Below are 576,716 nucleotides of genomic sequence, written 5' to 3' on the forward strand. Positions count from 1 at the left end.
TACCAGTAGGTTAGGTGTGCTTGGCTTTTAGGAACAGGAACTGCTGTAGGCGAAACTACACTATATCCTCACTGACCACTCTTACAAAGGCGACCATTACCATACATTGTTTTCTATATAGTGTTGGCTGATTTTTGTGTTACACAGGTTGCAGTGTTGGTTACATAATCTTTTTAGACATTGAAAGGGTCTTACACATGTGGTATCCCCATAATGGGAATGAGTGGCAGAATGTATTTTGGGGTGTAATTCTAACTATGTCCATGCTATTTGTTAGAAATATCTAATAGATTGACAAAAAATATGTTTTCATTTTCTTTCCACTTTTTCCAAAAATTTGTGGAAAAAAAAAATGATGTGTTCAAAAGACTCCTACCTCTTCGACAATATGTTGAGGTGTTTGCTTTCCTAAATTGGGTTTTTATTTGTTGTTTGTACCCGTAGTAGAGCCCAGAAACATATGTATGGTTGTGTTTTATCCTACCTAAAACACAACCATACATATTTATTTTATTTTAAAAAATCCTGCCTACCCCTGACCTTTAACCCTTACTTTGATTGTTGACCTTTACATTGAGCCTAACATTGAGCTAGATCAAACTTTGATCTAGCTGTTTTTTATTTATTTCTTTTTTTAATTATTGTAATTATTTTTTTTTTTACATACTTTTGTTTGTTTGTATCTTTCTCTCCTGAATTCAGGAGATAAAGAAAACACAGGGGCTATACAGTGACTGATCACCGGGAGTCCCTGGTCCTGATCATTAGTACCAGACCTGGGGCTCAGGCCCAAGCACACCCAGGAACACCCTGTGAAAACATCAATGACTGCGATATCAGGTGTCTGGTGCTAGTGATCCCAGGACAAAGCCAAGACAGTACAGACAGTAATGAACTCCCTTCCTCACTGAGTGATAGAAAATGAAAGAAGTATCTCTAATGGGGACATAGCAGTTACAGTCTGGAATCCAAACCCTTCCCAACTCCCCCCCTCCCCACAAAGAAAATATCACACGAGTCAGACTTTAAGTCATCTACCTACCTCTAGGACAAAAAGATAAAAGACCTATCAGTGAGTTTTTGAATTGTGGGAGGAAACCCATAACTACAAGGAGTATACTAATTTTGGTGGGAATAAATCCACAACCTCAGTTTATACAAATCCACCTTGCCCAGTGCAAAGCACTATGTCTTTTGAAACATGATAGCATATTATGTTTCTTTAATAAAATATATTGGTTGAGAAATACATAAAAACATAAGACACAATTGCCTTATTCATTCAAAAACTGAAAAATTAAACAGACCCACCACTGTTTTTCACAATTTATGCATTTCTTGTGGTTCTGCTCCATTTGTCAAAGCAATTATTCCAGCAGGGTTTGTTGATATGTGTACAATATTACAGCATGTTATTTCACCATTGTCTGCAGCTTCTGTGTATAGTATTTAGACATCTCTTTTACTAGCCTCACAGTTTGCTGAATTACCTTTGTATGCTTACTTTTCAGCTTGCCTGATGTGCAGTCAATTGTACGCTCACATAATGTGGGATTTCAGGAGGCTATTTGCTTTGATTTCCAGATCTTAGAAAACACATCCTCAAAACACTTTCATTCATAACCTCATGGAAAGCCAAAGAAACCAAACAACAAATGAGTACAAATAATTTGGCAAGAGGAATGAAAAAAAAAAAACATACAGTAAACCAAAAAGGCTCTGGGAATAAAGAGAAGACTCCTGCAAATGAATGTGGCATGAGCCACCCTTTGATGGTTCACAAAACTGCTAAAATGTTTGTACGGCATAGGAGACATCATTGTAGGAATACTGTAATTATCTTTGTATTTTAGAGGTGGTTTGTGGGTAGTTTGATTTTTGGTGCTCGGCTTTGGAAACAAATGTAATGTAGAGACAGCTCTCTAAATCCCCTGACCTCACTAACCTTGAGAAGACCTTAACTGACCCTAATGCTTAGCTTTCCCCATACAAAAGCCCTAAAATGATCTAAACCCTACTTGAATGACATTAATTTCACTACAGAGTTGTGTATTATGGAAAAAAATTTTCATAAAATATTTTCACTTTTCTCTCTGCTGCAGACCCCCTCCAGCCTTGTTCAGCCTTATATGTATAGGTGTATATATACATATAAGTATGCGTGTATATATACCTGTATACACAAGTTCAGATGTTTTGCCTGCCCCCAAAGAACCCAAAAAAATGCCCAAAAAAACGCTAGCGCCAAAAAAAAAAAAAACCGCCCAGGTGTGTTGTTGCAGGCATTTTTTGGGGGTTTTTGGAGGCAAGCAAAACATCTGAACTTGTGTATACGGGTATATATACACACATACTTATATGTATATATACACCTAGATATAGGTGTGATAGTAGCAGAAATATATGCTTGCGCTAATGAAATAATTAACACTAATATGGCTTCGCTCCTAAAACACCTATATATGTGTAAGTGTAAAATACATATAAGTATGTGTATATATATATACCACTATACACAAGTTCAGATGTTTTGCCTGCCTCTAAAACCCCCCAAAAAATGCATGCAACAACACACCTGGGCGTTTTTTTTTTTTTTTTTTTTTGGTGCTAGCGTTTTTTTGGGCATTTTTTGGGTTCTTTGGAGGCAGGCAAAACATCTGAACTTGTGTATAGTGGTATATATACACACATACTTATATGTATTTTACACTTACACATATATAGGTGTTATAGGAGCAGAGCCATATTAGTGTTAATTATTTCATTAGCGCAAGCATATATTTCTGCTACTATCACACCTATATATGTCTAGGTGTATATATACATATAAGTATGTGTGTATATATACCCGTATACACAAGTTAAGATGTTTTGCCTGCCTCAAAAGACCCCAAAAAATGCCCAAAAAAAACGCTTGCTACTAAACCGGCAAGGTGTGAAAAGAGAGAAGCCACTATCCTGTTCTATAAGTGACCTAATACAAACAATCTTTTTTTTTATGGTTCTGGACATGCTACAGAGCTGAAAATTCACAGGTACACTTTTTAGACCCCCCCCCCAGATACTAAATCCAAAGAATTTTTTTTTTTTTAATTTTTTATTTTTTTTTTCAATAATTGGCTCTCTATCAAAAATGACAATTTTTAAGAACTTTTTTTGTGTGATTAATAGTCCCTGGGGTATGACCCAGAACCCTAGGCACTTTTTAGGGGCATTTATTGGGTTTTAGGGCTTCAAAATTGTGTTTTTTGATTACCAAAGTTCGGGTCCATTGATTTCAATGGGGTTCTGAAATCCGGGCCGAACTTTCGGGAAGTTCGGATGTTCTGGCCGAACCGAACTTTTGAAAAGTTCGATCATCCCTACTGAACACCACCAGGGAGTTAACTGATACCATTAACTCTTTCCCTACTGCTAACCAGCCCATATCTGACACAACCCTGAAAGATATGCTGGTGTCCCTGCGTGCTTCATTACATGCTTATATGATGTAGTGTGTACAGAACTTCAAAGGTGACGTACAGGAGCTTGGGGGAAGAGTGGACCAACAAGAGCAGAAAATGGTGGAATTTGCATCATTACATAACACCCCTGTAGATTCGCATAATGGCCAGGGGGATAAAATGGAGCAATTTAAAGCCAAAGTAGCAGATTTAGAGGACCGTTTGAGATGGAATAATGTGAAAATCAGGGGCATCCCTTAATCTGTCCAAACTGCTCAGGTAAATCAATATGCCTGTGACCTGATTCACACAGTGCTGCCATCCACTCCAGCATCTGAAGTAGTGTTCGACAGAATTCCCCGCTTACCCAAACTGTCTCCCCTCCCTGATAATATCCCAAGTGACGTTATAATGCGCGTCCATTTTTACCACATAAAGGACCAGCTCATGTCCAATTTCCGTAAGATGATCCAGCTATCTGAGCAATACTCAAGCCTACAACTGTACACGGGTCTCTCGTAGTACACGCTAAAAAAACAAAAGTCACTTTTGCCAATTACTAATGCATTACATAAGCACAATATCACATACCATTGGGATAATCTAATGAAACTCACCATCCCACAATACATGTGGGAAAAGCTACTAAAGTTTGGCTTCACAGGGCCCATATTGGCTTTATATTCATCACCTTCTGCAAAAGTACAGCATCTCACAAAAGTGAGTACACCCTTCACATTTTTGTAAATGTTTTTTTATATCTTTTTATGTGACAACACTGAAGAAATGACACTTTGCTACAATGTAAAGTAGTGAGTGTACAGCTTGTATAACAGTGTAAATTTGCTGTCCCCTCAAAATAACTCAACACACAGCCATTAATGTCTAAACCGCTGGCAAAAAAAGTGAGTACACCCCTAAGTCAAAAAGTCCAAATTGGGCCCAAAGTGTCAATATTTTGTGTGACCACCATTATTTTCCAGCACTGCCTTAACCCTCTTGGGCATACAACTCACTAGAGCTTCACAGGTTGCCACTGGAGTCCTCTTCCACTCCTCCATGATGGCTCCTCCCTCACTGCTGCCCATATATTTCTCAAAGTTTAGTAAGCTTTACAAAGTGAATTTCACAAAGTTCATGTTCCTTGATCTTTGATCTAAGTATAGATCCTATTCTTAAAAGTACTTCAAGCCTCTTATCCCTACATGTTATTAAAAAAACCAAACATGTTATACTTACCTGCGCTGTGCAGTGGTTTTGCACAGAGCAGCCCAGATCCTCCTTTTCTTGGGTCCCTCTTTGGCGCTCGTGGCCCTTCCCTCCTGTTGAGTGCCCCCATAGCAAGCAACTTGCTATGTGGGCACCCGAGATGAGCCGCAGCTCTCGGTGTCCATTCAGACATGGAGCTCTGGCCTGGCCCCATCTCTCTCCTTATTGGCTCACTGACTTTGATTGACAGCAGCAGGAGCCAAAAGCACTTCCCTGCTGTCTCAGCCAATGAGGAGGTAGAGTCCCAGACAGCCCAGTCTCTCGTGCAACATTGCTGGATCGAGATGAGACTAAGGTAAATATTAGAGGGGCTGCTGCACACAGAAGGCTTTTTATCTTAAAGCATAGAATGCATTAAGATAAAAAAAAAAACCTTCTGCCTTTACAACCACTTTTAACACTTCATATGGAAATCCACAAGACCCAGATGCTCCCATGCACAACTTATAAAACATAGGACTGCAGGATCCATGGGCATGATTGACCTCCACGACTACTTTATGGCGACGCATTTAGCCCAACTCAAGCATTGGATCTCCCCTTACTGTGAAATCCAATGAAGAGAAATAGAATCAGCTTCTAACCCTGCCAGCTCACTTTTAAGCTCCGTACACACGCAACGATCATCGGCCGACTGATCGTCCGTCTTTTGTCCAGAGTGGTGTTTTGTTGGTTGGAATGTGCTTAGACTGCACACAAATTTTCTCGCCCAACAAAAATCTACTTCAGAAGTGATGTTATGTGCTGGTTTGATTTCTTTGTGTTCTTTCTTCACTGAGTATGCCCAGACTTGCTCATAAGATTTTTCCCTGTCGAAATCAGTACTGACTGCACGAAAATCGCCGTGTTTTGATGGCCAACAAAAATTTTATAGTCTGCACACCAGATTTTTTTCGGCCGAAAAGTCGGAGTCGGCTGTCGGAAGCATCATACTAACAAGCCGAAAATCGGCAGATCAGACGTTGGACGAAAATTCCCTGCCAATTTTCGACGCGTATGTACGGGGCTTAAAACTCCCTACTGGTTGACAAATGGCATCCGTACCCTCTAAAAAAAAAATCTTCCTCTTACGACTTAAAGCGGTAGTATCCCGCTTTTTGACACTTTTACCTACAGGTAAGCCTATAATAAGGCTTACCTGTAGGTACAAATAATATCTCCTAAACCGGCATGGTTTAGGAGATATTTACAGTGCATGCAGCCGCTCACGCGAGCTGCGCATGCGCTCTGAAGGTCCGGGGGGACCTTCAATTAGTTTGCTGGGAGCTTGCCGGAAAATCACTCCTGCGCTCATGCGCGGGAGTGACGTCATCGCGGCTCCGGCCAATCATCGCGCTGGAGCTGTCTCTTCCGGCCAATCACCGCGCCGGAGCCGCCGAACCCAGAAGAGACGGCGAGGGATCATGGCAGCACCCGCAGCGATGTCCGGGGGTCCGTGTCGGGGCTTCGTTCTAAGGTAAGTTACACATAATGGGCTAGTATGCGATGCATACTAGCTCATTATGCCTTTGTCTTGCAGGTTTTTTTTTTTTAGGGTTTACAACCGCTTTAGAGAATTTAGTGGAGAGAATTTAGTGCTTCAACACCTTTATCCCCACACAAGACTACTTTCCATTCCCCTTACTGCCATAGAATCTATTATCCCCAATGTATCCTGCAAACAGTGGTCAGATAAAGGGATTACTTCCCTTAAAAATGTAATTTCCCAACAAACTCTTAAAGCCTTCCCTCAACTCCCAACAGGAGTTCCAAATTCCCTCCACTAACCATTATCTCTATCGCAAACGTTTCCATTTCCTTAAGTCACTAACCTCCCCTGAAATATGCATTCCCACACAGGATTTGTGATTCCTTCAGAATTCCTCACCTACCACTCAAGGCATCTCTCTCTTTTACAGTCTTTTTAAAAATAAACAATTCCACTCCATACCTAAAATGGGAAGCTGACCTAGGGGAGACTTTCACTCCCAAACAATGACAGTTTGCCTTCAAAACCATTTCCCTGTCCTCTAAATGGCCTGATAGGTCACCAGAAAAAAGTTTTTCTTTTACACTATTTCTTTGTGATACTGTGTACCAAATGTATTCTGAACGGCATCTTACTGACGAACATACATTGCAACACATTTTTGATGCACTGCAAAAATTTATATATGCACTTTTTCTCTGTGTGTTAGGCAGGCCATACACGGTTCAAATCTCAGGTGGTTCACCAGGAACCGGCCGGGATTCTAACTGTTAATGGGCAGTCTGAATGTACGAAGTTGATTGATTGATCCACTTCCCAGCCTGCCAGATTCACTTGCATCTATCGCAAGTGGCTGCTATAGCCGCTAGCAATAATCACTGTCTTCTACCCTGGTGGGGATGGCTTCTCCTGCTCACATGCCAGGAGAAGACAATTGCAGGAAAGAAATTTGAATCGTGTATTGCCTGCCTTAGGCAACCCATTCAACTGACTGACACAGTGTGCAGGGCAATAGTGTGAATAGGCCCTGAAGGGAATCTAAAGAATATTTTCAGTAGGGTCACATTTTTTCCACTAGAGGGAGATCTGTATTTTGCTACCATCAAACAGGCTACCTGGATTAGACACTATTTAGATAACATAAAGTGCATTGTTTTCAGTTCATTAGCAATGTGACTGCTTAGAAGCTTTCACACTCTGCTGGAAGCCAGCTTTGCCTTGCCAACTGGGACTCTTGCTAAAAGTAAAATCTCAAGTGCTGGTGTTTGAATTGGCAGTATGAGATCTTAATTAATACTTTTTGCAAGATTCAGGTTATATAAAATGTCAGTTTGCATTTGTTAGCTCTTACATGTGATAACTAATCAGCTAGTCCTTATTTTTAGGCCACAAGTGATATTCTATATTTAAATTAAAAGTGATACTTGCGAGTAGTGTTATATTTTTTTCTTTAAAACATACATACTGCATTTGAAGGCAAATTTGAAGAGAATTCTGTCTAGTTTGCAGCACTGTGCCTTCCTTTCCCACATCCTCCTTACTAGTTCTACAGGTTTTAGGCCGGTTCACACCAGAACGTGGTGCGGGGAAGGCACATTTCATGCACATTTCCATTGTTCCGATCTTACCATTTTGCTAGATAAAGTTTATTGAGACCAGACCCTATTTACTTACCAAAGGGACTACACTATTTCATAAGATGCATTAAATAACTCTACTATCTTTCTGAGCTGATCCCAAGAACTCACAAGAAGAGAACTTCCACTTTTTAGATGTTAAATGCCGTTTCAGCTTCCTATAGGCTTAAAGAAATTTTAGAAGATCTAGTCATCTTCTGGTCCTGTTTAGCAGACCAAAGAGGGATTACAGGCTTTCAAGTGAAGGGGCCAGGAATATGTTATATATAGTCCAACTTACAGAGTACACTGGTCAGTCAAAGTAACCTATTATTAGGACCATCCGGTAGTAATGGTGTATATGGCACAATAGGTGCTGTTGTGTGTACATAAATATCTATGCAGAACAGCAAAAAGTTCATAGTATCCAACTGGAGCGTTCAGGGTAACTTTCTGCTGATCTCAATGCACCAGATGCAGCACCTCTATAGAGACTGAAGTATCTCTAGGCAGACAGATAAGAACAGAAGTGCGCAATCTGAGTGAAGTATGTTACCAGGTTTATTGTGGTGAAAAGACAAATGGCAACTCACATTGTGACAGTTAAAAATTAGGCTCATCAAATAGTAAGGGCTTCGGATGGACAGTGTTAGGACTGAGTTCACCTGCTGGTGGCACTGTGGTGCTCTGGGCAGAAAGCTGCAGTTTTAGTGCCCACCAGCAGGTGTCTCCCAGCAGCCAGCAGGTTCCAGCGATCAGCTCTAGCTGTTCAAACCTGCTGGGAGGGTACTGAACCAATTTATATGTATTTAGTTAGTTTGTTAGGTTGCTGGTTAGGCATTTTGTAATTTTGTTTTCATGCCTTCCTTATGTTTTTTGCTGTTGGTGTGTGGTTATTTTTCACTGTAAATAAATATCATTTAAAAAATATACATACATGATAAGGTGCCAGTTTCTGCATGTAGCTATATATCTTGTCATCTCAGCTGCTGATTCCTGACAGACAAGCTGATTCTCACAACAACAGGGAACCTCAGACCAGGATAGAAACACTGGGTGGATGGATACACCTGAAGGACCAAGAGAACACATCGGGGATAGCATTAACCACTTGCCGACCGCCGCACGACTATTTACTGCGGAGCTCAGCCGCTCCTGGGCAAACCAATATAGGGCTACGTCGCTCGCCCAGGAGCCTGTAGGGGGCAAGCGTGCGCGCTCCCACCCCCGCTCGTTCGCAGTGATCCCCGCGCGAGTGACCGGCGGCTCCGATGTCCGCCGGTCACTCGCAATCTCCCGCAGGATCGGGAGAAAGGCAGACGGCTGATGTAAACACAGCTGTCTGTCATTCTCCCTGATGTAAGTGCAGAGACTATACAATCCTGCTATGTAGGATCGTATGTCTCTGTGGTTACATCACAAGCCACGCCCCCCATTGTTAAAATCACGCCCCTAGGGATACATTTAACCCACTGATCACCAATAAAGTTAACCCCTTCCCTGCCAGTGTCATTTTTACAGTAACAGTGCATATTTATAGTAATGTCACTAGTACTCCCAAAAGTGTCAAAAATGTCAGTCAGGGGTCCAATCTGTCCGCCGCAATGTCGCAGTCCCGCAAAAAAAAAAATTCCAGATCGCTGCCATACTAGTTTAAAAAAAAACAATAAAAATTACATAAATCTTTCCCGTAGTTAGTAAACGCAATAACTTTTGGGCAAACCAATCCAAAAACGCTTATTGTGATTTTTTTTACCAAAAAATATGTAGCAAAAAACAAATTAGCCTAAAATGTTAAACAATTTTAATTTTTACATTTTTATTTTCAGAATTTCATATAAAAAATTTGAAAAATATTGTTATTTTTTTAAAATTGTCGCTCTTTTTTTGTTTATAGCTCAAAAAATAAAAAATTGCACAGGTGATCAAATACCACCAAAAGAAAGCTCTGTTTGTGGGGGAAAAAAAAACGTCAATTTCATTTGGGTACAGCGTCGCACGACAGCGGAATTGGCCGTTAAAATCACGCAGTGCCGAATCGCAAAATAGGGCCTGGTCTTTGAGCAGCCAAATCCTCCGGGGATTAAGTGGTTAATTGCCTCCTTCCGCCATCTTATTGGTTTCCACTTCCTCATCTAAGCTGTCATCCAGCTTGACGTCCAGACTTTCCAGGCTGCAGGTTGTAGGAAGAGACTCCCCATCCCAGGTGCATGAACTGATCCCCTTATGGATTACAAACAAAAAGTGCCATTTCTTCTTCCCATGTTAGCTGCTAATTTACTAGTATTTCTCAGTAAAATTAATGCTGCGCTTAGTTTGGTGCCTCCTGGTGTGTTCTCTCGGTCCTGCAGGTGTATCCATTCACCCAGTGTTCCTATCCTGGTCTGTGGTTCCCTGTTGTGAGACTGTCCACTGGAAGCTCTTACTATGTGATGAGCCTGATTAAAAATACGCTCATTGAGAATTTTTTTTGTCAAAGACGTAGCTAAATACATTTTGGCCTAAATATATGACAAAAATTGAATATATTGGATATTTTTTAACTGTCAAACTAGAAAAATATTGTTATTTTTTCAAAATTGACGCTCTTTTTTATTAATATCGCAAAAAATTAAAAGCACAGAGGTGATCAAATACCACCAAAAGAAAGCTCTGTTTGTGGAAAAAAAAAGGACGTAATTTCGTTTGGGTACGGTGTTGCATGACCGCGCAATTGTCAGTTAAAGTGGCCTGGACGTAAAGCAGGAAAATCCTCCGGTGGTAAAGTGGTTAAACTGTCACAATGTGAGTTGCCATTTGTCTTTTCACCACAATAAATCTGTTAACATATTACATTTAGATTGCACACTGCTGTCCTTCTTATCTATTAGAACCATCCGTACTGGAATGATTGGTATGCTAGTCATATAATGCACTAGGTGTACAGCAATATGATTTTACATAAAATTACATAGAATATATCATCGCATCAAAAGAACTTCAAGCTGTATTGTCAACCACAGCAGAACATACAGTATACACATCACCCACAAGAAACAAGTAAAAGTTGTAACTATGCCCATGGGAGAGAAGGGGTTACAGTTACTAGCATTTCAATCACCACGGAAGTGCTGTGCCTCTGCAGCCTGGGGGCTGCTGTCACCTTCCAGGTTCAGCTGCAATATCGCTCTGTACTCCAGCCTGCTTGCACACTGCCACTGCAGAATGTCAAGTGCCATTTACAACACGCGCAGCTCACACACAGCCCTGGGTAAGTACTTGATTGAAGAAGCTTACTTCAGTTCACTGAAAAAAATTAAAGAATGCAGATTTGCAAGCTGGGGCCTTTGCTGTGCCTGCCCTTTTAGGTGCAGCATGTCACCTCATACTTGTACCCAAAAGTGGTGGGCACCAAAGCACCTCCTATTTTTTCCTCTTTGCCATAGCTGCCAAGGCCTTTATTTAAATATCCTTAGAAAATAATGTTTCCCAGGTGGCACACAGAGGATCTGTATGCAGAGGTAGTAGATTATTTTTTTATTAACAATATTTTATATGTAGATATGTATTTCATTTTTAGTTTCTCTCTTTTGTTGTGAAGAAATCATGAGCAGCGAAGGCTGTCATACCTGGGCACTGCCAAAAAATAAAGCAAGTTCTAGGCCCGAGCACCTCTTCTCCTATAAAAAAATGAAAATTTCGGGTCTTGCAAGATAATGCTGACTCAGACAATGGCCTGATAATTGCAACAAGGCGTTCTCTTAGAGTTATCTGCACATGGTTTTCTAATGTAAAATTTGATTTGGTCTAAACTGCATCACTGGGCTCTAATGAGAATGTGGAGGGAGGGTGTTGATATGGTAAAAGTGGTCACTGATGTTTCAAAGGATTCGGAAATGTCACTCAAGGAAACCAAGGAAAGAGAACATGGAAAATAACACCCACAACAGAGTTGCAAATGATCAATGAAGAGATTTGTCTTATTGAAGCCATCAAATAAAATTATGCATCCAGTATGGAATAAGAACAAAAAAACTGAAAATTGTATCATACTTACTGTAATTTTCCTTTCCTGGTGTGTATTCATGGCAGCATACCTGTGATAGAGCTCTGCCTCTACTCCGCCTTCAGGACTAGTGAATAGCTTAAAAGAAAGACGCCCCCCCCCCCCTACTCCCAGCATTCTCCTGTGATATAGAATACAGAGGGAGGGAGTGTATGCTGCCATGGATAGGCACCAGGAAAGGAAAATTACGGTAAGTATGATACAATTTTCCGTTTTCCTGGCGCCTCCATGGCAGCATACCTGTGATGAATAACTAGCTGACAAAAGGGTGGGTAGATGCTAAAACACAAAGAAATGTTTTTTTTTTTTTTTATTTAGATGAAGAAAGGGCTTCCTGTATTGCCCTTCTTTCAAATTCTACAGCGGTAAGCGTTCTAGGGTCAACTCTATAATGTTTTATAAATGTATGCTGAGACGACCATGTGGCAGCCCTGCAGATGGTATCCAGGGAGACGTTCGCTCTGGCTGCCCATGAGGCAAAAATTTATCTTGTTGAATGAACCTTCACCTGCTCTGGAGGAACCATGCCTTTAGCCCTGTACACTTTATGTATTAGTTTGACAATCCAGGATGCAAGCGTCCTGCTAGAGGCTTCCTTCCCTCTGTTTTTCCCCATGGGATAATGAGCAGCCTGTTAGATGTTCTAAATTTTTCTGTAGCCTCGAGATACTTCTTGAGGACTTTTGCTATGTCCAAGCTTGGGTCTATTTCTGACAGGGAAAAAAACTGGCAAGGCCCATGGTTCCCTGAGGTGACTTGTGGTAGCGACTTTAGGGGTGAAACCTTGAATAGGTCACAGTTCCACTCTGTCTGGAAAGAAAGAAAGGTGATCCTCTCCAATTCCCAGGGCTTGCAAGTCCGATATCCTACATAGGCCATTTTTAAGGATAAGTTCCAAATCGATATTTGTTCCATAGACGCAAAGGGAAGTTCCGCCAAGGCTTCCAGGATTAGAGTAAGGTCCCATTGTGGAAAGGTGCATCTGACCGGAGAGCGTGACTTTAACACCCCTCTATGGAACGTAATTACGAGAGGGTTGACCGCCCATCTTGAATTTGTTGCCGCTGATAATGCGGAAACCTGGAACTTTAATGAACTGAGACCTAGGCCTAGGTCAAGTCAGGTCTGTAGGAACCTCAAAATATTGGAGACTGAAGGTGAGAATCAATCAAATATTATTTTTTTTTTCCAGCCGCAAAGGTTTGGAACTTTTCCCAGACTCTTGAGTAGATGGAGTTTGTGGATGGTTTCCTTGTTTGAAGGAGTGTAGAAATGACTTTCGGGGAATAGCCTAAGTCTTCAAACCTCCGCCACTCAATTTCCACACCCATAGATCCAGTCTGTGTGGGTTTGGATGAGAGACTCTGACCTGCTGTAGAAGTTGAGGGAACAGGGGAAGTGTCAGAGGTGTGCTCACAGACAGCCGCATGGCTAGTGGAAACCAAGGTCTCTTGGGCCAATAAGGGAGAATTGCCAGGATGTGTACTGGTTCCTTCAGGAGCCTCAGGAAGAATTTTAGAATAAGAGGGCGATTTGGGAAGGCATACCCTGTGTCTAAGTTCCAGGTGCATGTCAGAGCGTCCACTGCTTCCACCTGGGGGTGTGGAAACGGGAGATAAATCTGGGAAGCTTGGTGTTCCGTGGTGTAGCGAACAGATCCACCTGAGGATATTTCCAGTGATTGGCGATCTGGTGAAATACATGCGGATGCAGGGCCCCTTCGTCTTTGTCCAGACAAGATCTGAAGAGAATGTCCGCTTGATTGTCTAGCCTGCCCGAGAGATACACTGCTCTGAAGTCTAGGAGATTCCTCTCTGCCCAGAGCATGATCGGTTCTACTTCTGACAGAAGCAACCTGCTGCGAGTTCTGTCCTGTTTTTGAATATAGGAGACTGCTGCCCTGTTGTCCAGTCATAGAAGGACTCTCTTGCCTCTGATGTGGGGAGCTAGAGAGGTTAAGGATAGGAATGCTCCTCTCAACTCCAGGATGTTCGAGACAAGGCTCTCGGCTTGAAAGGACCATTTTCCCTGGACCTCAATTTCCTCGCAATGGGCTCCCCACCCTTTTCCGCTGGCATCTTAAGTAATTGTGGTCCAGGAGAGGGAACCCAACTATCGTGATTTGGAGAGGTTCTGAAGCTTCGTCCACCAATGAAGACTTCTGTGCATGCATGGTGATAAGAGGATGGGCTGTGAGAGATGTTGTTTCTTCCACTTTTTTAGGAAGCCAGTCTGAAAGTACCTCAGATGCCAATGTGACCATGGCACCATCGGAATGCATGCTGACATTGAACCTATGAGGCTCAAACAGAGAGAAGCTGTTAGGTGGGGGTTGCGCAAATGTTTGAGCCTGGCTCCCACCGGGAGTGTTTGGGCCTGCCCTATATCAAAAGGCGGAGAAAGGTTTACTTTTTCTTGTCCCCAGAAAGGAAGACTGGGTACCCTTCCAGGTTTTCCGGCCATCTCTATTTTGGCGAGACTGTCTGGAATTTCTTGGACTGGATTGTTGAAATCTAGAAGAGAAGTTTCTGGATCTCCCGGCCTGTCTGTCTTGTGGAAGTAAGCCTGACTTGCCACCAGTCACTCTGGAGATTGCTTTGTCCAATCTCTCCCTAAACAGTGCCTTCCCATCAAAGGGAATCCTGCGCCAGTTCTGTTTTGAAGCAATATCCGCTACCCACGGCTTTAGCCATAAGGCCCTTTTAGCCATGACTGAATTGCTCTGGCTGAGCAGCGAATGGTGTCAATTGCTGCTTCTCCAATGAAATCGGCCAACATCTTCAGCTCATCCAGTGCCTTTATGATGTCTTGCTTTGGCACATCTTGTCTGATAGCTCTTATGTTTTTTGTCCAGGCTTTTATTGCTGTGGACACTGATGTAAGGGCGATTGCTGGCTTACATGCTGCACCTGAAGCTAGATAGCTCCTTTTGAGATCCAGATCCATACACCTCTCTAAAGGATCTTTAAAGGATGCTGAATCTTCCATAGGAAGAGTAACATTCTTTGCTAGTTGGGTCACTGCTGCTTCCACCACTGGCATCGAATCCAGGGGCCCTGAATCATCTGGAACTAGAGGGTAAAGTTTCCCCAAACTTTGCGAGTGAAAACATATTTTGCATCTTCTTCCACTCCTTCTCAATCACCTCCTTTTCCCGAGAAGGGGTTCTGGCCCTGTGCCCTGAACGGGGAATTGGCATGCTAGCCATAGAGGGGCCTGGCACCTATGGATCAACGTCTGTTGCCTGCGGGTCCTGAGGTATTGCCTGAGCAGGCATCATGTCAGCCAGTTCAGAAAGAGAATCTTTCATGGTCTGTTTCAAAAGCTTGGCTACTTCTAGACTTTCGTGGTCTCGGTCAGCTGCGTATTCCTTAAAGCAGCTCTGAAAGACCAGCTTGTTAGGTAGGGGTGTGACGCCACAGGCCCAGCATTGTTTTCCTCACCGAACACGTATGAGGAGAGGGAGAACGATAGCTCCTATGAGATCTAGATCGACCAGAAGATCTATGTCTAGATGAATGCGACCTGTGGCCCTGAATGCGTTCACGAGGATAAGCAAAATGTCCGGATGACTTTCTCAATCTCTTCGAGTAAACAGGGCTAAAAAATATAGAGAGAGTGTTTTTTTTAAAAAACACATTTGTCAGTGCGCTCTTTTGATACTCACGCAAGGGTGGTCCCATACCTAATAGACATTTGCGGATCTTGATCATGAGGTTAATGGCTCATGTTGGCTATAGCAAGAGGTTTAGCTGAAAATAGGGAGGAGGAAGAAAGCTTCAAAATCGTGCTAAAAAAAAAAAAGAAAGGATATTCTAATGCTCTTTTTTTTTTTAAAAGGAAATACCAGAAAAAGATGTACCTGGTCAACGACACGACCTGACGAGGCTGCGCACAGTTTACCAACCGGAAAAAAGGCAATATTTGTTTGTTTTCATTAATATATATACACCTATATATACACACACACACACACACATATATTGTGATGGTATACGAGGGGAGGTAGTCGATAATCGGTATATCTCACCCCGCATACGTTCGGTAGTAAGAGACTAAACCGGAATCTGGCCCGTGTTTTTCCAGCCTCTGTAACAGGCTAGGTTCCGGTCCAGAGATTGTGGTTCACCTGAGTCCATGCTCAGCTGGACTTTAAGTGAACAGGAAGAGAGCACAGGAATGCTCTGGCCTGAGACTCAGAAGGGAATCTGAGAGGGGAGCTCTGTTTAGACTTTAAAAGAAAATGTTTGCTTTACCATGTGTTTTTGTTGGTGATGGGGACCAGCCCCACACCGTATAGTGAGAAAAAACTGCTGTTTAGTTTAGCGCCGGACGGCAAGGATTTATTTTACTGTTTTGTTGTTTTTTCATATTTGCAAACCTCTGCTAAATAAAGCTGGCAACCCACCAGACTTTAAAGAAATTACCTGCATGCTGGCCTTACTTTCCTGGAAAAGGTGATCCCTGTGAGCTAATCTCCCACAACACATATATATATATATATATATATATATATATATATATATATACACACATATATATATTTATATACACACATACACATATAAATACTTTTTTTTTTTAAATGATCCTCTGAATGAATGGAGGAAGGAAAATCTACACCCCAAGGAACACCTGGCTGGCTGGCTGGTAAAGAGAAAGGGGAAAATTAAGCAGATGGAGGGGAAGGAGGGATACAACAAAATGGAACAAACTCACCTGGAGAGGAGGTAAAATAAATGTAGATAGCCAATCACAAAAAAGCTCTTTATGCAAAAGAGTTTATGCAGACTGCGTTCCTCCTTAGGAAACTCTGCATACCCCAAAAGATCCGCAGAAGGGGTTCCCAGACTTTTTAGCGCTAAGAGCGGCCCGAGTGCAGGGACTGCGCTTGGGAGAGGCTTAACTCAGTGGAAGCTGCCAGATGGTAAGCAGGTAAGGACATACTGCAAACTCTTCACCAGTCAAGAAGCTATAAGGAAAAAAAAGAGAATGCTGGGAGTAGGCGGCATCTTTCTTTTAACCACTTGCCGACCAGTCACATTGACTGTACTGCGGCAAAGTGGCTCGATTCCGTCCAGCGTCGTAGACCTACGTCGCTGGACTCCTCCCCCTGTAGGCGGCTCTCCCGCTGTTTTAAGTCACAGCGGGAGTCGGGCCAGGGGAGGAGTGGCGGTGATCGCCGCCGCTCTTCCCCGATCGTCGGGGAATCGAGTTTGGAGATCCGCCCGCTTGTGTAAACAGAGCGGGCGGATCTCCTAAGTGACAAGGAGTGACAGATTGCAGTGTTCAGCATAGCTGAACATGCGATCTGTCCTTGTGTCACTCAGTCACCTCCCCCCCCACACGTTAGTAAGCACCAGGCATACATTAACCCCTCCCTCTCCAATAAAGTTAACCCCTTCCCTGCCAGTGTCATTTTTACAGTAACAGTGCATATTTATAGCACTGATTACTGTAGAAATGTCACTGGTAACCCCAAAAGTGTCAAAAATGTCAGTCAAGGGTCCGATCTGTCCGCCGCAATGTCGCAGTCCCGCAAAAAAATCGCAGATCGCCGCCATTACGCGTTAAAAAAAACACCAAAAATGACAGAAATCTTTCCCTTAGTTAGTAAACGCAATAACTTTTGCGCAAACCAATCAAAATATGCTTATTGTGATTTTTTTATCCAAACGTAGGTATCAGAAAACAAATTGGCCAAAAATTTAAAAAAATTTTGATTTTTACATTTTTTTGGGGGGGGAATTTCATATAAAAAAATGTTAAAAATATTGTTATTTTTTCAAAATAAACGCTCTTTTTTTGTTTATAGCGCAAAAAGTAAAAATTGCACAGGTGATCAAATACCATCAAAAGAAAGCTCTGTTTGTGGGAAAAAAAGGACGTAAATTTAGTTTGGGTACAGTGTCGCACGACCGCGCAATTGTCAGTTAAATTCGCACAGCGCCGAATCGCAAAAAGTGGCCTGGACGTAAGACAGCAAAATCCTCCGGTGGTAAAGTGGTTAAGCTATTCACTAGTCCTGAAGGCGGAGTAGAGGCGGAGCTCTATCACAGGTATGCTGCCATGGAGGCACCAGGAAAAAAGATTTCCAAGGAAAGAGTAAGAAATATTGTAAAATAAAAAAAAACTAAATAAATGTATACACTAGTCAAATTCAAAACAAGGCATCTGGCAACAAAATTATATATGTAAATCCCTTATAAAACAATAGTGAAATAAAGATGCATCGCTAGAAGTGAGTATATGCGTGTTCAGCTAAAGATCTGAAAGGGATCAAGTTTGTAGGAATAGACAAGCTTGATCCACATTGGAGGGGATGCAATAGGATATAAAAAACATCAAAGAGGGAGACATGGTGGATTTATAAACTAAAACCATTTTCCCCACATGGCTTAAACATAGAAAGTGACAATTATAGACACTAAGTAAGAAGTCATAGTAAACTCATGTATAATTAGAGACTGATATGCGCTAGAGTTTGTTACACATTTATATTAATATTATATTGTATATATTTTATGGTTATTTATGTATTCATTTAGCAGCTGTATACTGTATAGTTTACATTTTGGAAATACTCACATAAGATAAAGTAGGTACAGTGTTCCTACTTTAGTCCCGTAGTCCCTTGTGACGACACAAGGGACTATGTGCCTTCCTCAGAGTCCTCTGAGGAAGGCAAGTAGTCCCTTGTGTCGTCATCGCGTAGGAAAGGGGCCAGGCGAGTGCCGGTGATCGGAGGCTTACCACAGCGGCTCAAACGCTGCATCGGATCGTACAGAAACAGGTGCATGCTCAGCCATCCATTATCCCATGCCATTTGAATATACTCTGCATGAATAGAGTGGTGCACTCTAGCACCCATAGCATGTGAGTGGAATCCAATATTTAATAAAGTAGTTTTCATCAGATGTTATTTGCCCTATGAATGTCTGTTTTTTCCCCTTGTAACGATTCTGGGCGATTAATCTCAAGTGGTGCATTCGATTTGAAGAAGAAGTGTCAGTCCAGACTGCGTTCTTTAAGGTCATGGCAGCCATTTTTATTTAAAGAGTGGAAAATTCACAAAACTACCATTACTGTATATGGTTAATTCAGCCTCCTGGCTTACTAACATGCCACATTGCTGCTTCAGACCTCACGCCTAGACCTAAGGTCTGATCCTCAAACCAACACAAGTATCCTTTGGCCAAGCTCCCTTGTAGCTTCCTTGGGATCAGCTTCATACTGTGCTGTTGCGGAATATATCCGCCTTCTGCAGACCTGTACGCTCTGGCTGCCAACTGCGGTCTCTCTCTCTCAGGGAAGGTGGGAGCCCTCCTGACTCCCATAAACAGACCTCGTGTCTGCTGGAGTCCTCCTGACTCCTGGGCCAGACCTCCTGTCTGCCCAGGTGCAGCTGTCTCCAACTGGGAACTCTGAGTGCTAACCCTGGGAATAATATGAACCCAGCCCACAGGTGTGCAATCAGCAGGCCTGTCTTAATCAAAACCAGGCGTAGATTGCTAACACACATAGTGACCCGGGGTTGCCTCTCTACACCCTATACAAGAGAACAGCTGATGTTATACATCTAATATTGGGAGTCAGATTCGAACAAGGAATAAAGAAGATTACGCATCACAACCCTGTGAGGGTATATCTGCAAATTTAGACCAAGCTTAATTGCAAGGTCACATTCAGTGAGGTGAGCACCCACCCTTTGGGGGTCACAAGAGTGGAGGTGACGCACCTGACAAGCGGCTATATCGTCTTGTATCACAATCCATCACTGGTGACTGGGACTGTCTGATTATTCATTTTTGGAAGGGACTCTTCACATTTGATTAAATTTATGCTTCAGTGATTTAGCACCTAATCGCATGAATTTGCATTGTTTGAATTACTATTGTCCCATCTACAGTGCCTTGCGAAAGTATTCGGCCCCCTTGAACTTTTCGAACTTTTGCCACATTTCAGGCTTCAAACATAAAGATATGAAACTGTAATTTTTTGTGAAGAACCAACAACAAGTAGGACAAAATCATGAAGTGGAACGAAATTTATTGGATATTTCAAACTTTGTTAACAAATAAAAAACTGAAAAATCGGGCGTGCAAAATTATTCAGCCCCTTTACTTTCAGTGCAGCAAACTCTCTCCAGAAGTTCAGTGAGGATCTCTGAATGATCCAATGTTGACCTAAATGACTAATGATGATAAATAGAATCCACCTGTGTGTAATCAAGTCTCCGTATAAATGCACCTGCATAGTCTCAGAGGTCCGTTTAAAGCACAGAGAGCATTATGAAGAACAAGGAACACACCAGGCAGGTCCGAGATACTGTTGTGGAGAAGTTTAAAGCCGGATTTGGATACAAAAAGATTTCCCAAGCTTTAAACATCCCAAGGAGCACTGTGCAAGCGATAGTATTGAAATGGAAGGAGTATCAGTCCACTGCAAATCTACGAAGACCTGGCCGTCCCTCTAAACTTTCAGCTCATACAAGGAGAAGACTGATCAGAGATGCAGCCAAGAGGCCCATGATCACTCTGGATGAACTGCAGAGATCTACAGCTGAGGTGGGAGACTCTGTCCATAGGACAACAATCAGTCGTATACTGCACAAATCTGGCCTTTATGGAAGAGTGGCAAGAAGAAAGCCATTTCTTAAAGATATCCATAAAAAGTGTCGTTTAAAGTTTGCCACAAGCCACCTGGGAGACACACCAAACATGTGAAAGAAGGTGCTCTGGTCAGATGAAACCAAAATCGAACTTTTTGGCAACAATGCAAAACGTTATGTTTGGCGTAAATGCATCACAGCTCATCACCCTGAACACACCATCCCCACTGTCAAACATGGTGGTGGCAGCATCATGGTTTGGGCCTGCTTTTCTTCAGCAGGGACAGGGAAGATGGTTAAAATTGATGGGAAGATTGATGGAGCCAAATCATCAAAATTGAAAGAAAAAAATGCTTGAAATATATCACTCTGTGTGTAACACATCTATATAAAATATACAAATTCCACTTTTTGAATGAAATTATCGAAATAAATTCCCTTTTTTGATGATATTCTAATATTATGAGATGCTCCTGTATATTAAAAACAAACCAAAAATATCCAGTTGGGAATATAGTCTTTGTGTGATAGAAATAATTTAGTGGTCAAGAATTTGACATATCCACCACGATCGTTAGTGGGACTGAATCTGTCCCCTCAGGGATCGGTAGATATATTTATACTTTTTTACAGCCTTTAGTGAGTAAGACCCCTGCGTATCTTAAAGATACAAAACAAATATTAATATATTAAATGGTTCGAGATGCGGTGGGGACACTTTGTTGGTAACAGCAGATGTGTCTCCCCTGTATAACATTATCCTCCATGGTAGAGGATCTGCAGCGGCAGAATATTATTTACAGTACATGGTGATCAATCACTTCCTGCTAAACAGATATAATTCATTCTAAAACTACTTGATTTCACCATAACTCCCAATTATTTTTGGTACCCTGGGGAATTCTGTTTGCAACGGAATGGCGTTGTGATGGGAGCCAAGTTTGCCCTTAACCTCGCTAATTTATTCATGGTGAGTTGGAAGGAGGAAGCTGAGAAATGAATGTTTAACCAAGTGGCAGCGCTATATAGATGATGCCTTCTTCCCCTGGTGAGATGATGAAGCATTCTCACATGCGTTTGTGAATCGATTCGGTATACTTATGACTGCAGTTTAATCAATATCCATTTTTTGGACATAGAAATCCTAGTCATAATCATAGTAGATGATGTTCTGTGCACTAGAACTTTTTTCAAACAGACTGACCAGAATAGATACATTCCAGTCGAAAGTTGTCATCATCCTATGTGGCTCAAAGCTATACCCAAGGGGCAGTTCCAACAGATTAGAAATAACAGTTCCAAAAGGGAGGACTATTTTACTCAGGCTGTAATACTTAACCACTTCCTTACCGAGTCATGTAAAATGACGTCGGCAAGGTGGTTGTCTAGATCCGGGCCGCCGTCATATGACGTCGGCCCGTTCTAGCTGCTACTGCGCGCCCCCGGCGGCGCGCAGCGGCGCGATCAGGGATGAGGCTCGTCCCTTGGACATAGCCCATCGCTGATCAAGGTAAACAGCCAATAGAAATTGGCTGTTTACCACGTGATCGGCTGTGTCAATCACAGCCGATCACATGAGCGGCTCCAGCACGAGCCGCTCGTTCTCTCTGCAATGCGCGCCCCCGGGGGCGCGCAGAGCAGCGATCGGGGACGAGGCTCGTCCCTCGGACAGAGTCGATCCCCGATCTAGGTAAAGAGCCAATGAAATTGGCTCTTTACCACGTGACCGGCTGTGTCCAGTCACAGCCGGTCACAAATGTCAACAGAGAACACGGTAACTAGCTGTCACCGTGTTCTCCTCCTCACACACTGATCCTGTGTGAGGAGGAGAGTGTGGTAACAGCTAGTTACCAACTACAGTGCACCCCAACCACACTGATTGCCCCCCCCCCCAATAAAGAGCACCTGTCACTAGCCCATCAAAGTACCCGAGTACCTGTCATCAGGTACTCAGATGACAGGTACTCGGGTACTCTGATGGGCTGGTGACAGGTATTCGGGTACTCTGATGACAGGTACTCGGGTACTCTGATGACGGATACTCTGATGACAGGTACTCGGGTACTCTGATGACGGGTACTCGGGTACTCTGATGACGGGTACTCGGGTACTCTGATGACAGGTACTCGGGTACTCTGATGACGGGTACTCGGGTACTCTGATGACAGGTACTCGGGTACTCTGATGACAGGTACTCGAGTACTCTGATGACGGGTACTCGGGTACTCTGATGACGGGTACTCGGGTACTCTGACAGGTACTCGGGTACTCTGATGACGGGTACTCCGGTACTCTGATGACGAAAAGCTATCGATGCTGCCAATAACCATTGGTGGGATCGGTTCTTTTTGGACCAATATCTATTAGCCAATATCACCCCTAGGGGACTAAGGATTATGAAGGAGTGCTCCTTCCTAGATACCCCACATACCAAGGAGTGGCAAGCCATCTCCGAATTTTGCACGAACAAATGGATAAAAATAATCATGGAACAGAGAACTGCTAAGTATGATCAAATGGTCCACAAAATACAGATTATGAGTAAGGATATTATGGACCTTACTACCAAATTACCAAATAGATGGCTCCGCACCCTCAAACAAAATACAAAAAGGAATGAAGACCATCTAGTTTGCACTAAATTGGGAAAATTTCGGCGTGATCTGGATGATTACAATAGCAATATTGTTTTCACCTGGAATAACAAACATAAAAACAAGGATAAACGCACCGATTATTCAGGAAATCCCATTATACCTACTCCCTCTTTCCCTTCTTTGTCCCATTCCGCCCTCCCTTCACTTTTGACTATGCATTGTCCACCTCCTCCACGCCATATACCTCGTACACCTGCCAAAAGGGCAGATGTAGGTTACCCTGCTCATTCACAACACACTAAATCCAAGGCTTGCCCGCCAACGATAAATAAGGGTACAGGTGCCTTACTTGTTAGTAGTGCGCCCAATAACAACAAAAATACTATCAATAGTAATAAAAGTCATTCCTCTACAAAACCTAATTATCCCAAATCTAAAACTGATAAAAATACATCAGGAACCCTTGGAGGGCACCTTCCTCCCTCCAATAAAATATGTCCAGTGTCTAGTGTGACGCCGCCCCTATCTTCAGACAACGGTCTTAGTGTCCCGATAGCTGCCAGTACGAGTAACAATACTCCTATTCCCACCCCAGCCATTTTAAGTGATCAAAATACCCTTACACATACATCGGCATCATTACCCATGTCTTCAGCCCCTTCCTCCAGTCGCTTGCCTGCAGAGTGTCCTTCTGTAATATCTACTACCAACACTGCGGTCCCTTTTTTAGTGTCAGGACCTCTCCCCAAATGGTTAAAGAAAAGAAAATTAGGCGCAGAGGACATAGGGGAAGAGGAAAAAGAACGAAATGCCCGAGTCAGAAAAATAAGATAACAACAGTGAAGATCTTTAATTTATCTACTTATGAACTTACTACTGAGGATCAGGCTATACTTAGTCGTGGCCTTACCTTCGCCCCAACTATTAAACCTAATCCGTTTCAGATATTTAAAGACTTAAATAAGTTCATTCGTAACCTTACGTTAAAAAGGCATTTCTCTATAAAATCATCGAAGGTGTCCCCTACTAATGATATTGAGTGTGTCTTGGGCGCTCAGTCATCAGAGCAGCCTTCTAGTGTAGACACCGAAGTTGCTTTGGCTATGCTTGAGGAGTTGTATATAGAGGGGAATGCACCTTGGGAAGGACAGAATGGGATCGATGAGGAGGAATCTTTATTCACCCAACATCTTCTCAGTTCTCCACCCATGAGGCACACGCACTTAAAACCCAAATCCAACTTCTATCCGACACACTCGAAAGGCCCGTGTATAGAAACCTTCTATCGAATCGTATACTCTGATTTGTTGGATGTGTGTAAAAAAGCTAAGACAAGTAACAATAGGCAACATGGTTGCAATCTTAGTAGGGTAGAAAATATGGCTTTAAAAACACTAATGTCCAACACCAACCTTGTGATTAAGCCTGCTGACAAAGGCGGGAGTATTGTTATCCAAAATAAAAATGATTATGTGAAAGAAGCTAATCGGCTACTATCCGATGGCAACACGTATATGAAACTTAGTAAAGACCCATTATCTGAATATACAGTTGAAGCTAAAATTCTAGCCAGTGCAGCCCTGAGGGATGGAATTATCTCTAAGACAGAGATGTCCTTTCTCTTTAGGGATTACTTTCAAACCCCATATTTTTACCATCTACCAAAAGTGCATAAATGCACAACTAACCCTCCGGGTAGGCCCATTGTCGCTGCTATGGATAGTATTACTAGTGGCTTTTCGCAGTATATAGACATATTCCTCCAGCCCATAGTTCAAGAGCTTCCCTCTTACATCAGGGATGGCATACACTTATTGGAGCTTCTTACACCATACACTTGGGAACCAACATATTTGTGGGTTTCGCTAGATGTTCAATCTCTATATACATCTATCCCACATGCAGTAGGCATGAGGGCTCTAGAGTTCTATCTGAGCCAGGAGGATACTATCCACCCAAAACAGGCTGACTTTATTTTGCAGGCCACTTTATTTTGTCTTTCACACAATTATTTTTTGTTTAATGATGACTATTATTTACAAACTACAGGCACGGCTATGGGAGCCAATTTTGCTCCATCATATGCCAATCTCACTATGGGACACTGGGAAACTCGATACGTGCTGAACAACAATCCGTATACTTCCCACATAGTGTTCTTTGGACGATATATTGACGACATCGTCATTATCTGGGATGGAGAGGCTGTAGAGGTTTCAGCCTTTGTTTCCCATTGCAACAACAATGACATGGGACTAAGGTTTACCTCTGTGGTCGACTCTGATCATTTGGCTTTTCTTGACCTAGATCTCCATCACGATAACCAGCATATACTAGCCAAGAATTATATAAAACCGACTGCAGGCAATTCTTTGCTGCATTATCAGAGTTGTCACCACCCTCGTTGGTTAGACAACATTCCGAAAAGCCAATTTTGCAGACTTAGACATAATTGCACTAAGACCTCAGATTATGAAATACAAGGTACAGCCCTTAAACAAAAATTCCTAGAAAAAGGGTACCCAGATACCATCGTGGAGCAGGCGTTTTCCCAGTACTTAGCACCACAGAATGCGAAGCCAGATAAAACTGGAATTGAAGGCTCACAGATGAGGTTTACAACCCAGTTTCATAACCATCATCGACAGATGGAGCGGGTGGTCAAAAAGCATTGGCCACTTCTGCTCCAAGATCCTCACTTGAAAACAGTGCTTCCAGAAAAACCTCGTTTCTCGTACAGAAAGGCCCCGAACATAAAAACAAAAATTGCACCTAGTAAATTAAAATCCAAAAAACATGCTTCCCCCTCTTTGACTTTTTTCAATGTTATTGGCATGTACCAGTGCCGTAAAAAACAATGTCTGACATGTGAATATGTGAAGCATGGACAGAAGGATTTTGTGATTGGAGGCAACAGGTATGGAATTAATGAATTCCATACCTGTTCGTCGGAATTTGTGGTATATTGTCTGGTATGTCCGTGTGGCCTGCACTATGTAGGCAGGACCATACGGACCCTTAGAGCACGCTTCGGTCAGCACCGACGCTATATCCAGGAGGGCAAAGATCATCATAGTGTCCCCCGACACTTCCTCCATCACCACGACAAATCCACTGAGGGATTATATGTCTGGGTGATCGAGGCCATTCCTAAGGGTCCCTCCGAGGCAGAGAGGTTCAGGCGTTTGTGCAGTAGGGAAACCTACTGGATATACGCCCTGAACGTTCTCTCGCCCGGGGGACTGAACGAGGAGCTGGATATAAATACGATTATATGAGTCAGTTTACTTTGAACCATTTTTTATTCTTTGTTGCATTTCTCTCTTCCCTCCCTTTACCCCTTCCTCCCCTAGTATCTCTTGCGTATATGTTGTATATATGTATATTTATATATATACAGATATATGTTTGAGTTTAATACCTAATAAGTTTTTATATATATTATAGCTATTCCACACATTTACGTTATAAATGTGTTGAGGATCTTTTAACTCTTGTGGATCACACCATTTTCCTCTCTTTCCCCCCCCCCCCTCGTGAGTACATGGCAGTGAGAGTATTAATCCGTAAAGTAATTCACGAACCCACAGCCAGTGTCATGAGGTAGTCTGTTCTTTCTCCTCCTTGTTTTCCAGCCCCCCCCCCTTTCTTTTTTTAAATTTTCTATACATACGTATGAGCATATTTATAATCATATGTAGATGTGCACATGCATATACATATATGTATTATTTTTTTCCCTTCTTTCCCCTCCCTTAATTTTAATTCTTATTTGTATTTATTTTTAGCTAATATAGTATGGTATTAGCTATGTCAACAAACGTCCTTCCTGGATAACGTATATGCTAATTTTGTTTGTAATATTTGTTGTATTGCACACCTCTCTAAAAAAGCCCCAGTCAAAAAATCCCATTACCATCATTAGTATTAGCGCATCCTGTAGTGGGCTGGTCTTCTAACTGGTCCTGCAGAGCATTGCGCCGTCCCTTTCCCCAGTTTCCACTAATTGATTGAAGGCTGCAGTATTTAAACTGGACTCTAGGTGGCAGCTCTTCACGCTTGAGAAAGGAGCTGAGTGCGCATGCTCCGAAACGCGTTGCGTCATTTCCGGGAGCTTGCGTTCCATCGCGGCTTCCGCTGTAACCATCCCTCCGGACCAGCTTCCTGTGACGTCACCTCCGGGCCGGTGGACGGCCGGATTGTGCGGCTGGACTTGCTGAGACACGGACTGAAGCTTACCTCAGTGTAAGATACTATGTTAATTGTTGTGCAATAAATTTATGGTTGATTACATGGCGCCTGTTTTTCTCTTCATGGTACTCTGATGACGGGTACTCCGGTACTCTGATGACGGGTACTCGGGTACTCTGATGACAGGTACTCGGGTACTCTGATGACAGGTACTCGGGTACTTTGATGACGGGTACTCCGTTGACAGGTACTCAAAGTACCCAAGTACCTGTCACCTACCCATCAGAGTACCCGAGTACCTTCCACCTGCTCATCAGAGTACCTGACGCCTGAAGTACCCAAGTACTTGCCGCCTGCTCATCAGTACCCATCACTACTCATCAGTACTCATCAGTACCTATCACGTATCAGTACTGATCATCAGTACCCATCAGTACAGTATCACCTATCACCTATCAGTCAGTGAGTACTACTCATCAGTACCTATCACCTGCCTGTCACCTGCCCATCAGAGTACCCGAGTACCTGTCACCTGCCTATCGGAGTACCCGAGTACCTGCCACCTGCTCATCAGTACCAGAGTACCTGTCACCTGCCCAACAAAGTACCCGAGTACCTGTCACCCTTCATACAGCCACCATGTCCAAGTCCTAAAAGGTTTATATACGTCGTCCGTTTAAACCTAAATACCGGTGTTATGGTAGCAGATAGCTGCCATAACCCTGGTATTTTTTTAAACGGTGGACGGTTGGCTTTCCGATAAGGGTGGTCCCAGCGGCGGATTCGCCGTGGGATCACCCTTCCGGGATGGCGGAAGAGGCGCCCCCCCCCCCTCCCGACGCGTTCCGGTCCTTTTCCCCGCTTACCGGACCCGCCGGCAGCGGGGAAAACGATCCGGTTCCGAATCCTCACAGACAGGATGTCGAGTGAGGGCAAGCTTGCCCTCACTTGACTCTATGGTCTTGGAGGACCGGAGCTACGGAAAATGTTGTTGCCTAGCAACCAGTTTATAGGTCCTTTTTTTTTTTTTTTTTCATTTTATATTATAATTATTATTTATTTTTTTTTTTTTCTATCTTTTAGTGTACTTGTGAGATCTGAGGACTTTTTGACCCCAGATCTCACAAAAAAGAGGTCCTGTCGTGCCTATTTCTATTACGAGGAATATTTACATTTCTTTTAATAGAAATAAAAATGATCAATTTTTTTTTTTTTTTTAAACGGTGTAAAAATAAAAAATAATAAATAAAATAAATAGTAAAAAAAAAAAAAAATTAAAGCGCCCTGTCCCCGTTAGCTCGCGCGCAGAAGCGAATGCATACAGAAACCCCGCCCACATATGTAAACGGTGTTCAAACTACACATGTGAGGTATCGCCGCGATCGTTAGAGCAAGGGAAATAATTTGAGCCCTAGACCTCCTCTGTAACTCAAAGATGGCAACCTGTAGAAATTTTTAAATTGTCGCCTATGGGGATTTTTAAGTACCAAAGTTTGTCACCATTCCGTGAGCGTGCGCAATTTTGAAACATGACATGTTGGGTATCTATTTACTCGGCGTAACATTATCTTTCACATTATGGAAAAAAATTGGGCTAACTTTACTGGTTTCTTATTTTTTAATTAAAAAAAGTGAATTTTTTCCAAAAAAACTGCGTTTGGAAGACCGCTACGCAAATACGGTGTGATAAAAAATAGTGCAATAATCTCCATTTTATTCTCTAGGGTCTCTGCTAAAAAAAAATATATAATGTTTGGGGGTTCTAAGCAGTTTTCTAGCAAAACAACTGATTTTAGCTTGTAAACACCAAATGTCAAAAATAGGCCTAGGCAAGTGGCTAGGATGCATGATGATGCTCCTTGGATGTTCGGCCCCTCTATATGGCTAGGCTGTGAAAAAGTCTCACACATGTGGTATTGCCATACTCAGGAGGAGTGGCAGAATGTATTTTGGGGTGTCATTTTTGCTGTGTACATGCTATGTGTTAGGAATATCCTATAAATTGACAACTTTGTGTAAAAAAAAAAAAGTTTTCATTTTTTTCCCACATTTTCCAAAAACCTGTGGAAAAAAATGATATGTTCAAACGACCCATAATGCCTCATAGAATATACGTTGGAGTGTTTGCTTTCCAAAATGGGGTCATTTTGTGGACTTTTCCATTGTATTGGTGCTCTAGGGCCTTGAAAAGTGTGATAGGTAGTAAGAAAGTTTTATGTGTATTTATGCTCCTAGAACGCCTGAATGTGCTTCTTGGACGTGGAGTCTCTTTTTGTGGCCAGGCTGTGTAAAAGTCTCACACATGTGGTATCGCCATACTCGGAAGGAGTAGCAGAATGTATTTTTGGGTGTAATTTTTGCTGTGTACATGCTATGTGTTAGAAATAGCTTATAAATTGACAACTTTGTGGGAAAAAAAAGAAAAAAAAAATTTTTCTTCATTTTCCCAAGAATTGTGGGAAAAAATTACAACTTCAAAAAACTCACCATGCCTCTTACTAAATACCTTGGACTGTCTACTTTACAAAAAGGGGTCATTTGGTCGGTATTTGTACTGTCCTGACATTTCAGGGCCTCAAGAAAGGAGATAGGCAGTCAGTACATCTGGTGTGATCAATTTTCAGTAATTGGTACCATAGCTTCTAGACTCAATAACTTTCACACAGACTAAATAATATACACTAATTTGGGTTAATTTTACCAGAGACATGTAGCAGTATACATTTTGGCCCAAATGTATGAAGAAAAATTTATTTTTTGCAAAATTTCATAATTGAAACTAAAAAAAAGTGTTTTTTTTTCAAAATTTTTGCTCTTTTTTTGCATATATCACGAAAAAAAAAAACCCCAGTTGTGATCAAATACCACCAAAAGAAAGCTCTATTTGTGTGAAAAAAATGATAAAAATTTTGTTTGGTTATAGTGTAGCATGACTGAGCAATTGTCATTCAAAGTGTGAGAGTGCTGAAAGCTGAAAATTGGTCTGGGCAGGAAGGGTGTCTAACTGCTCTGTATGGAAGCGGTTAAAGGAAGATTTATTGAAAAGGAATGTTCTAGTGAGGCCTTAGCTGTGGAAATTTAAACTATTGGGAACTCCAGCCATAGTACCTTATTGCCACCGAAAGTGTACCAACAGAATAGTCATATTGTACCATTTATTCTAAACAAGATAGACTAGTTAGCAAATTACAGATATTGAAACATATTAGGAAATGATAAGGTACTGGGATCTGCCTTCACTAAGCATTCTATAATTACATTATGTTTAAAAAAGCACAGACCTTGAGATAAAATATAGCTTCCAACATAGTTGATGGACCCCAACAGGTAAGAATGCTTGGGAATCTCAGGAGATTTTACCCCTTCAAGAGGTGTAACATCTGTAGGAATACCATCACACAGCGTAGACTTTTACATCTGGAGTCACACAAAGGACATATCAAATCAGGGATTTCATCTCTTGCTCTACCAAGTATGTGGTCTATCTCCTCCAGTGTCCATATGGCCTGCAATATGTTAGCTGGACCACATGGAAACTGGCAGTGAGTAGAGATGGGCCGAACACCCCCCTGTTTGGTTCACAGCAAAACTCCAAAACAGGGAAAAAGTTCTAACCCGAACGGCAAACGTCGTCTATGGGAGCTGAACAGAAAAAAGACAAAAGTGCCCATCTTGAAGGCTTATATGCAAGTAAATAAAATAGATATGGGGGTCTGGGGACTGCCCTGGGGAACATGTATCAATGCAAAAAAAAAAATATTAAAAACAATAGTTTTTTCAGGAGCAGTGATTTCAGTGATGCTTAACTACTTCCAGACTGCCCACCATTTATTTACGTTATAGAAGATAGCTGCCATAACCCCAGTATTTTTTTACACAGCGGGCGGTCCGCTTTAACATAAAAGTGGTCCCAGCAGTGGATTTACCATGGGTTTACTTTTATGGTTGGCGGGAAGGGTGGGAACAGCAAAAAAATTCCAAAGGTTAAACAGTAGCCAACCAGGCAACAGGAGCTCAACCAAAACAACTGGAGACCACCTGAAAAAAAAACAAAACACCCTCAAAGAGGATCAAGTCCTCTAAACAGCAACCTGCAAAACCTTGTGGCCAAAAGAAGCATCTGCAGATGCCAACACATCCACTTTATAGAACTTTGTGAAATTGTGCCCTGACGACCAGGTGGCCACATTGCAAACCTGCGTCACTGGCGCCTGATGACAGAGGGCCTAGGAGGCACTGAGTGCCCAAGTAGAGTGCGCCCGGACCACATCCAAGACACGCAAGACAATTTCCTTTGGATGTTTTGGCCTGGGACACAGGTAGGGCAACACAATGTCTCATTCAAATGAAAATCAGAGACAAACTTTAGATAGGAACGAAAAAAAAAAGCCACCTTCTGAGACAGTGTATGCAAGGGAATCTCCTGGAGATTCACAAAGGGAGGCTTCTGGAGGACCAAAAGTATCAAATGGAGTTCCCAATGAGGCAACTGAGACCACACTGGAGGAACCAAAAGTCAGACACCCAGAAGAAAGGTACGTAAGAGGGAGTGTGTGGCCAAGGGTCATTGGAAGAAGACTGCCAAAGCCGACACCTGGCCCTAGCTTTTAACAGAGTTGGAACTACTGACTCAGATAAACCTTTATCCATCAGCACCTGGCATTCAACAGCCAAGCCGTCAAAGCCAGTGACTGTAAAGAAGGATGGAATATTGGTCCTTGGGAAAGCAGATGCTTTCTAAGAGGAAGCTTCCAAGCTGCCAGCCGCACCAGATTGGCGTACCAAGCCCGGCTAGGCCAGTCTGGAGCCACAAAGAGTAACATAATCCCTTCTGCTTCGATCCTGCGTAGAAGTCCTGGCAGAAGCTTGAGAGGAGGGAAGGCGTAAAGCAGACTATACTGACCTCATGGGGCCACCAGCACGTCTGTGGCATCCACCAGAGGTTCCTGTGACCGAGCCTCAAACCTCGGCGCCTTTCTGTTGAGCCGAGACACCAACAGATCCACCTCAGGGATGCCCCACCAGAGACACAAGTGATGAAACACCTCCAGATGAAGGGACCACTACCCTTGGTCCAATGTCTGCTGACTTAGGTAATCCTCCTGCCAGTTTTCCACCCTGGGAATGTGTACGGCGGAGAAGGCTGGAATGAACCGTTCTGCCCACCTTAGAATGTTACTACCTGAGCCACCAGGACACTTTTTATGCCCCTTGGGAATTGACATAAGCCACCGCTGTGGCATTGTTCGATTTAATGTGCATTGGACATACCTGAAGATGATCCATCCAATGATTCAGGCACAGCCTGATCGCCCGGAGTTCCAAGACATTGATTGGTAGTCTGGACTCTTCCAGGGTCCAGATCCCCTGTGCAGAGAGACTGAAGAGCTTTTTCCTATTTGGCCAAAATCTCCCATTTGGCCAAGAATTGTGCAAACGGAACCGCCTTGGAGGTAGACAGTGGAAGGAGTACTCTGGCTAAGGTTGAGTCCAGAGTCAAACCCAGATAGTCCAGCTTTGTGTACAGAACAAGAGCAGACTTCTGAAAATCCAGCCGAACTCCTCAGAGTTCATATGGTTACTTCCAGGTTTTCCACCAGAGCAGTAGGGGACTCACAAAAGGAGGTTGTCCAAGTAGCCCAGTACCGCGATCCCCCATTTAGCATAACAATGCTAGCACTGGGGCTAACACTTTTGTGAAGACCCGAGGAGCGGAGGCGAGACCAAAGGGTAATGCCACAAACTGATAATGCTCCTCTCTCACGGCAAAGCTTAGGAAGCACTGGAGACTGGCACATATTGGAATGTGAAAGTAGGCATCCTTGATGTTGATAGCGGTAAGAAAATAGCGAATAGACTTCATCCTGAACTTCTGCACCTGCACAAAGCAGTTCAGCGTCTTGAGGTCCAGGATTTGACGCACTTTGCCTTCCTTCCTGGTAACTGTAAACAGGTTGAGTAAAAACCCTGAAAAAGTCGGAACCGGGACAATCACCCCTTGAAGCAGCAGGTCTTGTACTGCCCCAAACAGACCCTGTAAATGGTCAAAGGACAGCCGCAAGTTGGAAGGAAAGAACCTTGCCAGGGAAGAATAGTGAAACTCGATCTTATAGCCGGACGGAATGACTTTGTGGACCCACTTGTCTTGTACCAGGGAAGTCCACCAGCCTGGAAACCAATGAAGATGTCCCCCCACCCCCGATACGGGTGAGGGTGCACCTTCAGGCTGAAGGAGCCTTGTCCGCAGGTCTGGAGAAGCTCACTCTCGGCTTGCCAGACCAGGTTAGTTTGGAGCCGTGAAAGGCTCCGAGCCTTTGTCAGTCGACCCTGAGGGATGCCAAGAAGGAGGGCCCACGTCTATGAGGTTCCTTGCCCTTAGTAGCCTGCAGAAGAAAAGTACTCTTCCCCCTGTGAGACCTTTAATGATATCATCCAGGGTAGCCCCAAATAGGCGACCCCTTAAAATGAGAGATCAGTCAAGGCCTTTTTAGAAGTCTGGTTCGCAGACCAGCATTTGAGCCAAAAGACAGGCTGAAGTACCACTGCCGAAAAAGAGAGCTGAGCCACTAGGGGAGCAGCATCCGAAGAGGCATCACAGATAAACTACAGCCCCTGGACCAGCTAGTCTGCCAGCTCAGCAAAGGCAGGGGGAGCTGTTCTCCCTCCAGGACACCGAGTAAAAGCTTAGCACACTTGGTCAAAGTTTGCGACACCAGGGCGATGGTAAATTCCGGCCTCAGTGCCGAACCTTCCAGAGTGTACATATTGCGGGCCACAGCCTCCGCCTTCCTGTCAGCCAGAACCTTAAAGGCCAGGGACTCCTCAACTGGAATCATGGTTCCCTAGTTCAATCTGGACTCCTCATAGGGGTAATGCCTAGGAAATCGCTTAGGGACCCCAAGGGGACGCTTTGGTTGTCCGCACTCTTTAGCGACAATTCTGTCAAAATAGGCAGGGAAAGGAAACACCTTTGCCGCTCTGGATGGCTTGTGAGTGCCAAAGGGAACCATTTTCAAAGTCTCACGCAGAGATACAATCAGTGCTTCCACCAGCACCTTTTCGTGCACGGTTGCAGATGTGGAGGAATCATCCTCACTATCTAAGAATTCCAGGAGCGTGGTCACAGAACCAGCAGGGTGACCCACGTCCGCGGCGGCAGAAACAGATTCAGGATGAGACAGATGAGGCAGGGGAAGGCGGGGGTGCTTTTTGCTAGTCCGTCGCCCAAAAGCATAATTCCACCTGGTACACAAAGGACTCCAGAACCGTCGTCAGTGCATCGATGGATGGTTGGGACCCGGAGGGTCAGAGAGGGGGTCAGGTGGGGAGAAGTGCTCCAAAGACTCCATGAGTCACCAGGGGGGCCCCACAAAAAGAAACACTGCAAGGGGACAACCCCCACTGTGCTGGCAGCACCACCCGGTCACCAGGCACAAAGCATTAAGCAATTCTCAGCAGAGAGGGAGAGAACCTCACCAGACTCACCACCCAGCAGAAACAGGCACCTGCAGCCACCAGGGTAATCTGCACTCTATGAGCAGCGATCAGGCAGGAAGTGAAAAGATCCAGGAGTCAGCCCCAGGGGAGGAGGGGCTCCCACCGCTCAAATCACCACCCACAGAGCTCCACTGTCATGGCCACTATTATTTTCAATGGCAAACCACCACATAATGGCCGCCGACTGCACAAATAAAACCGCTGTGCATAGAAACACACAGGCTACAGCAAAATGGCGGCACCACAAGGCTCTCAGGGACCCAGGAGGGATCCCTAGGCCTCGAGGACAGGCCAAGGCAAGACGGGGGGCCCTGACAGGAGCTTCCACCAGGTAAAACCCCCTCTGCACAGCCGATCACCCAGTCGCCAGCGGCGCACCCCCCCCCCCACCCCCCAGCCAGCTTATACCGCAAAATGCACTGTACAGTGCTAATATCCGCTGAACACTCTGCAAATTCTGGTGTTGGATGAACGAGCTGAACAGCCAATGTTCGCCCCAAACTCATGCTCAGGCCGAACCGTCCGCCCAACACTAGAAGTGAAGATAGCGGAGCACATTATAAACATTAAAAAGGTTTTAAGGGGCATAACATATCCCACCACTTTTATTTACATCATAATAAGCATCCATTCAATTTGCAGGTTAATGCCATAGATACATTTTTGCCACATTGGTGTGTTAGTAATGGCTGGAAGGTTATCTCACAAAAACAAACACAATGGATCCATTGACTGAAATCCTATTCCCGGTTTGGTTTAAATATGGATTGGGACATCAATTGTAAGAGTTGAGCCTAAATCTGCATATATAGCATATTGTTCAAATTCCTTTTTTTCAGTTTTTATATATATTTTTATAGCACATCTGAACTGTATACAATGTTTAAAAATATATTATGTTTTAAATTGTATATGGCCCATAGTCCCAAGGTACAGAGGGTGCAATACCTATTTTTGACCACAAGATGGAACTCTTTATTAATGTGCCTTGTTTTTAAATACATCATATTTTATTAATATTTTTTAAAAAATATTATTTAAGCCTTTATTTTTAATATTTGCTTATTTTGATGTGATGGTTAAAAATATTAAAAGCATCTGTGGTGATTGGGCAAGATAATTGTGGACACGCTCTGAGATGCAGCTTCCTCTTCCAGCCTGTATTTAACGGAGTGTGGACATCTCGTGTGAGCTTCTGTTCCCCTGATGACACTTGTTACAGAGAAATATATTCACTCATGGACTTATTTATTAAAGCAGAGCTCCGTCTGAAAAAAAAAACAAGAGTCAGCAGCTACAAATACTGTACCTGCTGACTTTTAATATAGGGACACTTACCTTCCAGGGATCCTGCAATTTGGGCACCCAAGCTGCCTCATTCCTCTGCTTCAGGCACTGGCATTGCAAGTAAGGGAAACCAGCAGTTTAAGCCTGCAAGTCACGCTGCACTTTCTGAATGATCCAGCAGTCTTCTGGGACAACAACACATTAGGCATCATACCGCAGAATGAATGTATTTGAACGTATTTATTTGTATGATCGGAAATGTATTGTAATGTAGTGTATGTATGCGCTGCGTCGCAGTACAAGGGGAGAATGTACCCCGACAAAGTATTGTTTTTTGTATATCTTTTATGCAAAAAAGATTACATTTTCAACCAAAAAAAAAAAGTAGTCTTCTGGGACACACACAGGTCCCAGGGGAGCAGATATTCTGTAGATCGCCATGGGCCGATCTTACCTGGAAGTGGGAGCAGGTACCTGTCAAACCCCCCCCCCCCCCCAAAAAAAAAAATGTGCCCAATGTGGCAGTGGAGGGTGCTAACAAGCTTTAAGCCTTTCATTTATGAAATTATATTCATGAAGTTTGAGGTGCTACTGAATTTGTGATGTGTGTTCATATACGTACATGTATAAACATGATAAATAGATATCACAAACAATCAGTGTCCGTATAAATCATATATAGTTTGATCAAAAAGAGGTCCATGTTTGTATTTCTCTAAACCACATGCTTAAATGAGCTCAATGATCATCCTAAAATGTGCTCCTTAGTGGTGCTCCTCCACCTTAATTTAACTACTTGCAGACCAGAGGATTTGGTTGCTCAAAGACCAGGCCCCTTTTTTCAACTTGGCACTGCGTGATTTTAACTGACAATTGCACGGTCATGCAATGCTGTACTCAAACGAAATTTACATCCTTTTTTTCCCACAAACAGAGCTTTCTTTTGGTGGTATTTTATCACCTCTGCGCTTGTTATTTTTTGCGATATTAATAAAAAAAACAGCAAAACTTTTGGGAAAAAAATGACATTTTCAACTTTGTCTTTTAAAAAATATCCAATATACTCAATTTATGTCATATATTTTGGCCAAAATGTATTTAGCTACATGTCTTTGACAAAAAAAATCTCAATGAGTGTATTTTTATTGGTTTGCGCAAAAGTTATAGCGTCTACAAACTATGGTGTAAATACTGGAATTTATGCAGCTTTTACTTTCTGACTGCCTATCTCATTTCATGAAGTGCTAAAATGGCAGGGCACTTTTTGGAAAGTAGATATCCTAAGGAATGTCCTGGGAGGCATGTTGAGCTCCTTGAATATTTATTTTTTTGTCACAGGTGTTTAAAAAATAACTAAAAAAAAAATGTTTTTTTTTTTTTTTTTACACTAAGTTGTCATTGAAATGTTATATTGCTTACGCATGCCATGGGTATATGTGTAATTACACCCCGAAATATATTCTGCTGCTTCTACTGAGTACAGGAATACCACATGTGTGAGACTTTTTGGGAGCCTAGCTGTGTACGGGACCCCGAAATCCAATCACCACCTTCAGAATTTCAAAGGGCATACATTTTTCATTTAATAATTTTTATTGTTATCACAGTGAATTTAAATATCCCCTATGATAGCAATCTTTAGTGACAGGTACTCTTTTTTTTTTTTTAAATTGGGTTCTTTTAGACTCTAGATCTCTCCTCTGACCTTAACGCATCCAACCACACCAAGATTGGTGTGATAAGATGCTTTCCAAATTTCCCAATGGCACTGTTTATTTCTGGCAAAACAGAAGTCATGAAATGCTTGTAGCTTCCGGTATCTTAGGCCATAGAGATGATTGGAGTCATTCTCATCTCCAATCAGCTGTATGTTTAGATAATTGAACCACCAGCTGCACTCTCGGGTTAACCGGTTGGACAGGAGAGCCCGAGAAAAACCACAGAAGGCGGCAGGAGGAGGGGGTGAGTCCCGTCCCACTGCTTGTAAAAGTAGTCTAGTGGCCAATTATCTGCTAAGATTGCTTTTACATGTAAGCCGACTGCTGGCTGTAAAAAACGATACCAAGATGATGCCTAAATCTGCAGGCATCATCCTGGTATAACCACTCAAAGTCCATTGCTGGTCCTTGTTTGGCATATAGTGTAGGTTTTTTTTTTTTTCATGCAGCTTGTGATCGAAAAAAAGAGAACCTAACAGAAATCTCCACAAGAAAATTGTGTAGTATACCCACCATTAGCCGCCCAAACATCCAAACCCACTTCCTAATCATGGGTATACATGACAAAATTCCATGTATACCTAATAGTTTTTTAACTGCGGTGGTGAAATCACCTCCTACAGCGCTGCCATCAGAGATTTCCATATATGCTGAGTGCAAACGATGTTTGTGTCAGAATATATAACATCGGTATGGCAGCCGATGAGTGTACCTGTAAGGCACACTGGTTAACAATAGAATGAAAAAAAATAACAAAGTACAGTAGGAAGAGTAGAAGAACAGAAAAATAACTCAAATTACAACTATTTTTGGCTTTTTTATTTTATTTTTTTGTAATTTGTTTTGTATTTTTTTTTTACACTTTTTTTTTTTCAACTTGAACTTTCAAGGTTAGGGTCTCTCAAAATGTCGATAGCCATCGAACATCTTTCGAGACCCTGTGTTAGTGTGCCCTACACTGTGGCATGCTGTACCCTACGCTAATACTCCACTAGTGTGTGAAACAGTCCCCGATGCAGAGACCAGGTTGGTCAGGACATTCGGGACAATAAAAACGGGTGTCACGCCTAAATCTGCGCCTGCTACAGACACGACATCTTCTTCTTTGGGGGTTTCTTCTCGTAGGGGTACGCGGGATGACTTGTGGAAAGTGCCTCTCATGCAGCCGGCTCACTGCATCTGGTAGGGGAGGTTGGGCAGGAGCGCCTCCTGGATACAGGTAGCCTTCGATGATCTCTTCCTGGAATTCTAGGAAGGATCCAGTTCGTCCTGACACTTTGTATAGCACAAAGGCGTTCAGCATAGCCAATTGGAATAAATAAACAGACAATTTTTTGTACCAGCGTCTGGCTTTACGGGCAACTAAGTATGGTGCCAAAAGCTGGTCGTTGAGGTCCACCCCTCCTATATTAAGGTTATATTCGTGGACACAGAAGGATTTCTCCAAAACGCCAGTTGCCGTAGTAATTTGGACTGTCGTGTCTGCGTGAAGGGAGGACAGAACGAAAACATTCCGTGTATCCCTCCACTTCACTGCAAGCAATTTGTCCGTTTTCAAGCAGGCTCTCTACCCCCGAATAAGACAGGAATCTACAAGCCGTTGGGGGAAGCCCCGGCGATTAGGCCACATGCGCCAATTTGTAATTCAAGCAGGTGACTAAATAGTGGCATGCTTTTATAAAAATTGTCCACGTACAAATGGTACCCTTTTCCTAATAAGGGTAACACCAAGTCCCAAACTATCTTGCCGCTGCTCCCTATGTAGTCTGGGCAGTTGGGGGGGGGGGGCTCCACAGTGCTATATTTTCCCTCGTAAACCCGGAAACTAACTGTATAGCCTGTGGCCATGTCGCACAGCTTATACAGCTTGACCCCGTATCTGGCATGTTTGCTGGGGAGATACTGTTTCATAGCAAGGCGACCAGTAAACTTAATCAGGGACTTATCAATGCAGACAACTTGTTGGGGGGGGTAAACAAGGCTGCAAACCGCTGACTGAAGTGGTTTACGAGGGGCCGAATTTTGTGGAGCCGGTCATATTCAGGGTCTCCCCGAGGACGACAGATTTCATTGTCCCTGAAGTACATAAACCACAGAATTTGCTTGTATCTTGCTTTGGACATGGAAGCAGAGTACACGCGCATATGGTGAATTGGGTTAGTGGACAAATATAACCGCAACTTACGCCTTTTGGTTATAAGCCCATGTTAAGGGAAAGGCCCAGAAATGTTTTAAACTCAGAAACCATTATAGGTTTCCAGCCAAATTGTCTGGCAAGGGACAAATTTGGGTTGGCGGCGATGAATTGACCAGCGTATAAATTGCTTTGGTCCACAATAGATCTTAAAAGATCTTCTGTGAAAAACAGCTCATAAAAATTCAGGGGAGTAAAATTGGCTGTTTCCATGTGGATTCCAGGTTGGGCAGTGAATGGGGGAAGTACGGGCACTGTAGTATCAGTGGGCTGTCAATTAGGATATGCCAGCGCATCAGGGAGGGCACTATGGGCCTGTCTTTGAATATGCGGTGGCTGCGGGCCACTACTTATGCTAGCCACCGCACCAGCTTCAACTGCACTTATGGGACTCGCCACGTCACCAAGTGATACTGCAGTGCTGGTTGTCCTAGGTCCAGGGTGTACTAGGCCACTGGTGCTTGCCAGTTCACTAGGGTGAGCGGCACTAGCACTGGCTCTCTACTCCATACGAGCACCCTGCAATTCCTGCACCTCAGCAACTCCAGAATGGGGTCGGGTATGCCTGGTCTTAACAGGGACCCATCCGTCGTCGGAGCTATCTGTCAGGGAGCCACTGCTCTCTAACGGTTCGTATACTGACCCTGATTCTGCCAGTGAGGCTTCCCCATCGCTCTCATCTGACATGGTCAGTATACTGTAGGCCTCTTCACTACTTTACCACCGTTTGGACATTTTAGCAACTACATTTACAGGTACAGTAGTGTGACTCACAGGTAAAAAAGCAGCTGGTTGTCAAGGACTATTTGGTCGCTACAAAAAAACTGCTAATGCTAGCAGGGATCAGGCCTGACTCTACTAACACAGTGGTTTTGTGTGTTTTTTGGAAGTGACAGTAATCTATTGATGACTGCACTTGCCTGGGTGGGATGGGCTGGGCGGAGGGGCTAAACGCAGGTGCTGGCAGGAATCAGTGCTGATCGTGCAAACACCGCGTTTTGGGAACCCTAAACTATGGGGACGCTAGTATAGTTCTGATCAGATCAGATATTGATCTGTTCAAACACTCTACTAGTAATGGAAGTGTATGTGGTAATCAAAGGGTTAACTAATATTTCTAACTATGCGCCAGGGATCTGTGCTGTCCTAGACTGACGCTAACACTAACTAATGTCACCTGTGACACTAATAATAGTGATCAGAAAAAAAAACCGTATACTATAAAAGTGACACTGTGACAGGGCAATGAAGGGGTTAACTGGGGGTGATCAGGGGGTTAAATCTTTATGGGGGGGAGGGTTGGCGGGTATCCTAACCCTAAAAGGAATGGCCCCAAGCACTAAACCAGGTCACCAGTCACACTAATACAGGAATATAGGAAACAGCTATATACAGTGTGTGTTGTGACAGGGGGTGTAGGGGTTAACTGGGGGGTGATCAGGGGTTAAGTGTGCCTACCTAGGTGTGTGCAAGTGTGCTGTGTGCAATACTCAGTTTTGATCCTCTCTCTTCTCTCGATGAATCCAAAAAGGATTTTGGGGGAGAGAGCGGGTCATTTCTGTGCCTGTGTTTACATTACACAAGCACAAGTCAGTTCCTAATTGGTCAGGGCCAATCAACAGGTCCAGGCCAAAAATCATTGGCCTGGACCTATTGAATGATCAGTTCTGAACCCAATCAGATCATCAGCAGGGCCCCGCGGGAGCGCACCCCAGGGCCCCCGGGAGCGAGCTCCGTACATGTACGACGCTTTGCCTGGGAGAGCCAGACTCCCGCCGTACAACTGCGGCGGGCAGTCGGCAAGTGGTTAAGGGGGTCACCAGGACCCTCACAGCTTTATTGAATCTTTGGTCTCAACTTAAAGCGGAGTTCCACCCAAAAGTATTCTACCCCCCTGACATGCCACATTTGGCATGTCATTTGTTTGGGGGGGGGTACCTAGTTTTGACAGGTACCCGCTCCCACTTCCGCTCGGAGCGCCGCGGCGCCCTGAACGGAAGTTCTCCTCTCCCCCTCCCTGCAATCTTCTGGGACATGTCAAAGGTCCCAGAAGATTGCCGGCCAATCAAGACGCGCAGCGCGACTCGCGCATGCGCAGTGGGTACCCGGCTGTGAAGCCGCAAACTGTCACAGCCGGGTGCCCACAGCAGTGATGCCGGCGCCGAGGGAGAGGATCGAGGCTTCAGGCGGCCACATCGCTGGACCGTTGGGACAGGTGAGTGAAATGGCTGGAACTCCGCTTTAAATCACCAATCATCAGGAATAGGTAGCCAGGTCTCACAAAGTATCCTTAGCCTTGAAAGATTTATATAGTTTTCCTTTATATCAAGTCAGGCTCCATGTCATCCAAAGAAATACCCAAAATAAAGCATATAGCAGATGATCGTGCAATACCTTTTATTAAACTTCTTTCTTACAAGCAAACAGTAGGTAAAAGGCTCACATTTATTATGTGCCTCCAAGCGCCACCCACTACAATCTTTTGGTATAATTGGTAATCCCCTCCGTCCGCTCTCCAGATCGGCGTGTGTCACCTGCATTCCACGGCACCGGAAATTGCGAAATCGGAAGTATCACTGCAAGGCTGGACCTCTATGCATTTCACCTGAAGGCATCATCAGGAAGTCATGTAGTGGCCATATTTTCAGTGTGATTTTTACCCCTTCCTGACTTATAATTGGTTTATTTAGTAGTCAATCTGATTTGAAAAGGGGGTAATTTAGTCCATCAATTGCTATCTTACTTGGAAATATGCAAATTATCATCGGTTCCTAGTTTATTTTGTGTAGGGTGATATCTCCTGCCTCCCAATGTCCGACTCCAGTGGTTCTATAGATCTTAAAACTTTTATTGAACAATACAAATACATACCCTATTTTTAAATATTATTTATTCCTTTGTTATGCACACAATTTATTTCAGACTATTAAATTACTATTTCTTATTAGAAATAAAATGTTAATCCCTGTTGGCTAGTTTCCACTCCATATACCTCTCTAGTAGTTAACCTTGGGTATAGTAATTAAAGGAATATTATAAAAAGTATTATAAAAATAGAAAAATAAAAATTTCTAAAATAAAATAAAAATTGCCCTCTTTTCTCCTGATGTTGCAGTTACTATTCTTTAATTTTTAAGTTGTTGTTAATATTGAAATATTTATCCCTTTTAGAATATATGCCAGAAAAAACTTTCCCTTAATTAGTCCGGTGTGTGTGGTACAATGTTAGGGATGTACCATCCCTATGGGCATCTGTAGTTTGAATCTCTTTCCCCCAATTATTGCCATATTGTGGTAGTGTCTCCACTGGTTCTTCCGTGTAGTCATGAACCTAGAGTTTTCCTAAACCTACATCATCTACTAAACTCATTTTTTAGAAATCATTGATAAAACAGTTGAGGTCTATATCTATGTTTAGGCCCAAAGGGCTAAGGAAATTTAGCTTGTATATTCATTGTGTTTAGTTTTGAGATTGTTTTTGCGCATATCACTTCCTCTCCAATAGGGTTGCACTCTATCCCATAGCATTTCAATTTTCAGGTGTCTCTATTAGATGTGTGCCTTAAGTGATTAGATAACTGGTGGTTCCTTAATCCCTGCTTTATGTTGTAAATATGCTCATTAATCCTTTTATACAGACATCTAGTAGTTCTGCTCATATACCTCAATCCACATGAGCAGATAAGTTGGTATATGACATATTGTGTGGTACAGGTAATTAAACTTTTTTATGCTGAAATTTCTTCTGAGGATGTAAATGTTTCCACTTTTCTCTCTTTTTTTTTTTTATCTAGGATCATTTGCCGCCTTTGCATTTCCACATCTATAGAAACAATCCCTTTGTAGGAATGGAATCCCTTTTTTTTAGGTGTGGGGGGGGGGGGGGTTTACTATGTTTTCAACTATCAGATTTCTCAGGCCAGGTGCCCGTTTATAGATAAAGGTGGGTTTAGTCTTCCTGGGGGTGGAGGGGGCTTGTAATGCAGTTGTTTTCCTCTATAGGGTCCTGGGTTCCCCCTAAGGCTATCCTGTGGATAGTAACCTGGGGATTTATCTCTTAATAAAGAATACCTGTTGTGTAACAGGACTCCTTGGGACAAATGTGTCCTTTTTTGTTCCCCTGGGTCATGGCTATAGTCTTCTCTATAGTGGTTGGATATATTCCTATTTCCTGATATTTTCCTTTTTCCTGTTTCTTATTCATCTCTCTGTCCTGAGAGCTAACATTAAAACTTCTTACTATTATTCCCTCATATCCTGGGGTATCTAATACCTCCCAACAGATGATCTCTTTGATGTTATAGCCTCTCCATCCTCCTGCATACTTTGTTATTTGTTCTTCTATGCATTTATCTTTATACTCCTCTGTTTCCAAGACTGGTAACAGTTTTTCTCTCAAGGTTTTGATTTTGGTTTCAATTACCTTCAATTTAATTTTTCTTCTTGTCACTATAATTTCCATTAACTTTTTTCACTTGAGTTGAAAAACAGTAAAATTCTTGTAATAATTGGGGATCTTCCATCATCATTTGGATCCAAATCCCATTGCAGCCTTCTAGGGGTTAGGTTTTCTTTAATATATTGTTCTAGGGATGTAATATGACCATGATCCACCATGACCTAATCTGTTTCTCTGTGTTGTATCTAAGTTCTTGAAGGCCTGGTTTAGCTCTACATTTAGGTCTCCCTTGTTTTGAAATACTTCTTCCACATTTATGTGGATGAAGATATACGTGACCAAAAGGTTGCACCCTAAGGGATTGTATAACCAAATTTCTCTATCGCTCATTGACAGACGTAGTCTTCGGTGATACAGCACCTCCGGGTTATGTTGCCTCCACAGGAGCAGGACTAGACAGGAAATAAAAATGCTCTGGCCACACCCCAGGGGCAGTCCCCGAGGGTATATCCTCTCTCTCTCTGCCACAGCAAATCAGTTTTTTTCTGTCTAGTCAGGAGTAAGGACCTAGATACCTTGCTGGGATCTTCGGTCCTGGCAAGATTTTTTTCTTAAAAAGATTTTTAGACAGCTTTTTTCTCCAGTGTTCCTGTGAGATCTTCAAGCAAGAAAGCTGAACTGGGCGACGGGCTGGATGTTGAGATCCGGTGGTCACCCCAGTTCAGCCTACGAGCGCGTGCAGGCCATAGCTCCGCGCTGGGTCGGCCGCGACATAGTCCCACTGGGGGACTGACCCCGCGAGTTAAACGTCTCGCTGAAACGCCAAGGACCATGAGTCACGGCGTCCGTATTGGTCGACAGCCCTCCCGCCCCGGTGGAGAGGGGTACTGTCAGGAGTTGGTGCCCGCCTGGTTCCGGTATGGTGAGTAGTTTGTTCCCCCTTTTCCCCTGACGGGTCTTGTGGTGAACGCGGGCCCCTCTCTGTATGGTAAGATAGAGTCCCCCTCTATCCTATAACATGGCACAGATCCCCCTACTTTGAGTGTGATTTTTTGTGCAAAAAGCCAGGAGGCTTGGTTTGGGAGCTAACAATCTAATTGTATACATGTTAAAAAGATTGTAATCAGTGGCAGTCTGGGAATCTTACTATGATAATAATAAAGTACCTACCAGTCAGAAGCCACGGACATATAGAGCTGCCTTCCTAGTCAAATCTCCAGCTATAGCAGGCCTTCCGTACGGCCATGCGGTCCGCCAGGGCCGGTACCGCCAACCACGCCAAATCCCCATGCAGAGAAGGTGTTGTGTGCTCTGCAGCACACCGCTATTCGGTACAGGCCGCCGCCATTTTTTTTGCTGGATCGCACGAGCCGCCATTTTGGCGTAGCCTCGTGTCTCCAGCATGGGGGCGGCCATCTTTGAGGTGACCAAACACCTCGTGGAGCTAGGGGAGGCGCCGGAAGGCGTGCAGAGGGGCGGAGCCGCCTCCTTTCTTCCTGGGCAGCCAGCCAAAAGACTTCCTGTTTGTGTAGACAGCGCTGTAACCTGTTGCAGTTAAACTCTGAGCATCAAGTGGTGAGCTTGGGGGTCTATCTCTCTCTCTCGATCGATAGGGATCCCTAGCAGGTAACACTAAAGGGCTTTTGTGGCGCTGGGGGTCTGAAAAAAAAAAAAAGTTTTTTTATTTAATTGAATTGTATTCTCCGGGAAATTACTGGAGTAATCATGGACCCTGCCACACAAATTCCCCCACCTGTTTCCCTCGAGGGGGCCACGGGACCCGCCGGTGCACAGAGTATGGATGCATTTACAGCAGTTTTGGAGTCTTTGGTGGCTTGGGTGGAGGCAGCCTGTCAGGGACGGGGGTCAAGGAAGCGACCCCCGCCTACCCCTATATTATCTGACACCTCTGACTCAGATTCAGAGATGGTCACTGCAGTTGCAGGTCCCTCTGCAAGGGCTGTTACCTCAGGTAAAGCTCCCTCAGACAGTGAGGAGGACGTTCCTTCTCCCGCTATAATTCAGGAAGAAGCATTGGTGGACGCACTAGTTGTGGCAGTGCGGGAAACCTTAAGACTTGAGGTTTTACCGGCAGAGGCAACTGAAACAGAGATTCCCTTTGGTACTAACAAGCCCATCAAAACGGTGAAGGTTTTTCCTGTACCCAAGTGTTTTGGTAATAAAATTAAAGGAGAATGGGAGCATTCTAAGCGTACCTTTACGATTTCCAAGCGTATTGCTAGACGCTATCCATTTGAGGAATCTTTCATTAAGAAATGGACGGTACCACCAGTAGTGGATCCACCTATTTCCAGGCTGAATAAAGCCACGGTTATCCCAGTGGAGGACACTTCGTCCTTTAAGGATCCGGTGGATCGGAAGATGGAAGCAGAGTCCCGCACTATCTTCTCTCTGATAGGGTCAGCATTTAGACCAGTAATTGTTATTGGTCTAGTTTCCCAGACACTTACGGAATGGGCAAGATTGGTACGCCAAGACCTTAGGGGAAAAGATATTCCCCAGGAAACATCTGATTTGATGGAACAGATTATACAAGGGCTACAGTTTATCTGTGATGCAGCCTTGGATGCTACTCCCCTATTAGGGCATGCATCTATGTCAGCGGTAATCCTCAGACGTGTGCTATGGTTAAAATGCTGGTCAGCTGACCTAGGTTCCAAAAAGACCTTGACGAATCTCCCCTTTCAGGGGAATCGTCTATTTGGGGCCACCCTAGATGAAATCATTAAGGATGCCACTGGGGGCAAGAGCACTTTTTTGCCACAGGCTGCTAAAGCTAAGGGACCTCGCAATAAGCGAGGACCTTTCTTTACCGCCCATAAAGGGTACGTACGCCCGGCTGGAACAAACGGGAAAGGAAAGACTCCTCCAGGAGGGTTCAAGAAAGGCTGGTCGGTCAAACAGAGGACCGACTCAGCCAAACCCGAAGCAAAGGATTACACAGCCTGAAGGTGCGCCCCCACCCGGGTTGAGGGTGGGGGGACGTTTTCACCGGTATTCAGGATATTAGATCAAGCATCGACTACCACTACCGGTGCGATTCTTCCCTTCCAACATTTAAGTACTACAGGGAGCGGTAGTCACCGATCCCTGAATAGATCTTTTCCTTTACCTTTTCCTAAGATTAGTCTCTATTCTCCACAGGAATCGGATCTGGTTGACCAGACAGACCAAGAAGCCTCTAGCCGGGTGACTTCGGTCCCTGAGGTTCAACCAGAAAAGATCACCCTTCCTGATAGGAATCAGGTATCTGATAAATGTGTGGGGACAGAAAACGACCAGACTTTCTCGGATGGTCGGGGCCAGATAGTTCTAGGGACGCCTGGTTCAGATCCAGTCAGCGCCAGTGGGCCTAGAAATTCTAGGCTGGCCTCGTCAAGCCAGCCTGGCCGACTTGGACATGCTAGTCGCAGACGTTCCGTGGGAACTTCGTCTCAGGGAATGTCTGTGGTCTCAAGGACCAATTTACCATTGTGCTTTACAGTCGCTGGCTTTAATGGCCTGGCCATTGAGACCCAAGTACTGAAGGACAGAGGGTTGTCAGCTTCAGTCATTCCTACCCTTATTAAAGCAAGGAAAGCGACTTCCAGCAAGGTCTATTATCACACATGGAAGACTTATATTGCGTGGTGCGAATCTTTAGGATTTCCTCCACGTACCTATTCGGTGACTCGAATATTAGCTTTTTTACAAAAAGGGGTTGAGCAGAAACTAGCCTTGAGCACCATCAAGGATCAAGTTTCAGCATTAGCAACCTTCTTTCAGAAACCTTTAGCTACCAAGTCCTTGGTGCGGAATTTCATCCAGGGGGTGCAGCACCTGGCTCCACCAGTCCGCGCGCCCTTACCGCCCTGGGATCTTAATTTGGTTTTGTCGGTTCTACAGAAACCTCCCTTTGAAAACATCAGGGAGATTCCCTTGCTTACTTTATCCCAGAAGGTGGCCATCACTTCTGCACGCAGGGTGTCAGAACTGGCTGCATTATCATGCCAGTCCCCATACCTAGTGATTCATAGGGATAAGGTAGTACTTCATCCTAAGCCATCCTTTCTTCCTAAGGTGGTTTCAGATTTTCATCTGAATGAAGATATTGTACTACCTTCCTTGTGTCCTCAGCCCAATCATCATCGGGAACATGCGTTGCATTCCTTGGATGTGGTTCGGGCAATCAGGGTATACCTGAAAGCTACGGAATCATTCCGTAAGACGGATTCACTTTTTGTGATCACGGATGGGCCCAGAAAGGGGTTGCCTGCATCTGCCGCAACCATTGCCAAATGGATTAGACAAACGGTGGTACAGGCTTATTCTATTAAGGGTCAGAGTCCTCCGTTCCCTGTTAGGGCGCACTCCACTCGAGCGCTCAGTACTTCCTGGGCCTTTCGCCATCAGGCGTCAGTGGTCCAGGTATGTAAGGCGGCCACCTGGTCGTCAGTACATACCTTTACAAAATTCTATAAAATTGATGTGATGGCATCGGCGGATGCCTCATTTGGCCGCAAGGTTTTGCAGGCCGCAATTTGAGGAGACCGGTGGTCTACCTCGAGGGTTTTTTTCTGTTTGAAAAATTTATTTTTTGTTGAGTCTCATCATTAAGGATGAGCATTGTAAACTTCTAGTTGGCACCGGTTGGGCCTTCTAGATTGGGATTTGATTTCCATTTTCCCACCCCTCATTTGTGATACTGCTCTGGGACGTCCCGGAGGTGGTGTATCACCGAAGACTACGTCTGTCAATGAGCAATAGAGAAAAATGGATTTTTGTAAAATCTTACCGTAAAATCCTTTTCTCTTAGCTCATTGACAGACGTAGTCCCCGCCCCTCTGTTTTTGAGTTGGGTTAAATTCTCTAAGCACTGCTTTTGTGACATAACTGATTTGCTGTGGCAGAGAGAGAGAGGATATACCCTCGGGGACTGCCCCTGGGGTGTGGCCAGAGCATTTTTATTTCCTGTCTAGTCCTGCTCCTGTGGAGGCAACATAACCCGGAGGTGCTGTATCACCGAAGACTACGTCTGTCAATGAGCTAAGAGAAAAGGATTTTACGGTAAGATTTTACAAAAATCCATTTATTTGATCTAGCAGATCGATAGGGCATCACACGACTATTACAGAATGCTGTGATTCAGTGGTACGTTTTTTTTTTTTAAATAAAAATCTTTTACATATGTATACCATCAGAATCCTCATTTCTGCCACTAATTGTGCATCTTAGTTAGGCACGCATTATGTCAGTATTTTTGAATGTCAAAGCAGTACATTGTTTTGCACGGAAATCTGTTTTATATTGTAGGCATGTTAGTCTTAGCAATAAAACAAATTAAAAAATAAAAAAGGAATAAAAAAAAATAGTAAAAGTGCAGGCAGGGCACTGGAAAAAACTGAAGTGAAATTGTTTGATACAGTTATGTAATCCTAACAGATTACAATGTATCATGTCATGTGTACTTTTTTTTTTTATTTCCTAATTTCCTGCCCAGTTCCGCTCCCCTGCTTAACGGCACTCGCAGGGAAGGGAACTCGGAAGACAGATGCTGACATCAAGGGATCAGAGGGACGAGGTACAATTAACTATAGCGTAACCCAGTGTGGCGGGGGGGGGTTACCGCTTTTGGTGTTGAAAATTAACCTTCAAGCCACACTCGCATTACCACCAGGAAGGCCCTTTTACATGAATGTGCCAGATTAACTCATTACTGCAAAGCGCTATTAAATTTTGAAAGGCACCCCAACACAAAATAAAATTCTGGAAGTTATACCCGAGTATTTGCTACTGTGAGGTCTCATGTCATAACAGCATACACAATTTTTACACATCTGCACTAGCCCAGTTCAAATTTTAATAGATGTCCAAAAATAAATAAAAAAAAAAAGGGGGGGGATTTTACAGGTTTTATTACATGAAACGAGCCAAATAAAAAATGTACATTAGAACAAAATACTAGAACTTGTTCCTTAACAGTGAGGTTTGAAGTCCTTAAGGTTGCCTGAGCCGGGGAAGTCTAGCTGCCACTGAAAAATAAGGAAAACAAAAAGGATTAGTAAAAATGTATTAAAGCCGAAACTCAGTAAAGCATGAAAGAAGAAGAAAGAAAAAACACAAACTTGCTTTGCCACCCCACAATAACTGTCCGATGACATCACGGGTCCTTCCTCTTCTCTGATTGCAGTCCTAACTGCACTGCTGAACAGGTGCTTACGTTAGATGTGAGGCACATTAATACTCTAAACCCAGACTGTTATTGACCCATCATCTTGCCTGGGTATAGAGGAAGTGGGTTGATTGGGTTACATGATGGCCAGCACCAAAGACTGACGATATTACCGTATATACTCGAGTATAAGCCGAGTTTTTCAGCATGTTTTTTTCATGCTGAAAATGCACCCCTCGGCTTATATTCGAGTCACTGACTGGAGTGTCTTTTTAAAAATGGCGCCGCACGGCGCCGACGTGTCACTGCGCATGTGCCACATGCCCGGAAATAGCCGAACGTGTTCGGCTTTTCCAGAGCATCGGTGGCGCATTTGCGGTGACATATGGCGGCGCGATTTTTAAATCGAAGACGTCGCCTCACCGACAGGTAAGTGAGATGCCTCCGCAGCCCCTGTATTTCCTCATGCAGTGCTGCGGGCATGGTACAGGACATTCTCCTGTACCATGCCCGCAGCACTGCATCTCCTGTACCATGCCTGTACCGTGACCTGTGCCATGCCTGTACCGTGACCTGTGCAATGCCTGTACTGTGACCTGCGCCATCTCCTGTACCATGCCCGCAGCCCCTATTTTGTGTCTCGTGGTGGTCCAGTAACTGCAGCATTTCCCACCCTAGGCTTATACTTGAGTCAATTAAGTTTTCCCACTTTTTTGTGGCAAAAGTAGGGGTCTCGGCTTATATTCGGGTCGGCTTATACTTGAGTATATATGGTAAGTGGAAGAAAGGAATGACAGCTTGGGACAGTTCCAGATTGAAGGAGAGTACTGCAGCGCAAAAAACAAAACAAAAAAAACACAAAAAAAAAAAACATTTCTTAAACACTTCAGCCCTGGAAGGTTTTACCCCCTTGATGACCAGGCCATTTTTTTGCAATACATCACTGCGTTATTTCATTGACAATTTTGCGGTCATGTGGCGCTGTACCCAAATAAAATTGATGTCTTTCTTCCCTACAAATAAAGCTTTTTGGTAGTATTTGATTACCGCTGCGGTTTATTTTTTGCACTGGATAAAAATACAAAAAAAAAAAAGACAGACATATGGGGGGGGAAGAATTATATTTATACCCACACAAATTTCTTTATCAATTTAGGCCAATATGTATTCTGCTACATATTTTAGTTAAAAAAAAAATCCCAATAAGCGTATATTTATTTATTTTTTTACCAGTATTGGTGGCGATCAGCAATTTTTAGTGGGACTGTGACAATGTGGCAGACAAAAAGCAAACATCTAACGCTTGTTAAAAAAAAAAAAAAAAAAAAAAGAATAAAATGATATTCTTCTGTAACACTTTTTGCTTGCTTGGAATAACGGAATTTTTGTAAAATCTTACCGTAAAATTCCTTTCTCTGAGTCCTCTGACAGTCGCCGCCACTTCATAATCTTCACTAATGGGGTTATTGACCTTTGCTCCGCAGGAGTAGCTAGGCAACAAGATTTGTTAATATCAAAGCTTTTAGCATATCACACCCCTAGGGGGTGGTCCCCTCAGTCAATACCTCCCTGCTTCCTGCATTCTCAACTCAGTTTCAGTAGCATAGCAGTAGAGTACATAAACAAACCCCAAAAGAGGGGCGGGGGCGGCGACTGTCGGAGGACTCAGAAAGGAATTTTACGGTAAGATTTTACAAAAATTCAGTTTTCTCTTACGTCCTCCGACAGTCGCCGCCACTTCATAATCTTCACTAATGGGGACGTCCCAGAGCAGTGTAGACATGAGGAGTGGGGAAAACGCAGCCGCGCCTAAGGCAACGCAGTACCCACATCAGAAAAAAGGAATCTTACCAAAGTAAGATTCCTAACTGGGCAACAGGAAAAAAACGTGCTTAACAGGAGCAACAACCCAGGAGAACAAGTAACCTAGGGGTAAAAACACCCCAACAGCCAAGGACCCAAACAAGGGACCCTAAGGCACTGCCGCACTAAGCACTTTACGGCCAAAAGGAAGCATCTGCCGATGCCTGAACATCCACCTTGTAAAATTTTGAGAAGGTGTGAACGGACGACCAAGTCGCCACCTTACACACCTGGGCCACAGAAGCCCGATGATGATAGGCCCAAGACGTACTCAGAGACCTGGTAGAGTGCGCCTTCACAGGGAAAGGAGGAACCTTCCCCTTCAAAGCATAGGCTTGCACAATGGTCTGTCTGATCCATTTGGCGATGGTAGCAGCCGACGCCGCCATGCCCTTCCGAGGTCCCTCTGGAAGGACAAATCGAGAATCCGACTTGCGAAAGGATTTAGTCGACGACAGGTAAACCCTGATCGCCCGAACCACATCCAAGGAATGCAAAGCCACCTCCTTTGGATGCTTAGGCTTCGCGCAAAGCGAAGGTAAGACAATGTCCTCATTGAGGTGAAATTCCGAGATCCTCTTCGGAAGAAAAGAAGGGTTAGGTCGTAAGACCACCTTATCCAAGTGGATCACCAAGTAGGGAGAGCTGCAGGACAAGGCCGCCAGCTCCGATACCCTGCGAGCCGAAGTGATCGCCACCAAAAAGGCAACCTTCTTGGACAACAGACAACGAGATCTCCCTGATCTTCTCAAAGGGAGCATGCTGCAACACGGACAGAACAAGGTTCAAGTCCCATGGAGGCAAAGGGTCCCTCCGAGGAGGGGCCAAGTGTCGCACCCCTTGAACAAAGGTGCTAATCAAAGAATTAGACGCCGCAGGGCGTTGAAAGAGAACGGCCAGCGCAGAAATCTGACCCTTAATCGTGGCCAACGCCAAACGCTGGTCCACGCCCGTTTGAAGGAAAGCCAACACTCTCGATACCGAGTACGAGCGAGGGGAATACCCCCTGGACTCACACCAGGCAAAATACGCCTTCCAAGCACGGTAATAAACCTTCCCCGAAGAGGCTTTTCTAGCCTTAATCAAAGTGGGAATGACCTCAGGGGAGAGACCCCTATCCTTCAGGACCTGGCTTTCAACAGCCAGGCCGTTAAAGCCAGCGACTAAAGCAGGATGGAATATCGGTCCTTGAGACAGAAGATCTTCTCGAAGAGGCAGACGCCACGGAGCGTCGACTGCCAGATTCACGAGGTCTGCGTACCACGACCGGCGAGGCCAGTCTGGCGCCACCAGAATTACCGTGTGCGGTTCCGAGGTCAACCTGCGAAGGAACCTGGACAGCAGCTGAATCGGTGGAAAGGCATACATCAGACGATACTGATGCCAGGGCGCCACTAACGCGTCTGAGGCGTCTGCCTGAGGATCGCGCGTCCTTGCCACGAACCTTTCCACCTTGTTGTTTAGACGAGACGCGAACAGGTCCACATCTGGGGAACCCCACTTCGCGCACAACATCTGGAAGACATCCGGGTGAAGGAACCATTCTCCCTGGTCCAGGGTCTGGCGACTCCGATAATCCGCCTGCCAGTTCTCCACCCCCGGAATGTGAACTGCAGATATCGCCGGGACGTGCATCTCGGCCCAAGACAGAATGTCGGCTACTTCCCGAGCCGCTCGGGCACTCCTGGTGCCCCCTTGGTGGTTGATGTAGGCCACCGCTGTGGCATTGTCCGTCTGCACCCGAACCGGACTGCCCTGAAGCCTGTCCGTCCAAACGCAGAAGGCAGAGAATTATCGCTCGCAATTCCAGAATGTTGATCGGAAGGGAGGATTCCTCCTCCGACCAAGTTCCCTGGGCGGACAGAACGCCCAGAACACCACCCCAGCCCGACAGGCTGGCATCCGTGGTGATTACCGTCCATGACAAGGGACGAAAGGACTTGCCCCGACACCGCCGGGGACTGGAGCCACCATAAAAGACCCCTTCGGGTGAGGCGGCTCAACGAGATCCGCAGATCCAGAGATTGCGGACGCCCGTCCCACTTGGCCAAGATCTCCGCCTGAAGATCCCGTGTGTGAAACTGGGCGAATGGAATCGCCTCGAAAGCCGAGACCATCAACCCCAGGCACCTCATACATGTCCGGAGGGACGAGCACTGATTGTCCCTGAGGGACCCGACTTCGTTTCCGAAGCATCCGAAGCTTGTCTTCCGGCAGGAAGACCTTCGCTTGAACAGAGTCCAGGATCATCCCCAGGTAGGGGGAGACGAGTCGACGGACACAGCGTTGACTTGGGGAAATTTATCGTCTAACCGAATTCCTGCAGAGTCTGCATCGTGATGGACAGGTCGTTCACCAGGCCCTGACTGGTCGCAGACCGAATCAAGATATCGTCCAGATACCCCAGGACAGAGATGCCCTGGGCTCTCAATAAAGCCAGGACCGGCGCAAGCACCTTGGTGAAAACCCGCAGCGAGACCAAAGGGTAACGCCACGAATTGGTAATGATCCTCCGCAATGGCGAATCGAAGGTACCTCTGGTGACCCTCGAAAATGGGGATGTGAAGGTACGCATCCTTCAAGTCGATGGAGGCCATGAATTCCCCCGGAACCAGGGCAGCCACCACCGAGCGCAAGGATTCCATGCGGAACTTGCGAACCCGCACAAAGCGGTTGAGAGCTTTTAAGTCCAAAATCGGACGTACCTTGCCCTCCTTTCCGGGCACAGTGAACAGATTGGAATAGAACCCCCGAAATCTGTCCCGGTGAGGCACCGGAACCACCACTCCCTGGGCCCGCAGGTCCCGCACCGCCAGGTGCAGATCCTGCAAGCGCTCCGGAGACAGCTGAAGATTTGAGGGAAAAAATCTGCTCGCCGGCCGAGAGAGAAACTCGATCTTGTATCCAGATCGAACGATTTCCTGAACCCACCTGTCCCGAATGCGGGCCAGCCAGGGTTGAAGAAAACCGAGCAAACGTCCCCCCACCCCAGAACCGGGTGAGGGCGCACCTTCAGGCCGAATTGGTATGGGCAGCGGACCCGGACTGGCCGGACTTCTGCTTACCCGCCCACGGCTTTTTCTGGGAGCCTTGGCCCTTGAAGGGCTTGCCCTTATATTGCGACCGAAAGGCACGAAAGGACCCCTGAGAGGGCCTAAACGAGGTATTCTTCTTACCGCGAACAAACTTATTCTTGTGAGTTTGGGGTAAGAGTGCTCTTACCCCCTGAAATTCCCTTTATCAGAGTATCCAAAGACTCGCCAAAAAGGCGAGATCCCGCGTAGGGCAAATTAGCTAAAGTCTTGCGAGATGATTGGTCAACCGACCAACATTTCAGCCATATCAGGCGACGGTTCAATACCGCCACACTTGAGAGGTGTGCAGCCAAAGGGACTAAATCCAAGTCCGCATCGCACAAATACATGACACCCTGATGAATTTGATCTACCATAGCCAAAAGCCAACGTTGTCGGCGGAGCAGAGTCAGCCACCAGGGTGCGCCTGAGCACCTGTGTCCAATTCGCAATAGCCTGGGCTGCCAAAATGGAAGCAAAAATAGGCTTCAGCATAGAACCAGCAACCGTATAAGCATGACGGGCAAGAGACTCCAATCTCCTATCCGTAGGGTCCTGGAACACCGGGGTATCCTCAGCAGGGATCGCAGTGGATTTGTTCAAAACCGCCACCGCGTGATCCACCTGAGGTGGCACACACCAACGCTCATCAGTGGTGGGTGTAAATGGATAACGCAGCTTGAACTTACTCGGCACAGTAAAAGGCTTCTTTAAATTGCGCCATTGCTCATCAACAGCGCGCTGAAATTCCGCAGGGCAGGGAAAAACCTGCGCTGTTTTACGTTTCCTTTGCGTCCCATAAGAAGACATCAAGGCAGGAGGACATGGTTCATCCTGCAAACGCAGCGTTTCCTTGATAGAAGCAACCAACTCATCCATGAGTGCAAGCTCTTCAGGCGAGCCAGGGGGAGAATTATCAACCCCTTCCACCTCAGCCTCCCCCTCAGACCCCCAAGGTCCAGAGATGAGCGAGACCCTGAGAAGGGCACTCCAGCCATAGCAGCCCCATCGCCCTCTGAATCAGAGGAAATAGACAATCTGGGCCGTTTTGCGGATCGATCAGCCATTAGCATCTGCACCTGAGAAGCCAGGTTCACCACAATAACAGCCAGATCAGCCCCCTCGGGGGATGCAGCAGCCCCTTGGCCCCCCACCAGGGTGGGAGGAAACTTGCAATCCTGAGAATCCATGCCCCAGCAATTATTGAAAAAAGGAGGAGGACTCCCCCTTTAAGATTGCGGCGAGCGCAGCCCACCGCACACTACTGTATGTACTGACCCCCACAGGGATAAGGACACTGAGCAAGGAAACACAGGAAAAAGTAAAGGCAAAAACCCGGAGAGACCACACAGGCTGCTGCCACCGATCGCAGTTCCAGAGTAAAAGGAAGTGATGCAATGACTGACCACCCTATAAAGCCTATGTAGGCTACACAAACATGGCCGCTCGGCTGAGGCATTTTGGGCAATGAGAAAATGGCGCCGACATGTGGCTGTACTATCGATCGCCGTCAAAATTGCGGCGTTTGGCGCCAAAACACCACGCCCTACCACACAGGGCCGGTCACCACCATTTTAGCCGCAAAAAATGGCGGGACGCAGAAGTGGCCGCCGCACAACATGGCCAAGCTTAGTCTGCCCCATACCCTCACATAGAGCGGGAGAGCCCCCCCCCCCCCCCCCGCAGCCCACAGAAAGGCAGCTATTCCACACAGGAATCTGACAGGGAGCTCAGACACACAGACATGCAGGGTCACACAGTCACAGACTGACACCCAAAACAGACAGGTCCCCACATAGAAATGTACTTACCAGTCCGGATGGCGTGGGGAGCCTTCTCCAACGACCAAACCTCTGCACTGAGGACAGGGAGTGTCGCAGTCAGGACGCAGTGGAACTGCGGTGCGAAACCGCAAATGGCGTCCGGTGAGGTAGCCACCTCACAGACAGCATCCCTGCAGCGAACAGGGATGGGTCGTTCAATATGCCAGGGAAACCTGAGCTGAACGCTAAATGGCAGGCTGGGAAGCCCCTGGACCTCAGCCCTGGGATCCAGGGTGGCCAGACCGAGACCCAGCTCCGCATGATCATCTTCATCCGAAGTAAACTAAACTAATGCTGATAAAAAGAACAGCTAAGTAAAAGAAAGAGAAAAATACTCCAAATAAAATCAAAAGAGGATAGAAGGCTGAGACTAAAAGCCCCAGCACAGGATCAGCCAGCTACTCCTAAGATAGGCATTAGAAACTGAGTTGAGAATGCAGGAAGCAGGGAGGTATTGACTGAGGGGACCACCCCCTAGGGGTGTGATATGCTAAAAGCTTTGATATTAACAAATCTTGTTGCCTAGCTACTCCTGCGGAGAAAAAGGTCAATAACCCCATTAGTGAAGATTATGAAGTGGCGGCGACTGTCGGAGGACGCAAGAGAAACCAAGATTTTTGCTGTGACCCGATTACTTTTCCAGTACCAAGAAGTACCAGCAGCCCTGGGGTCATCATAAAAGGAGTACTTATCACCTGCCCAAAGCCATCACATGGGGGCTGGTTAGTGCCCTTGTAATTTTTTTTCCTTTAACTTCATTGTTATTACAAGTCTAAAAAACAAAAAGTTAACACATCAGGGTGACAGCAGTAATACTAGGGCAATCATTCATGATTAACTGCAAACTAAATAACCTGTAAATGCTTTTAGAGCATCGCCTAAGAAAACTTGTTTGTTGTAATTTCTCAGCAAGCAATTGAGTCTTGATATGTTTGATATCAATTTACTTGATGCAACATGATCTTTTATATTCTACCCCTAAATTGGGTATTATATTGTGCGCACTAAAATTCATTTATTGTATTTTTTCCTGAAAATGTATGGTTACATGGTGTACATGATATTTGCACAGCCATTTATCAAGAAACTGCAACAGGCACCAGTTGATTCTCTAGGGCCTCTGATGTGTAAAATAAATTGCCCGAGACAGCAAGTGGTTATAGAAAGATTGCATACCCCCCAAAAAATATAAAAAATTTATTTATTGCAGATGACTAGTTCTTAGCCGTGGAGGCTGTATTATCTCATGTTTTCAGGCTTTTAACTGTTTATTTTTTGCCTTTTAGGGCCAGTTCACAAGACATGCAGTCCATCGGTGTATTTTTCTGCATCAAAAACACATGGAAAGTAGGTTATATGGTTTGCAATGACATAGTTCACACTAGTGAGTTCCAGGAAGAAAGAAAAAATAAAAAAAAAATTCTATGGTGTGAACTAGCCCTCAATCCAGTGAGTAAATTCACTTTCAGCTTTCTAAACCAAAATAAACTCATTGGATTTAACAATTTCACAAAACAGTTACATTTATGAAATGCCATAAACAATAACTGTCAGAGTAGCTTGTACCCTCTACTAAAACCATTAACCCATTAAATGGCTGGTGTCATACTTGATCACATAGGCAGCAGAACGGAAACCACAGATTAAACAGAGGCGAAGATGGCAGCTTCCTTGGCTGTAAAGGATAGAAGGGCTTAGTTGCACTTTAGCATTAGGAGGTCCAATCACAGCCGTCATGTAATGTAAACACAGCCAATCGGCTCTGCTTCTCCTCACACAGAGCCTGTGAGTGAGAAGGATAGGGGGGGGGGGATCTGTGCCACAGTAAAAACATCTGCCACACATCTGTCTCAGTGAACATCTGCCACACCTGTCCCAGAAATCTGAGCACATCTTTCCACATGGCTAAAAAAATATCCAGGGCCTTCAAAAATGTGATAGGTACTCAGGAAATAGAAGGTGTAATTTATGCTTTTAGAACACCTGAAGGCGCTACTTGGATGTTGGGCCTCTGTATGTGGCCAGGCTGTGGAAAAGTCTCACATGTGGTATTGCCATACTCAGGAGTAGGAGAATATAATTTTGGGGTGTAATTGCAAGTTTATCTATGTGTAAGAAATAAACCTAAATGACAATTTTGTGGGGGAAAAAAAAAAAAAAAAAAAAAATTCATTACGCAAACTATTGTGGACAAAAAAATTGGAACTTCAAGGTATTTAGTAAGAGGCATAGTGAGTATTTTTAAAGTGTTGAACTTCACGCTAAAGGAATATATGTATTGGATAGGTGGGTAAGCTGCAGCCTCTCAGAAATATAGTAAGAGACTATATATCTCAGTGGGTTCAGTGAGGATCTCTGAATGATCCAATGTTGACCTAAATGACTAATGATGATAAATAGAATCCACCTGTGTGTAATCAAGTCTCCGTATAAATGCACCTGCACTGCGATAGTCTCAGAGGTCCGTTTAAAGCACAGAGAGCATCATGTCCGAGATACAGTTCTGGAGAAGTTTAAAGCCGGATTTGGATACAAAAAGATTTCTCAAGCTTTAAACATCCCAAGGAGCACTGTGCAAGCAATAATATTGAAAAGGAAGGAGTATCAGACCACTGCAAATCTACGAAGACCTGGCCGTCCCTCTAAACTTTCAGCTCATACAAGAAGACTGATCAGAGATGCAGCCAAGAGGCCCATGATCACTCTGGATAAACTGCAGAGATCTACAGCTGAGGTGGGAGACTCTGTCCATAGGACAACAATCAGTCGTATACTGCACAAATCTGGCCTTTATGGAAGAGTGGCAAGAAGAAAGCTATTTCTTAAAGATATCCATAAAAAGTGTTGTTTAAGTTTGCCACAAGCCACCTGGGAGACACACCAAACATGTGGAAGAAGGCGCTCTGGTCAGATGAAACCAAAAATCGAACTTTTTGGCAACAATGCAAAACGTTATGTTTGGCGTAAAAGCAACACAGCTCATCACCCTGAACACACCATCCCCACTGTCAAACATGGTGGTGGCAGCATCATGGTTTGGGCCTGCTTTTCTTCAGCAGGGACAGGGAAGATGGTTAAAATTGATGGGAAGATGGATGGAGCCAAATACAGGACCATTCTGGAAGAAAACCTGATGGAGTCTGCAAAAGACCTGAGACTGGGACGGAGATTTGTCTTCCAACAAGGCAATGATCCAAAACAAAGCAAAATCTACACTGGAATGGTTCACAAATAAATATATCCAGGATGGATATGAATGGCCAAGTCAAAGTCCAGACCTGAATCCAATCTGTGAACAGCAGTTTTCAGTTCTTTCCACAAAACGCTCTCCATCCAACCTTCCTGAGCTTGAGCTGTTTTCCAAGGAGGAATGGGCAAAAATTTCAGTCTCTCGATATGAAAAACTGATAGAGACATACCCCAAGTGACTTAGAGCTGTAATCGCAGCAAAAGGTGGCGCTACAAAGTATGGGGCTGAATGATTTTGCACACCCAATTTCAGTTTGTTAAAAAAAGTTTGAAATATCCAATAAATTTCGTTCCACTTCATGATTGTGTCCCACTTGTTGATTCTTCAAAAAAAATTAAAGTTTTATATCTTTAATTTTTGAAGCCTGAAATGTGGCAAAAGGTCGAAAAGTTCAAGGGGGCTGAATACTTTCGGAATGCACTGTATACCTCGGCAAAATGTCTACAGACTGTGCTTAGGAAAGCCTTTTCTTATATTAGTTATGTGATCTCCTATTCTCACAAATAGAGGCCTAGTGGTCCTGCTGACATATTGCAGTCGGCAGGGACATTCTATCAGATAAGTGACATAAGTGGTCTGACACGTAATTAGTTTGTTGATGTGGAATTCTCCATTCCATCTGGATTTGACCTTTAATGTTTTCCTTGTTTGATTCTTTATGGTCCTGCAAGGTAAGCATCTATTACATCTGATGAAACCTTTGGTATCTGCAAGCCTTTTTATAGGTTTAGGAGGATCTACCACGTTGTGAACCAATTTATTCCGTAATCAGGGGGCTTTCCTGTAGATGAATCTTGGTTGATGGTAATTTAGATTTAGAGTTTTGTCCGACTTTAGTATGGGCCAATATTTCTTTATGATACATTCAGTCTGTCTTAGGTCTTTGTGAAAGCCAGTTATAAATGCAAGGTCCTCTTGTTTATGCGATGGACGACTATTATTGTATAACAAGTCCTCTCTGTTCATATCCTTTACGGCTTTCCTAGTATCATACAATTTTTTTGTCATAGCCTTTTTCCTCAAATCTGGCAAGCAAAATGTCAGATTGTGTTAAATAGTCTTCCAGATTGTTCATATATCCTCTCTTTACCCCTGTGTGGGGTAAGTATTTCTGGTGAGTGGGCTACCTACCTTAGGGGGGGGGGGGTCACTGAGCACCTCACCTACCACGGGGTTGTTTCCAGTTTTATATGAAGATATCTGTCACCTTAATGGACTAATCATGTCACTTTTGCCACCTTATTGGATCACTGGTTTTTGTCACTTAATCATATTTATTTATATCTAATTTTTTATTATTTTTTGCATCTTGTATTTTGAGACACCAGATATATTTAACACAGTTTTTTTATTTTGGCACTTGGTCAATTTTTACCTATTTGCACTGGTCACCTTACCCATTTAATTATTTGCGATTTATTGTACACATTGCACTTTTATTGGACCTATTTATATGTTCCTTGTATACACTTGGCCACTTTATCAATTGATTTTTATTTATTCATATGCACACTTCATAGAGTTTGCACTTTTCATTTTCAGTCACATCATATTTTAGTTTATTTATTGGGATATTTATCTCTGTGCATATTTATTTATTTATTTGTCTTGGTGCATATTGTACACACCTTTCCTGTTAATTTACTTACATATTTTTTTCAGTAGGCAGCGCCATTCCCATACCATTTTTTTTATATAGTCTGACTATTTCTGGGAGGCTGCAGCTTACCCACCTATCCAATACATATATTCCTTAGCGCAGAGTTCAACACTTTCATTATTTACATACCCCTTGGGGCATGACTACCTCTGCTGCTATTGATATCTTTGGATATTTAGGCAACAGGAATATTAACATAGAGGACATATTTAATAAAGAGAGGGTCATGAATAAGACAGGACATGGATGGCCTTTTTAAACAACTTAAAACACACATTAGAAAAGCAATTGAGAGTCTGTGGGACATATCCACCCTTGAAATGTACATTAAAGAAAAAAAAAAAAAAATTGTACCTAGGAGATTTAGGTGGGATGTGAACCCTAATGATGGTTTGAAGGACAGACTACTTGCAGAGGAGTGGTATATTTTTTTTTTTTTTTTTTTTAATAGGTGTGAGACTGAACTCCTCACACTTATCAAATCAAAAGAAGAAAAAATAAAAGAAATATTGAGACCCTTATTACTGATTTGAAAACCACACTAATTCCATATGCACACCTTAAAGAATACAAAGAAAAAGAACTCCAAACATGCATCATTAAATACGATACAGCCATCCAACTAAAGAAGCAGAAGCAATTCAGTAGAGACATTACAGATGACAAAAACCAAAAAGTGTATAAAATGGCAAACAGCTGAGGAGATGGAGCTATCCACCACTCCCACTATACGTGACTCTAGAGAGACCACCACAGATGAAGATGATTATGAAGTCTATCCCAAGACCCCCCCCCCCCCCAAAGTCTTCTCCTTTAGACCTAATAGGGGTGTGGGGAATAATAATTCACATATACCGAATTGTTTTGTTCAGCCTATGGACATACAACGACCACCTATTAGACACACTTCACCCTTGAAAGGTCGACCCCATGGACCATCTACACCCAACATGGAAAGATTCAATCTTCCTTCTAGCAACCGCTATTGAACCTCTAGCTAGAATGGGACCCTATACTCCCAACCAGGACAATTGGGATAGATTCCAGTACGAACAACCGAGGGATTTTGCCCGGAGGGGGCCCCCCAAATGAGACCCCCCCTTTCAGACCCCAAGGATGGCATCAACCACAGGGGAGATCAGGATGGAGAGGGCCACAAGGCTACTACAACCGTTGGAATCACAATTACTCCCAAGACAGAAGACCCGCCCCACCCAGAGGAGGGGGGATACCAAGGCCAGTGGAGAGGACCACAACAAGGAGGATACACAAGACCCAATTACCAGAATCTGTACTGGGACGAAGGAAACGTACACGAGGGAAGAGAGGAGGGAGAAAGAAAAAGAAGATGCGAATTTTAGTTAAAATTAAAAAAAATTAAAGGTATTTTTAATCTGATGGATATTGTTTTCACCAAAGAGGAGTTATACGTTTTAGATCTAGGTCTTAAATATGCCCCCACCAAGGAAGTGGATCCATTCAAAGTTTTTATTGATTTACACAAATTTATGAGGAAACTCAATAATAAGAAGTTTTTTAGCCTGAAAGACACTAAACCTACTGCACCAGACACTTTATATACCCATTCTGGTCTTAGAAACCATTCCATTTTTAATCCCCCCCGTTCCAGGTAGGTAATGCATGGGCGCCTTCAAAAAGATGGTAGAAGACCTACGTAAGATGAACACCCTACCTAAGAATACAGCAATAAAATTAGGGATGCACCGAAATTTTCGGCCGAAAATGGGCTTATTCCATTTCGGCCAAAAATGGGTTAAAGATGCAGATATTAAAAATGGCCGCAGCGCAGGTGTGAAAAGACCAGCCTCTGGCCGGCGGCCTGCCTCCCGGTGATGTCACTACTACTACGATCTGTGCATGAATGAACGAACACACCGGGCGGGCGGGCGAGCGGCCACTAATAGCTGTAACTATGTGAGCACTTCACTTCCCTGTCAGACGGGTATCTCCTCTGACAGGGAAGGGAAGCGCTCACATAGTTTTAGCCATTATCGGCCACTCGCCCGCCCGGTGTGTTAGTTCATTCATGCACAGATCGTAGTAGTGACATCACCGGGAGGCGGGCCGTCGGCCAGAGGCGCGACTTTTGAAAGGAAGGACACCGGAGGAGCAGAGTAAGGAGATTGCATCCTTGGGATGGGGAGGGACGTTGAGGCGGGGGGGGGGGGGGTGTACTGCCGAGAGGGACGCTGAGGCGGGGGGGGGGGTGTGATTGAGCTGAGGTGAGCTTACCAATGGTATTAGTATTATGCAGCATGAGGGGGTTAATGTATTGCCACTGCTGGTCACTGATGCATTAGTGACTGACCAGTGGCAGATAATTAACCCCTTTGTGCTGCATTAGTGCAACCAGTATCAGTGCAACCAGTGTTAATTAACACTGATACTGGTAGCACTAATGCAGCACAAATGGGTTAATTATCTGCCACTGGTCAGTCACTAATGCATCAGTGACCAGCAGTGGCAATACATTAACCCCCTCATGCTGCATAATACAAATACCATTGGTAATTAAATTAACCACTTGCCAACCCGTCACAGTACATATACTGCGACAGGTGTACGTCGCTGCCTGTTTTTGGTGTATGCCCCTGTTCTATCTATTTTAAAATTATTTGGGGGAAAAAGTCATTTTCGGTTTTCGGCCAAGGGCATCCTGCATTTTCGGTTTCGGCCCAGAATTTCATTCGGTGCATCCCTAAATAAAATTAAACAAGCCATCAAAGAATTAGAGAAGGAAAAAAATAGTTAGTTATCCGCCCAGCCGATAAAGGTGGTGGGCTAGTTATTCTCAATAAAAGGATTATGAACTAGAAAATGGCTAATTTATTACAAGTGGAAGGTACATATAACAAACTAAAAGGCAATCACACAAAGCAATACAAAAAGAATTTGAAAGATTTTATTGAGAGGAAAAGATTTAGGCATACTAGATAAAAAGCCCAATACTTAACGCTAGAAGTTAGCAAAAACACCAGTCATATACAACCTACCAAAGATCCACAAGGACCAAAATAAACCCCCTGGTAGACCCATCGTTAGTGGAGTTGACTCACTATTTTCCAGGTTGGGAGAGTATTTGGATAGTTATCTCCAACCTGCGGTTAAATTTGGCAAGTCTTACCTCAAAAGACATTACGGAATTAATTAAGGTACTCAAAGACATAGAAATTCCAGAACAATGCATCCTAGCAACTATAGATGCTAACTCACTTTATACCAGCATCAGACTGGACTTAAAGCAGTAGATAAAGACTTACATGAAAGGACTAAATTAAAACAAGCACAAATTCAGTTTATAATGGACGGCCTGAAACGGACTATGGGAAGTATTTTTTTCTGGTACAACCAAGATTATCTTCCAAAAAGAAGAGGGGAAAAAAAAAAAAAAAAAAAAAAAAAAAAGGGGTAGCTATGGGAGCACACTACACACCGAGTGTCGCCAATTTATTTATGGACATGCTTGGAAGGACACACACACACACACACACACACAGCTTACTTTTTATAAACGATATTTTATGGAAAGGTACAGAGGAGAGTTTACAAAAAAATTTAACAACAATCCTTATGGTATTAAATTCACAGGTGACTGGAATCATGAATATATTATTTTTTTAGATTTACATATTTTTAAAGAAAAATTGTTTGAAAAGCAAAAAAAACATTTTTTAAACCGACTGACAGAAATGGATATATACCCACCAGCAGCTGTCCCCACCCCACATGGAAGCAGAACATACCAAAGGGCCAATTTATCAGACTCGGAAAGAACTGCGACAATCTGGAAGACTATTTAACACAATCAGACATTTTGCTTGCCAGATTTGAGGAAAAAGGCTATGACAAAAAGAAATTGTATGATACTAAGAAAGCCGTACAGGATATGAACAGAGAGGACTTGTTATACAATAATAGTCGTCCCATCACATAAACAAGAGGACCTTGTATTTATAACTGGCTTTCCCTAAGACTTCAGACAGACTGAAGGCATCAAAGAAATATTGGCCCATACTAAAGTCGGACAAAACTATCTAAATTATTACCATCTAAACCAAGATTCATCTACAGGAAAGCCCCCCTCATTACGAAATCAATTGGTTCACAACGTGGTAGATCCTCCTAAACCTATAAAAAGGTTTGCAGATACCAAAGGTTTCATCAGATGTAATAGATGCTTACCTTGCAGGACCATAAAGAATCAACCAAGGAAAACATTTAAGGTCAAATCCAGATGGAATGGAGAGGAATTACACAACAACAAACTAATTACGTGTCAGACCACTTATGTCACTCATCTGATCGAATGTCCCTGCCGACTGATATGTCAACAGGACCACTAGGCCTCTATTCGTGAGAATACGAGAACACATAACCAATATAAGAAAAGGCTTTCCCAAGCACAATCTCTAGACATTTTGCCGAGGTACATAATAAAGACCCCAGTGTTCTTACCTTTTGTGGAATAGATTCCATTTCTAGCCACTGGAGGGGAGAAAATAAAAAAAAGATAAAAATTTCCAGAAATGAAAGCTTGGATATATAGGCTTAATACACTTTAGCCTAAAGGGTTAAATTTAGATATTGACCTCAATGATTTTATTTCTAATTTTTAGACTATGTCCCTTATATGTATTTTTATTCCATTACATTTTATCAATCCTGACTTAATATAATTTATTCCATATTCTATAAATACTACCTCCATAGTGAATTCACATGTAGTTATACTATCCCCATAGTACCATTACATATTTACTTCCCATATTTTTAATCTACAGCCAATATTTTTCTAATTCATTGATTATACATTCCAGTCCATAGGATACATACCCAAAATTTAAATGTATACCTTTACTCCTCTCTCATTTTTAACCTTCCTTCTACAGAATACCTTCTCTTTTAATAATAATATTTCCTTTTATACCAATATTAATATTTCCTTTTATACTGATAAATAATATCTCCTAATATTTCTTAATATCCGTCACACACATTCTTATTTGTATTTTACTCCTACGTTTACCTATTTTTGCTAAATAACATCTCTTAAAAATAAAATTCAACTTCTCTTCATCATGCATGTCATTTTTAATTCTACATCACTTCCTTATAAATCCACTAGATGTCCTCCTCTACAATCTTCCTTTATAAAATATACACACAATATCTCTTATTTTAAATGTCATATGTATTTTGAGATTATATATTTTTTTTTTTTTTATCTTTGTAATATTTATCTCTCTGATTTTACCAAGCACAGATATTTATACAAGCACGGATTTACTTATTATCACTTATTTTGGACTACCGCATATATACAATCAGACCTCTTCTATCATATTATTCATCAGATTTTATTTTTTAATTCTCTTTTCTATATGCTAATACGTCCGCCATATTCTTCCTTTCTCTTTAGACCGGATCCCAGACGATTCCGTGTCTTTCGTTGCTTGGTAACCACTGTATACAAAAAGGGAGGTAACCGGAGGTGACCCGTCGCTGCTGAAGACGTTGGATGACGAAACGCGTACAGCGCCGTCGCATCACTTCCGGTTCCGGCATTCGCGTGGAACGCATTGCGTTCCAAACGCCTGTACAACACTCGTTTTGCACTTGAATACTGCGAGTACCCATCTATGCGTTTTTATGTGAATTAAAGGTTTAAACACTATTAGCCTCTTTCTTGCCCTACATGATCCACATCTTGTCCCGCTATACTGGCTGATACTGGAGTACATACCCTATAAGAGAGCGGACCCCCTTGAGACCCGGGCATTCCTATAGGAACCATTTGGAGCCCTACTGGGCACTCCTGACATACCCCTATCCCAGGACCCCTGGAGAGGAACAGGAGCCATCAGAGGGAATACTTCCTATATTCATATACCCGCTCTTTACCCCTGTGTGGGGTGGGTATTTCCGGTGAGTGGGCTACCTACCTTAGGGGTCACCGAGCACCTCACCTACCACGGGGTTGTTTCCAGTTTTATATGAAGATATCTGTCACCTTTTATGGACTAATCATGTCACTTTAGCCACCTATTGGATCACTAGTTTGTCCCTTAATCATTTATTTATATTTGTAATTTTATTATTTTTTGCATTTTGATACACCAGATATATTTAGCACTTGGTCATCAATTTTTACCCATTTGCACTGGTCACCTTACCCATTCAATTATTTGCCATTTATTGTACACATTGCACTTTTATTGGACCTATTTATATGTTCTTGTATGCACTTGGGTCACTTTATCAATTGATTTTTTTTATTTATTCATATGCACACTTCATAGAGTTTGCACTTTTCATTTTCAGTCACATCATATTTTAGTTTATTTATTGTGATAATTTATTTATTCATTCGTCTTGGTGCATATTGTACACACCTTTCCTATTAATTTACTTACATATTTTTACAGTAGGCAGCGCCATAGTGAGTTTTTGGACTGTCCTCTTTACAAAAAGGGAGGGGTTATTTGTACTGTTTTCAAATGATATGTAGCCTAGCTTGTAGACTCCATAACTTCACACAAACCTATTATACACTTCTTAGGATTTTTTTTTTTGTTTAATCGAAAGACATGTAGCAGAATACATTCTGGCCTAAATTTATGAGGAAATTTGATTTTTAGAAAGTAGATGAATAAATACCAAAAGAAAGCTCTATTTGTGTGAGCACAAGGATTAAAATTTAATTTGGGTACAGTGTAGCATTACTGAGTAATTGTCATTCAAAGTGAGAGCACTGAAAGCTGAAAACTGGTCTGGGAAGGAAGGGGTGAAAGTGCCCAGTATATGGGGATGGTTAAATTAGCGTAGTGCCAAATGTGAAAAAAAAAAAAAAAAAAAGGCCTGGTCATGAGGGGGGGGGGGGGGTAGTAAAACCTTCCAGAGCTGAAGTGGTTAAATTAATAGCCTTCCACCCAGGCTCAGATTACCATGCATTTATACATTTCCATCATTACAGACCAGGACACATTGAATATAGAATGTGTTGGTGATCATTTTGTTTGTGGCAGAACAGCCAAATCTTAATGAAATGAATAATTCGATTTACACTTACACAATAATATTATTGATGGGGATATGAATTAGTTTTACAAAGAATCCAATAAATCCCATAATTGCAAATCCAATTGCAGTTGCCATTGCGATCTTCTGAAATTCTGCAAATAAAATGATACATTATTATTAGACACATATATGATAAGCAAAAGTGAAATTAGAGCAGACTTGTCCAATTTTCCTTAAAATTCACCAAAGCAAATCTGGTCAGATTGTTTTTCCTGAGGTACTATTTTTTGCACTTTCCCTTGGGAAAATTTCCACTTATTTTCTCCCTGAAAAAACATCAGGGGGGGGGGGGTTTGGTATGTGTGTTTGTGTAAAAAAAAAAAAAACCCCAGCTAAAATCGGAGATGTGGTAGGACAACAGTGCAAGACCAAGGCTCCATGGACAATATCATTTATTAGCTCAAAAAAAAAAAAAAAAAAAAAAAAAAAAAATTGTTTTTGGTGGTTTAGGAGCATTAGATTAGCTTTTTTACAGTACACCGGGGGAAGAGAAAAAAAAAAATAAAAAAAAAAAATGCATGGAGGCTAGTACCAAATACTACATAAACATGTACCATTGAATACAGATTATTGGAATCGGGAGGCTATATACCAAGACAATTCTCCTCATTGACTTGACTGGCTTACCTCTTCATGGCCATAGTTGCGCATTTCCGGGAGGGCATATTTTGACATCCTCCCATGATCCTGCTTCCCCTGTCACACGCACTAGCATGCTTATAGAGGAGGGCGTTACCCCCCAAAATAAAGTGCCAAATGTGGCAGTGGAGGGGTGCAAACAAGCGGAGCTTCCCCTTTTGGATGAGGCTCCACTTTAAGACATAGGGCTGGTAACTGGTATTACATCTTACTGATGTTGATGGTAGTAAATGGATTTAAGAAAAAAAAAAAAAAAAGTGGATCAAAGCCATTTAATTTGGAGGTCAAACCAATTTGCATGCAATGAGGCAGGCCCTTGCATTACATAGTAAAAAGGAAAGTTATATCATGTACGGCCAGCTTTAGAAAGAAACGTCTGTAGCCATCTATTCCTAGTATGGGCACACAGAAGATCCCTCCATAGTAAAAATATACAAGGCATATGATTGAAAGCCAGATTTATACGTGGTCTACTTAATCACTAGCCCCAATTTCCTAAAAAATGTTCTACTTCTCATCATATAACCAACCTCTCCCATCTACAGCTTACCATTTTCTAGGGTGTGCCACACTTTAACCACTTCCTGCAAACCAAGGTACCTGTACGTCCGCTTGAGGAAGTGTTTTTTTACCGGGATGATACCTGCAGCTATCAACCCAGTACCGTTTTTTTAGAGCCGGTGGTTGGCTTTCAGGAGATAACCGATGGGGCTCAGCAGCTGCTCTGCCGTTGTCCCAGCGACCAGGAAGGGAGATCCGCCAACGCCTTCCAAGGCTCTGCCCAGGTCTCCTGTCCCACCGGGAGACCTGAGTAACCAGCCGACACGTTCGCCAGCTGGTTGGCGTCCCGAACGAAACTGGATTCGATTGGGTCTCCGATCATGTAACCCAGAAGCGGCGTCACTTCCGGTTCTCAGCTGCCAAGGACACCAATTTCAAAACACTGTCAGTATTCATAAATGGCAATTTTGGCGTTTTGAATACTTTGAAAGCAGTGGAGGGGGGGGGGGGGGAAATCAGATCCCTCCATGAAGAGTACCTGAAATAAAGAGTACCACGTGACCCAAAAAAAAAAAAAAAAAAAAAAAAAAAAAACACATATGGGGGTCTCTAACTGGTTTTCTAGCAAAAAAAAAAAAAAATACTGATTTTAACTTGTAAACACAAGTCAGAAATAGGCTTGGTCCTTAAGTGTTTAATACTACAGACCTCATGTCTAGCCTTTTGCAAGTTGAATCCCCTCTCAATAACACAGGGGGAAAAAAAAGAAAAAAAAAAAAAACACACGATTTCTCACCTTTTCTGTCTGGCTTGGTACACCTCTTGACAAGTCTGATAGAATCTTTCACAAATTGGCGGCTGGGCTCAACAAACTGCATTACCTGATCCATGGTGCCTAAAAAGAGAAATGGGGTTTATCGATTTGCCAATAGAGGGGAAAAAAAAAAGGGCCGATACTGGCATGAATCCCTAGTGATTCAAATGCAAAAATGCCAGCCAAATTACATTTAAACACTTTTTTTTTTTTTTTACAACCCGTGTTTCAGTTTCCGGTAAAGTGCTTCCTGAATTTTTGGTTTCAGTATTTCGGACTACCACTAATTTTTACCACCCCCTATTTACACTGACACGGCAGTTGGATGGGGAGGTGCACACGTCACAATACTTTGCAGCAGAAATTAAGTCCCATCACATTCAGCAGACATTACTGTCAAGGAACAAGACAAACTAAAGCTGTGGCTTTAGTTTGGTTAGCTTCACCTGTCTGAAAAAGAAAAAAAAAAAAAGGGCATTTAGGAGGTGGCAGCATCACCTCCTGAATGCCCATCAGCTGCAAAGCTCTCTGAAATGGATCCACTGCATATCGCTTTTCCAAGACCGATGAAGATGTGAATGAGCCCTTATTACTACAGATGCAGTTGAAGTTTTTTTTTTTTTTTTTAAATAAATAAATGTATAAGCATGCTATATGTTTGTTAATAAGCCTAGGTGCAGTGCTTTACACCAGGGGTCCCCAACCTCTAGGCCATTGTCACAACTCCTGCTGTGCGGCCATGCCACTTAGCCTGTGTGTGTGCGCTCCTAATGTCATCCAATCAGCAGATCTGCACAGAGCGGGAGTGTTTTCATATTAACAAGCGGGTAATATGCTACGTTGAGCTCTGATAAGAGGACAAGAGAACACACAGGCTAATAACTGCCTCTGCCCTTCCAAAGGTAGGACTGTGCAGGGGTGGCAGAGATTTACAGAGGTGATGTGAGACAGGACAGCGTAGCCATGACTGCAAGGGGCACTGATGGAGGAAGCTGGGATTGCATTTCAGCTCCACTAGGAAAGGGGCACAGTGATATTAAGGAGACTGCACTGTAGTCATTACAGCACCCCTTTACAGTGCGGTCTACTATTTATCACAGCAGCCCTTTACAGTGCATTTCCTGTTCAATTTAAAGGGGACTGTAATGCGAGGGCGAGGGGCACTGTAATGTAAGGCAGGGGGGGGGGGGGGGGCTATGATGTGAAGGAAAACTGAGCACACTAGCACAGCTGTGGACCAACTCTTAACATCCCCCCAGTCCCTGGAAAAAATGAGCTGCCACTAGAACAGTCCCTGGTGCCAAAAAAGGTAGAGAACCACTGCTTTACACCACAGCAAGCTGCTTTTTTTTTTTCCCACATAAATTTACTGAGCATCCCAAATGCATGCAAACAGAAAAAAAACAAAGAACACAAACCCCACACACCCATCATGGATTACAAACATCCCTTCAAATTTCCATGCTCCAAGACATACACTAGTGCCAATTCACACTACCGCAACTTGTCAGCCTGACATGTCACGGTCCATGCAGTGCTACGGGAACCGTTCTAATAGGAGCGACTCAAGTCGCTCCGACTTAGAAAATAGTTCCTGTACTACTTCGGGGAGACATCGGAGCGACTTGCATTGACATTATATGAAGTCCGTGCAAGTGGCGCCGAAGTCGCGGTGCACGCGACTTCACAGGTCGCCCCCGAAGTCGTGCCGCGGTAGTGTGAACCGGCACTTAAACATACATTTCATACACTTAGGTTTTACACATGATGACACAGCCCCAGCCTTAGATACCCAAGATTTCATACAGATGCAGAAAATGACACTAATTATCTTAATTTTCCAAAAATAATCCACTACACGTCTGCTACTTAAAGGTGAAGGTCCACTTGTCTGCCTCCTCCCAACCCCCCTTCCAAGACATTTGGCACCTTGTAGGAAGAGGGAAGCGGGTACCTGGTTGTGACGGGTACCCGCTCCCACTTCCGGGCTAAGTTTTCTGCGGCAAACTCAGCCGGAAGTTCGGCACTTGCCACAGCCAGCCCATTAAGAAAGTGCAGCGCAATTCACGAATGTGCAAAAGGAAACAGGCTGTGAAGTCGCAAGGCTTCACTGCCCATTTCCCTTACCCAAGCTGGTGGCACCAGCACCCAAAAGCAAATTCAAGAAACAACTTGGGTGAAGACACTGAAGGCTCCCTGGACAGGTAAGTGCCCTAATAGTAAAGGTCAGCAGCTATAGTATTTGTAGCTGCTGTCTTTCACTATTAGGGCGCCTAAATGTTTTGGTGGGGGGGTGCAGGAGCTCCACTTTAATGGCACTGTAATTCATTTTTTTTTTTCTTAAACTGCTTTTTTCTGCCTCTGAGCTCCGACACCTCTCCAACCCCCCCCCCGTTTGGATGGAGCAGTGCAGGTTAGTTGTGGTCATGTACACTGCCCTATGCACACTACACATCCCATAGTCCATCTTGGGAGTGAGCAAGAGAGGGTGACTACATCCCTACATACAGGGACCATGGAGAATGAAGGTAGTCACCCTGTAACAGGAAGTCAGATCACAGAAGAAAAAAAAAGGAAGAAAGAATGGAGAGATTTGGAGGAAGCTGAGAGAAATAGAAGGTCTCTTGTGATATAAGGCTACACACCTAAATTTAACTTCCCTTAAAGCCAAGCTTAGTGTCACTTTAAGATAGATTATAAAGAGAGCTGGCACTGCTCCTTGTAAAGAATAATCCCGGTTCACTGAGCTCTCAGTGTCCTCAGTCCATATCTCTCACCCGGACCGCAGTCATACGTACCGTGTGTATGATATGCCTGCTCAGACTGTCTTCTCCCCGGTCTCTGATCACTGGGACACGTAGCACTGCTCACACTCCGTCTTCTATATTGCCCACGTCACCGGATGTCTGCCCCTCCTGCTCCTATCACATTACACTCTTCGTCTACAACACTCTACGTGTACCAGCCCACAGGAAACACCAAGGTGGACGCTCTATCCTTGCTCTCTGAATCTCTATGGTCTGGTGGGCGGAGAGCTGAATCTGGATCGAATAGCTGAGCTGGCGCTTTTTTTCTCCTTTCGAGAAACTTTATTGTTCGTGCTGAGGCCGTGAGTTTTAACAGCAGAGCTCCGAGTAACCAAGTAAAGGTAATGAGCGGAAGAGACACATAAGCTAGATACTTCTAGAAAAAAATTGTGTGATTTAACCACTTCGTATCCAGGTCAATCCTGACACTTTGCTCCTACATGTAAAAATCTACTTAAAAATAATGCAGAACCCCAAACATATATATATATATATATATATATATATATATATATATATATATATATAAAATAAAATGATGGGTGTTGCAATTTTTTATGTCACATGGTACTTGTGCAGCGATTTTTCAAACACAATTTTTTTGGGGAAAGAAAACACTTTAAAGAGGTTTTAAACCTCCGAATTAAAAAAAACAAAACAAAAAAAAAACAAACACCTCAAAGAAAAACACATAATGAGCTAGTATGCATTGCATACTAGCTCATTATGAAATACTTACCTAAGAATGAAGCCCCCGCAGTGCCGACCGCTCACCTCTCTCACGGGTGACATGTTCAGTCGCCCTTCTTCCGGGTTTGCGGCATCCGGCCATCTGATTGGCTGGAGCCGCAATGACGTCACTGCGCGGGAGCCGACGGTAACGACATGGGGCTCTGAAGGAACGGCACGAGCGGCCTTTCCTTCAGAGCGCATGCGCCAGTGATGTCACTGGCTGCATGTAAGGTAAATATCTGCATGTTTAGGAGATATTTACAGTACCTATCATAGGCTTACCTATAGGTACAAGTTGTACAGGAGGGTTTACTTCCTCTTTAACCACTTGCCTTTCAGAAGGTTTACCCCCCAATGACCAGGCCATTTTTTGGGATACAGCACTGCGTTACTTTGACAGTTGCACGGTCGTGCAGCACTGTGCCCAAATTAAAATTTTATTTTTTTTCCCCACAAATAGAGCTTTCTTTTGGTGATATTTGATCACTTCTGCAGCCTTTATTTTTTGCGTTATAAACAAAAAAAAGACAGACAATTTTGAAAAAAAAAAAAAAACACAATATGTTTTACTTTCTGCTATAAAACATATAAAAAAAAAATGAGAAAAATCGAATTTCTTCATATATAAAGACCAATATGTATTCTGCTACATGTTTTTGGTAAAAAAACAAAAACAAAAATCCCAATAAGCGTAAATTGATTGGTTTGCCCAAAAGTTGAAGCGTCTACAAACTAGGGGATAGATTTATGGAATTTTTTTTTTTTTACTGGTAATGGTGGCGATCAGTGGGACTGTGACATTGCGGCAGACAAATCGGACACTGACACTTTCTGGGGACCAGTGACACTAATACAGTGATCAGTGCTAAAAATATGCACTGTCACTGTACTAATGACACTGTCAGGGAATGGGTTAACATCAGGGACGATCAAAGGGTTAAATGTGTTCCTAGGAAGTGGTTGCTAACTGTGTGCGTGTGGGGAGGGGGAAGGTGCTTGTACTATGGGAAGGCATAGATCTGTGTTCCTGCTTAGCAGGAACACAGGATCACTACCTCCCCTTCACACAGAACGGTGATCTGCCTTGTTTACATAGGCAGACTGCCGTCTTGTCTCTCTCGGGAACGATCGGGGGTTCCAGTGAACATCGCGTCCACTAGACCTGCAGATTGGCTCCCACTGTGTCCAATCACAGTAGAAGTGGGTCGCCAGTGGCGCATGTGTGCGTCCCAGACCCAGAAATGCAGGATCACATACAGGTGCGTGATCCTACACAGAGAAGCCGTAAATATATAGTATATGGTCAGCAAGCGGTTAAAAAAAGAAAACACAATAGTTACCCCAAATCTTTTTGTATAATGTGAAAGATAATGTTACGCCGAGTAAATAGGTACCTAATATGTCACAATTTAAAATTGCGTCTGCCCAAAGAATGGCGGCAAACTATGGTGCTTAAAACTCTCCATAGTCGTTGCTTTAAATGCCTTTGCAGGTTTGCAGTTTAGAGTTTTACAGGAGGTTTGGTGCTATAATTCAAAATACAAAACAAAAAACCAATGCGCTACCAAGTAAAAGGCAATCACTAAAAATAATATGAACTGTGTATAAAGAACTGGATATAGCAGCCATTATTGTAGTGTCACCACATAAGAAATGAATAAAGGAATATGGAGCAGCGCTATATCAATAATGTAATATTGAAATATCAGTGGAATACTGAAATTATATTAGGAATGACATAATATAAATCCTGAGCTTTAAAACTTATAAGATGCATCTAATAATAACTATATGAACAAAAAAGAGCATGTGCAAACAAACAAACCATCAACAGGTGTTACACATCATCCAATAAGAATACACATATATCAAAGTTCCAAAAAAAAAATATATATATATATATATATATATATATACACAGTATCTCACAGAAGTGAGTACACCCCTCACATTTTTGTAAATATTTTATTATATCTTTTCATGTGACAACACTGAAGAAATGACACTCTGCTTCAATGTAAAGTAGTGAGTGTACAGCTTGTATAAAAGTGTAAATTTGCTGTCCCCTCAAAATAACTCAACACACAGCCATTAATGTCTAAACCGCTGGCAACAAAAGTGAGTACACCCCTAAGTGAAAATGTCCAAATTGGGGCCCAATTAGCTATTTTCCCTCCCGGTGTCATGTGGCTCGTTAGTGTTACAAGGTCGCAGGTGTGAATGAGGAGCAGGTGTGTTAAATTTGGTGTTATCGCTCTCACTCTCTTATACTGGTCACTGGAAGTTCAACATGGCACCTCATGGCAAAGATCTCTCTGCGGATCTGAAAAAAAGAATTGTTGCTCCACATAAAGTTGGCCTAGGCCAGTGATGGCGAACCTTGGCACCCCAGATATTTGGGAACTACAATTGCCATGATGCTCATGCACTCTGCAGTATAGTTGAGCATTATGGGAAATGTAGTTCCAAAACATCTGGGGTGCCAAGGTTTGCCATCACTGGCCTAGGCTATAAGAAGATTGCCAAGACCCTGAAACTGAGCTGCAGTACAGTGGTCAAGACCATACAGCGGTTTAACAGGACAGGTTCCACTGAGAACAGGCCTCGCCATGGTAGACCAAAGATCGTGAGTGCACGTGCTCAGTGTCATATCCAGAGGTTGTCTTTGGGAAATAGACGTATGAGTGCTGCCAGCATTGCTGCAGAGGTTGAAGGAATGGGGGTCAGCCTGTCAGTGCTCAGACCATACGCTGCATAATGCATCAACTTGGTCTGCGTGGCTGTCCTCCCAGAAGTAAGCCTCTTCTAAAGATGATGCACAAGAAAGCCCGCAGTTTGCTGAAGACAAGCAAACATGAATTACTGGAACCATGTCCTGTGGACTGATGAGGCCAAGATAAACTTATTTGGTTCAGATGGTGTCAAGCGTGTGTGGAGGCAACCAGGTGAGGAGTACAAAGACAAGTGTATCTTACAGTCAAGCATGGTGGTGGGAGTGTCATGGTCTGGGGCTGCATGAGTGCTGCCGTCACTGGGGAGCTACAGTTCATTGAGGGAACCATGAATGCCAACATGTACTGTGATATACTGAAGCAGAGCATGATCCCATCCCTTCGGAGACTGGGCCACAGGGCAGTATTCCAACATTATAATGACCCCAAACACACCTCCAAGACGACCACTGCCTTGCTATAGAAGCTGAGGGTAAAAGTGATGGACTGGCCAAGCATGTGTCCAGACCTAAACCCTATTGAGCATCTGTGGGGTATCCTCAAACAGGTGGAGGAACTCAAGGTCTCTAACATCCACCAGGTCTGTGATGTCGTCATGGAGGAGTGGAAGAGGGCTCCAGTGGCAACCTGTGAAGATCTGGTGAACTCCATCCCCAAGAGGGTTAAGGTAGTGCTGGAAAATAAACGTGGGTACACACTTTAATTTACTTTTCTTGACAATATTACACTATATGCTGTTTATTATTTATTTATATATCTGGGGAAAATACGTTGAGAGGAGAAGTCTCCCCACAGAGAGGAATTGCATCACAGTTTGTTATAAGCCTTGACTCTAATTGTTAGAGCTGATAGCACCAGATTATCCAATCAATTAGTGGATGAACTTTTCACAGACCTTTTTTTTTTTTTGAACTTTCCTTTTTGGACTTTCAATATTATTTATATTTTTTATATTTGGACTTACATCTCTAAATTCGTTTTTTTCAATTTTTGGCATTGTTTGCATGTTTAGAAATTCACTGCAATTGGGAAGATTATATATATTTGTGCTATATAAGCATTCAGCATTAGGGATAATCGAACGGTTCGGGTCGACCATCGGTTCGACCCGAACATTGGCTGTTCGAGGTTCGGCCGAATTTAGAACTTTTTCCCCAAAAAGTTCAGAATTCGGCAACCAGAACCGACCAAAATGCAATGGTTCAAGAAATGGGCTTTAAAAGCCCGTGATTGGACCAGAACCATCAGTAAAAGCCAATTGAGGGGCAGGAGAATGCTAGGAATGTGATTGGAGTGACTAGGGGGTCCATAGTCCAATCATTAGTGAATACGCCCCCCAGTATATAAGATAGCCCCCGCCAAATTCCTAGCATTCTTATACAGGACATGAAAGAGAGTGGAATGCTGTTCTGTTACAATGTGTTACAAAGTGTCATTTAGCTATTTTTAGTGTGAGGAAAGGGATATCTAGGGTAGTTAGGGTGCTTTTCTTTCACTATAGTTAGCTTTAATTTATTCAGTTTCTGTAGGGAAAGTGTTAAGTGTAAGGGGACCATAGTGTAGTGTAGGGTTAACTGACTGTGACTGCTATGGAAGGGTGACAAAACCCTTCCATAGCAGGGTGACCGCTATAGAGAAAAGATTGTTTCTCTTGTGTCACTTCAGAGCAGGGATATGGCTCCGCTCCTGTCAGCATTCTTTATGCTGCAGGGGTTGCCAGTGCTTTTTTGAGGACATGTTTGGAGTCAGGCAATGGCATGACATCTGAACATGTCTATAGGGGTATATATACATACACCTATGTCTGTATATATACACCTGCACATATATAGGTGTTAAAGGAGCAGAACACTATACTTTTGCTAATGAAATAATTTACACAAATATGGCTATGCTCCTAACACACCTATATATGTGTAAGTGTAATATACATATCAGTGTGTGTGTATATATACCCCTATACATAAGTTCAGATGTTTTGCCTGCCTTCAAAGAACCCAAAAAAATGCCCAAAAAATGCCTGGGCATTTTTTTTTTTTGGCGCTGGCATTTTTTTGGGCATTTTTTTTGGGTTCTTTGGAGGCAGGCAAAACATCTGAACTTCTGTATAGGGGTATATATATACACACACACTGATATGTATATTACACTTACACATATATAGGTGTGTTGGGAGCCTAGCCATATTTGTGCAAATTATTTCATTAGCAAAAGTATAGTGTTCTGCTCCTTTAACACCTATATATGTGTAGGTGTGTATATATACCCCTATACAGAAGTTCAGATGTCATGCATGCCTCCAAAGAACCCCAAAAAATGCCCAAAAAATGCCTGCAAGAACAAACCTGGGCATTTTTTTTTTTTTTTTTTTTTTTTTTTTTTGGCGCTGGCATTTTTTTGGGGTTCTTTGGAGGCAGGCAAAACATCTGAACTTCTGTATAGGGGTATATAAAAACACACACTTATATGTACTGTATATATACCCATACACATATATAGGTGTGAAAGGAGCAGAACACTATACTTTTGCTAATGAAATAATTTGCAAATATGGCTAGGCTCCCAACATACCTATATATGTGTAAGTGTAATATACATATCAGTGTGTGTGTTTTTATATACCCCTATACAGAAGTTCAGATGTTTTACCTGCCTCCAAAGAACCCCAAAAAATGCCTGGGCATTTTGTTTTTTGGCGCTGGCATTTTTTTGGGGTTCTTTGGAGGCAGGCAAAACATCTGAACTTCTGTATAGGGGTATATAAAAACACACACACTTATATGTATATATACCCATACACATATATAGGTGTGAAAGGAGCAGAACACTATACTTTTGCTAATGAAATCATTTGCAAATATGGCTAGGCTCCCAACACACCTATATATGTGTAAGTGTAATATACATATCAGTGTGTGTGTTTTTATATACCCCTATACAGAAGTTCAGATGTTTTGCCTGCCTCCAAAAAACCCCAAAAAAATGCCTGGGCATTTTTTTTTGGCGCTGGCATTTTTTGGGGTTCTTTGGAGGCAGGCAAAACATCTGAACTTATGTATAGGGGTATATATGTACACACACACTGATATGTATTTTACATTTACACATATATAGGTGTGTTAGGAGCCTAGCCATATTAATGGAAATTATTTCATTAGCAAAAGTATAGTGTTCTGCTCCTTTAACACCTATATATGTCCAGGTGTATATATACAGACATAAGTGTATGTATATATATACCCCTATAGACATGTTCAGATGTCTTGCCTGACTCCAAACATGTCCTCAAAAAAGCACTATCAACGCCTGCCGCAAAAAAAAAATGCTTACGGGAGCGGAGCCATATCAGTGTTCTGCAGGGGCGGACTGAGAACCCTCAGGGCCCCCGGGCAAAATAAATCAAGGGCCCCCTTCCAGGCCCCACCCATGTTTCGCCTCCAGTCACACCCTTTCCCCGCCTCCAGCCACACCCTACACAATCTTTAGACACAAGGAACAAAAGTGCAATAATTTATAAACAAGTGCAATATAAATAACGAGTGCTTCGGCGAAAATTTCATATTTGCCAACTGTCTCGTTTTTGCCGGGACATTCCCGGCAAGTAGGAGCCCGTCCTGGGTAATTTTCTCTGCCGGGACTAGTCCCAGCAAATGCGATTTTTCGCCGAAGCACTTCGTGTCACGTGATCATGGGTTACGTGGCTCCCCGCATGTCTTTTTGAGATCCCTTTGAGATCCTTTCCCCAGCCCTGACTCACCCTTATCACCGCCTGCTGTCTGGAAGCCCTCAGCAGGCAGCTCAGCTGAGCTGCTGTGAAAGCCAGGTACCGACCGAAGCGAGGTAAGTAGCTGTGACTTGAATGCCATGTACGTTAGAAGGCGGGGAATAGGGGGGTCTTCTTGTTGTTGTTTTATGCCCAGGGGTCTCTGCTAAGCTGTTGTGTCTTCAGGGTGGTCAGCAGGCTATGTATGGGTGAGACACTGCAAGCCGATTGCCAGGACATGATTGTACTTGTAGTTCCTCTGATGGTAAATATATATCATCTGATAAGAGTGGTATGGGGGGGGGGGGGGCACTATACATATAGTGACAATGTATGGCCCTTCAGCAGAGATCACACATCTCTATTATTCTGGGACACGGTGGTACTTGTAGTTCCTCTGATGAGATGTGTCATGTGCGGGTGTCTGTAGGGGGGTGGGACATCCCTAGCAGTCATGGACATGATGATATTTGTAGTTGCTCTTGTGGGATGTATAATATCTATATCATCTATAGGTGGGTATGGGGGGGGGGGGGCTGCAGTCCTGGCTATCATTGTCAGGGCATGCTGATACTTGTAGTTCCTGTGATGGGATGTAGCATATGTACTGTATAGGTGAGTATCTGTAGGGGAGGGTCCTGACTATCATTGTCAGGGCATGCTGATAATTTTATTTCCCGTGATGGGATGTATCATATCATATGATACATCCCATCACAGGAACTACAAGTATCAGCATGCCCTGACAAGGAGAGTCAGGATCCCCCTCCCCTACAGATACCCACCTATACAGTACATATGCTACAAGTATCAGCATGCCCTGACAATGAGAGTCAGCACCCTGCCCTACAGATTGTTATGGGAATTTCAAACTTGAGGCTGAAATAGGGCAACTGAATGGGAGAATTTTTCCAACTCAACTATTTTGGCCTTAAGTTTAAAATTACCATCTCAATTCCTTGCAATTCCCTCTTTATTGAGTAGGCCCTTTAATCTGCACTATAAGTAGGTGGATATTATTTTTATGCAGAGTGGGCGGAGCTTTGGGAAGTGGGTGTGGTAAATTTTCAATGTAGTAATGGATAGCTGTGCTGCAAAGTGTCCCTGAATTTTTTTTTTTAATGTTAGCAACTATGCAATGTGTGCACCAAATTTGAGTAGTTCCTATTTGCAACACTTTTTTAAAGACTGTTGCTGCCACAAATTCTTAAAGAAATACCTCCATACAAGTGATCAGCGAAGTGGCGGTAACTAAGATTTTTTTTTTTCTGCCGTAAATTGTGTTGTACAATCAGATATTTTGACTCAGACAAGTACATAAATATGTCTTCATTTGATGTGCTATGTGTCACAGCACTCTTTATAAATTTCAGCAAATTTTTAGGGCATTTTGCAGATTCTGTGCAAACAGGGCAGGGCTCAGCCTCTGAGGAAGAAGGAACTCCTTCCTTCGCAATCGCAAGGGAGGCATCAGCATCAGCAGGCAGGAACTCCAGTGAGGTTACACTGGCTGGCTGTATCGCGGCCTGCGGAGGCGGCGCACGATGGCGTCAGAACGTGACGTCAGTATGCGACGCCAACACGCCCCGCTCACAGTACAGTGGACGCCTTGGAAACCCAGCGCCGGGCCCCTCCCCTCCTCACGTAGCGGTAATGGCGCCCCGGCCGCCGGGCTCCGATAGCCCGATGTTGTCTCAGAGACAACATTGGGTGAATTAATTCTGCTGGGCAGCGGGTGTTCCCTTCCTGGCGGGCCCTCCTTCCCGGCCGGGCCCTCGGACCACGTCCGAAGTGCCCGACCGTTCAGTCCGCCCCTGGTCTTCTGAAAGTGACAAAATACAAACGATCTCTTTTTTTTATGGTTCTGGACATGCTACAGAGCTGAAACTTCACAGGTACACTTTTTAGACCCCCCAGATACGAAATCCAAAGAATCAAAAAAAAATCAAAAAATCTCTCTCTTTTTTTTTTTTTTCAATAATTGGCTTTTTTTATCAAAAATGACAAATTTTAAGAACTTTTTTTTGTGTGATTAATAGTTAATGGGGCATGACCCAGAACCCTAGGCACTTTTTAGGGGCATTTATTGGGTTTTAGGGCTTTAAAATGGTGTTTTTTGATTACCGAAGTTCGGGTCCCATTGATTTCAATGGGGTTCTGAAATCCGGGCCGAACTTTCGGGTAGTTCGGATGTTCTGGCCGAACCGAACTTTTCAAAAGTTCGATCATCCCTATTCAGCATTTGATTTTTCATTTATATATATATATTTTGGAGGTTTATCATATTGTTTTTTTTTCTATTACACTTTCTTGTTTATCTTAATATTATTTTAGCTTCATCACACATCTGAATAGCGCACTACCCTTTATTTTATATTTATCAGTTTATATTTTTTGAAAAAATTGCAGGATCTGGGTTTACTAACACTTTAAGGAGGTCTGGTCATTAAAAATGTCTTCCAGACAAAGTCCAAATTGCTTTCTATTAAAAAAAACAAGTACAAGTAGGCAAATCACATCCATATTTCAAAATAAAACCACATTTCATAAGGTGCCCTCATCAGAGTGCCCCCATACATCAGGTGTCCTCATCAGAGTGCCCCTATACATCAGTGTGCCCCCTTAAATTGGGCATCCTCATCAGAGTGCTTGCCTAAATAAGGTGTCCTTATCAGAGTGCCCCCTTAAATCAGGTGTCCTCATCAGCGTACCCCCTTAAGGCTGGGTTCACACTTGTGTAATCACAGATATCAAATGTGATTTGCACTGCATTGCTGTGCAGATCACATGTGATGTCTGTGCGATGCAAATTCAGCTATACAAACTGTATGGCTGAAATCACATTCACACCAAAATGGTGCAGGACCCTTTTTTTTGGTCCGCACTGGAATTGGATCGCATGGGTGTTCATACCTATGCGATCCGATTCCTGCACCATTTGACAGTTCGCACTGCAATCTATGAACCACTGGGGGTGTCAATGTTATTGACACCCCCAGATCAGTGTGTCAGTGTGAAACAGTGTGCGATTTAGGTGCGATGCGGGAACTGGCACTGAATCGCAGGGATTTATGCATCGCACCAGTGTGAACCGGGACTAAATCAGGTGTTCTCATCAGAGTTCGCCCTTAGATCAGATGTCTTCAACAGAGTGCCCCTTTACATTAGGTGTCCTCATCAGAGTGCCCCCTTACATCAGCTGTCCTCATCGGTGTGCCCCTATTACATCAGGTGTCCTCATTAGAGTGCCCCCTTAATTCAGATGTCCTCATCAGAGTCCCCCCATTACACCAGGTGTCTCCATCAGAGCAGAGGCCCCCTCTTACATCAGGTGTCCCCATCGGAGTCCCCTCCTTACCTCAGGTGTCCTCATCAGAGCCCCCCCTTACATCAGGTGTCCCATCATAGCTCCCCCCCCTTACATCAGGTGTCCCCATCAGAGTCCCTCCTTACATCTGGTGTCCCCATCAGTTTCCCTCCTTACATCAGGTGTCCTCATCAGAGTCCTCCCCTTACATCAGGTGTCTCCATCAGAGTCGTCCCCTTACATCAGGTGTCCCCATCAGAGTCCCCTCCTTACATCTGGTGTCCCCTTTAGAGTCCCCCCCTTACATCTGGTGTTCCTCCGCACATCAGAGTTGCCCTCCCCCTTCCCTCTTGTGCTCTCAGATCAATAACTCTGCAAAGAAGGAAGCTCCTCTTTCCTCTGAGTCCCCTTATATCAGGACCTCCCTTACAGAACCCCATTAGATCAGAGTCCTTTTTATATTAGCACCCCCCTTAGACATACCCCCATTAGATCAGAGTCCCCATATATCAGAGAACTCATCTTACAGACCAACCCTTGGTCTCTAAGGGGGGTCACTGATATAAGGGGGCTCTGATCTAATAGGGGGGGGGGTTCTAAGGGGATAGCTAATATAAAAGGACTCTGATCTAATGGGGGTCTGTAAGTGTGTGTGTGTGTGTGGGGGGGGGGGGGGGTTGACCATGATATAATGGGGGTCTTTAATGGGGGATGCTGACTGCTGATTCTTTTGGTTGGTCAGCAACCATTATATCAGCAGTCAGCATCCCCCATTAGAGTCCCCCCATTAGCTCACAGTCCCCTTATATCAGTGCCCCCCTCCCTTAGAGACCTCCATTAGAGGGAGTCCCCCTTATATCAGCGCCCCCTGCACTCTAAGGCTTCTATAATTTTGCACCTTACCGGCGGGAAGGACACTAAAGCCGCTGCAAGCAAGAGCGTGTGGGAAGGAGCCAGAGTTAAGTGGGGTACACACTATAAGAAAATCGGGCGAATGATTGTCCGATTTTCCTCGTTGTTTCACAGCAAATCGGAACTGATGAAAGAATTTTCTTACGAAAATCTGTATGAAAATTCCCGTACGACAAAGGCATTTTTTGTTGTTTATTGTTTCTGATCATGCGCAGTCTTTCTTTTCTGCTTTTTCTTGTACAAAAATTGTACGAAAACGGTACACATTAAACAAAAATCGTTCATTTTTTCCAGTACCAGAAACATTTTAGAGTTTGTCCCTTCGAAAATCGTACAGAAATTCTTTGGACGAAAATGTGCGCTCGGTTTTCTTATAGTGTATACGAGCCTTTAGGGGGCAGAGCTAGGAGGTGGAGCGGCTGCGGCTGTAGGGCTAGGAAGATCCCATGCGTGCACAGCGGCAAAAGAATAATTGGTTGCTAGGATACCAGAGGTCCTAGCAACCAATGACTGCAAAGCAAATCATTCAGGCAGAAGGGGGGGGGGGCGCCCAGCAGGGAGAAGGCAAAGGGACACAGAATAGTCAAGCACAGCTGACAGGAATCCTATACCTGGGTTTGAGTGTCTGAGTTTCCGCACTGGCTCCATGATCCACAGCACAGATTTACCTGATGGGGCTGGAGATTTGTTGTGTCCAGGTTTCAGGTGGGCACAAGTTGCAAAACCCAGACTATTGGGGTCAATCCTGTACTATGTCTCCCACTGACTAGTGGGAGACGTGGTCTCTAGACAGACTGAGCCTGTATTACAGAATGGCAATGAAACTACACATAACAGCATGACTGGGGCTCTGTGGAGAGGAAAAGGAAGGTCTGTACCCAGGCTTGAAGCAGATGTTGAGAGGACATTGTGGTAGATAGCTGTGCTGCATGTTTTTAGCAGAATATTTCACCACAGCATCAGGGAGGCTTAACTTTTTTTTTTTCATCACATAGGCGACAAAAAGTCCCCTATGTGATGTTTTCTTGGTGACGTTCTCTATAATGAGACATTCAGGGTCTAAAAGACCCTGGATGTCTCCCCTGTGCTCTACCGAATTTAATGCAATGCACATTGCACTGCATTAAATTATTTCCTGGCCTTGATGGCCAGGGAAATTGTCAACGAGGACCCAGGTGTGATGTCATACACGTCACTTCCCGGTCAGGAAAAAGAAGGGGAGAAGAGCGAACGTATGTTCATTCTACTCCCCCCTCTGTACCTAGCAGCACCCACTATGCCGTTCCTGGGCCCGCAGATGGGCAAGCGGAGCCCACGATACATATCAGGGGGCCGCGTACGGGGTGAGGGCACTTTACCGGGGGGTGTGTAAGCATCCGGGGGGGGGTGCAGCGCAGCTGCCCAAATGCTTCCATCTAGCAGGTTAACCCTGCCTGCAGCAGGGCTAAGTGTTACAAAATACTACCTGCCCGACACTCGGAACTATATGTCTCATAGGTGTCGGGCAGTAGGAATTGTGCATCCCTGTCCACCCTATTGGAACTGCAGTAATCAGGGAGGAACTCCCCACAGTTGGGGAGATTGTGTACTATTAGGCTCCGGATGGGCTGCCTGCATGCCGGTTCTGACAGTGGAGTGCCTTTCACCAGTGAACTGCTTCACAAACGAAGTATAAAAGCTAACCTTCCCTGTGCTTGTCCAGGAACCCGGTGAGTTGTGGGAAAAGAAGTTAAGGACATTTGCCTGAATCTGAGCATGGTGAATAAATGGGAATTCTGTTACAAGTGCAACTAGTCAGCTGGGGAACAGCTGGGGGAAAACATCAATTTTTATCCTTGAACCACTGAAGGCCTCAGAGAAGTTGCAAGAGAGCTGCACAAGGCCCATAAAACATTAGTTTGGCATTCCTGGTTCTGTCCCTTCAATCCTGGAACCTTGTGGAATTGGTCTTTAATTACAACATTGAAAAAAATACAGCATCAGCCTCAGAAAAAAAACTGTAGATTTGGATTTTCACAGGCTTGGAGCAGTAAAGCATTTAGTTTTACCTTCTCAAAAGTTGGCATGGTCTCCTTGGGTCACAATTTGGTTTTGACATTTTTCCTTTTAAAGAATTGATGGGAGTGACTAGGTATACTTGGTAAACACTAGGAATCGATCAATGCCTTACAGACCCACAGCTTGTTGGGTTCAATGTACAAATTGTGAACCTAAACACTGGGGTTACCCACAGGATAATAGACTGTGCACTTTGTAAGTGCAGCTGAGTAGAGCTAGAGCTCTAGAGCTTAGTAAATGAGGGGAAGCTCTGCTGACTTTCATCATTCAATCATGTGCAAGCAAAAATGCTGTTTATGTTTTTATTTTCTATGCATGTGATTGAGTATTCTTTGTAAAGTGAAGTTTTAGCTTGTTTACTTACTATTTGCTTTTAGTAAATCAACCCCATTGTCACTAATACAGGGTATTTTGTGACTATTAAAAGGTAAGTTGATTTCTCAGATGTTGATACAACTTTCTTAAGAATACAGAAGGGCCGTTAATCAATTTGATGTAGAGCATGGCAATGGAAAAGTGTAGTGAGACAGATTTACTATTAGAAAGCAGATTGATTCATAAATTTCCCCACCTGCTGCTTAGAAGTGTGACTTCAATATAAAACATGTCCTTGGCAATGTCTAAAAGTTTGTGTGTGTCTTGAGTAAAATGTTAGGAAAAGTTATTTTATGCTTGCAGCATATATAGCTGTAGCCAAGTGCTCTGCCGGCTAGCGGAGAGCTCAGGGCTATGCTTCTGTGCCTGTTATACCTCCCCCTTCTACCACCTGGAGTGTCTGCAGCAGCAGTAATACCCACAGAGAGGAAAGGGACTTGCTGATGCAGAGCTAACCTTCTCTCCCTCCTGCATGATGCAACCGCACAGGGCACTGGGAAATGTAATCCGAAAAGAGAGCTGTACTGTGAAGGTGAATGGGGCTGTGAACTACAAGAGCCAAGGACACCTTGTAATAGGAGGAGAGATGAGTATGTTTTCTCCTGGGCTTTTGAGAAGAACTTCCTCTTGCTGCTGGGGACTAGAGCGGTGCAGACCTGTAGCTGAGCCTGTGCAAAGACCAGAGACCTGTAGCTGAGTTGGTGCAGAGACCGGGGACCTGTCGCTGAGGCTGTGCAGAGACCAGAAGACCGGATTTTAAGCACTGAGCCACCAAGGATCAGGTTTCTGATGACCAAAGACAGACATGTGTCCAGGGCAAGTTTTGCTAAACGCCAGAACTGGTGAGCAGTTGTGGCTGTGTTTACTTCACCACTGTTAGCAGGTCAGTACAACAGGAGACTGCCCATTAAAAAATCCCCAAACCAATCACTGCATGCTGATTTTAAAGGAGGGTAACATAGTGCATCACAAAAAAGATCAGCCTCCACCATTATTCGGCCGAAACCAGCAAACCAGGTGCCAGACACTGTACAACTACCTGCCTGGGGGTTTCCCTTTCAGAAGCTAGCAAACCAGGTGCCAGACACTGTACAAATACCTCCCTAAGGGTTTCTCTTTCAGAAGTCAGCAAACCAGGTGCCAGACACTGTACAACTACCTCCCTGGGGTTCCCCCTTTAGAAGCTAAACATACATCTACATTCAGGGGATATACACAGAGTACACTCTGTGACATTTCTTTAATCATTTAATTTCTTACTGGTTATGCTGCATTGTTTATATGGTTCAATGTTTATGCTGCCCTTTGCCAGTGCTGCAGATATTAGGTTGGTTTGCTGAGTGCCACAGTAATCCACCAGATTATAGCCCAGTATTTTCATCAGCTAGTTTTCTGCATTCAAACTGATTCCTGTACTTGTCTATTAAGTATTGTAATTTTTTTTTTGTTTGGTTATAATAAACTTTTTTTACCACTACATAATCTGGTGTCAATTTCCTATATTATGATAAAATTGTGGGTAATATACTAATAACTGAGTTCATATATGTTTTCAGTATCTCCCTGCCTAACCAGGTGTGTCAGAGGGCCAAATCATTTCCCAGAATTGTGGCAAAGAACAGAGAACCTGTCATACTCTGCTCTGTGGGGTAGGCACTACACGTGGGGGCTCATCTGGGATCCCTCTGTTATGTGTAAAAACACTTAAGACAATGAGCTAGAAACAGTCAACATAAATCCTGCTGCGGCAACCCAGGGGTGTGAGGAGCAAAATTGCCACTGGTAGTCGAGCCTGGTGGCCGATATTCCCAGAGACACCTGGATCAAAGAGCAGATCCTACAAGCGTTCACAGAACTAGTTCTTGATTAGTCAGTGTTCACACATGAAAATGTATCAAGTCGCTTCTCACACTAATGCACTTCTAGAATGGATAAGGGGGATTCCTGCCTGCTTCCAGAGGGCTAGTATGCAGTTAACGATATTCAAGCCCACCTGGTACAGCTGAGAGTGCCAGATGCCGATCCAGAGAGCGTCATACCACATCCATCAAAGGAGCTTCTATGCTAGCAACCTCAGTTATCATAGTGGCAGACTTTTTTTTTTTTATAAATTCAAAGTTTATTGAAAAAGGAATAGGCATACAACATATGTATGAGCAGTGGTACAAGTCCAAAAACAATGTGCAAGAAGAAGATAATGTACAAGGGAATAATCAAAAACATATTTCAGGACAAGTGATCCCACAGAGATAAACACATAAGGCAAGATCTAAGAGCTGAATACAGGGCGTGGCAGACTTTTTTACCTCCCTGGGAAACTTTATGACCAAGTGTAATCAGGTTAGCATCATCCAGGAGCAGGCTACAGAAATGTAAGAACCTTCCCAGGGACACTGGCCATTGGGGGTAGAAGAGTACAAAACTTGGGTGGAGCAGGCCATGTGGGCTCTGGAAAAATGGGATGTCCCAGAGGCACAAGAGAAGCAATGCATCAAGGAAGTATTTGGGAGGAACTGCTGCAGAGGCCATCAGAAATATCAAGTTCAGTCAAAAAGCCTGCTCAGGTTATGATTACCTTGTCTTGCCATGCTACAGTAGGTATTTGGGCAGAGAAGGCTTCTGATCTGAACTATCAATCTGAGCATGCATTCCAACACAAGGGAGAATGCCTGTCCAAGTACATCCGAGGACTAAACAAGATGCTGTACCAAATCGTGCTAAAGAAAGGAATGGAACCTACAGCCATACATCAAGTCAGAATGAAGCAGATTGTGAGAGGTGCTTTACCTTCTGATTCCGTTTGGTGAAAGCTAAAGACTTCAGAAAATGGTATGTCGGTAAAGTATCCTGAGCTCATTGAAAAAGTGTGAGAGGAGGAAGTCATAATGTTTAAGGCCAAGAAAGCTGTGGATCACTGGTCAAAGTTGGCTCGGTGGGTGAGATAGAGGTAAGTTCAGAGATAACCACTCTGAAGTCGCAGATGTCAAAAATGATGAAAATGATGGCTGTTCCTGTTAAGAAACAAGCACAAGCCAACAGAAGTCTGAAAACCAGCACCAAAAGTGAACCAAGTGCCCACCTCCAACAGGCAGCATCAACTCCAAAGAAACAGCAAAGGCCCAAAACCTTGCAGAAGGTTCCCACTGCTGTTTTTGAGAGACTGTCTAACTCACTCTCTTTTTGGACCTCAGGTATGCAGCCTTAGAAGGACATTGTACACCAATCATCCAAAACGTAATCGAGTTAAAATGTCATCCAACTAGGAAGGGGGCGCAAGTACCCACTGCCCCTGTTGCTCCAAGCAATATCTCTGAAAAGCTAATAGGGCTTTCTCCCATTATATCAGTTCAAGTAGAAGACATCTAGAGCACAGATGACTCTGCTGTACTAAGACTTCTATGACAAGGATCTAAAGAGCTTACCCATACAGAAATCGGAAGAGCTGGAAATTTTGGGTCCTTGAACCCAAAATTTGCCCTATGATGGGTATCTGCCAATGAAGTTAGCTTTTGACCCTTCCATGGTTGGGCAAGCAGAGACATTCAATACATTAACCATCATGTGCCCTTGTCCACCCGAGGCCAACAAGAGTTCTCTGATAGTAGAAACAGACACTGATCTCATTAGGAGACTATTCGCTCTCCTTGTCTCATACATGACATTACTGAGGGTGTTCACCCCGTGCTACATCAAGTGTATCAGGACATAGTACAGGAACAGAAAGCCCCAGCAGAAGGAATTGGGAAGTTGTGATGACTAGACAGAGGTGAGAAGATGTCTACCAACTTCAGTCTAGTTCAGCTGGGATCAACCAGGACACGGACATGGAGGTGATGTTGATCCTTAAACTAATGTTGCCCAGGGCTCTGCAATGAAATAATGGGAAGGCTTCCTTCAGTGTTTTTAACTCTCCAGTGAAGTTAGGGGCCTGAATGCTGATAAGACATGTTAATCAAGTTACCCCTGTGTCACCATCTGATCTGTTGGAGGAAACTAAAGATGAGATTCCAGTAGAAAGGTTCTACTTGCAGAGTACCCAAATTTCATCTGAATGGAGAGAGAGAGAGAGAGCCAAAGCCAAGCCAAGCCAAAGACAAACCATTCAGTGATTCCATTGGGTAATCAGAAAGATCTCCATGGGCACCTGGCAGAGTTAGAGGATGAGCATAATTCGAGAATCACAGAGTCCTAATGCCTCCCCCATAGTGGTGGTAAAGAAAAATAATGCTTCCTTGAGAATGTGTATTGACTACCGCACACTCAACAGAACTATTTCTGACCAATACAACACCCCCCGGAAAGAAGATGCCCTATAATGCCTGTCAATGCAAGGTGGTTCAGCAAATTGAACCTAAAGAGTGGACAGATTCCCATGCTTCCAGATGATAGAGGGAGTATGGCCTTTATTTTGGGTTCTACAAGTTTGTCAGAATGTCTTAAGGCCTGTCAGGAGCTCCAACAACATTCCAGCAACTGATGGAGAAGACAGTAGGAGACATGAACCTGATTGAAGTGCTGGTGTACCTAGATGACATTGTCTTTGGCAGAACCCTTGAAGAGCACCTGGAGAAGGTCTTGAAGAGACTTCACAATGAGGGCTGGAAGTTTTTGCTGAAGTGTCAGTTCTCTCAGCCGCTGTCACTTATTTCAGACACATAATCTCCTCTAAAGGAGTGGTTACTGACCCCAAGAAGTTAGAAGCCATTACCTCATGCCCAAGACCAATTAAAGTGACTGAACTGAGGTAGTTTCTAGAGTTCTGCTGCTGTCACTGAAGATTCATAGAGAGATTCGCCTAGATAGCATGATCTCTCAATTCATTCCTGAGGAGTGAGGATGAGGAGGATGACTCAAAATTACCAAGATCATTTAGTCAAGCCAAAGGGCTCAGGAAGCCTCAAGAATCAATCCAAGGCCAATGGACTGACCAGTGTGAACAGGTCTTCCATCAGTTGAATAATAATTTAATAGGTGCTCCTGTCCTGGCCTATGCTAATCCAGCCAAACCTTTCAAACTACAAGTCATAATGGGCTAGCTGATATCAAGAGCATGATAGACACTTATGACCTGTTGTCTATTTGAACAGAAGCCTTACCCCTGCTGAGAAGCACTATCCCACACACAAGCTTGAGTTCCCTGCCTTAAAGAGGGCTGTAGTGGATGAGTTGAAAGTCTACCTGCATGGTGCAGTCATGGTGCAGACGTTGTGAACAAGAACAATAATAATCAGCTCACCTATATCCTCACCACAGCCAAGCTGGATGTCATGGGGCATAGATGGTTGGCTGCCCTATCTGGCTTCTGTTTCAGTCTGATGTATTTCTAAAGGTCAGAAACAGAGATGCGTATGCTCAGTTAAGAAGACCTTATGACCTTGAATCCCCCCCCAGAAGAGTGGACCCAACTGACATCAGAAGGAGTACAAGCTCTGTTGCAGGGAGTTGAGCGTTGGGATAGGGGAGCGACAGGAGTGGAAGTTAGTAGGAGTAGGAGTCTCTGCTACAGGTGTCCCCAACACAATTCTGCAATCTCACCCAAGTCAGAGATGAAGGTCTGCCTAAACATTCTAAGAAAGATTTAAAAAGATTTAAAAAGAGACCAGATGGAATATCCTCCTTGCAGTCTGACTCTTAAAGCTCTGGAAAGTGGACATTCAAATATGCTACTAGTGAACCCGCCAAAGGTAGTACACCTGGTCCATAAGGAATGGGATTGATTGCAGTTGTGTAATGGGGTAGTCTACAGAAGGGGCCCCTTGGATGAGCCTGAAGACAAATGCCAACTGCTTCTATCAGAAAAACATAGAGAAACTGTGCTGACTGCTGTGCACGATGACCATGGTCATTGAGGGTTCGAAAGGACTTTCATGCAGGCAGAAGTTGAAAGCTACTGTCACTCTTGCCTACATTGTCAGACTTTGCCTTCCAGAACTGCTCCAATTGATCACCTCCAAAGCCAGCAGCCTATGAAGTTGTTGTGCTTTGACTTATTATCCTTAGAATCCAGTGTGAGTGGACAGGAAAATGTCCTGGTGGTGACACCTGTTATGCTCAAGCTTTACTGACAGAGGGTCAGCAATTATAGCCAAGGCCTTAGTGGAGAAGTTCTTTGTTCATTATTGACTGCCTCAAAGAATCCATTCTCATCAGAGAAGAGTCTTTTAAATCAGACGCATAAAGAAGCTACTGGATCTGTTGGGTGTTCAGAAGTCTAGAATGATCCCCTATCATCCTCAGGTAGATCCGCAACCTGAATGGTTTAACCACACCCTTCTTGAAATGCTTGGGACTTTTACCATAGAGAAGAAACCACACTGGAGCAGGCACATCTCAACAGTAGTGCATGCTTACATTGGTACCAAGAATAATGCCAAAGGGTACTCCCCATATAGGCTCATGTTTGCCAGTTGACTTCAGCACATTGCTGGACCAGACATTTGTGACATCCCATATGTGAACCGCCTGGGGAAAAACTTAAAAATGGCTTATGAAAAGGCTCAAGCTGCATCAGATACTCGGATTCAACAAAATAAAATTAACTTTGATCTAAAAGTTTGACTTACAGGTGGATGATCGGGGGCTGCTGAGAAATATGGATATTCCTGGGAAACATAAGCTTGCTGATCAGTGGAGATCTTAGACATATTGCATTTGCCCAGTTACCTGGGTAACCAGTGTACCAAATCCATCCAAGGGAAGACAGGTCCACAGAAAGTCTGGCACAGCAACCATCTCCTGCCTCTAGCAGAAGCTGTTTGCATGCCTCAGCCACAGTTTCTACCCCCTACCCAGATAGTCTTCCAAAAAAATGACTGGTGACCAGATAACCTCCTTCTCCACCAGCTGCGGAGGAAGAAGACAGTGAGGAGGAAGATGCCTGCATGGACTGGTTGCGACTAACTGTGGGGACTCTCGGACCTCAGGACCCTGAATTCATCCCACAAGGTTATGAATTAGAAAGTCATGAAGACCCTCTAACCCTACTGTATGTGGAAAATACAGAGACTTTCCAAACACCCCTAGAGCCAGATGAAGAATCTGCTGGAAAAGGGCCAACCGAGCCAAAAGAACAATGAGCAAAAAGGACAATTTGCCCTCCAAAAGACTGACAAATTACTTACTGGGCAAGAGCACAAGGAAGAGACTTGTCACCACTCAACGGTCTCCAGAGATGCCAGTTCTTTCTGCTCCAGTATTTGTGGAAAGCGACTCTAGCTTGCCCATTGACACACTTTGATGGGTTGTCCCTCCAGCTGAAATGTTTAGTAGAAAATGTGCTATTAGATAAATACATTTTTATTATGCCTGTTTAACTTACTGCCTGGTTTATTGTTCACACATTATACCATGTCAGGTTATGGACATTTATTTGTTATTGGTATTGGAATAAGTCCCTTCTTTGCTATACCTCACCCTCCCATGGCCCGGAGTGTCTGCAGCAGCAGTAATACCCACTCAGGAGAAAGGGAACTTACTGATGAACAACGTACCTCCCCGCCCTCCTTGATGATGCAACTGCACAGGACACTGGGAAGTGTAGCCCAGAAGGACCAGAAGCAGACATTTGTCCAGGGCAAGAATCAGTTCTCAGAATACTGGCAAAGAACAGAGAACCCGTCATACCAAGCGGCTCCTCTGAGTGTAAGCAATACACAGTATATTATTGAAGAACAACCTAATTATCACCAGAATTTCACTGAACCTGTGTCTAATCTTAACTTGTGTCTAATCTTGTCGGTAACTTGCTTGATATCATAAATCTCCCCCAGGGTGAGCTTACTTCAGGGTAGAAGAACAAGAAGCAATGATAACAAAGTGGAATAGTCAATCTTTGCAGATAACCTTGAAAAGTTCATGATGACAAAAGGGTGCTTCACAGGCCAAAATACACATCTCATATGCAGTCGACGTTAAAAGTGTATGAGAACAAAGGAAAAAAAAAAAGAAAAAAAAAAATGTATCCACCTTATCTACGCTGTAAGAATGCAAAGTGGCAGCTTAGCGGTCCTTAGATGTGGTGGCTGCATTAATTTCTTTTGTGTAATCCTTTTACACTCTTGTTTTCACGTGGTGATCCTGCCTGATGATTTCTGCACCGGGATGACACACACACTGTACTTTGTCTTGGGAGGAGCAGTGTTGTCACCCTAAGACAGGAAGTGAACACAGCCCCCTCTCCTGATCTTCATTTCATAGGGAAGGGGTAGGGGGTTGTTTTTCATAGAAGGAAGCTGGAGCTGCAGATAGCATTGTTTGAGATCTCAGCATAGCACAAAGGAGGTTACAAGGACACAAGTTTATCAGGAGGATTAGTAGGAATTTCTCTGTACTCGTAAAATTTAAAAACATGAAAGCTACTGCATTAAAGAACTGGTAAGCTGCAATATACTAAAATGTTAGTCTTTGGTTTAGATCCATTTTAAAGTCTAACTGCAGGAAAACTATGACTCTAAATAGCTCATTTGGACCAAGCTTTACTATTTAATGAAGTCACAGTCAGCGCTGTATAAACAGTATGTAGCTTCAGCTACATGTAGTATACAGTGCTGTGTTCTAGCACATTTTTATCTATAAATACAAGGCTTCCTCTGAATGTCTGAGGTGGAGAGGATGACGAATGATGCTATATGCAGTTCACACAGAGCTGATAGTAAAAGAAAGTATTTGTTTGAGCCAACTTTGTTCTAATGATCCATTTTTATAGTCATAGTATTTCTGGAGTCAGTCTTTAAAGTGGTTGTAAACTCTTACAACCTGGAATCATTGGCCTGGACCTGATGAGTGATCGGTTCTGCAATGAATCCAATCACCGCCGGGTCTGCGGGTACATGTGTGTGCCCCCTCAACCTGCGGGTGCGAGCGATGTATAGGTACATCGATTCGCGCAGCCGAGCCTGTTTGGCTTTGGGACAGGAATTGAAGCAAAATCTCTGTAATAGGATACAGATGGTGAAAAAAAATCTGTCAGGGGTTATAACCCTCCCTTAACCACTTTAAGACTGGAAGGATTTGCCCCCTTCGTGACCAGGCCCTATTTTGCGATTTGGCACTACGTTACTTTAACGGACAATTGCGCAATCGTGCGATGCTGGACCCAAATAAAATTAATGTCCTTTTTTTCCCCACAAATAGAGATTTCTTTTGGTGGTATTTGATCACCTGTGCGATTTTTTATTTTTTTTTTGCGCTATAAACAAAAAAAGAGCGACAATTTTGAAAAAAAAAATATTTTTCACATTCTGCTATAAGGCATTCTCAAAAAAAAAACTTAAAATTCAAATTTTTTTTTAACATTTTAGGCCAATTTGTTTTCTGCTACATATTTTTGGTAAAAATTCCCAATCCAGATGCAGTGAGCCGGCTGCATGTGAGGAATTTTCCGGATGTCCTCCCTGGTACCTCTACCCAAAGAGCACCCCAAAGAAGATGTTGTGTCTGTAGAAAATGCAGATATAAGCATGATACTTACTATTTTCCCTCCTGTCCTGGCCAACCTGGTGTCTGCATCGGGGACTATTTCCATCGCTACCACACACTAGTAGAGTATTGGTATTGGGTACAGCACGTCACAGTCTAGGGCAGACTTTCACACAGGATCTCTAAAGATGTTAGATGGCTATCACATTTTGAGAGAGCCTAGAATGTTTAAAGTTTTTTACAGTTTACAACAAAAGTGTAAAAAAAAGTTTAAAAAAACCACACAGAATAAAAAAGCCAAAAATTTGTTGTCATTTTATTGAGTTTATTTTCTATTCTTACTTTTTTACTGTACTTTATAATATGCTGCTATACTGTAATTTTTTTTTTTTACTGTTTTTCATTGTTAACCATAGTTTGCTTTGCGGATACCACCATTCTTTGTGTTACTGTACGGAATACTATTATATTGTAATGTTTTATTGTTACTGTGTTTTATTGTTAACCATTATTTACTTTGCAGGTACACCCATCAGCTGCAGCACTGATCTGTTTTGATCTGTTGACAGCAACAGCATCTGCTTTCAGCATATACGTAAATCAATAATTGCAGCGCTGTAGGAGGTGATTTCACCACCGCAGTTAAAAAAAAGAGCATATACGGTGAAGCATAGGGGATGGAGTGGACACAGAGGGTGGATCTCCCCTATGCTTAGTCATATATTCATGGCAGCAATTTCTTCATCCACATCGGTCGGACATCCACAACATCGGCCCACAGGCTGTATGAAAAAAAGAACCTTGCAATATATGCCCAACAAGGACCAGCAACGTAAAATGTGTTTTTAAATTTCAAAAAAGTGTTTTTTTTCCAAAAAAATTGCATTTGTAGAATCTCTGCGCAAATTCTGTGTGAAAAAAATTGCAACACCCCCCATTTTATTCTGTAGGGCCTCTGCCTTAAAAAAATATATAATGTTTGCGGGTTCAAAGTAATTTTCTAGTAAAAAAAATAGTTATTTCATGTAAACAAAGTGTCAGAAAAAGGAAAGACTTGGTCTTCAAGTGGTTAGAAGAGTGGGTGATGTGTGGCATAAGTTTCTAATACCGGGCATAAAAATGCCAGGACAGTTCAAACACCCCCCCAAATGACTCCTTTTTGGAAAGTAGACACCCCAAACTATTTGCTGAGAGGCATGTTGAGTCCATGGAATTTTTAATATTTTGCCACAAGTTTAGAGAAAATGACAATGTCAATTTTTTTTTTTTACACAAAGTTGTCACTAAATGATATATTGTTACATAGTTACATAGTTACATAGTTAGTGAGGTCGAAAAAAGACAACAGTCCATCCAGTTCAACCTATGATGTGTGTGTGTGTGTTTGCTTTTAACCGTACATTGTATACCCCTGTATGTTGTGGTCTCTAAGGTGACCATCTAACAGTTTTTTGAAACTATCAATGCTCCCTGCTGATACGACTGCTTGTGGAAGAGAATTCCACATCCTTACCGCTCTAACAGTGAAGAACCCCTTATGCATTTTAAGGTTAAACCGCCTTTCCTCTAGTTTTAGTGAGTGGCCCCGCGTCTTATTGTATTCCCTTACTCTGAATAGTTTGTTCCTTATGCTAGGGTCACCAGTACAGTATTTGTACATTGATATCATATCCCCCCTCAATCGTCTCTTCTCCAGAGAGAATAAGTTCAGTGCTTGTAGCCTTTCCTCATAGCTGATGTCCTCCATTCCCCCAATCATTTTTGTTGCCCTTCTCTGGACTCTTTCCAATTCCAGCACATCCTTCCTGAGGACCGGTGCCCAGAACTGGACAGCATACTCCAGATGTGGCCGGACCAGAGTCTTGTAGAGAGGGAGGATAATGTCTTTATTTCTGGAGTGAATCCCCTTTTTTATACATCCCAGTATTCTGTTGGCTTTACTTGCAGCGGCTTGGCATTGCATGCCACTGCCAAGCCTGTTGTCTACCAGTACCCCCAAGTCTTTTTCCATCTTAGACTCACCCAGAGGTTCCCCCCCTAGTGAGTAGCTTGCTTTCAGGTTTTTGGCCCCCAAGTGCATTACTTTACATTTTTCAACATTAAACCTCATCTGCAATGTAGTTGCCCACCCCGTTATTTTGTTCAGGTCTGCTTGTAAGGTTTCCACATCCTGCATAGAAGATATTGGCATGCCTAGTTTAGTATCATCTGCAAATACTGAGATTGTACTAGATATCCCCTCCTCTAGATCATTTATGAATAAATTAAACAGGATTGGTCCCAGGACAGAACCCTGGGGGACCCCACTTTCCACACCCGCCCAATCCGAGTACTCCCCATTAATCATCACCCTCTGGACTCTCCCCTGGAGCCAGTTCTCTATCCAGGTACTCACCTTATGGTCCATACCTACTTTCCTTAGTTTGTACAGTAAGCGTTTGTGGGGAACGGTGTCAAAGGCCTTTGCAAAGTCCAGATACACCACATCCACCGGCTTACCTTTATCTAGGTGGCAGCTCACTTCATCGTAGAAGGTTAATAGATTGGTTTGGCAAGAACGATTTTTCATAAATCCATGCTGATTGCTACTAATAATACAGTTTTCATTACTAAAGTCTTGTATGTGGTCCCTTAACATCCCCTCCAAAATCTTGCAGACTACTGATGTTAGGCTGACCGGCCTATAGTTCCCCGGGATATACCTCGGCCCCTTTTTAAATATTGGTACCACGTTGGCTTTTTTCCAATCAGCTGGCACCATACCCATCTGTAAACTATCCTTAAAGATCAAGAATAAGGGTCTGGCAATCACCTGGCTGAGCTCTTTAAGAACCCTCGGGTGCAAGCCATCCGGTCCCAGGGATTTATTTATGTTAAGTTTCTCTAGTTTAGTTCTAAAGCCCCGTACACACGTACCGATGGTCGGCATACAAATGTTCGTCTTTTCTCCCCGGGATGTCGGTGTCTGTTGAAAAGTGCAAAGACAGCACAAGGACAGCACAAGAATTTTGTCTGCAGACTTCAGCTGACTGCAGAAGTGATGTCATGTAATGGTTAACTTTCCCTGTGTTTTTAATTTTCTGAGCATGCCCAGTCTTGCAAATCTGCGGTCTGTCGGCCGAATTCTGTACTGACAGGCGAACAATCGTCCGTTCTGGTGTCCGCAGACAAAAATTTTCATGTTTGCAAGAAAGACTTTTGTCCGCGGATTGTGCGCAGACATCTGTCGGAGGCACCATACTAACACGCGTACAATCGGCAGATCTTTCGTCCGCCGACGTTTGTATGCCGACGATCGGTACGTGTGTACGGGCCTTAAGTCTATCTTCTGTTAGCCATGGCGGCACCTCCTGAGGTGTGTTGTTTAGTTCGGCCTTACAAGCTAGGTTCGTGTAGCCCCCCGATTCTTTTGTGAAGACTGAAGAGAAGAAATGATTTAACACTTCCGCCTTATCTTTGTCCTCAGTGGCCATATTACCTTTGTCATCTTTTATGGGGCCAATGTGTTCTGGCCTCGCTTTCTTACTGTTTATATACTTAAAGAACTTCTTGGGGTTCTTTTTACTCTCTTCCGCTATATGTCTCTCGTGTTCTATTTTAGTCGCCCTGATTTCGCCTTTACATTTCTTATTACACTCTTTGTAATGATTGCTCACACATGCCATGGGTATATGTGGAATTACACCCCAAAATACATTCTGATGCTTCTCCTGAGTACAGGTATACCACATGTGTGAGACTTTTTGGAAGCCTAGCCATGTACCCTGAAAATCAATCACTGCCTTCAGGCTTTATAAGAGCGTAAAATTGCTAATTTTACTTCCTCACTACCTATCACAGTTTCGGAGGCCCTGAAATGTCAAGATAGCACAACCCCCCCCCCCCCCATGACCCCTTTTCGAAAGTAGACACCCCAAGGTATTTGCTAAGAGGCATGGTGAGTATTTTGCAGCTCTCATTTGTTGTGAAAAATGAAGAAAGTAAAGGAAATCATTTTATTTTTTCAGTTTTCAAAACTTTGTGATAAAAAGCGAGATCTGCAAAATACTCAACATGCCTCTCAGCAAATAGCTTGGAGTGTCTACTTTCCGAAAATGGGTAATTTGGGGGGGTTTGTGAAAAAAAATTTTTTGTCATCAAACACTTGTGACAAAAATAAAAAATATTCAATGGGCTCAACATGCCTTTTAGCAAATTCCTTGGGGTGTCTACTTTCCAAAAAGGGATAATTGGGGGAGGGGAGGTTGTACTGTCCTGCCATTTTAGCACTTCAAGAAATGAGATAGGCAGTCAGAAAGTAAAAGCTACGTAAATTTTAGTATATACATCATAGTTTGTTGACACTATACCTTTTGCACAAACCAATAAATATCCTTTTATTGAGATTTTTTTTATCAAAGACATGTAGCTAAATACATTTTGGCCTAAATGTATGACAAAAATGTAGTTTATTGGATATTTTTTTATAAGAAAAATTAGAAAATATAATTTTTTTCTCAAAGTTATTGGTCTTTTTTTCGTTTATATTGCAAAAATAAAATCCCAGTGGTGATCAAATACCACCAAAAGAAAGCTCTATTTATGGGGAAAAAAGAACCTACATTTCTTTTGGGTACAGCACTGCATGACTGCGCAATTACCAGTTAAAGTCGCCCAGTGCCAAATTGCAAAAAATGGCCTGGTCATTAAGGGGGTAAAACCTTCCAGTCCTTAAGTGATTAAGGTTGCCTGCCCCGGTCCTAGAGCCAATTTAGACAGGAAGCATTTACCCTACCAGCATGTCTTTGGAGTGTGGGAGGAAACCGGGGTACTGGGAGGAAACCCATCCAAACACATGGAGAACATGCAAACTCCAGGCAGGTAGTGCCATGATTGGGATTCAAACCAATGACTCTAGTGTTGCCAGGCAAAAGTGCTAACCACTTATCCACTAGGCTTTAAAATAAAAGAGCACTATGCAGCGTGTGCCATAACATCGCCATAACTGGTAGGCCTGGTGAAAGGTGTGTGCTCCTTTACAGAACATCGTCATTTGTTCCTCAGCTTTTTTGCATATATGCTAATAAATGGGATTTTAAAGAATGGATTGTAAATGTTGAAGTACTTTTTGAGCTAAATAAGATGATCGCCAATCTGTGAAAAGTACACATTTAAAAAAATAATTTGTCAATTACTAGAGTTCCTGCTCTGTTTGAGTCCTGAGTTGTGAATTATCTGTACATGGGGCCACCAGCTCAACATATCTTATTTGTACTGACCCAGGAGATATAATTCTGACCCAGTCCTCCCCTACAATTGGGGTTCCCAACTTAGGTGATATTGGTGTGTCTAATAAAGGAGATATTTAAAGGATATGTCCACCCTAAAACTAAAACTCCTGCGTCTATGAATTTCCACAATTTAACACTAACCTATCTAGCCCTGTAAATTTGTATATATACCTTTTTTGAAGCCGATCCAACCTCCAGCACCCGAAGCTCTGCAGAGGAGACAGCCGATAACGGCTGTGAAATGAATGCGGAGTGACGTCACCCATAGACTTACTATGGGGCTTCTATGGTCGGCCGTGTCCTCTGCACCCGCCTCCACAGCAAAGCCACAGATAACAGCTCAGCGTGGGATTGGGTCGTATTGGCTTAAAAAAAAAAAAAAAAGGTAATTATACTGATTTCTTCCTTACAGGGCTAGATAGATTAGTGTTAGATCATGGAGATATATAGATGCAGGGATTTTAGTGTTAGGGTGGACTTATCCTTTAAGGAATATTGGAACCAGAACCAAAACAACAAAAGCACTTGGTGCAGTTACCACTCTAATATCAAGATAGGTTTACAGTTGATCCAAGAAAGATGAGAACAAGATAAGATTCCAATATACTTAGCAGAAATATTTGCTGCTTTGGTGACATCAGAATCACAATTGAATGTGCCATTCCTATTTAGTCCACTGGAGAGCATATGTGTACAACTATGACTTATAGGCTTGGTCAGAAAATCATACATCTAGAGACCCAGGATGTAAAAGGCCAATTACAGCAGTCACAATAATATACAATGGCATGAATACATAAATATATATATATATAAATGTAATATACTATATATATATATATATATATATATATATATATATATATATACAAATGTAAATTATAAATATAAAAGTGCGCAACCTTATTATCAGAATTTCACAAGTGACATTATGTTTCAAACAAGATCAGTTCAAAAACAATATATAATAAATCAAATAAATCAAGCAAAAAAATTATATATCCAGTCCTCAGTGAAAAGTTAGTCCATTATCTGTGCTCAATCAGTAAACAGTGATTCACAAAAAGAAGGTGCTTTCCCCACTACAATACACACCTCCTACCAGAAGGATTGGGTCTCAAGTTATAGGGATCAAATTTGTTCTCAAAGATATCAGCCGACAGAGATATTCCACTCATCAACTCTATTAAGGACACTCCTTCTGTATCAGTGGCGTAGCGTGGGGGGTGCAGGGGGGGCCGGCCGCACCGGGCGCAACATTTGGGGGGGCGCATCCCACGCCAGTGTCACTCTAGCAAACTTTAAAAATTCTTCCTTGCGTGTCACTTCAGCCGCCGCCATCTTCAGGCTAAACGATGGCCGGTCGGCGCCCTGTGATTGGGCCAACATTGACATGTGCGGCAGCGGGGGTGGCCAGTGGCAGAGCCCCGCCTCGCTTCTGGAGCCTGCCTCGCCGTCTTCTAAGTCAGCCCTGCATGTGCCTCCGTCCCGCCACCTCTAAGCTCTCACAATCCTCCCCGACCTGCCCCCTGTAAGGACTCGATGACGCGGTGGTGTCCTCTGTGTAGTGGGTAGTGTAGTGTAGTGTAGTGGGCAGTGTAGTGGTCAGGTAGGAATCAGGTAGGTCATTGTAAGGGTTAGTGTTGTTGACAGGTAGGTCAGTGTAGTGGCCAGTACAGGAATCAGGTATGTTAGCGTAGTGGACTGGTAGGTCAGTATAGGAATCAGGCTGGTCAGTACTATTGTAGGAAGGCACTCAGGGAGTACTAAAAGTCTGCTGGTTAGGGGGCGCAAATTACTTGCCTTGCCCCGGGCGCTGACAACCCACGCTACGCCACTGTTCTGTATGAGGTTGCTGTTTCACTTGCTGTTCTGTGTCCCGCATGTCTGCTGGATCTCTGCAAAGTGCACCACTGCAGGCTCTCTTATACATAATGGACAATAGAAGGAAGAAGCTTCATGGTGCAGAACCTAAAACCAACATTTATTTAAAAATATCACTGCACTTACATGAAAAAAGCTCCTCTGGTGCTGTGTCATCCAATATACTCTACTATACTTGTCATGCATCATCAAAAAATGCAATAAAGTAAATTAATCATACATCTCTAATTACTCATAAACCTTAATTTATATGGACCAATATTACAAACTAATTTTGCATGATCCAAATCAGGGCCTTTTTTTCTCAGAAAATAGGTGCAGGAACTCAACCACGGTCCCCCCCAAAACCCCCTTCCCCCACACATACCCCCAAAGCCGTATCAAATAGTGGCTGTGGTAAAATTTCACTAACAGTGGAAGGGTCTTAACCACTTGCCGACTGCCGCACGACTATTTACTGCGACGGACAGCCCCTCTAAGCCAAAGCAACGTAGGACTATGTCGCTAGCCTGTGAGGCTCTAGGGAGCGAGCGCGCGCCCCCGGAGGCGCGCTTCCACTCGGTCATGGACCCCCCCGCGTGTGTGCCCGGCGCACTCGCGATCGTCCGTTGCAGCGGGAGAAAGGCAGGCGGCTAATGTAAACAAAGCCGCCTGTCATTCTTCCCTGTGTAAGAATGGAGATCATACGGTTCTACTATGTAGGAACATTGATCCCTGTTCTTACACCTCAAGCCACATCCAATCACAGTTAGAAGCACGCCCCTAGGGACACACTTACCCCTCCTTCTAAAAAAAAGTTAACCCCTTCACTGCCAGTGTGATTTTTACAGTAACAGTGCACATGTATAGCACTGATTACTGTAGTAATGTCACTGGTAATCCCAAAAGTGTCAAAAATGTCAGTCAAGGGTCCGATCTGTCCGCCGCAATGTCGCAGTCCCGCAAAAAAAATCGTAGATCGCCGCCATTACTCGTTAAAAAAAAAAAACAACAAAAATGACAAAAATCTTTCCCTTAGTTAGTAAACGCAATAACTTTTGCGCAAACCAATCAAAATACGCTTTTTGAAATTTTTTTACCAAACATATGTAGCATAAAACAAATTGGCCTAAAATGTTAAAAGATTTTGATTTTTACATTTTTTTTTGGGAATTTCATATAAAAAATGTGAAAAATATTGTTATTTTTGCAAAATTGACGCTCTTTTTTTGTTTATAGCGCATGATCAAAAAATCGCACAGGTGATCAAATACCATCAAAAGAAAGCTCTGTTTGTGGGAGAAAAAGGACATCAAATTCGTTTAGGTACAGTGTCGCACGACCGCACAATTGTCAGTTAAAGTCACGCAGTGCCGAATCGCAAAATAGGCCTTGGTCAGGAAGGGGGTAAAATCTTCCGGGGCTTAAGTGGTTAAAGGGGTATTAAATACTAGGAGTGCATTACATACAGAGTGCAGAGTGCAGGGGTGCGCTATGTGCAATGTTCGAGGATGCATTATGTGCAGAGTTCAGTTGTTTGCTGCATACAGATTGCAGAGTTCAGTGGTGCGCAACGCACAGAGTGCAGAGTTTAGCTTTCTTCCATAGCTGCTTACCTCTGCGTTCCCTAACCACATCTCACTTTCACACCTCTTCAGCTATGACCTCTGCATGCAACCCCACCCCCTCCACTGCCCCGATATCAGTGATGGCGAACCTTAGCACCCCAGATGTTTTGAAACTACATTTCCCATGATGCTCAACTACACTGCAGAGTGCATGAGCATCGTGGGAAATGTAGTTCTAAAACATCTGGGGTACCAAGGCTCACCATCACTGCCCTATATTCTCCCCCCCCCCCCTCCTTAAAAGATCCACCGTCTTCAACCTTACTTTTGTTGTTGCATTAAGCTGAAGCACCCAGCCAGCACTAGTACCTCCCCTGTACTGTAGGTGGCTCCTCTCTCACTTGCAGGGAGATCATCCAGTCGGGGTGTCAGCATCTGCACTGCACCACAGGCACCTGCATCTCCCTTGTCCCCATCCTGCACTTTGTGGAGGAGATCAGATCTATGGGAGCTATTAGGACAAGCTGTCACAAATGATAGTGGTCAGCAGGGAACAGTGAGCCTGAGCCAGATGTAATGGAACTGAGTTCCACCAAGTTCCAGCTGAAAAAAAGCCCTGATCCAAATAATGTATAAAAAGTATAGTGTATGATTTACTTTATATTTCTAGTTCAACATATATAAAACATCATTCAATTACATAAAACATGTACATATCTGCAATACACATGTGGCACCCTCTAGTGCTAGAATTGTATATACATTTTGACGTAGTATAGGTAAATTTATGATCACTTATACAGAGGTGACCATTACAGTACATTGGTTTTAACACAATTGGTTGATTTGTGCAATAAACAAGATAGAACGTCCAGTACACAATCAGTCCAGACACAGAAAAAGTCTCACATATGTGGTATAGCCATACTCAGGAGGAGTAGCAGAATGTGTTTTAGGGTGTAATACTAAGTATACCTATGACATGAATAGGCAATATTTTATTAATTGCCAACTTTCTTAGATTGTAAGCTCTAACGAGCAGGGCTGTCTGATTCCTACTGTAATACATTGTATTGTAATTGTACTGTTTGCCCTTATGTTGTAAAGCGCTTCATAAACTGCCGGTACCATGCAAATCCTGTATAATAAATAATAATAATAACTTTGTTTAAAAAAATACATTTTCATTTTTTATTCTGCATTTTCTAAAAACTTGTGGCAAAAAAATGACATTTTCAAAAGACTCACTATGCCTTTCAGAAAATACATTGGAGTGTTTGCTTTCCAAAATGGGTTCATTTTGGGGTTGTTTCTCCTGCCTTGGCATTTCGGGGACTCAGGAAATTAGATACATAATTTAATGCATCACTTATGCTCCTTGAAAGGCCAAAGGGGTTCTTGGATTATGGGTCCCTCAATGCAACTAGACTGTGAAAGTCTCACAGGGGGTATCCCCATACTCAGGTGGCATAGCAAAATGAGTTTTGGGGTATAATTATAAGTACACCTATGCTGTGTGTAAGAAACAACTTGTTAAATTAACGACTTTGTGAATAAAAAAACACATTTTATTTCAAATTCTTAATTTTCCTAAAATTTATGACAAAAGTTACAAATTTAAAAAACTCACCATGCCTCTCACTAGATACCTTGGACTGTCTACTTTCCAAAAAGAGGTAATTTGGGGGGTATTTTCAGGGCCTCAAGAAATGAGATAGGCAGCCAATACATCAGGATTAATCAATTTTCAAACATATATACCATAGTTTGTAGACTCTATAACTTTCATTAAATATTATAAAATGTAGCAGAATACCTTTTGATCTTAATTAAGACCCCATTCAGACTAGCGCGACTTGTCAGACGACTTGTCAGCCTGACAAGTCGCGCTCGGTTGCTCGCCATTGATTAGCACAGGACCCATTCTAATAGGAGTGACACAAGTCGCTCCGACTTAGAAAAAGGGTCCTGTACTACTTTGGGGCGACCTGGGAGCGACTTGCATTGACTTCCATTATGTGAAGTCCCTGCAAGTCGCGCCGAAGTCGTGGTGCACGCTGTGCACCGCAACTTCACAGGTCGCCCCTCGAAGTCGGATCGCATCAGTGTGAACTGGCTCTTATAAAGAAAGAGTATTTATTTGCAAAATTTTATAACAAAAACAAAGAAAAAAACAAAACAAAAATTTCAATATTTTTTTATTCATATAGCAAAAAAAATAAATAAAAAACGCAGTGGTGATTAAATACCACCAAAAGAAAGCTCTATCCGTCTCAAAAAAAAATATAATTTGATTTGGGTACAGTGTTGCATGAGTAATTGTCATTCAGCGCTGAAAATGGAAAAATGGCCTGGGTAGGAAAGGGGTGAAAGTGAACAGTCGTGAGGTGGGTAAACACTGCAAGTTTTCAGGGTTCAGGGCGCAATCATAGTTTGGGCAGCCATATCTTAATCATATTCTGCAGGTCCCAATATCCTCTTGAAAGGTAGAGTCACTGCCGGCGACTATGCACAAATTTTGGCCGACCATGTGCAGACATTGTTTCCCAAAGACAGTGCCATTTACCAAGATGATAATGCTCCAATTCACACAGCTGGTGTTATCAAATCATCGTTTGATGAGCATGCATCTTGCACTTTCCCTGGGCGTTGCAGTCACCGGACCTCAATGTCATAGAGCCACTATGGTCAATTTGTGAGAACAAGGTTCTGGCACATTTTCTGTCTCTGGCATCTGTGTGAGAACTGGAATGATTTTTGCATTAGGAGTGGTATCAGATTGCATTATCCACCATCCAAGACTTAAATTTGTCAAAGGTCGTAAAGAATCTAAATAGTCTATACAAAGACACTCATTAGTATGAAATTTTTTTTTGCGGATATTTAAATAAAAATAGACATCACATGATCAGTGCAGTGCAAATACCACATTCTCCTCAAAATCATTTTCCTGCAATGACCTGTGCTTGTGACAGTCCGTAGCACAGAAATTGATATGAAAACTATGGTATCATGAATAAACATTGTAACGTTGGTAGGGATTCTCTGTTGATTTTTCCTTCCCCAAGGTTGTTTTCATGCTTCAAATGTTTAGTTTGACTAATCTGCTGTTACTATCCTGCCAAATTCCATTATCACAAAAATATGTGATATATACCAGGACCTAGAGCAGGGGTTACACACGTTTCTGATTTATTTCTCTAAAGTGGTTTTCATGCTTTATACATCCATTTTAGTTGGATCTTTCCCTTTTATTTAGATTAATCCACTGTTAATTCCCTCCCTGTTTACCTCAGTTCACATGGACATAGAGCAATAGGATCCTGGCGGTTTTCAAAGTGAAAAACTAAAAGTAATGTGTTTGATTTCCTCTTTAACCGCTTCAATACTTCACACTTTTATCTCCTTTCTTCCTTCCTTTTATCACCAATGGGTTTTTTTTTTTCCAAAAAAAGCAAAAAAACAAAACCAAAATTTTTTCTCAGTTTCTTTGAGAAAATGTTGTAAATAAGTAATTCTTTACCTTCACGGATGTGTGCTGATGAGGCTGCACTGATGGGCACTGATGAGGTGACACTTATGGGCACTGATTAGACAGCACTGAAGGCCACTGATGAGGAGGCATTGATATGCAGTACTGATGGGCACTGATAGGTGACACTGATATGCAGCACTAATGAATACTGATAGTTGTCATTGATGGGCACTGATAGGTGGCACTGATGAGCAGGCAATGATGGGCACTGAAAGGCAGCACTGACTTGGACCAGGAATGGGCACACTTTGGCATCCCTGATGGGCACAGATTGGCATCACTAATGGGCACTGAATGGCATCACTGCTAGGCACTGTTGGGGCTGCACTGATGATCAGTGCCCTGATTATCTGTGCAGGTCTCCCCTGGGTGGAAATGCCGCTGATCGGCTCTCCTCTCCTCACACTAGCATCCCCTTTACTGACACCCATCCACTGACTCTTCTAGCTGCTGGGATGGCCCTCTCAGGACAGGCCCCTTGACACAGATCTGTACTCACTGTATGCAGAATCGGATCCTTTCCAGTGTCTCCTTTCTAGTCAGCTCTGCAGGACCTCCGGGGTTCAGTTCCTCTCTAACTCTCGGGCACACCTGAGTCCACATGGCAACTTCTACAGGGGAGGGGTAGCCACCCCTCCCTCCGGGACCCTGCTCTCAAGTTAAACGACCCCGAGCACATATGTCCTTTCCATTTATACAGTATTCCAGCATGCACCGAGGCACTTTCCTCTGCCAATCACCAGGGCTGTACTAAATGCCTGTGCACTCATTTGTCAGGTTTCATTTCCACTGTCCAATATGCTTCTCTATTGGACCAGTGAGAAACACTTCAGACAAACTGAGCTGTACCTGAGCACCAGGAGCAGACCTCGTTAGCAGATCCTGCTCTCTGGTAGGCAGAGAACAATATAGATTTACCTGGCAATCTTTCTGGTAAGCAGAAAAGATCCAAAACTATATCTCTCTAGCACTCTCTCTCAGAAACACTCCGCTTCTAGCAAAGATGCCAGAGGCAGAAATCAGGCCCGAACCTTGTTCTCCATAATTGACTATAGTAGCTCTATGATATTGAGGTCCAGCCACTGCGGCACCCAGGGAAGGTGCAAGACTTCATATACATGCTCGTCAAACCACAAATTGACAACACCTGCTGTGTGCATTGGAGCATTATCGTCTTGGTAAATGGCACTGTCTTCGGAAAACAATATCTGCACCATGGGTTGCACATGGTCAGCCAAAAGAATGTGAGGAAAGAGGGGATAGCCAGTTTTAGGGCCACCCCTTTCCATCATGGGGTGGTAGAAGTTTCAAGCCCCCATTGAATAATTTTAATGGAGGGTTTTGTGATAGGTCATAAAAGGTCAGCTGATTGAGAATGTTCTGGAAGTTCTTTGGGCTCCTCTAGGATAGGTCCTTTAGGGTCACCTGACCCCCTGAAATATTCAAGAAATTCCCAGGACCCCTATTTAAGAAAAAAACCTGAGGGGGGGAGGGGTCATTGCCAGTAGCCAGACAGATATTTGAAGAGCGCCTCACTGATTTTGGCTGATTTTGTTTACCCCGGAAGTGCCAGATAACGTACCTCGTACGTGATCCAGCGCAGGAGTGCCTCCGTATATGTATGTTATAAGGTTGGCAAGCGGTTAAAAGGGTTATGGTAAATTGTTAATTGTTTATATTTATAAATAAACAATGCAGCGGCTCTTATTAATCCAGTTTGGTGTGTCTAGTGTTCTTTGCATGTTTGGAGTTTATACTGCCTACCGTCTCATTTAATAACACTTCCACTTTTAACACAAAACATGTAATCACTTTTACACCTGCAAATCATGTAGTGTTTTTCATATTTTTGTCCAACCCCTGTATGTTCCCTGAAGGATCAGTCTGATTATATAATCGGGTAGGCTGATAAGGGGACAGAACTGTACCACAGGATCCAGTTGATTATTGAGCAGATAGGTACAGTATTAGTAGATAGCCAGTCAGTTATGGACCACACTAAGGAGTTTCATTTACAACTGAAGGATATTTAGGATAGAGAAATCTCTGAAGGTGATTAACCCCTTTCAAACGAGTGTAAGCATATATGTGGCCTCATGGAAGTGGGTCTTCTTCCATAGAGGCTGCATGTATGCACCGCTGTGTTAGTGCTGAGAAAAATACCCCTTCACCTCTTCCTCTTCCCATCCTCTTTAATCTCCTACCCCATTCATAGACCATGCTTTCTTCTTTACCTCTTTAGTAGGTGAACATGTTATGTTATTATTGCAATAGAGTTTGTGCACAGCTCCTGTTATTTTAGTTAAGCATGTCCCTTCTGGTCTGGGATTCTATAGCTAACTTTAGCTCATGGCTCAATAACCAGCATAGGCTAGAGCCAGGTTAGGCATCGGATGGCTACTTCTGATAGTTAGAGGTCTGGTTTTATGTCAGGAAAGAAACTATTAGGGAGGGACTAAACTGCGGAGTAGATAGGTTGACTCTGAGTTTCAGTGCAATGCCACGGTTTCTGCATGTGAGAAGCTGCATTCCAGGCTGGTTGGACAACAGATCTTGTATTCAGGTCTCTGACACCAAGAAGAACATTGCTTTGTGATCATTCTCAGGGACTGCTGCATGGGACTTTCCTGCAACATTTATATATATATATATATATATATATATATATATATATATATATATATATATATATATATATATATATATATATATATATATAAGTTTGTATTATTTCCATACTGGTGTGCATCTATATACTTTTGGTTAATGTTATATTCTGGTTGCAGTAGTTCCTATGCTCCCAATGAATTTGATTAGATTACTGATTATTTCCCATGAAGGGAATCCCTTCACAGAGGCCCTGTCCTGGGTGGAGGCACTGCCAACTTTATTATCAGACCCACTCTTATACTAAGCAAAGATTTTGGATCTCTTAAAACATGGTTCTGTTTTCATCCCCCCTACACATAAACACAAATAGGGCTACAGATTGCTTTTTTCACTATTTTTTGCCAGTTTACCTTTAATAATATTTATTTAAAAAAAAACAGGATATATCCATAACCATTTGCTACCAATTTGTCCTGGAAAAAAACAAGGTATAATTCACCTGGGTACACTAAGTAGTAGACTTGTAGTAGTTGAGGATGTGCTGCTCCAATAGACTCAATAGCTAGCTCATGTTCAATTTTACTAACACATGTCAAAGTTGCAAAACTGTGTCCAGGCATTAGTATTTGTGTTATCCATCTTCATGAAGAGGTTAATAAAAAACAAAAAAATATTTTTGTTTTGTGATTTTCTCCAGTTTCCCTACTTTTAACATATACTAAAGGTTCATATAAATCCTGAAAAGCCTCCAGAACTGCCTATTGTTGCTAGAATGGGAAGCTTAACCAATGCCTTGTTGCTGTATATTGATTTGCTTACAACCATTGATTTAAGCACTGCCAGCCCTTGTTCTTGATACGGAGAATACATTGAAGATTCTGTACCATTATAAATGGGAAGAGGGGCATAGATGACAATAACTTGATGTCCTTCCTTATACATGTGTATTGAACATGAGTTAGGGATTCTAACAGCAAATTTCTCCTTATCCAAATCTTCATCATAGCCTGAAATTTTATATAACTTTATTTTAGACTGTATTTGATTAATAAAAAATCATATATATTTTACAGAGATTTTTTTTGCAGATATGTGGAACTGCTATGGGAGTGGGGTTCACCCCACATAATGCTAACCTATATATGGGTTTTCTGCAAAGTACTGTTTTTATATGGTCCAAAATCCCATTTAGGGCAAACATTGCTCTTTTTATAAGATATACAGTATTGATGACATTACAATTATTTGAAATTGTTCAGATAAGAAATTGTTTTTGTAATAATAATAACCTCTCTCTTAGCTGTGCACTGTTTAAATTCAGATTCATGCCCCCTGCTTTCTGCTGTTGAGAGATGCTGCCAGATTCTGTGTTAATCTCTGTGTTGTGGAAGGCCATTCAGGACAAATGGCCGCAGATTATCAGGTACAACTTATGTAGAAGATTTGTTTCATCTCTTTATATAATTTGAGACTAGTCACTTCACTGGTTATATGTAAAAGTTTTAAACCAATTTCAATTTTCCATAAGCGATCCTTTAAAAGCCTGTACAGGCCATCAGTTTAGAGTTAACCATAAATAATGGGCCATTCAAATATATTTGCACATGTTGTGCAACCTAAAACTCTGTATTTTTTCTTTTTCTTTATATCATTCTTAAAAAAATGTTTTATTATCTTATCTAGTGCATTTTGCTTCTTTTTTTTTTTTATTTTTGTAGAAGTATGCTAAATCCTGCTATAAAAAAACACTTAATCCTGATCATTGTAAATGCAGTCTCCACTAGCTTTGGGCTATTTACTACAATGGGTTTATCAAGATTAGAAATATCAGGTAATTATCTGCAGATTCTTCTGGGATAATGTTTTGAAAATCATAGACTTGGAAGGGCCAGTAAGGGGTCTTATGGATGAAGGGGCACAGAAAAGCCAGTGTGTTATAGTGTCTGTTACTTTGTCAACTTATTGTAGTGAAAAACCTGCCTGTGCACTTTTTCTATTTCAGCCAATCCTCCTTTATTAAATATTAAAGGACCAAGCGCTGCTCTTGTATGAACTCCAAATGCAATGTGTTCAAATAAATGCATATAAACAGTTCAAAAGTTCTCTATAAAAAAAATTCCTAATTCTTTTTACAAAAAAAAGTGACTAGTGCAAAATAAATATCTAGTGCAGAAATACTGTTTTTCTTAACCACTTGCCGCCCGCCCGCCCGCCATCAATTGACAGCGGGGCGGTGCGGCCATTGTTCTGGGAAGACGTCAAAAGACGTGATCCCATTCAGCAGGGCAGGCGCGCGATCGTGTGTGCGCCGCCCTGCACTGCCGGTGTCGGCTGTGTTCCAATGACAATAGCAGAGCCCGGAATCAGACCGTGCATGCGCGATCGGGAGCACGCAGCGCGGTCATGTCGGTGGCTCTGTGTTCCCTAGGAACACAGCTAGTCACCGGCAGTAGTAAACAGTCACTGACAGTGACTGTTTACTATGTGTTCGGCTGTGAATCCATTCACAGCCAATCACAAAATGTAAACACAGAGCAGTAACTCACTGTTACTAGCTCTTCTCCCCTCATACAGTTTCCAGTGTGAGGAGAGCAGAGCCAGAAACAGTGAGTTACTGCTCTGTACACCTGTCAAAGTAAAATCACACAAATAAACTTGTCCCCACACAGTCCTCAGCCCCCCCCCCCAATTGTACCTGTCACCCAACAGTCACCTCATCAGTGCCCAGAAATTGACACCCATAAGGCTACGTTCACATGTGAGCGTAGCGATCGCGGGCAGAATCACCACGTTGCCCGTGATTTGCAATAGCACCCCAAATGCTGTGCGATGTTGCCGCGATTTCCACCTGCCGAATCGCAGTAACATCGCGCAAACAACGCATGACGCCCCAAAAAGGTACAAGAGTTTCTTTGGGGCGTCATGCGTTGTTTGCGCGATGTTACCGCGATTCAGAAGGCGGAAATCGCAGCAACATCGCACAGCATTTGGGGTGCTATTGCAAATCACGGGCAACGCACAGGCGTCCCGCGATTTGCAATGATTTCTGGATCGCGGGCAGAATCGCAGTGTAATAGGAATAAAAATGATCAAAACATTTTTTTTTTTTTAAACTGTGTAAAAAAAATATTAAATAAAATAAATGGGAAAAAATAAAATAAAAATTAAAGCGCCCTGTCCCCGTTAGCTCGCGCGCAGAAGCAAACGCATACGCAAGTCCCGCCCACATATGTAAACGGTGTTCAAACCATACATGTGAGGTATCTCCACGATCGTTAGAGCGAGAGCAATAATTTGAGCCCTAGACCTCCTCTGTAACTCTAAGCTGGTAACCTGCAGAAATTTTTAAAATGTTGCCTATGGGGGTTTTTAAGTACCAATGTTTGGCGCCATTCTGTGAGCATGCGCAATTTTGAAGCATGACATGTTGGGTATCTAATTACTCGGCGTAACATTATCTTTCACATTATGGAAAAAAATTGGGCTAAATTTACTGTTTTCTTATTTTTTAGTTCAAAAACTTTGCATTTGGAAGACTGCTGCGCAAATATGGTGTGATAAAAAATATTTCAACGATCTCCATTTTTTTCTCTAGGGTCTCTGCTAAAAAAAATATATAATGTTTGGGGGTTCTAAGTAGTTTTCTAGCAAAAAAATGATTTTAGCTTGTAAACACCAAGTGTCAAAAATAGGCCCAGTTTTAAAGTGGATAAATGGACAACTTTGTGAAAAGGGCTACTTGGATGTTAGGCCTCTGTATGTGGCTAGGCTGTGTAAAAGTGTTACACATGTGGTATCGCCATACTCAGGAGGAATAGCAGAATGTATTTTGGGGTGCAATTTTTGCTATGTACATGCTATGTGTTAGAAATATTGCATAAATGGACAGCTTTGTGTAAAAAAAATGCGTTTTCATTTTCTTTCCACATTTTCCAAAAACTTGTGGAAAAAAATGACATATTCAAAAGACTCATTATGCCTCAAAAATTATACGTTGGGCTGTTTGCTTTATAAAATGGGGTCATTTTATGGGGGTTTCAATTGTCCTGGTGCTCCAGGGCCTTCAAAAGTGCGATAGGTTGTCAGGAAATTATATGTGTAATTTGTGCTCCTAGAATGCCGGACGGTGCTACTTGGATGTTAGGCCTCTGTATGTGGCCAGGCTGTGAAAAAGTCTGACACATGTGGTATCGCCATACTCAGGAGGAGTAGTAGAATGTGTTTTGGGGTGTAGTTGCAAGTATACATATGCTGTGTGAGAGAAATAACCTGTTAATACTTCAATTTGTAAAAAAAAAAAAAAAATCTTCATTTTGCAAAGAGTTGTGGGAAAAAATTACAACTTCAAAAAACTCACCATGCCCCTTATTAAATACCTTGGAATGTCTACTTTCCAAAAAGGGGTCATTTGGGGGGTATTCGTACTTTCCTGACTTTTTAGTGTCTCAAGAAATGAGATAGGCCTTCAGTACATCAGGTGTGGTCAAGTGTGATCAATTTTCAATGATTAGCACCATAACTTGTGGACTCTATAACTTTCACAAAGACCAAATAATATACACTTATTCGGGTTATTTTTACCAAAGATAAGTAGCAGTATAAATTTTGGCCAAAATATGTGAAGAAAAACTACTCATTTGCTAAATTTTATGACAGAAACAAAGAAAAATGCGTTTTTTCACAATATTTTCAGTCTTTTTTTATTTATAGCACAAAAAATAAAAAACCCAGTAGTGATTAAATACCATCAAAAGAGAGCTCTATTTGTGTGAAAAAAAGGACACACATTTTTTATGGGTACAGTGTTGCATGAGTAATTGTCATTCAAAGTGTGAGAGCGCTGAAAGCTGAAAATCAGTCTGGGCAGGAAGGGTGTGAAAGTGCACTGTAGGCAAGTGGTTAAGGTGCAAATTCCACTGAGTTGTGCTCCCCACCTGCAGTCCCCACTCACCAACTCTCCGAGTCAAGATAGCATGACTGTGTCAATATCCTGGCATGGGATAGATAGCCTCTTGCTTCTCTTGCCTCTTCCAATGATTAGATCAGTTGCAATTTTTTTAAGATTGCCACCGGTCCCGGAAATGGAAGCAGCAGCAAGACATCAGCACATAGCATAGTTTCCAAGACCGGCAGCCATCTTCAAAAAAATTGCAATTGATCTAATCATTGGAGGAGACAAGAGAAGCAAGAAGCTATCTATTCTATTACCATCTATCCCACACAATTAGCATACATAAATTTCCTGACAAAAGTAAACTCATTTTAGTTGGCATAAACACAATACGATACCCATATTTTGGTAACTTTTAAAAGATGATAGAGTGTCATGTAAACAGATACCAAATAGGTCAAGATTTAAAATTGCACAAACCCGTGAAACTGTGCAAACTACAATACCTAAAATTATCCATAGGTGATGCTTTAACCACTTCAGCCCCGGAAGGTTTGACCCCCTTTGACCAGGCCATTTTTTGCGATTTGGCAATGCGCTATTTTAAAGGACAATTGCGTGGTCGTGCGACACTGTACCCAAATAAAATTGATGTCCTTTTCTTCCCCACAAATAGAGCTTTCTTTTGGTGGTATTTGATCACCTGTGTGATTTTTATTTTTTGTGCTATAAACAAAAAAAAGCGGCATTTCTGAAAAAATATTTTTTTTAACATTCTGCTATATAACATTCCCCCCCAATAAATAAAAAAACATATCAAATTTTCATCCTTGTAGGCCAATTTGTATTTTGCTACATATTTTTGGTAAAAAAAATCACAATAAGCGTATTTTGATTGGTTTGCGCAAAAGTTATCGCGTATACAGACTAGGGAAAAGATTTATGTCATTTTTATTTATTTTAGTTTTTTTTACTAGTAATGGCGGCGATCTGTGATTTTTAGCGGGACTGCGACATTGCGATGGACAGATTGGACCCCTGACTGACATTTTTGACACCTTTGGGGGGACCAGTGACATTACTACAGTAATCACTGCTAAAAATATGCACTATTACTGTAATAATAACATTGGCAGGGAAGGAGTTAACACAGTGGTGATCAAAGGGTTAAGTGTGAGCCTAGGGGAGTGTTTACTAACACTTTGTGATCATTTCAGAGAGAACATCGGTCAGCTGTGTTTACAACAGCTGACCGTCCTTCTCTCTCAGCGGGGAGCGATTGCTGGTGACCTGCGGCAATCACGCCCGGCAGCAATCACGCTCACCGGCTCTGTGGATCAGCATCTCTGCTGCCTAATGGGGGCAAAAACGGCAGCGCGTGTGCTCGCCCTCCCCCCACCATTCTCACAAACCGATGTACCCATACGTCGATTCGCACAGCCGAGCCAGCCTGCCGCAGTATATATGCGGCAGGCAGTAGGTAAGTTTTTAAAGTAACATAGTGCCGTTTTGCAAAAAAAAGTCTGGCCATGAAGGGGGGTAAATCTTCCAGAGGTCAGGGGGTTAAAGAAAGTTCAGCAGAGCATGTGGCCAAACAACCCGGCCAGGATCTTCCAGGAGCATTTGTAAAGGATCTCCTCAGAGGCAGCTGTTTGGAGTGTAATGATCATCCCAGCATCATCCCAATAGGCTCATCCCTACTCCCAGTGTTGCAGTTGTTTTATTGGCTCCCAACCAGCAGATGAGAGGCTCCTCAAGTGGTTTGCAGAATCCCCTTTACACCAGATGCGGAGGTGTGGCAGATCTGATGGGCGGCGCTCCTCCTCAGGCCTACATTCATAGCTTCCTCCTCATTCACACTTCTGGCTCTGACACACACACTGCGGCACCAGCAGCCGCAGCATTTACTTTCACCGTGACACTGATAGCAGTGTGCAGCAGTACAGATGATGATGACACCTCAATGGCACGACACGCCCGCTGCTGATTCACAGTGACAATCCCTCTCCACGCCAGGTGGCCCCTTCAGTCCACTCATGTCCAAACAGCACTGATAGTCCCGCTCCTGGCTTTCCTTGCTCCTGTCCCACAGACCCACACACGAGGCTCCAGCCTCTCTGCTCAGCTCCAGCCTCTCTGCTCGGCTCCAGCCTCTCTGCTCGGCTCCTTTGCCCCAAGACACTCAGGCACTGCATCTGCCAGACCTGCCCCCCACCAGCGCCGCCCGAACACACTGTAGAAGGCACTTGGTTGAACTTAGCCAGAACTGCGCATGCATGGGCCGAGCGTCACAGGCATATTTTTAACTGGCAACCTTTTCCTCTCACTGGCACTTACTGACAGGAGAAAAGTGCCAGTTTTTTACTGGCTGCAAGTAAAAATACTGATGGTTGGCAAAACTGTGTTACGGCCCATTCATATCATTGTAACGCACAAGTTAAGGCAGAAAGTGGATCTTTAGCCACTAAAGGACCGCCCCACATACATTTACTGCATCGGCTTTGGGGCACGCGCGCACGCTGCCGGAGCTGCACATTTGCTGTGATTGGATAAAGTGGGATCCAATCAGCGGGTCTGGCGGCCGCAATCGTTTGGAAGAATGACAGCACGGCAGTCTGCCTATGTAAACAAGGCAGACCATCGTTCTGCCACACAGAAAGAGAGAGATCTTGTGTTCCTACTATCAGGAACACAGATCTCGCTCTTCCTGCAGTCAGTCCATCCCCCACACAGTTAGAAAGCACTCCGTAGGAGCACACTTAACCCCTTGATCGCCCCTGATTGATTAACCCCTTCCCTGTCAGTGTCATTTATACAGTGACAGTGCATTTTTTTAAGTACTGATCACTGTATTAGTATCACTGGTCCCTAAAAAGTGTCATTTAGTGTAAGATTTGTCTGCCGCAATGTCGCAGTCCTGCTAAAAATCACTGATCACCGCCATTACTAAAATAAAATAATAGTTTTTTTTTTAAAAAGTCCATAAATCAATCCCACAGTTGGTAGACACCATATCTTTTGCACAAACCAATCAATATACATTTTTTTGTTTTTTTGTTTTTTCAAAGTTGTCGGTCTTTTTTTGGTTATAGCGCAAAAAAATAAAAGCTTGCAGAGGTGATCAAATACCACCAAAAGGAAGTTCTACCTGTGGGAAAAAAGGACATCAATTCTATTTGGGTACAGCTTTGCATGACTGCACAATTGTCAGTTAAAGCAACGCAGTGCCGTATCGCAAAAAATGGCCTGGTTGTGAAGGGGGTAAAACCATCTGAGGCTGAAGTGGTTAACTAGCTTTAGGGCAACATTAAAAATATGTAAATCCTTTAAAGCGTAACTCCCATCTTGGTGATATATGTACATTACAAGGATTTTTAACTAACTTTGTTGCAGATTCCTACCTTTTGTTATTCTGAAGAAATCACTGTGTGTTTGTCTGTATTTATGTGGGAAAATGAGTCTAATCAGAGTGGTTTCATAATTATCAATCAGCTGTGCACCTGCAGGGTTTTAATGAGGAAAGCTGCTGGCTCTGCTTTCCTTTAGCCGTGATTTCCTATTGGGAGTATCTCACCAAAAATAAAATTTTCGTTGTCGGGGATGCCTGAAATCTGACTTGTATCTTAGGCAGAAAATCAGCAGCCAATCACACAAGCAGCAAGTGATGTTTATGGGGTGTGGTCAGTATACATTCAGAAAATTACAGCACTACAGATTGAAAAGCAAAGGTCATTTTAATAAGATTCCACTACAATATGATTGTATACACTACTGTATACTATTTTTTCTTTATTTGCTTCTTTTTTTTTTCACCAGGAAAGTGGAGCTACCCTTTAAATAACATGCTTGGGACATCTCAGGACACATCAACCTGTACAAATGTTTGCCTGTCATTCAGGTAGTTTCACAATTTCCTAATTTGGCTTGATTATAATGTACTTTGACATTTTTGTTTAGAAACCAAGGGCAATGAAATATGTGTTATGTGACTCATTTTGATGATCATGTAGTGCTTGTTTTTGAGTTTTTCAGTATCTTATCAGTTACTAAGTGTGGACACACTCATCTTTGAACAACTTGATCTAAAGTAGCTATTGCACTTTTGGATCTTCCTTGTCTTTAAAGTGACATTAAAGGGTTAATAAAAAAAAAGAAATAAAAAAAAAATAATAACAAACCTGTCTTACTTACCGACTCTGTGCAGTGCTTTTGAACAGAGCAGCCCCAATCCTCCTCTTTTGGGATCCCACGCCGGCACTCCTGGCTCCTCCTATTCAGCCAGTGCCCCCAATAGCAAGCTGCTTGCTCTGGGGGCACTGGTGCATGCTCGCTCCTGAGTCCCCCTAATGCATCCATAAGACACAGAGGGTTGCGGCTCGGCTCTGCCCCCGTCCTCTCCTCATTGGCTCACTGGCCCAGATTGACAGTAGCAGGAGCCAATGGCTCCAGCTGCTGTTTCAGCCAATGAGGAATGAGAGAAGAAGGAGAAGCTCAGCTCTCATGCATATCGCTGGCTCGAGAGGGAGCTCAGGTGAGCATTAGGGGGTGCTGAGAGGGCCGCTACACACAAAAGGTTTTTCACCTTCATGCATAGAATGCATGAAGGTAAAAACATCAGCCTTTAAAATCAGCCCCTGTACCTTTATGCCTCTTATTTTCTAGTGCAATTTGTACATTTCCTATATAAGCCTGTTTTTTTGGTGATAGCTTTCTCATCACAAAGGATAGCAAAGTAATACATATTTAGCACACTCTTGAAAGAGCAGCTGGTAAATTTGGGACTTTTTCCCCCTTAGAGCACACACAGCCAGATACACAGCATTCCCAGCACTCTTCCACCGGCACCAAAGAACAGTCTAGGCATTTCTTTTTTGAGTTTTTTTATTGGGAAACAATGAACTTAGATTGGGATAAGGAACATGGGATAAACCAAAAACTGTAGAACTATATAACTTGAGGGCTGCTCCACTTCTGGCTGCACTGCACAAAAAGAAATGTCCCACTGGATCTATAGGCTGATGGTGACCTGTACTCCTTATAGAATTTAAAGCTACACACAGTCACTGCTCCACAGCATTGGGGTCATGTACTCACTTAGCCACAGGATCTTTGGTGGTTTCTGGCCAATATCCACCAGGCTCTTCCTAGTGAGGAAAATGTAGACTCACACCACCATGGGACAGCTGGACTCTTCCTCACCAACTTCCCCCTGGCTCTCTCCAGCGAGCTTCTCCTGACCGGATTACACCAGGAAAAGAGGAAAAAGAGGTGGAAGAAGGAGGAAATAAGAAAGAAAGAATCAGTGACTACATCTGAGAGTAGGAAAGCGGTAGGAAAGTCCAGAGGGAGGGAAAGACAGAATGGGATGGACCCTGTGTGGGCATCCAGCCCCAAAGCCCGGACATCTCAAATAACACCGTGCAACGCCCTACCTTCATCCGAGAAAACAAACATTTCTCTTATGTCCTGTGACAGTCGCCGCCCACTCATACAGTCTTCACCAATGGGTATTGCTTCCTCTCCGCAGGAGTAGCTAGGCATTCCCTGATAGGCTTCCCTGTGCTGGGGCTTCAGTCTCAGCCTTCTTCTTTTCTCTTATTATTTATTTTCTGAAAATTTTCATTTTTTTCTTTGCATTGCTTTTGTCAGCGATAGTTAGTCGGATCTTCGGATGAAGGCGGCCTTTGCGGAGCTGGGAATCGGACTGATCGTCCTGGTTCTCCAGGACAGAGGGTCAGATGGAATCCCAGCCTGCCATCGAGCGTTTAGCAGGCTATGTGTTCGCCCTGGCCTTGCAAATGGCCTGTGAGGTGGCTACCTCACTGGACACATCCACGGTTCGTCCGTGCACTATTAGTGTCCTGCGTTTTTTGGCTGACGACACTCCCCTGCCATCTTAAGGTTGGGCGGTTTCCCATTTGATATGAGGCACCCCACGCCATCGGGTACAGGTAAGTACACTCTGTGTGGGGCCTCTGTCTGGGGTCGGCAGTCCTGTGTGTCTGTGGTGTCCCCTATGTCTGTGCGTTTTGGGCTCCCTGGTTCCGGTCCCTGCGGGGTTTTTTTCTCTCACAGCCAGCGCTGTGTGGGGTTTTCGGGGGTCCCTCTCCTGTTGTCACTTTAGGGTGCTTGGAGGTACAGACACGTGCGGCGACCGCTGCGGGGTTAAAAACCGCCGGTCCGCCATTTTAGGTGTGGGCAGCATGTCTGGCTTCACTATGGGCGCTTATACAGCATGATATGTAGTGTATTTTGGCGCCTTGCGGCGCCATCTTGTGTGTGGCAAACGATCGTTCCGAGCACATGGCAGCGGCCATTTTACGGAAGCCTCCCATTACTTTCAATAGGCATCCATTTTTCCTTGGCCTACAGCCTCAGTTCAGCCTCCGGCGGTGACATCACTTCCTTCTTTCTCTCAGGAGCGACCGATGGCGGTGGTAACATACTTGTGGGGCTCTGTTCTGCTGTCCTTCTTTTCCTCCCTTGTGCAATCTTCCTGGCTTCAGTTTGTCCCTGCGGGGGGTCTGTGGTTACAGTCATTGTAGCGGTGCACTGCGGGGGTCCGCGGCGCTCTTAAAGGGCCAGTACCTTACATAAAAAAAATAAATAATATTTTTTTGCAATGGAATCCCAGGACAGCAAATTCCCTCCAGCTTTGGTGGGGGATTCAGGTTCCTCTGAATCCTCTACCCTGACTAATTTGGCTGCTGTAGTGGCGACTTTGGTGTCCAAAATGGATGTGCTGATGACTGAACGTGCTGCTAGAAAAAGGCCTAGGTTTTCTTTTTCTTCTGATTCTGAATGTGACATGGTTGCTGTAGGTAGCGTGCCCCTTTCAGGGTCTCGCTCTTCTCAGGACCCGCAAGAGTCTGAGGGGGAGGCGGAGGTTGCAGGGGTGGATGAATCCCCCCTGGGACGCCCGAGGAACGCGCAGCTATGGATGCGCTGATTCTTGCCATCAAAGAAACACTACATTTGGAGGATGAGCCCAATCCTCCGGGCATTGTGTCCTCTTTTGGTACACACAGGACCCGCAAGATGGCACAGGTTTTTCCCTGCCCCGCAGAGTTTCATCACACAGTGAATGAGCAATGGCGCAATTTGAAACACACCTTTGTGGTGCCTAAAAAGTTTCAACTTCTCTACCCTTTTGCGTCTACTACGGTTGCACGCTGGTGTGTGGCTCCTCAAGTGGATCACACTGTAGCCAGATTGAACAAGGGTACTCTGGTTCCCACCGAAGATTCTCCGGTATTTAGGGATCCTACTGATAGGAGGCTGGAATCTCTTGCCCGACATTCCTACATGGTGGCAGGTTCCATGCTAAAACCTATTTTTGCCTCTGTTATGGTGGCTCAGGCTGTGGCGGATTGGACCAAGGTGCTCAGACTCACACTCGTGGCTGATTCTGCCCCCCCCCCCCCACTACCGTGGAGATGGTGGACCAGATTTATCAAGGGGTCATGTATTTGTGCGATGCGGCCTTAAATGAGGCCCCTTTAGCTGCGCGCCTGTCCAGTGTCACAGTGATCTGGTTGAAAAGCTGGTCGGCTGACCAGAAATCCAGGAAGACGGTGGCTGATATTCCCTATGCGGGGTCTTGTCTTTTTGGAGACTCCCTGGATGAATTGGTTAAAGGAGTCACTGGGGGCAAGAGCACTCTGCTTCCCCAGAATCCTAAGGGTAAGTTTTTCCGCGGCAAGCGGGCCCCTCCTTTAAGCCCAATCAGGGGTCCTTTCGTGCCTTCAAAGCGCAGAACAAGGAAAAACCCTTCAAGGGCCAAGGTGGCCAGAAAAAGCCCTGGTTCGGCAAACAAAAATCCGGCCAAGCTGGGGCGGCGGCTCAGTCTGCCTCTGCCTGAAGAGGCGCCCTCACCCATTTCAGGGGTGAGGGGATGTCTGCGCGGTTTCCTCCAACCTTGGCTGCTCCGAATCACGGACAGGTGGGTTCAGGAAATCATTCGGTCAGGGTACAAGATCGAATTTCTTTCACGGCCGGCAGACAGATTATTTCCCTCAAATCTTCATTTGACCCCAGGGCGGTTACAAGAGCTGCATCAAGTGGTACAGGATCACCTCGCCCAGGGGGTTTTCGTCCCGGTGCCTCATCGGGACAGGTTTCGGGGATTTTACTCGAATCTGTTCACTGTACCCAGAAAGGAGGGCAAAGTGCGTCCGATTCTGGACTTATAAGCTCTGAACCGCTTTGTGCGCGTTCGGAAGTTCCGCATGGAATCGCTCCACTCGGTGGTGGCCTCCCTGAATCCGGGAGAATTCCTGGCCTCTATCGACCTGAAGGATGCGTATCTGCACATCCCCATTTTCGAGGGTCATCAGCGGTACCTCCGATTTGCTATCGCGGAGGATCATTACCAGTTTGTGGCGTTACCTTTCGGTCTCGCTTCGGCTCCAAGGGTCTTTACCAAAGTGTTGGCGCCTGTTCTGGGCCTGTTGCGGGCACAGGGCATTGTGGTCTTGGGATATCTGGACGATCTCCTGCTAAGGTCGAGTGCCAGTCAGAGCCTGCTGCGCGATCTGTCCACTATGGTCCAGACGGTCCAGGAGTTCGGTTGGACCATCAAAGTTCAGAAGTCGAAGGAGGTTCGGTATGGACACCAAAGGATTTGCGAGGGAAAAGAGAAGGTCGTCTGCGTACGTCGAGATCTTATAAGAAGCAGGACCCACCTGCACTCCGGATACATCAGGGTTCAGACGGACCTTAGTTAGGAAGGGTTCCAGGGTTAGGGCAAAGAGAAGAGGGGAAAGGGGGCAGCCTTGCCTCGTGCCATTAAATATTTGAAAAGGCTTGGAGAACACTCCATTTGCCTTCAGCACTGCGCGAGGGCATGAATATATATTGGTTATCCAGCTAAGCATCCGTGGGCCAATTCCGAAACATCTCAGCACCTCAAACATGTATTCCCAACTGACCCGATCGAAAGCCTTCTTGGCATCAGTGCTCAAGAAGACTGTCGGTCAGCGCGTGGTTCTGGCCAGGTGAATTAGATTAAGGGCCTTGGTGATATTGTGTAAGATTCTGGTACCTTCGGTACCCTTATTGCCCATTTTCCTTTGCATATTGCGTCCCACCTTTTTAGTTAGGTGGAACGCATATACCTTTAAGCCGCATGACATCATCACTGAGCGCCGCTCTGAGCGGCTATTTCAATCGCCGGCTTTCTCTCACAGGTTGTTCGTTCAAACCGCATGCTTAACAGCCTTGTCTTATGCTGCCGGAGCCTCCAGCTAATTCCCTTACCTGGAACAGACCGGAACCTCGCTATTTGATCCCGTATCTCGCTACCGGATCACTCTCTTACTACCGGACCCTTCTACTTACTAACCTCACTAGTGATAAGTACCCCACAGGGGATTCCTTCATAACAACTTACACTATCTACTTCTGCACACTAAGGACTGTTACTATCTATGCATTACTAATCTATCATCTGCACTGTTACATAGATTGCTAGCTCTTGAGTCTACTACCATCTATATCCTTGAACTAGGTTAGTCTCTCCTGTATATATCATCTGCTGTCCCCTACCACCTGTTACCATACATGATTATTAACCTATCTGCATTCTACCTATTACCATCTACTACTCTCCTGAACATTACTATCAAGTGCTTATCATTGCTATCACTGCTCACGCCTGTCCCTTCAGCACATCACCTCTATACTATCGTATACATCCTATCACTCCAGGAACATCTTATTGAGTGTATGTATATTTGCATGCTGAAGCAGGCCGGGCCACAATGATGAGTCTGGAGAGTTGGATCTGGTAATTCAACACATCTCTACACGACTACTGAGTGGAGATTCTGCAGCTGCAAATCCAGCACACTAGAACAAAACGCAGGAGCGTTACATATTGTCCCTGAAAGCCCACCTGATGAAGGTGGACCAGATCCGGTAGCTCCCACACGCCGAAGGATCCTTCCCTTCTTTATGGATAACCGAGATGTGTGCCAGTAAGGAGTCTGCATGAAACGAAGTGGACTGCTCAATCTCATTAAACATCTTCAACATACCACAATGTTTGCAGATACCAAAGGTTTCATCAGATGTAATGGATGCTTACCTTGCAGGACCATAAAGAATCAACCAAGGAAAACATTAAAGGTCACATCAAGATGAAATGGAGAGGAATTCCACATCAACAAAGGCATTACGTGTCAGACCACTTATGTCACTTATCTGATAGAATGTCCCTACTGATTGCAATATGTTGGCAGGACCACTAGGCCTCTATTCGTAAGAATACGAGAACACATAACTAATATAAGAAAAGGCTTTCCTAAGCAGTCTCTCGACATTTTGCTGAGGTACATAATAAAGACCCCAGTGTTCTTACCTTTTGTGGAATAGATTCCATTTCTAGCCACTGGAGGGGAGAAAATAAAAAGATAAAAATTTCCAGAAATGACTTAATATGATACATATTCTATAAATACTACCTCCATAGTGAATTCACATGTAGTTATACTATCTCCATAGTACCCTTTACATATTTACTTCCCATATTTTTAATCTACAGCCAATATTTTTCTAATTCATTGATTATACACTCCAGTCCATAGGATACATACAGTGCCTTGCGAAAGTATTCGGCCCCCTTGAACTTTGCGATCTTTTGCCACATTTCAGGCTTCAAACATAAAGATATAAAACTGTAATTTTTTGTGAAGAATCAACAACAAGTGGGACACAATCATGAAGTGGAATGAAATTGATTGGATATTTAAAACTTTTTTAACAAATAAAAAACTGAAAAATTGGGCGTGCAATATTATTCAGCCCCCTTAAGTTAATACTTTGTAGCACCGCGCCACCTTTTGCTGCGATTACAGCTGTAAGTCGCTTGGGATACGTCTCTATCAGTTTTGCACATCGAGAGACTGAAATTTTTACCCATTCCTCCTTGCAAAACAGCTCAAGCTCAGTGAGGTTGGATGGAGAGGGTTTGTGTTGTGAACAGCAGTTTTCAGTTCTTTCCACAGATTCTCGATTGGATTCAGGTCTGGACTTTGACTTAGCCAGGTGTTAGAATGGCCATGTTTATTTGTGAACCATTCCATTGTAGATTTTGCTTTATGTTTTGGATCATTGTCTTGTTGGAAGACAAGTCTCCGTCCCAGTCTCAGGTCTTTTGCAGACTCCATCAGGTTTTCGAATGGTCCTGTATTTGGCTCCATCCATCTTCCCATCAATTTTAACCATCTTCCCTGTCCCTGCTGAAGAAAAGCAGGCCCAAACCATGATGCTGCCACCACTATGTTTGACAGTGGGGATGGTGTGTTCAGGGTGATGAGCTGTGTTGCTTTTACGCCAAACATAACGTTTTGATTGTTACCAAAAAGTTTGATTTTGGTTTCATCTGACCAGAGCACCTTCTTCCACATGTTTGGTGTGTCTCCCAGGTGGCTTGTGGAAAACTTTAAACGACACTTTTTATGGATATCTTTAAGAAATGGCTTTCTTTTTGCCACTCTTCCATAAAGGCCAGATTTGTGCAGTATACGACTGATTGTTGTCCTATGGACAGAGTCTCCCACCTCCGCTGTAGATCTCTGCAGTTCATCCAGAGTGATCATGGGCCTCTTGGCTGCATCTCTGATCAGTCTTCTCCTTGTATGAGCTGAAAGTTTAGAGGGACAGCCAGGTCTTCCTATATTTGCAATGGTCTGATACTCCTTCCATTTCAATATTATCGCTTGCACAGTGCTCCTTGGGATGTTTAAAGCTTTATGTATCCAAATCCGGCTTTAAACTTCTCCACAACAGTATCTCGGACCTGCCCGGTGTGTTCCTTGTTCTTCATGATGCTCTCTGCGCTTTAAACGGACCTCTGAGACTATCACAGTGCAGGTGCATTTATACGGAGACTTGATTACACACAGGTGGATTCTATTTATCATCATTAGTCATTTAGGTCAACATTGGATCATTCAGAGATCCTCACTGAACTTCTGGAGAGAGTTTGCTGCACTGAAAGTAAAGGAGCTGAATAATTTTGCACGCCCAATTTTTCATTTTTTTATTTGTTAACAAAGTTTGAAATATCCAATAAATTTAGTTCCACTTCATGATTGTGTCCCACTTGTTGTTGATTCTTCACAAAAAAATTACAGTTTTATATCTTTATGTTTGAAGCCTGAAATGTGGCAAAAGGTCGCAAAGTTCAAGGGGGCCGAATACTTTCGCAAAGTACTGTATATTAAGGTATATACCAGCTATTTATTCATATCAGCGCCTCTTACACTTGTCACTTATAATCATTTTTATTAGTTTTACACTTTTTTTTTGAGGCAGCAGATATAATATATATATTTTTTAGCCTTCCCATTTTATACAGGACTGAGGGCCTTCACATTGTTTACAGAAAGTATTTCCACTCTCCTGCTTTCCTCCTACACTAAGCAATTTTACCAATTAACACTATACTTTTAGAGCACATGAAGATAATTTGTTATTCCCAAAAAGATTCAGTCAACAACTGAGTTTTAAGTTCTGGTTGTGGGAGCCCTTTATGCCAAAATAGATCTAATTTCCAGGGTAAGTGATTAACCACTTCAATACTAGGCACTTTCACCCCCTTCCTGCTCAGGCCAATTTTCAGCTTTCAGTGACACTGTACCCATATGAAATTGTTGTTATCTTTTGTGCTGATGAGGCTGCCCTGATGGGCACTGATAGGCTGCACTGATGAGGCTGCACTGATGGACACTGATGAGTCTTCAATTATGAGGCTGCAAGGGCTGATTAGCTTCTGGTTTTCCAGCATTTCCCCCTAGACAAATGCCAGTCCTTAGACTGGCTTCTGTCAGAAGGACAGCTGTACACATGGTCCGAATGTCCACCAGTTCAGAAGGAACCATATTCAAATCATGGTACTAGGCTTTTGTCCCCCCTGGCCCCCTCCTGCACCCTAAAACATATAGCAATCTGTAGTTCCAAAAGTCAGTTCTCCCTTTACATGGCTGTTGTTTTGGACTACATGGCCTAAGATTCCCAGCGCTCTGCATAGAAGTCTATAGGCTTGCTTGACTTTAGCTTTCTCCCTGCTGGCCAGTGGAAAATGGCGCAGCATAACTTCAGTAACTCAGTAGAGGGAGAGCAGAATAAGGACACTGGCTCTTTCTCTATTTTATTGTAGTCCAGCACCTGGCTACATTTGTTTTGGATAGAGTAGGGTAGGGAAGGCTTTATTGCTGTCTGGTGTCCCACGGCGTAGAATCATTTATTTTTTTGTTGACCTCTTTTAGGATGCATTTTTCTGTGATAGGTCTGTTAGATGGGTATTCTGTTAACTTTGGAGAGCTTTCCTTTTATTTCCTGTTGTGTCTGAAAAGAAATCTCTGGGATGCAGAAAACAAAAAATAACCTGATAGAGTGGGAAAAAGTTAAAACCCCTTTCTAAAACTAAAAAAAAAGGTTTAGGCTTTACATTCACTTTTATGTTAATGTTTGCTGTTTACTTGCTTTCATATTAATGGCAGATTTCCTTCTGGAATTTCAGTTTCGAGATTTGATTATTTATTTTTCAAAATTGTGGGGATTTTTTTCAAGGCAACAGGAAGATTGAACCTGATAACCTATTGTTTTAATGAGGTATAACACCAATATTTGTTTGATGTAAAAATACTCTGTGATAATGGTGTAGTGCTACCCCTGTGGAAGCCGCTGGTTAAGACTGGTCTGTTCTTTGCCTCAGCCTCCATAAGAATGGTGGCCCCTCTGACACACTGCGTTGAGCATGCAATATCACAGAAAATCACTAAAAGTACTGTAATACCTGGCAACCAGTAACAATTCCTTGTCCAGGAAAACAGGCACTGAAGCAGTTAGTAAAGGCAGATTTCATATATTGTAATATTATGACACTTGGAGGGAGATTTACTAAAACTGGTGTAATCAGAATCTGGTGTAGCTGTGCATGGTAGCCAATTAGCTTCTAACTTCAGCTTGTTCAATTAAGCTTTGACCAAAAAAAAACAGATTATGCAGAATGCAGTTTTAGTAAATAACCCTCTTGGTGTCCAGATCAGCATTAACAGTAGCAAGGTAACCTAAAGTGCAACAGTGGGCAGTAATAAAGCTTGATTTACCGGATACAGGAGACTATACCGCTGAAGTGCATTAATGGTAAGGCCTAGACTGATGTGATGTGCACTATCCATAAAATGAAAGAAAGGGAAGAAGGGATCAAAAGGGACTTGCAGGATGGATTTGGTGGAGGCGCAGTCTTTGATGTTCTTCTGTCGGTTATTGTTGGGGCCCTTGAGAAGTGGTGGTGCGCTTAATGACAGTTTTAGTAAACCAACATGCAGTAAAGATGCAGTAAGGATACAGAAAAGATTCAGTCAAGGTGCATATAAGTGTGGTACAGGTGCAGTGTAGATGCGGGTCAAATGCTGTGACAGTTTGGTATAACTGCAGTATAGGGTTGGGTGAAATGTGAAATAGGGCTGGTATAGATGAATTGTATTGTTTCTGTTTTCTCCCTTTATATTGTAAAGCGCTGTGCATGCAGAGTTGTCACGCCCCCTAGACGATGGCTTTTTTCGCTTTACACATGCGGGACGCCGCGGTCTGCTTTACCTTTGATGTGCCTGTTTCAAGTCGGCTTATTGTAAGTGTAACTTATCAATAAACGTTTTATGTGTTTTAAATGGGATTACGCTATGTGCCTTTCCATTCCCTTTATACACATGCAATATATCTTCTGGAGTCCTAAGCCTTGTTAGGTGCAGCAGAGAGTTTTTGACTTCCTGATCCCTGAAAGATGCGATACACTGGGTCTTACATCTAAGCGTATGTGGCCGTTCCATTAAGTTGGAGGCCTCAGCTTCTGGTAAGCTGCCACTTTGTATTGTACTATCACGGGTGTATTTCTACCTCATCTTGGGATTCAAACCTCCCGCTCTGACATTACCTTACTGGGACCTGTACACTGTTATTGGATCACTTATGGACTTTTTTGATCTATGTTTATTTATTTATAGCAATATCTTCACTGTTTGATCATCACTTCTTATCACTTCATTTACCGTATATACTCGAGTATAAGCCGAGTTTTTCAGCACATTTTTTTGTGCTTAAAACATCCCCCTCGGCTTATACTCGAGTCAAGAAAAAAAAAAGGCCCTGGCCGCTCCGACGTGCTTAAGCTTTAAAAATGGCGCTGCTCGGCGCATACATGTCACCGCGCATGCAGGTGGCGCGTGCGCAATGACATGTCGGCACCAGCGGCGCAATTTTTAAAATGAAGGCGCCTCTGGAACAGGTAAGTGAAACAGCTGCACTACCTGCCATTATGCAGGGCTGCGGGCATACTACAAGGGATGCAGTGCTGCAGGCATGGTCCACCTGTACCATGCCCACACCCTGCATTCTCCTGTACCATGCCAGTCACCCTGCATTCTCCTGTACCATGCCAGTCACCCTGCATTCTCCTGTACCATGCCAGCCACCCTGCATTCTCCTGTACCATGCCAGCCACCCTGCATTCTCCTGTACCATGCCCTCCACCCTGCATTCTCCTGTACCATGCCTGCCGCCCTGCATTCTCACCCTAGGCTTATACTCGAGTCAATCATTTTTCCCATCTTTTTGTGGTAAAAGTAGGGGCCTCGGCTTATACTCGGGTCGGCTTATACTCGAGTATATACGGGTATATGTATTTCTCTTCATGTATTGTACACACTGTATGGGCATACCATATCTGTTAGCGCTGCACTATTTTTGTTTTTAGATGGGTGAAGTATAGGCTTGGTAGAAATGTGAACTAGGGCTAGTATAGATGAATTGTATTGTTGCTGTTTTCTCCCTTTATATTGTAAAGCGCTGTGCAAACTGTTGCCGCCTTAGAAAATCCTGTATTATAATAATAATAATAATAATAATAATAATGGTATACATATATATATATATATATATATCGCATATATTAGCTATTTTTGCTAATTTATATTTAATTGTAAACATTGATAATTTAATTGTTTACCTAAAATGTGTTCTTAATTTCATGCAAGCAACCTTATATTTATCCTGCATTACATTGAAGCTTGTATAACTTTTCATGCAAATGTTTTCCCAGCATAACCATAATGGCATTTATTACTACTTGAAGGCTTTGTTATATTTGAAGAACAGTGCAATCATATAGTTTCAGCTGTGTTAAAAATGAGAAAACCATACCTCCTAATTTTCTGAAATGGGAAAGAGGGACACCCTATAGTACAATGTGTGTAGGCAAAGGACATTCCCCCTGCCACACCCTTAGTTAAGTGGACCATAAATAATTAATAAGCAATACTTGCTTTTTTCATCACTATTGTTTCTTTGTACTGCCCTTTAAAATAATAATGTGGTAAAAAAAATTATTTGCGAATAGTTTTGTGTAGTGTAACACTTTAGGTAGTTAAATATTGCATCTATTATAGAGGTCTACATGATTGTCCAAGAATGGAAAATTGAGAAGGAAAGAGGGATAGAGGGATTTGGTTCTAAATGCAGAACAGTCCCTCCGCATGAGGGCCATTTGTAAGGTATGGAAAATTGCTGTTGTAAAAATGTTATGCTGGTTTTCCGGACTATGCCATACCACATTCATAGTCCAATTGCACAATCCATCTGGGGCCAGCTGTACTTGGGTCACTTTAATGCATTGCATTCCACAGTTTCTGGTCTACATAGGGGGAGCCCACTTCAACATCTACAGCAGCCTTTCACTACCAGGGTTCCTCCAGAGATTGTTAGGTGTTCCTTGAGCATTACTGCCCGTCACTTAAGCATTACAAAGTAACTTGGCTGAGACAACATTACTTGGCAGAGCCAGCGGCATGCCAACAGTGAAGTGTGTCAGGTAAGCAACCAATGATATTTTTTGCTTCCCTCTGATTATCAAAGTAGAGTACATTCATCTCACTGCCCTCAAATGTAGTGGAATAGTCTTCCCACTGACCATTCTGTAAGGGGAAACTACACCGACTACAAATATAAATGACCTTCAGTGTAACAAATAATTTTTTTCTACTGACCACCAATGTAAGGGAACACTACACTAAACATCAATGTACGGAAGACCTATTCCACTAACCACCAATGTAAAGGAGACATGTTTCCATTTTCCTCCAGTTGGACACTACAATTTTCACTGCCCATGTTTTGATCTGGTAATTATTTATTTATTTATTTTTTTGGTTTGATTTAAACATTATTAGACCACTAAAATGAAAGTTGGGCACAACATTGAAGGAGACCTGGATGTAGCAATTAATTACTTTTGTTCAGTCTTCTAAGAAATAAATTGCACTAACAATAACAAGTTTGGGTTATCATATTGGTTCTAGTAATGACGGTTCATTTTCAGGATTTCTAGAGACAGAGGTAGCAGAGGAACTGACTTGGTTAAACATAGCAAGGTCGAAGCTGACAATTACAGGCCGGTCAGTTTAACATCTGTTGTGGTGAACCTAATGGGAATCACTCCTAGAAAGAAAGATACTTGATCACTTAAAAACACACAATTTAATGGACCCAAAGCAGCATGGCTTTACTGAGGGCAGATCACGTCAGACTCATCTGATTGAATTTTTGAGTATATCACAAATTTTTTGGAATCAGGGTGGTTCTGTGAACATAGCCTATTTTGATTTTAGCAAAGCATTGAATAAAGTTCCACATAATGATCTAATACAAATGTTGTGCAAGCTAGAACTTAACCCTTGGGTGATTTAGTGTTATATATATATATATTCATGGCGTATATACGTATATATAGTAGTCCCAGCTTGGCTACATCTGTGTACTGTGATTAGACTGGGGAACACAGATCAGGCTGAAACTATGGGAAGTTTTGCAACTTCTGGACTTTGAACTGGCAGCAGTAGAAACCACTTTTCATTTCAGAGATCAGAAATGCTTGAGATCAATGGAAAGGCTGCTCACTCTTTACCAAAATAAGATCATTGGTCGGAATATTTTTGGATACTTCATTTATATCTCAGTCTTAACCCAGATTTCATTAAAAAAAAATCTTTGAAGGGTCAATCTGCACCAATCTGATATTTTAAGATCGTTATGGATGCTGCAGTGTTAACCTACCTAAAGGATTTTGATCATTCTCTGAGGTTCCAAAGATATCTAGCATTGCCAAGCCTGCTTCCTTGCTGCAGAAATGATATGGGTATCATCTTTTTACTATTGAATTTATTTTGTATTTCTATGAATGTGGAGGTGTGGCTACACCCTTAGGTGGGTGGAACACCCACATGCGCAATGTGGATGGATCCCAGAGCCTTGAACTCAGGGCAATCTCATGACTGCAGGCTCCAGGAGGTATAAAACACCCCAGAGGTAGATCAACAAATAACATTTCACCTATAACTGAAGTATCACGTTTGGGTAGACTAAGTCTTTAATACAGCGAAGAGTACATAATATTTCTATATATACAGGACAGCTTCAAAACCACCATGAAAGAAACTAGACCGACCCTGTGGCTTCTGTGGACTTGTCTAATCCTATTCTTCTTGTTTATCAGCCAGACCATTGCAGTTCAGAAAGAAAAAAAAGGTAAGGAGAAATCTTGTGATTTCTATGGTTATACTATATAATTATCTTTTTTGTTGCATTCTAAATAATAACATTAATGCAAGGTGAATTGATTGTTTCTTTATCTGTTTATGTCACTGTCAAATCTAGGCTGGGGCAAAAGGTGACTGGCTCTTAAAGCAGAACTCACAAAATAACCTGTTGCTGTTAAAGAGATTTTCCCTTACTTTCTGTCTCAGAAACTAGCATTACCAGAGAAGAAAGTGGGGGGAAGTCTTCCAAAGGTAGCAAAAAAAAAAACCTGAGCGTTTTTTTTTGGTGTTGCACTTTAACCCAAACATAAACCCTAACACAGTCTTTAATCCACAGACAAACATTATTTTATCATGACAGTAAATATTATGTTTACAGCAAGAAATCATATTATTGGCAATAGCATTGGTAATAATTTGGGTATGCACAAGATTTTAACCATTTGAATATCGGACACTTTCACCCCATTTCTGCACAGGCCAATTTTCAGCTTTCAGCGCTGTCACACTTAGAATGGCAGTTACTCAATCATGCAACACTGTATCCAAATTTCATTTCATAAATGTTTTGAGACAATTAGTGGTTACTTTTGGTGGTATTTAATTACCACTGTGTGTGTGTTTTTTTTTTGGTATATAAACAAAAAATACTGAGAATTAAAAAAAAAAAAAGTCTTCATTTCTGTTATAAAATTTTTCATAAATGTATTATACTACATTTCTTTGGTAAAAATAATCCACATCAGTGTATATTATTTATTCTGTGTGAAAGCGATAGAGTCTGCAAATTATGGGATATACTGTATATTTTAAAGTTGATCAATCCTGATGTACTGACAGCCTATGTCATTTCTTGAGACTCTAAAATGCTTGGACAGTACAAATACCCCCCACGTGACCCCTTTTTGGAAGTAAACAGTCCAAGGTATTTAGTAAGAGGCATGGCGGGTTTTTTAAGTTGTAATTTTTTGTAAATATTTTTGGCAAATGAAGAAATCAAATAAAATTTGGTGTTTTTTTCACTTTTCTTTTTACATACTGTCACCAATGCAGTATAGCATCATCATATGACTGGTGTGGCGGTGATCAGGGATCTTTTTTTTTTAATATATTTTTTACATACTGTGAGCAGAGAAGTGCAGTTTTCTCACTGTGACACTGTACTATTCTGGGCAGGTAATCAGGATTATTTTTTTTTCCACCATAGATGTTTATAACAGTGATGATCACTGTAATAAGCAATTACTTTTATGAATGGTTCATTGCCATTGTGTATTATTGTGATAGCTGTGATTGGCCCTGTCTATGCCATGTGATCACTGTGACCAATGACAGAAATCATCACAAAAGTACACAATGAATGGCTGTGAATGAAAGCCATTCATTGTATACAACTGTCAAGTGATTGCTGTGGTTAGTCACAGCGATCACATGGTACCGGGGCAGGCCCAGTACAATGATCTGTCTTTTACTCTGTCAGGTGCACACAATGAGTGACAGATTGTGCTACAGTGTAGAACCTAGGGTGCATGTTAGGTGTGTGGCTGGAAGGATGTCATATAATGCCCACCCAGGATTATAAAGCACCCACTCAGCTGTCACTTGACTATAGGCCAAGCGAAATGTAGTTAAAGAAATATTAAACCCTCAGTGTTGAAAGCTTTACACATTGAGCACCAATAAAATAAACATTCCCCAATAAATTATCTGTTAAAGTTCTTACCCCAGTACTTGCAGTTTACAGCTTTTAATGCTGATTGCTCCTGCACTTTCTGTGCTGTTCCTCTCAAATTCACCGGAAAGAGTTAACAGTAGACAATGCAGTCTTAAGCTTTAGCTCCCCTGTGTCAGTAAGCAGCAGCTGCAGGGGAAAGGAGAGAGCACCAACAACAGCTGGGCCATGGGAGCCTATGGGTGACGTCAAGTCTTACAGAATTCATAGATGTTGTTGAGAGTTGCCTCACACAGGGAAGCCAAAGCTGCAGGATCATGTGACTGGATCAAACTGTATTAAAAAAAAGCTAATTATACAGATCTTTTTTACACGGGGTATGCAGGATAGATAGGATGGGGGGGGGGGGGAGGAAATGTTTTTAAAGTTTCTAAACCCACAACAGTAAAATCAGTCTGTATATTCAGTAAAGCATTCTTGTTATACTCACTGTGGAACCTAAAGGGTTAATCCTCCACATTGTGTAAAAAGGCTCTTTGATCCTGTCTTCTCTGATCCTCTCCTTCTTCCACTGCCCCTAATCTATCTCCTGATAGTACAGAGCCTTTGGTGTCACTCTGCATTTGCTCAGCTTGGTGTGTTTTGCTACAGATTTTATATTTTCTTGGGAGGGTGCATGTGATCAGCACAGGGCCAATCAGTAATGTCCAAACAGAGGGTCAGGAGTCCTGCCGTCTCATAAAACAGTCAGAAATAGAATGAAAACTCCCCCTACAAGCTTTAACCAGACATTGATAAAAGTCACAAGACTGCTATATACTGCTGGTAAGAAAAAGTATTTAGTATTTGATATTAAAAGATTACTAAAATAATTACATTACAATGTTTTGTGTACTGCGGGAGACCAGTGTAGCACCCTCCTAGGTAGGTAGGTGCTAGGTAAACGCATCTAATGCTTCTTCTGCTTATCAGGGGAGCCTGATCTGTTAGGTTGCCTATTGCATGTCTCCAGGTGTGATTCACTGGGTCTGAGGGAGCGTCCCCACTGCATCCAATGGGGGAGCTTGCTGGACAGTGGATGAAACCCAGCCAGTGACACATCCGATTTTATGGCAGTCCCAGTGGGAGGGCACCACCGCAGTGCATCCTGTGATTGACCATAAATACTGAGGGGACATGTGACAGGGCATCTTTGGTGGGAAGCAGAGTCCCAGGAGGAGGCTGAGGGCTGTTTCTCCTCCTTCTGTATGAGGAAGGTGGTCGGCATAGTGAACCAGGTGTGGAGCTGAGCTGCAGAGGACCCAGTGGAGCTGCTGGCAGAGTCTCTTGGGAAAAACAGTGCCCGTGAGTACCGGGAGATTTGCCAAAGGGTCTGCCCAGAAAGGGGGACCACTCCAATGAAGTCAGGGGATCAAGGAGCTAGCTCACACAGAGAGTGTTACAGTAAAGGGTGTGCTGTGTAGAGAAGAATAGGGATAAAGGGGGTGCCAGGAAAGGCCCTGAAGAGTGTTCTACAGTACAGTACAGCTTCTCTGACTCAGTTCATTCATTTCTTCTTCACTGCCAGTGACAAGATGAAGCAGTGGCCTTGCCGCACTCAGCAATATCTAGTCATCCCAGCAAATTGTGCATAGTTATACAAGTTAGAGTATCCCACTCATCCCTTCTCCTATCCAAGTTCTCAATAAAACAACAAAAAACCAAAACCTCTAGACTGTCTCCTGACTGAGCCAAAGCACTTTGAAAAAGCTAAACTGTCATGTTGTTGCTAAGGGTAACCCAGGGGAATCCGTAACCAGCAGCTCCCAAGGGAGTAGTGCTATATTTGGGGGCTCGTCTGGGATGTAGCCCTGGGTTAAAGTCCCGGTTGCTAATGGCAACGGCCGAAGAAAATTTTCAAAAACGTAATTTTTGCTTCAGAGATTGTGTTCTAATGCTCAATACAAGTGTGCGGCCTGCTCTACAGGAGATAGGGAGAGTGGGGTAAAGAGAAAATTGCACAATAATGGTTGCCTGTGGCAACGGATGGATTCCAGTCAGAATTGCAATCTGTAGCTACAAATGCCAGAAAGTCTTCCGTCTAAGTTATAAATTATACATTCCTGTCAAGTACCGGGAGGCAGGAGAAAGGCATCTTTTTGTGAATATGGACTGTGTCTGCTTTACAGTAAAAGGTGAAAGTGTGGACAGAGAAAATGGGCCAGGGGCCGCATGTGTGCCAAGACTACATTCATTCTATATAGTGGCAGTGTGGATACTGTGAAAAAATCTGTCGGCCATGCAGTTAATGACAGTGGGACATTTTTCAGAGACAGTTTGGTGACGGGCCTTGCTTGTGCATGTGCTGGGAAGAGAACTGTTGACCGTGCATATGACAGCGGGACAATTCTCTGGACTGGCTCAAGGTGATGGAGGTGCAGCTGGAGCCCTGCTACAAGCAAGAAGAGTGGATGCGTGTCTGGTGAGGGGCATGGTCCACTTTGCAATAACTTCCATGTCAGATAAGTTGAGAGAGAGCGGCATTGGAGGGGTTACTGCACCACGTGGGAAAACAGGCACTTAAAAGTTCTGCCTAGCAGGAGGAGCCACCACCAGAAAGGAAATGTGGGTGTAGACATTTCTGCCAATCAGGAGTGAAAAGGGAAGTCCATAAATAACTTCCGCCTTTGGGTGTGGCTGAGATGGAGGCATGTGCGCAGAGAAGCAACATGAGAGTGCCGGAGAGAGTCAGAGCGCATCAGCGATCGTTCCACCTGTTGGCAGAGAACCTGCTGGGCAGACCCAGGAGCAGACCGGAGAGCCAAAGACATCCATCCTGTTGGATGCAGGAGTGTTGATGGTGCCCGATGGAAGACCTTTTACGCTATGCACTGGAGGAGGCGTGAAGCACTTAGGCCTGGTATGTCCCCAGTGTTTGAGTGTGACTATGCGGGTGCAAGCGTGGAGCCAGTGTGGGCATTGCGGCCATCTGCTACTGTGGGCGGAGAGGAGTGAAGGTCAGCCCAAGAAGTTATGTGCGTCATGGGAGACCGGAGTCACTCAGGCCTTGTCGGCTTTGGAATCAGGGCCTCTCCAGGGTCGTGGGAGAGGAGTGTTCAGAGTAATGATGCAGCTGGAGGCCATACAACCTGGCAGTGGTCCAGTATGCTCATTGAAGGAGACCCGAATGTCAGAGCAAGGATGCATGCAGGTAGTGCGGGCAGGGGAGTGGCCACCTGATGCAATGAAAGCTGCAGCAGCAGAAGTAAAGTCTGCTCCCACTAAAATTGAGGAGAAGAGATGGCCAGCGGTGACCAGGGCTGCTAAAGCGAGTGCAAGCAGTGAGGAAGAAGCCGGGGTCATTGATGTGGGGTCTCCTAGATTCCAGAATCAGTTTGGGTCCCTAGAAGAGGGAATTGATGTCTAGAAATCAGAAGATGAAACTGAGTGGGACTGGGGATCTGAGGAATGGAACAGTCCACCTTGTCCTGATGAGTTAGAAATGCCAGATGAAGAGACCAGAGACTCTATGGTGAGGGAAGAGCTTGCCCAGATTCTGGGGTTCTACAGGGCCTATGCTAGTCGGGTCCCAGATTTAACCCCACCCAAGAACTATGCCCGGGCTCGGGATCAAAATGAGGCCTACGACTCTCTTATCAGGCGTGAAGAGATCCCATTTTCTCCAGCTGGGAGAGGGAACCGCAAAGCCCTTCCCAGGTTTACAAGGATGCAGCAGTGGCTGCAAAGAATAGTTGCTTTGGAATATGGGTACGATTACCCTTATGCTCCATAGGAGGTCATGTTAGAGATTGTGACAAGAAGAGAGTCCTGGTGTGATGAAGTCATATGGGACTTCATGTTTGTCCCCAAGCCTCACAGAAATTCCACCAGGATAGATTTCTGGAAGAAATTCTTATCAGTCAAGACCCAGTGGAAGCTCCAAAAAAATAAGGTGAATGAACCACCTTTCTCCTGCGCTCAGATAACAAGGCTCCCCGACTGCTCTTTCCACGGGACTTTACAAATGGCGTCTCGGATGGCTACGGTCTTGCTGCCCTAAAGGACTTGGGTAGTCCAACAGTACTGCAAATAAAAAACACAAAAAAAGGGCGCACCGACCTAGCGCATTATCCTCAATAATGGCTTTATTGTTAAAACATAAAAATGGCTACTCACAAACATAGGTGAGCCACAGTGGCTCTGAGGAAGAGGCGTATGCCTCGAAACGCGTCAGACGTCATTCAAATAGGACTATGGACAATCGTATGGACTACTCCTGATACTCAAGTTTTTGAGTTCGATATGATTGATTTTCACCTATGTTTGTGAGTAGTAATTTTTATGTTTTAACAATAAAGCCATTATTGAGGATAATGCGCTAGGTCGGTGCGCCCTTTTTTTGTGTTTTTTATTTGCAAGACCCAGTGGAACCATGGGCGGTCCATCTACTTGGACCGAGTGGAGATGGATCGGGCCAGGCCTGGTCAATCTGCATCAAAGATGAAAACGGGAAACTAGTAAGAATCCCCCATCCAGATTACTACATTTTAGGAGGATTCTCAAGAGAAGAAATTTAACAGAAAGTGGCTGGCTAGCCTATGTTCGGGACTGAACCAGGCAAATTATTCTGATGCTGTTGGGGCATATGTCCCCTTTCCATTACCCCCTTCCCCTTCTATCCTTGCAGAAGAGGTTGGGGAACAAAGAGACACCATCATTTGGACTCAAATTAGAGGGCCGTCCCTTTCCAGAGTTTTTTTATTTGTGGGAACAGATCCTTATTGCTGTTCCAGAGACCCTTTGGGCCGGGATTACGGATTACAAATAAAATTGAAGTGTTCGAGATTCTACCTCAAAATTCCGGATGAACTACTTAGGACAATGGGCCAGATCTGGAACTGTGTCAGCGGCTGCCCTGGAAGAGGCAGGCTGCCTACCAAGAGTTCAGTGGGTGGTGCCCTGGTGTCATTGGGGACCCCTGAAGAGACTCTTTTTTCCCTTCATGGGGTTGTTTGGTCGCTCAGGCTCCAGTGACCGACCCCCTGCAAGAGGACTGCAATGGACTGAAATAGGTAGTTAGTGGCAGGTTCAGGACCACCTTACAGGAGAAGCTGATTGGAAAAGTTAGGGATATAGGATGAGAAGTTTGCCCCTGCGGAGAGGGTCTTCTCATCATCTCAGAAGTTCAGATAGTTGTGGCAACTGTATGCTGATAAAGTGCTTAACCTCTTTTCTTTCTTTTACAGGTGGCAAAGTTTTAACCTCCCTGGCGATCTGATTATGTATAGATTTCTGTGCTAAAAGCGGTACATTGTTTCGCATGGAAATCTGTTGTTTTACATTTTAAAACTCACCTTCCCCTGCGATCCTCCCTCGCCGTCCTCCCCCCGCCGTACTCCCGCTGTGTGCTTGGTCGATGCCGGAACCTGTCTCCCGGTTCCCTTCCCTGCGTGCGTTACGACGTGGAGGGGTAGAACCGGCAGCAATTTCAAAAATATAAATACACTAAATGACATGATACAAAGCTGTGATGAATGGATTACACTGTATCATGCCATTTCTCCACAGGATTTCACCTTGTGACTTTTCCAGTGCCCTGCCTGTGCTTTTCCAGTTCTTTGTGCCTGGAAAATTGAGAACGACCATGGCATCCAAAAGTGTTCTTTTTGCTCAAAAGCGCTTTTACACGAACTGGAAAACAGCGACAGCAAAACGGAGTTACTTGAAGAACTGAGCAATAGCGAGTCGTGGAAAAATTCGTCATCAGGTTTGGAAAGTGACGACAGCAACGATTCTAATGTCTCTTTCTTTGTTTTAAATGTTTTTATTGTTTTTTTGTTTAAATACATAGAAGAGAAAGAAAAAAGAAACATAATAGAAATTTACATTCATACATAATATATATATATATATTGTGAGGGATTAGCTCGGTGGCGGGTGTGGATGACCCCTTGGGGGGTGCGTTTTCCCAGAGAGGTAGCCGACAAGTGCTTGCAAACAAACAGTGTGGTTTATTAAATGGTGTTTTCTTCACCAGGCTGTATGCAGCAAAACATCCAAAATAAAATAAAACAGAAAATAAATCCTTGCCTCTGTGGGCGGCTACCTTCTCACAACTGGAACCTGCCTAAGTGTCTGTCTCCAACCTACCGTCGGGCAGACTTCCTTGTCCTACAGCGGACACTCAATAGTCCTTTTAAAATAGCTTCACAGGGCAACACAGTCCTTTGTTTCTTTCACATCAACAGTTCGTCTTCTCACCTTTGAGACGTATTCACCCTTGGTTACCGTCCCGGGCACACATCACTCCGGGGGGTCTTCTCCCAGGCCCACACATCCTGTCGGGAGGCACACGCTGACTGTCCTCCTGCTCCCAGCCCACATGGCTTCAGGACACAGCTTCTGGAGGCAGCAAACAATAGGAATTTCTCTGAACAAATTATAGAGCCTTAACTCCCTCATTCTGAACAGGTGAAGGCCTTTCAACTTCCTGCTGGCTAGCTCTGTAGCCAACACCCTAAATTAATTAATGGACTTTCTAAATCAGGTGGAAATGTATCTCCTTCCTGTGACTACATTCCCAGATTTAGCTGACTTCCTGTCACATACCCCCCCCTCTTGTTTCAACCCTAGGGTTGGGACACATATTTCCAGGCACGCATGTGTCAAGCACTGCTGACTCACTGATAAGCCTCCTATTATCCTCAAGCTTCCGGATGAAACTGTTTTGTCATCTTCATTGACGGATTTCTCATAAATGCCACACAGTTTGTCTCTCATCTCATATACACATTCTTCAACTGCATTTTTGGCATCATTTCGCTCCTTCTCGTTTCTGTCATCTTCATTGACAGCTTTCTCATAAATGTCAGACAGCTTGTCCCTCATAACCGTCTGTCCAATCCACCACGGAGGACCGTGATCCATAGGCAACTCAATTGGGCTAGTCTTAATGTCTTCAACATTCTTAAGACGCCTCTCTCTGCAATCCATAAATGTTTTCCACAAAACTTTGAGAACCTTTGCTTCACTAAGCTTTGTTCCAAGTAGGGACTCTTGACATCCCTCTGTGACTTGAGTTGCCTCTCCATACAGCTGTACACAATCATTGACTTTTTGTTGTAAAAGGGAATGATCTTCCTTCTTGAGCTTTGCTTGCTCTAAGATGCTGTGCAGAGGATTTTCCAATTGAGACAACAGGCTGTCACACATTTCTTCAAAGTGACCCCTGTTCCTTTTCCCAGAGATATCAATATCATTCAAACATTTCATATTCATAGGCAGATCTGAAGCATTTGCACTCATCAACTTCTTAAACTTTTCGCCCTCCTGAGCGAGTCGCAGTAAAGGCCTACTATTTGATTTGATATTCAGTTTATATTTCTTGCCAAACTCTTCACAGAAGTAGCCAACCAGAACATCATCAACTTTCCTTCCACCAACATAGGGGTCAAAGGCAACAACACAGTTGAACCCAGCGATCTGGGTGGTATCCATTATAGACCTCCTCTCTGCATCAGTGAAGAAGCATGGAACTGCAACACATTCTTTTACAGGTTTCTTCAATGCACTTTCTGCTGAACTATTTGACCGCTCAAGGTCACCTAGTTCTTTTTCTCTATCTGAATTCCACATGGAATGCATCTCAAGATCACGATCAAACTTCTGCCACCCGTCTTTCACCAGTTCCATTTTGGAAACACTCCCTGAAAGGCACTTATTCATTTGCTTCAGGTTTTCACCAACAGCCTTAGTTTTCTCCACTAGGTTTTCAGCCTGAACTGAGAAATCACCACATTTCTTACTCAGCTCCTTTGTTTGCTGAAGCTCTAATGATACATTTTCCAATGCTTGAAGTTTTTGAAGGAACGGTTTATTCCAAAGGGGTGATTCAAGCCACATGTCGTCACATTTCTGAGGCTCACTCAGGACAGACCCCAAAACACTGATCCTTTTAAAAACTGCATCAGGCACACTATCCCCTCTTTGGGACAGATCCTCTGTTGCCTGGAATTCCTCTTCCAGTTCCTGCAACGGAATCTTCATCTCTTCTAGTTGCTGTTCTAAGGCTCGCTTAGACTTTTCTAGCTCCTGAACGCTTTTCTCAACCTCATCCTTGTAGCTGACCACATGTTCCATCTCTGTACATAGCTGCTTGTTAACTCTTTCTAGTTCAGCCTTAGACTCTAGAGCTTCCTCCAAAGAGCGAGCCAAGAACAGGGCTTTGCTCTCGTTATCACGCGCCTCCGTTTCTGCACGGGCGCGTTCTTCTGCATATTTTGCAGACACAGTCTTCTCTTCACCAAGCATCTGATCAAACTTCTTTTTCACATCTTCAACACACTGTAATGAACCAACGCTTTCTTCCATGCGTTTTTTCATATCCGCTATCTGAGCTTGCAATGTTGCGACTTGCTCTGATAGGTTTTTCTTTGCTTCTGCCTCCTCTTTTAATTGTTCCAGGAAGCCATTTTTCTCATCTTCCATTTGTTTGAGCTTTGTGCTAAAACTCAGCCTTTGACACCTCTCTTCCTGTAAGAGTTCCTGCGTGTCTTGCAGCTGCGATTCCAAGATAGAAAAATCTTCCGCAATTTCTCTAGATTTGCTGTCTGCTTGAGAAAGCCGATTTGTGACACTGTCCAACTCAACCTGCAATCGGTTTGCCTTCTCTGACAGCTTAGCACACAATCGGTCACCTTCTGACACCTTGACTTGCGATTCCAGAAGCTGTGCCTCTACTTTTTCCCTCTTATGTTCACAATCTCCTTTTCCCTGCATAAGAGCCTTCACCTCATTGGCTAGCATCTGGGAATAAGAATGTAATTCTGCCACACAGGCTTCTTTCTCCTTTAACTGCTGCTGGACACGTTGGGCTTCCCCTTTCCAACTTTCACAGTCCGCACGCCATTCATCTACCACATTGCTCAAAGTAGTGAGCTCATACACAGTACTCAGTAATTTAGCCTCTCTTTCACTTTTCTCTTTGTCGCTGAGAGACAATGTCGCTTTCAGAGCAACATTCTGTTCCTGCGACTCCTGCAGGTCTATTTTTGTAGCTCCCAAAGACTGAAGACTTTTTTCCAGCTGATTACGCAACTCCAACATATCAGCCATACTTTGCTTCTGCAAAGTCTGAATTTCACTTTCCTTTTCCATGAGGATGGTATCTTTCTCCATTATAGTCTCTCTGCGTTTTTGCAACTCGACCAAAAGAAGAGCAGTGGATTCTTCCCACTGTGACACATGAGACTTGAGTAGTTCATTCGTTTCCTGCAAGTTTCTATGCTCCATTTTAAGCAATTCCAAGGCTTGTTCCTTTTCTTCCATTTTCCGTTGCAAGGCATCCAACTTAGCCCTGCACACATACTCGGTTTCCTCCATACCGATGGCCTCCATTGGCTGCTGGCGTCTCTGTTTCCAGCCTGCCATGCTCTCTTGATGAGCCTTTTGTTGAGCTGCAAAGCTCTGCTGAAAATCCGCATTTGCCTGCTGTTGAGCTGCATTTGCTTGCTGTTGAGCTGCATTTGATATAATCAGATGTTTCAACATCTCCTCCATTTTGAGTTTACTTTTCATCTGAGCACACTGCGTCTCCATAGCAGTTTCATCAGTGTTGCTAGGGACAACACCCTTCCTCTTTAGTAGACTCTCTTTAGGCATGGATGGGGCTGGTTCAGACGGTAGCATCCCCTCCATTCATAGAATCCGGTCTCTCATTTCATCTATCTTTGCATTTTTCAGGCGTTTGGAACGCCCCATCTTCAATAACTCCACAAACAAATTTTTCACAGTCCAGCAAAAATTTTTCAGACCACTGTCTCTTTAACACATGTAGTTTTTCTCTCTCTCTTGCAAGATCTCTTTTCCTGCACACACAGTTTGTGCAGTCACTTGCACCAGACACAACAAAGTTCATCAAATAATTTTGAGACCGCTGTCTCTTTAAAACACTTTTTTTTTCTGTCAGGATCTTCTCTCCTGCACACATAGATTGTGCAATCTCATGCACCAGATAAAGTTCATCAAACATTTGCACTTCCTTGCAGGGATCTCTGCTTATGCCCACTGCATACCTCCACCATATGTGAGGGATTAGCTCGGTGGCGGGTGTGGATGACCCCTTGGGGGGTGCGTTTTCCCAGAGAGGTAGCCGACAAGTGCTTGCAAACAAACAGTGTGGTTTATTAAATGGTGTTTTCTTCACCAGGCTGTATGCAGCAAAACATCCAAAATAAAATAAAACAGAAAATAAATCCTTGCCTCTGTGGGCGGCTACCTTCTCACAACTGGAACCTGCCTAAGTGTCTGTCTCCAACCTACCGTCGGGCAGACTTCCTTGTCCTACAGCGGACACTCAATAGTCCTTTTAAAATAGCTTCACAGGGCAACACAGTCCTTTGTTTCTTTCACATCAACAGTTCGTCTTCTCACCTTTGAGACGTATTCACCCTTGGTTACCGTCCCGGGCACACATCACTCCGGGGGGTCTTCTCCCAGGCCCACACATCCTGTCGGGAGGCACACGCTGACTGTCCTCCTGCTCCCAGCCCACATGGCTTCAGGACACAGCTTCTGGAGGCAGCAAACAATAGGAATTTCTCTGAACAAATTATAGAGCCTTAACTCCCTCATTCTGAACAGGTGAAGGCCTTTCAACTTCCTGCTGGCTAGCTCTGTAGCCAACACCCTAAATTAATTAATGGACTTTCTAAATCAGGTGGAAATGTATCTCCTTCCTGTGACTACATTCCCAGATTTAGCTGACTTCCTGTCACAATATATACATACATATTATCATTCATTTCCAAATCAAATAAGAATTAATTATTCCTCTATCCCTTTATAAAAAAAAAAAAAAAAAACCCAGAAACCCCTCCCCACACATTTCTGTGAGATCCATGTCATTTACACACTCCCATAAAAACAATATCTATTAATGTAAGAGGAGAAGCCGGAAAAGGCGTACTCCTACGTATTTAACACAAAATTACCCATTCCAATTCTGTGAACACCAAACCCCCCCCCCCCCCCAAAAAAAAAAGAAAAGAAAAAGTGAATTATGTTATTTAATTAATTAATAATTATTTACTTGTTGTTTAACCACTTTAAGACCGGAGGATTTTCCTGCTTAATGACCAGGCCCTATTTTGCGATTCGGCACTGTGTTATTTTAACGGACAATTGTGTGGTCGTGCAACACTGTACTCAAATAAAATTGACGTCCTTTTTTTTTCCCACAAATACAGCTTTCTTTTGGTGGTATTTGATCACCTGTGCGATTTTTATTTTTGCGCTATAAACAAAAAAAGAGCAACAATTTTGAAAAAAAAAAACAATATTTTTCACATTCTGCTATATAACATTCCCAAAAAAAAAAATTAAAAAATCAAAATGTTTTAGCATTTTAGGCCAATTTGTTTTCTGCTACATATTTGTGGTAAAAAAAAATTGCAATTAGCGTATTTTGATTGGTTTGTGCAAACGTTATTGTGTTTGCTAACTACGGGAAAGATTTATGTCATTTTTATTGTTTTTTTTTTTTTTTACTAGTAATGGCGGCGATCTGCGATTTGTTGTGGGACTGCGACATTGCAGCGGACAGATTGGACCCCTGACTGACATTTTTGACACTTTTGGGGGGTACCAGTGACATTACTACAGTAATCAGTGCTAAAAATATGCACTGTTACTGTAATAATGCCATTGGCAGGGAAGGGGTTAATACTATTGGTGATCAAGGGGTTAAATGTAAGCCTAGGGGAGTGATTCTAACTGTGGGGAGGTTGGGCTTGTGAAATGATCATAGAGACATGCGATCCTATATAGCAAGATCGCATGGTCTCTGTGATCATTGCAGGCAGAAGGACGGACGGCTGTGTTTACATCAGCCGTCCGTCCTTTTCTCTCAGCGGGAGAGATCGAGAGTGTCAGGCGGCAATCGGAGCCGCCTGACACAATCGCCAGCTTCCCCGCTAACGAGCGTGGGTGGGAGCGCACTGCCCGTGGCGCACAATCGCCCCCTAGACTCTCCAGAGCAAGCGCCGTACATGTACAGGGTTTCGCCCAGGAGCAGCTGCCTGCCGCAGTACATCTGCGGCGGGCGGTCATCTAGTGGTTAAGGGAAGGAGTCTCCGAAATCCTTCCTCCACCCTATTTGTCGTGTGTTATACCCAAATTCCAAATTAAAACTAACTCTGTTCTTCGCTAAGAGAAGAAGAAAAAAAAAAACATAGCTCTGTTGGAAATTCTGAAAAATTATTTGATATACTTCCCAAATTCCACAAGCTATGTGGCAGAAAGAGACATCGGAATCGTCGCTGTCGTCACTTTCCGTACCTGATGACAAATTTTTCCACGAATCGCTATCGCTCAGTTCTTCAAGTAACTGTCTCTGTTTTCCAGTTCATCTAAAAGCGCTTTTGCACAAAAAGAACGCTTTTTGGACACCATGGTCGCTCAAAATTTTCCAGGCACAAAGCATTGGAAAAGCACAGGCAGGGCACTGGAAAAGTCACCAGGTGCAATCCTGTGCTGAAATGGCATGATACAGTGTAATACCCCACTCCCGCACTCGTCTGGGAGGCGTGTTCTTGTGGCACCTTCCCTCTTTTCCTGGTTCCATCCTGGGCTCTTGGTGCTGGTCTTCCTGGGTGAGCACGTGAAGGGATGTGTTTGTTCTCTACATGAAAATGCTGTGTTTGGATATTGATACTATGTTTATATCCCATCAGGGAATTCAGGATCATTTCTCTACTCTGTATCTTCCCCTGAAGAAGCGGTTTTCAACTGCGAAACATGTCGGGCGAGAGCCTGGTCTTAGCCTGTTGGTGTTCCAGGTTCTTTCAGTACATATGACCTGTTTTATGGAACTCATTGTGTATTATGTATAATTTGTCTATGTATATTGTTTGTTATTACTATATGCACCAATAAACTTATTGAGGTTTTACATTTTTGTAATAATGTTGTAGTATAGGTGTGCCACGGTACCATTAAACTCCCTTGAGCCCTCATATTTTCTTTATTCTCTTACTACCTTCCCCCCCCCCCCTTTATCCCTTTATTTCCCTTCTCTTTATTTTCTGGTCTTCTCATGTTCCCTTTTTTATTTCTTTTTTTCTTTGTGCTTCTGTTTGTCTCTTTCCTTTCTTTTTTTTCCCGCTCTACTTTTACTCTCATCTTGAGGCCTAGTTGTTTTCACATGTTTGTGTCCACTGTGCCGCCTGCTAGGGGTAACTCTTTGAACACTGTGAGAAGTTGAGAGCATGCAGTTAAAGCGTATTAAACCCAAAAACAAATAATTATTATATTTCAGCTTACCAATAGCTGCATTTGTTTTCTTTTTTTGTCTTTCTTTATTCTAATTTCATCTGGTAATCTTGCCAGTAAGTCTGTTGAAAGACTTATACATGTACAGGGTTTCGCCCAGGAGCAGCTGCCTGCCGCAGTACATCTGCGGCGGGCGGTCGTCTAGTGGTTAAGGGAAGGAGTCTCCGAAATCCTTCCTCCACCCTATTTGTCGTGTATTATACCCAAATCCCAAATTACAACTAACTCTGTTCTTCGCAAAGAGAAGAAGAAAAAAAAACATAGCTCTGTTGGAAATTCTGAAAAATTATTTGATATACTTCCCAAATTCCACAAGCTATGTGGCAGAAAGAGACATCGGAATCGTCGCTGTCGTCACTTTCCGTACCTGATGACAAATTTTTCCACGAATCGCTATCGCTCAGTTCTTCAAGTAACTGTCTCTGTTTTCCAGTTCATCTAAAAGCGCTTTTGCACAAAAAGAACGCTTTTTGGACACCATGGTCGCTCAAAATTTTCCAGGCACAAAGCATTGGAAAAGCACAGGCAGGGCACTGGAAAAGTCACCAGGTGCAATCCTGTGCTGAAATGGCATGATACAGTGTAATACCCCCCTTTTAGCCATATATTTGTGGAAGTACTTATAGTGGTAGGTATAGTTGTTACAAAAGGGCTAGGCCATGTATAGCCATACTTATGGGAACTTCTTTACGTACTTACCTTGTTCCACCTATGGTTCCCTCTATTGGTGGAGGATTGTATACCTTATACATTTTATGGCCATGTCTGCATCATCCTTTGTATGACTTACTTCTATACCTTTAATTATTATCTAGTTTAAGCTCTGAAGAAGGGGGCTTGACCCCCGAAATGCGTTAGCGGTCCTGATTGAAGGACTTGTTCCAGTTCACATATGGTGGATGCTTGTAACTAGTGTTGAGCGAACACGGACTGTATTATTCGTGTTCGTACCGAATAATTGGATTTTTTGTACCCTAACACGGACACGGACACTTTACTGTATGTTCGGGTAAAAATCCGTGTTCGGTCGTTTTATTTCCGGGTTTTGCATGCTTTGGCGCTCTTTTCATGGCAGGCTTTCAACAGCCAATCAACAATCGTTTAACTGGTGTGCCTTAAGCCATCCCAGCCATGCCTGCAAATGTCTCAGTAGCTGTGATTGGCCGTCTGAAGCATGTGACCAAGTCTTTATAAGTTCCAGGCAGCCGCAGCGTCTTCATTCTGCTGCTTAGATCAGGGACAGAGCACACATCAACGTGCTGGCTGCTGATTAGGGAAAGACAGGCAGGAAAAAACCATTTGTGTCCGGATAGAATTGAGGGACAGGTCGGAGTGTTTAGGCAGGGCGAGTTGTAGGCATTTTAGGGATAGAGTCTGCTGAATTATAGGGTCAGTGTCTTCTACAAAGTACAATCGATATTGCTGTGTGGGGGGTGGGGTGACTCTGCACTCAATCCTGATCTACGATCTCTTCTCAATCCTGTTAGGGAGAGGCTGCTGCTGCTGAATTTTAGGGAAACTGTGTTCTACAAACTACATTCGATATTGCTGTGTGGTGTGGGATAGGAGATAGGCAGGTGTCAGTGATCCACATCCATTTTTCTGTATGTGAGCTGCAGTGAACACAATCTTTTTGGGCTGCAGTGAACAACGTCCTTTTTGGGGTGCAGTGAACAAAATCTTTTTGGGGTGCAGTGAACAAAATCCTTTTTGGGGTGCAGTGAACAACATCCTTTTTGGGGTGCAGTGAACACAATCTTTTTGGGGTGCAGTGAACACAATCTTTTTGGGGTGCAGTGAACAACATCCTTTTTGGGGTGCAGTGAACAAAATCCTTTTTGGGGTGCAGTGAACACAATCTTTTTGGGGTGCAGTGAACAAAATCCTTTGTGGGGTGCAGTGAACACAATCTTTTTGGGGTGCAGTGAACAAAATCCTTTTTGGGGTGCAGTGAACAACATCCTTTTTGGGGTGCAGTGAACAAAATCCTTTTTGGGGTGCAGTGAACAACATCCTTTTTGGGGTGCAGTGAACAAAATCCTTTTAGGGTGCAGTGAACACAATCTTTGTGGGGTACAGTGAACAGAATCTTTGTGGGGTGCAGTGAACACAATCTTTGGGGGGTACAGTGAACACAATCTTTTTGGGGTGCAGTGAACAAAATCCTTTGTGGGGTGCAGTGAACACAATCTTTGTGGGGTGCAGTGAACACAATCTTTTTGGGGTGCAGTGAACAAAATCCTTTGTGGGGTGCAGTGAACACAATCTTTGTGGGGTGCAGTGAACACAATCTTTTTGGGGTGCAGTGAACAAAATCCTTTTTGGGGTGCAGTGAACAAAATCCTTTTTGGGGTGCAGTGAACAACATCCTTTTTGGGGTGCAGTGAACAAAATCCTTTTAGGGTGCAGTGAACACAATCTTTGTGGGGTACAGTGAACAGAATCTTTGTGGGGTGCAGTGAACACAATCTTTGGGGGTACAGTGAACACAATCTTTTTGGGGTGCAGTGAACAAAATGCTTTGTGGGGTGCAGTGAACACAATCTTTGTGGGGTGCAGTGAACACAATCTTTTTGGGGTGCAGTGAACAAAATCCTTTGTGGGGTGCAGTGAACACAATCTTTGTGGGTGCAGTGAACACAATCTTTTTGGGGTGCAGTGAACAAAATCCTTTTTGGGGTGCAGTGAACACAATCTTTGTGGGGTGCAGTGAACACAATCTTTTTGGGGTGGAGTGAACAAAATCCTTTTTGGGGTGCAGTGAACAAAATCCTTTTTGGGGTGCAGTGAACACAATCTTTTTGGGGTGCAGTGAACAAAATCCTTTGTGGGGTGCAGTGAACACAATCTTTGTGGGGTGCAGTGAACAAAATCCTTTTTGGGGTGCAGTGAACAACATCCTTTTTGGGGTGCAGTGAACAAAATCCTTTTTGGGGTGTAGTGAACACAATCTTTTTGGGGTGCAGTGAACAAAATCCTTTGTGGGGTGCAGTGAACACAATCTTTGTGGGGTACAGTGAACAGAATCTTTGTGGGGTGCAGTGAACACAATCTTTGGGGGGTACAGTGAACACAATCTTTTTGGGGTGCAGTGAACAAAATCCTTTGTGGGGTGCAGTGAACACAATTTTTGGGGGGTACAGTGAACACAATCTTTTTGGGGTGCAGTGAACAAAATCCTTTGTGGGGTGCAGTGAACACAATCTTTGTGGGGTGCAGTGAACACAATCTTTTTGGGGTGCAGTGAACAAAATCCTTTTTGGGGTGCAGTGAACAACATCCTTTTTGGGGTGCAGTGAACACAATCTTTTTGGGGTGCAGTGAACAAAATCCTTTGTGGGGTGCAGTGAACACAATCTTTGTGGGGTACAGGGAACAGAATCTTTGTGGGGTGCAGTGAACACAGTCTTTGGGGGGTACAGTGAACACAATCTTTTTGGGGTGCAGTGAACAAAATCCTTTTAGGGTGCAGTGAACACAATCTTTGTGGGGTGCAGTGAACAAAATCCTTTTTGAGGTGCAGTGAACACAATCTTTGTGGGGTGCAGTGAACACAATCTTTGTGGGGTACAGTGAACACAATCTCATACTTCTGAACATTTGAGGGTGCTGCCTGTTCCATACTCCTCCTCCTACTGCTCAACCATCCTTTTAGGGGTACAAACAATAGTAATTGGGGCCTAGTGTGGTGGTGTACGTGTGAGATACATACACTTTCTTTTTGATCATATTTTCTATTCCGCTATTCAATTAAAACCTTTGGGGATCAATTAAATTGCGTGATAGTCTGTGTCGGTACGTGTGAGATCCACCTTTCCAAGTTTTTGGGGTTCATCTCATACTTCTGAAGATTTGAGGGTGCTGCCTGTTCCATACTCCTCCTCCTACTGCTCAACCATCCTTTTAGGGGTACAAACAATAGTAATTGGGGCCTAGTGTGGTGGTGTACGTGTGAGATACATACACTTTCTTTTTGATCATATTTTCTATTCCACTATTCAATTAAAACCTTTGGGGATCAATTAAATTGCGTGATAGTCTGTGTCGGTACGTGTGAGATCCACCTTTCCAAGTTTTTGGGGTTCATGTCATACTTCTGAAGATTTGAGGGTGCTGCCTGTTCCATACTCCTCCTCCTACTGCTCAACCATCCTTTTTGGGGTACAAACAATAGTACTCCACCTTGCACATGCTGGAAAGACTGTGCGAGCAGCAGCAGGCCATAGTGGAGTTTCAGCTGCAGCACGCACGCGTGAGTCGCTCTGCGGAACAGCACCACTTCACCACCAATAACTGGGCCTCCATGCGAGACCTGTGTGCCTTGTTGCGCTGTTTTGAGTACTCCACCAACATGGCCAGTGGCAATGACGCCGTTCTCAGCTTAACTATCCCACTTCTATGCCTCCTTGAAAAAACATTTCGGGCGATGATGGAAGAGGATGTGGCACAGGATGAGGAGGAGGAGGAGGATGAAGAGGTAACATTTCCAAGGCTTTCAGGGCAGTCATTTGCAAGGGGCTCCGAGGGTGGGTTCCTGCACACACAAACGCCAGGGACACAATTGTCCAGCAGGGGCACAGTTCTGGAGAATGAGGAGGATGAGGAGGAGGAGGAGCTGGAGGAGGAGATGGAACCATGTTCACAGCAGGGTGGCACCCAGGCCAGCTCATGGCCATCACTGGTGCGTGGCTGGGGGGATACAGAGGACACGGACGATACACCTCCCACAGAGGACAGCCTTTCGTTGCCTCTGGGCAGCCTGGCACACATGAGCGATTACATGCTGCAGTGTCTCCACAACGACCGCCGAGTTGCCCACATTCTAACTTGTGCTGATTACTGGGTGGCCACGCTGCTGGATCCCCGTTACAAGGACAACGTACCGTCCTTAATTCACTCACTGGAGCGCGATCGCAAGATGCGCGAGTACAAGCGCACGCTGGTAGACGCCATGCTGCTGGCATTCCCATCTGACAGCGGGGCCGCAGTGGAAGCACAAGGCAGAGGAGGAGGAGGAGGAGGTCGCCAACGAAACCAGGGCACCGCCAGCACCTCAGAAGGCAGGGTTAGCATGGCCGAAATGTGGAAAAGCTTTGTCAGCACGCCACAACAAACAGCAGCACCAGCAGCTCAGATGGAACGTCTTAGCAGGAGGCAGCATTTTACCAACATGGTGGAGCAGTATGTGTGCACACGCCTACATGTAGTGAATGAGGGGTCTGCCCCCTTCAACTTCTGGGTCTCCAAATTGGGCACATGGCCTGAGCTTGCCCTTTACGCCTTGGAGGTGCTGGCGTGCCCTGCAGCCAGTGTATTATCTGAACGGGTATTTAGCACGGCTGGGGGCGTTATAACAGACAAGCGCAGCCGCCTGTCCAGAGACAATGTGGACAAGCTCACGTTCATTAAAATGAACCAGGCATGGATCCCACGGAACTTTTCCGTACCTTATGCAGAATAGCAATGGATACCGACCTTACCCACCCATTGTTCCATTTTTGCTCTTTCTCACTCTTTTGGGGTGTACCCTCATTTAAAATTTGTGAAAAGAAGCAGTGTTGGCTACCTCGTCCTCCTCCTCAGGGCCAGATTAACGTAGGGGCTATTGGAGCTGCAGCTCCAGGCCCCTACCTTTTATATAGGCCCCCGGGTTGGCCATATTCACTGTTACCGCTCTTCTGTCACTTGTAAACACAGAAGTCTGGCTTCTATGCTCGCTTCCCCAGGCAGCACCCTCAGAACCTCCCCACACAGCGCGAAGGTCAGACAAGGAAGGACAGTTGCCGATGCATGGATGTGTTTATGGGCTTCAGAGACAGCATCCCATGTTGAATTAGGCATGCATGGCTGCACCCTTCCTCCTCTGGGTGCATGGCAAGGCACGGCCCTTAAGGCCCTTCAAAATCCTCAGCACCAAGCCCATGATGCTCTTAATCCGGCCCTGGTCCTCCTCCACCGCCGCTTCCACCTACACCGCCCATAGGTGTGCGCAGCCTATTGCATTAAGGTGTGCACCCCAAAGTTGAAATACACATGCATGTGTTTGCCAGCAGGGAGAGTAATGTATCGGGGCCATGTACCTGTAGGCAAAGAGAAATAGAGCAGAGCAGGTCCGAGGGAGATCTTTCCCATCTCCTCACTGGCAATGCTATGTGCCCTAGGTGATTAGGGTGTGCCCAGGCACACCCGGCACACCCTGTGCGCATGCCTATGTCACCGCCACATCCACCACCACCTCAACCTCCCTCCTACTCCATATGGGCCTCGTCCTTCAGAGATGAAGAAGAACATTGTTTTATTCTTCTGTTTTTTTTTGTTGTTTTAAGTTATTTCCCTATCCACATTTGTTTGCAGAGCACTTGCCATGCTCTTAATTACGTTTTGCTGCCATTTGCAGCACTCTAGCCCTTTCCTTTGGTGTTTTAGAGCCATTTTAGTGCCTTAAAGTTCGGGTCCCCATTGACTTCAATGGGGTTCGGTGTCCGGGAAAAGTTCGGTAAAAGTCCGGGACACGGACCCGGACTTTTTTTTAAAGTTCGGCCGAACCCGTCGAACACGGACATCTAGGTGTCCGCTCAACCCTACTTGTAACACGATTTTATCATCTTTATGTCTGTGAGTATGCATTTCGCATTTTATTAAAATTTTGCAAACAGTGACCACGGGTAATGCACTAGGTGTTTGCGCCTCCTTTCTCTCTTTTTCTATATTATCTAGTTTATACCCACTCCCGCACTCGTCTGGGAGGCGTGTTCTTGTGGCACCTTCCCTCTTTTCCTGGTTCCATCCTGGGCTCTTGGTGCTGGTCTTCCTGGGTGAGCACGTGAAGGGATGTGTTTGTTCTCTACATGAAAATGCTGTGTTTGGATATTGATACTATGTTTATATCCCATCAGGGAATTCAGGATCATTTCTCTACTTTGTATCTTCCCCTGAAGAAGCGGTTTTCAACTGCGAAACATGTCGGGCGAGAGCCTGGTCTTAGCCTGTTGGCGTTCCAGGTTCTTTCGGTACATATGACCTGTTTTATGGAACTCATTGTGTATTATGTATAATTTGTCTATGCATATTGTTTGTAATTACTATATGCACCAATAAACTTATTGAGGTTTTACATTTTTGGAATAATGTTGTAGTATACAGTAGGTGTGCCACGGTACCATTAAACTCCCTTGAGCCCTCATATTTTCTTTATTCTCTTACTACCTCCCCCCCCCCCCCTTTATCCCTTTATTTTCCTTCTCTTTATTTTCTGGTCTTCTCATGTTCCCTTTTTTGTTTCTTTTTTTCTTTGTGCTTCTGTTTGTCTCTTTCCTTTCTTTTTTTTCCCGCTCTACTTTTACTCTCATCTTGAGGCCTAGTTGTTTTCACAGGTTTGTGTCCACTGTGCCCCCTGCTAGGGGTAACTCTTTGAACACGGTGAGAAGTTGAGAGCATGCAGTTAAAGCGTATTAAACCCAAAAACAAATAATTATTATATTTCAGCTTACCAATAGCTGCATTTGTTTTCTTTTTTTTGTCTTTCTTTATTCTAATTTCATCTGGTAATCTTGCCAGTAAGTCTGTTGAAAGAACGAGCTTTTTTGTAGATGTATCAATTGTAGGAATGAGACAAACCATTCAACACTGGGAGGGGTGCTTACAATGTTTAGTTGTATTTATTTATGTAAAACTATTATCCCCCCCCCCAAAAAAAAAAAAAAACAGTTTACTGCAACTGCTTATAAAGTTTTAGCTGGAGTTTGGCTTCAGTTTGTTAGTGTATCTCAGTATCTAAATGTGTTAGTCAGTCTAACACTCCTCTCTCCCAGACTGACTATGCCGCTGTCCAAAGGTGCCGATGAGCTCCTTCATTCAGAGTGGCTCTCTAATACAGAAGGTGAGTTAGGCCCCTTTCACACGAGCGATCCGATCAGATCAGATCCGCCTGTTACTTTTTTAGGCGGATCTGATCGATGCCCCATGCATCCCTATGGGGCAGCGGATGTCAGCGGAGACATGTCCACTGACAGCCCCTGCCATCTGCATCCGATCCTGTCCGTGAAATCCAGACGGATGGAAACCCTATTTTCCATCCGTCCAGGGGATCGGATGGGATCGGATGAGAGCAGACAGGCCGTCCGATCTCATCCGATTCCCTCATAGAGATGCATGGGGCTCTGACATCTCCCTCTCCGCACACAGAGCGGAGAGGGAGATGTCCCCTGCCTGCCTAGCGGGGGATCTGTGTTTACGATCCCCCGCTGAGCAGCACGGATCCGCCTACGGAGGCGGACCGTGTGAAAGAGCCCTTACTGGGCAGATCACCAAGGGGAAACAGAAGAGAAAAAGCTTTAAGAAAAAGAAAACGAATGCAGCCACCACATCTAATGAATGGTATATAACATTTTTTATTTTGGGTTTAATACGGCTTTAAATTGGAGTCAGAAAACGTAATAAAGAAACATAGCCTGCACAACTGTGCAAGACTGAAGCAAGGCTGGAGTTTAGCTTTACTATTTATCATTGTGCTTTATGTCATGTCTCTATCTGCTTTGCACTCCCTGATGTACCCCTAATTTGTTTACCCACTTTTTGCCTCCTCACTTTTCTCCCCACTGCCATTATTTTTCAGTTTGAGGCATGCCAGATATCCTCTCTGATCGTTGTCCTACATATCCATCGATGCCATTCCATTTTTCCTTCTGAGATAATCCCAGCAAAGCGCAGTGAAACATAACATAAAATTCAATTATTATTTATGTGCACAGTACAAAGTCAAGTTTCATATTTTACATTTCTGTATGAATTAAGGTTGAAAATGCAGTGCATAAATAAGAGGGCTTCATTACAATTTATAAGGACCTAACTTTTTTTTTTTACTATTCTCTTTCAGTTTGCCTTGGAACTGCTAACATGGTTTCAAGAATAGGACCAGTAGATGAACATTACCTTAGATTAAAGAAAATGTTTAGTGGCTGTGAAATTGTGCTTGGAAATCTGGAGATTGCTCACCTAGAACCCTACCATGATGCATCATTTCTTGAGGTATAAATGTGATCAGTATTGCTCCACTAAGAAAAGCCCTGTACATATGGGCCAATTATCGGATGAAATCAGCTCTTACAGTAGAAAACAGCTGACTTTCAGCCCATGTATATATCTGCTCATCCAAAAGAAGCTGATCTCATGACCGGCTTCTGTTGAACAAGCATGCTTGAAAACCAGCAGCCCATCGGCACCTGATCAGTGCTCGCAGCCAATGGCTGTGAGTGCTGACCGGTGTGTTCTGGCAGGGGGCGTGTAGATAAGTAGTGGTTAATGCTTTCCCAGCCAGGAGGGAAACAGTTAATCTGTTTCATGCTGAGCTCCGCTTCTCTCCTCATGCTTTACATAAATGGGGGGAGGTCTCTACCCTCACTGAATCACAGTAAGTATGGGAAAAGACTCACACAGCAAAATGTAACCTCCAGCTGTTGCTTCTGTCAGGGTTATCTGCCTTTCTGGGAGTCCCTGTTTCTGCTGGAAACCTGTGTCCTGAAGCATTCCACATATAGGGGGATTGTGGGACCTACAGTCGTCCACAAAGCCACCAATGTGTTGGACCTTCCTGATCAATGACTCTGCCAGTAATGGACTCTATCCTGTACAGGTATGCTGAGGCAGCCACAAGCCTAAAATTATGGGCTAGGAATGTTGGGAAAACTCTGCACTTTATGTTGAACTGTTGTGTTAACTTATTCTTCAGTAAAGCCTCAAAACGTTGCTGTTGCCTGGTCTATAGCAACAGGAGCAGATCTGCACTGAGGGGGCCCGCATATTGTGCACAAGTATGGAAGAGATAAATGAAGTACATGCATCGAGTCAGCATTAGGTGCCCAGCGGGATCCCATAATGTTACTGGGAGTGAGGTAGCAGTGATACACTGGACAGGTGGAGAGGCCATTGGCTCTGCGTGTCCCTCCTAAATGCTCAAGTCACCATGGTGATGCTTAATACATCAAGAGAGTTTGCTGGAGTTCATTCATGTTTAGTCATTTGTCTGGGTTGTGAGGTACCCAATGTGTATGGCAGTGACCCTGTACAAGAGCCTAGCATAGCCCAGAGGAACCCATCCCAGAGTAGGCTCATTATGTGACCCTTGTCTGGCACCCAACGAGGAGGAAAACATGGAGGACGTGATGACTACCACATCCCAGCTACCCCTTACAGGCGGTCCCCCTGCCAGAACACAATAGCGCAGAAGGGGAAATCCTCGCACTAATATTGCATAGTTAGTACGGCAACCTCCGTTTTTTTTTTTTTTTTTCGATCAGCCTAATAGGTTGAATTAAAAAAAAAAACGCAACATGTGTACCAGGCTTTGAATTAACTTTTATGTCAAAGCTTTATAATACTCACTGGGTATACCTTCTACCCCCCATAGTCATTGGAAAAAAAAAAAGAATAAGAAGGTACAGCGCTCTAATGACATAATATAGTGACCATAAATTATACAATCAAGTGTAACAAACTTAATATGTGAATCCTTAGAAAGCGACTCCAAAATTATTCAAAAAGATCTAAAGCATATAAAATAAATGTGAAAAACAACTTGCTGTTAATTCTTACGATCTGAACATTGTTTTAAGGCATAATTCATAAAGTGCCTTAAAGTGTACAGAAAACAACATATTTCAGCTAGAATACATGCAAAAAAACACTCCTCTCTGCAAAACAATCCTGTTCGGTGCCCAAAACAGATAATTCACCATTGCAAAGATATAGTGCTTATTTTCCTTTTCAGTGCCACTATTTTCCTTTTCAGTGCCACTGAGAAAACATTTACCAGATAGCGACCCCTAAAGGGCCTTAATGAGCCTTTTGCTGCTTTCCCAGCTCCAGCTCCTCCTCTACTTTCCTCTCCACCTTCTTAGAATATGCAGCACCTTGGTACTCGGTACTTCTCTAATTTCTCAATTTCAGACACAATTTGGAGATTAGCATCCAGACAGAATTCTCTGGCCAGTCTAGAAAGCAGATGAGACTAATATGAACAGAATGAACCACACCACAACCTCTGCCACATTAAAGTGATTGTAAAACTATCAATTATTTTTTTTTTTAACAAACATGTTATGGTTTTGCACAGAGCAGCCCCAAACCTCCTCTTTTTGAGTCCCTTGCTCGCACTCTTGGTTCCTATTTGGTGGTATAGGTGTACTGTCTATATTCTGTCTTTTGTCAGTGTAGGGAGAGGTTTGCTGAGGGGAGCAGGGACAGACTGTCAGTGCCGGTTCACACTGATGCGATGCGGTAACACTGCGAATATATCTGCATGTTCCCGCATCGCATCTGCAGCACAGGCAGTTCACACTGCCATATGCAATACGCTGGGGGTGTCAATTCAGAGTTAACGACATCCCCGGCTCAGATCGCATATCGCAGTGCGATCTGACAGTTTGCACAGAATTGTATCGCACTGGTGTGAACCACCATGCGATCCCATTCTGCTGCGGACCAAAAAAAGGGTCCTGTGTGTGTTCACTGCGATTGCGGTGCAAATTCAGCCATAAAAACTGTATGGCTGAATTTGCACTGCACAGACCTTGCATGTAATTTTAGTGCCGGCTCACACTGATGCAAACACAGATCGCATGTAATTCGGAGCGCACTGCTCCTAAAATTACATGCGATGTCTGTACGGTGCAAATTCAGCCATATAACCTGGTGGACTCGGAGGCCTTTCGAAAATTTGTGGCTATTGGAACACCACTATGGAAGGTCCCAGGAAGGAACGGTGAGAGCCTGGAGTGTGGCTTTGTGGGTTCTGCTGGCGTTTCTCCCACTGGGCTCGGTGATGGGAGTCCAGGTGCTTTCTTAGGCCCCTTTCACACAGGTGGACCGTTCAGATCCCCCTGTCTGTTTTTTTTGGCGGATCTGAATGGTCCCCCCATGCATGTCTATGGGGCATCGGATGTCAGCGGAGACATGTCCGCTGACATCGGATCCGTTAAATCTGGACGGATGGAAACCCTATTGTCCCTCCGTCCAGCGGATCATCCCTAGGTGAATGTTGGGCTTACCGCGACTTATGCGTTGACTGCAAAGGCGCCAATCTCACGACAGTGTTGACTACCTCACATTTCTAAAAATTAATGAGGCATGGATCTCGGAGGAATTCAACACATGTGACCAGTAGACCATGTTTGATTCAAATTCCTCATGACAGGCCACAAATATAAGCCACCTCCCATAACAATTCATGGTCCCTGTCTTAGGTAAATACAGCTGCATAAAAGGCCTTTTATGTCCGTTGAATGCCTAATTGCTACAGTCTGTCCCAGCTCCACACAGCAACCTCTCCCTACACTGACAAATGACTTTTGTGGACCTATTAGCTAGCGTGTCACTATATAGTCTGTCCCTGCTCCACACAGCAACCTCCGGCCACAGAATACAAAGTTCTTTGCTATCACGTGAATGCCTGTGGGCTAATTTTTGGGGCCTGTACTTTGCGACACTTACTTCTGTATCCTGTAAATGCCAAATGTACATCCAGCCACAGAATACAAAGTTCTTTTCTGTCAGGTGACGCCTGTGGGCTAATTTTTGGGGCATGTACTGGCCGACACTTACTTCTGTATCCTGTGTATGCCTAGTGTACCTCCAGCCACAGAATACAAAGTTCTGTGCTGTCAGGTGAACGCCTGTTGGCTAAGTTTTGGGGCCTGTACTGGCCGACACTTACTTCCGTATCCTGTGAATGCCTAATGTACCTCCAGCCACAGAATACAAAGTTCTTTGCTGTCAGGTGACTCTTGTGGGCTAATATTTGGGGCCTGTAATGGCCGACACTTACTTCTTTATCCTGTGAATGCCTAATTTTTCAGACTGGCATTGAAAATCAATAGATCTGTAAATGTTCTGCCAAATTGTGTAACGGATGTGGACCCATTTTACAGACGTGTGAATGGACCCTATATGTATTTTCCGGCTGCTGTCAGTTCTGGCTGATTTAGAAAAAAAAATAATTTTTTTTGCTGGAAAAAAAAATAATTTTATGGCCACTTTTCCAATAGCAATACTTCTGGTATGTCAGTGTCCATGTTGTGGGACTATGTGTGCACAGCTAGTAAGTTTTTTTGTGGCTGCAAATATGACCTGGAGGTTTTTAATGTTCGCATGCCATTAAAGTGAATGGAGTCCACCGCAACCTTGCAGTTCACGAACATTTGAGAAAGTTTGCGGAACGCGTTCGCGAACCGCCCCGTCCAATGTTCGTCCATCACTATCTGCCATTGTTACCAGTGACACTTTCAACACACTTAAGTTGTGAACCCAGGTGTGAGAACTGAGACAATGACCATTCCGGCATCTTTGGTTTGTTTTGTTTATTGTATTTTCGGGATGGGAGAAGGAAATGAGTGGGATCATGAGGCGTAATTAGAACCTTCCGGGCCCGGGTGCAAGACACCATATAGGGCCCCCCTGACCCCCAGATGGTGGCAAAATGCTCAGGCCCGGTCACAAGTGTAACTTTTGAGACCCTGGTAGTTCAGCCACTGGTGTCATTATTTTATTTTTTACCAGTTTATTTATTTTTTCACAATTTTTTATTTTTTTATAATTTTTTTACCATTTTTTTTTTTTAGGAGCCCCTTGGTGGAGCTTGGGTGAGATATCATATGTAGATATTCACCAGCACACCAAGGATCATCAATTTCGTCCAAATAAAGGCCTGACAAAGGGGTCCTGCGTGGCTCCAAAACTTTGCACTACACAGTTTTGTGATGTGATCTTTCTTGAATAAAAAATTTTTGGACAAAATTGATGATCCTTGGTGTGCTGGCGAATAGCTACATATCGTGCAGGTTCCAATATCCAGCTGGCGGTCACTACAGCACCCAGTACCTTAAGAGCTCATTCCAAGAATGTGTGCGATGGGAATATGGACTGTGGGTGAGATATCAGGGTTCTAAACAGACCTCTCATGTTTCATCATTGAAACTGGGAAAGGAGTTTAGGGCACAGCCTCCAATCTCCATCTCTGCAACCTCAGCTGCACAGAATGAATGGATAGGAATAGCTCTGTACAGAGGCTTCCTGTTTATTCACAAATTGAAGCATAGTAAACACAGATATAAATGAACTTGGTCAGTGATCACTATGAATCACTGACTCTTCATTAAGAGAGGGGCCGGTAAATTACACATTCACTTGCCCCTTCCCTGCTCTCCATCCACAAAGCTTCCCCCGCAGCAGCTGGCAGGAGGGGGAAACCCGGCAGCACTGTGGAGGATGGGGGGGGGCAAGGAGTACACAAGAGCTTGGGGCAGCAGGCAGTGGATAGGAGGGGTGGCATATAGAGGAATAGACCCCCTTTATTTTCCTCCTGCAGCAGCTGAAAGGCTGCAGGAGGAAAATTATGGGTATTGGTTCCTTTATATGTCGCCCTTCCTATTCAGGTGTGCAGATGGCTGTATGGGAACCCTGGAGCATGCAATTGTGGCAGTGTTGGTGGGGAAGGGGGATGAGCGGCAGTGCTGGGGGGGTTGGGATGAGCGGCAGTGCTACGGGGGGGTGGGATGATGAGTGTCAGTGCTACGGGGGTGGGTGGGAGTGTCAGTGCTGGGGGGTGGGTGGGAGGAGTGCTGGGGATGGATGAGATGAGTGTCAGGGCTGGGGAGAGGGGTATGGGATGAGTGTCAGGGCTGGGGATGGATGGGATGAGTGTCAGGGCTGGGGAGAGGGGGTGGGATGAGTGTCAGGGCTGGGGATGGATGGGATGAGTGTCAGGGGTGGGGAGAGGGGGTGGGAGGAGTGTCAGGGCTGGGGATGGATGGGATGATTGTCAGTGCTGGGGATGGATGGGATGAGTGTCAGGGCTCGCGAGGGATGGATAGGATGAGTGTCAGGGCTAGGGATGGATGGGATGAGTGTCAGTGCTGGGGGGGGGGGAGTAGTGTCAGTGCTAGGGATAGATTAAATCAGCAGCGGTGGTGGGGAATAGATTCAGTGACACTTACTTGCTGTCAGTGTGCACTCGGTTCCCCCTGCATTGCTGTCTCTCTCAGCTCCCTCTGCTCCACGTGTCTCCTATGACATCCATCCTCATTCAGCATCACAACCAATCACAATTGCAGCTCCTCCCCCATCACTGTACTGGGTCAGCAGATTCGGCTCTCAGACAGAATGCCCCTTCATCAGCCTCAGCTGCACGGACCCGGCGGAGACTGTGTGGGCGGTCCGCTGCACTGTGCAGCATGTGTCCCTGTTCTGTCTGGAGTGTAAACCAGAGAAGTCAGCGGGCCCCCCCCCCCCCACAGTGGCGGGACACCAGGGCCCAGTCGCAAGTGCGACTGCTGCAACCCTGGTAGTTCCGCCACTGAGTGGGATACTCCTCTGGCTCAACTAGATTTGACTGGGACACTATACAGAAAAATGCCCGTTAGTGCGATCTTGACGCCAGCTGAATGCCGACTAGCACTTCCTAGTGTTTAAAGATACTGTTATAATGAACTTGTGCAAGAACTTCGATTTTTAACTTGTTTGTTAACTCAAAAGATCCAGGACTGTAGAACACTTGACTCCTGACACTCGATTTAGCTCAAAAGTCACTGACTGAGGTAGCTCCTTGTCACTGCTTGTGCTGCTGCAACTCTTAACTCTGTACACTGCACACTGTACGTTGACTCTTCAGGGCCCAACTGCTGGCGCCCCCTTTACACTTCAGGCCCACTGACTGCTGGCAGGGCCTCCAACTGCATCATCAGCCGTAACGTGCCCCTCCCGCCTCCGCGGAGGAACTTGGATTCAGTCCTGGTCACCTCCTGAGTAAGAATGAAAAAAAGTAAAATTGTGTTCCCAAAATGGCCCTGCCAGAATTCCAAAGAAAAAATGAGATAATCTATGTATAATGTTGCGTGCCTCCCCAGGTGACCGTTGAACAAGGCTTATGAAATGAAAAAAGAAAAATGGTATGAAAGACAAGCCATCTGTCACCCTGAAAGAGATCAACTAAGGGCACAGAGGAGGCAATTGATATGGATTAATAACAAAATAAATTTATTAGGCACGTGTGCCTGAAAAAATCAATGTGATACAGGTGACAATGTGTGGCACAGCAAACAGATAAAAACAGTTAAAAACAACAAACACATTAACTGAATCGCCATGGACTAAATTGGCTATGGTAGACTGGTGTATGAAGATACAAATGAGCCTATATGACTCCAATAGCTGAAACACCTGGATGATCACTGTCCCATAATACCACAATGGATGGCTGAATGAATCTGATTCCCAGAGAGAAAAATCAAAAATAATGTAATCAAACAGGGCAATAATGGTTCCACTAAGAGGGGACTTGTAGGTGGTTCCTGATGAAAATCAAGGTGAAAGAATGTGATACCATAATGTCCATATGCCGTTATGGATGAGTCCGACTGGCCAAAAGGTGAAAAAAATATAAGTTCCAGAGATGGACCCAGGACAGGGAGTGGTGGTGAGACCTCAGTCCAACAAAAAACTCTAATGGAGCAAATCAAATTATTGCTGTAATTGGAGATTAGTAACTGACAGCCAGTGATGGGATGGGAATATCAGCCTTTGATTCCGTTATCATGACCAATAGGCCGTGGGTAGAAGATGCAGTCATTCAAAAGGTGAAACAGAAATCATCCCAGGTACTTGTGTGGGTATCAGGCTAATGTGTCAAGGCCAAATTCCGTGAATGTCCATACCTCCGTGTTAATCCGAGAGTCTGCCGGCCGTGGCGTCCCTTGTTCAGCGTTCTCCTCCCGCGCTCACTCAAACGGCTTCCTGATGTGGACGTGCAGGTCCGTTAGCATCGGCCTGACGTCATGTCCGGCGCAGCGAGTGTAGAGGCGGGGGAACAGCAGGGAAGCCGCTGTGCAGAGATCCAAGGATTGCGGAGAAGGCAGATTCAATGTGTGTAGGCAATTGATGCCAACGCTGACGCGTTTCACTGACTTAACGTCAGTTTCTTCAGAGCTGAAGTGAGCGCGGGAGGAGAACGCTGAACAAGGGATGCCACGGCCGGCAGACTCTCGGATCAACACGGAGGTATGGACATTCACATTAGCCTGATACCCATACAAGTACCTGGGATGATTTCTGTTTCACCTTTTGAATGACTGCATCTTCTACCCACGGCCTATTGGTTATGATAACGGAATCAAAGGCTGATATTCCCATCCCATCACTAGCTGTCAGTTACTAATTTCCAATTACAGCAATAATTTGATTTGCTCCATTAGAGTTTTTTGTTGGAGTGAGGTCCCACCACCACTCCCTGTCCTGGGTCCATCTCTGGAACTTATATTTTTTTCACCTTTTGGCCAGTCGGACTCATCCATAACAGCATATGGACATTATGGTATCACATTCTTTCACCTTGATTTTCTGTTCAAACGGTTTTTATTAAGGCAGAAGGAATGTAGTACAAAACAATACCAATAGGTAATAGTGGTGCATAACAGATGACAAAATGACATTATGAACAGCAAGTAGTAGCATAACAATCAGGTTAAGGAATAGGAAAGGGGCAAGCTGGGCGCCCGGTATACAGGTACAAAGGATAAACACAGTGCATAAGGGCGGCTGGGGGTAGGGCAAAAAGGGAGGCCATAGTGCAGCAAAAGTTGGTGGTCCAGCCACAACAGGGAAACAAATTATGTAGCGGCCAACTCGAGGCAATAAGGGGGGGGGGAGAAAAAGAAGGGAGTAGGAAAGGCAAAACAGTGGGGGGGTTATGTGGGGGAGGAAGGGTGCCCGGAGGGAGTCCCGGGCCACTGATATGGTTCAGATCGACAAAACCAGTAGGGAATCGGTGACCACAGGTCAAGCTAGTACAAGGGATTCATCAAAGCCTATCGGAAGACAGTTGTCAATCCATGGTTTCCAGAGCTTTTCGTAAGGTATAAGTTTATCCAGAAGGATAGCTTCAGTTTTAGCATGGATCATAGCTTGAGTGACTCTATTTTTCATGGTCAGGAAACAAAAGGGAGGAAGTTTTCCAGGCCTTCGCTATGGTCTGTTTGGCAGCCGTGGTGACATACAGGAAAAGTTTAAACTGGCGACGTGTGAGGTCAGGTGGCTTGTAGTTCAGGAGCGCAGAAGCAGGATCAGGGGTAAGGGGTGTGTGGAAGATTGTAGATAAAACCCGATACACTCCGGACCAAAAGGTACGGACCGTGGGGCATTCCCACCAAATGTGTGCATGGGTACCTAGAGACTCGCAACCACGAAAGCAACAAGGTGAGTATTGTGGCATATATTTGGAGACTCTGGCTGGGACCAAGTACCATCTGGTAAGGACTTTGTAATTTGTCTCCAAGGCTACAATATTTGGGGAAGCCGATTTAGTGGCTTGCCAAATTTGGATCCAGTCAGAGTCTTCCAAGGAGAGTTGTAGGTCCCTTTCCCATTTGGAAGCATATGCCGGGGTGGTCTCTTGAACCGATAGGAGTTGGGCATAGAGATCAGAAATGAGCCCCCGCCTATGCGGGTCTGTTTTGCAAGCCCGTTCAAAGGTGGAGAATGCATGGGAGCTATCGCGCGCCGGTGCGTTCTGGCTAAAGAAGTGTTTCAGTTGCAAGTAGCGAGGTTGGGGACCTCACGCAAGGCTGGGAAGGTTTGAAAAGCCCGGGGAGTGAAGAACTGGTAAGCACGTATTAAGCCAACCCTAGTCCACTCGGAGAAAGAAGTCCAGGAGGACCAGGCTGGGTAGAACGAGGGGTTGCGGAGAAAAGAAAGTAGGGGATTATGGGGGGACTGAAGGTGAAAACGACGTTTAAGTCTATCCCAAAGGGTTAGGCTGTGCTTAGTCATAGGATTGGTAACACATCTCCGTTGCGAGGGTGGGAGCCAGAGGAGGTTAGCCACAGAGAGAGGATCACAGTCCATTGCCTCTATGGAGACCCACAATGGGACTTCCTTTGTTGCATGATACTTAGGGAGCTGAGCCAACTGTGCTGCATAGTAGTATTTGGAGAACTGTGGCACCCCAAGCCCGCCTCGAATACGTGGTCGATACAGCATCAGTCGGGGTAAGCGGGGTTTGGCGTTTCCCCAAATGTATTCCAGAGCCCGTTTCTGTAAAATGCGTAAGAAGTAAGCTGGTACCCCAATCGGGAGAACCCGAAACAGGTATAAGATCTTGGGTAAGATTGACATTTTGAGGACTGTAATTCTCCCCATCCAGGAAAGAGGTAGGGAGGACCATTTGTTCATAAGCGATGTAAGCGTTGATAGCATGGGAGGGTAATTTGCAGAAAAGAGCTCAACAGGGTCAGCTGTGAACTTGACGCCCAAGTAGGGGATGTAGGAGTTGGCCCAAGGGAACGGGAGGGAAGACTTGAGGTGGTTAAGGTCTCCGGCTGAGAGGGATACATTGAGGGCTAGAGATTTCCGTGGGTTGACAACAAGGCCCGAGAGTGATCCAAATTTAGTTAGGGTATCAAGGAGATTAGGGGCAGACGTGAGTGGGGCAGTATTCACCTTGATTTTCATCAGGAACCACCTACAAGTCCCCTCTTAGTGGAACCATTATTGCCCTGTTTGATTACATTATTTTTGATTTTTCTCTCTGGGAATCAGATTCATCCAGCCATCCATTGTGGTATTATGGGACAGTGATCATCCAGGTGTTTCAGCTATTGGAGTCAGCATAGGCTCATTTGTATCTTCATACACCAGTCTACCATAGCCAATTTAGTCCATGGCGATTCAGTTAATGTGTTTGTTGTTTTTAACTGTTTTTATCTGTTTGCTGTGCCAAACATTGTCACCTGTATCACATTGATTTTTTAAGGCACACGTGCCTAATAAATTTATTTTGTTATTAATCCATATCCATTGCCTCCTTGGTGCCCTTAGTTGATCTCTTTCAGGGTGACAGATGGCTTGTCTTTCACCCCATTTTTCTTTTTTCACCTCCTGAGTAAGGCCTGATTCCCATGTAATGGAGAGCTTTTTGGGTCGGCCCTCACTCTTTTCTGCCTGGAGCAGCAGATAACCACACTGCCTATATTGGACCCACGCTTGCACTCCTAACGTGACACACTGAGGACAAACCACTCCTAGGAACTCCCGGCCGCCTCCCGTACACAGCACGAGTCCGCAGTCTGGCACCATCCGGATATAGTCCGGATATATCCCAGACTAAGGATGGATCGGGCTGGTGGATCTGCCCCCGGTTTTGCCTTGCAGAGTCTTCACCCATGGTGGCAGTGATAGCAGGCACACTCTTCGTTTCTCTCGCAAACGACATGCTCCTCCCACAGAGGAAAGCCTTTCGTTGCCTCTGGGCAGCCTGGCACACATGAGATTACATGCTGCAGTGTCTCCACAACGACCGCCGAGTTGCCCACATTCTAACTTGTGCTGATTACTGGGTGGCCATGCTGCTGGATCCCCGTTACAAGGACAACGTACCGTACTTAATTCACTCACTGGAGCGCGATCGCAAGATGCGCGTGTACAAGCGCACGCTGGTAGACGCGATGCTGCTGGCATTCCCACCTGACAGCGGGGCCACAGTGGAAGCACAAGGCCAAGGCAGAGGAGGAGGAGGAAGAGGTCACCAACGCAACCAGGGCACCGCCAGCACCTCAGAAGGCAGGGTTAGCATGGCCGAAATGTGGAAAAGCTTTGTCAGCATGCCACAACAAACAGCAGCACCAGCAGCTCATATGGAATGTCTTAACAGGAGGCAGCATTTCACCAACATGGTGGAGCAGTATGTGTGCACACGCCTACATGTAGTGAATGACGGGTCTGCCCCCTTCAACTTTTGGGTCTCCAAATTGGGCACATGGCCTGAGCTTGCCCTTTACGCCTTGGAGGTGCTGGCGTGCCCTGCAGCCAGTGTAATATCTGAACGTGTATTTAGCACGGCTGGGGGCGTTATCACAGACAAGCGCAGCCGCCTGTCCAGAGACAATGTGGACAAGCTCACGTTCATTAAAATGAACCAGGCATGGATCCCACAGGACTTTTCCTTACCTTGTGCAGAATAGAGATGGATACCGACCTTACCCAGCCATTGTTCTATTTTTGATCTTTCTCACTCTTTTGGGGTGTACCCTCATTTAAAATGACTGAAAAAAAGCAGTATTGGCTACCTCGTCCTCCTCCACCGCCGCTTCCACCTACACCGCCCATAGGTGTGCGCAGCCTATTGCATTAGGGTGTGCACCCCAAAGTTTAAATACACATGCATGTGTTTGCCTACATGTATATGGCCCCGGTACATTACTCTCCCTGCTGGCAAAGTGAAATAGAAGTGTGTGGCACTTCTCTTATGGCAGAGCAGGTCCGAGGGAGATCTTTCCCATCTCCTCACAGAGCGATAATGCTAATGTGCCCTAGGTGATTAGGGTGTGCCCAGGCACACCTGGCACACCTAGTGCGCACGCCTAAGACACCGCCACATCCAGGGCCAGATTAACGTAGGGGCTATTGGAGCTGCAGCTCCAGGCCCCTACCTTTTATATAGGCCCCGGGTTGGCCATATTCACTGTTACCGCTCTTCTGTCACTTGTAAACACAGAAGTCTGGCTTCTATGCTCGCTTCCCCAGGCAGCTCCCTCAGAACCTCCCCAAACAGCACGAAGGCAGGACAAGGAGGGACAGTTGCCGATGCATGGATGTGTTTATGGGTTCAGAGACAGCATCCCATGTTGAATTAGGCATGCATGGCTGCACCCTTCCTCCTCTGGGTGCAAGCCAAGGCACGGCCCTTAAGGCCCTTCAAAATCCTCAGTACCAAGCCCATGATGCTCTTAATCCGGCCCTGGCCACATCCACCACCACCTCAACCTCCCTCCTACTCCATATGGGCCTCGTCCTTCACAGATGAAGAACATTGTTTCATTTTTCTGTTTTTTTGTTGTTGTTTTAAGTTATTTCCCTATCCACATTTGTTTGCAGAGCACTCGCCATGCTCTTAACTACGTTTTGCTGCCATTTGCAGCACTCTAGCCCTTTCCATTGGTGTTTTAGAGCCATTTTAGTGCCTGAAAGTTCGGGTCCCCTTTGACTTCAATGGGGTTCGGTGTCCGGGTAAAGTTCGGAAAAAGTCCAGGACACGGACCCGGACTTTTTTTTCAAGTTCGGCCAAACCCGGAAATCCAGGTGTCCGCTTAACTCTACTCATCAATGTCTTATTTACTCTATTTGTTCTATCTGAACACTTGTATGGACTGTGGAGTATATATTATCATTATCAGCGCTACACCATATCCATTACACATTGTTTTTCAGATCTGGTATTTCTAATTCTAGGTCAGGTGTTGGCTGCTATATTTAGTCTATTGACTCATTTTATATTTTATATTGTATGGTTTTAGTCTTAATGTGAGCACAGCAATATCCCCATTTTTTCTACTCATCAATGCAGAGTGACCAGCGTGCCCCCTTCAATGCAGAGTGACCAGTGCACTTACCTGATTTGCAGTGGCGGCTTCTCCTCAGTTCCCCACGTCTCCTCGAGTCCTCCCGCCTCCTCCTCCTTGGCCAATGGCATGGGTTTGCCTTTCGGCCAATCAGGAAACAGGTCTCATACCCGCTTCCTGATTGGCCAGGAGGGGGATCCGTGTGACAATAGCGAATATTCACACAATTGTCATACAAATGGATGGGCCGGGGCGCAGTGCTCTGCGCCCCGGGCACATCCTTTTCTAAAGCCTATTAGAGCCTCTGGCTCTAATCAGGTGCTTCAGAAAAAAAACCCATTGACCTCCATGCGTCCGGTGCCCCGCATGTAGATTAGGGGCCGGACGCATGGATAGGGGGGGTGGCGCCCCTGCGCCCCCAACGCACCAGCCGCCACTGGCTGCTACTCTCCTATAATGTGCTGTGCCTGTGTGCAGCTGGGTGGCAGGCAGGGGCCAGGCACTGTGGTGGCAGGCGCTGTGGTGGCAGGCAGGCAGGCGCTGTGGTGGCAGGCAGGGGCCAGGCGCTGTGGTGGCAGGCGGGCAGGCGCTGTGGTGGCAGATGGGCAGGCGCTGTGGTGGCAGGCAGGGGCCAGGCGCTGTGGTGGCAGGCGGGCAGGCACTGTGGTGGCAGGTAGGCAGGCACTGTGGTGGCAGGCAGGCAGGCGCTGTGGTGGCAGGCAGGCAGGCGCTGTGGTGGCAGGCAGGGGCCAGGCGCTGTGGTGGCAAGCAGGCAGGCGCTGTGGTGGCTGGCGGGCAGGCGCTGTGGTGGCTGGCGGGCAGTCGCTGTGGTGGCTGGCAGGCAGGCGATGTGGTGGCTGGCGGGCAGGCGCTGTGGTGGCAGGCGGGCAGAGGGCACTGTGGGGTCTGTAAGGTGTTGCTGAGGCCTGAGGTTGACTGAGACAGTGAGGCTGAGCCAGGCTGAGTGAGCTTCAATGAAATTGTTGTCTTACTCTTACGAGGCCGAGAACTAGCAGCAGGCGCCACTTTATTCAGGGCACTTCTTTCTTTCTCTTCAGGGCACTTCTTTCTTTTTCTTCAGGGCACTGGGCTGGGCAGGGCAGGCTCTAATAAATGCACAGCGCGCCGCTGGAGGGGGTGGGGGTGGAGCGCCAGCCCCAACACTGTTTAGTCGCGGACGCGGAGGAATATGTTCCTCCTCCGCTGTGAATGCTGAGGTGGCGGGCTTGCCCCGGGCATATGACATCACTGGTTGCTAGGCGGTTCTAGCAACCAGTGATACAGCAGGAAGAAAGCAGAGGCTGCAGAGCGGTCACACCGGGCCGGTCAGTCAGCGCTGTTGAATGGAAGGATTTACTAGTTTGCAACTCCGGCTCTGCAGTATCAGTCCAGAGACAGTGGAGTGGAGTCACTGGCAGCTTCGGCCGGTGTCCCCCTTTTTAACAGTTTGAAGCACCTGGGTGCGGTGCACCCTGCGCACCCGCCCAGGATCGGCCCTGTGTGCAACAATTCCCAATAGCAAGGGGTAATTTATGCAAAGTGTCTCCTGTAAAGGCTCTAGTGTGGGAAGATGGGATACAGATGTCTGCATGCACTGTCCATTTTCATGTGTACACAAGGTAGGCTTCTGCCCTTTATAAATCCTGAAGATGCCAAAGCTCAAATGAATGGGATATCCTGGAACAGGCTCTTAAAGGGTCTCTGACTGGCAACCTGGCGACCTAACGATGTCCGTACGGTTACCCACACAGCTGATGGGGTGCCTGGGATGATGGATCTGCGTTTAAGACTAAAGCTGGCTGGCTGAGAGAGTCACCACTCTGTCCTGGCAGCGATTGCTCCAGCTCAATAGCAAGCAAGGGGCAAGAACTCCTTCTCCTGCAACTGGTCTCTCTGGCCGCCTCGTAATCTTCCCCCCCTGCTCCCAGGCAGCCTCGCCTCCTCGTCCCTCTCTCCCTCCTTGTATCACAGAAACCTGGGGGCCACTCATAGCCAGGACTACATGCCCCTTAATGCTCCTCTCCTCCTCTTTTCTCCTGATTGGTCTTCTTCCTCAGCCAATGAGCAGGGAACAGAGTGGGTGGAGATCCTGATAAGAGCTGCTGTCTTGTCTCCCGTGGTCAGCAGTGGCTGGCTGGCTGGGGAATTGGCACCCATAACACATGTAACCAGATACTAGGTTCTTCAAATTGGGCAGTATTCAGAAATATCTATTGGGCCAGGGATTCCAAATCCTGTGCACCCATCACAAAATAAATCTGTTTGCTGATATCATTCTGTTCCTGACAAACCCCCAGACATCACTACCAGCAGCCTATCATACACTAAACAATTTTGGGAATATCTCCTTTTACAAGGTAAATGCCTCAAAATCATTGATTCTAGATCTGGGTACCAATAGGAATATCAAACGTTCCCTCCAAAAACTCCTTCCATTCTCTTAGAAAGATGAGGGTGTCCTGTATTTGGGCATCACCCTCCATCCAAACCATTATCCAAACGAACTACAAAAACCTTCACTCCAAATTAGCAAAATAGCTAGATCAACTAACTCACCACAAAATATTTTGGTTTGGCAGACTTGCAGCTATCAAAATGTTTATAATCCCCCAAATTCTATACCTCTTCAGATCCCTGCCTCTTCCCATAGCAATCCCTCACATCAAAGCCTTGTCAAATACCATTAAAAAGTTAATTTGGAAAGGGAAGAAAGTCAGATGCTCCCACTCTACCCTTGCACAACACAGCTCCATAGGAGGTGCAAGTTTACCAGATCTTCAAGGCTACTACTGGGCAGCCCAGCTAGAGTAAACAAAGCATTGGTTCTCAAACACTGAAGAACCCATGTGGGTCAGGATTGAAGCAACAACGGTCCCTGGTAGGGACCTAACATCATGCCTACTAGCTGACATGTGGAAACAACTTAATCTTAAAAATATCTAACCAACCATAAGGGCCTCCATACTAGCTTGGAGACACTTCACTACACGTAAGGCTCCACATCTCACACCCCTCAGGATATCACCAAAATTGAGATCTTCCAACCCTTAATCCCCAACTTAACCACTCAACAAATAAAAGATCAAGGCTTTAGACACCTAGGTGACATTCTGGCTGAAAAAACATACCTATCCCTAGAGGAACTGACCACTAAATATAACCTTCCCCTTCAGTCGCAATTCACATGCCTAAGAATAGAAGAATAGTACACTTTCTACAAACCAACAAGCCACCTCACTTGATGATACACCCTGAACAGTGGCGGCTGGTGCATGATAATTTGGAGGGGTGGCAAAACCAACACCCCCCCCCCCCCCCCCGCGGGACGGCCAGCCGGCAAATCCATCACCACCATTACCACCACCACTCCCGTGTGACAGCTGTCAAGCAGTCAAATCTACCACCCCCTCCCCCCCCAGGACAGACGGATGGCTGGCTGCCCAGCCGGACAGCCATCATGCTTACCTCCTCCTTCCCCGAGAGGCTGTGAGTCTCCTCTGGTGTCTGCCATACGTCTCCTCCCTCTTCCTGGCCAATGGCAAGTAAAATCACTTCTCTTTTTAGCCAATCATGAAAGGGGTCTCACGACCCACTTCCTGATTTGCTGGGAGGAGAATCAGTGTGATAATGGTGAATAATTATTTGCTATTATCATGCAACTGGGTGGGCTCAGGGTGCAGTACTCTGTGCCCCAAGCCCACCCTTTTTTAAGCCTATTAGAGCCTTTAGCTCTAATCACGTGCTTCAAAAAAAAAATCACCTATTTGAATCCACGCGTCCGGCACCCTGCATGTAGATTAGGGGGCTGGATGCATAGATAGGGGGCAGCGGCGCCCCTGCGTCCCCAATGGACAAGCCACCACTGACCCTGAACTAAGGGAAATTCTACTATCATCTAAACCAAATAAAAAAAAAGAAACCTCTCCCAATTATATAACCTTCTGAGACACAAAACCTCCTTCAATAAATCAAATATGCTTAAATGGGAAAAAGATCTTAATCATTCTCGCAAAACGAATGGAAACAAGCAATAAGCACCATAGCACAAGCATCCCGATGCTCGGGACACCGAGAAATAACCATAGAAATCATAAACCGCTGGTACTACACTCAACGCAACTGCGGCCAAGTGGGAAACTTATACCACTCCCTAGCGTCCTGCCCTAACCTCGTCAGTCTTTGGAACCAAATATTCAGACTAATTGCATCATGCACGGAAATTATAACTAGACCCAACCCAGCACTGGCTATCTTAACCACTTTACCACTGGAGGATTTTCCTGCTTAACGTCCAGGCCACTTTTTGCAACTTGGCACTGCGCGATTTTAACTGACAATTGCGTGGTCATGCAACCCTGTAACCAAACAAAATTTACATCCTTTTTTTCCCACAAACAGAGCTTTCTTTTGGTGGTATTTGATCACCTTTGCGCTTTTAATTTTTTGTGATATTAATAAAAATAGTGACATTTTCTACTTTTACAGTTAAAAAATATCCAATATATTCAATTCTTGTCATATATTTAGGCCAAAATGTATTTAGCTACATGTCTTTGACAAAAAAATCCTCAATGAGCGTATTTTTAACCACTTTAAGACCGGAAGATTTTACCCCATTCCTGACCAGGCTATATTTTGCGATTCGGCACTGCGTTATTTTAATGGACAATTGCGCGGTCGTGCGATGCTGTACCCAAATTAAATTTATGTCCTTTTTTTCCCCACAAATAGAGCTTTCTTTTGGTGGTATTTGATCACCTGTGCAATTTTTAATTTTTGAAAAAGAGCGACAATTTTGAAAAAAAAACAATATTTTTTACATTCTGATATAAAACATTCCCAAAAAAAATTTAAAAATCAAAATTTTTTAACATTTGCGGCCAATTTTTTTCTGCTATATATTTTTGGTAAAAAAAAATCACAGTATTGGTTTGGGCAAAAGTTATCGTGTTTATTAACTAAACTATGGGAAAGATTTGTCATTTTTATTGTTTATTTTTTTTTACTAGTAATGGCGGCGATCTGCGATTTTTTTTGCGGGACTGCGACATTGCGGTGGACAGATCGGACCCCTACCTGACATTTTTTACACTTTTGGGGGTACCAGTGACATATAATGTGCTATAAATATGCACTGTTACTGTAATAATGAAACTGGCAGGGAAGGGGTTAACTTTATTTGGTGATCAAGGGGTTAAATGTATGCCTCATGCTTACTGACGTGTGTGGGGGGAGGGGATTGTGTGACACAGACACAGATCGCAGGTTCAGCTATGCTGAATCCTGTAATCTGTCCCTGTCTGTCACATAGGAGATCTGCCCGCTTTGTTTACACAAGTGGGCGGATTTCCTCACTTGATTCCCGACAATCGGGGGAAGAGCAGCGGTGATCACCACCTCTCCTCCCCTGGCCCGACTCCCGCTGTGTCTGAATACGCACGCGCTGCCGTGAGGGGGCGGGATCCAGCGACATAGGTCTACGTTGCTGGACGATAACGAGCCACTTTGCCACAGTACTCTCAACGTGAGCGGTCGGCAAGTGGTTAACCATACGCATTGACAAATTTCCCAAATGGCATCAGACCGTCATCTTACACATCCTCCTAACAACACATCTACTAATCCCAAAACACTGTAAATCTCCTTTAGCCCTCAACATTTTAGAGGTTGAAAGGATGGTCGACCACAACCACTCCTTTGAGCGCTTTATAGCAATATCAAGTATGACAACTGATGATGCAACAAACCATGACACATATATGGCAAAATAGGAATCATCTCTCCCTTGATTACTATGTGATAATAGGAACGGTGGGGGTGTATAGTGAGTGCAAGCAGGGGAGGTTCGCCGCCAGACACAGAGTGCTCCCATTAGGGGTGTGGGGGGGTTGACCTACCCCCAACCCGAAAAGTACAAACCTTCTAATACACAAATCATCTCAAGCTCGCTCTGCCTCTCGCGATTCCCCACATTGAATATCCTTATTGAACATCCTTACTAGATAGGTAAACATTCCAGAGTCTCCTGCTTTTTTCTCTGTTTTACACATTTTTCTTACATTGTTCTTATACTATATACTTGTACACCTTGTACTTCATACTTTTGACTGTTATATTGTACCCAGTATGCTATATTATCTCTTAGATTGTATATGTGATAAAACCAATAAAGAATTATTTTCAAAAATAAATACCTACTGGTCCTGAAAAAACACATTTTCTGCAAACTTTTGAAAATGGTGTTTGCTTATCAGTTCTCTACACAACACATGTGCATAACCTGATCTGGCAGAAGAAGAGGGCTCTACCCAACAAGCTGCCACCCTTAATAATCTTTTATATTTTTGAAATTATGTTTTTTTTTTTACGTGCTTTGTTATATCAGACATTTAATCAATATGCTCATAATCATATTTTATTATTCAATTGCAGAGCATTAAAGAAGTGCGAGGTTACGTTCTGATCGCTCTTAACCAAATCAAGTCCATTCCGTTGACCAACCTGCAGGTGATCCGAGGAAACACTTTGCTCCCTAGACAAATCTCCCTTTATATTGTATCTAATTATAATAATAAGAACAAAACACACTGCCTAGAGGAGCTACATATGAGACAACTAAAAGGTATAGTCTGAAATTACTATGTAACAATCAGATTTATATATGAAGGATATATTAAAGTATACATGTGTAGTGCAGCCCTCTAAAAAGCCACTGGTGAATTTAGTTCTATTTCCCCCTTGGAGCACACACAGCCAGGCACACAGCATTTTTGACACTCTTCCACTGGCTCCAAAGAACAGTCTGGGGGGTTTCTTTTTTTTTGGGGGGGGGGTAACAATGAACATTGATAGGGGATAGGGAACATGGGATATCCCAGAAACGTTAGAACTGTACAACTTGAGGACTGCTCAACTTCTGGCTGCACTGCACAAAACTTCTGGCTGCACTGCACAAAAACAAATGTCCCACTGGATCTCTATGCTGATGATGACCTGTACTCCTTAAGAGTAAAAGCTACACACAGTCACTCTTCCTCAGCAGAGGGCGTCTTGTACTCACATGGATAGCCACAGGATCATCGGTTGCCTCCTGCTGATATCCACCAGCCTCTTTTTAGTAAATGAGATATAGATTCACATCACCATTGGATAGCTGGACTGTATCCCACCAACTTCCTTCCAGCTCTACAGTGAGCTTCTCCCGACCCAATTTGATCATTGAACTTGCAAATAGGCCCTCCAGCTAAGCCTAGCTGGAACCTCAATGGCTTCTGAATGGCTTCCTCCCAAGACTTCTGCCCCAGGGGCAGAGGCCCTGTAAAGGAGTCTCCTTCTGCAGAACTGGGCCCAGGAACACTGCCACCACTGCTCAGGAACCAGACTATGTATGGGCTCTTTCACCACCTTCTGGGCACACCTCCCATAGATTTGCTGGAGTGCCATAAATATTCAGGTTGCATACCCTGTTCTTCCTCCCACTATGCTCTAGAATCCTAAAAGACAGGGGAAAGTAACAGGGAAGCAGCCTGTGAAACACTAAGCAACTGTGAGTAATCAACCCCTGCTCTTCTGATTACAGTGAAGCTAGCTAAATTTACCTAGCAAAAAAACAAAAAAAAAAATTGGCATAAGAGGATAAAAGTATTGCACTCACAATATAAAGGTGGTCAGTGTGCATATTATCCTTGGGAGTATGGTCATTAGGAGAACTGCAGGCTTTGTGTCAGGGTGCCAGGAAACCAGACCACACGGGGATGCAGGTAAAATAAAGCAGTTTATTGGAGCAAACAACAATAAATGCACAGCAAGAGTGAGGAAGTGAGAACAGGAACAAGCCAGGATCAAGTCCAGAAGCGGGTAGTCATCCAAGCCGGGATCGAGTCCAGAAGCGGGTAGTCTGCTGATGCCGGGTCGAGAGCCATGAGAGTCTTCAGCCAAGCCAGGTCATACACAGAGAACAGAAGACTGCTAGCAGAGATGCACCTTGGAGCACAAAGACAAGGGCAAAGACTGCAACCCATCAGGTGATAGATATAGTCAGGTGTGCAGCATCATCACTGTGCGACGCCCAGGCAGCAGGCAACTGATGATGCAATCAGAGTCTATATGAGACAGCAGTCAGCACATGTCCAAGATGGTTGCCAAAAGGAGGGCAAGGTAAGACCTTGACACTTTGGTGATACATACAGTGAAGAAAAAAAAAAAAAAAAAAAAGGGAGGGAGGGAGGGAAAGAAAAAAAATGAGGAAGAAGTGGAAGGAATTTATACTTATTGCTCAATCAAATACTAGTCTCACAAAACTCCACTCTTCACTGTCTGAGAACGTATATTAATCTATATTTAAACGGATCCTTTAATTATCTCTAATTTCATGTCAAAGTGAAATAAGAAGAGAGAGAGAAAGAAAAAAAAAAAGGGGGGAAGAGAATTTCCCCTAAAGAGTGACCACCCCCCTAAGGAACCCCCCATTTTACCCTGAGCATGCACCTCAAGTATAAATGATAAGAATATAGACGGTACCACCTCCAAGTCCATAGTCTATTTCCAATCATGTAAAATGTCAATTATTTCCTCTGAGTATAGCCTCCAACCCGTCCATATTTCTTGAAAAAGAGGCTGCTGACCCCGGGAAACCAGCACCCTCCTCTCCGCCTCCATGATCCCATTAACCTCTCGTTTCCATTCTCCTAGAGTAGGAGTTGTAGACCGCTTCCAGTGTCTGGGATTCAGACACTTAGCAGCATTCAGCACAAACGGAATAATACTCTGCCTGAATCTCTTTACAGAGGAATGCATATCATGGAAGAGGTATTGAAGGGGGGGTGCGATCCAACTTGACCATGGCCAGTTTCTGTATCCAGGGATGAATATCATCCCAATAGGATTGAATACGTGGGCATTCCCACCAAATATGTAGAAACGAGCCCACCTGGCTGCACCCTCGCCAACAGCTTGGGTCGGCCGTGGGGAACATCTGTGCCAAATTGGCAGGGATCCTATACCAACGCGCTATAAACTTATAAGAAGATTCCTGAACCCTAGTGCTAATGGATGAAACATGAGTTAGTTGCATAATTTTAGTTAATTGTGGAGGGGAGAATTTTATTCCCAACTCTCTTTCCCATTCTCTAACATAAAAAGGTATCATCTCCACAACTGAGTCCAAAACCAGATTGTGCATATGAGATAGTAAGTGCCGAGATTCCGGGGGTTTAATCACCCATGACTCCAATGGATAGAGTTGATCAATCGATCAAGGGGGGCTGGAAGTTTAGTTACAAAATCTATCATTTGTCTATATCGCCACATTGACATTGGGAAATCCCCGAATCGTGCGCATAGGATATTTAACCGCTTGCCGCCCGCCCGCCGTCATATGACGGCGGAGCGGTGCGACCATTATCCTGGGCCGCCGTCATATGACGGCGGCACTTTAAGCAGGGTAGGCGCGCGATCGCGTGCGCGCCGCCCTGCACTGCCGGTGTCGGGGTGTCCCCGGGACACCCCCCGTCACCGGCAGGGGGGAAACAGCCAATGGGCGTGGCTGTTTCCCACGTGATCGGCTGTGTTCCAATGACACAGCCGATCACATTGAAGGCGCCCACAAGATGACCGCGCATGCGCGATCGGGAGCGCGCAGCGCGGTCATGTCGGTGGCACTGTGTTCCGGAGGAACACAGCTGTCACCGGCGGTAGTAAACAGTCACTGACAGTGACTGTTTACTAAGTGATCGGCTGTGAATCCATTCACAGCCGATCACAAAATGTAAACACAGAGCAGTAACTGACTGTTACTAGCTCTTCTCTCCTCATACAGTTTCCAGTATGAGGAGAGCAGAGCTAGAAATAGTCAGTTACTGCTCTGTACACCTGTAAAATGTAAAATCACACTGATAAACTTGTCCCCACACAGTCCTCAGCCCCCCCCCCCAATGTCACCAGTCACCCAACAGTCACCTCATCAGTGCCCAGAAATTGACACCCATAACGTTCACATGTGAGCGCAGCGATCGCAGGCAGAATCACCGCGATTCTGCCCGCGATCTGGAAATCATTGCAAATCGCGGGACGCCTGTGCGTTGCCCGTGATTTGCAATAGCACCCCAAACGCTGTGCGATGTTGCCGACATTTCCGCCTGCCGAATCGAGGTAACATCGCGCAAACAACGCATGACGCTTAAAACAGGTACAAGAGTTTCTTTGGGGCGTCATGCGTTGTTTGCGCGATGTTACCGCGATTCGGCAGGCGGAAATCGCAGCAACATCGCACAGCGTTTGGGGTGCTATTGCAAATCACGGGCAACGCACAGGCGCCCCGCGATTTGCAATGATTTCTGGATCACGGGCAGAATCGCGGTGATTCTGCCCGTGATCGCTACGCTCACATGTGAACGTAGCCTAAAGTTCACCGGTCACCAGAGACTGCCATCAGTACCGCCGTGCACCATCGCCCGTCACCTGTCACCCATCAGTGACCATCGCCCGTCACCTGTCACCCCATCAATCACCGTCACCTGTCACCCCATCAGTCATCGTCACCTGTCACCCCATCAGTCATCGTCATCTGTCACCCTATCAATCATCGTCACTTGACACCCCATCAGTGATCGTCACTTGTCACCCCATCAATCATCGTCACATGTCACCCCGTCAGTGATTGTCATCTGTCACCCCATCAATCATCGTCACTTGTCACCTCATCAATCATCGTCACGTGTCACCTCATCAATCATCATCACCTGTCACCTCATCAATCATTGTCACCTGTCACCCCATCAGTCATCGTCACCTGTCACCCCATCAGTCATTGTCACCTGTCACCCCATCAGTCATCGTCACCTGTCACCCCATCACTCATCGTCACCTGTTTGCCATATACATGCAATCACTTACTAACCGCCTAACGACTATATGCGTCGGCCATTAAAAGCGAAATATTGGGGTTATGGCAGCAGATAGCCCCCATAACCCCGGTATTTTTTGAAACGGCGGGCGGTCGGCTTTCAGATAAGGGTGGTCCCAGTGGCGGATTCGCCGCGGAATTACCCTTACGGTGCAGGGGAAGAGGTGCCCCCCCCCCTCCTGCCACGTCCCAGACGTTTTCCCAGCTTACCGGACCCGCCGGCAGCGGGGAAAACTATCCGGTCCCGGATCCTCAGAGACAGGAAGTCGAGTGAGGGCAAGGTGGCCCTCACTCGACTCTATGGTCTTGGAGGACCGGAGCTACGTCAAAAGACGTTGCCTAGCAACCGGTTTAAAGGGCCGCTTTTTTTTTCTTTTTTTTTTTTTCCTCTTTCAACAATTTTTTTTTTTTTTTTCTTTTTTAGTGTAGTTGTGAGGTGTGAGGTCTTTTTGACCCCAGATCTCACAATAAAGAGGACCTGTCATGCCTATTTCTATTACAAGGGATGTTTACATTCCTTGTAATAGGAATAAAAATGATCAAAACATTTTTTTTTTTTAAACTGTGTAAAAATAAAAAAATAATAAATAAAATAAATAGTAAAAAAAAAAAAAAAAAATTAAAGCGCCCTGTCCCTGTTAGCTCGCGCGCAGAAGCAAACGCATACGCAAGTCCCGCCCACATATGTAAACGGTGTTCAAACCATACATGTGAGGTATCGCCACGATCGTTAGAGCGAGGGCAATAATTTGAGCCCTAGACCTTCTCTGTAACTCTAAGCTAGTAAACTGCAGACATTTTTAAAATGTTGCCTATGGGGATTTTTAAGTACCAATGTTTGGCGCCATTCTGTGAGCATGCGCAATTTTGAACCATGACATGTTGGGTATCTAATTACTCGGCGTAACATTATCTTTCACATTATGGAAAAAAATTGGGCTAAATTTACTGTTTTCTTATTTTTTAGTTAAAAAAAGTGAATTTTTTTCAAAAAAATCGCATTTGGAAGACTGCTGCGCAAATATGGTGTGATAAAAAATATTGCAACGATCTCCATTTTATTCTCTAGGGTCTCTGCTAAAAAAAAAATATATAATGTTTGGGGGTTCCAAGTAGTTTTCTAGCAAAAAAAATGATTTTAGCTTGTAAACACCAAGTGTCAAAAATAGGCCCAGTCTTAAAGTGGATAAATGGACAACTTTGTGTAAAGCGCTACTTGGATGTTAGGCCTATGTATGTGGCCAGGCTGTGAAAAAGTGTTACACATGTGGTATCGCCATACTCAGGAGGAATAGCAGAATGTATTTTGGGGTGCAATTTTTGCTATGTACATGCTATGTGTTAGAAATATTGCATAAATGGACAGCTTTGTGTAAAAAAAATGTGTTTTCATTTTCTTTCCACATTTTCCAAAAACTTGTGGAAAAAAATGACATATTCAAAAGACTCATTATGCCTCAAAAATTATACGTTGGGCTGTTTGCTTTCCAAAATGGGGTCATTTTATGGGGGTTTCCATTGTCCTGGTGCTCCAGGGCCTTCAAAAGTGTGATAGGTTGTCAGGAAATTATATGTGTAATTTGTGCTCCTAGAATGCCGGAAGCTGCTACTTGGATGTTAGGCCTCTGTATGTGGCCAGGCTGTGAAAAAGTCTCACACATGTGGTATCGCCATACTCAGGAGGAGTAGTAGAATGTGTTTTGGGGTATAGTTGCAAGTATACATGTGCTGTGTGAGAGAAATAACCTGTTAATACGGCAATTTGTAAAAAAAAAAAAGAAAAAAAAAAATCTTCATTTTGCAAAGCATTGTGGGAAAAAATTACAACTTCAAAAAACTCACCATGCCCCTTATTAAATACCTTGGAATGTCTACTTTCCAAAAAGGGGTCATTTGGGGGGTATTTGTACTTTCCTGACTTTTTAGTGTCTCAAGAATTGAGATAGGCCTTCAGTACATCAGGTGTGATCAAGTGTGATCAATTTTCAATGATTCACACCATAGCTTGTGGACTCTATAACTTTCACAAAGACCAAATAATATACACTAAAGCCCCGTACACACGTACCGATCGTCGGCATACAAACGTCGGTGGACGAAGGATCTGCCGATTGTACGCGTGTTAGTATGGTGCCTCCGACAGATGTCTGCGCACAATCCGCGGACAAAAGTCTTTCGTGCAAACATGAAAATATTTGTATGCCGACACCAGAACGGACGATTGTTCGCCTGTCAGTACACAATTCGGCCGACAGACCGCAGATTTGCAAGACTGGGCATGCTCAGAAAATAGAAAACACAGGGAAAGTTAACCATTACATGACATCACTTCTGCAGTCGGCGGACAAAATTCTTGTGCTGTCCTTGTGCTGTCTTTGCACTTTTCAGCAGACACCGACATCCCGGGGAGAAAAGAGGAACATTTGTAAGCCGACCATCGGTACGTGTGTACGGGGCGTTATTTTTACCAAAGATAAGTAGCAGTATAAATTTTGGCCAAAATTTGTGAAGAAAAATTACTAATTTGCAAAATTTTATGACAGAAACAAAGAAAAATGCGTTTTTTCACGATATTTTCAGTCTTTTTTTATTTATAGCACAAAAAATAAAAAACCCAGTATTGATCAAATACCATCAAAAGAAAGCTCTATTTGTGTGAAAAAAAGGACACAATTTTTGTATGGGTACAGTGTTGCATGACTGAGTAATTCTCAGTCAAATTGTGAGAGTGCTGAAAGCTGAAAATCGGTCTGGGCAGGAAGGGGGTGAAAGTGCACTGTAGGCAAGTGGTTAAGGAGAGAAGTTTCCCCTCGGGTGCAAATTTGCCACAATATGTTTTCCCATCCTTCCCCAAGGAGCGAAAAAAACAGGGACCTTCCCCTGGTCGAAACAAGGGGAAGCCACCCAGAGGAGCCAGTGGTGATACCCCCGGGGAAAAGACCCCCTTTACATTAAGGCCATCCAAGATATGAAGAGTATTACGCGTAAATAGGGATGTCCATCCTGACAGCCCGCAATCTCCCCTCAGGATCCAGGGGGCACCTGCTAGGTTCCGACCCGCCATAGTTTTCTCCAGGGATACCCAAGGTTTATTAATAGCGTCATGTGTCCAATTTATTATACCAACCAGTGCCATAGCCTTATAATACAAGGCTATGTCAGGTAGTCCAACTCCTCCCTCCAATTTCCGCCTCCTGAGTATATCCTATGCTAATAGTGGATGTTTATCATGCCAAACAAATTTCAAAAAGACACGTTGTAGATGTTTGAAAATTTTTTCGGTAATTGGATAGGAACTGTACTAAGCAAATAAATTTTCTCTTACGTCCTCCGACAGTCGCCGCCTCTCCATATTCGTCACTATGGGTTATTGACCTTTGCTCCATAGGAGTAGCTAGGCAACAGAATATGTCAATATTAAAGCTTTTAGCATATCCCACCCCCAGGGGGTGGTCCCCTCAGTCAATACCCTCCTGCTTCCTGTATCCATACCTCAGTTTCATTGTCTAGCTATCAGGAGTAGCAGGCTGTTTCTGTGCTGGGGCTTTTTGTCTCAGCCTTTATCTTCTTTTTTGATTTATTTGAGTGTTTTTTTCTCTGTCTTTACTTAGCTGTTAATTTTTTCAGCATTAATTTTTTCAGCATTAGTTAGTTCTTCTGATGAAGAGGATCGTGCGGGCTGGGCCTCGGGCTGGCCCCCCTGGTCGCAGGTTGAGGGCCAGTGGCTTCCCAGCCTGCCATCGAGCGTTCAGTCAGGTTTTTTCCTGGCATGTGTGAACGACCTATCCCTGTTCGCTGCAGGGATGCTGCGGTGAGGTGGCTACCTCACTGGACGCCATGCGGTTTCGCACCGCAGTTCTACTGCGTCCTGGCTGCGACTTTCCCTGTCCTCTGTGCAGCGGCTTGATCGCTTGTGCGGGCTCCCCACGCCATTCAGAAGGTAAGTGTACTCTGTGTGGGGACCTGTCTGTTTAGTGGGTGTCAGTCTGGGACTGTGTAACCCTGCTTTTCTGTACACACTATTGGGCTCCCTGTCTGGTTTGCTGCCTTCTGTGGGCTGCAAGGAGGGGGGTCTTTCCTGCACTGTTCTGTGTTACAGACTGTGTGCTTTTTCTGTGTGACATGCTGTATGCTGTGGGGCATGATGTGAGACATGTTTGTGAATACATGCGGCGACCGCTGCTGCGGTCCGCCATTATTTTATTACTACTGCAGGCGTGTGATGGCCATTACTGTATGAAGGGAGCGGCATTTTTGGCGCCAAGCGCCGCCATTTTGGCGGCGATCGCTCCAGCCACATGTCAGCGCTGCATGATCTCTGCCTTTGCAATCCTCCTCCGGTGGCCATTTTTTTGTAGCCTTCCATAGGCTTTATAGGAGCGGTCGTTATTGCATCACTTCCTTTACCCTGAGAACAGCGATCGATGCAGCAGCCTGAGTGATCTCTCCAGGTTTACCTTCCTTATTCCTGTATTCATTGCTTAAAGTTTGTACTTCTCCCTGTGGGGGTCAGTGTGGGCTGCGCTCGCCGCGATTTTAAAGGGGCAGTACCCCTTTTTTTTCCTGAAAACTTTTGGGGGCATGGATTCTCAGGAAAGCAAATTTCCTCCCACTTTAATGGGAGGCCAAGGGGCTGCTGCTGCTCCCCCCGAGGGGGGCGATTTGGCTACCATTGTGGCTAACCTAGCTGCTTAGGTGCAGATGCTTGTGGCTGCTCAATCCACAAAACGGCCCAGAGTTTCAATTTCCTCTGATTCAGAGGGCGATGGTGATGGGGCTGCTATGGCTGGGGTCCCCTTATCGGGGTCCCGTTCGTCCCTGGACCTTGTAGGGTCAGAAGGGGAGGCAGAGGTTGACGGGTTGATGATTCCCCCCCTGGCTCGTCTGAAGAGCTTGCAATCATGGATGAATTGGTTGCTTCTATCAAACAAACGCTGCATTTGCAGGATGAACCATGTCCTCCTGCCGTCCTGGCCTCTTATGGGACGCAGCGGAGGCGCAAATCATCGCAGGTTTTTCCTTGCACTGAGGATTTTCAGCGCGCTGTTAGTGAACAATGGCGCAATATAAAGAAGCCTTTTGCTGTGCCTAGTAGGTTCAAGCTGCGTTATCCCTTCACACCCGCCACTGATGAACGTTGGGGTGTGCCGCCTCCGGTGGATCACGCGGTGGCGGTTTTGAATAAATCTACTGCGATTCCGGCGGAGGATACCCCGGTGTTCCGGGATCCCACGGACAGGAGACTGGAGTCTCTTGCCCGCCATACTTACTCGGTTACCGGTTCCATGCTAAAAGCTATTTTTGCTTCCCTTATGGCAGCTCAGGCTGTCGCGGATTGGACGCAGGTGCTCAGGCGCGTCCTGGTGGCTGATTCTGCCCCGCCGACAACGCTGGCTATGGTGGATCAAATTCATCAGGGTGTCATAGTCCCTTTGGCTGCACGTGTACACAGCGTGGCGGTGTTGACACGCCGCTTGATTTGGCTGAAATGTTAGTCTGTGGAACAATCTTCTCGCAAAACTTTAGCTAATCTGCCCTATACGGGATCTCGCCTTTTTGGCGACTCCTTGGATACGCTGATAAAGGGGATCACTGGGGGTAAGAGCACGCTCTTGCCCCAGTCTCACAAGGCTAAGGTTGCTCAAGGTAAGAAGCATGCTTCGTTTAGACCCTCTCAGGGGTCCTTTCGTGCCTTTCGGTCGCACTATAAGGGCAAACCCTTCAAAGGTCAAGGCTCCCAAAAGAAGCCGTGGACAGGTAAGCAGAAGTCCGGCCAGTCCGGGTCTGCTGCCCATAACAATGCGGCCTGAAGGGGCGCCCTCACCCAGTTCTGGGGTGGGGGGACGTTTGCTCAGTTTTCTTCAACCCTGGCTGGCCCGCGTTCGGGACAGGTGGGTTCAGGAGATCGTTCGGTCCGGTTACAAGATCGAGTTTCTCTCTCGGCCGGCGAGCAGATTTTTTCCCTCAAATCTTCAACTGTCTCCGGAGCGTTTGCGAGATCTGCACCTGGCGGTGCGGGACCTGCGGGCTCAGGGAGTGGTGGTTCCGATGCCTCATCGGGACAGATTTCGGGGGTTTTATTCAAATCTGTTCACTGTGCCCAGAAAGGAGGGCAAGGTGCGTCCAATTCTGGACTTAAAAGCTCTGAACCGCTTTGTGCGGGTTCGCAAGTTCCGCATGGAATCCCTGCGCTCGGTGGTGGCTGCTCTAGTTCCAGGAGAATTCATGGCGTCCATCGATTTGAAGGATGCGTACCTTCACATCCCCATTTTCGAGGGTCACCAGAGGTACCTTCGATTCGCCATTGCGGAGGATACCAATTCGTGGCGCTGCCTTTTGGTCTCGCTTCGGCTCCGCGAGTGTTCACCAAGGTGCTTGCACCGGTTCTGGCTTTATTGAGAGCCCAGGGCATCTCGGTCCTGGGGTATCTGGACGACATTCTGGTTCGGTCTGCGACCAGTCAGGGTCTGGTGAAAGACCTGTCCGTCACGATGCAAACTCTACAGGAGTTTGGTTGGACGATAAACTTTCCAAAATCGATGCTGTGTCCGTCGGTTCGTCTTCCCTACCTGGGAATGATCCTGGACTCTGTTCAGGCGAAGGTCTTCCTGCCGGAAGGCAAGCTCCGGACACTTCAGGAAGAAGTCAGTTCCCTCCGGGACGTTCCGTGCTCGTCCCTCCGGACGGGCATGAGGTGTCTGGGATTGATGGTCTCGGCTTTCGAGGCGATTCCCTTTGCCCAGTTTCACACGAGGGGTCTCCAAGCGGAGATCCTGTCCAGGTGGGACGGGCGACCACAATCTCTGGATCTTCAGATCTCGTTGAGTCCTCGCACCAGAAGGGATCTTCTGTGGTGGCTACAGTCCCCGGCAGTGTCGGGGGGCAAGTCTTTTCGCCCTCTTTCGTGGACGGTGATCAACACGGATGCCAGCCTGTCGGGCTGGGGTGGTGTTCTGGGCGTTCTGTCCGCCCAGGGTACTTGGTCGGAGGGGGAATCCTCCCTTCCGATCAACATTCTGGAATTGCGGGCGATAAATCTTTGCCTTCGACGTTGGACGGACAGGCTTCAGGGCCGTCCGGTTCGGGTGCAGATGGACAATGCCACAGCGATGGCCTACATCAACCACCAAGGGGGCACCAGGAGTGCCCGAGCGGCTCGGGAGGTGGCCGACATTCTGTCTTGGGCCGAGGCGCACGTCCCGGCGATCACGGCAGTTCACATTCCGGGGGTGGAGAACTGGCAGGCGGATTATCTGAGTCGCCAGACCCTGGACCAGGGGGAATAGTCACTCCACCCGGATGTCTTCCAGATGTTGTGCGCGAAGTGGGGTCTTCCAGATGTGGACCTGTTCGCATCTCGTCTGAACAACAAGGTGGGAAGGTTCGCGGCAAGGACGCGCGATCCTCGGGCAGACGCGTCGGACGCGTTAGTGGCTCCGTGGCATCAGTATCGACTGATGTATGCATTCCCACCGATTCAGCTACTATCCAGGTTCCTTCGCAGGTTGTCCTCGGAACCACTCACGGTGATTCTGGTGGCGCCAGACTGGCCTCGCCGGTCTTGGTACGCAGACCTCGTGAATCTGGCGGTCGACGCTCCATGGCGTGTGCCTCTTCGAGAAGATCTTCTGTCTCAAGGACCGATATTCCATCCTGCTTTACAGTCGCTGGCTTTGACGGCATGGCTGTTGAAACCGAGGTCCTGAAGGATAGGGGTCTCTCCCCGGAGGTCATTCACACTTTGATCAACGCTAGAAAGACTTCTTCGGGGAAGGTTTACTACCGTACTTGGAAGGCCTATTTTGCCTGGTGTGAGTCCAGGGGGTTTTCCCCTCGCTCATACTCGGTGTCTAGGGTGTTGTCTTTCCTTCAAACGGGTGTGGACCAGCGTTTGGCGTTGGCCACGATTAAGGGTCAGATTTCTGCGCTGGCCGTCCTCTTTCAACACCCTGTGGCGTCTAATTCTTTGGTTAGCACGTTTGTTCAAGGGGTGCGACACCTGGTCCCTCCTAGGAGGGAGCCTTTGCCTCCATGGGACTTGAACCTCGTTCTGTCCGTGTTGCAACATGCTCCCTTTGAAAAGATCAGGGAGATCTCGTTGCCTCTGTTGTCCAAGAAGGTCGCTTTTTTGGTAGCGATCACTTCGGCTCGCAGAGTGTCGGAGCTGGCAGCCTTGTCCTGCAGGTCTCCGTATTTGGTGATTCACTTGGATAAGGTGGTCTTGCGACCTAACCCTTCTTTTCTCCCGAAGAGGATCTCGGAATTTCATCTCAATGAGGACATTGTCTTGCCTTCACTTTGCACGAAGCCTAGACATCCGAAGGAGGTAGATTTACACTCCTTGGATGTTGTTCGGGCGATCAGGGTTTACCTGTCATCGACTAAATCCTTTCGCAAGACGGATTCTCTATTTGTCCTTCCAGAGGGACCTCGGAAGGGCTTGGCGGCGTCGGCTTCTACCATCGCCAAATGGATCAGACAGACTATTGAACAGGCATATGTTTTGAAGGGAAAAGTTCCCCCTATGCCTGTGAAGGCACACTCTACCAGATCTCTGAGTACGTCTTGGGTCTGTCATCATCGGGCTTCTGTGGCCCAGGTGTGTAAGGCGGCGACTTGGTCGTCCGTTCACACCTTCTCAAAGTTCTACAAAGTGGATGTTCAGGCATCGGCAGATGCTTCCTTTGGCCGCAAGGTTCTTAGTGCGGCAGTGCCTTAGGGTCCCTTATTTTTGGGTCTTTGGCTGTTTGGGATGTTTTTATCCCTGGATTATTTGTTTTTCCTGGGTTGTTGCTCCTGTTGAGCAAAGTTTTCTTCATGCTGCCCAGCTGGTTTCCTTCCTTTGGTAAGGTTCCTTTTTTTCTGCTGTGGGTACTGCGTTGCCTTAGGCGCGGCTGCGTTTCCCACCCCTCATGTATGCACTGCTTTGGGACGTCCCCATAGTGACGAATATGGAGAGGCGGCGACTGTCAGAGGACGTAAGAGAAAACTGAATTTTTGTAAAATCTTACCTGTAAAATTCCTTTCTCTGAGTCCTCCGACAGTCGCCGCCCCCGCCCCTCTTTTGGGGTTTGTTTATGTACTCTACTGCTATTCTACTGAAACTGAGGTATGGATACAGGAAGCAGGAGGGTATTGACTGAGGGGACCACCCCCTGGGGGTGGGATATGCTAAAAGCTTTAATATTGACATATTCTGTTGCCTAGCTACTCCTACAGAGCAAAGGTCAATAACCCATAGTGACGAATATGGAGAGGCGGCGACTGTCGGAGGACTCAGAGAAAGGAATTTTACAGGTAAGATTTTACAAAAATTCCGTTATTCTAGGTAGGACATTCATTTTAATGGCATTAATACGTCCAAACCAGGTAAGTGGATATGGCATCCATGATTCTATGTCTGAGGTGATTTGAATCAACAAGTCTCCATAGTTTCAATCATAAAGTACTTTCCCATCTGAGGAAATATGTACCCCCAAATATAAAAGAGAAGCCTCTCGCCATTTAACTCCAAAGGAGTGACGTAGGGAATCTGCCATATCTTGTGGAGTGTGGATTAACAGTGCCTCTGACTTATCATAATTTATTTTAAAGTTTGATACCTCCCCAAATGCATGCAATTTACAAATTAGAACAGGTAATGAGAGCTGAGGTCGGACTAAATAGAATAATAAGTCATCGGGAAAAGCCGAGACTTTATGTTTCACCATTCCCACTTTAATTCCAGCAACATCCGGAGTATCTCTAATCTTCCTCAGGAACGGTTCAAGGGTCAGGGCATAGAGCAAAGGGGACAGAGGATATCCCTGTCTTGTACCATTAAAATATCAAAAGTATCTGAAAGAAGACCATTTACCCTGACCCTGGCTCCTGGTTTTGTATAAAACGTTAGTATCCAACCTAGCATCCGATCCCCCAGTCCCAGAGCCTTTAAGACTTCTGACAGACTTCCGGTTCCGGCGCCGAATGAGGTAGGAGCGTTCTCCCTCGGCTCCCGCGGTCGGACCCGAAATCGGCCTAAAAACTCTGCTTAATTGACCTATAAGAGTCCGCATCCGGCTCCCCCACCTCCGGGCAACCCCCAGGACCATACATATTGCCGCAATGGATACATTTTTGGAAAAAAGCGTCCCGCCGGGCCAGCCGCAAATCGAGGCCCCGGTCTCGGCCCTCCCCGCGGCGGAGGCCTCACGAATGGACACAACGGCTCCTCCATCCCCAGAACTGCCATCCCTGGGGGACCCACAATCGGGCCGCATTGCCCAGACTGTGGTGGCCCTTCTCTCTCACACTATTTCTGCAGCAGTTCAGTCGGCTGTAGCAGCTGGTATGCAGGACATCCAAAAGCAGCTCAATCTCATAGGCTGAATGAGGTGGAAACTCGGGTGGCCAGCATAGAGGAGGAGAACTACAGCTCCCATAATTTCGAAATAACCCAGGACAAACCAACCAGTTTTTGCTGCAGAAGGAGGAGGACTTGGAGAATAGAGCGCGCAGGAGTAACCTCCGCTTTATTGGAATTCCGGAATCCGTGCCGCCATAATCCATCCCGGACCTTTGCTCCAAACGGATCCCGGAGGCGCTGGGTCTGCAAGGCATCTGCGTGGTTGAAAGGGCTCACCGCATGGGGATTCACTCCTCTGACAGAACCTCGCCGCGTCCGATCATAGCGAAGTACTTAAATTACGCCGACAAATCCGCTATCCTCCAAAAATTCAGGCAATCCAAATCTTTTCAGATCGATGGTGTTAAAGTCCTGATTTTTGCGGACTATTCGGTGGAAGTGGCCAAGAAGAGGAAGGCTTTCCAGACTGTATGCTCAAAGCTGCACCAAGCTCAAATCAAATTCACGTTGGCATACCCGGCGACACTTCGGCTACGCGCACCCTCTGGCGAACAATTATCTTTCCAGGATCCCTCGGAGGCGGAAGCTTTCGCTCGCTCTCTCCACGCGGGTGGGTCGGACAACTTTTCATCTAAAACCCCTCCAACCCAGCGCGCCCTGGTCCCACGGAGCCCTCGCAAGGAATCCCCCAAGAGGCAAAAGTACTCGGACGTTGTCGGCGGCAGCCGTTTCCTCCCGAACAGTTGAGGAGTCCTGGACCCCTGCGTGTGTTTCTCTCCTCCTCTGAGGGCGCTAGTTGGGATCCCGTAAAGTATCACCCTCTTGCACTGTTTATCTCTCCTGTCATATGTCCCCCCAGGTTCATCCTGGGGGCCATGTGGTGGTCCCACCCTCATCTTTATTGCTCTTACTGTTTATATGCATACATATGATGTCTTGATGTTTTTCAGACGGTTATAGTTATCATGGTTTGCAATGGTCTGTCATGTCATCTTTGGCTCCAAGTCTGGGTTTCCTAGATGCTGCACTGTGTCTGCTTTTGGCATTGCGTTATCCGCATACGGGCCATGTTTTTGGGGAGCCCAAACTACCACCCCCCCTCCCCCCCCTCACTTCTGAGGGCCGGGGATGGGGCGGTGCCAGACCTGCATGGGTCCGCACCTAGGGCCTCGCCAGTGGATACGGTCGCAGCATTCGGAAAAAAGTGAGGTCCATGCTTTATGCTTTTTTGTTTTTCCTTTTGTTTATCCTTCTCCCACTACCACTAACCCTCTCCTTTATACCTCTCCTCTCACCTTTGCCTACGGCCCCGAGGACGGGGATGGTTCCTATCAAGTGTCCCATGTCACCCTATTACCATTACTTCCCTACAGCTCTCATCTTCCATTATGCTGCCCTGCCTGACGCACTTGCCTACACGGGTACCCCAATATCAGCTACACACCCCCTTCCCCCTGACCCTCCATGAGGATTCTGTCATGGAATGTCAGGGGTCTAAGGTCCCCAATCAAACGGATGAAAGTTTTGAGACATCTTAAAAGGCTCAAGACTGACATTGCCTTGTTGCAGGAGTCCCACCTCTCCTCTGAGGACTTCCTCCGGATGCGGAAGTTGTGGGTTGGCACGGTGGTGGGTTCGGCCGCCCTAGGTCGCAAAGCAGGTGTTTTAATACTTATTCATAAACGGCTCTCCTGTGACATCCTATCCATTACCGCTGACTCTAAACGGACGCTATGTCTCCGCTCATTTAAAAATTAATGACAGGGAATTACTGCTGACGAACGTGTACGCTCCCAACGTCCCAGACCAGTCCTTCTATAGAGACCTCTCCGCACATCTTCTCAAGTATCCCCAAGCTCCGCATCTCATAGGGGGGGACATTAATGCCCTCATGGACCCACTCTTAGACAAGTCTCTGATAAAACATAGGCGCAAGTGTTCGGCCCCTCTGACCCCGGGTCCCCTGGCACAATTAATAGATTCCCTTCACCTTACGGACGTATGGCGCCTCCATAACCCTACCGACAGGGACTTCACATTCTATTCCCACCCGCACAAGGTATTTACCAGGATAGACTACTTTTTCTCCTCGACCAATGTTCTTCACAGAATTGAGGATCCAGACATCCATGATATTGTTATATCTGACCATGCCCCCATCTCCCTGACGTTAGATCCACCTGATAAACAGGCTGACACCAGGCTTTGGCGATTCCCGAGCTGTCTCCACACTGATAAAGGGTTCCAGGCATACTTGGCTAAGGCGTGGGAGGAATTTGCTGAGCTCAACGCTTCGCACGTCTCGCAGCCCAACCTGTTCTGGGAGACGGGCAAAGCTTACCTTCGTGGTAAAATTATATCCTATGCCTCGGCCTACAGGAAAAACGCCTCTGAAAGCTACCGACGGGCCAGCGAGAGGCTTCAGGTAGCTCAACGGATGCTGCTGACCGCAGACTCCCCCGAAAATCGGCAGGAATGGACCTTAGCCAAGCAGGCCTTTGACTCGTGGGCAGACAACCAGGAAAACATTAAACACGCTCGCTTCTCGGCCCTAATGCATAAATTTGGGAATAAAGCCGGAAAGCTCTTGGCGAGACTATGTGGGACTCCCTACAAACCCACACATATTGCTTCTCTCCGCAGCTCATCAGGCATTACTGTATCCACTCCCCCAGAGGTAAAGAAAACAATGAGAGACTTTTATGCCTCTCTGTATTCCCCAGACCCTTTTGACGACCGACAAGCCAGTTTCTTCCTAGACAATGTCACCCTTCCTAAAATTTCTCCTTCACAACTAGAGACACTAAACGCTCCAGTGACCCTTCAAGAGATCCATGACACATTAAAAGCCTTGCCCCCAACAAAGCCCCAGGCCCAGACGGCCTCACCGGGGAATTCTATAAAAACGCCATAGAAATAATTGGCCCCACACTTCTGGAGGTGTACTCTGCCTTATGGGCTGGGGGTTCCTACCCTCCCACTGGCAACCAAGCCATAATTAAATTATTAGCGAAAAAAGGGAAGGATCCTCTGGAACCAGGATCCTACCGACCCATTTCCTTGCTAAACTTGGATGTTAAAATCCTGTCAAAAATACTGGCTACCCGACTGGCCCTTATCATGCCCTCCTTGATACACCCAGCCCAATCGGGGTTTACCAAGGGGAGGTCGGCTGCCTCAAATATACGTAAGGTTCTCATGGCTTTAGACCAGGCCACGGCTTCCTCGAGGGGGATCTGGCTATCATCACCCTGGACGCGGAGAAGGCCTTTGACAACGTGAGTTTTGACTGGTTATCCAGGGTTCTAACTTCTTTTGGCTTCTCGGGGCCGTTCACTCGCGTTGTCGGGCCATGTATGCCTCTCCTGCGGCCAGGTTGTGGGTAGCGGGGTCCCTTATCGACGAGTTCCGCTTATTCAAGGGCACGAGACAGGGATGCCCCCTGTCTCCTCTCCTCTTTAATCTGGCCCTGGAACCATTGTCCAGGTTTCTTTTGGACAAGGCGCCTCTCCATGGTATCCTGATTGGTAGTCATGAATTACGAATATCCCTTTTCGCCGATGATGTGTTAATATTTACCAGAAATCCCTCATCGGACATGCACACCATCATATCTATTTTTGATAAATTTAAACTATGTTCAGGCCTACGGATAAATTACGCTAAAAGCGAAATCCTCCCCCTGGGCAACGCACCCAAACCAGCATGGGTCTCCTCTTCTCCCTTCACTGTGGCGCCATCTCACATAACGTACTTGGGTATCAAAATAGGCAAATTCCCATCTTCTGTATATACTCTGAACTATCCCCCTCTTTTCCAAAAGATCTCTCGTGAACTAGATAGTTGGATGGATCTGCCTCTCTCGCTCCTGGGAAGATGTCATCTGGTGAAAATGGTCAGTTTTGCGCGGCTTTTATACCCACTACAAACGCTTCCTCTGCTATTAAAACACAAAGATATTAAGTCGCTGACCTCCAGTATCTCTAAATTTGTATGGCGAGGCAAAAGGCCCCGCATCTCCTACAGCAAACTCTGTCTTCCCAGGAGCGAGGGGGGAGCTAGTCTTCCTAATATTAGATTGTATAATCGGTCATGCCTACTCAGAATCTCCCTGGACTGGCTCTCGAGGTCTTCTCTCTACTCAAATTTTGTACTTGAATCGCAAATGTCTGCTCTCCTCTCGCTGGCAGCCCTCCTTCATGTTAAATGGAAGTCTATGCCCTCTCCACTGCAGCAAAATGTTCTCCTGCGGGACACAGTGATCGCTTGGAGGGAGTCCAGGAAACTTCTGAAGCTCCCCCCCTCCATGTCCAAGCACTTGCCTATACAGGGCATTTACTCCCGGACTGCATTCAGACTATTTTGCTCTGTGGCAACGTAAAGGCCTGTCGAACTTTTCTGATCTCTGTAACCACGCTACGGGTAAGCCCCGACCACTTCAGGACATTCTGGACGATTATCATCTCCCGGCTTCGCACGTTTTTCCTATCATGCAATGTTTTAGCTTTCTTCGTTCATCGGGTGCCTCGAATACCAAAAGGTTCAGTGATCCCTTGCTGGATCCTCTGTTGTTATCTGGATCTTATAGCATCTCTGACATATACAAGCCCTTTCAGAAACTTACGTCCTCAAACCTCGTTGGGTCATCGGCGGCCAATTGGGGCAAGGACTTTCCTAAGGAGAATTTGGTCACTAAGTTATTCCAAGGATACAAATACACTATGCGACTAACACCTAATGAAACGTGGAGGGAGACGCAGCTGAAAATACTGCACAGAGCCTATATTCCTTTTACGTCAAACGAACAGTCCCCCTCCGCGCGTCTATGCCCCCTTTGCAAAACTACCCGTCCATCACTACACCACAGATTTTGGTCATGTTCATTTAGATCTACATTCTGGGACCAGGTGCTGGGGTTCATCCACCGAATCACGCTCCTTCAGCTCCCAAAAGACCCTCTGTTACTTGTCTTTGGTTACTGGGATAAACGTCTCCAAATATGGACTAGCCGTCCTCTACCTTACCCTCGGATTTGGATCCTCACCTGTTTACTGAAAGCCCGCAGAGTTATCCTTGCCAATTGGATTGCAAATGAGGGCCCTACTGTTTCACAAGTACATCGTGAGCTTTTAAGCCTTATGACTAAAGACCGGCTTAATATGGACTCCAACTCTTCATCCTCTTCTGTTCGTTTCTCCAGCAAATGGCAGGACTTCCTTGCCTCACTACCCACAAATGCCGTTTCTGCACTGACTGCAGACACCTTTGTATATGCTGATACTGGGTAGTAAAAAACCAATACTGTAGGAAACACGTCATAATAATCTGAGTTGTATATCTCACAGGCATTTCTCCCCTCTTCATGTCCCCCCCCCACCTCCATACCTCTAATCCTCCCCTGTTTCCCCTAGTCACAACTCCCCCCCCCCCCCCCATGGCACCAATCCCTCTTGGTTAATCAAGGTCCATCCAACTAGGGTTCTAGTGTATTTTTTATTTCTGGATCTGACATGGTTACCCTTATTGTTCTTCCGGGTCAGATTTGAGCTCCTTCCTTTGCTCAGCCTTTGACCCCGAAAAATGTTAAAATGTGTTGTACAATGTTATACCTTTCTCTTTGTACCGTTCATTGACTTTAATAAAGTTTCTTTAAAAAAAAAAAAAAAAAAGACTTCTGACAGGTAGAGCCAGTCCACTCTGTCGAAAGCCTTTTCGGCATCTAACGACAGGATGAGACTCGGGGCCAAGGACGGGCCCTTCTGTGCCCAATGCAGTACATGTAGGGCCCGTATGGTATTATCTCGGGCCTCTCAGTTGGGCATAAATCCAGCCTGGTCCAGATGAATCAGAGTGGCCAAATGATCTTGAAGACGCAACGCCAGAACCTTGGCCATAATTTTGGCATCAGTATTAAGAAGCGAAATTGGTCGATAACTGGCACATTGACAAGGATCCTTGCCTTGTTTAGGTAGTACAACTATATACTATATACAGAGACCATACAGAGACCAGTAAGGCCTCTGGAGGAAGAGGGTTATCCCTTGTAACAGCATTGAAGTATGTACATTGTCATGCCTCCAGCATAAGAAGATAATTAATTCTATTGGAACTTGTAATACCAATATTGTCCACAAGATGCCACTGTGACATAGACTGTTGTACAGTACTTTATGGTACTTCCTGTTATCTATTGCTGGATATTAGTTCCACCCCTCTCTGAGAGAATCTCCATTTTAGAACAGCTCATGGACACAGCCAGACAGTATCTGAGGTTGCTGTGGGAAGATTCCTGAACCCCCCTTTGAAGCATCGCTGGTATGCCTATGAACTGTTGGTTATATATTCAATGCATATACTGTTTATGTTTGTATACTGATTATATGCCTTTATATGTTTATTTACAGTTTCACCTCTCTATTCACAATCCTATTCGCATATCCATTCTGACTTGTAACCTGTTCATGTGACCACTATTCTATCTCTGGAATAAAGCCTTAAGTTACAAAAGGACTGGTTATTGCAGGATTAAAGGTTTAGCTGTATGTTGAGCTGCACACTCCTGGGGCATATGTGTAATGAGAACAGAACAGTGAAACAGCGGCTATCCAGCAAGTGGGATTTAGGACAGAGACTATACAGAGGCCTGCTACTCTGCCAGCGCAGTCATCTGCATATGCAATACAGCAGTCTCTACACAGTCAAGCATTCCTGCAAGCGACATGTCACATAGCCAGACATCCTCACTCAAGACAAGGTCCCGAGTTTCCGGCTCCTCTAGATCTTCCTCCGCAAGCAATGCACTCGCCATAGCACGTGCGAAAGCTGAAGCCGCCAAGGCGCGAGCAGCCTTTGCTGAGCAAGAAATGCAGATTAAACAGGAGAAAGTGAGGATAAAAAAAGAGACAGAGGAAGCTCTCCTAAAAGCAAAGACACAAGAGGCACAGTTAGAGGCAGAGGAAGCCCTCCTAGAAGTAGCCCTAGAGAAACTGACTGTAGAGAAGGAAGTAGCAGCAGCCATAGCTGAAGCAGACGCCTTAGAATTAGCTGTATACCCGAGAAGTGAACGCAGCAGACGCAGCAACATTCTCGATCCAGCAGCTGAAACTCCAAATTCTCTACAACAAACTTCAGATTACATCAATCAACATTTTAAGACAAACAGTGTCAAAGATGACGTCAAAGAGACAAGCCAAAATCACCACACGGTACCGCTGCAAGTCTATGACAAGCCTCAAGCCTGCAAACAGGAGAAATCCGCACAAAGTGACGTCTCCTACGACAGACTTCCCATAAATTAGATAATAGAATCACCTTCTAATCGCCCTCCAGAACCAACGCCCAAGCTAGAACAGTACATCAGAGGCCAGCTTGGTGCCAGCAAAAGGTATAACTACACACAGCCATCTTACCATGACAACACACAACAGGCTAACCAAGCCACCATAGACTTTGCAAGGTTCTTTGCAGGACGCGAGTTAGTCACCAAAGGACTTGAAAAGTTTAATGACCGCCCTGAAAACTACAGAGCCTGGCGGTCATCCTTTCAAAACACTATCAGAGACTTAGGGCTATCTTGCAGCGAAGAGATAGATCTCCTGATCAAATGGCTTGGAAATGAGTCTGCCGAACATGCCAGGCGAATCAGGACAATAAATATAAACTACCCAGACACTGGTCTTAGAACAATCTGGGATAGACTTGATGAGTGTTATGGTTCAGCAGAAGCAGTAGAAAATGCATTATTCAAAAGACTTGATAACTTTCCCAGAATACCTAGCAAAGCCTACCATAAACTTAGAGAGTTAAGTGACTTGTTAATGGAACTTCAAGTAGCTAAATCCGAGGGAGACTTACAAGGACTTGCATTCCTTGACACAGCCAGAGGTGTCAACCCCATTGTGCAAAAGTTACCCTATAACTTGCAAGAGCAGTGGATTACACACGGATCCCGATATAAAAAAGACAGCATGATGTTCCATTCCCTCCTTTTTCTGTTTTTGTGGACTTTGTGTGCCAGCAAGCTAAAACAAGAAATGATCCAAGTTTTGATTTAACGCTGTTGTGTGCTGCTCCTATGGGACTTAACCCTCACAAACCTCCAGTAGCAGTACACAAAACTAACGTGTCTCCTCCAGGTTCCTTTCACAGGTCTGCCAACTTCTCTAACTCAGAGACAAAGGTCAACGATCCTGGTAAGCAGTTTCCCTTGCATCGGAAGCCACATCCTCTCCTAAAATGCAGAGCCTTCAGAGAGAAAACCCTGCAGGACCGCAAAGCCTTCCTCAAGGAGAACCACATCTGCTACAGGTGCTGCTCTTCAACATCTCATCTCGCCAAGGACTGTAAGGTCAGTTTGAAATGCACAGAATGTGACAGCTCAGATCACAACACAGGGTTACATCCTGGGCCAGCTCCATGGACTTTACAACACACCCTCAGCACTAGTGAGCACGGCGGGGAGGAGGAGCACACCACCACAACTACACCAGAGTTCACTTCACAATGTACAGAGATATGCAAAGGAGCCATAGGTGGTAGGTCCTGCTCTAAAATCTGCCTAGTCAGAGTCTACCCAGCAGGCCAAAAAGACAAAGCTATTAAGCTTTATGTAATCCTGAATGACCAAAGTAACAAGTCATTAGCCAGCTCAACTTTCTTTGACATGTTCAGCATTAAAGGCCCCAGCATTCCCTACTCCTTAAAAACCTGTGCAGGAATAGTGGAGACGGCTGGTAGGAGAGCATCCGGCTACCAAATCAAGTCCATCGATGGGCGATCTCGCTTGTCTTTGCCAACTCTTATCGAATGCAATCAGAACCCTGATCATGGATCTGAAATTCCTACACCAGATGTAGCTGCTCATCACCCACACTTGAAATGCATAGCACATCTGATACCAGAACTTGATCCTCAGGCTCAGATTATCCTACTCCTTGGGAGAGATATCTTACAAGCCCACAAATCAAGAGCTCAAATTAATGGTCCCAATAACGCTCCTTATGCTCAAAAGTTAGACCTCAGATGGGTCATCATAGGAGATGTCTGTCTAGGAAGCGTGCACAAACCTAACTCCGTTAGCAGCATGCTCACAAATACACTAGAGAATGGACGTCCCTCTCTTTTCCAGCCATGCCACAACCATTTCCTTGTTAAGGAATCAGCCTACGCCAACCACTTATCTTGTCCCTTCACAAGCCCCACTAGTGACAACTTTGCCTGTGACAGTGACCAAGACCATTTAGGGTGCACAGTCTTTCAGAGAACTAAAGACGACAATCGTGTGGCAATGTCTATCGAAGACAAACTCTTCTGAACTGATCACTGTCAAAGGATCAGTTCAGTATTAGAGCTACAGCAGTCTCAGGATCTTATCATCCGCACTGTACAGCATGAAGCCTATGCTAAGGAGATTGACTGTATCTTGAACGGAAACCCTATCCCTAGAGACAGTGCCCTGAGAAAACTTGACCCATTCCTCGATCAAAATGGACTACTTAGGGTAGGTGGTCGTCTAAAGCAAGCCAACCTAGAGTCAGAAGAGAGAAACCCTCTAACAGTTGCTGGTCACCACCACATCGCTCACTTGAGTGTATCACATCATCACTCCCATGTAAAGTGGAAGTCAAGATCCACAGAAACAAAGAGACGAAGTTGTTCCTCAGATCAGTTCCTGAACTAGTTTGTTGTTACCATCTGAAGAATAAATGGTGGTATTTGATGATACCAGGCGTGGAGTGTCATGCCTCCAGCATAAGAAGATAATTAATTCTATTGGAACTTGTAATACCAATATTGTCCACAAGATGCCACTGTGACATAGACTGTTGTACAGTACTTTATGGTACTTCCTGTTATCTATTGCTGGATATTAGTTCCACCCCTCTCTGAGAGAATCTCCATTTTAGAACAGCTCATGGACACAGCCAGACAGTATCTGAGGTTGCTGTGGGAAGATTCCTGAACCCCCCTTTGAAGCATCGCTGGTATGCCTATGAACTGTTGGTTATATATTCAATGCATATACTGTTTATGTTTGTATACTGATTATATGCCTTTATATGTTTATTTACAGTTTCACCTCTCTATTCACAATCCTATTCGCATATCCATTCTGACTTGTAACCTGTTCATGTGACCACTATTTTATCTCTGGAATAAAGCCTTAAGTTACAAAAGGACTGGTTATTGCAGGATTAAAGGTTTAGCTGTATGTTGAGCTGCACACGCCTGGGGCATACGTGTAGTGAGAACAGAACATACACAATGAGGGCCTATTGTATTAAACAGGACTTTATAATATTTGTTCGTAAAACCGTCAGGCCCTGGACTTTTTCCAGAGGGTAACAAAGATACTTCCCTCTCCACTTCTTCCACCGTGACCGGAGCTTCCAAGTCAACCAACACCTGGGTTGGTAATTTAGGGAGGCCAGTTTCCTGTATGCAAGTCCGGATCCCAGTCAATCTGTCCACTCCTTTTGGGTTAGTAAGGCTATACAATTTTTCCATAGAATGATTGAAAGGCTTTTAGAGGGGAACTAACCACCCTTCCTCCTGGTATATCTAATGCATGTACGTGACGGGCCTCCGTACGCTTCTGCAATATCCGCGCCAGCAGCCTACCACATTTGTTTCCATGTTCATAATATCTATATGACCAGAAGTGAAGTCTGTCTCTAGCTCTACGATCCTAACATTGCTTCAATGTTTCCCGAAGAGACTCAAGTTCCAAAGCCTCTTCCATACCCAAAGCCCATTTATGTTTTAATTCCAGGCTGTGGATCCTCTCCAATAGGCCCAATACTTCCTGTTGTCTCATCTTTTTTAACCTAGTGCCTTCTGAGATCAGAATCCCCCTTATCACTGCCTTATATCCCTCCCAGATGGCAGATGGTGCAACTTCTGAAGATGAGTTCAACTCAAAATAAGCACGATTCTCCATGGTGACCCTCTCCAACGTAGGGGGATCATCCAGGAGATTCTCATTTAATCGCCATGTCCGTGTTACGTGATAAGCTCCGGGAGGTCTAAAAGTAATAGATACTGGGGCATGATCAGAAACAGTAATTGACCCAATGGTAGCGGATTTAAGCAGGTCCAGGTAAAATTGATCCACCAATAGAATGTCCAACCTAGAATACATTTCATGTACCTTGGAGTAAAAACTATAATCCTTAATGCTTTGATTAAAAAGTTGCCAGCAGTCCACTAAATGAATTGATTTAAGCATTTTCTTAAGATGTCTACGTGCTCTAAAGGATGAGGGGGAATTACCCAAAGAGGAATCCAATTCTGGATCCGTGACCACATTGAAATCCCCCCCCCCCCCAGTACAACCATGCCCTCCCTAAACCCCACAAACCGCTGCAGTGTGGAGGTCAGGAAGGGGGCAGCACCGGTATTAGGTGTGTAAAGATTTGCAAAAGTATATAGTTGACCATTGATTGTCCGTTTAAGAAACAAAAACCGTCCTTCCGGATCCTGAGGGCGATCCTTCAGGGCAAAGGAGCAGTGTTTATGTACCGCATTAGATACCCCCTTGCTTTAGTGATTGGAGAGACACTATGAAACCATTGGGAAAACATTCTGGTGGATAACTGGGGGGTGGAGGAGGCAGTAAAGTGCGTCTCTTGAAGAAAGAGGATATCAAAATGCGAATGCCACAATTTCTGCCACATCCTCCCCCGTTTATTAGGGGAACATAATCTTAAAGAGGTAACCATAAGAAAATTGACAGAATCTTAAATAGTGGAAATACCTTTCTTGATAATGAATAGTCCTTTCCACTCTCTTGTGGGGTCCACAAAAAAAAAAAAAAAGGGAGGTTGAGAAAAGTCAGACAACAAAAAGAAAAAAAAACACAAAAAAACAAAAAAGGGAGGTAAAAACCACCTCCACTAAAGGAAAATAAGCCTAAGCTTTGGTTTCCTGTTGCCATAACAAAAAAGACTACTCAACCGGCCCCGGGGAAGACCTGCCACAGGTGCCACCTAACAGGAGGTAGTGTCTGAAAAGAGTGAGCGATGAGCTCTGCCACCCCGAGCATAAAAAAAAAAAAAAAAAACCCCGAAAAAAATTTCTCTCTTTTTTCTTTTCCCTTTTTTCTTTTTTAAGGGGAAAAAGGTTACAAAGTATCATAACTATTAATTTTTAAAGGCATATCCTACGATGTTCAAAAAGGTGGGTTCCCAGCCCATTAAGGCTATGCCTCCACTACTGCGGCTACAAACCCGCGCTACTTTTAGCGCAAATTTGTAGTGCGACTTGTTTGCGGCTACTTCTGGGGACCCCAGTGCGACCTCCTTCTATGAGGGACAACTCGCACTGAAGTCGGCCCAAAAGCAGTGCAAAAACCTTTTTACAAGTCGCTGCGACTCAAGTCGCAGCAGTTAGAACGGCCTAATTGAAAATAATGGGTTTTGACTTGCTGTGCGACTCGACATGTGTCAAGTCTCACTGCAAGTCGCAATAGTGGAAACGGAGTCCAATAGATTCTAGATTTTTCCCCTTAAGGGAGATTTAACTTATATAACCACCCATAATCATTTAAACAAAATTAACCTCCCTGCAAGCATTCAATTAACCCCCGGTCTTAAATTATATGTCTTCCGGGTTAAGTAGGAAGTTATTTTCACTTAAAAAAAAAAAAAAGGGGGAATTGATTGAATTATTAGAAAAAAATGTGTCCTGCAAAAATCATAATGGAGATCCCAGCCCAGCAATACGCACAGGGCACCCCCCAAGACACCCACAAAGATGGGGGTAAGGGGGGGGGCAGGCGAGGGGAAAAAAAAAAGAAAAAATAAACATCCTCCAATCCTTGCACCCCTCCCCCCCCACAGGGATAATTTTGTCTGCTTAAACAACCATGATCATAAGGACAGAGTAGACATTCCTACAAATAATTATAACCATGTCATTCCTAAGTAATTTGAGAGTCCCCTGATGTAGATGCCTTTTATGTTTTTTTGATTTAGCGGGGACCTGCCGCCACCTCTCAGGTCTCTGAGGTATAGGAATAGTACTCTGTATTCGCCAATCAGAAAAATCAGTCAAGGGTATATCCAAAATCTCACAAAAATGTTTCAGATCATCCTTATTCCGCAAGACAGCAGTCTTGCCATTTCTAGTTGCTGACAAATGAAAAGGAAACCCCCATCTATATACCACTTTTGCTGAGCGAAGAGTCTCCAATAGGGGGCGCAAAGAGCGTTGTTGCATAAGTGCTCTGTGGGAAAGATCTGGAAACAAAGTAAGCTGTGCTCCATCAAAATCGATGACCGATAAAAATCTTGCAGCTTTCAGGATATCATCCTTTAAGGAGTACCTATGCAGCTTACATACCACATCCCTGGGCCTTTCTCCCTTTTGAGGTTGAGGATATCAAGCCCTATGAACTCGATCAATTTCTATATTTGTTGGAGCTTTATCTCCCAATATTTGGCAAAATATGCCCTGCACCGTAGGAACCAGATCGTGTGACGCCGTACCAAAACAAAATTTACGTCATTTTTTCCCCACAAACAGAGCTTTCTTTTGGTGGTATTTGATCACCTGTGCGATTTTTACTTTTTGCGCTATAAACAAAAAAAGAGCATTTATTTTGAAAAAATAACAATATTTTTAAAATTTTTTTATATGAAATTCCCCCAAAAAATGTAAAAATCGAAATTTTTTTAAATTTTTGGCCAATTTGTTTTCTGCTACCTATGTTTGGTAAAAAAAATCACAATAAGCGTATTTTGTTTGGTTTGCACAAAAGTTATTGCGTTTACTAACTAAGGGAAAGATTTCTGTCATTTTTGGTGTTTTTTTTTTTTAACGAGTAATGGCGGCGATCTGCGATTTTTTTTGCGGGACTGCGACAGATCGGACCCTTGACTGACGTTTTTGACACTTTTGGGGGTACCAGTGACATTACTGCAGTAATCAGTGCTATATATATGCACTGTTACTGTAAAAATGACACTGGCAGGGAAGGGGTTAATTTTATTGGAGAGGGAGGGGTTAATGTATATTTACAACACAATTCACATTTTCAGGGGTTAATGTATGCCTGGTGCTTACTAACGTGTGTGGGGGGAGGTGACTGAGTGACACAAGGACAGATCGCAGGTTCAGCTATGCTGAACCCTGCAATCTGACCCTGCCTGTCACTTAGGAGATCCGCCCGCTTGTGTTTACACAAGCAGGCGGATCTCCACACTCGATTCCCCGACGATCGGGGAAGAGCAGCGGCGATCGCCACTGCTCCTCCCCTGGCCCGACTCCCGCTGTGACTGAATACAGCGGGAGTGAGCCTCCGGCGGCGCGCGCACCGCCGAGAGAGGGGTTTGTCTGGCGACGTAGGTCTACGTCGCCAGACGATAGCGAACCACTTTGCCCCAGTAGAGCTCAAGTGAGCAGTCGGCAAGTGGTTAATACCTTGCTAATGCGGATGGTGGTTTGCAACGAGCCAGAACCACAGGGGCGACACGTGAGGTGCACGGTGGGCCGGTGAGAGACAGCAATAATACAGTTCATCGGTTTACTCATGGTTAGCAGAAAGCCTCCCTGGGCTGGTCGCACAGTGAAGAGGAAGACAGCACAAAATCCTCCGGGGCACGCTCTGTGATAGGGAAACGCCAGCCAAGATGGTGGTTGAGGTGCCCGTGATGACAGGGGTGTTTAGAGTGCTTGTGGTGGCTGGGTCCCTTGGTGGTATTTGTCGTGACGCCAGTACCGTTAATGGTGGTACAACCAGTTGTAATAGCAATAGTGAAGAATGAGGTAGACAGTGGTAGGACACAACTCACAACTTTTACTGTGACTGGTTTTGATTGCAGCATAAACATCCAGATATAGTGCTTACTTGTAAGTGATTTGGCTTCTGGTACCTTTTGAGTCCAGTGAAATTGGTGAGATTGCCAGTGGCTAAGAAATCCTTCACCTTTATTCTCAAAGGTCTTTGCTGCCATTTGGTGGCTTTTACCCTTTGATTTTAGCAGTTCCAATTTGTCCCTTCTTAGGACTGACCTTCACTAACCTCTACATTGTGCTTCTCTCCTGTACACTCACTTCCTGAACTGCACAACTGACCACAGATAAACCTGAGCTGGGATAGATATCCCAAAGTGGTGCTATCCCCATCTTGTGGTGGGAAGTATGAAGCACACTTGACCAGCCTATGAACAGGGATTAAACAGGTGTAGCAATGCACATGCAAAATAAAGCAATGACAAATAAATAATACATTTGCAGTTCCCACATGTCCTGAGTGGGATGCTGCATACCCCCATGGTAAAACATGTGTCGACCTCGACACACTTTTGACTCGATGTTGTGTCTTCCGGTAAGATATAAGAGAAAGGAAAAAGCATGCATGCATAGGAAATAACAACATAACCCAAATCTTGTACTTCTTGTATCTGCAAGTAAAATGGGTTAGGCAAACATATCTCAGGCAACAACGAAATGTGTCAAAAGGTGACAAAAAGGGGTGTAGTTTTTCCTCTGAAGACTGGTGATGTATGGCAAAACCAGAATAGTCCGTGATGAGATGGAAAAAGGAAAACAAAACAAAAATAACATCTCAGGAGGCTCACAGGGTATGAGTCCGTTCCCTGGGCACAGGAAAATGTCAACAGAAGAATATCACGGAGGCTCAGGTACGTGAAAGTCTATCTCCGGGTGCAGGCTTGAACGTTGCAAAACAGTAGGTAAGTAGTCCTTTTAAAAAGTCCTTTAAAGGAAGTGAACATGACATCACAAGAAAGTCTTCTTCTCACTCTGGAACTTCAGATGATGTAAGGATGCATTCAATGATGAGATGGCAGGGTTGGTAGTTGTCTTCTCGGCTGCTGGTGTAGGAAATCCTTAAAACGGACAGGTGGTTGTCCTCTTGTAGTCCTGTCAGATCTTCGTAGCGGCTGAGTTTCTACAGGTCTTGTTTCAAGGGAATTTGGTGTCTCTTGAGCTGTAGTAGACACTTCTTGAGATAGCTCCTCTGGTTGAAGTGCGGTTGTATTGGTCTTGGCAGGCACTAAGATATTGAGCCATGGTGTAAGGAACCATTGTAAAGGATCAGAGTCTAATAATGCTTTTCCAAACGACCGTAGTGGATTCTCTGAATCAGATGATTTTGTAGGCTCTGGTTCTATGGATTGTGTTTCCTCTTGGACCGCTTCTTCTTGAAGAGTTTCTTCTTGAGTACTTTCCTTGAGACATAACTTAAGGCGATTGCGATGTACTACACGGGATTTGTTTTCTTTGGTGATCTCATAAGTATGAGTCTCTGGATTGAGAATAGCTGTAATGGCGTAAGGTTCTCTCTCCCATTTGCTATCTAACTTGCTGGTGCAATGGTCGTTTTTTAACCACACATGGTCACCAATTTTGAGAGGTTCTGCTTTGGCAGATTGGTTATAATCTTTTTGTTGCTTTTCATGAGCATGTTCCATGCGATGTTGAACAATTTCTTGTGCATCAATTAAACGTCTTTGGTGTTCACTCACCCAATCAGTCTTTGGTAGAGGGTTGATTGCATCAGGCACTTGTACGCCCAAAGTATGGTCAGCAGGTAGTTTACCTTGTCGGCCAAACATGAGATAGTAAGGTGTATACCCAGTAGAACAGTGAATGGTGTTATTGTAGGTGTACATCAATTGAGGCAATAGAGTAGGCCAATTACTTCTTGTAGCAGGTGGTACTGCTCTTAACATCTCAATTAAAGTTTTGTTCATTTTCTCACAAAGTCCATTCCCTTGGGGGTGGTAGGCTGTGGTCCTGATTTTCTGGCAATTGTGAAGTGTACACAGTTCTTTGAAGAGTTGCGACTCAAAGGCAGATCCCTGATCTGTAAGGATTCTTTCTGGGCATCCATATGGCAATAGGAAATGTTTCCAGAAAGCATCTGCAGTTGTTTTAGCGGTCAAGTCCTTGACAGGTACGGCTACAACAAATTTGGTATAATGATCAATGATGGTCATGGCGTATGTGTAACCTGAGCGACTTGGTTCCAGCTTCACATGGTCAATTGCAACTATTTCTAGCGGTGTTCGGCTTACAATGGGATGTAAGGGTGCTTTTTGGTCATGTTTTTCATTTCTTCCAATAGCACAGGTGGAACATTCTCGACACCACTGTTCAATGTCTCCTCTCATCCCAATCCAATAGAATCTTCTACGGATGGTAGCTTCTGTCTTCTGTACGCCAAAGTGTCCCGATTGGTCATGATACATTTCAAGAATGATTCTTGCATCTCGGCGTGGTATTAAGATTTGGTATAGACGATCCCAGGTAATTGGGTCTAAAGTTCTTCTTAATAGTAGGCCCTTCTGTAGGAAGAGATGTTTTCTGTGTCTCCATAGTTTTGACAATTCTGGATCAGCATTTCTTCTGCGAATTCTTTCAGGTGTTCTTCCACTGGTGAAGAAATCTTGCAGTTCTCCCAACATTCTGCTTTCATTTTGCAGCTTGATCCACCTTTCTTTGTCCACTTGGGATCTTGGATCCACTTGTTGTTGAAGGTTAAGGACTTTTCTTCCTTTGATGGTGATAATGTCTTGTTGGGCAAAATTTGTGTAAAAAGCTGGCATTTCTACCTCTTCCCAAACATCTTCCTGTGTAGTAGGGTCTTCTTGGGTAGGCAGACGGGATAATGCATCCGCATTTTTATTTGCTTTTCCGGTTCTGTATTTCTATGGTGAAATCGTAGTTGGCTAGGCGTGAGGCCCATCTTTGTTCCAATGCTCCCAGCTTAGCGGTATTAAGATGTGCTAGCGGGTTGTTATCTGTGAAGGCCACAAATGGTGTTGCGGCAAGGTAATCTTTAAATTTTTCTGTAACAGCCCACACGAGTGCGAAGAATTCCAATTTGAAGGAACTATAGTTTTGGTCGTTTCTTTCAGTACCTCTAAGAGATCTACTAGCGTAGGAAATAACTCTTTCTTTTCCTTCTTGTATTTGCGACAGGACAGCTCCCAGACCTTTCTTACTAGCATCTGTGTAAAGATGAAATGGCTGCTGGTAATCTGGATAGCCTAGGATTGGTGGTTCTGTTAACTTCTTCTTCAGGAGCTGGAAGGCAATTTCTCTTTCTGTGTTCCATTCAACTGGTATTGGAGACTTTTGGTACCTCTTAGGATGTCCTCTCAGAAGTTCTAGTATTGGCCCCGCAATTTGGGCAAAATGAGGAATAAAGCGTCTGTAGTATCCTGCGAAACTGAGAAAACTCCTCACTTCTTTCACTGTAGTAGGAGTAGGCCAATTTCGGACTGCGGCTATCTTCTCTGGATTCGGTTTAACACCTTCAGAGCTTACAATATGCCCTAAGTATTTGACTTCTGACTTCAGTAGATAGCACTTAGATGGTTTGACTTTGAGTCCATGTTTAATGAGGACTTGAAAAACTTCGGCCAAATGTTTCAAGTGATCTTCATAAGATTTGGAGTAGATGATGACATCGTCTAAGTACAACAGGACGGTTTCGAAATTTTTGTGTCCTAAGCAACGCTCCATTAATCTTTGAAAAGTTCCGGGCGCATTGCAAAGTCCAAAAGGCATGCAGTTGAACTCAAATAGGCCCATAGGGGTGGTAAATGCAGTCTTTTCACGATCTTCAGGTGCCATTGGTACTTGCCAGTATCCACTGGTTAAATCAAGGGTAGAGAAGTAGGCTAAAGATCCTAAAGCTGTCAAAGATTCCTCTATGCGTGGTAAAGGGTAAGCATCCTTGTGGGTGATTTGGTTCATTTTTCTGTAATCCACACAGAATCTGATGTTACCATCCTTTTTACGCACAAGGACTAGAGGTGCAGCCCATGGACTATGGCTGTCTCTAATGACATTGGAGTCCTTCATCTCTTGGATCATTTGCTTTACGGATTGGTACATAGTTGGTGGTATAGGCCGATATCTTTCCTTGATTGGTGGGTGTGAACCTGTAGGGATGGAGTGCTTGATGATATCCACTTCTCCATAGTCTGTGGAATGCTTACTGAAGGCACAGTGAAGCTCCTTCACAATTTTTAGTACTCCCTCAATTTGGTTTGCTGGTGTGGAAGCATCTCCCACATGAAGTTCTTTCCACCAGGATGTGTTTACATTTTGGTCCTGTGGGTTCTGTCTCTTGGTAATTTGCTCTGTGGTAGCTGTTGCCACACTGATGACATCTTGAAAAGTGACTTGGATTAGCTGTGCGATAGGACGGTGTTTTGTTAGTGTTACACTGCTATCACAAGTTTAGGAGTCGTATAGGCACTTTACCTCCAGAGACGGTTACTAGGCTTCTTGCAGCTCTAACTAGGGGATAGTCTTCCAAAACAACAGGCTCTACCAGGGCTTGGTAGTCTTGACCTTGAATTCCGACTACAGCTCGGCACCACAAGAGAGTTTCGGTGTTGGGTTTGAGGATCACAGGTTGCTTATCTCGGATGCGGGCACAGCAAATTTCTCCTTTTTCGTTAGCGAATCTCCGTTGCGCATTTAGTACACGGATGGTTTGATGGATCACCTTCTTAGAATCAGGAGAGGCAGTAGGCACTGACTGGTGCAAGGCTTCTAGCATCTCAACATAACAGTTCCTGAGGACATTCATTCATAGGACTATTGGAGGGTTAGGGTTATTGTCTATGACTCGTACCACAATAAGGCCTTGTCGAGGTAGTGTAGTTCCTCCTACTTGAATGGTAGGTTCCCAATAACCATGGACTGGTATGGGTTTGCCGTTACTGGCTATGAGACTCAGCCAGGATTCTGGAGGCTGGGTAAGCTGATTTTGATCCCAGTATTTTTCAAAGGCTGCTTGTTGGATGGTGGTGACTTGGGATCCTGTGTCGACTAGGGCAACAAAAGGAACTCCATTTATTTGAAGTGCCACTTCTGGACGGGATCCTACGTACCTTGGCATCCAGTGGGGATCTTCTGGACCTATTGGTTTACCTCCCGAGGGGTGGTCCTTGGCCTCGGGGGTTTCCCGTTTAACTGCCAGCAGGTTGCTTCTGTATGGCCTGGTTTGTGACAGTACGTGCAGATAGGACGCTTAGGGGTACTAGTGCGGTCAGGGGGGCGTCCGCCAGAATTTCTGGAATAAGTCTCTCTATAATTAGAGGGGAAGAGTCTTCTGGACACAGGTTTCTCATCCTCTAGCATTAATGGTTTCTCCAATTGTTCCAATTTTAGGTGGACTTTCTCCAGACTTTTAGTCAGGAAATGGACTTGCTCAGTCAAGGCAGCAATTGTGTCAGGAACTGGAGCTTGGGTTGCCTGACTGACTATAGGTAAAGACTTTACAGGGGTAACCAGCTGTGATAAAGGCACTTCAACAGATCTACCAGGTTCTGTTGGTGGGCTTTTTCCCAGTATGCTGATAGCTAATTCTTTAAAATCTAAGAAGGTAGCTCTTGGATGTTGGGCGGCTAACATTCTTAGTTGGCTCTTTAGATTGTCTGTATTGACGCCTTCAATAAATTGTTCTTTCAGGGTTTTGTCCTGATTCTCTGCCTCACGGGGGTCTACTTGGATAACAGCTCTAAGGGATTCCTGCAAAGATAATGCAAAGTCTCTGAGTGACTCACCAGATTGCTGTTTCTTGCTGAAGAACCTCATCTTGACCTCTGACACGGTTCTGGGTTCAAAGGTGGTGTAGAGACGTTCAAAAATCTGCTCCATGGTCTTTCGCTCTGAGCTCGGCCAAGATTTCACTTCTCTGAGCGCAGCTCCTTCCAATTGCGCAAGAAGAATCTCCATCTGTTGCTCTGAGGATACAGGGTGCAATCTGAACACAGCAAGAATTTTTTCTTTAAAGTCCCTTAAAGTATGAATTTCTCCAGAATATCGTGGGAACCAGGGGGCCCCAAAATAATAAGGCATGGTTAAAGGCATTAAGCTTGGTGCTGCAGCGGTTGGTATTGCGCTGGGACCGACTGCAGCTGGTGCAGGGGGTCCGCTGAGGTCAGGTTGCACGTCATCTTCCTGCACAGACATGGTTACAGCAGGTGAATTCTAGTAGGGTAAGTCAAATGCGTTTTTAGACACTTTTTGTGCGGTGTTGCTATGGGCGACCGCTGTCTTGCAGGTGTATGGCCCTTTAAGAATTTAATGTCGGCTGAATACAATGCTGCAGCAATGTTGATTTTGGGTCTCTGGCAGAGTTCCTGCTATTAGTGCTCCTTATAGTTAGTAGAGGCAGCTGACAGGTTGCAATTACTGCTCGGACGGCAAGCAATGCAATTATTTTCTCTTCTTTTGCTCGCATGCGAAGTATCGCGACTTCTGGGGCGTGCGCTTGTCACACTCTCCTCCCAGGATTGACACAGCAAAGGTAAGGCGGGCTGGCCGGACAATTTTGCATAAATGGGTGGCACCAAAAATTCCCGCTCTTCAGGGGGTGTCACTAACTTATCCTCAGTGATGGCGCAGAAATTTTTGAACAAGAAGGTCTCCGGCAGCCATTTTAAGTGAATAGAAACAGTCAATTCAAATACAGCAAGCAGTTTTGTTGACACACAAACGTCTGATTTTCTCACTTTGGATGCTGCGATTTTTATGCTGATAACTGGTATAACACTTCCATGCGACTTTGAAACAGTTTAAACAGTTCTGTGGCCCCACACAGTGTGCAATATGTAAACAGTCTCTCAATAAAGCAAAGGGGCTTATTCTGATGCAACAGTCTTTTAGATAAGGCGCAGGGGTTACGATCCTGTTCGTGACGCAAAATTTTTATGCGACGAGCCAGAACCACAGGGGCGACACGTGAGGTGCACGGTGGGCCGGTGAGAGACAGCAATAATACAGTTCATCGGTTTACTCACGGTTAGCAGAAAGCCTCCCTGGGCTGGTCGCACAGTGAAGTGGAAGACAGCACGAAATCCTCCGGGTCACGCTCTGTGATAGGGAAATGCCAGCCAAGATGGTGGTTGAGGTGCCCGTGATGACAGGGGTGTTTAGAGTGCTTGTGGTGGCTGGGTCCCTTGGTGGTATTTGTCGTGACGCCAGTACCGTTAATGGTGGTACAACCAGTTGTAATAGCAATAGTGAAGAATGAGGTAGACAGTGGTAGGATACAACTCACAACTTTTACTGTGACTGGTTTTGATTGCAGCATTAACATCCAGATAGAATACAGTCTCTTGGTAAATAGAGGAATTCTGCTGATCCACTGTTAATAGGCTTTAGTAATGCTGGACTCAGGCTGTGACTCAGTATAGTGCTTACTTGTAAGTGATTTGGCTTCTGGTAACCTTTTGAGTCCAGTGAAATTGGTGAGATTGCCAGTGGCTAAGAAATCCTTCACCTTTATTCTCAAAGGTCTTTGCTGCCGTTTGGTGGCTTTTACCCTTTGATTTTAGCAGTTCCAATTTGTCCCTTCTTAGGACTGACCTTCACTAACCTCTACATTGTGCTTCTCTCCTGTACACTCACTTCCTGAACTGCACAACTGACCACAGATAAACCTGAGCTGGGATAGATATCCCAAAGTGGTGCTATCCCCATCTTGTGGTGGGAAGTATGAAGCACACTTGACCAGCCTATGAACAGGGATTAAACAGGTGTAGCAATGCACATGCAAAATAAAGCAATGGCAAATAAATAATACATTTGCAGTTCCCACATGTCCTGAGTGGGACGCTGCAGGTTCAGTAGCACTTTTTGGCTAAACCAGACTCGTGCGGACACCAGCACGTCATTCAGCGCTGCAGGAGTGCCCTGGCCACTTTGGAGACGATTGGTTCCATTCTGTTTACATGTGTGCAATCATCATTTCTTTGTGAGTGCAATGTATGTTGCTTTCTGATTTTAATAAACCTTTTTAATGGCAATGCACGATGTCGGTGCACCCCTCTCTTGTTGTTGTCTTTCAGTGTATTTGGATTCCCTTGGTCCTGAGGGGGCTAGTGATGCCTACAAAGACCACATAAGATCATTTATCCTTTGTCACATATCACCCAAGCGCAGGAGAATTACTGTGTTTTGATATCACTAAACATGGCAATGATTATTACCTTTTTCTAAAGCTTTAAGCAGTGTGGCCTGGTGCGGACCTATTCATTTTACCTGTAAGCAAGCTGTCTGAATACAAAACACATGCTCTGCATTGAGTTTAATGAGTAATACTTCTCCCAGATGAAGATTTTCTATAGCACAGTATTGGTAGTATTTCTGGAAACAGGACTTTTCATAATTGGTAACCTATCATGCTGGCATTTTTCAGAGGTTTTTGGGACAAGTAAAAAATGTATAATTGTTTGTAAAGGTCCAGTTAAACCTTAGGGCCCCATGCACACTGGACGTTCTAAAAACGCCAGTAGGTTTGTAGTGAGTTTTTCAGTGTTTTTTAGCTTTTTTGCATTGGCGTTTTTCAGCGCTTTTTGGCGTTAGCAGTTTTTGGCGTTTTTAGCTAAAAATCAGCTCTCTGCTATTTTAGTAACTCCAACTTTACCACAATGCAATGCTTGCCAGAATTGCATCGCATGGGTGTTCATGCGATAAGATTTAGGTGCAGGGAAAAAAAGGGTCCTACAACATTTTGGTGCAAATGTGTACCCTTTTTTTTCCCTGCATCAAAATCGCATCGCTTGCGTGTGAACACCCATGGGATGCGATTCTGTCAAGCTCACTGCATTTTGCAATCTGTTTCAGGGTGTTGTTCGTGGTACATTAAGCCCCCATTCACATGGGGCAGATTTGACATGTCAAATCGCATGCCAAATCAGAACCTATTGCCGGCAACGTCACTGTCGAATTGGTGCAACCCTGACTTTGCGGCGTTGCACCGATTCCCAAAAGTAATTTCTGCACTACTGTTGGCGACTTCAGAACAATTTCAATAGACATCTGTGCTTGAACCCGTACAGATGTCTGTCAAAGCGCCCCTGAGTTGCACTGACATGAGAGTTTGAAATCATGCGCGTTTAGATGAATGATTTCAAACCCACCCTCATTGTGAATCGGTGCCGTTGCAGGCAATAGGCTCTGATTTGAAATGCGATTCGACATGACAAATCGGCACAATGTCAACAGGGCTTCATGTTCCATGAATGATACCCCGAAACAGATTTCAAAATGCAGCAGGCTTGCAAGAATCGCATCGCATGGGTGTTCACACCCATGCAATGCGATTAGGTGTGGAGAAAAAAAGGATCCTACAACATTTTGGTGCAAATGTGATGCAATTTGAGCCATACAAAATCTATGGAACAAATAGCATCACACAGACATTACATGTGATGTGCACAAGACACAGAACCCAGGCTTAAAAAAGCAATGGAATAAAAAAAGAAGAAAAAAAAACGCCAGTTAGCGGCGTTTATCGGCGTTAGAGCGTTTTTACAGCTGAAAAATGCCACTCAAGATTCACTCGTTTTATTTTTTTTTTTATTTTTTTTTTACAACCAGATATTGCCCCTGCCAAAAATGCTGATAACAGCCTATGTGTGCATGAACACAAAGGATAACATGCTGGGGCATTTATTGGCTGTAGAAAAAAACATCTGACGCCAAAAACAGCAATTGTAAAAAAGTCCAGTGTGCATGAGGCCGAAATCTTGACCCCAGGCTTACAACCTAAAAAAAAAAATACCCCAATCCACGGAACACTTCTATTTCTTTCTGTATAACTGCAGTTTTTGGTATGCTGTACCTGTACAAATTAAATGGAGTTATGAATTAAAACTGTTTGTGTCCAGGATCATTCATCTGCCCCTGTATGCAGCATTTGGATGTGTGGTGACATGTGTAGAACTTCAGCCTGTCATTGATTTTTAAAGGAGGCTGTACACAAACAGCTGCTGCTCCCAGGCCCCTCTTCACGTTGTACTGGCCCTTTGTGCCCATGTGAATGAGCCGTAAGGCTGAACTCCAGCTTAAAATATATAAATAATGTATCTATATATGAAGTATATATCTATATATACAGTATATAAAGTATCTCACAAAAGTCAGTACACCCCTCACATTTTTGTAAATATTTTATTATATCTTTTCATGTGACAACACTGAAGAAATGACACTTTGCTACAATATAAAGTAGTGAGTGTACAGTTTGTATAACAGTGTACATTTGCTGTCCCCTCAAAATAACTCAACACACAGCCATTAATGTCTAAACTGCTGGCAACAAAAGTGAGTACACCCCTAAGTGAAAATGTCCAAATTGGGCCCAATTAACCATTTTCCCTCCCCAGTGTCATGTTACAAGGTCTCAGGTGTGAATGGGAAGCAGGTGTGTTAAATTTGGTGTTATTGCTCTCACTTTCTCCTACTGGTCACTGGAAGTTCAACATGGCACCTCATGGCAAAGAACTCTCTATAGGATCTGAAAAAAAAGAATTGTTGCTTTACATAAAGATGGCCTAGGCTATAAGAAGATTGCCAAGACCCTGAAACTGCAGCACGGTGGCCAAGACCATTCAGCGGTTTAACAGGACAGGTTCCACTCAGCACAGGCTTCGCCGTGGTCAACCAAAGAAGTGGAGTGCACATGCTCAGCATCATATCTAGAGGTTGTCTTTGGGAATTAGACGTATGAGTGCTGCCAGCATTGCTGCAGAGGTTGAGGGGGTGGAGGGTCAGTCAGTCAGTGCTCAGACCATACGCCGCACACTGCTTCAAATTGGTCTGCATGGCTGTCGTCTCAGAAGGAAGCCTCTTCTAAAGATGATGGAACAAGCCTGCAAACAGATTGCTGAAGACAAGCAGACTAAGGATATGGATTACTGGAACCATGTCCTGTGGTCTGATGAGACCAAGGTAAACGTATTTGGTTCAGATGGTGTCAAGCAAGTGTGGTGGCAACCAGGTGAGGAGTACAAAGACAAGTGTGTCTTGCCTACACTCAAGCTTGGTGGTGGGAGTGTCAAGGTCTGGGGCTGCATGAGCACTGGGGAGCTACAGTTTATTGAGGGAACCGTGAATTCCAACATGGACTGTGACATACTGAAGCAGAGCATGATCCCCTCCCTTTGGAGACTGAGCTGCAGGGCAGTATTCCAACATTATAACGACCCCAAACCAGACGTAAACCCTATTGAGCATCTGTGGGGCATCCTCAAATGGAAGGTGGAGGAGCGCAAGGTCACTAACCTCCACCAGCTTCATGATGTCATGGAGGAGTAGAAGAGGACTCCAGTGGCAACCTGTGAAGCTCTGGTGAACTCCACGCCCAAGAGGGTTAAGGCAGTGCTGGACAATAATGGTGGCCACACAAAATATTGAAACCTTGGGCCCAATTTGGACATTTCCACTTAGTGGTGTACTCACTTTTGTTGCCAGCGTTTTAGACATTAATGGCTGTGTGTTGAGTTATTTTGAGGGGATAGCAAATTTACACTGTTATGCAAGCTGTACGCTCACTACTTTACATTGTAGAAAGGTGTCATTTCTTCAGTGTTGTCACATGAAAAGATATAATAAAATATCTACAAAAACGTGAGGGGTGTACTCACTTTTGTGAGATACTGTGTGTGTGTATATATATATATATATATATATATATATATATATATATATATATATATATATATACACATACATACATACATACAATGCCTTGCGAAAGTATTCGGCCCCCTTGAACTTTGCAACCTTTTGCCACATTTCAGGCTTCAAACATAAAGATATAAAACTGTAATTTTTTTGTGAAGAATCAACAACAAGTGGGACACAATCATGAAATGGAACAAAATTTATTGGATATTTCAAACGTTGTTAACAAATAAAAAACGGAAAGATTGGGCGTGCAAAATTATTCAGCCCCCTTAAGTTAATACTTTGTAGCACCACCTTTTGCTGTGATTACAGCTGTAAGTCGCTTGGGGTATGTCTATCAGTTTTGCACATCGAGAGACTGAAATTTTTGCCCATTCCTCCTTGCAAAACAGCTCGAGCTCAGTGAGGTTGGATGGAGAGCGTTTGTGAACAGCAGTTTTCAGTTCTTTCCACAGATTCTCGACAGTGCCTGTCTAAAGCCCCGTACACATGAGTAGAAATTCGGCTGGGAAATTTCGTCCGACGACCGATCTGCCAATTTTCGGCTTGTTAGTATGGTGCTTCTGACAACCAACTCAGACTTTTCGGGCGAAAAAATCCTGGTGTGCAGGCTATAAAATGTTTGTCGACCATCAAAACACGTCCGATTTTTGTCTCATTAGTACAGATTTCGATGGGGAAAAAATCTTATGTGCAAGACTAGGCATGCTCAGAGATTAAAGAACACATACAAAGCAATCCAACACATGACATCACTTCTGAAGTAGAATTCTGTCGTGCGGGAAAATTTGTGTGCAGTCTAGAGCACATTCCAACCAACAGACACGACTCTGGACAAAAGACGGACGACCGGTCGGCGGAAATTCGTTGCGTGTGTACGAGGCTTTAGACAAACTATCCCTTTCTCTCCCCACACAACACAACAGTAAATGGCAGCTCAAATTTGTGGTCTGTTCTTATTTGTGGAAAGTGCCTATGCATTACACTCCAGCCGATTAGCTGCTGCAGGAGACGGACAACCTGTGTCCTGGATCTAGGGGGATTCAGAGAGTTATGGAAGGCTAGCCAATATCACAAGAAATGCATATGTATTTACAAAATCTCAAAAATGATGGCACCATGTGTGGATTGTGTACTTCCCATTACTTGAGAATCTTGTGTTGAAGCTAACTGTCCATGTTTGCTGCACTGACTTGCTTGATAATATTCCTATTAGAGACCAGGTGACCAGGTAATCGATCATATTAGTAGTAGCACAAATTTCTATTATTAAGTAGTGATGTCGCGAACCTAAAATTCGCGGTTCGCGAACGGCGAACGCGAACATCGGCAAATGTTCGCGAACCGGCGAACCGGGCGAACCGCCATAGACTTCAATAGGCAGGCGAATTTTAAAACACACAGGGACTCTTTCTGGCCACAATAGTGATGGAAAAGTTGTTTCAAGGGGACTAACACCTGGACTGTGGCATGCCGGAGAGGGATCACGCAAAAAAAAGTTCTTAAAAATTATAATTTTTTGATAGAGAGCCAATTATTGGAAAAATTAAAAAAAAATAAAAATAAAAAATTTCTTTGGATTTAGCATCTGGGGGGTCTAAAAAGTGTACCTGTGAAGTTTCAGCTCTGTAGCATGTCCAGAACCCCTAAAAAACAGCATTTTTCTTATATTTTCAGGAATATGGCTTCTCTGCGGCTGGCTTTTTCTCTTGCAGGCATTTAGCGGGCATTTTTTTAGGCAGGCATGTCATTTTTTGTATTTAGTGTCTGGGGGGGTCTAAAAAGTGTACCTGTCAAGTTTCAGCTCTGTAGCATGTCCAGAACCCCTAAAAAACAGCATTTTTCTTATATTTTCAGGAATACGGCTTCTCTGCGGCTGGCTTTTTCTCTTGCAGGCATTTATCGGGCATTTTTTTAGGCAGGCATGTCATTTTTTGTATTTAGTGTCTGGGGGGTCTAAAAAGTGTACCTGTCAAGTTTCAGCTCTGTAGCATGTCCAGAACCCCTAAAAAACAGCATTTTTCTTATATTTTCAGGAATACGGCTTCTCTGCGGCTGGCTTTTTCTCTTGCAGGCATTTATCGGGCATTTTTTTAGGCAGGCATGTCATTTTTTGTATTTAGTGTCTGGGGGGTCACAAAAGTGTACCTGTCAAGTTTCAGATCTGTAGCATGTCCAGAACCCCTAAAAAACAGCATTTTTCTTATATTTTCAGGAATACGGCTTCTCTGCGGCTGTCTTTTTCTCTTGCAGGCATTTATCGGGCATTTTTTTAGGCAGGCATGTCATTTTTTGTATTTAGTGTCTGGGGGGTCACAAAAGTGTACCTGTCAAGATTCAGCTCTGTAGCATGTCCAGAACCCCTAAAAAACAGCATTTTTCTTATATTTTCAGGAATACGGCTTCTCTGCGGCTGTCTTTTTCTCTTGCAGGCATTTATCGGGCATTTTTTTAGGCAGGCATGTCATTTTTTGTATTTAGTGTCTGGGGGGTCACAAAAGTGTACCTGTCAAGTTTCAGCTCTGTAGCATGTCCAGAACCCCTAAAAAACAGCATTTTTCTTATATTTTCAGGAATACGGCTTCTCTGCGGCTGTCTTTTTCTCTTGCAGGCATTTATCGGGCATTTTTTTAGGCAGGCATGTCATTTTTTGTATTTAGTGTCTGGGGGGTCACAAAAGTGTACCTGTCAAGTTTCAGCTCTGTAGCATGTCCAGAACCCCTAAAAAACAGCATTTTTCTTATATTTTCAGGAATACGGCTTCTCTGCGGCTGTCTTTTTCTCTTGCAGGCATTTATCGGGCATTTTTTTAGGCAGGCATGTCATTTTTTGTATTTAGTGTCTGGGGGGTCACAAAAGTGTACCTGTCAAGTTTCAGCTCTGTAGCATGTCCAGAACCCCTAAAAAACAGCATTTTTCTTATATTTTCAGGAATACGGCTTCTCTGCGGCTGTCTTTTTCTCTTGCAGGCATTTATCGGGCATGTTTTTAGGCAGGCATGTCATTTTTTGTATTTAGTGTCTGGGGGGTCACAAAAGTGTACCTGTCAAGTTTCAGCTCTGTAGCATGTCCAGAACCCCTAAAAAACAGCATTTTTCTTATATTTTCAGGAATACGGCTTCTCTGCGGCTGTCTTTTTCTCTTGCAGGCATTTATCGGGCATTTTTTTAGGCAGGCATGTCATTTTTTGTATTTAGTGTCTGGGGGGTCACAAAAGTGTACCTGTCAAGTTTCAGATCTGTAGCATGTCCAGAACCCCTAAAAAACAGCATTTTTCTTATATTTTCAGGAATACGGCTTCTCTGCGGCTGTCTTTTTCTCTTGCAGGCATTTATCGGGCATTTTTTTAGGCAGGCATGTCATTTTTTGTATTTAGTGTCTGGGGGGTCACAAAAGTGTACCTGTCAAGTTTCAGCTCTGTAGCATGTCCAGAACCCCTAAAAAACAGCATTTTTCTTATATTTTCAGGAATACGGCTTCTCTGCGGCTGTCTTTTTCTCTTGCAGGCATTTATCGGGCATTTTTTTAGGCAGGCATGTCATTTTTTGTATTTAGTGTCTGGGGGGTCTAAAAAGTGTACCTGTCAAGTTTCAGCTCTGTAGTATGTCCACAACCCAAAAAAAACAGCATTTTTCTTATGATTTTTAGTAGAAAACTAATGCAGTGTCTTTCCAGCTGTCTTTTTTTCTTTCTGGCAAGCTGAAATATGATATGCCAAGGCAAACATGCCTATCAGTTGAGCTATGACACAGACAACACTGCACACATGGGGAAATATGTAAAACAAAAAACAGGAAAAGGAAATTAGGTGACGGTAACAAAACATGATATTGTGATTGGCCAAATAAAAAGTCACCTCGCGATGAGGTCGCGCCAAAGTCGCGCTAAGTCGCGCCAAAGTCGCACTGGAAGCGACGCTACTTTAGTGGTAGCGGCAGTGTAAACCAGCACTAAAACATCCAGTGTGTGAATACGATCAGGTATGATGTTTTATCGGTCAAGTAGTGTAAGGGTTACGCCCGTTGCCCGCTTCACAGTGACAGACCAAACTCTGACAGACCAAACTCCCCGTTTAACAGTCAGTCAGTCCATTTGCACAACCGCAAACTCCCAATTTGCACAAGGTTGGATACCAAGCTAGCCATGTCCCGTTCCTTGTCCTCACTGACATCATTGAAGGTCTCTTCCTCCACCCAGCCACATACAACACCAAGGGTCCCCGAAAGGTGAGAACAAGCCCCCTGGGATGCCTGCTGTGGCTGGTATTCCACCTCCTCAAAGCCACCTTCCTCCTCTGACTTCTCTTCTTCAGACTCCTCTCTCTGCGTTGCCACAGGTCCAGCAATTGACAACGACAAGGCTGCTTCTGGTGGTGATGAGGACCACAACTCTTCCTCTTCATGCTCATCTACAGCCTGATCCAGTACTCTTCGCAGGGCACGCTCCAGAAAAAATGCATATGGGATGAGGTCGATGATGTTGCCTTGGGTTCGACTGACCACCAGGGTTGTCATCTCCGCAAAAGGACGCATGAGCCTACAGCCATTGTTCATGAGCATTCAGTAACGCGGCCAAAAAATACCCAGCTCCGCAGAAAGAATGAAAGAAAATGAATGTTTTTTTTTATGAAAAATTATCCTGCGGATCGCTTTTGGTCTGTACACAATGAAGCAACGACCTTATCATCTGGGGTGTGCCAACACAATCCTAGAGGTGATCGCTTCATTGTGATACGCAAGCCCCTTCACCACGACAAGGTAACGATCACGAAGGGGAATTGACACATGTATGTGCCTTTTTTTTTGTTTTTTGTTTTTTTGCAGCCACAGTGTAGCACCAGAGGCCAGAAAAATTAGGCATGTACACATGCATGAAAAAGTAGGTATTGTTGCAGCCGCTGCTGTAGCAGCGGCCTGAAAAATTGAGGTTTTAAGGCAGAAAGTGCACTAAAACATTGCTGCTTGAACCGTAGTTGGTGGCGGAGACGTCACGTAAGTCATCCGGCATGCAGAGAATGATTATATACAGCAGCGTGTGGACCATTTTTAGGCCAAGGCATCTCAGTCATCACCAGGCCTTTTTTAGTCAAATGCATCCCCCACTGTCAGTCCCTTCGGGATCCATGCCTCATTCATCTTAATAAACGTGAGGTAATCAAGACTTTTTTGACCTAGGCGACTTCTCTTCTCAGTGACAATACCTCCTGCTGCGCTGAAGGTCCTTTCTGACAGCACACTTGAAGCGGGGCAGGCCAGAAGTTCAATGGCAAACTGGGATAGCTCAGGCCACAGGTCAAGCCTGCACACCCAGTAGTCAAGGGGTTCATCGCTCCTCAGAGTGTCGATATCTGCAGTTAAGGCAAGGTAGTCTGCTACCTGTCGGTCGAGTCGTTCTCTGAGGGTGGACCCCGAAGGGCTGTGGCGATGCATAGGACTAAAAAAGCTCCGCATGTCCTCCATCAACAAGACGTCTGTAAAGCGTCCTGTCCTTGCCGGCGTGGTTGTGGTGGTAGGAGGAGGATTACTTTCACCTCTTCCCCTGTTGGATTCCCGTTGTGCTGTGACATCACCCTTATACGCTGTGTAGAGCATAGTTTTTAACTTATTTTGTAGCTGCTGCATCCTTTGCGACTGCCGGTAATTGGGTAACATGTCACAGACTTTCTGCTTATACCGGGGGTCTAGTAGCGTGGCCACCCAGTACAGGTCGTTCTCCTTCAGCCTTTTTATACGAGGGTCTCTCAACAGGCATGACAGCATGAAAGACCCCATTTGCACAAGGTTGGATGCCGAGCTACTCATGTCCAATTCCTCGTCCTCACTGATGTCATTGAAGGTGTGTTCTTCCCCCCAGCCACGTACAACACCACGGGTACCAGATAGGTGACAACGAGCACCCTGGGATGCCTGCTGTGGTTGGTGTTCCTCCTCCTCAAAGCCACATTCCTCCTCTGACTCCTCTTCCTCACACTCCTCTTCCAGTGTTGCCGCAGGTCCAGCAATCGATGGTAAGGCTGTTTCTGGTGGTGGTGATGGTGACCACAACTCTTCCTCTTCCTCTTCACGCTCATCTACGGCCTGATCCAGCACTCTTCGCAGGGCACGCTCCAGGAAAAAAACATATGGGATGATGTCGCTGATGGTGCCTTCAGTGCGACTCACTAGGTTTGTCACCTCCTCAAAAGGACGCATGAGCCTACAGGCATTGCGCATGAGCGTCCAGTAGCGTGGCAAAAAAATACCCAGCTCCGCAGAGGCTGTCCTAGCACCCCGGTCATACAAATACTCGTTGACCGCTTTTTCTTGTTGGAGCAGGCGGTCGAACATTAGCAGTGTTGAATTCCAACGTGTCGGGCTGTCGCAAATCAAGCGCCTCACTGGCATGTTGTTTCGCCGCTGAATATCTGCAAAGTGCGCCATGGCCGTGTAGGAACGCCTGAAATGGCCACACACCTTCCTGGCCTGCTTGAGGACGTCCTGTAAGCCTGGGTACTTCTGCACAAAACGTTGCACAATCAGATTCAACACATGTGCCATGCACGGCACATGTGTCAACTTGCCCAAATTCAATGCCGCCAACAAATTGCTCCCGTTGTCACACACCACTTTGCCGATCTCCAGTTGGTGCGGGGTCAGCCACTGATCCACCTGTGCATTCAGGGCGGACAGTAGTGCTGGTCCGGTGTGACTCTCTGCTTTCAGGCAAGTCAACCCCAAGACAGCGTGACACTGTCGTATCCGGCATGTGGAATAGCCCCTGGGGAGCTGGGGGGGTGCAGTTGGTGTGGAGCAAGACGCAACAGCAGAAGAGGACTCAGCCGAGGAGGTTAGCAAAGAGGATGGAGTAGGAGGAGTAGAGGAGGTGGCAGCAGGCCTGCCTGCAAGTCGTGGCGGTGTCACCAACTCCTCTGCAGCAGAGCCACGCATTCCATGCTTGGCAGCCGCCAGCAGGTTTACCCAATGCGCAGTGTACGTTATATACCTGCCCTGACCGTGCTTTGCAGACCAGCTATCAGTGGTCAGATGGACCCTTGCCCCAACACTGTGTGCCAGACGTGACATGATTTCTTTTTCCACAATAGAGTACAGGTTGGGGATTGCCTTTTGTGAAAAATAATTTCGGCCGGGTACCTTCCACTGCGGTGTCCCAATAGCGACAAATTTTTTGAAGGCCTCAGACTCCACCAGCTTGTATGGTAAAAGCTGGCGGGCTAAGAGTTCCGACAAGCCAGCTGTCAGACGCCGGGCAAGGGGGTGACTCTGCGAGATTGGCTTTTTGCGCTCAAACATTTCCTTCACAGACACCTGACTGTGGGCAGGTGACGAGCAGGAACTGCTGAAGGTGAGAGGCGGAGGGGCGGGTTGTTGATAGGGGGCATGGAGGACAGCAGTGGTTGACGTGGCTGAAGATGCTGGACCAGGAGGAGGATGGTGGCTTTCAGTTTGTGTGCTGCTTTTACTCATGTGTTGATCCCATAGGCGTTTGTGATGTGAGATCATGTGCCTTCGCAAAGCAGTTGTACCTAGGTGGGTGTTGGACTTCCCACGACTCAGTTTCTTTTGGCACAGGTTACAAATGGCATCGCTGATATCAGAGGCAGACACACAAAAAAAATGCCACACTGCTGAGCTTTGCAAGGACGGCATTCTGGTGGTGGCAACAGCTTGCGTTGATTGGCGTGCTGTCTGGCTGACCCCGGGTGCCGAATCTACATGCTGTCTGACTGCGCCACTAGCTCCTTGCGATGACCTCCTCCCCCTGCTTCCAACTCGTCTCCTCCTCCTCTCTGTCTCCCCATCTGAACTTTCCCCCTCTTCTTCTGCTCTTCGAGCAGGCACCCAGGTGACATCCACAGACACATCGTCATCATCAGCCGCTTCACTTGACAACTCAGCAAAGGCAGCAGCAGCAGGTACAACATCATCATCATCACAATGTACGTCCATGTGTATAATGCTGCCTGACTGAGACATATCCCCGTTATCTACATCCTCTGGCACTAATAGTTGCGCATCACTTATTTCTTCAAACTGATGTGAAAATAACTCCTCTGACGGATCAAGTGAAGCGGCTGTGGTGCTAGTGTTGGTGGTGGTGCCGGCGGGCTGGCGAGTGGTAAATTGAGAGGTGCCCGAAGCTGAGCTGGAGGAGGATGGTGCATTAGGGTTCCGAGCGGAAGCTGTAGACGATTGGGTGTCCTGTGTAAGCCAGTCAACTATGGCCTCAGAATTTTTTGAGTTCAGGGTCTGTGGTGGCCTCTGAACACTGGGCATTATTCTAGGGCCTAAGGAAATCACAGCACCACGACCACGACGGCCCTTGCGGGGTGGCCTGCCTCTGCCTGTCATTTTTTTTTTAATGTGTTGTTACTGTTGTACTATGAGTGCAAGCTGCTGTGCCACCTTATATATCAGTGGTGGGTGGGCAGTGGCACAGTACACTCTCTGTGGACCTGACAGCAGTCACTGGCACCCAGGCAACTGCAATTTAAAAAATATATATATTTTTTTTTACTTTGCAAGCTGCTGTGCCACCTTATATATCAGTGGTGGGTGGGCAGTGGCACAGTACACTCTCTGTGGACCTGACAGCAGTCACTGGCACCCAGACAACTGCAATTTAAAAAATATATATATATTTTTTTACTTTGCAAGCTGCTGTGCCACCTTATATATCAATGGTGGGTGGGCAGTGGCACAGTACACTCTCTGTGGACCTGAGAGGAGTCACTGGCACCCAGGCAACTGCAATTTAAAAAAATATATATATATTTTTTACTTTGCAAGCTGCTGTGCCACCTTATATATCAGTGGTGGGTGGGTGGGCAGTGGCACAGTACACTCTCTGTGGACCTGACAGCAGTCACTGGCACCCAGGCAACTGCAATTTAAAAAAATATATATATTTTTTTTACTTTGCAAGCTGCTGTGCCACCTTATATATCAGTGGTGGGTGGGCAGTGGCACAGTACACTCTCTGTGGACCTGACAGCAGTCACTGGCACCCAGGCAACTGCAATTTAAAAAAATATATATTTTTTTTTTACTTTGCAAGCTGCTGTGCCACCTTATATATCAGTGGTGGGTGGGCACACAGTGGCACTGCAGTGGGCACAGTACACTCTGTGGACCTGACAGTCACTGGCAGCCCAGGCAACTGCAATAATAAAAAATATTTTTTTTTTCAATTTATTGCAACAAGATGCTGTGCCAACGTGTATATATCAGTGGTGGGCAGTGCACTGCAGTGGGTACAGTGCACTCTGTGGACCTGACACAGCACTCACTGCAATTATGACAGAGAAAAAAAAAATATTTTTTAAAATGCCAGGTACTGTGCCTGTGCCACCCGAAATGAGTGTGGTGTGCACACAGTACAGTCTGTGGTAGGTCTGTGGCCTCTCACACACAGCGGGCAGGCAACTGCAGTGTACAATAGATATATATATATATATATATATATATAAAGAAAAAAATCTATTACCTTACCAGCCCTTGAAAGGGCTTTTGGGGACACTATATATATATATATATGTATATATATATAAATAAAAAAATCCTCAATTACCAGCCCTTAAAAGGGCTTTTGGGGACACTAGATAGATATAGATATATATATATATGAAGAAACAACTCAATTACCAGCCCTTAAAAGGGCTTTTGGGGACGCTAGGTATATATATATATATATATATTAAAAAAAAAAAAAAACACAAATACCAGCCCTTAGAAGGGCTTTTTGGGGTGCTGATATTACAGCAGTAGTGGACCAAGAACACTGCAAGACCAGGAACACTGACTAACTGTCCCTAGCTTAACAGCAGCAGCAGCAGCAGCAGCTCTCTCCCTATTCTCACTACACACACTGCTTCAGAATGATCTAAGATGGATGCTGCCCTTGCTTATTTATAGGAGGTGGGAGGGTGTAGGAGGGAGGTACGCTGATTGGCTGGAAATGTGTCTGCTGACTGTAAAGTTCAGGGTCAAAGTTTGCCTCAATGATGTCTTATGGGGGGCGGACCGAACATCGCATATGTTCGCCGGCAGCGGCGAACGCGAACATGCTAAGTTCGCCGGGAACTGTTCGCCGGCGAACAGTTCTATACATCTCTATTATTAAGCAGCAAGTATGTTTTTGACAATGTGTACTTATGATGATATAATGGAATAAATGTAGTTTATTTTGAGGTTAGGTTCACTTAAATACTGTATATGAATGGGATGACTGGGAGTTTTCTTCTGTATATAAAACAAGTCCATGAGAAAATTAAATTCATGTTTATCATCATTTTTTGTTTACAGAAATTGTGCGTGGTGGAGTTGTAATAAAAGAAAACCCTAGACTCTGCGGCCTGGATACAATCAAATGGGAGGACATTGCTATGTCGGACGATATTAGAATTTCCACAGAAAACGCATCTCTTTCACACTGTATGTATGCCTGTCGAAGAACTGCTTGCTGGTTATAATCTGTAATGAAAGGATTTTTTTCTGATTTCAGGGCTAAGTAAGCCATATGTAAAATATGTAAAATACGTTTCCAAGTCACACCCTGACTATAGAAGTACCTCTGCGCTTCCGGAGGAACCAACTATAAGCTGTGATAAAAATTAATAGAAAATGCTGCTACTTAACCAAATAACGGAGATATTTGATAGAAACCATAAAATATAAATAATAGTAGCACAAGAGTCAAGGTATCATTGTCTCAACAGAACTATAAGCGACCAGTGAATGTTTACATATGTTTAGTGTAACAATGCAATCACTAAAAATCACTCGGAACGTCCCATAGTCCTCTGAATCAAAAATGAAAAGGAAGTCCAATAAACAGCCGTCAATTCGTGCAGTCTACCAGGGTCACCTATTTTCCACCACCAAGTGGCGGGGATGAAATCAGAAGAAGTGGTAACTCACCAGACCCTATTGCTCAATTGTTCTCACAAATGAGCGTAAAGCGCAGGGATTTAAACTGGACCAGCAGGAAAACATGAATAACATGTACAGTCCACTCTGCTTCAGGATCATTGTCCACTCCTTTCAATAATCCTCATAACCGCCCAACATGTAAGGATAAAACACCTCCAAAAGTGTAATACGTCTCAAACACGTTTATTAAGGTAAAAAATAAGTTACACTCACATTCGGTAAGAAGAAAATAGGCACATCATCAAACCCAAGGCCCAGAGGAAACAGCCGTTGTATACTGCAGACTGGCTCCACGCCAGCGCAGCTAGTTCCGGGATGTTCCTCCGCTGTATCACGTATTGTCGGATGCGTCGTCTTGACCAGAACGACGCACCACGGCCCATTAATACTCCGCTGCTGCGCGATCCTAACAGCGTACCTGCAAGCTGACCGGAAGGAGATCATCACTCTGTGCAGCGGAAGTAAAACCTCAAGAAGGTTAAGTCCCAATCTCTCCAAATATATCGTGACCCCCGTTCCTGATTATTAGACACCGGAAGTGTCATAAATAAATCGGAGATGTCAACTATTGGAAAAAATGGATAATCCAAATCTGGATACTGGAGAGGGTGTATACTCTAGACTATAGCGATATGCTCCAACCGGATAGCTTACCGTGCGCCAGTCATATATTAACATTAGTAAAATAACATTAATAAAATATATACCCCCACATTTCATAAACACAGTATGCAAACAATCAGAAAACATTTATATCATACAATATATGAGCAAGAATATTAATTAAAATTAATTAAAAATATTCATTAAAATTATTAATACAATTGTTATTAATAAAACTACTCATTAAAAACGACACCTTAGAGCTTTAATAAAATCTTAAAAATAACTCTAAAATATCCAAAAATATCCTAAAATATCCACGCATAAATAGCAATAAGTAATGGTTAGTATTAACTCGCAACCAGTAAACGCCACCAACAGAGCAATTAAAATATAAATTAATTTAAGAGTCACTGATAAAGCAATTTAAGTCAAGCTCTATATTAAGGCCCATTGGGGCGAGGGATTGGGTCAGGAAAATCCACTTCGTCTCACACTTGGAGAGTTCCCTGACCCATTTTGCCCCCCGCCACGACAGGGTGACCCGCTCAAAACCCCAGAAGTGTAAACTCCTAGGATCCCGCTGGTGGTATTGGCGAAAGTGGGCTGACACATTGTGTTCACGCTTCCCTTTCAATATATTTGTAATGTTTTCGCCTACCCTGATTTTGAGGGTCCGCTTGGTCCGCCCTATACAGATCAAGTTGCTTGGGCACATGAGTGCATACACTACGTGAGTAGTGTCGCACGTGATAAGATTCTTGATCTTAAAGGATTTATTAATAGCCGGAACAGAGAAAGATTCCCTTCTCCTAAATAAAATTGGTTGGTGCAAACGCACAAGCTCTGCACCTTCCACAAGTGAAGGAACCTTTTAAGTCTGGAAAGAAGGAAATGTTCGGAGGATCCAAAACCTTCTTCACTATCTGATCTCCAAAGTTGGGAGCCCTTCTATATATAAAGGAGGGTTTCTCAGGCAAAACAGGGTCCGAAGTCCTGTCCTTTCCGAAGAATAGGCCAATGTTGCCTGAAAATCTCCTCCACTCTTTTATAGTCATTCGAAAAATCAGATAGAAAGCTCCACTGTTTTGGATCACTGTCATTCATAGCCATATGTAAGCTTGTAATATGTATATGAACAAATGATAAGGTTTCTTTTGAATTTTTTTTTATTAAAAAACCTGCTCAGAGATGATTTACGTAATTTATTTTATAGAGTGCTAAATAATTAGCTTTTACAAGGAGCATTCACATCGAATCTCCATACCGCAGTCAGGCAGACAGACAGATGCACTCTAAGCCATATTTCTGTATATACATTAAATGTAGCACTGCCCCTTTAAAGACTGCCAATTTCACACTTACGGGTCCCCCTGAGTTACCATTAGCAACCTTGATATGCACAGTCTCTCACTTTTCCTCTTTGGCTCGTCCAATAATCAGTCCAGGGATATGTAGTTGGTTTTGAGTTTTACTATTGTAGCACTACTCCCATGGGAGCTGCTGGTTGCAGGTTTCCCTGGGTTACCCATAGCAACAACACAACAGTTTAGCATTTTCAAAGTGCTTGGCTCAGTCAAGAAAAAAGTCTAGGGTTTTGGTTTTTGATGTTTTATTGAGAACTTGGATGGAAGAAGGGATGAGTGGGATACTCCAACTTGAATAACTATGCACAATTTGCTGGGACGTCTAAGTTAACTGAGTGCTGCAAGGCCGCTGCTTCACCTCGTAACTGCAGTGAAGAAGTATTAAATGAGCTATACTGTACTGTAGAACACTTTTCAGGGCCCTTCCTGGTACCCCTTTTGTCCTTATTCTTCAGGGTTCTCTACACGGCACCCCCTTTACTGTAACTCTCTGTGTGAGCAGGCTCCCTGATCCTCGTAATTCACTGGAGTGGCCTCCCTTCCTGGGCAGACCCTTTGGCAAGTCCCCTGGTACTCACGGACACTGTTTTTCCTGAGAGACTCTGCCAGCAGCTCCACTGTCAGCTCCACTGGATCCTCTGCAGCTCAGCTCCACACCTGGTTCACTAGGCTGACTGCCTGGACCACCTTCCTCACACTCAGCAGGAGGAGAGACAGCCGTCAGCCTCCTCCTGGGACTCTGCTTCCCGCCAAAGACGCCCTGTCACATGTCCCCTTAGCTTTTATGAGCAATCCCAGGATGCATTGCAAGAATGCCCTCCCACTGGGATTCCCACAAAAGCTAATGTGTCACTGGTGGGGTTTCCTCCACTGTCCAACAAGCACCCTCATTGGATGCAGTGGGGACACTCCCTCAGACCTAGCGAATCACAACAGGCAACCTAACAGATCAGGCTCTCCTGATAAGCAGAAGGAGCAAATAGATGCCTTTACCTAGCACCTACCTAGGAGGGTGCTACATCCACCCCCCACCAAAAATTAGCCCCGTCCCATTGGCTCTGGGGCAGCCGCCCCCTACAAAAATCCTACAAAACTACAGGAGCATCCCACAAACCTGGAAAAGGGGGAAAAGGGAAATGAACAAATATACAATTAATAAATTAAGTGGAAAATATAGGCATCTCTTTATACAATATAATACATGACAAGTGCATTTATAGCAATGCATCCCCCACCAAGCAAAGCCTGCTCTGGTGAGTAAATATGACAACCTCACTAACTATCGCTTAATTTTGTGCCACCTGCAAAAGAAAGGGGTTAAGCACTTTATAAGCATACAGTTTTCATCATTATCTGAACTCTTGGAGTGATGAAGACACTCTGCGCAGGGGCGACCTTCTCATCATACGTCCCTGTCTACTTAGTCAGCTGCTTTTTTAGTCTTGACACACCGGTCAGTCCACTCCTCCAAGGTGGTCCTGAGCCCTGGCACTGACTTCCTACAATAGTCCATTTTCTATTCTCTCCCCACAGGAGGTTGGTTGTTGGAGCCTGAGCAAACCAACGGTTCCACAGGGGAGAAAAAGAGTCTCTTCGGGGCCCCTGGCAACACTAGGGCACCCTCCACCAAACTCCAGGTACACTGCCCACTTCGTTCTTGAACAGCCATTTTTAAATTTCCAGTCCTGGCCCGATGGCCTAAGTAGTCCATCTGGAACTTGAGGTAGAGTCTTGAAAACTTCACATTTTATTTGCAATCCACAACCCTGGCCCAATGGCCCAAAGGGTCTCCGGAAACAACAACATGGGTTGGTCTCAAAAAGTTTGGTCTCAAAAAGTTATCTGAAGAGGGACGGCCCTCTGATTTGAGTCCATTTAATGGTATCTCCTTGTTTCCCAACCCCCTTCTGCAAGGATAGAAAGGGAAGGGGTGGTGGAAAGGGGACATACACCTCAACAGTATCAGGACTTGAATAACTCAGTTTCACACATAGACTAGCCAGCCACGCTAAAAGTTTAAATTTTTCTTTTTCCTGAAAGTTCTCTTTCAATGTAATAGTCAGGATGGGGAATCCTTACTAACTTCCCGTGTTCATCCTGGATGCGGATCAACTAGGCCTGGCCCGATCCATCTGGGCTGCGGACCTCCACTCGGTCCAAGTAGATGGACCGCCTATAGTTCCATTGCGTCTTAACTGACAAAGTTCTTCCAGAGGTCCAATCTGGACAAATTTCGGTATGGCTTGGGGACAGGAAGTCCCATATGGCTTTGTCACACCAGGACTCTCTTCTTGCTTCAATTTCTAACATAATCTCCCGTGGAGCATAAGGGTAGTCATACCCATATTCCATACCAACTTTCATTTGCAGCCACCGCTGCATTCTTGAAAATCTGGGAAGGGTTTTCTGGTTCCCTCTCCCAGCTGGAGAAAATGGGGTCTTTTCCCGCCTGATTAAAGAGTCATAGGCATTTTCATCCCGAGCCCAGGCATAGTTTTTAGGTGGGGTTAAATCTGGGACCTAAATGGCATAGGCCTCAAAGAACCCCAGACTCTTGGCACACTCTTCTCATACCACAGAATCCCTAGTCTCTTCATCTGGTGGTTCTAACATATCAGGACAAAGTGGACTGCTCCGCTCCTCAGATCCCCAGTCCCACTCTGTTTCATCCTCAGATTTCCAGACATCAATCCCCTCTTCTAGGGACCCAAACTGGTTCTGAAAACTATAAGACCCAACATCGATGCCCCCGGCTTCTTCCTCACTGCTTGCACTTCCTTTAGCAGCCCTTGACACCACTGGCCATCTCTTCTCCTCAAACTTGATGGGAGCAGACTTTGCTTCTGCTGCTGCAGTTTTCAATGCATCAGGTGGCCACTCTCCGGCCCTCACTACCTGCATGCATCCTTTCTCTGGCATTCGGGTCTCCTTCCATGAGCATACTGGACAAGTGCCAGGTTTCATGACCTCCATCATGACTCTGAACACTTCTCTCCCACAACCCTGGAGAGGCCCCGATTCCAAAGCCGACAAGGCCCGAGTGACTCCGTCTCCCCCGACACACACACACACAACTTTCTGGGCCGACCTTCACTCTTCTCCGCTTGCAGCAGCAGATGGCCGCAATGCCCACACTGGCTCCACGCTTGCACTCGCAAAGTCACACTCAAACACTGGGGACATACCAGACCTAAGTGCTTCAAGCCTCCTCCGGTGCATAACGCCAGTCTTCCATCGGGCACCATCCGCACTCCTGTATCCCACAGGGTGGATGTCTTTGTCTCTCCGGTCTGCTCCCTGGTCTGCCCAGCAGGTTCTCCACCAACAGGTGGAACGATCGCTGATGAGCTCTGACTCTCTCCGGCACACTTCATCTTGCTTCTCCGCACACGTGTCTCCCTCTCAGCCACACCTGAAGGCTGAAGTAGTTTTTGGACTTCCTTTGTCACTCCTGATTGGCTGGGTGCGAGCGACGTCTGCACCCACATTTCCTTTCTGGCGGTGACTCCTCCTGCTAGGCAGAACTCTTCAGCACGCGCTTTCCCTCGCGGTGCAGTAACCCCTCCAATGCCGCGCTCTCTCACCTCAGTCAGTCCCTCACCAGACACGCATCCACTCTTCTTGCTTGTAACAGGGCTCATGCTGTGCCTCTATCACCCTAAGCCAGCTGACCCTCTTTGCCAGTCCAGAGAATTGTCCCGCTGTCATATGCAAATAGTTTGTGAGGTTGAAAAAATACATCAGTCCATCCAGTTCAACCTATGATGTGTGTGTGTGCGTTTGCTGTTAACCGTACATTGAATACCCCTGTATGTTGTGGTCTTTAAGGTGCCCATCTAATAGTTTTTGAAACTATCGATGCTCCCTGCTGATACGACTGCTTGTGGAAGAGAATTCCACATCCTTACTTCTCTGACAGTGAAGAACCCCTTACGTATTTTAAGGTTAAACAGTTTTTCCTAGTTTTAGTGAATGGCCACGTGTCTTATTGTATTCCCTTTCTCTAAAAAGTTTGTTCCTTATGCTAGGGTCGCCAGTAGTGATGGACGAACATCGGCCGGGGCGGTTCGCGAACGCCAGCCGCAAATTTTCTCAAAAGTCCGCGAACCGCGAGTTTGCGGCGGGCCCCATTGACTTTAATGGGAGGCGAACTTTAAAAACCTTTAGGTCATATTTGCAGCCACAAAAGACGTACTAGCTGTGCACAAATAGTCCCAGCACATGGACAATGTCATAACAGAAGTATTGCAATTGAAAAGGTTGCCCTAAATTTTTTTTTTTTTACAGCAAAAAATATTTTTTATTTTTCATAAATCAGCCAGAACTGACAGCAGCCGGTAAATACATTGTCTAATACATATAGGGTCCATTCCCACATCTGTAAAATGGGTCCGCATCCATTCCACAATTTGGCGGAACCTTTACAGACCCATTGTTTTTTATTTCCAGTCTTAAAAATTAACAAGATAAAGAAGTAAGTGTCGGCCATTTCAGGCCCCAAAAATTAGCCCACATGTGTTTACCTGACAGCTAAGAACGTAGTATTCTGTGGCTGAAGGTACATTAGGCATTCACAGGTAACAGAAGTAAGTGTCGGCCAGTATTGGCCCCAAAAATTAGCCCACATGGGTTTACCTGACAGCTAAGAATGTAGTATTCTGTGGCTGAAGGTACATTAGGCATTCACAGGATACAGAAGTAAGTGTTGGCCTGTATAGGAACCAAAAATTAGCCCACATGGGTTTACCTGACAGCTAAGTACGTAGTATTCTGTGGCTGAAGGTACATTAGGCATTCACACAGTATACAGAAGTAAGTGCCGGCCTGTATAGGCTGCAAAAATTAGCTCACATGGTTTGAACTGACAGCAAAGAACGTAGTATGTGATGGCTAGAGGTACAGTAGGCGTTCACAGTATACAGAAGTAAGTGGCGGCCTGTATAGGCTCCAAAAATTAGCTCACATGGGTTGAACTGACAGCAAAGAACTTATTTTTTGATAGCTAGAGGTACAGTAGGCGTTCACCAGATACAGAAGTAAGTGGCGGCCTTTATAGGCTGCAAAAATTAGCTCACATGGGTTGAACTGACAGCAAAGAACTTAATTTTTGATGGCTAGAGGTACGGTAGGCGTTCACAGTACACAGAACCGTAAGTGTCGGCCTGTATAGGCTCCAAAAATTAGCTCACATGGTTTCGACTGACAGACAAAAACATGGTTTTTGATGGCTAGAGGTACGGTAGGCGTTCGCAGTATACACAAGTTAGTGGCGGGCTGTATAGGCCGCAAAAATGAGCTCACATGGGTTGAACTGACAGCAAAGAACGTAGTATATGATGGCTAGAGGTACAGTAGGCGTTCACAGTATACACAAGTTGGTGGCGGGCTGTATAGGCCGCAAAAATGAGCTCACATGGGTTGAACTGACAGCAAAGAATGTAGTATATGAAGGTTAGAGGTACAGTAGGCGTTCACAGTAAACACAAGTTGGTGGTGGGCTGTATAGGCCGCAAAAATGAGCTCACATGGGTTGAACTGACAGCAAAGAACGTAGTATATGATGGCTAGAGGTACAGTAGGCGTTCACAGTATACATAAGTTGGTGGCGGGCTGTATAGGCCGCAAAAATGAGTTCACATGGGTTGAACTGACAGCAAAGAACGTAGTATATGATGGCTAGAGGTACAGTAGGCGTTCAGAGTATACAGAAGTAGGTGGCGGCCTCTATAGGCCGCAAAAATGAGGTCACATGGGTTGAACTGACAGCAAAGAACATAGTATATGAAGGCTAGAGGTACAGTAGGCGTTCACAGTATACACAAGTTGGTGGCGGGCTGTATAGGCCGCAAAAATGAGCTCACATGGGTTGAACTGACAGCAAAGAATGTAGTATATGATGGTTAGAGGTACAGTAGGCGTTCAGAGTATACAGAAGTAGGTGGCGGGCTGTATAGGCCGCAAGAATGAGCTCACATGGGTTTAACTGACAGCAAAGAACGTAGTATATGATGGCTAGAGGTACAGTAGGCATTCACAGTACACAGAACAGTAAGTGTCGGCCTGTATAGGCTGCAAAAATTAGCCATTCAATGGACATGAAATGCCTTTTATGCCGCTGTATTTAGCGAAGCCAAGGACCAGGAATTGTTGTGGGTGGATGGCGGTCTTTCGGATATTTGTGGCCTGGCATGAGGAATTTCGATGAAACCTGGTCTACTGATCACATGTGTTGAATTCCTCAGAGATCCATGCCTCATTCATTTTTATAAATGTGAGGTAGTCTACACTGTCATGAGCTAGGCGAGTGCGCTTATCGGTCACGATCCCCCCTGCTGCGCTGAACGTCCTTTCGGACAGGGCACTGGACGGGGGGCAAGCCAACAGTTCCATTGCAAATTGTGGAAGCTCTGGCCAGAGGTCAAGCCTGCCCACCCAGTAGTCCAGGGGTTCATCACTCCTCAGATCGTCCACATAGGCCGTTAACCCGATGTAGTTGGACACCTGTCCACTCCAACATTTAAACCACAGAAGCCTGCCTTTTTCCAGAACAACGTGACGACAGCATCATGGAAGGTGGAGTGTTGGACAACTGTGAGGAGACAGGAGAAGGAGAAGAGGATGGATGGTGAGAGCATGGAGTGTGGCTTTGTGGGTTCTGACAGTTTTGCTCCCACTGGGCTTGGTGATGGGATATCAGGTGCCTTCTTAAGGCGGTTGTCCCTAGGTGAGTGTTGGGCTTACCACGACTTATGCGTTGACTGCAAAGGCTGCAGATGGCAACACTGGTGTCAGCAACGGACACATTAAAAAGAGCACACACTGCGGAGCCATGTGCCGGTGTCCTGGGAGCGCCAGATGTGACTGTACATGGTTGATGGCTCGCTCCTGATATAGTTGCAGTCTGCTTTGTACCTCTTGTGCAATGCAAGTTCTGCCTGCCTCTCCTCCCTATCTGCCAGTCTGTCAGTCCGCCAGTTCTACAAATAATTGGCCAGTAACTGTTGTCACTGTGTGTAGCACAGTTAACACAGCAAAAGACGCCAAATGTTTGCAGGACTAAAATACAATCTTTTTATACTGTTAAATAACACCCCACTTCAATATGTGGCATTGGGGGGGCCGCAGGTTTATTACACCAGTTCTACAAATAATTGGCCAGCACAGCACAGCAATACCAAAAAAATTGCAGCCCTTTACATTACTTTTGTGGACATTAAGAGAGCAATTTGTGTGTGACTGCAGCCGATCTCTAACTGCCCCTAAAGCAACCACTGGATACCTCTCCCTATAGTAAAGAGACTGTAATAGACCCTAAAATGACATTGGAGCATTTTAAATGACTTTTGTGGACATTGACAAAGTGATTTCTGAGTCACTGCAGCCGATCTCTAACTGCCCCTACAGCAACCACTGGATACCTCTCCCTATAGTAAAGAGACTGTAATAGACCCCAAAACGACATTGAAGCATTTTAAATGACTTTTGTGGACATTGACAGAGCGATTTCTGTGTGACTGCAGCCAATCTCTAACTGCCCCTACAGCAACCACTGGATACCTCTCCCTATAGTAAAGAGACTGTAATAGGCCCTAAAACGACATTGGAGCATTTTAAATGACTTTTGTGGACATTGACAGAGCGATTTCTGTGTGACTGCAGCCAATCTCTAACTGCCCATAAAGCAACCACAGGATACCTCTCCCTAAGCTCAAAAGATACTAGACCTAAACCGAAATACCAGCCATCAAAAGGACTTTTGTGGACATTGACAGAGTGATTTCTGTGTGACTGCAGCCGATTTCTAACTGCCCCTAAAGCAACCACAGGATACCTCTCCCTAAGCTCAAAAGATACTAGACCTATACCGAAATACCAGCCCTCAAAAGGACTTTTGTGGATCTTCACAGCGCTATATGTGTCTAGCAAACTCTCCCTGATGAGCACAGCAGACCTCTCCCTAGACTGGCAGAAAGCGGAATCTGAAATGGCTGCCAGATTGGATCTATTTATAGGGTAGGGGGACTGTCCATGTGCTGGAATGTTTCAATTGGCTGTCCCGTTCCACCTGACGGCTGTGTCACGGGTCAAAGTTCTCCCTAATGTAAACAAATATGGCCGCCGCGAACGACGCCATGTGTCCGAAAATTTGGCGGGTAGCGAACAAGCCAAATTTGCCGCTAACCGACCGCCAGGCGAACCGCAAGGCCATCTCTAGTCGCCAGTACAGTATTTGTACATTGATATCATATCTCCCCTCAATCGTCTCTTCTCCAGAGAGAATAAGTTCAATGCTTTTAGTCTTTCCTCATAGCCGATGCCCTCCATTCCCCTAATTATTTTTGTTGCATGGTCAACAGTCCTCTTCCCAGCACATGTACAAGCAAGGCCCATCACCATACTGTCTCCGAAAAATGTCCCACTGTCATTAACTGCATGGCCGACAGATTTCCTCACAGTATCCACACTGCATCTGTATAGAAAGAATGTCCTGCTGTCGTTTGCACGGTCAACACTTTTGCATATAGTCTTGGCACACACGCGGCCCCCGTTACACTGATCCAAGTGCCCGTGGCCGCCATTTTCTCCGTCCACACTTGCACCTTTTACTGTTAAGCACATACAGTCAATACTCACAAAAAGATGCATTTGTCTTGCCTCCAAGTACTTCACTGGAGTGTACAATTTTTATAGCTCAGACTGCGATTCTGACTGGAATCTTTCCGTTGCCATGGGCAACCATTATTGTGCAATTTTCTCTTCATCCCACTCTCCCTATCTCCTGTGGAGCAGGCCTCACACTTGTATTGAACATTATAACACAGTCTCTGGAGCAAAAAGGACATTTATGAAGACTGTCTTCAGCTGTTCCCATTAGCAACCGGGCTGGTAACCCCAGGTGACATCCTGGACGAGCCCCCAAATGTAGCACTACTCCCATGGGAGCTGCTGGTTATAGGTTCCCCTGGGTTACCAAAAGCAACAACAAGACAGTTTAGCATTTTCAAAGTGCTTGGCTCAGTCATGAAACATTCTAGGGGTTTTGGTTTTTGTTGACTGCATCAGGGGGGGGGGGGGGGGTCACACCTACACCCCTACTGACAAAGTCTAGCCAATGACGTAATGCGTATAGCGGACAGAGCCTGCTGTCAGATGTCTCCCCACTGATTATACTGATTAGAGACCAGAGTATTCCAATTGAGCTTGTCTGGCTTGCACAGCCTTGATGTGCCTTTTAATGAGACACAGCCGAGGGGATACAAGATTGGAGATTGAATGATCATTGTCCAGTCATCACCCTTAGGAATATATCCCTTTTTGGGAACAGCTATTTCTGACACACTGGTAAAACAGGGGTCAGAACGGGAGGTATGGAGCCACTTTTTATTGGTGAAGGATTGCGCCTCAGAAGGTTCACTTTCAAGCACTGTCACTTTTCTATTTTGTGATATTTTTGGTCATGTGCATAATTTTTGCACATTTTTCTGGCACAGGACTTTTTCAATATTTATTCACTTTAAAATACCTTTTTTCACTACTTTGTATTTGCATTTATTTTATATGAATTAAATATTGTGTATTTATTTCACTTAGGTCAATTTATATTTATGAAATTTGTTTATAAAATATATGTATTCATGTAAGTGGCGCTGCATTTTTTTTGGGTTAGTTTTTTTATATGCACCCATTTGTCAGGTTTCCTCCCACTGTCCAACATGCCTCCCTATTGGACCAGACATAATGAATCGCATACTGAGCACAATGATGCACTTGCACCTCACTAACAGATCCTGCTCTCTAATAGGCAGAGAGCAATATAGATTTGCCTGCAGCTCCTCAGATAGGCAGGCGGATAGGAGGGTGATACACTCACATCCCCCCTCCCACACACACACACCAAAACAAGCCCTCTCCTCACTGGCTCTGGGCAGCCGCCCCTACAAAAATTATTTTACACAAAATTTTCATGGAGTATCACACACACTTGGAAACAGGGAAGAGGGAAGTAATGAATGTACAGGGCCATGGGGCATACCCCATTTGTGGCAAGTAGATACAATAAATTATGTGGAAAAATATATGACTTTGCTGAACAAATATTCACACATTTATGTACACATAGCAAGTGCATTTAAATCAATGCAACCCCCGCCAAACAAAAATCTGCCTGGAAAGGTAAACATCACCCTGTCTAGCTAACTAAATACAGTATCTACATTGCATGGACATTTGTATTAAGTAGTGAAGGGCCTAGCCAGACCCGGAAATCTTAAGCAAGACTGCAAAGGAATCAAGTTAAGCATGAGTTAATGCATGGTTTCTTACTCCCAGTGAGACTGCCCTCTCCTCAGAGGTGACCTTCTCACCAGACTTATCTCTAACTTCAACATTCTCATAGAGATCTTCTTCATTTTTGGCCCCATAAGGGCACGCTTGACTCGATGTTCCATTGTTATTCCTGAAACAGATAAAAATTATACCCTGCCAAGCTGACTAACACTTCCATATCAGTTCTTTCAGAGAACCATATTGTTGACTGAATAATAGGCACAGTCCCTCTCCAACGCTAGGGCACTGACTCTCTCCTATTATAGTCAGACCCACAAGTTCAGAAGGAAGAAATGCAGAGTCCACCGGACTGGTGTTCACAGTGTCCTCTTCTTCTTTAACACCGAGGCAAAATCTCTTCTTCTGTGACAAAATTTTGCTGGAGCCTGAGCAACTTGTCTACTTGGGAGTTTTACTAGTCTCTTCCAGGGGTCCTTCACTCTAACATCCCCCTTCCCGGAAGAGACTATGGGTCACTACCTCCTCTCCAAAGGCAGCAACTCACACAGCATTCTTTCAACCGGCCCCCTGGCCTAACAGGATCTTTACAAAGTGTCCTTTGAGCAAAGTATCTTTGTAAAGAGGTTCTATATTTTGTTCCAATGAGTGATTCTGGCCCGTTGGACCAAAGGTTTTTGACAAACATTCAGTAAGGTGGCTTCTTGTAGCAACTGAAGCATAGAACTAAGTGACTACTAAAGTTCTCTGAACAGAAAGTCTTTGTGGGTTAGAGGGTCAGCCCTCTGTTGATGACACTATGCAGTGGTAGCAGTTCTGTTGGTTCCAAATCCTTCTTGCAAGGATAGAAGGGATAGGGGAATGTGGAAATAGGGCTTTCAGCTCCAACAACAGCAACTGGAACTTTCTTCGGGTTCTCTAGCCCCTTTTTTTTTCTTAGGCTAGCGCCTTATAACATAACGATTTCTCTACAGGGGTAGGACTCTACATCCTCAACAGTAGTGATCAGGATAAGGTATCCGGATAGTCTTTCCCTGCATAGGCCTCGTTCTGATCCCGAGCCCGAGTGTAGGTTTGAGGTGTGGACAAATCTGGGACCTTTGTAGCATAGGCCTCACAGAATCCCAAGCTCTTGGCACACTGCATGCCCACCACAGCCTCCTTTGTTTCCTCATCAAGTAAACTGGGACTTGCAGAGCTGCTTCTCTCCTCTGTTCCCCAGTCCCATTCCATCTTCCCATCTTCCCATTCCATGACCTTCATTCCATGTGGGGTCGAGGACCTCATCGTCCTCCACATCATCTTCCACCCAGTCTTCACCCCTGCCCTCCTTGTCGGTCTCCACAATTCTGAGTGCCGCAGCAGTTGGCACCTGCGTTTCGTCATCATCGGAGACGTGCTGCGATGGTCCTTCCATGTACTCATCTTGAGAAATAATAGGGACTATTCATAGGATTCAGATATATTGGGCAGACTAGATGGGCCAAATGGTTCTTATCTGCCGACACATTCTATGTTTTCTATGTTTCTTCAGACTTCCACACATCTATTCCTTCTTCCAAGGACCCAAATCGATGCTGGAAGTGGGGTGACCCTATATCAATGGCTTCAGCCTCCCCTTCAATAGACACACTGGAGGCCTCTCTCCCAGGAGCCCATTGATTCCCCTCTGCCTTAGCGAAAGTTATAGATTCTGCCTGTGCAGTTATTGCTGGCCCTTCTCCTGGCCGCGACTCGGCCCGCACCATCTGGGTACATCTCACCCCTGAGATATGAGTCCCCTTGGCCTGGCATATGGCAGTGTAGGTCTGTACCACTGGCCCCGGCTCCAGCAGTGCTCTCAGCGCTCCTCTTCCTCCGCCCTTAGGGATCCTCATAGGCACCAGCAATTCTTGGGTCAATCCTGTCTCCCAGCTCACACTCAGCTTTCTGGGCCAAAAATCACTCTGCACCACCTGCACAAGCATGTCACCACAGTGCCCACACTGACTCCATGCCCGCAGCCGCATAGACACATTCAAGCATTGGCTACATACCAGTCCGAGATGCTCCTTGTCCCCTTCACTGCACAGCGCCAGTCTCTCGATGGGCACCAATCGAACTCCCGTGTCCCACAGGACCGACTCTGGTGGTTTTGCTAACTCTCCAGGCACTCCGCCAACACATGGGATAGCCCCTGCACTCCGGCTCACTCCAGCATCCACCATCTTGCTCCTCCCACACACATGTCTGCTCCTTAGCTACACCCGATGGCGGAAGTGATGTCTCAGCTCTCTTCCTCCACTCGGATTGGCAGTCCGTGGGTGGCGACTCCCACCCTGACTCCAGACTAGCTGACTCTTTGGCAGTGGCTCCTCCTGTTAGGCAGATTTCTTCAGCATGTGCTTTCCCGCGTTGTGCAGTAACCTCTTTGCTGCTTCTACAACTCTGCTTAGCCAGCACGAATGTCACTGCGTGGCAGATTGTGTTCACTGACACACACACACATCTTCCCTTTCCGTCTGTACCTGGGCCTTAGCCTCACTTCTCTCTTCCCAAGCCAACTGACCTCCCATACTGTTTCGGAAAACTGTCCCGCTGTCATGAATTGCACAATACTGTCAACATTTTCTTCACAATACATGTACAGACACAACCCCCAACACACAGATCGCTGTGTCCCGGGTCACTGCTCTCTTCATCCACACTTGCACCAATTACTGTAAAGCAGATATAGTCCTTTTGTGAAATACAGTGCATTTCTCCTCCATCAACTATCTGTAGCAGGATTTCCAAGCATTGGGTCTGATGTGGGTCTGTCATGTTTACCGGTGACACCTTCAGCCCATTTAAGCTGAATACCCAAATGTGAGATTTGAGTCCATGACCAATCCGGCATATTTGGTTTGTTTTGTTTATTTGATATTGGGGGATGGGAGAAGGGAATGAGTGGGATACTCCTCTGGCTCAACTAGGTACAAATAGGAGACTTTGTAGAAAAATGCCTTTCAGCACTGTCTTGACGCCAGCTGGATGCCGACCAACGATTGCTGGCCCTTGAAAAACACTGACTTGCTGTACTGTACTTGAACTTGACTTCTGACTAGTGTTGAGCGAACACGGACTGTATTATTCGTGTTCATACTGAATAATTGGATTTTTGTTACCCGAACACGGACCCAAAAACTTTACTGTATGTTCGGGTTTAAAATCCGTGTTCGGTCATTTTATTTCCGGGTTTGTATGTAATGGCGCGCTTTTAATGGCGGGCTTTCAACAGCCAATCAACAAGCGTTTAACTGGTGTGCCTTAAGCCATCCCAGCCATGCCTACTAATGTATTAGTAGCTGTGATTGGCCATCTGAAGCATGTGACCATGTCTTTATAAGTTTGAGACCCAGCTCGCCGCGTCATTCTTCTGTAGTATAGGGACAGAGCACACATCATACGTGCTGGCTGCTGATTAGGGACAGACAGTGAAAAATTGTATTGTGTCCGAAAAGAATGCAAGGTCAGGTCGGAGTGCAGGCAGGGCGAGTTATTAGGGCATTTTAGGGCGAGGCTGGAGAATAGGCAGGGTCAGTGTTCTACATCGATTTTGCTGTGTGGGGGGTTGGTTGTGCAGTGCCAGTGAACGATCTTATCGACAATATTAGGGCGAGGCTGGAGAATAGGCAGGGTCAGTGTTCTACATCGATTTTGCTGTGTGTGGGGTGGTGCAGTGAACACAATCTTTTTGCCCGCTGAGGAGGAGGGAGAAAAAAATCTATTTTTATCAGTCAGTTGTGTGCAGCGTTTTTGCTTCAGTGCTGCTGACTGTGATAAGACACTGCTGTGTTCACATGTGCTATTATTGAGTGATGATTTTCAATTTTATACACTTTTTTCTATTCCACTATTCAATATACACCCTTTTGGGTTAAAAAAATTAAATTGTGACATAGTCTGTACTAATCTATTTAAAAATTACAAACCTAAAGGGGAATTTTCTTTTTTTTTTCCCTTCATAGCCTGCAGCAGAGCTGACTGACATAAGACACTGCTGTGTTCACATGTGCTATTGAAAAATCACCAATTTTATATCATATTTTCTATTCCGCTATTCAATCTACACCCTTTAGGGTAAAAAGAATTAAATTGCGGGATAGTCTGTATCGGTACGTGTGAGATACACCTTTCCAATTTTTGGGGCGCATCTTATACCGCCGAGGATTGCAGGGTGCTTCAGTTTGCCTCCTGCCTGTTCCGAACTCCTCCTACTCCTCATCCTGCCTTTAGGGTACAAAAAATAGTAATCAGGGCCTAGTCTGGGTCTGTACGTGTGAGATAGATACACCTTTTGATATCATATTTTCTATTCCGCTATTCAATCTACACCCTTGGGGTAAAAATAATTAAATTGCGGGATAGTCTGTATCGGTACGTGTGAGATACACCTTTCCAATTTTTGGGGCGCATCTTATACCGCCGAGGATTGCAGGGTGCTTCAGTTTGCCTGCTGCCTGTTCCGAACTCCTCCTACTCCTCATCCTGCCTTTAGGGTACAAAAAATATTAATCAGGGCCTAGTCTGGGTCTGTACGTGTGAGATAGATACACCTTTTGATATCATATTTGTCATAACAGTCTATGTCACAGTGGCAACTTGTAATACCAATATGATCCACAAGATGCCACTGTGACATAGACTGTGTTACAGTACTTTATGGTACTTCCTGTTTTCTATTGCTGGATTAGTTCCACCCCTCTCTGAGAGAATCTCCATTTCAGATTTACCTCAGGAAGGAGCAGACAGCATCTGAGGTTGCTGTGGGAAGATTCCTGAAGCCCCCTTTGAAGCATCGCTGGTATGCCTATGAACTGTTGGTTATACTCAATACATATAATGTTTATGTTTGTATATTGATTATATGCCTTTATATGTTTATTTACAGTTTCACCTCATATTCACAATCCTATTCGCATATCCATTCTGACTTGTAACCTGTTCATGTGACCACTATTCTATCTCTGGAATAAAGCCTTAAGTTACAAAAGGACTGGTTATTGCAGGATTAAAGGTTTAGCTGTATGTTGAGCTGCACACGCCTGTCGCATACGTGTAGTGAGAACAGAACAGTGAAACAGCGGCTATCCAGCAAGTGGGATTTAGGACAGCGACTATACAGAGGCCTGCTACCCTGCCAGCGCAGTCATCTGCATATGCAATACAGCAGTCTCTACACAGTCAAGCATTCCTGCAAGCATCATGTCACATAGCCAGACATCCTCACTCAAGACAAGGTCCCGAGTTTCCGGCTCCTCTAGATCTTCCTCCTCAAGCAGTGCACTCGCCATAGCACGTGCGAAAGCTGAAGCCGCCAAGGCCCGAGCAGCCTTTACTGAGCAAGAAATGAAGATTAAACAGGAGAAAGTGAGGATAAAAAAAGAGGCAGAGGAGGCCCTCCTAGAAGTAGCTCTAGAGAAACTGACTGTAGAGAAGGAAGTAGCAGCAGCCATAGCTGAAGCAGACGCCCTAGAATTAGCTGTATACCCGAGAAGTGAACGCAGCAGACGCAGCAACATTCCCGATCCAGCAGCTGAAACTCCAAATTCTCTACAACAAACTTCAGATTACATCAATCAACATTTTAAGACAAGCAGTGTCAAAGATGACGTCAAAGAGACAAGCCAAAGTCACCACACGGTACCGCCGCAAGTCTGTGACAAGCCTCAAGCCTGCAAACAGGAGAAATCCATACAAAGTGACATCTCCTACGACAGACTCCCCATAAGTGCGATAATAGAATCACCTTCTAATCGCCCTCCAGAACCAATGCCCAAGCCAGAACGGTACATAAGAGGACAGCTTGGTGCCAGCAAAAGGTATAACTACACACAGCCATCTTACCATGACAACACACAACAGGCTAACCAAGCCACCATAGACTTTGCAAGGTTCTTTGCACGACGCGAGTTAGTCACCAAAGGACTTGAAAAGTTTAATGACCGCCCTGAAAACTACAGAGCCTGGCGGTCATCCTTTCAAAACTCTATCAGAGACTTAGGGCTATCTTGCAGCGAAGAGATAGACCTCCTGATCAAATGGCTTGGAAATGAGTCTGCCGAGCACGCCAGGCGAATCAGGACAATAAATATAAACTACCCAGACACTGGTCTTAGAACAATCTGGGACAGACTTGATGAGTGTTATGGTTCAGCAGAAGCAGTAGAAAATGCATTATTCAAAAGACTTGATAACTTTCCCAGAATACCTAGCAAAGCCTACCATAAACTTAGAGAGTTAAGTGACTTGCTAATGGAACTTCAAGTAGCTAAATCCGAGGGAGACTTACAAGGACTTGCATTCCTTGACACAGCCAGAGGTGTCAACCCCATTGTGCAAAAGTTACCCTATAACTTGCAAGAGCAGTGGATTACACACGGATCCTGATATAAAAAAGACAGCATGATGTTCCATTCCCTCCTTTTTCTGTTTTTGTGGACTTTGTGTGCCAGCAAGCTAAAACAAGAAATGATCCAAGTTTTGATTTTACGCTGTTGTGTGCTGCTCCTGTGGGACTTAACCCCCGCAAACCTCCAGTAGCAGTACACAAAACTAACGTGTCTCCTCCAGGTTCCTTTCACAGGTCTGCCAACTTCTCTAACTCAGAGACAAAGGTCAACGATCCTGGTAAGCAGTGTCCCTTGCATCGGAAGCCACATCCTCTCCTAAAATGCAGAGCCTTCAGAGAGAAAACCCTGCAGGACCGCAAAGCCTTCCTCAAGGAGAACCACATCTGCTACAGGTGCTGCTCTTCAACATCTCATCTCGCCAAGGACTGTAAGGTCAGTTTGAAATGCACAGAATGTGACAGCTCAGACCACAACTTCACAATGTACAGAGATCTGCAAAGGAGCCATAGGTGGTAGGTCCTGCTCCAAAATCTGCCTAGTCAGAGTCTACCCAGCAGGCCAAAAAGACAAAGCTATTAAGCTTTACGTAATCCTGGATGACCAAAGTAACAAGTCATTAGCCAGCTAGACTTTCTTTGACATGTTCAGTGTTAAAGGCCCCAGCATTCCCTACTCCTTCTAAACTTGTTCAGGAATAGTGGAGACAGCTGGTAGGAGAGCATCCGGCTACCAAATCGAGTCCATCGATAGGCGATCACGCTTGTCTTTGCCAACTCTTATCGAATGCAATCAGATCCCTGATCATAGATCTGAAATTCCTACACCAGATGTAGCTGCTCATCACCCACACTTGAAACGCATGGCACATCTGATACCAGAACTTGATCCTCAGGCTCAGATTATCCTACTCCTTGGGAGAGATGGCTCCCACCCCTAAAGACTCTGAAGAGTGTTGGTATATATATATTCGGAGTGTACCATCCAAAAAAGCCAGGTCAAATTAGAGTAGTGTTTGACTCTAGTGCCAAATACAAGGGTATCTCCTTGAACGATATCCTCTTGACAGGCCCAGACCTTAACAACAAACTCCTAAACTCCTGGGAGTGCTCTTACGCTTCCGCAAAGATTCTATTGCCTTCATAGCTGACATCCAGCAGATGTTCCATTGTTTCTTGGTCAGTGAGGAAGTCAGGAACTTCCTAAGGTTCCTTTGGTTCCAAGACAATGATCCTTCAAAAGATATCTCAGGAGTATCGCATGAGGGTACACATCTTTGGCAATAGCCCTTCACCTGCAGTCGCTATCTACGGACTCAGACATTCCGCCCAAGAAGGTGAACTTGAGTTTGGCTCAGATGCAAGACAATTCGTAGAGAAAGACTTTTATGTGGACGACTGTTTAAAATCCTTACCTTCCAGTGAGTCTGCAATCTGTCTTCTTAAAAGAGCACAGGAAATGCTCGCTTGTTCCAATCTCAGGCTTCACACGATTGCTTCTAACAGCAAAGAGGTAATGGAAGCTTTCCCCGCTCAAGACCATTCCAGTGATCTAAAGGACTTAGATCTGGGTACAGACTCTTTACCTGTACTGCACAGTCTACTTTGGGACTTGAAATCCGATTCCTTTACTTTCCAAGTAAATGGAGAAGAAAGACCCTTCACTCGCAGAGGTGTCCTGTCTACGATCAATAGCCTGTACGATCCATTAGGATTTGCGGCACCTGTTACAATTCAAGGTAAAGCCTTGCTTAGAGACTTGATTCGTGAAACATCCGATTGGGATGCCCCACTACCCCTCGATAAGAGAAACTCTTGGGTAGAGTGGAGGGACTCTTTATCAGTCTTATCTGATCTCCATGTTTCACGCCCATATGCTCCTGTACCTTCTACAGAGATACAGAGTCAAAACCTTTGCATATTATGTGATGCTTCTGTCAAGGCAATAGCTGCTGTGGCCTACTTAAGGACTGTTGACACTACAGCACAATGCCACGTAGGATTCATCATGGGCAAAGCAAAGCTTGCTCCACACCCCGAGCATACTATACCTAGGCTAGAACTTTGTGCTGCAGTACTAGCTGTTGAACTAGCAGAGCTAATAACCTCAGAGATGGACATTGACCTTAAAGATGTTCAGCTCTACACAGACAGCAAGGTAGTTCTAGGCTACATCTACAATGAGACCAGACGTTTCTATGTTTATGTCAACAACAGAGTGTTGAGGATTTGGAGATCTACCATTCCAACACAATGGCACTATGTACCTACTGACTACAACCCTGCAGACCATGCTACAAGAGCTGTTGCTGTGGGAAGATTCCTGAAGCCCCCTTTGAAGCATCGCTGGTATGCCTATGAACTGTTGGTTATATACTCAATGCATATACTGTTTATGTTTGTATACTGATTATATGCCTTTATATGTTTATTTACAGTTTCACCTCATATTCACAATCCTATTCGCATATCCATTCTGACTTGTAACCTGTTCATGTGACCACTATTCTATCTCTGGAATAAAGCCTTAAGTTACAAAAGGACTGGTTATTGCAGGATTAAATGTTTAGCTGTATGTTGAGCTGCACACGCCTGGGGCATACGTGTAGTGAGAACAGAACAATATTTTCTATTCCGCTATTCAATCTACACCCTTGGGGTAAAAATAATTAAATTGCGGGATAGTCTGTATCTGTACGTGTGAGATACACCTTTCCAATTATTGGGGCTCATCTTACACCGCCGAGGATTGCAGGGTGTTTCAGTTTGCCTCCTGCCTGTTCTGAACTCCTCCTACTCCTCATCCTCATCCTGCCTTTAGGGTACAAAAAATTGTAATCGGGGCCTAGTCTGTGTTTGTACGTGTGAGATACACCGTTTTATAAAAATTTTTCTATTCCGCTATTCAATCTACACCCTTTGGGGTAAAAAGAATTAAATTGCGGCATAGTCTGTATCAGTACGTGTGAGATACACCTTCCAATCTTTTGGGGTGCATCTTCCACCGCTGAGGATTGCAGGGTGCTTCAGTTTGCCTCCTGTTCCGACCTCCTCCTACTCCTCATCCTGCCTTTAGGGTACAAAAAATTGTAATCGGGGCCTAGTCTGTGTTTGTACGTGTGAGATACACCATTTTATAAATTTTTTTCTATTCCGCTATTCAATCTACACCCCTTGGGGTAAAAAGAATTAAATTGCGGCATAGTCTGTATCGGTACGTGTGAGATACACCTTCCAATCTTTTGGGGCGCATCTTCCACCGCCGAGGATTGCAGGGTGCTTCAGTTTTCCTCCTGTTCCAACCTCCTCCTACTCCTCATCCTCATCCTGCCTTTAGGGTACAAAAAATTGTAATCGGGGCCTAGTCTGTGTTTGTACGTGTGAGATATACCGTTTTATAAAATTTTTTCTATTCCGCTATTCAATATACACCCTGTTTGAGTGTAAAAAATTAAATTACGGCATAGTCTGTATCGGTACATGTGAGATACACCTTTTTAAATTTGTTTGGCGCATCTCCTTCCACCGCCGAGGATTGCAGGGCGCTTCAGTTTGCCTCCTGTTCCGAACTCCTTCTACTCCTCTTCGTCATCCTCATCCTGCCTTTAGGGTACAAAAAATTGTAATCGGGGCCTAGTCTGTGTTTGTATGTGTGAGATACACCGTTTTATAAAAATTTTCCTATTCCGCTATTCAATATGCACCCTTTTGGAGTGTAAAAAATTAAATTACGGCATAGTCTGTATCGGTATGTGTGAGATACACCTTTTAAATTTGTTTGGCGCATTTCCTTCCACCGCCAAGGATTGCAGGGCGCTTCAGTTTGCCTCCTGTTCCAAACTCCTCTTCCTCATCCTCCCTTTAGGGTACAAAAAATTGTAATCGGGGCCTAGTCTGTGTTTGTACGTGTGAGATATACCGTTTTATATCCTTTTTTCTATTCCGCTATTCAATATACACCCTTTTGGGGTGAAAAAAAATTAAATTTGCTTTATACTTTGCATATTTGACTGTGAGATACACCCGTTGTATTTGTATACAAATGCAAGGTGTCGGGATCCTTCTAGCCCCACATAGCTCCTTTCAGGTACTTCAGCCACCTCCCTCTCTGTCACTCTCCTCATTTGAGGTACACTGCATTCGTCTTTTCTCCCCTGTCTCTCTAAGGATAGCTGTGATCTACCGCCCCCCTGGACCAGTATCAACCTTTCTTGATGACTTCTCCGCCTGGCTACCCTACTTTCTCTCTTCTGAAATCCCCACAATCATTCTTGGTGACTTCAACATCCCTATTAATACTAACACTCCTACCACTTCCAAACTTCTCAATCTAACCTCCTCCTTATACCTGAAGCAATGGATACATGCTTCTACTCACTCTGAAGGCAATATCCTTGACCTTGTTTTCTCCCACCTATGCACCCCGCACAACTTTTCCAACAATCCTTTCCCTATCTCTGATCACTACCTTATTAGTTTCACTCTTTCCCTCTACTCCACCTCCTCTCCCTCCAGCTACCGTACAGTTACCCGCAGAAACCTACGCCATCTCAACCCTTCTCTTCTCTACTCTGCTACCGACCACCTCTATGACAAAATCGCACCCCTGTCCTGCACCAACCTAGCCACTTCTGTCTACAACACTTCACTCTTAGCCTCCTTGGACACATTGGCCCCCCTCACCACACACCGAATCAGGCCCAGACCCCTTCAACCTTGGCAAACCGATAACACTAGAAGTCTGAAAAAGCATAGCCGTGCTCTTGAGCACCTATGGCGTAAGACTCAGTCTCAGAATGATTTCAACCAATATAAATCCGCCCTCCAAAAATACAATTCCAGTCTCCACGCTGCCAAACAGACCTATTTTATCACTCTCATTAACAGCCTGTCATCACGCCCCCGGCAAATCTTCGCTACCTTTAACTCTCTACTCCGTCCTCCACTACCCCCTCCCACCCACTCACTCACTGCCCAGGAGATTGCCAACCACTTCAAACAGAAGATTGACACAATTCGTAAGGAGATCGTTGCTGTTCAGATACCTTCCTCCATGCCTTATGCTTCACGCCCACAAGTGCGATCATTACTTCCCTCATTCAACCCCGCCACTACAGACGAGGTTGCTAAACTACTTGCTAACGTCCACTTAACAACCTGCCCTCTGGATCCTGTTCCCTCGCAAATGCTACGTTCACCTTCTGGCCCTATTCTACACTCTCTAACCCACATCTTCAATCTCTCTCTCTCTTCTGGCATCTTCCCCAACTCTCTAAAACATGCACTAGTCAGCCCCATACTTAAAAAGCCCTCACTGGACCCAACCGATCTGAACAACCTACGCCCTATTTCCTTGCTCCCCTTTTCATCCAAACTCCTCGAACGTCTAGTCTACAACCGACTGTGCGACCACCTTGCCGAGAATAGCCTCCTTGATCCCCTTCAGTCTGGATTTCGGCCTCAACACTCCACTGAAACTGCACTCCTAAAGCTGACAAACGATCTGCTAACGGCCAAAACCAATGGACAGTATTCTGTACTCCTACTTCTGGACCTTTCTGCTGCCTTTGATACGGTTGACCATCCCCTCCTCCTCAAAAAACTCCATGCCTTTGGTCTCCGTGACTGTACTCTTAACTGGTTATCTTCCTACTTATCTAACCGCACCTTTAGCGTTACCTACAATTCTACTTCCTCCTCTCCTCTTCCCTTCTCTGTTGGAGTTCCCCAAGGCTCTGTTCTTGGACCCCTCCTATTTTTAATCTACACCTCCTCTCTAGGTCAGTTGATAGCCTCCCACGGCTTCCAATACCACCTCTACGCTGACGATACCCAAATCTACCTATCCACTCCTCAGCTCTCTCCCTCAGTCTCCTCACGTATCACTAATTTACTATCAGACATATCGGTCTGGATGTCTCACCACTTCCTCAAACTTAATCCATCCAAAACCGAGCTTATAATTTTTCCTCCACCTCGTGCCCCTTCCCCTGATTTCTCCGTCAATATCAATGGCATTACCATCAGCCCATCCCCACATGCCAAGGTCTTAGGTGTTGTCCTGGACTCTGAACTCTCCTTCAAACCCCACATCCAATCGCTGTCCAAATCTTGCCGCCTCAGCCTCCGCAACATCTCCAAAATACGCCCCTTTCTAACCAAAGACACAAAACTCCTAGTTCACTCCCTGGTCATCTCGCGCCTCGACTACTGAAATTCCCTTCTCATTGGCTTACCTTTACACAGGCTATCCCCCCTTCAATCCATCATGAATGCTGCCGCCAGACTCATCCACCTCACCAATCGCTCAGTGTCCGCTGCTCCTCTCTGTCAAGCCCTCCACTGGCTTCCGCTCACCCAACGAATTAAATTCAAAATACTTACAACATCTTACAAAGCAATCCACAGCCTAGCTCCCAGCTACATCACCAGCCTCATCTCAAAATACCAACCTAATCGCTCTCTTCGTTCCTCTCAAAACCTCCTGCTCTCTAGCTCACTCATCACTTCCTCCCATGCTCGCCTCCAGGACTTTTCCAGAGCCTCTCCAATCCTATGGAACTCCTTACCCTTATCTGTCCGATTATCCCCCACTCTATTAGCTTTTAGGCGATCTCTGAAAACCCTCCTTTTCAGAGAAGCCTATCCTACCAACCCCTAACAAATGTACCTCCTTTTTCTCCATCAACCCATCCCCCACGGTTATTGCCTTTTGTTTCACTTGACCCTCCCTTCTAGATTGTAAGCTCTAACGAGCAGGGCCCTCTAGTTCCTCCTGTTTTGAACTGTATTGTAACTGTATTGTCTTCCTTCACATTGTAAAGCGCTGCACAAACTGTTGGCGCTATATAAATCCTGTATAATAATAATAATAATATACTGTTTTTCTATTCCGCTATTTAATAAACACCCTTTTGGGGTAAAAAAAATCAAATTGCGGCATAGTTTGCATATTTGACTGTGAGATACACCCGTGCAATACTGTTGTTGTTTTGTTCCGCTATTCAATAAACACCTTTCTAGGGCAAGATCATAAATTACAGAAATATGAGGAGACCGTCAAATAGGGGCCTTGCCCTGGGTCATGGTGCTGCTGGTAGAGCTCCTGTTGCAAGGAGAGGACGTGGACGATCTGTGCCAGCTACACGCACAAGTGAAACACCTTCCTCAAGTGTTAGTAGACGACAGAACCTGCAGCAGTATTTGGTAGGGCATCATGCGCCTCTAGAAGTGATGAGGCCAGAACAAGTAGAGGCGATAGTAGATTGGTTTGCTGCTGACAGTGCCTCCAGTTCCTTCACATTGTCTCCCACCCAGTCTACTGCAGAAAGGTCAGAGTTGGCACCTGCAGCCGATGTCCAACCGTCTTTCACCTCACCCCCTTGCAAATCAGGCAAGCAGTCTGAGCCCCAAGTCATGCAGCAGTCTCTTCTTCTTTTTGATGACTCTGTCAGCAGGGTTTCCCAGGGCCATCCACTGTAACGCTCCTGCGTTTTTATTGTAAGCTGGATTTGCAGCTGCAGAATCTCCACTCAGCAGTCATGTAGAGATGTGTTGGAATACCAGATCCAACTCTCCAGACTCATCACTGTGGGCCTGTCTGCTTCAGCATACAGATATACACACACTCAATAAGATGTTCCTGGAGTGTTGGGATGTATATGGTAGTATGGAGGTGATGTGCTGAAGGGAGAGGTGTGAGCAGTGACAGTAATGGTAAGCACTTGATAGTAATGTTCAGGAGAGTAGTAGATGGTAATAGGTATAATGCAGATAGGTTAGTAATCAGGTATGGTAATAGGTGGTAAGGACAGCAGATGACATACAGGATAGACTAACCCAGTGCAAGGATAGATGGTAGTAGACTCAAGAGCTAGCAATCTATGTAACAGTGCAGATGGTAGAATTAGTATGCATAGAAAGTAACAGTCCTTAATGTGCAGTAGATGATAGTGTAAGTTAGTTATGGAGGATTCCCCTGTGGGGTACTTATCACTAGGTAAAGATTAGTAAGTAGAGGGTCCAGTAGTGAGGGAGTGATCCGGTAGCGAGATACGAGATCAGTAGCGAGGTTCCGGTCTGTTCCAGGTAAAAGCAAATAGCTGGAGGTTCCGACAGCGAGACAAGGCTTGTAAGCTTGTTGAGACACATTGAACGAACAACGTGAGAGAGAACGCTGGCGATTGAAATAGCCGATCTGCGGCGCTCAGCGATGACGTCATCCGTCTTAAAGGTGTATGCGTTCCACCTAATTAGAAAGGTGGGACGCATGTTGTAAAGAATATGGAAAATAAGGGTACCAAAGGTACCAGAATCTTACATCCACCTAGCCCTGCCCCAGAAGTGGAAGAGATTGAGTGCAGCGATGCCCAACCACTTATTTCTCAAGATGAGTACATGGAAGGACCATCGCAGCACGTCTCCGATGATGACGAAACGCAGGTGCCAACTGCTGTGGCACTCAGAATTGTGGAGACCAACAAGGAGGGCAGGGGTGAAGACTGGGTGGAAGATGATGTGGAGGACGATGAGGTCCTTGACCCCACATGGAATGAAGGTCATGCAGGTGACCTGAGTAGTTTGGAGGAAGAGGCGGTGGTCGCACAGAGCCACCATCACAGCAGAAGAGGGAGCAGGGTGCAGAAGCGGAGCGGCCGTGCCCTAGACACTACGCCTGCTACTGCCCAACGCAGCAAGGGACCGAGCGCACCAAAGCCAGCTCAAAGGAGTTCTCTAGCATGGAAGTTCTTCAGAAAATGTGCTGATGACAGGACACGAGTGGTTTGCACCCTGTGCAATCAGAGCCTGAAGCGAGGCATAAACCTTCTCAACCTGAGCACAACCTGCATGATCAGGCATCTAAGTGCAAAGCACGAGCTGCAGTGGAGTAGACACCTTCAAAACCAAGAAAGGTCTCTGGCTCCTCCTGCTTCCTCTTCTGCAGCAGTCTCGGCCTCTCCATCCACATCTGTAGTGATACCGGCACCTGCCACCCCGCAAACAGACGATCTGTCAGCAACACCACCACCTGGGTCACCAACCATCTCCACAATGTCCCGTGGAAACGTTCAGCTTTCCATCTCCCAAACACTTCAGAGGAAGAGGAAGTACCCCCCTACCCACCCGCGATCCCTGGCCCTGAATGCCAGCATTTCAAAATTCTTGGCCTATGAAATGCTGTCATTCCGTCTGGTGGAGACGCACAGTTTTAAAAGCCTTATGTCGGTGGCTGTCCCACAGTACGTCGTGCCCAGCCGCCACTACTTTTCCAGGCAAGCCATCCCTTCCCTGCACAACCAAGTGGGGGAAAAAATCAGGTGTGCACTGCGCAACGCCATCTGTGCCAAAGTCCACCTAACTACCAATACGTAGACCAGTTATAACGTAGACCAGTTATAAACAGATATAACGTCAGGGGCGTTATATCTCCCTAATGGCACACTGGGTAAATGCAGTGGCGGATGGGCCTGAGGCGGATAGCAATTTGGCGCATGTCCTTCTACCACCGAGGATTGCAGGGCGCTTCAGTTTGCCTCCTGTTCCTAACTCCTCCTACTCCGCTTCCTCATCCTCTACCGTCTCCTCATCCGGTCAGCATAACACCTTTACCACTAACTTCAGCGCAGCCAGGGCTAAACGACAGCAGGCAGTTTTAAAACTTGCCTGTTTGGGGGGAAAACCACACACCGCGCAGGAGTTGTGGAGGAGCATGGAACAGCAGACAAATGAGTGGTTGCTGCCATCGAGCCTCAAGCCCCGCCTGGTGGTGTGTGATAACGGGCGAAATCTCATAGCAGCTCTGGGCCTAGCCGGTTTGACGCACATCCTTTGCCTGGCGCATGTGCTGAATTTGGTGGTGCAGAGGTTCCTTAAAAATTACCCCTATATGTCAGAGCTGCTGCAGAAAGTGCGGGCCGTCTGTGCGCACTTTCGGCGTTCTCACCCTGATGCTGCTCGCCTGTCAGCGCTGCAGCGTAACTTCGGCCTTCCCGCTCACCGCCTCATATGTGACGTGCCCACAAGGTGGAACTCCACCTTGCACATGCTGGAAAGACTGTGCGAGCAGCAGCAGGCCATAGTGGAGTTTCAGCTGCAGCACGCACGCGTGAGTCGCTCTGCGGAACAGCACCACTTCACCACCAATAACTGGGCCTCCATGCGAGACCTGTGTGCCTTGTTGCGCTGTTTTGAGTACTCCACCAACATGGCCAGTGCCGATGACGCCGTTGTCAGCTTAACTATCCCACTTCTATGCCTCCTTCAAAAAACGATTCGGGCAATGATGGAAGAGGATGTGGCACAGGATGAGGAGGAGGAGGAGGATGAAGAGGTAACATTTCCAAGGCTTTCAGGGCAGTCATTCGCAAGTGGCTCCGAGGGTGGGTTCCTGCACCCACAAACGCCAGGGACACAATTGTCCAGCAGGGGCACAGTTCTGGAGGATGAGGAGGATGAGGAGGAGATGGAGGAGGAGATGGAACCATGTTCACAGCAGGGTGGCACCCAGGCCAGCTCATGGCCATCACTGGTGCGTGGCTGGGGGGATACAGAGGACACAGACGATACACCTCCCACAGAGGAAAGCCTTTTGTTGCCTCTGGGCAGCCTGGCACACATGAGCGATTACATGCTGCAATGTCTCCACAACGACCGCCGAGTTGCCCACACAACTTGTGCTGATTACTGGGTGGCCACGCTGCTGGATCCCCGTTACAAGGACAACGTACCGTCCTTAATTCACTCACTGGAGCGCGATCGCAAGATGCGCGAGTACAAGCGCACGCTGGTAGACGCGATGCTGCTGGCATTCCCACCTGACAGCGGGGCTACAGTGGAAGGCCAAGGCAGAGGAGGAGGAGGAGGAGGTAGAGGTCGCCAACACAACCAGGGCACCGCCAGCACCTCAGGAGGCAGGGTTAGCATGGCCGAAATGCGGAAAAGCTTTGTCAGCACGCCACAACAAACAGCAGCACCAGCAGCTCATATGGAATGTCTTAGCAGGAGGCAGCATTTCACCAACATGGTGGAGCAGTATGTGTGCACACGCCTACATGTAGTGAATGAGGGGTCTGCCCCCTTCAACTTCTGGGTCTCCAAATTGGGCACATGGCCTGAGCTTGCCCTTTACGCCTTGGAGATGCTGGCGTGCCCTGCAGCCAGTGTATTATCTGAACGTGTATTTAGCACGGCTTGGGGCGTTATCACAGACAAGCGCAGCCGCCTGTCCAGAGACAATGTGGACAAGCTCAAGTTCATTAAAATGAACCAGGCATGGATCCCACAGGACTTTTCCGTACCTTGTGCAGAATAGAGATGGATACCGACCTTACCCAGCCATTGTTCTATTTTTGATCTTTCTCACTCTTTTGGGGTGTACCCTCATTTAAAATGACTGAAAAAAAGCAGTATTGGCTACCTCGTCCTCCTCCACCGCCGCTTCCACCTACACCGCCCATAGGTGTGCGCAGCCTATTGCATTAGGGTGTGCACCCCAAAGTTTAAATACACATGCATGTGTTTGCCTACATGTATATGGCCTCGGTACATTACTCTCCCTGCTGGCAAAGTGAAATAGAAGTGTGTGGCACTTCTCTTATGGCAGAGCAGGTCCGAGGGAGATCTTTCCCATCTCCTCACTGGCAAACAGAGCGATAATGCTAATGTGCCCTAGGCTATTAGGGTGTGCCCAGGCACACCCGGCACACCCTGTGCGCACGCCTATGACACCGCCACATCCACCACCACCTCAACCTCCCTCCTACTCCATATGGGCCTCGTCTTTCACAGATGAAGAACATTTTATTTATTTTTCTGGGTTTTTTTTTGTTGTTTTAAAGTTACTTCCCTATCCACATTTGTTTGCAGAGCACTTGCCATGCTCTTAACTACGTTTGCAGCCCTCTAGCCCTTTCCATTGGTGTTTTAGAGCCAATTTAGTGCCTGAAAGTTCGGGTCCCCATTGACTTCAATGGGGTTCGGTGTCCGGGTAAAGTTCGGCAAAAGTCCGGGACACGGACCCGGACTTTTTTTTCAAGTTCGGCCGAACCCGCCGAACACGGACATCCAGGTGTCCGCTCAACTCTACTTCTGACACTCTGGTTAGCTCAAAAGTCCTGGACTGCACTGAGAACTGACTTCTCACGCTTCTGGTTAGCTCAAAAGTCCTGGAAACTGCTCCCTCCAGTCGTTCCTGACTGAGGTACCTTCTGTAACTGCTTGTGCTGCTGCAACTCTCAACACTGTACACTGCATGCTGTACATTTTAACAGTTCAGGGCCCAACCGCCGGCACCCCGTTTGCACTTCAGGGTCCTATCACTAGGCACCCCCTCTACACTTCAATGTCCTCTCACTAGGCACCCCCTCTATACTTCAGGGTCCTCTCACTAGGCACCCACTTTACACTTCAGGGTCAACACTGGCACCCCCCTAACAGTTGCTCCTGCACCGGCGGCTAGCTAGCTCCTGGATCCCTTGGACCTTCACTGGAGTGGTCCCCTCTCACAAAGCAGACCCCCAGGGGAAGTTTGAGGTACTCACAAACTGGGAATGCTTTCCTGAAACTGGACCCCTCTCAGCTCCGCTGGTCCTCGAAACTCCTCTCTGCACCTTAGCTCAGTCCTTTGTCACCTCAGGCAAGTCGCCTGGGACACCCGATCCTGCTGACAGGAGGAGAGACAGCCGTACCCTTCCTCCTGGGACTCTGCTTCCTGCCAAAGACGCTGGGTCATGTGCACCCCTCAAACTTGTACCCACTCCCAGAATGCTGTGTGGCAGAATCTGCCTTTCTGGGGTAGATACAGGCCTGAGTGTGCCATTGGCTGGGTTTCCTCCACTGCCCAATGAGAACCTTCTCATGGAGTACTGTGGGGAGACTCCCCAGTTTCAACAGCCACAACTGGGAGACATGACAGCCCAGCTGAAAATCATGACCCTGCTGTTCAGCAGACAGGGCCCAGTATACTTTACCTAGCACCTACCTTGTAGGGTGCTACATATCCAACATATTACATACTGTTTCTTGGGTAAAAGTCAGTTTGTTGCCCATAGCAACCACCGTTACAAACGTAACTTGTCAGCACACTTTCACTGATCACTGTAGAGCAGACATTCCTTTCTTCACTGACACTCCAGCACATTATTTGGGGAAGCATAACATTAGTTGACGGGACTGCCGTTAGCAAGCGTTGCTGTAACCCAGGGGTGCATCCCGCACGAGCCCCCAAATGTAGCACTGCCCCCTTGAGGACTGCCAGATTTCACACTTATGGGTCCCCCGAGTTACCATTAGCAACTTTGCCTCTTTGTCTCGTCCAATAATCAGTCCAGTGATATGTAGTTGTTTTTGATTTTTATTATAAATTATGGTGGGGCGATGGGAATAGTGGGGTACTCCGAATTAACTATACACAATATTGGAGGACTTCTATCTCTCTGTATAGCCAGGCTGTTGGTCCACCTTGCCACTGAGGTGAATTTAGCTTTAAGTCTCTTAAGATGACTTGATGAACTAAGGTCATCTTCAGGACACTCTTCTCAGTATCCTCTTTCTTGACTGCCGACACCCGTCCACTGACTATCCTACTCTTGAGGTGGCTCCCCTCAGGTCAGGCCCCTCGACACAAGTCCCTGTACTCACGATACTATTTTCCAGGGTCTCCAGTGTCTCCCCCTCAGTTACCTGTTTGGGCTATGAGACAGGAAGTGAAGGGAAATCTCTGCAATGGGACACATATTGCGAAAAAAAATTCTGACAGGGGTTATAACCCAACCTTGCTCTATCCAAAATGAAAAAAAAAGTTTTGCCCATAGTTCTGCTTTAAGTATGGGAAAATCACAAAATGCTCTACAAAAGTGTTAATTTAAGTTATAGCTCTGCTAAAGTTTTGAATTGAGTGAGGAAGGGTTAGAAACTCTGCTGGGTTTTAATTGCAAATATGATCCAGCAAATGTTGAGCTCTCTACTGAAATTTGAAAGGGGTCAAGCTTTATATAGCAAATGGAAGAGCAGGATGGAAAATGTTTATGGAATGTACAAATTTCCAACAGTATATGTGGTTTTTGTTTGGTAAAGTCCATGCATTTGCAAATCAAATGTTAAAAGCAAATGAAATATTGAACTACTTCCAAATGGCATCTGAATGTTATGAGATTTTTTGTATGAAATTTCCTAGGAATATTCAAACACATTTTTGTTTTGTTTTTGTTCAAAATTCTACTAGTGTATACTCAGATTTAGTTGAATTGACAACCCAAAGAAAAGGATCTGCTCAAAGAGAGATTTTTAATGCTGTGTTCTTGCTTGGGAGATTCATCCTCTCCCTTTGTCCTGAGGATTGTTGAAACTGAGACAAGTGATGAGTAATCTAAAATGTTACAATGGAACAGGAGGTGGGGAAAAATCTTCTGAAGAATGCACTTTCTGCGGTAACTACTGTCTAATGCCTGGTACACACGATGATATTATCGGACGATTGATCATCCGTTTTTTTGTTATTTTTTTTTAATGCTAATTTCATATAGAAAATAAAGAGTTGACTAAAGTTACAAAAATCCTCATACACCAGAAAGAAAATTCGGAAGTGATGTCATGTGTTGTAATATATTTGTATTGAATTTTCGAACGACAGCTGTATTAATTAAACGAAAATCGTACAATCTGGTATGATAAAGTTTGGCTTTAGCTATACTTTAAGCTGAAATGGACAAGCCAATACGTTTTTCACATTTGAATTAAGTACAGAATTGGATTGGTTCTTTGGTCAATGGTTGTTCATTTACCCATTTTTAATAAATCAGCCTTCCTATCTTATATATTTTTTGCATGATAAGGAGAGAATGGATAGAGCTGCTTTATTATGATGCATTGCCTTCCACCATAGGGCCCTTTTAGGGGTGTATAACTATAATGATACTCAGCTGAATTGTTCCTTTTACATATACAATATTGCCAGTAGTTTGGATTGAAAAAATACTCTTCTATAAGACCCGTAATCTTGTCACGGTAGAGGAGATCCGCACTCATCTAATGATTTTTAAAACTGCAGGTTTTGAATGTGACATGGAATCTTGCAATGGATCCTGCTGGGGACCTGGTCCAGAGAACTGCCAAATACGTAAGTTAATTTCTAAATATCTTCTTTTTTTTTTTATTTCCTATAACAATGGCAATGTATGTATATATGCGGGTGAAGGCGCCTGGTTCTGCCCCTTAAAGTGATAAGTAGGTACCTGCTGCCCCTTTCCTTTGTGTGTGCCCCAAAAAAAATGTATATTAATATATGAAGAAGGCACTGGTATTGGTGGGTCCCTTATTTTAAGGTAAATATTTGCTTCTATTTGCTGCAGTTATTTTGGATGTGCAACATTAATGTGGGAAATTATATGTGACACCAATTGTGGGGTTGCGTGCTAAATATATGTTAATAATATACCTCTGTGGGTGTGACAAATATGGAAATTATATATTTACAGTGACCCAATTTTATGACAAAATTCTATGATAGAATCCAAATAATAAATAAACTCACGCAAAAGAACAGTGCTCTAGGACTAGGTGACTAAATGTACCTTCTAAATGGCTCAAGGATGGCCAATGTATAACTGCAGTTACGCAATAATAATCCAAGCAATACAATAAAATATTATTATGCACTGTTGTAACAATATTTGTGAAAAATACAAAAATATACAAACTCGCTCACCCCTGTCTTTAGGGACCTTAGTGCACTGGCCCAAACCATTTGGTGGAGGGGGGATTATGATGTGGGGTGTTTTTCAGGGGTTTGGCCTGGCCCCTTGGATCCAATGAAAGGAACTCTTAAGGCGTTAGCATACGAGGACATTTTGAAAAATTTTAAGCTCTTAACTTTGTGGGAACAGTTTGGGAATGGCCCCTTCCTGTTCCAACATGACTGAGCACTAGTGCATTAACAAGGTCCATAAAGACATGGATGAGCAAGTTTGGGGAGGAGGAACTCGACTGGCCTGCACAAAGTCCTGACCTCAACCCGATAGAACACCTTTGGGATGAATTAGAGCAGAGACTGCGAGCCAGGCTCTCTCGTCCAACATCAGTGCCTGACCTTGCAAATTCGCTTCTGGAAGAATGGTCAAACATTCCCATAGACACACCCCTAAACCTTGTGGACAGCCTTCCCAGAAGAGTTGAACATGTTATAGCTGCAAAGGGTGGGCAAAATCAAACATGAACCCTACGGACTAAGGCTGGGATGCCATTTAAGTTCATGTTGCCTCTAATGTAGTACTAAGCCTCTAAAGTCCACTGCTTTTAGAAGGAATTTCCCTTTTTTGGGGTTCCATATCCTAGAATAAATCCTATTTTTTTTAATTTACTTCACACATGATTGGGTATCAAAGTGAACACAGGTTCACCTGACTTACATGCACTTTATAGCTTCTTCTCTTTTAAGTCAACCCCATTGCGTTTATCATGATACTGTATATTGAGCTGCTAATATTTATTTTTAATGTTTTTTTATTTAAAGTGTAATTTCTTTCAGTTACAAAGCTCAACTGTGCTCAGGAGTGTCCTGGACGGTGCAGGGGACCACTGCCCAGCGATTGCTGTCACAGTCAGTGCATAGCCGGTTGTACAGGACCCAAAAACACTGATTGTCTGGTAATGTGTATAACTTACACTATTTTTCTTTTTTTTATACTTTGACATCTGTAAAGTTTAGTCTTTCTGCTAAAGCCATTACAAGGAAGGCTCACTTTCCCTGATTCTGTTTACTTTGCATTAATAAGAATACAGTAGGAAAAGTGAGAGACTTCATGTTGGAAGATCAAAGTTGGGAATTATGTCAAGAGTTTTCCACTGAATTCCCTGAAAAATAAATTCGAGTTTTTGGAGGTGGCAAGTCTCAGTGTTTAACCAAACACTGTTCATATCATAAATATCCTATACTTTGGTTGAACACTTCCTTTAAATAGAAATGTTGTATGGCTCTTTTCATTTTAACTGATATACAGTGCATTCAGAAAGTATTCACAGCGCTTCACTTTTTCCACATTTTGTTATGGTACAGACTTATTCCAAAAATGGATTAAATTAATTATTTTCCCTTAAAATTCTACAAACAATACCCCATAATATATATGTAATTTGCTGCGCATTGTATATGTCATACATCTGGCTAAATAAGCTAAAATTATACAGCAGCTGACATCCGATCCTGAATTAGAAAATCAGATCAAATAAACAATGGTGATAAATTGGCGTTCTCAAGGTGACGAAACGTACGTCCGTTGCGGCGTGCTGACGTCACCTATGCGAGACGTGAGGGTGGATGTTTGGAGCTGACCGGCCGGCGGCTTCGATTTAGCGCTTACCCCTTGCATGTTGTAAGTGTAACTTTTGTTATTTGGTAATTAAACATTTAATGGTTTTACGCTATGGGGCTTTTTATTTTCTGCATGTGACCATTTTCAATACATGCGTGACATCCTTGGATATACTTCTCCTCCGATCGGGATTGGTCCTTTATTAATGAAGTAATGAACCTTCAGACAGCAGCAATCTGGGCCATTATACGTAGCACCTGGAGGTGCCCCTATCCTTAATTAAATCATTGAAATGGAAGGGTTGGGAGACAAGGATTTCGGGCACTGAACTTCATAAAAATAGATTTTATTAAACAAAATCTTTTTAAAAAACATCTATTGTTGCAAGCAGATGAATGATCTACATTGAAAATAAGACCAATACATTGGTCAACATCATAAGATACAATAACTCATGAGGTGTTAAACCTCAATATGACATAGAAATATATATGTACAAGACAATTTACAATCAGCATAGATCCAGTATAGTGTGCTTCAAATCAGGAGAGTCCTGCCGACGGATACCTAGATAGTCAAGGTGCCGGTCAACAGGGTCAGCTGAATTTTGTAGTAGATATGTATCATACATTACTTTTGCAATTTGCTCAACATGTTTCGCTTTGCTGTTGAAAGCTTCGTCTGGAGCATACTATTTGGCTTATCTGTATAGAAATATAAATATATTCAAAAAACACAATATATGACTTTTATGCACATTCTCATAATTACAAATATTTTCATGAGTATATATGATAGGAGTAAATTGTATAGAACACACAACATCAATGTAGAGAAATCATTTCAATATTTACATTACTTCTAGAGCCGAGAGGGGTTTAGTGGGGGCATGGGGGAGCAGCCACTAGGACTGCATGTGGGGACCCCCACCGTACATTCAGATAGCAAGACATTACAGAGACATGCATAGATCAATGTAAAGATCCCTTCTATATAATATCCACCTTTATCCCAAGATACACTGGGTGCTCGTTTACGCTAATCACAATAGACGAACAATAAGCATAGTATTATTTGTGTACCCTTTATATTCTACCCAGATACAAACATAGGGTGTGATTACCTATGTGAACAGTCGTTCCCTAATATATGAGCTGTGCGATCACTTAACAGTCCTCCTCGTTAAACTATCAGAGAAGTTCAAAATATATAGTGTACAGGTATGCATATAAATTATATATTGTCCTTTACATTGATCTATGCATGTCTCTGTAATGTCTTGCTATCTGAATGTACGGCGGGGTCCCCACATGCAGTCCTAGTGGCTGCTCCCCCATGCCCCCACTAACCCCCTCTCGGCTCTAGAAGTAATGTAAATATTGAAATGATTTCTCTACATTGATGTTGTGTGTTCTATACAATTTACTCCTATCATATATACTCATGAAAATATTTGTAATTATGAGAATGTGCATAAAAGTCATATATTGTGTTTTTTGAATATATTTATATTTCTATACAGATAAGCCAAATAGTATGCTCCAGACGAAGCTTTCAACAGCAAAGCGAAACATGTTGAGCAAATTGCAAAAGTAATGTATGATACATATCTACTACAAAATTCAGCTGACCCTGTTGACCGGCACCTTGACTATCTAGGTATCCGTCGGCAGGACTCTCCTGATTTGAAGCACACTATACTGGATCTATGCTGATTGTAAATTGTCTTGTACATATATATTTCTATGTCATATTGAGGTTTAACACCTCATGAGTTATTGTATCTTATGATGTTGACCAATGTATTGGTCTTATTTTCAATGTAGATCATTCATCTGCTTGCAACAATAGATGTTTTTTAAAAAGATTTTGTTTAATAAAATCTATTTTTATGAAGTTCAGTGCCCGAAATCCTTGTCTCCCAACCCTTCCATTTCGGGATTGTTCCTTTCTGTGAGCCTGAGGGGCACCATTATCAGTGTATGTCCTGGGTCCTGGATGGTTACTTGCATTATTCCAAATTTCTTCTGGTAAGCAGTGGTATATGTCGGTGGTGGTCACATCTATGGATTGAATTTGTCGCATGGAATTTGTGGCAGCTTTCACTTTGGTTTTGCTATGCTATCACCTTTTTTTATATCTGGTAAGCAGATTATGATGTCGGTGGTGGTCTTTTACTATATCTAGCACTCATTCAATATTCATTCACATAAGGGATCTATATCCAGTGTGTGCTTTTTTAGTCAATACAGTATCACGCTATGAAATTTATATTTTTATATGCACGTGATTGACGCCTGTTGAGCTTGTTGCATTGTCCGAGGCTTGGAATCCTTTCTTGAGGGCCACCCTGAGAACTTGTGGCTGATCTGGAGATCTACCTTCCTTTTATCAGGCGATTTTATTTGCTGTTTCTGGTAAGCAGTATATACCCTAAACATCTTTTCAGAGGAGTCAATATCTAGATGCTTTTGGACTCATTTTTAATAATTTCACTTTATATTTTTGCACATATTTCAATGGTTTATGGGACTTTATGAGGACTTTACATATACTTCATGTTATGTTTTCATTTAGCGCAGCTTTTTTTTTTTTTTTATTATATATTATACTTATAGGATGTTTGTCACATTTAAGTTGCAGCTTTAATTTTTCTGATTTTTTAGCGCGGTTATCACCTATCTAATTTTTCCAAAAGATTGGTACATAAACGGAATGTTAAGTAGATTCCACAGAACGTGCAGTCCCAATAGTGGTCATACAGATGACCCACCACTCCAAGCAAAATGTGAGGATAGCCACCACCAAGGAAATAAGATTAGCCTCTTACAAAAGCACCATGATCCCCATCACAGAGATCATGAACAGCGGGGAAAGCAAATCCTGGAGACAGCAAGGTAACTTACACCAGCTCCTTCAGCCACCGCACCCGCTCCTCTCATAACAAATGTATATGTGGAGAGAAAACGACTTCCATGGTGTAATAACGTCAAACAGGCTTTATTCAAATTAAAATGAACAAATGGCAACTCACATTTACAGCTAGGAAGACAGGCATGTGTCGTGGGAAGTCCTCAACATGGTATCCTACCAAAAAGATGGCCGCCGCATCCCCTCGCTGGTAGCCACGTAGCGTACTGCAGGCTCCTCCTACGCGTTTCGTTAGACCAATAACATCGTCAGGTGGTGGATCCTGCAGCCAATACAGGCATTATAAAAGGCTACCAAGGGGATGGGCGGAGCTCAATGGTCACAGCCAAAAACCGGAAGCAAAACACTTGCGTGTCAACCCCCGGAAGTAGGCACCATCAAGACAGGAAATGGAGACTCAGTTGGTAAAAATCAATAGATTCCATGCTCGTTCTTAGATCGATCTAATATAATAAATTACCCATAATGACAACTGGAAAGAAGTTTGTTTGAAATCTTTGCAAATTTATAAAAAAAAAAAAAAGAAAGCACATGTACATAAGTATTCACAGCCTTTACTCAAAACTTTGTTGAAGCACCAATTACAGCCTCACGTCTTTTTGAGTATGATGCTACAAGCTATAAGCTTGGCACACCTATTTTTGACCAGTTTCTCCCATTCTTCTTTTCAGTTCAAACGGTTTTTATTAAGGCAGAAGGAATGTAGTACAAAACAATACCAATAGGTAATAGTGGTGCATAACAGATGAATACACGTCAAAATGACATTATGAACAGCAAGTAGTAGCATAACAGTCAGGTTTAGGAATAGGAAAGGGGCAAGCTGGGCGCATATACAAGTACAAAGGATAAACACAGTGCATAAGGGCGGCTGGGGGTAAGGCAAAAAAGAAGGCCATAGTGCAGCAAAAGTTGGTTGTCCAGCCACAACAGGGAAACAAATTAGGTAGCAGCCAACTCGAGGCAATAAGGGGGGGGGGAGAAAAAGAAGGGAGTAAGAGGGGCAAGAAGGATGGGGGGGGGGAAGAAGGCCAAAACAGTGGGGGGGGGTTATGCGGGGGAGGAAAGGTGCCCGGAGGGAGTCCCGGGCCACTGATGTGGTTCAGAGCGACAATACCAATAGGGAATCGGGGACCACAGGTCAAGCTAGTACAAGGGATTCATCAAAGCCTATCGGAAGGCAGTTGTCAATCCATGGTTTCCAGAGCTTTTCGTAAGGTATAAGTTTATCCAGCAGGATAGCTTCAGTTTTAGCGTGGATCATAGCTTGAGTGACTCTATTTTTCGTGGTCAGGAAACAAAGGGAGGAAGTTTTCCAGGCCTTCGCTATGGTCTGTTTGGCAGCCGTGGTGACATACAGGAAAAGTTTAAACTGGCGACGTGTGAGGTAAGGTGGCTTGCAGTTCAGGAGCGCAGAAGCAGGATCAGGGGTAAGGGGTGTGTGGAAGATTGTAGATAAAACCCGATACACTTCGGACCAAAAGGTACTGAGCGTGGGGCATTCCCACCAAATGTATGCATGGGTACCTAGGGACTCGCAACCACGAAAGCAACGAGGTGAGTACTGTGGCACATATTTGGAGACTCTGGCTGGGACCAAGTACCATCTGGTAAGGACTTTGTAATTTGTCTCCAAGGCTACAATATTTGGGGAAGCCGATTTAGTGGCTTGCCAAATTTGGATCCAATCAGAGTCTTCCAAGGAGAGGTGTAGGTCCCTTTCCCATTTGGAAGCATATGCTGGGGGGGTGGTCTCTTGAACCAATAGAAGTTGGGCATAGAGATCAGAAATGAGCCCCCGCCTATGCGGGTCAGTTTTGCAAGCCCGTTCAAAGGTGGAGAACGCATGGGAGCTATCGCGCGCCGGTGTTTTCTGGCTAAAGAAGTGTTTCAGTTGCAAGTAGCAAAACAATTCGCCAGGAGGGAGGTTGTGGGCCTCACGCAAGGCTGGGAAGGTTTGAAAAGCCCGGGGAGTGAAGAACTGGTAAGCACGTACCAAGCCAACCCTAGTCCACTCGGTGAAAGAAGTCCGGGAGGACCAGGCTGGGTAGAACGAGGGGTTGCGGAGAAAAGAAAGTAGGGGATTATGGGGGGATTGAAGGTGAAAACGATGTTTAAGTCTATCCCAAAGGGGTAGGCTGTGCTTAGTGATAGGATTGGTAACACATCTCCATTGCGAGGAGCCAGAGGAGGTTAGCCACAGAGAGAGGGTCACAGTCCATTGCTTCTATGGAGACCCACAATGGGACTTCCTTTGTTGCATGATACTTAGGGAGCTGAGCCAACTGTGCTGCATAGTAGTATTTGGAGAACTGTGGCACCCCAAGCTCGCCTCGAATACGTGGTCGATACAGCGTCGGTCGGGGTAAGCGGGGTTTGGCGTTACCCCAAATGTATTCCAGAGCCCGTTTCTGTAAAATGCGTAAGAAGTAAGCTGGAAACCCCAATCGGGAGAACCCGAAACAGGTATAAGATCTTGGGTAAGATTGACATTTTGAGGACTGTAATTCTCCCCATCCAGGAAAGAGGTAGGGAGGACCATTCCCATTCTTCTTTTCAGGACCTCTCAAGCTCCATCAGGTTGAATGGGGAGCATCGGTGCACAGCCATTTTCAGATCTCTTCAGAGATGTTCAATCGAGTTCAAGTCTGGACTCTGGCTGGGCGACTCAAGGTCATTCACAGAGTTGTCCCGTAGCCACTCCTTTGTTATCTTGGCTGTGTACTTAGGGTCATTGTCCTGTTGGAAGAGGAAACTTCGCCCCAGTCTGAGGTCCGGAGCACTCTGGAGCAGGTTTGCATCAAGGACTTCTGTGTACATTCATCTTTCTCTCAATCCTGACTAGTCTCCCAGTTCCTGCTGCTGAAAAACATCCCCACAGCATGATGCTGTCACCACCATGCTTCACTGTAGGGATGGTATTGGCCAGCTAATGAGCGGTGCTTGGTTTCCTCCAGACGTGACAATTGACATTCAGGCCAAATAGTTCAATCTTTGTTTCATCAGAACAGAGAATTTTGTTTCTCATGGTCTGAGAGTCCTTCAGATGCCTTTTGGCAGGCTATCTCAGGAATGGCTTCCATCTGGCCACTCTACCATACAGGCCTGATTGGTGGAGTGCTGCAGAGATGGTTGTTCTTCTGGAAGGTTCTCCGCGCTCCACAGAGAAAAGCTGTAGCTCTGTCAGAGTGACCATCGGGTTCTTGGTCACCTCCCTGACTAAGGTCCTTCTCCCCCGATTGCTAAGTTTGGCCTGGCAGCCCACTCTAGGCATCCTAGTGGTTCCAAACTTGTTCCATTTACCGATGATAAATGCCACTGTGCTCATTGGGACCTTCAATGCTGCAGAAATTTTTCTGTACCCTTCCTTTGAGCTGTGCCTCGATACAATCCTGTCTCGGAGGTATACAGACAATACCTTGGACTCCAATCAAGGTGGACTCCGATCAAGTTGTAGAAACATCTCAAGGTTGATCAGTGGAAACAGTATGCACCTGAGCTCAAATTTGAGTGTCATAGCAAAAGCTGTGAATACTTATTATGCACATGGGATTTTTTATTTTTAATAAATTTGCAAAGATTTCAAGCAAACCTCTTTCACGTTGTCATTATGGGGCATTGTTTGTAGAATTTTGAGGAAAATAATGAATTTAATCCATTTTGGAATAAGGCTGCAACATAACAAAATGGGAAAAAGGGAAGCGCTGTGAATACTTTCCGGATGCATTGTAAATTACATCGTAGGAAATTTTTAGGTGAGACATAATTTATGAGTCTCTTATATATGTTTACCTATTTACTTATAAAACTGGTGTTTGTTGGCTAGATTAGTGTAAAACAAAGTTCTCAAAAATGCATAACTGCACAGTAACAAATATTTACAGTTGAACTCCAGGCAAACAGCTAAATATGCAGATGATATACATATGATATGATATACAATTTATCTTCCAAAGGATTTGTATTTCTGCTGATCCAGTCCTGAGATTTACAAAGAGCTGCCACACCACACAAGCATGTCTGGTAGGGGAAGTAACACTTCAGATCTCCTCTCTACCCCAGCTCTCTACAGTGAAAGAAGAAGCAGCACATCAATATGCTCATCTTGCACTGTAGCACAACTAATTAGCTACTTGTAGTGCTGCTTCCTCCTCCTCCCTGTCTAAGCTCTGCTGTTCAGTGATTGCAGGATGCTAATGTCATAGAGATGCATTAGTTTGTGTTTTTTTTTTTTTTTTTTTTTTAATCTGCCTTCTGTACAGCTTTAACATTTCCCTGAATAGTCTTCTTCAGCCTATTCTCTTTTATCATTTTAAAGTATATTTGAAACCCTCACCTTGTAAAATAGCCCATTCTGTTTAAAATAGAAATGAAAGGCAAAAAAATTGTGTGTAGATCTAAAAACATTTACAAATACTTTTTTTTCCCTTTTTTTTTTATAAGTGATTACATACCCTTTATTCTCAGCTGCATAAGGAGTTCAGAGAGCTGGGGGAGGAGAAACAGCAGAACAATGGTATTCCCACTGCTGTGCACGGGAAAGGGGGGGCATGTCATTGGAAGAGAGCAGGCTGAGTTCCTAGTACAGAGAACTGACAATGCTTTGCTCTCTTGCCTAGTATGGTCAGTTTTTCATTGGAAAGCAGAGGGACTGGTATAATTACCAGGGATTTCACAATGGAAGCAATACAAAGAGAACAGGAAACTATCGGGAATATGAAATGTTTGGTTTAAATATTCTTTAAACTATCTTACAATCTTTTTTTTTTTTTCCTAAAAGTTTTGCCTAAAATTCCTTGATGGCGACACATGTAGGGAGAGCTGTCTTCCACCTTATGTATATAACCCATTCATACACCAATTGGAACACAATCCTGGAGGAAAGTTTAGTTTTGGGTACTCCTGTGTTTCTAAATGTCCATGTAAGTAACATTCTGAGGTAAAATTTATTTAATTTAGGTAAAATTAAATTAATTTAAAATTAATTTTAATCAGGTAAAATGTATTTAATTTATAATCAGCAAAGACATGTATTTAGCACTGCCCCCTAGGGAGCTGCTGAGATTGGATTCCCCTGGGTTATCCATAGCAACATAGTTACATAGTTAGTGAGGTTGAAAAAAGACATCAGTCCATCCAGTTCAACCTATGATGTGTGTGTGTGTTTGCTTTTAACCGTACATTGTATACCCCTGTATGTTGTGGTCTTTAAGGTGTCCATCTAATAGTTTTTTTAAACTATCAATGCTCCCTGCTGATACGACTGCTTGTGGAAGAGAATTCCACATCCTTACCGTTCTTACAGTGAAGAACCCCTTACGCACTTTAAGGTTGAACCGCCTTTCCTCAAGTTTTAGTGAGTGGCCACGTGTCTTATTGTATCTCCTTTCTCTGAATAGTTTGTTCCTTATGCTCAGTCTGCAAAACTTTTCACTTTAATGCATGGCTCAGACAATAAACAGTCCAGGGGATTTGTTTTTTTTGTGTTTTATTTTGAACTGGGATGGGAGAAGGGATGAGTGGGATACTCCTCTGAACTATGCACAAATCTTGAGGACAACTGACTGAAGTGTGTGCGGCAAGGCCGCTACTTCACTTTGCCACTGAAGTGAAGTAGAAGATATGTTCCTAAATTTATTCCTCTTCAGGGTCCTAACTTGGCACCCCCTTTCTCACTTCCCGTGCATGCTAGCCCCTGTCCACTGACTCTCCATGGAGTGGTCTCCTTCCTGGGCAGACCCCCGGCAAGCTTCCCAGTACGCATGGACACTGTTAGAGTGGCTTTTAAACTAGGCGACGGGGGGGGGGGGAGGGTACAGATGTAGAATTAGCCAGTGGAAAGCAAGATTCAGAGGGCAGAAATGGGGGCATTAGCGGTAGGGTGTTCGGAGCTCCTAAACCCAGGGTGGGTATGGGGAAAAATCAAGAGAGCAGCCTAATAACAACAAATGAGGATATATGTAACCGATCAAAATTAAGAGGTTTGTATACCAATGCCAGAAGCTTGGCCAACAAGATGGGAGAGCTGGAGCTGCTGATGTTTGAGGAGGACTTAGATTTTGTGGGGATAACTGAGACTTGGTTTGACAGCTCTCATGACTGGATGGCGACCATTCAGGGGTATTCCCTTTATCGCAGAGATAGAGAGGGTAAAAAAGGGGGAGGGGTATGTCTGTATATTAAGAACAGTATACAGGTAAATATGAGGGATGATATTAATAATGGAGCTATGGATGAGGCAGAATCCCTATGGGTAGAGCTTCAAAGGGAAGGCACGGTGGGGAAGGTAATATTGGGCGTATGCTATAGGCCCCCCAACCAGACGGAGGAGGGTGAGGCGGACCTCATGTTACAGATAGGATTGGCAGCAAGGATGGGAAATGTCATTATAATGGGGGACTTTAATTATCCAGATATAGACTGGGCAGAAGGAACCGCGCACTCAGCCAAGGCTAGGCAGTTCCTAAATGTTTTGCAGGACAATTTCATGGGTCAGATGGTGAATGCACCGACAAGAAACAATGCGGTACTTGACCTACTGATTACCGACGATACAGACCTGCTCACGGATATAGAGATACGGGACAACTTGGGGAACAGTGACCATAGGTCAATTGGTTTCAGGATTAATTACAGTAATAGGAAACACAAGGGTAATATAAGGACACTGAATTTCAAAAGAGCCAATTTCCCTAAACTGCGCTCGCTGCTAGAAAATATCAAATGGGATAGAACCCTGGGAACAAAGAACACGGAGGAAAAATGGGAGTGCTTCGAGAGCATACTTAACAAGGGGATTGGCCAGTGCATTCCAAAGGGAAATAAATTTAAAAGAGCAAAACTAAACCCTGGGTGGCTAAACTCCAACATAAAAATGTATATTAGTGCTAAAGAAAAGGCCTTCAAAAAATACAAGACTGAGGGGTCATTGGCAGCATTTAAGCATTACAAAGAGTGTGATAAGAAATGTAAAGATGAAATCAGGGCGGCTAAAATAGAACACGAGAGACATATAGCGGAGGAGAGTAAAAAGAACCCCAAGAAGTTCCTTAAGTATATAAACAGTAAGAAAGCGAGGCAAGAACACATTGGCCCCATAAAAGATGAAAATGGAAATATGGCCACTGAGGATAGAGAAAAGGCGGAAGTGTTAAATAATTTCTTCTCTTCAGTCTTCACAAAGGAATAGGGGGGCTACACGAGCCCAGCTTGTAAGGCCGAACTAAATAATACACCTCAGGAAGTGCCGCCATGGCTAACAGAAGATAGACTTAGAACTAAAAACTAGAGAAACTTAACATAAATAAATCCTCGGGACTGGATGGCTTGCACCCGAGGGTTCTTAATGAGCTCAGCCAGGTGATTGCCAGACCATTATTCTTGATCTTTAAGGATAGTTTACAGACGGGTATGGTGCCAGCTGATTGGAAAAAAGCCAACGTGGTACCAATATTTAAAAAGGGGCCGAGATATATCCCGGGTAACTATAGGCCGGTCAGCCTAACATCAGTAGTCTGCAAAATTTTGGAGGGGATGTTAACCTCCCTGGCGGTATGATTCTGTCAGGAATTCTGTACCAAAAGCGGTACAATTCTTTTCATGGAAATTTGGCGTTATGTATTATAGGCCTACAATTCTTAGTAATTACTGACTTAAACCTGACCAAAACAAGAGTCTAGTAGACATCCCAGATGTGATAAATTTGAAACACAAACGCATGAATTATAATCGAATCAATAATATAATTTTATTATAGAATATATATAATATATATAATAAAATTATTATTGATTCGATTATAATTCATGCGTTTATATATATATATATATATATATATATATATATATATAAACGCATGAATTATAATCAAATCAAATCAATAATATAATTTTATATATATATATATATATATATATATATATACACATATACACACATAAATATATATATATATATATATATACATGCATATATATATGCATATATATAATATAAAATGTGTTTGTGTTTTGTGCAACTTTTTTTTTTTTTTTTAATTTCCCTCCCTAGTTCCGCTCCCATGCAGCATTGCTGCTGCAGGGAACGGAACTAGGAAGTCCTCCTACCGACAGACGAGCGGCGGAGATCTCGGCTGGCGGTCACAGCAATGAGAGCTCATCGCTGGATCGCCAGGATAAGGTAAGATACTCCGCTGCGCTCTCTGCATAGCTCTGCCCATTCACCCCGAGCGTGACTCGGGGATACCGATAATAGCAGGAAATTCCTACCCCGAGTCACGCTCGGGGATACCGCTAGCGTGGTTAAGCGACCACATACAAGACTTTAGTAATGAAAACGGTATTATAAGTAGTAATCAGCATGGATTCATGAAAAATCGTTCGTGCCAAACCAATCTATTAACCTTCTACGATGAAGTGAGCTGCCACCTAGATAAATGTAAGCCTGTGGATGTGGTGTATCTGGACTTTGCAAAGGCCTTTGACACCGTTCCCCACAAACGCTTACTGTACAAACTAAGGAAGGTAGGTATGGACCATAAGGTGAGTACCTGGATAGAGAACTGGCTCCAGGGGAGAGTACAGAGGGTGGTGATTAATGGGGAGTACTCGGATTGGGCGGGTGTGGAAAGTGGGGTCCCCCAGGGTTCTGTCCTGGGACCAATCCTGTTTAATTTATTCATAAATGATCTAGAGGAGGGGATATCTAGTACAATCTCAGTATTTGCAGATGATACTAAACTAGGCATGCCAATATCTTCTATGCAGGATGTGGAAACCTTGCAAGCAGACCTGAACAAAATAACGGGGTGGGCAACTACATGGCAGATGAGGTTTAATGTTGAAAAATGTAAAGTAATGCACTTGGGGGCCAGAAACCAGAAAGCAAGCTACTCACTACGGTGGGGGGAACCTCTGGGTGAGTCTAGGATGGAAAAGGACTTGGGGGTACTGGTAGACAACAAGCTTGGCAGTGGCATGCAATGCCAAGCCGCCGCAAGCAAAGCCAACAGAATACTGGGATGTATAAAAAAGGGGATTCACTCCAGAAATAAAGAGATTATTCTCCCACTCTACAAGACTCTGGTCCGGCCACATCTGGAGTATGCTGTCCAGTTCTGGGCACCGGTCCTCAGGAAGGATGTGCTGGAACTGGAGAAAGTCCAGAGAAGGGCAACAAAAATAATTAGGGGAATGGAGGACATCAGCTATGAGGAAAGACTACAAGCACTGAACCTTTTCTCTCTGGAAAAAAGACGATTGAGGGGGGATATGATATCAATGTACAAATACTGTACTGGTGACCCGAGCATAAGGAACAAACTATTCAGAGAAAGGAGATACAATAAGACACGTGGCCACTCACTAAAATTAGAGGAAAGGCGGTTTAACCTTAAAGTGCGTAAGGGGTTCTTCACTGTAAGAGCGGTAAGGATGTGGAATTCTCTTCCACAAGCAGTAGTATCAGCAGGGAGCATTGATAGTTTCAAAAAACTATTAGATGGACACCTTAGAGACCACTGGGTTGAACTGGATGGACTGAAGTCTTTTTTCAACCTCACTAACTATGTAACTATGTAACTGTTTTTCCCAGGGTTGTTCTGCCTTCAGCTTCACTTGTCAGTAACCTGAACCTCCTGGCTCAGCATCACACACTTGGTCCACTAGGCCGACCACCTGTAACCACCTTCCACATCAGACAGGAGGAGAGACAGCCATCACCCTCCTCCTGGGACCTGGCTTCCCGCCCAAAGACACCCTGTCACATGTGCCTTGGCTTTTATGACCTATCCCAGGATGCACCACTGTTGTGTCAACCCACTGGAACAGCCACAAAAGCCTGTGTGTCACTGGCTGGGTTTCCTCTACTGTCCAACAGGCTCCCCTATTGGATACAGTGGGGACACTCCCTCAGACCAAATGAATCACACATGGACACATGCAACAGGCCTAACTACTGATCAGGCTCCCCTGTGAAGCAGGCAGAGCAAACTATACTTTTTCCTAGCACCTACCTAGGAGGGTGCTACATCCACCCCCCACCAAAATGAGCCATATCCCCATTGGCTCTGGGGCAGATGCCCCCTACAAGAAAAAAACCCTACTGGAAAAACGAAGGAGTATCCCACAAACCTGGAGAGGTGGAAAAGAGAGAACAAATATACATAATAAATTACGTTGAAAAATATAAATACCCTGTTTGTACAAATATGATACATTTTTGGGGTGCATTTAAAGCAATGCACCCCCCCCACCAAGCAAAAATCTGCTCTGGTGAACTAACATGGCATCCTCACTATCTGTCTCTAACAGTTCTAGACAACCTGCAGAGGGAAAAAAGAAAAGGTTAGACACTTCATCATATGTACACTTACACAACTATATACCTAACTTATTTTAAGATGAGAAGAGCCTCCCCTCGAGGGTAGCCTTCTCATCCAGCATCCCTATCTAGATAAATTAGTAGACATCCACTTGTCAGTCTTGACATGACGCTCAGTATTGCTCCTTCAAGGTGATCCTGAACCCTATCACCGACTGTCTACTAATAGTCCAACGAAACGGGTGTCTGTAATGTTCTCTTCACTGCAGTGGTCAACACTCATTTTTCCCCCTATCAGATACTTGGATGCCGGAGCCTGGACAACCCATCAGTCCCACAGGGGTTTGTAGATAGCTTCCTCAGGGGCTCCTGGCACCAGGGCACCCCCCACCAAAAGGCTCCCAGGGTACCACCCACTTCTTCCAGGCAGTTACCCTCAGATTTCCGCTGTAGGCCCATTGGCCCAAAGATAGTTCACTCGAGACTCTGAACATATTGTAATCCATGATCCCAGCTTGATGGCTCAAGGGGTCTCCGGAACAGCATACTACAGTCTTTTTATTTCTCCTGAGAGGGTCGGCCCTCTAGTACAAGTCCATTAGCCAGTGGTATTTTGAATTGTCCCCAACCCCTTTCTGCAAGGATAGAAGGGGAAGGGGTAATGGACATAGAGCATAAGTCCCAACAATAACTGGACTTGAATGTTCCTTTGCTGTAGCATATATTGTTTTCTTTTTCCAGACACTAAGCATAGGCCATCCTAAATTAAACTTGGTGTATTTTCTTTAGCAGTAGAAGTCCGGATGGGGAATCTTCCCATCCTTTTCCTGAATTCGGATCGACCAGGCCTGGCCCGATCCATATGGGCGGCGAACCTCCACTCTATCCAAATAGATCGCCCGCCCATGGTTCCATTGAGCTTTCACAGATAAGAAAGTTACATAGTTACATAGTTAGTGAGGTTGAAAAAAGCCATCAGTCCATCCAGTTCAACCTATGATGTGTGTGTGTGTTTGCTGTTAACCGTACATTGTATACCCCTGTATGTTGTGGTCTTTAAGGTGTCCATCTAATAATTTTTTGAAACTATCAATGCTCCCTGCTGATACGACTGCTTGTGGAAGAGAATTCCACATCCTTACAGCTCTTACAGTGAAGAACCCCTTACGCACTTTAAGGTTAAACCGCCTTTCCTCAAGTTTTAGTGAGTGGCCACGTGTCTTATTGTATCTCCTCTCTCTGAATAGTTTGTTCCTTATGCTAGGGTCACCAGTACAGTATTTGTACATTGATATCATATCCCCCCTCAATCGTCTCTTCTCCAGAGAGAAAAGGTTCAGTGCTTGTAGTCTTTCCTCATAGCTGATGTCCTCCATTCCCCTAATTATTTTTGTTGCCCTTCTCTGGACTTTTTCAAATTCCAGCACATCCTTCCTGAGGACCGGTGCCCAGAACTGGACAGCATACTCCAGATGTGGCCGGACCAGAGTCTTGTAGAGTGGAAGAATAATCTCTTTATTTCTGGAGTGAATCCCCTTTTTTATACAACCCAGTATTCTGTTGGCTTTGCTTGCGGCGGCTTGGCATTGCATGCCACTGCCAAGCCTGTTGTCTACCAGTACCCCCAAGTCCTTTTCCATCCTAGACTCACCCAGAGGTTCCCCCCCTAGTGAGTAGCTTGCTTTCTGGTTTCTGGCCCCCAAGTGCATTACTTCACATTTTTCAACATTAAATCTCATCTGCCATGTAGTTGCCCACCCCGTTATTTTGTTCAGGTCCGCTTGCAAGGTTTCCACATCCTGCATAGAAGATATTGGCAAGCCTAATTTAGTATCATCTGCAAATACTGAGATTGTACTAGATATCTATCTGGTATCTGGATATCGATATATCCCCTGGAGCCAGTTCTCTATCCAGGTACTCACCTTATGGTCCATACCTACCTTCCTTAGTTTGTACAGTAAGCGTTTGTGGGGAACGGTGTCAAAGGCCTTTGCAAAGTCCAGATACACCACATCCACAGGCTTACCTTTATCTAGGTGGCAGCTCACTTCATCGTAGAAGGTTAATAGATTGGTTTGGCACAAACGATTTTTCATGAATCCATGCTGATTACTACTTATAATACCGTTTTCATTACTAAAGTCTTGTATGTGGTCCCTTATCATCCCCTCCAAAATTTTGCAGACTACTGATGTTAGGCTGACCGCCCTATAGTTACCCGGGATATATCTCGGCCCCTTTTTAAATATTGGTACCACGTTGGCTTTTTTCCAATCAGCTGGCACCGTACCCGTCTGTAAACTATCCTTAAAGATCAAGAATAATGGTCTGGCAATCACCTGGCTGAGCTCATTAACTACCTCCCACCCGGCCATAGTACATATACGGCCGGGCGGGAGTCTCATCCTTCTGAATGGACGTTCCGGAACGTCCTTCAGAAGGAGAGAGATCGCGCCGCCGCGTTCACGCGCAGCGGTGCGATCTCGATGTGCCTGTGTCCCTCGGACACAGAGCGACATCATTCGGCAGGAGGGCATTGTGATTGGCCCTCCTGATCACATGACGGCTGTGTCCAATCACAGCCGTCATGTAATGTAAATAGAGCCATTGTAACGGCTTCGATCTCTTCTCCTCCTGACAGATCCTGTCAGTGAGGAGAAGATCAGAGGATCGGTGCTGCTGCGGGGGTGATCAGTGAGTATTTCTAATTACTCACTGATCACAGGGGGGGGTCTGTGCTGGTAATCAGAACATTGATTACCAGTGCAGCCCTGGGGGGGGGGGAGGGGTGCCACTAAGCCACCAGAGATGCCCACCCATGACCACCAGGGATGCCCACTATGGCAACCAGGGATGGCAAGCAGGGCTCAGAGAGCCCCCCAGTGCCCTCCCTATCAGTGTTGCCCACCAATGGCATCTATCAGTGCTGCCCACCAGTGCCATTATTGCCATCTATCAGCGCCGCCCACCAGTGCCCATTATTGCCCACCAGTGCTGCCTATCAGTGCCCATCAGTGCCCCCCATCAGTGCCGATCAGTGCCACCCATCAGTGCCGATCAGTGCCGATCATTGCCGCCCAACAGTGCCACTATCAGTGCCCATCAGTGCCCATCAATGCCGCCAATCAGTGCCCATCAGTGCTGCCTATCACTGCCCATCAGCGCTGCCTATCAGTGCCCACCAATGCTGCATATCAGTGCTATCTATCAGTGCCACATATCAGTGCCCATCAGTGCTGCATATCAGTGCTACCTATCAGTGCCTATCAGTGCTGCATATCAGTGCCACCCCATCAGTGCCACCCCATCAGTGCCACCCCATCAGTGTCTCCTCATCAGTGCCTGTCAGTGCGGCATCATCAGTGCTCATCAGTGCAGGAAAAAACATATCTATTTACAAAATTGTATAACCTAAACAAAAAAACTTTTTTTTTTTTTTTTAAACTTTTCAGTCTTTTTTTATTTGTGCACCAAAAAAGAAAAAACCTGATGGTGATCAAATACCACCAAAAGAAAGCTCTATTTGTGGGGAAAAAATGACACAAATTTGGTTTAGGTACAGCGTTGCATGACCGCGCAATTGTCATTCAAATTGCAACAGCGCTAAAAGCTGAAAATTGGTCTGGGAAGGAAGGGGGTTTAAGTGCCCAGTATTGAGGTGGTTAAGAACCCTCGGGTGCAAGCCATCCCGTCCCGGGGATTTATTTATGTTAAGTTTCTCTAGTTTAGCTCTAAGTCTATCCTCTGTTAGCCATGGCGGCACTTCCTGAGGTGTATTATTTAGTTCGGCCTTACAAGCAAGGTTCGTGTAGCCCCCCGATTCCTTTGTGAAGACTGAAGAAAAGAAATTATTTAACACTTCCGCCTTTTCTCTGTCCTCTGTGGCCATTTTTCCTTTATCATCTTTTATGGGGCCAATGTGCTCTGGCCTCGCTTTCCTACTGTTTATATACTTAAAGAACTTCTTGGGGTTCTTTTTACTCTCCTCCGCTATATGTCTCTCGTGTTCTATTTTAGCCGCCCTGATTTCGTCTTTACATTTCTTATTACACTCTTTGTAGTGCTTAAATGCTGCCAATGACCCCTCAGTCTTGTATTTTTTGAAGGCCTTTTCTTTAGCTCTAATATACATTTTTATGTTGGAGTTTAGCCACCCAGGGTTTAGTTTTGCTCTTTTAAATTTATTTCCCAGTGGAATGCACTGGCCCACCCCCTTGTTAAGTATGCTCTTGAAGCACTCCCATTTTTCCTCCGTGTTCTTTGTTCCTAGGGTTCTATCCCATTTGATATTTTCTAGCAGCGAGCGCAGTTTAGGGAAATTGGCTCTTTTGAAATTCAGTGTCCTTATATTACCCTTGTGTTTCCTATTACTGTAATTAATACTGAAACCAATTGACCTATGGTCACTGTTCCCTAAGTTGTCCCGTATTTCTATATCCGTGAGCAGGTCTGTATTGTTGGTAATCAGTAGGTCAAGTACCGCATTGTTTCTTGTCGGTGCATTCACCATCTGACCCATGAAATTGTCCTGCAAAACATTTAGGAACTGCCGAGCCTTGGCTGAATGCGCGGTTCCTTCTGCCCAGTCTATATCTGGATAATTAAAGTCCCCCATTATAATGACATTTCCCATCCTTGCTGCCAATCCTATCTGTAACATGAGGTCCGCCTCCCCCTCCTCCCTCTGGTTGGGGGGCCTATAGCATACGCCCACTATTACCTTCCCCACCGTGCCTTTCCTTTGAAGCTCTACCCATAGGGATTCTGCTTCGTCCATAGCTCCATTATTAATATCATCCCTCATATTTACCTGTATACTGTTCTTAATATACAAACATACCCCTCCCCCTTTTTTACCTTCTCTATCTCTGCGATAAAGGGAATACCCCTGAATGGTCGCCATCCAGTCATGAGAGCTGTCAAACCAAGTCTCTGTTATCCCCACAAAATCTAAGTCCTCCTCAAACATCAGCAGCTCCAGCTCTCCCATCTTGTTGGCCAGGCTTCTGGCATTGGTATACAAGCCTCGTAATTTTGATCGGTTACATTTATCCTCATTTGATGTTTTTAGGCTGCTTTTTTGATTTTTCCCCGTACCCACCCTGGGTTTAGGAGCTCCGAACACCCTACCGCTAATGCCCCCATTTCTGCCCTCTGAATCTTGCTTTCCACTGGCTAATTCTACATCTGTACCCTCCCCCCCATTCCCTAGTTTAAAAGCCCCTCTAACTTTTTGGCCATCCTCTCACCCAGTATGGCTGCACCCACCCCATTTAGGTGCAATCCGTCCCTACCAAAGAGCCGGTGACCGACTGAGAAGTCGGCCCAGTTCTCCAGGAACCCGAAACCCTCCTTACTACACCAGCTCCTCAGCCACTCGTTAACTTCCCTAATCTCCCGCTGCCTCTCTGGTGTGGCTCGAGGTACAGGTAGTATTTCGGAAAATACTACCTTGGAGGTCCTAGTCCTCAACTTAGCGCCTAAGTCCCTGAAATCGTTTAGGACTCTCCGTCTTCCTCTGCCTATGTCATTGGTACCTACGTGTACCATGACAGCTGGGTCTTCCCCAGCCCCACCCAGTAATCTGTCCACCCGATCCACGATGTGCCGAACCCGAGCGCCCGGCAAACAACAGACTGTTCGGCGCACACGGTCTTTGTCACAGATTACACTATCTGTCATTCTAATAATTGAGTCCCCTACCACCAGCACCTGTCTTTCCTTTCCCTTTCTCCCGGCCTCACTGGAGGAGTTCTTCCCCTGGCAGCTAGGGGCGTCCCTCTGCTCCAGCAATGCTGGTCCCTGACTGGTTTTCCCAACATCACACAACGGGGCGTATCTATTGGGGTGCTCCAGCCCAGGATAAGCCTCCTTGCCTTGTCCCCTTCTACCCCTCCTAACTGTCAGCCCTCTACTCTGCTCTGATGCCTGCACCTCCAATACTCCGCCCACCTCTGTGCAGACCCCTGTCTGCACCTGACTGGTACGATCCTGGCTCTCCTCCGGTATGGACATTCGTCTCAGTGTTGCCAGTTGCTTCCCTAGATTCAGGACCTGAGCTTCCAGGGAAGCAACGTGCTTACATTTTGCGCATATGTATTCGCCCTCGATCACATGTCTGAGGAACGCATACATATCACAAGATGTACACCGAGTCGCATCTCCACACCCGCCGGGCATTGTACCTACTAATCTAATCTAATGGGGATTCAGCGATTTAAGTCTATCCTATGTGGCTATTTCCTGGCTTCCTAACGCTACCTTCTCACCCTCTGGTATTCCGCTCCACTCACTTGACACTCAGTTGCACAACACTCACAATCTCACAGCCCGGTCAGACGCACAACACTCAGTCGCACAGCCCGGTCAGACGCACAACACTAAGTCGCACAACACTAAGTCGCACAGCCCGGTCAGACGCACAACATTAAGTCGCACAGCCCGGTCAGACGCACAACACTGAGTCGCACAGCCTGGTCAGACGCACAACACTGAGTCGCACAGCCCGGTCAGACGCACAACACTGAGTCGCACAGCCCGGTCAGACGCACAACACCGAGTCGCACAGCCCGGTCAGACGCACAACACCGAGTCGCACAGCCCGGTCAGACGCACAACACTGAGTCGCACAGCCCGGTCAGACGCACAACACTCAGTCGCACAGCCCGGTCAGACGCACCACCCTGAGTCGCACAGCCCGGTCAGACGCACAACACTGAGTCGCACAGCCCGGTCAGACGCACAACACTGAGTCGCACAGCCCGGTCAGACGCACAACACTGAGTCGCACAGCCCGGTCAGACGCACAACACTCAGTCGCAGCCCGGTCAGACGCACCACCCTGAGTCGCACAGCCCGGTCAGACGCACAACACTCAGTTGCACAGCCCGGTCAGACGCACAACACTCAGTCGCACAGCCCGGTCAGACGCACAACACTCAGTCGCACAGCCCGGTCAGACGCACAACACTCAGTCGCACAGCCCGGTCAGACGCACAACACTCAGTCGCACAGCCCGGTCAGACGCACAACACTCAGTCGCACAGCCCGGTCAGACGCACAACACTCAGTCGCAGGCCGGTCAGACGCACAACACTCAGTCGCAGGCCGGTCAGACGCACCACCCTGAGTCGCACAGCCCGGTCAGATGCACAACACTCAGTCGCACAGCCCGGTCAGACGCACAACACTAAGTCGCACAGCCCGGTCAGACGCACAACACTCAGTCGCACAGCCCGGTCAGACGCACAACACTGAGTCGCACAGCCTGGTCAGACGCACCACCCTGAGTCGCACAGCCCGGTCAGACGCACAACACTCAGTCGCACAGCCCGGTCAGACGCACAACACTCAGTCGCACAGCCCGGTCAGACGCACCACCCTGAGTCGCACAGCCCGGTCAGACGCACAACACTCAGTCGCACAGCCCGGTCAGACGCACAACACTCAGTCGCACAGCCCGGTCAGACGCACAACACTCAGTCGCAGGCCGGTCAGACGCACAACACTCAGTCGCAGCCCGGTCAGACGCACCACCCTGAGTCGCACAGCCCGGTCAGACGCACAACACTCAGTTGCACAGCCCGGTCAGACGCACAACACTCAGTCGCACAGCCCGGGCAGACGCACAACACTCAGTCGCACAGCCCGGTCAGACGCACAACACTCAGTCGCAGCCCGGTTAGACGCACCCACTCACAGTACACTCAGGTAGCACTAGGTACTCACAGATACTCAGGTACTACACTACCCCCTCAGTCACTGTTCAATCTAAGTCACCAGTCTTACTTACCTAGTGTGTGTCCCTTTAAGCCTGTCACTAGCAGTTCCTGACGGTGAGTCAGTCAGTCTCCTCACAGCACCCCGCCTCCCTCGGTCAATCCCTGTCAGCTAGTCTCCTCTGCTCCTCTCTGTGGGGAGGGGGGGGTTCCCGCACGCCGCCCGCAACAAGGGGGGGGGGGTCTTAGCACCGGACGCCGCCGCACAAGGGAGGAGGGGTTCTAGCCCGCTTCCTTACAGGGGGGAGGGGGGTTCTAGCCCGGACGCCGCCGCCGCTCTTCTGAGGGGTGGGGGGGTACTCAGTCCTTTAGTCCTCCTCTGCCACCGCTCAGATGATCCTCCCCTTCAGTTACCGGACCCCTCGGTTCCCGGAGATCTCCCGCACCGGCTCCCCCGCAGCACCTTCTCCTCCTCCTCCTCTCTCTGCACACACGTACGCACACACACAGTCCTGCTTCCTGCTTCCGGTTTCAGCAATCTCCTTCCTGCTCTTTCAGCAATCTCCTTCCTGCAGACCCCCAAAGTCTTCCACAAGTCCAGCCTGGACTGATTGCGATATGACTTGGGTACAAAGAGGAAGTCCCATATACCTTCATCACACCAGGACTCTCTATTGGCCTCTATCTCTAGCATGACTTCCCATGGAGCATAGGAATAGTCATACCCATACTCTAAGGCCACCTTCCTCTGTATCCACCTCTGCATCCTGGAAAATCTGCGGAGGGTCTTCCGATTACCTCTCCCAGCTGGGAAGTATAGGTTCTCTTCTCTTTTGATGAGGGAGGCATAGGCCTCATTTTGATCCCAAGCCCAGGCATAGTTCCTAGGTGGGGATAGATCTGGGACCCGATTAGCGTAGGCCTCGCAGAACCCCAGATTCCTGGCACACTGTCCCCGCACTACCACACCATTCAGTCTCTTCCTCAGACTTCCAAACATCCAATCCCTCCTCCAAGGATCTGAAATGATTCTGGAAGCTGGGAGACCCCAAATCAATGACCCCGGTCTCCTACTCGCTGCTCACACTCACACTAGCAGCCCTTGTCACCGCTGGCCATTTTCTCCCCTCTGCCTGTGTGGGAGCAGACTTCTTCTCTGCCGCTGCAGTTTTCAATCCACCAGGTGGCCAATCCCCGGCCCACACTACTTGCATGCATCCTGGCTCGGACATTGGGGTCTCCTTCCATGTGCACGCTGGGCCACTGACAGACTGCATGGACTCCAACTGCATCATGAACCACAGCACTCCTCTTCCACGGCCCAGGAGAGGCCCAGACTCCGCAGCTGACAGAGCATGAGTGACCCCGGTCTCCCATGTCACACTCAATTTTCTGGGCCGACCTTCACTCTTTTCTGCCTGCAATGGCAGATTGTCGCAGTGCCTGCACTGGCCCCAAGCTTGCATCTGCATGGCAACACTCAGACACTGACTATATACCAGACCCAAGTGCTCTATGCCTCCTCCGGTGCACAAAGCCAGTCTTCCGTCGGCACCATCCGCACCCCTGTATCCCACAGGGTGGGTTTCTTCGGCTCTCCGGTCTGCCGTCACCCTCCTCCTGGGACCTGGCTTCCCGCCCAAAAAACACCCTGTCACATGTGCCCTTGGCTTTTATGACCTATCCCAGGATGCACCACTGTTATGCCAACCCACTGGGACAGCCACAAAAGCCTGTGTCACTTGCTGGGTTTCCTCCACTGTCCACCAGGCTCCCCTATTGGATACAGTGGGGACACTCCCTCAGACCAAATGAATCACACATGGACACATGCAACAGGCCTAACTACTTATCAGGCTCCCCTGTGAAGCAGGCAGAGCAAACAATACTTTTACCTAGCACCTACCTAGGAGGGTGCTACATGTAGATGATTTAATTGTTTCTTCTCAATCAAAATATTCCATGACACCACCCAGCACATTTTTTTATTTATGAAAACTGTCCAAATGTCATGACCTAATTAAATAAAAAATCTGTATACCTTTCTATAAAGGAAAGTGTTTTTTTTTCTTGCATGTGACCAATCCTGCTCAGTACACCCATTTAGTAGGCAGCCAGAGTCCCACACTAAGCCCAAGAGCTGAACTGGTCTGTCCTTGGGCTTTCAGACCTTGCAATCCTCTATAACTGTGCTCTAAAGAAGTACAGTGCAAAACAGAGGGGTTGATTTACTAAAGGATTAGGGCTGATCGTCCAGCAAAGTGAAAGTTCACTTAGCAAAGTGAATTTTAGTAAATAAGGGGAGTTGTCGTCAAGTTAAGTACAGAGTCATAAGCAAGGGAAATTTAAAATAAGTCAAGAGTTTTGCTAGCACATGATTTGGTAAAAACAAATGTGGACTAACAAACTTCAGGTGAGAAGAAAAAGCACTCTCTAAATTATCAACTCTGATTCCTACGTTTACACAGTTATGTCTGCAAGAGATCCATGTCTTTATGGACCTTGTTTGTGCACTGGTGCACAGTCATGTTGAATCAGGAAGGGGCTATCCCCAAACTGTTCCCACAAAGTTGGGAGCATGAAATTGTCCAAAATGCCTTAGTATGCTGACGCCTTAAGGAGGAAGTAAACTCCTTTTTTTTAGTTTTTTTTCCCCCCTGCAAAGTAAATGCTTAATGTGCTAGTATGCATCGCATACTAGCACATTATGTGACACTTACCTGCAACGAAGCCCGCGTTGTCCCCGCTGCCGGCCACATCCATCTTCGCCCATCTTCCTTCTGGGAGATTGGACTCAGGCTGTATTACTGGCCAGAGCCGTGTGACGTCACTCTCGCCCATGCACACAGGAGCCACCGGTCACGGTACAGGGCTCTGAAGAAACGGCACAGGTGGCCGTTTCTTCAGAGCACATGCGTCGATGATGTCATTGGCTGCATGAAATGTAAATATCTCCTAAATGGTGCAAATTTAGGAGATATTTACAGCACCTATAGGTAAGCCTAATTATAGGTATACAACCACTTTAAGAGTTCCCTTAACTGGAACTAAAGGGCCAAGCCCAAACTCCTGAGAAACAACCCCACAAACAACTAATGAGTCTTTTATTTTGCTTAACCACTTGGAGCTGAAAGACAGCTACAGCGCGGGATTAAAATGCCAGGAGGGCGTACATGGATATCCTTCCATTCTTGTGCTGCTTGCGCGCTCCCTTGGGACTCGGCTCATCACAGATCCGGATAAATGGTCAATCGCAGCGGGCCCTTTACCACATGATCAGCTGTCAGCCAATGACAGCTCATCACGGAAATAAAAAGAAGTCAGTTATTGGCTTTTTTTCCCCTCACGCTGTCAGTGTTACCCGGCTTCTGTTAGAGGGACATCAGTCCCCTTAGGGCCCACCAGTGCTGCTAATCAGTGCCCTCCAGTGCTGCTAGTCAGTGCCCACCAGTGCCATCTCTCAGTGCTGCTAATCAGTGCCCATCAGTGCCTCATCATCAGTGTCACTTATCAGTGCTGCCTACCAGTGCCTATCAGTGCCCATCAGAGCCACCTATCAGTGCTCATCAATGCTGCCTATCAGTGCCACCTATCAGTGCTCTCTATCAGTCCATCCCACAGTGCAGCCTCATCAGTGCCTCCTGATCAGTGCCTACCAGTGCCGCTTCATCAGTTCCCATCAGTGCCACCTCATCAGTGCCCATCAATGAAGGAGAAAAATTACCTGTTTGCAAACTTTTATAACAAAACATGAAAATATTTTTTTTTTTTTTTCAAAATGTTTTGTCTTTTATTTTTGATTTAGCAAAAAATAAATAAACAAGTAGTGATTAACGCCCACCAAAAGAAATCTCTATTTGTGTAAAAAAAAAAGAATGATAACAATTTTATTATGGGTACAGTGTTGCATGACTGCGCAATTGTCATTCAAAGTGTGAGAGCGCTGAAAGCTAAAAATTGGCCTGGACAGGAAGGGGGGTATAAGTGCCCAAAAAGCAAGTGGTTAATAAACTTTTTTCTTTAAATCAAACCATTCCTTTACATTACATAAAAATAAAACTTGTATGATATTGTTTTAGTTAAAAGGCTTTGTTTAGTGGGGGGGGGTTATAAAATGTGTTCATTGTCAGGATTAGTAAACGATGAATGCAACACAGACTGGGAGCAATCCAGTGCGCTGTTATAATTACATGAAGCTTCGTCGCATTTTTCTGCCTTAGGCTCAACCTTGGCCAGAGTTTTTTGAAACTTTGATGCCCAGGCCAAGTTTGTCAGCATCAGCATCCTTAACCATGCAATTTGTGCCATCTATATGTCGTGTTATGTGTTTACATATATTTAAATGCTATAAATATTTATGTATGTGTGCATTTATTTATCTATTCATTTAATAGATAATTACCTAGCAACAGATCTTGGGTCTTGTGTTAAGACATGCCAATCGGGTTCATATGAGGTCGAAGAAAATGGTGTCCGCAGATGTAAAAAGTGTGATGAAATGTGTGCAAAAGGTAATACATTTATGAAACATTTATCATATATAGATTTGTCATTATTATATATCATTTAAAAAAAAAAAAATTATAAAAAAAAATTGCAATCCAGAAAAAAAGTTAAATACCTGGTAAATACAGGGCAAGCACTACCATGGGTCCCGCTCGGTCCATTGGACCAAGGCGGTACTTTGATAGGGGCGGCAAATTGAAGCCCAAGATTTTTTTACAGTAGTTTTTTGTGTCATTGGTTTGTAGCACATTACAGGCTGCATTTCCCCATCTCATCCTGCTGCTCGTAGTGCAAACTGATGAGCATGTTAAGGCGGAGTGTCTCCTCCAGAGAACGTCGTGGTCCTCGCGTGATCGTGGTGTGCGCACAATGATGTCAGACATCAGTGCACTCCATCTCATGCAGGGCAGGCTGGATCCTTTAGGGCTGTGGCCATGGCAGACACAGGAATGACAGGAGGACTGAGGACAGACAGTGGGTGTTTGGTGGACCAGTCCAGGGGTGAGTTATAAGATAACAGTATATATACTTTTCTAAAATTTTTTATTTATGTATATTTATATAAAATAATGGATGTAGGGTCCTTTTGGTGGGCGTGATTTTTATTTTTTTTATTTTTTTTAGGGGTGGGGGGGGGGCAGCATTTTATTCTTGAAACCAGGCAGCACAATGTCTTTGGCCAGCCATATGTTTACACCTTTATCTGTTATATATTTTGTAATTATTTTATATTAGTCTCATGATAAACCCACCTCTGCCACACAACCAGGAAGGGGACACCCATATTCCTTGGTTGGTTTGCATTTTTTTTTTTTCAAAAAGCTTTATTGAACAGGTACACAATAAATAAGAGTACAACAGTTGGATCATTACTATCAACATTCTCGGTGATCCAATAGTAACTGAATTGGTAACAAAACCAAAGATACATACTATAACATAACAAGGAACTTATCAGGAAGAGAATTCAGAAGCAAATGTATCGGGGTTGTTGAGTTGAATCCATTAAAGGATCTTATGAATTTCAGTAGAATTGTTTTCCTCTGTAAAGTATAGGTGGATTATATTTATAGAATCTCTATGTAGGATCGGATGACTAAAGTATCACGGAGGTAATTTTATATGGAGCTTTATGTAAAGGAAATAATGGGGGAACATGCCCGCATGTTCCCTGGATGGAGGGGAGGTAGGTGAAGGAAGGAGGAGGGAAAGGAGGGAAAGGGGGAGGGGGGGGGGAGAGACAAGTAAGGATAGCATCTGCGTCAGATTTATGAACACTTGTCACATGCGAATGCACAAAGAAGTATATTCCATTAAAAGATAATTTTGATTCTATTCGGATGATTCAAATATCTGGGAGTATGTATCTGTATTTTTAAATGTTAACCAAGGTTGCCAGAGCTTAGCAAATTTGAGTGGAGTGTCAGGAGCAATTGCGATGAGCTCTTCCATCTCGGACAATTTTTCAACTTGTGACAACCATTCTCTGATGGAGGGAGTAGTAGCCGTTCCCCAGTGTCTAGGGATACACAGTCTCGCAGCATTGATTAGGAAAGTAGTCAATGATTTATAAGATGGAGGATTGTAGTGATGATGTTGGTGTAGGAGAAATTTATTCGGTGAGCAATCAACAGGAATATTCGTAATCTGGAAGAGTAGCTTGTGGATGTTTGACCAGAATTTGGCGATAAATGGGCATGACCACCATATATGTAGCAGGTCCCCTCCCGATTGGAGGCATCTCCAACATTTGTCGTGATATTAGCTTTGTGTAAGAGGTGAGGCGTACGATACCAGCGGGATATTAGTTTGTAATTGTTTTCTTGCGTTGTTACATTAATGGACTCTTTGTGGACTATATGAAATATCATCTTCCACTGACACGTGGTTAGGTTAATATGTAAGTCTGATTCCCATCTATCATCTTCTTTAACATTAACCCAGAGCAATGCGTATATTTTTGAGATCAAGTGTGATCCAGGGTTAGCGTCAAGACATAGTTTCTCAAATTGAGTTAGTTCAAGCGCGTTTCTATTATCTTTGATGAAAGATGTGGTAAAATGACGAATTTGAACGTAGTCCCAAAAGGAAATGTGTGAGGTTTGTGGTAGAGCTTTCAGCGATTCAAATGACAGTGCTTTACCTCTGTCAATGAAGTGTGAAATTCTTAAAGATTTGATATGTATAGACTGGTAGAGGTGTTGGTCATTAAGGCCTGGTAAGAAGTCAGGGTTGTTTAGAATGGGTGATAGTAAACCCGGGTTCGAGGAAATTTTGCTTGTAGAGCAAGTATGTTGAAAACACTTGAGTAGCTCCAATTAGTGGGTGATTTGATACATCTGGTGAGATATCTTTAGATCTAAGCCATGGAAAGACAGAAATGGGGACATTGGAGAATGAGTTCTCCAATATAACCCAATCTTTGGACTTGGCATGTGTGTGCCATTCCACCACTCTTTGAAGATGACAGGCTTGATAATACTCGTACATATCTGGCAATCCGATTCCTCCTTTCAATTTAGGTTTCGTGATTTGTTCAAATTTAATTTTGGGAGCTTTGCGAGCCCATATGAAGTGTCTACATAGAGTTCGAATTCTCCGAAAAACATGTAAGGGAATGTGTACAGGGATCGTCTGGAAGAGGTAGAGTAATCTAGGCAACACATTCATTTTAAATATCTCTGCCCTTCCGAACCAAGAAAAATTAGCTTTGTGCCAATCTCGTAAATCTTGGTCTATTTTTTTCAGGAGCGGGGTAAAATTGAGATCAATAATAGAATTGAGCTTGGAAGGGAGCTGTATGCCAAGGTATGTGATTGATTCTGATGTCCAGTGAAAGGGGAAGTTTGCTTTACAGAGATTTATTTGGGTGGTGGGAAGAGTTACATTCAGAGCTTGGGATTTGGAGTAGTTAATTTTTAGATTAGAGATCTGATTATATAGGTTGAGTGTTTTTAGAAGGTGTGGCAAAGTTATGTGAGGATTTTTTAGAAGCACATCGTCAGCAAATGCGGCTATTTTATATGTTCACTGTCCAATTTCAATTCTCTGAATGTTGACATTGGAGCGGATGGAGCGGAGAAGGGGCTCCAGAGTCAGTATAAAAAGAACTGGGGACAATGGACATCCTTGGCGAGTGCCATTTGTGATGTGGAAGGCTTTTGACAGGAGGCCATTAACTCTCACTTTGGCTGAGGGATTAAGATATAGAGCCATTATAAATGTTATCATGTTATCGCCTAGGCCTAAAGATGTTAATACCGCTTTAAGGTAATCCCAATCTAACCTGTCAAAAGCCTTCTAAGTATCAAGAGAGAGGAAGGATCCAGGTATTTTGTTTTTGGTTAAATAGTGGTGGATATTAATTGCCTTGAGGGCATTATCCCTTGCTTTTCTTCTAGGTACAAATCCCACCTGATCTGTGGAAAGCTTATCAGAAATAAAGGGGAGTAATCTGTTAGCTAGGATTTTTGCATACATTTTTACATCCACGTTAAGGAGTGATATTGGGCGATAGTTCTGATGGAGGGATGAATCTTTTCCTGTTTTAGGAATGACAGAGATATGTGCCTCAAGTAGGGATGGGTTTGTTCGAGTTGCATTTGGAAGAGAGTTGAATGCTTCCAAATAAGGTTTAGCTAATAGATGTGAAAATGTTTTGTAATATACGAGCGCAAAGCCATCAGGGCCCGGACTCTTACCTAGTTTCATGTGTTTCAATAGCTGTAGCTTGCTGCTGGGTTAGGGGGGGGGGGGGGGTGTTGAATTTTTGAAGGAATTGTGTAATTTTCCAAAGTTTCGTGTTTTCCGCAGGGGAGTTTTTTGGGTTAGGATTCAAATTATAAAGTTTAGAATAGTAGCCTGCAAATTAATTTGCAATGTCTGCATTTGTTGATTTTTTGTCACCCGAAGAAGAAGTTAGAGTGAATGGTGGTAATAGCTTTTTTCTTTGCTAATGCCCTGGCCAGGTATTTACTGCTTTTGTTCCCAAATTCGTAAAACAGTTCCTGAGAGAGGGTAAAACGTTTCTTGAATTTTTTTTCATCATGAATTCCCTTAGTGTTAGTCTCGTCTCTTCCAACTCATGGAGGACATTCTGCGCTTTGGAGCGTTTATGGGATATTTCAAGGGCTTTGATCTTATTTAGTAAGGTTGTTGTCTCTTTTTGCATTATTCTCTTTTTAGTTGTTGCCATTATAAGTAAGATTCCCCTCGTGGAGCATTCATGAGCTTCCCATTGCGATAAGGGAGAAGAATCCGGAGTGTCATTTAGTGTAAAGAATACTTTGATATGGGCGGATAGTTCCATATTATTCGAGATGTCTGCCAGAAGCGTTGGATCTATGCTCCATGTTTTAGAGAATGGTATGTTTATAGGAAGAGTTAGGGTGAGGGTAATCGGATGGTGGTCTGATAGAAACATAGGCTCGATTTAAGAATTGGTAATGAGTGAGATATCTTTTTGCGAGAGAAAAAAGAAGTCTATCCTAGAATAACGATTGTGAGGGGCCGAAAAGAAGGTGTAGTCTTTCATTGTGGGGTCTGTTAATCTTCAGGTATCGTGGAGTGTGAGATCTTGAAGATGTATTTTAATTTTCCGTAGAGCTGAGTATGTGGTAGAAGAGGTCCCAGTAGAAGTGTCTTCTAGAGCAGTGGTCCTCAACCCTGGCCTACAGGGCCCACTAACAGGCCAGATTTTCAAGATAACTGAAATCCATCCCAGGTGATATCATTTGCTGTTCAGTGATTGCAGTACTCTAGTCTGCATCTCCCCAAGGTAATACTTAAAATCTGGCCTGTTAGTGGGCCCTGAGGACCGGAGTTGAGGACCACTGTTCTAGAGGATTCAGTGGAACATTAAAATCACCTCCAAGAATGGCAATACCCTCCTGGAAGGAGGCGAGGGTAGCTGTCAGGGTACTGCCAACATCTTGGCCAATCAGCGAATTTGCGCATTGGCGCGAATATGCATGCGCGCCCAGACACGGGCAAACACAGTCCGGACTGTGCGTGCGCCAATGCGCACACGCGTACGCCGTGCATAATGGCGCTTGGTGCCAAACGGCCTATTTAAAGCCAACAATCACAACAACTAGTTGCTGGATGATCAACAGCCTCCCGTGTTCCCTGTGCCTTGTAAACCTGCTGATCTTGACCCCTGTTCCCGACCCAGACTGTTTGACTTTGCTTCTCCTGGCTCCTGACCCCTTGGCTTGCTCTTGGATTCCTGTTGTCTTCTCCAATACTTGACCTCGGCTTGGCTCCTGACTTCGCTCCAGCATTCTCCCAGTTTGTTCCTGTTTGTACCTTTTTACTGCCTGGATTGCCCAAGTGTTCCAGACCTGCTTGGAACTTCACAACAAGTTTGTTCCTGCTTCCATCTGGTCATCCCAACCGGCAACCCGTGCTACTTCGGGCACAGCACTCCCTGTCCCACTTCCAGGGGTACTCTGCACCTAGCCGCAAGGGGAAGCCCTCTCTACACTCCGGCTTCGGATCAGGTACGTGACAGTAGCATATATGTCCCCGAAAAAAGGACACCTGCCCTTTGTTAGGGCAATATATATTGGCTACTGTAATGGGTTTGTTCCAAATATGGCCCTTGAGGAATATATATCTGCCCTCCGGATCTACGATAGAGTCAGTAATTATTTGTGGCAGATTTTTAGAGATTAGAATGGAAACTCCTTTAGTTTTGGCTAGGGGGTTAGTCGAATGGAGCATGGGGGGGATAGTCTCTAGAAGTAAACTTAGGAATTTTACCTGATCTGAAATGTGTTTCTTGAAGAAACACAAGATCAGATTTCAGTTTTTTCGTATATTGTAGAAGTTGGGACCTCTTCTCTGGCAAATTCAGGCCTTTCACATTAATGGAGAGCAATTTAATAGAAGCTTTCTTGTGACTGTGGTCTTGTGAAAGATGAGAGCTTGCTAAATATCTTAGCAGTGGTGTCATTGTATCAATAGGGGGAATGCTATCTAGTGCAGTATCTAGATCACCTTGCTTGTCTCTAGGAGGGTAGGGGTTAGGAGGTTGGAGTAATAGTTTAGAAGATGCGTTTACTTGGGGAGAATGTAGGAGAGAGGGTAAAGTGGAAAGGTAGGTATGTATAAAGGAGGGGGAAAGACCAACCGTGCAACTAGTCCAGCTAGGCACTTCACTTGTTGGTATAGGTAGTTCAGAGGAGGACTGTTTCTCCTACCAAACCAGTGTTACCAACCTCCCGGAGTAAAATTTACTGGCAGAATGCCAAAAATTTACGGACGGCACCAATTTTTTACTGACATTGCAAAAATGTACATAAAATAGCCTTTTTCAGTGCTAAACTGTGCAAATATGAATAATTAAACTATAAACATGTAGATACTGCTATTAGCAATGTGTTTAAGTTAAACAAAAGTTTAATGAAATTGTCTTGGTTTAGTCAGCAATAGAAGAGACTGGTGGGGGGCCCAAAAGGTGAATCTCCTCAGCCAGTCTGCTCTGCTGAGATGAGCTCTCTCCTCACAGGAGCTTTTAGGCTTCGTTTCCACTATTGCAACTTGCTGTGCGACTTGACACATGTCAAGTCGCACAGCAAGTCAAAAGCCATTGATTTCAAAATCGACCCGTTTTCACTGCCGCGACGACTTCAAAAGTAGTTTGTGCACTACTTTTGGGCCGACTTCAGTGCGACTTCCCTCTATAATGAGGGACAAGTCGCACTGAAAGCAGCAAACAACTTACACTACGAAGTCGCGCTAGAAGTAGCACGACTTCATAGCCGCAGTAGTGGAAACGGAGGCTTAAGCTACAATGTAAAACAATTTTTCAGCAAGCATTAGGCTTTTAAATTAAAGTTCTTCTCTGGGCACTCTTAAACCACTCTCCCAATTTAAAAGCCTAATGATTGCTGAAAATGGTTTTACATTGTAGCTTAAAAGCTCCTTTCTAATACAATAAATTGTCTTCAGCTCTGACATTTGTCTTTGCCAGAGGCAGAGCAAACATTCTTTTTAGTAAAATGACTGAAACATACATTAACCCAGGTCCATCTACACAAAATAAATCTATCTGCTGCATTAACTTAACAGGAAGCTCTGAACAGCAAAGACTGCCTTTATGCCTTTATCTGACCGACCTGTGCCTTCCTGAGCTGGTGTCTGTGACTCCCTCTGTGACTGTGGATGGATGCTGGCCGTGTCCGACTCCGTCCTGCAGCACAGTCACACTGTCTCCTCTCCAGACTCCACCACGGCTCCATATTCCGCCGCCGCGGCCGCCTGCTCAACTTTAAGCTCAGCTTTGCTCCACATTTTCAAATTCTGGCGCCTGGCGGTGGTGTGGCGGGAAATGCGCCATGACATCCAATCAGCAGCACTCAGCGGCGCCTTGTCACAAGTAGGCGTGCCGCACTCACATCTTCTGAGTCCTGACAGCAGCCAGACCCACCCCCCCTGGCCAGGGCTCCGCCCGCCTGCCCGAAAACAGGAAATGATCGGGTCATCTCGGGCATTTCCGGAACTGCACATGCGCAGTTCCGAACCGAGCCGATCGTTGCCGTTTTTCACGGGCACTTTTCTCCTGCTACGGGCATTTACGGGCAGGAGAAAAGTGCCCTGATTTTACGGACTGTCCGTAAATATACGGACGGTTGGCAACACTGTACCAAACTATGTCAGGAGGAGGAAAAAGACTGGGCGGAGCAGGAACAATGATTCTAAGTAAGTACCTAGAATAAGTGTGCACGATGCACACAGCACCTCTATAATTGAAGGACATTACTTGTTTTATGTTTGTCTCACAGTAAAATATAGTAAGGTTAGGTGGGTATGACAGGTGGATGTCATAGAAGTATGCAAAGGTATACTAAAATGCATAGTAACAATAAGAAAGAACATAACTATAAAGAAAAACCATTAACTGAAAACTTTGTCAGTAACATCACATTCTTATCCAAACACTTTCCGAATCTTATGTTATTAGGATTATATTTTTTTGAAATGTGGGACCAACTAGTTTAACTTTTAATCTTTGAAGAGACTAGAGATAAGATGGTTGAAAAAGAACATACCTTGTTAGAGCCGTATATCATGTGGGAAGTTGAGTTCTTGTAACCATATGGCGCCATTTAGTGTCATTGTACAATAGTGTCAAAGAAACAGTTTAACTGTATAATAAGGTAAGAGAATGTGGATCTATTAATGATTAGAATAACTCTATTAAAGCAATCTTAAAAGAAGCAGAAACTCTATATGTTCTATCGACATACATTCTGACAAGAGCAATTGAAAAGAGAAAAAAAAAAACAGAAAAAAACAAAAAGACCAGATGAATAACATTCCCTCAATGTCAATTCTTCTTAGTGTCAAAGATATATTATTAAACCACTTTAAGTGGAAAAACCCATTGTATATGAAACTCAACAAGGGTGGTGTATATATATATATATATATATATATATATATATATATATATATATATATATATATTAGACTCTTCGTTACTCTTTCATAGCTCTAGTATGGCAAAATAAAGAGTGTTAAGTAGACCAACGTATGGCGGTTGTATGCTATATACTTCCCTCTGCAAAATATTAATGATATCTAACCTTAATCCACAAGAAGAAGGGAAATTGAATTCAGTGGTTTAACCTTACATTATACAACTTTTATGTGGTTATTGATCTATTCTGGGTTTCCTGTGCACCGGACATGGAGGGAGGCTATTTCTCCCTTGGGTGCGATGAAAGGCTCATGATGGTGAGTCGGGTTGAGAAAGCCTTCTCCTTCTTGAAGAGTCAGGGGACCTATTATCTGGAATCTCCATACATTCTTCTCGTCTCATTCTTAGTTGATCTGGGAAGAAGCTCCAATCAGGGATAGGCATTTGTGGAATATTTAGGGCAACACAAAAGGGGACAATATCTTCTGGAAATCTTAGATGAGCTAAGCGACCCCTGCGACCAGCTGAGAGGCAAAAGGGAAATTTCCACTTATATGGTATGTCCCTTTCTCTAAGGGCGTCCAGAAGAGGGCTTAGTGACTTTATTTTTTGTAATGTTATTTGAGACAGGTCTTGAAACAACTTGATCTCAGTACCCTGGAACAGGATTCTACCTCTCAATCTAGCTTTGTTTAGAATTTCTTCTTTGAGCTGGAAATTCACTAAGCATCCAATAATATCTTTCGGTGGATCAGTATCGCTGCCTTTGGGCCTGAGTGCTCGATTTAACCTTTCCATCTCAAGGATGTTGTCTAGTGGTCTCTCTAACAAATCGTTAAATATTGCTAGAACTGTTTGATTGAGATTTGGGGGTTCAGTCGACTCTGGAAGTCCTCTTATCCTGATGTTATGTCTCCTTCCTCTGTTCTACAGGTCCTCTATGTGTCTTTGCATATCTTTAATTTGGGAAGCTTGCGAGTTAAGGGCTCTTTGTGCATCTGTGATTTCAGAGTCATGTCTGTCTGTGGTATCCTCCACATCTTCTAGTCTAGTGGTAATATTTTGCATGTCCCTGCGTAGATCCATAATTAGAGTTGAGCGGACACCTGGATGTCCGTGTTTGGCGGGTTCGGCCGAACTTGAAAAAAAAGTCCGGGTCCGTGTCCCGGACTTTTTCCGAACTTTACCCGGACACCGAACCCCATTGAAGTCAATGGGGACCCGAACTTTCAGGCACTAAAATGGCTCTAAAACACCAATGGAAAGGGCTAGAGTGCTGCAAATGGCAGCAAAACCTAGTTAAGAGCATGGCAAGTGCTCTGCAAACAAATGTGGATAGGGAAATAACTTAAAACAACAAAAAAAAAAACAGAAAAATAAAACAATGTTCTTCATCTGTGAAGGACGAGGCCCATATGGAGTAGGAGGGAGGTTGAGGTGGTGGTGGATGTGGCGGTGTCATAGGCGTGCGCGCAGGGTGTGCCGGGTGTGCCTGGGCACACCCTAATCACCTAGGGCACATTAGCATTATCGCTCTGTTTGCCAGTGAGGAGATGGGAAAGATCTCCCTCGGACCTGCTCTGCCATAAGAGAAGTGCCACACACTTCTATTTCACTTTGCCAGTAGGGAGAGTAATGTACCGGGGCCCTATACACGTAGGCAAACACATGCATGTGTATTTAAACTTTGGGGTGCACACCCTAATGCAATAGGCTGCGCACACCTATGGGCGGTGTAGGTGGAAGCGGCGGTGGAGGAGGACGAGGTAGCCAACACTGCTTTTTTTCAGTCATTTTAAATGAGGGTACACCCCAAAAGAGTGAGAAAGATCAAAAATAGAGCAATGGCTGGGTAAGGTCGGTATCCATCTCTATTCTGCACAAGGTACGGAAAAGTCCTGTGGGATCAATGCCTGGTTCATTTTAATGAACGTGAGCTTGTCCACATTGTCTCTGGACAGGCGGCTGCGCTTGTCTGTGATAACGCCCCCAGCCGTGCTAAATACACGTTCAGATAATACACTGGCTGCAGGGCACGCCAGGACCTCCAAGGCGTAAAGGGCAAGCTCAGGCCATGTGCCCAATTTGGAGACCCAGAAGTTGAAGGGGGCACACCCGTCATTCACTACATGTAGGCGTGTGCACACATACTGCTCCACCATGTTGGTGAAATGCTGCCTCCTGCTAAGACGTTCCATATGAGCTGCTGGTGCTGCTGTTTGTTGTGGCGTGCTGACAAAGCTTTTCCACATTTCGGCCATGCTAACCCTGCCTTCTGAGGTGCTGGCGGTGCCCTGGTTGCGTTGGCGACCTCTTCCTCCTCCTCCTCTGCCTTGGCCTTGTGCTTCCACTGTGGCCCCGCTGTCTGGTGGGAATACCAGCAGCATCACGTCTACCAGCGTGCGCTTGTACTCGCGCATCTTGCGATCCCGCTCCAGTGAGTGAATTAAGGACGGTACGTTGTCCTTGTAACGGGGATCCAGCAGCGTGGCCACCCAGTAATCAGCACAAGTTAGAATGTGGGCAACTCGGCGGTCGTTGTGGAGACACTGCAGCATGTAATCGCTCATGTGTGCCAGGCTGCCCAGAGGCAACGAAAGGCTGTCCTCTGTGGGAGGTGTATCGTCTGTGTCCTCTGTATCCCCCCAACCACGCACCAGTGATGGCCTGGGTGCCACCCTGCTGTGAACATGGTTCCATCTCCTCCTCCATCTCCTCCTCCTCATCCTCCAGAACTGTGCCCCTGCTGGACAATTGTGTCCCTGGCGTTTGTGGGTGCAGGAACCCACCCTCGGAGCCACTTGCGAATGACTGCCCTGAAAGCCTCGGAAATGTTACCTCTTCATCCTCCTCCTCCTCCTCCTAATCCTCCTCATCCTCATCCTGTGCCACATCCTCTTCCATCATTGCCCGAATCGTTTTTTGAAGGAGGCATAGAAGTGGGATAGCTAAGCTGACAACGGTATCATCGGTATTGGCCATGTTGGTGGAGTACTCAAAACAGCACAACAAGGCACACAGGTCTCACATGGAGGCCCAGTTATTGGTGGTGAAGTGGTGCTGTTCCACAGAGCGACTCACGCGTGTGTGCTGCAGCTGAAACTCCACTATGGCCTGCTGCTGCTCGCACAGTCTTTCCAGCATGTGCAAGGTGGAGTTCCACCTTGTGGGCACATCACATATGAGGCGGTGAGGGGGAAGGCCGAAGTTACGCTGCAGCGCTGACAGGCGAGCAGCAGCAGGGTGAGAACGCTGAAAAGTGCGTACAGATGGCCCCCACTTTCTGCAGCAGCTCTGACATATCGGGGTAATTTTTAAGGAACCTCTGCACCACCAAATTCAGCACATGCGCCAGGCAAGGGATGTGCGTCAAACCGGCTAGGCCCAGAGCTGCTATGAGATTTCGCCCGTTATCGCACACCACCAGGCCGGGCTTGAGGCTCGCTGGCAGCAACCACTCATTTGTCTGCTGTTCCATGCTCCTCCACAACTCCTGCGCGGTGTGTGGTTTTTCCCCCAAACAGGCAAGTTTTAAAACTGCCTGCTGTCGTTTACCCCTGGCTGTGCTGAAGTTGGTGGTGAAGGTGTTACGCTGACCAGATTTCTTCCACTTCTGGGGCAGGGCTAGGTGGATGGCCCTGGGAAACCCTGCTGACAGGGTCATCAAAAAGAAGAAGAGACTGCTGCATGACTTGGTGCTCAGACTGCTTGCCTGATTTGCAAGGGGGTGAGGTGAAAGACGGTTGGACATCGGCTGCAGGTGCCAACTCTGACCTTTCTGCAGTAGACTGGGTGGGAGACAATGTGAAGGAACTGGAGGCACTGTCAGCAGCAAACCAATCTACTATCGCCTCTACTTGTTCTGGCCTCATCAATTCTAGAGGCGCATGATGCCCTACCAAATACTGCTGCAGGTTCTGTCACCTACTCACACTTGAGGAAGGTGTTTCACTTGTGCGTGTAGCTGGCACAGATCGACCACGTCCTCTCCTTGCAACAGGAGCTCTACCAGCAGCACCACGACCCAGGCCACAGCCCCTATTCGACGGTCTCCTCACATTTCTGTAATTTATGATCTTGCCCTAGAAAGGTGTTTATTGAATAGCGGAACAAAACAACAACAGTATCGCACGGGTGTATCTCACAGTCAAATATGCAAACTATGCCGCAATTTAATTTTTTTTACCCCAAAAGGGTGTTTATTAAATAGTGGAATAGAAAAACAGTATACAAATACAACGGATGTATCTCACAGTCAAATATGCAAAGCATGCCGCAATTTAATTTTTTTCACCCCAAAAGGGTGTATATTGAATAGCGGAATAGAAAAAAAATTATAAAACGGTGTATCTCACACGTACAAACACAGACTAGGCACCGATTACAATTTTTTGTACCCTAAAGGGAGGATGAGGAAGAGGAGTAGGAGAAGTTCGGAACAGGAGGCAAACTGAAGCTCCCTGCAATCCTCGGCGGTGGAAGGAGATGCGCCAAACAAATTTAAAAAGGTGTATCTCACATGTACCGATACAGACTATGCCGTAATTTAATTTTTTACACTCCAAAAGGGTGTATATTGAATAGCGGAATAGAAAAAAAATTATAAAACGGTGTATCTCACACGTACAAACCCAGACTAGGCCCAATTACAATTTTTTGTACCCTAAAGGCAGGATGAGCAGTAGGAGGAGTTCGGAACAGGCAGGAGGCAAACTGAAGCACCCTGCAATCCTCGGCGGTGTAAGATGCGCCCCAAAAATTGGAAAGGTGTATCTCACACGTACTGATACAGACTATGCCGTAATTTAATTCTTTTTACCCCAAAGGGTGTAGATTGAATAGCGGAATAGAAAATATGATATCAAAAGGTGTATCTCACACGTACAGACCCAGACTAGGCCCTGATTACTATTTTTTGTACCCTAAAGGCAGGATAAGGAGTAGGAGGAGTTCGGAACAGGCAGGAGGCAAACTGAAGCACCCTGCAATCCTCGCGGTGTAAGATGCGCCCCAAAAATTGGAAAGGTGTATCTCACACGTACCGATACAGACTATGCCGCAATTTAATTCTTTTTACCCCAAAGGCTGTAGATTGAATAGCGGAATAGAAAATATGATATCAAAAGGTGTATCTTACACGTACAGACCCAGACTAGGCCCCGATTACTATTTTTTGTACCCTAAAGGCAGGATGAGGAGTAGGAGGAGTTCGGAACAGGAGGCAAACTGAAGCACCCTGCAATCCTCGGCGGTGGAAGATGCGCCCCAAAAATTTGGAAGGTGTATCTCACACGTACCAATACAGACTATGACGCAATTTAATTTGTTTTACCCCAAAGGGTGTAGATTGAATAGCGGAATAGAAAATATGATATCAAAAGGTGTATCTGACACGTACAAACCCAGACTAGGCCCTGATTACAATTTTTTGTACCCTAAAGGCAGGATGAGGAGTAGGAGGAGTTCGGAACAGGCAGGAGGCAAACTGAAGCACCCTGTAATCCTCGGCGGTGGAAAATGCGCCCCAAAAATTTGGAAGGTGTATCTCACACGTACCAATACAGGCTATGCCGCAATTTAATTCTTTTTACCCCAAAGGGTGTAGATTGAATAGCGGAATAGAAAATATGATATCAAAAAGGTGTATCTCATACGTACAGACCCAGACTAGGCCCCAATTACAATTTTTTGTACCCTAAAGGCAGGATGAGGAGTAGGAGGTGTTCGGAACAGGCAGGAGGCAAACTGAAGCACCCTGCAATCCTCGGCGGTGTAAGATGCGCCCCAAAAATTGGAAAGGTGTATCTCACACGTACCGATACAGACTATGCCGCAATTTAATTCTTTTTACCCCAAAGGCTGTAGATTGAATAGCGGAATAGAAAATATATCAAAAGGTGTATCTCACACGTACAGACTCAGACTAGGCCCCGATTACTATTTTTTGTACCCTAAAGGCAGGATGAGGAGTAGGAGGAGTACGGAACAGGAGGCAAACTGAAGCACCCTGCAATCCTCGGCGGTGGAAGATGCGCCCCAAATATTTGGAAGGTGTATCTCACACGTACCGATACAGATTATGCCGCAATTTAATACTTTTTACCCCAAGGGGTGTAGATTGAATATATGATATAAAATTGGTGATTTTTCAATAGCACATGTGAACACAGCAGTGTCTTATGTTTTATGTCACGGTCAGCTCTGCAGCAGGCTATGAAGGGAAAAAAAAAAAAAGAAAATTCCCCTTTAAGTTTGTAATTTTTAAATCGATTAGTACAGACTATGCCACAATTAAATTTTTTTAACCCAAAAGGGTGTATATTGAATAGTGGAATAGAAAAAAGTGTATAAAATTGAAAATCACTCAATAGCACATGTGAACACAGCAGTGTCTTATGTCACGGTCAGCTCAGCAGCAAGCAGGCTATGAAGGGGAAAAAAAAAAAATTCCCCTTTAACTTGTAGTAAAATATAGCTGATGAACGCTGCACACAACTGACTGATAAAAATAGATTTTTTTTCTCCCTCCTCCTCCTTCTCCTCAGTGGGCTCAAGTGAGGGCAAAAAGATTGTTCACTGCACCACCCCCCACACAGCAAAATCGATGTAGACTGTCCCTGCCTAATCTCTGCAGCCTGTCCCTCAAATGCTCAAAAAGATCGTTCACTGCACCACCCCCCACACAGCAAAATTGATGTAGACTGTCCCTACCTAATCTCCAGCCTGTCCCTAAAATGCTCAAAAAGTTTGTTCACTGCACCACCCCCCACACAGCAAAATCGATGTAGACTGTCCCTGCCTAATCTCTGCAGCCTGTCCCTAAAATGCTCAAATAACTTTCCCTGCCTACACTCCGACCTGTCCCTGCATTCTTTTCGGACACAATTTTTCACTGAATCACTGTCTGTCCCTAATCAGCAGCCAGCACGTATGATGTGTGCTCTCTCCCTAATACTACAGCAGAATGACGCAGCGCGCTGGGTCTCGAACTTATAAAGACATGGTCACATGCTTCAGATGGCCAATCACAGCTACTAATACATTAGTAGGCATGGCTGGGATGGCTTAGGGCACACCAGTTAAACACTTGTTGATTGGCTGTTGAAAGCCCGCCATTAAAAGCGCGCCATTACATACAAAACAGGAAATAAAATGACCGAGCACGGATTTTAAACCCGAACACACAGTAAAGTTTTCGGGTCCGTGTTCGGGTAACCAAAATCCAATTATTCGGTACGAACCTGAATAATACAGTCCGTGTTCGCTCAACACTATCAACAACGAGTGGGACACAATCTTGAAGTGGAACGAAATTTATTGGATATTTCAAGCTTTGTTAACAAATAAAAAACTGAAAAATTGGGCGTGCAAAATTATTCAGCCCCTTTACTTTCAGTGCAGCAAACTCTCTCCAGAAGTACAGTGAGGATCTCTGAATGATCAGTGAGGATCTCTGAATAATCCAATATTGACCTAAATGACTAATGATGATAAATAGAATCCACCTGTTTGTAATCAAGTTTCCGTATAAATGCACCTGCACTGTGATAGTCTCAGAGGTCCGTTTAAAGCGCAGGGAGCATCATGAAGAACAAGGAACACACCAGGCAGGTCCGAGATACTGTTGTGGAGAAGTTTAAAGCCGGATTTGGATACAAAAAGATTTCCCAAGCTTTAAATATCCCAAGGAGCACTGTGCAAGCGATAATATTGAAATGGAAGGAGTATCAGACCACTGCAAATCTACGAAGACCTGGCTGTCCCTCTAAACTTTCAGCTCATACAAGGAGAAGACTGATCAGAGATGCAGCCAAGAGGCCCATGATCACTCTGGATGAACTGCAGAGATCTAAAGCTGAGGTGGGAGACTCTGTCCATAGGACAACAATCAGTCGCATACTGCACAAATCTGGCCTTTATGGAAGAGTGGCAAGAAGAAAGCCATTTCTTAAAGATATCCATAAAAAGTGTAGTTTAAAGTTTGCCACAAGCCACCTGTGAGACACACCAAACATGTGGAAGAAGGTGCTCTGGTCAGATGAAACCAAAATCGAACTTTTTGGCAACAATGCAAAACGTTATGTTTGGCGTAAAAGCAACACAGCTCATCACCCTGAACACACCATCCCCACTGTCAAACATGGTGGTGGCAGCATCATTGTTTGGGCCTGCTTTTCTTCAGCAGGGATAGGGAAGATGGTTAAAATTGATGGGAAGATGGATGGAGCCAAATACAGGACCATTCTGGAAGAAAACCTGATGAAGTCTGCAAAAGACCTGCGACTGGGACGGAGATTTGTCTTCCAACAAGACAATGATCCAAAACATAAAGCAAAATCTACAATGGAATGGTTCACAAATAAACATATCCAGGTGTTAGAATGGCCAAGTCAAAGTCCAGACCTGAATCCAATTGAGAATCTGTGGAAAGAACTGAAAACTGCTGTTCACAAACGCTCTCCATCCTACCTCACTGAGCTCGAGCTGTTTTGCAAGGAGGAATTTCAGTCTCTCGATGTGCAAAACTGATAGAGACATACCCCAAGCGACTTACACCTGTAATCGCAGCAAAAGGTGGCGCTACAAAGTATTAACTTAAGGGGGCTGAATAATTTTGCACGCCCAATTTTTCAGTTTTTTATTTGTGAACAAAGTTTGAAATATCCAATAAATTTCGTTACACTTGATGATTGTGTCCCACTTGTTGTTGATTCTTCACAAAAAAATTACAGTTTTATATCTTTATGTTTGAAGCCTGAAATGTGGCAAAAGGCAATCTGATGATTGTAGAGTCCGGGGGGAGCCTAGCAACCTCACGATATCCCACAGCAGATGCTGTGTAATCTGCTGTGTCCTTCTTCCTGATTCTGTTCTGGACACTCCCTGGAATCAGGAAGAAGGACACAGCAGATTACACCGCGGCTTCAGATGACCACATCCAATATGGCCGCGCCCAGACAGCGTCTTTAAAACGGTTTCCATTGGTCTATATGTACATTGGCATCTACTGTGGGATATCGTGAGGTTGCTAGGCTCACCCCCGGACTCTACAATCATCAGATTGCCTTTTTGGAACTACAGGCTGATTCCTTACTAATATCTGGTAAGCAGCATTTATATTGGTGGTGGCTCATTTAAGGGGTGAGTTCCCCCTCTCTGTATCCCTCACTGGTTGGAGAATATAAGATTCCTTGTTGCACATTTTTCTCCTTTATGCTGGATGTTTTAAAGTGCACACCCTCTTTTTTTCTGGTAAGAAGTATATACACGAGTTGTTAATAAGCACAGTGGTGGTTTTTCTTCCTTGACGCAACACTCTGCATCTTTTGTGAGTGCAATACCTCTCTTTCTATTGTTCATCATCATTTTTGGGGTTTTATGCTATGGCATTTATTTTGGTCATTTCATATTAATTACCATGCACAGTAACCACACCTTCATTTGAGTTATTCTGACGCCGTCAATACACCGCATCAAACGGCTCACACAGGACTAGTTCTTGCTGCTGGGATTATCCACTGTCTTCACTACATCTGGCAGACTGTGATCAGCAATTTTGCATAATACTCACCAGCTTCTAGTAAGCGGAACAGCAATCAGTTGTGGATTTTCTTGCTTAACCTGATTTACCCTTCACCTACTGGAATTCACAAACTTTTTTTATTGATTTATGTTTATTTGGACTTTTTTCACTTAAGACTATTAACCTATATCTAAAATATAAAATAATAGGTGCAGCGCTAGAGAACAAGCATATAAAAGTTCCAAAAAAATCTGTGTGTAGTCCTATTCGGTTTAAATCAGCAAATGTCTGTGATTCCAAGATGGTATTGCTGGGTTAAACATATCACCACCACCAGATGTCACCAAACACACTGACCCTTACCGTCAGGCTGATAAGACTGCACCAGATAAATAATCTCCACGCTGGTTCATACAAACTTAACCACAGATCTCCATAAGTTCTCAGGAACATGAATGGCAGATGAGTCACAGATCCTCATATGGCCCCAAAAATAGTGAAAAGGCTCATAGTGCAGTAAGTTAAATTAAAGTAGTGCTTTATTAAATAATAAAATACACTCACATTCTATCAGGATGGCTTCAGCGTATAAACAGTGTGGATTATTTCCTTCCAAGAAGATGGCCGCTGCGTCCTCCAGTGCAATGACATCACACGTTCAGTAGCCCGTCCGTAGCAGCATTTCGTCAACAATGATGTCGTCAGGGACATGGTTTGCAGATGGCATTGCGCACATTTATGTACCCAGGACGGAACAAGCGGCACTCAACTAATGGAGAACATCCGCCGGATGTTCATTATGCTCTGGAACAGAACCAGAATTAGTCTATTATGGGCAGCAAAATTGTTAAAGCCAAAATTAAAATACAATAAGCCCAAAGATGCCTAAATAAATAGGAACAATATGGGGCAAATCTGCATATTTGGCATAAACATTTTTCTTTTATTATATTATATGTATACGGACCCAGCTACACCATATACCATATACCAAGCCCCCATAATCACAGGGAGCATAAAAAATCCTTTGTGATATCCAAGGGAGTACTCTCAAAGCCAGTCAGCATTTAATCATTAATGTGACAAAGGAATATAAAGCTAAATTAGAATATGCAAAATATGTAAATATAACAGCGCCATCTCCCTAAGGAACGAAACAATCCCACAGAACAGCAAATTACAGCGCCATCTTGTGGAATAAAAGTAAAAATACATAAATCAACAACACAACAAATATACACAAGATGTATGTGCAAATTGAACAAATTCCAAATGTTAAAATTATGATTAAAACATAAATAAATGAGGAATCAGAGAACCAAAAGAAAAATTAAGAGAAAATTAACTATTGGATATAAAGTCGTTGACGTACCACTCCACATTCATACCATGTGGAGCGAATGTCTTTGCCCTATAAATCCATCTAGCCTCAAGCTTGGAAATCTCCCTGACCATTTTACTCCCATGCCAGTTTGCCACAAAATGCTCAATCCCAATGAACACCGTACCCGTAGGGTCCTTGTTGTGGCACAAGGCATAGTGCTTTGAAAAGGAAAAGTAATCACAGTAGTGATAACTATAGCGCTTGCAGTGTTCCCCTAGTGGAAAAAATTGTGAATTACAATAGTGCTAAAAATATATATGTTGCTCTCAAAATTAAATCAATCAAATACACTGATAGAAATAGATCATAAATAAATAAGTAGATAAATTAATAAACCACTTATAAATAATGTCCTTCCAGTGTATAGTGATAAAAAGCTGATCAATGTGCCAAAAAATTAAATAATTATCATATACAGTCCAAAAAACTTAGATGACTAAAGTGCTGGTGCTTCTTGCTTGATTTCTTGGTGCTTCCTTCACCGTGAAAATAAATGAAATGCCCACTCACCAGATGCTGTGGGTTCTATATGTCTTACGACATTAGAACCGTGTGTGCTTAATAGGAGATCCTTTCCAGGTTCGGATAAACTCTCCCTGGGTATATACAGCCACTGCGGGTTAGACTTCCACCTTAGGATATATCTCCTCCAGCCATGATCCAATTCCTGGAATGTGCCTCACCTGTAAATCACCTCCAATCACAAGCCGTGATGGGGGAATAAAAACGGATAGTGTGGTATTGTTTTTCCAATATTTTATTCACACACCCCGCACACTTCAAAGGTAAAATCCATAAAAAGTTCCAAAAGGTGAAATTCAAATAGGTGACATGCTCATCCAAAGTTCAAATTAGCAGCAAAGGTGAGGTAAAAACGTGATCAATCCAAACAGTGCAAACAAACGGATAGGACCGTCATACGTGTGGACTCAGGAAGTGGAGAGCGGTAGTTCCGGTTTGCGTTCCACTCGAGTGCGTATGACGTCACGACGTGCGTTCCATCTAACGCGTTTCGTCATTGGTTAGACGTCTTCAGAGGCCGAGAGATTAGGCAGGGACAGTCTACATCGATTTTACTGTGTGGGGGTGGTGCAGTGAACAATCTTTTTGAGCATTTTAGGGACAGGCTGGAGATTAGGCAGGGACAGTCTACATCGATTTTGCTGTGTGGGGGGTGGTGCAGTGAACAATCTTTTTGAGCATTTTAGGGACAGGCTGCAGAGATTAGGCAGGGACAGTCTACATCGATTTTGCTGTGTGGGGGGTGGTGCAGTGAACAATCTTTTTGCCCTCACTTGAGCCCACTGAGGAGGAGGAGGAGGGAGAAAAAAAATCAATTTTTATCAGTCAGTTGTGTGCAGCGTTCATCAGCTATATTTTACTACAAGTTAAAGGGGAATTATTTTTTTTTTCCCCTTCATAGCCTGCTTGCTGCTGAGCTGATCGTGACATAAGACACTGCTGTGTTCACATGTGCTATTGAGTGATTTTCAAATTTATACACTTTTTTCTATTCCACTATTCAATATACACCCTTTTGGGTTAAAAAAAATTAAATTGTGGCATAGTCTGTACTAATCTATTTAAAAATTACAAACTTAAAGGGGAATTTTCTTTTTTTTTCCCTTCATAGCCTGCTGCAGAGCTGACCGTGACATAAAAAATAAGACACTGCTGTGTTCACATGTGCTATTGAAAAATCACCAATTTTATATCATATATTTTCTATTCTGCTATTCAATCTACACCCTTTGGGGTATAAATAATTAAATTGCGGCATAGTCTGTATCGGTACGTGTGAGATACACCTTCCAAATTTTTGGGGCGCATCTTCCACCACCGAGGATTGCAGGGTGCTTCAGTTTGCCTCCTGTTCCGAACTCCTCCTACTCCTCATCCTGCCTTTAGGGTAAAAAAATAGTAATCGGGGCCTAGTCTGGGTCTGTACGTGTGAGATACACCTTTTGATATCATATTTTCTATTCCGCTATTCAATCTACACCCTTTGGGGTAAAATAATTAAATTGCGGCATAGTCTGTATCGGTACGTGTGAGATACACCTTTCCAATTTTTGGGGCGCATCTTACACCACCGAGGATTGCAGGGTGCTTCAGTTTGCCTCCTGCCTGTTCCGAACTCCTCCTACTCCTCATCCTGCCTTTAGGGTACAAAAAATTGTAATCGGGGCCTAGTCTGGGTTTGTACATGTCAGATACACCTTTTGATATCGTATTTTCTATCCCGCTATTCAATCTACACCCTTTGGGGTAAAACTAATTAAATTGCGGCATAGTCTGTATTGGTACGTGTGAGATGCACCTTCCAAATTTTTGGGGCGCATCTTCCACCGCCGAGGATTGCAGGGTGCTTCAGTTTGCCTCCTATTCCGAACTCCTCCTGCTCCTCATCCTGCCTTTAGGGTACAAAAAATAGTAATCGGGGCCTAGTCTGGGTTTGTACGTGTCAGATACACCTTTTGATATCATATTTTCTATCCCGCTATTCAATCTACACCCTTTGGGGTAAAACTAATTAAATTGCGGCATAGTCTGTATTGGTACGTGTGAGATGCACCTTCCAAATTTTTGGGGCGCATCTTCCACCGCCGAGGATTGCAGGGTGCTTCAGTTTGCCTCCTATTCCGAACACCTCCTACTCCTCATCCTGCCTTTAGGGTACAAAAAATAGTAATCGGGGCCTAGTCTGGGTCTGTACGTGTGAGATACACCTTTTGATATCATATTTTCTATTCCGCTATTCAATCTACACCCTTTGGGGTAAAAAGAATTAAATTGCGGCATAGTCTGTATCGGTACGTGTGAGATACACCTTTCCAATTTTTGGGGCGCATCTTACACCGCCGAGGATTGCAGGGTGCTTCAGTTTGCCTCCTGCCTGTTCCGAACTCCTCCTACTCCTCATCCTGCCTTGTAATCGGGCCTAGTCTGGGTTTGTACGTGTGAGATACACCGTTTTATAATTTTTTTTCTATTCCGCTATTCAATATACACCCTTTTGGAGTGTAAAAAATTAAATTATGGCATAGTCTGTATTGGTACGTGTGAGATACACCTTTTTAAATTTGTTTGGCGCATCTCCTTCCACCGCCGAGGATTGCAGGGAGCTTCAGTTTGCCTCCTGTTCCGAACTTCTCCTACTCCTCTTCCTCATCCACCCTTTAGGGTACAAAAAATTGTAATCGGGGCCTAGTCTGTGTTTGTACGTGTGAGATACACCGTTTTATATCCTTTTTTCTATTCCGCTATTCAATATACACCCTTTTGGGGTGAAAAAAATTAAATTGCGGCATACTTTGCATATTTTAAGTGAGATACACCCGTTGTATTTGTATACTGTTTTTCTATTCCACTATTTAATAAACACCCTTTTGGGGTAAAAAAAATTTAATTGTGGCATAGTTTGCATATTCGACTGTAAGATACACTCGTGCGATACTGTTGTTGTTTTGTTCCGCTATTCAATAAACACCTTTCTAGGGCAAGATCATAAATTACAGAAATATGAGGAGACCGTCGAATAGGGGCCGTGGCCTGGGTCGTGGTGCTGCTGGTAGAGCTCCTGTTGCAAGAAGAGGACGTGGTCGATCTGTGCCAGCTACACGCACAAGTGAAACACCTTCCTCAAGTGTGAGTAGGCGACAGAACCTGCAGCAGTATTTGGTAGGGCATCATGCGCCTCTAGAATTGATGAGGCCAGAACAAGTAGAGGTGATAGTAGATTGGTTTGCTGCTGACAGTGCCTCCAGTTCCTTCACATTGTCTCCCACCCAGTCTACTGCAGAAAGGTCAGAGTTGGCACCTGCAGCCGATGTCCAACCTTCTTTCACCTCACCCCCTTGCAAATCAGGCAAGCAGTCTGAGCCCCAAGTCATGCAGCAATCTCTTCTTCTTTTTGATGACTCTGTCAGCAGGGTTTCCCAGGGCCATCCACCTAGCCCTGCCCCAGAAGTGGAAGAGATTGAGTGCAGTGATGCCCAACCACTTATTTCTCAAGATGAGTACATGGAAGGACTATCGCAGCACGTCTCCGATGATGACGAAATGCAGGTGCCAACTGCTGCGGCGCTCAGAATTGTGGAGACCGACAAGGAGGGCAGGGGTGAAGACTGGGTGGAAGATGATGTGGAGGATGATGAGGTCCTCGACGCCACATGGAATGAAGGTCGTGCAGGTGACCTGAGTAGTTTGGAGGAAGAGGCGGTGGTCGCACAGAGCCACCAGCACAGCAGAAGAGGGAGCAGGGTGCAGAAGCGGAGCGGCCGTGCCCTAGACACTACGCCTGCTACTGCCCAACGCAGCAAGGGACCGAGCACACCAAAGCCAGCTCAAAGGAGTTCTCTAGCGTGGAAGTTCTTCAGAAAATGTGCTGATGACAGGACACGAGTGGTTTGCACCCCGTGCAATCAGAGCCTGAAGCGAGGCATAAACCTTCTCAACCTGAGCACAACCTGCATGATCAGGCATCTAAGTGCAAAGCACGAGCTGCAGTAGAGTAGACACCTTCAAAACCAAGAAAGGTCTCTGGCTCCTCCTGCTTCCTCTTCTGCTGCAGTCTCGGCCTCTTCATCCACCTCTGTAGTGATACCGGCACCTGCCACCCCGCAAACAGACGATCTGTCAGCAACACCACCACCTGGGTCACCAACCGACTCCACAATGTCCCGTGGAAGCGTTCAGCTTTCCATCTCCCAAACACTTCAGAGGAAGAGGAAGTACCCCCCTACCCACCTGCGATCCCTGGCCCTGAATGCCAGCATTTCAAAATTCTTGGCCTTTGCAATGCTGTCATTCCGTCTGGTGGAGATGCACAGTTTTAAAAGCCTTATGTCGGTGGCTGTCCCACAGTACGTCGTGCCCAGCCGCCACTACTTTTCCAGGCAAGCCATCCCTTCCCTGCACAACCAAGTGGGGGAAAAAATCAGGTGTGCACTGCGCAACGCCATCTGTGCCAAGATCCACCTAACTACCGATACGTGGACCAGTAAGCATGGTCAGGGGCGTTATATCTCCTTAACGGCACACTGGGCAAATGCAGTGGCGGATGGGCCTTAGGCGGATAGCAATTTGGCGCATGTCCTTCCACCACCGAGGATTGCAGGGCGCTTCAGTTTGCCTCCTGTTCCTAACTCCTCCTACTCCGCTTCCTCATCCTCTACCGCCTCCTCATCCAGTCAGCGTAACACCTTCACCACCAACTTCAGCACAGCCAGGGGTAAACGATAGCAGGCAGTTTTAAAACTTGCCTGTTTGGGGGGAAAAACCACACACCGCGCAGAAGTTGTGGAGGAGCATGGAACAGCAGACAAATGAGTGGTTGCTGCCAGCGAGCATCAAGCCCGGCCTGGTGGTGTGCGATAACGGGCGAAATCTCATAGCAGCTCTGGGCCTAGCCAGGTTTGATGCACATCCCTTGCCTGGCGCATGTGCTAAATTTGGTGGTGCAGAGGTTCCTTAAAAATTACCCCGATATGTCAGAGCTGCTGCAGAAAGTGTGGGCCGTCTGTGCGCACTTTCGGCGCTCTCACCCTGCTGCTGCTCGCCTGTCAGCGCTGCAGCGTAACTTCGGCCTTCCCGCTCACCGCCTCATATGTGACGTGCCCACAAGGTGGAACTCCACCTTGCACATGCTGGAAAGACTGTGCGAGCAGCAGCAGGCCATAGTGGAGTTTCAGCTGCAGTATGCACGCATGAGTGGCTCTGCGGAACAGCACCACTTCACCACCAATAACTGGGCCTCCATGCGAGACCTGTGTGCCTTGTTGCGCTGTTTTGAGTACTCCACCAACATGGCCAGTGCCGATGACGCCGTTGTCAGCTTAACTATCCCACTTCTATGCCTCCTTCAAAAAATGATTCGGGCGATGATGGAAGAGGATGTGGCACAGGATGAGGAGGAGGAGGATGAAGAGGTAACATTTCCAAGGCTTTCAGGGCAGTCATTCGCAAGTGGCTCCGAGGGTGGGTTCCTGCACCCACAAACGCCAGGTACACAATTGTCCAGCAGGGGCACAGTTCTGGAGGATGAGGAGGATGAGGAGGAGGAGATGGAGGAGGAGATGGAACCATGTTCACAGCAGGGTGGCACCCAGGCCAGCTCATGGCCATCACTGGTGCGTGGCTGGGGGGATACAGAGGACACAGACGATACACCTCCCACAGAGGACAGCCTTTCGTTGCCTCTGGGCACCCTGGCACACATGAGCGATTACATGCTGCAGTGTCTCCACAACGACCGCCGAGTTGCCCCCATTCTAACTTGTGCTGATTACTGGGTGGCCACGCTGCTGGATCCCCGTTACAAGGACAATGTACCGTCCTTAATTCACTCACTGGAGCGCGATCGCAAGATGCGCGAGTACAAGCGCACGCTGGTAGACGCGATGCTGCTGGCATTCCCACCTGACAGTGGGGCCTACAGTGGAAGCACAAGGTCAAGGCAGAGGAGGAGGAGGAAGAGGTCGCCAAAGCAACCAGGGCACCGCCAGCACCTCAGAAGGCAGGGTTAGTATGGCCGAAATGTGGAAAAGCTTTGTCAGCACGCCACAACAAACAGCAGCACCAGCAGCTCATATGGAACGTCTTAGCAGGAGGCAGCATTTCACCAACATGGTGGAGCAGTATGTGTGCACACGCCTACATGTAGTGAATGACGGGTCTGCCCCCTTCAACTTCTGGGTCTCCAAATTGGGCACATGGCCTGAGCTTGCCCTTTACGCCTTGGAGGTGCTGGCGCGCCCTGCAGCCAGTGTATTATCTGAACGTGTATTTAGCACAGCTGGGGGGTTTATCACAGACAAGCGCAGCCGCCTGTCCAGAGACAATGTGGACAAGCTCACGTTCATTAAAATGAACCAGGCATGGATCCCACAGGACTTTTCCGTACCTTGGGCAGAATAGAGATGGATACCGACCTTACCCAGCCATTGTTCTATTTTTGATCTTTCTCACTCTTTTGGGGTGTACCCTAATTAAAAAAGACTGAAAAAAGGCAGTGTTGGCTACCTCGTCCCCCTCCACCGCCGCTTCCACCTACACCGCCACATCCACTGCCACCTCAACCTCCCTCCTACCCCATATGGGCCTCGTCCTTCACAGATGAAGAAAATTGTTTTATTTTTCTGTTTTTTTTTTGTTGTTTTAAGTTATTTCCCTATTCACATTTGTTTGCCGAGCACTTGTCATGCTCTTAACTACGTTTTGCTGCCATTTGCAGCACTCTAGCCCTTTCCATTGGTGTTTTAGAGCCATTTTAGTGCCTGAAAGTTCGGGTCCCCATTGACTTCAATGGGGTTCGGTGTCCGGGTAAAGTTCGGGAAAAGTCCGGGACACGGACCCGGACTTTTCTTTCAAGTTCGGCCGAACCCGCCAAACACGGACATCCAGGTGTCCGCTCAACTCTAATTGTTGATTCTTCACAAAAAAATTAGTCTTATATGTTTATGTTTGAAGCCTGAAATGTGGCAAAAGGTCACAAAGTTTAAGGGGGCCGAATACTTTGGCAAGGCACTGTAAATAGACCTGACCTGGCAGCCATTTCACATTCTGCTTTTTGTCGGTGTATGGAGAGGTTGGCTGTTTGCACCAGGGACAGATTGTCAGTGACACAAATCGCTCTGTTAAGATCCACAAAAGTCCTTTTAAGGGCTGGTATTTGGTATAGGTGTACTCTCTCTTTTGTCCATGTAGGGTAGGGAGAGGTTTGCTGTGTGCACCAGGGACAGATTGTCAATGACACAAATCGCTCTGTTAAGGTCCACAAAAGTCCTTTTAAGGACTGGTATTTGGTATAGGTGTACTATTCTTTGGTGTGCAGTGCACTCTATAGGGGTGTAATACACTTATAATATACTTTCTAATATAGAAATCATGTTATAGTGGATTTGTATTGTGCACTGTGCAGCATTGTGACTGGTGTGGTGAGCGTTTCTGCAGCAATACTGCAAACAGTGACAAAAGCACTTTTAAAAAAGTATTATAACTGGTGTGATAGACCAGTGGCCCCCCAAAACGACAGATTGAAGTGGGGTGTTATCTAACAATATACTTTTATAAGAGTGTATTTGTGTCCTGCAAAAATATTGCCTCTTTTGCTGCATTAACTCTGCTACACACAGTGCCAAACTTACTGGCCAATTTTTTGTACAACTGGTGTGATAGACCAGTGGCCCCCCAATACCGCAGATTGAAGTGGGGTGTTATCTGAGTATACTTTTACAGTGCCTTGCGAAAGTATTCAGCCCCCTTGAACTTTTCGACCTTTTGCCACATTTCAGGCTTCAAACATAAAGATATAAAACTGTAATTTTTTGTGAAGAATCAACAACAAGTGGGACACAATCATGAAGTCGAATGAAATTTATTGGATATTTCAAACTTTTTTAACAAATAAACTTAAGTTAATACTTTGTAGCGCCATCTTTTGCTGCGATTACAGCTGTAAGTCGCTTGGGGCATGTCTCTATCAGTTTTGCACATCGAGAGACTGACATTTTTGCCCATTCCTCCTTGCAATACAGCTCGAGCTCAGTGAGGTTGGATGGAGAGCGTTTGTGAACAACAGTTTTCAGTTCTTTCCACAGATTCTGGATTGGATTCAGGTCTGGACTTTGACTTGGCCATTCTAACACCTGGATATTTTTATTTGTGAACCATTCCATTGTAGATTTTGCTTTATGTTTTGGATCATTGCCTTGTTAGAAGACAAATCTCCATCCCAGTCTCAGGTCTTTTGCAGACTCCATCAGGTTTTCTTCCAGAATGGTCCTGTATTTGGCTCCATCCATCTTCCCATCAATTTTAACCATCTTCCCTGTCCCTGCTGAAGAAAAGCAGGCCCAAACAATGATGCTGCCCCCGACATGTTTGACAGTGGGGATGGTGTGTTCAGGGTGATGAGCTGTGTTGCTTTTACGCCAAACATAACGTTTTGCATTGTTGCCAAAAAGTTCGATTTTGGTTTCATCTGACCAGAGCACCTTCTTCCACATGTTTGGTGTGTCTCCCAGGTGGCTTGTGGCAAACTTTAAACGACACTTTTTATGGATATCTTTAAGAAATGGCTTTCTTCTTGCCACTCTTCCATAAAGGCCAGATTTGTGCAGTATACGACTGATTGTTGTCCTATGGACAGAGTCTCCCACCTCAGCTGTAGATCTCTGCAGTTCATCCAGAGTGATCATGGGCCTCTTGGCTGCATCTCTGATCAGTCTTCTCCTTGTATGAGCTGAAAGTTTAGAGGGACAGCCAGGTCTTCGTAGATTTGCAGTGGTCTGATACTCCTTCCATTTCAATATTATCGCTTGCACAGTGCTCCTTGGGATGTTTAAAGCTTGGGAAATCTTTTTATATCCAAATCCGGCTTTAAACTTCTCTACAACAGTATCTCGGACTTGCCTGATGTGTTCCTTGTTCTTCATGATGCTCTTTGCACTTTAAACGGACCTCTGAGACTATCACAGTGCAGGTGCGTTTATACGGAAACGTGATTACACACAGGTGGATTCTATTTATCATCATTAGTCATTTAGGTCAACATTGGATCATTCAGAGATCCTCACTGAACTTCTGGAGAGAGTTTGCTGCACTGAAAGTAAAGGGGCTGAATAATAATGCACGCCCAATTTTTTATTTGTTAACAAAGTTTGAAATATCCAATAAATTTCGTTCCACTTCAAGATTGTGTCCCACTCGTTGTTGATTCTTCACAAAAAATTAAAATTTTATATCTTTATGTTTGAAGCCTGAAATGGGGCAAAAGGTCGCAAAGTTCAAGGGGGCCGAATACTTCAAGGCACTGTAAATAGACCTGACCTGGCAGCCATTTCACATTCTGCTTTTTGTCAATGTAGGGAGAGGTTGGCTGTTTGCACCAGGGACAGATTGTCAGTGACACAAATCGCTCTGTTAAGATACACAAAAGTCCTTTTAAGGGCTGGTATTTGGTATAGGTGTACTGTCTCTTTTGTCCATGTAGGGTAGGGAGAGGTTTGCTGTGTGCACCAGGGACAGATTGTCAATGACACAAATCGCTCTGTTAAGGTCCACAAAAGTCCTTTTAAGGACTGGTATTTGGTATAGGTGTACTATTCTTTGGTGTACAGTGCACTATATAGGGGTGTAATACACTTATAATATACTTTCTAATATAGAAATCATATTATAGTGGATTTGTATTGTGCACTGTGCAGCATTGTGACTGGTGTGGTGAGTGTTTCTGCAGCAATGCTACAAACAGTGACAAAAGCACTTTTAAAAAAAGTATTATAACTGGTGTGATAGACCAGTGGCCCCCCTAAACGTCAGATTGAAGTGGGGTGTTATCTAACAATATACTTTTATAAGAGTGTATAGGGGTCCTGCAAAAATATTGCCTCTTTTGCTGCATTAACTCTGCTACAGACAGTGCCAAACTTACTGGCCAATTTTTTGTACAACTGGTGTGATAGACCAGTGGCCCCCCAATAGTGATGTCGCGAACATAAAATTTAATGTTCGCGAACGGCGAACGCGAACATTTGCCGAGAGACTGAAATATTTGCCCATTCCTCCTTGCAAAACAGCTCGAGCTCAGTGAGGTTGGATGGAGAGCGTTTGTGAACAACAGTTTTCAGTTCTTTCCACAGATTCTGGATTGGATTCAGGTCTGGACTTTGACTTGGCCATTCTAACACCTGCATATGTTTATTTGTGAACCATTCCATTGTATATTTTGCTTTATGTTATGGATCATTGCCTTGTTAGAAGAAAAATATCCATCCCAGTCTCAGGTCTTTTGCAGACTCCATCAGGTTTTCTTCCAGAATGGTCCTGTATTTGGCTCCATTCATCTTCCCATCAATTTTAACCATCTTCCCTGTCCCTGCTGAAGGAAATGGAAGGAGTATCAGACCACACAGTGTGGTTATGAGTAAGCGACTGGGAATGCCGTGAAACGCGTCAACCAATATGTCTGCTTGTACACTGTCTGTCTGCTTTTACTGTGAGGAATAAAGGAAACAATTTTTGATTTCAACAAAATATCAACCTGAGTGCGGTCTTCTTAAACTTTCACATGTTTCTGGACTATGGATCCGACCTGCACCAGGTTCTTGAGACACACACCTGAGCGGCTACACCTCTGTGCTTCTCAGTGTTGACTACCTCACATTTATAAAAATGAATGAGGCATGTATCTCTGAGGAATTCAACACATGTGACCAGTAGTTTGATTACAATTCCTCATGACAGGCCACAAATATCCACCAGACCGCCATCCACCCACAACAATTCATGGTCCTTGTCTTCGGTAAATAGAGCGGCATAAAGGCATTTCATGTCCATTGAATGCCTAATTTTTGGGGCCTTTCATGGCCGACAATTATTTTTTCTGTCAATGCCTAATGTACCTCCAGCCACAGAATACAACGTTCTTAACTGTCAGGTATACACATGTGGGCTAATTTTTAGGGCCTGTAATGGCCGACACTTACTTATTTATCCTGTGAATTTCTAATGTACCTTCAGCCACAGAATACAATGTTCTTAGCTGTCAGGTAAACCCATGTGGGATAATTTTTGAGGCCTTTTATGGCCGACACTTACTTCTGTATCCTGTGAATGCCTAATGTACCTTCAGCCACAGAATACAACATTCTTAGCTGTCAGGTAAACCCATGTGGGATAATTTTTGGGGCCTGTACTGGCCGACACTTACTTCTGTATCCTGTGAATGCCTAATGTCCTTTCAGCCACAGAATACAACGTTCTTAGCTGTCAGGTAAACCCATGTGGGCTAATTTTTGGGGCCTGTACTGGCCGACACTTACTTCTGTATCCTGTAAATGCCTAATGTACCTTCAGCCACAGAATACAACGTTCTTAGCTGTCAGGTAAACCCATGTGAGCTAATTTTTGGGGCCTGTACTGGCCGACACTTACTTCTGTATGCTGTGAATGCCTAATGTACCTTTAGCCACAGAATACAACTTTCTTAGCTATCAGGTAAACCCATGTGGGCTAATTTTTGGGGCCTGTACTGGCCAACACTTACTTCTTTATCCTGTGAATGCCTAATTTTCCAGACTGGAATTGAAAAACAATGGGTCTGTAAATGTTTCGCCAAATTGTGGAAGGGATGCAGACCCATTTTTCAGACGTGTGAATGGACCCTATATGTATTGGACATGTATTTACTGGCTGCTGTCAGTTCTGGCTAATTTAGGAAAATAAAAATACATTTTTTGCTGTAAAAAAAAAAAAAATGAGGGCAACTTTTCCAATAGCAATACTTCTGTTATGACAGTGTCCATGTGGTGGGACTATTTGTGCACAGCTAGTAAGTATTTTGTGGCTGCAAATATGACCTAAAGGTTTTTAAAGTTCGCCTCCCATTAAAGTCAATGGGGCCCGCCGTGAACTAGCGGTTCACGAACATTTGAGAAAGTTTACGGCTAACGTTCGCGAACCGCCCCGGCAGATGTTCGTCCATCACTATTCACTGCTATGTTTAGGGTTTTGAGGACCTTCCGTCAGATGAAGGTAATCTCCCCAATAGGGCCAGAGGTAGTAATAAAAACCTGATGGAGGTTCTAACCCTTCTCTGCTCTGTCCAAAACAAAATAACATTTTCATCCTGGAGTTTAACTTAAAGAGGAGCTCCAGTCTGGGCTAAAAAAAAATAAAAGTCAGCAGCTATAAATACTGTAGCTGCTGTCTTTTAATATAAGGACACTTACCTGTCCAGGGATCCAGTGATGTCGGCACCCCGAGCCGATTCGTCAATTGGCTTCAGGTGTGGGCAACCGGACCTTCACTAAGGGAAACCAGCAGTGAAGCCTTCAGGCTTCACAGCCGGTTTCCTACTGTGCATGCGCAAGTCGTGCTGCGCTATCTGAATGGTCCCATCGTCTTCTGAGACCTGTGTGTGTCCCAGAATGCAGTGGGGGTAAGGAGAAGGGGTCGGAAATATTTAGAGATCACCCCAGCGATCTTACATGAAAGTGGGAGCTGGTACCTGTCAAAACAAGGTATCCGCTCCCGCCCAAAAGGTGCCAAATGTGGCAAACAAGCGGAGCTTCCCCTAAAGTTTGGATGGTGCTCCGCTTTAAAGTAGGAAGATTATCGCTACTTTGTGTGGATAATGAGTACAGAAAATGTATAAAATGTATTGTGGCTGAACCATATGAATTCTTATCAGCTTATTAAACCACTTTTTTTTTTTAGATGTAATATGTGATGGGATTGGACATGGAAGATTAGAGTCAGCACTATCGATAAATGCTACAAATATTGATGATTTTGAAAACTGCACAATTGTACAAGGAAGCATACGTATCCTACCATTGGCGAAAACTGGGTACATCCAAACATTTTTACTTTGTCGATTATAAAGATAAAAAAAACATATTTTTAATTTTTTTATTCAGCCATTACCTGGGGCAGTAATATCACATTCCGATTTATGTAGTTTTGAAAATGTACAACGTAGATAGAAGTTACTTGTGAAAACATTAAAAGAGAATGTAAATCCAACATCTTATATTCCTGATATGTGCCTGCTGTACCATGTACTTGTATGAGAAAGTATCCTGTTCTCTTTGTATTGCTTCCTTTGTGTGAAATCCCTGGTGTTCCTATCCTCTGCTTTCCTTTTAAAAAAACTGACTACACTAGGCATGAGAGCAAAAAAATCTGGTGCAGCTCTGCACGGTAGCCAATTATCTTTTAACTTCAGCTTCTTGTTCAAACGATTTATTAGAGAATATAGTAAAGGAGAACAAATGGTATATAATACAGAGTCAAAGAAGGGAAGTTTCCCCCAAAATATAGAGAAGGATAGGGATTACAAAACATACAGTTGAGGCAGTAGTTAGCCCAATCACAACTTCAGCTTCTTCAATTAAGCTTTGACAAAACAAACTGGAAACCGTTTGATTTCTGTTCCAGATTTCGCACTCTCCAGTATTCGTAAATCAACTCCAGTGTGCTCTCCTCCAATGATCAGACTTCTGCTCACACGCCCCCTTGCACAGTCATGGGAAGTTTAGTGAGGTTTCTCCACCCCCAGCTCTCTGTTCTTAACTGCATAAGGAGCTTAGATGGTATGTGACCACTTAAAAAACAGGAGGAAAAAGTATTTATAGTTTTTTTTATATCTGTACACAAATGTTTTGCCTTACATTTCTATTTTTAACTGAAAGAGTTGTTTTACAAAGTGAGGGTTTACATATATTTTAAGCCAGTTATATGTGGATGCAGTTCAGTAGATTGCTGGCCTCTCAGCATGGTAAGGGACCTATAGTATGATAATAGACAAAGTATAACCCTGCCAAGGGATATACTAGGATAACCTGGTGCAAAGGCAAAAACAATACCCTAGGCTGGTAGGTCAGGAGTAGGGGGGGGGGGGGTCACAATAAAAATGCAAAAAAAAACCTCATCCAATGACCAAGTGGAATATTTTGAGTCCATATGAGTTCATGGAAGTTCATATAGGGATACATACAAGCACCACTGTCTAAGTGTAGTATGTATGGAATATTGTGAAAAAAAATAAAACAATAAGGTGATGTTCCTGAATACCGCTAAATACTCTGCAAGATGACTGATGGGGAGAATCTTTCCGGTAGGTAAATTCAAAATAATATTCATTGAGGGCTCTCCAAGTTTACTGATGAGCATGGATAGAGAAAGCACAAAAAAAAGAGAGCGCACCAATCTCAGGTGTATCATTTAATACATCACCATATATAAAAGGAGACAGTAATGCACTATATAATCAAATAGAAAGCTGCAGTAATAAAATTGTACCAGCAGGTGGTGAGGTCCTACGTCCCAATAGACAACAGCACTTTGGGTATGGAATGCTAGTGTGGACTTCTCTAGTTGTCAGATGACACAGGAAACAGAACAGGGAGACAGAAACCAGCTCGGATAGACTGTATAAACACAAAAGGAGGTCGCAAATAACCACATTGAAGCGACCGGTAGCCACGATGACGTCATACAGAAAGGGACATAGCTACACATTTAGGGGCAGAGTCTTCTTTCTCAAGCCCTTTTTTTGTTGAATTTACCTACCTGAAAGATTTCTCTCCTGTTGGTCATCTGGCAGAGTACTTATCAAAATGCGGTATCTAAGTACTTGTATGTGAGTGCATTACCCAATTGTTTTCATTTTTTGACAAAATTTTATACATACTACACTTAGACAGTGGCACTTTCTCTTCTGTGTTTTTTCTTTTTTAATTTACATGGCAAGGGACTATCTTAGCTTTTCTCTATGAACTTTCACCATGGCAAAATACTACAAGTTATATGCCAACAGTGTGATTTTTGTGCCAACTTTTTTTTCTACAAAAACTCAGAATGCAGCAAAAACTACAAGGCCATTTTGGGTAGACTTGCATTTTATGGTCTCATTTACTTCTGACTTTTTTTTAGTGACAAGTATACCAAGACACCAAAACTAAATCCTGAAAAGCTGAAATTCTTTCAAAATATACGAGAAATTACAGGTATGTTCATGAATAATAATACAACATGAAAAAAAACTGTTACATTTTTTTTTTTCTACACGTTGTTAAATATAGCATTTTGTTTTTTGTTTGATATGACTGCTGCAAGAAAAATGTGTATAGTAACGCAAGAAATTAAGAACATTATTTTTTTCTTATAGCAGCAGGGTGATTTTCTGTTTCAATGATTTTATTAAAGTTTTGCAAGTCAAACAAGAACAATATAACAAAGTATCACACAAAGCAAATATCAGATGAAAGACATAAGCCATAAGGTGGAACTCCATACACATGGAACATATGACAGAAAGCGTACATGAGGAGCAGGCAAAAGAGTCCACAGCATAGCTGTGAGCAATAAGACCATCCATCTAGGGGAGTAGACCAGGGCTTTGGGCACCAATATGGCGATCCCCACTCCCGAACCCCGGTGGGCTTGTGTCACCCCCCCCCCCCCCGACCTCAATCACCACAGGGCCATAGGGTGGAGAGATGGGCAGCACAACTTGAACCACCTGGGGGTCCCCGACCTCCAGCCCCAACATGGCTATGGTGCAATAATCATAACAGATTAAATAAGTTAGAAGAGCAAAGAGAAAAGAATAGCAGAGCAGAAAAGAAAGGGAAAGAAGAGAGAAAAGAGGAGAGAAGAGAAGCCCAGGAGTAAGCCCCCCATGTAGGCAGAGTCACGCCCAGAGGGCTCAGGCTCAGCTGGGCTACAATGAAGCAGACAGATACTGGATCCAGGGTTCCCAAATGCTGTCAAATTGAGCCCGCCTGTCGGAAAGAGTAGCAGACAGACGTTTATTTACCATAATCCAATTGAGCCCGTGTTTTACAAGCTCGAACGGAATGGTCGAAGACCTCTATGACCGAGCTATGCAGCAGGGTGATTTTAATGCTTTCACGAGCATGGGTTAAAGCCTTGGTGCCTAGAACAAATTTTGCAGAGTCTAATGGGAAGCCAGGTGGTGGAAACCTAAAACAGCTCGGTTCGACCAGAACACCCGAATTTCCCGAAGGTTCGGTTTGGATTCCCGAACCCCATTGAAATCAATGGGACCCGAACTTCGGGAATAAAAAAAAAACATTTTGAACCCCTAAAACCTAATAAATGCCCCTAAAAAGTGCCTATGGTTCTGGGTCATGCCCCAGGGACTATGAATCAGGCAAAAAAAAAAGTTCTTAAAAATTCTCGTTTTTGATAGAGAGCCAATTATTAACCACTTAACAATTGTGCGGTCATGCAATGTGGTACCCAAACAAAATTTAGGTCCTTTCTTTCCCACAAACAGAGCTTTCTTTTGGTGGTATTTGATCACCTCTGCACTTTTTATTTTTTGCGATATTAATAAAAAATTACATTTTTAAATTTGTCTTTTCAAAAATATGCAATATACTCAATTTATGTCATATTTTTTGGCCAAAATGTATTTTTAGCTACATGTCTTTGACAAAAAAAATCTCAATGAGCGTATTTTTATTGGTTTGCGCAAAAGTTATAGCGTCTACAAACTAGAGTGTAAATACTGAAATTTACGCAGCTTTAATTTCTGACTGCCTATCTCATTTCATGAAGTGCTAAAATGGCAGGGCAGTACAACCCCCCCCCCCAAATTACCACTTTTTGGAAAGTAGACATCCTAGGGAATGTCCTGAGAGGCATGTTGAGCTCATTGAATATTTCATTTTTTTGTCACAGGTGTTTGAAAAATGACTAAAAAGATTATTATTTTTTTTTTTTTACACAAAGTTGTCATTGAAATGATATATTGCTCACACATGCCATGGGTATATGTGTAATAACACCCCAAAATATATTCTGCTGCTTCTCCTGAGTACAGGGATACCACATATGTGGTTGGGAGCCTAGCTGTGTACGGGACCTCGAAAACAAATCCCCACCATCACAATTTCAAAGGGCGTACATTTTTCATTGCACTTTCTCACTACATATAACGGTTTAGGAGGCCCTGAAATGTCAAGATACCGCAAACCCCCCCCCCCCAAATGACCCCATTTTGGAAAGTAGACACCCCAAGCTGTTTGCTGAGAGGCATGGTGAGTCCATGGAATATTTTATATTTTGCCACAAGTTTTGGGAAAATTACAATTTTTTTTTAAATTTTTTTTTAACACAAAGTTGTCACTAAAAGATCAATTTCTCACACATGACATGGGTATATGTGGAATGACACCCCAAAATACATTCTGGCGCTTCTCCTGAGTATGAGGATACCCCATGTGTGAGACTTTTTGAGAGCCTAGCTGTGTACGGGACCCGGAAAATCAATCACCATCTTCAGGTTTTCTAATGGCGTAAATTTTTGATTTTACTCCTCACTACCCATCACAGTTTCGGAGGCCCTGAAATTTCATTTTATTACTTTTTTTGTTTTGTTTCTTTACACAAAGTTGTCACTAAATGATATATTTCTCACACATGCCATGGGTATATGTGAAATGACACTGTTTCTCCTGAGTACAGGGATACCCCATGTGTGAGACTTTTTTGCAGTCTAGCCGAGTACAAGACCCTGAAAATCAATCACCACTTTCAAGCTTTCCAACGGTGTAAATTGTTGATTTTACTCCTGACTACCTATCACAGTTTTGGAGGCCATGAAATGCCAAGACAGCACAACCCCCACCCAAATGACCCCTTTTCGGAAAGTAGACATCCTAAGCTATTTGCAGAGAGGCATGTTGAGTGTTTTGCAGATCTCACTTTTTGTCAAAAAGTTTTGGAAATTGAAAAAAGAGGGAAAAAAATGCATTTTCCTGTTTTTTCTTAATTTTCCCAAAAAAATGAGAGCTGCAAAATACTCACCATGCCTCTCAGCAAATAGCTTGGAGTGTCTACTTTGCAAAATGGGGTCATTTTGGGGGGTTTAGGCAGTAAGGAGTGAGATCAACAATTTACGCCCTTAGAAAGCCAGAAGGTGCGGATTGGTTTTCCGGGTCCTGTACGCGGCTAGACTGCCAAAAAGTCTCACACATGGGGTATCCCTGTACTCAGGAGAAGCAGCAGAATGTATTTTGGTGTGTCATTTCACATATACTTATGGCATGTGTGAGCATTATATCATTTACTGACAACTTTGTGTAAAAAAACAAAAAAATAAATAAATAATAATATTCCCGAAACTTGTGGCAAAATATAAACTATTCCATGGACTCATCATGCCTCTCATCTAATAGCTTGGAGTGTCTACTTTGCAAAATGGGGTCATTTGGGGGGGTTTTGTACCATCTTGGCATTTCATGGCCTTCAAAATTGTGATAGGTAGTAAGGAGTCAGATCAACAATTTACGCCCTTAGAAAATCTGAAGGTGGGGATTGGTTTTCCGGGTCCTGTACGCGGCTAGACTGCCAAAAAGTCTCACACATGGGGTATCCCTGTACTCAGGAGAAGCAGAGGAATGTATTTTGGGGTGTCATTTCACATATACCCATGGCATGTGTGAGCATTATATCATTTACTGACAACTTTGTGTAAAAAAAAAATAATAATAATAATTTTCCCGAAACTTGTGGCAAAATATAAACTATTCCATGGACTCATCATGCCTCTCAGCTAATAGCTTGGAGTGTCTACTTTGTAAAATGGGGTCATTTGGGGGGGTTTTGTGCTATCTTGAAATGTCAGGGCCTCTGAAACTGTGACAGGTAGCGCAGTGGTAAAATCAGCAATTTACGCTATTAGAAAACTTGAAGATGAGGATTGGTTTTCGGGGGTCCTGTACGTGGCTAGACTGCAAAAAGTCTCACACATGGGGTATCCCTGTACTCAGGGGAAGCAGCAGAATGTATTTTGGGGGTCTCATTTCACATATACCCATGGCATGCATGAGCAATATATTATTTAGTGACAACTTTGTGTAAAAAAAAAAACAAATTGTAATTTTCGTGAAACTTAGGGCAAAATGTAAAATACTCCATGGACTCAATGTGCCTGTCAGCAAATAGCTTTGGATGTCTACTTTCCAAAAAGGGGTCATTTGAGGGGTGTTTGAACAGTCCTGGCATTTTTCTGTGACTTTTTGTTTACATGAAAAAATATTTTTTTTTTTACAAGAAAATTACTTTGAACCCCCAAACATTAAAACATTATATATTTTTTTAAAGCATTAAAGCAGAGGCCCTACAGAACAAAATGGTTGATGTTGCAATTTTTTTTGTCACACGGTATTTGCGCACACATTTTCCAAACGCAATTTTTGCGTTAAAAACACTTTTTTTATATTTAATGCGGAAATACACAATATAATTCCTAATTGTTTGGTATGATTTAAAATATGATCTTATGCCGAGTACATAGACACCAAACATTTGGTGCAGCGGCAACAAACTATGTACAGTTTTAAAAGCCTTTAAAAGTCTTTACAGGTTACCACTTTGGACTTACAGAGGAGGTCTACTGCAAGAATTACTGCCCTCGACCTGGCGTTCGCGGCAATACCTCACATGCATGGTGCAATTGCGGTTTACATATGACACTAGACCAACGCTTGTGTGCGCATTTCCGTGGGGACAGGGGGGCTTGATTTTTTTTTTTTATTTGCTTTTTGATGTTATTTTTGATGTTATTTTGACACCTTTTCTTTATTTTTTATTTTCTTTATTCTTTATAAAGAATTCTTTATTCTTTATTTTTTATTTTTTTTTCTAATCATTTTTATTGTTACCACAGTGAATTTAAATTTCCCCTATGATAGCAATCTGTAGTGACAGGTACTCTTTTTAAAAAAATTGGGGTCTTTTAGACTCTAGATCTTTCCAATTTCCCAACGGCGCTGTTTATTTCTGGCGAAACAGAAGTCATGAAATGCTCGTAGCTTCCGATATCTTAGGCCATAGAGATGATTGGAGCCATTCTCATCTCCAATCAGCTCTATGGTTAGATAACTGAACCACCGACAAACCTTTGGGGATCAATTAAATTGCGTGATAGTCTGTGTCGGTACGTGTGAGATCCACCTTTCCAAGTTTTTGGGGTTCATCTCATACTTCTGAAGATTTGAGGGTGCTGCCTGTTCCATACTCCTCCTCCTACTGCTCAACCATCCTTTTAGGGGTACAAACAATAGTAATTGGGGCCTAGTGTGGTGGTGTACGTGTGAGATACATACACTTTCTTTTTGATCATATTTTCTATTCCGCTATTCAATTAAATCCTTTGGGGATCAATTAAATTGCGTGATAGTCTGTGTCGGTACGTGTGAGATCCACCTTTCCAAGTTTTTGGGGTTCATCTCATACTTCTGAAGATTTGAGGGTGCTGCCTGTTCCATACTCCTCCTCCTACAATGGGGGAAATTGCTTGGTGCCTCGGGCCAAGAAGTGGGGTGGGACTTTTACGGGCAAGTGAGTTACATACAATTTATAAAAAGTAATCAGAAATATTTATTTATATACAATGTTAGGATACAATTATTTGTACTTATATCCAGTGCATAAGTGTTTGGGTTATAGACCCAAAGTGTGTTTAGAGGAAGGTAAAGTTTTGGAAAAATATCCGTGACATAGGTGAAAAAGTGTGAGATACATACACTTTCTTTTTGATCATATTTTCTATTCCGCTATTCAATTAAATCCTTTGGGGATCAATTAAATTGCGTGATAGTCTGTGTCGGTACGTGTGAGATCCACCTTTCCAAGTTTTTGAGGTTCATCTCATACTTCTGAAGATTTGAGGGTGCTGTCTGTTCCATACTCCTCCTACTCCTCATCCATCCTTTTAGGGGTAGAAACAATAGTAATTGGGGCCTAGTGTGGTTTTGTACGTGCGAGATACATACACTTTTTTGGATCATATTTCCTATTCCGCTATTCAATAAAAACCTTTCTAGGGCAAGATCTTAAATTACAGAAATATGAGGAGACCGTCAAATAAGGGCCGTGGCCTGGGTCGTGGTGCTGCTGGTAGAGCTCCTGTTGCAAGGAGAGGACGTGGTCGATCTGTGCCAGCTACACGCACAAGTGAAACACCTTCCTCAAGTGTGAGTAGGCAACAGAACCTGCATCAGTATTTGGTAGGGCATCATACGCCCCTAGAAGTGATGAGGCCAGAACAAGTGGAGGCGATAGTAGATTGGTTTGCTGCTGACAGTGCCTCCAGTTCCTTCACATTGTCTTCCACCCAGTCTACTGCAGAAAGGTCACAGTTGGCACCTGCAGCCGATGTCCAACCGTCTTTCACCTCACCCCCTTGCAAATCAGGCAAGCAGGCTGAGCCCCAAGCCATACAGCAGTCTCTTCTTCTTTTTGATGACTCTGTCAGCAGGGTTTCCCAGGGCCATCCACCTAGCCCTGCCCCAGAAGTGGAAGAGATTGAGTGCAGCGATGCCCAACCACTTATTTCTCAAGATGAGTACATGCAAGGATCATCGCAGCACGTCTCCGATGATGACGAAACGCAGGTGCCAACTGCTGCGGCGTTCAGCATTGTGGAGACCGACAAGGAGGGCAGGGGTGAAGACTGGGTGGAAGATGATGTGGAGGACGATGAGGTCCTCGACCCCACATGGAATGAACGTCATGCAGGTGACCTGAGTGGTTTGGAGGAAGAGGCGGTGGTCGCACAGAGCCACCAGCACAGCAGAAGAGGGAGCAGGGTGCAGAAGCGGAGCGGCCGTGCCCTAGACACTACGCCCGCTACTGCCCAACGCAGCAAGGGAACGAGCGCACCAAAGTCAGCTCAAAGGAGTTCTCTAGCGTGGAAGTTCTTTAGAAAATGTGCTGATGACAGGACACGAGTGGTTTGCACCCTGTGCAATCAGAGCTTGAAGCGAGGCATAAACCTTCTCAACCTGAGCACAACCTGCATGATCAGGCATCTAAGTGCAAAGCACGAGCTGCAGTGGAGTACACACCTTCAAAACCAAGAAACGTCTCTGGCTCATCCTGCTTCCTCTTCTGCTGCAGTCTCGGCCGCTCCAGCCACATCTGTAGTGATACCGGCACCTGCCACCCCGCAAACAGACGATCTGTCAGCAACACCACCACCTGGGTCACCAACAACAATCTCCACAATGTCCCGTGGAAGCGTTCAGCTTTCCATCTCCCAAACACTTGAGAGGAAGAGGAAGTACCCCCCTACCCACCCGCGATCCCTGGCCCTGAATGCCAGCATTTCAAAATTATTGGCCTTTGAAATGCTGTCATTCCGTCTGGTGGAGACGCACAGTTTTAAAAACCTTATGTCGGTGGCTGTCCCACAGTACGTCGTGCCCAGCCGCCACTACTTTTCCAGGCAAGCCATCCCTTCCCTGCACAACCAAGTGGGGGAAAAAATCAGGTGTGCACTGCGCAACGCCATCTGTGCCAAGGTCCACCTAACTACCGATACGTGGACCAGTAAGCATGGTCAGGGGCGTTATATCTCCCTAACGGCACACTGGGTAAATGCAGTGGCGGATGGGCCTGAGGCGGATAGCAATTTGGCGCATGTCCTTCCACCACCGAGGATTGCAGGGCTCTTCAGTTTGCCTCCTGTTCCTAACTCCTCCTACTCTGCTTCCTCATCCTCTACCGCCTCCTCATCCGGACAGCGTAACACCTTCACCACCAACTTCAGCACGGCCAGGGGTAAACGACAGCAGGCAGTTTTACAACTTGCCTGTTTGGGGGACAAACCACACACCGCGCAGGAGTTGTGGAGGAGCATGGAACAGCAGACAAATGAGTGGTTGCTGCCAGCGAGCCTCAAGCCCGGCCTGGGCGAAATCTCATAGCAGCTCTGGGCCTAGCCGGTTTGACGCACATCCCTTGCCTGGCGCATGTGCTGAATTTGGTGGTGCAGAGGTTCCTTAAAAACTACCCCGATATGTCAGAGCTGCTGCAGAAAGTGCGGGCCGTTTGTGCGCACTTTCGGCGTTCTCACCCTGCTGCTGCTCGCCTGGCAGCGCTGCAGCGTAACTTCGGCCTTCCCGCTCACCGCCACATATGTGACGTGCCCACAAGGTGGAACTCCACCTTGCACATGCTGGAAAGACTGTGCGAGCAGCAGCAGGCCATAGTGGAGTTTCAGCTGCAGCACGCACGCGTGAGTCGCTCTGCGGAACAGCACCACTTCACCACCAATAACTGGGCCTCCATGCGAGACCTGTGTGCCTTGTTGCGCTGTTTTGAGTACTCCACCAACATGGCCAGTGGCAATGACGCCGTTCTCAGCTTAACTATCCAACTTCTATTCCTCCTTGAAAAAACAATTCGGGCGATGATGGAAGAGGATGTGGCACAGGATGAGGAGGAGGAGGAGGATGAAGAGGTAACATTTCCAAGGCTTTCAGGGCAGTCATTCGCAAGGGGCTCCGAGGGTGGGTTCCTGCACACACAAACGCCAGGGACACAATTGTCCAGCAGGGGCACAGTTCTGGAGGATGAGGAGGAGGAGGAGGAGGAGGAGCTGGAGGAGGAGATGGAACCATGTTCACAGCAGGGTGGCACCCAGGCCAGCTCATGGCCATCACTGGTGCGTGGCTGTGGGGATACAGAGGACACGGACGATACACCTCCCACAGAGGACAGCCTTTCGTTGCCTCTGGGCAGCCTGGCACACATGAGCGATTACATGTTGCAGTGTCTCCACAACGACCGCCGAGTTGCCCACATTCTAACTTGTGCTGATTACTGGGTGGCCACGCTGCTGGATCCCCGTTACAAGGACAACGTACCGTCCTTAATTCACTCACTGGAGCGCGATCGCAAGATGCGCGAGTACAAGCGCACGCTGGTAGACGCCATGCTGCTGGCATTCCCTTCTGACAGCGGGGCCGCAGTGGAAGCACAAGGCAGAGGAGGAGGAGGAGGAGGAGGTCGCCAACGCAACCAGGGCACCGCCAGCACCTCAGAAGGCAGGGTTAGCATGGCCGAAATGTGGAAAAGCTTTGTCAGCATGCCACAACAAACAGCAGCACCAGCAGCTCAGATGGAACGTCTTAGCAGGAGGCAGCATTTTACCAACATGGTGGAGCAGTATGTGTGCACACGCCTACATGTAGTGAATGAGGGGTCTGCCCCCTTCAACTTCTGGGTCTCCAAATTGGGCACATGGCCTGAGCTTGCCCTTTACGCCTTGGAGGTGCTGGCGTGCCCTGCAGCCAGTGTATTATCTGAACGGGTATTTAGCACGGCTGGGGGCGTTATAACAGACAAGTGCAGCCGCCTGTCCAGAGACAATGTGGACAAGCTCACGTTCATTAAAATGAACCAGGCATGGATCCCACGGGACTTTTCCGTACCTTATGCAGAATAGCAATGGATACCGACCTTACCCACCCATTGTTCCATTTTTGCTCTTTCTCACTCTTTTGGGGTGTACCCTCATTTAAAATTTGTGAAAAGAAGCAGTGTTGGCTACCTCGTCCTCCTCCTCAGGGCCAGATTAACGTAGGGGCTATTGGAGCTGCAGCTCCAGGCCCCTACCTTTTATATAGGCCCCGGGTTGGCCATATTCACTGTTACCGCTCTTCTGTCACTTGTAAACACAGAAGTCTGGCTTCTATGCTCGCTTCCCCAGGCAGCACCCTAAGAACCTCCCCACACATCGCGAAGGCCGGACAAGGAGGGACAGTTGCCGATGCATGGATGTGTTTATGGGCTTCAGAGACAGCATCCCATGTTGAATTAGGCATGCATGGCTGCACCCTTCCTCCTCTGGGTGCATGGCAAGGCACGGCCCTTAAGGCCCTTCAAAATCCTCAGCACCAAGCCCATGATGCTCTTAATCTGGCCCTGGTCCTCCTCCACCGCCGCTTCCACCTACACCGCCCATAGGTGTGCGCAGCCTATTGCATTAAGGTGTGCACCCCAAAGTTGAAATACACATGCATGTGTTTGCCAGCAGGGAGAGTAATGTATCGGGGCCATGTACCTGTAGGCAAAGAGAAATAGAGCAGAGCAGGTCCCAGGGAGATCTTTCCCATCTCCTCACTGGCAATGCTATGTGCCCTAGGTGATTAGGGTGTGCCCAGGCACACCCGGCACACCCTGTGCGCATGCCTATGTCACCGCCACATCCACCACCACCTCAACCTCCCTCCTACTCCATATGGGCCTCGTCCTTCAGAGATGAAGAAGAACATTGTTTTATTTTTCTGTTTTTTTTTTGTTGTTTTAAGTTATTTCCCTATCCACATTTGTTTGCAGAGCACTTGCCATGCTCTTAATTACGTTTTGCTGCCATTTGCAGCACTCTAGCCCTTTCCTTTGGTGTTTTAGAGCCATTTTAGTGCCTTAAAGTTCGGGTCCCCATTGACTTCAATGGGGTTCGGTGTCCGGGAAAAGTTTGGTAAAAGTCCGGGACATGGAATCGGACCCGGACTTTTTTTTAAAGTTCGGCCGAACCCGTCGAACACGGACATCTAGGTGTCCGCTCAACCCTATTCTCAACAACAACATCGGCGACCGTAGTAATTTGAACTGCCGTGTCTGGGTGAATGGAGGACAGAACGAAAACGTTCCGTTTGTCCCTCCACTTCACTGCAAGCAATTCATCGCACCTCAAGCAGGCTCTCTCCCCCGATCTCAGTGGGGCATTTACTAGCCGTTGGGGGAAGCCCCGGCGATTAGATCGCACGGTGCCACAAGCGCCAATTTGCAATTGAATGAGGTGTCTAAAAAGTGGCACGCTTGAATAAAAATTGTCCACGTACAAGTGGTACCCCTTTCCGAATAAGGGTGAAACCAAGTCCCAAACTATCTTGCCGCTGCTCCCTATGTAGTCTGGGCAATTGGGGGGCTCCACAGTGCTATCTTTTCCCTCATAGACACGGAAATTAACTGTATAGCCTGTGGCCCTGTCAAACAGCTTATACAACTTGACCCCGTATCTGGCACGCTTGCTGGGGAGGTACTCTTTGATAGCAAGGCAGCCAGTAAACTTAATCAGGGACTAGGGTTGAGCGAACACCTAGATGTCCGTGTTCGACGGGTTCGGCCGAACTTTAAAAAAAAGTCCGGGTCCGTGTCCCGGACTTTTACCGAACTTTTCCCGGACACCGAACCCCATTGAAGTCAATGGGGACCCGAACTTTAAGGCACTAAAATGGCTCTAAAACACCAAAGGAAAGGGCTAGAGTGCTGCAAATGGCAGCAAAACGTAATTAAGAGCATGGCAAGTGCTCTGCAAACAAATGTGGATAGGGAAATAACTTAAAACAACAAAAAAAAAACAGAAAAATAAAACAATGTTCTTCTTCATCTCTGAAGGACGAGGCCCATATGGAGTAGGAGGGAGGTTGAGGTGGTGGTGGATGTGGCGGTGACATAGGCGTGCGCACAGGGTGTGCTGGGTGTGCCTGGGCACACCCTAATCACCTAGGGCACATAGCATTGCCAGTGAGGAGATGGGAAAGATCTCCCTGGGACCTGCTCTGCTCTATTTCTCCTTGCCTACAGGTACATGGCCCCGATACATTACTCTCCCTGCTGGCAAACACATGCATGTGTATTTCAACTTTGGGGTGCACACCTTAATGCAATAGGCTGCGCACACCTATGGGCGGTGTAGGTGGAAGCGGCGGTGGAGGAGGACCAGGGCCGGATTAACAGCATCATGGGCTTGGTGCTGAGGATTTTGAAGGGCCTTAAGGGCCGTGCCTTGCCATGCACCCAGAGGAGGAAGGGTGCAGCCATGCATGCCTAATTCAACATGGGATGCTGTCTCTGAAGCCCATAAACACATCCATGCATCGCCAACTGTCCCTCCTTGTCCGGCCTTCACGCTGTGTGGGGAGGTTCTGAGGGTGCTGCCTGGGGAAGCGAGCATAGAAGCCAGACTTCTGTGTTTACAAGTGACAGAAGAGCGGTAACAGTGAATATGGCCAACCCGGGGCCTATATAAAAGGTAGGGGCCTGGAGCTGCAGCTCCAATAGCCCCTACATTAATCTGGCCCTGAGGAGGAGGACGAGGTAGCCAACACTGCTTCTTTTCAAAAATTTTAAATGAGGGTACACCCCAAAAGAGTGAGAAAGAGCAAAAATGGAACAATGGGTGGGTAAGGTCGGTATCCATTGCTATTCTGCATAAGGTATGGAAAAGTCCCGTGGGATCCATGCCTGGTTCATTTTAATGAACGTGAGCTTGTCCACATTGTCTCTGGACAGGCGGCTGCGCTTGTCTGTTATAACGCCCCCAGCCGTGCTAAATACCCGTTCAGATAATACACTGGCTGCAGGGCACGCCAGCACCTCCAAGGCGTAAAGGGCAAGCTCAGGCCATGTGCCCAATTTGGAGACCCAGAAGTTGAAGGGGGCAGACCCGTCATTCACTACATGTAGGCGTGTGCACACATACTGCTCCACCATGTTGGTAAAATGCTGCCTCCTGCTAAGACGTTCCATCTGAGCTGCTGGTGCTGCTGTTTGTTGTGGCGTGCTGACAAAGCTTTTCCACATTTCGGCCATGCTAACCCTGCCTTCTGAGGTGCTGGCGGTGCCCTGGTTGCGTTGGCGACCTCCTCCTCCTCCTCCTCTGCCTTGTGCTTCCACTGTGGCCCCGCTGTCAGATGGGAATGCCAGCAGCATGGCGTCTACCAGCGTGCGCTTGTACTCGCGCATCTTGCGATCGCGCTCCAGTGAGTGAATTAAGGACGGTACGTTGTCCTTGTAACGGGGATCCAGCAGCGTGGCCACCCAGTAATCAGCACAAGTTAGAATGTGGGCAACTCGGCGGTCGTTGTGGAGACACTGCAGCATGTAATCGCTCATGTGTGCCAGGCTGCCCAGAGGCGACGAAAGGCTGTCCTCTGTGGGAGGTGTATCGTCCGTGTCCTCTGTATCCCCCCAGCCACGCACCAGTGATGGCCATGAGCTGGCCTGGGTGCCACCCTGCTGTGAACATGGTTCCATCTCCTCCTCCAGCTCCTCCTCCTCCTCATCCTCCTCATCCTCCAGAACTGTGCCCCTGCTGGACAATTGCGTCCCTGGCGTTTGCGTGTGCAGGAACCCACCCTCGGAGCCCCTTGCGAATGACTGCCCTGAAAGCCTTGGAAATGTTACCTCTTCATCCTCCTCCTCCTCCTCATCCTGTGCCACATCCTCTTCCATCATCGCCCGAATTGTTTTTTCAAGGAGGCATAGAAGTGGGATAGTTAAGCTGAGAACGGCGTCATTGCCACTGGCCATGTTGGTGGAGTACTCAAAACAGCGCAACAAGGCACACAGGTCTCGCATGGAGGCCCAGTTATTGGTGGTGAAGTGGTGCTGTTCCGCAGAGCGACTCACGCGTGCGTGCTGCAGCTGAAACTCCACTATGGCCTGCTGCTGCTCGCACAGTCTTTCCAGCATGTGCAAGGTGGAGTTCCACCTTGTGGGCACGTCACATATGAGGCGGTGAGCGGGAAGGCCGAAGTTACGCTGCAGCGCTGCCAGGCGAGCAGCAGCAGGGTGAGAACGCCGAAAGTGCGCACAAACGGCCCGCACTTTCTGCAGCAGCTCTGACATATCGGGGTAGTTTTTAAGGAACCTCTGCACCACCAAATTCAGCACATGCGCCAGGCAAGGGATGTGCGTCAAACCGGCTAGGCCCAGAGCTGCTATGAGATTTCGCCCGTTATCACACACCACCAGGCCGGGCTTGAGGCTCGCTGGCAGCAACCACTCATTTGTCTGCTGTTCCATGCTCCTCCACAACTCCTGCGCGGTGTGTGGTTTGTCCCCCAAACAGGCAAGTTGTAAAACTGCCTGCTGTCGTTTACCCCTGGCCGTGCTGAAGTTGGTGGTGAAGGTGTTACGCTGTCCGGATGAGGAGGCGGTAGAGGATGAGGAAGCGGAGTAGGAGGAGTTACGAACAGGAGGCAAACTGAAGCGCCCTGCAATCCTCGGTGGTGGAAGGACATGCGCCAAATTGCTATCCGCCTCAGGCCCATCCGCCACTGCATTTACCCAGTGTGCCGTTAGGGAGATATAACGCCCCTGACCGTGCTTACTGGTCCACGTATCCGTAGTTAGGTGGACCTTGGCACAGATGGCGTTGCGCAGTGCACACCTGATATTTTCCCCCACTTGGTTGTGCAGGGAAGGGATGGCTTGCCTGGAAAAGTAGTGGCGGCTGGGCACGACGTACTGTGGGACAGCCACCGACATAAGGTTTTTAAAACTGTGCGTCTCCACCAGACGGAATGACAGCATTTCAAAGGCCAATAATTTTGAAATGCTGGCATTCAGGGCCAGGGATCGCGGGTGGGTAGGGGGGTACTTCCTCTTCCTCTCAAGTGTTTGGGAGATGGAAAGCTGAACGCTTCCACGGGACATTGTGGAGATGGTTGTTGGTGACCCAGGTGGTGGTGTTGCTGACAGATCGTCTGTTTGCGGGGTGGCAGGTGCCGGTATCACTACAGATGTGGCTGGAGCGGCCGAGACTGCAGCAGAAGAGGAAGCAGGATGAGCCAGAGACGTTTCTTGGTTTTGAAGGTGTGTACTCCACTGCAGCTCGTGCTTTGCACTTAGATGCCTGATCATGCAGGTTGTGCTCAGGTTGAGAAGGTTCATGCCTCGCTTCAAGCTCTGATTGCACAGGGTGCAAACCACTCGTGTCCTGTCATCAGCACATTTTCTAAAGAACTTCCACGCTAGAGAACTCCTTTGAGCTGACTTTGGTGCGCTCGTTCCCTTGCTGCGTTGGGCAGTAGCGGGCGTAGTGTCTAGGGCACGGCCGCTCCGCTTCTGCACCCTGCTCCCTCTTCTGCTGTGCTGGTGGCTCTGTGCGACCACCGCCTCTTCCTCCAAACTACTCAGGTCACCTGCATGACGTTCATTCCATGTGGGGTCGAGGACCTCATCGTCCTCCACATCATCTTCCACCCAGTCTTCACCCCTGCCCTCCTTGTCGGTCTCCACAATGCTGAACGCCGCAGCAGTTGGCACCTGCGTTTCGTCATCATCGGAGACGTGCTGCGATGATCCTTGCATGTACTCATCTTGAGAAATAAGTGGTTGGGCATCGCTGCACTCAATCTCTTCCACTTCTGGGGCAGGGCTAGGTGGATGGCCCTGGGAAACCCTGCTGACAGAGTCCTCAAAAAGAATAAGAGACTGCTGTATGGCTTGGGGCTCAGACTGCTGGCCTGATTTGCAAGGGGGTGAGGTGAAAGACGGTTGGACATTGGCTGCAGGTGCCAACTCTGACCTTTCTGCAGTAGACTGGGTGGGAGACAATGTGAAGGAACTGGAGGCACTGTCAGCAGCAAACCAATCTACTATCGCCTCAACTTGTTCTGGCCTCATCACTTCTAGGGGCGTTTGATGCCCTACCAAATACTGATGCAGGTTCTGTCGCCTACTCACACTTGAGGAAGGTGTTTCACTTGTGCGTGTAGCTGGCACAGATCGACCATGTCCTCTCCTTGCAACAGGAGCTCTACCAGCAGCACCACGACCCAGGCCTCGGCCCTTATTTGACGGTCTCCTCATATTTCTGTAATTTAAGATCTTGCCCTAGAAAGGTTTTTATTGAATAGCGGAATAGAAAATATGATCCAAAAAAAGTGTATGTATATCACACGTACACAACCACACTAGGCCCCAATTACTATTGTTTGTACCCCTAAAAGGCTAGATGAGGAGTAGGGGGAGTATGGAACAGGCAGCACCCTCAAACCTTCAGAAGTATGAGATGAACCCCAACAACTTGGAAAGGTGGATCTCTCTCACACGTACCGACACAGACTATCCCGCAATTCAATTGATCCTCAAAGGTTTTTATTGAATAGCGGAATAGGAAATATGATCAAAAAAAGTGTATGTATCTCGCACGTACACAACCACACTAGGCCCCAATTACTATTGTTTGTACCCCTAAAAGGCTAGATGAGGAGTAGGGGGGGTATGGAACAGGCAGCACCCTCAAACCTTCAGAAGTATGAGATGAACCCCAACAACTTGGAAAGGTGGATCTCTCTCACACGTACCGACACAGACTATCCCGCAATTCAATTGATCCTCAAAGGTTTTTATTGAATAGCGGAATAGGAAATATGATCAAAAAAAGTGTATGTATCTCGCACGTACACAACCACACTAGGCCCCAATTACTATTGTTTGTACCCCTAAAAGGCTAGATGAGGAGTAGGGGGGGTATGGAACAGGCAGCACCCTCAAACCTTCAGAAGTATGAGATGAACCCCAACAACTTGGAAAGGTGGATCTCTCTCACACGTACCGACACAGACTATCCCGCAATTCAATTGATCCTCAAAGGTTTTTATTGAATAGCGGAATAGGAAATATGATCAAAAAAAGTGTATGTATATCACACGTACACAACCACACTAGGCCCCAATTACTATTGTTTGTACCCCTAAAAGGCTAGATGAGGAGTAGGGGGAGTATGGAACAGGCAGCACCCTCAAACCTTCAGAAGTATGAGATGAACCCCAACAACTTGGAAAGGTGGATCTCTCTCACACGTACCGACACAGACTATCCCGCAATTCAATTGATCCTCAAAGGTTTTTATTGAATAGCGGAATAGGAAATATGATCAAAAAAAGTGTATGTATCTCGCACGTACACAACCACACTAGGCCCCAATTACTATTGTTTGTACCCCTAAAAGGCTAGATGAGGAGTAGGGGGGGTATGGAACAGGCAGCACCCTCAAACCTTCAGAAGTATGAGATGAACCCCAACAACTTGGAAAGGTGGATCTCTCTCACACGTACCGACACAGACTATCCCGCAATTCAATTGATCCTCAAAGGTTTTTATTGAATAGCGGAATAGGAAATATGATCAAAAAAAGTGTATGTATCTCGCACGTACACAACCACACTAGGCCCCAATTACTATTGTTTGTACCCCTAAAAGGCTAGATGAGGAGTAGGGGGAGTATGGAACAGGCAGCACCCTCAAACCTTCAGAAGTATGAGATGAACCCCAACAACTTGGAAAGGTGGATCTCTCTCACACGTACCAACACAGACTATCCCCCAATTTAACTGATCCCCAAAGGTTTTTGATTAAATAGCGGAATAGAAAATATGATCCAAAAAAAGTGTATGTATATCACACGTACACAACCACACTAGGCCCCAATTACTATTGTTTGTACCCCTAAAAGGCTAGATGAGGAGTAGGGGGAGTATGGAACAGGCAGCACCCTCAAACCTTCAGAAGTATGAGATGAACCCCAACAACTTGGAAAGGTGGATCTCTCTCACACGTACCGACACAGACTATCCCGCAATTCAATTGATCCTCAAAGGTTTTTATTGAATAGCGGAATAGGAAATATGATCAAAAAAAGTGTATGTATCTCGCACGTACACAACCACACTAGGCCCCAATTACTATTGTTTGTACCCCTAAAAGGCTAGATGAGGAGTAGGGGGAGTATGGAACAGGCAGCACCCTCAAACCTTCAGAAGTATGAGATGAACCCCAACAACTTGGAAAGGTGGATCTCTCTCACACGTACCAACACAGACTATCCCCCAATTTAACTGATCCCCAAAGGTTTTTGATTAAATAGCGGAATAGAAAATATGATCCCAAAAAAGTGTATGTATATCACACGTACACAACCACACTAGGCCCCAATTACTATTGTTTGTACCCCTAAAAGGCTAGGAGTAGGGGGAGTATGGAACAGGCAGCACCCTCAAACCTTCAGAAGTATGAGATGAACCCCAACAACTTGGAAAGGTGGATCTCTCTCACACGTACCAACACAGACTATCCCCCAATTTAACTGATCCCCAGAGGTTTTTGATTAAATAGCGGAATAGAAAATATGATCCCAAAAAAGTGTATGTATATCACACGTACACAACCACACTAGGCCCCAATTACTATTGTTTGTACCCCTAAAAGGCTAGGAGTAGGGGGAGTATGGAACAGGCAGCACCCTCAAACCTTCAGAAGTATGAGATGAACCCCAACAACTTGGAAAGGTGGATCTCTCTCACACGTACCAACACAGACTATCCCCCAATTTAACTGATCCCCAAAGGTTTTTGATTAAATAGCGGAATAGAAAATATGATCCCAAAAAAGTGTATGTATATCACACGTACACAACCACACTAGGCCCCAATTACTATTGTTTGTACCCCTAAAAGGCTAGGAGTAGGGGGAGTATGGAACAGGCAGCACCCTCAAACCTTCAGAAGTATGAGATGAACCCCAACAACTTGGAAAGGTGGATCTCTCTCACACGTACCAACACAGACTATCCCCCAATTTAACTGATCCCCAAAGGTTTTTGATTAAATAGCGGAATAGAAAATATGATCCAAAAAAAGTGTATGTATATCACACGTACACAACCACACTAGGCCCCAATTACTATTGTTTGTACCCCTAAAAGGCTAGGAGTAGGGGGAGTATGGAACAGGCAGCACCCTCAAACCTTCAGAAGTATGAGATGAACCCCAACAACTTGGAAAGGTGGATCTCTCTCACACGTACCAACACAGACTATCCCCCAATTTAACTGATCCCCAAAGGTTTTTGATTAAATAGCGGAATAGAAAATATGATCCCAAAAAAGTGTATGTATATCACACGTACACAACCACACTAGGCCCCAATTACTATTGTTTGTACCCCTAAAAGGCTAGGAGTAGGGGGAGTATGGAACAGGCAGCACCCTCAAACCTTCAGAAGTATGAGATGAACCCCAACAACTTGGAAAGGTGGATCTCTCTCGCACGTACCAACACAGACTATCCCCCAATTTAACTGATCCCCAAAGGTTTTTGATTAAATAGCGGAATAGAAAATATGATCCAAAAAAAGTGTATGTATATCACACGTACACAACCACACTAGGCCCCAATTACTATTGTTTGTACCCCTAAAAGGCTAGATGAGGAGTAGGGGGAGTATGGAACAGGCAGCACCCTCAAACCTTCAGAAGTATGAGATGAACCCCAACAACTTGGAAAGGTGGATCTCTCTCACACGTACCGACACAGACTATCCCGCAATTCAATTGATCCTCAAAGGTTTTTATTGAATAGCGGAATAGGAAATATGATCAAAAAAAGTGTATGTATCTCGCACGTACACAACCACACTAGGCCCCAATTACTATTGTTTGTACCCCTAAAAGGCTAGATGAGGAGTAGGGGGGGTATGGAACAGGCAGCACCCTCAAACCTTCAGAAGTATGAGATGAACCCCAACAACTTGGAAAGGTGGATCTCTCTCACACGTACCGACACAGACTATCCCGCAATTCAATTGATCCTCAAAGGTTTTTATTGAATAGCGGAATAGGAAATATGATCAAAAAAAGTGTATGTATCTCGCACGTACACAACCACACTAGGCCCCAATTACTATTGTTTGTACCCCTAAAAGGCTAGATGAGGAGTAGGGGGGGTATGGAACAGGCAGCACCCTCAAACCTTCAGAAGTATGAGATGAACCCCAACAACTTGGAAAGGTGGATCTCTCTCACACGTACCGACACAGACTATCCCGCAATTCAATTGATCCTCAAAGGTTTTTATTGAATAGCGGAATAGGAAATATGATCAAAAAAAGTGTATGTATCTCGCACGTACACAACCACACTAGGCCCCAATTACTATTGTTTGTACCCCTAAAAGGCTAGATGAGGAGTAGGGGGAGTATGGAACAGGCAGCACCCTCAAACCTTCAGAAGTATGAGATGAACCCCAACAACTTGGAAAGGTGGATCTCTCTCACACGTACCAACACAGACTATCCCCCAATTTAACTGATCCCCAAAGGTTTTTGATTAAATAGCGGAATAGAAAATATGATCCAAAAAAAGTGTATGTATATCACACGTACACAACCACACTAGGCCCCAATTACTATTGTTTGTACCCCTAAAAGGCTAGATGAGGAGTAGGGGGAGTATGGAACAGGCAGCACCCTCAAACCTTCAGAAGTATGAGATGAACCCCAACAACTTGGAAAGGTGGATCTCTCTCACACGTACCGACACAGACTATCCCGCAATTCAATTGATCCTCAAAGGTTTTTATTGAATAGCGGAATAGGAAATATGATCAAAAAAAGTGTATGTATCTCGCACGTACACAACCACACTAGGCCCCAATTACTATTGTTTGTACCCCTAAAAGGCTAGATGAGGAGTAGGGGGAGTATGGAACAGGCAGCACCCTCAAACCTTCAGAAGTATGAGATGAACCCCAACAACTTGGAAAGGTGGATCTCTCTCACACGTACCAACACAGACTATCCCCCAATTTAACTGATCCCCAAAGGTTTTTGATTAAATAGCGGAATAGAAAATATGATCCCAAAAAAGTGTATGTATATCACACGTACACAACCACACTAGGCCCCAATTACTATTGTTTGTACCCCTAAAAGGCTAGGAGTAGGGGGAGTATGGAACAGGCAGCACCCTCAAACCTTCAGAAGTATGAGATGAACCCCAACAACTTGGAAAGGTGGATCTCTCTCACACGTACCAACACAGACTATCCCCCAATTTAACTGATCCCCAGAGGTTTTTGATTAAATAGCGGAATAGAAAATATGATCCCAAAAAAGTGTATGTATATCACACGTACACAACCACACTAGGCCCCAATTACTATTGTTTGTACCCCTAAAAGGCTAGGAGTAGGGGGAGTATGGAACAGGCAGCACCCTCAAACCTTCAGAAGTATGAGATGAACCCCAACAACTTGGAAAGGTGGATCTCTCTCACACGTACCAACACAGACTATCCCCCAATTTAACTGATCCCCAAAGGTTTTTGATTAAATAGCGGAATAGAAAATATGATCCAAAAAAAGTGTATGTATATCACACGTACACAACCACACTAGGCCCCAATTACTATTGTTTGTACCCCTAAAAGGCTAGGAGTAGGGGGAGTATGGAACAGGCAGCACCCTCAAACCTTCAGAAGTATGAGATGAACCCCAACAACTTGGAAAGGTGGATCTCTCTCACACGTACCAACACAGACTATCCCCCAATTTAACTGATCCCCAAAGGTTTTTGATTAAATAGCGGAATAGAAAATATGATCCAAAAAAAGTGTATGTATATCACACGTACACAACCACACTAGGCCCCAATTACTATTGTTTGTACCCCTAAAAGGCTAGGAGTAGGGGGAGTATGGAACAGGCAGCACCCTCAAACCTTCAGAAGTATGAGATGAACCCCAACAACTTGGAAAGGTGGATCTCTCTCACACGTACCAACACAGACTATCCCCCAATTTAACTGATCCCCAAAGGTTTTTGATTAAATAGCGGAATAGAAAATATGATCCCAAAAAAGTGTATGTATATCACACGTACACAACCACACTAGGCCCCAATTACTATTGTTTGTACCCCTAAAAGGCTAGGAGTAGGGGGAGTATGGAACAGGCAGCACCCTCAAACCTTCAGAAGTATGAGATGAACCCCAACAACTTGGAAAGGTGGATCTCTCTCACACGTACCAACACAGACTATCCCCCAATTTAACTGATCCCCAAAGGTTTTTGATTAAATAGCGGAATAGAAAATATGATCCCAAAAAAGTGTATGTATATCACACGTACACAACCACACTAGGCCCCAATTACTATTGTTTGTACCCCTAAAAGGCTAGGAGTAGGGGGAGTATGGAACAGGCAGCACCCTCAAACCTTCAGAAGTATGAGATGAACCCCAACAACTTGGAAAGGTGGATCTCTCTCACACGTACCAACACAGACTATCCCCCAATTTAACTGATCCCCAAAGGTTTTTGATTAAATAGCGGAATAGAAAATATGATCCCAAAAAAGTGTATGTATATCACACGTACACAACCACACTAGGCCCCAATTACTATTGTTTGTACCCCTAAAAGGCTAGATGAGGAGTAGGGGGAGTATGGAACAGGCAGCACCCTCAAACCTTCAGAAGTATGAGATTGTGTTCACTGTACCCCACAAAGATTGAGTTCACTGCACCCCACAATGATTGTGTTCACTGCACCCCACAAAGATTGTGTTCACTGCACCTCACAAAGATTGTGTTCACTGTACCCCCCAAAGATTGTGTTCACTGCACCCCACAAAGATTCTGTTCACTGTACCCCACAAAGATTGTGTTCACTGCACCCCAAAAAGATTGTGTTCACTGCACCCCAAAAAGGATGTTGTTCACTGCACCCCAAAAAGGATGTTGTTCACTCCACCCCAAAAAGATTGTGTTCACTGCACCCCACAAAGATTGTGTTCACTGCACCCCAAAAAGATTGTGTTCACTGCACCCCAAAAATGATTTTGTTCACTGCACCCCAAAAAGGATTTTGTTCACTGCACCCCAAAAAGGATGTTGTTCACTCCACCCCAAAAAGATTGTGTTCACTGCACCCCAAAAAGATTGTGTTCACTGCACCCCACAAAGAATTTTGTTCACTGCACCCCAAAAAGATTGTGTTCACTGCACCCCAAAAAGGATGTTGTTCACTGCACCCCAAAAAGGATTTTGTTCACTGCACCCCAAAAAGATTGGGTTCACTGCACCCCACAAAGGATTTTGTTCACTGCACCCCACAAAGATTGTGTTCACTGCACACCAAAAAGGATTGTGTTCACTGCACCCCAAAAAGATTTTGTTCACTGCACCCCAAAAAGATTGTGTTCACTGCAGCCCAAAAAGATTGTGTTCACTGCAGCCCAAAAAGATTGTGTTCACTGCAGCCCAAAAAGATTGTGTTCACTGCAGCCCAAAAAGATTGTGTTCACTGCAGCTCACACACAGAAAAATGGATGTGGATCACTGACACCTGCCTATCTCCAATCCCACACCACACAGCAATATCGATTGTAGTTTGTAGAACACAGTTTCCCTAAAATTCAGCAGACTCTGTCCCTAACAGGATTGAGAAGAGATCGTAGATCAGGATTGAGTGCAGACCCCACCCCCCACACAGCAATATCGATTGTAGTTTGTAGAAGACACTGACCCTATAATTCAGCAGACTCTATACCTAAAATGCCTACAACTCGCCCTGCCTAAACACTCCGACCTGTCCCTCAATTCTATCCGGACACAAATGGTTTTTTCCTGCCTATCTTTCCCTAATCAGCAGCCAGCACGTTGATGTGTGCTCTGTCCCTGAATCTAAGCAGCATAATGACGCCGCTGCGGCTGCCTCGAACTTATAAAGACTTGGTCACATGCTTCAGACGGCCAATCACAGCTACTGAGACATTTGCAGGCATGGCTGGGATGGCTTAAGGCACACCAGTTAAACGATTGTTGATTGGCTGTTGAAAGCCCGCCATGAAAAGAGCGCCAAAGCATGCAAAACCCGGAAATAAAACGACCGAACACGGATTTTTACCCGAACATACAGTAAAGTGTCCGTGTCCGTGTTCGGGTACAAAAAATCCAATTATTCGGTACGAACACGAATAATACAGTCCGTGTTCGCTCAACACTATCAGGGACTCGTCAATGCAGACATCTTGTTGGGGGGTAAACAAGGCTGTGAACCGCTGATTGAAGTGGTCTATGAGGGGCCGAATTTTGTGGAGCCGATCATATTCAGGGTCTCCCCGAGGACGACAGAGTTCATTGTCGTTGAAATGCATGAACCGAAATATTTGTTTGTATCGAATCCTGGACATAACAGCAGAGAACACGTGCATTTGATGAATTGGGTCAGTGGACCAATATAACCGCAATTCATTCTTTTTTGTAATGCCCGTGTTGAGGGAAAGGCCCAGAAACTTTTTAAAATCGGGAATCGTAATAGGATTCCAGCCGAATGGTCTGGCAAGGGGTGAATTTCGGTTGGCGGCGATGAATTGTTGAGCGTATAAATTTGATTGGTCCACAATAGATCTGAAAAGATCTTCCGTGAAGAACAGCTAAAAAAAGTGAATGGGATTAAAACCAGCTGTCTCCACGTGGATTCCAGGTTGGGCTGTGAATGGGGGAAGTACTGGCGCTGTGGAATCTGTGGGCTGCTAATTAGGAAATGCCAGCGCTTCAGGGAGGGCACTATGGGCTCTACGGGCCTGTCTTCGGATACGCGGTGGCTGCGGGCCACTACTCGTGCTAGCCACTGCACTTAGGTGACTCGCCACGTCACCAGGTGATACTGCAGTGCTGGTTGAAGGTCCAGGGTGTACTAGGCCGCTCATGCTTGCCAGATCACAAGAAGTGTGAGCGGCACTAGTACTGGCACTCTGCTACATACGAGAAACTCCCGGTTCTTGCATCTCAGCAACTCCTGAATGGGGTCGGGTACGACCTTAGCAGGGACCCCTCTGTCGGAGCTATCTGTCAGGGAGCCGCTGCTGTCATCTGGTTCGTATATTGACCCTGATTCTGCCAGTGAGGCTTCCCCATCCCTCTCATCTGACATGGCCATTATACTGTAGACCTCTTCACCACTGTACCAACGTTTGGTCATTTTAGTACCTAAATTTACCGGTACAGTAGTGTGACTACTAGGTAATAAAAGCACCTGGTTGTCGAGGACTATTTGGTCGCTACAAAAAAAAAACTGCTAGTGCTAACAGAGATCAGGCCTGACTCTGCTAACGCAGCGGTTTTGTGTGATTTGTGTTTTTTGGAAGTGTCAGTAATCTATTGATTACTACACTTGCCTGGGTAAGGTGGCCTGGGCAGGGGGGCTAAATGCAGGTGCTAGCAGGAATCAGTGCTGATTGTGCAAACACTGCGTTTTGGGAACACAAAATTATGGGGACGCTAGTATAGTTCTGATCAGATCAGATATTGATCTGTTCAAACACTATTCTAGTAATGGAGGTGTGTGTGTATGTGTGTTAGTGTACTTGACTCTAACTGACGCTAAGTAACGGTGGTATAGTGGGACCCTGACGCTAACTAGCCTAAGTTGTGTCACCCGTGACACTAATACAGTGATCGGTAATCACTGTATATAGTGAACACTGTGACAGGGAAGTGAAGGGGTTAACTGGGGGATATCAAGGGGTTAAACCTTTATAGGGGATAGATGGCGGGTGGCCTAAACCTATTTGGGCCTAGCGCAAGCGCAAATTAGGGTCACAAGTGACACTAAATACAGTGATCAGTAGTTATCTGATATACTGTATATATTAGTGCCCTGTGTGATAGGGAGTGAAGGGGTTAACTGGGGGAGATCAAGGGGTTAAACCTTTATAGCAGATAGATGGCGGGTGGCCTAAACCTATTTGGGCTTAGCGCAAGTGCAAATTAGGGTCACAAATGACACTAAATACAGTGATCAGTAGTTATCTGATTTACTGTATATATTAGTGCACTGTGTTATAGGGAGTGAAGGGGTTAACTGGTGGAGATCAAGGGGTTAAAAGTTTGTAAGGGGATAGGTGGCGGGTTCCCTAACCCTATTTGGGCTTAGCGCAAGCGCAAATTAGGGTCACTAGTGACACTAAATACAGTGATCAGTATTTACCTATATACTGTATTTATGTATTTAGTGCACAGAGTAATAGGGAGTAAAGGGGTTAACTGGGGGTGATCAAGGGGTTAAAACTTTATTAGGGGATAGGTGGCGGGTGCCCTAACCCTATCTGGGCCTAGCACAAGCGCAAACTAGGCTCACAAGTGACACTTATACAGTGATCAGTAAAAGATCTGTATACCACTGTGTATAGTGTTCACTGTGAAGGGTTTGGGGGTGATCAGAGGTGATCAAGGGGTTAAATGTGCCTATGTGAGGTGTATCAGTGTGCTGTTTGGTGTAACTCACGTTTTTGGATGTGTCTCTGTCTTCTCCTGGAACCGAAAGGACTCCAGAAGGGACAGTGACATCACTTCACCTGCCTGTGTTTACATTACACAGGCAGGGGAGAGTTAACCATTGGCTGGGACCGATCGCCAGATACTGACCAAAAATCATTGGTCAGTATCTGGTGACTGATCGGTACTGAATCCGATCGGAATCGGCACCCGCGGCGCGTGGGAGCGTGCTCTGGGAGCTGTGATCGCGCCCGACGTAGGTCTACGTCGTCAGACGGTATCGAGCCACTTTGCCGCAGTAGAGCTCTAGTGAGCAGCGGTAAAGTGGTTAAAAAAATTATTAAAAAAAAATTAGATTTCTTTGGATTTAGTGTCTGGGGGGACTAAAAGGTGTACCTGTGAAGTTTCAGCTCTGTAGCATGTCCAGAACCAGAATTATAGCATGCCAAATCTTCAAAAATTACTTTTTTGCTTAACCACGCCTTTCTTTTGCTCCTAATAAAGCAGATGTGTGTGACGCCTTTTGCAGTGGACTTAACGCTTACAACAAGAACAGGCGTTAACTTGTCACTGAGGCTTTAAGTCCACTGCAAAAGGCTTTGCTACTCTGCGTCAAACAGATCTGCTTTATTTAGCGACAACTTTGGGTCGCATAGCAGTGTGCGTCTTGCAGGTGATGATCACATCGCACAGTTGATAAAGCCTCAGTGAAAACTATACATAAATTAAAATTCATCACAAAAAAACTGATCATTTTTCTTAGAATTTCAGTAGCGCAGGGATGGTGTTACCCTCCTTTCATAAAGTGCAAATAAATAAAGTGCAAAAAATGCATAAATAATCCAAAACATCCAACTAAGCAAGAACAGAGTCCTTCAAAAGTCTTTGTTTACCAGAGCTGGTGGTGGTGACATTGTGCGGTGGTTCCTATAACTGACACCAATGACCCTGCATTAAAGGCACTGTGTATTGCTCTGGCACTACACAAACAAATACTTTTGAAGGACTCTGTTCTTGCTTAGTTGGATGTTTTGCATTATTTATGCAATTTATGCACTTTATTTATTTGCACTTTATGAAAGGAGGGTAACACCATCCCTGCGCTACTGAAACTCTAAGAAAAATAATCTGTTTTTTTTTTGATGAATTTTAATTTATGTATAGTTGTCACTGAGGCTTTGGCAACTCTGCGCGGTGAAATTCACCTGCAAAACGCACACTGCTATGCGACCCAAAGTTGTCGCTAAATACAGCAGATGTGTGTATCGCTGAAATGTATTTTGCACAATAGCTGACTAGCAAGCACGTATACCTGCTGTAGATATATCAGCAGTGCAACATGCTCACTAGACGGAACCCTGACACTTAAAAGTATCCCTACAAAAACTAGATTATTGAATCTAACTATAGTGGTATATACTACCCTAACTACACTGCATATCCCTTTCCTCACACTAAAAGAACAGCTCCATACAGCAGAAGATAATTTCTAACTGACACTGTCCCTTTAAATTCTTTTATTTTTTTTTTTTCTAACTCAAACAGCAGAATCGCTGTATTTCTAACTACACTGACAATCTTTCTGTAAGCTGACTGCTCTTCTGCTGATATGGAGCTTTACAAGCAATCGGCTATGCAGCAACGTTGTTTAACACAGCAGGAGAAACACAAATGCTTCCACTCTCTTCCAAAGCCTCTGTATTACAGTGCTAGAGGTTAGGTGGGGCTATGTTATATACTGGGGGGGGCGTATTCACTCCTGATTGGCCTCTGGTCCCATTAGTCACTCCAATCACATTCCTAGCAGACTCCTGCCCCCTCATTGGCTTTTACTGACGTTTCTGGGCCAATCACGGGCTTTTAAAGCCCACTTCCTGTCCCATTGCATTTTGGGCGGTAATGGTGCCCGAATTCCGAACTTTTACCGCAAAAAGTTTGGAATTCGGCCGAATTTCGAACACCCAATGTTCAGGTCGAACCGATGGTCGACCCGAACCATTCGATCATTCCTAATCCCAATATAGACAATTGAAAATAGGAGAAAAAACCCTCTGTGGGACTTTAAGGGGCTACAATGGAATCAACACATGTATAGAAAAATATAAAAAAAAAGGTTGTGGAGTAAAAGGCATACAATACACAGTCCAAAGGGAAAACAACCAAAAGGGGCCCAGTCAGTCAGTATTTGTTGGTTTACTTTATAATAATTCTATAACTAATTTGCTTATCTAAATAATGGTTACATTGTTTTTAAAAGCATATACAATATTTAATTTGTGCACTGTTTTAATATATATTCAGTTCAGCTGATTAATTATAGGCTTAACTAGATAAAGGTATAAAGGCCAATGCGCAACCAGTGAAGTAAATGAAAAATAATGGTGAAGTAAAAGTGATCACAATGAATGTAAATAAGAGAATACGCTGCCAATTTCTGTAGTGTCACCACATACCCAATAAGATAAAATTATTTGAATAAATCGGCCCTAATTCCAAAATAAATAAATGTACTTCAACATGCTAAATTCATAACACTTCAATCAATATATATAAAATGAATAATCATAAGACCAAATGAACTGTGCAGAAAAACGGTAAAAAAAAAAAAAAAATATATATATATATATATATATATATATATATATATATATATATAAAATTGATATAAAAACGTGAAAGCAGTCAATATAGAAGTTCATGAAAAGTCCCTGTGCAAGTGCAACAAAATAAATATATCTATATGATATAAAACGTGAAAGCAATCAATGTATACAGTTGTGTTCAAAATTATTCAACCCCCAATGCTGTAAAGGGTTTTAGGGAATTTAGTGTACATTTGTAATTGTATTCAGAATGAAATCCTACAAAGACTTCTTAAAGAACCATATGCAACTAAAATGACATCAATTGGTTTTGTAATACAGTAGTAAATGTTTCTTTTGTGAATTCTTCATTGACACAATTATTCAACCCCTTAAAGACTACCACTCTGAAGAACAGAGGTTCATTGAAGTGTTTTCAATCAGGTATTGAAAACACCTGTGGATGTCAGGGAGCAGCAATAAAGCCTAATAAGCACCAATTAGGCAGCTTTAAAATGAATGTGAAACTCAGCTCATTCTAGACATTTACTGGTGTGGTTACAAACATGGTGAAGTCAAGAGAATGGTCCAGGAAGACAAGAGAAGAGGTGATTACTCTTCACAGGAAGGGCAATGGCTATAAGAAGATTGCAAAGATGTTAAACATACCAAGAGACACCATAGGAAGCATCACTCGCAAATTCAAGGCAAAGGGCACTGTTGAAACGCTACCTGGTCGTGGCAGAAAGAAGATGCTGACTTTTACTGATGTGCGCTACCTGAAGCATAGAGTGGAGAAAAGTCCCCATGTGACTGCTGAGGAACTGAGAAAAGATTTGTCAGATGTGGGTACTGAAGTTTCTGCTCAGACAATACGGCGCACACTGCGTAATGAAGGCCTCCATGCCAGAACTCCCAGGCGCACCCCCTTGCTGTCTCCAAAGAATAAGAAGAGTCGACTGCAGTATGCCAAAAGTCATGTGGACAAACCACAGAAGTTTTGGGATAGTGTTCTGTGGACTGATGAAACAAAATAAGAACTGTTTGGGCCCATGGATCAACGCTATGTTTGGAGGAGGAAGAACAAGGCCTATGAAGAAAAGAACACCTTGCCTACTGTGAAGCATGGCGGGGGGTCAATCATGCTTTGGGGCTGTTTTGCTTCTGCAGGTACAGGGAAGCTTCAGCGTGTGCAAGGTACCATGAATTCTCTTCAGTACCAGGAGATATTGGATGACAATGTGATGCAGTCCGTCACAAACCTGAGGCTTGGGAGACGTTGGACCTTTCAACAGGACAATGATCCCAAGCATACCTCCAAGTCCACTAGAGCATGGTTGCAGATTAAAGGCTGGAACATTTTGGAGTGGCCATCACAGTCACCAGACTTAAATCCGATTGAGAACCTCTGGTGGGACTTAAAGAAAGCCGTTGCAGTGCACAAGCCTAAGAATGTGACTGAACTGGAGGCTTTTGCCCATGACGAATGGGCGAAGATACCCGTAGATCGCTGCAAGACACTTATGTCAAGCTATGCTTCACATTTAAAAGCTGTTATAACTGTAAAAGGATGTACTAAGTACTAAGATTGAATGTCATTTGGGGGTTGAATAAAACTGATAATGATGTGAGCACAGAAAAGACATTGTTATTTCATTATAAATGTTATGTTATATTTGTCGGACCTACACGTGCCTCTTTGATTTAATTGTAAGCAGGATGACTGAATGATCAAAATCAATGTCAAACTGGCCAAAACAATCAATTTCAGTGGGGGTTGAATAATTTTGAACACAACTGTAAGTTCATAAAAAGTCCATGTGCAAGTGCAAGAAAATATAGAACAATGGTGATCCAAAAAACGTGATAAAACTTCAATCCAACAGTGTCACCAATGTGAACAATCCCAAAACAATGAATCCGACATTGAGCGCAATAGCTGCTCACCTCAATAATGAATAAATCAAAACGTTGTTTATAAATGAAAGGCTTCTCCGTGTAGCTCCAATGATAGCAGTATTACAGCTGACAAGATGTAGTGAATCACCAGCCCAAAGTAGATGGAAAAAAGGTCTCCTTGAGATTTCCCTCATATAAGAATAGAGAGCTTCATGGTGCAGTATAAGGGATACATTTTATTATAAACAACAGTAGTAACTTACAATTCAGTTGCAGGTATAGTGTGTGAAAAACGGACCGCTCGGTCCCTGCAATGTGCAGTGTAAAGAATCCAAATTTCCGATCACAGCCGTAGACCGGAAGTGACGTCACCCGACTCCACCCGACGCGTTGCGTCACTAAAACACGTGACTTTATCAGAGGTCAACCCAGTTTATTTGGTTTTATGATTATTCATTTTATATTTATTGGTTGGAGTGTTATGAATTTAGCATGTTGAAGTACATTTATTTATTTTGGAATTAACGCCGATTTATTCACAGATTTTTATTTTATAGGCTTAACTAAAGTCATAAAAATATTTTTTTCAATTAAATCATGTATTATTATTTTTAATACTGTGATTGTATCTGATGATGGCCGTATCTTACAGAGGGACGCTGGCATCTTCAGGCTGCAGTGACATCTGCAGGCTTAAGAGGTTTAAATACTGAGTACATGTAATCATGATTGGCTGTTATGGTTATCACAAGATCATGAACCACAGTGATTGGTTCCTGGATACCATTTGAGACCTGGACCTGGCATTTGACAGCAAAGTCTAACAGGAAAGGACACAGTTCTGCATTAGTAGTTCTTATACTCAACTTGTTTTGTCTTTTTTAGACATAGATGAAAGTGCAGTAATAGAGGACCTGCATGTTCTATTTCCAGTGTCTTCAGTTAATCCTACACCACTAAGAGGGTGGGATTTTGCACTGGGAGTGGGATTTGGGGCTGAAAAACAGGTAGGGGGTGTATTGTATATTAAAAATAAAAATTGTGACTAAAAAAGAGACTTTATCAAAACAGGAACATATTAGGGAAGTAAAGCGGATTGATAACACCAAATTTTTAAATTTTGAATCTGTCTTTATAGCAATAACTGGTTGACATTAGAAGTCCATGCATTTACCAGTGATTGCCACAAGGAACAACATGGAGGGTGATTTTGCTCCTTCATAGCAGAGTTTATCGTATTGTGCTCCTGTCTCTGCAGTAGACTCTTCATTTTTGCGGTTCTCTTTGTAAAAAAAAAAAAAAAAGTTATATTAAATAGACACAGCAAGGGATGCAATTGCTGCTGCTCATTGTTTGCTTGAACTAATATGATGCTGACTGATTGCTAGATGGATATTATGCAAGATAAACCTATTAAATAACCACTCTTCTCTATTGCCAAAATTATTAAATTAGACCCTCTTTCTTTTGCAGGATCCTTAGCAATATTTTGGTGGCCAGAAATTTACACTGACCTCAGTATTTTTGAAAACCTTGAAATAATCATGGGCAGAACCAAAGTATTGTAAGTAAATGTAAAGAATAAGGTATCTTAAGAAGGAAAACTCATTTAATAGAAGACATTTGTTAATAATTGATGCATTCCACGTACTGAGTTTATCTGAGGATGACTCATGCAAGCAGAAGGGAGAAGACCTCTAAGAACTTGCTGTAACTGCCCTGCCAAATGTTTGAACATACTGTATATTTACATTTGATGTCTTCTAGTTCCTAATGGCTCGTTTCCACTGAGCTTTCTGGTACGGTTCGGTTCGGTACGGTACGCTATTTATGCCGTTTCCATTATGAATGGTACCCTAATTCCGAACCGTACCACTTTTTTGGTACCCTTTCGTTGGGGTACCAAGAACATTAGTACCGTACCAACTGGGTGGAGCTACACTCTGCAGAACTTTGATTGGTTGACAGAGAGTCGTCACTTCCGTGGGCGGCATTCATAATGTGTTTGTGGAAGCAACAGAAATGTCGGCGCGCAGGGAAACTTGGTCAACACAGGAGGTGCAGATCTTCCTGGGTATCATCAGCGAGGAAAGGGTGCAAAGAGAACTCGATGGAATGGTGAGAAACGAGAAGGTGTTCCAGCATGTTTCTGAGAGGATGACTGAAGAGGGGTTCCAGCGGACACCAGAGCAGTGCCGCATTAAATGCAAGAAGCTGTGGAGCGAATACCGTAAGGTGAAAGACCACAACAGCCAGAGTGGCGTAAACAGAAAGACCTGGAAATGGTTTTATATGCTGGACGCTATCTATGGACACAGAGCCGCCAATTTGGGAAGAGGGGGCGGCATGGATACGGCCACCTCTCTGCTGGAGTCAATGATGGAGTCTGCTGGTATGTTCATAGCTGTATGTATAGTATGGTATATCTTGAACCTATTGTTACAGTGTACTTACCTGACTTGTAACTTTTCAGTTGAGGATCCTATCAGTCAGGATGAAACCACAGAGGGACTGTTCACCTTTGAGAACTCACCTGCAAGTTCGATTTCAACTGCACCTGCGATGTCAACTGCAAGTTCGAGTTCAACTGCAAGTTCGAGTTCAACTGCATGTACACCGACACCACCAGAATCGGCGCCATCATCTGCGAGAGCATCACGGTGTACACTCATCAGTAAGACATGAAAACCAGAGTGAAAAGTCACACACCTTTTTGTACAATGATTTTTTATTTTGGATTAATAGTAATACACTAATCATGATATTGCATTGTACTTCTAATGTCTCCCCCCTACATATATCTGCATACGTTTAATCACAAGAACAGAAATTCTTCAAACATTGATGTCTGTTTTGCATTCTAGGCAGGAGAAAAAGGGGGCAGCAGGATGTTGTTGCAGCCCTGGTGGAGATGCAGGCAGCTGATGAGAGGCATCAGGAATGGTTAGAGAGGATGGAGGACCGTCGTGAGCGACGCTTTGAGATAATGCTGGAGGATGCCCGTGAGGCAAGGTGGCATTAAGGGTTAAATCACTAGGCAACACATTGAGCAGACTGCAAGCTTCAATCAAGCCTTCCTTGGCACACTCAGTCAGCTGGTGCAGGTGTTGAGCAACTGTCGTGATCCTCTGCCTCCATCCAGCCAGTAGTGCTTTGCACCCAGCACACTTTTTTGACATTCAACACTATTTTTTGCACTACTTTTGTTACACAACTCGTTCAATAAAGCACTTGTTTGACTATTTTCAAATGAAATGAAATCATTTTTTCCATTAACCACTTAAGCCCCGGAAGATTTTACCCCCTTCCTGACCAGGGTTTTTTTTGCGATTTTTTACTGCGTGACTTTAACGGACAATTGCGCGGTCGTGCGATGCTGTACCTAAACGAATTTCACGTCCTTTTTTTCCCACAAACAGAGCTTTCTTTTGGTGGTATTTGATCACCTGTGCGATTTTTTGATCATGCGCTATAAACAAAAAAAGAGCGTAAATTTTGCAAAAATAACAATATTTTTCACTTTTTTTTATATGAAATTCCCCCCCAAAAAATGTAAAAATCTAAATTTTTTAACATTTTCGGCCAATTTGTTTTATGCTACATATTTTTGGTAAAAAAAAATCTCAAAAAGCGTATTTTGATTGGTTTGCGCAAAAGTTATCGTGTTTACTAACAAAGGGAAAGATTTTTGTCATTTTTGGTGTTTTTTTTAACGAGTAATGGTGGCGATCTGCGATTTTTTTTGCGGTACTGCGACATTGCGGCGGACAGATCGGACCCTTGATTGACATTTTTGACACTTTTGAGGGTACCAGTGACATTACTGCAGTAATCAGTGCTAGTTATATGTAGGGGGAAAGTTTCCGCGCTTTTGGAGAAAATTAAATAAATAAATGACTGCAGCCTACCTCAAAAATATAGATAACTATATTTGGTAAATGTGAGGAAAGGGGAGGTAATATGGCGCTGTCAGGCTAATAAATAGGAAAAAATTTTTTCCTATTTATTAGCCTGACAGCGCCATATTACCTCCCCTTTCCTCACAGTGCTAGTTATATGCACTGTTACTGCAAAAATGACACTGGTAGGGAAGGGGTTAACTGTATTGGAGAGGGAGGGGTTAAGTGTGTCCTAGGGGCGTGATTCTAACTGTAGTGGGACATGGCTATTGGTGTAAAAACAGAGATCAACGGTTATACATAGTAGAACCGTCTGATCTGCATTTTTACACAGGGGAGAATGACAGGCGGCTTGTTTACATAAGCCGCCCGCCTTTCTCCCGCTCTACCGACGATTGTAGTGTGACCGGCGGACATCGGGTCCGCCGGTCCCACTCCCGTACTCCTCCGTGAACGAGCCGAGGCGGGCGCGCGCTCGCCCGCTATTGGCTCAAAACGGAGTGACAGGGGAGCGACGTAGATCTACGTCACTCTGCCTGGCAGGGTTAAGAAGCATCATGTGTTCTATGGCTGTCTAACAGGACGTACCTATTCTACAAATTGATGTCATTCTGTTTACATTACTGTTTTTAACTGTTAAAGGATTACTCTCCATATGGTGGACTTCACTGGACTTCACTGGTCTCCAAATTGTTGAAGATCAAAAGTACAGTTTAGTGCAGCTTCAAATGGCTTTAAACTATCCCAGACAAGGAATAATCTTATCTAGTAAAATGATCGTTCATTTTCTCCAAAAATGTTATATGCTTCATATAAACAAATGATCGCCTTTGTCAGATAAACGTATTTACGTATTCTTTAAAAAGTTTACGCTGTATGTCCTACGCCTTTTCTATTCTACTTAAGAATTGAACGCAGTGACAGTTCCAATTTGTTCAAAAGTAGAATAGGGAAGGCGTAGGACATTACTTTTTGAAGAATACAGAAAGTGTAAGCACTTGCAAGGCGATCATTTGTGTTTATAAAGAATATAGTTTTTTTTTGTTTGTTGGCTTCACTATATAAGACCCTCGTATGGTATCATTTCAAGCAATTTGAAGCTACACTTTTACCCTCAACAATTTGGGGCCAGTTGAAGTACACCATATGGAGAATAATCCTGGAATGTTTTCATCAAAAACCATCATTTCTTATTGCATGAGGAAAGACAGACATGAACATTTTTGATGACATGGGGGTTGAGTAAATTATCATTAAATAAATATAAAAAAATTATCAAATAGAAATTAATTGTTCAAATAATGCATCAGACCCTCTCGTATATCTCTGCCCTCCTCTTCTGCATCCTGTGCCAGTGGCACAACAGGCTCTGCTGCTACAGGTGTATCCCATTCTTGTTGGTAATCCTCTCCATGACTTTCACAAATATTGTGCAGAGCACAACAAGTCAACACCATGGATTTCACCAGTTCAATGTCGCTGTCATTCCTCTTCATAAGGCACCGCCACCTGCCCTTAAGCCTCCCAAAAGCATTTTCTACCACCACCCGAGCCCTGCACACTTTCTTGTTGTGGGTCAGTTGTTCTTCTGTCAGTCGGCCATTGTCGGGAATTGGTTTTAGGAGCCAATTCAACAAAGGATAGGCAGAGTCTCCTAGCACATAATAGCCAGCATTCACGCCACCGATGTTCCTGGTGCAAGCTGGGTAAAGGCATCCTCGCTCCACTAACTCCCACAATGTGGACAGTCTTAGGACACAAGCATCATGCAAACTCCCAGCCATTCCTGCATATACACTCCAAAACAATCCTTTCCCATCTACAACTCCTTGCAGGATGATAGAATGCCAGCCTTTTCTATTAAAGTAATCACAGTGGTACTCCTTTGGGGCAATAATGGTTATGTGACACCCATCAATGGCACCAACACACATAGGAAGTCCCCATAGATTCTCAAAGTAGTCTGCCATTTCTTTAAGCTTTTGCTGGTCAGGGAAACAAATCTGTTTGGAAACTAACAAAGAGCAGGCGGCCTCACAGAAATCCTGCACACACCGACACACTGTTATTTTGCTGACACCAAAAAGATGGCCAATACTTCTGTAGTCGCTGCTGGTTGCCGGCTTCCATAGTGCAATTGCAACTCTTTTCTTCAGGGGACATCCTGAAGTTGTGCACCCACTGTGTGTGTGGGAATCCTGGAACAATCACATCCCACCATTCATCTGATCGGTTGAATGTCCAAATGGTTGGTCTGCGGCGCCGATTTTGCAACAGATTGATTATCTGAAAAAAAAAAAATACATTGAAAACATGTCATACACACTGTAGTAGTGAATGAGGGTGTGTTCAGGTACTTAAATGCATCTACCAGGTACAGGAAATATTAGCAATAACAGGCAGTAATTAATTAGAGGGATTTATGATGTCAAGAGTCAGTGCATGGTTCTGAGACTGTAGGGTTGCTTAACAGGTCACAACAGCTTACCCTCCTGTGCCGTCGTTTTTGTCTTGCTTTTCTTTCTGGGTTGTCCGTCTCGTCCCAGCTCTGTAGTATTTTCATATATTTTTCAGCTGTGTTTTTCCTTGCACCCTTTGCTCAAACGAACGCTGTCTCCTTCTTGTGACAAACAGCCACATGCCAAGAAGCAGGAACACAATCTGCATTACTTCCTTCATTGTTGTTTGTTTTGCTTTGTGCGAGAGTTCTCTACTCTGCTTCCGGCATACACCACGCCTATCAAGTGACGTCGATCACTGCTTTCAGGCTACACCACGCCTATCATGAAAGGGTACTATTGGCGGTGGAAACGCAAGGTGTACCGTTCCGAACCGTACTGAACCGAACTGAACCGAACCGTACCATACCGTACCACTCAGTGGAAACTAGGCATAAGTAACCTTAACAGCATCAGACCCTGTTGTTTTTACATTCCTCTTGACAAAAGGGCTTTGTTATAAGATGCTGTTATGCGCACTCAGGAGGCATTGTTTGCTATAAAGTAAAGAAATAATCAGACAAAAGAGAGATTATGATCTGAGGTATACCCAGTGGCTGACCTCTATCCCTGGGAATCTACAGAGAGTAAATACGGCAGTCCCACGACCAGTCCCACGACTCTAAAGAAATAATCAATTAATATATGCAGTCCTCTGTAATGGTATCCTGCACTGGATATACCATTTTGTCAAGCAACCATTTTGTTTCAGAGCTCAGCCATGACAGTTTTAAAGACCACTCACTCACCCCAGTCCCCAACTTGAGCTAATTAATGTAGGAATGCAGAGGCTTCAAAGGGCTGGCACTTCAAAGACCCTTATCTCAAGCACAGACGGAAATCTTACCAGATGTCCAGTACGGCTGGCCAGAGCCACGTCGTAAATTCCACAGCCAAATTGTTCATTAGGAAAATGAACTCATTCACACACAAACTCATAACTTTAAACACAAACAAGATATGTCTCTAGAAAGTGTATAGTTAAAGGCAAAATAAAATACTGAATGGAACGAGACCATGCACGATCACCCTGTCACATATAGAATAGGAGATAGCAATAAGATAATTTCCTGTGCAATAAAATATTCATGTTTAGTATCGTTTGAAGCCAAATCACAGGCTGAATGATAAACTAGCAGTTTAAAGAATGTAACCATTACATATTTCGAGATATGAATTATGTTATAAATCTGTCTAAACGGGAGGTTCCTTGGCATTGTCTACACCTTAGGGCCACCCATGGCTACTGTGTTTATTGGTCAGGGACCTCTGGTGACACCCCCTGCGGTCTCAGAGAAAAGGAGAGAGGCAGATAGGGTTAGTCAATTCTCCTGTATCATCAAAGAAGGAACATCTATCACGTTTGAGAACTGGCTCAGCTTCTGAAACTCTGATACTACTCAGGACATTGAATGCAAGTATTTCATTTCCAATTCTTAATCTTATTGTTCTAAATTGCTGAATTGTGTCTCTATTTCTTTTAAACCCATTTTTCTGTAAATATTTTCATTTGCACCAATTTTAACCTTTTTATTATTAAACTTTATTTTAAAAAGTGTTAATCTTGTCCCTAAGCTCTTAATGCAAGCTACCAACGAACTTGTCTCTTGGAGAGCGCTACTGTCTAGAATAAATTCTCTGGACATTCCTGTCTGCGGTGACAGCGCGTGTTACAGATGATTATTCTAAAGTCATAATTGGTATTTCTAAAATTACGAGCGTCCGCTGGGCTTAAACGTAGCGGTCAGTTGTGGCCGGTCTATAGGGGGCGCAGGGGCACCGTCCCCCCAATCTCCTGGCCCAATAAAAAAAAAGGAAGAAAAAAAATACAATTTTTAGCCCACTAGGGGCGCCGAACTAACTGGTGGCTATGGGGGGGTGGGGTTTTGCACCCCACGTTCTTGAAGCAGAGCCGCCGATTGGCGGCCTTCTGGGGGTCATCAGGGAGCAGAGCAATGCGCCCCGACACTCCCCACTTTCCGGAATGTCCTGGCTGTGATTGGTCCAGTCTCCAGCCTGGACCAATCATAGAGGACATCCCGGGTGACGTCGCGTGGGGGCGGTGCGTGCGTTAGTCACGCACCGTCCCAACGTCAGAGAAGAGGGCGGCGCGCATGGAGGAAGAATCGAAGAAGATGTCCGGAGGAGCGCATGGAGGAAGAAGTCGACTCCTGGGCAGCACGCCAGGGAGTCGGGACGGTGACGGGCGGTGCGCATGGAGGACGAGGACTCGGAGGAAGAAGACGTCCACGGCGGTGGCACCAGAGGTAAGCAAAGTCTCGGGGGGGGGGGGGGGGGAGGGCACGCACGCACGCTGGTCTCTGCATTGAAAGGGACATGTATACTGGTCACTACATTGAAGGGGGCATGTATACTGGTCACTGTGCATTGAAGGAGGCATGTATACTGGTCACTGTGCATTGAAGGGGGCATGTATACTGGTCACTGTACATTGAAGGGGGCATGTATACTGGTCACTGTGCATTGAAGGGGGCATGTATACTGGTCACTGTGCATTGAAGGGGGCATGTATACTGGTCACTGTGCATTAAAGGGGGCATGTATACTGGTCACTGTGCATTGAAGGGGGCATGTATACTGGTCACTGTGCATTGAAGGGGGCACGTATACTGGTCACTGTGCATTGAAGGGGGCATGTATACTGGTCACTGTGCATTGAAGGGGACATGTATACTGGTCACTGTGCATTGAAGGAGGCATGTATACTGGTCACTGTGCATTGAAGGAGGCATGTATACTGGTCACTGTGCATTGAAGGAGGCATGTATACTGGTCACTGTGCATTGAAGGGGGCATGTATACTGGTCACTGTGCATTGAAGGAGGCATGTATACTGGTCACTATACTGAAGGGGGCATGTATACTGGTCACTACATTGAAGGGGACATGTATGTTGGTCAATACATTGAAGGGGGCATGTATGCTGGTCACTACATTGAAGGGGGCATGTATGCTGGTCACTACATTGAAGGGGGCATGTATACTGGTCACTACATTAAAGGGGGCATGTATACTGGTCACTACATTGAAGGGGGCATGTATACTGGTCACTACATTGAAGGGGGCATGTATACTGGTCACCATATTGAAGGGGGCATGTATACTGGTCACTACATTAAAGGGGGCATGTATGCTGGTCACTACATTGAAAGGGGGCATGTATACTGGTCACTACATTGAAAGGGGCATGTATGCTGGTCACTACATTGAAGGGGGCATGTACTCTGGTCACTGCATTGAAAAGGGGCATGTACGCTGGTCACTACATTGAAAGGGGGCCTGTACTGTGGGGTTTGTGCTAGGGGGCCTGTACTGTGGGGTTTGTGCTAGGGGGTTTGTGCTTGAGGGGTTTGTGCAGGGTTTGTGCTGGGGGGGTCTGTACTGTGGAGTTTGTGCCACTCTCAGTCAGTGTATGCCATAATAGGGTGTCTCTCACAGTATATCCCATAATAGGGCCCCTGCTCCCTATTATGGGATATACTAGTACTGATGGACCCCTTAATATGTGATATATTGGGAGAATTTGTTCACGCAAGCAAAATATAGGGGACAAAATGGGTGGAGTCTATAAGGGGTAGGGCTTCTTAGAAATGGGAGGGGTCAAAATGGAAGGGCGGGGTCTTGCGCCCCACCATCTTAAAACTTCACCAGCCGCCACTGGTAGTGGTGGTGGCAGAGAAAGGGTTAATTGCTTAATTAGCCCGGTGACAATCGCTCTCAGCCTGCTGGCATCTAGATTGTGGTCCCGCAAGCTGGAAAATCTTTGTGCCAGGTGCCGCTGCACAAGGCATTGTTACGCAAGTGACGGCAGGGTATGAGATTGCCTGGTCCTCGGTCACGAGTTAGTGAGAAGGGCAGGGGTCTGATACCGGCCACCGTCACATCCTCCATGATAGAAGCGGAAAAAAGAAAAACCTATTTGGAAAGTGCAGTGAAGCAGTAGAGTAAATCCACATTCAACACCTCCTAGCAGAGTGCTCAGAGGCCGACCACTGTGTCCCAGTGAGATAAACACTCACCAGAGGTGATGGCTGCAATTACAACAGCATGAACGCATGTTTGTGTCTGTCATTCAGTGAGGAATAAACCCAGTAAGCCTGTCCAGCAGCACTCCTCAGCAAGGTCAAGTTAGGGTAAATAAAGCTCACCAGGAACCAAAAATGATCCTTATAGTTCAGTAATTTTAATATGGATGTATGGACACATAAAAGTGATAAATAGTAACATAAAATCCTAACATAGGAAGCTGACCCGGAAAACAGCAGCAGTGTGACGTTCACACTAGTGTCTCCTCCCTGGCGCTTTTTTTCCAATGGGATGTTATCAAGGGGTCCTCAAGTGTCGACGTCTACTATCTTTATGTAGCTTCTCAAAAACACTCCCTTTCCTAGCAATCAAATAAGCAAAATGAACGAAACATGTCAGAGAGGAGACACTAGTGCTGACGTCACGCAGCTGCTTGATTCAGGGTTGGCAGCAGCTTCCTATGTAAGGATTTTATGTTACTATGTCTTTTATGTGTACATGCATCCATATTAAAATTACTACACTTTGAGGATGAGCATTTTTGGCTCCTGGTGAGCTTTATTTACCCTAGCTTGACCTTGCTGAGGAGTGTCGCTGGATAGGCTTACTGGGTTCCTCGCTGGATGACAGACACATACAACCAGGTGTTCATGCTGTTGTAATGGCAGCCATCATCTCTGGTGAGTGTTCAGTTTACTGGGACGCGGTGGCTGGCCTCTGAGCACTCTGTTAGAAATGACATGTTCACTTTATGAGTTGTTGGATGTGGTTTCACTCTACTACTCCACTGGACTTTCCAAATATGTTTTTTTGCTTCTATCATGGAGGACTGCATATATTAATTGATGATTTCTTCACTTTATATTATTGACTGTTTATTATTTTTGGCGCTACACACTTTTTTTACACTATTTTTATAAGCTGGATATACCACTTGTTTGTGACAGCAGCCATCTCACCACAGCGTAGAGACCTTTTGTGCTATTTTATCGTTTGCTAAAAGCATGAGGACAGGCAGATAGCAGAGCAAGGACCATACCTCCTAACTGTCTGAGATGAGAAAGGACATCTTTCTGCAGTATGTATGCAAAGACACAGCCCTGCCAGACGCTATTTTGCAGATCATGAACTATTGTGCAAAAATTGATTGGAAAAAACCACAAGTGCTTTTTAACCCCTACTTTTTCTTCATAGGATATTATGGCTTTGCAAAGTAATACATGCAATACTATAGAGCAGGGGTGTCAAACTCAATTTCATTGCGGGCCGCATCCGCATTACGGTTGCTCTCAAAGGACCTGTTGTATCTATAAGACTATATGAATATATTTACTCGTTATCATTAAGTAATTGCCTCTGTATTGAATTATTACTGGTCTCATTATTAACTAAAGCCTTAAGCTGTGAAAGACAGGTGCATAGTGGCATGGAGCCCACTCACACTCCTTGGGGGGAGCAGAAACAAGCATCTCCATGGCTGCAAAAAGAAGTGCAGGATCTGTAGGAGGAGCACTTTCCTCCTCTCTGTGGTACTGCTGGGACAAGGTGGGGGCGGAGATGAGGGGGGTGCTGTAGCTGCAGGAGAGGTGTGTGGGCCACATGAAATGGCTGGAGGGCCTCATTCACCCCCCCCCCCCGGCCTTGTGTTTGACACATGTGCTATAGAGGTTGGATTACAGTTTTAGCACAGTATAACATGTTTGGTAGGTAAACAGTGTATTTTGTTTGAGTTCTGTGCATCAGATCAAAAAAGAGGGATAACTGAGGAGGAAACAGAGGGATGTGAATCCAAAAGAGGGACAGTCTCCAAATAAGGGACAGTTGAAAACCATTAAGGACTATTACATTTCAGGTGACCAATCTACTCAAACTCCAAGAGTAGGTTAAGATAAGTAAGGGAGCAAATTGAAAAGGTTTTATTAGTATAGCTGTATATTTATGATAAATACGGGATGGAGATTCATATTCTCTCAAAAAACCAATGGTGATTGTTTTTAAATCACAGTGATTCCTTTACAGTGGTCTTACCATGATCCTCTGATCCCTTTCTCTACCCGAGCTTTCTGGGCAGAATCATTGCCAAGCATTAAATACAATAGTTCTGTCCATACAGCTGCAAATCCAATCCAGCAAGTAAAATTTAAAAGAGAATGTAGAACCAATTATTATGCTTAAGTCTTCTTCACACCAGCAGCCATGCTACAACATGGAGGCAATTGTGAGTGCTCCATGCAGGACAGTGTGATGCACTGTATTCAGCATACTGCATTGTTTACCTTTTATGTTTTAATGGTTTTTATTGAATTTAAGCAACAAGACAAACAAAGGAAGAATATAACATTGGTTGCCATGGGTATACAATGCAGTATAAATTCAGTATAATGACATAAAAAGAGAAAGAAATAAGGGTTACAATAATGTACACGTAGCAGTCCTATATGACTTGACAAGTAAGATAGCAAGAGTATAGCTAAAGTAGGAAGATCCTTATGGTATACAGCCTAAAGCTTAGTCGTACCATTCTAACCAATAAAACCAATGTTGATTAATGGAAGAAAGACATATAGTTACATAGTTAGTCAGGTTGAAAAAAGACACAAGTCCATCTAGCTCACACCAATAAAAAAAACGAAAAAACAAACAAACCCCCTTCCAAAGCAAAAAACATGCATTGGTAGGAGCCATAAGTATGCACCAAGGAGATTACTTTGTCTATATTGACTGGATCAGATGTTTTCCAGTGGCGGGCAATGGTCAGCCTTGCTGCTAAGAGAATATGGATCGTTACACAGCGCAGTTGCTGAAGAATTTTATTGATGCCAATACTCAACAAAGCAAATTCTGGAGTTGGGTTTAGAGAGATTTTAGTGACGTTGTACAGAAGTGTGAACACTTCCGACCAGAAAGTAGATAACTTGTCACATTCCCAAAAGATGTGGAGTGAACTACTTGATTGCCCATAGTTCCTCCAGCAATAAGGTGAATTAGAATGGGTAAATGTGTGGATCTAGGATTGGATGATATACCAGCAGAAAGTGTGTTTAAAAATGAGTTCCCAAAGGTTGGCGGAGCGAGTTGCTTGGAAGCTAGATGTCAGTGCAGCTCGCCATTGAGAATCGCCAAATGATTGGCCTATGTCCCTTTACCATTTCAGCATCGGAGATAGTTTGTTAAAGGCGGTTTTGTCCTGTAATAGATTGTAGAATAGGGTAATACTTTTACAGTGTGAGTACTCACTAACTCGTGTACATACGTATGGAGATGGGGGTTGCATAATAGGCAGTGGGTTAAATATACTTAAATACTGTTTACCTTTTGTTCCAAACTTTATTTAACCACCTCTTGCCTGCCGTATAGACAGATGACGGCAGAGCAGTCGGCTCTTGTTCTGGGACAACGTCATATGACGTCGGCTCAGTTTACCCGCAATCGCGCACGCGCAGCATGGTGCTTGCTGGCACGCCATGTCACTGGGACACGCCGCAACCCCGATCTCAGCAAAAAGCCGCGGCCGCAGTCAATCACATGTAAATGAGGAGATGCTGTTTATTGGCTCTCTTCGCCTCACACTGACAGAGTGTGAGGTGAGAAGAGCCGATCAGCGGCATCTCCTCACAGAGGAGATGTGTAAAGATAATCAGGGCACTGATTATCAGTGCCCTGATTACAATGCAGCCCCAACAGTGCCCATCAGTGATGCCACTCTATGCCCATCAGTGACACTAGCCTGTACCCTTCAGAGACACCAGTCTGTGCCCATCAGTGATGCTTATCAGTGCTGCCTTTCAGTGCCCATCAGTGCCCATCAGTGCCCATCAGTGCCTGTCCATCAGTGCCACCTATTAGTGCCCATCAGTGCCACCTTTCAGTAACCAACAGTACCACCTTTTAGTGCCCATCAGTGTCGCCTATCAGTGCTCATCAGTGTCACCCATCAGTGCCCTTCAGTGCCACCTCATTAGTGCCCATCGGTGCCGCCTCATCAATGGCCATCGGTGCCAGCTCTTCAGTGCCCATCAGTGCAGCCTATCATTGCCCATCTGTGCAGCTTCATCAGCGCACATCAGTGAAGGATAAAAATCACTTATTTACAAATTTTCTGACAGCAGCTAAGAAAACCTTCTTTTTTCTTCAATATTGTTGGTCTTTTTACGTTTTTTTAGCAAAAAATAAAAAACCCAGCGGTGATTAAATACCACCAAAAGAAAGCTCTATTTGTATGAAGAAAATTATAAAAAAATCATTTGGGTACAGTTTTGCATGACCGCGCAAGTGTCAATTACAGTGCAACAGCACCAAAAGCTGAAAATTGGCCTGGGCAGGAAGGGGGTGAAAGTGCCCTGTATTGAGGTAGTTAAATGTCAAAGTGGATTTTCATTCAGTTCTATTCACTGCAGCATGTTGTGATGCTGTGTGTTATGTATTTGTTCATTTTAAGAAAATTTTTATTGCATTTTTGCTTTAAAAGCTTTAAGATATAGTAGAAGGAGTTAGAGTAGGAAGTTTGTGTGATTAATAAAAATCTTTTAGCAGTCTGTTTACACTGCTGAGACAACACACTATGTACTGTGCTGTCTTGCATATCTGCCAACTGTCTCATTTTTGCAGGGACCCTGCCCCGGGTAATTTAATTTGTCCCGGCTGTCCATAAATGCCCGTTACGGGCAGCCGGTGCCCGTAAAAAAAATGGTTGCGTGCCGAAATCGTAACTGCGCATGCGCCGTTCCGACGCCTGCCGGGCTTGGGAAAGCTCGTACAAGCTCGGCCGGGCGGGCGCATGCGCAGTTACGTATTGGAGCCGTTTTTAAATTAAAGGCACTCGTTCTCAGCAGCGCCGGCTGCCACAGTCAGCTGCAGAGAAGGACCATCACCCAGGAGTGCTGCTGGACACTACTTGCCCCTTGCAGGGGATGAACATATTCTGTGGAAGGTGTGAAAGCCTTTAATTTTGAATGGGTTTGGGGGCCAATCTCTGACAAGTAGAAGCATTCAAAGGAGAAAATGTAAGAGATAGGCAGAGGCACTTCCTGGAATTAAACAACAGGACTTCAAGGACCATTGGAAACTTATTCTGTACCTACTACCTTTCATCAAAAATAAACATAGGATTTATGAGTGCAAGGCTTTGCTTACAAAAATAATGGTATGCATTAAAACTTGGAAAAGCTTATATTGAAAGAACCATTTTAAATTACAATTTCAGCCTTAAGGGAGGGCAAATGTAACCAAAGTGTTTTCAATGAGAATGTGTCACTTATGATATAATTTAATATATGTGCACCTCCCTTTTCAATTTCCTGTAATTCTCTCTTTATTGAGTAGACCCTATAATCTACCCTATAATGACAAATAGGCGTAGATTAATTGTGTGGAGTGGGCGGAGCTTCAGGGAAGCAGCTGTGGTAAGTAATTGATAGCTGTGCTGCAAAGTGTCCCTGGAAATTTTTTTCAAATGTTGGCAACTATGGTCTTGTGCTGCAGTGAAAAAAAGTACTGCAGTACGTACCTTAATTTTTTAAATCTCAGCTTTTTATCTCAGCTTCTGTTCTTTGGCTCTGGTACATTTAGGCCTAGCCTTGCTCATTAAAGGTATCAGTGTTGGTCACATTCACAGTGCAGTGCCATCTACAGTCTCTTTTTTTATATTTAAGACTGTAGCAAGGGTATCAACATAAACCTGCATATGACAATTTCTCAGTGGCAGCTGAGAAGCAAGTATAACATACTTTTAGACACAGTAGGGATATTATCTGTAGTAAATTACCTGCTTGTACCTATTGTGTCTCTAGCTCATTTCAACCAATTTTTACTTCTTAACCACTTCCCGATATACTGCTACAGGGCGTCCGTTCTGTCCAGAATCATGTATATATACGTAATTCTGCACACAGCGGGAGCTGATCAGTGGGTCCCTCAGACCAGATGTCCTTCGGGACCTGCTGGTCGTTCGTTACACTGACAGAATGCCAATCTGCCTATGTAAACAAGGCAGACTGTAAAGGTTCTTTCACATGGGGCAGACCGTGTGAAAGGACCCTTATTCTGTGAGTACAGAAGACATGGATCCTGTGTTTCTGCTTCACAGAAACACAGGATCCATGTCTTCTACTAGTAAAAGCACCTCCCCTACTACACTGAAACTTTACCTAGGCACACAGTTAACCCCTTGATCGCCCCTGATGTTAACCTATTCTTTGCTAGTGTCATTAGTACAGTGACAGTGTATATTTTTAGCACTGGTTACTGTATTAGTGTCAGTTTGGTGTCCAATTCATCTGCCGCAGTATCGCAGTCCTGCTATAAGTCACTGATTGCTGCCATTACTAGGAAACAAATACAATATATAAAAATACCCCAGTTTGTAGATGCCTTTTGCGCAAGTCAATCAATATACGCTTATTGGGATTTTTTACCAAAAACATGTAGCAGAATACATATTTTGTTAATGTTTGTTTTTTTAAATTGTCAGTCGTTCTTTGCTTCTAGCGCAAAAAATAAAAACCACAGAGGTGATCAAATACCACCAAAAAAAAAAGCTCTGTTTGTGGGAATAAAAGGCAACTTTATTTTGGTACAGTGTCGCACGACCACGTAGTTGTCAGTTAAAATAACGCAGTGCTTTATCGCAAAAAATGGCCTGGGAGGGAGGGAGGCAGTGCTGTATTTTGGCCTAGTCCAACTAGGCCCAGGCCTAGGGCGGCACTTTGCAGGGGGGCAGAAAAATAGCTGCCCCCACCTCCACCTGAGAGTCTATTGGCCACTATTTGCTAGAGCCGGCTGGCATCTAGCAACCAGTGACGTCATGGCCGTGACACCCTGGCCCTGGCCATGATTCAAAGTGGAGGAGGTTTTAACTTCCTCCTCCACACCTAGTGCTTGTGGGGCCCAAAGAGTCCTATTGGTCCGGTGACAGTGGGGTGCAGGGCAATAAAGAAAAATTCACCAATCCACCGCCGACAGCAGCTGCTGCTGCTGAGCTGCGACATCTTCATACAGCAAGCGGGCACCTGGCCAACCCTGGAAGCTGGCTAGAACTGAGAGCCTGCGAGGGAGAAGACCTCAACTGCCACGGCGCCACCCTGTCCTAAGCACCAGTGAGTGCAGCATCCCTGGCGCCTCCCAGAGCCTGCACTCCTCAAACCTACTCTCTGCTCCCAGCTGGGACATCAACAGGCTGACCAAGGGCCCAAAAGATTAGGACAGGCAGGAGGTAGGTACATCAGGAAGGGGTGGGCAAATTTAAATAGGAGGGGGAGGGGGGGCGCCCAATTTTAGTCTTGCCTAGGGCAGCACAAAACCAAAATACACCACTGGGGGAGGGTGGGGGGTTTAGTGGTTAAATATGTCCTGCTGCTGGTCAACTTTACACTGCTGTAATTTCTGCCATCTCTTTATTCTTTTTGTAAAAGATTTGCCTGTACTATGTGTCTTTATTATATTTCAGACAGCTCTCTCTCTTAGGCCTCTTTCAGACGGGCAGATTCCAGCAGTGGATCTGCCTGCCCAGTGGGGAATCTGTCCACTGATCCCCACTGAGCAGGTGGATGACAGACCCGTGTCTGCTCCGCTTATACAGAGCTGACACAGACACATTCCACTTTCTTCAGTGGGTGGTCAGATGGAAACAGACCGCCTGTTTCTTTCCATCCGGCTGTTATCCGATCTGATCTGCCAGATGGATGGGGAATAAATCCCCGATCTGTCTGTTTTTAGCAGACAGGATTGGATCGGATGTCAGACACATGTCAGTGGACATCTCCAGCTACATAGAGGGCAATAAATGGTCTGATCTGGTCCACCTAAAAAACTGACCGGTGGATCTGTGTGCCCGTGTGAAAGGGGTCCTAATTCTTAACCACTTTAGGACCGCTCACATTGCTGCTACTGCGGCAATGTGGCACGATCCCGTCCAGTGACGTAGACCTACGTCGCTGGACTCCTCCCCCTGTAGGCGGCGCTTGCGCGCCGCCGGAGGCCCGCTCCCGCTGTTTTCTGTCACAGCGGGAGTCAGGCCAGGGGAGGAGCGGCGGCGATCGCCGCTGCTCTTTCCCGATCGTCGGGGAATCGAGTTTGGAGATCCGCCCGCCTGTGTAAACACAGCGGGCGGATCTCCTCAGTGACATGGAGTGACAGATCGCAGTGTTCAGCATAGCTGAACATCCGATCTGTCCCTGACTCACTCAGTCACCTCCCCCCACACACGTCAGTAAGCACTAGGCATACATTAACCCCTCCCTCTCCAATAAAATTAACCCCTTCCCTGCCAGTGTCATTTTTACAGTAACAGTGCATATATATAGCACTGATTACTGTAGTAATGTCACTGGTAACCCCAAAAGTGTCAAAAATGTCAGTCAGGGGTCTGATCTGTCCGCCGCAATGTCGCAGTTCCGCAAAAAAAATTGCAGATCGCCGCCATTACTCGTTAAAAAAAAAACACCAAAAATGACTGAAATCTTTCCCTTAGTTAGTAAACGCAATAACTTTTGCGCAAACCAATCAAAATACGCTTATTGTGATTTTTTTTTGCCAAACATATGTAGCAGAAAACAAATTGGCCAAAAATTTTAAAAAAATTTGATTTTTACATTTTTTGGGGGGGGATTTCATATAAAAAAATGTTAAAAATATTGTTGTTTTTTCAAAATAAACGCTATTTTTTTGTTTATAGCGCAAAAAGTAAAAATCGCACAGGTGATCAAATACCACCAAAAGAAAGCTCTGTTGTGGGAAAAAAAGGACGTAAATTTAATTTGGGTACGGCGTTGCACGACCGCGCAAGTGTCAGTTAAAGTCGCACAGTGCCGAATCGCAAAAAGTGGCCTGGACGTAAGACAGCAAAATCCTCCGGTGGTAAAGTGGTTAATGAGAATTTTTATAGAAATTGACCTGAGGCAGAACATCAGTGAGAACAGTGGCAGCCTCAGTGAACCAATTTTTATTGTTTGGTCGACCTGGCCTATTCCACTTGTAAAAAGCATGTGTCACTGTTAAAACTACTTAATAAAAGCCTTTTGGCTCAGATTGGGTTACTGCCGTTGTAAAAATCTGATTTGGTAGAGAGAATTATGTTATTTGCAGAATTCTCAATTGGATTGTTGTGATAGTAAGTGACCACTTATACTACTTGCTAATTCACCATTTTTAAATGCGATATTAAGTTTCTTCTTTGAGTAATCTCAAGTTTTCGGCTTTCTAAATCAAAAACCCCCAGTCACCGCAAGGTGTCATTTGTTGACACTTTAGCTGATACAAGCTAGCAGCATATCAACCCTTGCCTGTTGTATTCTTGAGGTCTTGAGGTAATGTCTGTGTAATCTTGAGGTCTATGGACCTCAAGTCACATCAAAGTCGGACAAAAGTAGATATGAATGGCACTCCTTGGAAATCATGGAGTACAACTTGTCATGCGACTGCAGTCCCAAGTCGCAGGACAAATCACACAAGTGTGAAAGTGGCCTAAGTGTCATGCTGTCTCGTTCCTCTGTTATCAGCATGAGTCACTTCTGGCAAGTTTTCCTGACATCAGAAGGCTAAAAGGTGACAGGGGAGGGATCCCCAGCTCACAGCCTGTAACTGACAGCCTCAGCTGTTCCTGTGTGCTGTGTGAGGAGGAGTGTGTCCCTTCCCTCCTATCAGCTCTCAGAGCTCTTGTACAGTGTGTATGTGCAGCTCCCCGCCCCCTGCTTTGTCATTCTGTGAACAATTATTTATATCTCTGAGTTTTACAAGAATGCACAGGACAAATTGCTTCAGATAAACAGGTACAACTTATGTAGGATGATTTGTTTTATCTCTGTGTATCACCTGATGCCAGTTACTTCACTAGGTATATGTAAGGGTTTACAACCATGGCAATGCTCAAAATAATGCTGTCTAAAGCCACAACTATGTTTTATAAAATTTTGGATAAAATGGTGAGGGGTTAGAACTGCTGCTTATTTGCTGCCTAGGTCACCACTAGGGAGATTCACTCTCTTTAACCACTTCTAGACCGGAAGGATTTGCTCCCTTAATGACCAGGCCACTTTTTTCAATTTGGCACTGCGTGACTTGAACTTGTAATTGCGCAGTCATGCAATGCTGTACCCAAAAATGGAAAAAATTAAATTTATGTCCTTCTTTTTCCCACAAATAGAGCTTTCTTTTTGTGGTATTTGATCGCCTATGCAGTTTTTATTTTTTGTGCTATAAACTAAAAAAAAACTCAATTTTGGTCATACATTTAGGCCAAAATGTATTTAGCTACATGTCTTTGATAAAAAAAAATCTCAATAAACGTATTTTTATTGGTTTGGGCAAAAGTTATAGCGTCTACAAACTATGGTGTATATACAGGAATTTACGCATCTTTTACTTTTGGACTGCCTATCTAATTTCTTGAGGTGCTAAAATGGCAGGGCAGTAACCCCCCCCCCCCCCAAATTACCCCTTATTGGAAAGTAGACACCCCAAGGAATGTCCTGAGAGGCATGTTGATCCCATTAAATATTTAATTTTTTTGTCACAGGTGTTGAATAATGACTAAAAAAAAATAAAAAAAATAATATTTTTTTTTACACAAAGTTATCAATGAAATGATATATTGCTCATACTTGCTATGGGTATATGTGGAATGACACCCCAAAACACATTTTGCTGCTTCTCTTGAGTAGGGGATACCCCATGTGTGAGACTTTTTGGCAGTCTAGCCACGTACATGACCCCGAAAACCAATCACGTCCTTCAGGCTTTCTAAGGGCGTAAATTGTTGATTTTACTCCTCACTACCTATCAGTTTTGGAGACTGCGACATCAACTGGTCCCCCCGTGTGTGATGCTGTCACACTGGGTGTTGATTTCCATCACGGCCCTTTGGGGTCCTGTGTGCACACAGCGGTGGCCTTTTGAGTCCCGGGAGCTGCGATGTATAAACAGGGTGGCTCCTCCCCCTGGCTGTCCCCGCCATTCCCCTTTGGAATGGGCGGGTCCACCCATACACCGGCGTCATGCCGCACCCCCAGCGTCACACGCCGGTGATACGCACCGACGTTGTTACGCTGCTGAGTGCATTTACTCCTGCGGGACTGGGGATGACCGCCAGATTGGCGTCCTTCTCCCCCACGAGATCACGGATGCCTTCGCCTCTGCCTGATCTGCCGCTCGCCCGCTACATGACGCTGGGGTCCTATGCTTTGCTGTTAACCTCGGACTCTCATGGTAAGCCTGGACACTGTGGCATTTCCTTTCCCTCCTTTCATTTCCTTTCCCCTCACTCTGTCTCCCTGGTGCTACTTTGCTCATTCAGTTTCTTCACCATTTCTATTCCACATTCCTGGTGGTTAGCTATGGCACTTGCTCACCACTCATTCACTCTGGGCTTTTGCACTATGGTGCTTCAGTTCACTCCCATCCCTCTCTTTTCCTCACATCTTCCTTCCCTTCTTTTCGGTTCATGTCACTTATACCATTTCCATACTCTGGCCATACACAGGCCCATATCACTCTGTTACTCCCATCTATTATTGATTTTTTCTCACACATTGTATTTCACATTTTTTCCCCCATATGGCAGATTCTGGATGGTGCATTCCTTCATCCCATTTCTTGTCACCCATGCACCATGGGCTCTCCGTTCTTGGCTTACACTCAGCAGGGACCCCTCAGCTCCCGGGTCAGACAAATGCCACTGTTGTCACACAGAGCAAACATATATCTCCCCATTCCAATTTTTATCGACCTGTGAGTATTTTTTACCTTTTTGAATGTCCACTATCACATTCAACCTTTTTGGCATTTTCATCAAACTACACATTCCTTACTCTGATATGTGTTCTCCCACAGATTTACTTTGAGTGCATCTATCTCTGAGGAAGCGAGCGCATAGCTCGCGAAACGCGTCATGAATCAACATGTCATTAAAAGTTTAGGATGAAGATTACTGTACTACTAATATGAATTTATATGTCATTAAGGTTATTCTGAAACCAAGCTGTAATGCAAGATGTACATCTTTATGCAATGTATTCCATTTTTACTGTATATTGTTTATATGTAGCCATGGGGCTTTCTCAATATGCATACTAGTGTATGACAACACTCATCACTTGTATACTTTTTATATTAGCGTAATAAAGTATGTCTTTTATTCTTGCATCCCAGTATTTTATTTCCAGCCCCTAACATTTACCTCACTCAAAGTCCTGCGGGTCTACCTCTCTTTTTTGTTTCCCTTTCTGAATGAGGGTGACACCAAGTCCCAAACGATCTTGCAGCTGCTCCCTATTTAGTCTGGGCAGTTGGGGGGCTCCATAGTGCTATCTTTTCCCTCGTAAAACCAGAAAGAACATGTATAGCCTGTTGCCCTGTCACAGAGCTTATACATCTTGACCCCATATCTGGCACGCTTGCTGGGCAGAAACTGTTTGAAAGCAAGACGGCCAGAAAACTTAATCAGGGACTCATCAACGCAGACAACTTGTTGGGGTGTATACAAGGCTGCAAATTTCTGGTTGAAGTGATTTACGAGGTTCCGAATCTTGTGGAGCCGGTCATATCCAGGGTCATCCTGAGGATGACAGAGTTAATTGTCACTAAACCGCAGAATTTGTTCATATCGAGGCCTGGCCATGGCAGCAGAGAACAATGACATATGGGGAATCGGGTCAGTGGACCAATATGACCGCAACTCACTTTTTTTAGTAATGCCCATGAGGAGGGATAGGCCCAGAAAGGTCTTAAATTCGGAAACAGTTTCCATCTGAATTCTCTGGCAAGGGTCAAATTTGCGTTTGCAGCGATGAACTGATCAGCATATAAATTGCGTTGGTCCACAATAGCTCTGTATAGATCTTCCGTGAAAAACAGCTCGTAAAAATCCAGGGAATTAAAATTGGCTGTTTCCACCTGAATTCTGGGTTGGCCAGTGAATGGGGGAAGTACGGGCGCTGCAGAAGTGGTGGGCTCCCAATCAGGATTTGCCAGCGCATCAGGGAGGACACTGTGAGCTCTACGGGTCTGTCTTCTAATTCTTGGTGGCTGCGGGACACTACCTTTGCTAGCCACCACACCAGCTTGAACTGCACTTATGGGACTCGTCACTACACCAAGTGATACTGCAGTGCTGATTTGACTACGACCAGGATGTACTAGGCTGCTGGTGCTTGCCAGTTCACCAGAAGGTTGAGCGGCACTAATACTGGCTCTCTGCTGCATGCGAGAACCCTGCAATTGCTGCACCTCAGCAACAGAAGAACGGGGTTGGGTACGGCGGACCTTAGAAAAACCTTAAAAAAAAAAAGTCCCGCAGCGGAGGAGAAATCCGGAGCGGCCGTGTGAAAGAAGCGTATGTGTATTATTATTTTGTGGAAAATTACAATAAAAGAGATATTGAAAGAGAAATCTTTATTGGGGGGAGGGCGGGTAGCCTAAATGAATCTGGGGCTGCCGCTAACTAATACAAACTGTCTACCTCACTAAAATCACAAGTGACACTAATACAGTAATCAGTAAAAAAAAAACTATTTACTGTGTATTAGTGTGCACTGTGAAGGGGTTAACTGGGGGTGATCAGGGGGTTAAATCTTTATTAGGGGGGGTGGCGGGTACCCTAAACCTATCTGGGCCTGCCGCTAACTGATACAAACTGTCTACCTCACTAAACTCACAAGTGACACCAATACAGTCAAAAATCGATATACTCGTATGTAGTGTGCACTGTGAAAGGGTTAACTGGGGGGGGTGATCAGAGGGTGATCAAGGGGTTAAATGTGTACCTCTCTGTGCTGGTGCAAGTGTAGTGCTTAGATGTTCTCACTGTGACCGTTCTCTTCTCTGGCTGAATCCAAAAAGGACGCCAGGAGAGAAGATTACATCACTTCCCCTGTTTGTGTTTACATGACACAGGTAGAGGACGTGATGCCATTGGTTCAGAACCAATCACCAGGTCCAGGCCAAAAATCACTGGTCTGGACCTGATGATTGATTGGTTCTGAGCCAAATCAGTCCATTGCGGGGCCGGCGGGGGCAGGCGCGCCCCCCTAGCCCTGCTCGAGACCACCGTACAGATACGGCGGTTTGTGCAGGAGAGCCAGATTGCTGCAGTATATGTGCGACGGCTGGTCTTAAACCGGTTAAAGTGTTACTAAACCCAGGACCCTGCATTCACTATATCTGGTCTCCCACAGTACACAGAACACACAAATATTTTAGTAAATATAAACTGCTAAATACCTTTTCTCAACAGCAGTATATAGTAGTCTTGTGACTTCTTTCGGGGTCTGGTTAAAGCTTGTAGGATGAGTTTTCATTCTACTCTAACTGTCCTATGAGGCTGCAGAACTCCTGACCCTCTGTCTGTACAGTGCTGATTGGCCCTGTGCTGATCATATGCACTCTCCCGAGAAGAAAAAAACTCTCTAGCAATACACATCAAACTGAGCATATGCAGAGTGATTCCAAATGCCCTGTACTATCAAAAGATGGATTGGGGACAGTGGAAGAAGGGAAGGATCAGAGTATACAGGATCAAACAGCCTTTTTACATAATGCAGAGGATTAACCCACAGTGAGTATAACAAGCGAGCTTTACTGCATACACAGACTGATTTTACTGTTGTGACACTTTAATTGTCCTGCTTAACATTACCACTGAGACTGAAAGTAAGAGAAAATCCAAAAGTAGTTGTGATCAGAACAAAAATAGGGTATATCTTCCAACATCACACTTGTTCCAGCGACAGCCATCTAAGAGGAGATTTTGCTCACTTTAAAGGAATTTCTTCTCACTTGTGTTTACAGGAGTGAGGTGAAATCTTTCCATTGGAACACAGATGGCAAAAAACAACCTTGCTTGAGAGGCGCTTCTAAGTGTAGCAATATGGTTACATTTTGTGAAGGTATAACATTTAGGAGCTCGCATGGTTGATGATTAAACAGGAACATGTAGGTATGCAGCCATCCGGGGTAAAGCTGTCCACATAGACCATCCGCCAATCAATGTCATCCCTTCCACGCTGCACTCCATGAGCGCTTCAAGCCTCGTTTTCAGATCGCTCTACTGCAGGGTAGTTTTCCCGGTCACAACTGTAGACTGACGGTGGGAGGATGGTCTATGTGGACAGCTTTACCCTGGATGCCTGCATACTTAGTTGTGCCATATGAGTTGCTCAAATGTTGTACCTTCATTAAATGTATACAAAAGGAAATCCCCAATGGTGTGGGACTATGAATGCCACTAGACACTGTATATCAAAGTTAAAATAGTAAATTTTATTAAACACTAGGTCAAGACAAAAACAATTGTACAGATAAAAATAAAGACATCAACATAACATAGAGAGAGGGGCATATAAAAATCGCATGCAATTGACATGTACCAGACCACATTGAAGACGTTCAGGTGCACATGGTGGATTTGAACCGGAAAAGAGACCCCACGCGTTTCGGGCGTCAAACGGCCCTTCCTCAGGGGTCAACCAGAGTTCCAAAAGCACCTTTTGGAACTCTGGTTGACCCCTGAGGAAGGGCCGCCATGTTGATGTCTTTATTTTTATCTGTACAATTGTTTTTGTCTTGACCTAGTGTTTAATAAAATGTACTATTTTAACTTTGATATACAGTGTCTAGTGGCATTCATAGTCCCACACCATTGGGGATTTCCTTTTGTATACATTGACTAGGGATGATGGCCACTAGCACTGGGTACTAGGTGCTGGGATTACTGTTTACTCTACCTTCATTAAATGTAACCATATTGCTACACTCAGAGGTGCCTCTCTTCTCTTTTATACTCTGTAGCTCCTGCTGGATTTTGCTTCTAATCCCCTTGTGGAGGCGCCATTTGTGGATGGACATTTTATGGTTACACAACCTATCACATTGCTATGATCTTTTTATATGGACTATAAACTGAAGGATTTATGAATAAATGGTTGTGGAACGAATCATCTGAGTTTCCATTATTTCTTATGGGGAAATTCGCTTTGATATACGAGTGCTTTGGATTACCTGCATGTTTCCGGAACAAATTATGCATTCAATCCAGGGTTTTACTGTATATCTTCAACATGTCTTTGAAGATAAGCTTTATTTTGTCATGACTGTTTAAAATACTGAAATTTTTTCTAATAAAGATGCGTTTAAAAATTCCCTACGCCTTCAAAAAAAAAAAAAAAAGTTTTTGTCTTATTATTAAACTGCAATGTAACAACTGTTTTCTTTCTTATATTCTAGTGGACAAAATATCTCTCTTGTGATAATGGACCAAGAAATAACATCTCTGGGATTGCGGTCACTAAAAGAAGTGAGTGATGGTGATGTTCTAATTAGAAATAATAAAAATCTTTGCTTTGCGGATTCCATCGACTGGAAGCCTATCTTCAGAACAAACCAACAGGCAAGAATTTACAACAATAACCCTGCCGAAGAATGTGGTAGGTTTACATTTATTTAAATTATTTATTTTCAATTTTCAAAAATACATCCATGCAGAACAGAACAATGTCAATATACTCACTGACAAAAAACCATTATGGAACATCACTGAATTTTAGGTATTCTCTGTAAGTGCCGGTTCACACTATTGCGATGGCAGACATTGCATGTGATTCGGAGCGCACTGCTCCTAAAATCACATGCGATGTCTGTGCGATGCGAATTCAGCCATACAGTTTGTATGGCTGAATTCGCACCCCAATCGCAGTGAACTCGCACAGGACCCATTTTTTTGGTCCGCAGCAGAATCAGATTGCATGGTGGTTCACACCAGTGCGATCCGATCCCTGTGTGAACTGTCAGATCGCACTGCGATATGCGATCTGACCTGGGGGTATCATTAAATTTGAAATGACACCCCCAGCGTATCGCATAGGGCAGTGTGAACTGCCTGTGCTGCGATTGCGATGTGGGAACACGCAGTAGATTCGCAGTGTTCCCGCATTGTAATAGTGTGAACCGGCACTAAGTTCTGTCAGATGTAACAGAGGGGAACAATGGAACAATGGACTAGAAGAAGCAATTTGCCCTAATTGTTTGTAAACACACAGTGGGCTCAATTCACCAAAGAATATCTCACAAGATAATTAAATCATGTGACCCATTTTTCCAATTATCTCATGAGAGGCGGAAAATGTCAATTTACTATCACCTCATGAGTTAGTTACCTGACAAACTAAAAACATGAGGTAAATAACTCAAAAACAGCGTTAAAGTCAATTCACTAAGTAAATAAATAAATGCATGAGTTAAAGAGGTTGTAAACCTCAGAAAAATAAATAAATAAAAACTGAAAGACAAAGGCATAAAGAGCTAGTTCATTATGAAATACTTTACTTACCTTAGAACGAAGCCCCAACAGTGCCGCCCACTTACCGGTAACATGGCTGACACCTTCAGCCGCCTTTCTTCCGGGTTCGTGTCATCTGGCTTTCTGATTGGCCAGAGCCGCGATGGCGTCACTCCCGGCATGCGTGCGGGAGCCGCTGTTCACAGAACAGGGCTCTGAAGGAACGGCACGGGTGGCTGTTCCTTCAGAGCGCATGCGCCGATGATGTCTTAGGCTGCATGCAATGTAAATATCTCCTTAAACGGTGTAAGTTTAGGAGATATTTACAGTACCTATAGGTAAGTATTATCATAGGCTTACCAATAGGTACAAACACTACTTGGGGGTTTACAATCACTTTAAATAAGTATTGGTCCAGACATGAGGTATTTAACCACTTAAGCCCCGAAGGATTTGGCTGCTCAAAGACCAGGTCCCTTTTTTTAACTTGGCACTGCGTGACTTTAACTGAAAATTGCGCGGTCATGCAATGCTGTACCCAAACAAAATTTTCGTCCTTTTTTTTCCACAAACAGAGCTTTCTTTTGGTTGTATTTGATCACCTCTGCCCTTTTTATTTTTTGCGATATTAATAAAAAAGAGCGAAAATTTTGAGAAAAAATAACATTTTCAACTTTCTTTTAAAAAATATCCAATATACTCAATGTATGTCATATATTTTGGCCAAAATGTATTTAGCTACATGTTTTGACAAAAAAAATCTCAATGAGCGTATTTTTATTGGTTTGCGCAAAAGTTATAGCATCTACAAACTATGGTGTAAATACTGGAATTTATGCAGCTTTTACTTTCTGACTGCCTTTCTCATTTCATGAAGTGCTAAAATGGCAGGGCAGTACATAACCCCCCCAAATTACCACTTTCTGGAAAGAAGACATCATAAGGAATGTCCTGAGAGGCATGTTGAGCTCATTGAATATTTAATTTCTTTGTCACAGGTGTTTGAAAAATTACAAAAACTTTTTTTTTTTTTTTTTTACACAAAGTTGTCATTGAAATTATATATTGCTCATGCATGCCATGGGTATATGTGTAATTACACCCCAAAATATATTCTGCTGCTTCTCCTGAGTACAGGGATACCACATATGTGAGACTTTTCGGGAGCCTAGCTGTGTACGGAACCCCGAAATCCAATCACCACCTTCAGAATTTCAAAGGGCGTACATTTTTCATTGCATTTTCTCACTACCTATCACGGTTTAGGAGGCCCTGAAATGTCAAGATACCACAACCCCCCCCCCCCCCAAATTACCCCATTTTGGAAAGTAGACACCCAAAGCTGTTTGCTGAGAGGCATGGGGAGTCTGTGGAATATTTTATATTTTGCCACAAGTTTGGGGAAAATTACATTTTTTTTTTACACAAAGTTGTCACTAAAAGATACATTTCTCACACATGACATGGGTATATGTGGAATGACACCCCAAAATAAATTCTGCTGCTTCTTCTGAGTATGGAGATACCCCATGTGTGAGACTTTTTGGGAGCCTAGCTGTGTACGGGACCCCGAAAACCAATCACCATCTTCAGGTTTTCTAATGGCGTAAATTTTTGATTTTTCTCCTCACTACCTATCACAGTTTCGGAGGCCCTGAAATTTCAAGATGGCACAAAACCCCCCCAAATGACCCCATGTTGGAAAGTAGACACCCCAAGCTATTTGCTGAGAGGCATGGCGAGTCCATGGAATATTTTATATTTTGCCACAAATTTCAAGAATATTACATTTTTTTTTAAATTTATTTTCTTTTAACACAAAGTTTTCACTGAAAGATAAATTGCTCACACATGCCATGGGTATATGTGGAATGACACCCCAAAGTACATTCTGCTGCTTCTCCTGAGTACAGGGATACCACATATGTGAGACTTTTCGGGAGCCTAGCTGTGTACGGGACCCCGAAAACCAATCACCACCTTCAGAATTTCAAACGGCGTACATTTTTCATTGCATTTTCTCACTACCTATCACGGTTTAGGAGGCCCTGAAATGTCAAGATACCACAACCCCCCCCCCCCCCCAAATTACCCCATTTTGAAAAATAGACACCCAAAGATGTTTGCTGAGAGGCATGGCGAGTCCATGGAATATTTTATATTTTGCCACAAATTTCAGGAAAATTACATTTTTTTCTAAATGTATTTTCTTTTAACACAAAGTTTTCACTGAAAGATAAATTGCTCACACATGCCATGGGTATATGTGGAAAGACACCCCAAAGTACATTCTGCTGCTTCTCCTGGGTACAGGGATACCACATGTGTGAAATTTTTTGGGAGCCTAGCTTTGTACGGGACCCCGAAATCCAATCACCACCTTTAGGTTTTCTAATGGCGTAAATTGTGCACTTCACCTCCACTACCTGTCACAGTTTCAGATGCCCTAAAATTTCAAGATAGCACAAAACCCCCCCAAATTATCCCATTTTGCAAAGTAGACACTCCACGTTATTTGCTGAGAGGCATGGTGAGTCCATGGAATATTTTATATTTTGCCACAAGTTTCGGGAAAATTATCATTATTATTTTTTTTATGTTTTTTTACACAAAGTTGTCACTAAATTATATATTGCTCACACATGCCATGGGTATATGTGAAATGGCACCCCAAAATACATTCTGCTGCTTCTCCTGAGTATGGGGATACCCCATGTGTGAGACTTTTTTGCAGTGTAGCCGAGTACAGGACCCCGTAACCAATCACCACCTTCAGGCCCTCCAAGGGCGTGAATTGTTGATTTCACTCCTGACTACCTATCACAGTTTTCGGAGGCCATGAAATGCCAAGACAGCTAATGCCCCCCCCCCCCAATGACCCCTATTCTGAAAGTAGACACCCTAAGCTATTTGCAGAGAGGCATGTTGAGTGTTTTGCAGATCTCACTTTTTGTCACAAAGTTTTGGAAATTGAAAAAAAAGAGGAAAAAAATGCATTTTCCTTTTTTTTTCTTAATTTTCCAAAATAAATGAGAGCTGCAAAATACTCACCATGCCTGTCAGCAAATAGCTTGGAGTGCCTACTTTGCAAAATGGGGTTATTTGGGTGGGTTTTGTGCTATTTTAGCATTTAATGGCCTTCAAAACTGTGATAGGTAGTAAGGAGTGAAATCAACGATTTACACCCTTACAAAGCCTGAAGGTGGTGATTGGTTTTCGGGGTCCTGTACGTGGCTAGACTGCCAAAAACTGTCTCACACATGGGGTATCCCTGTACTCAGGAGAAGCAGCAGAATGTATTTTGGGGTGTCATTCCACATATACCCATGGCATGTGGGAGCAATATATCATTTAGTGACAACTTTGTGTAACAAAAAAATAAATAAATAATAATAATTTTCCCGAAACTTGTGGCAAAATATAAACTATTCCATGGACTCACCATGCCTGTCAGCTAATAGCTTGGAGTGTCTACTTTTCAAAATGGGGTCATTTGGGGGGGTTTTGTGCTATCTTGAAATTTCAGGGCCTCTGAAACTGTGACAGGTAGTGCGGAAGTAAAATGTACAATTTAGGCCATTAGAAAACCTGAAGGCGGTAATTGGTTTTCGGGGTCCCATACACAGCTAGACTCCCAAAAAGTCTCACACATGTGGTATCCAAGTATTCAGGAGAAGCAGAAGAATGTATTTTGGGGTGTCATTTCACATATACCCATGGCATGCGTGAGCAATATATCATTTAGTGACAGCTTTGTGTAAAAAAACAAAAAAAAAACAAATTGTCACCTTCCCGAAACTTAAAATATAAAATACTCCATGGACTTAATATGCCTCTCAGCAAATAGCTTTGGGTGTCTACTTTTCAAAAGGGTGTCATTTGGGGGATGTTTCAACTGTCCTGGCATTTTATGCTCAATCTTAGCCACACATCACCCACTCTTCTAACCACTTGAAAACCAAGCCTTTTCTGTGACTTTTTGTTTACATGAAAAAATATATTTTTTTTACTAGAAAATTACTTTGAACCCCCAAACATTATATATTTCTTTAAAGCAGAGGCCCTACAGAACAAAATGGTGGATGTTGCAAATTTTTTTTTTCTTTACACTGTATTTGCGCACAGATTTTCCAAATGCAATTTCTGTGAAAAAAATATATTTTTTTTAAATTTAATTCACAAATACACTATATAATTCCAAATTGTTTGGTAGAATTTAAAAGATGATCTTATGCCAAGTACATAGATACCAAACATGACATGCTTTAAAAATTGTGCATGCCTGTGCAGCGGCAACAAACTACGTACATTTTTAAAAGTCTTTACAGGTTACCACTTTAGACTTACAGAGGAGGTCTACTGCAAGAATTACTGCCCTCAACCTGGCATTTGCGGCATTACCTTACTTGCATGCTGCAATTGTGGTTTACATATGTCACTAGACCAACACTTGCGTGCGCCTTTGCGCGCAAGCACAGGAGGACAGGGAAGCTTGTTTTTTTTTTGTTTTTTTTTTATTTTGCTTTTCTATGTTTTTTTGACACCTTCCTTTCATTTTTTTTTTAAATCATTTTTATTGTTATCACAGTGAATTTAAATATCCCCTATGATAGCAATCAGTAGTGACCGGTACTCTTTTTTAAAAAAATTGGGGTCTTTTAGACTCTGGATCTCTCCTCTGACCTTAACGCATCTGACCACACCAAAATTGTGTGATAAAATGCTTTCCCAATTTACCAATGGCGCTGCTTATTTCTGGCGAAACAGAAGTCATGAAATGCTCGTGGCTTCCGGTATCTTAGGCCATAGAGATGATTGGAGCCATTCTCATCTCCAATCAGCTCTATGGTTAGATAATTGAACCACTGGCTGCACTCTTGGGTTAATACGTGGGACAGGATATGTTGGGGGTGTTTTGGTTTTGAACTCTAGTAAGGCTATAAGTTTTGATATATGTACTGTATATCATGAAATGTAATTTGCCAACATCCCTGGTTTGCAGTCTAAAAGTATTTGGTTCCTCAGGCCAGTAAAGGGTGGGACTTTGAGGCAAATGTTAAACAATGCGATTCATGCAATTGTGCGATTTTCAAGTTTTTCATAAATACATATTTATTTTCAACTTAATACAAGTACATTGTGCTTCGTTGGGCAAGAAGCCCATCGGTGAGTAAGTGAAAGAATGTAAAGGTGTGACAATTGGGATTATGGTGACTTTAGAAACATATTCCCTGTCATCCATGCGTTTCTGGATGTTCAGGGGGCGTCTAAAAGCCAACGCGTTTCGGCTTCTGCCTGTTCGGCTTGTGCCTTTATCAAGGATTCACCATATCTACAATCATATTATTGATCGTACATGGAGGAAACCAATGTTTCTCTAATCGTAAGAGGTGTCAGCAGAAATTGGAGAACTTTATGTATATAGTTGAAAATGACTTACATTTGCTGGTATTGGATGGCGCTAGAAAGACCTGTATAAAGTGCACAGGAAAAGTTTCTTTCAAACAATGTCCCATTAAGTATAAAATATAAAATATAAATTGTGAAAGGCTGTTTACAGCCTTTAGCTAGTAAGTTACCTTTTCAAGTATGGAGGTGTATGCGGGATCTTCCAAATTCGGTGGGACAGGAGAGCCCGAGAAAAAACGCGGAAGGCGGGGGAAGGGGGGGGGGTCCCTTCCCACTGCTTGTAAAACCAGTCTAGCGGCCAATTATCCGCTAGGATTGCTTTTACATGTAAGCCGACCGCTAGCTGTAAAAAATTATACCAAGATGATGCCTAAATCTGCAGGCATCATACTGGTATAACCACTCAAAGTCCAGCAGCGTACCAGTACATTGCTGGTCCTTGTTTGGCATATAGTGTAGGTTTTTTTTTTTCATGCAGCCTGTGGGCTGAATGAAAAAAAGAGAACCTAACAGAAATTTCCGCAGGAAAATTGTGTAGTATACACACCAATAACCGCTCAAACATCCAAACCCACTTCCTAATGGCGGGCGGGTATACATGACAATATTCCACGTATACCTAAAGGTATTTTAACTGCAGTGGTGAAATCAACCTACCACAGTGCTGCCATCAGAGGTATCCATGTATGCTGAGCGCAAACGCTGTTTGTGTCAGAATATAAAAAATCAGTGTGGCAGCCGATGAGTACCTGCAAGGGAAACAGGTTAACAAAAGAATGAAAAACAAAGTACAGTAAAAGTACAGTAGGAAGAGTAGAAGAACATAAAAATAACTGAGACGACAGCTGTTTTTGGCTTTTTTGTTTTATATTTTTTTCGTATTTTTTTTTTTTTTTACAATTTTTTTTGTGAACTGCAACTTTCCAGCTTAGGGTCTCTCAAAATGTCGATAGCCATCGAACATCTTTCGAGACCCTTGTTAGTGTGCCCTACACTATGTGGTGCTGTACCCTACACTAATACTCCACTAGTGTGTGGTAATGCCCCATACACACGTGCAGATTATCTGCAGACTTTTGTCTGCAGACTTACCAAAACCATATAATATGAGGTCAAACCTAAACACTTTCAATTTGTATGCAATCCGGCAGGCCCTTGCACTACATAGAAAAGGTAAGTCTGCAGACAAAAGTCTGCAGATAATCTGCACGTGTGTATGGGGCATAAGGCTCAAAACATTCCCCGATGCAGAGACCAGGTTGGTCAGGACAGGTGGGACAATAATAACGGGTGTCATGCCTAAATCCGTGCCTGCTACAAACACAGCATCTTCTTTGGGGGTATCTTTGGGTGGGGTACTCGGGAGGACATGTGAAAAATGCCTCTCATGCAGCCAGCTCACTGCTTCTGGAAGGGGAAGTTGGGCAGAAACACCTCCTAGGTACAGGTAGGCATTGATGATCTCTTCCTGGAATTTTTGGAAGAATCCGGTTCATCCTGACGCTCTGCATAGTACAAAGGCGTTCAGCATAGCCAATTGAAATAAATAAACAGACGCTTTTTTGTACCAGCGTCTGGCTTTACGGGTAACTAAGTACGGCACCAAAAGCTGGTCGTTAATGTCCACCCCTCCCATATTAAGGTTATAGTCGTGGACACAGAGGGGTTTCTCCATAACACCAGTTGCTGTAGTAATTTGGACCATCGTGTCTGCGTGAAGGGAGGACAGAACGAAAACATTCCATGTATCCCTCCACTTCACTGCAAGCAATTTGTCCGTTTTCAAGCAGGCTCTCTCCCCCCGACTAAGGCAGGCTGCCAATTGCGCCAATTTTTAATTCGAACAGGTGACTAAATAGTGGCACGCTTGTGTAAAAATTATCCACGTACAAATGGTACCCCTTTCCGGATAAGGGTGACACCCAGTCCCAAACTATCTTGCCGCTGCTCCCTATGTAGTCTGGGCAGTTGGGGGGTTCCACAGAGCTATCTTTTCCCTCGTAGACCCGGAAACTAACTATAGCCTGTGGCCCTGTCACACAGCTTATACAGTTTGACCCCGTATCTGGCACGCTTGCTGGGGAGATACTGTTTCATAGCAAGGCGGCCAGTAAACTTAATCAGGGACTTGTCAACGCAGACAACTTGTTGGGTGGTAAACAAGGCTGCAAACCGCTGATTGAAGTGGTCTACGAGGGGCCGAATTTTGTGTAGCCGATCATATTCAGGGTCTCCCCGAGGACGACAGATTTCATTGTCGTTGAAATGCATAAATTGCAGAATTTGCTCGTATCTTGCCCTGGACATGGAGGCAGAGTACACGCGCATATAGTGAATTGGGCTAGTGGACCAATATAGCCACAATTCACTCTTTTTGGTTATGCCCATGTTGAGGGAAAGGCCCAGAAACGTCTGAAACTCAGAAACCGTTACAGGTTTCCAGCCAAATTGTCTGCCAAGGGGCGAATTTGGATTGGCGGTGATGAATTGACTAGCGTATAAATGTGTTTGGTCCACAATAGATCTGAAAAGATCTTCCGTGAAAAACAGCTTATAAAAATTCAGGGGAGTAAAATTGGCTTTTTCCATGTGGATTTCAGGTTGGCCAGTGAATGGGGGAAGTACGGGCACTGTAGTATCAGTGGGTTTCCAATCAGGATATGCCAGCGCATCAGGGAGGGCACTATGGGCTCTATGGGAATGTCTTCGAATATACGGTGGCTGCGGGCCACTACTTGTGCTAGCCACCGCACCAGCTTCAACTGCACTTATGGGACTCGCCACGTCACCAAGTGTTACTGCAGTGCTGGTTGTAATAGGTCCAGGGTGTACTAGGCTGCTGGTACTTGCCAGGTCACCAGAAGGCTGAGTGGCACTAGTACCGACACTCTGCTCCATACAAGCACGCTGCAATCTCTGCACCTCAGCAACTCCAGAATGGGGTCGGGTACGCCTGGTTCTAACAGGGACCCATTCATCTGGGTCCCTGTGGAGGGGGTGGAGGGGTTAAGTGCTGGCAGGAATCAGTGCTGATCATGCAAACACCGTGTTTTGGGAACCCTAAATTATGGGGACGCTAGTATAGTTCTGATCAGATCAGATATTGATCTGTTCAAACACTATACTAGTAATGGAAGTGTGTGTGTGTTTGTGTGTGTTTATTGGGGGGGTGTCTGGTATCCTAACCCTAAAAGGAACAGCCGCAAGTGCTAAACCTGATCACAAGTCACATTGATACAGGTATATAGAAAACTGCTATATACTGTATGCAGTGTGTGTTGTGACAGGGTGTGTAGGGGTTAACTGGGGGTGATCAGGGGGTTAAATCTTTATGGGGGGTGGCGGGGACCCTAAACCTCCTTGGGACAGAAACTAACTCGCTAGCGCTAACTCAAGTCACAATCACACTAATACAAAATACAGTAAAACACTATATTACCTATATATTAGTGTGCAATGTGATGGGGGGAAGGGGTTAATTGGGGTGATCAGGGGGCGATCAAGGGGGATCAGGGGGTTAAATCTTTATGGGGGGATGGCAGGCACCCTAAACCTACTTGGGACAGAAATGTACTCGCTAGCGCTAACTGAAGTCACAATCACACTATCTGTCAGGGACTCAATACCCTGCGCAGGCGCACTGGCGTTGCTAACCGGCGAACGCCTATGCGCATGCGCATGCCCTGAGGCTACCTTGAGTAGTTTGCGGCTATCTTGCGTTGGCGCGAACGCGCATGTACACGCAATGTGCCTTTGGCGCCAAACTGCCTATTTAAAGCCAGTGATCACTCTGAGACATTGCTGTGTGATCATCAGCTCTCCTGTATCCTGTGCCTGTTATATCTGCTGTTCCTGTTTACCTGACCCGGCTTGTCTTTGGATTCTGATTGTTCCTGTTTCCCTGACCCGGCTTGTCTTTGGATTCTGATTACCTGCTGCCCGCCCTGACCTTCGCTTGTCCTGACTATCCTCCTGTCTCATCCTGATCTGTTTACCTACTACCGGCTATTGGTCCTGGACCCGTTCCTGGCTCACCCAGGGAATCCGGGGGGCCGCGACCTGGTGTTAGCAAGCAGCCAAATCCATCCCCACCATCTGGGGCCCTGGTGAAAACCGGCTAACACTTAGACTCCGTGCCTCTGGTGAACCTGTGCCACGCCAGTTACCCGGTAAGCCACTCCTCTTACGTCAGGCTCTGCCACGTTACCCCGTGACACTATAACAGATATACAAAAAAACACTATATTACCTGTGTATAGTGTGCAATGTGACAGGGGGGAAGGGGTTAACTGGGGGGTGATCAGGGGGGGATCAGGGGGTTAAATTTTTATTGGGGGGTGGCGGGTATCTTAACCCTAAAAGGAATGGCACACTGAAACAGGTATATAGGAAAATGCTATATACTGTATACAGTGTGTGTTGTGACAGGGGGTGTAGGTGTTAACTGGGGGGTGATCGGGGGTTAAATGTGCCTAGCCTAGGTGTGTGTGCGGGTGCTTGGTGCAATACTCACAGTTCAGATCTGCTCTCTCCTCTCAATGAATCCAAAAAGGATTTGGGGAGGAGAGAGCGGGTCTTTTCTGTGCCTGTGTTTACATGACACAGGCACAAGTCCGTATCTGATTGGGCAGGACCGATCAACAGGTCCAGGCCAAAAATCATTGGCCTGGACCTGATGACTGATCGGTTCTGAACCCAATCAGATCATCAGCAGGGCCAGAGCGGCGGCGGCGGCGAGCGACGTAGGTCTACGTCGCTTTGCCTGTAGGGGACTGACTGCCACAGTAAGTAGTCATGCGGCGGTTGGCAAGTGTTTAACCACTTGCCCACCGCTCACATGGAGCGTACTGCGGCAAAGTGGCTGGTTCCCGTCCAGCGACGTAGACCTACGTCGCTGGACTCCTCCCCCTGTAGGCGGCGCTCGCGCACCGCCGGAGGTGCGCTCCCGCTGTTTTCATTCACAGCGGGAGTCGGGCCAGGGGAGGAGGGGCGGCGATCGCCGCTGCTCTTGCCCGATCATCGGGGAATCTAGTGTGGAGATCCGCCCGCCTGTGTAAACAGAGCGGGCGGATCTCCTAAGTGACAGGGACTGACAGATCGGAGTGTTCAGCATAGCTGAACATCCGATCTGTCCTTCTGTCACTCAGTCACCTCCCCCCCCCCACACGTCAGTAAGCACCAGGCATACATTAACCCCTCCCTCTCCAATAAAATTAACCCCTTCACTGCCAGTGTCATTTTTACAGTAACAGTGCATATGTATAGCACTGATTACTGCAGTAATGTCACTGGTACCCCCAAAAGTGTCAAAAATGTCAGTCAAGGGTCCGATCTGTCCGCCGCAATGTCGCAGTCCCGCAAAAAAAAATCGCAGATCACCGTCATTACGCGTTAAAAAAAAAACACCAAAAATGACAGAAATCCTTCCCTTAGTTAGTAAACGCAATAACTTTTGCGCAAACCAATCAAAATACGCTTATCGTGATTTTTTTTTACCAAACATAGGTAGCAGAAAACAAATTGGCCAAACATTTTTAAAAAATTAGATTTTTACATTTTTTTGGGGGGAATTTCATATAAAAATTTTTTAAAAATATTGTTATTTTTTCAAAATAAACGCTCTTTTTTTGTTTATAGCTCAAAAAGTAAAAATCGCACAGGTGATCAAATACCACCAAAAGAAAGCTCTTTTTGTGGGAAAAAAAGGACGTAAATTTTGTTTGGGTATGGCGTCGCACGACCGCGCAATTGTCAGTTAAAGTCGCACAGTGCCGAATCGCAAAAAGTGGCCTGGACGTAAGACAGCAAAATCCTCCGGTGGTAAAGTGGTTAAGGAATGTAAAAATATAATAGCCAATTTGGAGTAGTCTCTACCATTTTGGATCAGTTTCTCAACAGTAATGCATAGAAACCTAAATATTGAAAAACATAGAATCATCGGGGCTGATTTACTAAAGGCAAAACGTTTTTTTATTTTTTTTATTTTGGATAAAGTAGAGAGATTCACCTTCTCTATTTGTCCTGTTTACCATTATAATTGAAAGTTACAGAAAATCACATATTTTGGATTGTCCTCAGAAAATTAATAGAGGGGAAATCTTCCAATGGGGACACTAGTTCTGGTGACCTGGGCGGCCCCATGGTATTCTTTTAATTTGTAGGGATTTTCTCTCACTTCCTGTTTGGGACAGAAACAATTTTTATTCAATTTTTGACATTTATAAAGATATTTTGTATTTACTGAAATGTAACTTGTTTTTCTTTTTTGATACACCATGTGTGTCCTGTGAAAGCAGCTTCCCTTTGACTGGTATTCTAGTCAACTTCTTTCTTTTGTATTAATACGTATTCTGCAGGGCCCTGTCTTAGTGAGCATATTTCTACAGTTTAAACCATTTTTCCTCCTTATTAGCCCAAAAAAATGACAGGCTTTCCAATCCTTCTCCACTGTATCCATCCCATCATGTTATGAGATAAAATACCTCATGGTTTCATGAGTAAAATACCTCAAATTTTGATTAAATAATTATTTTCTTTATTTTAGTAGTGTTTTTTTGTGAATTGTAAAAAATGTGTAAAAAAAATCTGAGTTGTTTTGTCTTAGATTTTTAGAGTAAAATAGCTGTGAATTAAACCCACAGTGAGCTAAGCTAATGCCATCTGAATATGTAAAATCTGGATGATTGCGTAGGGGACTAGTATGAAACCAAACATAACAGCAACCCAAAAAACCGCGAGAGAGACCAAGGGGAAAAAATAAAGGAGGAGGTAGTGTAGCCTAGAGCAGGCATCACTAAATGGTGGACTGTGGTCTGGACATGGAATAAATGACAGTCCTATCTGAACAATGGCTCCGCCACTTAGCAGCCTGGGTGTCCTCCCTCGGGTGATATCCTTCTTCCCCCACCGCCACCACAGCATTTAGCCTTTCAACAGGTAGAAGGCAGAAGGCACGGCCGGGACATGCTGTGCCGTCTGCCTTCTGGTTGGAGGAGGGTTGTGATTGGCAGGGGGAACCAAGGTAGGGGTTCACATAAAGAGGACTGGGTTGCAAGGAAGGAAGGGGGGCTTTGAAGGGGACCAGTATACAACAAAGGGGGCTGTGAAGGGAACCAGTAAACAAGGAAGGCGGGCTGTGAAGGAGACCAGTATACATGAAAGGGAGCTGTGAAGGGGAATAAGATGCAAGTAAGAGGAGGCTGTGAAGGGGACTGGGGTAAAAGGAAAGGGTGCTGTAAACAGGATTGGGGTGTATGTAAGGGGGGGGCTGTTAAGGGGACTGGGGTAAAAGGAAAGAGGGCTGTAAACAGGATTGGGGTTTATGTAATGGGGGCTGTTAAGGGGACTGGGGTGCAAAGAAGGGGGAGTTGTGAAGGGGACTGATATTCAAGCAAGTGGGGCTGTAAAGTAGACTGGGGTGCAAGGAAGGGAGGATGTGAAGGGGACTGGGATTCAGGTAAGGAGGGGTTGTGAAGGGACTGGGATGCAAGGAAGAGGACTGTGATGTAAAAGGGTGACAGAGGACCCAATGTGAAGAGGAGGGGGACTGCGATGTGAGGTGGGGACTTTTTTTTCGAAAGTTTCAGTTTTATTGATTAAATACCACTAAAAGAAAGCTCTATCTGTCTAAAAAAAAACAGTTAAGTGTTGTATGACTGTGCAATAGTCATTTAATGTGTGATAGCACTGAAAGCTGAAAATTGGCCTGGTCAGAAAGGTGGTATAAGTACCCAGTAAGCAAGTGATTAAAAATGATCATATGTAGCATTTCACTGACATTGGGATCAGATGAAGACAAAACACCGCTAGGTCATCTGGCATCAACTGTCAACTTTAGAATGACATGCGCAACCTGTTTCCAAAAGCATCTGATTCCTGGGTAAGACCAGAAGATATGAAGCATAGTGCTGACCTTTTTGAGATCTTCCACACAGCATTGAGGGACATGTTTATGTCATATCTTGAGAATCCTATATCATCGTGACCTATTTCCCGTATAGCATACGTGATAGAGGTTTATAGGGTCAACTGCATCCTTTCATTTTTTTGAACTGTAAAGATGACATTGTTTTCCTATTTCTTTATATATGTTGAATATATGGGAAAGATTACAGTAAGATTGGAACAGGCAATGCCGGGGTGTTTCCAAACACAGTGCCTCAAATTGCGTAAGTGTGGGGCAAGGACCATGATTTTCTCATTAGTTGGGAGAGAAAATGGTGCAGTTGCATTGCTTGGCATAGGGAGAGTGGAGGATCAAACATGCCTTGTATCTTAGACAGTGGTTTCAAACCCAAAAATGGGGGAGAACAATATCGGACTGTACAAGACAGAGAAAGGAGCATACATTTGATTAGTAAAAAATTCCTCATATAAAAAGCCTCATATAGATGGTAAAATGATTCTGAATTTTCGAATAGGAATCCCAAAGGACCATCCAGGCAATGGCAATGACCACCAGGGCACCATACAGGCCAGCAGTGACAGGCACTTACATCTGTGCTGTCTCTGTGTGCATTTGCCACTCTCCCTGGTTGAATTCAATCCCCCTGTGTTCATTGAGTTCATTCAGTCGGGGAGAGAGACAGCAAAGATGTAAGTGCTGGACTACCTTGCCTGTTATCTGCTGGCCTGTATGGTGGCCTGGTGGTCGTTATTATCGTCTGGATGGTTCTTTGGGATACCTATTAGAATTTGCCATCTATATGAGGCTTCTTAATCCACTGTATAGGTGGGAATACAGACAGACTTAAAGACCTAGTGTGTACCTTAAATATACTATATCCTGCTTTCTCTCTCTCATGTTGATCCACACACTACTGTCTAAGTGGGACTGCTTTGGATCCCGACTGAGTAGATTGTATCTTGGGGGAGTTGCTGCATAGACGTTTCCTCTCCAGTTGAAGCTTTCTCGTTGCCCCAGCGCCCACTTAGGGAGCTTGTGTGCGGGTGTGGTTGTCAATTAAGATGAGCAATTGACGAAATGCGTCGATATGTGAGGACCTAATACACTAGTGTTCATTCTCTGGCTATAATACCACATGCAGGAAACTGTCTCATGTTATTTTTGTGTTTTAAGAGGTAAATGAATGTTTTTAATAGTTTAAAACCTAAATAAAAAAATTCCCTTTTTTTCTAATTGAATGTATGCTCCTTTCTCTGGCCTGTACAGTCTGATATCTTTCTCCCCCGTTTTTTTCCTACTTGTATACACTACGAATGATGGCCATGTGTTTCACCAATTACCAAATGGTTTCAATTTACCGCCTGCAAGGAAGAAGTGAAGATGATATCTGCCCATATGAAATAGGGAATGGAATGCCCCTTGCTGTATACCTTGTTGGAACTGTGGCCTACCACAGGGGTCATGCATGAAAGCATTTGTTCATATGAAATGGACCACCAGCCCCCAGTAAATCATTTTAGGGTTGGATTGATGAGCTGGTGCTGGCAAAGTGGCCTAATAATATCCTGGAGCAGCCAGGGGGCCCCCGAGTGCTATCTCGATGAACACCTGTTCTAATAGGGGAAAGAGAGAAAGAGGGAGAGATATATTTGTTTCTGGCAGCAGGCATTACTAGTTTTCAATGTAGGACCCCCACTGCCAGGACAGTATTATAATATAAGTAGTGTTGAGCGAACACGGACTGTATTATTCGTGTTCGTACCGAATAATTGGATTTTTGTTACCCGAACACGGACCCGAAAACTTTACTGTATGTTCGGGTTTAAAATCCGTGTTCGGTCATTTTATTTCCTGTTTTGTATGTAATGGCGCGCTTTTAATGGCGGGCTTACAACAGCCAATCAACAAGCGTTTAACTGGTGTGCCTTAGCCATCCCAGCCATGCCTACTAATGTATTAGTAGCTGTGATTGGCCATCTGAAGCATGTGACCCATGTCTTTATAAGTTCGAGAGCCCCAGCGCGCCGCGTCATTCTGCTGTAGTTTAGGGACAGAGCACACATCATACGTGCTGGCTGCTGATTAGGGACAGACAGTGATTCTGTGAAAAATTGTGTCCGAAAAGAATGCAGGGACAGGTCGGAGTGAAGGCAGGGAAAGTTATTAGAGCATTTTAGGGCCAGGCTGGAGATTAGGCAGGGTCAGCCTACATCGATTTTGCTGTGTGGGGGGTGGTGCAGTGAATGATCTTATTGAGCATATTAGGGCCAGGCTGGAGATTAGGCAGGGACAGTCTACATCGATTTTGCTGTGTGGGGGGTGGTGCAGTGAATGATTTTTTTTGCCCTCACTTGAGCCTACTGAGGAGGAGGAGGAGGAGGGAGAAAAAAAAATCTATTTTTATCAGTCAGTTGTGTGCAGCGTTCATCAGCTATATTTTACTACAAGTTAAAAGGGATTTTTTTTTCCCCCTTCATAGCCTGTTTGCTGCAGTGCTGACTGTGACATAAGACACTGCTGTGTTCACATGTGCTATTGAGTGATTTTCAATTTTATACACTTTTTTATATTCCACTGCTCAATATACACCCTTTTGGGTTAAAAAAAATTAAATTGTGGCATAGTCTGTACTAATCTATTTAAAAATTACAAACTTAAAGGGCAATTTTCTTTTTTTTTTCACTTCATAGCCTGCTGCAGAGCTGACTGTGACATAAAACATAAGACACTGCTGTGTTCACATGTGCTATTGAAAAATCACCAATTTTATATCATATTTTCTATTCCGCTATTCAATCTACACCCTTTGGGGTAAAAAGAATTAAATTGCGGCATAGTCTGTATCGGTACGTGTGAGATACACCTTTCCAATTTTTGGGGCGCATCTTACACCGCTGAGGATTGCAGGGTGCTTCAGTTTGCCTCCTGCCTGTTCCGAACTCCTCCTACTCCTCATCCTGCCTTTAGGGTACAAAAAATAGTAATCGGGGCCTAGTCTGAGTCTATACGTGTGAGATAGATACACCTTTTGATATCATATTTTCTATTCCGCTATTCAATCTACACCCTTTGGGGTAAAAAGAATTAAATTGCGGCATAGTCTGTATCGGTACGTGTGAGATAAACCTTTCCAATTTTTAGGGCGCATCTTACACCGCCGAGGATTGCAGGGTGCTTCAGTTTGCCTCCTGCCTGTTCCGAACTCCTCCTACTCCTCATCCTGCCTTTAGGGTACAAAAAATAGTAATCGGGGCCTAGTCTGGGTCTGTACGTGTGAGATAGATACACCTTTTGATATCATATTTTCTATTCCGCTATTCAATCTACACCCTTTGGGGTAAAAAGAATTAAATTGCGGCATAGTCTGTATCGGTACGTGTGAGATACACCTTTCCAATTTTTTGGGGCACATCTTACACCGCCGAGGATTTCAGGGTGCTTCGGTTTGCCTCCTGCCTGTTCCGAACTCCTCCTACTCCTCATCCTGCCTTTAGGGTACAAAAAATAGTAATCGGGGCCTAGTCTGGGTCTGTACGTGTGAGATACACCTTTTGATATCATATTTTCTATTCCGCTATAGAGATGTACCGAACGGTTCGCCGGCGAACGGTTCCCGGCGAACTTCGAACGTTCGCGTTCGCCGCTGCGGGCGAACATATGCGATGTTCGGTCCGCCTCCTATACATCATCATTGAGGCAAACTTTGACCCTGAACATCACAGTCAGCAGACACATTCCAGGCCAATCAGCATACCTCCCTCCCACACCCTCCCACCTCCTATAAATAAGCAAGGGCAGCATCCATTTTAGATAATTTCTGTGTTACTGAGAGCAGGGAAAGTGCTGGTGCTGCTGCTGCTGTTATAGCTGGGGACAGTTCCCGGTCTTGTTAGCCAGTGTTCTTGGTACACTCCTGCTGTAAGGACAGCACCCCAAAAAGCCCTTCCTAGGGCTGGTATTTGAGGTTTTTTTGGATATATATATATCTATTGTCCCCAAAAGCCCTTTTGAGGGCTGGTATTTGTGTAATTTTTTTTGTTCTGTGATATATATATATATATATATATATATATATATATATATATTGTCCCCAAAAGCCCTTTTGAGGGCTGGTATTTGTGTAATTTTTTTTGTTCTGTGATATATATATATATATATATTGTCCCCAAAAGCCCCTTTGAGGGCTGGTATTTGAGTATTTTTTTAATATATATATATATATATATATATATATATATATATATATATATATATATATATGTAGCATGTCCAGAACCAGAAAAAAAAGATCATATAGGTGTAAAAGGGGTTCCCACCATCCCTGCTCTACTGAAAAATTATCTTTTTTTCTGGTTCTGGACATGCTACAGAGCTGAAACTTCACAGGTACACTTTTTAGACCCCATAGACACTAAATCACACAAAAAAAGTTCTTAAAAATTGTCATTTTTGATAGAGAGCCAATTATTGGAAAAAAAAAAAAAACTTAACAAAAAAAAAAATTTCTTTGTATTTATTGTCTGGGGGGTCTAAAAAGTGTACCTGTGAAGTTTCAGCTCTGTAGCATGTCCAGAACCAGAAAAAAAAAAAATAGAATCAGGGTTAGGGTTAGGGTCAGGGCTAAGGTTAGGGTTATTTTTAGTGCTTAGGGTTAGAGTTAGAGGGGTAGGGGTAGGGCTACTAACTCTAACCCTAAGTATCTCACCGTAACCCTAACCCTAGCCCCTAACACTAAACCTAACCCTAACCCTCTAACCATAACCCTAACCCTCTAACCTTAACCCTAACCCTCTAAGCCTAGCCATAAAAATAACCCTAACCCTAAACCTAACCCTAACCCTAACCCTAACCCTAACCCTAGCCCTAACCCTAGCCCTAACCCTAACCCTAGCCCTAACACTAATTCGTATTTTTTTCTGGTTCCGGACATGCTACAGAGCTGAAACTTCACAGGTACACTTTTTAGACCCAGATGCTAAATCCAAAGAAATTTTTTATTTTTATTTTTTTTAATTTTTCCAATAATTGGCTCTCTATCAAAAAATTACAATTTTTAAGAACTTTTTTTTGTGTGATCCCTCTCCGGCATGCCACAGTCCAGGTGTTTGTCCCCTTGAAACAACTTTTCCATTACTATTGTGGCCAGAAAGAGTCCCTGTGGGTTTTAAAATTCGCCTGCCTATTAAAGTCTATGGCGGTTCGCAATGTTCGCCGGTTCACGAACATTCGCCGATGTTCGCGTTCACCGTTCGCGAACAGCGAATTTTATGTTCGCGACATCACTATTCCGCTATTCAATCTACACTCTTTGGGGTAAAAATAATTAAATTGCGGCATAGTCTGTATCGGTACGTGTGAGATACACCTTCCAAATTTTTGGGACGCATCTTCCACCGCCGAGGATTGCAGGGTGCTTCAGTTTGCCTCATGTTCCGTACTCCTCCTACTCCTCATCCTCATCCTGCCTTTAGGGTACAAAAAATTGTAATCGGGGCCTAGTCTGTGTTTGTACGTGTGAGATACACCGTTTTATAAAATGTTTTCTATTCCGCTAATATACACCCTTTTGGAGTGTAAAAAATTAAATTACGGCATAGTCTGTATCAGTACGTGTGAGGATTGCAGGGCGCTTCAGTTTGCCTCCTGTTCCGAACTCCTCCTACTCCTCTTCCTCATCCTCCCTTTAGGGTACAAAAAATTGTAATCGGGGCCTAGTCTGTGTTTGTACGTGTGAGATACACCGTTTTATACCCTTTTTTCTATTCCGCTATTCAATATATACCCTTTTCGGGTGAAAAAAATTAAATTGCGGCATACTTTGCATATTTTAAGTGAGATACACCCGTTGTATTTGTATACTGTTTTTCTATTCCGCTATTTAATAAACACCCTTTTGGGGTAAAAAAAATTAAATTGTGGCATAGTTTGCATATTTGACTGTGAGATACACCCGTGCGATACTGTTGTTGTTTTGTTCCGCTATTCAATAAACACCTTTCTAGAGCAAGATCATAAATTACAGAAATATGAGGAGACCGTCAAATAGGGGCCGTGGCCTGGGTCGTGGTGCTGCTGGTAGAGCTCCTGTTGCAAGGAGAGGACGTGGTCGATCTGTGCCAGCTACACGCACAAGTGAAACACCTTCCTCAAGTGTGAGTAGGCGACAGAACCTGCAGCAGTATTTGGTAGGGCATCATGCGCCTCTACAAGTGTTGAGGCCAGAACAAGTAGAGACGATAGTAGATTGGTTTGCTGCTGACAGTGCCTCCAGTTCCCTCACATTGTCTCCCACCCAGTCTACTGCAGAAAGGTCAGAGTTGGCACCTGCAGCCGATGTTCAACCGTATTTCACCTCACCCCCTTGCAAATCAGGCAAGCAGTCTGAGCCCCAAGTCATGCAGCAGTCTCTTCTTCTTTTTGATGACTCTGTCAGCAGGGTTTCCCAGGGCCATCCACCTAGTCCTGCCCCAGAAGTGGAAGAGATTGAGTGCAGCGATGCCCAACCACTTATTTCTCAAGATGAGTACATGGAAGGACCATCGCAGCACGTCTCCGATGATGACGAAACGCAGGTGCCAACTGCTGCGGCACTCAGAATTGAGAAGACCGACAAGGCGGGCAGGGGTGAAGACTGGGTGGAAGATGATTTGGAGGACGATGAGGTCCTCGACCCCACATGTAATGAAGGTCATGCAGGTGACCTGAGTAGTTTGGAGGAAGAGGCGGTGGTCGCACAGAGCCACCAGCACAGTAGAAGAGGGAGCAGGGTGCAGAAGCGGAGCGGCTGTGCCCTAGACACTATGCCTGCTACTGCCCAACGCAGCAAGGGACCAAGCGCACCAAAGCCAGCTCAAAGGAGTTCTCTAGCGTGGAAGTTCTTCAGAAAATGTGCTGATGACAGGACAGGAGTGGTTTGCACCCTGTGCAATGAGAGCCTGAAGCGAGGCATAAACCTTCTCAACCTGAGCACAACCTGCATGATCAGGCATCTAAGTGCAAAGCACGAGCTGCAGTGGAGTAGACACCTTCAAAACCAAGAAAGGTGTCTGGCTCCTCCTGCTTCCTCTTCTGCTGCAGTTTCGGCCTCTTCTTCCACCTCTGTAGTAATACCGGCACCTGCCACAGACGATCTGTCAGCAACACCACCACCTGGGTCACCAACCATCTCCACAATGCCCCGTGGAAGCGTTCAGCTTTCCATCTCCCAAACACTTCAGAGGAAGAGGAAGTACCCCCCTACCCACCCGCGATCCCTGGCCCTGAATGCCAGCATTTCAAAATTCTTGGCGTTTGAAATGCTGTCATTCCGTCTGGTGGAGACGCACAGTTTTAAAAGCCTTATGTCGGTGGCTGTCCCACAGTACGTCGTGCCCAGCCGCCACTACTTTTCCAGGCAAGCCATCCCTTCCCTGCACAACCAAGTGGGGGAAAAAATCAGGTGTGCACTGCGCAACGCCATCTGTGCCAAGGTCCACCTAACTACTGATACGTGGACCAGTAAGCATGGTCAGGGGCGTTATATCTCCCTAATGGCACACTGGGTAAATGCAGTGGCGGATGGGCCTGAGGCGGATAGCAATTTGGCGCATGTCCTTCCACCACCGAGGATTGCATGGCGCTTCAGTTTACCTCCTGTTCCTAACTCCTCCTACTCTGCTTCCTCATCCTCTACCGCCTCCTCATCCGGTCAGCGTAACACCTTCAACACCAACTTCAGCACAGCCAGGGGTAAACGACAGCAGGCAGTTTTAAAACTTGCCTGTTTGGGGGAAAAACCACACACCGCGCAGGAGTTGTGGAGGAGCATGGTACAGCAGACAAATGAGTGTTTGCTGCCAGCGAGCCTCAAGCCCGGCCTGGTGGTGTGCGATAACGGGCAAAATCTCATAGCAGCTCTGGGCCTAGCCGGTTTGCCGCACATCCCTTGCCTGGCGCATGTGCTGAATTTGGTGGTGCAGAGGTTCCTTTAAAAATTACCCCGATATGTCAGAGCTGCTGCAGAAAGTGCGGGCCGCCTGTGCGCACTTTCAGTGTTCTCACCCTGCTGCTGCTCGCCTGTCAGCGCTGCAGCGCAACTTCGGCCTTCCTGCTCACCGCCTCATATGTGATGTGCCCACAAGGTGGAACTCCACCTTGCACATGCTGGAAAGACTGTGCGAGCAGCAGCAGGCCATAGTGGAGTTTCAGCTGCAGCACGCACACGTGAGTCGCTCTGCGGAACAGCACCACTTCACCACCAGTAACTGGGCCTCCATGCGAGACCTGTGAGCCTTGTTGCGCTGTTTTGAGTACTCCACCAACATGGCCAGTGCCGATGACGCCGTTGTCAGCTTAACTATCCCACTTCTATGCCTCCTTCAAAAAACGATTCGGGCGATGATGGAAGAGGATGTGGCACAGGATGAGGAGGAGGAGGATGAAGAGGTAAAATTTCCAAGGCTTTCAGGGCAGTCATTCGCAAGTGGCTCCGAGGGTGGATTCCTGCACACACAAACGCCAGGGACACAATTGTCCAGCAGGGGCACAGTTCTGGAGGATGAGGAGGAGGAGATGGAGGAGGAGATGGAACCATGTTCACAGCAGGGTGGCACCCAGGCCAGCTCATGGCCATCACTGGTGCGTGGCTGTGGGGATACAGAGGACACAGACGATACACCTCCCACAGCCTTTCGTTGCCTCTGGGCAGCCTGGCACACATGAGCGATTACATGCTGCAGTGTCTCCACAACGACCGCCGAGTTGCCCACATTCTAACTTGTGCTGATTACTGGGTGGCCACGCTGCTGGATCCCCGTTACAAGGACAACGTACCGTCCTTAATTCACTCACTGGAGCGTGATCGCAAGATGCGCGAGTACAAGCGTGCGCTGGTAGACGCGATGCTGCTGGCATTCCCACCTGACAGCGGGGCCACAGTGGAAGCACAAGGCCAAGGCAGAGGAGGAGGAGGAAGAGGTCGCCAACGCAACCAGGGCACCGCCAGCACCTCAGAAGGCAGGGTTAGCATGGCCGAAATGTGGAAAAGCTTTGTCAGCACGCCACAACAAACAGCAGCACCAGCAGCTTATATGGAACGTCTTAGCAGGAGGCAGCATTTCACCAACATGGTGGAGCAGTATGTGTGCACACGCCAACATGTAGTGAATGACGGGTCTGCCCCCTTCAACTTCTGGGTCTCCAAATCGGGCACATGGCCTGAGCTTGCCCTTTACGCCTTGGAGGTGCTGGCGTGCCCTGCAGCCAGTGTATTATCTGAACGTGTATTTAGTGCAGCTGGGGGCGTTATCACAGACAAGTGCAGCCGCCTGTCCAGAGACAATGTGGACAAGCTCACGTTCATTAAAATGAACCAGGCATGGATCCCACAGGACTTTTCTGTACCTTTTGCAGAATAGAGATGGATACCGACCTTACCCAGCCATTGTTATATTTTTGATCTTTCTCACTCTTTTGGGGTGTACCCTCATTTAAAATGACTGAAAAAAAGCAGTGTTGGCTACCTCCTCCTCCTCCACCGCCGCTTCCACCTACACCGCCACATCCACCACCACCTCAACCTCCCTCCTACTCCATATGGGCCTTGTCCTTCACAGATGAAGAAAATTGTTTTATTTTTCTGTTTTTTTTTGTTGTTTTAAGTTATTTCCCTATCCACATTTGTTTGCAGAGTACTTGCCATGCTCTTAACTACGTTTTGCTGCCATTTGCAGCACTCTAGCCCTTTCCATTGGTGTTTTAGAGCCATTTTAGTGCCTGAAAGTTCGGGTCCCCATTGACTTCAATGGGGTTCGGTGTCCTGGTAAAGTTCGGAAAAAGTCCGGGACACGGACCCGGACTTTTTTTTCAAGTTCGGCCGAACCCGCCGAACACGGACATCCAGGTGTCTGCTCAACTCTAAATATAAGTATAACCCAATACTACCACTAAAATAATCCTTCTCCACCTGAACATTTAATTCAGTAAACTAAACTTTAAAACAACTATTTTAAAACCTGTTTTTTCATAAATTCTTTTTTTTCAAACTTCAAAAGAGCACAGCAAATGGGTACAGAAACAAATATTACGAAATGGCACGCAGGTCAAATATCTTTCAATGCAAATGAAAAGGCAGTTCAAAGGCTCTAAAACATTACCACTTATCGAAAATGTAAAATATATGTATAAAAGAGAACAGGCTCTATTCAAGTTCAGTTGTTGCTCTGACTCCCTTTTTTCCTGTTTTATGTGGGATGGGGGGGGGGGGGGGGGACTAGGGTATGGACAGTAGAGGAGAATGGATTGTTAAAGGGTCAGGAAAAGAGAGAGAGAAAAAAAAGTGAGGATTAGGGATAGCTTCTGCAGTTTTGGAGTTCCTGTAAAGAAATCACAGGATCCAGATTTCAAATTTGTTTTCCGTTTGTTTTCTGAGATCGGCCATCAGCTGCTCCATCAACTGTATGTCAGCTACCCGATCCAACCACTGTGCAATAGTAGGTGTAGGAGATTTCTTCCACATGGCAGCTTTGTGGCAGCTGTGTTAAGTAGATGTTTTAGAAGAGAATTTTTGTAACGTTTGATGGACAAAGCCAAACCTTTTTTACAATTTGAATGGAGCTTGAAGGGTTAGAACATGGTTGTATTATATATTTAATATCATCACCTGTTCACTGTTTGGCATTTTTTGCCACTGTTAAGAACATTTAGCTTTTTACCCTTTAACAACCCAAAGTGGACTTGCTCTTTCTGTCCAGTCTTTTCATTTTCCATAATTAAAAAAATAAAAAAAAATCAAATCAATGCTTCGATAGCACTTGTACTGTTTTTTTTTCTCCTGTCATTTTTATTCTTTAGTCTTGCCTTGGCACCTACTGTATATACTGTACTTTATACAATGCAAATTGTAGGAAGGGAATATTAGGGAGCATGCTTCCCCAAAGTAAAGCATTTATGTTGCATTCACACCTTGCCGTTTTAACCCACATGCTCCTCTTTTGACATCAATAGAAATGCACATAGTTGTGCATTTTATTGCGTAATAATGCATTTCGGGCTTTTTGATTGACTTTAATGAAAAATGCATGCACCTTATACGAGGTGTAACTTTACTCTAAAGCTGTCACAGTGACTTTTGCTGATTTACCAGTTTTTAAGATTACCAGTTATGGATTAGAATTTTTAAAATTTTGAATGAAACCAGTTTTGATTTACTTGACCATCTCCAAACAAAATGGCCCAGGGAATACAGCTAGAGCAAAAGAATTAGCAGCAGCCCAAAGCAGGATAATGCATAGCCCATAGATAACCTTAATGATTGACTGGGTCCCATGCTAATGATTACTTCAGAAATTACCTTGGTTAAATCAACAGCAATGATCATAGCCCAGTCCATTTTTTTTTCTTTTTTTTTTTTACAGGGCTGGGCAAAATTCAGGATAAGGGTTGGCAACCCTCAGCCATTTACTATAGGGAATTTAATTGGCCAATTACTGTTGCTTCCCCTGGAGTGTTTACAAAATTGTAAATATTACTTATGGCATATGTGTTGATAAACTACTTGGATAAAAGATACATTATTCAGACCGGAGATTATACATGCATGATCCAACCACCACCAATTAGATTATAATATCTAATGATTATGCCTTTTATGCCTTAAGCTCTTGACAAAGCTGTATGCATGAAGAATCTATCCCCCTTCTGATACCTGTTAAGCAGACTAAATTTTTAGGAATTTCAGATGAAATACTGTCGTTTCCAAATGTTTATAGTTTCTGCTTCTTTCTCTTAAAACCTGTTTTAATTTCTGTATTTCATCAATGCATCTAATCACTCTGGATCACATGAATGCAAATGCATGAATGCCCACCAGGTCTGAAGCTTTTTTAAAAAATGTAATGTATAGCTTTATTACCCCCAAAGAATAATATGTGCTCTTGAGAAACTTTTTTTAATCACGCAGTGGGTAAATGGACAGTCAGTAATTTATTTCTGTATGTTTACTGACTATTTATTATGTATGCTAGCATAGCATGCATTTTCATATATACGGGTATCTCAGAAACCTTAGTCTGCCTGATTTACATACACAGTTATACTGGTGTGAGCTTTCTTTTTGTTTATATCTGATGGCTAGCCTTTCTTGCTGATAATGATTATTATTGAACACTCGTAATCTATGTGTTATCAGATTTATTTTTTTTTTTTACTTTCTTTGTAGTTCTTAATGGAAATGTTTGCCATCCTTTATGCTCTCACCATGGATGTTGGGGACCTGGTACTAAGCAGTGTCTTTCTTATCATGAATATCAAGGTGGAGAAGGATGTGGGGAGTTCTGCAATACACTGTAACAAACCAGGTAACCTATACTTTAAGTACCTGTTTTTAAAATGTTAAAAAATTAAAAGAGGAAAAAAAGTGTGTAAAAAAAAAAAAAAGTCCCAAAAATCTACACAATTTTCATTAAAGTCATTAAACTTCGACCAATAAGCTAAAATGCAGTTGCTGTGAGCTACTATTCTTTGTATAGCTCCACTGCTGCATTCACTTTTTTTTTTACCAATCAATAAACTACACTATATTACCAAAAGTATTGGGACGTTTGCCTTTACACGCACATGGACTTTAATGGCATCCCAGTCTTAGTCCCAGTGGCGGTTTCGGGCACGGGCGAACAGGGCAGCCGCCCGGGGCGGCATCACGTTGGGGGGCGGCACTCGGTACGAACCTGTGGTGGATAAAAAGAAAATCATCTTTGCTGCGGGTGGCGCCGCTGCCGCCCCTGCTGCTGAAGGAGACGTGCCGGCGGCTGGAGTTTGCCTGGAGCCGCTCCAGTGGAGCGGGGATTGTGCAGCCGCGCTCAGAACTAGCGGGGGGGAGGAGGAGGAGCCGAGAGTACACTGTCTACACAGACACACAGCAGTGGCGGCGGCGCGCTCAGAACTAGTGGGGGGAAGGCGAGGAGGAGCCGAGGACTCGTACTGTACACTCACTACACACACAGCAGCGGCGGCGCGGAAGGCGAGGAGAGGAGGGTAGTGTACACACTGGACTGTAGTAGTCACTACTACACACACTTGCAGTTGGTTGCAGGTAAGTTGCTCTCATAAAAAGAAATGAGGTAGTTGGCGCTGCCTGAGAAATGTGTGGTGGAAGGTTGAACTTGACTAAAACCAGTGACTGGTGTACAGGAGATTTTTGGCGCTGCCTGAGAAATGTGTGGAAGGTTGACTTAAACCAGTGACTGGTGTACAGGAGATTTTCTCAGATATAAAATAGATATGAATGAATGAATGTAAAGTGCAAAAATGCAAATCAATATAATCACAAATCAATATATATACACCTATAATGCACCATTTCACGCAATATATAATTTCCTATTATATAGTTTTCACAGCAACTTATTTCATAGATAGGTCCACATATATTTTCGTTGGTTCACTGGCCAGACCTTCCAACTGGCTATTTTCACTATAATTATATTTTTTATATATACAACCAATATATACACAATTTTTGGGGGTGCGCGCACTGATTTTGCACTATCTTGCACTGTATATGTTTATATAAGTTATAGGCTATAACTTATATAAACATATACAGTGCAAGATAGTGCAAAAACAGTGCGCTCACCCCCAAAAATTATGTATATATTGGTTGTATATATAAAAAATATAATTATAGTGAAAATAGCCAGTTGGAGGGTCTGGCCAGTGAACCAACGAAAATAGATGTGGACCTATATATGAAATAAGTTGCTGTGAAAACTATATAATAGGAAATTATATATTGCGTGAAATGGTGCATTAATTGTGGAGAAATATAAAATAAAGTGTATAAGTGCAATATAATACTAAACCAATCAAGGGTATATATAATATATAATGGTGGATACAAGATGTGAAGTTTTGTCATGTTATTTTTTTTGGGGGGGGGCGCCGGGAGGGAGTCTCGCCCGGGGAGCAATTTAATGTAGAACCGCCACTGCTTAGTCCATAGGGTTCAATATTGAATTGCCCCCCCCCCCCGCCTTTGCAGCTATAACAGCTTCAACTCTTCCGGGAAAGCTGTCCACAAGGTTTAGACGTGTGTTTATGGGAATGTTTGACCATTCTTCCAGAAGCGCAGTACAGTAGTGAGGTCAGGCACTGTTGTTGGATGAGAAGGCCTGGCTCGCAGTCTCTGCTCTAATTCATCCCAAAGGTGTTCTATCGGGTTGAGGTCAGGACTCTGTGCAGGCCAGTCAAGTTCCTTCTCCCCAAACTTGCTCATCCATGTCTTTATGGACCTTAGTGCACTGGTCCAAATCATTTGGTGGAGGGGGGCCACAGACATTTACGGGCAGCCCATAAATAATGGGTGGTTGGCAATACTTCCCCACACAGTAGTGTCCTCCTCTGCCTCCTTCCTTCACCTTCCCCCACAGTAGTGTCCTCCTCTGCCCCCCTCAATTTGTGTCCTTTTCTGCCCCCCTTCATATCATGAACCTCCACTGCAGTGTGATGCTGTGCCCCTTTCACCTCTCCACATCAGTGTCCTCTGCCTCCTTCACCCCCCCCCCACAGTAATGTCCTCCCCTTCCCCCTTCAACCCCCCCCCACAGTAATGTCCTCCTCTGCCCCCTTCACCCCCCTACAGTAGTGTCCTCCTCTGCCCCTTCACCCCCCCCCACAGTAGTATCCTCCTCCGCCCCCCACAACCCCCCCCCCCACAGTAGTCCTCCTCTGCCCCCCAAGTTCAACCCCCCTACAGTAGTGCCTCCCTCTGCAGCGGTCCCCTTTTATATTACCCCTCACAGTGTTCTCCTCTCTGCTGTGGTGAGGCACTGCCGCCGAGACTGAGTTCCTCTGCCTTCCATTTAAAAATGGAGCCAGATGGCACCATTGCATTAATGCGCATGCGCCCGCCCGAAAATTTGGCGAGCGTGTATAAGCTTTGCCGAGTCCGGCAGGCTTCAGACGGAGCATGCGCAGTTAGTGCCTGCCACAGCCACTTCAAAGGCCAGTCCTGCAGGATGCAGCTTCTAATAGGAACAAGGTTCCTGCTGTGGAAAAAGTAAAGGAACGCCGTTCCCATGCGTTCCTGCAGTACCTGATGAAACCCCTCTTGAGACTAGACATAGGTGAACTACAGCTCAGTGGACTCAGTGGGTTAACAAAGACAGTCACTAGGATCTTTCACTCTCAGGCCTTTACTCACTGTGCCATGAGTGCTTTCCTGCAGTACCAGCCAGCTTCTCTCCAACCATCTAAGTATGAATCCCTGATAATCCATGTCAAGATAGGGGCCAGGCCTAAAATTAAAACAAAAGATGAGGTCTAACTTATAACAATAAACAGATCAGTTCCCACCTACCCAAGTACTTAAGGTCATTATCTGAAAAGCCCATTAAAGATGCCATGGTAGCAGTTCCTATCCTAAATGAATGGGTAGAAAATTAAGATGGAATAATACCCCATTTGTTTAGACACAAGCCAAGAACTATCCAGAGCTGGAATCTGCTAAAGTGAATCCTAATGTAATTGTGGGTGTATCGCAGAATGCTCCTTTGTTAAAGCTCTTGGGGAAAAACTGGCTGCCACAGGCAAACAAGCACACTTTATTTTCCCAAATCCTTCTGATCCATTTTAGACTGAATAAAAGAATCGAAACACTGAAGTCAGTTATGACCACATCCTCTATAATGACATTATACCTGGGAATGTGTTACTCTTTGGAATTGATTTGTTGATCCAGAAAAGCTCTGAAAAATGGCATGGAAATGCAACTCAGAAGAGCAAGGTTTTGAACGTCTGAAAAAGAAAAAGTAGAGATTAAAGTTAATATGCTTGATAAGATAATGTTTGTTAAGGTTATAAGGTTACAATTGTGCTTAAAATGACAGGAGGTACACCATTTGCAGCAGCTTTTATTGAACAACCAGCAGACTCCTCTCTTGGATGTCGCTGATGCTCCAGGATCAGCACTGACAACAAACTGAAAGGGTGATGGCTTATGTCAACACCTTAATAGCATGGCAGTCAAACCGAAGCTCATTATGAAGGGACATTTTATTAGAAAAATTGTGTCATAATTATGCCAACACTGCCCTCCATATACCTTATAGGCCTCAGAGCTAAGATCTATATAACTAAAGTAGCAAAGGGCTCATATGTGGGAAACACAAATATATCTATCATATGCACAAAAGCCCAAGAGCCAATTTCCAAATGTTTTGGGCAGCATATGCTGCAAGACAGTCTTAACCACCTCAAATTATCCTGTCTTCCTCTTCTCTTCTGGCTATTCAGCCCTTCTGTCTGAAATGTAATTAGAATCATAATCACTTAATGGCAGCAGTGAGTGTGGATCAGTTAACTGTTGACTGGTGATTGATTTCACAGGTAGAGGCACTGCAGCAAATGAGAAGGCAGCTTATTGTTGAGGGGTGGCTCCAGGGAGTAGATTCTTGCTGTCACTGAGGTTGAACCCACAGGCTCCTCAAGTGACTCACTTATGTGGGCACCATTTCTGCAGGAGGATCCACTCTCGTTGCTCTTTGCCTAGCTGATATCCAGCCCTGATTGTAGTGAGGGGAGGGGGTGAAGCTGTGCATGTAATGCTTTGCTGTAGCACTGGTGCCAGAAGTCTCCTCAGAGCTAAGGCTCAAGTAGGATGGAAACTGAGATCTGCAGGGTATACACTATATATTGCCTGATGCTGGAGCTGGGATGTTGGTAGGCAGAGCCATTGGTTCAGATAGAGCAGCAGCAAGTAACCCTCTAAGCAGAGTCACTGCACAGTCCACCTATTTTTTTTGTCTGTGTTCCAAATCTACTTAGAAAGCTCTCCTAGGGTCCATCAGGTCAGTTGTTGAAACTGTGGGCCTGCTGCAGGACTCACCAGCTCACATGATTGTTACTTTGGAGTTGAAGCTGCTTGAAGGCTGGGTGTCTCCAAAGAGGTTACTGAACCCTCCCTTTGCTCCCTATTTAAGGTCTCTTGAACTACCACAACCCCTTCTGACCTTGTCAAATCTTAACTCCTCCTCCTCCTTTTTCCAGCAGCCATGGCTCCCTTTCCTTAAGGTCTAGAGGCATTCATTCTATACGTATATTAAAGCTCCCAGAAGAAGCATGCACTGTAGCCAAGATAGCTGAGGGTTCATTCATACCTCTGAGCTCCTCCTCTTCTCCGTGTGCCACCAAAAAAACCCACCTCCTATAGTGGCACACATGCAGTGTCGATCCTGAGCTGTGCTGTATGTGTCTATTGACACACATACAGTGTGTCTCGGTGCCACCCCCTGCTCCCTCATCACTGGGTTTGATTGACAGCAGCAGGAGCCAATGGCTTCCACAGCTCTCACTGATCCAGTGAGGATAGAGAGAATGGAGACAGATGCTGCTCTTGGCCACATCACTGGATTGAGATTTGGCCCAGGTAAGTATTTGCGGGGCCTGGGAGAAGAAGGAGCTGACAATTCAGAGAATGCATTACTAATGCATTCAGGTAAAAAACCTTCAGCCTTTACAACTATTTAAGGCCTTTTACACATTGTCCTAAGCTTTTATATAGTTACATAATAGGTGAGGTTGAATAAAGACAATAGTCCATCCAGTTCAACCTGTGTAGGTGTGTGTGGCCGTAATCATCTCTCATACCCCTGAATGTTCCGATCCTTGAGATGTACACCTAAGAGTCTTTTGAAAGCCACCATACTTCCCGCAGAAACTACCTCTTGCGGTAGAGAATTCCACAATCTTGTAGCCCTAACAGTAAAGAACCCCCCACGTTGCCTGAGGTTAAAACGCTTCTCTAATCGCATTGTATGCCCTCGAGTCCTCATGCAATCCTTTCGACTGAATAGCTTTTTTTCTATGCTGAGATCACCATTGAGATATTTATGAATTGAAATCATGTCCCCTCTCAGGCGTCTCTTCTCCAGGGAGAATAAATCAAGCGATTGCAGACGCTCTTCATAAGCTTGTAGAGGAACAGAATTTACAACATTTTTTTAAGAGCATTTGCAAACCTTTAGCACTCTCAGAGAATTCCGTAAAGCCTTTTCAACCCAATAAGACAGGAGAATCCCTCCATAACCTGTCAGGTTATAGTTTTGTGTTTCTTCCAAAGCCTTACAGCTAAGAAGCCATCATTTCCATACATTGTATTGCTGGTGGCCAGTGAGTCTGAAACAGCTATATGTTATTTGGAATAAAGGTCTCTATGTTTCTTAAATGTTTTAATCCGAAGACCCAAATAAGAAAATTATTACTGTACTAAGTAATATTAGGAAATGTTTTGTAATTACAAGGCATGAGGGTACCTGAATTTGAATTTGACTTGGTAGCAGCCTCTTTCAGTCCCTGGACAACAGTGCTAAGATCTTGTCTGTGCAACTCTCCCCCTCCGCCTTGAGAGTGTGTGAGAGCTCTAGTTTCCCATATGTGTCAGGGCTGTCCATCAGCGTGTGAATCGGAGAGAAGAAAGAGGCGGAGGAGTAGAGGGGGGGAAATGGGGAAGTAAGAGGGAGAGATCATGTTAGCAAGATTTGCCAACTACTACCGCCATAGCACTTATACCCCTCTTTTTTAAGCTTGTCTGGCATTTTTCTGAGGGGGGTGATACTTGTTTGAGGAAGGGTACGCAGCCTATGGCTGCAGGATTGTACAATTTTATTTTTTCTGTTGGCCATAGAAATTACCCCCTCCATGTTCTGCTGGCTGCTCTTCTCCCCGTGTTGTGGAATAGCAGGCAGCCTATGGCTGTGTATTTTCCCCCTGCAGCCATGCCTCCAGGGTCCTGACTATAATGAAAAAAATATAAATAAATACAACTGGTCGCTGAGTGCCTGGAGGATAAAGAATATGGTGGCAAAGCAGAGAAATTTCAGACATGCCTGGCCTCTGCTGTACACAGCCCAACCACAGCATCAATACCAAAAATTACAGAAAAAAAAAAATAATAAAGATAAAAAAAATGCTGGTGGCAATCTGCCAGTCTGGGTTAACCCAGGCCAGAAAGTTTCCATTAAATTATAGAAGTGAGTGGTTGCAGTACAAAAAGCTAGGAAAAAGTGGGGCTCAGACTGCACGACTCAGGTGTGATGCCTGCTGCCACCTGATTGCACTGTGCATCCACTGCACAATATTTGTGGCTATTGCCCCTCAAATAAAACATTCTAATTTTTGTTTTGTCTCTTCTTTTTATTTTGCAGCCTATGCAAGCTGCTTACCCACTGTCCAGTCACTGTAATATACTTGTGCCTATTGTCTTTCACATGATACAAGGTTATTTGTATTGCATGATAAAACCTGGCTTGTTTCTTTCTATTTGCTGCCTACTCAGGTGCTTGGGTACTGTCCTGACGCTAGTCAGTTTCTAGCAAACACATACCTGGAGTCTATATTTTAAGAATAAAAATTTGGGGAATAATTGGGGATACAGGGATGGGTGGGGGCTTGGGGGAATGTGGGGTTGTATTATTTTGTTTAGATTTGTTTAACCACTTTACCTCCGGAAGGTTTTACCCCCTTCATCACCAGACCATTTTTTTGCTATTCAGCACTGTGCTACTTTAATTGGCAATTGCTTGGTCACGCAACACTGTATGCAAATGAAATGTAAATACATTTTTTTTCACACAAATATAGCTTTTTTGGTGGTATTTGATCACTACTGAGTTTTTTATTTTTTATTATATGAATGAAAAAAGACAGAATTAAAAAAAAAAAAAAATATATATATATATATATATATATATATATTTATATATATATATATATATATATATATATATATATATATATATATATATTCTACTTTTTGTTATTAAACATATCCAATAAAATTACATTTCTTAATACATTTAGGCCAAAATGTATTCTGCTCCATGTCGCAAGTGCTGGCAGTGATTGGGGGGGGGGTTCTGTTAACACTGCATTTTTGGGGACACTAGTATGGTTCTGACGGTGACCAGAATACGGACCCGGACGGACACTACACTGGCAGAGATCAGCGACTTATAGTATGACTGTGATGGTGTCAAGGACTGGCACTAAAAGACACTGATTAGGAGGGACACAGACTGACTCTAACTGACACTAATAAAGTGATCAGTAAAAATACGGTAAACTGTCACTGTACTGATGACACTGGCTGGGTTACAGAAGTAATTAGGAGGACAATCAAAGGGTTAACTGTGTGCCTAACAAGTTTATGTTTACAGGGAGAAAAAAACAGCCAGATGTGTGAATAAATCAAAAAATAAATAAAATAATACCCAATGTATGGCACCCTCAAAACACACAGAAAACCACTAATATAAAACTAGGAGTTGCTGCCCCTTGGGTTGAAAACATTGGTTTCCATAAGGACGTAAAAAATATCAAAGAAGGCGCTAACTCATAAAAAATTGTAAATCATACACATAATAGACGAATAAGTGAATCATATACATAAAAAACAAATACAATAAAAATTTAATAAAATGTCCATTGAGATAGAATTCTCAACACTGTGAAATCTTCAAACATATGAAAAACTTCTACACCTCTTGTGCCGAAAGATGTGATTAAGAACTCGGTAAACGTTTTGACCCCCTTTTAACTGGTAAGTCAAGATGTGCAGTTTGCCCCTTTAAGGCTCGTGTCTCATGGTCCGATACTCCAAACCACTTCTCTAGCAGAATTCCATCAGTGATGAAGTGACCCATTAGTAGACATATTAAAGGGTATCATAGCATGATATTGTTTATTTAAAAATTGGTATAAAAACAATATATGGAATTACACTCACGTGGCAGGGTGCATGAATACCGGCACTAGCATGTACAGCCTGCGAGCCTACTTACGAACTTGTGCTGTTTCGAACCATAGCCCGAGAGGCTGGGGAGCGTGCGCACCCGTAAACCAGGACATTTGGTGTGATGTTTGGGTATGTTGCGGTGCCCAGGAGAGCCATCTGCCAGCAGGAAAATTACTACTGGCCAATTGGCAAGAGGTTAAATGATAATTGTATTTATAAAAGTAAAACAAAAAAAATCTATGTAGAAAGTGTTAAAATGACAAAATACTAAATATATTAATGTTCATTTTTATGTCAAAATTAAAATGTTTTGAAATTTTCAATTATTTTGTTAAAATTTGATTCAGTTATTATTTACATTATGGAATCATTTTGGAAAACATTATGCCCACAAATTAGTATTAATATCATATTGTTGATGTGCAGGCCAGAATTCTGAAATTTTGACTGACGTATTTTCTTTCATTTCATTTGTAGGTGGCACATCAGCAACAGGTTGGATATCAGACCTGCTCATTCTGCTTTTCCTCATTATCCTAATCATCATTGCAAAAATGTTAGTTTTAAATGATTTCCAAAAATATTTTTGGTTCACTTAACAAGCAATATAAATAATAAAATCAGTCTAACTAATCTTGGAAAACGTTTAGTATATATTTTAACGTGACAAATCAGATTCTATTTGAATATGTGATAAAGATCTCAATAAATGTGGTGCCCAGCCATGCTTCCATTCTACCGCTATACTTTTTATTTTACCCCTAATTACTCGCCCTCTTTCTATTCTTGATCTGCGCCCAAGGCACTTATCCTTGCTGAAGAATTGTAGTTCTCTTTATTAACCCTTTCCTTATCTTCTATTTCTCAACTCACTGTACAAATTTGTTGACTAACAAGTTATAGTCCATTGTGACAGAAAGTTCTTGATTCTGCATTAGGCTCTGTTCACATATTGGTATCTGGGAACTTCTTTTAGACGACAGGCATTCTGTGGTTCTGTTTGCGTGATTTTACAGTACCGGCAAAATCGCACCGTGATGTGCCATTGGAAGTGATGGAAATCGCATGGGCGTCCTGCATTTTGCTGTGATTCAAGATCACCAATATGAGAATGGAGCATTAATGTATTATGATGTTAAATCTCATAAATGAGTTTAGTTTAGACTGATTTAGCTTTTAATATATACATGAAAAGTATTCATAGCAATGTCTGAATGCTTAAAAATTGCAATAGAATCATATGTCTTTTTGCTGTATTTACTTTATGTAATCCAATAAAAACAATTGTGATTAAGATTGACGTTTATTTAGAGTGCATACATATATTTTTTTATTGGACTAAAAATTATCCTGGAGTGGGGCTTTAAGGGAAACTAAGCTTTAAGGGTTCCTTTTTGCAAGTATGAAGTTTTATCTACAGATCCACTATGCGCTCCTGTAAAAGAAACTCTACAATAGACAGAAGTAACTCTGCAATAGAAGATGTAAGTGGCATCAGGGTGGTGGTCAAGCAACTGTAAGGTGTTGAAGCTTAATTGTTAGGGTGGCCAGGGCTTCTGGGGTACCTGAGCACTCTTTTATTAAAAATTATACCAGTGAATCCTGACATAAAGGTCATTGATCAGGCACTTATGGGGTGACAATACTACTGTTCCTGTCTTCCAAGTGTTCTCCTGTAGTGTCACCCTGTCACGTGTCCCTGGGGAAGCCTACAAGCTGCCATGCTCATAGCATAGGCACGCTCCACCATTGTCACTAGCAGGAAGCTGGTCCAGAGCAACGATGTGCAGATGACACTGGAGTATGTGCATGCGGACAGGAAGTGAAATAAACAGCTTGGAGGAAATCAGCAGCACCGAGATGCAAAAAAAAGATAAAATAAAAGTAAAAACAGTATTGTATGAGTTAAAAGCATGTCAGTTGTTTATGATTCACAGTGTTTAGCAGACACAATGGCATCCAGTTATAAAATCATGGTTTATGTGATGACATAGTCATTATAATGGTAAAGTTTTGCTGTACATTAGGCAACTTTGTCATTTTATTACGTCACGCTGATAGCCTAACATCTAGCTGTATTTTATGTGTATAAAATTAATTTAAGCAGTTATATATTTACATGGTTTTCTATTTCAATATATTTATTAATTTGAGCATGTGGTACAGATCAAACATTCTGCATTGTGGGTACAAATAGAATAAGCCAAATACATGGATCAACATTATGTCAAACTGGTATCCAATAAGCACTGTAGAGCGAAGGCTAAAGATGTGATGTTGTTTCTGGACCAATGCGAAGAATAATAAATCAGTACAATGACTCTTGATGTCAAAAGTAACATTATACATGTGGAGCAAGTAGACTGAGACAGTCAACCAAGAAAGAAGAAAGAAAAGTAAGTGGGGGGGAATGTAGGAAGAGAAGGCAGATAGAAGTGGAAGAGATGGGGAGCGAGAACAGGAAAGAAAGAGTAAGATCCATACTAGAGGAGAGAAGAGGAAAAGGAGAAGGGGGGGGGGGGTGGGTGGTCAATGGAGTAGACCTGGCTGAGGTCATATAACACATCTCATACGAGTCTGTTGGGAAAGCAGCTTCTTGGATACCTGTCATTACCACTTCTGGATGTGTGAATCTAAACGACACCTAAAGGACTGGGGGGGGGGGGGGGGGGAGAGGCTGTACCCATGCTTGTAGCGGCGCTGGAAAATTTTTAATATACCAGGCCACATGCCTTTCAAGATTGGGAAAGTACCTTGCATGGAGAGGCAAATCTGAATCCATGCAGTTCGCAGTTTGCCGAATAGGTGAACTAAATGGCCAAATGTTCGTCTGTCTACCCTGAACCTCTGGCTGCAGTAGCTGGAAGTTATTCATATAGTGGTAGTATTACTACCACCACTAAATGACAGCTTCCAGTCACCTGCCGCCTGGCTTGATTCAGATTGTAAAAAAGGGATCAGGAGTCTCCAGGGGGGACTTATTGGAACCTTTTATAATAAGGAACTTATTGGAACCTTTTATAATAAGGATCTCCTAGATATCTGCCCCCACCCCCATATGAATGAGTAAGGGATACATACTACCACTTGGCACTCATTCAAACTAAAAGTTGACACAGTAAATAAACACACAGACGCCAAGGAAAAAGGTGATATTGCAACAACGCATGTACACAATGGCCTGTGTCATGACAAACCTCTCTGATTGCGCTCCCTCTGCAAATGACAGCTCCCTGAATGTCAACAAACCAGCCAGGGATGTTTGATGTCTTGACCACACATGATCATGACCCTATGTGGGAAATTGCGTCATCTGGGATCCTCCAGTCTCATTGCTTACAAACAGAAGCCAGCAAGGAAAGAACTGTCTTGTAGAAGCGATAGTTTTAATTTTTTCATGCTCCAAGACTTTAAGACTAATTAATTAAGACTTCCCTCAAGTCTGGTATTTAAAGGAATTATGTATTTTTAATACTATATAGCCTGCTAAGCCACAGTAAAATTCCTGATGCCTGCTGAACAGTATTTTTTTTTTTTATACCATTCAGTGGGTAGAGCGGATGCCATGTCTCTTTTTACCGAAAGCTTGGCCCTGATAAAAAGCCAGAAAAAAATGAAAAGACTTAGCTCGCATAGACTTTAATCACTTGACCACGGGAAGGTTTTACCCGCCCACCCCATGACCAGGCCATTTTATGCTATTTAGCACGTGCAACTTTAACTGGTAATTGCGCGTTCATTAAATGCTGTACCCAAATTACATCTATATAATTTTTTTCACACAAATAGGGCTTTCATTTGGTGGCTTTTGATCACTACTGTGTTTTTTTATTTTTTATCATATTAACAAAAAAAGCTATTTTTTTTTTTGCTTTCTGCTATTAAAACATATCTAATAAAAAAATAAAAAAATCCTCATAAATTTAGGCCCAAATGTATTCTGCTACAAGTCTCTGGTAAAATAAATTCCAGTAGGTGTATATTGATTGGTTTGTGTGAAAGTTATAGCATCTACAAACTATAGTATATAGAGTACAGGGACGTGAGGTCAGTGGCTGGTGAGGCACTGGCTAGTATCAGAGCCAGACACAACCCCCACATTATTTAGTGAACAAACTCCCACAGCGTAGCTGAGCACCGTGACATGAAAAAGTTAATCTTCAGCCAATTGGCTTACGCTTAAAAATCGGCGTGTCAGGTCGCAAGCAGTCAATCAGATTCCCCCAGATAAATATGTGTCTGGTGAAAGGAATATTTTTGACAGCAGATTTTTTTTTTTTTATTTCTGCATTCTGTAACAGCCCTGTAAATGCTGAGATTTCATTGGTTAAGTACAGGGCTGTTACAGAATGCAGAAATAAAAAATAAAAATTACACTGTTTAAGTACTGAAGTTGGGCGCCATTCCACAAGTGAGATTTAAACAGGGGAATAGGTGGTGCAGCAAGTGTGCACAATTTTAAATTGTGACATGTTAGGTATCTTTTTACTCAGCGTAACATCATCTTTCACATTATATAAAAAAATGAGGCTAACCTTTTTTTTTTTTATTCATGAAACAGTTTTTTTTTTTTTAATAGAAATTGTGTTTGAAAAATTGTTGCGCAAATACCGTGTGACATAAAAAGTTGCAATGACCACCATTTTATTCACTGGGGTGTCTGCCTAAAAAAATATATATAATGTTTGGGGGTTATGAATAATTTTCTAGCAAAATAATGAGGATTTTTACATGTAGGAGAGAAGTGTCAGAATTGACCTGGGTGGCAAGTGGTTAATTACCATAAGTAAGTAATATACAAATAATTGTTATATATTGTTTTTAAGGTTATTTACTATATTTGAAAAAACTGTACTCAAGCAGGTGGCTTAGCGGACAAATTACTGAAGTTTGAAGTTATAACTTCAAACCAGTAATTTCACAGTAAATAGATAAATAATACATTTTTATGTTATAACATATAGCATAATATATTATTTTGCTTGATTAAAAAAAATACCTTTTCAGCAGCAGCAGATTCTCCCGCTTAACTGTGTGAGAAAAACATGGGATTATGGGTAAACCTTATACCCATAAACCCATGTTTCTTCCTTGTAGTTAAGAGGGCAGGGCTAGAGGGGAGTATGTGTCTTTTAGACACATTCCCCTTTCTATGACACTGAAATGAGAGGAGAGCCTCCACTGCAGCATTTTTATTGGACAGCTTGGAACCATGGTGCTTTACCATTGGTGTAAGGCTCCAAGCTGTTTATTGAGTTCAGTACCTCTGACAAGAACTCAGAGGCACTGTGAGCTCATTCTCTCAGTCTGCTGAAAAAAGATTCTGACAGGCTGTGCAAGGAGTCCCATTTCTCTGTCGCTCATTGACAGACGTAGTCCTCGTTGATTCAACACAACTCGGGTTATGCTGCCCTCTACAGGAGTAGGACTTGACAGGAAAGAAAACATTCTGGCCACACCTTAGGGGCAGTCCCAGAGGGTATATCCTCTCTCTCTGCTACAGCAAATCAGTCTAGTTAGGAGTAAGGACCTAGATGCCTTGCTAGGATCTTCGGTCCTGGCAGGATTTTTTTCTTAGAAAGATTTTTTAGACAGCTTTTTTCTCCAGTGTTCCTGTGAGATCTTCAAGCAAGAAAGCTGGAACTGGGCGACGGGCTGGATGTTGAGATCCAGTGGTCACCCCAGTTCAGCCTACGAGCGCGTGCAGGCCATAGCTCCGCGCTGGGTCGGCAGCGACATAGTCCCACTGGACGGGGACTGACTCTGCGAGTTGAACGTCTCGCTTAAACGCCAATGACCATGAGTCACGGCGTCCGTATTGGTCGACAGCCCTCCCACCCCAGTGGAGAGGGGTACTGTCAGGAGTTGGCGCCCGCCTGGTTCCGGTATGGTGAGTAGTATGTTCCCCCTTTTCCCCTGACGGGTCTTGTGGTGAACACGGGCCCCTCTCTGTAATGGTAAGGATGGGTCTCCCCTCTATCCTATAACATGTCACAGATCCCCCTATTGGAGTGTGATTTTTGTGAACAAGAAACCAGGAGGCTTGGTTTGGGAGCTGACAATCTAATTGCAAAAATGTTTGAATGATTGTAGTCAGTGGCAGTATTAGAACATGACTGTGATAGTATAAGGTATCCTACCTGTCAGAAGCCACAGGGCGATGTCTATACATGATACTGCATTCCGGATCCTATTCCTCCAGCTAAGCAGGTGCCTCCCGACGGAGGGTCCGGTACCGCCGGCCACACTGATCACCATGAGGGTGAAGGTTTGTGAGGCCGAGTTACTCCCGCAGACATGCCGTTATTCTGTACAGGCCGCCGCCATTATCTGGTAGATCGTACGAGGCCGCCATTTTGGTGTAGCCTCGTGTCTCCAGCATGGGGGCGGCCATGTTTGAGGTGACCCAAACACCTCGTGGAGCTAGGGGAGGCGCCGGAAGGTGTACAGAGGGGCGGAGTCGCCTCCTTTTTTCCCGGGAAGCCAGCCAAAAGACTTCCTGTCTGTTCTAGACAGCGCTGAGACAAAGTGCATTTGAAAACTCTGAGCATCAAGTGGTGAGCCCTGGGGTCTATCTCTCTCGCTTTGTAGGGGTCCCTAAGAAGGTAGCACTGAGGGGCTTTGTGGCGCTGGGGGTCTGAAAAAAAAAAAAAAAAAGTTTTATTTTTTGGCAAATTGATTTTTTCCGGGTAGTATCTGGAATTATTATGGACCCTGCCACACAGGTACCCCCACCTGTTTCCCTCGAGGGGGCCGCGGGACCCGCCAGTGCACAGAGTATGGATGCATTTACAGCAGTTTTGGAGTCTTTGGTGGCTCGGGTGGAGACGGCCTGTCAGGAACGGGGGTCAAGAAAGCGACCCCCGCCTACCCCTATATCATCTGATACTTCAGATTCAGATTCTGAGATGGTCATTGCAGCTGCAGGTCCCTCTGCAGGGGCTGTTGTCTCAGGTAAAGTTCCCTCAGACAGTGAGGAAGACGTTCATGCTTCCGCCATAATTCAGGAAGAAGCATTGGTGGACGCACTAGTTGTGGCGGTTCGGGAAACCTTAAGACTTGAGGTTTTACCGGCAGAGGCAACTGAAATAGAGATTCCCTTTGGTACTAGCAAACCCACCAAGACGGTGAAGGTTTTTCCTTTACCCAAGTGTTTTGGTAATAAGATTAAAGAGGAATGGGAGCATTCTAAGCGTACCTTTACTATTTCCAAGCGCATTGCTAGACGCTATCTGTTTGAGGAATCCCTCATTAAGAAATGGACGGTACCACCAGTGGTGGACCCACCTATTTCCAGACTGAATAAAGCCACGGTTATTCCAGTGGAGGACGCTTCGTCCTTTAAGGATCCGGTGGATCGAAAGGTAGAAGCGGAGTCCCGCACTATCTTTTCCCTGATAGGGTCAGCCTTTAGACCAGTAATTGTCATTGGTCTAGTTTCTCAGACATTAACGGAATGGGCGAGATTGGTGCGCCAGGACCTGAAGGGGAAAGATATCCCCCAGGCAACATCTGATTTGATGGAACAGATTATACAAGGACTACAGTTTGTCTGTGACGCAGCCTTGGATGCTACCCCCCTATTAGGGCATGCATCTATGTCAGCGGTAATCCTCAGACGTGTGCTGTGGTTAAAATGCTGGTCAGCGGACCTAGGTTCCAAAAAGACCTTGGCGAATCTCCCCTTTCAAGGGAATCGCCTATTTGGGGCCACCCTAGATGAGATCATTTAGGATGCCACTGGGGGCAAAAGCACTTTTTTGCCACAGGCTGCTAAAGCTAAAGGACCTCGTAACAAGCGGGGACCTTTCTTTACCGCCCATAAAGGGTTCGTTTGCTCTGCTGGAGCAAGCGGGAAGGGCAAAACTCCTCCAGGAGGGTTCAAGAAGGGCTGGTCGGACAAACAAAAGACCGACTCAGCCAAACCTGAAGCAAAGGATTACACAGCCTGAAGGTGCGCCCCCACCCGGCTTGAGGGTGGGGGGATGTCTTCACCGGTATTCAGAGCATTAGATCGAGCATCGACCACTGCTACCGGTGCGATTCTTCCCTTCCAACATTTAAGTACTACAGGGAGCGGTAGTTACCGTTCCCTGAACAGATCATTTTCTTTACCTTTTCCAAAGATTAGCCTCAGTTCCCCACAAGAATCGGATCCGGTTGAACAGACAGACCAAGGAGCCTCTAGCCGGGTGACTTCGGTCTCTAATGTTCAACCAGGAGAAATCACCACTCCTGATAGGAATCAGGTGTCTGATAAATGTGTGGGAACAGAGAACGATCAGACTTTGTTGGATTGCCGGGGCCAGATAGCTCTAGGGCAGCCTGGTTCGGATCCAGTCAGCTCCATTTGTCCTGGAAATTCTAGGCTAGCCTCGTCAAGCCGGTCTGGCCGACTTGGACATGCTAGTCGCGAACGCTCCTTGGGAACTTCTTCTCAGGGAGTGTCTGCGGTCTCAAGGACCGATCTTCCATTGTGCTTTACAGTCGCTGGGTTCAATGGCCTGGCCATTGAGACCCAGGTACTGAAGGACAGAGGGTTGTCAGCTTTAGTTATTCCTACGCTAATTAAGGCAAGGAAAGCGACTTCCAGCAAGGTCTATTATCGCACATGGAAGACGTATATCGCGTGGTGCGAATCTTTAGGATTTCCTCCACGTACCTATTCGGTGACCCGAATATTGACCTTTCTGCAAAAGGGGGTTGAGCAGAAACTAGCCTTGAGCACCATCAAGGGTCAGGTTTCAGCGTTAGCAATCTTCTTTCAGAAGCCCTTGGCTACTCATTCCTTGGTGCGGAATTTCATCCAGGGGGTGCGGCACCTGGCTCCACCAGTCCGCGCGCCCTTACCGCCCTGGGATCTTAATTTGGTTTTGTCGGTTCTGCAGAAACCTCCCTTTGAAAACATCAGGGAGATTCCCTTGCTTACTTTATCCCAGAAGGTGGCCTTCTTGGTGGCTATCACTTCTGCACGCAGGGTGTCAGAACTGGCTGCATTGTCATGCCAGTCCCCATATTTAGTGATTCATAGGGATAAGGTAGCTCTTCATCCTAAGCCATCCTTTCTTCCAAAGGTGGTTTCAGACTTTCATCTGAATGAAGATATTGTACTACCTTCCTTGTGTCCTCAGCCCAATTATCCTCGGGAACATGCGTTGCATTCCTTGGATGTGGTTCGGGCAATCAGGGTATACCTGAAGGCTACGGAATCGTTCCGTAAGACGGATTCACTGTTTGTGATCACGGATGGCCCCAGAAAGGGGTTGCCTGCATCTGCCACGACTATCTCCAAATGGATTAGACAGACAGTGATACAGGCTTATTCTATTAAGGGTCGGAATCCTCCGTTCCCTGTTAAGGCGCACTCCACTTGAGCGCTCAGTACTTCCTGGGCCTTCCGCCATCAGGCTTCAGTGGTCCAGGTATGTAAGGCGGCCACCTGGTCGTCGGTACATACCTTTACAAAATTTTATAAGATTGATGTGATGGCATCGGCGGATGCCTCATTTGGCCGCAAGGTTTTACAGGCCGCAATTTGAGGAGACCGGTGGTCTACCTCGAGGGTTTTTTTCTGTTGAAAACTTCTAGTTGGCACCGGTTGGGCCTTCTAGATTGGATTTGATTTCCATTTTCCCACCCCTCATTTGTGGTACTGCTTTGGGACGTCCTGAGTTGTGTTGAATCAACGAGAACTACGTCTGTCAATGAGCGACAGAGAAAAATGGATTTTTGTAAAATCTTACCTTAAAATCCTTTTCTCTTAAACTCATTGACAGACGTAGTACCCGCCCCTCTGTTTTTGAGTTGGGTTGGGTTAAATTCTCTAAACACTGCTTTGTGACATAACTGATTTGCTGTAGCAGAGAGAGAGAGGATATACCCTCTGGGACTGCCCCTAAGGTGTGGCCAGAATGTTTTCTTTCCTGTCTAGTCCTACTCCTGTAGAGGGCAGCATAACCGAGTTGTGTTGAATCAACGAGGACTACGTCTGTTAATGAGCTTAAGAGAAAAGGATTTTACGGTAAGATTGTACAAAAAAAATCAATTTTTCTATGAAACAATAGATGCTAGGAGACCCAAGTGGTGGGGTACCTACCACTTCAGGTACCTACCCCCCAAATCTGGGGTCTCTATGACCCCAGATCATGGAGCTATGACCCTCAAAGCTCAATTGTTTTTTTTGTTTTGTTTATTTATTTATTTTTATCTATGTTATTGGCAGGGGAGGCTCTGCTTCCCTTGACTGCATGTCCCTGATAGAGTATTTCTTATACTTATGTACTTATAGTGGGACTGTGTTAGTGCAGCGGACAATCTGACAATAACTGACACTGAGTGGAAGGTAAATTAGGGGACGATGACATCACCAGTGATGCTAATACAGTGATCAGTGATGGAATTTCTGGGGATTGGAATCTCTATGGGTAAAACCAGTAAATTTAATCTTACAAAGAGAATATATGGTATATCAGCATAGGGAATGCACAGATAAATTAACAAAACTATGGGGTTAAAATGTTGGACACTATAGGTTTGGCTCCTATACAATTATTCAGAGATAGCTTGATAGGGCACATTTTTTTTTTTTTTTTTTTAGAGTAAATGGGAGAGATGTTGGTGCTATGCTAGGTACTAGATAACAATTAACACAATATATTAGTAGTTGATAGTTTAAGTATTATGGAAATAGGAATTTATAAGGTTATCACAGATATCAGAAGGGGGATAGGACTAAATACACAAGAAGTTTTTATAATTATTTATTATTATTTGGAATCATGGGAAATGGGTGGAGAATCTCTCAGGCATTTAGAGAGTACTACATATACGGTGTAAAGTGCCAATATACAGCGCAAAAAGGTTTTTTGAACCCACAATAAATACTAATAAATGTTCACACCAAATGATTGATCATAAAGTGCAACGTGCAAAACGTGCAAAAAACTGAGCATATACATTACCCAATAATATCAAAAGATAGTTCAATCAATATATATATATAGTGTTAATCCAACGAATATAAGTATAAAATGTAAAGATAAAGATGGTGATAATCCAATAAATATATAAATATAAAAAGGTGATAAAGATATATATAAAAAAGTGGTATCAGCATGTGTCCACATATATCCAAAAAGTGCTCAAGTGCCAGAAGACTTCCCGAGCGCACACTGTAACCAGGAAAAGACACCAGCACAGCTTCCTATATTTAAACGGCCTGTTTTTTCTGCATAAAATGTGAGTGTTACTTTTTACCACTTTTAATATTTACCTATTAAAGTGGTAGTACACCGCAGCAGCTAAAAAGAATAAAATAAATCCCCTGTAAGGCAATTGCATAATGTACTAGAATGCATCGCATATTAGCACATTATGAAATACTTACATTAGAATGAAGCCCTCCAGCGGCATGCTATTACCGCTGACAGGGCTTACATCTTACCCCGCTCTTCCTTCCAGGTTCACGGGCTCCGGCTGTGTGACTGGCCGGAGCCGCGATGACATCACTCCCACGCGTGCTGGCTGCATCCAGTGTAAATATCTCCTAAACATGGAGATATTCATTTTACCTACGGGTAAGCCTTATAATAGGCTTACCTGTAGGTAAAAATCAAATAGCGGACTTTACTATCGCTTTAAGATAACTGGAGACGAAAGGATGTCAAATTTAATTGTGTGTATGTGTTGAGTAACAGAGAAAAGAAAAAGAAAGGTTTAACAAAGATTATCTGATTGATTATATTATTCACCAATTTATATTTCACTAAATGGTTAAATAGATGGCCAGTTTTAAAGAGATTGTGTCACTTTGCACATTTGGGGCAAAGTGAAGGAAGACTTGTTTCATGCAGGTAAAATACCAGGACAAAAAAATATTTTTAAAAAGGGGACAGGTATTCCAGTCCAATTCGATTTTAAATATATAGTCACGTGACATAAAAAAATACTTAGCCTTGTGGAAAACGTTGTGAATTGTGCCATTAATATCTTACAAGCCTCCCTCCCCCCCAAACACATTTACACTCTACTCCCCATGCTCCCCCACTGCCTGTTGCTCCATTGAAGTGGCCAATGTATACTGTCATGTGAGGGAGGGGGTGATGTCATTAGCTTTCTGTCTCCTAGCCTTATAATAACCACTAAAGAAGTTACAGTATTTATTTTCAGCACTAGATGGCAATATTGTTTCAAAAATTATTACAGAACTAGAGTTGAGCGGACACCTGGATGTCCATGTTCGGCGGGTTCGGCCGAACTTTAAAAAAAGTCCGTGTCCGTGTCCCGGACTTTTGCCGAACTTTTCCCGGACACCGAACCCCATTGAAGTCAATGGGGACCCGAACTTTCAGGCACTAAAATGGCTCTAAAACACCAATGGAAAGGGCTAGAGTGCTGCAAATGGCAGCAAAACGTAGTTAAGAGCATGGCAAGTACTCTGCAAACAAATGTGGATAGGGAAATAACTTAAAACAACAAAAAAACAGAAAAATAAAACAATGTTCTTCATCTCTGAAGGACGAGGCCCATATGGAGTAGGAGGGAGGTTGAGGTGGTGGTGGATGTGGCGGTCTCATAGGCATGCGCACAGGGTGTGCTGGATGTGCCTGGGCACACCCTAATCACCTAGGGCACATAGCATTATCGCTCTGTTTGCCAGTGAGGAGATGGGAAAGATCTCCCTCGGACCTGCTCTGCTCTATTTCTCTTTGCCAGCAGGGAGAGTAATGTATCGGGCCATGTACATGTAGGCAAACACATGCATGTGTATTTCAACTTTGGGGTGCACACCCTAATGCAATAGCCTGCGCACACCTATGGGCGGTGTAGGTGGAAGCGGCGGTGGAGGAGGACAGGGGCGGATTAAGAGCATCATGGGCTTGGTGCTGAGGATTTTGAAGGGCCTTAAGGGCCGTGCCTTGGCATGCACCCAGAGGAGGAAGGGTGCAGCCATGCATGCCTAATTCAACATGGGATGCTGTCTCTGAAGCCCATAAACACATCCATGCATTGGCAACTGTCCCTCCTTGTCCGGCCTTCGTGCTGTGTGGGGAGGTTCTGAGGGAGCTGCCTGGGGAAGCGAGCATAGAAGCCAGACTTCTGTGTTTACAAGTGACAGAAGAGCGGTAACAGTGAATATGGCCAACCCGGGGCCTATATAAAGGTAGGGGCCTGGAGCTGCAGCTCCAATAGCCCCTACCTTAATCTGGCCCTGAGGAGGACGAGGTAGCCAACACTGCTTCTTTTCACAAATTTTAAATGTGGGTACACCCCAAAAGAGTGAGAAAGAGCAAAAATAGAACAATGGCTGGGTAAGGTCGGTATCCATCTCTATTCTGCACAAGGTACGGAAAAGTCCCGTGGGATCCATGCCTGGTTCATTTTAATGAATGTGAGCTTGTCCACATTGTCTCTGGACAGGCGGCTGCGCTTGTCTGTGATAACGCCCCCAGTCGTGCTAAATACCCGTTCAGATAATACACTGGCTGCAGGGCACACCAGCACCTCCAAGGCGTAAAGGGCAAGCTCAGGCCATGTGCCCAACTTGGAGACCCAGAAGTTGAAGGGGGCAGACCCCTCATTCAGTACGTCTAGGCGTGTGCACACATACTGCTCCACCATGTTGGTGAAATGCTGCCTCCTGCTAAGACGTTCCATATGAGCTGCTGGTGCTGCTGTTTGTTGTGGCGTGCTGACAAAGCTTTTCCACATTTCGGCCATGCTAACCCTGCCTTCTGAGGTGCTGGCGGTGCCCTGGTTGCGTTAGCGACCTCTTCCTCCTCCTCCTCCTCTGCCTTGTGCTTCCACTGTGGCCCCGCTGTCAGGTGGGAATGCCAGCAGCATCGCGTCTACCAGCGTGCGCTTGTACTCGCGCATCTTGCGATCGCGCTCCAGTGAGTGAATTAAGGATGGTACGTTGCCCTTGTAACGGGGATCCAGCAGCGTGGCCACCCAGTAATCAGCAAAAGTTAGAATGTGGGCAACTCAGCGGTCATTGTGGAGACACTGCAGCATGTAATCGCTCATGTGTGCCAGGCTGCCCAGAGGCAACGAAAGGCTGTCCTCTGTGGGAGGTGTATCGTCCGTGTCCTCTGTATCCCCCCAGCCACGCACCAGTGATGGCCATGAGCTGGCCTGGGTGCCACCCTGCTGTGAACATGGTTCCATCTCCTCCTCCATCTCCTCCTCCTCATCCTCCAGAACTTTGCCCCTGCTGGACAATTGTGTCCCTGGCGTTTGTGTGTACAGGAACCCACCCTCGGAGCCCCTTGTGAATGACTGCCCTGAAAGCCTTGGAAATGTTACCTCTTCATCCTCCTCCTCCTCCTCATCCTGTGCCACATTCTCTTCCATCATCGCCCGAATTGTTTTTTGAAGGAGGCATAGAAGTGGGATAGTTAAGCTGACAACGGCGTCATCGGCACTGGCCATGTTGGTGGAGTACTCAAAACAGCGCAACAAGGCACACAGGTCTCGCATGGAGGCCCAGTTATTGGTGGTGAAGTGGTGCGGTTCCGCAGAGCGACTCACGTGTGCGTGCTGCAGCTGAAACTCCACTATGGCCTGCTGCTGCTCGCACAGTCTTTGCAGCATGTGCAAGGTGGAGTTCCACCTTGTGGGCACGTCACATATGAGGCGGTGAGCGGAAGGCCGAAGTTACGCTGCAGCGCTGACAGGCAAGCAGCAGCAGGGTGAGAACGCCGAAAGTGCGCACAGACGGCCCGCACTTTCTGCAGCAGCTCTGACATATCGGGGTAGTTTTTAAGGAACCTCTGCACCACCAAATTCAGCACATGCGCCAGGCAAGGGATGTGCCTCAAACCGGCTAGGCCCAGAGCTGCTATGAGATTTTGCCCGTTATCGCACACCACCAGGCCGGGCTTGAGGTTTGCTGGCAGCAACCACTCATTTGTCTGCTGTTCCATGCTCCTCCACAACTCCTGCGCGGTGTGTGGTTTTTCCCCCAAACAGGCAAGTTTTAAAACTGCCTGCTGTCGTTTTCCCCTGGCCGTGCTGAAGTTGGTGGTGAAGGTGTAACGCTGTCCGGATGAGGAGGCGGTAGAGGATGAGGAAGCGGAGTAGGAGGAGTTAGGAACAGGAGGCAAACTGAAGCGCCCTGCAATCCTCGGTGGTGGAAGGACATGCACCAAATTGCTATCCGCCCCTGACCGTGCTTACTGGTCCACGTATCGGTAGTTAGGTGGACCTTGGCACAGATGGCGTTGCACAGTGCACACCTGATTTTTTCCCCCACTTGGTTGTGCAGGGAAGGGATGGCTTGCCTGGAAAAGTAGTGGCGGCTGGGCACGATGTACTGTGGGACAGCCACCGACATAAGGTTTTTAAAACTGTGCGTCTCCACCAGACGGAATGACAGCATTTCAAAGGCCAAGAATTTTGAAATGCTGGCATTCAGGGCCAGGGATCGCGGGTGGGTAGGGGGGTACTTCCTCTTCCTCTCAAGTGTTTGGGAGATGGAAAGCTGAACGCTTCCACGGGACATTGTGGAGATGGTTGGTGACCCAGGTGGTGGTGTTGCTGACAGATCCTCTGTTTGCGGGGTGGCAGGTGCCGGTATCACTACAGATGTGGCTGGAGCGGCCGAGACTGCAGCAGAAGAGGAAGCAGGATGAGCCAGAGACGTTTCTTGGTTTTGAAGGTGTCTACTCCACTGCAGCTCGTGCTTTGCACTTAGATGCCTGTTCATGCAGGTTGTGCTCAGGTTGAGAAAGTTTATGCCTCGCTTCAGGCTCTGATTGCACAGGGTGCAAACCACTCGTGTCCTGTCATCAGCACATTTTCTAAAGAACTTCCACGCTAGAGAACTCCTTTGAGCTGACTTTGGTGCGCTCGTTCCCTTGCTGCGTTGGGCAGTAGCGGGCGTAGTGTCTAGGGCACGGCCGCTCCGCTTCTGCACCCTGCTCCCTCTTCTGCTGTGCTGGTGGCTCTGTGCGACCACCGCCTCTTCCTCCAAACTACTCAGGTCACCTGCATGACGTTCATTCCATGTGGGGTCGAGGAACTCATCGTCCTCCACATCATCTTCCACCCAGTCTTCACCCCTGCCCTCCTTTTCGGTCTCCACAATTCTGAACGCCGCAGCAGTTGGCACCTGCGTTTCGTCATCATCGGAGACGTGCTGCGATGGTCCTTCCATGTACTCATCTTGAGAAATAAGTGGTTGGGCATCGCTGCACTCAATCTCTTCCACTTCTGGGGCAGGGCTAGGTGGATGGCCCTGGGAAACCCTGCTAACAGAGTCCTCAAAAAGAAGAAGAGACTGCTGTATGGCTTGGGGCTCAGACTGCTTGCCTGATTTCCAAGGGGGTGAGGTGAAAGACGGTTGGACATTGGCTGCAGGTGCCAACTCTGACCTTTCTGCAGTAGACTGGGTGGGAGACAATGTGAAGTAACTGGAGGCACTGTCAGCAACCCAATCTACTATCGCCTGTACTTCTTCAGGCCTCATCACGTCTAGAGGCGCATTATGCCCTACCAAATACTGCTGCAGGTTCTGTCGCCTACTCACACTTGAGGAAGGTGTTTCACTTGTGCGTGTAGCTGGCACAGATCGACCACGTCCTCTCCTTGCAACAGGAGCTCTACCAGCAGCACCACGACCCCGGCCACGGCCCCTATTTGACGATCTCCTCATATTTCTGTAATTTATGATCTTGCCCTAGAAAGGTGTTTATTGAATAGCGGAACAAAACAACAACAGTATCGCACGGGTGTATCTGACAGTCAAATATACAAACTATGCCGCAATTTAATGTTTTTTTACCCCAAAAGGGTGTATATTGAATAGCGGAATAGGAAAAAGGATAAAAAAACGGTGTATCTCACACGTACAAACTCAGACTAGGCCCCGATTAAAATTTTGTGTACCCTAAAGGGAGGATGAGGAAGAGGAGTAGGAGGAGTTGGGAACAGGAGGCAAACTGAAGCGCCCTGCAAACCTTGGCGGTGGAAGGAAATGCGCCAAACAAATTTAAAAGGTGTATCTCACACGTACCGATACAGACTATGCCGTAATTTAATTTTCTTACACTCCAAAAGGGTGTATATTGAATAGCGGAATAGGAAAAATGTTATAATACGGTGTATCTCACACGTACAAACACAGACTAGACCCCGATTACAATTTTTTGTACCCTAAAGGCAGAATGAGGAAGAGGAGTAGGAGGAGTTGGGAACAGGAGGCAAACTGAAGCGCCCTGCAATCCTCGGCGGTAGAAGGAGATGCGCCAAAAAATTTAAAAAGGTGTATCTCACATGTACCGATACAGACTATCCCGCAATTTAATTTTTTACACTCAAACAGGGTGTATATTGAATAGCGGAATAGGACAATTTTTACAAAACGGTGTATCTCACACGTACAAACACCAACTAGGCCCCGATTACAATTTTTTGTACCCGAAAGGCAGGATGAGGCAGAGGAGTAGGAGGAGTTGGGAACAGGAGGCAAACTGAAGCGCCCTGCAATCCTCGGCGGTAGAAGGAGATGCGCCAAACAAATTTAAAAAGGTGTATCTCACATGTAGCGATACAGACTATCCCGCAATTTAATTTTTTACACTCAAACAGGGTGTATATTGAATAGCGGAATAGGAAAAATTTTACAAAACGGTGTATCTCACACGAACAAACACAATCTAGGCCCCCGATTACAATTTTTTGTACCCTAAAGGCAGGATGAGGAGTAGGAGGAGTTCGGAACAGGCAGGAGGCAGACTGAAGCACCCTCAAATCCTCGGCAGTATGAGATGCACCCCAAAAATTGGAAAGGTGTATCTCACACGTACCGACACAGACTATCCCGCAATTTAATTGTTTATACCCAAAGGTTTTGATTAAATAGCGGAATAGAAAATATGATCAAAAAAAGTGTATGTATCTCACACGTACAGAACCACACTAGGCCCCAATTACTATTGTTTGTACCCCTAAAGGCAGGATGAGGAGTAGGAGGAGTTTGGAACAGGCAGCACCCTCAAATCTTCAGAAGTATGAGATGAACCCCAAAAACTTGGAAAGGTGTATCTCACACGTACCAACACAGACTGTCCCGCAATTTAATTGATACCCAAAGGTTTTTATTGAATAGCGGAATAGAAAATATGATCAAAAAAAGTGTATGTATCTCCCACGTACAGAACCACACTAGTCCCCAATTACTATTGTTTGTACCCCTAAAGGCAGGATGAGGAGTAGGAGGAGTTTGGAACAGGCAGCACCCTCAAATCTTCAGAAGTATGAGATGAACCCCAAAAACTTGGAAAGGTGTATCTAACACGTACCAACACAGACTGTCCCGCAATTTAACTGTTCCTAAAAGGTTTTTATTGAATAGCAGAATAGAAAATATGATCAAAAAAAGTGTATGTATCTCACACGTACACAACCACACTAGGCCCCAATTACTATTGTTTGTACCCCTAAAAGGCTGGATGAGGAGTAGAAGGAGTTTGGAAAAGGCAGCACCCTCAAATCTTCAGCAGTGTGAGATGAACCCCAAAAACTTGGAAAGGTGTATCTAACACGTACCAACACAGACTGTCCCGCAATTTAACTGTTCCCCAAAGGTTTTTATTGAATAGCGGAATAGAAAATATGATCAAAAAAAGTGTATGTATCTCACACGTACACAACCACACTAGGCCCCAATTACTATTGTTTGTACCCCTAAAAGGCTGGATGAGGAGTAGGAGGAGTTTGGAAAAGGCAGCACCCTCAAATCTTCAGCAGTATGAGATGAACCCCAAAAACTTGGAAAGGTGGATCTCACACCTACCAACACAGACTATCCCGCAATTTAATTGATACCCAAAGGTTTTTAATCGAATAGCGGAATAGAAAATATGATCAAAAAAAGTGTATGTATCTCACACGTACAGAACCACACTAGGCCCCAATTACTATTGTTTGTACCCCTAAAAGGCTGGATGAGGAGTAGGAAGAGTTTGGAACAGGCAGCACCCTCAAATCTTCAGAAGTATGAGATGAACCCCAAAAACTTGGAAAGGTGGATCTCACACCTACCAACACAGACTATCCCGCAATTTAACTGTTCCCCAAATGTTTTTATTGAATAGCGGAATAGAAAATATGATCAAAAAAAGTGTATGTATCTCACACGTACAGAACCACACTAGGCCCCAATTACTATTGTTTGTACCCCTAAAGGCAGGATGAGGAGTAGGAGGAGTTTGGAACAGGCAGCACCCTCAAATCTTCAGAAGTAGGAAATGAACCCCAAAAACTTGGAAAGGTGTATCACACACGTACCAACACAGACTATCCCGCAATTTAATTGATACCCAAAGGTTTTTATTGAATAGCGGAATAGAAAATATGATCAAAAAAAGTGTATGTATCTCACACGTACAGAACCACACTAGGCCCCAATTACTATTGTTTGTACCCCTAAAAGGCTGGATGAGGAGTAGGAGGAGTTTGGAACAGGCAGCACCCTCAAATCTTCAGAAGTATGAGATGAACCCCAAAAACTTGGAAAGGTGGATCTCACACCTACCAACACAGACTATCCCGCAATTTAATTGATACCCAAAGGTTTTTATTTAATAGCGGAATAGAAAATATGATCAAAAAAAGTGTATGTATCTCACACGTACAGAACCACACTAGGCCCCAATTACTATTGTTTGTACCCCTAAAGGCAGGATGAGGAGTAGGAGGAGTTTGGAACAGGCAGCACCCTCAAATCTTCAGAAGTATGAGATGAACCCCATTAACTTGGAAAGGTGGATCTCACACGTACCAACACAGACTATCCCGCAATTTAACTGTTCCCCAAAGGTTATTATTGAATAGCGGAATAGAAAATATGATCAAAAAAAGTGTATGTATCTCACACGTACAAAACCACACTAGGCCCCAATTACTATTGTTTGTACCCCTAAAGGGCTGGATGAGGAGTAGGAGGAGTTTGGAACAGGTAGCACCCTCAAATCTTCAGAAGTATGAGATGAGCCCCAAAAACTTGGAAAGGTGGATCTCACACCTACCAACACAGACTATCCCGCAATTTAACTGTTCCCCAAAGGTTTTTATTGAATAGCGGAATAGAAAATATGATCAAAAAAAGTGTATGTATCTCACACGTACAAAACCACACTAGGCCCCAATTACTATTGTTTGTACCCCTAAAAGGCTGGATGAGGAGTAGGAGGAGTTTGGAACAGGCAGCACCCTCAAATCTTCAGAAGTATGAGATGAACCCCAAAAACTTGGAAAGGTGGATCTCACACCTACCAACACAGACTATCCCGCAATTTAACTGTTCCCCAAAGGTTTTTATTAAATAGCGGAATAGAAAATATGATCAAAAAAAGTGTATGTATCTCACACGTACAAAACCACAATAGGCCCCAATTACTATTGTTTGTACCCCTAAAAGGCTGGATGAGGAGTAGGAGGAGTTTGGAATAGGCAGCACCCTCAAATCTTCAGAAGTATGAGATGAACCCCAAAAACTTGGAAAGGTGGATCTCACACCTACCAACACAGACTATCCCGCAATTTAACTGTTCCCCAAAGGTTTTTATTGAATAGCGGAATAGAAAATATGATCAAAAAAAGTGTATGTATCTCACACGTACAAAACCACACTAGGCCCCAATTACTATTGTTTGTACCCCTAAAAGGCTGGATGAGGAGTAGGAGGAGTTTGGAACAGGCAGCACCCTCAAATCTTCAGAAGTATGAGATGAACCCCAAAAACTTGGAAAGGTGGATCTCACACCTACCAACACAGACTATCCCGCAATTAACCTGTTCCCCAAAGGTTTTTATTGAATAGCGGAATAGAAAATATGATCAAAAAAAGTGTATGTATCTCACACGTACAAAACCACACTAGGCCCCAATTACTATTGTTTGTACCCCTAAAAGGCTGGATGAGGAGTAGGAGGAGTTTGGAACAGGCAGCACCCTCAAATCTTCAGAAGTATGAGATGAACCCCAAAAACTTGGAAAGGTGGATCTCACACCTACCAACACAGACTATCCCGCAATTTAACTGTTCCCCAAAGGTTTTTATTAAATAGCGGAATAGAAAATATGATCAAAAAAAGTGTATGTATCTCACACGTACAAAACCACAATAGGCCCCAATTACTATTGTTTGTACCCCTAAAAGGCTGGATGAGGAGTAGGAGGAGTTTGGAATAGGCAGCACCCTCAAATCTTCAGAAGTATGAGATGAACCCCAAAAACTTGGAAAGGTGGATCTCACACCTACCAACACAGACTATCCCGCAATTTAACTGTTCCCCAAAGGTTTTTATTGAATAGCGGAATAGAAAATATGATCAAAAAAAGTGTATGTATCTCACACGTACAGAACCACACTAGGCCCCAATTACTATTGTTTGTACCCCTAAAAGGCTGGATGAGGAGTAGGAGGAGTTTGGAACAGGCAGCACCCTCAAATCTTCAGAAGTATGAGATGAACCCCAAAAACTTGGAAAGGTGAATCTCACACCTACCAACACAGACTATCCCGCAATTAACCTGTTCCCCAAAGGTTTTTATTGAATAGCGGAATAGAAAATATGATCAAAAAAAGTGTATGTATCTCACACGTACAAAACCACACTAGGCCCCAATTACTATTGTTTGTACCCCTAAAAGGCTGGATGAGGAGTAGGAGGAGTTTGGAACAGGCAGCACCCTCAAATCTTCAGAAGTATGAGATGAACCCCAAAAACTTGGAAAGGTGGATCTCACACCTACCAACACAGACTATCCCGCAATTTAACTGTTCCCCAAAGGTTTTTATTGATTAGCGGAATAGAAAATATGATAAAAAAAAGTGTATGTATCTCACACGTACAAAACCACACTAGGCCCCAATTACTATTGTTTGTACCCCTAAAAGGCTGGATGAGGAGTAGGAGGAGTTTGGAACAGGCAGCACCTTCAAATCTTCAGAAGTATGAGATGAACCCCAAAAACTTGGAAAGGTGGATCTCACACGTGCCAACACAGACTATCCCGCAATTTAATTGATACCCAAAGGTTTTTAATCAAATAGCGGAATAGAAAATATGATCAAAAAAAGTGTATGTATCTCACATGTACAGAACCACACTAGGCCCCAATTACTATTGTTTGTACCCCTAAAGGCAGGATGAGGAGTAGGAGGAGTTTGGAACAGGCACCCCCCTTTAAATCTTCTGAAGTATGAAATGAACCCCAAAAACTTGGAAAGGTGTATCGCACACGTACCAACACAGACTATCCCGCAATTTAATTGATACCCAAAGGTTTTTATTGAATAGCGAAATAGAAAATATGATCAAAAAAAGTGTATGTATCTCACACGTACGGAACCACACTAGGCCCCAATTACTATTGTTTGTACCCCTAAAAGGCTGGATGAGGAGTAGGAGGAGTTTGGAACAGGCAGCACCCTCAAATCTTCAGAAGTATGAGATGAACCCCAAAAACTTGGAAAGGTGGATCTCACACGTACCAACACAGACTATCCCGCAATTTAATTGATATCCAAAGGTTTTTATTGAATAGCGGAATAGAAAATATGATCAAAAAAAGTGTATGTATCTCACACGTACAGAACCACACTAGGCCCCAATAACTATTGTTTGTACCCCTAAAGGCAGGATGAGGAGTAGGAGGAGTTTGGAACAGGCAGCACCCTCAAATCTTCAGAAGTATGAGATGAACCCCAAAAACTTGGAAAGGTGTATCGCACACGTACCAACACAGACTATCCCGCAATTTAATTGATATCCAAAGGTTTTTTATTGAATAGCGGAATAGAAAATATGATCAAAAAAGTGTATGTATCTCACACGTACAGAACCACACTAGGCCCCAATTACTATTGTTTGTATCCCTAAAAGGCTGGATGAGGAGTAGGAGAAGTTTGGAACAGGCAGCACCCTCAAATCTTCAGAAGTATGAGATGAACCCCAAAAACTTGGAAAGGTGGATCTCACACGTACCAACACAGACTATCCCGCAATTTAATTGATACCCAAAGGTTTTTATTGAATAGCGGAATAGAAAATATGATCAAAAAAAGTGTATGTATCTCACACGTACAGAACCACACTAGGCCCCAATTACTATTGTTTGTACCCCTAAAGGCAGGATGAGGAGTAGGAGGAGTTTGGAACAGGCAGCACCCTCAAATCTTCAGAAGTATGAGATGAACCCCATTAACTTGGAAAGGTGGATCTCACACGTACCAACACAGACTATCCCGCAATTTAACTGTTCCCCAAAGGTTATTATTGAATAGCGGAATAGAAAATATGATCAAAAAAAGTGTATGTATCTCACACGTACAAAACCACACTAGGCCCCAATTACTATTGTTTGTACCCCTAAAGGGCTGGATGAGGAGTAGGAGGAGTTTGGAACAGGTAGCACCCTCAAATCTTCAGAAGTATGAGATGAGCCCCAAAAACTTGGAAAGGTGGATCTCACACCTACCAACACAGACTATCCCGCAATTTAACTGTTCCCCAAAGGTTTTTATTGAATAGCGGAATAGAAAATATGATCAAAAAAAGTGTATGTATCTCACACGTACAAAACCACACTAGGCCCCAATTACTATTGTTTGTACCCCTAAAAGGCTGGATGAGGAGTAGGAGGAGTTTGGAACAGGCAGCACCCTCAAATCTTCAGAAGTATGAGATGAACCCCAAAAACTTGGAAAGGTGGATCTCACACCTACCAACACAGACTATCCCGCAATTTAACTGTTCCCCAAAGGTTTTTATTAAATAGCGGAATAGAAAATATGATCAAAAAAAGTGTATGTATCTCACACGTACAAAACCACAATAGGCCCCAATTACTATTGTTTGTACCCCTAAAAGGCTGGATGAGGAGTAGGAGGAGTTTGGAATAGGCAGCACCCTCATATCTTCAGAAGTATGAGATGAACCCCAAAAACTTGGAAAGGTGGATCTCACACCTACCAACACAGACTATCCCGCAATTTAACTGTTCCCCAAAGGTTTTTATTGAATAGCGGAATAGAAAATATGATCAAAAAAAGTGTATGTATCTCACACGTACAAAACCACACTAGGCCCCAATTACTATTGTTTGTACCCCTAAAAGGCTGGATGAGGAGTAGGAGGAGTTTGGAACAGGCAGCACCCTCAAATCTTCAGAAGTATGAGATGAACCCCAAAAACTTGGAAAGGTGGATCTCACACCTACCAACACAGACTATCCCGCAATTAACCTGTTCCCCAAAGGTTTTTATTGAATAGCGGAATAGAAAATATGATCAAAAAAAGTGTATGTATCTCACACGTACAAAACCACACTAGGCCCCAATTACTATTGTTTGTACCCCTAAAAGGCTGGATGAGGAGTAGGAGGAGTTTGGAACAGGCAGCACCCTCAAATCTTCAGAAGTATGAGATGAACCCCAAAAACTTGGAAAGGTGGATCTCACACCTACCAACACAGACTATCCCGCAATTTAACTGTTCCCCAAAGGTTTTTATTAAATAGCGGAATAGAAAATATGATCAAAAAAAGTGTATGTATCTCACACGTACAAAACCACAATAGGCCCCAATTACTATTGTTTGTACCCCTAAAAGGCTGGATGAGGAGTAGGAGGAGTTTGGAATAGGCAGCACCCTCAAATCTTCAGAAGTATGAGATGAACCCCAAAAACTTGGAAAGGTGGATCTCACACCTACCAACACAGACTATCCCGCAATTTAACTGTTCCCCAAAGGTTTTTATTGAATAGCGGAATAGAAAATATGATCAAAAAAAGTGTATGTATCTCACACGTACAAAACCACACTAGGCCCCAATTACTATTGTTTGTACCCCTAAAAGGCTGGATGAGGAGTAGGAGGAGTTTGGAACAGGCAGCACCCTCAAATCTTCAGAAGTATGAGATGAACCCCAAAAACTTGGAAAGGTGGATCTCACACGTGCCAACACAGACTATCCCGCAATTTAATTGATACCCAAAGGTTTTTAATCAAATAGCGGAATAGAAAATATGATCAAAAAAAGTGTATGTATCTCACATGTACAGAACCACACTAGGCCCCAATTACTATTGTTTGTACCCCTAAAGGCAGGATGAGGAGTAGGAGGAGTTTGGAACAGGCACCCCCCTTTAAATCTTCTGAAGTATGAAATGAACCCCAAAAACTTGGAAAGGTGTATCGCACACGTACCAACACAGACTATCCCGCAATTTAATTGATACCCAAAGGTTTTTATTGAATAGCGAAATAGAAAATATGATCAAAAAAAGTGTATGTATCTCACATGTACGGAACCACACTAGGCCCCAATTACTATTGTTTGTACCCCTAAAAGGCTGGATGAGGAGTAGGAGGAGTTTGGAACAGGCAGCACCCTCAAATCTTCAGAAGTATGAGATGAACCCCAAAAACTTGGAAAGGTGGATCTCACACGTACCAACACAGACTATCCCGCAATTTAATTGATATCCAAAGGTTTTTATTGAATAGCGGAATAGAAAATATGATCAAAAAAAGTGTATGTATCTCACACGTACAGAACCACACTAGGCCCCAATAACTATTGTTTGTACCCCTAAAGGCAGGATGAGGAGTAGGAGTTTGGAACAGGCAGCACCCTCAAATCTTCAGAAGTATGAGATGAACCCCAAAAACTTGGAAAGGTGTATCGCACACGTACCAACACAGACTATCCCGCAATTTAATTGATACCCAAAGGTTTTTATTGAATAGCGGAATAGAAAATATGATCAAAAAAAGTGTATGTATCTCACACGTACAAAACCACACTAGGCCCCAATTACTATTGTTTGTACCCCTAAAAGGCTGGATGAGGAGTAGGAGGAGTTTGGAAAAGGCAGCACCCTCAAATCTTCAGAAGTATGAGATTAGCCCCAAAAACTTGGAAAGGTGGATCTCACACCTACCAACACAGACTATCCCGCAATTTAACTGTTCCTCAAAGGTTTTTATTGAATAGCGGAATAGAAAATATGATCAAAAAAAGTGTATGTATCTCACACGTACAAAACCACACTAGGCCCCAATTACTATTGTTTGTACCCCTAAAAGGCTGGATGAGGAGTAGGAGGAGTTTGGAAAAGGCAGCACCCTCAAATCTTCAGAAGTATGAGATGAACCCCAAAAACTTGGAAAGGTGGATCTCACACCTACCAACAAAGACTATCCCGCAATTTAACTGTTCCCCAAAGGTTTTTATTGAATAGCAGAATAGAAAATATGATCAAAAAAAGTGTATGTATCTCACACGTACAAAACCACACTAGGCCCCAATTACTATTGTTTGTACCCCTAAAAGGCTGGATGAGGAGTAGGAGGAGTTTGGAACAGGCAGCACCCTCAAATCTTCAGAAGTATGAGATGAACCCCAAAATCTTGGAAAGGTGGATCTCACACCTACCAACAGAGACTAGCCCGCAATTTAACTGTTCCCCAAAGGTTTTTATTGAATAGCGGATTAGAAAATATGATCAAAAAAAGTGTATGTATCTCACACGTACAAAACCACACTAGGCCCCAATTACTATTGTTTGTACCCCTAAAAGGCTGGATGAGGAGTAGGAGGAGTTTGGAATAGGCAGCACCCTTAAATCTTCAGAAGTATGAGATGAACCCCAAAAACTTGGAAAGGTGGATCTCACACGTACCAACACAGACTATCCCGCAATTTAATTGATACCCAAAGGTTTTTATTGAATAGCGGAATAGAAAATATGATCAAAAAAAGTGTATGTATCTCACATGTACAAAACCACACTAGGCCCCAATTACTATTGTTTGTACCCCTAAAAGGCTGGATGAGGAGTAGATGGAGTTTGGAACAGGCAGCACCCTCAAATCTTCAGAAGTATGAGATGAACCCCAAAAACCCCAAATATCATTCAGCTCTGCTGCAGGCCACAATTTATTATTTTTTTTAACCCAAGGCTGTATATTGAATAGTGGAATAGAAAAAAGTGTATGATTTTTGAAACCACTCAATAATAGCACATGTGAACTGAACACAGCAGTGTATGATCAGTCAGCACAGCACAGCTGAAGGAAAAATGCTGCACACAGTGACTGATAGAAAAAGACTTTTCTCCCTCCTCCTCAGTGGACAAAAAAAATTGTGTTCACTGCACCCCACACAGCAAAATCGATGTGGACCACTGACACCTGCCTATCTCCAGCCTCTCCCTAAATGGATTGATAAGATCGTAGATCGGTCACTGAAAACCCCTCCCACACAGCAAAATCGATCGTAGAAAACTGACCCTAAAAATCAGCAGCAGCCTCTCCCTAAAAGGATTGATAAGATCGTAGATCGGTCACTGAAAACCCCTCCCACACAGCAAAATCGATCGTAGAGAACTGACCCTAAAAATCAGCAGCAGCCTCTCCCTAAATGGATTGATATGATCGTAGATCGGTCACTGAAAACCCCTGCCACACAGCAAAATCGATCGTAGAAAACTGACCCTAAAAATCAGCAGCCTCGCCCTAAAATGCCTACAACTCGCCCTGCCTAACACATTCCGACCTGTCCCTCAATTCTATCCGGACACAAATGTTTTTTTTTTCCTGTCTGTCCCTAATCAGCAGCCAGCACGTATGATGTGTGCTCTGTCCCTGAACTAACACAGCAGAATGACGCAGCGGCGCTGCCTCGGACTTATAAAGACTTGGTCACATGCTTCAGATGGCCAATCACAGCTACTAATACATTTGTAGGCATGGCTGGGATGGCTTAAGGCACACCAGTTAAACGCTTGTTGATTGGCTGTTGAAAGCCCGCCATGAAAAGCGCGCCAATGCATGCAAAACCCGGAATTAAAACGACCGAACACGGATTTTTACCCGAACATAAAGTAAAGTTTTCGGGTCCGTGTTCGGGTAACAAAAATCCAATTATTCGGTACGAACACGAATAATACAGTCCGTGTTTGCTCAACCCTATACAGAACTGTCAAACTAACTTTGTTGATCTAATTTATCGGTTTTCTCTTTTTTTCTCTAAACCAGGTGAAAAATTATATGTTTTTCTTGCGGACTGATTTGTCTATATTATATGTATTTATATTAAGAGCATTTTGAGTATATTTGATCTCAAAGTGACTTCCCTAATGTCACTGTGTTGGGATGTGGGGAGCACCAGTAACCTGTTCAGTATTAGTAAACTTCTAAAGTTGGTAAATACTTTTAGATATGTTTGCCATTCAACAACTCAAATCTCACAATTTTATATTATTTTGGACTAGTGCATATTTTACATTTTTGATATGGGCCTATTCATTTAGAAAAAAGGCCCCTATATAACAAAACTACAATTACGTTTATGGTTTCAATTATAATGATGGTATTTACAAATCAAATACCGGCATTTTGTAATCTGTATTTTTTTTGTGCTGCTGCAAAAATTAAGTTTGCATATTAACGGTTAAAAAAAATAACAGCAAAAAAAAAGTAGCTAAAAAGAGAATTAGGGAGGAAACAGTTAGGGCTCTTTCACACGGTCCGCCTCCGTAGGCGGATCCGTGCTGCTCAGCGGGATCGATCCGCGATCCCCGTTGAGCCGGCGGATGACAGCTCCGTCTTGCAGTGTGGAGAGGAAGGTGTCACAGCTCCCGCTGCTCTCTATGGGGGATTGGATGAGAGCGGACCGCCTGTCCGCTCACATCCGGTCCGATCCGATCCGATCCGATCCCTGAACGGATGGAAAAATAGGGTTTGCATCCGTCCAGATTTCACGGACAGGATCGGATACGGATGGCAGCGGGGGTGTCAGTGGAGGTGACATCCGCTGCCCCATAGAGCTGCATGGAGGATCCGATCAGATCCGCCTAAAAAACTGACAGGCGGATCTGATCGGATCGCCCGTGTGAAAGAGCCCTTAGGCTTATTTGGGTTAACTAAGTGTTAAAATGGTAATATGGCAATGAATTGGAACAAATAAATACACAGGGGTGTATTAAAAAAATGTGTCAGAGCTATTTGTCCTGCAAAACCTTATGTACATTTGTTTTGCACAAATGCAGGCAAAATTAAATGTTACTAGGCTATTTTCTCTGCAGGCTCAATGTTCTTCATTCATAAGAATAGTGGGGATCAGGAAAATACTGCATCATAGTAAATAAATATTTATTATGATCATTAGCTCCATCTAGTGGCCATAAGGCAGTATTTTTCTGATCCATGCTGTTCTTATGAATGAAGAACATCCAGCCTGGGGAGAAAACAAATATTATTTATTACAACACTGGGACCAATCAAGTATAGCTTTCCCAAATGACATTCACATTCATGGTCTGCTTCAATATGTATAGGAGCAGATTGGGATATGTGGTATAATATACTGTATTATAGAAAACATGATGATGAGTGTCATTCTAATAAAAAAAAGTAGAGTTTGACTTAGGGATGCAGGCTTATCACCTCCCAGAGCCAACATCGGGACATCACTTTCCTTTTGTAATGCATTTATCTTCTCTGGAACCATGAGTGTTAGCATTTTCTAATGTAATCCTGTTTTATAGACAAGAACATTTAGTAATTGCATATTAACTTAGTATTTATAGTTTAAATAGAAAGAATGGATGCCTCTATGCTCAGTGTTTTTATACATAAATCTGCAGGATTTGGATTAACTTTGGACAACCTTCAGACCTTTCTCTTATGGTTCATCACAGACCTAAGCTAGAGGTTTTCACATCTGGCATTAGGTCCTGTATTGATTATGTCGGTAACCGTAAGAGTGTCACTGACTGTCGGAGAAAGGCTTTCCAATTTTGGGAAAGGGGAAGTGGAAGAGCAGCATATTTTTATTTTACAAGGAATATTTTTGGCAAACAGTAGGGCTAAGTGAGAAAATCCACAGGTCATTGACAACCTTATCGCTTAGCGCTAACTTTTAAGGTGACCCTTTCCTTTACTTTATAGTACCTGAGTGACTTGTCATCCAATCGGGATTCATATTCACTTTTAAATAATTTCTCCCTGAGGTGAATGTCAGCATTTAGACCTTCAATCAAAACAAGCTGTCATGTCCTCCCTTCCCTTTGTCGCAGCTGTCCTTTTTTCGGGGGTATTGTCGCCCACTATTGTGGGTGGACAGTGTGATTAAAGACTTTAATGGACTGTTATTTTCAGCTTGAGTATGGTTATAAAGGATAAAGAAAGTTTAATGATTCTTCTTATATACTCTTGTCTCTTGTTGTTTCATTTAATAACATTTTAAGGTGTTTTTGTTAATAATTGATCAAGGGGGTGCTTGTGGGGTCTGCTAACTTTGGGCATTATCTGCCCCTGGGAGACACATCTGCACAGTATGGCTGCTCATAGCAACAAATAGCTGTGGGCTTACTGTATTTAGATATATGCTGAATTTGTGTAAACTAACGTAAATCTCAGAACTCCAGCTTGGGTACGCCAAGGGAGTTATGCCTGGGCATTTGCATGAGTTTACATAAGCACAGTGTATACCCATGTATACCTAGCATATTGCCATTCATTACTATGAGCCGCTGTATGCTGTACCTGTGTCTCATTGGCTTGGAAATACACCAATACTTTACATTGTATGGCCTCATTTGCTCGTGTGCATGAGGTCTTAAAGTATACCTAAAGGAAAAACGTAAAACAAAATATATTCTGGATAGAGTGGAGAGGAATTAGAGCACCTCCCAGGCTTTTATTGCTGTCTGCGCCCCATCTGTATTTGTCCTGTTATCCTTTATTACAGAGAGTGAAAGTGCAATAAAATTACTAATTTCAGGATCACTAAGTATAGAAACAGAGGGGAAATCTTCCAGGAGAGACACTCATTTTGGTGACCTTGGTAACAACCAAGGGGCACGGCTCCCTCACTTTGGGGAATTTCTTCTTGCTTCATGTTTTGGCTAAGGGATAGGAATTGATGGGAAATCTCCCCATTGGGGCACAGATAGCTGGGGGAGATAACAGGGGTTAAAACCCTCCCTTGCTCCATCCAAAATGAAAAAAAAAAAAAAAAAAAGATTGGCCCTTAGTTCTAGGGTGTATCATGTAGGAACATTGTCAACCTATGATTATAAAATTATAACAAACAGGTGTTAATGGTCATATGTAGGTTAAAATACAATCATTACAGCAAACAGAATCAGCTGTGAAGAAGGAACCAAGCTTGGTGAGAAAATGACATGCACTTATAACAAGTTGAGGTGGCTGAACGAGCAAAAAATAATTCTGGTTGGCCGCACATCCAGTAAAATCACCTGCATTTCAGCAAGTCCATAAAAACATGTCCAAAAACACAAATAGAGGGGAACAGCATTACCAGCTAATGCGTTTCATGCTCCCTTAGCACTTAGTCATAGCTCACATACAAATGTCTACTAAAGATATATATATATATATATACACAAAAATGCAACAATTACTTGCGATTGGAACAATCTGCATGAAACAATTGGTTTGCGGCTGCCAATAATCAGAGGTGGGGGACTTGAGTCACATGACTTGACTTAAGTCAGACTTAAGTCACCAGTTTGAGGACTTGAGACTTGCTTGACTAAAATTAAAAAAACACTCGACTTAACTTTGTCTTGTTATTCATGACTTGAGACTTATGACTCAAAATGACTTTACTTTTTTAAGTTATTAAATATTTGCATTTTCTCAAGATGTGTTAAAGCAAAATTAATGTGCCTGTTATGTTTCTGACACCACAGTCACTTAAAACACCTCAGTGTGTTCTGATTTTTAGGACACTGGCTGTTTAACAATGGAAATACTTAACATGTTTTTAGTCACTGTGGTGTTGAAACATGACCGGACGAAGGATTTTGAGCTGTTTGGGCATTCAAAGTGTTTCTTTAATATGCCAAGAAAAAAGCACTAAGCAGTTTTGTTAATGTTTAAAATAAAACAAAACCTTTCCTGACCACTGACTTTTACCTGATTTAAAGGTGAAAATTGGGGTAGATCAATATTTTGACTTGATTTGTGACTTGACCAAAATAAATGACTTGACTTGACTTGCTTGACTTCTAGCAGGGACTCGACTTGACTTGCTTGCTTTTCGCCACAGTAACGTGGGACTTGCTTGAGACTTGAAGGTTAAGACTTGAGACTTGCTTATGACTTGCACATGTGTGACTTACTCCCATGTCTGCCAATAATTGGCAGATGACCGCCCCTGTTTAGGGATGCAAATGTGTAGGTCTTCTCTCCCCTCTTCCTGATCTCACAGGCTTCACTGAGAGCAGCCGAAGCCATTGGCAGTCAAATCCTGTAAAGAGGGGATGCGGGACGGATTCGCGCCGTGCTTTAACCACTTAAGCCCCGGAAGATTTTACCCCCTTCATGACCAGGGGGTATTTTGAAATTCGGCACTGCTTGACTTTAACGAAAAATTGCGCAGTCGTGCGACGCTGTACCTAAACGAATTTGACATCCTTTTTTTCCCACAAACAGAGCTTTCTTTTGGTGGTATTTGATCACCTGTGCAATTTTTTGATCATGCGCTATAAACAAAAAAATAGCGTCAATGTTGAAAAAATAACAATATTTTTCACATTTTTTTATATGAAATTCCCCCCCAAAAAAATGTAAAAATCTAATTTTTTTAACATTTTCGGCCAATTTGTTTTATGCTACATATGTTTGGTAAAAAAAATTGCAAAAATTTTCTTTTGATTGGTTTGCGCAAAAGTTATCGCGTTTACTAACAAAGGGAAAGATTTTTGTCATTTTTGTTGTTTTCTTTTTAACGCGTAATGGCGGCGATCTGCGATTTTTTTTGCGGTACTGCGACATTGCGGCAGACAGATCGGACCCTTGACTGACATTTTTGACACTTTTGGGGTTACCAGTGACATTTCTACAGTAATCAGTGCTATACATATGCACTGTTACTGTAAAATTACACTGGCAGTGAAGGGGTTAACTTTATTTGAGAGAGGGGCTGTGTGTGTCCCTAGGGGCGTGATTCTAACTGTGATTGGCTGTGGCTTGAGGTGTAGGAACAATGATCAATGGTCCTACATAGTAGAACCGTATGATCATTGTTTCTACACACGGGAGAATGACAGGCGGCTTGTTTACACTAGCCGCCTGCCTTTCTCCCTCTCCCCCGATGATCGCCGAGTGACCGGTGGACATCGGGTCCGCCGGTCACACGCGCGGGGGGGGGGGCCGTGACCATGCAGGAGCGCGCCTCCGGCGGCGTGCGCTCGCTCCCCAGAGCCTCACCGGCTAGCGATGTAGACCTACATCGCTCTGCCTGTGAGGGGCTGACTGCCGCAGTAAATATAATGTGCGCAGTCGGCAAGTGGTTAAAGGTCAACAAATTCTCAATAGAACTAACCTTTGAAGAAAACAGCCTAAACATACATGTCCATCAGCCCCTTTGCTAAAAATTTACTATGTAGCAGAGCTTCAATCTGATTTTACTCAGGCTGGCCAAATAGTAAGTCCATTGATTGGCTGCCGTGAACCCTATACTATACACCAGTGATGGTAAACCTTGGCACCCCAGATGTTTTGGAACTACATTTCCCATGATGCTGAACTACAGTGCAGAGTGCATAAGCATCATGGGAAATGTAGTTCAAAAACTTCTGGGGTGCCAAGGTTCGCCATCACTGCTATACACTATACACGAACATTAACTTTAATGGCATTCCAGCCTGAGCGAGTTTGGGGTGGAGGAACTTGATTGGCCTGCACAGAGTCCTGATCTCAACTGGATAGAACACCTTTGGGATGATCTAGAGTGGAGACTGCGAGTCAGGCCTTTTCGTCCACATCAGTGCCTGACCTCAGAAATGGGCTTCTGGAAGAATGGTCAAACATTCCCATAGACACACTCCTAAGCCTTGTTGACAGCCTTCCCAGAAGAGTTGAAGCTGTTATAGCTGTAGAGGGTGGGCCAACTCAATATTGAACCCTACGGACAAAGACTGAGATGCCATTAAAATTCATGTGTGTGTACAGGTAGGCATCCCAATACTTTTGGTAATATAGTGTATATACATATATACATATATATATATATATATATATATATATATAAAAAAACAACCAAAAAAAAATATTGTTACTTCTGTCACCTTAAAATACTTTGTATATATATTGTGGGGATTAGCTCGGTGGCGGGTGTGGATGACCCCTTGGGGGGATTCGTTACACAGGGAGATAGCCGAGAAGTGGTTGCAAACAACAGTTTGGTTTATTCATGCAATTTTCTTCACCAGACTGCAAGCGTCAAAAACATCCAAAATAAAATAAAACACAAAATAAATCCTTGCCACGGTGGGCGGCTACCTTCTCACATACAGGAACCTACCTACGGAGTCTGTCTCCAACCTACTGTTGGGCAAACTTTGCTGATCCTACAGCAGACACTCCATAGTCCATGTTTTTTCTTCACACAACAAATGTCCATTGAACATGTCCCTTTTCCTCTTCACATTGAACATGTCCCTTTTCCTCTTCACATTGAACATGTCCCTTTGCTTGTCTCTTCACATAGCAAACAGTTCATTTATTTCTTCCACATAGAAATAGTTCATTTTCTCACCTTGAGAAGTCTTCCCCTTTTTTACCCTCCTCAGCGCACATCGCTCCAGGAGGTCTTCTCCCATGCTCACACAGCGTCGGGAGGCACACATCTGACTGTCCTCCTCTCCCCAGCTCACACAGCGTCAGGAGGCAGCAATCAATCGACTTCCTCTGGACCAATTATAGAGGCATTAATTTCCTCATTCTGAACAGCTGAAGTCTGTTCAACGTACTTAGACAGTTCTGGCTACCTCTGCAGCCGACACCCTATAGTAATTGGTGAATTTTCTAAACCAGGTGGAAATGTATCTCCTGTCTGTGACTACATCCACAGATTTACCTGACTTCCTGTCACAATATATATATATATATATATATATATATATATATATATATATATATCACTTTAAGAGTGCAATCAAATTTTTACTCCAACTTCAAAGTAGAACTGTGATTTACATCAGTAATAATCATTAACATGCAAATAGGGAAAAGTTCATATAAAGCATCCAGCAGAGAGTTTCATAGATCATCACTGTGCAAGTGTGCTCCCTCTCTCATCAGGAAGACACCAAAACGATTTACCACCCATTCTCATGTCTGATAAACACACTTGTATATAACATCTATTCCTGGAAGAAGCGTCACTAGGTCCCTCCATCCAACTCAAAAGTCACCACATTAGAGAGGGTAGAAAGAAGAAACAGCTTCCATTGGTACAGTAAACCAAGAATATTTTTCAATATTGAATCATTTAAAAAAAACACTCACAAAAGTGCAATAAAAAATACTCATCATATGTTGGAGACGCCAGATCAAATTGTTAGTGGTCCCAGCTCTCTCATTACATCTGGAAACTTCAACACTATTGCCTCTTTACATTATTATGCTCCAGAGGACATACCCTTAACACCAACTATCCTAAACACATCTATATTCCCATTTCACAATTTTTCACAATACAAAAAGCAACAAATTATTTAGTAGAATTAAAATTCAATGTGTTAGGTATTAAACTTTCGATATTTTAACATATGTTTCTTCTAAGTGTCTTATTAGCCTTCTGGACCTTGTAATATAGGTGTAGTTGGTGTCTAACTAAATTATATTTTCTCTTCTTCTTTATATAATCACTTATATGACCACTTCCATATTTTCCTTTTTTATATGACCAGCATTGTTGGTGATTTTGTCAATCCCACCTCTTAATAGTCCCTGGCTATAGTCAAGTCTAATCGGTTCTGTGTAAGGGCGGAGCCTCCGGAAGAGTCCTTTGCCACTGGAATAAACACAAGTTGTCTGTGTGCAGGTCAAAGGAATTCTCGTCTGTTTAATACATATCCAGAGATCTTATACAAAGAATACAGGATGTACAGAAAAGGGGGGGGGTGTCTAGGGTACATTCCTTATAAGGGGGTATAAACTAATCAATTTCAAGCTATAGGAAACATGCTCCATTTACAGGCATTAACTTATTCAGTAGATTCTATTGGTTAATAAAGAAACCTTAGACATTTCTGATCTCATCCTCATAAAGAGGAACTAAACTATAAGGTGACGGTATTCTACAGGAAACGTGATAGTATAATTAGAACATGCTATAATGTGTCAATTGCGAGATACGTGCAGAATGGAGTTTAGACACATAGATATACAAAATGGATACTAAATGGCTACTAAAGATGGAGGAGCATGCCCCACGCTCCTACAATCCCCTCTAAAAAATCATAATCTTATTTACATGATTTTTTCCTATCATCTTTATGGTGTCATCAGAGGACACATGGTCTCCCTGGAAAGGGGCTTGTCTTTATAGAACTTTACATACTCCTGATAATCAAGAGGGGTTTGAGTCTGTTGTACAACACACCTTGTTCAGTTGTTAAAAATGTGTCAACATTCTCAGTATTTCTCTTAAAATACAAGCTTACATAAGATCCTCCCTTGCTATTAAAGCATGCATATAAAAATAATAGAAAAAGTAAAATCATCACAATCATCATAGCAATGTTCTTTAACCAGGAAAACATCCCTCTAAACCCAAAGCCCCCCATACTTGCAAAGGGGTCCCAGTTTTGGGCGATGTTGCGGGCCTCTTCTTGTAATTTATTAACCTCCTTTCTGTGTTTGGCAATTATATCATAGTAATTTGGCACTTCCAAAGTGGTATTGTGTATCCAAGTGCAACACTCATAGTCTTCAGTATGCTCACAGAGACCAGTCAGTGCTGCACTCATACTCTCTATAGCTAGATCATGTAATTCTAACTTTTTCCTAATGGCCCTTTGTTAAAGATTTAGCAATTTAATATCATCTGAATTCTTTTCCATGATCTCATCAATGATCCTAGAATAATTATTTAATTTTTTCATCATATCTATTGGCCATCCTGTCCAGGAAGGGAGCCAGGCCCAAGCCTGTTCTCCCTTGCTGAACAGATCCCGTTTGATTTTATGTCTTAAGGGATATCTTGGATGTGTACTTGCTTCAAGCATGTGTCCATTTTTGTCATTATCCACAACTCCCATAATTGGGACCATCGAAGCTAAGTAGCACCACCCTGAGACACGGAGGGGGACCCAGGGGTAACATTCCTTCCCACAACATACATATATATTTTGTCCCAGTGAAAATGGTCTTTGGGCAATATATTCTTGTAGGAATTTACTCTGTGTTGCGACCACCAGCTGGTCAAATATTCTTTGTATGTCTCGGGAGAAATTCTGGTAATTACTCATTATAGTCTTATTTAAACTAGGACTTGATATGTCAAGCATAGAACATGATTTTCCCAATGGAACTATGCAGGAAGTAATATTAAAAATTGACTTTTTGCATATGGAAGGGTTAACACGCGTATTATTTCCCAGGCTGAAACACCAGTCTGGGAAATGGCTCCTACCATGTATTGGGAAGGTGATATTATTATTATTACTTGATACATTGGTTAAAGTAGCAGAGGCTTCTTTAAGAAACTGGGTAATATTCAAAGGGACAGCAATAAGAGGGATGCGGGCTGTTTCAGGATGGAGTTTACTACATATCCAACATTTCTCAAAACCTGACTTCCTTGCATAAGCATATTTAAATTTTGTTAATAGCATATCACTATGAAAAGTGGGTGGATTCTCATCTACACCATTCTCCATACTCAATCCTCTTTTTGTTTTGTTATATATTTCATATGAAGGGTATGGTCCGCATATACTTCTCATGATACCTCAGGGTGGTAGATACAGTTAGTAACAGTCCATACAAGGGAAAACACTGAAAATGAAGTCAGGAGTATCAGCAGCCATAGTTTGCCTGAGTCCGGTGAAATTGGAAAAGTCATTTTCTACAGGGTCAGGGCGGTCTGCCCCCCCGTCAGTACCCCCTTTTCTTGACTGTCCTGTTCAAGGTCAGGGCGGTCTGTCCCCGTTAGTACCTCCTTTCTTGCTTCTGGATCCTCCGGCTCAGGTCCTCTCCGCACCAGCTTCACTCTAGTGGCATGGATCCAAGTAGGGCTGTGTTCAGTCAAAACAGCGGTCCTGGTAACTGCTACCACGGTGGTCTCGGGGCCATAGGCGAAATCCTGTTGTTTCTTTCCTTTGGGCAGCAGCTTCATCACCACTACGTCTCCTTCTCTGAAAGGAAGGGGATTTTCCTGTAAAGAGAAAAGAAAGGTGCGAGCAACTTTTCGTTCAGTTCCACTTGATTCAAAGTTTCAATTACTCTTTTCTCAATTTGTCTTTATTTTTGCTTATTCATTCTTTCCATTATACCTGAACTCTGCGGATAATAATCTATTTTCAAGATTTTACCTAGTTCCTTGCATATTTTTGATATGAAAGCTGGAGCATTATTAGAACTAATTCTATATGTATATGGTGTATGTATATTAAACCTTATACTTTTTTTGACTCTGAATGACCCCTCTTGGAACAACCAAAAAAAAAACCCTTTCAGAGTCTTGACTGATACTCCCAGGTATAGTGGCTATCAAGAAGGTTTTCCTACCATTATAGACAAACAAACAATACACATAATAAACATTTATCTTGATTTGTCTGATAACCTACGATCGGTCAGTCAATTTTTACAGTAATAATGAGACTGTCGCTATCAGGAACAGTGTGTTATATTAACAGTCCGCAGGCGCAATTTTTACAAGTCATATATAATTATAGATACACAGTTTCCATATGTCAAACCAGTAATCGTGACAAATAATTTCCTCTTATTAGACATAAAGTAAATGAACTTAAATCTTTACACATAAGTGACAAACCAGTTAATTTAACTTACCAACTGAAACTCTGGGTCATACAAACAGATTATTATAGTTATGCGATAGGAAGATATAAGCAAAAGAAGATTTTTTTCCCTTACACAGAACAGACTGATATCTATTTATTATTCACTAAAGGAACGGGGTTTTTCTAAAACCCCCTGGGCTTCGCTGAAACCCAAAGAAAAAACTGTCTTTCTTGAAGACAGCTTCAACGCCTCCCGGAGACGTTTTATTTGTCCCTCCCAGAGGAACGGGGCTTTTCCTGATAAAAAATCCCCTGGGCTTCCCAGAAGCCCCGGATATTGTATTTCTCTAAGAAAATTCCTGTGTCTCCCAGAGACACTGTCCCGATAGGTTCCCAGAACGTATTCAGGTTCAACAGACTAACATATAATATCTTTCCCTGAAAAATACTATTCTGGCTTCTCTGAAGCCTCTATTTATACATGTGTATGTATATATATAGATATATATATCTATATATTGTAAGGGATTAGCTCGGTGGTAGGCATAGATGACCCCTTGGGGGGTGCGTTTTCCCAGAGAGATAGCCGACAAGTGCTTGCAAACAACAGTTTGGTTTATTAATGGTGTTTTCTTCACCAGACTGCATGCAGCAAAAACATCCAAAATAAAATAAAACAGAAAATAAATCCTTGCCTCTGTGGGCGGCTACCTTCTCACACACTGGAACCTACCTAAGAGTCTGTCCCCAACCTACTGTTGGGCAGACTTTCTTGTCCTACAGCGGACTCTCAATAGTCCATTTATAATCTCTTCACACAGCACAAATGTCCATTGAACATGCCCTTAACTCATCTCAATTAGAATGTCTCTTGGCTTGCCTCTTCACATGGCAAACATTCCTTTATTTCTTTCACATTGAACACAGTTCATCTTCTCACCTTTGAGACGTCTTCACACTTGGTTACCCTCCTTTAGCGCACATCACTTCAGGGGGTCTTCTCCCATGCTCACCAGCTTGTCGGGAGGCACTCATCTGACTGTCCTCCTTCTCCCAGCCCACATGGCTTCAGGATACAGCTTCCGGAGGCAGCAGTCCTTCTCCCATGCCCACACGGCGTCGGGAGGCACACGTTTGTCTGCCTTCCTCTCCCAGCCCACACGGCGACAGGAGGCAGCAATCCATAGACTTCCTTTGGACAAATTATAGAGGCCTTAACTTCCTCATTCCGAACAGCTGAAGGGCTTTCAACTTCCTTAGACAGTTCTGGCTTCCTCTGCAGCCGACACCCTATAGTAATTAGTGAACTTTGTAAATCAGGTGGGAATGTGTCTCCTCTCTGTGACTACACTCCCAGATTTACCTGACTTCCTGTCACAATATATATATATATATATATATATATATATAAACATGCAAGCAAACAAAAAAACCCAGAGCGTCTCTCAGAGCCGCTCTATATCCAACACGCTCCCTGAGCGTTTGGTGTATGGTTCAGAGATCAGAACTAGGGCCAGAGTCCAGGTCTCCCGGAGAGGTAACAGATAAAATAAAATATCTTCTTACCCAGTACCGGTGATTTGGACCTTGGCCTCTTCCGTCCTGGGACGAGCCCCCAAACTGTTGGTGATTTGGTCAATCCCACCTCTTAATAGTCCCTGGCTATAGTCAAGTCTAATCGGTTCTGTGTAAGGGCGGAGCCTCCAAAAGAGTCCTTTGCCACTGGAATAAACACAAGTAGTCTGTGTGCAGGTCAAAGGAATTCTCGTCTGTTTAATACATATCCAGAGATCTTACACAAAGAATGCAGGATGCACAGTAAAGGGGGGGGGGGGGGGTAAATGGTTAAACATGAAAGTTAAGCAATACTGATTTCAAGTTCTAAAAGAGGAACTAGGGGTACAATGTCTACAGGAAGCGCATGTGTATATTTAGAAAATATGTTAAATGTACAATATGTGTGATATTATCTGTCTGAAACTGAGTTAGAACTATCTTAGACAAAGTGTGTATGCAAAATGGATGCAGTAATAGAACAGACTTTAAGAACATACAAAATGGAAGAACATATGTCAATGTCACGCCTCTTCAGAACAGATTCTCTGTTAATCTCTGTGTTGTGGAAGGCCATTCAGGACAAATGGCTGCAGATTGTCAGGTACAATTTATGTAGAAGGATTTGTTTCATCTCTGTATATCATTTGAAGCTAGTCACTTCACTGGTTATACATAAGGGTTTTCAACCAATTTCAATTTTCCATAAGTGATCCTTTAAAATCCTGTACAGGCCATCAGTTTAGAGTTAACCATAAATAATGGGCCATTCAAATATATTTGCACATGTTGTGCAACCTAAAACTCTGTATTTAACCCAAAGTGTAATTTTTTTATTTTTTTTGTCTACTAGGTAAGTATACTGGGATATACTGTATATGTTTTGTTTGCTGTGGAAAGCCCTTCCATTTAGAGCTTGCTCTAAAAGCGAATTATAAATTGCAGCGGTTGCCATTTTTCTTTAGAATATACTCAGAACCTTGAGATGGCGCTGTCACTCTGAGGAAAAGGTGGAGCCTTAAAACAGGGATGGCGTCTGTGAGTTGAGGTTGTCGAATTGAGGACACAGTTCAGCTGATTCAGGTTTTACATTCTAGCAGCATTGGTGTTGTCAACCAGTGTTTTTCCAGTCTGTCAGCACTTTTCCTCTTCCTTGGATACCAGCTTCTATACAGGGAGTGAGCCAAGTCTACATAAATCGATCCATTCTGTATATTTTGCTCTGTGATAACAACTCTCATCTCTTGTGAGTGCTATTCTCTTGTTTTTTTCTTTATATCAAACAAAAAATTATTATCTTATCTAGTGCATTTTGCTTGTTTTTTTTTTTTTTTGTAGAAGTTTGCTAAATCCTGCTATACAAAACCACTTAATCCTGATCATTGTAAATGCAGTCTCCACTAGCTTTGGGCTATTTACTACAATGGGTTTATCAAGATTAGAAATATCAGGCAATTATCTGCAGATTCTTCTGGGATAATTTTTTGAAAATCATAGACTTAGAAGGGCCAATAAGGGGTCTTATGGATGAAGGGGCACAGAAAAGCCAGTGTGTTATAGTGTCTGTTACTTTGTAAACTTCTTGTAATGAAAAACCTGCCTGTGCAATTTTTCTATTTCAGCCAATCCTCCTTTATTAAATAGCAAAGGACCAAGCGCTGCTCTTGCATAAACTCCAAATGCAATGTGTTCAAATAAATGCATATAAACAGTTCAAAAATTCTCTTTACATAAAATTCCTAATTCTTTTTACAAAAAAAGTGACTAGTGCAAAATAAATATCTCTACAGACAAACTTAATTAATAAAGTCCATTGAGCAGATTAAAGTGCTTGTGCAGAAATTCTGTATTTCTTAAGGTGCAAATTCCACCCAGTTGTGCTCCCCGCCTGCAGTCCCCACTCACAAACTCTCCGAGTCAAGATAGCATGACTGTGTCAATATCCTGGCATGGGATAGATAGCCTCTTGCTTCTCTTGCCTCTTCCAATGATTAGATCAGTTGGAATTTTTTTAAGATTGCCACCGGTCCCGGAAATGGAAGCAGCAGCAAGACATCAGCTCTGCTCCAACGCTTTTCTTGCAATATTGTAAAAGGCAACTGATGCTAAAAAACGTCAACCACCCGCCCGGCGCTAAAATATATATATAAATCGGTGTAAGGTATAAAGAAATAAATATATCTACTCAAATCATGAATAAATAGTAAATAAAATCATGTAGATAAAATCATGTAAAACATGTCACTCTGTGCATCCTTTTAATGCACTAGCTGCCACTGTAAACGTAAAACTTGCAAAATCAAATGTATAATAATAGCCCAATCTGTGCGTCTCAGTTCGTTATATCATACATTCAGCGGCGCTTCAACTGTTGAAGTCTACCAGACGAAACCGGTCAGGATGCACGTACGCTGCTGCTGAGGAGACGAAGGGAGGATACCGCTGTTGTTCTGGATCTCGCCTGTTAGCCGCAGGAGCGCTGTAATCCACAGCAGGGACTAGCTCGCGGTCGGCGAGCGGCGGTACCTTTCAAAGCCTCTGTGTTTATGATATGCGTGCAAAGGGTGATTGAAATGTAAGCATATACGCTGAAGGGGAGGGAAGTTTTATTTAATTAATAAAGTCGAAACAGTATTACACTACTCTCTTGCTTCATGTCGTTTGCTTACAAATTGCACTGAGGAGATATACAGCCTGATAGTGACCCCTGGTGCACGGATAGGATCTGGACGTGCCTAAGAGACGACAGACCGACTAGAAGCAACGGCTCATGCAGCTTATGCATAAAGGCGATATTTCAAGGGCAATTTGGTGAGTGGCCACTTCATAGGGGTGCACAGTCGGTGTGGTGAAGGATTAGTGATACTGTGTGTACAATCACTGGTGCTGAACATCAGAGTAGAAATCTTTTTGCTGGCTGTGACTGCACATCCTGTGGAGTTGGGACTAGTTTGCAATTGCAGGCTCTGAAGCACTGCAGGAACTGACTAATATACTTGCACACATACATTGTGTGTGCTGAAGCGCCGCTGAATGTATGATATAACGAACTGAGACGCACAGATTGGGCTATTATTATGCTTTTCTTGCAATAGCACATCTTTAGGGGACAGTAGCGGAGCTACGTGCTGACATCTTGCTGCTGAATTTCCGAGACTGGCAGCCATCTTCAAAAAAAATTGCAATTGATCCAATCATTGGAGGAGACAAGAGAAGCAGGAGGCTTTCTATTCTATTACCATTTATGCAATATTTGTGTAGCCAATAAGCATACATACATTTTCTGAAAAAAGTAAATTAATTTTAGTGGGCACAAACACAATACAATTCCCATTTTATATGTCAAGATTTAAAATTGCACAAACCCATGAAATGGCAGCAAACTACAATACCTAAAATTGTCCATAGGTGATGCTTTAGCTACTTCAGCCCCGGAGGGTTTTACCCCCTCAAGGACCAGGCCATTTTTAGCTATTCGGCACTGCATTATTTTAACAGACAATTTCGCCGCTGTACCCAAAGAAAAATGATGGTGTATATTTTTCACATTCTGCTATATAACCTTACCCAAAAAAAAAATAATTTTTTTCATCCTTTTAGGCCAATTTTTATTCTGCTACATATTTTTGGTTAAAAAGAAAATCGAAATTAAGCGTATTTTGATTGGGTTGCGGAAAAGTTATCGCGTCTACAAACTAAGGGATAGATTTATGTGATTTTTATTTATTTATTTGTTTTTTACTAGTAATGGCGGCGATCTGCAATTTTTAGCTGGACTGCAACACTGCGGCGGACAGATCAGACCCCTAACTGACATTTCTGACACTTTTGGGGGGACCAGTGACATTACTACAATAATCAGTGCTAAAAAATGCACTCTTACTGTAATAATGACATTGGCAGAGAAGGGGTTAACACAGTGGTGATCAAAGGGTTAAGTGTGAGCCTAGGGGGGAAGGACTTGTGAAATGACCACAGAAACCTGAGATCCTATATAGAATGATCACAGGTGCTCTGTGATAATTTCAGAGAGAACAACAGTCAGCTGTGTTTACAACAGCTGACTGTCCTTCTCTCTCAGCAGGGAGCGATTGGGGGTGTCGGACAGCAATTGCGGCCACCGGTCCCATGCATCAGCATCCCCGCTGCCTAGTGGGGGCGGAAGCGCCAGCAGCAGTGTGCGCTTGCCCTCCAGCACCGCTCCCGCAAACTGACGTTCCCATACGTCGATTCGCGCAGCCGAGCCAGCCTGCCGCAGTATATATGCCGGCGGCGGTCGGCAGGTGGCTAAAGTCACCTTTGAAAACGTCATCTGTGACGAAACATCGTAAGGACATGGCGTACTGACGTCATCTTACTGCGACAAGGAAGTGCGGATGTGCGGAGCCGTCCGGCCGGCGGCTTTTACTACCAATGCATTGTACTTCCTGAAAATTGTGAGTTTTATTCCCTTTCTTTTAAAATAAAGTATAAAAAAATAAATAAATAAATAAAATAAATAAAGTATATGCGGTTTTACACTATGGAACCTCTCATTTCTTTATGGCGGTGATCATCTTGGGGTCATTTCTTGGAGAAATCTGGGTCGGAACCTGCCTTAACTAGAAGTATTGGACACAATTGTTCCCATCTTTGGAGTTTGATCTACCTGCAGGCGTTTTTATTACCTTTGTTAGGTAGGAGGCGAGTCCATCTGGTGAAGGATAGCACTGTCATTTGGGTGTTATATGTGATTCCCTTGATTTACTTTGGTAAGGAGTACCTTAAGGTGCCTTTCTATATGGGATTCACATTCCTTTATTAATTTTTAGTGCACACCTTATTTATACACATCTTTTAAAAATATTTTTTGTTTTGTAAGCAGTAAAATTGGTGGTGGTTACACCATTTCCACTATTTTTGAGCACTTTTTCTGTGTTAACCACTGAAAACCACATTGGTGTCAACGTCACAACATATCACTTTTTGTTGGGTTTTATGCTATTGCGTTTTTTCAATTTTTTCATGACTCAACGACCACTTATTCATTACGAACCTACTGGTTCGAGTTTTCCATCAAGTGGATAAAGATTCTGTTATAGAGAACCTGCATTCAAATTTTACCTTTCTGGTAAGCATATATCCATGAGGAGCCTGGTTTGAGAATCACGGATTGCACCATTTTTATGGATTTTATATGGACTTTAGTTGTTCCATTTTTCATTGCTTTAGCGCAACTTGATTAATAATTTGTTTCACTGGGGTGTGGTCACACTTGAAGTTGCAGCTTATTTATTTTATTTTTCCATTAGCGCGGTTATTATTTCCATTTCACAGGTGGCTAAAGTAACATAGTGCCGTTTGGCAAAAAAATGGTCTGGCCATGAAGGGGGGTAAATCTTCCAGAGGTCAGGTGTTTAAAGAAATTTCAGCAGAGCATGTGGCCAAACAACCCGACCAGGATCTTCCAGGAGCATTTGTAAAGGATCTCCTCAGAGGCAGATGTTTGGACAGTAATGATCATCCCAGCATCATCCCAATAGGCTCATCCCTACTCCCAGTTTTGTAGTTGTTTTATTGGCTCCCAACCAGCAGATGAGAGGCCCTCAAGTGGTTTGCAGAATCCCCTTTACATCAGATGAGGAGGTGCAGCGGATCTAACGGGCTGCACTCCTCCTCAGGCCTACATTCATGGCTTCCTCCTCATTCAAACTTCCGGCTCTGACACACACACTGCAGCACCAGCAGCCGCAGCATTTACTTTTACAGTGACACTGATAGCAGCGTGCAGCAGCACAGATGATGATGATACCTCAATGACACGACACGTCCACTGCTGAGTCACAGTGACAATCTCTCTCCATGCCAGGTGGCCCCTTCAGTTCACTCAAGTCCAAATAGCACTGACAGTCCAGCTCCCTGCTTGCCTTGCTCCTGTCCCCAGACCCACACACTTCAGCCTCTCTGCTTAGCTCCTTTGCCTCAAGACATCACCCGACACACTCAGGCACTGCATCCGCCAGACCTGCCCCCGACAGCGCCGCCCCAACACACTGTAGCAGGCACTTGGTTGAACGTAGCCGGAACTGCGCATGCGTGAGCCGAGCATCACAGGCATATTTTTAACTGACAACCTTTTCCTCTCACTGGCACTTACTGACAGGAGAAAAGTGCCAGTTTTTTACTGCCTGCAAGTAAAAATACTGATGGTTGGCAAAACTGTGTTACGGCCCATTCATATCATTGTAAAGCACAAGTTAAGACAGAACTTAAAGCGGAGTTCCACCCTCGGAAAGTTTTTTTATAATAAAAATACCCCCGGGACAGTCAGGACAAGTGCATTCCACAATGGATAGCCTCTGAACTGTCCCAGGTCGCACTTACCTGTAAGAAGAAATACTTACCTTGAAAATGTCTTGTCCAGCGCTGCCATCTCAGGTGTGGGCAGCTGAAGCCAGCGCGTCCTCTTCGTCGCCCTCTTCTGTGTCCTCTTCATCCCAGAATGCCCTGCACCGGCCCCGCTCGTCATGTCCGGTGCAGGCACGTCATTCCTGCACAGCTTCTGGGCATGCCTAGAAGCAGTTTAGCAGTGAATGACGTGCCTGCACCGGAACTGACGAGCGGGGCCGGTGCAGGCGCATTGATTCCTGGGAGCGATGACGCTCAGCTCCCAGGAATTAATGCAAGCAGGAAGTGATGGCGTGGGCCACGGCCAAAGAGAGAGGAACAGGAAGTAAGGTGAGTATATTTTCTTCTAAAACAAGGTAAGTAAAGAAAAAAAAAATGTTCGATTATCCAATTGTTTTACAGGTGACAGAGAGGAAGAAGATGGCGAAAAGTTGTATTTTAGGGTGGAACTCCACTTTAAGGCCACTTAAGAACCGCCCCACATACATTTACTGCGGCAGGCCGGCCCTTAAGCGCAAATTCACGTACCTGTACATGATGTCTTCCATCGGCTCTGGGGCGCGCGCACACGGTGCTGGAGCTGCACTGCCGCTGTGATTGGACACAGTGGGAGCCAATTAGCGGGTCTGGCGGCCGCAATGGCCACCAGCCACCCACCATCATTTTGAGGAATGACAGCACTGCAGTCTGCCTATGTAAACAAGGCAGACCATCGTTCTGTCAGACAGGAAGAGAGAGATCTTGTGTTCCTACTAATCAGGAACACAGATCTCTCTCTTCCTGCAGTCAGTCCATCCTCCACACAGTTAGAAAGCACTCCGTAGGAACACACGTAACCCCTTGATCGCCCCTGTTAACCCCTTCCCTGTCAGTGTCATTTATACAGTGACAGTGCATTTTTTAAGTACTGATCACTGTATTAGTGTCACTGGTCCCTAAAAAGTGTCATTTAGTGTCAGATTTGTCTGCCGCAATGTCTCAGTCCTGCTAAAAATCGCTGATCACCGTCATTGCTAAAAAAAGTCCATAAATCAATCCCACAGTTGGTAGACGCCATAACTTTTGCACAAACCAATCAATATACGCTTTTTGGGGGGGGGTTTTCCACTAAAAATATTTAGCAGAATACAAATTGGCCTAAACTGATAAAGAAATTCGATTTTTTTACATTTTTTTAATTGGATTTTTTATATCAGAAAGAAAAAAATATTTTTTTTTTTTTCCAAAATTGTCTGTCTTGCAAAGGTGATCAAATACCACCAAAAGAAAGTTCTACTTGTGGGAAAAGGGTACAGCGTTGCATGCCTGCGCAATTGTCAGTTAAAACAACGCAGTGCCGTATCGCAAAAAATGGCCTGGTTGTGAAGGGAGTAAAACCATCCGAGGCTGAAGTGGTTAAACAGCTTTAGGGCAACATTAAAAAATGTAAATCCTTTAAAGCATAACTCCCATCTGTGTAATATATTTACGTTACAAGTATTTTAACTAACTTTGTTGCAGATTCCTACCTTTTGTTATTCTGAAGAAATCGCTGTGTGTTTGTCTGTATTCATGTGGGAAAGTGAGTCTAATGGGAGTGGTTTCATAATTATCAATCATCTGTGCACCTGCAGGGTTTTAATGAGGAAAGCTGCTGGCTCTGCTTTCCTTTAGCCGTGATTTCCTATTGGGAGTATCTCACCAAAAATAAAATTTTCGTTGTCGGGGATGCCTGAAATCTGACTTGTATCTTAGGCAGAAAATTAGCAGCCAATCACACAAGCAGCAAGTGATGTTTATGGGGTGTGGTCAGTACACATTCTGTGTACAGAACACCTCCAGGTAGCCATATTGCATTGCATTTTCAGAAAATGACAGCACTACAGATTGAAAAGCAAAGGTCATTTTAATAAGATTCCACTACAATATGATTTGTGTCGCAATTGTATACACTATATTATTTTTTCTTTATTTGCTTTTTTTTTCACCAGGAAAGTGGAGCTACCCTTTAAATAACATGCTTGGGACATCTCAGGACACATCAACCTGTACAAATGTTTGCCTGTCATTCAGGTAGTTTCACAATTTCCTAATTTGGCTTGATTATATTGTACTTTGACATTTTTGTTTAGAAACCAAGGGCAATGAAATGTGTGTTATGTGACTCATTTTGATGATCATGTAGTGCTTGTTTTTGAGTTTTTCAGTATCTTATCAGTTACGGGAGTGTGGACACATTCATCTTTGAACAACTTGATCTAAAGTAGCTATTACACTTTTGGATTTTCCTTGTCCTTAACCACTTAAGCCCCGGAAGATTTTACCCCTTTCCTGACCAGGGCCTATTTTGCGATTCGGCACTGCGTGACTTTAACGGACAATTGCGCGGTCATGCGACGCTGTACCAAAACTAATTTGACGTCCTTTTTTTCCCACAAACAGCTTTCTTTTGGTGGTATTTGATCACCTGTGCGTTTTTTACTTTTTGCGCTATAAATAAAAAAAGAGCGTCAATTTTGCAAAAATAACAATATTTTTCACATTTTTTTATATGAAATCCCCCCCCCCCAAAAAAAGTAAAAATTAAAATTTTTTAACATTTTGGGCCAATTTTTTTTTACCATATGTTTGGTAAAAAAAAATCGTAAAAAGCGTATTTTGATTGGTTTGCGCAAAAGTTATTGCGTTTACTAACTAAGGGAAAGATTTTTGTCATTTTTGTTGTTTTTTTTTAACGCGTAATGGCGGCTATCTGTGATTTTTTTTGCGGGACTGCGACATTGCGGCGGACAGATCAGACCCTTGACTGACATTTTTTGACACTTTTGGGGTTACCAGTGAAATTTCTACAGTAATCAGTGCTATACATATGCACTGTTACTGTAAAATTACACTGGCAGTGAAGGGGTTAACTTTTTTTTGAGAGGGAGGGGTTATGTGTGTCCCTAGGGGCGTGATTCTAACTGTGATTGGCTGTGGCTTGAGGTGTAGGAACAGTGATCAATGGTCCTACATAGTAGAACCGTATGATCACCATTCATACACCAGGTAGAATGACAGGCGGCTTGTTTACATTAGCCGCCTGCCTTTCTCCCTTCACGGCGGACGATCGCGAGTGACCGGTGGACATCGGGTCTGCCGGTCACACGCACGTGAACGAGCCGGGCGGGAGCGCCCCTTCGGGGGCGCGCGCTCGCCCGCTATTGGCTCCCAGGCTAGTGACATATATATACGTCACTTTGCCTGGCCGGGGCTGACCACCGCCGTATATAGTCGTGCGGCGGTCGGCAACCGGTTAAAGTGACATTAAAGGTTCATAAAAAATAAAATAAAAAAAATAATAACAAACCTGTCTTACTTACCGACTCTGTGCAGTGCTTTTGAACAGAGCAGCCCCAATCCTCCTCTTTTGGGATCCCAAGCCGGAACTCCTGGCTCCTCCTATTCAGCCAGTGCCCCGAATAGCAAGCTGCTTGCTCTTGGGGCACTGGTGCATGCTCGCTCCTGAGACCCCCTCAATGCATCCATAAGACACAGAGAGCTGCGGCTTGGCTCTGCCCCCGCCCTCTCCTCATTGGCTCACTGGCCCAGATTATCAGTAACAGGAGCCAATGGCTCCAGCTGTTGTTTCAGCCAATGAGGAATGAGAGACGAAGGAGAAGCTCAGCTCTCATGCATATCGCTGGCTCGAGAGGGAGCTCAGGTGAGTATTAGGGGGTGCTGAGAGGGCCACTACACACAAAAGGTTTTCACCTTCATGCATAGAATGCATGAAGGTAAAAAACTTCAGCCTTTAAAATCAACCCCTGTACCTTTATGCCCCTTATTTCCCAGTGCAATTTGTACATTTCCAATATAAGCCTGTTTTTTTTGGTGCTCAAATTCAAAGGATAGCAAAGTAATACATATTTAGCACACTCCTGAAAGAGCAGCTGGTGAATTTGGGACTTTTTCCCCCTTAGAACACACACAGCCAGATACACAGCATTCCCAGCACTCTTCCATACAAAGAACAGTCTAGGCATTACTTTTTTGATTTTTTTTTATTGGGAAACAATGAACGTAGATTGGGATAAGGAACATGGGATAAACCAAAAACTGTAGAACTATATAACTTGAGGGCTGCTCCACTTCTGGCTGCACTGCACAAAAAGAAATGTCCCACTGGATCTATAGGCTGATAGTGACCTGTACTCCTTATAGAATTTAAAGCTACACACAGTCACTGCTCCACAGCATTGGGGTCATGTACTCACTTAGCCACAGGATCTTTGGTGGTTTCTGGCCGATATCCACCAGGCTCTTCCTAGTGAGGAAAATGTAGACTCACACCACCATGGGACAGCTGGACTCTTCCTCACCAACTTCCTCACTTCCTCCTGGCTCTCTCCAGCAAGCTTCTCCTGACCCGATTAGATCCCTGGACCTGGACTTTCAAATATGCCCCCCCCCCCTCAGCTAAGCATAGCTGGGACCTCAATGTCTTCCAGCTGGCTTCCTCCCCAGACTTCTGCCTGAGGGGGCAGATCCCCTGCAGAAGGGTCTCTTCCTGCAGAACTGGACCCAGGAACACTGCACCCTGCTGCTCAGGCCTTGGACTATTTATGGGCTCTCTCACCACTTTCTGGGCACACCTCCCCCAGGGAAATGTTCAGGCTGCAGACCCTGTCCTTCCTCCGACTATATTCTAGAATTCTCTAGAAGACAACAGAGCAGCAACCTGTGAAACACTGAGTATACCTTTTTTTTTTTACCAGTGCTGTAGAATGCGAGAGTAAACTAATTAAAGTATATGGGGACTCTCACCTTGAAAACTAACCCATTCCATTTAGAATATAAAAGAAAGGCAAAACAGTTGTGAACACATATAAAGAAAACATTATAAATACATTTTTTTTTTTATAAGTGATTTATATGCCCTCTGTTCTCAGCAGCTGCAAAAGGAGCTCAGGGAGGAGAAACAGCAGGACACTGGTCTTCCCAGTGAATGGCTGTGTGTTTGGGAGGGCGGGGGGGAGGGGTCATCACAAGTCTGATCAATGGATCAATGGAGTAGAGCAGGCTGAGTTCCAGCACAGCTAGAAAACTGACCGCACTGTGCTCTCATGCCTAGTGTGGTTGGTTTTTAATAGGAAAGCAGAGGGACTGGCAGGAATGCCAGGTATTTAACACAAAGGAAGCCAAACAAAGATAACAGGATACTGTTTTATACAAGTACATCATACAGCTGGCACATATCAGGAATACGAAATATAGGGTTTAAATATTGTATACTTGGTCCAAGATGTTATTTTCACTCATTAGGATTATAGAATTTACAAAATACTGTCTTGAGTTCTGTGTGATTAAAGTCTCCAGCTGCAATAACAACCCTCGGATATGTACTTGGCTGGGTGTTAAAGGCATCATATAATTTTTTCAGAGCTAGCTTAACATTTGAATTTGGGAGTACATATAAGGCAGTGATTATGATGACCACAGTCAATTCTCTTGGTACAGAATGTCGTGGCATACCTATCTCGCATTTTCTGGATACCTTATTGGCCTTTACAGGATGCATTGACTGGCATTTAGAATGGTTATCTTAAACAAAATGTCTTTTGAGTTAATCTCATTTTACTTTGATTTCTTTACATGTGTCACTGAGCTTGCAAAGGCTAAGAATATATCAGATGACCGAAACAGTGGAAATTCCCTATCTCTCAGAATATCAACTCTGTCTGGACAGCTGACCACAAAGCCAATAATATCTTCTAAAAAGCCCCTTTGGAACTTTTATTGTGCGTCACCAAGAAATTTTCCCTGATGACAGAGAATCACGATCTAGATTGACATAATGCTTACTATAATTAGTTGTTAACTTTGATTGGACAAAAGATGTTAATAACAACCCATTTCTTGTACGTCAGATTGTAATGACAAACCCATTTCTGAGTATATTTAAACTCCAGAAATGTTGTAATAAATCAGGTCACTATGATTCAGCCATCTTGAGTCTTGTCTGATCTCATTATATATATAGCTATATATTGTCTGATTTAGTATCACTGACTAACAGGTAACAGGTATTTTGTACCTGAGGAAAAATTCCACAACAATTTGGCGAGCTTGAGCCCAGGAGAGGTGACGTCATCTGCGGACGGAGTGAGACATCTGGACTGCATTGGATACACTGAAAATATCTGGCCAGGTAAGCCCATTGTCTGCTTACAATGTTTTTCAGTCCATCCAATGACGTCCAGGTAACTCTGTTTTATTTTTGACGTAATACCCTCTTAAAGAACCTAAACCCTTAGTCGGCGTATATATTGCTACTAACATTTGTTGTTTGTTGCGAAAGGTGAGGTTGGGTCAACCCTCACCACTGTGGGTGTCTTGGACACGCAGGAACGTGACCCCCAGTTGTGTTCTGGTAAAGCGGTCTCATTTCGGAGTGTCCATTTGAGACGTAGCAAGCATTGAATGTATATGACTGTTTTAGCCTGACATTTCATATACATGTAAAGGTTTCTATCTCTATGTTATAGTATATATGTAAACATATGCATATGGTAATAGGCTGTTTTTAATTCCAAGTCACAGAGAACTCGGAAGTTAGAGGTAATTCCAAGTCACAGAGAACTCGGAAGTTAGAGGTAATTCCAAGTCACAGAGAACTCGGAAGTTAGAGTTAATTCCAAGTCACAGAGAAATCGGAAGTTAGAGGTAATTCCAAGTCACAGAGAACTCGGAAGTTAGAGGTAATTCCAAGTCACAGAGAACTCGGAAGTTAGAGGTAGTTATTCCATTTTTTTGGATAACAGTGAAATGGGAAACTGGGTTTCCGTAGATACCGACCAGGGGTCGATGAGAAAGGTCATTAGGACCATGGCCTTAGAGTGTATGGGTAACAGGGTTACCAGATAAATGGGGCAGACCAGGGAGTTTGCATTCGAAGATTAAATGCTCTGGGAGCATAGTCTTTGGGCTACACAGCCAATTAAAGTGTTCTGTAGTTGGACAGCTAATAATCCTAGTTGTAGGATAAGATAAGATAGGATATGACAGATTTTTGTAAAGTGTATGAAACAGATTTGGCAAGAACAAACTTAAAATCAGTTGCAGAAATATGGAAGCAGGAGAGTATGAAGTTGAATGAGTATTGATATATTATAAATGAGTTGGTGTGTGTTGAATTGTTTCATGAGAAAACACAGCAAATCTTGTATTCATAAGAAGAAAGTAAGGATGATCGTTGCCCTTTAATTCATAAGCCTGTTTTGGTTTCTTTAAGACAGAAAATAATAGCAGGCTGTGTCTTTGATATAAAAAGGGGAAGTAGTTTATAAGCTGGGAGTTTGTAGCACGGAGAAAAAGATTGTTTCTTTATATGATAAATGAACGGCATATGATATTTTTGGGGTTATTTTGTATTAAATTAAACTAAGATGAAAAATAATAGGTTGCCCTTTAAACCAGGAATCTTTGTTTAGACATTAAGGGTTACCGCAATTAACATGACCATTGAACCCTATTGGCACTGAGCCAAAAGTTTTAAAATAGAATAACTTTTTATATAATTATGGTATATTAAGTGGTATTTCAGGGGCACCCTCCGTAACCAAAGAGGAACCTCTGATAAGATTTTTGAAATTCGGAACAAAGTTTTAGAGGTTATTTGTTTGAAAGATAAAAAGTACATTACTTCCTGTCATTATGGGTGTATAAAAAGTGACCTACTACAAATAGTGTAAAGACAGGACATTAGAGCAAAGAATTGCAACCACCCCCTCTACCCCAGAAGATGGACAGTAGATAAGGTATTCAGCTAACCTGTGTCCGCATGTCCCCATCAGAAGCGTCCGAAAGGTTTACAGTAGGAATAACAGTAACAGGGGTGAGAGTGGTTTCCTGCCTGGCTTCAAAGGAAAAGGGGAAGTCATGAAAAAAAAAAAAATGTTTGTGTTGAGTTAAAATTTCAGTGTTCAGTTTCAGATGAAGTGCCCATTAATCCAGTATGTAGCATATGTCTCTTGTCAGCTTGACCCAGTGATAAAAGGTGCGGGCCAAAGCCTGCAAAAGAGCTGCTGGATAAAACAGGTGCAATGTTTTTAAGCCAGTTTACTTCCAGTACAGGAGCAGGCATTAGAGGGGGAGGGGAAAAAATGTTTGTTAAATATCCCCCATGACTGTTTTTGAGCTGATGATGGCAGAATCTGAATTGTTGAGCCCTGCCAAAAAGGCTCCTTTCTGGAGCCCTGATGAGACCCTTTATGTAGATGGATCATGTTTATAAACAGAGGAGGGTAAGCCTGTAACTGGGTATGCAGTAGTAACAGCAATAAATAAACAAAAGGAATGCAGAGGCATTAAATCTAAAGTTCTAAGCACAAGCAGCTGATGGTTTTGGCAAAGGCCTGTGAATTTTAAAGAGTTAACATTCACATTGACATGATTTTGGTCATATTTTTGAAAGCTTGTAGCTTTTTGACCTCAGCCGGTAAGTCAATAAAGCATCCACATATAATAGAGACTGTTCTTAGTCTTCCAGTGTTCCACCAAGGTGGCCATTTATTAAAAAACCCAAGGCACATGCAAGAGAGGACACAGAAGAAGCTGCAGGAAACGCAAGGGCCGACAGAGCAGCAAAGAAGGCTGCACTGGAACAGGTCCCTATCCGGGTACTGACACTCGTAGGAAAGCAACCAACTCCTGTAAGTATGGCAATCTTGATATCATTGCAGAAAAAGCCCCCTCACAGGAGCGTGAAAAGTGGCGGAAGAACAGTGCAGCACAGGATGTAACTGGTTGCTGGAGGATGGAGGAGCATTTCTGTCTGATCTCAGGCCCTATACCCGAGGGTGGCAGCCGCAGCTCACGGATCGTGTCATATCTGAAAGACTCTAATGACCACCTTGGTAATACAACACTGGTTAGCACCAGGTTTTCCTGGAGTAGCTGCAAAATATACTGCTTCTTGTCTTACCTGTGCTAGGTACAATGTTGGTAGAGCTATAAGCACCCCATAAAAGCACCGCCTAAGTCAGACTGTCCTTTCCAAGGAGTTCAAATAGATTACATTGATTTCCCACAGTCTGGTCCCGATGCACATGTTTTAGTTTGTATAGACATTTTTTAGGATGGCCTAAGGCCTGGCCAGTCTCTAGGGGTACAGTACAAACCACAGGAAAAAGGCTTTTGCCCCAGGTAATGTGCAGGTATAGAATCCCAGAACCTATGGAAAGTGACAGGGGTACTCACTTTACAGGAAGGGTTCTACAAGAGATCCTATCCGCACTAAATATTGAGAAAGCCTTTCACACTCCATATCACTCACAGAGTAGCGGAAAGGTACAAAAGGTTGTATGGTAAAAAAAAAAAAAAAAAAAACACAAGTTGAGTAAAATAATAGCAGAAACAAGTAGATTGTTTTACGTTTTTTTTCCTTTGTCAGGAACACTCCCAAGAGAGGTGTGGGTACCTGAAGCAGGTCTCTATTTACCACAGCAATTGCAAGCCACACACTCAGATCTCACTAGATGTGTTGCAGCGCTTTAAAAGCAATTGACAAAAATGCATAATAGTGTGTTTTCATCCCTACCAGATCCAAATGAGGATACTAAGTCATAAAGTAAGGCTACTAAGAGTGAAATTGGTTACACCAACATCCCTCAAGGTAGAAGGGATACATGGATTCACGCCAGTCATTGTAAAAAGGTGGTACAATGATTTTCTTTTATTTTTTAATATGTATGGGAATGTTGGGTATAAAAGAGACAGACAACCTAAGGCCTAATGTACTGTTAAGTTTAAATACCAGGTAGCCAGGAAGTCAGGGTACTCAGGGTGCTAGATATGTCCACAATTACACCCAGAGTCCCAGACTGTACCTGTGCTAGTAAACCCACTTGCATTAGAGGATCTAAATCAGACAGAGTTTTCAAAATGCTATAGAAACATTACCAGTGCACAAAAGGACATGTTAATTCCCCCAAAAGTCGCAGGTTCCAAGAATCCTACAGTGTGTATAGTGTTCTATGGAAATAAAACTGATGTAGGGAGGGTGGACAAGCACTGATAAACATATCCTGCCCACAGCTGACTGTGAACAGCCCATGAAATGAAACTTGCATGCATTACAGAAATGAAACTGTTAAACATAAAATATGAGCCATATTAAATGACAATATGGACATTTCTCACCTAGGAGAAGCCCTCAGGTTTCTGTTGTTCAGACAGAAACTGGGGTATTATGCAGAAAAGTTATTAATACCCATTTTCACCCCAGGGTGGTCACATTCAGGGTTGGGAATCTATTGTGTCTGTGTCAATAAGGCCCATAGTTGACTTTCTCAGTGTGTCACAGGAACAGGTACTATAGCCTCTTTATTTCCAATGGTGTCCACCCATCCTAATGAACACAGTCTTTTGGAGGTTTTGCCTCATCTCCTAAAATAATGAAAGTGGTGTATTTATATTGATGTTTATGATAATTATGATCTCTAGTTATCTGTTGAATTAAAATAATTATGTGCTTGGTTGATAAGGTTACCAAGGCCAAGGAGACAACCTATTTCAACTCTATACGGAAATGAGAAGTGATTGATGATGCTGAGTATGCTGTAATGAGACATCTGTCACCTCAAACCCCCCATGTATGAAGTAATCTCCGCCTCAGAACCTTACCAAGACTCGGACACCCCCCACTGAGGTTTGCCCTCTGGGCCAGTGTTCCAAGCGTAAGGGGCTGCTCCCTTGGAGGGATCTGATAAGCGGAATAGGTAGTTAGTTAGCCTGATCAATAAATTCTCAAGAGGGGGGGAGATGTCGTGGCATACCTATCTCGCATTTTCTGGATACCTTATTGGCCTTTACAGGATGCATTGACTGGCATTTAGAATGGTTATCTTAAACAAAATGTCTTTTGAGTTAATCTCATTTTACTTTGATTTCTTTACATGTGTCACTGAGCTTGCAAAGGCTAAGAATATATCAGATGACCGAAACAGTGGAAATTCCCTATCTCTCAGAATATCAACTCTGTCTGGACAGCTGACCACAAAGCCAATAATATCTTCTAAAAAGCCCCTTTGGAACTTTTATTGTGCGTCACCAAGAAATTTTCCCTGATGACAGAGAATCACGATCTAGATTGACATAATGCTTACTATAATTAGTTGTTAACTTTGATTGGACAAAAGATGTTAATAACAACCCATTTCTTGTACGTCAGATTGTAATGACAAACCCATTTCTGAGTATATTTAAACTCCAGAAATGTTGTAATAAATCAGGTCACTATGATTCAGCCATCTTGAGTCTTGTCTGATCTCATTATATATATAGCTATATATTGTCTGATTTGGTATCACTGACTAACAGGTAACAGGTATTTTGTACCTGAGGAAAAATTCCACAACAAGAAGAAAGTAGACATTTCACTACAAGGTATTCCAAGTCCTTCAATCAACGAGTCTCAACAATATCAGTAGCTGTGCGACAGTCATTGTTTACATATACTGTTACTGTACATACAAACTCCTCCACCTTTAGGGCTGGTTTACACTAATTGCAGTCCCAACCACATTAAAATGCGCTGACGTGTGCAGTTTTCAGTAATTCCTAATGGTACCCCAAGCATCTGGCAAACGTGGGTGCATTAATGGCCACCAAAACACACATTACTGCAGTACCATGTGATTTGGTGTGGCACGATTTTAAAAGTCATGCCTGCCTTACTTTTTGTGCTTTCCTTTGCGTTTGGCAGCCCACTGAAATGAATGGGATTTCTGAAACATGCTGCATAGGAACATGGAAAAATGGGCACGCACGAACATACCTTTCATGGCATGGCCTGGCTCTAAGGCTCCATTCACACCTGGGCGTTTTTGAGCGTTTTTCAGCTCCAAAAACACTAAAAAAAAACGTTCCAAAACGCCCAACAAGTAAAACCCCATTCATTTAAATGGCCCCTGTTCACATCTGAGCATTTTAACGCCTCAAGCAAAATGCCTGTAGCTGAAAAAAGTACATGAGCTTCTTTTTGGGCTGATTACCAGCGTTTTTGATAGATATCAATGCCTGCCTCCAAAAACGCCTGGAAAAAATGCCTGAAAATCACGGTAAAATCGCAGTAAGGCTACGTTCACATCTTGGCGTTGCTATTACAGGCGTTTTTATGGGCGTTTTTCAGGCGTTTTTTGGGCGTTTTTGCAGGCGTTTTACAGGCCTTTTTACAGGCGTTGTTTGTTCAGGCATTTTTAGATTGAATAGAGACCAATGGAAAACACCTGTAATCTGCCCAAAAAGAAGGTCATGTACTTTTTTGAGCGTTGGGCATTTTGCTCACAGCGTCAAAACGTTCAGATGTGAACAGGGACCATTGAAATGAATAGGATTTGTCTTGTTGGGCGTTTTGAGAGCTGATCCTAGAGAAGAAAAACTCCCCAAAAACTCCCCAAAATGCCTACATGTGGACGGAGCCTTAAAATTGCGGTAAAAATCGCGCGAAAACGCTACACTCAAGTGTGAATGCAGCCTTAGACTTACTGGAGCCTGCAGTCCTATCTCCTCAGTAGACAGATAGGCCTGCTCACTGGATTGCAGAATTGGGAATAGAGCCATCCAAGTAAGTCTCCATAATAACCATCGTATCGCTGTTAATTTTGTGTGAGGTAATCCTCACAGTCACACCGAGTTTGTTGATCTTGTTTGTTAGTGGTTGAGAGTTGCTGAGAAATAGACTCAGCGAAGAAGGTCTTTGCAGAGAAAGTTTTAGCCTAATTTGCAGGTTGGCTTTCTTACCACACTTTTTCTTTATACTTATGCTGCCTTTGTTGCTTCTCTGGTGAGAGGATAATAAATCCAGTGGGCTCCACTGAGTCCATCTCCGGTGGAATAAAACTCAGAGGTATTGGAATATGATTCTGATGTATCTCTCATACTTAGCAATTCCTCTTGCCTTTAACATATATGTGCTTTAGCTGCCTGGGTCCACAGTTTTGCCAGCCAATGTCTTTCACGCCCTCCCCCTCTGTTCAGACCTGTGGGAAGGAGCACAATTTGCAATATACAGTGGATGTGTAACAGTCAATCAACATTCACCTGCTGGATCCCTGGCATGTGTTCTACATAAAATGTAAACTCGTGCAGAGCCAGAAACCATCTTGCAACCCTTGCATTGTTCCCCTTGTTCTGAGCTAGCCACTCTAAAAGGAATGGGTAATCAGAACTCTCTTGCCCACTATACTGTATAGCCAGACATACTCTTTCCTTTGGGGTTCACGGCCTCTGGCTGTAGCAGTGGCCAAAGCTGAGATGACGTCACAGGCCCTTGTCTGGCACAAAACTCTGAAGATCTGGCACAGTATGCCGGACCTTCAGAGCACATGTGCCGGTGATGTCACTGGGTGCACACAGGGTGAATATTTCCTTAATGGTGCACATTTAGGAGATATTCATTTTACCTCAGGTTAGCCTTATTATAGGCTTACCAGTAGATAAAAATCACAAAGCGGATTTTATTACCGCTTTAATTTCCTTGACAAGACTGCTCCCAGGCCAACTCGATTCCGATTGAGGTATGCTATTGAGTGTTCTTCCCCATTCATTTCCTGGGAAAAGACTACTTTCAGGCCAACACCAGAGGCAACTATTTGTACAAGAAGTTATTGACTGTAGTTGTGGGTGGTAGACAGTGGTCCCTTGCACAACATTGCCTTTAGATTCTGAAAAGCTCTCACTGCCTCTCCATTCTATTTCAGCAAAGTGGACCTGCTCACTTTGGTGAGACCATTAAGTGCAGCTGCTACAGTAGCTAATTTAGGCACACAACTACAATTCTTAGAAATGCTCTAGCTTGCTTTTTAACACTGGCTGGGCCATTTTTTAATTGCTTCAGTTTTGTCCATTAGAGGCTTTATGATGCCCAGTCTACTGCTGTAGCCCCGATACTAGACTTCTTCCGGGCTTATTGTGCATTTTGGATTGGCTGTTAACCCAACATTTGGAATGGAATCTAAAACTGCCTAGACCCTTTGTTCATTTTGTTCCTAGGAGGCACACAGTGGTAGAGATACACTTAACAATAAACACAAAACAACTTAATAAACAGATTATAGCAGGAGGCCCCAGCATCAGGTTGTTTTGAGCTGATTATATTAACATCTGCTTTGAGTCTCACAGTCTAAAGCAGTCATTGCTGGTTTGGGCACAAAAGCCAAATCTGTATCCAAGACCTAGATTCCCAGATCCTGTGTGTTTTCGGGGGGAGAAATGGACCAGAATCTGAAGCAATTCTACTCCAAGCGTCCCCAGGCACACACCTCCCAAGAATAGAGCCCTCTCAAAAGCCAGGCCCTATAGTCAGCAGGCAAGAGGCTACCCTGCAATTCCCTCCAGTCTTGGTTGGGTCTGTCACAAGTGCCTGTTTATTACCTTTTGGATAAAAAACAGAACAGTCTTATTTGAGGTTGATGTTTTTCTGTTTCCAGGGGTTACTGGCTTGGAGGGCAGATCCTGGAGATAGTCCTCAATAGTAGTATTTCATTTCACAAGAGACACCAGCTCATTCTTAGCAGCTGTATACCGAATGCACTGCTGTATCTTAAATAGGAAGGCTATGATATAATGGTCACAGACCACTTGCTTCACAATCTGAAGAGGGCTGAACACCTCTGGTTTTCTGGGGTATTTCCTTGTGAATATATGCTGGGCTCGAATAACCATGCTAACCCCAAGCCTGAGGTCGCAAATCATTTAGGTTAATTAGGGCTCCATCATTAAAAGAGTGCTAGTACCTCAACCTATTGTTCCTTGGGTAGCTTATGTTCAAAACTCTCTGAGAGATGCCAAGGTAGGCTTCTGCATCACTTTCCACTAAGTGTTCTGTATCTACTACTGTAGAGACAGGTCCACTTGCTGTTGTTGTTGTTTTCATTGTAAGGCCTGGTGGATTTCAGTCAGCTGTTGCATTTGTCAGATATTTAAGCCATTCATCTCTTGCAGTAACTGATTAGTCCACATTTGGTTAGCATTTGCCAACAAAAGCCATTTTACAAGCTCCTTGATTTTACTGAACAATAGGTGTCTGTCTCCTTAAGGTGCTGCATCTGAATACCAAGTCGTAAAGAGGACGAGCTCAACTGGTATTAGTAAAGCTCCAATCATGCTTGTACAACCCCAAAGTTGGGCGTTTTTGGAGTTCAACTTTGACGCAACTTTAACACAACTTTGATTCTACGTTGACGTAACTTTGGCTGGGTGAGACTTGGATGTGACTTTGGCTTTGACCAGTGATAATGGACAACTGTTGCACAACTGTCACATGTAAAACATTCAGGTGCAGCTTTCATGTGACTTTTGAGGGTTAACATTGAAGTCTATGGCCATCAAGTGGACCAAAATAGTGCATGAACTGCTTTGAAGTCGATGCGACTTTAGGCCACATAAATATGAACAGTACTCATTGGAAAACATGGGGTGCGACTTGTCATGTTGATGTCCAAAGTCAGATGACAAGTCGCACAAGTGTGATTGAAGCCTAATGGTAAACCATAGACAAGACAGAGACATTCAGGAACAGTCCAAACAAGCTTGATTGTATGTTTATTCGGTAAGGCAGAAAACACAGTTTCAAGGAAGCTTTGTACAGCAAGTAAGGAATCCCCCCCCCCCCCCCTGTTGTTTATAGCAGTGTAGACTGCCCATTCTCCTCATGTTTATAACGAGATTTTCTTATTTTTTCCCCTGAAGGTCTTCTATCCCTTGCACAATCAATCCTAGCTACTCCACTAATTCCTGGATTACTTCATAATGCAATGTCAGCCCGTGCTCAGTCCCTCTTGCCTTTGCCCATTGACCACTGTCTCCTCCGACCCATAGCACAGCACTTTTTCGACAAGCTATCTACATTTGTAGACTCTGTAACCCTACCTTTACTAGTATCTCAAAAAACCAAGCAACTTACTATCTTCAGATTCTATCCAAACGATGGTGGTTAAAATAATGTCTCTAAGTGTTAGAGGGCTTAACAGTCCTTACAAAAGGTCAGCACTTCAAAAGAAAAGTTCTTACCTCACATGGAGATATAATTTTCGCTCAGGAAAAGCATTTCACCACAGCAAACATCCCAAAATTTAAACTCAAGCACTTCTCCGCGATTTTCCATGCTACCAATGCTAAAAAACAGAATGTAGTCTTTACAGCGATCAAAGACACCCTACAGTTCAAACTCAGTAAGGAATCGGCCGACCCCTTTAAGCCGATTTCACATCCTGGTCTGTGAGATTAAGCAGGTGCCGTACAACTTTGTTAATGTGTACGCTCAAAATTCGAAACCACTCCGCTCATGCAGTTTAAACGATTCATTAAACATTTGCAACAGTTCAGGTAGCAGTACGTCCCCATACATTTCATAAATCTCCAAAGGAAGCCCATCCATACCTTTAATTTTATTACTGGATAATTCCGCCACCGCTGTAGCAAGTTCTTACAGTGTTAATGGAGCATTAAAGGTGGTTTTATCTGCCTTAGATAAATAGAGATGTTGCATGTTCTGTAAATAGGTGGGAAGATTAAACTGATGGGGGTCTACCTTGGACTCATTTTTCCTGAATTATGTGAAATATTACCGTCACGAGTATACACAGCTCCAATATGCATAGGTAGTATAGCTTATACTGCCAATACTGTAAATGTCCTATATTTTCCCCTTCGTTAAAAAAACAAAATGACTCTTAGTGTCGGTTCACACTAGTACGACTTGTCAGGCGACTTGTCAGCCTGGCAAGTCGCGGTCCGTCGCGGCCCATTGTGTGCTACAGGAACCATTCTAATAGGAGCGACACAAGTCGCTCTGACTTGGAAAAAAGGTTCCTGTACTACTTCGGGGCGACCTGGAGCGACTTGCATAGACATTCATTCTGTGAAGTCCATGCAAGTCGCGCTGAAGTCGCGGTGCGCGCGACTTCACAGGTCGCCCCCGAAGTCGTGCCGCTTCAGTGTGAACCTGCACTTAGTATATAATTTTTTTTTTTTTCAAATTCTTTATTTAATCAAACATAATACAAACAAGTTTCACACTCAATAGAACTTTGATGTGGTTCAACATAAACAGATATATAGCAAGTATGGAGAAAAAATAAAATCGAACAGGAAATGCTCACAATCCGTTTTTTGAGAGAGTAATGTAAAGTACCAACATGAGTTCAGTGTCAGATGACATTTCCAGCCATAGCAAGGTTATAACTAAGGTTTGTCAAAGTCACATATTGATTGTCATTAGAAATATAATGCTTTATACACCAGAGTGTGAAGATGATATACAGTAGGTCTATTCCTCACAAATGTAGTGAGTGAAAAAGACAGCATCGAATGGGGACATTACATAAGGAAAGAGGGGGTAAGGTAATGAGGGATCTAGGGGTGGGGGGACCAGGAAAGGAGGAAAAAGAGGTGGAAGAAGGCGGAAATAAGAAAGAAAGAATCAGTGACTACATCTGTATCCACTGAGAGTAGGAAAGCGGTAGGAAAGTCCAGAGGGAGGGAAAGACAGAATGGGATGGACCCTGTGCGGGCATCCAGCCCCAAAGCCCAGACATCTCAAGTAACACCGTGCAGCACCCTACCTTCATCCGAGAAAACAAACATATTCCAGCAGCCCCAAATCTTAGTGTAGTGTTCCCTTCTGCCCTGCAAAGTCAGCACCAGGTCCTCAAAGTCTTTAATAAGTTTGACCCTGGATAACCAGAGTGAGATAGAGGGAGGGGTTGTAATTTTCCAGCAAAGGCCAATACACACCTTGGCTGCATTCAAGAGGTGGCGTAGGATGGATTTCTTGTATCGAGCAGGGGGGATAGATGAGCAGTGTAAGAGGAAAAAAGTGGGATCATCCTGAATAGCATAATCTGTCATCTTTTGGGAGATTCTCTTCACCTCCCTCCAGAAATCTCCCAGCTTTGGACAGCTCAAAACATATAGAGCATGGATCCCCGGTTTCTTAGACACCTCCCGCATCTGTCAGATGCCTCAGGGAAGAATCCGGTGATCCGCATCGGGGTGTAGTACCAATGGGTTAACAACTTGTAATTAGTCTCCTGGAGACGGGTACAGATTGAGGAACGTAGGGAGACTCTAATGATGTTTCTGCGTTGGGTCGCGGTGAAGGTCTTCTGCAGCTCCCTTTCCCACTTCAGGATCCCCGGGAGGACAAAATATCGCGGGGGCTCCAAAAGTAAAGAATAGAGCTGGGATAGCACGTGAGGTAAGGTGGTAGTACCCGAGAGGAGAACCTCAAGGGGAGTCAGCGGCCTCTCGAAAAGCGAGTTTGCGCAAGAAGTGAAGCAGCTGCAAAGCCTGCCATCGGGATAGTGCAAACGGGCCACACGTCGCCGTCAATTTCAGAAGGGAAGGCCGTGTTCCAGCTGTTCTGAAGTGGAACACCCGAAAATTTCCCGCCTCCAAGAGAGCCCGGAATCTGCCCCTGTCACAACCCACTGGGAAGGCTGGGTTCCCCACTATCAGGAACATAGGTGAGTGTGAGGCTCCAGTGTCAATGGAGGATATAATTGATGGGAAAACTCGGAGGGTCGGGCCAATAAGGGGGTGTCGCTTAACCACTTAAGCCCCAGCCCTATTTCGGACACTTTTTGTTTACAAGTTAAAACCAGTATTTTTTCCTAGAAAACTACCTAGAACCCCCAAACATTATATATATTTTTTTAGCAAAGAATAAAATTTCGGTCATTGCAAAATTTTTTGTCACGCGGTATTTGCGCAGCAGTCTTTAAAACGCAATTTTTTGGGAAAAAATTTGAAAAATCACATTTCACTGCATTTAAAAAATACTAAACAGTAAAGTTAGCCCATTTTTTTTGTATATTGTGAAAGATGATGTCACGCCGAGTAAATATATACCCAACATGTTACGGTTTAAAATTGCGCCCCCCGTGGGATGGCGACAAACTACGGTCAATAGAAATCTCAATCTGCGACGCTTTAAATTTATTTAACGGTTACCAGTTTAGAGTTAGAGTGCAGCCCTTTTTTTTTAATTATTGCCCACGCTCTGACGATCGCGGCGATACCTCACATGTGTGGTTTGAACAGCAATTTCATTCGCGGCTCGACTTGAGTATAAGTTTTTTTTTGTGCGCGAGCTAACGGTGACGGGGGCCGCTAAATTTTTTTTTTTTTCCTATTTATTTTTTCTTTTTTTTTAACTTTATTACAGGTTTTTTTTAAAAAAAATCTGATCACTTTTATTGCTGTCACAAGCAATGTAAACATCCCTTGTGACACCAATATGTCGTGACAGGTACACTTTATGGAGGGATCGAGGGTCTAAAAGACCCTAGACCCCTCCACTACACTTCCCTGTATGCAAAACGCAGAAAACGGCATTTTTGCATACAGCCGTTTTTCAAATCTGCCACCTTTTGCAGCACAGTAACCCGGAAGTGACGTCATGGACGCCGCCTCCGGGTTACGTCATCGGAGACCCGATCGATGCCGTTTCCGGCATTCATCGGGACTCCATCCAGCCGGCGGATGTGCCGGTGGGACGGGAGCCCCGAGCAAAGCCACGGAAGGCGGCGGGAGGGGGGGGGGACATCCCCTCCCGTTCACCCGGGTAACGATCGAGCGGCTCCCGAGCCGCATCGGTCGTTACCGACGGAAAGCCGACCGTCGGCTTCAAACCACGGTACCGGGATGATGCCTCTAGCTAGAGGCATCATCCCGGTATAACCCCGCAAAGTTACCCGACGTAGATCTACGTCAGTTTGCGGTAAGTGGTTAACCATCTCCGGCACTGACCGAGCACACCACGGGGCCCCGGGAGATGAATTGGATAGAGGGACTTTTCCAAATTCGTCCACAGCTTCAACCCCGTGTGTCTACACCAGTCCACCAACCTGTTTAAGTGAGCTGCTTGGTAGTAGCACCTGACATCTGGGACTGCCACTCCACCATGAGCCTTGGGCAGTGTGAGTATACGTCTACTCAGCCTGGGACGTCTTCCAGCCCAGATAAACCTGGTAAAGGCAGCGTCCACTTGCTTAAAAAAGATAGCAGGGATAGACACCGGCAGGGTTTGAAATAAGAAGAGAAACTTCGGGAGTATAGACATCTTGAGTATGTTGCAGCGGCCAAACCAGGAATGGAGTCCTGCTGACCATTTATCCAGTACGGCACGAGTGGAGGACAGAAGAGGCGGAAAGTTCAGGCGGTAGACATCAGTGGGTTTTGGCGGAAGTAGCGTCCCTAGATATTTTAAGGCCACCAGAGCCCATTTAAAGGGAAAGTTGTGGCGAAGGGAGTCTTGGAGCTGAGCAGGCAGAGACACTCCCATGGCCTCTGATTTATTGCAGTCCAATTTTAGGTGAGATACCGCCCCATAAAGTTCAAATTCGCGAAGGAGGTTCGGTATGGACACCAAAGGATTTTTGAGGGAAAAGAGAAGGTCGTCTGCGTACGCCGAGATCTTATAAGAAGCAGGACCCACCTGCACTCCGGATACATCAGGGTTCAGAAGGACCTTAGTTAGGAAGGGTTCCAGGGTTAGGGCAAAGAGGAGAGGGGAAAGGGGGCAGCCTTGCCTCGTGCCATTAAATATTTGAAAAGGCTTGGAGAACACCCCATTTGCATTCACCACTGCGTGAGGGCATGAATATATATTGGTTATCCAGCTAAGCATCCGTGGGCCAATTCCGAAACATCTCAGCACCTCAAACATGTATTCTCAACTGGCCCGATCGAAAGCCTTCTTGGCATCAGTGCTCAAGAAGACTGTCGGTCGGCGCGTGGTCCTGGCCAGGTGAATTAGGTTAAGGGCCTTGGTGACATTGATCCTGGAAGCCCACCTGATTAAGGTGGACCAGATCCGGTAAGAGGGGTTGTAATCTAGACGCAAGCATTTTAGTAAAGAGCTTTAAGTCTGCGTTTAGCAATGAGATTGGGCGGTAGCTCCCACACGCCGAAGGATCCTTCTCTTCTTTATGGATAACCAAGATGTGTGCCAGTAATGAGTCTGCATGAAACTAAGTGGACTGCTCAATCTCATTAAACATCTTCAACATAGAGGGGAGAAGCTGGGACTGCAATTGCTGGTAATACATCACAGTGAAACCATCTGGGCCAGGAGCTATACCCCTTTTTGCCGTTTTGATGGCCAGAGATAGCTCATCTGAAGTAAATGCCTCCTCCAGAGCCTTCCGCGTTGGAGATGGGAATCTCGGGAGTGGGACCGAATCAAGGTAGGATGCAACGTCCACAGCGTGAGAAGGATCCTGAGGCAAGTGGTAGAGGCCAGAATAAAAATCCCCAAAACATCGGGAGATCTCTCTGGGGAGAGGAAGTTTACGGCCGCCGCCCCCCGGTGATAAAGGGAATATAAGAAGAGTCTTGCTGGTCTCTTAGGGCCTTGGCTAGAACTCGCCCACATTTGTCATCGGATTCATAGTGTATACGTTTGCATCGATGAAGGGCCGCCTTCACGCGGTACCTCAGCAGGTCTGCGACTTGACTCCGCAATTTGGTCAATTCAGTGACAATGGAAGAGTGTAAGAGCCTCTTATGTTGCAGTATATAAACTTTTATATTCTTCCTTCAAAGTTGGGCATCCTTTCATAGTTTTAAATGATCCAGAATGGGGTCCCCTATGTATCGAGCCTAAGACTTTTGCACAGCTTCAGCTAGAAAGTATTTCCATGAATCAGATACATAAATACCACATAATTAATTCATGTGCAATGGTGCAATATGTGCAAATAACGCATTTAAATAAATATGCTGAATAAAGAATAAATGTAACTAATATAGTGCGGTAGTGTGACAAAAAGTGAACCACTCAAATGTGGTGATTTATAGTGCAAAAAATGTGCTCTTATGAACAATGGTAAAGTCCATATAGTGGTAATGGAGGTGGACAAGAGATATCTTGTAAGGTGAACTAAATTTGTCCGGTGTACTCAATCCGTGATCCAGTGATCAAGTGAGCAAGGAGTGGATAATATAATGCGCTCACCAGAAAAATTTGGGTCTCACAGACCCTGCAAGCATTTGGATATTATATACATCGATCTTTAATCCTCCTCCATCAATCCCTTTAAATAGATGGTACGGTAAAGGGTTCACCAGGCTTCAAAGGATAAAATGCTCCACTTATCTCTCAGCAATATTGATCCAGCAACCAGTATGGAACCTCTAAAAAGAATTCTCAATGGAGGGATGCAGGAGACAGGAAGCCAGGGATAGTGTAATACCATTTTAATGACATAAAATCACAAGCAAAAATAATAAAATGGGTGCTTACATTTTAAGGTGCTTTCCTAGCACCAGAAAGAAGGCTCTTGGTAGTTCTGAAAAATTAAGAGAGGGGGGAAGGGCGGGACTTTAAATGAGGTGCACGGTGGGATTGCCGTGCGTCTTCATTAGGGATGATCGAGCTTTTGAAAAGTTCGGTTCGGCCAGAACATCCGAACTTCCCGAAAGTTCGGCCCGGATTTCAGAACCCCATTGAAATCAATGGGACCCAAACTTCGGTAATCAAAAAACACAATTTTTAAGCCCTAAAACCCAATAAATGCCCCTAAAAAGTGCCTAGGGTTCTGGGTCATGCCCCATTTACTATTAATCACACAAAAAAAGTTCTTAAAAATTGTAATTTTTGATAAAAAAGCCAATTATTGAAAAAATTTGCGCTAATGAAATCATTTACACTAATATATTTCTGCTACTATCACACCTATATATGGCTAGGTGTGTATATACATATAAGTATGTGTGTATATACACCGCTATACACAAGTTCAGATGTTTTGCCTGCCTCAAAAGAACCCCAAAAAATGCCCAAAAAAACGCTAGCGTCAAAAAAAAAAAAAAACGCCCAGGTGTGTTGTTGCAGGCATTTTTTGGGGGTTTTTGGAGGCAGGCAAAACATCTGAACTTGTGCACAGTACCACTATACACAAGTTCAGATGTTTTTTCTGACTCCAAAAAACCCAAAAAAATGCCTGCTATTAAACCGGCAAGGTGCTGTGAAAAGCCAGAAGCCACTATCCTGTTCTATAATTGCACTAATACAAACGATCTTTTTTTTATGGTTCTGGACATGCTACAGAGCTGAAACTTCAAAGGTACACCTTTTAGACCCCCCAGATACTAAACCAAAATCTTTTTTATTTTTTTTTATTTTTTTCAATAATTGGCTTTTTTATCAAAAATTAAAATTTTTAAGAACTTTGTGTGATTTTGTGTCTGGGGGGTCTAAATGCTAAATGACCCTTTGTAACACTTTGCAACAGAAGTAAAAGAACAGCATTCCACTCTCTTCCATGTCCCATATAAGAATGCTAGGAATTTGGCGGGGGCTATCTTATATACTGGGGGGCGTATTCACTAATGATTGGACTATGGACCCCCTAGTCACTCCAATCACATTCCTAGCATTCTCCTGCCCCCTCAATTGGCTTTTGCTAATGGTTCTGGTCCAATCACAGGCTTTTAAAGCCCATTTCCTGTCCCATTGCATTTTGGTCGGTTCTGGTTGCCGAATTCTGAACTTTTTGGGCAAAAAGTTCTAAATTCGGCCGAACCTCGAACACCCAATGTTCGGGCCGAACCGATGGTCGACCCGAACCGTTCGATCATCCCTAGTCTTCATCCCTAAATTCAATTACAAAAAAGAAAAAGGTTCAGACTTTAGATGAGAGACATGGCAATGACAAGGCTTGCACGGTTGAAAGGTCACATTTAATAGTATGCAAAAAAGTATAGACATAGTATACATGGTAAGACATGATGTATGGTATCCATAAGACTGGAATGGTAAAAATAAAAAAATATAAATTGATTCCCAAGACAGCTACAAACAAACCAGCATAACAATGGACAATCATAATGAGTAGTAAGGTACAATCATAACATCCGTGAACTGACGCGTTTCGTGGACTGAGTATGCCACTTCTTCAAGAGTAGATGTATGATCCATATCTATAACAAAAAATGCGTATAAGAACATTGCATGAAATGATAGCCGATGGAAGCTGAAAAGGGAGGGGAGGAAGAGGGAGGAATGTCCCCACAATTCCAAAAACTTACATGGCAGCCCTGGCGCAGGCTGGTAGTGGAGGTGAAGGCATTAACCCAGATGCCTCCCATGGGAGCTGAGGGCGCATGAGGTCAGCGGCATAGGCAAGAAACACCACACACAAGAGCAAAGAAGTTGAGGAAGTTGCCGTATTGTCAGTAGTAGTCTGTATCAAATAAGTAACAAGTTATAAATATGTATGTATGTATGTATGTATGTATGTATGTAATAATGTATGACTTGCATGTAGTAAGTAGAACATAAAAGAAATAGAATGGGGGGTGTAGCGATAAGGTGATGAATGGCATATAACTATGTCAAATGAGTAAAAAACACAGTAATAGTAATATATGTACTATGTGAGAAAATGTCATATAACTTGCATAGTGTAGAATGGATATATTGAATGATAGGTAGAAGTGAAGTGAAATAAAAAAGGGAAAAGTTGAAAGTGAGGTGGGAGAATTGAATAAGGGACAAGGTGTGGAGAATGCATGGGTGAGTGAAGTGAAGTCATAGGAAGGAAGTACAGTAGGTACGTAAAAGAAGAGAAAGATAAGTGGGGTAGTATGCCCCCAATCGAGCACTGTGCCTGAAGAGAAAACGGATGGGGTCAATATGGTGAAGAGCAATGTGCAAGAGCTAAAAGGTATAATGAAAATAGAAGGGAAATGAAAAAGTAGATACCAAGTAGAAATTTGTAAGAGGTGTGCAAGGTTTCCGCCAGAAACTGTCTGTCCTGTAGTGTCCAGCGTCACGTCAGTGCATCTGTGGGAGAAACCGCGGGAACAGCCGGCAAAAGCCAACCCGTCCGGCAGGCTCCCTCCTAAACACTGAAGATGGAAAACAGCCATCGGCGTGTAGGCGTCAATTGACATCAAACGTCGGCGCCTTGGCTAATTGGCATGGTTGCTCTGGCGTTGCTAGCTGGCTGGTTGGGCTTTCTCCCGTTTTTCTCCCAGGAGCTGCGATGTGTACTGTATGCCCTACCCCTCCCCATCTCCAGCGGGCGATTGGGTGGGCGGTTCCACCGCCCATCGGCATCACGTCCTGCGCCGACGTGTGACGTCAATTGACGCCTACACGCCGACGGCTGTTTTCCATCTTCAGTGCTCAAGACGTGCTCAAAAAAGTTGTAAGTTCTGGTTGTGGGAGCCCTTTATGCCAAAATAGATCTAATTTCCAGGGTAAGTGATTAACCACTTCAATACTAGGCACTTTCACCCCCTTCCTGCCCAGGCCAATTTTCAGCTTTCAGTGACACTGTACCCATATGAAAATTGTTGTTATTTTTTGCACTGATGAGGCTGCCCTGATGGGCACTGATAGGCTGCACTGATGAGGCTGCAAGGGCTGATTAGCTGCTGGTTTTCCAGCATTTCCCCCTAGACAAATGCCAGTACTTAGACTGGCTTCTGTCAGAAGGACAGCTGTACACATGGTCCGAATGTCCACCAGTTCAGAAGGAACCGTATTCAAATCATGGTACTAGGCTTCTGTCCCCCCTGGCCCCCTCCTGCACCCTAAAGCATTTAGCAATCTGTAGTTCCAAAAGTCAGTTCTCCCTTTAAATGGCTGTTGTTTTGGACTACATGGCCCAAGATTCCCAGCGCTCTGCATAGCAGTCTATAGGCTTGCTTGACTTTAGCTTTCTCCCTGCTGGCCAGTAGGGATGATCGAACGGTTCGGGTCCACCATCGGTTCGGCCCGAACATTGGGTGTTCGAGGTTCGGCCGAATTTAGAACTTTTTGCCCAAAAAGTTCGGAATTCGGCAACCAGAACCGCCCAAAATGCAATGCTTCAGGAAATGGGCTTTAAAAGCCCGTGATTGGACCAGAACCATTAGCAAAAGCCAATTGAGGGGGCAGGAGAATGCTAGGAATGTGATTGGAGTGACTAGGGGGTCCCTAGACCAATCATTAGTGAATACGCCCCCCAGTATATAAGATCGCCCCCGCCATATTCCCAGCATTGTTATACTGGACATGGAAGAGAGTGGAAGCAGTTCTGTTAATTTTACTTTAAAAGTGTCATTTAGCATTTATTAGTGTGAGGAAAGGGATATCTAGTGTAGTTAGAGTGCTCCTTTACACTTTAGTTAGCTTCAAAAATTTAGTTTCTGTAGGGAAAGTGTTAAGTGTCAGGGGACCGTAGTGTAGTGTAGGGTTAACTGAAAGTGACTGCTATGGCAGGGTGACAAAACCCTTCCATAGCAGGGTGACCGCTATAGAGAAATGATCATTTCTCTGTGTTGCTTCGGGACAGGCATGTGGCTTCTCACCAGCCTAGCATTTTTTAATGCTGCAGGGGCTGCCACTGCCAGTGCTTTTTTGAGGACATGTTTGATGTCAGACATGACATCTGAATATGTGTATAGGGGGAATATATAGACATATATGTCTGAATATATACCCCTAGACATATATAGGTGTGATAGTAGCAGAAATAAATGCTTGCGCTAATGAAATCATTTACAGTAATATATTTCTGCTACTATCACACCTATATATGTCTAGGGGTATATATTCAGACATATATGCCTATATATACCCCCTATACACATGTTCAGATGTTTTGCCTGCCTCAAAAGAACCCCAAAAAATGCCAAAAAAACGCTAGCGTCAAAAAAAAAAAAATGCCCAGGTGTGTTTTTGCTGGCATTTTTTGGGGGGTTTTGGAGGCAGGCAAAACATCAGAACTTGTGCACAGTACCACTATACACAAGTTCAGATGTTTTGCCTGCCTCAAAAGAACCCCAAAAAATGCCAAAAAAACGCTAGCGTCAAAAAAAAAAAAATGCCCAGGTGTGTTTTTGCTGGCATTTTTTGGGGGGTTTTGGAGGCAGGCAAAACATCAGAACTTGTGCACAGTACCACTATACACAAGTTCAGATGTTTTGCCTGCCTCAAAAGAACCCCAAAAAATGCCAAAAAAAAACGCTAGCGTCAAAAAAAAAAATGCCCAGGTGTGTTTTTGCTGGCATTTTTTGGGGGGTTTTGGAGGCAGGCAAAACATCAGAACTTGTGCACAGTACCACTATATACAAGTTCAGATGTTTTTCCTGACTGCAAAGAACCCAAAAAAATGCCTGCTATTAAACCGGCAAGGTGTTACAGCAGAGAAGCCATATTCCTGTGCTTAAAGTTTTCTAATACAAACAATCTTTTTTTTTATGGTTCTGGACATGCTACAGAGCTGAAACTTCACAGGTACACCTTTTAGACCCCCCAGACACAAAATCACACAAAAAAAGTTCTTAAAAATTGTCATTTTTGATAAAAAAGCCAATTATTGAAAAATTTAAAAAAAAAAAAAAAAAAGAGATTTTTTGATTTTTACTTTGGATTTAGTATCTGGGGGGTCTAAAAAGTGTACATGTGAAGTTTCAGCTCTGTAGCATGTCCAGAACCCCCCAAAAATTAGCATTTTCTTATAATTTTTATTAGAACAGGAATACGGCTTCTCTACGGCGCTTTTGCTTGCATTTATCGGGCATTTTTGGAGGCAGGCATGACTTTTTTTGGATTTAGTGTCTGGGGGGTCTAAAAAGTGTACCTGTGAAGTTTCAGCTCTGTAGCATGTCCAGAACCAGAAAAAAGATAATTTTTCAGTAGAGCAGGGATGGTGGGACCCCTCTTTTACACTTATATGATCTTTTTTTGGGGTTCTGGACATGCTACAGAGCTGAAACTTCACAGGTACACCTTTTAGACCCCCCAGACACAAAATCACACAAAAAAAAGTTCTTAAAAATTGTCATTTTTGATAAAAAAGCCAATTATTGAAAAATTAAAAAAAAAAAAAAAAAAAAAGAGATTTTTTGATTTTTACTTTGGATTTAGTATCTGGGGGGTCTAAAAAGTGTACATGTGAATGCCCAGGTGTGTTTTTGCTGGCATTTTTTGGAGGGTTTTGGAGGCAGGCAAAACATCAGAACTTGTGCACAGTACCACTATACACAAGTTCAGATGTTTTTCCTGACTGCAAAGAACCCAAAAAAATGCCTGCTATTAAACCGGCAAGGTGTTACAGCAGAGAAGCCATATTCCTGTGCTTAAAGTTTTCTAATACAAACAATCTTTTTTTTCTGGTTCTGGACATGCTACAGACCTGAAACTTCACATGTACACTTTTTAGACCCCCCAGATACTAAATCCAAAGTAAAAATCAAAAAATCTCTTTTTTTTTTTTTTTTTAATTTTTCAATAATTCGCTTTTTTTATCAAAAATGACAATTTTTAAGAACTTTTTTTGTGTGATTTTGTGTCTGGGGGGTCTAAAAGGTGTACCTGTGAAGTTTCAGCTCTGTAGCATGTCCAGAACCAGAAAAAAAGATCATATAGGTGTTAAAGTTAAAGGAGGGTCCCGACCCACATCCCTGTTCTACTGAAAAATTATCTTTTTTTTTTTTCATGGTTCTGGACATGCTACAGAGCTGAAACTTCCCATGCACACCTTTTAGACCCCCCAGATACTAAATCCAAAGTAAAAATCAAAAAAAATCTCTTTTTTTTTTTTTTTTTTAATTTTTCAATAATTGGCTTTTTTATCAAAAATGACAATTTTTAAGAACTTTTTTTTGTGTGATTAATAGTTAATGGGGCATGACCCAGAACCCTAGGCACTTTTTAGGGGCATTTATTGGGTTTTAGGGCTTAAAAATGGTGTTTTTTGATTACAGAAGTTCGGGTCCCATTGATTTCAATGGGGTTCTGAAATCCGGGCCGAACTTTCGTGAAGTTCGGGTGTTCTGGTCGAACCGAACTTTTCAAAAGTTCGATCATCCCTACTGGCCAGTGGAAAATGACGCAGCATAAATTCAGTAACTCAGTAGAGGGAGAGCAGAATAAGGACACTGGCTCTTTCTCCATTTTATTGTAGTCCAGCACCTGCCTACATTTGTTTTGGATAGAGTAAGGTAGGGAAGGCTTTATTGCTGTCTGGTGTCCCACGGCGTAGAATAATTTATTTTTTTGGTGACCTCTTTTAGGATGCATTTTTCTGTGATAGGTCTGTTAGATGGGTATTCTGTTAACTTTGGAGAGCTTTCCTTTTATTTCCTGTTGTGTCTGAAAATAAATCTCTGGGATGCAGACAACAAAAAATAACCTGATAGAGTGGGAAAAAGTTAAAACCCCTTTCTAAAACTAAAATAAAGGTTTAGGCTTTACATTCACTTTTTTATGTTAATGTTTGCAGTTTACTTGCTTTCATATTAATGGCAGGTTTCCTTCTGGAATTTCAGTTTCAAGATTTGATTATTTTTCAAGATTGCCTGTGGGGATTTTTTTCAAGGCAACAGGAAGATTCAACCTGATAACCTATTGTTTTAATGAGGTATAACACCAATATTTATTTGATGTACAAATACTCTGTGATAATGGTGTAGTGCTACCCCTGTGGAAGCCGCTGGTTAAGACGGGTCTGTTCTTTGCCTCAACCTCCATAAGAACAGCGGCCCCTCTGACACACTGCGTTGAGCATGCAATATCACAGAAAATCACTAAAAGTACTGTAATACCTGGCAACCAGTAACAATTCTTTGTCCAGGATAACAGGCACTGAAGCAGTTAGTAAAGGCAGATTTCATATATTGTAATATTATGACACTTGGAGGGAGATTTACTAAAGCTGGTGTAATCAGAATCTGGTGCAGCTGTGCATGGTAGCCAATTAGCTTCTAACTTCAGCTTGTTCAATTAAGCTTTGACAAAAAAAAAAAAAGAAAGAAACTGATAGGTTTCTATGTAGAGCTGCACCAGATTATGCAGAATACAGTTTTAGTAAATAACCCTCTTGGTGTCCAGATCAGCATTAACAGTAGCAAGGTAACCTAAAGTGCAACAGTGGGCAGTAATAAAGCTTGATTTACCGGATACAGGAGACTATACCGCTGAAGTGCATTAATGGTAAGGCCTAGACTGATGTGATGTGCACTATCCATAAAATGAAAGAAAGGGAAGAAGGGATCAAAAGGGACTTGCAGGATGGATTTGCTGGAGGCGCAGTCTTTGATGTTCTTTTGTCGGTTATTGTTGGGGCCCTTGAGAAGTGGTGGTGCGCTTAATGACAGTTTTAGTAAACCAACATGCAGTAAAGATGCAGTAAGGATACAGAAAAGATGCAGTCAAGGTGCGTATAAGTGTGGTACAGGTGCAGTGTAGATGCGGGTCAAATGCTGTGACAGTTTGGTATAACTGCAGTATAGGGTTGGTATGGGTGAAGTATAGGCTTGGTAGAAATGTGAAATAGGGCTGGTATAGATGAATTGTATTGTTGCTGTTTTCTCCCTTTATATTGTAAAGTGCTGTGCAAACTGTTGCCGCTATAGAAAATCCTGTATTATAATAATAATGGTATATATATATATATATATATATATATATATATATATATAGCATAAATTAGCTATTTTTGCTAATTTATATTTTATTGTAAATATTGATAATTTAATTTTTTACCTAAAATGTGTTCTTAATTTCATGCAAGCAACCTTATATTTATCCTGCATTACATTGAAGCTTGTTTATCACTTTTCATGCAAAAGTTTTCCCAGCATAACCATAATGGCATTTATTACTGCTTTAAGGCTTTGTTATATTTGAAGAACAGTGCAATCATACAGTTTCAGCTGTGTTAAAAAAAAAAATTTGTGAACAGTTTAGTGTAGTGTAACACTTTAGGTAGTTAAATATTGCATCTATTATAGAGGTCTACATGATTGTCCAAGAAGGGACAATTGGGAAGGAAAGAGGGATAGAGGGATGTGGTTCTAAATGCAGAACAGTCCCTCCGTATGAGGGCCATTTGTGAGGTATGGAAAATTGCTGTTGTAAAAATGTTATGCTGGTTTTCCTGACTATGCCATACCACATTCATAGTCTAATTGCACATTCCATCTGGGGCCAGCTGTACTTGGGTCACTTTTAATGCATTGCATTCCACAGTTTCTGGTCTACATAGGGGAGCCCACTTCAACATCTCCAGCAGCCTTTCAATTCCAGGGTTCCTCCAGAGATTGTTAGGTGTTCCTTGAGCATTACTAAGTCACTTAAGCATTACAAAGTAACTTGGCTGAGTCAACATCACTTGGCAGAGCCAGCGGCATGCCAACAGTGAAGTGTGTCAGGTAAGCAACCAATGATCTTTTTTGCTTCCCTCTGATTATCAAAGTAGAGGACATTCATCTCACTGCCCTCAAATGTAGTGGAATAGTCTTCCCACTGACCATTCTGTAAGGGGGAACTACACCGACTACAAATATAAATGACTGTCAGTGTAACAGATAATTTTTTTCTACTGACCACCAATGTAAGGGAACACTACACTAAACATCAATGTACGGAAGACCTATTCCACTAACCACCAATGTAAAGGAGACATGTCTCCATTTTCCTCCAATTGGACACTACAATTTTCACTGCCCATGTTTTGATCTGGTAATTATTTATTTATTTATTTTTTTGGTTTGATTTAAACATTATTAGACCGCTAAAATGAAAGCTGGGCACAACATTGAAGGAGACCTGGATGTAGCAATTAATTACTTTTGTTCAGTCTTCTAAGAAATAAATTGCACTAACAATAACAAGTTTGGGTAATCATATTGGTTCTAGTAATGACGGTTCATTTTCAGGATTTCTAGAGACACAGGTAGCAGAGGAACTGACTTGGTTAAACATAGCAAGGTCGAAGCTGACAATTACAGGCCGGTCAGTTTAACATCTGTTGTGGAGAACTTAATGGGAATCACTCCTAAAAAGAAGGATACTTGATCACTTAAAAACACACAATTTAATGGACCCAAAGCAGCATGGCTTTACTGAGGGCAGATCACGTCAGACTCATCTGATTGAATTTTTGACTATATCACAAATTTTTTGGAATCAGGGTGGTTCTGTGAACATAGCCTATTTTGATTTTAGCAAAGCATTGAATAAAGTTCCACATAATGATCTAATACAAATGTTGTGCAAGCTAGAACTTAACCCCTTGGGTGATTCAGTGTTATATATATATATATTCATGGCGTATATACGCATATAGTAGTCCCAGCTTGGCTACATCTGTGTACTGTGATTAGACTGGAGAACACAGACCAGGCTGAAACTATGGGAAGTTTTGCAACTTCTGGACTTTGAACTGGCAGCAGTAGAAACCACTTTTCATTTCAGAGATCAGAAAGGCTTGAGATCAATGGAAAGGCTGCTCACTCTTTACCAAAATAAGATCATTGGTCTGAACACAGATTTCATTAAAAAAAAAAAATCTTTGAAGGGCCAATCTGCACCAATCTGATATTTCAAGATCGTTATGGATGCTGCAGTGTTAACCTACCTAAAGGATTTTGATCATTCTCTGAGGTTCCAAAGATATCTAGCGTTGCTAAGCCTGCTTCCTTGCTGCAGAAATGACATGGGTATCATCTTTTTACTATTGAATTTATTTTGTATTTCTATGAATGTGGAGGTGTGGCTACACACTTAGGTGGGTGGAACACCCACATGCACAATGTGGATGGATCCCAGAGCCTTGAACTCAGGGCAATCTCATGACTGCAGGCTCCAGGAGGTATAAAACACCCCGGAGGTAGATCAACAAATAACATTTCACCTATAACTGAAGTATCACGTTTGGGTAGACTAAGTCTTTAATACAGTGAAGACTAGAGTACTTTATACTTCCATATATACAGGACAGCTTCAAAACCACCATGAAAGAAACTAGACCGACCCTGTGGCTTCTGTGGACTTGTCTAATCCTATTCTTCTTGTTTATCAGCCAGACCATTGCAGTTCAGAAAGAAAAAAAAGGTAAGGAGAAATCTTGTGATTTCTATGGTTATACTATATAGTTATGTTTTTTTTGCATTCTAAATAATAACATTAATGTTTAACATGCAAGGTGATTGTTTCTTTATCTGTTTATGTCACTGTCAAGTCTAGGCTGGGGCAAAAGGTGACTGGCTCTTAAAGCAGAACTCACAAAATAACCTGTTGCTGTTAAAGAGATTTTCCCTTACTTTCTGTCTCAGAAACTAGCATTACCAGAGAAGAAAGTGGGGGGAAGTCTTCCAAAGGCAGTTGCACTTTAACCCAAACATAAACCCTAACACAGTCTTTAATCCACAGACAAACGTTATTTTATCATGACAGTAAATATTATGTTTACAGCAAGAAATCATATTATTGGCAATAGCATTGGTAATAATTTGGGTATGTACAAGATTTTAACCATTTCAATATCAGACACTTTCACCCCCTTTCTGCACAACCAAATTTAATTTCATAAATGTTTTGAGACAATTAGTGGTTTCTTTTGGTGGTATTTAACCACTTAAGCCCCGGAAGATTTTACCCCCTTCCTGACCAGGGGGTTTTTTGCGATTTTTTACTGCGTGACTTTAACGGACAATTGCGCGGTCGTGCGACACTGTACCTAAACAAATTTCACGTCCTTTTTTTCCCACAAACAGAGCTTTCTTTTGGTGGTATTTGATCACCTGTGCAATTTTTTGATCATGCGCTATAAACAAAAAAAAGAGCTTAATTTTCGCAAAAATAACACTATTTTTCACTTTTTTTTATATGAAATTCCCCCCAAAAAAATGTTAACATTTTCGGCCAAATTGTTTTATGCTACATATGTTTGTTAAAAAAAATTGCAAAAAGCATATTTTGATTGGTTTGCGCAAAAGTTATCGCGTTTACTAACAAAGGGAAAGATTTTTGTCATTTTTGGTGTTTTTTTTTAACGAGTAATGGCGGCGATCTAAGATTTTTTTGCGGTACTGCGACATTGCGGCGGACAGATCGGACCCTTGACTGACATTTTTGACACTTTTGGGGTTACCAGTGACATTACTTCAGTAATCAGTGCTATAAATATGCACTGTTACTGTAAAAATGACACTGGCAGGGAAGGGGTTAACTGTATTGGACAGGGAGGGGTTAAGTGTGTCCTAGGGGCGTGATTCTAACTGTAGTGGGACATGGCTACTAGTGTAAAAACAGAGATCAACGGTTCTACATAGTAGAACCGTCTGATCTCCATTTTTACACAGGGGAGAATGACAGGCGGCTTGTTTACATAAGCCGCTCTGCCTTTCTCCCGCTGTACCGACGATCGTAGTGTGACCGGCGGACATCGGGTCCGCCGATCACATGCCCGCACTCCTCCCTGAACGAGCCTCAGCGGGCGCGCCTCAGCGGGCGCGCACTCGCCCGCTATTGGCTCAAATCCCAGTGACAGGCGAGCGACGTAGATCTAGGCCGGGGCTGACTGCCGCAGTAAATATACTGTGCGCAGTCGGCAACCGGTTAATTACCACTGTGTGTGGTTTTTTTTTTGGTATATAAACAAAAAATACTGAGAATTAAAAAAAAAAAAAAAAAATTCTTCATTTCTGTAATAACATTTTGCATAAATGTATTATACTACATTTCTTTGGTAAAAATAATCCAAATCAGTGTATATTATTTATTCTGTGTGAAAGTGATAGAGTCTGCAAATTATGGGATATACTGTATATTTTAAAGTTGATCAATCCTGATGTACTGACAGCCTATGTCATTTCTTGAGACTCTAAAATGCTTGGACAGTACAAATACCCCCCACGTGACCCATTTTTGGAAGTAAACAGTCCAAGGTATTTAGTAAGAGGCATGGCGGGTTTTTTTAAGTTGTAATTTTTTGTAAATTTTTTTGGCAAATGAAGAAATCAAATTAAATTTGGTGTTTATATTCACTTTTCTTTTTACATACTGTCACCAAAGCAGTATGGCATCATCATATGACTGGTGTGGTGGTGATCAGGGATCTTTTTTTTTTTAATATATTTTTTACATACTGTGAGCAGAGAAGTGCAGTTTTCTCACTGTGACACTGTACTATTCTGGGCAGGTAATCAGGATTATTTTTTTTCCACCATAGATGTTTATAACAGTGATGATCACTGTTATAAGCAATCACTTTTATGAATGGTATCCATTCATTGCCATTGTGTATTATTGTGATAGCTGTGATTGGCCCTGTCTATGCCATGTGATCACTGTGACCAATCACAGAAATCATCACAATAGTACACAATGAATGTCTTTGAATGAAAGCCATTCATTGTATACAACTGTCAAGCGATTGATGTGATTAGTCAGGCCCAGTACAAGTCTTTTACTCTGTTTGGTGCACACAGTGAGTGACAGATTGTGCCACAGTGTAGAACCTAGGGTGCATGTGAGGTGTGTGACTGTAAGGATGTCATATAATGCCCACCCAGGATTATAAAGCACCCATTCAGCTGTCATTTGACTATAGGCCAGGCGAAATGTAGTTAAAGAAATATTAAACCCTCAGTATTGAAAGCTTTACACATTGGGCACCAATAAAATAAACATTCCCCAATAAATTATTTGTTAAAGTACTTCTTACCCCAGTACTTGCAGTTTACAGCTTTCAATGCTGATGGCTCCTGCTCTTTCTGTGCTGTTTCTCTCAAATTCACAGGAAAGAGTTAACAGTAGACAATGCAGTCTTAAGCTTTAGCTCCCCTTTGTCAGTAAGCAGCAGCTGCAGGGGAAAGGAGAGAGCGCCAACAACAGCTGGGACATGGGAGCCTATGGGTGATGTCAAGTCTCCCGGAATTCACAGTTGTTGTTGAGAGTTGCCTCACACAGGGAAGCCAAAGCTGTTGGATCATGTGACTGGATCAGACTGTATTAAAAAAAAAAGCTAATTATACAGATTTTTTTTACACAGGGTATGCAGGATAGATAGGATAAGGAGGAAGGAAATGTTTTTAAAGTGTTACTAAACCCACAACAGTAAAATCAGTCTGTATATTCAGTAAAGCATTCTTGTTATACTCACTGTGGAACCTAAAGGGTTAATCTTCCACATTATGTAAAAAGGCTGTTTGATCCTGTCTTTTCTGATCCTCTCCTTCTTCCACTGCCCCTAATCTATCTCCTGATAGTACAGAGCCTTTGGAGTCACTCTGCATTTGCTCAGTTTGGTGTGTTTTGCTACAGATTTTATATTTTCTTGGGAGGGTGCATGTGATCAGCACAGGGCCAATCAGTACTGTCCAAACAGAGGGTCAAGGGTCCTGCAGTCTCATAGAACAGTCAGAAGTAGAATGAAAACTCCCCCTACAAGCTTTAACCAGACATTGATAGAAGTCACAAGACTGCTATATACTGCTGGTAAGAAAAAGTATTTAGTATTTGATATTAAAAAATTACTAAAATAATTACATTACAATGTTTTGTGTACTGTGGGAGACCAGTGTAGCACCCTCCTAGGTAGGTAGGTGCTAGGTAAATGCATCTAATGCTCCTTCTGATCAGGGGAGCCTGATCTGTTAGGTTGCATGTTTCCAGGTGTGATTCACTGGGTCTGAGGGAGTGTCCCCACTGCATCCAATGGGGGAGCTTGCTGAACAGTGGAGGAAACCCAGCCAGGGACACATCAGGTTTTATGGCAGTCCCAGTGGGAGGGCACCACCGCAGTTCATCCTGGAATTGACCATAAATACTGAGGGGACATGTGACAGGGCGTCTTTGGCGGGAAGCAGAGTCCCAGGAGGAGGCTGAGGGCTGTCTCTCCTCCTGCTGTATGAGGAAGGTGGTCTTAGGCAGTCGGCATAGTGAACCAGGTGTGGAGCTGAGCTGCAGAGGATCCAGTGGAGCTGCTGGCAGAGTCTCTTGGGAAAAACAGTGTCCGTGAGTACCGGGAGATTTGCCAAAGGGTCTGCCCAGGAAGGGGGACCACTCCAATGAAGTCAGGGGATCAAGGAGCTAGCTCACACAGAGAGTGTTACAGTAAAGGGGGTGCTGTGTAGAGAAGAATAGGGACAAAGGGGGTGCCAGGAAAGGCCCTGAAGAGTGTTCTGCAATACAGTACAGTACAACTTATCTGACTCAGTTCATTAATTTCTTCTTCACTGCCAGTGACAAGATGAAGCAGTGGCCTTGCCGCACTCAGCAATATCTAGTCGTCCCAGCAAATTGTGCATAGTTATACAAGTTAGAGTATCCCACTCATCCCTTCTCCTATCCAAGTTCTCAATAAAACAAAAAAAAAACAAAACCTATAGACTGTTTCCTGACTGAGCCAAAGCACTTTGAAAATGCTAAACTGTCCTGTTGTTGCTAAGTGTATCTCAGGGGAATCCATAGTCAGCAGCTCCCAAGGGAGTAGTGCTACATTTGGTGGCTCGTCTGGGATGTCGCCCTGGGTTACCGACCCTGTTGCTAATGGTAACGGCCGAAGAAAATTTTCAAAAACATAAATTTTGCTTCAGAGACTATGCTCTAATGCTCAATACAAGTGTGCGGCCTGCTCTATAGGAGATAGGGAGAGTGCGACAAAGAGAAAATTGCACAGGTTGCCTGTGGCAATGGATAGATTCCAGTCAGTATTGCAATCTGTACCTACAAATGCTGGAAACCTTCCGTCTGAGTTATAAATTATTACATAGTTACATAGTTACATAGTTAGTGAGGTTGAAAAAAGACATCAGTCCATCCAGTTCAACCTATGATGTGTGTGTGTGTCCGCTTTTAACCGTACATTGTATACCCCTGTATGTTGTGGTCTTTAAGGTGTCCATCTAATAGTTTTTTAAAACTATCAATGCTCCCTGCTGATACGACTGCTTGTGGAAGAGAATTCCACATCCTTACCGCTCTTACAGTGAAGAACCCCTTACGCACTTTAAGGTTAAACCGCCTTTCCTCTAGTTTTATTGAGTGGCCACGTGTCTTATTGTATCTCCTTTCTCTGAATAGTTTGTTCCTTATGCTAGGGTCGCCAGTACAGTATTTGTACATTGATATCATATCCCCCCTCAATCGTCTCTTCTCCAGAGAGAATAAGTTCAGTGCTTGTAGTCTTTCCTCATAGCTGATGTCCTCCATTCCCCTAATTATTTTTGTTGCCCTTCTCTGGACTTTCTCCAGTTCCAGCACATCCTTCCTGAGGACCGGTGCCCAGAACTGGACAGCATACTCCAGATGTGGCCGGACCAAAGTCTTGCAGAGTGGGAGAATAATCTCTTTATTTCTGGAGTGAATCCCCTTTTTTATACATCCCAGTATTCTGTGGGCTTTGCTTGCAGCGGCTTGGCATTGCATGCCACTGCCAAGCTTGTTGTCTACCAGTACCCCCAGGTCCTTTTCCATCCTAGACTCACCTAGAGGTTCCCCCCCTAGTGAGTAGCTTTCTTTCTGGTTTCTGGCCCCCAAGTGCATTACTTTACATTTTTCAACATTAAATCTCATCTGCCATGTAGTTGCCCACCCCATTATTTTGTTCAGGTCCACTTGTAAGGTTTCCACATCCTGCATAGAAGATATTGGCATGCTTAGTTTAGTATCGTCTGAAAATACTGAGATTGTACTAGATATCCCCTCCTCTAGATCATTTATGAATAAATTAAACAGGATTGGTCCCAGGACAGAACCCTGGGGGACCCCACTTTCCACCCCCGCCCAATCCGAGTACTCCCCATTAATCACCACCCTCTGTACTCTCCCCTGGAGCCAGTTCTCTATCCAGGTACTCACCTTATGGTCCATACCTACCTTCCTTAGTTTGTACAGTAAGCGTTTGTGGGGAACGGTGTCAAAGGCCTTTGCAAAGTCCAGATACATCACATCCACAGGCACGAACGATTTTTCATGAATCCATGCTGATTACTACTTATAATATCATTTTCATTACTAAAGTCTTGTATGTGGTCCCTTAACATCCCCTCCAAAATTTTGCATACTACCGAAGTTAGGCTGACCGGCCTATAGTTACCCGGGATATATCTCGGCCCCTTTTTAAATATTGGTACCACGTTGGCTTTTTTCCAATCAGCTGGCACCATACCCGTCTGTAAACTGTCCTTAAAGATCAAGAATAATGGTCTGGCAATCACCTGGCTGAGCTCTTTAAGAACCCTTGGGTGCAAGCCATCCGGTCCCGGGGATTTATTTATGTTAAGTTTCTCTAGTTTAGCTCTAAGTCTATCTTCTGTTAGCCATGGCGGCACTTCCTGGGGTGTATTATTTAGTTCGGCCTTACAAGCTGGGTTAGTGTAGCCCCCCGATTCTTTTGTGAAGACTGAAGAGAAGAAATTATTTAACACTTCCGCCTTTTCTCTGTCCTCAGTGGCCATATTTCCTTTATCATCTTTTATGGGGCCAATGTGTTCTGGCCTCACTTTCTTACTGTTTATATACTAAAAGAACTTCTTGGGGTTCTTTTTACTCTCCTCCGCTATATGTCTCTCGTGTTCTATTTTAGCCGCCCTGATTTCATTTTTACATTTCTTATTACACTCCTTGTAATGCTTAAATGCTGCCAATGACCCCTCAGTCTTGTATTTTTTGAAGGCCTTTTCTTTAGCACTAATATACATTTTTATGTTGGAGTTTAGCCACCCAGGGTTTAGTTTTGCTCTTTTAAATTTATTTCCCTTTGGAATGCACTGGCCAATCCCCCTGTTAAGTATGCTCTTGAAGCACTCCCATTTTTCCTCCGTGTTCTTTGTTCCCAGGGTTCTATCCCAATTGATATTTTCTAGCAGAGAGCGCAGTTTTGGGAAATTGGCTCTTTTGAAATTCAGTGTCCTTATATTACCCTTGTGTTTCCTATTACTGTAATTAATACTGAAACTTATTGACCTATGGTAACTGTTTCCTAAGTTGTCCCGTATTTCTATATCCATGAGCAGGTCTGTATTGTTGGTAATCAGTAGGTCAAGTACCGCATTGTTTCTTGTCGGTGCATTCACCATCTGACCCATGAAATTGTCCTGCAAAACATTTAGGAACTGCCTAGCCTTGGCTGAGTGCGCAGTTCCTTCTGCCCAGTCTATATCTGGATAATTAAAGTCCCCCATTATAATGACATTTCCCATCCTTGCTGCCAATCCTATCTGCAACATGAGGTCCACCTCACCCTCCTCCCTCTGGTTGGGGGGCCTATAGCATACGCCCAATATTACCTTCCCCACCGTGCCTTCCCTTTGAAGCTCTACCCATAGGGATTCTGCCTCGTCCTTAGCTCCATTATTAATATCATCCCTCATATTTACCTGTATACTGTTCTTAATATACAGACATACCCCTCCCCCTTTTTTACCTTCTCTATCCCTGCGATAAAGGGAGTACCTCTGAATGGTCGCCATCCAGTCATGAGAGCTGTCAAACCAAGTCTCAGTTATCCCCACAAAATCTAAGTCCTCTTCAAACATCAGCAGCTCCAGCTCTCCCATCTTGTTGGCCAGGCTTCTGGCATTGGTATACAAACCTCTTAATTTTGATTGGTTACATATATCCTCATTTGAAACTTGCTTTCCACTGGCTAATTCTACATCTGTACCCTCCCCCCCCATTCCCTAGTTTAAAAGCCCCTCTAACTTTTTGGCCATCCTCGCACCCAGTACGGCTGCACCCACCCCATTTAGGTGCAGTCCGTCCCTACCAAAGAGCCGGTGGCCGACTGAGAAGTCGGCCCAGTTCTCCAGGAACCTGAAACCCTCCTTACTACACCAGCTCCTCAGCCACTCGTTAACTTCCCTAATCTCCCGCTGCCTCTCTGGTGTGGCTCGAGGTACAGGTAGTATTTCGGAAAATACTACCTTGGAGGTCCTAGTCCTCAACTTAGCGCCTAAGTCGCTGAAATCGTTTAGGACTCTCCATCTTCCTCTGCCTATGTCATTGGTATCCACGTGTACCATGACAGCTGGGTCTTCCCCAGCCCCACCCAATAATCTGTCCACCCGATCCGCGATGTGCCGAACCCGAGCGCCCGGCAAACAACAGACTGTTCGGCACACACGGTCTTTGTCACAGATTACACTATCTGTCCTTCTAATAATTGAGTCCCCTACCACCAGCACCTGTCTTTCCTTTCCCTTTCTCCCGGCCTCACTGGAGGAGTTCTTCCCCTGGCAGCTAGGGGCGTCACTCTGCTCCAGCAATGCTGGTCCCTGACTGGTTTCCCCAACATCACACAACGGGGCGTATCTATTGGGGTGCTCCAGCCCAGGATCAGCCTCCTTGCCTTGTCCCCTTCTATCCCTCCTAACTTTCACCCCTCTACTCTGCTCTGATGCCTGCACCTCCAATACTCCGCCCACCTCTGTGCAGACCCCTGCCTGCACCTGACTGGTACGATCCTGGCTCTCCTCTGGTATGGACATTCGTCCCAGTGTTGCCAGCTGCTTCCCTAGATTCAGGACCTGAGCTTCCAGGGAAGCAACGTGCTTACATTTTGCGCATATGTATTCGCCCTCGATCACATGTCTGAGGAACGCATACATATCACAAGATGTACACTGAGTCGCATCTCCACACCCGCCGGGCATTGTACCTACTAATCTAATCTAATGGGGATTCAGTAATTTAAGTCTATCCTATGTGGCTATTACCTGGCTTCCTAACTCTACCTTCTCACCCTCTGGTACTCCGCTTCACTCACTTGACACTCAGTTGCACAACACTCACAATCTCACAGCCCGGTCAGTCACACAACACTCCCAGTCGCACAGCCCGGTCAGTCGCACAACACTCCCAGTCGCACAGCCCGGTCAGACGCACAACACTCAGTCGCACAGCCCGGTCAGACGCACAACACTCAGTCGCACAGCCCGGTCAGACGCACAACACTCAGTCGCACAGCCCGGTCAGACGCACAACACTCAGTCGCACAGCCCGGTCAGACGCACAACACTCAGTCGCACAGCCCGGTCAGACGCACAACACTCAGCCGCACAGCCCGGCCAGACGCACAACACTCAGTGGCACCGCCCGATCAGACGCACAACACTCAGTGGCACCGCCCGGTCAGACGCACAACACTAAGTCACACAGCCCGGTCAGACGCACAACACTAAGTCGCACAGCCCGGTCAGACGCACAACACTCAGCCGCACAGCCCGGTCAGACGCACAACACTCAGTGGCACCGCCCGGTCAGACGCACAACACTCAGTGGCACCGCCCGATCAGACGCACAACACTAAGTCGCACAGTCCGGTCAGACGCACAACACTAAGTCGCACAGTCCGGTCAGACGCACAACACTAAGTCGCACAGCCCGGTCAGACGCACAACACTAAGTCGCACAGCCCGGTCAGACGCACAACACTCAGCCGCACAGCCCGGTCAGACGCACAAAACTCAGTGGCACCGCCCGGTCAGACGCACAACACTCAGTGGCACCGCCCGATCAGACGCACAACTCTCAGTGGCACCGCCCGGTCAGACGCACAACACTAAGTCGCACAGCCCGGTCAGACGCACAACACTAAGTCGCACAGCCCGGTCAGACGCACAACACTCAGTCGCACAGCCCGGTCAGACGCACAACACTCAGTCGCACAGCCCGGTCAGACGCACAACACAGTCGCACAGCCCGGTCAGACGCACAACACTCAGTCGCACAGCCCGGTCAGACGCACAACACTCAGCCGCACAGCCCGGTCAGACGCACAACAATCAGTCGCACAGCCCGGTCAGACGCACAACACTCAGTGGCACCGCCCGATCAGACGCACAACACAGTCGCACAGCCCGGTCAGACGCACAACACTCAGTCGCACAGCCCGGTCAGACGCACAACACTCAGCCGCACAGCCCGGTCAGACGCACAACAATCAGTCGCACAGCCCGGTCAGACGCACAACACTCAGTGGCACCGCCCGGTCAGACGCACAACACTCAGTCGCACAGCCCGGTCAGACGCACAACACTCAGCCGCACAGCCCGGTCAGACGCACAACACTCAGTGGCACCGCCCGATCAGACGCACAACACTCAGTGGCACCGCCCGGTCAGACGCACAACACTAAGTCGCACAGCCCGGTCAGACGCACAACACTCAGCCGTACAGCCCGGTCAGACGCACAACACTCAGTGGCACCGCCCGGTCAGACGCACAACACTCAGTGGCACCGCCCGATCAGACGCACAACACTAAGTCGCACAGCCCGGTCAGACGCACAACACTAAGTCGCACAGCCCGGTCAGACGCACAACACTCAGCCGCACAGCCCGGTCAGACGCACAACACCCAGTGGCACCGCCCGATCAGACGCACAACACTCAGTGGCACCGCCCGGTCAGACGCACAACACTAAGTCGCACAGCCCTGTCAGACGCACAACACTCAGTTCACTCAGGTAGCAATAGGTACTCCCAGACACTCAGGTAGTATTAAGTACTCCCAGACTCTCAGGTAGTATTAAGTACTCCCAGACACTCAGGTAGTATTAAGTACTCCCAGACACTCAGGTAGTATTAAGTACTCCCAGACACTCAGGTAGTATTAAGTACTCCCAGACACTCAGGTAGTATTAAGTACTCCCAGACACTCAGGTAGTATTAAGTACTCCCAGACACTCAGGTAGTAATAGGTACTCAGAGATACTCAGGTACTACACTACACCCTCAGTCAGTGTACAATCTCAGTCACCAGTCTTACTTACCTAGTGTGTGTCCCTTTAAACCTGACACTTGCAGTTCCTGGCGGTGATTCCTCCCTCAGACGGTCAGTCTCCGCTCTGCACCCGCCTCCCTCTGTCACTTCCCGGTCAGCCTTTGCTCCGCTAGTCTCCTCTGCTCCCTCTCTGTCTGGGGGGGGCTAGGGGGGTTCCACACCACTCGCCGCCCGCTGCAAAAAGGGGGGGTTTACTGCACCGCCCGCCGCAAAAAGGGGGGATTTACTTCATCGCTCACAACCCGCAACAAGAGAGGGGGGGTTACCGACCCGCTCGCCGCCCGCTCGCTGCTCGCTTTTGCTTCTGGGGGGGGGTCCTGGCGCCGCTCCCCGCCGCTACTCTTCTGGGGGGTTACTCACACGCGGTCGGTCACACACACACACACTCCTCTCTCTTGCACGCCTTGTCAGCCTCTGATCCCGCGCTCTGCTCCTCTGCTCCACTTCACTCCTGTGAAATACCGTGAGGCAGGAGAAAGGCAGGCATCTTTTTGTGAATATGGACTGTGTCTGCTTTACAGTAAAAGGTGAAAGTGTGGACAGAGAAAATGGGCCAGGGGCACATGGATCGGTGTGCTGGGGGCCGCATGTGTGCCAAGACTACACGGAAAAATGTTGACAGTGCAAATGACATCGGGACATTCATTCTATATAGTGGCAGTGTGGATACTGTGAAGAAATCTGTTGGCCATGCAGTTAATGACAGTGGGACATTTTTCAGAGACAGTATGGTGACAGGCCTTACTTGTACATGTGCTGGGAAGAGAACTGTTGACCGTGCATATGACAGCAGGACAATTCTCTGGACTGGCAAAGAGGGTCAGCTGGCTCAAGGTGATGGAGGTGCAGCTGGAGCCCTGCTACAAGCAAGAAGAGTGGATGAATATCTGGTGAGGGGCATGGTCCACTTTGCAGTAATTTCCATGTCGGATGAGTTGAGAGAGAGCGGCATTGGAGGGGTTACTGCACCACGCGGGAAAGCATGCGCTTAAAAGTTCTGCCTAGCAGTAGGAGCCACCACCAGAAAGAAAATGTGGGTGGAGACATTTCTCACGTCCAGCCAATCAGGAGTGAAAAGGGAAGTCCATAAATTACTTCCGCCTTTGGGTGTGGCTGAGATGGAGACATGTGTGCGGAGAAGCAACATGGAGAGTGCCAGAGAGAGTCAGAGCACATCAGCTATCGTTCCACCTGTTGGCAGATAATCTGTTGGGCAGACCCGGGAGCAGACCGGAGAGCCAAAGACATCCATCCTGTGGGATACAGGAGTGCGGATAGTGCCCGGTGGAAGACAGGCATTGTGCACCGGAGGCATAGAGCACTTAGGCCTGGTATGTCCCCAGTGTTTGAGTGTGACTATGCGGGTGAAAGCGTGAAGCCAGTGTGGGCGGAGAGGAGTTAAGGTGTGGAGTCACTCGGGCCGCAGGAGAAGTTATGTGTGTCGTAGTAGACCGGAGTCACTCAGGCCTTGTCAGCTTTGGAATCGGAGTCTCTCCAGGGTCGTGGGAGAGGGGTGTTCAGAGTAATAATGCAGCTGGAGGCCATACAACCTGGCAGTGGTCCAGTATGCTCATTGAAGAAGATCCAAATGTCAGAGCAAGGACGCAGCAGATAGTGCGGGCCAGGGAACGGCCACCTGATGCATTGAAAGCTGCAGCAGCAGAAGTAAAGTCTGCTCCCACTAAAATTGAGAAGAGATGGCCAGCGGTGACCAGGGCTGCTAAAGTGAGTGCAAGCAGTGAGGAAGAAGCTGGGGTCATTGATGTGGGGTCTCCTAGTTTCCAGAATCGGTTTGGGTCCCTAGAAGAGGGGATTGATGTCTGGAAATCAGAAGATGAAACTGAGTGGGACTGGGGATCTGAGGAATGGAACAGTCCACCTTGTCCTGATGAGTTAGAAATGCCAGATGAAGAGACCAGGGACTCTGTGGTGAAGGAAGAGCTTGCCCAGAGTCTGGGGTTCTGCGGGGGCCTATGCTAGTCGGGTCCCAGATTTAACCCCACCCAAGAACTATGCCCAGGCACAGGATCAAAATGAGGCCTACGACTCTCTTATCAGGTGTGAAGAGATCCCATTTTCTCCAGCTGGGAGAGGGAACCGCAAAGCCCTTCCCAGGGTTACAAGAATGCAGCAGTGGCTGCAAAGAAAAGCTGCTTTGGAATATGGGTACGATTACCCTTATGCTCCACGGGAGGTCATGTTAGAGATTGTGACAAGAAGAGAGTCCTGGTGTGATGAAGTCATATGGGACTTCCTGTTTGTCCCAAAGCCTCACAGAAATTCCACCAGGATAGATCTCTGGAAGAAATTCTTATCAGTCAAGACCCAGTGGAACCATGGGCGGTCCATCTACTTGGACCGAGTGGAGATGGATCGGGCCAAGCCTGGTCAATTCGCATCAAAGATGAAAACGGGAAACTAGTAAGAATCCCTCATCCAGATTACTACATTTGAGGAGGATTCTCAAGAGAAGAAATTTAACAGAAAGTGGCTGGCTAGCCTATGTTCGGGACTGAACCAGGCAAATTATTCTGATGCTGTTGGGGCATATGTCCCCTTTCCATTACCCTCTTCCCCTTCTATCCTTGCAGAAGAGGTTGGGGAACAAAGAGACACCATCATTTGGACTCAAATTAGAGGGCCGTCCCTTTCCAGAGTTTTTTTTTTTGTGGGAACAGATCCTTATTGCTGTTCAAGAGACCCTTTGGGCCATCGGGCCGGGGTCGCGGATTACAAATAAAATTTAAGTGTTTGAGATTCTACTTCAAAATTCCGGATGAACTACAAACCCGATTCCAAAAAAGTTGGAACAAATTGTGAATAAAAAACAGAATGCAATGATGTGGAATTTTCAAATTTCAATATTTTATTCAGAATACAACATAGGTGACATATCAAATGTTTAAACTGAGAAAATTTATCATTTTAAAGGGAAAAATAAGTTGATTTTAAATTTCATGGCATCAACACATCTCAAAAAAGTTGGGACGAGGCCATATTTACCACTGTGTGGCATCACCTCTTCTTTTTATAACAGTCTGCAAATGTCTGGGGACTGAGACAAGTTGCTCAAGTTTAGGAATAGAAATGTTGTCTCATTCTTGTCTAATACAGGCTTCTAGTTGCTCAACTGTCTTAGGTCTTCTTTGTCGCATCTTCCTCTTTATGATGCACCAAATGTTTTCTATGGGTGAAAGATCTGGACTGCAGACTGGCCATTTCAGTACCTGGATCCTTCTTCTACGCAGCCATGATGTCATAATTGATGCAGTATGTGGTTTGGCATTGTCATGTTGGAAAATGCAAGTTCTTCCGTGAAAGACACGACGTCTGGATGGGAGCATATGTTGTTCTAGAACTTGGCAGGGCCGGCCCGACCACGGGTCCTGCTGGGTCCATTGGTCCCAGGCGGCAGTTGGGGGGCGGCAATTTGACACCCACATTTTTTTCTAGCAGTTTTGTGTGCAGGGCCGCTTCTATTATAGTGCACATAAGTCAGGGGCGCCGGAGGTGCCCCCTCCTCATTGTCCGGGTTAGGGAGAGCAGAAGGAAAGGGGACTTCTGGACCGACAAGCTCCATGTCTCCCCCCCCCCATCAAGGCGGGCAGATGGTGCATCCCAGTGAGCCGGGACACAAAGCAGCATCAGCAGCTGGGCTGTCTCTGGAGCCTGGCCGGGGGGCGGAGACTAAAGGTCAGCTAACTCGTGAGGGCTGGAGCTGATCTCGGCAGAGGTGTCACTGCTGGTAGTGTCAGACACCACGGAGCCAAAGTGAGTACAACTCATAGGCGTGCTGACCCTTATCATCTCATGCATGTTACATACTTGCCCACAGCAGTGATTGTCCCACTACTGCTCCCAAACTCTTTTTTTTCTAAATTCCCCCAGAAATCTCCTGTACATTCCATCTGTGCCCTGATTTTCTTAGATCCCCCCTCATCTCCAGTGTCTGCTCAGAGAACCTGGAGGCGGGTTCTGCTGACACTGTGCAAGGAGGGGGTGAGCTGATGTTCTAAGAAAAGTAAATTTAAGGAGATAAGCCGGCCATTTTACATAGCACTTATCAGGAGGATTTGATTGCAGGGAGATGAGAATGATTAAGCTAATACTATCACTACATACACACCCCCCACACTCTGTGTATGTCCAGATAATGTGAAGAAACTTTATGACCATTCCATTAACCCTCTGTTATAAAAGTCTAAATTCCCCACATTACCTAACCACTCCATACAATTTAACTGTCCCCAATAAACAGAGCAAAGCACAGTGTTCACGGCCATTTACATGGTAGTGCAATTCTATGAACACTACATATTTGCAGAAAATCTGTTATTTTGAATTTACAGTTTCGCTTTTTTTTTTTGCACACAAGCGCAGGTGTGGTTTTTATGCATCACATGTAGGGCTGCCCATTCATTTCAATGGGCTGCCCTACCCATGAGCAACATAGAAAAGAAGTCCCTTCCCTATCCCCCACCAGCACTGCCACTGATCCCACTGTCATATACTACCCTAGCCTGTCCTTTATACTACCCTACCTAGCATGTCCGTATACTACCCTACCTAGCCTGTCCGTATACTACACTATCTAGCCTGTCCGTATACTACACTATCTAGCCTGTCCGTATACTACCCTACCTAGCCTGTTGCATGTAAATCTGACTTCCTGTTAAATTTTAATTATTTTGATCTAAAATAATGCATGTGGGTTCCTTTTGGTGGGCATGTTTTTTTTTTTTTTTTGGGGGGGGGGGCAGCATTTCATTCTTGGACCCAGGCAGCACAATGTTTTGGGCCAGCCCTGGAACTTGGATATACCTTTCAGCATCGATGGTGTCTTTCCAGATGTGTAAGCTGCCCATGCCACACGCACTCATGCAACCCCATACCATCAGAGATGCAGGCTTCTGAACTGAGCACTGATAAGAACTTGGGTTGTCCTTGTCCTCTTTAGTCCGGATGACATGATGTCCCAGTTTTCCAAAAAGAACTTCAAATTTTGATTCGTCTCACCACAGAACAGTTTTCCACAGTCCATTTTAAATGAGCCTTGGCCCAATGAAAATGCCTGCGTTTCTGGATCATGATTGGATATGGCTTCTTTTTTGGCCTATAGAGTTTTAGCTGGCAACAGCGAATGGCACGGTGGATTGTGTTCACCGACAATATTTTCTGGAAGTATTCCTGAGCCCATGTTGTGATTTCCATTACAGTAGCATTCCTATATGTGATGCAGTGCCGTCTAAGGGCCCGAAGATCACGGGCATCCAGTATGGTTTTCCGGCCTTGACCCTTACGCACAGAGATTGTTCCATATTCTCTGAATCTTTGGATGATATTATGAACTGTAGATGATGATAACTTCAAACTCTTTGCAATTATTCTCTGAGAAACTCCTTTCTGATATTGCTCCACTATTTTTTGCCACAGCATTGGGGAAATTGGTGATCCTCTGCCCATCTTGACTTCTGAGAGACACTGCCACTCCGAGAGGCTCTTTTTATACCCAATCATGTTGCCAATTGACCTTATAAGTTGCAAATTGGTCCTCCAGCTGTTCCTTATATGTACATTTAACTTTTCCAGCCTCTTATTGCTACCTATCCAGACTTTTTTGGAATGTGTAGCTCTCATGAAATCCAAAATGAGCCAAAATTTGCCATGACATTTCAAAATGTCTCACTTTTTTGGAATTGGGTTGTACTTAGGACAATGGGCCACATCTGGAACTGTGTCAGTGGCTGCCCTGGAAGATGCAGGCTGCCTACCAAGAGTTCAGTGGGGGGTGCCCTGGTGTCATTGGGGATCCCTGAAGAGACTCTTTTTCCCCTTCATGGGGTTGTTTGGTCGCTCAGGCTCCAGTGACCGACCCCCTGCAAGAGGACTGCAATGGACTGAAATAGGTAGTTAGTGGCAGGTTCAGGAACACCTTGGAGAAGTGGACTGATCTTCGTGTCAACAATTACAGAAGCTGATTGGAATAGTTAGGGATATAGGATGAGAAGGTTGCCCCTGTGGGGAGGGTCTTCTCATCATCTCAGAAGTTCAGATAGTTGTGCCAACTGTATGCTGATAAAGTGCTTAACCTCTTTTCTTTCTTTTACATGTGGCAAAGGTTTAATCTCCCTGGCGATCTGATTATGTCCAGATTTCTGTGCTAAAAGCGGTAGATTGTTTTGCCTGGAAATCTGTTTTACATTTTAAAACTCACCTTCCCCTGCGATCCCCCGCCGTCCTCCCCCGCCATCCTCCCCCACCGTCCTCCCGCTGTGTGCTTGGCCGATGTCGGCACCTGTCTTCCGGTTCCCTTCCCTGTGAGCGTTGCGATGCAGGGGGGTGGAACCGGTGGCAATTTCAAAAATATAAATACACTAAATGACATGATACAAAGCTGTGATCCTAACGGATTGCACTGTATCATGCCATTTCACCACAGGATTTCACCTGGTGACTTTTCCAGTGCCCTGCCTGTGCTTTTCCAGTTCTCTGTGCCTGGAAAATTGAGAACGACCATGGTATCCAAAAGTGTTCTTTTTGCGCAAAATCGCTTTTAGACGAACTGGAAAACAGGGACAGCGAAACGGAGTTACTTGAAGAACTGAGCGATAGCGAGTCGTGGGAAAATTCGTCATCAGGTTTGGAAAGTGATGACAGCGACAATTCTGATGTCTTTTTCTTTGTTTTAAATGTTTTTATTGATTTTTTGTTTAAATACATAGAAAAGAAAGAAATAAGAAACACAATAGAAATTTACACATATATATATATACACACACACACACACACACACACACACACACACACACACACATATATATATATATATATATATATATATATATATATACACACATATACACACACATACACATATATATATTATATATATATATATATATATATATATATATATATGGCATTTCCAAATCAAATAAGCATTGATTACTCCTCTATCCCTTTATAAAAAAAAAAAAACCCTCCCCACACATTTCTGTGAGATCCATGTCATTTACACACTCCTATGAAAACAATATCTATTAATGTAAGAGGAGAAGGCGGAAAAGGCGTACTCCTACGTATTTAACACAAAATGACCCATTCCAATTGTGTGTACACCAAGCAACCCCCCCCCCCCAAAAAAAAAATATAAGTGAATTATGTTAATTAATTAATAATTATTCACTTGCTGTTTAACCACTTTAAGACCGGAAGATTTTCCTGCCTAATAACCAGGCCCTATTTTACGATTCGGCACTGCGTTACTTTAACGGACAATTGTGCGGTCGTGCAACGCTGCACCAAAATAAAATTGACGTCCTTTTTTTCCCACAAATACAGCTTTCTTTTGGTGGTATTTGATCACCTGTGCGATTTTTATTTTTTGCGCTATAAACAGAAAAATAGCAACAATTTTGAAAAAAAAAAAACAATATTTTTCACATTCTGCTATATAAAATTCCCCCCCAAAAAATTGAAAATCAAAATGTTTTAACATTTTAGGCCAAATTTTTTTCTGCTACATATTTTTGGTAAAAAAAAAAAAAAAATCGCAATGAGTGTATTTTGATTGGTTTGTGCAAAAGTTATTGCATTTGCTAACAACGGGAAATATTTATGTCATTTTTATTTTTTTATTTTTTTTACTAGTAATGGCGGCGATCTACGATTTTTTGCAGGACTACGACATTGCGGCGGACAGATCGGACCCCTAACTGCCATTTTTGACACTTTTGGGAGTACCAGTGACATTACTACAGTAATCAGTGCTAAAAATATTCACTGTTACTGTAATAACCCCTTCCCTGCCAATGGCATTAATTCATGGTGATTAATGGTGATCAAGGGGTTAAATGTAAGCCTAGGGGAGTGATTCTAACTGTGGGGGGGTTGGGCTTGGGAAATGATCATAGAGACATGCGATCCTATATAGCAGGATCTCGTGGTCTCTGTGATCATTGCAGGCAGAAGGACGGACGGCTGTGTTTACATCAGCCGTCCGTACTTCTCTGTCAGCGGGGAGAGATCGAGGGTGCCAGGCGGCAATCGGAGCCGCCTGACACAAGCGCCAGCTTCCTCGCTGACGAGCGGGGGCAGGAGCGCGCCGCGGGTGGCGCGCATCTGCCCCCTAGACTCTCCAGAGCGAGCGCCGTAAATGTACGGGGTTTCGCCCAGGAGCAGCTGCCTGTCGCAGTACATCTGCGGCGGGCGGTTGTCTAGTGGTTAAGGGAAGGAGTCTCCAAAATCCTTCCTCCACCCTATTTGTCGTGTATTATACCCAAATCCCAAATATCAATTAACTCTGTTCTTCGCAAAGAGAAGAAGAAAAAAAAACAATAAAAACAGCTCCGTTGGAAATTTTGATATACTTCCCAAATTCCACAAGCTATGTGCCAGAAAGAGACATCGGAATCGTCGCTGTCGTCACTTTCCGTACCTGATGACAAATTTTCCCACAAACTATTATCGCTCAGTTCTTCAAGTAACTGTCTCTGTTTTCCAGTTCGTCTAAAAGCGCTTTTGAACAAAAAGAACGCTTTTTGGACGCCATGGTCGCTCAAAATTTTCCAGGCACAAAGCATTGGAAAAGCACAGGCAGGGCACTGGAAAAGTCACCAGGTGCAATCCTGTGCTGAAATGGCATGATACAGTGTAATCCGTTAGGATCACAGTTTTGTATCATGTCATTTAGTGTATTTACACTTTTGAATTTGCCGCCGGTTCCACCCCCCTGCATCGCAACGCTCGCAGGGAAGGGAACCAGAATGCAAGTGCAGGCATCGGCCGTGCACAGAGTGGGGAGAGAGTGTGAGGACGAGGAGGAGGACGGCGGGGAGGACGGTGTTAGATAAACGCATCTAATGCTCCTTCTGCTTATCAGGGGAGCCTGATCTGTTAGGTTGCCTGTTGCATGTTTACAGGTGTGGTTCACTGGGTCTGAGGGAGTGTCCCCACTGCATCCAATGGGGGAGCTTGTTGGACAGTGGAGGAAACCCAGCCAGCGACACATCAGGTTTTATGGCAGTCCCAGTGGGAGGGCACCACCACAGTGCATTCTGGGAATGACCATAAATACTGAGGGGACATGTGACAGGGCGTCTTTGGCGGGAAGCAGAGTCCCAGGAGGAGGCTGAGGGCTGTCTCTCCTCCTGCTGTATAAGGAAGGTGGTCTTAGGCGGTCGGCCTAGTGAACCAGGTGTGGAGCTGAGCTGCAGAGGATCCAGTGGAGCTGACAGTGGAGCTGCTGGCAAAGTCTCTTGGGAAAAACAGTGTTCCGTGAGTACCGGGAGATTTGCCAAAGGGTCTGACCAGGAAGGGAGACCACTCCAATGAAGTCAGGGGATCAAGGAGCTAGCTCACACAGAGAGTGTTACAGTAAAGGGGGTGCCGTGTAGAGAACCCTGAAGAATAGGGACAAAGGGGGTGCAAGGAAGGGCCCTGAAAAGTATTCTACAGTACAGTACAGCTTATCTGACTCAATTTATTCATTTCTTCTTCACTGCCAGTGACAAGGTGAAGCAGCGGCCTTGCCGCACTCAGCAATATCTAGTTGTCCCAGAAAATTGTGCATAGTTGTGCAAGTAAGAGTATCCCACTCATCCCTTCTCCTATCCAAGTTCTCAATAAAACAACAAAAAAACAAAACCTCTAGACTGTTTCCTGACTGAGCCAAAGCACTTTGAAAATGCTAAACTGTCCTGTTGTTGCTAAGGGTAACCCAGGGGAATCCATAACCAGCAGCTCCCAATGGAGTAATGCTACACCAGATATAGTGAATGCACTATTTACTGGATTTAGTAACACTTTAAGAATAGCTAGTTTTTTTTTTTTCCTCTGGGCTCAGTTCACTCACCAAGGGGCATAATGAGGCTTAACACAGGTTAACAGAAGATCTCCCTGTGCACGGGATGTTTCCACAAAACAACACAGCCTCCTGAATATTTATTGCACAGTTCTGTCTGATTCTTCATCAGGACAGTACTGTTTTTGTCCCAGTCTTTCTGCTGGACTGGTTCTCTTCGTCTCCAACCTGGACCCTACAATCTCCAACTCATCAGACATTGGTCTGGTTTAGGTACCTGTGTATTTATACCAGACAAGCATAGACACATGCTCCCTGCAGTTGCAATAGCTTCCATGAAAGAACTCTAAAACAGTGCAGACTCTTTACATTTGTGGGAAAAACCCATTTGTTTCTAATTGAACTCCCAATGCCATCTACAGTGGCCCCTTTGCCCAGCTGTCCCTGTGAGGTTCACTGCCCCTTAAACCTGAAATTCCTTGTTATTGTCCTTGGCTGTAAGTGGACCTGGCAAGTTGAATTGGATATCAGCAGATGGAATCTCAATTAAAAGGCATCCTGATAGCAAGCAGTACGTGGAAGAATCTGACTACTTTCCAGTGTTCAGGAGAAATATCAGGGTGCCTATCATGTGTTCTGAGATTGTATGCACTCATAACAGGCAGGAAAGGGGCAGAAAGAGACCTGATGGAAAGAAAACGCAGCGCCTTCGTAGTGCAGCAGAACAATGTTTTAATGGGGTAATAAAAAAAACGTACTCACGAGGTAAGCTTATATAAAAGCATGTAGTGGCAAGTCTCTAAGCACGCTATCCTCGGGGTCCTGGATGGCAGTTCTCCCACTAGCCCTGTGGTCTTCGGGGGTTCCTCGATGGTGAACGAAGCTTCCAGAGTCCGTGGAACGCACAGGGAGACAGCACAAGGGGACCGTGACGTCACTTCTTGGTCGCAGTTAGAGAGCGTGGGCAACGGCGACACGCTTGCGGAGCTATGCTCCTTCTTCACGCCCCCCTCCGCCCCAAAGCACATTGTCCCCATGTTGACAAGGGTCTCTTCCCCACAACCCTAGCCAGTGGTTGTGGGGGTCTGCGAACAGGTGGCTTTTCATGATCTGGAAGCCTCCTTTAACAAGGGGGCCCCCAGATCCCGCCACCCCCCACATCCCATGTGAATAAGTATGGCCTACCCATTCTTCAAAATCTTGTCAAAATGTAAAAAAACATAGAGACAATTTTCTAACAATTCCTTTATTAAAAAATAAAAAAAACAGTGTCTCCCGATGTAAATCCATCGTAAATAACGCCAGTCGCCACACCCGAAAAAAAAAAAACGCTCCCACAGTCCATGAAGGCTGGCAGCCTACTGCAGGCTCTGCAGTTTGATAGTTCTTATATAGGTAAGGGGTGGGGCCACCTAGCTACATCACCTTTTCTTGGTCGGGGACCCTGCGCCATTTTTTCTTTTTTGTTTTCAACCGGCATTTTTTTTTTTATTCAGAGGGGAAACCCATTAACAGCTGATGACTCTTCAATTGTTAGGGACGCCGCGACTGGCTTCATGCCCGCCTCCTTTAACAACCAGCTTATACTGCACCCTGATTGTGCAAAGCTTTGCCCGATCACGGTGCAAAATGCACGGTGCAGCTGAAAGTGCATTGCAGGGCGTTCCTGCAAATTTGAGTGTTGAATGAACTGGCTGAATAGCCAATGTACTTATGCTTGGGCCGAGCCATTCGCCCCAACACTACTGCGGTTGTTTTCTTAAAACTCCATCTTTTCTTAAAACTACATTTTAATTTGCTTTTATTTTGCCTTCTTTGGCTCTTTCTTTCCCCCTCATCATCGTGTAATGGCATTTTTAACAAAACCCTTGTGCTGCCACGCAGCTTTAACTGTCTAGCAGTTGTTATTACATGTTATGTTATGCTATGTTATTGGTATCTTCCTTGCACCCCTGCTGTTTCTGGCTAGATGGTTGCTCCCATCCTCCATTTCCTGCTGTAACTCCCATTTTGTTTAGTTGTTATGAGGAGACTGCAGAGTGTGGAAGCTGTGTAACTTCATTGGAAATTTACCTATGGAAAAGCCCCTATGTTTATGCCTTTTCTAACTTGAAGCATAAAGAAGCATTGGAGAACACCTCTGGAGTCTTTATTCATTGAGTAAACTATCTGTTAAAGCCATCATTCAACCTGCTGCACACACTTACAGACTGGGGGTCTACAAGAAGGTCACAGGTACAATCGATGCTGAGACAGAACAGTAAATTTCCAATAATCCATCACACAGTTATCTCTGCAGCTTCAGAAAGTACATTTCCAAGAAGTACTTGAAGTAAATTTCCAAGAATCTGCAGCTTCAGAAACGTGAGTACCACACTTGCCTGTGTGTCACCAGAAGCATTACTCTGCACATGAAACCAGACACCTACTGAATGCTTCATCACTATTACAGCCTTCTGTGCTGAGGTATCCAGTCTGAACTAGTTTTCAGCACTAGCCAACCTTGTAACAAATACCTCAGCCCAGCCTGCTTACTAACAGAAGTCACTACTTACAGAGCTAAGCTCTGGCAGATTTCTAACAAGACACCAAAACTACAGTACTTATGTCTGACAGAGATCTCACAGAATTACCTGCATTTAGTCAAGATAAAGCAGACTCCTTACTTCATTCTGCTCGTCCTGTCAGAGCCCCTCATCCATCCTTGAAGGCAAGGGAGGTTTATGAAGCAAGTAAGGAAGAAACATCTAGTAACCTGACTGCATTATGGGAAAAGACTTTAAGTTGTATAACAGCCACTAATGAAACTAGCAACAATTCTGAGCAATTGAACACTGCTCTCTCAAGGGTTAAGAAGGCATTTGAGAATTATAAAAGACTTTTTGAGAAGTACTATTCCCTATTGTCACATTCCAACATAGAGGAAGCTGCATTGGAATTAAAGGACTTTACTTTTAATGACCAGCAGAGGCATAGCACATATCTTGAAGCAAAGGCACAGATAGAAGGTAGATTGGCACAGCTACATGAAACTACATCCTGTAACTCTGCTTCTTCCAGACACTCAGGAAAATCTTCTAGGTCTGCCCGCTCATATCATAAATCTTCTTCTAAGTTAATGAAGCTAAATGCAAGGAAGCAGAAGCTAAATGCAAGGAAGCAGAAGCTAAACGCATTCAGGCAAGAATACAAGCATAAACAGAGGCTCAGCTAGAAATTCTTCAGAAGAATAGAGAAAAGGAAGTAGCTTTAGCAGAGTTATCTGTCTTGGAACAAGCCCTATTGGAAGAAGAAGGAGCAGCTTGTACCAGCTTGGCTGCTTGTCAAGACCCTGTTGAAAGGACCCTACAGTTTGTCTTAACTCAGAACCACGACAATACAGTCCCACCTACAGTTGGAGATTCTTCTCATAATCATCCAGCAAGTGGATCATAAGGCAATGTGTCGCCAAAGCAAGCTGGTCAACTAGACACACCTACTAAAAGAGACCCTCCACAACTACCGCACGTCACAAAATCAAGTGAATCAACCTACGCAGCTCATGTGCCACCACAACCCTATGTGCATAGAGATTACAAGGGCACAGCAGAAGACTACAGAATGAACTCTATACCCCCTTTGATACAGCTCTCTTTAACTTCAAATGCTCAGAGACCTTCAGACGACAGACCCTTACCTAGATTAAACCCATCTGCAACACCTTTCTCTCTACCTACCAGCCAACATCATATACCAACCATGGTCCAAGACGGCGCACCATCAGTACCCCCTGTGGCTATAAAAACTGAAAGCACTGACATTGTAGAGTTCAGCAAGTATATGATTCGACGAGAGTTGATTACAACTGGACTGTCTAGATTTGATGACCGCCCAGAGAACTACAGGAGTTGGAGATCTACATTTAAGGCGGTAACCAAGAACTTGGACATTGAACCTCAAGCAGAACTTGACTTACTAATAAAGTGGTTGGGGCGTCAATCTTCAGAACAAGTAAAGAGACTTAAATCTGTCTACATTTATAACTTTAAAGCAGGCCTTGATGCTGCCTGGGAACGTCTAGAACAAGACTATGGGAGCCCCGAAGTCATTGAATCTGCCTTATTCCAGAGACTAAACGACTTTCCTAAAATCTCTGTTAAGGACAATCATAAGCTTAGAGAGTTAGGTGACCTCCTTCAAGAACTTGAAATTGCTAAGTTAGATCCTAGTTTACCAGGTCTTAGCTATTTAGACACTGCTCAGGGCGTAAAACCTATTGTAGCAAAGTTGCCTAGTTATCTTCAGGGAAAGTGGACTAGTGAAGGATCAAAGTATAAGTATGAACATCATGTTTCCTTCCCTCCCTTTTCTTATTTTGCAGAGTTCGTGCGGAAGGTTGCAAGATCCAAGAATGACCCAAGCTTCTTCTATCCAGATACAACCACCATTCCTTTAAGTACTTCAAGGGGTATTGCCACCAACAGTAAATTCAAGGATTTAAGGCATCCTATTGCCGTGAGGAAGACCGCGATAGCATCCAACGTCTTAGCTACAGACATCAAAGCAAGCAATCTTAATCAACAGTGTCCTATTCATAATGCACCACACTCTCTCTCCAAATGTCGTGCATTTAAGGACAAGCCTATTGAAGAACGCAAGTCATTTCTCAAAGAGCATAATATCTGTTTTAAGTGTTGTGCATCCTCCGATCATTTAGCTAGAGACTGTAAGATCGCCATCAGCTGTTCTCTCTGTAACAGTGCCAAACATGTGGACGCTCTTCATTCAGACCTGTTCAAAAGGAAACCTTCACCCGGCAGCAACCTCAAGACTACATCAGATGATGGCGGGGAGAGAACTGAGCAATATGCCAACCCCGTAACCACAAGGTGTACAGAGGTATGTGGAGAAGGGCTTCATAGCAAGTCTTGTAGCAAGATATGTCTTGTAAGGGTTTTTCCTGAAGGATGTCCACAAAATTCCATAAAAATGTATGCCATACTCGATGATCAGAGCAATCGCTCATTGGCCAGTACAGAATTCTTTGACCTATTCAACATTCAAGGAGAGACCTGGTCCTATACCTTGCAGACATGTGCAGGAAAGGTCAATACTTCTGGAAGAAGAGCCCATGGCTTCATAGTTGCATCAGAATATGAGGACACAGAGTTTCCTCTTCCAACGCTAATCGAATGTGATCAGCTACCGAACAACAGAGAAGAAATCCCCACACCAGAGGTTGCACGTCATCACCCTCATTTGAGTCACATTGCTAACTACATTCCACCACTTAACAAGGATGTTAAGATTTTGATTCTACTAGGGAGGGACATTCCTAGAGTTCATAAGAGAGTTATGTAACGGTCCAGAAGATGCTCCTCAGGCCCAGAAACTTGATCTTGGATGGGTGATAATAGGAGAAGTTTGCTTAGACCAATCTCACAAGCTCTTGGATGTAGCTTCCTACAAAACGAATGTTACCTATCGATTGATGAAATGTCCATCGCACTATTATGTGAAGGAAATACTTGATTTTAAAAACGAAGTTCCATATCAAGCACTCCAAAGTATTAACTGCAAGCTCACTTCTCAAAAGGACATTGGTGATTCAGTGTACCAGACTACTCGTGATGACAACAAGATTTCCCCTTCAGTCGAAGACAAGGAGTTCATCAAGATTATGGAAGAGTGGATTATGGATTATTATGAAGAGTTCTTCAAGGACAATTCCAACAGTTGGGTAGCTCCATTACCCTTCCGAGTGCCAAGGCTTACTCTCCCTAACAATCGAGAACAAGCTTTAACCAGATTTGCTGCACTTAAGAAAACTCTCCGTAACAAACCTGAGAAGCAAGAGCACTTTCTAGCATTCATGCAGAAGATTTTAGTGCCAGCAGTTGTCCTCACACAAACCATTTGGTTTTCAGGACCCAAGTTTTTAATGGACCAGTCTTCTACAAACTCAGAAGAAGATATCGATTTCCACCTGGAGGATCCAGATACTGATCCGGAAATCCGGCCTGAAGTTGTAGCATTGAGTTCCAACATCTGCTCAAGAAGAAATTTGGAGGATGAAGATGACTCCACAGATATGGGGGATGGAGCTGATAAATGGATGCAGGCCAAGACTCTGGTTAAGCCTCCGGACCAGCTGGAACTCAGCGAGGCTGAACTTAAGGAGGAATTCACTCGTATCCTGACTGCAAACAACCCTCATGCCCCCCAGAACATTGTGAGGTACAGTTTTAAGGAACGGGCCTACAAACCCCATTAGCATTGTGGATCAGCTGGCCGTACACTTCTCCCTGGATGGAAACATGTTACACAAAGACTCTGATGAAGCGCGGCGACAGGGGGCGAAGTTGGGAGTCATTGAAGAGACTCAGACCAACGACTCCACAGAGCCGTGAGACGAAGATACAGATGGGAAGTCTGACGCTCAGGCTAGTGAAGAATGGACAGAAGGTGAGGAAATACCATCCAGGAACAAGAAGGAGAGAAAACTGACCAACCAGTTCAATTATAGCGAGAGAGCGTCCCAGAGCATTAACAAACCCCTGCGGGAGCGAGCTTCTCAGACAGAGCCACCTCCAAGGGCCACCTTCTCTGCCACTGCAAACCAGTGGAAATTCAACCCACCACACGCTTCACACATGGGCGGAGCATGGGAACGTATGATTGGGATGGCAAGGCGCATACTGGATTCTATGTTGCTTGATGTGAGTTCTTCAGGTCTTACCCATGAAGTACTTACTACATTCCTTGCTGAGGTCGCAGCAATAATCAACTCAAGACCGCTGACAGCTGTATCCACAGACCCAGAATGTCCAACTGTTTTAACTCCAGCTGCATTATTGAGCCGGAAAATTGGACAGATCCCAGCGCCAAAGAGCATCTTTGATGAAAAGGACATATATAAACGTCAATGGAGATACGCTCAATACCTTGCAGATTGTTTCTGGAACAGATGGAGGAGGGAATACCTCACACTTCTCCAAGGACGTAAAAAGTGGCATACCCAGAAGCCTAACTTAAAGGAAGGGGACCTGGTTCTTCTAAAAGACAAGCAAACTCACCGGTTAAAGTGGCCAGTTGGAGTTATTACAAAGGCCATTGCTAGTGATGATGGAAAGGTCCGAAGTGTGGAAGTCAGAATTGTAAAGGACGGGAGTCCAAAAACCTTCCTGAGACCAGTCACTGAGACAGTCCTAATTATGCCTGCTTCCAAAAATTCTGATTCAGTGTTATGTGAAGGAGTCACTTAGATCTCTAGCATAGTTAGCTTAGAGGAGAGGGCTACATAGCATTCTACTGTATGCAATGTTAATTGTATGTTTATGGAAAATAATTATGTAGTGGTATCTCACGATACCAGGCGGGGAGTGTGCCGCTACGCAGCTTTAACTGTCTAGCAGTTGTTATTACATGTTATGTTATGCTATGTTATTGGTATCTTCCTTGCACCCCTGCTGTTTCTGGCTAGATGGTTGCTCCCATCCTCCATTTCCTGCTGTAACTCCCATTTTGTTTAGTTGTTATGAGGAGACTGCAGAGTGTGGAAGCTGTGTAACTTCATTGGAAATTTACCTATGAAAAAGCCTCTATGTTTATGCCTTTGCTAACTTGAAGCATAAAGAAGCATTGGAGAACACCTCTGGAGTCTTTATTCATTGAGTAAACTATCTCTTAAAGCCATCATTTCACCTGCTGCACACACTTACAGACTGGGGGTCTACAAGAAGGTCACAGGTACAATCGATGCTGAGACAGAACAGTAAATTTCCAATAATCCATCACACAGTTATCTCTGCAGCTTCAGAAAGTACATTTCCAAGAAGTACTTGAAGTACATTTCCAAGAATCTGCAGCTTCAGAAACGTGAGTACCACACTTGCCTGTGTGTCACCAGAAGCATTACTCTGCACATGAAACCAGACACCTACTGAATGCTTCATTACAGGTACAATCAATGCTGAGACAGAACAACCCTTCTGTTTTAATTACTTTTTTCTCTTTTGTTCATTGACGGACACAGCTCCTGATATTCTTAACCATTGGTTAATACTGCCCCCTACAGGAGTAGGACACTAGACAGAAAAAAAGTCTGGCTACGCCTATGGGCAGTCCCAGGGGGCATACGCCCTCTCCCTTCTATAGGTACTCATTTTGTTCTGCCTGGTCAGGAGTAAGGACCTAGTTCCTTGCTGGGATCTCTGGTCCTGGCAAATTTTTTCTTATTAGATAGAAATTTTTCTCATGGATTTTTTCTGTGAGATCTACAATCAACTGACTGGGCAACAGGATGGATAATATAGATCCAGTGGTCATCCCAGTTTGGTCAGCGAGCACGTGCAGACCTCAGCTCCGCGCTAGGTCATACGTGACATAGCTCCACTGGACGGGGTTGGCCTGCGAGCTAAACGCCTCACGAGGTCGCATACGACCAGGTCTTGTCCCGAGTTGCAGTGTTCCTTCTGGCTGACAGCCCCCCATTTCAATGGAGAGGGATTCTCCCTGGAGTGGTGCCCACCCAGTTCCTGGTACGGTGAGTAGTTGTCCCTCCTCTCCCCCTGGAGGGTTTTGGGGTGGACGTGGGCCTCCTTGGGACAGTTGGACCCCCGGGTTCCCTTCCTTCCCGTCAGGCACCCCCCTTTTATCTGTCCCTTATCCTACCCCCCTCCACTTATGCTGAGGCAGGTGATCTGGTCCACCTCCTGGGGTGGGGGCTGGGTGCTATACTGGCGATGGGGGCTGGGGGGTGTGCCTCTGGCAACCGGACGATCGACTGTGCGGGGGGGGGGGGTTGTACCAGGTGGGGCTCCTGCCAGGGCCCCCCGTCCTGCCTGGGTCATTTCCTGAGGCCTAGGGATCCCTCCTGGGTCCCTGGAAGCTTTGTGGTGCCATACGGGGCCGCCATTTTGTTGTAGCCTGTGTGTTTCTATGCACGGAGGCCATGTTTGTGTAGTCCGGGGGCCATTTTCAGTGGTTTTCCATTGAAAATAGTGGCGACCATGATAGTGGAGCCCTGTGGGCGGCGATTTCGGTGGTGGGAGCCCCTCCTCATCCCCTGGTGCTGACTCCTGGATCCTTTTACTTCCTGCGCGTGCAGTGCAGTTTATCCTGGTGGCTGAAAGTGACTGTTTCTGCTGTGTGGTAAGTCTGGTGGGGTTTTCTCCCTCTCTGCTGAGGATCACTTGGTTCTCTTTGCCTGGCGACTGGGTGGTGCTGCCAGCGCTGTAGGGGGTGTCTCTTGAAGTGTTTTACACCTGTTTTGTGGGGTTCCCCTGGTGACTCATGGAGTCTTTGGAGCACATCTCCCCACCTGATTCCCTCTCTGAGGCTGCGGGGCCCTCCGGGTCCCAACCATCCATCGATGCACTGACAGCGGTTCTGGAGTCCTTTGTGTCCCGGGTGGAGGTGGCTTTTGGGCGACAGGCTAGCAAAAAGCGTCCCCCACCTTCCCCTGCCTCACCTGTCTCATCAGATTTGGAATCTGATTCTGCCGCCGTGGACTGAGGAGGATTCCTCCTCTTCTGCAACCACGCACTGATTGTATCTGTGCCTGAGGCCTTAAATATGGAGGATGCAGCTGCAGCTGCGATGGAGGTGCAGGTTCCCTTTGGCACTTACAAGCCATCCAGAGCGGCAAAGGTGTTTCCTTTCCCCACCTATTTTGACAGAATTGTCGCTAAAGAGTGGGGATGACAAAAGCGTCCCCTTGGGGTCCCTAAGCGATTTGTTATTCGTTATCCCAATGAGGAGACCCTTATTAGGAAGTGGACTGTTCCACCGATGGTGGACCCTCCAGTTTTCATATTGAACAAGGCAACCATGATTCTGGTTGAAGAGTCCCCGGTCTTTAAGGATCCGGCTGACAGGAAGGAGGAGACTATGTACACTCTGGCTGGTTCGGCACTGAGGCCGGTATTCACCATTGCCCTGGTGTCGCAGACTCTGACTGAGTGGGCTAAGTTCTTATGCCGTGACCTGGAGGGAGAACAGCTTCTCCCTGCCTTTGTTAAGCTGGCGGACCAGCTGGTCCAGGGGCAGCAGTTTGTCTGTGTAGCCCTGCCCCCAAGGGAGTGGCTTCTTGCATGGGTATCCTCCTCACTTCTTGCGCCCTGAGCCTGCTCCAACCCATCTGACACTATTTGTTCTGTCATTTTGAATGATTGAGACCACAAGTATTGCAGTGAATAATCAGTTTACTGCTTTTGACTTTTAAAATGTAACAAAAATATGCAAACAGAATTAGAGATAACACAAATGTTGCTAGCGAAGTAGATCCTGAGTTCCCAACCAAGGATTAAGGTTTAGTTCAGCACTCGGGATCCAAGACATATGCCACACATATATATATATATATACAAATAAATGTATATGTATGCTAGAGGATTGCGTCCAGCAACAGTAAAATACGTTGAATAAGCTGGTGTAATTAGAGAGTGACCACAGATAAGAATGATTATACTTGATAACTCAATGTAAAATAAGCAATGTAACAATACTAGAATAACTATCAGAGTGCACTCTGTGTACTAACGGGGGCCCCCCTTTATGATGAATTGCAAAAGTCTCCTGGAGAGTGAGGCCTCACTTGTCTTCACCGACAAGAAATTCCCAACAATCCAAGAAAAGAATTTGTAATCCAATAAAGGTAAGGATGATGAACTATATTCTCCAAGGTAATCAACAGTTGTAATCCACAGAAAGGTAACAGCCTAGGACCAGATAGAGGGCTTAAGGCCTGGTTCACCCACCTCGCACTATATGTACAGTCAGGTCCATAAATATTGGGACATCGACACAATTCTAATCTTTTTGGCTCTATACACCACCACAATGGATTTGAAATTAAACAAATAAGATGTGCTTTAGCTGCAGACTTTCAGCTTGAGGCCCCATGCACACGGGGCGTTAGAAAAAATGTACGTCAAAGTTAGTTCTGACTAGCAGCTGTAAAAACATGCTTTCAGTAGCTTTTTCCATTAGCGTTATTGCACGTTTTGCCACGTTGCTTTTAGCAGCGTTTTTTTTTCTTCCATTCAAAATCAATGGTTCCCTATGGGAGCCTATTGATTTGAATGGAGGTCGCACCGCAACACCGCAAGTCGGATCCGACTTGCGGGGCGACTTGCGCTGTGAGAATCTTGAGGGGGAACTCCACGCCAAAATGGGAAAAAAACGGCGTGGGGGTCCCCCCCAAGGCTCCAAACCAGGCCCTTCGGGTCTGGTATGGAATTTGAGGGTAGCCCCATGCCGAAAAAACGGTGTGGGGTCCCCCCAAAATCCATACCAGACCCTTATCCAAGCATGCAGCCCGGCAGGCCAGGAAAGGGGAGGGGACGAGCGAGCGGCCCCACCCCCCCTGGACCACACCAGGCCACATGCCCTCAACATGGGGGGTGTTGGTGCTTTGGGGCAGGGGGAGCTCTGCACCCCCCACCTCAAAGCACCTTGCCCCCATGTTGATGAGGACAAGGGCCTCATCCCCACAACCCTGGCCGGTGGTTGTGGGGGTCTGCGGGCAGGGGGCTCATCGGAATCTGGAAGCCCCCTTTAACAAGGGGCCCCCCAGATCCAGGACCCCCTCCCTATGTGAATGGGGTACACTGTACCCCTACTCATTCACCACATAAAATGCAGTGTATGGAAATAACGACAGGAGACGTTTTGGAAAGTTTATTAAAAATCTTCATCCGACTCTTCTTGTCTTCTCCTCTCCGGGGTCTTCTACTCTTTTGCTGTCCCCTCTTCTTGTGTTCTTCTCTCCGGGGTCTTCTGCTCTTTTGCTATCCCCTCTTCTGCTGTCCTCTCTTCTTTTCTTCTCCTCTCCGGTCTTCTGCTCTTTTGCTGTCGGCTGTCGGCTGTTCTTCCTCCGGTCCTCCTCCGACGACGTCTCCGCTGATTATGCCTATCTCCGGTCTCTGCAGCTTATTATATAGCCATTAGGGGCGTAACCCCGATGACGTCATCGGGAGGCCCCACCCCCTCATGTCACCGATGGCGTCATCTGTGACATGAGGGGGCGGGGCCTCCCGATGACGTCATCGGGACCACGCCCCTAATGGCTATATAATAAGCTGCAGAGACCGGAGATAGGCATAATCAGCGGAGACGTCGTCGGAGGAGGACGGGAGGAAGAACAGCCGACAGCAAAAGAGCAGAAGACCGGAGAGGAGAAGAAAAGAAGAGAGGACAGCAGAAGAGGGGATAGCAAAAGAGCAGAAGACCCCGGAGAGAAGAACACAAGAAGAGGGGACAGCAAAAGAGCAGAAGACCCCGGAGAGGAGAAGACAAGAAGGGCGGACAGCAAAAGAGCAGAAGACCCTGGAGAAGACAAGAAGAGTCGAATGAAGATTTTTAATAAACTTTCCAAAACGTCTCTTGTCGTTATTTCCATACACTGCATTTTATGTGGTGAATGAGTAGGGGTACAGTGTACCCCATACCCATTCACATAGGGAGGGGGTGCGGGATCTGGGGGGCCCCTTGTTAAAGGGGGCTTCCCGATTCCGATGAGCCCCCTGCCCGCAGACCCCCACAACCACCGGCCAGGGTTGTGGGGATGAGGCCCTTGTCCTCATCAACATGGGGGCAAGGTGCTTTGAGGTGGGGGGGTGCAGAGCTCCCCCTGCCCCAAAGCACCAACCCCCCCCCCCATGTTGAGGGCATGTGGCCTGGTGTGGTCCAGGGGGGGTGGGGCCGCTCGCTCGTCACCTCCCCTTTCCTGGCCTGCCAGGCTGCATGCTCGGATAAGGGTCTGGTATGGATTTTGGGGGGGACCCCACGCCGTTTTTTCGGCATGGGGCTACCCTCAAATTCCATACCAGACCCGAAGAGCCTGGTTTGGAACCTTGGGGGGGACCCCCACGCCATTTTTTCCCATTTTGGCATGGAGTTCCCCCTCAAGATTCCCACAGCGCAAGTCGGAACCGACTTGCGGTGTTGCGGTGCGACCTCCATTCAAATCAATAGGCTCCCATAGGGAACCATTGATTTTGAATGGAAGAAAAAAAAACGTATAACGTGGCTTAACGCACGTTAAGCAACTTTATAGCAACGTTATTCAGCTTTTAGCAGCGTCAGGTGTTTTTAACGCTGTAACGCTGGTCCTCAGAACGCGCAGGTCGTGGGTTCTTGTTGCAGCTTAAAAACGCCTAGGCCACTTACAGCTCAAAAACGTCTGAGTGTGCATGAGGCCATAGAATAACATGGAGGGGCGTTTTTAGGCTGCAAAAAGAAAACGCCTGACGCTGCTTACAGCGGCGTTAAAAACGCCCCGTGTGCATGGGGCCTTAATTTGAGGGTATTTACATCCAAATCAGGTGAACGGTGTAGGAATTGCAACAGTTTGTATATGTGCCTCCCACTTTTTAAGGGACCAAAAGTAATGGGACAATTGGCTGTTCAGCTGTTTCATGGCCAGGTGTGTGTTAGTCCCTCATTATCCCATTTACAAGGAGCAGATAAAAGGTCCAGAGTTAATTTCAAGTGTGCTATTTGCATTTGGAATCTGTTGCTGTCAACTCTCAATATGAGATCCAAAGAGCTGTCACTATCAGTGAAGCAAGCCATCATTAGGCTGAAAAAACAAAACAAACCCATCAGAGAGATAGCAAAAAAATTAAGTGTGGCCAAATCAACTGTTTGAAACATCCTTAAAAAGAAAGAACGCACCGGTGAGCTCAGCAACACCAAAAGACACGGAAGACCACGGAAAACAACTGTGGTGGATGACCGAAGAATTCTTTCCCTGGTGAAGAAAACACCCTTCACAACAGTTGGCCAGATCAAGAACACTCTCCAGGAGGTAGGTGTATGTGTGTCAAAGTCAACAATCAAGAGAAGACTTCACCAGAGTGAATACAGAGGGTTTACCACAAGATGTAAACCATTGGTGAGCCTCAAAAACCGGAATTCCAGATTAACGTTTGCCAAACAACATCTAAAAAAGGCTTCACAGTTCTGGAACAACGTCCTATGGACAGATGAGACCAAGATCAACTTGTACCAGAGTGATGGGAAGAGAAGAGTATGGAGAAGGAAAGGAACTGCTAATGATCCAAAGCATACCACCTCATCAGTAAGCATGGTGGTGGTAGTGTCATGGCATGGGCATGTATGGCTGCCAATGGAACTGATTCTCTTGTATTTATTGATGATGTGACTGCTGACAAAAGCAGCAGGATGAATTCTGAAGTGTTTTGGGCAATATTATCTGCTTATATTCAGCCAAATGCTTCAGAACTCATTGGATGGTGCTTCAAAGTGCAGATGGACAATGACCCGAAAGCATACTGCGAAAGCAACCAAAGAGTTTTTTAAGGGAAAGAAGTGGAATGTTATACAATGGCCAAGTCAATCACCTGGCCTGAATCCAATTGAGCGTGCATTTCACTTGCTGAAGACGAAACTGAAGGGAAAATGCCCCAAGAACAAGCAGGAACTGAAGACAGTTGCAGTAGAGGCCTGGCAGAGCATCACCAGGGATGAAACCCAGCATCTGGTGATGTCTATGTGTTCCAGACTTCAGGCTGTAATTGACTGCAAAGGATTTGCAATCAAGTATTAAAAAGTGAAAGTTTGATTTATGATTGTTAATCTGTCCCAATACTTATGGTCCCTTAAAAAGTGGGAGGCACATATACAAACTGTTGTTATTCCTACACCGTTCACCTGATTTTGATGTAAATACCCTCAAATTATATATATATATATATATATATATATATATATATATATGTGTATATGTGTAAATAAGTATGTAATTCTATCATCCTAGATGATAGCTGACAAGTAGCAAGTATCAACATACACACTGCATGTAGAGACATGGATATAAATCAAAAAGATGGAAACATTCAGTAGTGTAGACAGGCAGGAAGAATACAAATTAAGTAATCAGGTACTAAAGGGGGGGGGGGGGGGGGTTGTGTATGGACATAGACCTCCATAGAAGCAGTGAAAAGGGTGTGGGTAGGAACAGTGCTGGATATAAACCAGAAACCAAGGTGTGAGAGATAAGAAACAGGTGAAATAGAGGAAGACATAAATAAAAACAGTGAATAGGTATCAATACGACATAGCTGTGTACCCACCATTTGGCGACTGAGAAATAATGTCTGGTATTCACCCTGTGTTGTGAAAAGTGGCCACCTATCCCATATACCTCTCCTTTTAAATCTGGTGGAGCACAGCGGGTTCCGCCCCTAAGAATGCAAATTAAGTAATCAGGTGTGTGGACGTAAACCTCCATAGAAGCAGTAAAAAGGGTGTGGGTAGGAACAGTGGTGGATATAAACCAGAAACAAAGGTGTGAGAGAAAAGAAACAGGTGAAATAAAAGGAAGACAAATATAGAAGCAGTGCATCACCCTTGGTGACGTGTCTTGCGATGTGATTTACTTCCGGGGTATGGACGCCGGTGTTCAGCCGGTGTCCCCAGCCAGCATTGCTGTGCTGTTTGGTGGCTCACATGACGTGATAATTTCAGAATAAAAAGAGGGGGAAACCAGCGCTATGGATCAGGAACTCCGAGACTCTTAAAAAATAAATAAATGGAGGTTGCAGCCACCAACCAACCCCTAAAAACTTAGGGGTCAAAGTGATGTATGGAGGATAAATAGTTGGAAACGGCGCTACCTGATATATGTACAGCGAGTACAGATAGTGATTGAGGAAAAAAGTGCTTAGTGCAGAAATAAGTTAGTGCGCAAATAAATATGTGCAGATGGTGCTCCTGTAGAATTAGTGAGCTATGAAAACTAGCCAGAAATAGATGGTGCAATCATAAATTTAGGCAGAGAATGAATATGTGCAAACGCTGCTCAAATGGTAAAAAGTAAGCTGTAAAAACTGGCCAAATATAAATGATTGTATGCAAATATTAAAATGAACAAGGTGTGGTGTGAATGGATGGTGCAATAATTATTGAATATAAGTCCCAATAAATAAAGATGTAGTGAGTAGGGTAACAATAAAAGTGATAAATCACAATAAAAAATTACAAAAAATGGTGGTGAGTACCTTTTGTCTGATATTCCGAATATGACCACAAGAGGTCGCACTTACCCCGCAGCAAGATAATGCTCAATAGCTGTATAGGGTATCTTGCTGCGGGGTAAGTGCGACCTCTTGTGGTCATATTCGGAATATCAGACAAAAGGTACTCACCACCATTTTTTGTAATTTTTTATTGTGATTTATCACTTTTATTGTTACCCTACTCACTACATCTTTATTTATTGGGACTTATATTCAATAATTATTGCACCATCCATTCACACCACACCTTGTTCATTTTAATATTTGCATACAATCATTTATATTTGGCCAGTTTTTACAGCTTACTTTTTACCATTTGAGCAGCGTTTGCACATATTAATTCTCTGCCTAAATTTATGATTGCACCATCTATTTCTGGCTAGTTTTCATAGCTCACTAATTCTACAGGAGCACCATCTGCACATATTTATTTGCGCACTAACTCATTTCTGCACTAAGCACTTTTTTCCTCAATTACTATCTGTACTCGCTGTACATATATCAGGTAGCGCCGTTTCCAACTATTTATCCTCCATACATCACATGACGTGATGCTGGGGCGGGACCCGCTGGGCTCCACCAGATATACAAGAAGAGGATGTAGACAGGACAAGTGGGCACATTTCACAACGCAGGGTGGATACTGGACATGATTTCCCAGTTGCTACATGGTGGGTACATAGCCATGTCGCATTCCTACCTATTCACTGCTTCTATATGTGTCTTCCTTTTATTTCACCTGTTTCTTTTCTCTCACACCTTGGTTCCTGGTTTATATCCACCACTGTTCCTACCCACACCTTTTTTACTGCTTCTATGGAGGTTTATGTCCACACACCTCCCCCCTCAAGCACCTGATTACTTCATTTGCATTCTTAGGGACGGGACCCGCTGTGCTCCACCAGATATAAAAGCAGAGGTATATAGGATAGGTGGCCACTTTTCACAACACTGGGTGGACACCAGACATTATTTCTCAGTCGCCACATGGTGGGTACACAGCTATGTCATATTGATACCTATTCACTGTTTTTATTCATGTCTTTCTTTATTTCACCTGTTTCTTGTCTCTCACACCTTGGTTTCTGGTTTATATCCAGCAGCACTGTTCCTACCCACACCGTTTTCACTGCTTCTATGGAGGTCTATGTCCATACACACCCCCCCCACTTAGTACCTGGTTACTTCATTTGTATTCTTCCTGCCTGTCTACACTGCTGAATGTTTCCATCTTTTGATCCATATCCATGTCTCTACATGCAGTATATATGTTGATACTTAAAAAAAATCAATCTAAAAGCAGCGCTAACAGGTATAAAAAATGATGGTGACTACTGAAAAGTGAATCAGTGTATAATATGACCAATAAATACAAAATTCATATATAATAAGGTGCGTTTACATAAAGTGCAATCATATAATGTCCATAGTGCAGACAATGCAAATAGTGCAAGAATTTTAAGTTAAAGTGCAGTCCAAAATTAATGGTTCCCTTGACTGGAACTAAGGTGCTGAAAAGGTGCTCAAAGTAATCCACATAGGTGCCAAAGTGCTCTCAAAGAAAAAAACCCTATGGGGATGCACTCACCAGACCTAGGATAAAACAAGCCTTAAACTGGAGCAATATCCCCTCGATGGATGGATCCAGCACAGCCTCCAAAGTGTCTCTGTTTTAGCTCCTCTCCACTCTGTCCTCCACCATGTGTTAAAAGAAGGGGAAGGAGCCAAATATAGTGAAGCCCGTAGGTGTTTTATTTAATAAAATATAAGAAAACTACTCACAAAAGTATAATAGTAATCAGCATTGGAATTATCGGTATCACAGCGAGTCATCCCACTTCCGCGTACGCTGCCGGTGTGTGTTCCACGGTGGTTTCAGGAAGTGACGTCGTGTGATGTTCCTTGATGCGTCAATGTTGATACTTGTTACTTGCCAGCTAGTAGGCTGGAGATACTCAAACACTCTTCACATATTATGCTTTCCCTCCTTTCAAGCTTCTGCCAAGACTTCTATGCAAGATCAAGGCAGAAGGGATTCCAGTCATCTTATGCCCCATACACACGTGCAGATTATCTGCAGACTTTTGTCTGCAGACTTACCAAAACCATATAATATGAGGTCAAACCTAAACACTTTCAATTTGTATGCACTCCGGCAGGCCCTTGCACTACATAGAAAAGGTAAGTCTGCAGACAAAAGTCTGCAGATAATCTGCAGGTGTGTATGGGGCATTAGTGGCCCCGGACTGGCCTTGCCGGGCTTGGTACGCCAATCTGGTGCAGCTGGTCGCCGACGTTCCTTGGAAGCTTCCTCTCAGGGAGGATCTGCTGTCCCAAGGGCCGATCTTCCGTCCTGTTTTACAGTCGCTGGCTTTGATAGCTTGGCTGTTGAACGCCAGGTGCTGAAGGATAGAGGTCTATCAGAGTCCGTGATTCCTACACTGTTAAAAGCTAGGAAATCTACTTCTAGGAAGATCTACCATAGTATGTGGAAGACATACAGTACATTGCGTGATGTGAGTCACTTGGGGTTCATCCTCACTCCTTCTTGGTGACTCAAATCTTGACCTTTTTTCAACAGGGGTTGAACAGAAAAAGGCCTTGAGTACCATCAAGGGCCAGGTGTCAGCCATGGCGGTCCTCTTCCAACGACCTTTGGACACACACTCCCTGGTACATACCTTTTTTCACGGTGTCTGTTACTTGGTTCCTCCAGTGTGGTCCCGTTGCCGCCTTGGGACCTCAATTTGGTGCTGCCGGTCCTCCAGAAGCTTCCCTTTGAGAACCTTTGGGAGATTCCCCCACTTTCGCTGTTCCAGAAGGTTGGCTTTTTGGTAGCTGTCACTCAGGGTGCCGGAGGGTGTCAGGAACTGGCAACGTTATCCTGTTGTTCACCTTAACTGGTGATTCACAGAGATAAGGTGGTTCTTTGCCCCTGTCCATCATTCCTTCCAAAGGTTGTCTCTGATTTTCATTTGAATGAAGGCATTGTGTTTGTTGCCTTCCCTGTGTGCCAGGCCTAAACATCCAAAGGAAATTGCCTTGCATGCCTTGGATGTTGTCCGGGCAATTAGGGTGTACCAGGTAGCTATGGAGTCTTTCAGGAAGTCAAACTCCCAATTTTTGCTCGTGGATGGGCCTCTTGAAGGGTTGTCCCTTTCCTCTGCGACCATTTCCAGATGGATCAGAAAGACAGTGATTCAGGCCTAATCCATCAAGAGTCAGGTTCCTCCTTTCCCTGTTAAGGCGCACTATACTAGGGCACTTAGTGCCTCCTGTGCCTTCCATCATCAGGCGTCTGTGACGCAGATTTGCAAGACGGCCACCTGGTCATCGGTGCACACTTTCACTTTTATAAAGTGGACGTGTTGGCATCTGCGTATGCTTCTTTTGGCTGCAAGGTTTTGCAGGCTGCTGTTGAGAGGACCTGATCCTCTTTGAGGGTGTATTGATTTTTTCAGGTGGGCTACAGTTGTTTTGGTTATGCTGCTGTTGCCTGATCAGCTACTGTTTAGCCTTGGAATTTTTTTGCTGTTCCCACCTCTCATGTTTAACACTGCTTTGGGACGTCCCAATAGTTAAGAATATCAGAAGCTGTGTCCATCAATGAACAAAAGGGAAAATGGGATTTTTGACTTACCGTAAAATCCATTTCTCTGATGTTTATTGAAGGACACAGCACCCACCCCTCTGTGGAGTTGTTATTCTTTCGACACTGCTTGTACCTATAGCAGGGAGAGGGACTATACCCCCTGGGACTGCCCATAGGTGTAGCCAGACTCTTTTTTCTGTCTAGTGTTCTACTCCTGCGATATAACCCAATGGTTAAGAATATCAGAACCTGTGTCCGTCAGTGAACACCGGAGAAATGGACTTTATGGTAGGTCAAAAATCCAATTTTTTTAGACCCAATGATGTCATCACTAGGTATCAGGCTTTCTCTATGCAATGCAGGCACATCTTTACTGGAAGGGGTATTACATAGCTTCCTGAAAGCTTCACAGCACCTCCTTCTTACTCCTCTGCAGAGCCCTCAACCTTAAAGTGATACTCAAGTCTTGTTTTTTTTTTCAATAACAAACATGTTATACTTACCTGCTCTGTGCAGTGGTTTTACACAGAGCAGCCCAGATCCTCCTCTTCTCAGGTCCCTGGCTGGAGCTCCTGGCCTCTCCCTCCTATTGAGTGCCCCCACAGCAAGCAGCTTGCTATGAGGGCACCGGAGCCGAGTGGCAGCTCCCTGTTTCCATTCAGACACAGAGCCATGACCCAGTCCCGCCCCTCTCTTTTCTCATTGGCTCACTGACTTTGATTGACAGCAGCGAGAGCCAATGGCGCTGTACTTCTGCCTCAGCCATTGAGGATGGGAGTCCCGGACAGCCCTGTCTCTCGGCAACATCGCTGGATCTAGATATATCTAAGGTAAGTATTACAGGAGCTGAGGGGGGCTGCTGCACACAGAAGTTTTTTTTTTTTATCCTAGTGCAGGGGTCTTCAAACTATGGCACTCCAGTTGTTCAGGAAATACAATTCCCATCATGCCTAGTCATGTCTGTGAATGTCAGAGTTTTACAAAGCCTCATGGGACGTGCAGTTCTGCAACAGCTGGAGGGCCATAGTTTGAAGATTCCTGTCCTAATGCATAGAACAGTGTTTCTCAACTCCGGTCCTCAGGGCACACTAACAGGCCAGATTTTAAGTATTACCTTGGGGAGATGCAAACTAGAATACTGCAATCACTGATCAGCAAATGATATTACCTGTGATGTATTTCAGTTTTCTTGCAAACCTGGCCTGTTAGTGTGCCCTGAGGACCGGAGTTTAGAAACACTGGCATAGAATGCAATAAGATAAAAAAAACATTCTGCCTTTACAACCACTTCAACCACCTCCCGCAATCCGATGTACCTGTACATCGGCTTGCAGAAGTGGTTGTACCGCGATGATGCCTAGAGCTGCAGGCATCAACCCAGTAGCATTTTTTAGAGCTGGCGGTCGGCTTTTAGGCGATAACAGCCGATGCGGCTCAGCAGCCGCTCGGCCATTATCCCAGCGAGCGGGAGGAGACGTCCCCCTCCCTCTGCCTTCCGCGGCTCGGCCCAGTTCTCCTGTCCCACCGAGAGACCTGAGCAAAGAGCTGGCATGTTCAACGGCTTACTGGAGTCCCGAATGAAGCCGGATTCGTCTTTGATTGGGTCTACGATGATGTAACCCGGAAGCAATGTCACAACGTAACTTCCAGTTTACTCGGATGCCAATGGCGCCGATATTTAAAAGAAATTTCAGTATTCACAAATGCCAATTTTGGCATTTTGAATACTTTGAAGTGCAGTGGTCTTTTAGACTCCCGATCCCTCCATAAAGAGTACCTGTCACTGCCTATTACTGTCACAAGGAATGTTTACATTGCTTGTGACAGCAATAACAGGTTTCTTTCTTTTTAAAACTGTGTTAAAAATAAAAAATTTAATAAAATAAATAGAAAAAAAATAAATGAAAAAAAAATGTAAAGTGCCTCCGTCCCCGTGAGCTTGCGCACCAAAAAAAACGCATGCGTAAGTCATATCTGCAAATGAAAACGGTGTTCAAATCACACATGTGAGGTATCGCCGCGATTGCCAGAGCGAGAGCATTAATTCTAACTCTAAATGGTAACCGTTAAAAATCTTTAAAGCGTCGCTTATGGAGATTTTTAAGTACCGTAGCTTCTTGCCATTCCAAGAGTGTGCGCAATTTAAACCATAACATGTTAGGTATCTATTTACTTGGTATGACATCATCTTTCACAAAATACAAATTGGGCTAACTTTACTGTTTAGTTTTTTTAAAATGCAGTGAAATGTATTTTTTCCCCAAAAATTGTTTGAAAGACCGCTGCGCAAATACCAAAATATTTCAAAGACCGCCACTTTATTCTCCAGAGTCTTTGCTAATATATATATATTGTGGGGGAGTTGCTCTGGTAAGCAGGATTTGCGGGTGCAGCACAGACGGTTCTTAGAGTAAATCAGGAGTGTTTTATTCACATTTCAGGAACACAAAAGTAACAGTCCTTTTTGGTGTTAATTCACACCCAACAAACAAGGAAAACGACAGTCTTTGAGGCAGGTTTAAACACCACAACAAGTCCATTCACCTGTGTCTCTTTGGTGCTGCTCACACACAGTAATAGATCGGTTCACCTGTTTGTAGCCTTTCCGGCCTCAGCACCGACTTCTCCAGCCTTCTGGTGTGTGGAGATCATTCTCTCCCACCTGTTAGGCTGTCTGCCTTATAAACCTCAGGCAAGACCTGGCCTGGAGCGTGGGGAGCAGCCACCCACCCATACCTTAACTGCTCCCAATAAGATTCGGCTTTGCAGCCACACTAAAAATAGAAAAGTGTCAAGCAGCACTAGCTGCTGCTGACACAGAATTATCGGCTCTTATCTCACCGAGGCCAGGAACCACGGTGACACGTATCTTCCGTCGATCACGGATCCATGTGCCCTGCCACAATATATATATATATATATATATATATATATATAGGGCTCAACATTTTAAGTCATGAGCTACTAGCCAGGCCTTAAGAGTTACTCGCCACTTGTTGTCCCACCCAAACCCTACCCTGCTCCGCCCCTAAACACGCCCTTGTAAAATATCTCATAAAATTACACTGTTAAATGTTTTATTCAGAATTAAGTTACAAAAAAATATTAACAACAACAACAACTTTAGAGTGCCCACAGCGTGCCCCCTTTCAATGCAGAATGACCACAGCGTGTCCCCTTTCATGCAGAGAGACCAGTGTGCACTTACCTTATGCAGCGGCGTCTTCTCCTCAATCCTCCGCGTCTCCCGAGTCCTCCTCCTTGGCCAATGGCAATTGTTCCCCTTTCGGACAATCAGGAAACGGGTCTCGGACCCGCTTCCTGATTGACCAGGAGGAGGATCAGGAGGAGGATCCGTGTGACAATAGCGAATATTCATTCGCTATTGTCACACAATGGGTGGGCTCAGGGCGCACTGCTCTGCACCCCGGGTCCATCATTTTCTTACAGCACAGCCCTTAAACGCCATCCTCCTCATTCCACTCGCAAAATGTGAGCAGGCGAGTGGAATTTTTGAGGGCTGTGTGTGTATATATATATATATATATATATATATATATATATATATATATATATCACCCTTCTAGTTAGGTGCTAGGTAAAAACATTTTATGCTCCTTCTGCTTATCAGGGGAGCCTGATCTATTAGGTTGCCTATCTCATGTTCCCAGGTGTGATTCATTGGGTCTGAGGGAGTGTCCCCACTGTATCCAATAAGGGAGCTTGTTGGACAGTGGAGGAAACCCAGCCAGTGACACATCAGGTTGTTTGGCAGTCCCAGTGGGAGGGCACCACCGCAGTGCATCCTGGTTTTGCTCATAAAAGCTGAGGGGACATGTGACAGGGCATCTTTGGTTGGAAGCAGAGTCCCAGGAGGAGGCTGACGGCTGTCTCTCCTCCTGTTGTATGAGGAAAGTGGTCTTAGGCAGTCGGCCTAGTGAACCAGGTGTGGAGCTGAGCTGCAGAGGATCCTGTGAAGCTGACAGTGGAGCTGCTGGCAGAGTCTCCTGGAAAAAAGTGTCCATGAGTACCAGGGGACTTGCCAAAGGGTCTGCCCAGGAAGGGGGACCTCTCCAGTGAAGTCAGAGGATAAAGGGTCAGCTCACACAGTGTATTACAGTAAAGAGGGTGCCGTGTAGAACCCTGAAGAATAGGGACAAAGGGGGTACAAAGTAGGACCCTGAAGAGTGATTCACAGTACAGTACAGTTCACTTAATTCTATCTTCACTATAGTGACAAGGTGAAGCAGCGGCCTTGCCGCACTCAGCTATACTCAGAAGTCCCAGATATTGTGCATAGTTTGTCAATTGGAGTATCCCACTCATCCCTTCTCCCATCCCAGTTCTCAAATAAAACAACAAAAACCAAAACCCCTGGACTGTTTTCTGACTGAGCCAAGCACTTAGAATATGCAACACTGTCAAGTTGTTGCTATGGGTAACCCAGAGGAATCCGTAACACACCAGATGACACGAAATGAAATATTGGATCATATCACCTAGTACCCAGTGTTAGTGGCCATCATCCCAGTAGGTAGAGACAAGGAGGGTACCCCCAATTGTTTGGGACTATAAATGCCACTTAACACTGAAAAGAGTATACACCAGAGTATTAAAAAGAATCAATTTTTATTCATACACAAAAAGGAAAATTAGTTGTACAATGAATGCATATTCCAAACAATAATTGACTGGATATACATCAAAATTTTAAAATTGCATGCAAGAACAGACCATCCTCAGCGCAGAAGACTGCTAGGTACAGCTGGTGGAGAGAACCGGACAGGACCCTACGCGTTTCAGGTATAATACCCTTCTTCAGGGGTCAACCAGAGTTCAAAACACTAAGTGTGCCTAGATAAGTACATTTTCTTTTAGTGTTTATATAAGTACAGGTATAATCAAAAAAACAAAACAAAACAAAAAAAAAACATATGTTCATATGAAGTAGCATGGTTATTGAGTAATAGTACCTACCAAGGGGAGTCTTCGTATGGAGAGAAATGGACTGTTAATTAAAATGGTACGTATACCGAAAGAGGAATACTGAGTCTCCCATAAACATAGTTCACTGGGTAAGAGGGTGAGAACAGAGAAGCTGGCATGTGCCTTGGGTGCCTATGGGTGCCACAGTGATCCACTTGGTCCAAAGAAATCTCTACATGTAAGTATGGGTACCTAGGATGAACAGGTTTAGAGAATAAGAGTATTCAGTATTGGAATATAAGGGATCCATGTGGGAAGGTGAAAAAGGAGTAGGACATATACCATACCTGTTATAGATGAGTATTTAGCGTGGCTAGAGGTCAACAGAGTAAGGTAAGGATGTCCATCCACTATTTGGAGTGTTTCAAAAATGGAGGTCTAGTATGTAGAAAAAGGGGGAATTCTTAATCATCATGAAATTATATAATGATCCAGTGAGGTGAGGCTATGATAGGTAGAGAAAGTACCCAGCACCGTGTTTGGAAAAATAAGAAAAATTGTATACCCAAAATCTGGGGAGTACAACAAGAGAAAGTGTGTAAGTACAGAGAAACAGAATAGAGACTTATACTCATGAAATAGTATAATGAGGTAAAGTGAAACTCTGTTGGTTTGTGTTCCTATGGGCTTCACAAATAATTTATAAATGAGGTGACAAGGAAAAGTTGGCTTCTCATGTCAGAGTATTATTTACTGTAAACCCTTTAATGGGTAGTAGAAAGGTTGTATGCTCATTTACAACAATATATTCATACCCTGCAGGGTCACAACCATCACCGAGTATAAAGTTCGCTGTGTCCAGATTAGGAATAGCTGAAACACCAAAGTGCCATAGGAAACCATATAGCAGAGAGTTAAGATGGGTAGAGCACAGTTTTCAGATAATATGGAAAAAGGGAGGATATGGAGCAAGGGTGAGGTGCAGGGGAACAAGCAGTGTTGTAGCCCAAATATCAAAGAAAAAGTATATGAATAGTAGGTAGAGCTGAAATAGTATCGATACAATTCTTCCATAAAGAAAGTAGCTGCGTACTTACGTGTAACCTCCTATGGGAGCTGGAGTCCTCTGCACTGGTTTGCAGGGACCGACCGAAGATAAGGCGTCCATGGAAACGCATGTAAGCCAGTGCGCATGTCCGGACCAGGACCAATAGGGTCACTCGCCTCCGGAGCGCAGGGTCCACCCCCAACAGGAAGAGGAAGCTGACCCTGCGTTCCACAGGCACCAACGCGGGAATAGGTTAGAAACCACTGAGTCCGGAAGTAGATAGTAGTATCGGACTGCAAGGAGTTTAATGCCATTGGGGACGTACGGATCTTGCCGGCACCCCCTACCAGCGCCGGGGGAGCCCACAGGCAAGAACCAAGCGCAGTCAGAGAAGAAGAAAGAAAACAAACACAGATGACAGACAAAGGGGGAAATTGTAATGAGGAAGAAGGGAAAAAGAAGGCAAGAGAGAACATGTAGATAGGGATTATATCACAGGTCCTGAATGCGAAGGGAAAGAGAAGGAGGAAAAATTGTATGTTGGGGAGTAAGGATCAGAAAACTGGTCCAAAAACAAACAGTTAGGTTAGATGAAAACTGTGAAATAGTACATCATCCAACCCTGCCCGAGAAGTCTTCAGCGTTACAGTTAGAAAGCATTAGCAGTATAAACATACAAACATCAGGTATTTATAATAAGTCTTCACAACAGATTGGGTATACAGGATACATGTCCCAGAAAATAGGAATTTTGACATTGTTATACTGTACTCGTGAGTACCCGTAGATACAATAGCAAACCGTGACAGGATTTTATTTATGCATTACCTTTGGGTATGTCGGAACAAAGCATCGGGAAAAAATGCAGAATGTCGCCTAATGTCTTGTATGATATGAGTTCGTATGAGTTACATATCTTATGTCAATATCCAGGCCAGAAAGCAAAGTCCGAATATTCCAGAAAAGAAAAGAGTGATGCTAAGCACCCTGCTCCTGCGCTCAAAGCCAGGTCCTCAGGCTGTTTCAATCTAGGAACCTACACTTGGCATCCCGTATGGCTAAGCCTTGCTGCCCTTTACGACCGGGGTGGTCAAAGACACTGTAAAACAAACATGATGTCTCATGTAAATGGAAGGCTATCCTTACATGAAACATCGGACTCTTCTATTTTGATGCTGTTCGTTGGAATCTATATGCTGATCTACCACGCATGTTTGTGAGTAGTTGATTTTAAACTATTGTTATTAAAAAGCTTGCTGAGAATAATGCGCTAGGCTGGTGCGCCCTTTCTTTGTGTTTGTTTTACAAAGCAAAGTCCGAATGCCTGTATATCAATAGAGATGTCCCGAACTGTTCGCCGGCGAACAGTTCCCGGCGAACTTCGCATGTTCGCGTTTGCCTCGGCAGGCGAACATATGCGAAGTTCGGTCCGCCTCCTATACGTCATCATTGAGCAAACTTTGACCCTGTACCTCACAGTCAGCAGACACATTCCAGCCAATCAGCATACCCTCCCTCCCAGACCCTCCCACCTCCTATAAAAAAGCAAGGGCAGCATCCATCTTAGATCATTCTGAAGCTGCAGAGTTAGTTAGAGCAGGGAGAGGGCTGCTGTTGCTGCTGAATTGATAGGGAAATCATTAGCTAGGCCAGTGTTCTGTGTCCACTCCTGCTGTAGGGACAGCATCCTGACAGCACCCCAAAAAGCCCTTTTTAGGGCTGGTATTTTCAGTCTGCTTTTATTTATTTTTTTTATATATATATTTATCAGGCATTTTTGGAGGCAGGCATGACTTTTTTGGATTAATGTCCGGGGGGGGGGGGGGGGGTCTAAAAAGTGTACCTGTGAAGTTTCAGCTCTGTAGCATGCCCAGAACCAGAAAAAAAAGATCATATAGGTGTAAAAGGAGGGTCCCACCATCCCTGCTCTACTGAAAAATGATCTTTTACACCTATATGATCTTTTTTTTTCTGGTTCTGGGCATGCTACAGAGCTGAAACTTCACAGGTACACTTTTTAGACCCCCCCCCCCCCCCCCCAGACACTAAATCCAAAGAAATTTTTTTTTTTTTTAATTTTTATTTTTTTTTAATTTTTCCAATAATTGTCTCTCTATCAAAAATGACAATTTTTAAGAACTTTTTTTTGTGTGATTTGGTGTCTGGGGGATCTAAAAAGTGTACCTGTGAAATTTCAGCTCTGTAGCATGTCCAGAACCAGAAAAAAATTTAGAATTAGGGTTAGGGCTAGGGTTAGGGTTAAGGCTAGGGTTAGGGTTATTTTTAGTGCTTAGGGTTAGAGGGTTAGGGTTAGAGGCGTAGGGGTAAGGTTACTAACTCTAACCCTAAGTATCTCACCATAACCCTAACCCTATCCCCTAACACCAAACCTAATCCTAACCCTAACCCTTAAAGCCCAGTTCCTGTCCCATTTTGGTCGGTTCTGGTCTGTTTGCGGTGCGTTAAATGGGGAGTTTGGTCTGTCAGCGTTTGGTCTGCCACTGTGAAGCGGGCGTAACCCTTACACTACCTGATCGATACAACATCATACCTGATCGTATACACACACTGGATGTTTTAAAGCATGTTATCCAAACAATTTAGGAATGTTAGGTGATTCATGCCCTTTATGGATTAAAACCCGACTCTGCGTCAACTACGTAATTTTCCATGGGAGTTTTGCCATGGATCCCCCTCCGGCATGCCACAGTCCAGGCGTTAGTCCCCTTGAAACAACTTTTCCATCACTATTGTGGCCAGAAAGAGTCCCTGTGGGTTTTAAAATTCGCCTGCCTATTGAAGTCTATGGGGGTTCGCCGGTTCGCGAACATTTGCGGAAGTTCGCGTTTGCCGTTCGCGAACATTAAATTTTATGTTCGCGACATCACTATATATCAAATACAGGTGGTGTCCCTCTTTATCATAAAGCACCGTCACGAATACTTACAGTGCTAAGCATTAGTGGCCTGGCAATCCGATTATATGCACCTCGTATTATATCATGGTGGAAATCATGTATTTAGTAATTGTTTCAAATAGACACACAGTAACACAGATATTCACAGAGGATCTTAATAACAGGTTAAGCATATAGGGTAAATATCCTAAAAGAGGGTTTGTAACATCCCTATACTGTGCTAATGAGATTTCATAAATACCATAGCGTTTGTGACAAGAGTTTGTTTCCATGTTACCTTTGAATGTATCAAAGCAAAATCCCAAGGAAAAATACAAAGTATTGCCTCATGTCGTGCATAATGTGAATTTATATGTATTCCAGACAGTGTATAAATGCGCAGGAATCGGAACAAAGTCCGAATTCCTGAGCATTGAATATCAATTATATCTCCACATATCATAAGGCACCGTTATAGGTATCTGAAGTGTTCAGCATTAGCGGCCTAGTAGTCCAACCATGTGTACCCCATATTATATTAGTTATTGTTCCCACCCCCCAGAGGAGAAACCCTCTGGGAACGGTTTGAAACTGATCATGTCATTGAGGCCTGGAGGTGTAGTTGCCTCCAGGTCCATGATCCATCGTGTTTCCCTTTTCAGTAGAGTTTTATTCCAATCCCCTCCACGGGGGTTGGGGTGGACTCTATCTAACACAAAGAATTTGGGTGTAAGGAAGCGGCCTGCATGTTTGTCACATACGTGTCTCCTCAAAGGGAGATCAGGATTGCATTTACGCATGCTATTAACATGCCTGTAAATGCGTTTATGAAAGGGTAGCTTGGTTTTTCCGATGTAAAAACTACCGCAGGGACATGAGAGAAAATATATCACTCCTGCGGTTTGACAATTCGCAAAATGAGAAGGTTTAAATGATTTGCCATTAGGTAGTTTAATGCTTTTAGAAGTATCTATAAACTGACAGTAGTTACACCCACCGCATGTAAAGGTACCCAACCTTTTACATGGGTCATTCCTAAATTTACCAACAAATTGACTTTGTGTTAGATAGTCTCGGAGAGACTTGGATTTCCTATAGGTTATGGCTGGTTTTTCCGTTACATGGGGGCTGATATTCGGGTCAATATGTAGAAGGTGCCAATACTTATGAATGGTTTTATAAACCTGTTGGTGTTGTTCAGTGTATTGCAAAATGATGCGGGGAATATTGGACTCCTTCAATGAGTTTTTTTTATGTAGTTTTTTTATTAAACCGTAATTCCTGTCGAGTGTGGGAGTTTGCTTGGTTGAAGGCCTTCCTAAGACAGGTTTTCGTATATCCCCTTAGAAGGAGGCGTTGCCTTAAATTGTCCGCTTCCGTTTTGAATTGAATGTCATTAGAACAGTTTCTCCGAATACGTAGATACTGACTGTAGGGTATGGAACGGATAAGTGGTAAGGGGTGGGAACTAGAGGCGTGGAGAATGGTATTTGCTGATGAAGGCTTACGGTAAAGAGATGTCTGTAAGTTGCCCGAAGACTCTTTGGTAATTGTTACGTCCAAGAAATTGACAGAATGCCGATCGTAGGTCATTGTAAATTTTAAATTGAACGTATTGTTGTTAACGGTATCATACATTCAAGGAGCTGGTCACTGGAGCCACTCCATATCACCAGGACATCGTCAATGTAACGATGCCATGATAATATGTGCTTGGTCCATGGGCTCATTGAGTCATCTGCAAAGATGTGACGTTCCCACTTCCCCAGGTACAGGTTGGTGTAGGATGGGGCACAGGATATCCCCAACGCCTCTCCCTGTACCTGGAGGTAGTGGGAACCGTCAAATGAAAAAATATTATGGGAAAGAATAAACTCCAAACTGTGGACAATGAAATCATTCATATCACCATGAGTACGGTCAGATTGAGATAAGATCTGATGGATGGTACGGATGCCCTGTTGTTGTGGTATCGAACTGTAGAGAGCCTCTACGTCAATAGCCACCAACAGGGCATCCGAGGGGATGGATAGGGACTCCAGAATTTAGAGCAAATGAATGGTATCCTTAACGTATGATGGTAAATTCTGTACATAGGGTGTAAGTTTAGAATCGACAAATTTAATAAATTTTTCCGAGATGCTCCCACAACCCGACACTATAGGGCGGCCCGGGGGTTTCTTGGGATTTTTATGTATTTTGGGCAAACTATAGAAGGTTGGAATGGCAGGGTGTTGGGTACGTATGAAATTCCATGTGGGTTTGTCTATGACATTTTGTAGATAGGCGTGATCTACCAGAGTGTAGAATTCCAAATTAAACTTGTTGACAACCGTTTTTGATATAGGTCTATACCATTCTGTGTTCCGCAAGATCAAGAGACACATCTCCCTATATTGCGTGTTTGTAAGGATGACGGTGTTGCCCCCTTTATCTGAGGGTTTCAGGGTCAGATCATGTTGTTTAATCAAGGATTTTAAAGCTGTTTTTTCTGACGGTGATAGATTAGAAGTGATAGGTGACAGTTTAAGTTTTTGAATTTCCTGTGTGTTTAAAGTGACGAATGCTGCTAAGTTAGGGTTTAAATTCAGAGAAGGAAATGTATCTGATTTCTTATGAAAAATTTGACTCCGATCCGTGATGGGAGGATCTTTTTGCGTATTTTCAAAATTTAACAGAGAGTCCAAATCAATATTGTCGATGAGGTCTCCACTGTCTTGCTCTTCCAGTAGGGTTAGAAGACTATCAAGAGCTTCACCTTGCTCCGATTTGTGATTTGGGGGTGGTGGGGGTCCTATTTTTTGACCTTGGGCATGTTGCAATTGTAAAAGAACTTTTCTCGCAAAAAGAAGTAAATCTTTAATAATCAAGAATTTGTCTGCCTTTTAATGTGGGCAGAAACTAAAGCCCTTGGATAATAGAGATAGTTGGCTGGGGGTAATAGGATAATCCGTTAAATTGATTACATCGCAAGATCATACAGACAGGAAAAGGATCAGAGGCAACCCAGACCTGTAATACCCATATGCTCTGACATATGTGGCTAGAGGTGAGAGGCTAGCACACATAGCATAGAAGTGTATTCACTGAAGAGCACACACCGGTTGGAGCACAATATTGAAGGTGGAGGTGTTTCCACATACAGCTGCAGATTAAACCTGAAGGATTATAATCTTGCACAGCACTTCACTATCTAAAGGACTTTTTTGCACAGGAAACATATAAGCTGTGCATCCTGAGTGGACGGGCAATCTTCTGGGACCTGTGACGTGTCCCAGAAGATTTCAGTGAGGGAGGGAGCCTAGGCAGCCCTGTCAAATCTAAGTACCCGTCCCCCTCCCCCCCCCCCCCAAAAAAAATGACATGCCAAATGTGGCATGCCAGGGGGTCAGGAGGCCTTAAAGCAGAAATTCAATTTTTGGGTGGAACTCCGCTTTAAGTGGTTAAGGCAAGCAGTGGTCTGGCTCTTGGAAGAAAATATGCAAATATAAAAAAATTCTCTAAAGGATGATTGCTGGTCCTAAAGAGTGGGTGTTCCTTGACAGGCTGAACTTGCAAGCAGGCTGCCTTATGTAAAGCTCACATGTAATCTTGAACCTCCAGGATTAAAAGAACTGAAATCCAATAAATGAAAGTGGTGAAAAATGGTAAGACCTGGGAGGAAAGAACTAGAAAATGTTGGACACCCTCCAGCCAGGAAATGAGGCTTGCTCTAGCTAAGCTGCTGAAGCTTTCAATGAACACTGTGAGAAGACAATCGATTGTGTTTTCATAAACCTTGTAAAAGGGTACCTACATCCCAAATTCTAGCTACATGATAAAGGGGAACAAAGAGTCACCCTAAGCAGGTGGCACAGTGGACACAAAACTGTGAAAACCACTAGGCCTTGAGATGAGAGTAAAGATAGAGTGGGAAAAACAAAGAAAGGAAAGAGACAAACAGAAGCACAAATAAAAAAATAAAAAAAAGGGAACATGAGGAGAACCAAAAAATAAAATGAAGGAAAAAAGGGGGGGGGGGGGGAAAGGTAGTAAGAGAATAAAGAAAATATGAGGGCTCAAGGGACTTTAATGGTGCTGTGACACACCTATACTACAACATTATTACAAAAATGTAAAACATCAATGAGTTTATTGGTGCATATAGTAAAAACAAACAATATACATAGACAAATTATACATAATACACAATGAGTTTTGGAACTCATTGTGTATTATGTATAATTTGTCTTTGTATATTGTTTGTTTTTACTATATGCACCAATAAACTTATTGATGTTTTACATTTTTGTAATAATGTTGTAGTATAGGTGTGTCACGGTACCATTAAAGTCCCTTGAGCCCTCTTATTTTCTTTATTCTCTTACTACCTTTTTCTCCCCTCCCCCCTCCCCTTTTTTTCCTTCTCTTTATTTTCTGGTCTTCTCATGTTCCCTTTTTTTTTTTTCTTTTTTTTCTCTGTGGTTCTGTTTGTCTCTTTCCTTTCTTTTTTTTCTACCGCTTCCATAAAACAGAACCTGGAATGCCAACAGGCTAAGACCAAGCTCTTGCCCGACATGTTCGCAGTGGAAAACCGCTTCTTCAGGGGCAGATACAAAGTAGCGAAATGATCCTGAGTTCCCTGATGGGATATAAACATAATATCAATATACAAACACAGCCTTTTCATGTAGAGAACAAACACATCCCTTCACATGCTCACCCAGGAAGACCAGCACCAAGAGTCCAGGATGGAACCAGGAAAATAGGGAAGGTGCCACAAGAACACGCCTCCCAGACAAGTGTGGGAGTGGGTATAAACTAGATAGTAATTAAAGGTATAGAAGTACTGTATTTTCTGGTGTATAAGACTACTTTTGAACCTCAAAAAAATCCCCCAAAAATTGGAGGTCGTCTTATACGCCGAGTATAATATCTCCAAGGTAACCTAAGTATAAGTATTACCGGTAGATCATGTAATAGGGGGGTCGTCTTATACGTCCAGTCGTCTTATACGCCGGAAAATACGGTAAGTCATACAAAGGATGATGCAGACATGGCCATAAAATCTATAAGGTATAACAGGCGAACAGCTGCCGGTGTCAAAACAAAGGTAATGACACCCCCAGATTGGTTTTCAGATCGCAGTGCAAACTGTGAATTCGGACAGGAATTGGATCTCATGGGATCCGATTCCAGCGTGGGGAAAAAAAAAGGTTCCTGCAGCATTTTCTTGGGAATGCAATGGGAGTTTAGCCATACAAAATGTATGGCTGAATTCGCATTGCACAGACATCCCATGTGATCTGCATAGCAATGTGGTGCAAGTTGCATGCAATATCTGTGTTTGCAATAGTCTGAAACAAGGCTCATACCCCTGTCAGCTTTTTTTCCAATCTGTGTCCCATTGAGGAGATTTCTCTTCACTTCCTGTCCCATAGCCAAACAGGAAGTGAGAGAAAATCCCTCCACAGTAAAGGAATCCCTGGTTGTCACCAGAACTAGTGTCACAATTGGATGATTTCCCCTCTATTCCTGCTCTGGGGACACCCAAAATTTAGGGTTTTCATTTACTTACACATATGATGATAACATTAAACAGGACAAATAGAGACAAACAGAGAGGGTAAATCTCTCTAACAGGGACATAGGCAGTGATGGAAACCTGACAGAGGATCTAATCCCTCTCCACTCTATCAACAAACTAGAAAAAAAAAATCGCATTTAGTTATACTTTAACAATGTCTTAAAATGTTCTGTGAAGTGCTCCACTTAAGTGTAGAAATTCACTTTGCACCTTATTTCCATTCCTTGTTTTAGGTATCGCATGTGTAGAAAATAAGGTGAGAGCAGATCGAATACCTAAAGAGAGCGATAGAAATAAGGTGGAGTTCAAAGTGAAGCATACTATTACCTGCAGGAATTGGCATTTGGGGGGTAAAACATGCAGTGAAGAGGTATGATATCACCTCCTCACTGCCTGTCACTTTTCAGTTTAGTGACAGTGCCTGCTGCAAGTGTGTACAAGCCTTTGGGTTCACACTAGTGTGCTGCAGTTTGGCCGCATTGTTTGTGTATCCGCAGTTTTCCTGCGTTTTACCTGCAGTTTTAGCTGAAATCCTATTGATTTCTATTAGGTTGCAAGTTTTTGCTGCATTTTCTGAAAGTTTACCAAAGATGCAGCATGCAGGAATTTTGCTGCGCTTTCAGAAAATACAGAAAAAACATGCAACTTAATAGGAATCAATAAGACTGTGGCTTAAAGCAGTAGTATCCCGCTTTTTTACACTTTTACCTACAGGTAAGCCTATAATAAGGCTTACCTGTAGGTACAATTAATATCTCCTAAACCTGCACGGTTTAGGAGATATTTGCAGTGCATGCAGTCGCTCACGCGAGCGGCGCATGGGCTCTGAAGGTCCGGGGGGACCTTCAGTTTTGCTTGCCGGGAGCTTGGCGAAAATCACTCCCCCCTGCGCGCATGCGCAGGTGTGACATCATCGCGGCTCCGGCCAATCACAGCGCCTGAGCCGCCGAGCCCGGAAGAGACGGGGAGGGATCATGGCAGCGCTCGCAGCGATGTCCGGGGGTCTGTGTCGGGGCTTCGTTCTAAGGTAAGTAATACATAATGAGCTAGTATGCAATGCATGTTAGCTCATTAGGCCTTTGTCTTGCAGGTTTTTTTTTTTTTTTTTTGGGGTTTTCAACCGCTTTAAATGCAGAAAAACTGCACAATGGGACAAACCATAGCAAACCAGTGTGAACCCACTTAAAAGCACAAAGGACCAAGCACTACCATAGACTGATGACACAATTATAAACACATTGGCTGCAGTTTTAAAGAGGAAGTAAACCCTCCTCAGGAAGTTGTACCTATAGGTAAGCCTATGTTAAGGCTTACCTATAGGTACTGTAAATATCTCCTAAACATGTACCGTTTAGGAGATATTTACATTTGATGCAGCCAGTGACGTCACTGGCGCATGCGCTCTGAAGGAACGGCAGATCGTGCCGTTCCTTCAGAGCCCTGTGCCGTGACCGTCGGCTCCCGCGCGCGTGCGCGGGAGTGACGTCACCGCGGCTCCGGCCAATCAGATGGCCGGATGCCGCGATCCCGGAAGACGGGCGACTGTACATGTCGCCCGTCATAGAGGTAAGAGAGCGGCGCGGCGAGGGCTCGTTCTAAGGTAAGTATTTGATAATGAGCTAGTATGCGATGCATACTAGCTCATTATGTCTTTATCTTTCAGGATGTAAAGAAAAGAAAAAAAAATTATCGGTTTACAACCTCTTTAACAGCTAAAGCTGGAGGAAAAAGTTAAAAAAGAGGGGGAGGGAGAGAAGAAAGGAGGCAGGAGGAGGAGTCCAGTCACTGAGCTTACATATGGATGGTCCCTGGAGGCTTATCACTCACACACATGGGTATCCGCAGGTAGGGGCAAGGGGGGGTGGCAAATGCCCCCCCCCCCCCTGGAATCTCAACTTCCCCTTTCAAGTGGTTGTTAAGCCACTCTATACCATCCTGTCTGGTCTGTTTAATAATCATGTGTGTCTGTGTATGTGTTTTAAAAAAAATAGCCGTTCTTTACCAGTTTCCAGAGGGCTGAGCACCGCTCACGTGACCTGTTAGCTCTCTCCTCTCCCTGTCTGACAGCTGCCGGCAATGGGCGGGGCCGAGGATTCCTCACTGATGTCAGTAGGGAGGGGAGGAGGAGGAGAGAGGTGACGGGTCATGTGAGCGATGAATGGCGCTCTGAAAACTTGTAAAGAACGGCTTATTTTTTATAAAACACAGACACAGGGGCACACAGGATTATTAAACAGACTGTAGACAGAATATGAAACTTTAAATGAAACTACAGAAGCAGGAGGGGGAAGGAGGACGGGCACTGACACAGGAGCAGACAGGCAGGGAGAGAGGACAGAGGAGGACAGGAGGCACATAGACTGACCACAGTGTCAGGGCTCAGCAGCCATGGTATACTGTGATCAGTTTACAGAGGGGAGGACATAGCCAGGCAGGATCAGCCAGGTATTTCAGGTGATAGAAGGGGCCAAATTAAACAGCAAAGCACTGTGCTGTATAACATGATTTAAGGGAACAGAATCAATTTTTTTTTAGGTTAACAAATGCTTTAAAAATAAATGCTGCTGTTTGCTCTTTAAAAATAAATACTCAAAATAAGTATAATGACTAAGCCCCTCCCCTTCATGAAATTGTTGAAAAGAGGCGGAGCATGGGTGACCTTAAAATGATGCCCCCCCCTGAAAAAAGTTCTGCGGTCGCCCATGCTCACACATATCTTATTCATGTTTTATGGCTGCTCTGTGTATAAATTCCCACCCACACGGCTCCTTCCCTTCACTGTACAGACTTCACAGTGTGGGCGGGCACAGAGGGAGAGGGGCGGGAGAAGGCAGAGCCAATCCAGCCTCTCTCCTCTTCCATTTGTGCAGGGGGGACTGTGCACTGTGACACTGTAATATTCACACTGAGCCAACACAGATGCCACCAGCCACCCCTACATTTACAAACAGCTTCTCCTGTCCCATAGACGTTTATGGACAGGAGAAATCAGGCTCATGCTGCTGACTGGGCGGGCCTATCTTAAGGGAGGGGGCCTGGTGCTGCAGTTCCAATAGCCCCTATGTTAATCCGGCCCTGCCTTGTTCCACCTATGGTTCCCTCTATTGGTGGAGGATTGTATACCTTATACATTTTATGGCCATGTCTGCATCATCCTTTGTATGACTTACTTCTATACCTTTAATTATTATCTAGTTTATACCCACTCCCACACTCGTCTGGGAGGCGTGTTCTTGTGGCGCCTTCCCTCTTTTCCTAGTTCCATCCTGGGCTCTTGGTGCTGGTCTTCCTGGGTGAGCACGTGAAGGGATGTGTTTGTTCTCTACATGAAAATGCTGTGTTTGTATATTGATATTATGTTTATATCCCATCAGGGAACTCAGGATTATTTCGCTACTTTGTATCTGCCCCTGAAGAAGCGTTTTTTAACTGCGAAACATGTCGGGGGAGAGCCTGGTCTTAGCCTGTTGGCGTTCCAGGTTCTTTCTGTTTTATGGAACTCATTGTGTATTATGTATAATTTGTCTATGTATATTGTTTGTTTTTACTATATGCGCCAATAAACTTATTGATGTTTTACATTTTTGTTGTATAGGTGTGTCACGGTACCATTAAAGTCCCTTGAGCCCTCTTATTTTCTTTATTCTCTTACTACCTTTTTCTCCCCCCCCCCCCCCTTTTTTCCTTCTCTTTATTTTCTGGTCTTCTCATGTTCCCTTTTTTTTTTTCTTTTTTTTCTTTGTGGTTCTGTTTGTCTCTTTCCTTTCTTTTTTTCTACCGCTCTACCTTTACTTTCATCTTGAGGCCTAGTGGTTTTCACAGGTTTGTGTCTACTGTACCACCTGCTAGGGGTTACTTTTTGAACACTGTGAGAAGTTGAGAGCATGCAGTTAAAGCGTATTAAACCCAAAAACAAAAAAATTATTATATTTCAGCTTACCAATAGCTGCATTTGTTTTCTTTTTTTTTTGTCTATCTTTATTCTAATTTCATCTGGTAATCTTGCCAGTAAGTCTGTTGTTTTTCAAAAGAACGAGCTCTTTTGTAGATGTATCAATTGTAGGAATAAGACAAACCATTCAACACTGGGAGGGTTGCTACAATGTTCAGTTGTATTTACCATATTTATCGGCGTATAACACGCACTTTTTCCTCCTGAAAATAGAGGAAAAAGCAACAGTGCGTGTTATACGCCAATATAAGAAAAAAAAGGCAAGGAAGCAGCGCGGAGAGGTATAAGGGGGTGGGCCGGTCCGAGGAGAAGGAATGACGAGCTGTCAGCGGAAGTTCTGCCTCCTATGCCGAGCCGTGTGACGTCTATCATAGGCGCCGGGACTTCCGATGACTGCGATAGCTCGTCCTCCCTTCTCCTCGGCCCGGCCCGCCCCCTTCTACCTTTGGATTCAAGGACACTGGCGCTGGCAAGGCTGCATTTAAGGACACTGAGCTGGTGAGGCTGCATTTATGGGCACTGCGCTGGTGAGGCTGCATTTATGGGCACTGCGCTGGTGAGGCTGCATTTATGGGCACTGCGCTGGCGAGGCTGCATTTAAGGACACTGCGCTGGCGAGGCTGCATTTATGGGCACTGCGCTGGCAAGGCTGCATTTAAGGACACTGCGCTGGCAAGGCTGCATTGATGGACACTGCGCTGGCGAGGCTGCATTGATGGACACTGCGCTGGCCAGGCTGTATTGATGGACACTGCGCTGATGAGGCTGCATTTAAGGACCCACTGCGCTGATGAGGCTGCATTTGTAGGCACTGGTGAGACTGCATTTGATTAAAAAAGATGTTCTGAGTTCAAAGCTGTTTATTTTACAAACCCAATTCCAAAAAGTTGGGACACTGTACAAATTGTGAGTAAAAAAGGAATGGACTAATTTACAAATCTTATAAACTTATATTTTATTCACAATATAATATAGATAACATATCAAATGTTGAAAGTGAGACATTTTGAAATGTCATGCCAAATATTGGCTCATTTTGGATTTCATGAGAGCTACACATTCCAAAAAAGTTGGGACAGGTAGCAATAAGAGGCTGGAAAAGTTAAATGTACATATAAGGAACTGCTGGAGGACCAATTTGCAACTTATTCGGTCAATTGGCAACATGATTGGGTATAAAAAGAGCCTCTCAGAGTGGCAGTTTCCATCAGGAGTCAAGATGTGCAGAGGATCACCAATTCCCCCAATGCTGCGGCGAAAAATAGTGGGCATTATCAGAAAGGAGTTTCTCAGAGAAAAATTGAGTTTGAAGTTCTCTTCTACAGTGCATAATATCATCCAAAGATTCAGAGAATCTGGAACAACCTCTGTGCGTAAGGGTCAAGGCTGGAAAACCATTCTGGATGCCCGTGATCTTCGGGCCCTTAGACGGCACTGCATCACATACAGGAATGCTACTGTAATGGTAATCACAACATGGGCTTAGGAATACTTCCAGAAAATATTGTCGGTGAACACAGTCCACCGTGCCATTCGCCGTTGCCAGCTAAAACTCTATAGGCCAAAAAGAAGCAAAATCTAAACATGATCCAGAAGCACATTCGTTTTCTCTGATCCAAGGCTCATTTAAAATGGACTGTGGCAAAGTGGAAAACTGTTCTGTGGTCAGACGAATCAAAATTTGAAGTTCTTTTTGGAAAACTGGGACGCCATGTCATCCGGACTAAAGAGGACAAGGACAACCCAAGTTGTTCTCAGCGCTCAGTTCAGAAGCCTGCATCTCTGATGGTATGGGGTTGCATGAGTGCATGTGGCATGGGCAGCTTACACATCTGGAAAGGCACCATCAATGCTGAAAGGTACAGTGCATTGCGAAAGTATTCGGCCCCCTTGAACTTTTCAACCTTTTGCCACATTTCATGCTTCAAACATAAAGATATAAAACTGTAATTTTTTTTGAAGAATCAACAACAAGTGGGACACAATCATGAAGTGGAATGAAATTTATTGGATATTTCAAACTTTGTTAACAAATAAAAAACTGAAAAATTGGGCGTGCAAAATTATTCAGCCCCTTTACTTTCAGTGCAGCAAACTCTCTCCAGAAGTTCAGTGAGGATCTCTGAATGATCCAATGTTGACCTAAATGACTAATGATGATAAATAGAATCTACCTGTGTGTAATCAAGTCTCCGTATAAATGCACTTGCACTGTGATAGTCTCAGAGGTCCGTTTAAAGTGCAGAGAGCATCATGAAGAACAAGGAACACACCAGGCAGGTCCGAGATACTGTTGTGGAGAAGTTTAAAGCCGGATTTTGACACAAAAAGATTTCCCAAGCTTTAAACATCCAAAGGAGCACTGTGCAAGCGATAATATTGAAATGGAAGGAGTATCAGACCACTGCAAATCTACGAAGACCTGGCCGTCCCTCTAAACTTTCAGCTCATACAAGGAGAAGACTGATCAGAGATGCAGCCAAGAGGCCCATGATCACTCTGGATGAACTGCAGAGATCTACAGCTGAGGTGGGAGACTCTGTCCATAGGACAACGATCAGTCATATACTGCACAAATCTGGCCTTTATGGAAGAGTGGCAAGAAGAAAGCCATTTCTTAAAGATATCCATAAAAAGTGTCGTTTAAAGTTTGCCACAAGCCACCTGGGAGACACACCAAACATGTGGAAGAAGGTGCTCTGGTCAGATGAAAACCAAAATCTAACTTTTTGGCAACAATGCAAAACGTTATGTTTGGCGTAAAAGCAACACAACTCATCACCCTAAACACTCCATCCCCACTGTCAAACATGGTGGTGGCAGCATCATGGTTTGGGCCTGCTTTTCTTCAGCAGGGACAGGGAAGATGGTTAAAATTGATGGGAAGATGGATGGAGCCAAATACAGGACCATTCTGGAAGAAAACCTGATGGAGTCTGCAAAAGACCTGAGACTGGGACGGAGATTTGTCTTCCAACAAGACAATGATCCAAAACATAAAGCAAAATCTACAATGGAATGGTTCACAAATAAACATATCCAGGTGTTAGAATGGCCAAGTCAAAGTCCAGACCTGAATCCAATCGAGAATCTGTGGAAAGAACTGAAAACTGCTGTTCACAAATGCTCTCCATCCAACCTCACTGAGCTCGAGCTGTTTTGCAAGGAAGAATGGGCAAAATTTTCAGTCTCTCAATGTGCAAAACTGATAGAGACATACCCCAAGTGACTTACAGCTGTAATCGCAGCAAAAGGTGGCGCTACAAAGTATTAACTTAAGGGGCTGAATAATTTTGCATGCCCAATTTTTCAGTTTTTTATTTGTTAACAAAGTTTGAAGTATCCAATAAATTTCGTTCCACTTCATGATTGTGTCCCACTTGTTGTTGATTCTTCACAAAAAATTACAGTTTTATATCCTTATGCTTGAAGCCTGAAATGTGGCAAAAGGTCGCAAAGTTCAAGGGGGCCGAATACTTTCGCAATGCACTGTATATCCAAGTTCTAGAACAACATATGCTCCCATCCAGATGTCATCTCTTTCAGGGAAGAACTTGCATTTTCCAACATGACAATTCCAGACCACGTACTGCATCAATTACAGCATCATGGCTACATAGAAGAAGAATCCTGGTACTGAAATGGCCAGCCTGCAGTCCAGATCTTTCACCCATAGAAAAATTTGGCGCATCATAAAGAGGAAGATGCAACAAAGAAGACCTAAGACAGTTGAGCAACTAAAAACCCGTATTAGACAAGAATGGGACAACATTCCTATTCCTAAACTTGGGCAACTTTTCTCCTCAGTCCCCAGACATTTGCAGACTGTTATAAAATGAAGAGGGGATGCCACACAGTGGTAAACATGGCCTTGTCCCAACTTTTTTGAGATGTGTTGATGCCATAAAATTTAAAATCAATTTATTTTTCCCTTAAAATAATACATTTTCTCAGTTTAAACATTTGATATGTCATCTATGTTGTATTCTGAATAAAATATTGAAATTTTAAACTTCCACATCATTGCATTCTGTTTTTATTCACAATTTGTACAGTGTCCCAACTTTTTTGGAATCGGGTTTGTAAACTTCAGCTTTTTTCCTTAAATTTCTCTCCTAAAATTAGGTGCGTGTTATACGCCTGTGCGTGTTATACGCCAATAAATACGGTATTTATGTAAAACTGTTATCCCAAAAAAAAAACAGTTTACTGCAACTGCTTATAAAGTTTTAGCTGGAGTTTGGCTTCAGTTTGTTAGTGTACTAAGTATCTAAATGTGTTAGTCAGTCTAACACTCCTCTCTCCCAGACTGACTATGCTGCTGTCCAAAGGTGCCCATGTGCTCCTTCATTCAGAGTGGCTCTCTAATACAGGAGGTGAGTTAGGGCCCTTTCACACGAGCGATCCGATCAGATCCGCCTGTCAGTTTTTTAGGCAGATCTGATCAGATCCTCCATGCATCCCTATGGGGCAGGGGATGTCAGCGGAGACATGTCCGCTGACACCCGCTTCCATCCGCATCCGATCCTTTCCGTGAAATCCGTACGGATGGAAACCCTATTTTCCATCCGTCCAGGGGATCGGATGGGATCGGATGAGAGCGGACAAGCGGTCTGCTCTCATTCGATTCCCCCATAAAGATGCATGGGGCTCTGACATCTCCCTCTCCGCACACAGAGAGGAGAGGGAGATGTCACCTGCCTGCTCAGCGGGGGATCTGTGTTTACGAACCCCTGCTAAGCATCACGGATCCGCCTACGGAGGTGGACTGTGTGAAATAGCCCTTACTGGGCAGATCACCAAGGGGAAACAGAAAAAAAAAGCCTTAAGAAAAAGAAAACTAATGCAGGCACCACATCTCATGAATGGTATATAATAACATTTTTGATTTTGGGTTTAATACAGCTTTAAATTGGAGTCAGCAAACTTAATAAAGAAACATAGCCTGCACAACTGTGCAAGACTGAAGCAAGGCTGGAGTTTAAAAAAGGGGGAGAAGAGCCTGTGCGCTGCCAAGAGATGGATAACTAAATAATATATACAGATGAGAGGGAAGGAGGAAAAAAAGTAGCCAATTCTGTATTTTCACAAAATACTGGATATTCAAAGGTGTATATGGGGAGGAACTTGGTGACGTCACTTCCGGTTACGGTCGAACCCGGAAGTCCCCGTAGTTTACACTGCTATTTGCGGCAAGTGCGCGATTCATCTACAGCAAATGTGAGTTTTATTCTTGTTCTTTTGTGGCAATAAAGTGTTTATATACTTCACCATGGAGGTCTACTTTATATTTTTCTGATACCTATGTGAAATCGTGGGGATTTATATCGAGTACCCCATCCAAAGGAAGGGATATCGAGGGACCCTCTAAATATTAGCTTCCACCTTTAAGGAGAGAAGGAGATAAAGAGGAAGTTACCATCCAGTGATACTCCAGTGGTTATATAAAAAAACGCCAATTTTAGTGTAATGTGAGGTGAGCGGCCATTGCACCTATATGTCTTTCTCTGGAGTCCCTGCTCACCCTGCATGATCACCGTTTTGGATATTATCACAATCACAGAGATTTTTTTGGATTACCATCACCAGTCACAGTGTATATCTATTGTTTATGGTCACGGAGAAGGATCCACACCCCCCTCTTGTGTTTGCACAGAATATTGCACTTTATTTATATATTTTTTAGTGGACTTTTTGATTTTCATCTGGCACTTTATGTGATTTTAAATCTCACTTCACGCATATTTTTGATACCTTTGATATATATATATTCTTCTATTAATATTTATCATCTATTTATATATTAATGGCACTTTGATTCACTATCACTTTACTCTGTGGATATCTTTTGTGAGATCACTTATTTATTTATTGATTTTACATCAATTGCATTTTATACTTTTGTATTTATTTTGGATTTGTTTTTTGTCACTTATGAACATGCAGTTTTATGACATCTAGTTATCTTTTGAAAATTAGCACCGATTCATTATATACACCTAAGGCTGGAGTTTAGCTTTACTTTTTATCATTGCTCTTTATTAGGGATGATCGAACGGTTCGGGTCCACCATCGGTTCGGCCCGAACATTGGGTGTTCGAGGTTCGGCCGAATTTAGAACTTTTTGCCCAAAAAGTTCGGAATTCGGCAACCAGAACCGCCCAAAATGCAATGCTTCAGGAAATGGGCTTTAAAAGCCCGTGATTGGACCAGAACCATTAGCAAAAGCCAATTGAGGGGGCAGAAGAATGCTAGGAATGTGATTGGAGTGACTAGGGGGTCCCTAGACCAATCATTAGTGAATACGCCCCCCAGTATATAAGATCGCCCCCGCCATATTCCCAGCATTGTTATAATGGACATGGAAGAGAGTGGAAGCAGTTCTGTTAATTTTACTTTAAAAGTGTCATTTAGCTATTTTTAGTGTGAGGAAAGGGATATCTAGTGTAGTTAGAGTGCTCCTTTACACTTAAGTTAGCTTCAAAAATTTAGTTTCTGTAGGGAAAGTGTTAAGTGTCAGGGGACCGTAGTGTAGTGTAGGGTTAACTGGCAGTGACTGCTATGGCAGGGTGACAAAACCCTTCCATAGCAGGGTGACCGCTATAGAGAAATGATCATTTCTCTGCTTCGGAACAGGAATGTGGCTTCTCACCAGCAAGCATTTTTTAATGCTGCAGGGGCTGCCACTGCCAGTGCTTTTTTGAGGACATGTTTGATGTCAGACATGACATCTGAATATGTGTATAGGGGGTATATATAGACATATATGTCTGAATATATACCCCTAGACATATATAGGTGTGATAGTAGCAGAAATAAATGCTTGCGCTAATGAAATCATTTACAGTAATATATTTCTGCTACTATCACACCTATATATGTCTAGGGGTATATATTCAGACATATATGCCTATATATACCCCCTATACACATGTTCAGATGTTTTGCCTGCCTCAAAAGAACCCCAAAAAATGCCAAAAAAACGCTAGTGTCAAAAAAAAAAATGCCCAGGTGTGTTTTTGCTGGCATTTTTTGGGGGGTTTTGGAGGCAGGCAAAACATCAGAACTTGTGCACAGTACCACTATACACAAGTTCAGATGTTTTGCCTGCCTCAAAAGAACCCCAAAAAATGCCAAAAAAAACGCTAGCGTTAAAAAAAAAATGCCCAGGTGTGTTTTTGCTGGCATTTTTTGGGGGGTTTTGGAGGCAGGCAAAACATCAGAACTTGTGCACAGTACCACTATACACAAGTTCAGATGTTTTTCCTGACTGCAAAGAACCCAAAAAAATGCCTGCTATTAAACCGGCAAGGTGTTACAGCAGAGAAGCCATATTCCTGTGCTTAAAGTTTTCTAATACAAACGATCTTTTTTTTTATGGTTCTGGACATGCTACAGAGCTGAAACTTCACAGGTACACCTTTTAGACCCCCCAGACACAAAATCACACAAAAAAAGTTCTTAAAAATTGTCATTTTTGATAAAAAAGCCAATTATTGAAAAATTAAAAAAAAAAAAAAAAAAAAAAAAAAAAGAGATTTTTTGATTTTTACTTTGGATTTAGTATCTGGGGGGTCTAAAAAGTGTACATGTGAAGTTTCAGCTCTGTAGCATGTCCAGAACCCCCCAAAAATTAGCATTTTCTTATAATTTTTATTAGAACAGGAATACGGCTTCTCTACGGCGCTTTTTCTTGCATTTATCGGGCATTTTTGGAGGCAGGCATGACTTTTTTTGGATTTAGTGTCTGGGGGGTCTAAAAAGTGTACCTGTGAAGTTTCAGCTCTGTAGCATGTCCAGAACCAGAAAAAAAGATAATTTTTCAGTAGAGCAGGGATGGTGGGACCCCTCTTTTACACTTATATGATCTTTTTTTGGGGTTCTGGACATGCTACAGAGCTGAAACTTCACAGGTACACCTTTTAGACCCCCCAGACACAAAATCACACAAAAAAAGTTCTTAAAAATTGTCATTTTTGATAAAAAAGCCAATTATTGAAAAATTTAAAAAAAAAAAAAAAAAAAAAAAAAGAGATTTTTTGATTTTTACTTTGGATTTAGTATCTGGGGGGTCTAAAAAGTGTACATGTGAAGTTTCAGCTCTGTAGCATGTCCAGAACCCCCCAAAAATTAGCATTTTCTTATAATTTTTATTAGAACAGGAATACGGCTTCTCTACGGCGCTTTTTCTTGCATTTATCGGGCATTTTTGGAGGCAGGCATGACTTTTTTTGGATTTAGTGTCTGGGGGGTCTAAAAAGTGTACCTGTGAAGTTTCAGCTCTGTAGCATGTCCAGAACCAGAAAAAAAGATAATTTTTCAGTAGAGCAGGGATGGTGGGACCCCTCTTTTACACTTATATGATCTTTTTTTGGGGTTCTGGACATGCTACAGAGCTGAAACTTCACAGGTACACCTTTTAGACCCCCCAGACACAAAATCACACAAAAAAAGTTCTTAAAAATTGTCATTTTTGATAAAAAAGCCAATTATTGAAAAATTAAAAAAAAAAAAAAAAAAAGAGCTTTTTTGATTTTTACTTTGGATTTAGTATCTGGGGGGTCTAAAAGGTGTGCATGTGAAGTTTCAGGTCTGTAGCATGTCCAGAACCAGAAAAAAAAAGATCGTTTGTATTAGAAAACTTTAAGCACAGGAATATGGCTTCTCTGCTGTAACACCTTGCCGGTTTAATAGCAGGCATTTTTTTGGGTTCTTTGCAGTCAGGAAAAACATCTGAACTTGTGTATAGTGGTACTGTGCACAAGTTCTGATGTTTTGCCTGCCTCCAAAATCCCCAAAAAATGCCAGCAAAAACACACCTGGGCATTTTTTTTTTGACGCTAGCGTTTTTTTGGCATTTTTTGGGGTTCTTTTGAGGCAGGCAAAACATCTGAACATGTGTATAGGGTGTATATATAGGCATATATGTCTGAATATATACCCCTAGACATATATAGGTGTGATAGTAGCAGAAATATATTACTGTAAATGATTTCATTAGCGCAAGCATTTATTTCTGCTACTATCACACCTATATATGTCTAGGGGTATATATTCAGACATATATGTCTATATATCCCCCCTATACACATGTTCAGATGTTTTGCCTGCCTCAAAAGAACCCCAAAAAATGCCAAAAAAAAACGCTAGCGTCAAAAAAAAAAATGCCCAGGTGTGTTTTTGCTGGCATTTTTTGGGGAATTTTGGAGGCAGGCAAAACATCAGAACTTGTGCACAGTACTACTATACACAAGTTCAGATGTTTTTCCTGACTGCAAAGAACCCAAAAAAATGCCTGCTATTAAACCGGCAAGGTGTTACAGCAGAGAAGCCATATTCCTGTGCTTAAAGTTTTCTAATACAAACGATCTTTTTTTTTCTGGTTCTGGACATGCTACAGAGCTGAAACTTCACATGCACACTTTTTAGACCCCCCAGATACTAAATCCAAAGTAAAAATCAAAAAATCTCTTTTTTTTTTTTTTTTTTTTTAATTTTTCAATAATTGGCTTTTTTATCAAAAATGACAATTTTTAAGAACTTTTTTTGTGTGATTTTGTGTCTGGGGGGTCTAAAAGGTGTACCTGTGAAGTTTCAGCTCTGTAGCATGTCCAGAACCAGAAAAAAAGATCATATAGGTGTTAAAGTTAAAGGAGGCTCCCGAACCACATCCCTGTTCTACTGAAAAATTATCTTTTTTTTTTTCATGGTTCTGGACATGCTACAGAGCTGAAACTTCACATGCACACCTTTTAGACCCCCCAGATACTAAATCCAAAGTAAAAATCAAAAAAATCTCTTTTTTTTTTTTTTTAATTTTTCAATAATTGGCTTTTTTTATCAAAAATGACAATTTTTAAGAACTTTTTTTGTGTGATTTTGTGTCTGGGGGGTCTAAAAGGTGTACCTGTGAAGTTTCAGCTCTGTAGCATGTCCAGAACCAGAAAAAAAGATCATATAGGTGTTAAAGTTAAAGGAGGCTCCCGAACCACATCCCTGTTCTACTGAAAAATTATCTTTTTTTTTTCATGGTTCTGGACATGCTACAGAGCTGAAACTTCACATGCACACCTTTTAGACCCCCCAGATACTAAATCCAAAGTAAAAATCAAAAAAATCTCTTTTTTTTTTTTTTTTTTAATTTTTCAATAATTGGCTTTTTTATCAAAAATGACAATTTTTAAGAACTTTTTTTGTGTGATTTTGTGTCTGGGGGGTCTAAAAGGTGTACCTGTGAAGTTTCAGCTCTGTAGCATGTCCAGAACCAGAAAAAAAGATCATATAGGTGTTAAAGTTAAAGGAGGCTCCCGAACCACATCCCTGTTCTACTGAAAAATTATCTTTTTTTTTTTCATGGTTCTGGACATGCTACAGAGCTGAAACTTCACATGCACACCTTTTAGACCCCACAGATACTAAATCCAAAGTAAAAATCAAAAAAATCTCTTTTTTTTTTTTTTTTTTTAATTTTTCAATAATTGGCTTTTTTATCAAAAATGACAATTTTTAAGAACTTTTTTTGTGTGATTTTGTGTCTGGGGGGTCTAAAAGGTGTACCTGTGAAGTTTCAGCTCTGTAGCATGTCCAGAACCAGAAAAAAAGATCATATAGGTGTTAAAGTTAAAGGAGGCTCCCGAACCACATCCCTGTTCTACTGAAAAATTATCTTTTTTTTTTCATGGTTCTGGACATGCTACAGAGCTGAAACTTCACATGCACACCTTTTAGACCCCCCAGATACTAAATCCAAAGTAAAAATCAAAAAAATCTCTTTTTTTTTTTTTTTTTTAATTTTTCAATAATTGGCTTTTTTATCAAAAATGACAATTTTTAAGAACTTTTTTTGTGTGATTTTGTGTCTGGGGGGTCTAAAAGGTGTACCTGTGAAGTTTCAGCTCTGTAGCATGTCCAGAACCAGAAAAAAAGATCATATAGGTGTTAAAGTTAAAGGAGGCTCCCGAACCACATCCCTGTTCTACTGAAAAATTATCTTTTTTTTTTTCATGGTTCTGGACATGCTACAGAGCTGAAACTTCACATGCACACCTTTTAGACCCCACAGATACTAAATCCAAAGTAAAAATCAAAAAAATCTCTTTTTTTTTTTTTTTTAATTTTTCAATAATTGGCTTTTTTATCAAAAATGACAATTTTTAAGAACTTTTTTTTGTGTGATTAATAGTTAATGGGGCATGACCCAGAACCCTAGGCACTTTTTAGGGGCATTTATTGGGTTTTAGGGCTTAAAAATGGTGTTTTTTGATTACAGAAGTTCGGGTCCCATTGATTTCAATGGGGTTCTGAAATCCGGGCCGAACTTTCGTGAAGTTCGGGTGTTCTGGTCGAACCGAACTTTTCAAAAGTTCGATCATCCCTACTCTTTATGTCATGTTTCTATCTGCTGTGCACTCCCTGATGTACCCCTGATTTGTTTACCCACTTTTTGCCTCCTCACTTTACTCCCCACTGCCATTATTTTCCAGTTTGAGGCATGCCGGATATCCTCTCTGATCGTTGTCCTACATATCCATCGATGCCATTCCATCCTTCCTTGTGAGATTATCCCAGCAAAGCGCAGTGAAACATAACATCCAATTCAATTATTATTTATGTGCACAGTACAAAGCCAAGCTTCATATTTTACATTGCTGTATGAAATAAGGTTGAAAATGCAGTGCATAAATGAGATGGCTTCATTACAATTTATAAGGACCTAAGGTTTTTTTTTTTTTTAATACTATTCTCTTTCAGTTTGCCCTGGAACTGCTAATATGATTTCACAATTGGGACCAGCAGATGATCATTACCTTCAAATAAAGAAAAGTTTTAGTGGCTGTGAAATTGTGCTTGGAAATCTGGAGATTACTCACCTAGAACCCTACCACGATGCATCATTTCTTGAGGTATAAATGTGATCAGTATTGCTCCACTAAGAAACAGAAACTAAGGGAAACAGTTAACCTATTTCATGCTGAGCTCTGCTTCTCTCTCCTCATGCTGTACATAAACGGGGGGAGGTCTCTGCCCTCACTGAATCACAGTAAGTATGAGAAAAGACACAAACCGCAAAATGTTTTTTTTTTTTTCACAAAAAGATGCTTTATTGAAAATTCAGCACAAGTAACAGTTAATAGTACAATCGTACAAACATGAAAATAGCATATGGATCAAAAATTTCAACAATCCAAGACAAATTAAGTATAAGGGATACAATGCTTAAAGAATCGATATATAACCTAGTCGGGAAATATTGTATCTCAAAACTAGACAGCAAATGGATGGATACAATACAACATAATCTGAAAAGAGATCGAGTCTGATGGTATCCAAATTTCTATTTTATGGTCTGTTTTATGGTGTAACCATGTAAGGACGTAATAATAGTCAAAGAAACAAGAAAAACAAGTAACTATGTATGCTCTGACATTTATACTTCTAGTCCTGTTTGGGTAGTACAGGTCCGACATGGACATGGAAGGAGATAGTTAGGAGGAAAAAAGAGAGGAAAGTAGGAAAGAAGTATAACACATACAAGAAGAGGGAACAGAAAGAGTAGAGGGGAAGGGGGGGGGGGGGAGTGAAGGGTGTGGGTAAGGCACAGTCGAGTAAAGAACTGTTCCAGGGAATGACCAAGTGGGTACATTTCCTGATATAGAACGCAGAACTCAATAATTTAAGAGACCAGTGCTAAGTACTCAGGGGATACTGTAAAGAGTGTCCAAACTGACCACATTTTACGGAATCTTTCGGTTCTATCTGTTTTCATTGCCAGTGTCTTTTCCATTTCATAGATTTGGTTTACCTTGAATAACCAATCCCTAATTCGTGGAGGGTTGATGGAATTCCAGTTGAGTGGAATCAGGCATTTTGCCGCGTTTAGTAGGTGTCTGGTAAGAGATAGTTTATATTTACGGTATGGCACCGGATTAATGTGTAGAAGAAAGGTTGGGATGTTGAAATCTAGATCAAGTCCAGAGATATGCTTCAACCAAGAAGTAACTGCCCTCCAGAATTGCTCTATCTTAGGACATGTCCACCAAATGTGGATGAAGTTACCTTGTGTCGCCCCACACCTCCAACAATTTTCTGGGGTATTTGGGAACCAGTGTTTCAATTTATCTGGAGTGTTGTACCATTGGGTCCTAATTTTAAAAGCATTTTCTTGTAACTTAGTGCCGAGAGAACATTTATACGCAAATACTGTATACATGATCTCCTCCATTGAGCAGCCGGAAATGTTTTACCCAGACTCTGAATGTAAAATTGCAAAATGTAACCTCCAGCTGTTGCTTTTGTCAGGGTTATCTGCCTTTCTGGGAGTCCCTGTTTCTGCTGGAAACCTGTGTCCTGGAGCATTCCACATGTAGGGGGATTGTGGGACCTACAGTCCTCCACAAAGCCACCAATGTGTTGGACCTTCCTGATAAATGACTCTGCCAGTAATGGACTCTATCTTGTACAAGTATGCTGAGGCAGCCACATGCCTAAAATTATGGGCTAGGAATGTTCGGAAAACACTGCACTTTATGTTGAACTGTTGTGTTAACTTATTCTTCAGTAAAGCCTCAAAACGTTGCCATTGCCTGTTCTATAGCAACAGGAGCAGATCTGCACTGAGGGGGCCCTCATTTTGTGCACAAGTATGGGAGAGATAAATGAAGTACATGCATTGAGTCAGCATTAGGTGCCCAGCGGGATCCCATAATGTTACTGGGAGTGAGGTAGCAGTGATACACTGGACAGGAGGAGAGGCCATTGGCTCTGCGTGTCCCTCCTAAATGCCCAAGTCACCATGGTGATGCTTAATACATCAAGAGCGTTTGCTGGAGTTCATTCATGTTTAGTCATTTGTCTGGGTTGTGAGGTACCCAATGTGTATGGCAGTGACCTAGCCTAGCATAGCCCAGAGGAACCCATCCGAGAGTAGGCTGATTATGTGACCCTTGTTTGGCACCCAACGAGGAGGAAAACATGGAGAACGTGATGACTACCACATCCCAGCTACCCCTTACAGGCGGAGGTCCCCCTGCCAGAACACAATAGCACAGAAGGGGAAATCCTCGCACTAACATTGCATAGTTAGTACGGCAACCTCAAAGTTTTTTTTTTTTTTCTTCGATCAGCCCAATAGGTTGAATTAAAAAAATAAAAAAACGCAACATGTGTACCAGGCTTTGAATTAACTTTTATGTCAAAGCTTTATAATACTCACTGGGTATACCTTTTACCCCCCATAGTTATTTAAAAATAAAGAACGAGAAGGTACAGTGCTCTAATGACATAATATAGTGACCATAAATTGTACAATCAAGTATAACATACATAATATGTGAATCCTAAGAAAGTGACTCCAAATTTATTCAAAAAGATCTAAAACATATAAAATAAATGTGAAAAACAAATTGCTGTTAATTCATATGCCTTAAAACAGTGTTCAGATCCTGATTCATAAAGTGCCTTAAAGTGTACAGAAAACAACATATTTCAGCTAGAATACATGCAAAAAAACACTCCTCTCTGCAAAACAATCCTGTTCGGTGCCCAAAACAGATAATTCACCATTGCAAAGATATAGTGCTTATTTTCCTTTTCAGTGCCACTACTTTCCTTTTCAGTGCCACTGAGAAAACATTCACCAGATAGCGACCCCTAAAGGGCCTTAATGAGCCTTTTGCTGCTTTCCCAGCTCCAGCTCCTCTTCTACTTTCCTCTCCACCTTCTCAGAATATGCAGCACCTCGGTACTCGGTACTTCTCTAATTTCTCAAGTTCAGACACAATTTGGAGATTAGCATCCAGACAGAATTCTCTGGCCAGTCTAGAAAGCAGATGAGACTAATACGAACAGAGTGAACCACACCACAACCTCTGCCACTTTAAAGTGATTGTAAAACTATCAATTATTTTATTTTTTTTAACAAACAAGTTATATTTACCTGCTCTGTGCAATGGTTTTGCACAGAGCAGCCCCAAACCTCCTCTTTTTGAGTCCCTTGCTCGCACTCTTGGCTCCTATTTGGTCGTATAGGTTTACTGTCTATATTCTGTCTTTTGTCAGTGTAGGGAGAGGTTTGCTGTGGGGAGCAGGGATAGACTGTCAGTGCCGGTTCACACTGATGCGATGCGGGAACACTGCGAATATATCTGCGTGTTCCCGCATTGCATCCGCAGCACAGGCAGTTCACACTGCCATATGCGATACGCTGGGGGTGTCAATTCAGAGTTAACGACACCCCTAGCTCAGATCGCATATCACAGTGCGATCTGACAGCTTGCACAGAATCGGATCGCACTGGTGTGAACCACCATGCGATCCCATTCTGCTGCGGACCAAAAAAAGGGTCCTGTGTGTGTGTTCACTGCGATTGCGGTGCAAATTCAGCCATACAAAATGTATGGCTGAATTTGCACTGCACAGACATTGCATGTAATTTTAGTGCCGGTTCACACTGATGCAATTACAGATCGCATGTAATTCGGAGTGCACTGCTCCTAAAATTACATGCAATGTCTGTGCGGTGCAAATTCAGCTATACAGTATAACCTGGTGGACTCGGAGGCCTTTCGAAAATTTGTGGCAAGTGGAACACCACTATGGAAGGTCCCAGGAAGGAACGGTGAAAGCCTGGAGTGTGGCTTTGTGGGTTCTGCTGGCGTTGCTCCCACTGGGCTCGGTGATGGGAGTCCAGGTGCTTTCTTAGGCCCTTTTCACACAGGCTCAGTTCAGATCCGCCTGTCCGTTTTTCAGCGGAGACATGTCCGCTGACATCCGATCAGTCAAATCTGGACAGATGGAAACCCTATTTTCCATCCGTCCAGCGGATCGTCCCTAGGTGAGTGTTGGGCTTACCGCGACTTATGCGTTGACTGCAAAGGCGCCTAGCTCACGACAGTGTTGACTACCTCACATTTCTAAAAATGAATGAGGCATGGATCTCGGAGGAATTCAACACATGTGACCAGTAGACCATGTTTGATTCAAATTCCTCATGACAGGCCACAAATATCCGCCACCACCCATAACAATTCATGGTCCCTGTCTTAGGTAAATACAGCGGCATAAAAGGCCTTTTATGTCCGTTGAATGCCTAATTGCTACTGTCTGTCCCAGCTCCACGCAGCAACCTCTCCCTACACTGACAAAAGACTTTTGTGGACCTATTAGCTAGCGACTTGTGTCACTATACAGTCTGTCCCTGCTCCACACAGCAACCTCCAGCCACAGAATACAAAGTTCTTTGCTGTCAGGTGAACGCCTGTGGGCTAATTTTTGGGGCCTGTACTGGCCGACACTTACTTCTGTATCCTGTGAATGCCTAATGTACCTCCAGCCACAGAATACAAAGTTCTTTGCTGTCAGGTTACGCCTGTGGGCTTATTTTTGGGGCCTGTAATGGCCAACACTTACTTCTGTATCCTGAGAATTCCTAATGTACCTCCAGCCACAGAATACAAAGTTCTTTGCTGTCAGGTGAACGCCTGTTGGCTAATTTTTGGGGCCTGTACTGACCGACACTTACTTCTTTATCCTGTGAATGCCTAATTTTTCAGACTGGCATTGAAAATCAATGGGTCTGTAAATGTTCCGCTAAATTGTGGAATGGATGCGGACCCATTTTACAGACGTGTGAATGGACCCTATATGTATTTGACATGTATTTACTGGCTGCTGTCAGTTCTGGCTGGTTTAGAAAAAAAATAGATTTTTTTGACTGGAAAAAAAAATAAAAAATTTATGGCCACTTTTCCAATAGCTATACTTCTGGTATGTCAGTGTCCATGTTGTGGGACTATGTGTGCACAGCAAGTAAGTTTTTTGTGGCTGCAAATATGACCTGGAGGTTTTTAATGTTCACATGCCATTAAAGTGAATGGGGTCCGCCGCAAACTTGCGGTTCGCGAAACTTTGAGAAAATTTGTGGATCGCGTTCGCAAACCGCCCCGTCCGATGTTCGTCCATCACTATCTGCCATTGTTACCGGTGACACTTCCAACACATTTAAGTTGTGAACCAAGGTGTGAGAACTGAGACAATGACCATTCCGGCATCTTTGGTTTGTTTTGTTTATTGTATTTTGGGGATGGGAGAAGGGAATGAGTGGGATACTCCTCTGGCTCAACTAGGTTTGACTGGGACACTATACAGAAAAATGCCCGTTAGTGCTATCTTGACGCCAGCTGAATGTCGACTAGCGCTTCCTGGTGTTTAAAGATACTGTTATAATGAACTTGTGCAAGAACTTTGATTTTTAACTTGTTTGTTAAGATCCAGGACTGTAGAACACTTGACTCCTGACACTCGATTTAGCTCAAAAGTCACTGAACAGCTCCCTTCAGCCCTTCACTGACTGAGGTAGCTCCTTGTCACTGCTTGTGCTGCTGCAACTCTTAACTCTGTACACTGCACACTGTACACTGACTCTTCAGGGCCCAACTGCTGGCGCCCCCTTTACACTTCAGAGTCCTCTGACTAGACACCCCCTTTACAGCTAGCTGACTCCTGGATCCCTGGGACCTTCACTGGAGTGGTCCCCTCTACACTAGGCAGACCGCTAGGGGCAGTTCACAGTACTCACGCCCTTGGCAGGCTTTCCTGGAACTGGACCCCTCTTCCTCCACTGGTCCTCGGCACATCGGATCCCCTCTGCAGCGCAACTCAGCACTCTCTGGATTCTCAGGCAGCTACCCGAGACACCCGATCCTTCTGACAGGAGGAGAGACAGCCGTACTCTCCCTTCTGGGACTCTGCTTCCCGCCAAAGACGTTGCGTCATGCGTTTCCTTCAAACTTATACCCACTCCCAGAATCCTCTGTGGCAGAATCTGCCTTCTGGGGTAGATACAAGCCTGAATGGGCCACTGATTGGGTTTCCTCCACTGCCCAATGAGAATCATCTCACAGAGCCAGTGGGGAGACTCCCCTCTCAGTAACCACGCCTGGGAGACATGACAGCCCAGCTGAAAATCCGGCCCTGCTGTTAGGCAGACAAGGCCCACTATACCTTTACCTAGCACCTACCTTGTAGGGTGCTACATCCACCCCACACCAAAATGATTCAGGTCCCTCTGCCAAAAATGCAGGAGTATCCCACAAACCTGGAAAGGGGGAGAAGGGAATAACGAATGTACAAAAAAATTACGGTGGAAAAATACAGCTCTCTGCTGTACAAATTTACAACACTCTGCTGTACAAATTTACAAACATTTAAGGTGCATGAAAACTGATGCCCGAAAAACACAATGCACATTTCCTAACTGACTATTTCTAAGATGGTCCCACCTGTAGAGAAATAATGGAAGCAAAGCTTAGTCAACTGCATACACATAGGAAAATGCAAGCCTAACTATCTTGACAGTTGAGTGGAAAGACCCTCCTTTTTTACGCTAAAGGGCGACCTTTTCCACTCCCTTCCCTGACTACCTCTGCTGACCAGCATCTTGACTCGCCAGGGTCCACTCCTTGCTGGTAAGAAGTCTGTCCCCTATCACTGGCTAACTAGACAGAGTCCTTGATGAAGTGAAACACAGAACCCTCTGGCTGTCTTTCCAAGTACTTCTTAGAGGAACAGGGAAAGTCACAGTTCTGTATGACCTGCAGTCCTGCTGAATCAGGGAAGTAACACAGGGGTCTTGTAGAGCACCCTCCACCAAAGTTCCTGGACACTTGAACTTTGCAACAACAAAATTTTCACTTTGTCAGAATTGTGGACGCCGTCCCACACAGTTATTTGTAATCCACAGAGACCCTGGCCCGATGGCCCAAGGGGT

The 576,716-nt window shown here is 44.2% G+C and overlaps 1 protein-coding gene and 1 long non-coding RNA gene across 2 annotated transcripts; one reads left to right on the top strand and one right to left on the bottom strand.

Annotated features, from left to right (window-relative positions):
• Positions 1 to 50,233: 50,233 nt before the first annotated feature.
• On the bottom strand, positions 50,234 to 71,249 carry LOC309555503. The gene is made up of 3 exons (XR_014225274.1): positions 71,215 to 71,249; positions 69,268 to 69,370; positions 50,234 to 50,367 (listed from the first exon to the last, which is right to left on the bottom strand). It is a non-coding gene; the product is annotated as an uncharacterized lncRNA (long non-coding RNA).
• A 63,942-nt stretch (positions 71,250 to 135,191) lies between these two features.
• LOC309556458 (epidermal growth factor receptor-like) lies at positions 135,192 to 420,487 on the top strand. Its single transcript, XM_082258918.1, has 17 exons — positions 135,192 to 135,657; positions 159,524 to 159,675; positions 179,460 to 179,649; positions 196,450 to 196,952; positions 231,012 to 231,171; positions 265,340 to 265,408; positions 266,816 to 266,934; positions 275,311 to 275,452; positions 292,966 to 293,082; positions 325,631 to 325,763; positions 327,851 to 327,924; positions 359,544 to 359,629; positions 360,039 to 360,462; positions 360,935 to 361,082; positions 384,727 to 384,926; positions 411,289 to 411,427; positions 420,337 to 420,487. The coding sequence occupies exons 1-16, from the start codon at positions 135,558 to 135,560 to the stop codon at positions 411,417 to 411,419; spliced, it is 2,748 nt and encodes a 915-aa protein (XP_082115044.1). The 5' UTR covers positions 135,192 to 135,557; the 3' UTR covers positions 411,420 to 411,427; positions 420,337 to 420,487.
• The last annotated feature ends 156,229 nt before the right edge of the window (positions 420,488 to 576,716 follow it).

The sequence above is a fragment of the Pelophylax lessonae genome, assembly GCF_965119305.1.
Source record: "Pelophylax lessonae genome assembly, chromosome: 5".
NCBI lineage: Eukaryota > Metazoa > Chordata > Amphibia > Anura > Ranidae > Pelophylax > Pelophylax lessonae.

Coding starts and splice junctions, on each gene's coding strand:
- LOC309556458 (XM_082258918.1), top strand. CDS start 135,558: ATGAAAGAAACTAGACCGACCCTGTGGCTTCTGTGGACTTGTCTAATC. Junction 196,953..231,011: donor CTGTATCCACTCCCCCAGAG/GTAAAGAAAACA, acceptor TGAGAAAATTAA/ATTCATGTTTATCATCATTT. Junction 327,925..359,543: donor AAATATACGAGAAATTACAG/GTATGTTCATGA, acceptor TTTCTTTTGCAG/GATCCTTAGCAATATTTTGG.